The sequence below is a fragment of the Cinclus cinclus genome, chromosome 12, assembly GCF_963662255.1.
Source record: "Cinclus cinclus chromosome 12, bCinCin1.1, whole genome shotgun sequence".
Lineage (NCBI taxonomy): Eukaryota > Metazoa > Chordata > Aves > Passeriformes > Cinclidae > Cinclus > Cinclus cinclus.
This window is the reverse complement of record NC_085057.1, coordinates 13,180,079-13,707,443: the sequence shown is the minus strand read 5'-3', so window position 1 is coordinate 13,707,443 and position 527,365 is coordinate 13,180,079. Positions and strand designations below refer to the sequence as shown.

The following is a 527,365-nucleotide window of genomic DNA, read 5'->3' as shown; positions in this document are numbered from 1 at the left end:
GCGACTTTTGTTCCCTGTGTTTAATGACAAGTATGGGGCTATGTATATTCACATTATGTTCGTGGGAATGTTCAACCCTAAGTCGGGTATTTGTTTTGATTTATTTTATTTTTATAAAAACCTTGCTCTGCAGATAGTGGCTAGCATTCTTTTTCTAGGAGAATACATGCTTGTAAAGTTGGGGGTAATTATACAGCTTTATAGGCAAATTTAATATAATACCTTCTCGCTCTTAGTTTTTAAGCTGAACTAATAGAGAAGGGATATTTAATTCTGATGTGAAACAGCGGTAAAAAAATTATGTAGAAACACTTTTAACACCTTCCTTTGCAACCGCTGTGTTTTCCCAGTGCTGATAAGGTAAAGTCCTTTGTTAAGAGGGGCACAACAGACGTTTGCTGAAGTTGAAATTGTAGTTCAGTGTCTCTGACAGTGCAGCAGTCCCCCAGTAAAGAAATTGCAACTCACAGGTGTTTATAAATGTTCAATGTTTATAAAGAAACTCTTGCAAACAACTGAAAGCAATTGAGGAATAAAAGTATCTGTAACAAGGTGTCTCAAATAAATGTTTATCATTATTGTAAAAGCTGGATAATCTGCAACTCAACAAACGGTGCAATATAAAAGCACTTAGAAAATAGTGCTGCACAGTGCAAAATGGGCATAAACATAGGCTGGATGTTAATTCAGGGACACCACCTATGTAATTTTTGCTTTCCAAATGACAGAAAATCCCCAAGCCTAAACAACAAAGAAGATGATTAGTGAGTTCTTCACATGCTGTGAGGGGTTTTTTTTGTTTTGTGGTTTTCTATTTTTTTTTTTTTTTGCGCGGGGGGGGGGGGGGGGGCGTGGGCTTTTTTAAGTAAAACAAAATGTGACCTAGTTTTGTTTTTTTTATTAGCAGTGATAAATAATGTTTTAGTGCCCTAAGATTATATAAATAAAATGCAAACTTTCTCTGTGAAATACACTTTTGGTGAGTGAAACTAAAGAACTTTTTAAAAATCCTTTAAAGCACTGGTGTGTGTGTACATTTCTAACCATTTTATTTTTCCAAGAAGGGATGTCCAGGTGCTTAACAATGGCAAAATAACCAACCATTGTTTAAAATGATACATGAAAATGTCAGTGTTTGTAGCGTATGAAAACAAGACTCCCAAGCTGAAAGCAAAACAAATCTGTTTATTGTGGAGTTAAGACAGTACTTACACACTTAGTGTGGGAATTTTTGCTCAGTCCTTCGCATGCAACCCAGTTGCAGGCCTGTAATAAATCCATCAGCTTGACAGTTTGTTAATTTTCTCAAGGTTTGCAAGCTTTGAAGAAATGGGATGCCTTTCCTGTTCTTAGTGTATAATCTAAGTTCTTTCATACTTCCCAGGAGTTTTCTGCAGCGTTAGGCTTTACTGTTTTCTTACAAGTGTTTATAACAGTTAAAGCACTAACATATACATTATTTACTAATTTATTTCTGCATTTAACTTCTAGGTGTGGAAATGTGACATTTACGATGTAGGATTAAGAATCAATGGTAGCACTGCATTATGGAGCTGATTGTCTCTGGGCCTGTCCTTGGGTCAGGAGCCGGGCAGGGAGGAGGAATGGGAGCAGCTGCAGTTTGTGGTGGAGTTGGGTCAGCAGGTGTGGCAGGAGCCGTGCTGGAGCCTCATTCCTGGGAATGCTGTGGCCCTGGTGTCCCATTCAGCCCCACCTTGGCTTCCACCTTTGGGGCTGGCAAGGTCAGAGGATCAAGGGGCTGTGCACCTGTGCTTAATGAACAGTAGAAGAGGCATTTTGAGAGTCAGCAGCAGAAATGCAAACCAGCTGGGTACCCTTGTGAAGGTGGGTGCTATGAGCAGAAGTGTCTGAGTTCAGTGCTGTTTGGAAGCTGGGAAACTGTGATTGGCAATAAGCCAAGGAAATATTTGTGCAATGCCATGAAGAGTAATATGGGCTGTATATTAGGATAAGCAGTTGAAAAATATTTTTTGCTTACTTTTTATTTTCCAATGCCTTCTGAACTCTCAATGGGTCGCCTTCTGTTTTTAGATGGTTTGAGGGTTTTTTGTGCTGTTCCAGGTATAGATTTGTATATTTTGATTCCTTGTGAACTGTGTTTCATACCAATACCTAAGTAACTGTGTTTGTGCAGCATATTACTGTGCTTTAGCAATGTTTTCTTTTTTTAATGAAAAGTAACAAAACCGTGGGTCAGATATTTTGAGAGTGTTTTCTATACTGAGGGATGACCTTTTAATTGTGGTGCAAGAGAACCTGAAAATGGTGTATGTAGAGAAGTGATGATGCAGCATGAACATCACTTGTACTCTAAAATTTATGCTCCGTGCAACTGCAGGCTTTTTAAGAGAAAATAAATCTGAATTGTAAGTTAGACAAGGGAATCTTGGCCCTGCCCTGAAGAGGTTTTGTAAAATATACTGATCACATGTAATAGCAGAAATAGAAAAAGCACTTCTTTTTTTCTTGCTGGTCTGTAGTTATTTCCCATAGGGATTGTCATGTTGCACCAGCACACAATTAAAATGGAAGCATTCAAAACTTAATTTGGACTTGAATTATTCATGAAAGAGCTGATTTTTATGTGGTATTTGTTTTATGCACACAAAATTATTACTGTATGTCTTAGAATGAGAAGGTCTTCTAAATTCCACGTTAGACATGTAGAATGTTTATTGCAACATAAATGTAACACTCAGTGGATATTTCACAGGATTCTATTTTTAAACTGCTTTTATAAGAAAAAATTTAAATAACTCGCTGTTTGTGAAAGAGCTGATACTCACTTCTTGGGACTAAATTATGTTGATTTTGTGGCAGAATTTTAAATAGAATTTACCTGTTCAAGTAGCTTTCAGCTTTTGAATAATTGATTGAAGACCTAATTTTTTTTTATTCTTTGGTGCTCCAGATAGAGATATCTTTAACTGAGAACCCACCGTTCATGAATATATGTTGTGCAGATTTCAACTGGAAGGTACGTTTTGCAAAATCAGCAGCTCTGATCCTGGCATAAAATCAGGTCAAGTGCATAAGCACATAATGCTGTGAACTATTTTTTCCCCTGGCTGGGACAGAGACTAGATGTTCTACTAGCAGAACTTGCTTGCAAATTGTTTGTTTATACAATTTCTTGAGATCTGAATAACAAACATGAAGAAGCTTTAGTTCAAACTTATTATAGTTAAGAGTTTGGAACCACATACATGCTGGAGGAATGCCAAAGGACTGCCTTGTGCTTTTATATTTCTTTAGATACAAGCATATCCTTGTATACAGAAAGCCATAACTATGTGTGTGCTTTACATATTCTTAACAAAGACTTTACCCTTCACTAGAATGAAATCGGTGGTCGCCAATTTAAAGTTGTGTGAGAGTCTAGAAAGGAACTTCCCCACCCTAGGCAGAGCGAGTAGTGCTGCATTTAATGTTGGGGCAGAGAAAGAGCAGGTTCTTCCCTGGGGAAAGCATCTGAGCTGAGGGAGGAAATCCCTGGGTTTCGGGAATGGGGATACTTGGATTGTCCATCGGGGGGCAGCGCGTGTGTGAAAGAACGTGCCCTGCCTTGATAACCGCGCTGCGAACGTTCTGTGCCTTCGGCGGGGCGTAGCTGCACCCTGCTCTGTAGAAAAACCCTCACTGCACTGCCACTGGACACTCTGTAATGCATAAATGGCAAATTCTTCCCGGGTTGAGGACTGTGTCAACTACACGGGTTTAGGAAATTGTTAGACGTTTCATTTAGGCAGAGTTTTGGGTAAATTGGGAGAAATGCTTGTATTTTTACATGTCATTATTTTATTAATGGGAATGACTACTGGGTTTGTTGATTGGGGCTGGTTGGTTTTTTCTTTCTTTTTTTTCTCCACCCCTGCATACTCCCCCTCAGTTAATGGAATGGCAGACTTCCTATTTTGTTAGTAGAACAATTGGCTTTTTAAAAATGGTGAACATAGGTGAATGCAATAATGCTTTTGAAATATAGCAGATAGGAAAAATAATGATCGTGACATGGATCCACTGAAAATCAAGATCAAGTCCTCAAACCTATGTGGTGAGTTAATGGCAAAGCCTGAAATAGAACTGCCCTGCTTACTCTCCTACTTGGGTAATTTCTTGAGGATATACTTGCATCTGTCAGGTAGAGGAAGCAAAAGCAGTCTCAGGCTCTGTCAGTGTCTTGGTTTAAGGCAAATATCCTTTGCCTTGTTATGCTTCCTGCTAATGCATGAGAATTTGATTTGTCACGTACCTGATGAGTTTGGATTGTGAATATGTGTACACACACAGTGCCTATTTTGGCATGTTTTCCTCTTCTTTTTTCCTGAGTTCTTTAAAAATATTTGGCTTTCTGTCTAAGGAAAAGTAAAGTTTAATACAATAAAACTTGAAGAATAACTGTTCACATTATGGATTGCCCTTTTTCATTGCTGTTTTAAAATTCTCTTTGTAAAAGTAGCTTGTAAGCACACCTACAGATTTCATATAGTTATTACCACCTCCTAGATTTTACTTTGTACCAGCAATGATGTCACTGCTGTTGTGGTATCTTTAGAAATGAAAAGGAGTGATTAACCAGGGAAATGGATTTGTTAAGACAGATGTGAATACTGCCTTTTTTGCCAGGCCATTTAGCCCACAGACCAGGGCAGTACATCAGATGCAGGTGACCATGTGGTTCAGCTGATGTCACAGTCTTCTACTGTGATTTCGGTCTTATCTGCACACAAAAATTTGCTTGTACTGATTTGTATAGTACGGTGGTACTAGAAAATCAGGGAGAGATGCTCTGAAGACTGGAAAAAGATAAATATTTGAAGGGGAAAATGGCATCTCAGAATGCTGAAGAGTGGTTTGAATGCCAGACATTATCATATCTAAGCAAACCTGGTCTCCTTCAAAAGGTTTTACATTGAATGTGTTCTCTGGAGCCTGCTAGGGCATATAGTGTGTCTCTGTTATCTGTGAAAGCTGTTTTAATTGTTTGGCATACATTAGACTGTCTGTTTTTGGTGATAGCTTGGTTGTGAATACACTCAAAAGAGGTAAAAAAGCTTTAGCTCACTGGTGCTGTGATGGAGACAGCTGGAACATTCTTATCAGCCACCCGGTGGGAGAGGCATTGGCTGTTTGAGGAAACCCCTACATGAAAAGTGGGAAAGGAAGCTGGGAAGACTTGCATTACAACAAAGTGCTACTGTTTGCCATTTATCTTTATTTTTGTGTCTGACGTGACTACAACACAAAATAGATACTGGAATCCTCTGGCCTCACTGATGTGATATCCCTGAAAATATGTGCAGCTGGGCTATCCAAGTGCTGTTTCCTGCTGCGTGTGCATGGGTTGCAGTTAAACTGATGACTGAGCGAGTAGAAGTGTTTCTTCTTGATTCATATTTGCTTTGCTGTGTGTTTGGACCTTTGTGTCTGCATTTGGAGCCTTTCAGTGGCACTTGACTGTGCCATTGGTGTGCCAGGAGTGGATTCCCCCGGTGAAGCAAGGCTGGGATTGCACAGCAGCTGGAGCACTCCTGCAGCGAGGGCACAGAGTGATCAGCTCTGTTCATGTGCTGTGCATACTGAGGACTGGCAGCTGTCAAAGATGCCATGTGGATAAGCAGTTCTGGAATCAAAAGATTTCAGCAAATGAAAGCCCTGATTTTTCCTCTCTGTGCAGCAGTAATGGCCAGCAATTTCCTAATGGCCGGCAGTTTCCTTGTCAGTGGAAACTGTATAAAACTGTGTATGACAAGATTAACATAAATGTTGAGAATGTCACTTACTGCATTGGAAAGGGCAATGCAAATAAGGTGACAAGCTGAACAAAGCTCTAGCTGTTGCTAGAGATATCTCTGATACTCAGTATGTCCTTTTAGCTTTCTTCAACTGCATCAGACTTAACAGCCAAGGTAAAAATAGCACCTAGGCAGAAACAGGTGGATGAAGCCAATTCCATAGTCTGTTTGGCAAATAAAGTGCTGATGTAATAACTTGGAACATTGTTCTAAAGAGATTTTATGGTTCTTTTGTTGTATTAATATCAATTTTTTGTCTTCTGAAAATTTATTACTTTAATGGAATATGTTTGTGCAATCAAAACACCTTTGAATGGGTGCAAACTGTGTAGGTATTTTACAAGGACGTGGTTGTTGAGGGTGGGATGGACTCACAATGGAAAATTTCATGCAGGATATCTGAGGGAGCCCAGGCTGGAGGAGAGGAAAGGGTCTCTGAGCAGCGACTGAAACAACCTGTGAGGAACTAACCATCAGCCCTGTTCCCTGTCTCCCTGTGCTGCTGGGGAGAGGAGACAGAGCTTGGGAAGGAGAGAGGAGTAGGAGGAAGGTAGTTTCATTTTACTTCTCATTATCCTACTCTGATTTTGTAAGTAATATATTCAGTTAATATCCCCAGTTTGAGTCTGTTTTGCCTGTGATGGTATTTGGTGAGTAATCTCTCTCCTGGACCTTAACCCACAAACCTTTCATTGTATTCTCTCTCCCCTGTCCAGTTGTGGAGTGCTGAAGTGGCTTTGGTGGGTGCCTGCTGTCCAACCCAGAGTTAATTGGAGAAATGTTCTGTAATATCTGGTTGTAGAGCACAAATCTCCTCCCAGGTTTAGCTTTTTTTGCGAAAATCACATTTGCTTCTGCCATTATCACATGATAGAGAGCCCTAAAGATTCTGATTTTAAAATGCAGATGACACTCTGCTATTTACTGCATTTTCCATTTTTTTCCTCATTTAATGCAATCCACAGCATTATACCTCATAATCTAGAACATAACACAAATAGGCTCTGTGCTATCAGAGGCAGAAGTAGCCCCAAGTAAGAAATTGAATATAAACTTGAATATTTTTGTTCATTTTCATTAGACTGGATGACAAAACCATTGTTTAGTTCTTTACAGTCATAGTGTCATGACTTCAAATATTCTTCCTTTTATGCCTGACTTAAATGGGTTTTAAATTCAGAAGGAACAAATTCAGAAGAACTTCCAGTAACTTCTTTACGTTGAAAATTAATTTTAATTGAGTTATCATGTGTTTTGTGCTTAAGGAAGCAGAAAAGCCTACCCGTAAAGAATTCTGAAGTGCTAATCAATTACCATCAATAACTGTGGTAAAAATTAAAGTTCTCCAGCAATCCAGTTAGCGTGAAGCTGAGCTTCAGTGGTAGAGAAAAAGAATGGAAGCCAGACTAAGTAATGACAGATAAAATTTTTTGTTGGACTCTTCCATAAAGTAATATGTTGAAATCTAATTATGGGGTTAAAAAAACAAAAACAAACAAAAAAAAAACCCAGAAGAAAATTCAACAAAAACCAATCCAGCAAACAAACAACAAAAAACCCCCCCCAAAAATACTAATATTGAAGAAGATTGTAAAAGCTGATTTCTTTTAGAATCAAAGGCACTAATAGGTGGTATCTGAAAAAATAAATAATGAGAAATGTAAGTTGAAATATATAAACATGTAAATAGATCAAGCAGCAGAAAGTTTTTGATTTTCTTTGGTAGCAGAAACTTTTAATGACAATGAAAATTACTGTGTGGTAACAGGTGGGTATCTTTATGGCCTCTTGACAGAAAAGCACTTCCACGTGGGAAGGAGGTTGTTCTTCCCACAAAATCCTCCCACCAAAACCTGCACAGTCAGACTGTTTTTCTTGGAAAAGACTTTGGGATCAAGCATTTTAGATTTTATGCTTTCATAGTAGGATTCTCACATTCTATGCTGCTGTCAAAACTAAATTTCTTTTTGGAAGAAGTAGAGGTGAGTTTATGGAGAGACATTTTTTCCTTAGGCATTGAATTCCTTCAGTCTTCTTGCCCTTGGACAAAAGGAAAATAGTCTGTGAGAATCAAAAGGAGTTGGATACTTTTGACTAAGAATAGTGTTTAAATTTGTGCTTTAAAACCAGCCAGGGATATAAGCAATCACTTCTGAGTCTCCAAGCAGTAGGAATTAAGCTGAGATGTTTGACTGAGTAGCTTATTTTCATATTTATCTCAGCTGGTATCTCTTGAGCTTTCCTTTGAAGTGTTTGACAGCAGGTACTGTAACTCAAAGAGCTACAGCAAAGCATTTGATGCCTGGAACTCCTTTCAGAGACTTTCCATTCATCCTTGCTGCCTCCTGCTGTGGATCTGCAGCCTTTCTATGGATAGTAGAAGCAGTCACAGGGCTGCAAGATTTGCTTCTCTCCTGTTTGTGTTCCAGCTTCATGTCTCCCATCATTCAGTGAGGTTTTCAGAGTCTGTCTCAGCAGTGTTCGTCTAACTCATTTCTAAGGCAAGAAAATCCTGTCCTGCACTGTCCCACTGTGTGACATGGTCTTGCAGAGAACCAGTGAGCACCAGTTCATTGCGAGGAGGAAGTCAGGCACTAACATGAGATCACAAGGATTTTAACAAGCAGGTCTCATGGCTGGTTTCCTTATGAAAGATATACCCCAGTCCTACTTATTGCAGCCCAGTTGCTCTGGCAGCATTTGTCTCCTGGAGCTCTCTAAGTGATGCTGGGTATGGCTGGTCATGCTCTAGGTGGGTGTGACTTGTGGAGAAGGTGCTTCTGAGCATTTCCCACCTGCGCCATGACCCTGTGGGCCAGGGTTTGCTGCTGCCCCAGCACAGCACGTGTGTTCCCCAGCAGGGAGCAGGGGAGAGGGGCTCGGTGTTCAGGGGGCTGCCAGAGCAAAGGACCAGGCTTGCTTGAGGCAACTGCTTTGGTTTGTCGTGCAGAAAATCTGCAGGTGTGTGGCAGCAAGGTAAGTAGGAGACAGTTGATGATGAAGTTCTATGCTTAATTGGATATTTTCTTCAAGATGAAGACCCCATCCTGGACCCTTTTAAACCTTTCATAATTTTAAGTCATTAAGGAGAGAGAAAGGGTAAAGATTGTTTCTCTGTGCTGATGCTTTCACCCTGTAACATAATCCTTTGTGTTACAAGGCTTTCTTCCAGGCTGTTAGCCAGGTACACGAATCACTGTAGCCTTAATCAAAGAAATAACAACTGAAATGGTGTGAGAGAAGCTTCCAAAAAGTTAAACTCATGGTAGACTACAATGCTTTATTAGGCTAATAGACTTAAGAAAGTGCTTGTTTCCAGATTCCCCTCTTGAAGCTGTTCAAAACATGCTTCTGAGAGCAAGCTGAAAAAAAAAAAATCTATAGAGAGCAGTTTTGGCTATCACTTGCTTTTCTGCTGCAGTGTGACTGATCCCATCAGAGTTCACTTGTTTAATGCTGAGAGGCAGAATGCAGGTTCTGGAACCATGAGCTGAATTTTTGTCAGGTTGCTTTCTTTTTTGTCAATTACAGCTGTTTCAAAGACACAGAAACTTCACTAATGGCCCAAAGCTCCTTCTGTTACTTTGGGTTAATAGTTTTCCAGGTGGGGAAAACTGACACTGTCACCTTCAAATTTAAACAGTGTTTCATTGCTTGACAGCATCATGTGTTGATTCTGAGATTTTTTTTTTCCTCTCAAGGCTTGTTTCCTAAATTTCTTTTTTAGATGACACCTGACTACACAAATAATTAAAAAAAAATTAATAGTATCTTATGCAATCTATACTTTTGCATGGAAGTGGCATAACTGGACAGTATCTTACCTAATTTGCATAGAAGTCACAGATTCTTGATAAACTACAGAAAGCATGTTTCCTTTAGGAACACAAATGTATGAGGGTTTTCTTGGCAGCAATACAAAATGTGGGGATCTCTCCCAGTTGGTAAATTGCTTATATGGTTCTCTATTTCTTGAACGTTTGCTTTAGTGGTAACATATCCAGTGGGTGAACATATCCAGTGTTTGGGTAAACAGAAAATGATGTGTCTGCAAAGTGATTAATCACAGAGGAGTAATTTTATAATAAACTTATATAAAAGAAAAACTGGAAGACAACTTCTTCCTTTTAGTTTCCAAAGCCATTTGAATCTCTTAATGTTACTATCTCAGTCTTCTTCTAGTCGTTCTTTCTTTTTGATGGACTTGAGGCGACTTAACATTTCTACAGACAGAAGCAGGGACAGAGTGCAGACTTGAAGATGTGAGTGCATTTCAAGATCTGAGTTTTTGATCACAGCATTCTTCACTTCCTTTCCATTAACTTTCTGATTAGGTTTACATTACAATTTTCATTACTGCTATAATTGAAATACCTATAGTCAGCTCAAGCTACGTATGAAATAAAGACAGAATATTTAACTACACTGAATATTTCATTTTAAGCATGGAACTGAATAAACTTGATACTTCTGGCAAAGCCAGTTCCCTTAATAGGAATAATCAATTACATTTTCCTTTCTGCCACATGGCCAGACATGCACAATGATTCTTTCCACCTGGGTTCCTCATGTCATTTGAAAAGCCAGAATTAAAAGGGACAGAACAGGGATTGCAGCCCTCTCCATGCCATTACATAAACTTTCCCTCTGTGCAGCTGGTACACTGAAAATAAAACTGCTTCACAATAGACTCAACAGATCTTAACTGTGAGAACAAAAAAACCTTTAATTCTACATTGTGATTGTTGTCCTAGAGAATTGGTATTAATGCTATTGTGTGGATCCATAATCACCTCAGTACATCAATGTAAAATGCACCTATGTCTTTCTGTGAGTTTTGTGTTGTTTTTCCTCTCCCTCTTGCTGCCCTCCCTGAACCTGCTGTCCCCTGGCTATGGACTGTTGATCTCCTTTTTGCAATATGTGATCTCTATTATGAAATACCCTGAAAATTATCCATCCTTCATCTCAGCAATTAATTTCTTCAGTGTTTTATGGCATCTGTACAGACACTGGTAAGTTCAAAATAGTTGGGAGAAACAGAAATTAGAGGAAGTATATAAATAAGCAATTAAATATAGAAACAAGGGGGAAAGTGTTTTCTGTGCAAGTGGGTTTTTATGTATGAGCTGAAGCTACTTGTGTCCTTGCTGAGAAAACTCAGGTCATCTTCAGAGGTCTGAAGGCCCTCCCTAGGAAGGAAATGTCTTTGTGGCTGTTTCTGTAACACTCTGCTGTGGCTTCTAGCAGCTAGAACAAGACAGAAGTGTCTCTCTCTAGGCTCAAGAGGTTACTGCATGTCTCGTATGCAGAAAGTTTTCACAGCCTGTACTCTGAAGCTAGTTTAATTTCATTGATTCATAAATCTTCATTCATAGTGATTACAGAGCCTCTTAAGCTTGGTCAGTCCTTTATCAGAATTTATTGTATTTGGAATCATCAGGGTCTTTGAGGTCCTAGGCCTGCTGTGACTCTGCAAGATTCCTACAGATTGTTGCTAATTTTTTTTGCAGGAGCTTTCCTATTCTTTGCATATTGATACACCGTGCTCATCTCTCATATAACTAGTGCAGCATTTTGTTGTAAAATGTTGTTGTAAATCACTTTTATCTTTTAAAATGTCTTTGCAAGGTGGTGGAATGACTTGGCAGAAAATATTGCAGTTGCTGACAGTAGAGTCTTTCCCTTAAGAGATAATGTTTGCAAAAAAAAAAAAAAAAGATAGTGTAAGCAGAAAAAAATCTGGAAGTCTCATTGTCCACTTTGGTTCTATGACCTTGGAAGTAATTAGAAGAATTCTTAGCTTTGTTGCTCAAGCAACGTGTAGATAGCCCTACACACAGACTTGACTTATTTTAGGAAAGAGGAAAATTATCTAATCTAGGAGCTTGAAATGAAAGGTAACAAAATCGATTTTCTTTTCCTAAGAATTTTTTATTAAAAATTGACCTCTCTGAGATCTGAACAAATAGAGACTTAAGTTTTTATGTTAGTTCTATCTACTAAGGAAAAAAGAACATCAGGGTTTTTTGTTTTTTTCCCCCCTGAAAACCTTTATCTAATTAAAAAGGTATGAGCATTGCCTTTTTTTTACAATATTATCTATTTCACTAGTAAGTATAGCCCTTAGACATTTTTGAATGAAAATATGACTTTTTAATCTGACTGTATTCATTGTATCATGGGAAATCCTATTCCAGTTATTTCTCTTTCGTCAATGATCCTATTTTAAATATCTGATGTCTGTGATAGCAACTGAGTTATGCAAATTCTGTTTTTTGTAACACACATCTTGTTTGACATCTCTTTATTTTATTATTGTTAACCAATCAGACCAATGATGTGCTTTGTAGCACCCTGACTTAGTTTGTGTCTTTCTTGCCATGTTTGTCTTCTCCATTAATTGCACAAAAGTGAATAAGAATGTGACAGTGCTGGTTTTTGTTTGTTTTTTTTTATTTAGTCTACTGATTCTTTGTTTCTGGACCTCTGGAGGAACGATGAGAACTCTAATGTTTTGCTGGCCAGGTGTGAGGGAGGAATGTCTGAGGCTCAATGAATTAATTGATGTAATTAGACTGAAATTGTATGAAAAAGGGCCCCCACGGCCCAGCACAGACAGTTCAGGTGGCTCTGGGCATCATGAGACTGCGGTGGCCCTCGGATTGCTCCTGGAGCACAGTGCAGCTACTCTTCATCACTTGAAACTTCACATAAAAAAAGCCTCGGTCAACTTCACAGACTCCTGACCATGGCAGACCTGAGGTTACTTTTGGGAGAATGACTGTTGGTGCTTTCTGACAAGTCCTAGTCCTTCCTGGTGAATTTTTTAGAAAAGGGAAGAGTACACATCCTTAAAGCTGAGTGCCAATCATCTTAGGGCAGTAGCACCAGATGACATTCTCTCTCCTCACCATTTTATCCTCAAACCGGTAATAGTCTTTGACAAGCATTGCTGTGATTAAGTAAAGACACAGATTGCCTTGTTAAAGGTACTTCACGGAGTAGGAAAAAAATACTTTGAAGACTGCTTAGATTAATAATTCATAGTTAGCTGATGTAGCAGGACAACCAAAGTACACTCAAGTTCCAGTTACCTGGAGATCATGAATGTCACTGCTTCCATAACATAATGGACAAGATGCTGCTTCAGGCCTTTCAGGGACAACATTCTCCACTTTGTCCAATGTGGTAATTAATGTGATTAAGCTAGCACCAAATCTGTTTTAAATACTATTGCACTGGGTCGTTAGCTTTTACACTGTCATCAGGTTCTCCATAGTGCATTTGCCTTATTTAAGGGATGTACTAATGCTTAGCAGTCACTTGAATCAAGAATATATTAATGCTTCTCTAGTTCTCAAGATATTACTCAGTGTTTGTGTATTAGGAATTACATTGGACTAATAGGAGAAAAAAACCTCAGCCCTACAGCCCTTATCCACTTGAAACTCCCACTGGCATAGTAGCAAGTGTCTTTTTACCTGTAGTTTGCAAACCTATTGGTATTTAGCCAGTTGTATATGTTGTTTTTATCTATTTTTAATCCTTAAGGCTGCCTAGAATAAAAGGAAACTGGAGCTGTTCCTAGGTCCTATAAAGGATGTGATGCAGTGTAGCGAATTACCGGGTAATTCTCGAGTAGTTCCTTTTATTCAAATGATCCATCAAACCATGCTGGATTTTCTAGGGAGCACTATTGGGATTGTCTGGGCACTGCTACAAAGGCTGCCTGAAGATGTGGACAGGAGGTCTAGACACCAGGGAAGTGGCTTTTAGAAATAACTTAAACAGAGGCACAAACTGCATATAAAACTGGTTGGGTTTGGAAAACTGATATGTGTTTTAGAGATTCACAGTTATCAGAGTGAAGTGAAATTCATACTGCAGAAACTTGAGAAAAGGTTCTGGTGTCAGTCACACAGCCATGAAACCAAAGAAAGACTTAATCAGGCACCAATTGGTGCAGGTGGCTTCTAGTTCTTGTCCAAAATTCCTCATATACTTGAAACAATGGAGTGATTTAATATCACACATAATAGCATCTCTATGCTAAAAACTTAATGTAACAAAAGAAGAAAAATATCCATTGTTTTTTTATTAAAAGTGTCAGTCTGTCACTGGTCGCATTGTTCACATGTGGGAGCAAAGGTAAGAAAAATGTCTAAAATAAATTCTTATTATATAATTTGTAAGTATTTGACTTTAGGAGCATGAGTCCTTGGCCTTGAGCTTAAAGTGAAGAGGAAATACACTCATGTGGGTCTGTGTCTGAAAAAATTCCTAGAGAAGCATTGAATGAGCTCATGTATCTGCTAGTGATTTTCAAACATGCTTTTCAAATGTTCATGTTGCTTTAATTGGGAGAGTTTTAAAAGTAGTCAGATATTAAATTGCAAACATGTTGGGTTCACCAACATGGGAAAGTGGTATGTGAAAATCTGTTAGGAGCTAGGGTGGAAATTAATCTGTGAACTCAGTTCCAGTAATATTAGAATACATTCACAACTTAGGGTGCACACTTCCTTGTGCAGAAAAACATGTAGTTATCCAAGGGCTTATATACCTAAGAACAATCTCTGAATTAAGGTAATTTTACTGAATAAAGTTAAGACCTCCATAAGTGAGATTTGTACCACATTAAATACAAGAGGGGCTCTCATCAAAGTGTAAATGTGAAAAAAATTATTTTTACTTTTGTGACTACTTTTTAAAGATGTGGAACCTTCTCTGAACTACATAAAGCACTCAGAGATCTCTTTTGGGATCAGGCAATGCTGTATTTTTATGAACTAATCTATATGAACAGCAAAATGTCCATAATTATGCTTGCTTTTAACATCTTCCTTGATTGTTGTTTTTATTCTGAGTTCTTGTTGTTTCCAAAACAACTATCTATGCTTTGCAGTTTAATCTGAAAGGTTAGAATTAAATGTATAGAAACCTGCTCCTGTAGAGCTGATGAAGAATGCAGTGGATTCCATTTTCCTCATGTACAGCAGGAGCTGTGTAATGTTAATTAACTCTTTTCATAGCTGCATCATTTCCTAAAAAAAAAAAATTTGGGGAACTGTTTGTGGCAGTGGATAGAAGTTAACTTCTTCACTTTCAGCCCTGGTACATACTCTAAACTACCTCTAATAGCCCTTCTGTTCCAAAATTGTTAATTTTTTTGTCTCGGCAGCCTTTGAAAGCATATGTCTGCAGCACTTTGTATCTTGAAATAAACTGAGGGAATTTTCACACTACTCTGGAATCATCTGACTTGATAAGTACCCAGGAAGGTGGAGTTTTTCTTGTGCACTAGCCAGATGGATGCCACAGGTTCCATACTGCACAGTCTGGTCCATAGTCTTGGCAATAGTTTCTAATGTACATTTGAGCTTCACTGTTTAATTTGTTATGACCTTCAGTTCATTAGTTAATGATTTTAAAGCGTGTAATCCACTACCTGGTGTGTGTGTGTGTGGGTGTGTGTGTGTGTGTTTTAATATATTCAGTAGCCATGTACTTCTATAAATTTCTTCCTAATAGATTCTCTTAGTGTTTTACATTTTTCGAGGGAGGGTGGTTGGGAGGACAACTTCTTACTTCTTGGACATTTTCAAACTTCTTTAAAAAATTTGGGTTGAGAATGTATAATTCTTAGGAAAATTTCCTTTTAATGACCTAGTCCACTTCCTCATAAGAAAATTGGACCTCCTTTGCAAAATCCTACACGAAATATATTTTTGGGTGGAGTAGGTATGTCTGCACTGCCATCCTTTGCATCTTCCTCAAATACTGATTTTTTTTTTCTATTTTTAAAATGATGAAGCCCAGCAAATATTCTTTGGAAATTTCCTTTTCCAGGTACTTGGGAAGGTATGTGCCTGTTTATCAGACATTTTATGTGTGTATTGCTCCTGCCCAGTTCCCCAGAGGGTTTGCTATCTCAACGTCACACTCTTACGGTGTGTGCCTGTCAGGAGTAACTTAGGGGGCAGGTGGGAGGTGAGAAGATAATTCTCTAAGTAAGGGACCTGTGAAATCCTCACCTGAGACAGAAGATAGAGTTGTGTGAAGGTACCATGGGATTTATTTATGGATGAAAAGAGGGGAATGGTTGCATAACGATTTCAGCCTGTTTTGACTGCATTCCAAAGGACTTGTGGCACATTAAATCAATTCAGGGAAGTAAGAGGGAACCCAAGAGTCTCAGGTGTTATTTCATGTCGACTCATGTAAAAAAAATTCAAATTTTTGTGTATGTATTTTTTTCCATATATGATGAGCTCATTAATTCCTCAGAGAACACAGAGCTATCTGAGGATAAGAAATGTTAGGTCCCAGACTAGTGTAAAATTCCAGGATGAATTTTCCAAGCCTTTCAGATGAAAATAATGCAAAATTAAAACCAGAAAAGTGCATTTCAAGATTAAGAGATTATTGCAATGAGATGAGTATACAAAAACATGCATAAATTACACCTATTAGATGAAGCCTTTTAAGCTATTATTCTTACTAGTGCTGCATTCAGTATTTGTAACATAGAATCTAAGGAATTCTGCCTGATGCCTGTATTTAAATTAAGGTGGAGGAGTTCACAAACATAATAAAATGCTCAGTGTTTCATATTAGCAGCAAGTAACATAAAATATCTGCCATAAAAGGGGATGAAAGAGATACGAGGTGTAAGTTGTGTACATTGGCCCTTCATTGGGAAGATCTCATCTCCTTAGGGGATTTGCTTAGTGCTAGCAATTGCTAGCACTTTGAACTACATTTTGACTTTGGCACAAAATGTATTTGGAGCATAGTGATCATGTCATGTATAACCTACATTCAGTACATGGCATGCAAGGACAGTATAAATATCAGTGTGCATGTATAGACAGCTAACACATAATTATCAGTAAGCTGTCACCATGAAGACAAAATTATGGTGATTATGAGCACAGAAAAGAACTACCTTTCTGCCTCTCTTTTTAATACTAGTACATATTCTCATGTCAAAATCACAAGTTATTTCCCAGGTCACTTTTGTGCGTGCTGTTCCTTTCTGTTAAAATCTTGAGAAAAGGAATTCTGAAAAATGGAGATTTTTCAATAGTTTTCATGGACTCTCCATATTTGACATATTTCAGCAAGTTAATGTCCTTCGCAAAGCAAATTCATTGATCAGATAGTTTTAGACATAAAACACAATAAAGCCAGTGCAGAATCTACAGTAGATTCCCAGCAAATTAGCAAGAGCAGGGCAGCGTGAAACAAATCAAGTATACCTTGTGATAGTTCGTTGCTTTTCCTAAGAAGAAATAGATTTTTTTCATGCAGTAATGGAAAATTCTTCCATAGCATGGCTTGTCTAGCATGTGTTTCCAGCGGCTATCATTACAGATAATGGACTTTGATTTGCCCCTCCTTGGGATGCCAGAATTTTGCAGAGCTCCAAATTTGGTTGCCATGTTTTCTGTGCATTCTTGAAAAGTTCATGATAGGAGCAATATCAAAACTGTCAGAAGACCCAAGCAAGCAAACCCACAAGTGTTAAAAGATGAAGTATGTTTTTGTGCAAGTGATACTGAACTTCAGGGTTACATCTGCAAAAGACCCTGCTGCTTGTGGGCTGTAATGCAGAATTACAGTTACAGAAAAATTGCAGAATGGTCAGTAAGGCAAAATCATAAGCCCTTGGTGTTATTTGAAGAGGCCTGTTGTAAGGATGCTCTTTCGTGGCAGCATTTAGATGTAATGTGAGGCACTTGTGCGTGTTGGCTATACATTACAAATGTGAATACCCTCTTCCTTATCTGCTCTGAAATGACCTTTCACACTATCCTTCTCTCATCAGTCTTATTGCTGGAAGGATTTTGCAGCTTGCACATCTTTGTATTTCAGACTGTGGTTAATGCATATGCTTTCCCTGCTTTGGCAAGTGCAAATGCAGTTCCTGATCTCAAGGACAGTGATCCAGTTGTGTGCTAGATGTGCAAGTCAGCTGTGGCATTACTTATCCTACTGAGTCCTGGCAGATTCTGTACAACAGGTTTTCATTTCAGGGATCATTTCCAAGTAACTGACTGAAAATTTGCGTGTGGTATATGCTGTAATAGTTCCATTATAACATGTACTGCAGAAGGAACTCCACTCAGTTTCAGGTTTTTTTGTGCAGAAGAGCTGCAAAGCTGTATGTGGTTCTCGTCATGGGGCTAGGCTGTGGAACCCTTCTACCATGTTGTAGATTCTATGCAAATTCAAAAAGTGGCTATGCAAATTTGTGGAAGTAAAATTGAAGGATGGGGAAGCACAAATATATTAGCTCTGGGTCAAGAAGTCTGAGCTGCAAGCTGGTTGAGGTTGTGAGAATATACTTTAGTGTTACCATTCCAAGTGTGGTTTTTTGGTATCTGTTGGAGCTGGTGCACTGAGCTGGCTGGCTGGCTTAATGCAGAGATACTTAGTATAAGTTCTTAAAATCTTTAAGGATTTTTTCACTAGAAAAAATTATTTAGCAACGTTTTTTTTTTTCAACAGAAGAGCATCAGCTCTTCTCAGATAGGGGGAGTTGGTGATAACCTCCAAACTGAGGTTAAATATGCTTGTATCTTCTTGAACATAAATCTCATTGTCGCAGTCTCCCTGATGGCTGTGCCTTCTAGGGTTCTAACAACAAGCTTAGGCTACCTGATTAAAATTGATGCTCCCCTGCTTTAAAGGTGGTTGCTGAGTTACTACCCTGGTGTGGAATGGGAAGAAATGTGAATAATTCACTGTATTACGTAGAAAACCAAGTAATTGTAGCACAGATGGAATTCAACTGTATCATTCCATCTCCTTCCCTATAGGTGCTTGGACATGTCTCAGCATATTGCCTGGTTTCATCAGAGTAACAAATCCAAAAAACTGTCAGGTTTCCATTATCACCATGTCCTTGGCACATGAGGTAGATTTTAAGTAGATGATTCATGAGAATACGTTGTTGGAAAGGGCTGTGCTGAAATGTGTGTGGCAGATGTCAAAGAAATATTGCTGATATATTTTAAGTGCTGCTCCCAACTGAGGCATTCCTGAATGTGTAAATATCCTATAGCAACAAGGAAAAAATCCTTCTGTACTCATCAGAAAGTGCTTTGTATATGGTTTTCTGGAGCCAGGCCGAGCATTTAGGATGCTGACAATAGACAGATATAGAAGAACAATATTAAAGTCATCCTACAGGATAGCATTCTGGGACACACGGCTGTGCTACTTTCCAGCTTTTGTGTAAAAGTGATTTCCTCTTCACTGCCTCTTGTAATTTCTTAGTGATTTTTCAGCTTGCAAAAAAGTTTGTGTAAAATGAACAAAAACTTACAATGCCTTGTAAATGCCAGTTACAATAGCAGATATGCAAGCATGTCAGCTGAATTTCCTTGTATATGTGTGTCAGTAGGACCAGCTTGGGAGAGTTATTCAGGGGGAAAATTCATCACAGATGCAAGACTGTTTAAACCATATAAATAACTAGTTAGATGTCTTGTGCATTCAAGTATCACTATGGTGGAGCTTCTTAAAAATTAAGACAAAATTAAAAACCGAAGCCCAGACTCCAAATAGTCTTAGAAATTCCAGACAGGATAGGAAGATAACTCAGGGTGAAACCAGTAAAACCAGACAACCTAGATGAGACTGAAGGGGAGTGCATGCCAAGCTTAGGACAAGGACCCTCTTGCTCTCGTGGCTGCTCTCTAAAAACCATGAGGGGAAAAAGCTGAAATTAATAATTCTGACCAGAAAGATGAGAATGGCTGTGAGACCACAGCTGCAGGCAAGGATGTCCCCAGGTAATCTAGCAGTACCTGAGGAAAATGGCAATAAAAGGGAAAGAGCCTGCAAAACTCTGCCACGACTTTGTGACTCCATGAACTGAGTGTTCAGTTTCTGTTTTTATTGGAAGACATTCTTGCAAGTTAACAGATCTGAAATTTCCTTATACTTAACAATATTTGCCAATCATTAGGGCTGTAAATGACACTGAAGTCAAACTTTTGTTTTGTTTTCTGAGTTCAGTTAAGTTACAGGAATTTTTTTTGCACTGTAAAGTGATGAGGGACTGTAGTGGACTGAAATACAAAACATCTTTCAACTGCAGTGGTACCAAGGAGCAAATATGAATAAAGATATAATAAAGTGAAAATAAACATAATAATCAGATACTAAAACAATTACTAAATGTACAGTTAAATGACAATTTAAATTTTAGAAAGTATTTTTCCTTATCACAATTTATGTTAACAACTGGATATCTTTATTTTGTGCTACAGAATCAGATTTGTTTCAGGACAGCAAGCAAATGAAAAATTTCTGTAGATAAGGGGTGTTAGTCCCCTTCCTAAGGCACAGGGAAAATCAGAAAGGTGGCTTTGTCATCTGAATTTTTCCTCTTCTGCACAAAATTATAAATAATATAAAGAAATATATGCCTTAAGCACAAGGAACTTAAGCATATACTAACATCAGAATCAATGATTTCTGCCTGAAGAAGTGACCTGTTCTACAGCAGCCAGGGCTCTGTTTTATAAATATTTGATGAAACGCTTTAGATGGGGCTTGTTGTTACCAAAGGAGGTAAGTGGGGGTCAGTGCTCTGTGCTCGCCGAGGGCAACGCTGTCCTCACCAGCTGCTGGACCTTCTAAGAGGCCATGTGAGGCTGGGAGTTTGGCTCACACACCTTGCTGTAGCAGTAAAATGAGTGAAATGTGTGCCTGTGTGTGGGTCTATTTCTATTTACGAGACTTAATTCCAGCTTTGTGTCTGATTATAATGACAGAGTTAAAAATCCATTTCTGTGCTTGCATCCAGTTTTGGCCATGCTCCAAGCAATGGCCACAGAAATTATCTTTCCTCTTGGTTTCTATCTGCAAGTTCAAATGAATTCCATGATGTGTTACTGTCAGCTAGTTTTGTGCTTTCATGTATTTGCTCAAAAAGAAGTGCACTTTTGATGTTGTTCTACTTATGTCTCATCAAAGGTTTCGTAGCAGCTGCATTTCATGGTTCTGTGCAGAACCACCTGGAAAACATCCATCGTCTGAAAGTGATATTCTTAAGAGTGCCTTGCAGACTCAGATTTGCAGGTTGCTGAATGCTGGTAAATTGAAAACGACCCTATTTGAAAGGAAATGGATGCTGTCAATCCTTTAAGAATATCAAAAGCTACAGTACAAACAGCTCACAAAATGTAATGGGTGTCTAGAGATCCAGCTGTAAAGCTGCAGCGTAGTGCAATCTGTGGAATTTTAGTCATATAGAGTAAGATTTTGCATATCTCTCCTAAAATGATTTTATAGTGAATGGCTACTTTAAACATTTACTGAATATGTGATTACCTGTGCTTATTGAAAGAGACAAGACCTGTATTTAAAGAAATTGTAGTTAAATTCTCATGTTACCTTCATGTCTTCCACTATCAAGTTGTTGAAGAGCAAAGCATGTGCTTTATGCCTGCTTATACAAAAGTAAATGCATTTAAAGATCATTGAAAAAGCATCATTGCTGCAGTTCTGACATGGTTAGAAGAGTACTTGAAATATTTTCAAAAGAGAGATGAGAAATAAATTATGCATGTTCATGATGAATTTACTCACGAGGTCCTCAAGGAGCTGTTTGTGTACTTGTGCTGGTTTACATATTCTATATATGCATAAATTATTAATAAAAAAGTAAATACTACTATTAAAAACCATTTTTGTTTCCTCAATGATCTTAAACAGTGAAAACTTAATTGGACTGCAGAGAGTTTGAGAAGAATCTTTTAGAATTGTATGATGCAGTAATATGATAACAGTTTTTTAAAAAATGCCGAGTAGTAAGCAGAGGAAGTCCTAATGTAATTCTATAGTGATTGGCAATTGTTATTCAGAGGAAAAAAAATCTCAGAGATATTCTTGATTGTTCTCTAAGAATGTCATTTGAAAGTTTACATTGGATTATTCCCAGTGGCCTTAAAAATTACTCATTTTGGTTAAAATTCTATGCTTTTTGTTAGCAAATTCACTTTGTAAACAAAAATCTGTATTAAAAGTGTTCTCATGTCCACCTTGCTCCTTTAGAGTAGATCAGTCAGATGAAATTAAGATCCTTAAAAATCCAGAATTAACAGAAAATACTACATAAAAGGAGAAGCTCTGTTGTCCCTTTTTGTTTGTTTTATTCTGTAGCAATCTGCTATCCATTTCCATCAATCATTTGTAATGGCACTTAATGCTGTGATTCATACCATTAATTTACTCCAAGAATTACACAGATAGTGTGTAATAATTAACTACTACATGCTGTAGTATGGGTTTCACTATGCTGCATGAAAGGAGAGCTATCCCCATACTGATCTGACATTTTTTGTTGTTCAGGTGATATAAAGGAGCCAGATGCTGGCTGTAATTCATCAGTAGAGAATTGTTCTGTTGATGGAAAGCTCTCAGGTGGAATAAAGCACACAGAGCTGGCTTCTGCACCAAACACTTCTACCTCTCTGACATCAGAAGAGGGACAACATTTTGATCCATTAATCCACCTGATATGTAATGTTTTATGAAAAACATGTGTTTCAAGGGCATTAGGTTGGTGTTGGCTTGCCCGCAGAATCGTGAAGCTGTAATTACTTCCTTGTTTTTCATCTGCTGCACTGGTCAGATGAAAAATTTCAGGGGATAACATAATGAAAGAAGAATTTGGACTCTACCAGTTTTTTGAGTAATGGTTATCCTCTTAAAAATAATTCTGAGAAATATTAGAATGATGTCAAACTAAGTCCTTTAAACTATTTCCCCTGCTACACTGACAAAGATTTGTGAGGAGCTCATTAGTCATAAGAAGTACAATAAAGGAGTACTCACTCTAAGAAAAGCGTTTCTTTAAACAAGGAAATGTATTATTTTGGGTTTGCACAAGCAGCAGACAGTAAGGTGCCCTTCTCGCAGGGTCACCCAAGTAAGAAGCATGCATATGTTTTCTGTTGAACTGCTACCCGTTTCTGCAGTTACAATACATTTTAAGGAAAGGAAGATAAATCCGTACCAGGAAATAGAATACAAAACGAAGCCTTTATTCAAAGTATAAAACCAAAATACTATGTGGAGATTTTTTTTATGATTGCTAAAAAAGAAAATTATGGGTTTTTCGGTCCGGAGGAGAGGCTGCAGCGCCCGGGGCTCCCGCCTGCACTGCGCCCCGCTCGCCACCGGGGGGCGCCGCAGTACGCGGGAAGCGGCGAGCGGCTCGGGAGCGCGCACAGAGTGCGGATCGTGGGGTGGGCGCTCGAAACCTGCCCTGCCGCCCCCCGGGACTTCGGACACGGTTCTTGCTCCTTCTGTGCTGGCCGAGCACTGGGGAGTTCCTGTCCCAGGGGAGTACCAGTGTGGATATGGGGTGGCAGAAAGAGAAATTTCCAAATCCTGGTCTCTCCCCCTCCCATTTTTTATTTTATTTTATTTTATTTTATTTTATTTTATTTTATCCCACTGTACATTAGTTACAGAATTCTGGTCCAGACCAGAATTGAATTTGCTTGTGCTTTCTGAACTTGTTTCACCTTTGGCTCTAGGCAGTCATTCCCACTTTCCGGAGCAATGACAATGACTGATAGCTTTGAGATGAAGTAACCACCTGGAGCCCATTTCTCCCAGGTGTGGGTGCTGACTACATTTAACTGCAGTCCTCATGCCCACACCAGCATTGCTCTTTAATGTTCTCTAGAGATCCACGGCACAGAGACTCTGCTGACTTTTTTTTTTTTTCTCTTGGCATCAACACCAGCAGGACTCACAGCATCCTTATGCTGGCTACAGGGAGGTGCACAACCACGTACCAGGTTATTCATCCACTTCAGCTTTTTGCTTGGGATCACAAGAAGTTGGCATTGCCACTGCAGGATGCGGTGAAACCAAAGTGCATGGGTGTGGTAAACAGGATGCTGTTGTAATCCAGTTTCTGTTTGGGGTAATCAGTAATTCTAGAAGAGTATCATTTCATCATAGTTGTCAAACACAGTGGAATTCTTACAGACTTCCAGGTGGGTTTGAGCCTGGCATCAGCTGGGTTCCTGTTGATAGAATGCATTTCACAGTCTGGAAAACACTTTGCACCTGGGAGTCCCTCCAGCCCTGTGGTGAAAGGGGGCAGCTGTGCCTTACGGCAGTGTTATCCCCAGTGCACCTGGAGCACCTTTCTGGGCAAAAGAGCCCACTCAAAACACCTCTGAGTAAACTAAATATTTCCATGTCTCAGCATATTCATATGAATACCGGATACTTTTTAAAAAAAGTTTTAATTATTTTTTTAGCTATAATTAGAACTCATAAAAGAGCTAAGTGGATCAAAACCTATGGGCTATGATACAGTTACAGACTATGTGTGGTAGTCTAAGAATCTATATTCAGTTCTTGACAACACAGACTTGACAGTTTCTGTGCTTTTGCTCCCACTTGCTGTAAATGTACAATAGAAAAATCTAAGTGTTAAAAATTTCAAAGTGTTTCCCAGGCTGTTGCTGTGATGAAATGAATGTGCCAAAGTGGGTCATAGGTGAGAGTGGAGAATGGGATCTGCTGTTCTCACAGTAATGTTAAAGTGCTGTAACAGTGATGCTGTACATCCTGACAGGTCAAACCAGTGAGAACAGTGCAAAGAAAAACACAATTCATTTAATTATTGCTATTAAAAAGTATTAAAACTAGGTATTATTTCTTAAGGTGAAAGATTTTTGAACTGCCTTTGTGGTTATTTCAATTTTGTTTTATACATTTACTTACCTGCCAAGCAGCTCACAGGTGTAGGGACACAGCTGGGCAGCACTTAAGGTTTTCCTTCTGAGGAAAGTCTGTCTTACAGCTGGCAAAGCAGTAAACCCTTAGCAGGGTTTGAGCAGCTACTGAACAGTTGAACTTCTAATATTGAGCAAAAGTTCTGCAGGACTTCATTCATGGTTTTCACATGGAATTTCATGTTTCAAAAAAATCTACAAGAAAAAATATTATGTCTAAATTCTAACATGAATCTCCATAAGAAGAACACATTTCAGATTTCTGATGTAGATGTTTTCCTCATCCCTTGCCGAGCAGTTTTCATCAGTCTTTGATAGAAAGACAGTCTGCTGTGTATTAACTTCCCTTTGGGGTCTGGCATCTTCCCCCCTCCCTAATACAGGTACAAATCTAATGTGTAGGGGTGTTCCTGCAGTCCAATTGAAATTGCAACAGAGTTGATGTTAAGAAATGTTCAATCTTCTCTCTTACAAGTGTACATCATGTGTTTTTTATTGTATATTTTTGGAAGGATGGTGAAGTGCAGCTTAAAAATTACTTGCTCAGCACAAAATCACTTCCCTATTGATTTGGTTACCTTCTTGCTGCTTTTGCTAAGCAGGCCAGCAAGCAGTTTTGTTTCCTTTAGTGAACTTAATCAATGAGGAGAGAGAGAGAGAACGTGGAAGAAAATATGCTTGTTCATATGAAAAACTTTTCCATGCATTTCAGCAATTTTCATACCAAAAAAATAGCTCTTGGTTTTCATGAATAGTCCTGTAATAAAAAAGCATTTTTTACCTAAGCATGGTTATTCATTTTCCTCACGAAAACTTGGAGTACATTTATTAGGAATATTCAGAGAGATGTGCAACTGGTGGTAGTGTTGTGTACCTTAATGATTGGTTCCTGAGACCTTCTTTCCTCTCTGTGCTGTGAATTGGCATGGGTGAGAATAATTACTGGTTTCAGTGCAATGTGTAGCAGTGCCCTTTTGAGCAGAGGGTTCAGGCTGCAGTGAGTAATTGCTGGATAGATGAATTTATAGTGAGTTGTGGTCTACAGGGCACAACACTGCCTGGGCACACCATCCCTGCTTTTGCACAGCTCTGCAGCTGCATGCTCCCAACTTTATTTTCATAGACAATGGATGCTGTCATTCCTTCTCTCTGAATGCATCTCTGAATTATTTTTCCCGAAAGAGGAAAAAACTTGCCATCAGTCCCATCATTTGCTTATAGTTTCTGACTCTCTTATTTGACTACACTGGAATTATTTGAAGCTTTTTGTTGTTGTTGTTGTTGTTGTTTTTCCCAGTTACTTTTCTGCCCATATTCAATTCATAGTCCCACAAGACATCTTAAATGCAAAAAAAATGTATTAGTTGTACTTAAGAGTATCAATAGGGCTTTGTTTATTATTGTATCATTTTGTTATCTCACCAAGAACATGTTATGACATTTTACATGCCTGGTATTTTCAAAAAATGTGGAAATACATCTGAAGAATAATTTTTAATTCCACTTTTTCAGATAGGAAAGCTGAAGCATAAAGCCAGAAAGATTCACTCAGGGCCCACAAAAAGGCTGCTGTTAAGCTAGAAATAACCTGAAGTCTGGGATCTTAGAATCCTTCTTTATTATTCATTACTGATCCATATCATGTCCTATTTGAAATATATGGGAATCAGGATTTCATTTTCTGTTGCTTTAAATAGAAAATATTTCTTCTATTAGAGGACCCTTTGCTAAATACAAATTATTGTAAGTTACTGAATCCACAGTGACTGAGTTCTTTGGCTGGTTTGGAATGATTTTTTTTTTTTTTCTTCCATGAAGTTACAAATGTGTTATTTCTACTAGGTGCTGATTTTGATCTTGACATCATGCAAAATCTCAAATTCCCATTCCTTCTGCTGAGCAGAGCATCTTAGAGTACAGAAGAGAGAGACACTGTGAGTAAGATGATTTTTGATCAGTTGGTGGTTCATCATAGCAGGACTACAAGTCTTTCTCTTGTGTTTCCCAAATCTTATGACATAGTAAATGCAAATTTATTTTCAAATTGCATGGAATGTATTTTCCTGGTACTCAGCACATGAAACTGTACCAACCAAACTAATTCAGCCACAGAAACCAATACCTGGATTTAGATAAAGAAATGCTCTTTTTTCTTTCTCTCTCCTTTTTTAATATCCCAATTACTTTATTCTGCATACTATTAAGTGTACTAGAAAAGGTCAAAAATTCAGTTTTATTGTGTCTGTGTGTAAGTGGTGTATTTTGGGAAATGTTGAAAAGAGTGACATGAGCGTGCTGAAGGAGTCCATGGTGCTTGTGTTGGAAGGCAACCTCTTGGGAGCTGCAATCTGCAACTGAAGCACGATGTTTTGAGAGGAATCCACACTGCTTTACAGGGCAACTTGGACCATTAGCATTTATTTCTGTGACTGCACCGTGGCAATCATAAATCATCCTGTGGATAGATCCCTCGCCTGGAGTATTTAGATTTGAGACATTGATCCCTAGGAGTCCACTTTTATAAAGAAATACTGTCCATTTCCATCCAAGAAGGGACACCGTTGAGAGTAAACATGGACACAGGCAGACTTGTCTTCCTTTTGGTGTTTGCTTTCTTCTCCAGGCAAATAGATGATCTGGGTTTGAATTCCACATCCTGATGCTATTAAGCTCTTGAGTCCACTTTTGATATTCTCTGCATATGAATTTACCTCAATAAGTACATGCCAAAATATGAATGTGCAATGAAAAAATGGCACCAGTATGTATTGAGTTAATGAAATTAATTTTAGTGTCGATGAATACACCAAACAATTTTTACTATAAGCCAGGCAGTGATTTGATACAAAAGAAAAGTGTAAAGTAAGAGGCAAGGAAAAAATCCTTCAGTTGTGAAATTTACATTAATAAATAAAGAACAGTTCTAACATTTCAGAAAAACAGTGGTCCACAGGAATGTGTTGGTGTTAAGATGTGTACCACAACAGGAAACGTTGCTGTGAAACATGTGTTTAAAATATACTTTAAAGAGAATCACTGCTATTTGATTTAATTATATTCATAATAGGCATTATCACAGCTTAATCAACTCTGAGCACATTCTTATTAAAGCCAAGGCCAGCTGTGGCATATATGTACACAAACAAAATAAATATGGAATACAGCCATCTATACTCTGTGGTGCAAATAGCTTTGCTTCACTTGAAAAAGGGACCTTACCAAAGAGGTTTAATGTACAAATATATATGTGTATTTGCATATGCACACATATCCATATGTATATATTAATAAAAAAAGTATTTTTCCTTAAATAGTTCTTTTTTGTATTTCACTATTAATTATTGTGAAATGCTTCCTCAAAGTCTTTTTAGTGTTCCTCCACATTTTTATGATGTGCTTATAAAATTTTTGAGGTTACAGGTAACTGTCATGCTAGATCTTGAATCTTCAGTTTCTGAAAGCACTGTGCAGTCAGCTGCCAGTTTTTATTAATTATTTCAATTTATTCTTTCCTTAATATTTCAGCTTTCTCAGCTTGTAGCTCAAAGTTCTGAGAAAGTTTGGTTTGCAACTCCAGCAAGTTCTTCAACAGCTGCTGCTGGTTAGTCAGCATTTTATAGGTGATTGTCATTGTATAGTACAACAGTAAAAATGCTCTATTGAATAATGCCATATATTTAATAAACTCACATTTTTCCCAAGCAACATAAACCTTAAAATGATTCGTAAAATAGGGGTCTTTTTTAATATCATCTGCTATACCTAGAAAATATAATGCATAATATTTTCTGAGGCTTCTTTTAGAAATTTCCGTGGTCAACAACCATAACGGTGCTTTGCAGTTCTGCTTTGCTGGGTATGAAGCTGCTTTGTGTTGAGGTGAGAATGCTTTCATTTCCAGCTTTTATCATGGGGAAGGGTTTTATTTCATGAGAAGGTTATTTGTGTGGTGCTTCCACAATGAACTGTGAAAGTAACCCTGGAATTTCCCTTTGAGAGTGTTCCCCAACCTTAGGATCCGATCTGACAACACCTTGGCCCTAGTCCTGGCTGCACTGCAGGCTCTTTGCACCATGCAGAGCACAAGGTGACTCTTGAGCCACTTTAATTGGCCATGGAGGGATGTGCACAACAGAAGGAGCCTCCCTGGAGGCTCCACTGTGCGTGGTCGGGCCACGCTCAGGGAGCTGCCAAGCTGATGGTGCAGAAGCCTTTGGGAACGTTGGCAGCCAGAGAAAATCCGATTAGACTTTGGACAGCTATGATTAATGTGAGAGGACTACACCAATGAATGTGCAGCAGAAGTGTTCACAGTGAACTCGTGTGTTCACAGACTGCTTTGTAGTTTTAGTGTATCTCCACTCTGTGCTGTGATAAAGACATGATAGTTTCAGTTAAAACTCTAGGACAAAGAATTTAATCAATGCACTTCTGTTTATTTTATTTTTTTTTTCTGCATAATTATCATTGTGATAGAAATATCCCAGTCTGTGGATTTAACTTCATGCCTAGGCTCATGTACAACCCAGTGTAAAAAGCTCCTTGTTTCACTGGAAAGGGTTAACAGGAGATGAAGAACAAGGGATGTGCAGTTAAGATATTTGCATGAAATTGTTGGGGGAGTTGTGGGAAACATTTGAATCTTGTAATTTTTCACCAATTATTCCTTTTTAAAAATAACATCACAAATTTGAACACAGTTAAAAGGCCCCAGGCTTTACCACACATCCCAACTTTTGCAGTCACAGGAGAAAATGTACCCTTTCAGATTTTTATGTTTTCTTCAGCCATCTCTTCACTTAGAGAGCAAAGGGAAATTATATTTAAGCTTTTGTCTTTTCTTTCTCATCCTCCTACCTAGAAAATTATGGCACTGAGTCAGGTGGGTAATTCAGAATAAAAAGAATAGCTCTTGTTTACATTCTTGTATCTAGTTTTCAGAGCTCCTTTTATATTTCAAAATTATTTTCTCTGATAGTTCTGGGTGTAAATTTGGCAGACTGTTCACACTGTATTTATTGATGATTCAATACCACTTGTCCTTCTCTGAGGAGGTAGTAATGATTTTTTTCAGGCTTTTTTTGAAAAATATTCATTACCATAAGGGAGCTATAGTTAAAAACACCTTTGTGACTTTTTTTGTGATAGAAATGTGCAAAAATAATAGGGCTATTATATGTGTAAAAGGCTATGTTCATCCTTTATGTGTCTTAGAATTTGAATAGATTAAGTATCAAGATTCAATGAATTGTTATCTTTCCCACTACTGAGTCAAAATAGTGACAATGGAATTTTTGGGATGGCCATAGGATACCCAGGGTGTCACTGTTTGAAGTGATTTTACTTCGGCCCGAGTTGGGCACTGGCTCACTGGAGTGTCAAATCATAACCAAATTGGTGGTGTTGACCCACACTGTGGCAAAAAGAGCAAATCCTTCGGATTACCAAGCCCTCTTTGGAACAGGCAAGTTACATGTTTATTTTAGCAGAAAGAGTAAGAAATTAAATAGGCTCAGAGATAGAGTTACCCTGGGTTAGGCGCATCCATGACTGAAGATTATTAGTCAGTCAGTGTTAAAGCCTTTAGTTTTTTATTGCTATTCAAAATACCAGTAGTAGCATTTATGTTTGTATTTTTAGAAAGCTTATTTATTACTGAGAAAAATAAAATTGTTAGATACTGTGTATTTATGAAAAATAAGGGCTTAACCTCGTGTGAATATTTGCTAATCACCAAATGATCAATATATTGCATTCCTGCTTGAGTAAAGATATGAGGCATCCTTCCTGCAAGAGATACAAAGGCAGGTGGAGAGCAGGTGATATTTAAAGAAACAAATTCATAAAGAGGGGATTGAGAATAGCCTGTATTATTTACATACCATGGTACATAAAATTTCAAAGCCAAGTGATATAGATATCTTTTGTCTTTTAAAGAAGTATCCTATCAAAATTTTTGTTTCAGAACTCTGTGTTTCAACTGTATATTTGTGACGGTATTTTTGAATTTTGAAATTTGAGTGTCCTGACAAGATTATTTCTGTGATTGCAGTCATGGCACTGTATCCCTTTGCTATTTCTGCCATTGTCGTAGGTTTCTTAAGCAGTCTTGTTCTGTGTGCTTTGTCATTTCTGTAGGAAAACCTAATGTATTTCTGGAAGTTTTGATAATATTTTAAGAGATATAGACATATATATGTTAAACCATATATTTTGTTGATTTCTGTATCAAGGAAATATAGTAAATTTTGCCATTTTGTTCTCTTTTGACTTCTGCCAGAAATAATTATGTTGAGGTTTCTCTCATGCATTTACCATGCATCTTATTTGATAGTCCAATTCAGAAAAAACATTTATGTGCCAGACATAAAATAAATTACGCTAGCAATGGTGCTTAGCATTATGAGAGCATTAAAAACAGCCTCCAGTGAAAGTGTCCCATTCAAACAGCTCAGCTAACATTTCTCCTCTCATCCCAAATGCTAACTGGACTTCAAACTGGAGCAAATAGTCCAGCAGAACAGTGTAACATCACCTGAAAAATCTGTCCCTGCGACATTTCCCAGTGGGGGATGCAGCCATGCATGGCACGTGGAATTAAAGGTAAGTCACATCCTGGCACATCAGCTGTGTCATTTCACCCACGCCGTAGCACTGCAGACTCGGAGTGACATGCCACAGCTGAAAAGCCAGCATATGACAAGCTCTTCATTTAAATGAGTGTGCCAGATGCCAGGAAATTCTGCAGTCTCCACTGATGTTCTGTATAATCAGTCTCCAAGCCACTGTGCTCTTTCCTGTGTGGTATTTTGAAACAGCACTTAGGCAGAACAATGGTTATCTACGCTTTAGGTGCGCATCTGGAATAGAATAATGCCAAGAACCCTCTCCCCACTATCCTGCCCCTACATCTGTAAATCATTTAAATATAGGCCTTTATTTCAGAACTCCACATTTGCCAAGGAATATCAGAAATCCACATCAAGTCCCAGGTGCCAGATTTTGTGTCTCGATCTCTGATTTAGATGAATAATGTGTAAAAGTTCATGAGGTGTGAAACTGCATATAGATAGCTCCTACTGCTTTATGCACATGAGGACATTAAGGTTTCTTCCAAGGTCACTTCAATTTATGCTCACCAAATCCTATCAGAAATGTCACTTGCCTCAGATAAAGCACATGACTAAGAATTTTGTTAATATTAGCTTACTGTCCCACCCTACTCTCTTTTGAAAGCCTCTTATTAAAAGAGGGATGATGTGAAGACCATACTTTCTCAAAGATGTCATGATATATTGTAATAGTAATTTAAAAGTAAGGACAGCTATCTACTCTCACAATCTTCATCTTCCATATGCTTAAAAGCTATGAGCTAGATTTAATATTAAATTTGGTTCTAAGACTTGTTTAAAAAATAACCACAATGGCTGCAGACATAGCTATGCTTTTTTAAATAAGTGTTTCAGATATATTCACCTATTCTTTATTTGGACTCATCCATCCCATTATTGGAAATCATACTTATAACAAAATGTATTTTATTCCCTGTTCAAAACAATTAGTTGATCTTTTAAATTGGCCAATGAAATTTTTCACTAAAAGCTGTATTGCAATTAATAGCACTGTCAGTCCTTGTAACTGTGAATTGTTGATAACTGCAGGCTATTGTTAATGCCACAACAAAAAGTTGTTTTTAAAGCATGGAGCTACATACTAAAGAGTTTACTGACTGGATTTGATTAAACTGCTTTGGATAAAAGAATAGGCTTATGCAAAATGGAAGTTGACCAAAAGGTGTGATCACTGAAAAACATGAGATAAATAAAACTACCTGTTAGAGTGGTCTGAGGAGAAGAATTCATACCCTTTATTTAATGCTTATTTATTATTTATTATATTTAATTTTTAGTTCATTGGTTCGAATATATTCCAGAGACAGAAAGTTATTTACATTTGAAAATGTTGAGCTATTCAGTGCAAAGTGATGTCTCTGTTCATGTGCTTTGTGTCATAATAACTTCCACATTGAAATTTTAGATCCCTTGCCAGTAGCTCATCAGAAAGTGTAAGGATTAGCATGAGTAATACAGATTTATGTCTACTGTGATCCAGGAATGCTCTTTTGTGGAAAAGGATAAGACATGTCATGTCTTAACTTTCCAGCAAAGCTTTCCTCTGTAACTCATCAGGTCTGGGTGTCACTGAACCTGAATACTACCAGAATTCTAAAATGATTCTCTTAATCCTTAGTCACCATTCTTCTTTGTGACTGCTAATAACTTGCAAAATTAAGTGCAATTAATTTTACTGCTCTCCCTGCTTTTTTATAATTTTTTTTAAATTTTTTTTTCCCCCTCTCATAATCTCTGAGAAGCTGTTGATGAGAACAAATGGTTCTGAAATGGGGTTTATGAGTTTCTGGCTATTTTGGAGAATAGGACACGAGGATTAAATCAGTAGCTAACAAAACATAACAAATGACCAAATGAGGCATTATTTATGTCTTGTGTTGATATAAAGAAAAGCTGCTACCTGCTGACTTATTTCTGCCCTGGAATTTCTACAGCAGTTACTTTCAAACCCACACTAAAGTGAGTAGCCATAGATAGGGAATGTTTAAAGTCCAACTCAATCCATGACTTGATAATAAGTACTTGATAATAAGTGCTTCAGATTTAGGGTAAAGTAAAAAAAATCATAATCATGGTGGATAGACAAATTTACTTCACTTTTAGTACTATTTGGGTAGTCAGGGAGCTCTGAGCTGCATAAGTTCCTAGAAGCCATAAGGTAACACTGGCTTGAGAGAACTTCCCTGTGGATTTCCCATTTTAGAGTTGCAGTCGTTGCTGTGCCCCATCCTTTATGTGCTGTAGTTTTGAGTAAGGTTCACCAGGCACACTTAAAGAGAGGAAGTTTTTCACACATCAATGATCCTGATTTTTCAGATTTACCTATGGATTCTCTCTGGGCTTTTTTTTCCCCTCCCTGAAAGTCTGTTTGTATTTCTTAAGCACAAATACATTATATTTCTAGTCAGGAGATTAAAAATGTAAATCTGTTGTTCCTTGAGATATTCATATCTTTTTGTGGGTTTACTGGTGGGAAAGAAAAGCTGGCCAGAGTTTTTAGAAATATTTACATATGTGAGCTGAAATGCTGCTAACTGCATGAAGAAAGACTGCTTTCAACTTACAAGAGGCATTTTTAATGCCAACTTTAATTAAATTTTGCAAATGCTATATTATTAAGGAAACAAGGTTCCGATAAGAGGGAAAATATTTTAAGGCTGGAATGATTCTTTAAAGTCTTCAATATTTGAATAATTAGTATCAGTGTTGTCCCTTTGAAAATCACAGTAAGAAGTGTCTTCAAATTCCTGGAGAAGTAAAGCATATTTCTTTGGCTCACAAAATATATGTGTGTTGACTTTGTTTAAGGAGTAATACCTGCGCTGACCACGGTGAATGTAAAACCATGTCAGAATTTCTGCAAAGAAAACCCCAACATTGGCTCCACTTGCTTGATCATCTGAATGAAATTTCAGATATGTATTTCCCGTTATGGTTGTATAGGATATAAACTTTTCCTGTTTTACCTTTTTAACTCAGTCAAATTGCACAAGAATGAGTTTTGCATGCTTAATGAAGAACAGCTCAGAAGATTAGGAACAAAGAATTTTTGTAGAACTAACACAAGTTTCAGATATGTGAGTGCAGAAACTGTTGCTTAGCCACAAATGGTTTCTGTCAGATTCAGCTTTTATCTTGGATATTCTGAAGGAATCAGGATTAACATAATGAGAATGTTCATGAACCATCTCATCATAATTTTAGAAATTTCAGTGCTGAAAAGTACACTAGGCTTTATTATAAAGCTTCGTGACTGAGCCTTTTTATTTAATAAAATATATTTGCCCCATGTAGTTTCATTTGCGTTAATTTTTTGTGTTTGTCAGCTATTTTTGTATTGTCTAGAATTTGAAAAAAGGAGACAAAGTAAAATTCTGATCACTAATGTTGGTGATTGTATGATCCAAAATAGCAAACAATTGCAGGTTCTCTGTATTTCCTAGTGCCCTTTGTACTGGACATGTCTAAGGAAATGTTCATTATATATTGTTGTGAGTTACAAGTAATTAGATTTAATTCCAAGTATTAATAGACTTGAAAATATCCATCATCTGGATTTTATGGTAGGATGAGAAGCTGTGCATCACTTTTAAATTTGGCAATCAAAAGAAATCAATCATAAAGGAATAAGCATATATAATATGCATTAGTCTTCAATGAAACTATCTGGATGGAAGCGTTTTTAAAATATGAAATATTTGCAGTGATACAAAAAAAATCTGCTAAGATTTTTCATAGATAGGCTTTTTCCTTTCCCACATCAAAAACACTGAGCAAATGTGATATAGTTGAAGAACTGATGAGGAAGGGGTTTTTCTGTTTCATCCAAGTTATTGACAGTTTCTACTGCTGCTTTATATCTCTACATGAGTGTGCAGCATTTTTCTCTTTATTCTTGCTCCTTTTACAGCTTTTAAGCTATTTTCCTTCCTGTAGTCAAGGATTCCACTAGTCTTCTATTAAAGATGGAGAATGATCCTTCACAAGGGAAGCAGGTTTGCCATCAGAGATGACATCACAATTTCTTTAAATGCTTCTGTTAGTAATATAAACAATATTTTTTTCTATAAAGGAGTTTCTTTTGTAAAAGAAATCTCTTGGAAATTCATCTGTTCTCCAGTCCAAATTATTTTAAATTTTCTTATTTATAGAGGTACTGTAACCCACCTTTTTCTAGACCCAGTGTGGACAAAAGTAGCATTACTTTTTGCTGATGGTGTGGATTTAAATAAAACAAATTCTCTCTGAAATATTTAAGAACTTACAGAGCATGGAGGGGTTTTAGTTCTTACCTTGGCTTATCTATGTCAGAAAAAACAATGTATTTAATGAAGACATCAGCATGATTGACACAGATGGCAGTGAAGTAGATTTTTTCCCATTGTGAAATTGGTGGTAAATCCTTCCTTTGTGCTGTCCTCTGCAAATTACTTCCCCTTCCTAAACTCTAGTTTCAGGAAGTCCTTCCTGCTGTGATAAAAACATGGATAAAAGCACACAAGGAATTTTGGAGGTGTAGGTGAGGTCTGTCACAGACAGCAAGAGGAGCCTCAGAAAGCAGAGGATGCTGTAACACAAGTCTGTGAAATGATGTCTTCAGGATATTAAAAGTCTGTGGTGACTGAATTTTTACCTTTCTTTAGTAATTTTACTAGTTGGCAAGGATATTGAGTGGACTTCCGTAAATATGGAAGTAAATTTAAATTGGTAGGTCTGAAATCAGTTTCCAAGACCTTAGATTGGTGCCTAAATATAACTGGCCTGATTTTTAAAAGGTTGAATATCAGGTCAGTCATACTGAAGTATGGAAATTATTCCCAAGGGATGGATACCAGAGACTGGTTTTAGATGTCAGTTTGGAAAACTCAGACTTTGGGCTTTAAATTCTAAAATACATACAATAACTCTTTTTATAGCATCTAAATTTTACCACTGATTTTTGTTAAATGTTGTGAACGAGAAGTTGTTAGTGAACCCTTCATACACTTTTGAATTGTGTAACTGAAATTCCTGTTCTCAGACGACCAGGTGTTTAAATCCAGGTGCTCTGTAAGTGCCACTTTACTGAATATTTATGAACTTCTCAAGATGGAAACTGAGCTAAATGGAATAAATGCCCGTTTGGGTTAGCACACAAGTAAACCTGGACAGGAATTGTCTCATATACCCCTGTTCTGTTGGAAGACACTTAGTAATGAAATGACACACCATAATTTAGTGATTTAACATTATTGTTACTGTGCAAACACGTAAAATGTTAGTCACTGTTGTGCTTCCATATTTTATTGCAAAACACAAAACGTGCAATGCTGCACTAGTTTGTATCCATCTATTTGCATCTAGACTTTTCTAGTTTTTTTTTTTCTCAGCAAGATTTTGGGAGCAAATAAAAGATCACACATAGAAAATCCATTCTGAATTTTAACTTAGTTTGATGGCTCTTGAAAGCAAGCTTTGAGAGGTTAATGAGGGTTCTGTGAGTATTCACAGAGTGATAGCCATTAAAAAGATGACAACTGATGTGGTAATTATGTCTTTTTATGGAAAATGCTCTCTGCTTACAGAATTCATAGTGAGTTTCTGAACCCCAGTTCAGGAAGGTTTTAGAAGCTCAAGATCCATGTGAATGCCTTGTTCCTGTTGCATTGTTTCCAATGCTTGAATTTTTCAATGAGTAACTGCACAGCAATGGAAAAAGATATTATTGTTTTATCCTTTAATGGTTGCTTCTCCAGAAATTCGTGTAAGATTGAAATATGCTAATTTTATGTATCTTTTGGGCGTATGCAGGCAACTCTGTGTAAGTCTGGGAGGCTGTGGAAAAACAGAAATTTTGAAAAAGTATGAGAGTTAAAATACTGTGAGCACAGCACATGGAGATTTCACCCCCCACCCCTCCCCCCAAAGTTTTCCTGCACAAGTTTTAAAATACTTGCATACATATATTATTAATTATCTATTCAGTATTTGGCTGCATTTTTCTCCTTGCTGTTGTGAAACAGTCACATGTAATGAAAGCTTGCCAAACAACATAGGGAGGTTGTCAGAAAATGTAGATTCTTTACATAAGTAACATATGTAGATGAATATATAATTAATTAAGAGTGTATGAGAGGCTACATCCTCTGTGAATGTGTAATATATTATTCATTTTTCTTTGCCTTTTCATTAGTTAACCTATTACTGTAATTATCACTCATCTTTTGTGGCAAGCTTTTTAGATTAGAATTAATCACTCTAAAAATAATGCAGTCACCTAAAATACATCATCTAAGATGAATTCTTTTGTGGTGCTGCAACCTGATACACCTTAGTGGAAATTTGTAGATGTGGCATTTTATATACATTAGGGAAAAACAAGCTGACTGCTATGAGAAAAGGAGTGGTGAGTCAGAGGAGGGAGATAGGAGTGACCTTTTCCTTTTTTGTTCTTTGTCTTCATCTTGCATTTGTGTTATACAGTCATCATTTTCATAGCAGAAAAAATGCCAGGCTAATTAATTCAGTATAATGTATAAATGCTTTCTGAAGTTAACCAACAATATTATGTCATTTAAAAAAATAATTGGGATGTAAGATCTTTAACTGTATTCACATTATTAACAAATAATAGTAACAAGTCCCATAAAAATTCCTCATAGGGTGTGTCAGTCGTCTGACAGTTTTTGGCCAAAAAGTTGTCTGATGATTCTTGACGTGAGAGTTTCTGCAATATCCAAATGTTCAAAAAACCCCCTAAGTGATGCAAAATATGGTCTGCATTTCCTTCTCATTTTTTCTTTCAGTGGTATAATGTGGTGCTCTCAAGAAGTAATTATGAAATCTGAGAATGGATTTAGAGGTGTAAAAGCTCTAAATTAACACTACTTGTAAAAAGGGACTGAGGAGTCTATGTAATTTTCTCCTGTGTTAATGGTTTCAGAAGGTGGATGAGTGAATCATTCCCAGTTGGGGAGGTCAGCCTTGCAATATTTCCACCATCACTTGCACTTGGAGTACTTGTGACAACAGAAATGGTTTACATGGAAAAATATTGGAAGGGAATTATTTTGGATCATACAGCATGGTATCTCTATGCATGGTGGATAATCCTGGTGAGTGGGCTGTCAGCCAGGAATTCCTTTCTCCTGCTGAAGCCTCAGACTGTGGCAGGACTTGCATTAGGTGCCGTCCACAGAAATATTATTTAAGATTAGGTTTTCAGCTGTTTTCCCTGTGGAAGGGAAATCTTTCACATTTACAACTCTCTCATATCCAACAGGTCATGGTTTCCCCGGGGAGGAATAAACATGGCCAACCTCTTTTCTTTTATCAAAGGTGCCATCAATGAACTAATTGTCTAATTCTGATTAATACTTTTAGCATGTCTGTTTGTGCCAGATTTTATGTCCAGACAGGAAATAAGATGCTTGTCCTTTTTCAAGTTGCTTTGAAAAGATCAGCAGAAGACAAGTTCTAATTGCAGCTCCTGCTCATCTGGTCTTATATTTAAAAACAGAGCAGGACACTTCCCATATGTCCTTGTCACAATAGCTCCCAGTCTGCTGGGCTGCAGACACAAACACTCTATATAAAAATGTAGATAATTAGTGCAAGCAGTGAAAATGGCTCTCTGATTTGCTTTTATATCAATCATTCCAAGTTCAAACACCTCAGTGAAAATTGCAAAATGGCAGACTTTTTAAAATTCCTCTGTGAGATGACTAAAATGGTAGAACAATTCTGAATTCCCTGGTAGTTTTAGTTGTACCTGCCTTTTTAAATCTTGCATATTTAACATTAGGAATAACTTAAAGGAGGTATTTGGTATAAGTAAGTCAATCTGTAGAAAAATATGCAAGAGGTGAGGTATCAGACAGCTCAAGGTAAATTTATGAAGCCTTTCACTTGCCCATGTTTTAACAGGAATCCAGAGGGGTAGATTATCCATAACATGGATTAAATGAGTTTTTGGCCTTAATGCAATGGAAGATTTTTATTCAAATCATTGTTAATAAACCATCTGTCCCCGTGTAACTGTAAATGTTTTGGTCACAGAATCTTTTGCAAAATCATCTGGCTGCATCATTTGATGATCATGACAGAACTCTATCGTCACTCACGACTCTTGTCTCTGTGGCAGTAGTTTGTATCTAAATCCATCATCAAAATATCCGTCCCATGTCTCTTAATGACCTAATCAACCTGACTAATTTTGACCATGGAAAGCTGGTTATTTCTTGTTAATATCTGTGAATATTCTCTTTTCTAGAACTTAAATGTAGCTGCTTGGGTCTAGTTTTGCTCCAAATGGATGTTTGAGTGGTATAGTTTAGGCATATGGCCCTGGAGGTCTTATTTTAAAATCAGGCAGATTTCCAAAACCGAATTTCTTTTCATCCGGACACAACTTTCAGCCTAAGAGATGAAATAAAAAGGTGAGAAAGAATAAATGTTGATAGGTGAATTGATGTACTTCTCCCTTGCTTAGGGACAAAAAGGAAAAGCAAGGAAATAAAAGTTACCATTTGTCATGTCTCAGGAAAATGAAGCATTTCATGTTCACCTGTACACAGACTCATCCACAACAAAATTTTCAGTGTGTGAAAGGTGCTTAGAGGCCTATTCCTATGAAATGCACTTGCTTTTACTACTCCTAGTGAAGAGGCAGGTAATGAGGAGAAAGTTTGGAACAATTAAATGAACTGCAGCCCCTTGTTCCCTTATCCATTAAGGAAAGAGCATTACAGGAAGCAGCTATGGTGAATAATAACTCTGGAAAACTAAGAAGAGAGCTGGCATTAGTGATAATGCGCTTTCTGCCTCTGGAAGGTAATATGTCTGCAAAGCAAACGATTTGAAATACACTCAAAAGCAAGGAATAAATACTGAGAGTGGAAATGCTGGCTAGCAGACTGAAGCAAAACATGAGTTTGAAATGCAGTCATTGACAGTAGGAAAAGATATCAATAGGTATGTAAGTGCTACTGGGATTTACATAGAACATTAAAAAGTTTGGGAGAAGCAAAAAAGCGTAGCTCATAGTCAAAAACAGTGGAAAAAAATTACAGAAGAAAACAATGTAGCTATTGATTCCCCAAAATGCCTCATAAAACTTGAGGGTATTGGGAATTGAATGGGAACATGTGGTTCTGTGTGCTGGATTTTGGCCTGCATTCAGTTATTTGGGGTTTATGGTCACCCCTAAGCTTGCAAACAGGTCAGGCTAAGTCTTGTTACACGTGCTTCTGTAAAACTGGAGTTGCAAGGGAAGAATGACAGAATGGCTGCATGTAAGTAACCAAAATGACATACCAGAATGGTCTACTGGAGGAAAGCAGGCTCTGCTGGATACATTTATTTATGTATTTACAGTTATTTAATATACCAGAAATAAATATATGACTAAAGCAAACCTTGAAACTTAGGTACTTTGAAAATGAATTTTTGCTGGATAGTTGCATCCTCTAATTAATTGTAAATCTAATGTTAGAGCAATTTGCATCCGTGTTCTGTGTGTGTTAATTTATCTATTTCTGTTTCTCAGTTTCTCAGTTACTCCAAAAGCAGAAAGTGAATTGCTATCACAGTGTTGCCTCTGTTCTGTTAGTTATTTACCCAGCTACCCTAAGGCTCTGTTGGTTCAGTAACTCATGTGGAGTTCCACATTGCTGGGGACGCAGGTGTTGATACACATAGGGGTGTGCATGTGTTCATGTCCACCTCTGCACCTGCACACAGCACACAGAGATGTCCAGGGTAGCATCTGAAATATGTGTGATTAAATTATTAGATCTTTTGAACAGTATAGACGCTGTATTCTGACTAGCTTGAATGTTTAATTTAGAAAGAACCGATGAATTTTTCATATTGATATAGTCATGTTCCTTTTAAGTGTGTGTTTTGTATCCATAGGGAAATACATGGAGTTGCCAGGGTAACCATGACTTTTCTTGCAGTCCTAGGTTGAATAAACACCTAGAGTTCATGGATATGTATCTCTGTGTGAGGTGAAAAGGTTTCATTCTAGGGCCTTTTTGACAAAATTGGGATGAATGGCATCCAGTATCCCAGGGAAGTCTGGAACTGGAACTGACCTTGGGGTTCCTTTTGCAAGCTTGTGCACATACAGAAACCAGTTTGCTGTGCAGCAGCCTTTATCACTCGCAGGGAAAAAGTAAAGAAAACCCTAAAGGTGCCTGGGTGGTGAAGACTCAAAGCCCGAAATTGTGAACCTGAAACGTGTCTTGCCATGGGAGCAGTAAGTCAGGCTCACAACTCTCCCTGACTGGGAATTGTGGTTGTGAATTCAGGGACACACTGTAACCAATAAGATCAACTGCTGCAGTAGATCTTCCTGATACTTAATTCCACAGAGATGATGAGACTTTCCACATTTCATAATACTTGGTTTCCCCAAACCATGTAAAGATTAGCCGTGTAACATTTACATATGGATGTATGAAGTTCTGTAGCAGATATAACTACCTTTGCAACTTCAGCCTGAAAAACAGACATAGTTATTTAAAAGTCAAATGTTAGGACAGATCATCACAAAAAAACCTCAGTAGAAGTAAAAATCAAGGCTAAGAAAGGTAATATTTATTATATTATAAACATTTTTTTTTGTGGCTTTAACAAAAATATTCTTGCAGGGCCATTCCCTAAATATCCATCATGAAGCTTCATCCTAATGAGAGTACATATGAGTAACTCTGTTCTCATTATCTTTGGCTGTTGTGCAATAATATTGCAAGTTGGAGTGTAAACCCAAGCTCAGTATTTTAAGAATAAAATGAGTACAATTTATATACATGTGTACATGCAATATTAGTTGCACTTAGATTCAAGTAAGATATGATTCTATGATCTAGACAAAGGCAATTATTTTATTTTAGTGAAAAATTTAGAAAGCTGTCTTGTGATGCTGATGTGAATGCTTCTGTTTAAGAAGATTTTTGGGATTTTTGTCTAATTCTCTTCAAACAGCTTAGTTCTGCCCAGGTTAGAAACTAATTTACTGTTTTCTTCAAACCTTAAAACTACAATGGTGCTGTTTTACATGTTATTTTCCTTGCTTCCCCCCCTACTCTTTCTTTTGAGAGACATGCGTCTTTTTGTCCTCTGCTAAGCAATGAATGTTGCTGATAAAACTTGGCTATTTTCAACAAAATAGAACAAGGTCAATTTGAATAAAGAATATCTTATGCTAGTCAAAATGCTCAAGGACAGCACAGAAGGGGAAAGAAACAGCGGTGGAATGAATTCAGTTGCATTTTTTCAGGGGAAGTCCAATACCTCTGCAAGTCTGAAATTAGAAATGTGTGTTGTATTAAGAGATTAGCAGTAAGAAAGGTGGACAATCTGATGAAATGATAATAAAATTATTTGTCGAGGTCAAATGCTGCTTGAAATATCTCTAAAGTACTTAAGTGAAGCTGTGTGCAAATCTGAGAGCCCTTCAGTTCCATAACTGAGGTTTTACAGTGAAATAGAAGATCAGCCAGAGGGAGAAAGCACATCACAAAGAACATGTATAGAACTTAGTTACGGATTTTTATGTCTGGAACACGTAGTAAGTACTAGGAGGACTTAATGAAAAGGAACCCTCTCAGTAGATGTTGTCAGTTCCCAATGTGGTTTTGCATGACTGGCTCCAGTGGCTGTTACATTCAGACATTTTCAGGTGTTTGGGCTGAGCCTGAAGTCCACTGGAGCAGCACTAAATTGAATTCTGTCACAGGTGTTCATGCACTTAAATGCAGACCTTTACTCAGCAGCTTCCACCTGTGTTCACTCCTGGGTCAGTCACTCTCTTTCTTTGAGCTTGTACAAAAACTTAATGCTGCTACTGTAAGTGCTTTTTATCATAATATAAGCATAAAATAAGTATTTTGCACTGTTACAGGATTGTACTCCCAAGAAACTTCCAAACAATATATTGAAATAAGGTTAAATATATATCTACCCTGAGCAGCAGAGTATAACACAGTGAATGTCATCCAGGCTGATAAATCTTCACTGAGCAGGACAGACCCAAGGTTTAGCTTCCAGTAATAATGTGAACTCCTTGTCAAGACCAACCACCTTGCAATGTATCAGTAGAGCTGCTTGAAAGACCTGGGAGAGATCTCAGGTGGAACTTTTGACTGGGAGTTGTTTCTCTGGTGCTGTTTCTGCCTGGTGCTCAGAATGCTTTGGATATGTGGGTTTCTCTTGGCCAGTCCCAGGATTCAATCACAATATTTATGGGAGTAAGTAGACAAAAAAATCCCTGTTCTGCTTAATTTGATGACAAGAAATTGACCCCACAGTGAGGAATGTCAAACTGCAGTATCTGTATTTTCTTTCAGGATTTCCTCTGGGGCTTGGTTTCATAAAAAGAAGAAAGAGAAAAATGTCTTTGGACACCTTAGTGCATAGACCTCACAGGGATTTCTTTAGTTTACTGGGTTCACAGGAATGGTGCCTGTGGTCATCAGGGAAATCTCTCTGCCACTTGATCATGCTCAGACAGTTGAGAGTTTTCTCAGAGTACAAAAACTTATTTTTCCAAGCTGGCCCCTCTTACCAATATGGTATTTGCAAAGCAGCTGAAGGAATCTGTGCTAAATGCAGCCCAGTCCTCAGCTCTGTCCAGGCCACCAAAGCAGTTTGGTTTAGATCATTACTTTAGTGAAGACAATGCCCTATAAGTTTGCCAATGTAATACTGGGTTTCAAAAGCACAGGACATGACTAGTAAAACATACCAGTGCCCATTTAAGTTTAGATATAAGTGTGAAAAAGAAGGAAAATTATATAAAATATACGTCTACTATATATTTAAACAGTGCATGTTGATTTGTGCCACTCATCTGGAGCACCTTGGGCATATCTTGCAAGTCTACAGTTTGTAGAAATTATGAAATATAAGCTGAAATGACTCTTAAGATCTGGTTGAATTAATTCCCATTTATGTTATCCTTTATACCTCATGGGGTTATATTTTGGATACAAATGGAAATGCCCTTGCTGCTATGCCTGACTAGATGCAGAATGCAAACTATAATTAAAACACATTAAAAAGAATGAAGGATTTCCAAAATCTTCCCCTCAAAAAGATTTACTGGACAAAAGGAGGGTAAATAATGTGGGAGATTTAATTCCTCAGTAACTTCTGTTTCTGCCTTCTCTCCTATGACACATGGTAGGTGTAGGCTTCCAGCACTCCAGTCTGCAGTATCTCCTGAGGAGCCAAAGGCTGCACAGCCCTGTGTAAGGAACTGAGAGTGGACTAATGCAGCATGTGCACCCCTTTGATCTGGCTCACATCAATCCCTCACTCATCCCTTTGGTCAAGTATTTTATCAGTGTTTTTATCAAAGTACCTGAATATCATATTTTTACAAATATTTTCCAAGGATGGGTTAAAATGATGGCCCTGATTGCTATAGGTCTCTCGTGTTTCATGAAGTGGGTGAGACTAACTGTGATTTAATCAGATCTTTCTTTCCTAATGCATCAGTTTGCACAGAGATAGTTCCCATCTGTGCATCTTTTCTTTTTGCCTTAGGGAATTTAGCAGGAAACCTAGTACACACTCAAACAGTGCAGCAGAGTTTAGTGATTTGTATTCTGGTCACATCATAAATAATCCTCCCAGTGCTTGTTCCAATATATAGTAAACACATTTGGGAAAATACACACTACTGTGTTGAGTGGAGTTGATTTGGGATCACTAAAGTAGTATTAAACCAGCATGTTTGTAGTTCCTTCTTAAAATTTTAAACATCTGGAAGAGAGGTAAGATAATAGTGAACAATAATATTTCTTTTCCTTGAACAGACAATCCTTTTTTTTGATATTATAAATTAATTTTCTTATCTTTGTGCCTCACAAGCAGACACAGAAGCCATAAGCTGAAACAGCAAAGGAGAATCAAGTGCTTGAACACATTCTAAAAAGACAAATGCCTTGTTCATAACAACAGCCAGACCTGAGCAGTGAAAGTTTCAGTACTTTTGAAAAGCAAGGCTCTTAACAGAGGATTTAAAATTTGGTTTTAATACCTTTAATTACAGGTAGGTTTTTTTAATATCAAACATATTTGTTGGGCAAAGAGTAAAGTCAGAGGTGGTTAAATGAAGATTACTTATGCTATCATTGGCCCAGCCAGCTAAACAACTAAAATGTCTGTACCTGACTATCTTGAGAGAAACACGAAAGCCACTGTAAGCTCAAATTCCTTCCTTTCACATCCTGCTCTGGACAGAAGACTCAATCCTGTTTCCAATACCATGTATACTTGGTACCAGCACAGTGTGGTTTCCTATCTACTCACTTCCACTGAGCACTGTTTTACACTTGCTCCTCTCAATATCTTGATTCACGAGGAATTTGCAAGCGTATAAAATCCCTGAAATGCCAAAGGTGTTTTTCAGTTGCTGATTAGGTTCTTAGAAATCAACTTCTTACTTTAAAAAAAGGTGGGCAAATGTCTGTTACCTCCAAGATATGTTGCAATTATTTGTGCCATACATAGTAATTATTTTAACACTTAATAAAAAAGAGAGATGTAAGTTAATACATGAAGAATACAGCACAGAGACCCAGCAAGGCAGCTGCAAGACAAAGTAGTCCTGAATTCAAATCAAGGCTGGATTGAACCTCTGCATTTTAAGGACAAAAATATATTATTCTTTTGGAGTCAGAACCTTACAAAAACATCTCATCTATAGATCTGTTCAATAGAAAAACAGTATTTTTTGCATGGTCATTTTTAATATTTAAACTCTGTTGGAACTCCTTCTGTGCAAGGCAGGTCTTTCTAAAATCCATGGTAAAATTTCTGGAAAAAGACCCCCGAAGAATCTTTAGAGCAAATATATTTTGTTCTAAAACCAGACATACAGAGATATATTCTATTTCTGGTTAACTGACTTTTTATTAATGAAAGTTCCTCTAGCCTTTTTTAGTGCTTTTACACATTTATTTGTTCACAGAATTATTTAATTTCTGAATTGTGCTACTTATGTGGAACAAATTTAAAGGATGAGATTTCAGACTACACAGCCAGGTGATTTCACTAATCGACCTTATCTGCTAAGTTTTCTCCATGGAATTATTTTTCTGGGTGTATTTTAAGTGATGTGGAATTAAAAAGGGACTAAATAACTTTTTGTTCAGGAATTGTATTGAGTAAATATGCTTCTTTATCCTCTGGGTCTTACCAAGGACGAAGCTGTAAATAATAGTGTATAATCACTTTAAGATGGCCATTACTGTTATGGAAGTTGACTTATATTTGAATTTTATTTGGTTGGTTGAGGAATGAAAGGAGAACAAAGAAGAAGAAGCGGCAAAGAAGTGCAGGCCTGAATAACTCCAAATGCCTCTTGGCAGCTGAAATGTTCAGTGTTTAACAGAATCATAGAATATTTTATATTGGAATGGATCTTTCAAGATCATCCAATCCAAAGCCCCTGCGATGGGCAGGGGCATCTTTCAGTAGAGTAGGTTGATAGATGTAAATACTTTGTGATGTTTAAGATCTTGCTTTAATGGATCTGGCAGCTGTGTTTGGAAGACTGAGCCTTATTAAGGATCAGAGCAGTGGCTTTGGGCAGGTACTTGTTCTCTGACCTTTTCCTCACAGACATACATCTCTCTGGATCTAAATAAGCTAGTTAACTTCTGCATTTCCTTTAAAATAAGCCTGAGAAAGAAACAAAAGATTTATTCTGTAAGGTGGACCAGCATTTGCTAACACAATAAGAGAAACTTGTTTTAATGCAATAATACTTAGGAGGGAATTGTGCAATATTTAGGGTAGGACAGCCACATAAACTTGTGCTTAGTCATCCCCATGGGGATCCACGGGGGATGCAGGGATCCACCCACAGCCCCTGGAAGAGGTGCCCATGCCAGAGTGGGTGACTTGTGGGCACCTGGTGTTGGGCCAGTGTCAAACTACAACAACTTCAAAAGGAGAAACTTATCTAAAGTTCAAGTTCATCTTACAGAAAGAGTTGCAGAGATTAAATTTGTAGTAAATAACTAGATACGTACAAACTAGTAAACCTTTTAACAGATTTTATGTCGTTAAAAAACACAACCACACGCACCTGGTCCTCATTGAGTTCAGCATTTTTGTCCCCACCTGGGACCAATCTGCACATGAGATTCAGGTGCATTGGGAACAAGAAGCCAGGTTATAAGAGATGAGATTGCCTGTGAAGGAAGAGGTGGGGGGAAAGAAAAAAAAAAAATACAGCTAGAGAGGAGAGAAGATAGAGTGCAATACAAAGGAGTTGTTTGAGTTCATCCTGTTTATTTTTCTTGCTGTAAGGAAGATATTATGATTTGTGAGAAGACAGATGTGGGGCTTGCATGTTGGGTACGTAAATGTTCCTATCCTCGTTTGCAGTTCACCTGACCTCTGTTCATTCTGATTTTGTGTGGGGATTTTTTTCCCCTAGAAAAACAGTTTTTCTTAAATTGTGTCTGTCTCACATGCACCCTTATGTTCTTCATAATCTTAAAATTCAGTAGAGTGTATGTTGTTGTGTGCTGTGAGAGATCTCTGGTAATGCATTGTTGCTTCATATGATGAAAGGCTTTAGAATTTTGCAGAACTGTAAGTGAGGGAGAAGGCCAAGCATAGGAAGGTATTGTGAGTTTTTGTAAGTGCATCGATGTGGAGTCTTCTCACTGTATCCACAAGTTGGGTGTAATTCCTCTAGAATTACACACTGAGTAGTGATCTTGAGAATCTGTGGGCTACTTTTAAAGGGTGTAAAAAGTAGCTGCTGTCAGTAATCTTGTATTTGCCATATGGGGGCTGTAGTTGAAAATAGCTGAAAATGACTGATCTAAACAATAATGCACCTGTGTGAACTTCCCCTGTAACTTCTCCAGAACCCCTTGTACACTGCTTGGCTTGGATCAGAGCTCCCCGAGGGGATCTTGTCCTCCTTCTCCTGCCTGTAACATTACTGCTCAATCATGTAAGTTCTTATTTTCTGACTTAGCAGAAAAGAGAGGCCTTTTGGAGACCTTCTGGTCTCTAAAACCAGTTGTGAGACCTTTTTGCTCCTCCTTTACAGAGCTTTTGTGTGGCAGGTTTGCTCTGAAGGTCTAAGTGCCCATCCAGGTGGTTATGTGATACTCCCTTGGAGTTCCAATATGAAAAATTTGTCTTGCAATTAGTGGAAATGACTTTTGCACTGCGGTATCTTGTTGGAATACATCACTCAGTGGTTTAAGAACTGAAGTCAAGCCTTGGTTGTTTACAGCAATCTCTCGTGTCAGTATGGGAGTGAGTGTTTTTCACTCCTTTTTGTGGTGGTTGGTAAGGCTGCAGCTGGACACGGGCATTCTGAATTCCAAGTGTCAGAAAGTGTACAACCTCAAGTTCATCACAAGCCATCCAGTGTAGCTGGGGCAGAAGCTGTGTTCTTCCCTCAACCCCATGCTAATTATGTCTCCTGCTAGAAGGATCTATTTCATTTTGGGTCCTACTGATGTGGCAGTTCAGCCTGGATTGCTGCATTATTACGTTCAGATATTATCCTCTGACTCTTTGTACTGCTGAATCACCCTATCTCATCTCAGAGTGTCTTTGCTTGTGATCAGGTGGTTTAGTGTCCTTGGTACCTACAAGAGTTTACTTTGGGTTGCTGTAAGAAATATGATGTTAAATAGATGTTAAAGGTTCTTCAGAACAAAACTGTAAAGCTGTGACTCACTGAGCAATAAGGACTGGACAAAGAAAAGGATTTGAAAAAAAGAAGGCTTAATAATACCTTGTTTATGCCTGGCATTTCACTCCAGTCTTAGATAAATATGACTTTATCTTTGGCTCCCTTGCCCAGTTCTCTTGGGGCCCAAATTACAATCTGCTTGCTGCAGCCTCTGCCTCTGTGAGATTGCTGCAGCTGACAGCTGCAGAACTCCACACTGGCCAGTGAGCCAACAGCAGTGAGTCTGCAGACGTGCTGGTGCTCTGCCTGCTCTTTTGCAAACTTAAAATACAATTCTGTGGGCAGATGATACTGGAGGTGACTGAGTCTACACATATCTGCTTTCAGCATGTCAGATAAATGCATCTATATGCAGATTTAATAATACATTAAAAGAAAAGTGATGCTGATTTTGTCTTGTTTTCCTTTGCTCTTTTATTGTCATCTCTTTTCTGTTATATGGAAGAATGACTGGGGGTGATGATGGTGGGGAGACAAATAGGCAAAGTATGATTTTTTTTTTTTTTTAAAGTTATGGCACTATCTTTAGGAGTACATGCTAACATATTTCACTGTCTTAACTTCAACAAAGAAAATTCCATGTACTGCCAGGACTGCAATGTATAGTATGGAGAAGACTGTATCATGTGCTTAATTTTGAGAATAGAAATAAAAGTAAAAATATTTTTTATTTGCTAATGAAACTTTCCAGTCCTGTTCAACAATTAGGAAATTACTGGCGAAAAATCATTTTCAAGATCTCTGAAGTACATGAACTTCATGTCCCCTACGTACAAGTGCTTATACACATCTGTGCTAGTGAAAACAATTGCCTAATATAACTTATACTTTCCCATAGATTTCATAATTTCAAATCGCTAGCAGTTTGGGGAAAGAAAAACTTTAAGGATATGGTGAGGTGAAACTACCAGTAGGACTCTAGTATCTATTTGACATAGAATAGTGTAAGGTCTGTGAGGCACCCAGGCTGGCAGGGAATCTGAATTGTTTCTTCACATAAACGAGCTGGGTTTATACACTTCTTCAAGGCAGTTTTTCCTCCCGTGGTAATTCTCACTAAGTCACCTATCACACATTGCCCTGTCAGCAGCAGCCACTCTGAAGTCCTTCCATGGGGTCATGTGTGGCTGTCAGCTTCCCCAGGCTCCTGTGCAGGGCTCTGCTGCCATGTGCTGCTCTGTGCCATTCTGCAGGTGTGTCTCACATCTATCCTACCTCTTCCCACAATTCCTTTTTTTTTTTTTTTTTTTTTATTTTTTTTTTTTTGGTGAAACGTCACTGATCTTCCTCTCTAACTTACCTTAATTATTTTTGCTTTCTCTGCAAACTGTATAGAAAAAAAAAATGTTTGGAGATAATTAGATACGTATAGATTAAATTTAATTTTTTAGAAAGAAAGGATTTTTTTTGAAAAGAGGGGTGGTTTAAAGAAGCTTTGTGGGGGAACAGAAAAATGCATCAATGATACTGACAGTCAAGGTTTATTCTTAATCTTTATTTCTACACTTCCTCATGACTAGTATTTTCACCTAAAATAAGAAATTGATGAGTTTTTCTGTATGATATCTTTGTAAATGTTTAATAAAAAGAATATATTTTCAAATACTTAATTTTATCTTTGGTGTATCTGGTTGTACATTCCTCAGATCTTTGTTTGCTGTTCTTTTAAATGATTCAGTAGTGTATTATTTCTTTTTTCAGGAAACCTTGTAGTAAAATTCCTATTAATTTCAATCTAGAGCCTGTTTTGGACTCTTTAATGGGAGTCTAGCTGGAAAACTCTGGAAGCTCCATGCATTTTGAATGATACTAACTCCTGTCCTACTTGGAGCTTTTACTTCTCCCTGCTGGTTAGACAATCTATACTGATGAATGGTTTCAGTCTTCATTTAAAAATAAGTTGCCTGTGCTTTGGTTTCCTGGATTCTCTAAGTAATTTTTTTTTATTTGTTTCTATTATATTGGAATTCTGTACTCAGTTTCAATTGAGTCTAGAAGAGCAAAGCATAAAACAATTGGGTTTAATAAAAGCACTCCTCACAGTGACCAGTAAAGCACAGAGGTGATGCTTATCTGTAGGAGCACCAGATGCATGTGCACTATTTACCAGCTTTAAGGGCTGTTCATGCTTTTTTCGAAATATCATCTCCTCTCTTCATTGACCCTCTACTACTCAGAAATCAATGGTGACATTGCACGTGTCTAAAACTGTAAATAAAAGCCCACCTGAAGCACAGCTAGCAATTCCAAGAATTAGATTTAATAATATGCTTCAAACCTATGGATTTTCTTTGATGACTGTATTGGAGAATTTATCAAGTCCCCTTTTTGTAAGGTTGATCTTCAGTCCTTGTGGCTCTGGAAATGTGTAAACCACAGGCATTACTGACTTTCCAATTACCAAGTTGTAAAATACTTTTGTTCTACTTCAGGGCTTCAATAGCTGTGTGTGTGCTGAAAGTATGGTGAGCTTCTTTTGTTGAAGAAACCTTTGGATTGCTTGAAAAGAAAACAAGAAATATTAATAAATGCAACAAAACTTTGCAGACTAAACCTTTATATTTAAAAATAATGCAGCAAGCCCTGTAGTAGAGGAACTATTAGCTGGCCTTTTCATGAACCATCATATTCTGTGGAGCAGGATAATAACTTTTCCCAGGTGCAGAAATGACTAGCTAGTTTTATTCCATTGCTTCAGATTTTTTGCTACCCAGAAAATACTCTTCAATTTTTTTTTAATAAGTGGTGGTCTATGGACCAACATTAACCAGAGCTGGAAAAAAGATTTTTTTTCTTAAATTACAAGAGGGGAAAAGTGTTATGGGCTGTAATTTTCTTTGAAAAACAAGTAGGTTAAAAAAGTTACAATATGCTCTTTTATTGTTACTCATAAAAGCTAAATGGCTTCTGGGAGTTATGTGAAAAATCATGTTTTAGTTTGGCAAACAGTATTAACAATTTATTGAGGCTTTGCAGAATTTTTTTCTGGGACATAATTAACATCTTGGCAACCTTGCACATATATAGCTTCATTTTTATTTTTGTGCATACTTTTAAAAGTGTCATCTGCAGTGCTGGTAGCCTGCTTTGCTTTAATATAGACCTGGGAGATGCACACAGACATCATGTACTTTGGTGGTGGGTAAATATCTTTGCTCTACAGCACTCATGACAAATTTCTACTTGTTAGAATTCTGTGAATAGAAATTGGGGTTTGCTACATTAACAAGGAATTATAAAAAACAGAATGAAAACAAAGGCCTGGGAAAAAGAATCAGGGTATATCTTCAAATGTCTTTGAGGAATTTTTCATGACTAATATGTGAAGATCCCTCATAATAAACAGTGCCTCTTGTAAAGCTCTGGGCTCTTGGGCATGCAAGTGTCAGCATAGTTGTGTTCCCACTCAGTTAAACCATGTGGTCTTGAAATTGCTCTTATGCAGGGAGGAGAGCAATGGCCAATAACTGTAGTAACATTATTTCAAAGGTCCCATGGCTGCTGTAATTGATAGAAAATTTACAAAATCTGTTATGTGTACAGCATTATACTATTAACACCACCTACTCAATATTCATTTTTATAGTTCTGCATGCTGTTTGGTTTGATAGGTGATAACAGGGCTGTGTCCCTTCATAGAAAGGAACTGTGAGGTGGTTTTGTTTGGGGAGTTCCACATAATTTATGTAATTGGTTAATATATGGTCTTATACCAAGCACTGAGTTGGTGTAAGTGGAATCATGCATGACCCTTGGTCATTAATAAAGATAGCTAGATCTAAGCTATAAATGGCCAGTATAAAACAAAAAAAATCCCCAACAAGAAATATTTTATGCTAACTCCTTGGAACTACTGATTGAAAACAGAGTTTGCAGATGGCAATGAAACAGAAAGAACAAATATTGAGCAATGCAACTAGACACGAGAAGGTTTTTGTTCATAAGCGCCATGTGTGAAGTGAACTGTTCATTTGATAAAAATACAACAGATGCTAAAAATACCTCTATATTATGGCATTATCACAATGAAACAATATTTTTAGTCTTGGTGTGTGCAAATGACTTGTGTTTTAATAATTGTAATTTGTATCATGGCGAGTTATTACAATACACAATCCTCATGTTCCTGCAGTACCCACAAATTTTTAGTTCCAGTGATGTCAGTGTATTAATACTGCTTGAAATTTTGCAGCAGATCAAAAAGCCCCTTTTCTTTCTAAAAGATGACTCTAATTTACATGCATTCTGTAATGTTCAATGTGTGACTTGAGCACATTGTTTGTATCTTGAAATTTTATTTCTGAAATCCACAAAGACAAATCAAGGACTCTCCTTTCAGCCAACCGTAACTTTTAAATATATATATATCTGTATTTATATATATATATATATAAATATATATTAATATATATATTTATATTTATTTGAGTGCAATTTATCTATTTTATATATATATATATATGCATTTATTTATTTGAGTGCAATTAAAAGTATAATTTGTGTTTAAGGGCCTGAGGATAAAAAAGTCCTTGTTCCACATTAGGTATTTTCACTTGTTATAATTCAGTGGCCTTGTGCAGATCTTTTGTTGTGTTTTGTTTTATTTTTTTTTTTAACTGGGTATAAGATACCCTTTTATAAACCAACAGCTTCTGGAGCTATCACTTGCTCATGTCTGACTAATTGAAGCTTGCTATGTTTTCAAATTCTTGTATTGTTGTGACTCTCAAAAATAATAACAGAACTAATGTTGTCTATTAATTTTCTGTTTTGCATATACATTCTATATAAAAATACTATATATAAACTGTGTTGCTTATAGAACACTTGTTCTATAAATAACCACTTGTTCTTTGGAATAGATGCTGTTCCAGACTTTGCCAGTCCATTTGAGGTGTAGAGTAAAGCTTTTAGGGAAAGTGAATGACATCCCGAAATCCTTCACTGATTTCTATGTTAAATGTGCAAGGCAACATTAAAACAAGTAGTGGCACCTTCTGACCTCCCTTATGCAGCAGAATTAACAGTTTATATGAAATAGGTTTGCCGTTAGTGCCAGTCTTTGGGCTGGAGGCAATGGGTCACAACACTGTGTATCTGCCTTGCAGAAAGAGACAGGAGAAACACTGATATTGAAAAACTGATTTAAATTCCTGCATTTGGATGATGGCAATCTTAAAAAAAAAAAAAAACAACCAAAACCCACCACCAACAAACAACAACAAAAACCAATAAAAAACTAACTGAAACACTGTGTAAGAGCTGTAGGGCCAAGGTTACCAAAGTGACATATTTTGTCCATTTCCTACACAGAAAATGAAGCCAAGGGAATTGGTTGCTTACCTTGTTTTTCTTCCAGCAGCAGTTTTGAGTTTTTCATCCCTGCCTTAGTTTTATACTCTGTAGAGATTCTTCCCAGATGAAATGGTTCTGATTTTTCAATAGGGCTTGCTTTTTCTTCTGAGACTATGGCCGTTCAAAAATAAATGCACCTGGTAATTTTTATCACTGCTGTCTTTAATTTGAGCTCAAAGTTAACTGCTCTTAAATTAGTAATTCCACTGCAAACCTGAAGGGTCTTTTTGAAGCTATGAATAAGTGAAAATGGCAGGAAATGCAGTGTGAGTTTGTTTGGAGGTAACAGCACTAACTGTTTTTCTTGCACTCACAGGTTTTGGGTCCTCGCTCACAAACTCTGTTTCCCATTTTGCACAAACTGTAGACCTCAGTTCTGAAGTCTCTAAGTTGGTGATAAAAATTTCTGCCTAACTGAAATATCTGATATTTTTCCTCCCTCTGACTGTTATGGGAATGTAATAAGAGCTATTAAAGTAAATTAGATTGCATTTTCAATTAAAGTTTCTGTTTTGTATGCTCCTGTTTTGTATACGTCCTTTTGAATGATTACAGAAGCTGCTTGTTTGATGTCTCTTCAGTGGTATCAGCTGTAGGGAATAATTCAGGACAAATCTCAACCACAGTTTGATGGAGAAGTGAAGGATGTTGAGTTATGCTGTTGCTCTGTGACAACAAGCAGCATGTGCTGTTTCAGATACCGTTCAGGTGTGAAGGGATGTGACTTGTGCTGCCTGCTTTTGCCTTTTCCTGTTCCCTTTTAAAATGTTGCCCTCGACTTTTACTGGTGTGTCATCTGGTCAGCAGACACTGGTTTTCAGTCCAGTGACCTCTAGTAGCTTCTTGTTTCAGTAGCCCTATTTCAAATTAAGAAAAAGGTTTCAAAACATGGTGAGATTACACGTGGAAAGTGCTGATTTTTGTTTATATATCTTAATGCTCTTTGTGACAAAGGTGCTGAAATACATTAAAAAAACTCCAGTGGCAAGCACATGTTAACAATACATAGAATCACTAAGCTTTTTCTAAAGGTACAGATTGTCAGTGATTACTGAATTTTCTGACTCCTGCTGCTTTGGACGGTTCCTGCTTTGTGTTATCAAGGGTCAGGAGAAAATGGTGGTGTTTCTTTTGTGTTCCTGAACAAAACGCCATGTTTCTTGACTTCTGAAATGAAATCATTTCGAATTAGCTTTTTTTTTCCTTCATCTCTCCTTATTCACCTTCTTTTGCACAGTAGTTTGAATTCTCATTAGAGCAAAGAACGTTAGTAACAGGCTTTCAACTTCCCAGCACTTGCAAGGCAATCATTAATGGAGGTATTTTGATATACTTCTTTCCATGACAGCCTTAAGCTGCAGCCACAAATGGCTTTTCAGATTTATTTGAACTCTTGTCTTTAGTTTTCATGTTTTTGATGAATGGATGCTGCCTTTAAAGTTTCTAAATATATGTTGGACATATGAAAACATATTCAAGGTCTCTTGTTAAGTGAAAAGAAAGAGTAAAGCCCATAAATAAACCATCAGAGCATTGCTTTTGGAGACATGTCACACCTTTTGTAGAATTAACATTCTGAATCCTCAGAATGTCAGACTGTTTTTGGAAAAATTCTTCCTAATGAAGAGAAAAAAATAAAAGAAAAATAAGGAAGAAAAAATATCACTTCAAAGAGCTACTTGCCTGATTGGGTAGGGGTGAAGAAATGACTTGATGGCTTTGATCCTTCCATCAAATGAAACAACATGAGAGAGGAGGGTAGAGGGAAATGTGTGGTTTTGCAGAGTAATGTTATGCTATCAGTATGACCACCAAAGATATTTATTGGCTCCAGCAGATGGTATCATAATACAAAACAATTTTCCATTACTGTAGGGCTACCATTTCCCTCTGCATTAAAATTTGGTGGCAGAATGTTAATAAATCAACAGTGGTTATCTAACCAACACTAGGTGAGTGGAGCTAGATTCAGCATGACTCTCCAAAGAATAAAGGCTGTCTACTATGCAAGGCTTAGTTCCAGTATAAACAAACACTGTATTAGATAAATATAAACACATTTGTCTAAATGTGCTGTGAATATTTTATGCTTAGCTCCTACTGGGGAAGGAAAAAAAATCTATCAGACCTGCAGTCTGAGTTTCATTGAAAAAAAAAAAAATCATACAATTTCCATATCTGCCACCGAATTTGAGCTAAGTCTTACTGAGAACAATTGCAGGGGGGAAAGGGATCAATCCTGAACATCTGGTTGATGTTTTAGATCCTGTATTTACCATTTATTATATGCATGAAGCTGTTGGGGACTTGGAGGATGGAATGGCATGTAGGAAGGATAACAGCATGAATTGGTTAGGAGAGGAACCCCTGGGTGCTGAGTAGTGTCAGGAGCTGGCAGCTGTCACAGGAGAGGTGTCAGCACAGGGTGTGAAAATGCTTCCTGTTCCTTAGTTCTTGCTGTCCTCAGAGAAATGGGACTTTATACTGTCTCACGAAAGATGGGCAGGGCTGCATCAGGAGATATTTGGGTCTGTCAACAATTTTACCTGAAAAAAATAATCTCTAGGATTCTGTGCTCATTTCTGGCCCAGGAATAGTTATTTCTGTTCTCTGATGTTGTGACTGTGAGTTGCTTTTGAAGCCAAGCTTTGCAGCTGACCTTTCAAATTTGAAGTGCTATCTCCTGTAGCAGAATACCACACTCAATTTTTCCAAGTAATGCTAGAGCATTCAAGGTCTGCTTTTTCTATTTTTAGACTTTGTTTTTCCAACCTTCTTTTTAGTCTTCCATAAAGATGATAGAAGAAGGGGAGGGAAGAGAATAGTAGCAAATGCTTTTAAAGATTCAAAAAAACAGCAATGTAAAATTATTTTGAATGTGTAGTCAAATCTAGGCACAATTGCTTTCTCCCCATCTTTATTGTAAGGCTGTAATAAATAATTAAGTTGGATGCACTACTTCTTACAGGTTGGTGTATAAACAGCTGCCATCTGGTATTTCAATCTCATTTTACTTAATCCCTTTAGTGAAAATGCTGACCTAGAAATTTTCGTCTCTGACTGGATCAGTGCAGCTTCTGCTCCACTACCTACATCTGATAGTGATCAGTGACAGCTCTTTTGGAAAAAAGCAGGATAAAAAAAGTCTGTAGTGGGAATATGTAGAATAGCTTTTGCATTTGGAGAACAGTTTTGTACATGATGGTGTGGTAAGAAAAAAAAGAAGACTCTAGGGGGTCGAGTAGCAAGGGTGTGTTCTCGTGCCAAACAATAAAACATTGATTAAAAAAATTAAAATGATAAAATTTGTGAAAGATCTGTTTCTTGGATTGTGGTAAAGCATTTTTTTTTTCTTTTTTAACATTACAGTTAATATTTAGCTAAAACTAAAAAAAAAAATAAATCTTGCGATCAAAATTTGAGTATAAGATCAAGAATCAAATCTTTAGAACCTTCAGAGATTGGTCCTGGTAACATACAAATTTGACTCATTGTTAAGTAAGGTAATAGTTATGTCATTACATGCTCTGGGAACATCTCATGCTGACTCAGTTACTTGTCTAAGATATAAGAGTGAATAAATGTGTTTTCCTGCATTATGTGGGTGCAGGGTGTGCAGGACACGCAGGTCTGTAGGTACAGGCTGCTACAGTTTGTGGTTGGGGCTGCCCAGATGTGTTTTGAACATACAAAACACTTTCATTGATGCCAGTGTATTGTTTTGGGAATGGATATTTGCAGCTTCTTGCTGTTTTTGTGCAACAACTAGGATGAATTGACTAGGAATTATTTACTCTTGGGTTGGAAATGCTGGCTGCTGGTTTTGAGTGGGAAGTAATTGTAGCCAGTTCTCACCAAGTCAGGCATCTGAAGTGCTAGATGCTTTTGAAAACTCTAGCAGATGTCTAACTCTATTTTTAGGTGCTTGAACAACATTTTGGAATCAGGTCTGAAAAGGCTAAAAATGCCCTGTAGATAGCACTAGGATTTTCATGGCAGATTCAGGTATGTATATTATCTGTCTTATTAATATATTTCCTGTGAATGCTTTGCAAGACATGCAGGTTTTTTTACTTGTGAAATCGCCAGACACTTTTTGTTCACTGAAATAGTGATAAAGGTCCTTTTTCATGGCATTGATGGATATAAACACTCATAAAAGTGATTTCTGATTTGACTTTCACTTTTACCTTTGGTGTCACCATCAACAGCTCTGACTCCTCCTGCATGTCACCTGTCTAGGCTATGCATGTATTGAGTATAAAGTAGGTCTTTATTTTCATCATGATGGAAGTGTGAACCTTAAGGCCTCAGACAATTTTCTTCCCTTGTCAGTTCTTTCCATGAGCATCCTGTGAGGCTTTTTGCATTCTTTTTTCTACAAGAAAAAAATAATTAGGGTATATTCAGAAATGTTTATCTGAACTTTAAAAAAAAAAAAAAATCAAACCCCACTTCAATGTAGGTTTTCTTAATATGCTGGAAACTTCAGATAGAATGTCTACAAAGGGGTTTGTCCAGGACCAGAAAGATCTTACTACAGAATCACAGAATATGCTGAGTTGGAAGGGACCCACAAGGATCCTTGTGTCCAACTCCTGCCCCTGCACAGAACCATCCCCAAGGGGCACACCGTGTGCCTGAGAGTATTTTCCAAAAGCTGCTTGAGCTTTGTCAGACTTGCTGCTGTTACCACTGCCCTGAGGAGCCTGTCCCAGTGCCCAAACACCCTCTAGGTTAAGAAACTTTCTCCAGTATCCAACCTAAACTCCCCTGACACAACTGCAGACCATTCCCTTGGGTCCTGTCACTCGCCACTAGAAAAGAGCTGTGGATCTGTCCACTTTCTGTATTTTGGTTAGCAGAGATTTGAAGAGAAATTCTGGAATGAGGGTAAAAGTGCCAAGCATCCGTAATGTAAATATAAGGTAGTATTTCAAATGCTGGTTGCAGCTCCCAAGCCTTTTAATAACTATTTTCTCTTCTCCTGTTCAGGCTTTCTCAAAATAATTTCTGTATTTGAACTTGCCATAGATGCTCTTGGCTACATCTGGAGACTAAGAGTGGTCAGGTGACAACTGTGAGACTTTTGTTGTTGTTGTTTGGAGTTTTTTTTATCATTCTTAAATTCACAGAGAAAGTGTTAAGGAATAACTGAGGAAGTACTTACAGCATAATTTGGGAAGCTATCTTTGCAGATACGTTCTTTGTTTCTTTAGCTGAAACTCATTTTTGGGATATGAAAGAAGGCTTATCAGTGAAATGGAAAATTTCTGGGCCTTGGCATGTGGTGACTCTGACCTTTATGATGACATTGATTGATGTTCTGGATGACACTCTCCAGAACTCTGCCAAGCAACCTTGGCCATTGTTCCCCAGAAGAAAAAGTCAGAAGAAAATGTGGGGGTTGGGTTGAAGCAGTGACTTTGGTTAGCCAAGAGAAAGCCCTGAATGTGCTACTCACCTCTGTGCTGGGGTTCAAAGCTTTGGGCCATCAGTGATGTCAGTACTACAAGAATTATTTAAGTTCTTTTGCTGAGAGAATAACAGAATAATTATCTGTTTGTCCAGACATGTCAATTGAGTATCTGCAGGGGGAGGGAATGAGGCTTTCAAATGAGCTGTTGTTCAGCATCTGTTGCCATCTAATTGGCCATACCTATTCACTTCTTGTTTAAATTCTATCCCACCACTACAGTTGGCCATTCAGATGTGCTGTCACCTGGGCTTCTTGTTCTTAGTAGAATAAGTGGTTTACCCATGGGGAATAAAGTCTGAATTAGTGCACCTTGTCTTGAGAATGCAGGAATGGCCTGAGCTCTGGTTGCCATCAAAGCACATTCCTAGGGGTATGTTATTTCCCCACAGACTCCTGCAAAACTGGTGCACAGTTGCATGGCCAGAAGTTTGATGACTTTCTCAAAAAGAGCAGAGTTAGCTGTGTGGTGTAGAAAAGGCACAGGCAAAACGAAGGCAAGTTGCCTTGCTGATGTGTTATCAGATGTTAGCAGGTTGTTCTTGAGCACAAATGAAGAGTTAATGACTGTTACACACAGGTTTGTGGTGTCCAGGTTTAAAGAACTCCAGAAATCTTTGTTAGAAAGCCTTTTTAAATTGTAAATGATTCTTTTTTTAAAAGTAGCAGAGATTCTTGTGTTTTGTTTTCAGTTTCTTCTGGGTTTCTCTGTAGTGTTTGAAGCACTGTGCTGCTTGAGTTCTTTACCGTGGAGACAGTTTGATGATTCAGTTGTGTTTTGTTCCTGTGACAATGTGGAAATCTGGGAAAAGAAGTCACTTAGCCCTGTTAAAAGTGTTTTTGATAAATATTTACTGTCTTGTACAAAAGCTGGCCTCCTAGGGCTTTTCTCTACGTATGCTTCTAATAAAGCGAGGGGAATGTTGAGGCAGATTTCATAAATAGAAATGGATTATGGTTACAGTAGCTGCAGGTCCTTTTGGGTATCCTTTGTTCAGCAGCTTCCAATAATGTGGAGCCACAGTTCATAGTTCTAGCTTGGGATTTTTTAATAGGAATTCTATCATTATGTATTTTAATAAAGTTGTCCACAAAATGGCAAGTTTTGGAATGAACTTTATATGTGGAAAGCACAGACTGGCTATATACCCTTAAAACCACAACAAGCTGGTGTCAAATAATCTGAACTCCTCCCCTTTGGCTTGTTCATTTTGTAGAAAGCATCTGATTTACAAGTTTATAACAAGATTTACATGCTTATAACCAGCTGATTTCTAAAGGTCTTGCAGTATAACATTTTTTGCTTGTGACTGTTTGCAAGACTTACAGTGAATGAAATAATCTTTACAGGTTGTTAAAAGTACGTAATGGATTTTTTTGTTTCATATTTTAGAAGGAATTTTCCCAATATAGCATATGAAACTAACAGCTTGGCAGTTAAATAATCTTCAAGGAGCTCAGTGTGTGTTGGGTGGCGGTTTGTGGGCTGGGTTGTTTTTGTAGCTGTAGTAAATAGAGAAAATCTGAAACAGACTGAAATAGGGAGGAGCATGCAAATGATAATGGATCAAAGCTTTTTCAAAATACCGTTTAGTTTTCCAAATGTATTCTCTGAGCACATCACCTCAGCAGAAAAGGGAAAACCACATTGTACAGCAGGAAAAAAATGAACGAAAGTGTAGGTAATTAAAAGTATAGTCAGATGATTTGATTACAAGTTAGGTAGCATACAGGAAAAACAGAAGAATCTTGCACCAGAAGATGAGTGATGAATCCAGGGGTGAATAAAACAATCTGAGGGCTGAGAAGTAGGAAATCTGGTAGGAATGGTGTAGTTGGTTTAGTCAAAACCAAGACTTTGAGCATGTCTTGTGCGGTGTGCTGAGCCAGGTGATGATATGGACTTACCCTGGCAGAAAGCATTTCAGTGAACTTTAGCTGCTCCTAGATCTTGAGAGCTGCTGCTGCTCTGTGTCAATTAATTTTTCTCAGTCCTGACAGGTTGGGCTCTCTGGGCACGAGGAATTTGTTGTGAAGGGTTGAACTCTGTTTCTCTTCAGTGCCCAGTGGTGGGGATTTTGCTGAGAAACCAGTCTAGTAAATATTTCTTCATCTGCACAGTATACACCATCAGGAAAGAGATTTTCACAAACAAAAGCCAGACACAGCTCTCCAAACCAGCCTGTAGCACAGATGGGCACTTGGCATGGAGGCAGTGATGTTTAACGGGTGAATTCGTGTCCTGGAGACTTGAATGCCCTTTCCCAAAAGGTTCATATGGTATAATTTCTTTTCTTTTCAATTTTTTGCCATGCTGGGGTGGGGGGGGAGAGGTCAGGGATCAGGCTGTGGTGCCTCCCCGAGGGCCTGTGTTCTGCTGTTCATTTGATGCATTGGTGGATCTACTGTGCAGTAGATGGGTGCTGGCTGGAACATGGGTGTGAGCTGCACTGTTCCTGTGTTTAACAGGATTGTCCACATTGTACAGCATTTCATTTTTCTAATTCACTCCCAGAATAGGTGTGAAAACATCTACAAAGCATGAATTCTCTTTCTGAGTCCTTAGTCCCAAAAGTTTGAAATAAATCACAGATAGTATGAAGAAAGAATAACTTAATCTTTCTAGGCAAGTCCTGGGAGACTGTACTAATACCTCAGTAATTACAGAGGAAGTACAATGACAGGGCACAGAAAAAATCTGAAATCTGTCAAAAAGAATAAAATTGATTTTTTTAGTTTGCTGTTTTACTTGGATTTTTACCTTGTAATGGCAAGTTTTCTAGCAGTAAAGATCTTTCCAATTGGTGGCTTCAAAGCCTTGCAAGTTTTAAATAATATTTCCTTTTTATTGATATGTGAACATCTGCTCACACAATAATATGTTTGCCCTAAGTAGCTGTGTATTGATCTGGCACTTCTGGTTCACATATTTAACATGAATTGAGAGGTTATTCTATATCTCCTATAGTCTCATTCTAGAATAATTCCATTCTGAAGGGACTCAGCTGTTGAAACTGGAAAGTACAGTGTATTTCTTACTTGTAAGTGATAGGATTTTCTTGATTTGAAGGTTTACCAGCCTGCTCCCTTAGAGACTGTCACATTTGATTTGTCTCCTGTGGGTATGTAACTCTTACTAGTATCACTGTTTGCTACTTTAAAATTGAATTAACTCATAGTTGCCAAGTTTTTTTAAAGTAGCCTAAGGCTTCGGCTAAGAGACACATAAAATATGCTCTGCTAATGCCACCTGCTGATGCTGAGAGTACATATCTGCCTGCAGTTTCCTTTTGTGCAAAGTTTTTATGTGCCATCCTGTATGCATGCAATGAATAACTTCTCATATGCTTTGTCAGAGTGTTGTTTTAGACCCATAATAATGAATTACTTCTGGCACTTACTCCTGAGTGCAGTAATTGTACTTTAGCTCTAGTCCAATTCATGAAGTGCAATTCTGGTTTCTGAAAACAAATAAAAGAACACAACTTAGTCCTTGTTCTCACAGTTGTGTACTAGTTTCATGCATAGTTAAACTGCAGACTTAAACCAACCCATTCTTTATACTTTTATAGAATGTGTCGTACTGTCTCAAGAATGTAATGTCTGTGAAGGTAAAATCTCTTGGGCTTGTGTGTGACACAGTGCAGTTGAAATTATTCTGCCTCAACTTCTTACTGTCTTTCTCTGTTGCAGAGGGCTCATGTACAAAGTGACCCTGGTGATCAGGATCAAAGGGGTGATAAAAAACCCCTCTCTTATTTGAAGTAGTCTTCACTTTTCTGGTTGATGGCAGGCCTGCCAACAGCACTGAGAAACAGGATGCACATTCACTCGCCACTTTTTGGATGTGTTTAGCAGTGGATCATTTTGATTTTAGCCTCGTGTTTGGTTTCCCTCCTTGCACAGTGCAGTGGGATGCAAACAACTGAAATAATCAGGTGCTGGAATTACTTTGTGTTAACCTGTACGTATACAGTATTTTAGTGATTTTGAACGGGGCTGTGCAAAAGCAGGCCAACACTGGAAGTTTAAGTTACTGAAATCCTGCTTTTCACATTACCCTCCACTAAGGGCATGGCTTAGGGGTTGGGGAGGGAGCATTGTGATAGGCTAGAACATGCCAGGCATGAGCTTAAACTGCTGAAACAGAACTCTGAAACAGAGCTAATACCACTTTAGGGGAAAAAAATCTGAGCTATTACCTCATCGTATCATTGTGCAAGATTGTGATTTACTTTGTTGGGTATTTTTTGAGAAAAATGGATTTTTTTTTTTCTGAAGGTATTAAGAATAAAAATGAACTTTGATTTTGTTAGAGAAGTGCTTATCAGTAAGTTAAGTTTTAAAGCTGTCTCTTAATCCCTGAAAGAGAAGCAGCTAGGGAAAGGAAGACTGATGAGTTGAAGCTGTTTATCTTGTGTATGCAGGGGATTTGAGAATGTGATTCTGATGTATTTTAATTTTTTGAAATTGTTGCTGTAGTAATGCTTTTCTATTTTAATTTTGGATGATGCATGTGTACACAGAACCAACAGAGTAAGTTTCTGAGTTTAAAAGTCCCTGGTTGCAGCTGCTGGAACTCCACTTTTCTTTGGACTAAAACAGGTGCTTAACTTGTCTCTCTGTCTTTTATCCTCTCCTCCATCCCACACGGTTCTCCGAAGTGGACTGTGAAATGCTGTAGCAGCAGTTGAATATAGTTGTTCAAGGAAATGAAAGGAGACAGACTCTTGCTCAAGCACAGCAGGAGTCTTTGTATGTTGTGGAGACCTGCTGCACTCACACAGGTGCCATGCAAAGATCATGCCATTTTAAAACACCATCGTAAAGGAAAATAGTCCTAAATGATGGAATTTGCTAATACTGAAGAGTAGAATTAAGAAATGTTACAAAAGCTCTAAACATACCTGGGTTTTTCTTTTCAGTGTAACAGGGACTGATTGTTGTTGGGTTGGAGCTCTTAAGAACAGTCCCATTCTGTCAAGTTAAATGAAAGGGTTATGTAGTTTCCCAGTATTTAATTTTGAGGAGAAAGGCTCAAAAGTGTGGTACAGAGAAAACTATATCTGATCTTCAAGTACTGCCCAGTGAATGATACTTTATGTATGAATGTACTATTGGAAATCCAAGATGTAGTTAAGATGTCCATACCTGATACTGTCAGATATGTGCAAAAATTGATTAAATTCCTTCTAATCCAGAAATCAGGGCCCAGTTTGCTGGCTGTTTTTGTAGGCATTTTTGAATGTTGCATACTTACCAACAGAAGGCTCAGCCAGCCTTACTTAACCTGTGAATTCTGAACTCAGTAAGTAGAGCAGACTTTTCGTCTGTCAAGTTTTCATTAAATTTTAAAATACATATGCAGGTCTGTGGTGCCAGCAAAGAAAATAATTTCTTCTGGCAGGATTCAGCTTCAGGACTTTGTGCTCTAGGATAACCCTGCTTGAGCAGGGAGGTTGAATCACTGTGGTCCCTTCTAGCCTGACCCATTCTGGGACTCCAGAACTTCAGCATCTGTATTTGTGGATTGCATTGCAACTCTCTGTGGTGTTATTTATATCACATAATGCCTATTAGCCAGGGGCTGAGGGCTCTGCTCCACTGAAGGTAGTTTTGGTGTGTGCATAAGCTGTAAACCTTGTCATGATCATTGTCACAGCACTTCCAACACAAAGGGTTTCCCTGCCCACAACAAACAACTCTCAAGCTCACTGCACATCTCTTCCTAACCTCTTGCTGAGCCTTGACAGTCTGGCACAATGGCACATTCTGCAGCTGGTTTCCTTTAATGAACTGGAAATGGCATTACAAGGGTGCAGGCTTGGTGTTAACCTGTGATTGATGTGTTATTTCACCAGGTAACTTCCTCTGTGTGTGTATTAGTGCAGAACAGACACGTTCCACTGCACACAATGGGTTCATTCTTCACCAGATAAATATAATGTGAGTAATTGCAGCTCATTCTGTAAATACCTCTGTTATGAGACTTTCATGGGGTAATAACGGTTTTTCCAGAATATTTTTCTCCTCCATAGCATGCTGGTTTTAAAAACAATGTAACAGTGTCCATTGGGAAGGAGGCTTCTAACTATGCAATTTAGAACATTTTGTTATAAGTTAGTCTAACTTGAATTGGAGAGAACAATCCCGATTATACAAACGTCTTACTACCTACTACTGAAAGGTGAAAGGCTGTTTGGTGTGATTACTGTATTGTTATTTCACTATTTATTAAGCATCGGCATCACAGAGGGGAATGAGGGTGGAATTTAAAAGGAAAGAAACAAACACTCCTAAATAAAGGTAAAAAGATGGAAGGGTTAAGAGGATGTGATGGAGAAGAGGAGAAATCGAGGTCTGGAGGTACCATTGCTTGTGGTAGTATTGGGGAAATGTCTAAAACATAGGAAAGTTCTTTGCAAATCCTAAATTTATAGGGTTTATTTTAAATAATTCTCTGCCTTCTTCATTCTTCTCCCTTAATTCTTCTCTGGATGAGAAGGTGTATGTTAGTAGTGGTACAGAGATAATAACAAATATCTGAATATAATAATAGAAGAGCATTCTAGTGTGAAAAACAGGAACAGATCTTCTGTTGGTAAAGGACCATTAAGAATGAAATATTAAAGAACTGAAGGATATATATCCCTGTAAACCTGATATTTTTTTTCTGTGAGTATGGTTTTAAATCCCATCTTATGTTTAACTGTGGATTTCTGCCTAAGTTTTACTTTCTGGCATGTAGAAAAGGCCCAGTCAAATGAAAAAGAGAGCTGGCAACTCTTATGCCTCAGATTGCAGTGGGTTTTTCATTAATGTTTTCTACTTGGAATAATGTGGAATGCCCTTTGTTTCTGCGCAAAAATAACTGAATGTGTAGAAATTTTATCTTTTATTTCTGTTGGGTTATTCTGTTTTGGAAATAGAGAGTCTTTGATCCTTACACTGAGTGATAACACCAAGATGCAGTGGTGTCGGTCAGCTCTGTGGAAAAAAAAAAAAAAAAAGGTTGTCCAAGTTTGAGAAGCTAGATCCTTCTGTTGTGTCCTGGTGAATTCCAGCCAATACTGTAAGGCCCTGACAGGCTTCCAATCTAACAGTGACCCTAAAATATCGATGTATACAGAACGGAAACCTTTGTGTGTTTTTGCTATAGCTGAATTTCCTGCATACTGAACAAAAACTGTTAATGAGGGAAATAGTTTCAACATACTTAGAAAACCAGCTCAAGTCTATAAATGAATGAAAGGAAAAGCCAGATAACACAGCTGCTCTGTGTAATGGCTAGCCTGTCTTCAAACAACTCAACTGTGAAATGATGCAAGCCTTGAGATTATTACTTTTCCCCGTTGGCAATTTGTATGCTTGAACAGCCTGTGCTCTACTATATTTCAGTCTCAGGATGGGGGTGGCAGGATGCTGGGGGGTGCATATTGTGCCAGTTGTGGTAAAAAAGGGGCAATTAGAGCACTCCATTTATTTAAAGTAAACCCCTAGTCACTTCATCTACAATTCTTCAAAAAGCATAACACTGACTCTCTGGGTGCTCTTAGCTCTCTCAGCTAAGGCAAGATGCCCAGAAAGATGACATGTGTTGTCTTCAACTACTGCAGTTTCCTGGTCTTACTGCTTCAAGAAATATGTAACTGCTGCTCTAAAAAGTGCTCCTTGAAGTGTTGGCTGTTGTCAGGTCTGCCTCTCGCTGCCAGCAGGCTGTGGGATCAGATGGTACCCAGGGTGCTGTGAAGGAGTTCAGCTTGGCTGAAGGACTGTAGTTGACTCCCTGCATCTGTAGGTTAAAGACTGGGCATGTACTGATTGTATCTTGAGTAACTAAATGTTGTCTTGGGAAACTGAAGCTTTTTATTTACTCAGTTTGGGAGAGCTTATCTCTCTTCAGAGCTCTACAGTTTCTCAGCTGTGTGTTATGACTGTCTTGCTTTTGCCTGGGAGTAATTAGTTTGGTTCAGCAAACTACCAGACTACTGACTACTAGGACAAAACTGTTAGAAAGAACTGCCATTGAACTGTTGCAGTTTTCCTTGATAACAAAAACATCATAGTATTGCTTTCCTTCCATAACTAAAAAAAGGTCTGACTAGATTTTTAAAGCTTGAAGCAAGGTAAGGAGCTTCCTAGAACAGCTTCTTGGGAGGAGGATTTTAAGCAGTGTGAGTAGACGATACCTCAGCTGGAGATTGCCTGGGGAGAAGTAACACCCCAGGGAATCAGCAGTGCACTGGTGAGTGAGTCAGGGGCTCATGGGTGATGGATGGCAGTGGTGCCCCCAGGGGCTCGTGGCTGTACCCCTTGATTGCGAGGCAAGTGTCACAGGAGCACAGGGTATCACTTCAGAAGGCTTTTCCTGGAGCCCTGGCCCCTCCTGTTCTGGAGACTGAGCAGCTTTTGCAGTTCAGGTTTATGGTAATTTGAGAGAGAACTGAGCATAGGCTGTGATTTAGATGGCTGTGTCTTCTCCAGAAGCCTGCAGGAATCAGAAGGGTATCTAGGATGAAATAGCCTTCACTAGATTTATAGAGGATAGAAGCATGGAATTTAGGGATCCAAGGAGCTGGAAAACTGTTTAGGGAATTTCAAGGGGTTTTTTTGGTGAGAAAATGGGCAGTACCTTTCTGTAGTTTGGAAAAGTTGGACTTGCAATAGATAAAAGGGGGAACTGAAAATAGAAACACACAGCAGTGGAGAACAAAGTGGTGGGGAAATAAATGTATTGGATGAAAAATAGGGAGCCTTAGTTTACAAGTACCAAATTATCTATCAGGTTGTATAAAGGTCAGGAGAAGCTCTTAGGGTCTGATGTCTTTCCTATGTCCTTCTTGTCTGTCTTTTTCTGTAAACATTTGCAAGATAGCCTAATGTTTTTTTTTGTTTGTTTTTTTTCTCAGCAGCCCTCAGCTAGTTAAAAAAAAAACAGTCTGAGGAAAATTAAAAAGTTCATCCGCCATTGAAATGGAGACAGTTATTTCTAGTAATGGCTGAGAGATGGAGGTTGAGAAGTGCACAAACTTTTTATTCTTAATTTTGAACTTATTGATAAATGGCACATATGAGAAACCATCCCATTTGGATTAAGGGGTGGTGTCACTGGCCTTTGTTCAAACATTACATTGAATCCATTATGTAAATCTCCTTTATTGGTCCCAATTGAAGATGAAGAAAAAGTGTTTTGACAGCATAAAAAAATCCCCTGAATCGAACCACCTGCCCCTAAACCCCAGCCCTCAGAACCACAAAATATTGGGCTAGGAAAAACATGATAATAAATTTGACTCAGAACTTTTCTTCTTTTTTCTGTTTTTCAGAAATCTATCTAGTATTGTGTGCTTATAGGTAAAATTGTAGTATAAACTGGCATTTGGGTTGTGATTTTTTTTCCTTTTGTTTTTATGGATAGGAAGGATGACTATATTATAGCCTGAACTTGTTAGTATTAATGTTTAAAATGGAGTGATACATTAAAAAGTAATAAGCACAGCAGTCTGAGTGTGTCTGTTGCAGTGTTAGTGACACTATGATGGATTAATGGCCCATAAAATAGAAATCCATGCTCTGGCAAATATTTTACCTAACACTTATTAGTATATTTGTGGGTATCAATTTTGCTTTTACTTTGCATCTTTTAAGTATAATCATGCTTTAATACATTTTTTTAAACCCACAAACCTATAAATCTCCTATTCTTCTGCAGGTGTGAACTTTCCATGATATGTAATGTCAAGTTCTATTACTAAAGTAGAAGTAGAATTTGAGCATTTATGCACAAGCCACAATTTGAAACCTCAGAATAAGAAACTGTCTTGTTGTCTTGGTGTTGTGGTAGTTCCTGGTGGCCTTTCTCTGCAACTGAGATGAGATATATAAGTCTAATAACTTCACAGTACACTTTATTCTGTGGATATATATTATTTTTCATTATACAACAATTTAATGGCATTCATTACTACAGTGCGTTACTTTTTAATACTATTTTCAATTTGAGATAATTCTCCTTTTGAGATAACTTTGATTTTTCAGGATCAGTCAATGTTCACAATAAATGAAAAAGGCTCAACAAAGTGATAGAGCAGAGGTGGATCACAGGTTAGCAACTGCTGCCATGGAATTATACAAAGTTCATTTTCTGTTATATTAAGAAGCAGAGCTGTGGTATCAGATCAAGAAACTGGCAGTTTAGTCAAGGCGTCATAAAAGTCACATTCCCACCACAAAATTCATACTTGTGATGTAGGAATTGGAGAGTGACAGAATGATGGGCTCTGAAGTATCTTATGGCTCTATGTAATTACTTGACATGGCACTGTTTCTCAGATTAAAAGCCATGTTATATTTTCCACTTGGCAGTAAGAATGTTATTTTGAAAATAATTGCATGCCAATCTGAAGTTTGCAGGTTGCTTTCAGCTGGAAGGTTGGAGCCTTGCCCTCCCTGATGACAGTGGGTCCATAGATGTCACTTCATCTCCTGCTTTAGAAGATGCCCCTTTGACAGTGGCTCCTCAGGACTGTTGCTCCTCCCTCCCTCCAAAATACATAATTTTTAGCACCCAGTGTTTGTGTCATCGATCCTGCCAAGGTATGAAGTAAAGGCAATGCATTTCCTAACCCTTGAAATCTGTACTTAGAGCTGCAACAAGGGTCCCTTCGAGTGGCTCTGAGGAATTAGTAAGGTGTGGGGGGCAACATTCATAGCCCTTTATAGACATGACCAGGGGCTCATTCCAGAGTGTAGACAGTAATAGGTTCACACTTCAATATCCTGTGACCTCTAGTCTTCTTTCTTTTTTTTTTTTTTATTTTTTTTTTATTGTCAGAGACAGAATGCTAGTTAGGTTTGTTTCCACAGCATTCTGTCCATTATATCAAAGCTCTTAATTACTGTTTCTCATTTTTAAGTCATATCTTCAATTTGCAGGTATTTTGAATACACTGAAAGCATTAACATTTACATTCTAGCACCAGCTTTGAAAGTTAACAAATAGTTTATTTGCTTAGAGAAGAGTTAATTTCCCAGCATGAAACACTTGAAAGAAACCAAAGGCAGACTTTGTCTTAATAGTTGAAAATTCAAAATAAATGAAGCTTATGTAAAATGGCAGTAACAGACTAGAGCTACAGTGGACTGCTGAAATTGGATTTGGGTAGCTATAAACATAATTAGCTTAAAGCATTCTAGCTTGCCATGCAGTGTGAGCTCTCATAGGCTGGGATGTGATAATGCTTTGCTCTTTTGCATTTTAACTCCTTGTGGAGATTGAAAAGCCAGCTGATCTTGGGCTTTGTGGAAGCTAAATTAACCACGCGTTCCTTGGGGGGTTATGGCAAACTGTGAGGTTTATTGGGTGTTGAAGTGTGCTAAAGATAACGTGACAGTCACCTAAAATGCTGTACTCCCACCATACTAATTAGGATTGCATATTAGTATTTTTAGAATTTTTTAGAGATTTGTATTTCTAGTCATGTAAATGATCGATTATATGTAAGCATTGGTTGTGTATGCTCTTAATGCTCTCATGGATGAAATACTAGCGCTTGATGTGACCTGAACATTATACACAAACAAGAGGACAATATTGTAAAGTTGCATATAAAAAAATACTAACGTGGTTCAAAATTTCGGCAGGATTTTTGTTTTTCTAAAGCACTGGTTTGTGCCCATGATGTGAAGTTGTGTTCATTTAAGCCAGTGAGTAATGCTGCTTGACCTCAGTCTTGGTTGTGAGTGGGTTGGAATCGGTCAGTAACTTGGCATTCCCACAACAGTGGAACATTTAGATTTATACACATGAGACCTCCATAAAATTCTAGGAATACGTGTTTAGCCTCTCCAGAATAGGCCTCACGTGCAGTCTCCTGCTCTTCCTTGGATGTACAGACCACTTGAAACAAGTGAGCCTGCGTTCTCACAGCAGGTGAACACTACTTGATGAGTGCTTCCACCACTGGGTTGTTTCCAAATCATAAATTCAGAACATTCAGATTTTGCCTTTCATCTACAGTCTCAGTCTCTGTAAAGCTAAGATAATTTTTGTTATCCCTCTGCTTCTCCTGTTTCTATTTTCCACGAGTAAGTGTATGTGAAACATAATGCTTGCATAGAAGTAAGGGGAAGTTTCATAGAGTTGTTAAAGGCTGGATTTTCACCGTGGGACATTATATTAAATTGTTTATTGTATGAGGTGGCTCTACATTCTTCCACTTTTCCCCTTTTTATTCTCCCACTGCCTTTATTTAAGGGAGATTTTTTTAAATGAAGTATTTCAAACGAGTGAAAATGGACTATTTAGTCTATTAAATAAAAAAAAAACTTCACTGTGGAGAACACATCTGGGGATTATAATCTTAGTATTTAGAAATGCAGAGGAATGTAGTACAAATCAAGTATTAACACCACATCATGCAGAGTAGTTACAGCCTTTCTATTTTTGCAGTATCTGTATCTTCTAATATATGTGGAATATAGATAAGCTGACGTATTTCCTTTCTTGTATTCTTTTTAAAATATTAATTTCCAGTGGAGGTGGCTTAGATCTTCAGCAAGGCTTTTAGTACTTCAGCCTTTTGCATTTATTACTTCTGTTTAGAACTCATCGTAGATAAGCATCCGAAAAAAGAAATACAATAAACATTTGTGTTAATTATATAATTTCCTCTTACCCTTCTCCCCTGCACCATATGTTCTCTTCTCTGTATGCCTCTCAACTGACTTTTTATTAGGGCTTGGTACGTGTCTCATCAGAGGCCTCCAAGTATGTGCTGATGATGCAGTTGTGACCCTGTTTCTGCACCCTTTCATAAGTGTAAACATACCTGGAAGTAGAAGAAAAGAACAATGGGGTTAATTAATCAGGGAGCTATGTGTATTTATATATGGAGCTTTGCCTTAGCCTGTAGTCTCTGCTTCAGCCTTTGTGTTATATCTCCTATTACCCCTTGACCTGGATTTTTGGTTTATTTGTGGGTTGGTTTGATTGTTTTTTGCTTTTCCTCCAATCCCTTGGTTATTTTCTTGAATGTGGTACTCTGAAAAACCTTTGGGGATTCATCAAGTTTCTCTGCCCCTGTCCATGACTTTCTGTTACAACATTTGACTCACATATCCAAGTTTTATTTCAGCTTTCATGGGGAAAACAGCTTCTTTCATTTTCTGTGAGACACCAAAATGCACCATTGTGCTTGATCATCAAGGACACAGCAGAAAATTAGTTGCCATTCTTTATCTCTTAAAAATGGGAGGCCAGGAGCAGGGAGATGCAATTTAATACACTTGTATGGGGAGCTCTACTTCAGAGACCAGTGGCATGTAAGGAACTTACCTGCACTTTCTGCTGAGATGCACTTTGGTTTCAGAATATATATTTGCTATGTGCATAAATGCTTTCTTTCTCTGGTCAGTTATCTGTGCATACACTTTTCTAGTGGGACCAGAAATTATTCCAGATTCAGCAGTTGTCTATAACAACATAAGGACATGATAGAAATGCCACATTACTTCTAAAAGATAAATTCATTACTTGGCTTTCTTCTGCCTTTGCTCCAGGATATCACAAGGCTGTAGCAAATAACGAAACACATTGCTCTATTCCCAGTAAAAAGGACTGAAACTCTTCAGCAGAGCTTACCACTTCTTTTTCCTGTGTTTTCCTTGGTCCTTCGTTACACAAACCCACTTGGGGAAAGTTTCTGCTTCCTGATGGGAACAACATGGGGGAAATGCTAACATGAATTTTGAACCTAGTGTGATGACTGCAGTGATCTGCATACCAGGAACAGTCAGCAGTGGTCAGGCCAGGACACAGCTGCAGACAGATTGTGCTGTCACCTGTACTGGTTTGTGAGTGCTGTGGTTCAGGCTTGCTTTCCATTCACTGAATGGTCCGGAGGAGCTGATTTCCTGCACGGCCATACCCAGTGTACATTAATGAAAGTTCTGAAAGCACTCTGTGCTGTAGTGTGCACAAGTGCTTGTTAACACAAAAGAAGCTTGTTCTTTCAAGCAAAAATTTCTTTTCCAAGTGAACTCAGTTTCTTAGACTAGCAATAGGACAAATACAATTTTTATATAAACAAATGAGTGTCTAGTTTTGCACACACCAGATGCATAAACTGTAGGTCTGATATAGTATTGAATGTATGATAAATGTAAACAAAGTCAAGGTTTGATGAATGACTATCTTATTTTCTTACCAATAATTAGTGATGGGTTAAATCTGTTAAATTTTGCTGGCCTCTTGAACACAGGCATTCTGTGTGCTTTCAAAAAGTTTCTAGGGCTTGCAGTAATGCTTTCAAATATGAAGGTAATTGTTACTTTCATCAGGGTACTGTGTTGGCTTGAAGCAGATAAGGATCTTTGTTAACATAAGAGCTGTTTGTATCTCAAAATGAGCTTATGAATTTACTGTGTGACAGTGTTTAGCATGTAAAAAGAAGCAAACGGCACAAGAAATGAAACAATCAACCACTTCTGTTTCATTCCCGGCTTTGGAAAGATACTGTTGTTTATGTAATATGTTCAAAGGAGCACATAATTGATTATATACTGTTAGTCAGCCATGTGCATTTTTACATTTCTGCCCGTAGGTAAGCAGAACACCTGGTGACACGGCAGGATGTTTAAAATACTGCTTAGGAAATCCACAGTAGCAGCACAGATAACAGGACTTTCAAAATAGTTTAGTAATACACAAAATAAATGTTCCTTTTAAGAAATTTTTTCTTTATTGCCTTCGTACAAAGGTTCTAGTACAGAGAGCGATGTGATCTAGTTACTGTTCTAGTGGGGATGGCTGGTGGGTGGTGAAAGTTGCAGGGTGCTGTGCTACTCTGTTCTGCACAGTTCCCCTGTTAGTCTTGCTATCTTTAAACTTCTTTCTTTTGAGAAAGCAGGAAGCTTTTGTCAGCTAGGTGTTGAATAGAGGTTTTGATATTTAAAGCAAACTGTTCAGTGTTCCTGGAGATGTTAATGTGGAAAGAAATGCAGGTACTACATCTCGAGCTTCAAGACAGAAAATGTTAAGATAAGAATAAGTTAAGTGTACAAAGGCAGAGTGAATATTTTGAGGTGTTAATTGTAACTACAGAGGGAAGAAACTAGAATTCTGGAGCGGACACTGGAGCTATATTGTAGGATGCAAGGATGACTCAGCCCATGCTCAGATCATGGTCTTGCCATACTTGTTTACATTAAAGTTCAGTTGCTATTTTAAGTCGGCGCATTTAGTGGAGAAGAAGGTGAGAAAAAAGCAGAGGGAGAAGAATAAAAGCAAAAGGAGGGAGGGTAGATTTTAAAACGCAACAACAACAAAAATACCTGGACCAATCCCTCCTGCTCCGTCTGCTGCTCTCTCAGTGGAGGAGCTTGTAATCCTGCATTTGCTGTATCGAGAGGATTCTTCTATGAGCACAAATTAATAATTTATTCATAGGCTGGAGTCAGCCCGCATTGATTTACTTATGCTGCATTTCTTTTCATTCATAAGCCTTTGCTGGTCCCGAGCTCTCCGAGAGCGACTTGCTGCAGTGCTCCGCCGCGGGAGGAAGCAGCGGACGCGCCTTTATGCACAAGGACGCGCTCCCTACGGCTCGATTAAATGTGCGAGCCCGACCCAGCTCCGGGGCTCGCTCCGGGCGGCGCTCCCCGGGCAGGGCCCGCCGCTCTCCTCCGTCCCTCCGCCCTCCCCGGTGCGGCGCCGCGGCCGGGATGCTCGGACCGGCGCTCGCCTCTCCGGGCTGTGGCAGACAGGTGCTTGTCATGCGGCCGTGCCCGGCCTGAATCGGTCTCCGGTGGGTGTGCGCGGCCCCGCGCCCCCGCCCCTGCCAGCCCTGCCGAGCCCTCCCAAGCTCAGCCCTCGGCAATGTGCGGCGCTCTCCTCTCGCCTTCCTGGTAGGGCTCCGCTACACTTTCAGCTCCTCCAGACTTTCCCTGCTTTTGCCGTGCCCTCCCTCTGGTCCAGCTCCTCCCGTGCCTGCCTCTGTCTCGGCGCTATCCCGTTAAAAGGCTGCTGCTCCTGCTCCGCTGAACCAGTGCACTGGCTGCCTGGATCTGGGATGAAGGCTGCAGGTTCTCGGCGAGGGAAAGGAGAACTCTAGGCAGCTTTCCATTTGCAAAGTGAGCGGTAATTGCAAGAAGACAGCCTCCCCAGTTGGAATCAATAGTCTGCTTTCTTGCTGCTGAGGGCACTTTGGAGCAGCAGTAGGTCACTGAAGTAACTTCAGCACACTGCTGACTGCGGAGTTGTAAAGAACTACATGCAAGTGGCTGCAGTAGTGCTGGAAAACGCTTTGCTGTTACCAGGGACACAATAGTTTTCAAGTCATTAGAGCTTCGCTTCTGGTCCGCTCCTTTCGTTACACAGAGAGGGTCATTCTTTGGAGGAATGAGAATGGAGCTGTGAATTTTTCTGTTCCAGTGTCCCTTTCTAGTGGAAGAGGGTGAGAGTGAGGGACAAGAAGCTTTTAGAAGCAAAGCCCCACTGCTGCTGAACTCAGCTTCACTTGCATTTCCCCAAACCTTTCCAGGCACAGAGAGGCACAATGCCAGAGAACCTGAATCTTCTTCGGGCTTTTGGGGGCTTTTCCTTTATCTTCTGGACAGCTTTTAACACAGCCTTAGTGGATGTGGTTGGATCGGAGCAGCAGATCCCCTTGTCAGTGTAAGTGCTTTCATGCTATTCCTCTCAGGACCGTGTTCAAGGATGAGAACTTGGCTGCTCAGGTTCTCCTGTTATTGTATTGCAGATGTTTGACTGTTCCAGGGCACCTTTGCTCCTCTGTCAGCTGTGTTCAAAGTGGTTGTCTCCAAGTCACTTGGCACTACTTTGATTTTATTGTAGGAGCATGTGTTCGTGGCGTATGTGGCCACTGAGTTTTAAGTGCTTGCATTTACTGAAATTGACGCTGTTAACTCTCTCATGTGGAAATCTATCATTCAGAACTGTTTTGCCATTTTATCTGCTGTTTTCCTTTCGATGGATATGTCATGTTGTGCCAAAGCATGTTTCTGTACAAGTTAATTCCTTAAATTTTAATGGTTCAGGTTAGTAGTTCCATACAGAGGCCTTACCTTAGCACGGGGTCTGGTTTGTGCTTATACTTGTACAGCTTCACTGATCTTTTGCTGTGCTTAGGTTCCTTAGTGAGCTCTCTAATGCAAAATTGCTTGGATCCTTCCGAGTGCAGCTGAAGCTGTTACAGTCTCTGTTGCTTGCTATGACATGTGTATTACATTTCTTCCTGTCTCTTTTTTTTTTTTCTTCACAGTGTAAAGCTCTGGGCCTCAGCATTTGGTGGAGAGATCAAATCTATTGCAGCCAAATACTCGGGTTCCCAGCTCCTACAGAAGGTAAGGATGTCTTTGGTTGTAATAAGGAACGTTTTAACAGGGAAAATGGAGGCAGATTTAATTTTTTAAATGAACAGGAAAGCAGTGCTGTACGTGCTTTTGCCCAAGATCTATTTTTGTATTGCATACTAGTCCCTGATGACTCTTTGCATTGCACTGCACTATCTGTAGAGTCCTTGCTTAACCTGATATTTTTCTCTGTGGATGACTTTTTTCCCATTGGAAAGTAACCTCCTGCACTTATTTCTTGTAGCCTAGGCTTTAGCCCAGGTTGCGGGTGTTTAGGCTGGTTGCTGCATTGTGATGATGAGGATGTTTCTGTGCAGAAACAGCTGTTTCTTATGAAATATGTTAACTTCATTCAAGGAGCAGAATTAGTGCATATTGTATTATTTTCACCCTGGGCTGTATGTACACAATGCACTGTATCAGGAGAAGGCGACTGCACTGTTGTTTGTCATCTCTGCAGTTTTTACAATCCCATTATTCCCCCAATCATCTCAACCCAGTGCTAAGATGTATTACATCATTACAGATAAGAGGAATGAATGTGGTTATCTTCTTGCTCAGCTGCACAGCTGGGTAATGAGGTAGTGAAGTATAGCAAAAACTTGAGAAATTGGTATAAGTCTACATAATTGGGGTAATGAAAAAGCAGATTTGAGTATTAGGTATATATCAAAGACAGTCATAATTTAAATATGCAACCTATAGTAAACTTCTGTATTCTGGACAGTTTATTTTTACAACAGTTGGAAAAAAAATGAGAGACTTAGGAAGATGTTAGATTGAGACAGCTATTTTGGGGCATTTAACGTGTGATTCTCAAAATGCAAATGGAAAAACATTGAGACATTCACTGATCAAAACCACTCATTCAACCCATATATTAAATTTCTGCCTTTTTTTTTTGTAGACATGATTTTTAGTTCTGAGTAACACTAATTTTATTTTTTCTCTGATTGTGAAGGAAATTGTTCCTTATTTCGAAAGGCTTATATATGTGTGAAATTATATAACAGTACGTGTAGCAGCTGAAATAAAAAGCTTGTGCTACCCTTTAAATGAAAGCAACTGGCTTTAGTAATTACTAAAGACATATGAGTTCTTTAGCAGCTTGTCTTTTCAGATTTGTATACCCAGGACTGCAAAACATGAATTTCACTAAGCAAAAATGCAGAGCTATTAAGAACAAAAATATTTGCGGTCTCTTACTGCCTTTCAAGGCCTTTAAATGGCTTCACTTCACTGTGTTGGGCAAACTTTCATTTTGCTATGGAAATCTAGACACTCAATATTTATTATATTTCCAGCTCACCTTCTTTAAAGTCTGTGAAGTCTTACATTGTCACTGTTTTTTATTAACACCTTAAATTCATAAAGCAGATGGAGCTTTCAGTTCTGATTAGTTTTTAATCAAAAATAGTTTTTAATCAAGTGTTATTAAAAGATTTATTTTTTTTTATTGAGCCATAACTAACAAGTATCTTCATTTAGCTTTGGAGCTGTTCCATGCACAGCCATTTTTGTGCAAAAATGGTTTTAGAAAGGAAACCTACCCATTACTGAGCCCAGCATTTGCTAGAAGACTATGGAATGTACTGTGTGTGGCAATCATGCCAAAATCCACAAAGAATCAGTATGGAATCCTTAATCCTCCTCCTCTTCCTCATAGTAGATGCTGCTGTCATCCCTTCTGTAATGTATTTTTTCCCTCTGAAGTAGCAAGATTGCTTCCTATTGGTTGTTCTAATTGTAGGCAATTGGAAGCTTTTCATTTTGCCTTTTCATCAGCATCCTTTCTGTTTCACTAACCAGTCTGTGCTCCTGTTTTTGAAGGTGGACAGTGTATGCTCTTTCCAAGCTATTTTGTTTTTCTTGCTTGTATTTCATTATCTAATGAAAGAGTTAAGACAAAACACAGGTTTGACAGCTATTTAGAGCATTTTTATTCCTCTGTGACATACTCTATTGGTTTTGTTCTTTTTTCCCCCTTCCTTCTGGTTACAGTAGCTTTTATAAGATATGTTTCTTTTTGTTTTATTTAGGATTCCAAAATATCTCTGTCCATTTAAGCTTGTTGTATCCTGGTGCTGGTTGTGGCGAATGAGCCTGGATGACAGATGACTTTAGCGTGTACTTTTTTGTATTGTTACAAAATATATTTCTTTTACAAGCTTTTGTGTATAGAAACATACCTAACTTCAAGATCTACAAGTATTTTCAAATGCAAAGTCAATGACAGAGGTTGTCACAACAGTTAAGGAGAGATGATAGCACGGGAGGGCTCTAAGTACAAATGCCTTTTTTTCCCACCTCCTCCCTCCCCACTAGCCAGGCATCAAGAATATGTTTGGTATTTACTGGGAGCTCTGGGTGATTAGGATCCATGTCATTTTAAAGTCAAGATTCCACTTTTAGAAGCAGTGAGACTTCTGATATTACCGGAGGAGCCCACATTTCCTGATTATGAATTAAGCATCCTTAAACGAGTGAAGATATAAAATGTGTTTATGATTATGGATCTGGACAGTATAGATTCCTCAACTGTCAACTGCTTTGGAGTGCCATTTAGCTTAATACAGGCTTGTTAAATGAAAAATTAATGTAAAGGTTACTTGATTCATTTTGTCAGCACACACACTGAGTGCTGCTTTCAAAGGGATGCGCTCACAGTCGTGATTGACAGTCTCTGCTGCCCAAATGTTTTGTACGTTGAGTCATTTCACCCACACTAAAATTTCATTGAGCAAATTAATTCATGTGAGGTACTCAGTATAGAATTTTTTTGCCAGTTTACAGTTGTGAATATTGATGGAGTTATTGCAGTTTTTAAGGTCTTGCTGTGTTGTGAACATCAAGTAGGTGACCAGCACTGATGTCTTCTTGAGTTTGTGAAAGATGTGTTAAGAATAATTTGGTTGCTTTTTGAGAGTATTTTTTTAAAAAAAATCCACTGCTTCCCTTAATTGAATGTTTATTTTGTGTCATTCTGCTAATCTTATCCAAGTATTTTGTTACGCCTCCTAGAAGTATCTGGGATATTTGAATTTTCCCAAAACTGACTTTAGATGAAATACAGATGCTTCAAATTGCTTGGAAAATAATAGTTCAGTAAGTAATTCCAGAAATTATGGATGAGCTTTTAAGTGAAATTAGCACTTAAAAAAATTTCTACTCCTTGCTTTCAAAGAGATGGAACCACCATTAAGTGTACAAGAAAACATGCAGAAACAAGCAGGACTGTATTATTCTTAATTTGTCTGGCTTCTGGAGGTTTTACAGTTGTCATATAGATTGGGAGAGGCTCTTTAATGCTGTAGAGGTGTTCATACTCTTCAGCTACTTAGCAAATAGTACTGGGGCCTAAGAATTAATTTTAATTCTCTCTTAGGTGTTTGTTTTTTTTTTTTTTGTTTGTTTCCTTGGACTGTCAAAAGACATCTGACTTATTTGAATCCTGACATTTTAGATTTTTTTTTTTTTTCTTTTGTAAACACTGTGTCCTGTACTGAATGAGAGTGTAGCCCACTGGCAAAGCCAGTGCTCAAATATGGGATACAAAGCAAGGGTTAGGTGCCAGGAACATACTCAGTTCAGCTGCTGCAATTAGAGGTTTTGAAAACAGGCTTTGGGGAATGCTGTTGTTATACAGTAAAGCTCTTAAATCAGTGCAGTCTCTGTGTGGAAGTGCAGTGTGGTCTATGCTTTCTCAGGTTCCTTTTGATGAGACTACTCCTTTTAAAAAAGTATTCTGAGCCATCATAATTCTTCATTTCTCCTGAATAGTCAGTATTATTTATTGCAAATATAGGAACGGTTTCCAGGGGAAAATGCCCTTAATTTCTTAGTCCTTCCACCACAGTTTGTTCCTGACCAGAAGCTTGTTTAAGGCTCCCTTAGATTTTTCTTATGTAAGTTGTCTGCTGGAGCCCTCAGTGTTATGCAAGCACTGCCTGCCTTGGTCTGAAGCAGGCTGGAGTCTGCATCTGCCTGCTCCTTTCAACAAATCCTTCATTGTGCTGGGAGTTCTCAAATCCTTGTTTTCTCAGAGCAGGTTTTTCAGTCAGGACAGCATTCCTGTTTTTAAAGATGCAGGATTGCATTGTATCTCCCTGACTAGGATGGGGTGCTGTATCTTGGTAGCTTCTTGCAACTGTTGAAATGTCAGTGCAAAATGAATATAACGGGGTTTTAGATCAATTAACATTCAGCCGGTGGGTCTGATTCATACAGTACATCTATCTTTAGTTCAAATTGTATAATAGTGACTTAAATTCTTAGGCAAATGTAGTGCAATCATCTTGACATTAATTACCTTTCTTTTATTGCACCTTATGTTGGTTTTGGTTTTTGTAGGCTGTTTCTTTGCTCAAGACACTGCAACTGCTGCTTTGAAGGGAGGGTCAAACTGGACTGAGACATGCAGGTTGAAGGATAGGCATGGACCAACATTTTGGATATCAGTTTAAACTTATGCCAGCTAAGCAATTCTAAACCAGCAAAAATAATGCATTTTAAAAAATCCAAAATGGGGAAAAATTATCAATAAAATCTATAGACATATGGCTATAAATAATAAAAAAAAAACAAAAAACCCCATAAAAGGAAACACTACTACCCCCTGCAAAAGCAAAGCAACAGCAACAACCCCATTGTCCCCACTAACCAAATCTGACACCTACCCCAAAACCCCACCAGCCTGGTAAATGGTGTAGAGCTTCCCAAAAACTTGCCAATGTATTCAGAGTTAATTCATTATAATTTGGACTCCTGAAATCTGGTTATGTGAAGTGTATCTCCTAGCACTGACTTAAACAAACCTTAGAAAATAAAAGAAATATACATCTGAGAATCTTAAACCAGTATAATTCTGATGATTAATGTCAATGATGTTTTGGAACTTGCAGAGCTTCAATCTCCATCCCCTTTAACTTCTAGAGATCTTTGGGCTACATGAATGGCAAGATTATTCTCCATGCTAATCTAGGTACAGAACATTTCAGTGTGATATGAAGTATTTAATGTTATCTGAAGACATAAAGATTGAAATTCTTCTGGATAGATATTTTAATTTTGTTCAGGAATAAAAAAACCCAAATACATTGCTATTCTACTAATGTATTTGGCGGGAAAACCTGGTGGGTTCCATGCTGATTTTCAGATACCATGTTGACCTGTAGAGGAGAGGATTAATATTTTCAGACTTGGAATACTTTCTTCTCTCTTCCTCCATAACAAAAAACCCCTTGGCCTTATTTTTTTTCTAATAAATTTCTGCATTTTCTGGCGATATTGGAAAATTTCCTTTCTCTTCTGTAAGTTTAGAGCAGCGCCTTGAATAGTCTGTGATTTGTACTCTTCTCTCCTCTGAGTTTTATGGCAGGAGTAATCATGTTTTGGTATTGGTAATGGTTATAAAATGTAGTCAAACCAGCTTGAATATCAAACATCATGTTTTAGATTTCACTTGGTCTAAGAGGAAAGCTGTGCTGAATTCATGTTTTGCTTCCTTCAGCTCTATTTTGCAGTGTATTCTGTGTCTTTCTGGATTTTGCAAGCAGAGTGTGATCCTCTAGTTGTATTATTGAATGTAAAAAAGCCTGTTGTTAGTATGTAAGAGGACTATGAGATGGCTTTTAAGTTCACAATACATGCATTGCACCTTTAGTAATGTCTTTTAATATGGAAATTATTGAGTAGACAATCCAGCTGGAAAAGGAAGAGAAAGGAAGAGAATGTTTCCTTTTCCTTGAAAGGAAGAGAATGCTAATTCCCTTGCTTAATGCATTTTTGGTTGTTTGTTTTCACATCCTGTATTGGAAAATGCTTACGTTTCCAGGTTAGAGGAGCTGCTCTCCATGCAAATTATCTTGATAGTGAAGGTATGTAGAGCATTAATAGATGCTGAATTGTAGTGGTGATTCACTCTGAAGTAACTGCTAATCAATACTCCACACTTTCAAATGTCATTACTGTTCTGTAAGGGACAGTTTTTTGTTGCTGATAGTAAGTGCTAACACATTTTACAGCACAAATGATATATTGATAGGGTAGATGGTGTTTTAGTCTCCGTAGAAGCTTCACTGACAGGTTTTAATGAAATACAATAATTAATATGTAGTTCTTGTGAAGTTTCATTTTGCTTTTTTACATATAATATTTTTGCAAAATTACATGGATGTTTTTATGATCCTGTTTAGTGTCCACCAAGTTAACTTGTGTAAAGCTGAAATACTTTCTTCAAGTATTGAAGAAATAATTGCAAGATTTGTGTTTAAGAAGGAAAGCTTTGCAAGAACACTTCTTTTAAAGTTGGAAAGAAGTTGATAAGGGTCTTGGTAGCCTTTCCAGAAGTGATTAATTCCAGAGACACATAATTGCTGAAAATATCCTACCCTAAGGTCTCCCAGGACTTTCCAAGTGACATTACCCATGTAATAAATGATAACCAGTACAGTGGTTTTAAAGACTACAGTATAGGACATGAGGGGATTGTGATTGCTCGAGACATTCCTTTACATAGAAGTGTACAGGTTCTGAATCCAGTGTATCTAAAAGAGGACAACACAAATTTGTTCTCCGTATCCATGGTAGATGTACAAGAACTGGTCTTTAAACACAAGAATTGATTCTTTGCTACTATCAGTCTATTTATTTAATAGCCCCTTTTTTTTTTTTTTTCCTGAAGAAAAACCCTAGACTAGTGTGAAACTCTTGCAGGTTGGCTGTTCAGAGCAGCTTCCTGGCCATTGTGTGGACTTTGTTGAACTGCCTTATATTAGGATGATGAACTACATCCTTTATTTTGGACTATCATCAGTAACAGTAATTGTATTTCTTCTTTGATGTCTGTATCTATGAGCTATTAATCTTTGTATCTATATCTCCTTAAGGCATAGCTGGGGTATCTTTCACTTTTCAGAGCAGAAGCAGGTTATAAACACAGTTGTCACTGCTGTACAGCATAGCAGGCTCGATGAAGACTTGCTGGTTTTCCCCTCCCCTTTTAAGCACACAAATGATCTTGTTAAAATATCATTTTACCATAGAGGAATAAATATGTCAGCTGTAATAGACTAAACTTGTTGGAAAAAGATAGAGACTTCTTACATCACCTCTTGTTGGGCTTCAGGTGTGAACCACGAGATAAGATATCAGCAGGGTGAGCTTTTCAAGGTGTTCTTGTGTGAAATGTCACTATGAAGTAGATAATGGAACTTCAGTGGGGCTTGTAAGACCCTGGGATATCCTAGTGAGAAAGAAGGAGGTGATCAGATGGAAACTCCTGGCTGATTCCTTATGCCACAGGTTCTTAGTGCTTTGTTATCAACAGTTGATACTCGTTGAAGTTTGTTCTTCACTGTTGTTATTCTTGAGAAGAATTTTCCTGAAGCATTATTTGCACTGATGTTTTAATTTGTTAGGTGGAGTGTGGTTGCAGTCTTCAAAGCATATAGGTTCTTGTAGTGATTCTTCATCAAAAGAGTTTGACAAGTGATTTCTTCTAGCTGTATTTTCTGTCTGTCAACATTCCTAAAACAACTGTGAAGAGTTAAACCAATGCATTTCACTGAGGTGCTAAAAAAATTTAAAATCTTAGAAAGTGTTTTGTTTGTCAAAGTGCCTGCTCCAGCTTTTGTTTTGTTTTTGCTTTTCTCAACTTGACACATTTTATTGTTGTCTTTGTTTCTTTCCCTGTCTCTTTCTGAACCACCTTATTTGTCTTTCGTTTAAATCTTTCAGTTTTTAAATGGATGTATTTTCAAGAAAGAAATGGTCTCTTCTCAGCCTGATGCCAAATGTTTTGCATAAATAATTTTGTAGTACAGGAGGCACTAAGAGATAATTATTTCTATTTATCCTTCTAGATTGAGATCTTAACTAAAGTTAAGGAAGTTAAAGATGAAGGAAAAAATAGTTCTCAGGTTCATTAACAAACCAAACTATAAGGTGACCTAATCTACATCATAAGATTGGGGATGTAAAGTGAGAAGTGTGTGTGTGTATAATTAATTCAGAATATCATGTTGATGTGCGGGTCCTGTGGATTGTTGATCACTCAAGTTTCTCATACGTATGACTGACAGTAATTTCCTTGAAGCATTCCTCTTAGTTTTCAGGAAAGGGTGGGAGAGCTTCTAATAGTCTCATAAAATGTTTTTCCTTGGTACTCTCTAAATGTGGGTTTGACAGGCTTCCCTGAATTTTGTGCAGGTGATAGATTATATGTCTTGTTGATACCATTCCTCTACAATGTGCAAGTTGAGTAGATTTCTTTTGCTTAATGTTGTTCTGAATACAGTGATGCTGAATAAAACATTCTAATTATAGTCTAAGAACTGAGACTTTTGTGTTTGACTCTAATGACTCCACAAAACTGATGCTGGAAACCAGCACTCATCATCTCCTCTATAAAAATCTTCCTGTCTTCTGCTGTGAAACTCTATTTTTCATTATTTCTGGTCTCATGGAGTAATTAATTTTGAAACAGGATTTAGGTCTTCTAACTCAGATTCGTGTTCAAGGTGGGTTCAAAGCTAAAATAAGTGCAGATTTCTTGGGTCTTTGAGCGTGGCCTTCAATACTTTCAAGGACAGCAGTGCCACAACCTGTTTGGTTCCAATGCTTGCATCTAGTCTGGACAAGAAGTTACTTGAGTTACTTCCCATTTCAGTTTGACTGCCGAGTGTCACTTCTACCTCCCTAAACATCGCTGGTTCATCATCTTCATAATCTCCTGGAAGGCATGGAAAGGCACAGCACTTTGTCATGACAGGCACCCCTGAGGCCCCAGTCCTAGGCAACATTATGGAATGTTTTAGTTGCTTCATCAGGGCTCAACACTCTTTCTGACCTATTATTTTAAAATAGTTCTCAGTAGCTTTATGGAATCCTAAACTGAACTCTCTGCTGTTTGATATTCAGATGGGCTTTTTACCACTCACAGTAGGAATATGTGACTGTTCTCATAATTATGAAGTCTCAAGAGTAATTTCCACTTAGCTGATTTCATGAATAGGAGAAGACTTTTTAATTTGTAGTGGTAGCACAGGAACTTATTTTCTAATCTATGGCTAAGACAAGCCATTTAGCTCCCAGTTGCTTTATTAGCCATTTATTTTGCTATCTTTACCTCCCCCAGCATCTTAAGTGAACTTAGTGTTGTACATAAAGAGTCTGTCAGGTGGTGGGAGCTTTTATGTCTTACTGTCTATTTTTACTTTATTCTACAGTAGCTGTCAAGGGATTTCTTCGTGCTTTTATACACAAACAAGGATTTTACTTCTTTCCTAAAAAGCAGGATTCAAAATTATGCAGCTATAGTATCTGTAGCCTGTGAGGTAAAAGCACAGTGAAAATAATGCTGTTTGAAATGCATTATGAAAACTCTGGTCAAGTCACCAGCATGCAGTGTTCCTATTGTTCCTCCAGGTCCCATTTAAGTACTTGGCTATTCAGTATACTTTGAATATTTTGTGTCAAGCTATCTAAAACTGCTAAATTTCAAAATGCACACCAAAAAAATCTACGTACTATGGTTATTAAAATTTGATGTGTTGGGAACACATCATTGGTCACAAAATTAGATAATTATCTTCTAAAGTAACAAAGCTTCAGAGATAAAAAGCAGGAACATTCAAACTTGGGCTTTACCTTGAAGCTAAATGTCTATCATCTTCTGACAGCTGCATGAAATGTATGAGTACCGAGCTGTTTGGACATGATGCTATCGCATTACATTAATAGCAATTTTCACTGATAATGAAAACTGGTAGGAGGCTAAGAGCAAAGCTTTGGATTATGACTTGCAGCCATTGACTATCTGCATCCAGCAGATTTATTACCCCCTGTGCACATTGTGCCTTTTATAATGTTTTCTGCTATTTCTTCATCAAAGTACAACAGGAAGGATATTATAGATGGCACGAAACGGAAAAAAATCTGGGTGCTCACTTCCCATTTCAGACATATACTCTCATTACAAACTGCAATGCAGTTTTGCAGTAAAAGTAGGGATGAATTCTGGCATCCCCCATGAAATGTTTATGAGGGAGAGGAGTGTGAATGAAAAAAACTGGAGCATTTCTATTGGTCAGCTCTAATTTTCCGTGTGTGGATATATCTGGCTTTTATCCTGGGGCTGTGATAACCATTTCCTAATGGTATACTAAAGTCCTGTAATCTTGGTGGCCAAAACTCGGTGCAGTCCTTAAGCACAATGCTAATTTAACCTGTTATGTTGCACAGACAAATCTGGTGCATGCAGTGGTGGTAGGATTTCACGGAGAGTGCCAGAAATCTTAAATTGAAAATTAATGCTGCAAGTGGAACTCCCCCCTCTCCCCTACTGGAGGTATATTTTCCTAATTTTCTGTGCAAAACATGCCTAGCAATAATTCCTTTTCCCTCAAATTTTAAAACTTTGAGAAGAGAATTAGGGGCAATGCTTCATTGTAAAGAGTTTAGGCTATAGAGAGAATTGGCTGGTGTAGAACACCCTTAGCATATGGATATGGAAATAGAGGGAAGTGGAATGGAATGGATCAACTCTCAGAACTACAAGGCATTAATTTTAACACACTATTTGAATATAACTTCTTGCACTACTGAAAAAGTAAATTGTTTCCTGTAACTGTCTTAAATAACTACAAAATTGATGAAAACTCACTTATTCATGTTATTTGGTGTCTGTAGCTGGCAATACATCTCCATATGGCACTGCACTGGTGAGATGGAACCTTTTTTGTCAGAGGATGAATACCGCCTGTGCTTTGAATACAAGGTGATATGCTCTGTTGATATCAGAAAGTAATTTGCAAGCCTTTTCTTCTTTTCCTTTTATTTTTCCCCATGCTGGTATTTTTCTTATTATCCATTTTCCATATAACTACAGTTCTGTGCTACCTTTTCCTCTGTAGAGCCTTCAGACTTTTTTGACCCATTCTGGTTTTCTTCCAAGTAAGATCCAACCAACAAAGTTCTCATTAGAGTCAAATTCACAGTCGTTAAATGTGGCTAAATTGGGAATTGAGCAATTTTATCATTTTATCATTTTATGAGTATCTGATTATTTCTGTCTGCATTTAAATTACCATTGAAATTTATTTTCATGTGTTCTTTATCACTCTGTCCTTCTTTCTACTCCCACTTGTTTATAGCCGTTGCTTTCTTCCTTTCAAAATTTTTTCCATTAATGTAATTTTTCTGTTCCTTCAGTGGTTGTAATAATAATGCTGCAGTAAGGTGCTGGTCACCTGAGAAAATGATGCAGAAATAAAATGAGCAATAGCTTACTAATACTTTTTGTACCTAAGAATGGGGGAAGGTTTTTCAAATATAGATGTTTTTCCTAAAATCTTTTCATTTAATTATGGTGCATGAACCCTTAAAATGAGGAATAAATAGATTAGGATCTATTGGTGCAGTTTATACATTGTGAATGTCATTGGAGAGAGAGGGTGGTTGTTTCCCCTGAAACAGCCGATATTCTTTGTTGTGCCTTGGATGGTATGTGCAGGAAATGGGGTGGGAGGGACAGAATTCCCTCCAAAACCAAAGGGAAATTCTGTCATGGAGGGGGAGGTGGGTTTTGCAGAACAGAGTCAGCATCAGGAAGCTACTGCAGGCTCAAAAACCAGCAAAGGTGCGAACAGGGACACATAAAGGTAGCAAAATGAAGAGGAGTGTAACACATTGGGAGTAAAGAAGCAGAATGACTGAAGAATGTTGGTTTTTTCTCTATATTTTAAGACAGAAAATAAATACATTTGTATGAAATGCAGACATTATCTGTATTCTGGTGATTATTTTTCACAAATCTATTAAAAATAGCATATTAAAAAGATAACATATTAAAAATATACAAGTCATAGAAGGTCAAGCTTACTTTTTGAGTGCACAAGTACCACATGATTTAAAACTTTAGCCAAGAACTAAAAATAAGAAGAAATTATATGCTAAGAAATGTAAATTTCAATTCAGGAAAGGCATCTGAAATTAAAATGCATGCAGTAATGATGTAATTCTGACTTTTGTATTTTGCTTCTCAGATGCTTGAAATTGGAATGCTTAATAATTTTGAAAAAATTGTAGTTTTCTTTGTTGAAGTCCTTTACTCTGTACAACCCCACTATAATAGGAATTTGGTTCAACTACCTTCATAAATTGGCACTGCTCCTGTCTGGTCCACCTAAAGCATGCTATTAATGTAGATGTATATTTGTTCAGTAGAACTTCCTTAGCATTGCAAGATGTCTAGGGAATTTTGTCTGAAAAAAGATGGCAGAACACAGCATTATATGAGGGATTGGGACCTATACTTATGTGTTGGAATAATTCAAATATTAGTGTATAGTATTATTCATGTAGACCATATTTATCTGATTGCGTGCTGCTTATTTATCTTGGTTTATAAATATACAGGAGTTGAATTACTGAAAGCTCTAATTATTCAGAACATAATTTGTCAGACAAAACCAGCTGCTAACTCAGCTCTTCTCAAGAATCTCCAGTAAAATGCACAACCTAAATAATAATGTCTTGAAAAGTACAGAATTCCCCTTCTTCACACAAATCCTCCCTGCCTGTTGGGTACTTCCCTCTCCAGAGTCTGGTAAAAGCCTGGGTTTTTCTGATGTGACTGAAAGGACAGGAAATCCAGGCAGACTTGTACTGTTGCTTACATTGTTTGTCTTCACTCACAGCAGATTTTTAAACAATATTTAACCTGCAGGTTGGCCGAGGTGATTCTTTGCCATCTTGGCTGAAATGTTGATATGTTCATTGTCTAGTGCAGCCATTAGGCTGAATTAAATAATACTCCTGCTTTCAAAGCCTTCCAAAAATCTGCAGTTCTAGTTTGTTCCTGACCTGGTGATTAACCTTATGCAATTTGGTTCTGAAATGTGTTCTTCCGTATTTGTAAAGATGTGGAAAGTCCTGCTTTCTGTTTGCAGTTTAAAAAAGTTTTGATGTCAACTTCTGTGCAAAATTTGCTTCTATGGGGTGTGTTTTAATAGGTGTGCTACTCATTGTTTTGTAAGTGAGGGTTTGTTTGTTTTTTTTTTTTTTTTAATAAAATGAGGTAAAATATCCCAAGAAGGTATGGATGAATGATTGATCTGGTTGACTGAAGAGGTCAGTTATCTGTAAATTTGCATATATAGAAATGCTGTCAAAACCACCCCCCCGCCCCAAAAAAAAAAAAAAAAAAATCTATGTGGCATTTATAGTATCTGTTTACAGAGGCTTAGGAGCTTGAATGACAACAAGTTGTGTGCAGGATTAATGTTATTATTTCAGTCTCATTTGGAAGTAAACTAATTGCCATAACATTTGAGTGCAGCACTTCAGGGTCGATTGAGGCCAATGCAGATGGGAGTCACTTCATTGTTGATGTGAGTGACAACTCTGCAGCAGTCTTGTTCCTGAAGTAAGGTTGTTTTTGGGTAGCTTTTAATGAAAAGTTCTTGCCTAAAGATTTGTGTACCTCAGTTATTGTCAGAGAACAGCATCTTCTCTGTTGAGGGTCTAGGTGCTAAAATCATCACTGCTGATGAGAAATGATGTAAAGAAGAAAAGAATTGTTGTTGACTGGCAGGTAGTTAAGGCAGAAAAATATTTCCACATATATCTAGGATATATAAACAGATCTGCATCTACTGTGACTGTATGCTGCCTTGCAAGCTTTTCAACCAGTTCTTGGAATGCTGAATTCTGTATAAATTGTAAAAGGATTGGCAATCTGGTAGTTTCCCTTCTATTCATGGTAGTCCTACACAATAATGAGACTGTTATCTGTAATGGAACCGTATTCTGTTGAAAAAGAGGTGGAGAATGTTTGAGGGGGCAACATTCTTCAGACTAGAAAAATGTTATGGTTTAAATATGAAGTGTAATTATAAATCTTCTTGATGGCTTCACATTAACTCAAGCTGTAATTTATTTCGCTGCAAAAGCGAGTGTACTTTGCCGATTTCTACTTTTTCTCCTTGGTGGGTAGGAGGCTAGAATTGAAAGATGGCTTTTGTTTCTTTGTTTAATTGCCTAAAAGGAGAAGTGACTGGAATAGAATCCCATTTCTTGTAGGGGAACAATAAAATGAGATTCTCTCATGTACTGATTTCAAAATATGCACTTCTTAATTCTTCTGTTCATTGCCTCCCGCGGGAAATGGCAGTCCTTCTGTGACACCAACTCTTCTCTGTCCTTGTGTCACATATAAGGAATTGCTTTTTTCCCTTTTTAATGAGTGCCTTGATAGACAATGTATCTTTTGCCTTAAGCTTTAATTTCTACTCTCCTTTCTAATACATTTCATTTCCTTCCCTCCATAATCCTCTCTTTGCTTCAGATTTCTGATTTTATTTGATAATTGGCTTTTTCATAACACAATTTATTTAATCCTGTTTTCAGATTTACTCCTATGTATTAGCTTAAAATTTTTAATATACATACACACATAGAGAAGCTGTTAGTACCTTCTCAGCTCTTGAAAATTCCCTAATAATCTGTCTCTGAAGAAAGATAAAAACTAACCTTGATGTGCATCAAGTCCCTGTGGGGGTGGTGACTCCACCACTTCCCTGGGCAGGCTATGCCAATGCTTGATCTCCCTTTTAGTGATTACATTTTTCCTCATATCCAATCTAAACCTCCCCTGGTACAACTGGAGGCTGTTTCCTTTTGCCCTGTCACTTGTTAACATGGACCTCTCTGTCTCTGCCACTGTCATTCAGCCTCTTAAATGCCCCTTGGTTTTGACTGCATTTGGTCTGGAACTTCTGCTTGGTTGTAGAATGTGACTTCGTCTGGAAAGTGTAAATTATTCTCTGCTTGTTCATTGTGCATGAAACAGCTCAAGGTCATGATTTGCTATAGTTGCAGAAAGAATCTGATCTAGTTGGCTGTTTTTTTAATGGCAACCACCTTCATTTAAAGAGAGACACACTGTTTATAGGATTTTACAACTGCAGGGTAACTACTCTGCGAGAAAGGGGTAACGATAGCAGTTGTGTAGTTGTTTGCCTCTTTTTTGATGGCATGTTTAAAATTCCATTTTCAGGGCTATTTACCTGTTCCATCTTAATTTTTCTCTCATTGCTGTTGATAAATTTTACAAGATATGTTATGCATGTATGCACGTAACCACAAGCAATCCTTAAAAAACAAAACTTTCCGAAAACTTGGAAAAACTTGCATTACATTGGACTGCATTATGTAGCTGTGTGAAGCATTATGAGGTTTGGTAAAAACAAGATACAGAGCCATTTGAATAAACCTTATTGTCTGAGATGGTGAAATTTATCACTAATGAGTTACCTACTATCTTGTCTAGTCTTTGTTTACTCTGTCTAAATAGTCCTTAAAAATAATATAGTGGAATTGTGATATGATTCCAAGTCTGGATAACATTTGCAGGGAGAGGGTAAACTTTTTTTTTTTTTCAATAACATGTTTATCAGGGAGAACAAGGAAAAGGCTGATAAGAAAAAAAAAAAAATACCTGTACAGATTCTCCCCCTGCCATGTATTCATTATACATTCAAGGATTGCTCTACCTGTGCAGAGATAAAAATACCAAAGCACTGCAGCAAGACATTGTATTGCAGGTGGTGTTTGTCCAGGCATGAAAAAACCCTTTCTTACTCTGGTTTTCTGAAACATGGAGAAATTGTGAACAGAGATTTACTTTGTTGTGCTACATAAGTATTAACAGTAATCTATTATGAGTTGGAGCAGTGAAGGAGGAAGACAGTAGGTGAAGTTGGATACCATTGTTCATTGTTCTAAACAAGCCAAGTCTCTTGTCTGATGTTCTAAGAGCAGGGGGTTTTTTTGTTGTTGTTGTTTGTTTTGTTTTTTTTTTTTTTTTGTAAAATACTGTCTCAATTTTTTCTTGACCTTTCAAAGAAACAAATCCTTTCCATATGAAAGTGCCCTTTGCAGCTTCCTTACCATCAAGTTGTGCGTACTTGTAAATAAAAATTAGAAAGTATAGAGTTAAAAAATAAGCAACACCCCCAAGGACATTTGATTTGCCCAGAGCATGCTGTGAATGAGATCTTAGCTTTACCTAGTTATTTGTGGTGTGTGTTTCTTTTGTTTGAGGTTTATTTTTGTCTTTACCCAAAGTTTTATAAGCTGTTGGGTAAAGCAGCTCCATGGTACTTAAATCACGTACATCCAGTCCCATGTAGGAGTGGTATTTTAGAAGTGATTGGCTGCTGTCTAGGATACTGCATAGCCCAGAACTGCTGCTGTGTCAGGTGTTCAGGAATAAAGAGCACTAAAAAAATCAAAATCCTAAAACACAATCACTAGTATATTTTGGGGGAGGATGGAGTGTAGATATAAAAAGCTCTCACTTTGGTGCGGTTAAACAAATTCAAAGTAAGCTAGAAAATTGTTGAGGAAACCTGACTTGTGGAATCATATTATTACTAAGGTTGGGTGTGGAGCTGACCTCAGGAGAAAAACTGGAAAAGAGCTGTAAATGAAGGAGTTTGTGAGTAGGCCTGGGAGCCAGGTATAGAGGCAGGTATGTCATGATGACCATGTCTTGCCCCAAATCTGCTGAGCTGCCTTCTGAGGAATCTTTGCCACAAATACTTTTGAAACAGAAGATAAAGTAACTGCTCAAAGGGAAGTAGTTCTTGATTAAAAATTTAACAAAATTACAGTTTTAATCAGAGGGGGATTTTTTAATGACCTATCCCATATTTTTTGATGTGTGCTGCCTGTTGTGTGGCAGACATGTAGAAAAACAAGTTTCTGAAGATCAGTGTTGCTTGGGTGCTCATCTCCTCAGCTTTTCTGTTCTGGAGCTGGGAATGGCAGCACAGTAAGACAACAGTAGGTGTTTAACCCTTTGTCTAGGCATAGTTCAGGCCTCTTTTTTTTTTTTTTTTCTTCTCATTTTTCCTCTCACCAGAGGTAAACGTATTCCTCTTGTAAACAATTGGCTTTTAATTAGTTGGCTGATGCTGAAAGATGAACTGCAAAAGTGGCAGAGGGTATTAGGTCACACTGGGAGTCTTAGTTGTGCTGGCTAATAGTTCCAGGAAGGAATCTTTGGGGTACAGCTCTCAGTCCACACCACACTTTTTGAGCAGATCCTTACCTGGACTTCATTAAGTTTAACCCTTCCTACCTGGAATCAAATTAATGACAAACCCCTCCCCACCACCACCCACTTCAGCCCTGCTTCTTTGAGAGTGAGCTGCCTGACAAGTTCGTGTGTTCAGATTCCACTCTCTTATGTGTTTCTCTGCCTAACCTTTCTCATCTGGTTGGAATAATTAGCAATAGATAGTTATTAACAAGCGAATTAGAAAAATTGAAAACAGGCAAAATATTGCTTTGTACAGACTGATCAATATTTTGTTTTATACCATTTTATTAACCTGTTTGGGTTGCTGAGAATAATTTGCTCTCCTCCTTCAACTAAGAGGATGCAAATTTTCAGGCAAATGACTCTACCCTTCAGAAGGGTCTCTTTAACCAGTGCCATGTGGAAGCAAGAATTTTTAGGTGATCCATCTCAACTTTAAAAAAAACACCCTTCAGCATTCCTGCAGTTTCCTAAACATCTTACATCTATGACACACGCTTTTAAAAATAATTTATTATCCTGTTTCACGCAATAAACTTGGTCAACACAGAAAAAACCAACCAAATCTCGTGAAACTCTCTTATCTTTATGGGATTTATTACTACTAGGAATAATTAAGAAACCTTGAGGATATTCAATTAAGCTTTGACTCTTTGTATGCTTCTGTCCTTAGGAGTGCTCAGCCTAACGTGGAGATTTTTGAGTTTCATCTCAATGTGTTATGGGTACCTTATTTCATCAAGTCAGGAGAAGCATTTTAATCTCCTGACACAGCCACGAGGCAAGGTGCTTCAAGGAAGTGTTACCTGTTACACTGTTATAGCAGACAAAGAAAATATCAGACGGGATCCATAATATGATTTTATTAGCTTGACCTATTTAGTAGTTTTTCTTCCTTTTTGTGACAATTTCTGTAACAGGGATCAGGAGAAGTGTCAGTTTTTCACAGTGAAAATGGTAAAGCAATTACACACACCTTTAAGGCATTGTATTTTGAAGTTTTATGTTTAATGCAAGACTTTCTTCTAAGCTTAAAAATGGGAAGGAATTTCAGAACTGTTTTTATAGTGGTCTGGGATTTTTCTGTGGAACTTTTTTCTTGCGTTTACTGTGTTTTGTCACAGGATGGCAGCATGAGTAAGACCCTAAGAAGGTATAGCAGGGTAAAATACATTCTTTTTGATGTATTCTAAAGATTTCTACAGGGTTAGATTTGTTGTCCTTCAAGGGGAGGCATCAGCTATAATTTTGCATCCTAAAGACTGATTAACTAAGCTTGCAATGCTAGTGCATCACCTTATGATTGGGTGAGCAAATTATGAAGGGGTGAAGTGGGTAAGCTGCTTATCTGAAAGATAAAGAATTGAATATTATTGACTTTTATACATTGGCCTTTTATTGTCCAGATGAGAATCCAGGGTTCATTTTTAGCATGCTTGCATATGACTTGCAATTTTTTTTTCCCTTTTGTTACTGGACTAACAAGTTTTGGGTTGTCAGAGTATTTCACAAAACATACTTGAAGCTGAACCAAACACCTGGATCCCTAAACCCTGGTGCACCTTAGCTGTTAGAACTTTGTAAGCCAAACCCATTTTTTTAAATGAGTTACTCGATCATGGGTTTAACCAGGTCCTGGGGAAGATTTCTTACAAAATGACTGGTTTTGCAAGACAGCTACTACTACTACTACTACCACCTCTGTCAAGTGAGTGGTTGTGTCTCAAATGTCTCATCTGGAAAAGCACCTCTTTTTCAGATTAAGTGGTTCTTGAACATGTACATGTTTTCTGATTTGTACAAAATTATGGATTGATTTTTCTTGCCATCCATTGCCTTTATCCTCAAAACTATTTGCTTTAAAAGGTAGAGTACAAAAGCAGGAAACCCAAATTCTGTTTGTGACCTAATGCTTTTACATTTTATTTCTGTTACTCAAATCTAAACTCTCAATATTTTATAGCCTTATTATATTCTTATTTTAAAGCCTGAATTATATTCTCTGATAGTTTTGTTTCCTGCTCCACTGTTATATTTGGGAGTTTTATAACTGAAGATTTAGTTTCAATACTTGCTCCAACATTGAGAGGTATGAAGAAAAATCTTTTCTGAAAACTGAAAAATTGAAAGCTCTCGGCGTGGTAGATGGAATTCTTCACCCTCTTTCCACAGATTAATTCAATACAATGATCCTAGGATGTATCTTCATGACCAAGTGCTAAGCCTTGGAATTTTATGGCTTGGGTACAGAGAGCAGTTTGGATTCAGATAGAAAGCAAAAAATTTCAGTCTGAAATAAATCCAGTATTAGCTATCATATTTGTACAACTTATAGCTATTAGTAGTAAATGCAGAATGGTGAGAGGTGATAGATGGAGTTCTAATTACTCGATTTATTTTTTCTCTAGGAACAAGAATTGTTATTATTGGGCATTGTCAATAGAAAAGGGGAATACAAGAGGATGGGGATGGGGAATGAGGTTTGGGTGCTACCTGTGCTGATGTATCACTTGGTGTGACTTTGACTATGTAATCTCCCTTCCCTGCAGACTTCTTTCATATTGGATCTTCATTTGCCACTGCAGATAATTCTGCTATAAACCACTTAGAGTTGTCATTGCTGTCTCATCGTGCCTTGTCAACCACAAAGCCAACAGTGTCTTTGATCACTTCTGTGGTGTTTATTAGTCACTTTCCTTTCAGGAATTTCTGGGCCCTTTTGAAAGCTTCAAAGAATTCTACTCCAATCCTGTGTCAAACCAAGACACCCTTCAGCTGAAGAGGGCTCTGCATTATCCCTGCAGATGCCATCAGTGCTGGTTCTGAGTCTGCAGAGTTCATGAACAGCAGTGTAGTGCTTTTCTGCTACTGCTGGGGAGCTAAGTAAACTTATGGTGTAGTGCTCCCAGCTGCCAGTAATTTTAGAGGCTTTAAGTATAATGCTCACTATGCAGATTTACATTTACAAATTCTATTACTTTGTCCATTTTATTCTGTGAGTGGTTCATGTCCTTCCTATTCATTTTCCTGTGTATCGAGTGTTATTTCAGCTCTAATTTGTTTGACATTCTTGATAGTAGTATATTTGTATTCACAGAAAAGCATGTGAACAATTTCATCTATTGATGCTGTACAATGTGCCTATTAGATATACAAGTAGCAGTTGAATATATCCCCCGACCATTGTTAGGCCTCTTCAAATGATAATGTGCCCACGTTCCTCTGTGAGGCTGATGCAGCATGAGAATGAGTCTGCAATCTTCAAGGACCTGTATGTTGTGCTAGCAGTGACCAGAAATTGAAAGTAATTACTTCCCTTACTTATGCAGTGAATAGCAGGGAATATGTGTAGTTTCATTATGTTCATTAGTTTTACTTTAGATTGCAGCCATTAGCAAATCCCAGCGTTGCAGTTCACCTGGCTCAGCTGGGGAGCTCATCCCATTCCCGTGCTGGCATCATGAGCAGAAATAGAGTGAAGAGTTCTTGGTTATTCTCCAGATATTTCCATGCGACATGTGGAATCAAACAGAGTGACTTTTAAAATCTCTAGTTAATATATACCAGCTTTTTCACTAAAAATGCCTTTGTAGAATGATACTTACTATGCAATGATAAAAATATATACACAAATCTTCTTATTGGCCTCTTTTTACAGAGGTATTTCTGCATTTTTGGAAGAAGTATGAACATAAGGAGATTTGCTTTCAATATCCCAAGAAAGAGAAATTATGCTTATTTTGTCCTTTCTGGTTAAAGGTTCTAATGGTAATAAGTGATATTACATAAAGGGATCTCAGCATAGCATAACTAGAGAGCTGTCAAGTCCATGTTCTAAGATCCCCTTGAAGGCAAGAATTAAGAATGACAACTTGTTAACATTTATTTCCTGAGCTGAATTTTAGGCAAGTCTACATGTTTTACAGAAGCAGCTGTGTAGAACAGCGAGCATGTGGGTGTTCTCAGCGGGATCATGGTGTGCTGCTACCAGCAATCTCACAAAAAAATAGTAAGGAAGCAAGAAGGAAAACAAGTATCTGCTAGTAATGTATATGCTAGTGAATGAGCTGCTTGATATAAATAGCTCAAATACATCACAGTTGCAAAATAGAGCAAGATCATGCTAAGTGGAATGTTAATTGGGTAGCTTCTTTGGGCTTGTGTAGCTTCTCACTCTTCAGAGAACATGATGCAGAGTTCTTGAAATGTCTGCTTTGACGTGGTTCTGGTGCAAAGCATTCAATAGATAATATGAACTAGATAGAGAAAGCAAGCTCATGGGTGGCTGAATATGGGACTTTGTTATGCTACTTTGATGTGACAACATTTTTGAAGCACTTATGGACTTCAAGAAGTAAAGTGAGTAGTAACCATGTGACTTTTGTGTCAGGCGTTTGAATTTTCTGTCAAACTCAGAATTTGTTTGTGCAGAATGTTATTTGGTTTGAGTTAATGAAACAGCAGCTTCAGCTAGTAATAAAAAATTAAAAAAAAGAGGTGCAGTAAGTCCTTGCAAGCTCCGTGCATGAATGGAGTCTCTACTGACCATCTTTTATTGCAAAGGCCAAGCCCAAGGCTGGAAAAGTCACTTGGTCCCGTGTATGTCTGTGTGTCCCAAGGACCTCTGGCAGGATTCTTTTATTATGCTTGTTCACCCATACGTACTATGAGGGATTGCAGCATTACATTGTTATACTTTACGCTCAATGCCATTAATCTAAAGTGTGCTATTTAACTTATTCTGGGTTATTTGCTGTTAACCTTGGAAACCAGTGAATAAAAAATGAAAAGTATCCTGATGCCAAGCATTATTTCTTGAAAATGCAGTGCCTAGATTCAGTAATTGTCATTAATAACAGAAAGGAGACAGTGCCAGCTCAAGTATTAGCTTAGATCACCTGTTCTGTAGAAAACAAAGTAAATACATGTATATAAATAGATGCATACAAGTAAATAAATGTATCATACAATTTTGGAGCTTGAAGGACTGTCTTCCCCAAGGTACTTTGGGGCTTAGTTAGCAAGTGGACCTCCCCAGACACCTTCACCATTCTGTTTGTTTATCATAGTATTGTAGCTTGGGTTCTGGAAATTAAATATTTGCTAAATTCATCAGGCTGTTAGGAAAAGAATTATTGATTATTATTTGTGTTGCTTAGTTATGGGCACAGGCAAAATGTGGCATCGTCATTATCAACCTTCAAAATCTTAGGAAAGAATGAATTAGGGTTATGTGCACCTGACATGCCTATTGATTCAAAGCATGATGGGGAACTCTGATAATTGATTTCTTAATATGACTGATAATTGAAAAGGCGAACTCTTCAAGCAGATGGGCTTTGCATTAGAAGTGATTTATTATGTGTAATTTTACTTACTTTATGCTTAGATATTTTCGAAATAACTTTTTCCTGAGGTTTTTATTTAAATCTAGAGGTTGCTTTTTTAAAGCAAGTTTTAATTTTTGGAGTTATGATTAATTTGGTTTTAAATGAAAATGTTGGATTTAACTGGTTTTGTGTTTTCTCTATCTGCAGTTTAATTTCTCTCAAAATGTGTAATGGCTTTCACATAATTTAAATTCACGAGTTCTGAAACTCATGATCGTGTGAGTCTTTCTGTTACAGGGTCTGTAGCTGTACTGGAATAATTGCATAAAGGAATAGTAACTCTGAGCTTAAAGTCTTTCAATATGTGAGGAAAAAAAGTAGTGTTGAAGAGCAGGGGGGGTTGTTTTGTTTCTGTATTTGTAAGGAGTAGGAAATGTGATATAAGAGGTTCAAGTATGAACAACACACAACTCCATGTATTATTTCTCTCCTCTCATGGGAATGCACTTCCTTGGCTACCTCTTGTCATTGTATACTCTGTCTTGAGTCAGAAAAATAGAAAATCTCTTGGCTGGCATTATGGCAGTCATTTAAGTTAGTGGACACTAGCTTCAGCTTGAAGGATTTTGAAAAAGTTATTTATTTAGGGTTATTAAATTTTTTCCTTATCTTTTTTTCTGGATATGGGCACATTAATGTTTATAAAATACTTTCTGAAGATTGAGGGAAGGTGTTTGGAAAGCATAAAGCAGAGCCTTTCTCCTGTTCTCTGCCATAGTCTTCAAAAGGGATTAAACTTAAAAGCAGTCTGGTAGGACCAGTTCTGGGAAAATAGGATGGTGTTTGAGCTTATTTCACATGGCTCACAACTGGGGAGAGGCTTTTCAAATCAATTGTATTTGCAGAGCCAGGCTTAGCCATAATTTTTTGCTGTCTTTTATAGTGAGCCATAAGGTTTTCTTTCACCATGGAGAGTTGACAAACAATTTCATATTTTTTAGTGTAAGAAGGGTCACTAATAACTAAATTCCAGCCTTTTACAGAATGTCATTCTCTTGATAAGATGTCTCTAATGTATACCATTCCATTTCTGTAAAGCAATTTTTTTTTGGTTGTTTCTGGATGCATTCTATCCCCACAGAATAGCCTAACGGTGTAAGAGGCTAAGAAGTCCCCCAGAATGACCTGGGGCTTTTTAATGTTTTGCCCTCTTTGGAAAGAAGCTTTTGGTGTGCTCTAGGCCCAGTATTGTGTACATGATAGATCAAGTCAGTGGTTTAAGTTTTTTCAAGGAACAGTGGGACTAAATTTAGAGAACATTTTACGTAAACTATTCTGGGAAGAAAACTGATTCTGAAGCATGGGGTTGGGATGGCTAAAAATCACCCCCAAACCCCCCATTCTGGTGAGAGTTATGGGCCTGCTATAAAGGGACTTCTGTTGTGAAAAACTGCTACTGCTTGGAGAAACTTTCCCCTTCAGGATTCTCATTTGCCATGAAGTCAGAGCCCTTCCAGGATAGGTACTACAGGAGGAAAAGAGGTTTTCACTTAATAGTTATTGGTGAACCCCAATAAAACATGCCTGTGCTGCTGGCATTGAAAATGTGTAGCTGCAGAATATAGGGAATGTTGCTTGAAATTGCAGGGCAGAATACAGACTGTTAGTTTAGGTTATCCTGTTTGTTGGTGTTCACTTGCCAGTGGAATCTATTATTTTTGAAAATATTTATATGATTTTAAGAACGGTGTGGTTGAGCTATGTTGCTATAGCAATTTAAATAGTCCAGACATCTGAGGAAAACATTGTAATAATTACAGATAGTGTTGGGCAAACTTTAATGCAAGCAGCCTTTTATATGGTACAGATAATTGCCAGGGATAAGTTTGCAAAGTGGTATTTCTATGGTTTCTCTTCCAGATGGAAAGAGCTTTGAAGGCACTTCTTGAGTAGGATTTCCTAAAACTTACCTTTCATCAATTGGAATGTGCCCCAAAGTATTATTCTCCAAAATGTAGTTACGCTACTTTATCCTATTTTGTTCTTTGTGTTCTGTATCAGAAACTGATAAAACTTGCAGTGTTTGATTGAAGTGAGAAAATCTTTGCTAGGGCAAAAGCTGTTTAAACATTTAATGGTACGTGTGCAGAGAATGTTGCAGCTGAAACTTCTGAGAACTCATACCAGGCCATCAGGTTGAGAGTTTGAGAAGCCCTGCACAATTTAAATAATTTGGAAGACAATCACGTGTTACTTTGATTTTGTCCTTCTTAAACCAAACTGTTTTTATTTAAAAAATAAAATGTATTGATCTTCCTTTTTCCTAGTCACTTAATGCTATGTTTTAATTTTTTTTCTTAAATTTTAACCGGTCATCTCCGGCAAAGAGCAGGGAAGTGTCCATGGTACTGGCACACACTGGTGTACAGCTTAAAGCAGCAGTTACCCAGCACTGCTGTCTGTTTTCAGACTTGCATTATTAGCTGTGTCAGCCATTGAATCTGAGTGGTACTATGGAAATACAGCACTGCTTGCACAAATCAGACATTCTGTATTCAGTCATAATCATAGTGCTTTTGTCCTGTTCTGGTCCCAGCTTTGCATTATCAGTTCTTCTTATTTCTTTTTTATTGTCTGCTCTAGAAGTGAGATCCATTCAGATGCTGACCATGTGCAGAGAAAAAAAAATCAGGCTTATTTTATGTAATATTTTTAAATCCTTTTCTATTTTTTCTGGATTCAAGATATGCCTCTATAGAAATGGAAATAAGGCCTAGCAACTGAGTGGTATTGTGGAGTGAGTTCCATCAGCTGCATGAGTAAGTGAATGAAAAGATGAAAGAATTTGAAATGAGCTTAAAAATATCTCTTCCTATTACTTTGTCCCTCCTAATTTTTGAAGTATGTCATATTTTATATTTTAAAATTGAATGGAATCAGTGTGCTTCCTTAGGATGGTATATTTTATTGGATTCTTAAATTTGAGAGATTTAAAAAGCAAACGGTTTTCTTTTGTGAGTATAAGATTACTCTTGAAAGTAATAACTCCTTCAAGAAATATAGTTAAATTGGTAATATTCATGTGACCAGGAGCATTTTTAAATGTGCAGTTGGTTATATGCCTTACAATTGAAAAGGAGAATAATTTTGCAATCCACCAATATATCCTAATACGTTCAGCATGACCTAATTCTTATAGCTACAGTTTTTTAGAGTCCAGGAGTTTGCTGAAAATCCAGAGTATTGGAATGCTACACTGCAGCTGTGATTGGCTAAATCTGTGTTGGCTTTCTAACACTGAGCTGAGTCTTGCTGGCTTTGTGCTGCTCAGTTTCAGTCAATGACACAGTCAGTCTTGATCTCTGCATTTCTGTAAATGTCTCTGTTTTACAGGAAAACAGTGAGTTTGGTAGTGCAACTGGGTCCTGTAGAAATCACGCTTTGTGCAGAGTGGAAGTCCAGGTTGAAAAAGAGGACAGTAAGAATTGCTGGGAATGGAACAGAATGCAACCAATTGCTATGCAAGGCTATTAATGCATGTTGGACTCAAATCTTGAATAAAATATGCAGGGCTAATTTTTCCATCCCAGAAAGGTTGCAGTAGGATAAGAAAAGGTAGAGGAAAATCTTTAATATGCTGAAATGTACAATACACTGTTGCAGGCTAAAATTAAGACCAACATACAAAAGAAATGAAAAGCAGAGAAAGGATAGTTTGAAAGCTATGTAAAATCACTGATGACAGGAAAGAAGTGATCAAGAAATTATTCAAGGTTTCTTTTAACAGAGGAGTTGAAAAAGTCATATGAAATTCAGTTAAAAGTTTTGATATAAAGGAGATGCTGTTTTCATTAGACATAATTAATCTATGCAATTCATTGTCGTGGGACATTGGAAATGCCAAAGTATAAGTGAGTTCAAAAATCAGTTAAGCAGGTGCACAGAGGAAAGGTTTACCAAAGAGCATTAAAAATTAAGTGGATCCAGATGCTACTTTTATCTTGAAGTTCTTATATCACAGGTTTTTAATACCTGGGAGAATATATGTGGAGCATATTAACACCTACATCTCCCCTTTTTATGGCATTTAAGCATCTGCTGCTGGACACTGTAGCAGTGAATATTGTGTTCATCCAATGGGACTATTCTTGTGTCCATAACGATTATTGTAGGCTACATAAAGCTTACCTTGTTCATTTATGCTAATTAAGGGTGACAGCATAAATCATGGTGGCTTCAGGGTGATGAAGTTTAGGCATAACTTCCTGTGCTGAACAGAAACACTTCAGATGTGTCATTGGAGCTCTTATAAATAACCTGATTTTTGCTTTCCATTGTAGGGTGTGCTTTGTGTGTTATTTCCTTGTTGAATACAGTGTGTGACTTCAGCTTGGTATTGTGGGTTTTGGTGCCACTCTTGGAGAAGTAATCTTTGATCTCTGCACACTAGGCTAAAGGAATGATTTATTTACAGTGCTTGTCTCTTGAACTGGACGTGGCATCCTCAATACACATAAAAGGAAGACAATAAAACAGGTAGTTGACAGCAATATCAACCACACCAAACTGTTTCCTCCTGCTGGTTCCTCACATAATTTGCTGTGCCATTGTAGATTGTTTGTTAGTTCAATAACTTCTAAATTCCTTGATAAAATAATTTGCTAGTGTCACTATTTAGAAAGGTCAATTAAAATTACTTAGCCCAGAGAAATCAATTTGCATCAGACAAACTATTTGAAGACACCATTAAGCTCCTGTTTCACTGACAAAACTGGATTTGCAGTTAGATTTGAGCTCAGGTGTGGGGGCCTCCCATCTACAATGAACTTTTACTTTTAGGTTATGAATGCTGAAGCATATTAAAGGCTTCATGAGTTAGCAGTTCCATGGCTGAATGTTTGCTCTTGTGCCATTTCACTTCAGTTATTGCTTTCAATTAATTTTTTTTGGTTGTAAAACAACTAAAAAGAAAATTAGAAACATAACCTGTCACAGTAAATCTTTGCTTACATAGGTAGCATAGCTTGTACTTGGTTGCTCTAAATAAACTGTTCAACTGATTAGGCATCAGTGGCTTCTTTGTGTTTTGTCTTTACAGATAAAATAGCAGAAATGGGCACAGCTGAAATTAATTTTAAAAGAACACATTACAATATATACACCTCTTTCTCACCTCTTTTACCATTTGTTAATGGTGAAGAGCAGTAAATCGACTTGAAATTGGGCCGAACTGACACCTACAATTTTTATGCTGTGCTTATTGTGTGAGAAACTAACTGTAGCATCATTAATCAAGCTGTCAGGTACAATGTGAAAGTCCTACATTCATTACATAAGGAGGAACTCCACGAAGAAATGGAACCCCTGTGATGAATAGGCACTGGACACCAATTATTGTGGTGATATTAATCATTACAGCCAAAGCTAACATAGACTGGGCAGTGCAAACTTCAACCACTGTGGGGAAGAAGCACACATGTGCACACGTTCATATAAATGGTTTTGTGTGAGCTTTATAATCTTAAACATTCACTTGATGAGATGACAACTAGAAGTGAGTGTTGCCAAGTTAACTTGGAAACACTTCTAAAGGCAAGTATGATAGATGAGGAATGTTCTTGCCACGCATGCTCGGGGAGCACATGAATCACACTGACTGTCACTGCCCCTCATGGTCTTCCTTGGGAGCTTGGATGTTATTTCACAGAGACTTCTCATATTTAACCTTAAGGTGATTGTCTTGTTTCCAGAGCTGGGAAGTTTCTCGTGGTATGAGGATATGAAAAGGATACACTTGCAAATGAAAGGAGTGGCGTGTAATATCTAAAGAATATGTTCCCACTGATAGAAGTTTTTGCACATCTATGTAAGGAATATCTATTATTGAAGTATCTAAAAAATTGTTTCCTTGTGTGGCAGGTATCATCCTGATTGGCAGTTTTTCATGTAAGTTTTTGTAAGTAGTTTTGTGGCAGGTACTTTTTGGGTGTCTTATTCCTGTAATTCCTGAAACTTTCTGTCTGACATCAAAGTCTGAAATCAAAGCTTAATGAATTTGATGCAAGTGAAAAAAAGGAAACCCCAAAACTGTAGGGGCAGTGGATCTCAGAGTAGTTTATTACTTGGTGTAGCACCACTGCAAAGCAGCATTTATCATTAAAATGGTGTGCAACACAAACAATGTACACTCCACTTGGAGCTGCAGAAAACAATTCACAGTCAAATTGAAGATTTTTCAGAAAATGCTGTGAAATCATTGACTTTTTTTTTTTTGTGGAAAATAGAGACTTCCCTCTGGAGTAGAAACTGTACAAAATGGGTTTGATCCTATATGCATTTGAAAGCTCTTAATGAAATTATTGCATAATCTTCAAAATAGTGTTTCTTTTATCCTTATGTCTTTTGCTCCAGCATTAACTCTTGAAAGACATTCTTTTGTTTTAATTCCTGTCTCTGGAATAATTCTCATTCATTTCAGATGTTTTGAACACCAAGTAGATATACTTACTTGGATGATCAATGACTTAAACTAAATAGTGAGGTTTAAACTCTTCAGTTCATCTGCTTCACCCTTCTCTTGCACTTTCATAGATAACTCTCTGAGCTGTGGCAGAAATCTAAAGTTCATTTTTACCCTGATTCGTAAGAGAGTTGTGCTCTTCCATTCTTTCTTTTCCAACAGGATTTGAGTGGGAACTCTGCCTGCTGCTTTGCTTCGACTTTTCAAATTATCACTTGAATCCTAAAGACTCTTCAGTATGGCTTGTCCTTTTTTCAAGCTTCTGAGTGCAAATGTTGCCATCTCAATGTTTCACTGCAGAGAGGAAATGAATTTCATGAGGCCACTTTCTGTACAATCATCACAGAACATTCAATCAGAATTAATTGCTAAAATTATATAATTACAGCTGCACTGAATGAGACTAGACCACAGCATCTGTTCCAGTCCAAATTGCATTTACTCTCGCTTTTGGGGGAGAAGTGTAAACTAGGTTATTGCCTTTTCTGTGTCATTTTATGAATACCTAAATAAAACAGTGGTTTATTTAATGGGAGACTTTGAGGTGGAATAGATACTTTAAAACCACTATTATGATAATAATGTTACCATAGGAAGAGAAGAATTATGACTTAAATTATTAATTAAATCCCTAAGGGCTTTTAGGTTTGATTTTCTTATGGTAAGCTATCTGAAGAATTGTCATAAAAGAAAACAGTAACTTGAATGGAAGCTCTCTGCATTGAGTCCAAATAACTTAATACCATGTTAATGATTGCATGAGAATCCAGAAGTTTACCTCTAAATATCAAGCAGTCTTTAGGATGGAAAGGTGTACTGTTTTTGACAAAGCAGGAAGGGGAATTGAAACTTCAAAAGGCACAGTGAGAAAGGTAAAAGCCACATTTGGGTTCCTTGCTCATGTGGCTGATCTTGGTGTCCTGTCCATTGCATTTGCTTCTAGGCTATTGACTAAGCAGTAAGGAAATATTTCCTTTTGGCCAGTCCTAAGCCATCAAAAATTTTTGGACAGTCCCCTTAAAACAGGAGATAGAGCCAGTAAATTCCACCTACTCACTTCACTAGTTCTTAATGTTGAAGTTGACCAATTTTCAGAATTTACTCTAAAATCATTAAATTGGTATAGATACATTTTCATCCGAACTCAATTTATATGTAATAACTTTTTCTTCAGAAAATAGATCTTTAAAAAGGCATAAACAGCTTGAGATTTGCAATCATGAATAAGGAAATTTAGCAGACAGTGTTCTGCTACGGAAATTCCAGGAGTTCAGGGTTATAACAGGGCATTTATTAAAGCTAATGTATTGTCAAACGTTTCCAAAAACTTAGATACATCAAACAGACAAAGAAAATAAAAGTTATATTCCAAACAAAGTGTCTGTGTACCTCACAAACATTTAATTAATAAATTGTGTTTCTTGGTGTCTCATCCTTTTTCAGAAATCTAGTAGCACGTCACTGAATCCTTGTTACCTCCCCTTTTTATGTTGAAGCCAGTAGTTTGGAGGATGTTTTTGCACATACTAGATTTGTTAATACAGTCTGATTTAAATGTTATCTTTCTTAAAACTACCAGGCAGCGTGTCTGAGACTGTCATTTAACACAAAATATCAACTAAAAATTACCACATCAGTTCTGTAAGTTTGTTTACTGCTCTGTCTTTCTAAGAAGGCAGGGTTGGGGTTTTTTTAATATTTCACACATATAATAAATGTTGACAATATTTGTCAAAAACTTCTTATTAAATGAGACAGAGATAAAATTGGATTTCATGATAAAAGGAGCACTCAATCTCATTTAGAATGTGTAGTCTTTTTTGCAGTGTCAGTCTGCAGAGCTGTTTGGTGATGAGTTCTGGTTATATGAACAAAATATTTTACTGACTGAATTGTTAATGTACTTATTTTCCAGCAGCCTTTGCAGATGCATGGAAGCATATTGTGGTGATGTGGACACTTTAACATACTTCCTTGTTTCCAAACTCATTTTATGTTCGAGTGTTTAGCCCTCTCCACTCTGAGGAAGACGACATTTATTTATGACCAGCTGTAATACAACAACACGACTTAAACTTACCAGTAATGGAGGGATGGGGACATCTGGGTTTGGATCAGAAGCCAATTTTATTGAGTATACAAGGCATTTCTATTTATTGGGTTTTACTTATATGGCACTTACATAGGGTTCTGTCTTTGGTAACAATTTCTTATTGGTTACACATTCTTCATGACATCATGTCATGGTATCATTATCTTATCACAAAGTTTTTTGGTCACTTCTTGCCCAGGGAGCATTTATCTGTGTGTAAATCTCCCATGGTTTCTGCTTGATCAGGCCTAAAATATCAGGCTCCTTTATCAGTTCCATTGTACTTTGTTTTATTCCCTATAAAACCGAAGTCAGAAAGCAATATTAAGGTGATAAATAAACAATAGGTTTAATACAGTAATAATATTTCTATGTATTTCCTTCCTGGTTCTAACTACTGTACCTGGATTTGTGCATGTGGTTTCCATGTAAGGGGTGTAAAGTCACATGAAATTAGGTTTTATGTGGATTGGACAAACTGACAGCAGGCATTTCTACTGGGAAAGTGTTTCCTTTCTTGATCAGGAGATTGAAGCTGGATATGGGCTTTTGACTTAATAAAATGCCATGATGGAAAAATGCAATTTGTATTGTTTCACATGTACTAACTTAGGGGTTTGCAGTTTTATTTGGTTCATAATTGTAGCTTCAGATGAAATATATACATTACAGAAAGTATTTTCTGCACTGTGGATATCTAGTAGTTGAACTTCAGATCCAGCTTCTTAATTGGCACTGATAATTAAAGGGAAATAAAATAAGGAATTGTTAAGGAACTGCTTACAACTAACTGGAGTTTTTGTGCTGTTGAGATTCATGACTGAAATATATTTCTATGAAAACCTTGCTTATGTCATTGTATTATTAAATTACACAGTGTCAGCTGAGCAGCATTGCCTTCAACAGCATCCCTATAAATTACCTTTATGCTCTTTGCTCTGAGAGTCTTTGGAGCACCTGCATTTATATGCTGCTCTCTGTTCTTGAGGGCCCTTCTTTCATTATGAGGGTGCAGCTCACGTGGTGTTTGATACAGGTATGATGGCAGACAAGATACAGAAGGTTTGTAATTTGCTTTATTTATTCTACTGCTGAAGATACATATTTCCATTTTAAATATATTCTCCTGTGGTTTCTTTACAGAGACTTAAAGATTTCAGCAAGCAAGTATAATTAGAATTTCTTTCCAATTCAAGCAGTGATTTTCCTGTTGATGGGAGGTTTTTTAAACATGTCTGTCTGGTGGTTATTACATGCCAACATCCCCGTGGTTTATATTTAACCAGATGGAATTCAGGTCTCCTTGACCTGGTGGTCTTAACCCGCTGGAGACTGGCTTTGGCCCTACAAAACTCTATTATCCTGATGTCAAAAGGAAAATTTACAGTGTTGAGCAGCAGGAAAAATAGGGATAGGGAATGTCAGGATAAGTAGCAGGCCATCTTTGTTTGTGCATCCCCTTTGTAACTGGACCAGGTTGTGCAGGGAAGGTCTCCATCCTGCTGAGCTGCCACTGAGGCTTTGCCTTCTGTTGAGTTGCTGATGTGTCACTGGGGGGTTTGCTCAGCAACATTCTGGTGCCCTGTTCTTTGCCATCTGAGTCATGGTAAAGTGACCTGTCCGCACCTAAGCTTGGAAGAACGTGAGAGGCATTTGGAAAGCAGAGGTATTTCTCTTTTTCACAGCCTCTCAACATACAGGTAAATAGAAGAGAGAAATTTATTCTGACAATTTGCACTGTTTTTGTTTGTTTGTTTGTTTGTTTTTTTATAAACTAATTTAGATGGTTGGTATAGTGATGTAAGGTGAAAGAAGCAACAGCAGTTCTTGAAATTGTTCTTGTAGGCTGGTTTGTTCCACAGGAGATAGGTGAAATGCTACTATTTGGGACATGAGCCTTGACAAAAGGATCACACAGGAAGATAAGCTGTAATTAAAGTGAAAACATTCGAACTACTTTTACAACTGAAAACCTTTATTTTGAATGGTGAAATGATGAAATAAGACAGGAGGTGAGTGAACAAATATGTGGCTGTGTATTGGTGCTTTTACACCTGGGTAGGGAATAAAGGTAATCTAAACAAATTAACATAAATGTTCTTGAAAAGGACAGAAAATCCTACTGAGTGTGCTGCATGGTGTGCTTAATGTAAGATTCTTGGATATCTCAAAGATAGCTCTTTTTAAGATGTGTGATGTTAGATCACTTAATTTAGCTGCCCAATGTCCTTGAATTCTGTGAGAAAATATGATCTTGATTTCACTAGAATCATTAATATAAGACTTTATATTTGAGTATATATGTTTTAGAATGTGAGAATTGTGTTACGAAGCCCTGAGCATGTACAACACTAACAATCCATATGAAGAAGTAAAGTACCCAGTGTTTCAAAGGATTCTGCTTATGTTATTTTGTTTAACACCTTTCAGAAATTTAAAAAAAGTACCCCAAAACCAAACAAACACGGAAGTGAGCTTTAAAATGGCTGTAAAAACAGTAATCCTTGTTTTCTGCACATATTGTACAGTGTACTCTGTATTCTTACTGACAGGTAAGGTGCAGACGTGGCTGATCAGTTTGAGTGTAGTTGCACTAGAGTGTTCCTTAATTCTGGGGAGATGTCTTTGTGACAAATTCAGATTCTCGGTTACTAGAAAATGTGCAAGTTTCAGAAGGGTTTAAATAATTTCAGATTTAAGAGGCAAAAATAGGAAATAATTGAAAGCTTAGAGGAAAACCGATTACCTGGCTATGGCTGTGTGTATGCTGCCATTTATTGGGAACTGGGAGTCTGTGGAAGGAAGGAGCTGGGACAGTGGTGCTTTAGGCACATCAGCAAACAAAAGCACTCTGAGTCTGGACAACACCAGAACTCACATTTCTGTCCTGCCAAGGTAGCTCTAGCTTCAGTGTAATGGTGGGTGATTTCTTGAAAATGTTAGCAAAGAGAGAAGGCTTTTGAGATGTTAATTTGCTCTTATGCAAATTAACCTGCCAGTGGTACACTGAATGTGGAAGACCCAACTTCTTTTCCTAGGAGTGGTTCCCATGGTTTTGGAGGTATACAGCTTTCTCAGTTGGGAAGATATTTATGAATATTTATGGTACACAAAAAAACCCTCATCTGTGTTGCAGTTTCTGTAATTTTTATTTAATTTTACGTTAGAAGATGTCGTTTCTATCCATTGCATAGGTAAATGGCTTCATCAGCAATCATTTTATGCATGCAGGAGCTGGCCTGATTTACAGAATGCTAAACACAGATGGGTTTGTTCCTAATGCTCTCTAGTAGCTACTGTAGGAAAGAGTGCACAGTATATGCCTAATACATTATTTACTGAAGATAAATGCCAGACATGATTATGGTAAATTAGACCTTTTGAATTATTTATGAGACTCAGTGCTAAATGTTTCTCTCCTTCTTGTGTTACTATAAAAGCTGTTATATAATTGTTGGTAAACACTTTTTTTGTTAATTATTCAAGATACAGGAAATAAAATGTTTGGTTAAGTGAATCTGTTATTCACTTAAAGCCATCTCAGTTTTTTTGTGGGTTTTTTTTTTGTTTGTTTGTTTGGGTTTTTTTGTTTGTTTGTTTTGGTTTTTTTTCCCCAAATGTATTTCAACATTTATCTCTACTTTCTGGGATAAAAAAAATTAATGTATTATCAGATAACATTCCTTGTAGTCCTGTTGTCACCTAGATGGAGAAACTGGAAAGCAGAGTATATACAGATTTTTATTTTTTTTAATTGTGACTTTTTTTTTAAACCATCACACTTCACTTTCTAGTATTTCCCAAATACATGACTGGAAATATGTTCCATGATACGTGGCTATTCTCAATTGAGTGGATTAGTGGTTTAAGTTGGGTATTTTAGCTTGTGCCCTGACTTGCACAATGACTGCCCTCTTTTCTGGTGGAATGTTTGAGTTTCTAAGGAAAGCAGGTCTGTGCACTACTGGCATAGTATTTTGTATGTTCCAATCTCTAACTGCATCATTGTTTTCCAAGAAAACACACACACACAAATCTGAACCTGAGTTAAGTATTCTATACAAGGAATTCCTCCTCCAGGCATTTTAATGTTTGTGGAGTTATTTTTTCTTTTTCTAATTATATTTTGAAATTGAAATTCTAAGATGCCGCCATTCCCAAAGGCCAAATGAACATAATCTGTTTGACAGCAGACTGGCTTTTGGCAGCAAGGAACATGCTGACAATGTGGGCATATACATCTTTTGTCAGTTTTTATTTAGCATGCAGAATACATTTCCCATGCTGTGAGAGTGCTTCTGCACCAGTTTTAAAGCTGTGGTGGCAATTATGTGTTAAAGTCTCGTTTTGCATTTGTTACAGAGACAATGCCAACTTATTTATTCCAACTGGGGCATCTTTGGAGCAGTTCATATTTATTTTGATACATTTTCTCTATTATTTTTCACTCAGTTGGGATAGCAGAGCTCGCTCGTTTGTAGTTGTTTGGTATCACATTTGAATGTACTGTAAAACATAGCAGTTCTTAGATGTGGAGATGTTGTGTGGTTTTGGGAGAATTAATTCCAGGAACATTTTCTCCATGCTTTGTGTGTGCCTTATGAAATACGTTGTTGAACTAGAGGTATGAATGGGGAAATGCTGGAAACACGTTCAAGACTGAGCTGTTATACGTGCCCAGTTCCCACTCACCATATTTCTGAGTCTGGAAGAGAAAACTGAATTCGTGGAAGGTGGAGAAAGTTTTGTTAGGATATTTTAAGGATGATGCACTCCTGCCATCGTGTATTTGTTGCCAGTCTTTCTTATCAAATTAAGAATCAGACAACTTTCTTATCAACTGGGATATTTTGAAAAGCTGTTGCAGTTTCTTCTTTCTTACAGCAGATTAAATTTCTCTCCCCCATACTTCTCTCCTGGATTCAGCAAGGGAAGTGAAATACTATTCTGTGTTACCTTCCACTGATGTGTGTTTTTTGAATTGCTTCATTTCCCTCTATTTATAAAGCATTATGAGAACTGTGGTTTATTTTTTGTGTTACTCTTTTCTGGAAAGCTTATTTTGGGAAAAGAGAATGGACAATTCAGGCTCAAATCTAAGGTATACATTTGTTTCAGGAAAGCTTTTGTAAGTAATGTCCATATATGCATTTTGTTCCATTAAAGGGGTAAAGTGCAAAATGCTTAACACTTCAATCTGTGAGGAAAAATGCAGCTTTAATTTAAATTAATTCAACTTTAGGATAAATTAAAATTTGCATGGGTCCAAATTGTCTGTTTGGCTTTTCCCCCTATAAACTGATGAGCTAGAGGAAGCAGCCCCAGTGTGGTTTGGCCTAATCCTGTATACACATTTCTTCAGGGTGCTGTTCCATGTGTGAGTCAAGATGAGCTGGTTCAGAACATGCTGAGCTGTGATTTATGTTTCTCCTCTAGCCATTTACCAAAGGAATAGGAGAAGAACAGATAACAATATGTCCATGCACATTTGCATCACTTGACCTATTCAAACTTCTTCTTTCCCTGTGATCTTTTTATAAATGCAGGGACTTGAATTTCAGATGCGACTAAAAAGAATAGTTATAAATCCTGAGCTAATATACAGTAGAGAACCAAATACTTGTAAGGCTACAGAAAACATTTCATATTACTCCTGAAAAGCAAATTCAGCCAGCCAGTGTTAAAAGTTGGTGCTAGTGAGGTATTAATTAGTGTTGATAAAGAACCTGAAAGCTCTGTAATGGATAGAACACTGGATTTCAGTTTCGAATGGTGTGATGGCCTATTTATCACCTCTAACTGCTTGTTTAGGTATCAAAGCAAAAGATTCTGTGCCAGCTTTTACATGCAATATTTTAATTTCTATTTTCATGGTAGATGTAATTGTGAGATTGGTGTGGGTGCAAGTAGTGAAGTAGGTGTCAGCTTAAAAATTTCTAATGATGACCTTTCAAGGAGGCATATGAAAATGTTGCTGTAGTATAAAAAATGCACTTGAGTACTATTGTCCCAAGTTTCACTAAACTTCATACCAGATTGCCTAATTTACTGGGGAAAAAAAGGGGGGGGGTTGGGGCTGTATAATTTCCTTGGTTTGTGGCTTTTTTTTTCCCAAAGTTTTGTCCATCCTGACACAATAAAAACCTTTGTACTTTCATTGGTATAATTCCATTAATTTAATTAAAAAAAAAAATTCAGATGATTTCTAGATTTTCACACTGCAGTTAGCTGTAGGAAAAAGTCAAACAAGTCCTGTTATAAATTAAATATTCTGAGCATAAGTCAGTTTGTAATCCATACTGTATTTTAAGAGAATTAGTTACATTTCACTATTTCCTTATTAGAATTTGTATTTTCTCATAAAAATAGTTTGGAAAATGTCCCCATTCCTTCTATTTAAATTTTGATCCTATGAAGAAAGGTTAAGTGCAACCTTTCGTAAAAACTTTTTTCCCCTTTGAGTTCTGTCAAGTGGAATTAAATATAGTCCCTTTGTTTTCTCCTAATCCACTGGCAGCCTGCAACTTTCTGATAAACAATTAGAGTAATGATTTATCTAGAGGAAAACCACAAATTAAGTTATATTATCTGGAAAATTATTTTAAAACTAAATGGTGAAGCAATGGACCCAGAGGGTATGATCATTCAAAACACCACTGAGCAATACTTACAGTGAGGTTTGTAAACTAAACGGCCATCAATAGTTACAGGTTCAGACACATGGTGATTTATTTTACATTATTAACTTGTGCTATAGCAGAAGCACGGTTGCCAAGTCAAAAACTAACTCCATGTGCCATTTGTTTGAAATAGGACAAATGAAATTTTTGTGGCTGAGAATAACAGAAATGACTGCAAGAAGTTGGGTGGCTTGTCTCTAGCTTGAAGAAACCAACCAAGCAAACCCACCACATGCTGAAAAACAACCCCAAACTAAAAGAAACTCGAACTAACCCATCAACAACCCCAAAAACCCTAAACTCGGGAAGCGTGCGTGGTGAGATACCAGGATCACAGATGCAATGCTGATTTTTCTGAACTTACATTTAACAGGATGTTGCAGGCACCCAGCATGGTGTGTTTGGAAACACAGGCATTACTGGCTAGCAACGAAATAACAAGTATTTTAAATAGAAAAACTCGTCCTAATGTAGTGGAATACTGTATTGGCATTCCTGCTTACCCCAAAGGGTTAACATCGTTACACCCTCAGCATCCCCCTGAGTACATCAATAACGCATTTAAAATTCATTACTGGTAATTTTATCATCGGTCGCCGTTTACTGTGCTTTAATGGGAGTGCTGATAAGAGCCTGTCTGCAGACAATGACACTCTTCCTTTCCCTCCTGTAATCAGGGCTGTGTTTGCTCCCAGCTCAGGAGTCTCAGCCCAATCCAGGAGCTCCTGGAGCTGAGCAGCAGCTCTCACCCGCGGCCCCAATCCAGCTGTTATTCCACGAGCTGACTGCAGGAACTGGGATTTAGTTCTCAGTTCTTCCCTAAATCATAGGGGAAAAAATTGGCTTTAGAAGCACCCTGTTGTAACAGCGTTAGCACAGAAATGGAGATGAATGGAGCTGGGTACTTGGAGAAAACACTTTCCCAAGGGTATTTCACCTACAGAGCAGCATAAAACTGATTAAAGCCAAATTATTTTGCTACATACTTTAATTTTTTTTCCTAACGTGGTGATTTCCACCTGCTTATAGGCGACTGGCACAGGTGGATAATAGCCATACAGTCACCAAAATCCCAAGCATCCCTTTGGTCCCTGCAGCTGTGGTGCTGGCTGGCTGCTGGGCAGGGGGATGGATGCTGGAGGCTGCTGGGCAGGGGGATGGATGCTGGAGGCTGCTGGGCAGGGGGATGGATGCTGGAGGCTGCTGGGCAGGGGGATGGATGCTGGAGGCTGCTGGGCAGGGGGATGGATGCTGGAGGCTGCTGGGCAGGGGGATGGATGCTGGAGGCTGCTGGGCAGGGGGATGATGAAGGCTTCTGGGACCTCCTTGTCTCCCTGGTACTCCATTTATACTTTCCTAAGAAAGGAATGAGCTTCCTACATCCCTTGCAGTCCATGTGGCAAAACCTTTTCCTTGTCCTAGGGGCCCTTCCTTGGGAAACAAATGAGCTGCTTCTGCTTCTCTGTGTTAGGTAGAAAAGGTGTTTAAGCAAGAGCTGAGATAGACACAGCTCTGCTTCAGTAGTGGCTTCTGCTGGCTGTTGCAGGAGAAAATTCTTCTGGATTTTTTTATTGCTCTGAGTCCTTAATGCCTCAAACTTCTAAGTAAGTGCTACTGGATAATGGGAACTGTTTAGCTCTGGCAAACACTGAGTTTTGCCCTATCTGATATTCAAACACAAGTTTGGAATTGGCATCAGGAAGGGTGGGTGGTTCTTGTGCAGAATCTGAGCACGCAGTAGAACTGAGGGCTGCCTGGCTGTGACTCTACAAACTCACTCTTTCATTACTTTCATCTTTTAGCTGCTCCCAATGTATTTTTGTAGGGTGGCAAAGCCTGCCTTTGGCTATTTTTAAGGGCTGGTTTCTGTTTTGACTATATCCAAATATAAAGTATATGTCAATGAACTCACTGCATGTATCCTATATTCTGTGATCTCGATTAATTTAATTGAATATGTCAAAGTTTCAGTGCAAACAAATCTCTAGATGTATTTGGAATGCCTCCTCTCTTCAATGAGAGGAAAATTGGGACTGCTGTGTATTAAATTCTGTTTCATAAACAGTTATGGAATTGCACAAGTTTCTGAACATAAACAGTCTCATTGCCTTCAGAAGAAATGTTTAAAAGTGACTAAACTGATTAGGAGCTGACTGATGTAACTGGAAGGCCACAGTCACTACAAAGGTCTGTGCTGGGTTCTGGAAAACCTACTGGCAAGCGCTTTCAGCTCCATAAGAGCATCCCTATTCCTGGAATCTGAACCTATTACACTGTTAAGCAAGTTGTGGATCAACCTGAACTCCAAAAATTGAAAATACCTGGAAAAAAATACTAGTGCTATAGAAACAAGGCTCACTCTGGCAAGACATATCAAGTGTCCTGTAATTTAATACAGATTAGAATACATGTGGAAAACATGCACAGCCTATCAAGAGGAATGGGAACATGACATTAAGAAGAGCCATGACCTTTCCTACCGTGTCTTGAATTGATTTCAACAAAGTGGACCTATCATAGAATTGCCTTTGGGGTTTATTAATTGCATGTTTTCATTTCTATGTAAACACAAAAAATGCAAAAGAAAAGAAATTATAAACCCTGAATGTTTTTAGGAAGATTCATCTCAGGCTTCCCAGCTTCCCTCAGCTTTTCACAGCTGATCAGTGACCCCCATGTGAAATTTGCTGTACCTGCAGCACCAGCACAGTGCCAGACAGAAATGGGTCCCTGTGCCAGTGGGCAGTGCTGGACCTTTAACATCAGACATATCTTTGAAGTGCTATTATGGAACAGGTTGAAACCTGCAGAAAGAAGCTGCTGGTGGTAAAATACTACCTGCAAGGAGGTTGATAGGGACAGTAGGATGAATGAAAAAATACTATGATGTCTGTGCAAAACATGTTCTAATACAACTACAGCTGCCTTTTTTTTTTTTGTTGTTTTGTTTTATTTTAACTTATATTTTTGCTAAAATAGCAGTGTGATGCAATGGTAGCATTTGAAAATCTCAAACTATGCTTGATATTCTTAGCAGTGTGCAATATTAAATGTTTTCCTTAATCCATTTTAATAGGATTTACAATCCTTTTGTTGATCAGAAGCTTCAAGCCTTTCTGAAACTTCACTAAAGCATTAATTGTGGTAAAGCCAAAAGGGTTGTGTTAATTTGGCTTGCAGTCTCTTGATGCAGTTTATGTACATTCCTACCAAGGGAAATAGCCCAACACAATATTTTTAATTAGAGTCATATCTGTTGTAAATACGTGGTCTTTTGTAGTGGTTTACAGTTAACATATTTTCTATATATTTGTCTTATTTCCTTAGAGAGCTTAAGAACATTTTGAGATTCATCAATGTATAAAATTCATTCCCAGGGCTAAAACACCAAAACTGGATCATGTTCAGACTACTTTGTTGCATCACACATAATGAAGTGTTAGCCAAATATTTTCTTTAGACATGACCTTCTTTTTAATCTGCTTAATCTGGTGTGAGCACACAGTTCCCTTTCAACCCAGGTGACTGGACCACATGCAGACTCCTCCCATCAGTGAAATCAGAGGCAATTGGACCAGTTTAGAAATAAAACACACAATCAATAGTCCTGATGATCAGATTTGCACAGTACATAAACTTGCAATTGTTATATAAATGTATTAGCACAAATATGCTCTCAATATCATGTAAAACTATCCTAACCACCTGGTTATATGACTTGCTATCAACGCATTCCTTTTTATACAGTTTGTTTAGTGTAGAAAATAGGTTTTTTAAAGCAAGGATTAGTAGTAGTTAGTGCTTAAAGAAAGCATTTTGCATTCTTTTGCTTACAAAGAGGATTGTATTTAAGATATCTGACTTGACCTGATTTTCCCACATGGGAGAAGCAAACCTTGTTTTCCTGAAATGCTGTGAAGGTGCCTTTGGCCCTTCAGCCACATAGGACAACTTTGGTCTGAATGGGAAGTCCTGTAGAGCTTTCTGTGGAGTCTGCTGGAATTATGTTTAGAATCTTGAATAATGTTCTCTTTGTATACCTGTTTTTCTTATCCCCTTAAATATTTTTGCCCTGTTCTATCTGAGAAAATCACAAAGTGTATCACAACTGAGTTTTCCTTACTAGCTGATTAAAATCTTAGGTTTTTGTTATTATGTCTGTCAAAGTTGATCACTGATAACATCAGAAATGAAAAAGCAGAGAATTTATTATAACTATCTGCTTCCTCTGAAGTGCACTAAGTAGCAGAGACAGAGGCTTTGGAACAGCAGTAGTGCAAGAGAAAGATATGGTAATTACAGTGGTGATGTTTTATGAAACTACTTTCTGCTATTATTTTCTGCACGTCCTTGGGCTCAAAAAACACTGAGATGAATGTCAATTAAAGACAATGTATTCCCAGCTGTGCCAAGTACAGTATTCAAGAAATTCCTCCCGTGCCTCTTGAAAAGTGTTTCAACTTTTATAAAATCTATTTACAGAAAGGATGAACCAGAAGACTGAGTGGGGGAAATAAAGATTGTAAACAGAAATTAATGCATACTTTCCAAATAATTTTGGAATATCTGCAAGGTAAATACAGATAGAAAAGGTTTTAGTGTCTACTCTGAAATAGGGCTTAACTCTGTCCCCCTCACCCTATTTATCCATTCTAGGGGAAAAGTTAAATAAGTAATCACTGGGAGAGTTAGTAGTTTTTTTTTTATTTTTAGGCTTTTTTTTTTTTTCTGGAATCTGTAAAGTATATTCTTGTATTGCAGCTCATGGCAGTAAATTGGAAATTGCCTGTACCCTTTGTCATATTTCCTGTTGAGCTCTAGTCACATGAATTCTGGGTATGCTAGATTTTATTTTTTTAGTTGAAGCCATGTTTAAGTTCCATGATTGCCAGATACCTGCTTCAAATGAATTTTATTTCATATTCAGGTAAATCCAGTCACAGTATGTTGTGAGGGTGCTTTAAAATATTTTTCTTACTGACTGTAGAAGAGACTACAGACATTTGGCCTCATTAAGCATGTGTCAGTTGAGAATAGCCTGTGTGGAAGAATAACTGGCATTGTATTTTCTCAACAGAGTTCCGTTTTGCAAAGGAAGGAGTTCTAGATGATCACCACGCTCAAGTTTCTAGTTTTCAGAGTTACAATATTGTATATAAATTAGCTTTTAATGTGCCATTTATCCACTTTATAGAATTCTACAGTCAAATGTTTTAATTTCCTATCCTGTTTAAAAATGGTAAATTGAATAATTGCAGAATATAAACCAGTGTTGAATTGGATAAGATTGGTTTAAAAGGTCTATTTCATACTGCCCATGATTACTGAAAAGTTTTTTAGAAAAGGTAAATGCTGAGAAATTCCGAATTCTGAAACAGTAAAATTGCAGTCACTGCAATATCCATCCCCACCCCCATCCCAGAGCCAGAATAAACCTGAATAAATGGGATTGCAGGATTCTATTGGGAAGGCAATTAATCCCTTGAGAGAGAGAGATATCTATTAATATGCAAATGAAGATCACGACACGGTCAGCATATTTTACAGGGTTTTGTGTCACTGACAGGCGTTTCCATTGAAACAAAGCAATTTTCAAGAATTTGCAGGAAGAAGTAAGTTCTGGCAAGAGATGCTGGAGGATGATCCTTTCAGAAGTGCCCCTTGGCCGCTTGTTTCTGACAGGAGCTGCAGCAGCACAGGCACCAAAGCAGGGAGTGCTGGCAGCCCTGAGAGCTTCAGCACTGACACTCCAGCACCCGGGCTCTGCACGTAAAGGTTTTCTCCGTGTGCTTCTCTGTCCCCCACAGACAGACACTGTCACGGCAGGGCACGGGTCCTGCGTTGGCCTTGCCTTGTTCCTCTGCTCTTCCATCCTCTCTATGCTTTCCTCTGGCCTGGCCTTTATCCTCCTGGATAATTCCTGCCCCAGACCCTCTTTAGCTAGCTCTGCAGAGTGCCTTTCCTCTGTTGCGTGCTCTGCTCCTTATTTGCATCCAGAAATTGGAGGCAAGCATCCTCCTTCCCCCAAATATGCGAGTCAGAACAGAGGCATCAATTGCCTCTTAAAGTGTTTGACCCCCAGCTCTCGAGAACGTCAGCGTTCAAAAATCACTGAAATGTTCTTAATCTAGGTCGTTATGAGGGGGCTCTGGTGTATTCTGGCAGTTTAATCTTCTCTTTATAAATTTCACTAAAGGGAGGTGGTCCCTCTCAGTGCTGTCTTTGGGTAGGCAGGAGACCACCAGCTCTTTGCTGAAACCATCTTGTGCATCCACTCACGAATTCCTGTGCAGTGAGAGTAGCAGAGCAGCTTTCAGCCCCTGGCTCTCCTGAAAGCAGCCCTCTCCTGTCTCCAGGATCTGTCTCCCAGCTCTCAGGAGGGTCACTTGTGCTGGCGAGGACCTGCCCTGCTGGCACAGCAGGGACCATTGGCCCTTGAAGCAGAGATGATGCTGGAGTGCAGCGCGGGTCTGGTCAGAGAACCTGGAATTTAGAACGTGCCATGGGAGTGCTGAACTGCAGATCTTTGAGGAAGCACTGAAAGTTATTTTAAAATGCTGGGTCTAGTTCTGCAGACCAGGAGCCAGGCCAGATCCTTTGGTAGATAAGCACTCAGGGAGACTAAGGCTGGAAGAAAATTGAGCTGCTAGTGGTCTCTTAAAAGGGTTTGACCTACTTAAAATATTTGTAGGAACTAACATGTAGTTGTAGGATGCTAAATTTTGTTTAATTTGTAGTTTTATTTTATATTTATGGCTTCAAGTTGCTTTCTGAAAAGCAAGGGGAAAACTTACTGTGTGCAGCTGAAGAGGTATGAAAGATGTTATTTTTGTGCAGAAAATCCCAGAGCTTCCAGTAAACATGGTAAAGCAGAAAGTAATAACACATGAAGGATTTTAAATTGAGAGATTAAAGAAAATAGCCATTCTGTGCTGTGATACATGAACAGTAATAGTTTTGCTCATAATAAAACAGTTTTTGCTACAGTAGCATGCAAGAAACTCAGTACATTTTAAACTCTTCAGAGAAAATGTCATGAGACAATGAAATGTTGAGATTGTGCAACTTAGCATTGGAAAATAGTTTGTCGACCTGATTTTATGATTATAAAATAACAAAAATATTTTTGTGATAGCCTGCAGCCTACATTGGGACTAAGGTCTCAAGAGAAAAGACACCAGTACTTCAAACATCTCTTTAGTTTGTGTACAGCAGCAAAATTGACTTTATCATGAAAATAAGGGAGGTGCTGAGAAACTATGGAATGCACAAAAGCACTTGATCCAGTGCAATAGTCTGAATTTGTGTAACATGAAAAAAATTGTTTAAATTGGGCTGTTTATTTACTAGGGGCTTACAAAAATCTTGGTACATAAAGTACTTAATGTGCCTACTTCATAGGTAAGACATAACATTTATTTTCAAGTCCTCAAAAGTTGAAGAGTGTGTTTGAAAAAGGTTTTCACAAAGATCAGTTCTTAGCGGGAGAGAATCCTTCCCTGTGAGGGTGGTGAGTCCCTGGCACAGGCTGCCCAGAGCAGCTGTGGGTTCCCCATCCCTGCAGGTGTTCTAGGCCAGGCTGGGATGGGCTTGGAGCAACCTGGGCTAGTGGAAGCTGGCCCTGCCCATGGCAGGAGATCCTTTCCCAGCCAAACCACTGTGGGGTTTTTAAAATGGTGCATGATTAATGCAAAAGATTTGATTTTATTTCCCCTTAACGTTTAGCTTTTGATTTTTTTTCTTTGCCTTGCTGTTTAAGTCATATTTTGATATGAAATGACAATTTTGTGACAGAACAGAGTTCAGTAACATTCATCCATATCTATTTGAGGAATATTGCTCATTTAATATGCTTTTTTGTGAACATTTGCCACTATTCCTATGTTTTATAAAAGGAGCAGAGGTATTTTAGTTTATCAAACAATGAAAATGTAAGAAGGAAGAAAAAGTAATTTGAATTATAATGAAGTGGTATAAAATTCACAGTACATTAGTTTTCATCTGTGGGATCTTATAATGAGTATTATTCTGCCAGGCTAAAAATTAATGTTGTGAGGAACTCCCCTCAAGTGATTTGTGATGTTTCATATCTTTTCACTGTGTTAACCATCATAGGGTTTGACCCTGAGTTCCCAAATGTATCTCATTAACACAGAGAATTCTGCTTTAGTTTAGATAATAAAATCGCTGTAGCTGATTTTCTCTGTCAGTTTGTCACTGGGATGGAAATCTCTAAACTTCTACTTTCTGTAAAAGTACCTCGAGAGCACCAGTACTTGCCAGAGAACCTTTGTTGACATTTCCTGTGGTATTGTACAAGATTAACAGTTTCAAGTTGCATTTTCTGCAATCCTGTCAGCACAAATCTGTTTGACAGAACTGGGAGACTGCACCCAGAAAACACATCACTGTCAGGTTGCGTGTTAAGTGTTGGATTAGAAGAGCACAGAGACCTTTTTTTGGCCACTTCTACATTCTTGGATTAATTGTGTGTGTTGTCTTTTGGAACTGAAGATAGAACCCCTTTACCTTCACTCAGGTTGTAGAAGGCTCTTCTTCGTGAAAGTCACAATTGATTGTGGGAGATGATTTCAGTGAGTAGAATCAAAACACTAAGCATTTCTTTTTCAAACCAAAGATGCAAAGGCAAGTCTTTTTATGGATGTATTTTCTTAAGAGGTTTATAAGAATGCATAGGGTGCAGCTTTTGCTTTTATTCACACTGTTTCAGCTGTTGGAATTAGTGTCTGGTGTTCTGAGGTTCAGTTAATGATTCAGATCTACATCTGGAGTTATAAAATGTTGCTGCATCCATAGAAATGTTTCCTTGATGGAAAACATTAGAACTGAATAGAAATAAAATAGCAATTAAATATAATAATTTTGCATAAAAAGCATAATCACAATTGCATAATTGCATATTTGAAACCTTAATTTGTGAGATTGATAGATCATCCTATGTACTGGAAGTCACTGATGTCATGAAGAAAGTTACGTTTACATCATCAAGTGTTTGTACGTGCAAGCTAAAATGCTTTTGCTTTTGAAACTGTAAATCGAGTTTCTTGTAGTTTACAAATGCTTGAGTTTGTCAGATAAATTGTTTTCCTTAGCATAACTTGTTCGTTTGTTACTCCCCTGATGGTTTTTTTTGCTTGCTTTTAAAGACAAAGCCTCAAAGACTGTCCTGTGTTTCCAGTTGCAGGCATCCTTGGGGCTGTGTCTGGATGGCTGCTGTGGTTCTGTCTGCATGGCTGCTGTGGTTCTGTCTGGATGGCTGCTGTGGCTAGGTCTGGATGGCTGCTGTGGCTGTGTCTGGATGGCTGCTGTGGCTGTGTCTGGGTGGCTGCTGTGGCTGGGTCTGGGTGGCTGCTGTGGCTGGGTCTGGGTGGCTGCTGTGGTTCTGTCTGGATGGCTGCTGTGGCTGGGTCTGGATGGCTGCTGTGGTTCTGTCTGGATGGCTGCTGTGGCTGGGTCTGGATGGCTGCTGTGGCTGGGTCTGGGTGGCTGCTGTGGCTGGGTCTGGATGGCTGCTGTGGCTGGGTCTGGGTGGCTGCTGTGGCTGGGTCTGGGTGGCTGCTGTGGTTGGGTCTGGATGGCTGCTGTGGTTCTGTCTGGATGGCTGCTGTGGTTCTGTCTGGGTGGCTGCTGTGGCTGGGTCTGGATGGCTGCTGTGGCTGGGTCTGGATGGCTGCTGTGGCTGGGTCTGGGTGGCTGCTGTGGTTCTGTCTGGGTGGCTGCTGTGGTTGGGTCTGGATGGCTGCTGTGGCTGTGTCTGGATGGCTGCTGTGGCTGGGTCTGGGTGGCTGCTGTGGTTGGGTCTGGATGGCTGCTGTGGCTGGATGGCTGCTGTGGTTCTGTCTGGGTGGCTGCTGTGGTTCTGTCTGGGTGGCTGCTGTGGCTGGGTCTGGATGGCTGCTGTGGCTGGGTCTGGATGGCTGCTGTGGCTGGGTCTGGGTGGCTGCTGTGGTTGGGTCTGGATGGCTGCTGTGGCTGGGTCTGGATGGCTGCTGTGGTTGGGTCTGGATGGCTGCTGTGGATGGGTCTGGGTGGCTGCTGTGGCTGTGTCTGGGTGGCTGCTGTGGCTGGGTCTGGATGGCTGCTGTGGCTGGATGGCTGCTGTGGTTCTGAGCAGTTCGTTTTTGGGGCTGCCCGTGGCTTGAGGGGGTGATGAGCCTAGAACACAGATGGATGGGATGGTGCCTGGGCATTAAAGCCACTGTGCTGCTCCTGCTGGGTGGCTCTGGTCTCTGCCTGCCCTTCTTCAGCTGCCCCGGTCCCTCCCAAATATTTCCCCAGCTTTGTTGGTAATGAACTCAGGGGCACTACCAGAGCGCTCTGCAGTTCTCATCTTGCAGTGTCACATTTGGTAAGGTAGCAAAGTAAAATGTTTCTGATGATCCAAGAAAGTGAAAGGAGAAGCCCTTCCCATATTACTAACACGAGGTATCTCATTGAAGACAAGCACACTGTAGACTGTTTTCTTGTCCTTCGAGAATATCAGCAGCTTTGGCAGCAAACAAAAGCAGTTCTAACAGAAAAGGTCAAGCTAAACATAGGGGTTGCTGTCTTTTCCCCCTACACAGACTTGGATTTTGTTTCCTATCTGTACCCAGGAAGTTATTAATTCAGTAATGGTATAGTGTCCCAGAAACGTAAAGCATTTAATTCTTGCATTTTCAGATTTTTTTTTTTAAAGTCAAAATTCAAACTCTGAGCTGTCTCTGGATTCCAATTCTGTTTCCCAATTGACATCTCTTTTTTTCTTTCGAAATGAAAGGACAAGAAGGGCAAAACTCCTCTTGACAATAGCTAAAGTAATTTATTTATCCACTGGGCTAAGACATGTAATGTTTTTATAATTTCTGCAATATAAATAACAATACCAGCAACAAATCCAAGGGAGAACGAAAATCAAACTTTTCACACAATGTATGTTTTATTGAGTAATTTTTACTACTTTGTTTAAGGACATCTCAGAGTTCAACTGTGAAGAGTTAGATGTGGGCAATGAAAAGACAATTGCAGCCCCAGAAGTCTGCAGTGTAAATACAGCATGAGAGAGAACAGCTGGACACTGCAGCAGTACAGGTGCTCTAGGAATGAGTGAAATAATTGTGATTGCTGTAATAAGGGGTGGTCACACACACCAGCTGTCTCACCAACATGAAGCAAAGTGTTTAAACTGATCAGGTATTCATGAGTTTAGCTGCTCTGGTTTACTGTCCTGAGGCTTGCAAGCGAATTTCTTACTGGTCAGAGGGGTAAATTATTAGTGGCTGAAATAACGAGAGAATGAATCTTGGCAATGTGGTTGAGAAGAGTCTGAAGATAAGAGGATGACAACAAATAAAATTTCAGTCTCTAGAATGAGTGTGAGGTTCTTTGAACTATTTGAGTTAATCTGCATTTATGTGTGCTTCATAATAACTAATATGGGGAAAAATGGAATTGGAGAGATTTGTAGTAAAATAAGGGAACAGCTTATTTAACATAATGCTCTGGGTATGGAAGGATTAAAAAATACTTTGCAAACAAGGCTTTGCTGCCCTTCAGGGTTCCTTGTGCAGTGCTTACAGGTTCCTTGGTTGGCCGTCTCCTGCACAATTAGTGCTGAAATAAAGTATATTTGTCTATGTCAGATGAAGGCTAAATTTAGTACTGAATTAGTCTAATTCTTTCTCCCCCCAGTTTGATCTGCAAACACCCATATGTAATCAGAGTTAAATGCATTGCAGAGCCACATCTTTTGTGTCATGGTGAGCAATTATTTGTTTTCTCTTGCCCATTTGTTGAGGCAGTTTTTGTATAGCAGATAAATAAGACTTGTACATCCAGAGTATAGCACCAACTACACTTGCTAACTATTCTTGGTAGTGTTCACCTTTAAGCGTGTTATTTATTTACTATTAGTTTAGTAGTTTAATGACTTTAATGAGTAAAATGCCTTAAATAGTATAAGGCATTTGGAAGAAGTTTTGCAGTCTTCTAATAGCACAGACACTTCCATCTCTCATGTCTGCAAATAGCATTGCATATGCAGTCTTACAGAAGTATTCATTTCTTTCCTTTCAAATAACTCTGATTCAACATACAAGAAAATATTTTGTGGCAAGTGTGTATTAGACGACTTTTTTTATTTTTTTGTTTTTACAGCAGTTTTAGGACAGTGTATTTCAGCCTCAAACCCTTGAATTTCTTCAGATAAGTCTCATGCCTTAAAAATGAACATTGACATTATCTTATAAATTTTAGCAGATTATTTGTTCATTCTAATATCATGCGGGGGAAGGTGTAAGACATTAAACGTGAGTATTCTCAATATACATCCTGAATTATAATGTTTCCTTCTCTCAAACTGAAAGTTGCAAAGACTTCATGTGCCTGTGGGGATTAAAAGCAGAGCAGTTTACTGTTATAAGCTATTTCTACTGAAGACTGTTATTTTCCTCTTGTGAGTCAAAGCAAAGGATTGCAGATCCCAGTGGAATCTGAGTTCCAGGGATCTACAGCTTCCCAGTGCACCTCTCCTTTAACCAAAAGGTGGAAAGCAGGACCACTGTGGTAAAGGACAAGGTTTTGATGGACAGATTGCTCATGATGAGGATGAGTTTGGAGAGTAACCTGTTTTATTCCAAATACTTTTGAAAAGTTTTATGAAAAAGCAATTATTGTTAATATGGGATATCAGACTATGACTGGTTGAGTATATGCTACTGCTATCCTGAATTCCAAAATTTTTGAACTGATTGTGGTAAGAAATTTAATAAAGGTAAGTCTTTTACTGTAAGCTTTCAGACATTTTCAATTTTAACTTCACAGGGTTTGCTACTCTGTAATTTTTGATGATTTTCAAAATGCTGTGACATTTGAGAAGAATTGGAGGAAAAAAGTATATGTTGCCCTTTATCCCAAACAGTAATTGTGCACTTTTGCTTGTGTTTATATTTGCATTAAAAGAAATGTTAATGCCTGCACTGAAAGCTGGATCATTCTGAAACTGCAAATGCCCTGTAAGCAGGAGAGAAAGATTATATAACAGATAGAAAAGGTAAAAATGGCTTTGAAATTGCAGGTACACTGAAGAGGTGAAACTTCCAAACTGAAATTGTATTGACAATTAGCAGTGGAACAATGGGCTTGCATCATGATTTGTTTTTATATAAGCAGACTTTAAAGTTATTTCTTGGACTTTTTCTGCTTAAATTGGATTTTATGTCCCCCTTATTCATAAACATGAACTGCTTTAGTAACTGAAGAGTAATTAACAGAATGACCAGACCTGCCCAAACTTTATACATAACTTCAGTAGTTCCAATGAAATTGTATGAATTGAGGCTATCATCTTTATTAGGTACTTGACTGATGAGGAAACAAACATCATCCCAGCAGGCAGTTTAAGAAAAGAAAAATGTGTGTGTTTATAATAATTATTGTATTAAAAACATAAAAGTAATTTTTGCTCCTCTTTGTTGGTTTGAGAAAAATGTGTTTCTCCCTAGTTTAGTGTGCTGTCCTTAAAAAGGTGGAAGTTTCTGTAAGGATCTAGTGAAATAGGAAGCTAGAAGATGGTGTTTAAAATATTTCAGGGCAGAATAGAATATTTTACAACTTCATTTTTCTGCATAAAAAGATTTAATAGGTTTCAGGCTGTTGTAACTCTGATCAATATCTGACAGCTGTATTTACTGTACACAATTTTCATATGGGTAGGGTATAAAATCTGTATATCTCCTCTATTCATCAGGATTTTGCAACAAGGCTTGCTACATGCATGAGAAGCAAGAATCCCTAAAAACATACAAAAACATAACTTTCTTTTCACTTTTTTTAGTATAAACATACTTAAAAAAATACATAAGTGTATTAAAATCTCTGTTAAGTCTGCCAGAAGTGCATTAACGAGCCTGACAGGAACACGGGTGCTACAGAACCTAATGCTGGTTCCAATATTTGGCTAATCAGGTGTGCAGCCTCAGCTCTGGAAAATGGCTAAGAGAGTGGTTTGTATTTCAGATGCAGTTATAAGTAGTTTTCCTTCTGTGCATGTGCTATGTTTTACTTACACATAGAGTAGCTGCTCTGCCTTTGATCTCCATGGTTCTGATGGAGAGAAAGCTGCTTGCAATGGTAAAATGTTTATATAAGAGCACCTACAAATACAGTTCATTTGACTTTAATGGTGACTCTGATATAAATTGCTGGTGGCACTGCAATTTAGCATTTGTGTATGTTTATAAGACAAATTAGTTTTTAATATTCAGGCTTTTTATATCTTACCTGGTCATTCATTTAAACTCTCCCTTGCCTCTTTGTCCCCTTCTGGTATACCTGGACATAAAAACATGACCAGGGAAGAGATATTTTACTCTGATGTAGCAGTGTCACATCTGCTGTGCCATGTTTAATCTTTTACCACAACTTAGTTCCCATATAAGTGGCATTTTATGCCCGTTTTACAAGATACTAATTTTGCTCTGCTTGTTGTCAGAGAAGTGTTGGGTCTCACAGTGCTTGCAGTCATAGTGACAGCAAATTTCTCTGTTTTGAAATTTGCTTATGCTATGGCTGAGCAGAGATGTGTCACACATCCTCTCTTGCTGTAGCAACATGATGTGTTTATTTTGTGTTGTGTGTCTCGAGCCTCAAGGAAGCAGTTTTTACCAACTCCATTCATGTGGATTTTCTTGTGTATGTAATAGGCTGCTGTTTAGTCAGCGTGAAATCCAAATCAGCAGTCAGTGTGTGAGAGCCTCCACAGGAACCACGTCATTAAACAAAGGTTAAATCAACAAAATGTTGTGGGAAGAGAAAATTCAAATTATTAAACGTTTTTCTGTTTTGTCCAAAGCAATAATATGAAACTGTATCTATAACAATCTATAATCAATTTGAATAATATTCTGTCCTAAATGTCTAAGAATTCTTAAGTATTTCCCTGGCTATATGTTACAAAATCTGTACATAGACCATAGGTGGGAGTTTCTCAGAGCATATCCTTTGATGTGTTACAGGAGACTTGAAGGACCTCAGCAGCTGGATTGCTCCCTGTTGGCAAAATCTTTAGATAGGAAAATGTAAATAAGTGGCTTGTAACCTGCTTATAAGCCTTGGTCTAAGGTGAACTGCAGTCCAGCAGGAAGTTTTCACACCAGCAAATTGTCTCTAAGCATTAACTACATACAAAGATGTCTGACCCTTTGAAGGGAGCCCAAACTGGGAACCTTATGGCAGAAAGAGTTGCTTCAAATCTATCTGAATTCCTTTGCCACCTTTAAGTGAAGGTGGCTGATGATCACAGTAAAATGTTAAGATAATTGCAATTTATTCAAAGTGTCTCTCCTTGCTTAATAACATTTTCTGTCTTTACAATAATAAATGCCAACATTTTAATGATGTTTGTTAATATGTAGTTTTAAGTGATAGTGATATAAGCAATACAGAAGATTGAGATGTGCTTTTTTAACCCCTACAGCTTATCGAGCAACTGTCTTGCTGGCATTTTAAAATTCTTTTTTAAAAGCATGATTTGTTGAAGTAGAATGGACTAGCTCAGTGTTAATGGTGGCACACAGGCACCTTGGGCATCATTAGCTATTTCACTCTGTCAGCTATTTTCAGAGGGCAAGGGGTTTATGCCATTTCATTCACCAGCTGTGCATAGCCTTTGCTCAAGGAAGGTTTCTAAAGCAGATATTATGATGAATTAAAATTATAAATTATGAAGACATAAAGATGTATACCCTGAGTGCAGAACATGCATTGGTTTAGAGGAGATCTGTTTCTGTGGGAGTTTTCCTGTAGGTTCAAAGTGACCTATAATTTATAGTCATTTCATAAATACTCTTTACGGTAGTAATTTGAAAACATACTGTCATAATTTATTTGCATTTTCAGAATTCACAATTCTGTTTAGGCTGCTTTTATTCCTGTATCTGTAGCCTGGTCTTGTAGTAGCTGGTCCTGCTTTACTCTCTACTCTTAGCACAGGATAAATATGTTTGTATAGAGAGCATGGAAGGAAACCACCTGTTCACTGAAAATGTGTAATCTGCTTTGTCTGGTTTTGTTTTCTGGGTTTCTAGGGGTAGTTTTTAATCTCAGTTTTGTAAATTTTAGGCATACTGTATGGAGGAGTTTTTCCCAAGATTTCCCTTTTTTGGAGGAAGCAAAATGTGCAGTAACAGTACAAGCTGCTGGTCATTCATCCTTCTGATGGTAGGGTTAAAATATGTTGGTGCACATTAAGAAATCATTATTTATCAGAAGTGGTTTGGTAGTATCTGGCAGTTGTAGTTCTTTTGTGATTAAACTTTACAAAACAGTTACAGTTGTAGTGTCAGGTGGCTCCTGCACTAAGATTTTTCCATCTTTAAGATTCTGTATTTGACAGACTTTGCCAGCTATTAACCCACGAAATTATTCAAGTGTCTTGGATGTGCATAGATAAACTTTCTGATGATATCTTTAGTGTGGAAGTGTAATCCCCTTGAGAAAAAAGCCATGGCAGCATTAGTGACATGGAATTATGCAGTGCACGGCTTAGAGGGTATAAATAGACAATATGAGGAAAAATGCTTTGCTATCTAAAGACTTAAAATATTTGATGTTCTCATTCTGTTAGTATTCATGGAGAACTCTGGATTATAAGGCCTGATCCTAAACATAGGGGGATAAAAAAGAATTTTTTTTCTTGTCTTCAGTAGGGTGTGAAACAGGTTGTATATAAGCTTCTGGAGTTTTCTCATTACTACTGATGACAGACTGAATATGGGTTGTTATTTAATAAAATAATTGTTCCTTGTTTTTCTTACTCTGCAAAATTTAATTTCTTTTGCCCTAAGCATCTTGGCTTCAAAATGGTCTGTATTATTAAGCCTGGTTCTGAGATCTTCAAGGATTTGTAAAATATACTCTTAGCAATTAAAATGAAATTGAAGCAATTTCACCCTGCAGTCAGAATTCAACCACGCTGTTTTCATGTTTCATCTTACCTTTTGATCTGAGATACCCAAATATTTATGCTAATCTTATCAGGAAAAAAAATTTAAAAAATTCCTCCAGATGACTTTTTACCATAGAGGATCCTGTAGTACTGAACTCAGTTTCTGTGTTTAGCCAGAGCAAAAGTGAAATGCTTAAGGTTGACCGCTGCATCAGATTCTGGGAAATCTATTATCAGGCAGAACATTTCACACTTCAGTAAACTCCAAATTAATTACACTGATGGTACATGAATACCAGAAGAAAGTGAGCGTAATTAATGCTACTTCAGCAAACATCAGAGGAAATACTAGAGATCTCCAATTGATGATAATGCTAATGTATTACATAAAAGTATTTTATTAGAAATGGTATAATGCTGTCTCTTGCAATGCCTGTGTAATGTGACAGTTTATTAATTTAAACATGTTTTTATTGGCAATTTAAGATTATATCAGCATGCAAATGTATTTTAATATAGTCTTAATTACATGCAGTTCCCTTGCAGGACAGTTGAGGTGTGAGGACAGACAAATCTGAAATTAAATAGGAACATGTATAAAGATACTGGAAGACAGCAAACCTGCTAGCTTAGACTTGTGGAGGGCAGACTTGGCCCCTTTAGGAGACTGATTGATGCAGTCCCTTGGAAGGCATTCCTGAAGGGCAGGGAAGTCCAGGAAGGCTGAACGTCCTTCAGGAAGGAAATCTTAAAGGCACAAGGAGCTGGCTGACCCCATGTGCCAAAAGATGAGCGGGTGGGGAAGACTGTCCTGGTTGAACAAAGAGCTTTGCCTGGAATGCAGCGGGCAGTTGGGGAAGAGAGGGTTTATGACCTTTGGAAAATGGGATAGCAAACTCAGGAGGACTGCAAGGATGTCATGAGGTTATGCAGGGAGAAAATGGATGGGTCAAATCCTAATCTTGCTACTGCCATAAAAGATAATTAAAGAATGTTTATATAAAGTTGTTTACCACAAAAAGGAGGCCTAAGGAGAATCTCCAGCCTTTGTTGTCCTTGAGGAAAACATAGTGAACAAGTGTGAGGAGAAGGTTGTAGTACTGAATGCCTTCTTTGCCTGTCTTTAATAGTAAGAGAGTTGTTCTCCAGGTACCCGGGCCCCTGAGCTGGAATAGAGGCTTGGGGAAGAGAGTGAAGCCTCATAATCCAAGGGGAAATGGTCAGCAGCCTCCCACACCCCTGAAACACACCCAAGGGTGTAGAGAGAGCTGGTGGAAATGCTCCACTTTCCATTATTTATCAGGGACTGGAGAGGTCTGCAAGCTGCCAAATGTGATGCCCATCTACAAGATGGGTAGGAATGAGGAACCCAGAAGGTCAGGTTTGTCAGTACGACCTCGGAACTGGGGAAGGTCATGGAGGAGATCATCTCAAGTGTCCTCACGTGGCACAGACAGGACAGCCAGGGATCAGACCCAGTCAGTGTGGGCCACTTTATACAGGGCAGGTCCTGCTTGACCGACCTCATCTCCTTCTGTGACAAAGCAACTCCTCAGTGGCTGAGGGAAAGGTGGTGGTGGTTGTCTCTCTGGACTTCAGAAAATCTGTTGACACCATTTCCTGCAGCATTCTCCTGGACAAACTGGCTGCTCTTGGCTGGTGTGGGTGTGTTCTTTCCTGGATGAAAATCTGGCTGAGTAGCTGGGCCTGGAGGGTAGTGGGGAATGGAGTCACCTCCAGCTGGGGCTGGTCACCATGGCTGTTCCCCTGGGATCTGTAGGGCGGCAGTCATTTATCAGTGATCTAATGAGGGGGTTGAGGGTACCTCACTCAGTTGCAGATGACTCCAGGGTGGGTGGGAATACTGATTTGCTGGAGGGCAGGAAGGCTCTGCAGAGGGGTCTGGTGAAGGGTCTGGAGCACCAGTCTCACAGGGGAGCTGGGAGTGTTTAGCCAGAAGAAAAGGAAACTCGAGGGGGACCTTATGGCTCTCTATAACTGTACCTGACAGGAGGGTGTAGCCAGGTAGAGGTTGCTAGTTTATCTTCTCTCACATAACAAATGACAGGATAAGAGGAAATGGCTTCAAGGTGTGGCATGGGAGGTTTAGATGGGATATCAGGAAAAACTCCTTCAGTTCAAGGGCTGCAAAGCTCCCTTGGAGCAGGTTGCCCAGGGAAAAGGTGGAGTCACCATCCCTGGAGGTATTTAAAAGATGTGTAGATGTGGCACTGAGGGCTAGTGGTGGCTTGGACAGCACTGGGTTAATGGTTGGACTTGATATTAAAGGTATTTTCCAACCTAAACTATTCTGTGATTCTCTGTCTTCTAGGGTTTATAGTGCAACATTAAGAGCTGATTCTATCTCTAAACACCATCTGTAATTCACTGACATTTACACCAAAATATGCCATTAATGGTATTATGCCTTCTATTGTTTATAATCTGAGCCATAATGAATTCCACCCTGCCTATTGTAGAGTTCTGTAAGAGAAGCCACTGTAAAACAAGCTGTCAGCATCCAGAATGCAGTTTCTCACCCGGAAACAATGTAATAAGGAAAATAATTAGATTCTGTGATTAACAGAAAACAGTGAAAATATATAAGGTGGTTTTGAATTTTTTTGCAGATGTTAGCACTTTATACATTTGCATTGGAATCTTATTTCAGCCACTAAGACTGACTTTCAAGCAACAGTAAGCAGGCTATAGTTAACCACTGAAGCAGAAATTTAGAGTCAATGAGTAATTATTAAGAGCTTTCCAGAATATTAGCTGTTTTAGTTGCTGCAGTGATGGAATAGTCCATTAGATATTTCTGTTTCTGGCAACTCCTGAGAATTGATGCTGATACGAAACAAGGAGCCATTTTGATCAATACTGTAATTACTCCTATTGATGGATTATTTTACAATGATAGTCATCATTGCAATGTGTCTGCTCAGGAGGCATCAGGACTGTCCGCTGCATGCAGAAATGCGCCACAAATATCGGATTCAAATCAACACACTATTGAGACTGGGCTGACAGGCGTGAAATTAATTGTTCCACTTCATGTAAGACCTGCATTCTTCTTTTCAGAGAGTAATTTGTTGCTGTGTGTAGCCTGGGAACAGCACAGCTTTGGTGCCATGTTAGGTGTGGCTTTCTTGGTCTTTGTCTTTTCCCTGCAAGATCAGTGCTCTTACCCTTTTTAAACAAAAGCAAAGGAATCTGTGACTCAAGGACTCTGGCAAAGTTCATATACTGTCAAGTTTTTTGAGAATGGAACTGCATATCTTGGTAAGAGAAAAAAAGGCTTTGTCATCGTAAGCTATTGAAAGGTTTTAAAATACAGGAATATCACTGGGGCAAGGAAATTCAAAATCCTTGTACATGAAAATATAGCAGAACAGGATAATATTTCAAAAGCTGTTTTTCTGGTTTTTAATCTGAGATGTTGCATCATTACTAGAGTGGTTTTTTAATGAACATTTATACTGAAAATGTTATCTTCATATTGCCTTGGTGTTAAATAGGCTACCTTCAGGGAGAGAAAATATTTAGAAACATAAATATAGATGTACTGTGCTACACCACTATGGTCTATTCATGGTTGGTTGGGCAAATGGCTTATTAATAAATGGAAATTAAGTAATTAATTTATTATGATAATGAAGTGAAAGTTATTAGTACAGTTCCCAAAATCGTGTTGCCCTTACACACTTGTGTGTTTCTGGTCTGAGGATATTATCTTTCAGCTTTAGGTTTCCTAAAAGAATATTCGTTATATTAAAATACTTGAACTTAAAGGTTTTTAACTTTATCCTATTTCACTTGGTCATTTTCTCGTCTTTTGTACAAACTTTTCTCTCTCAAATGAAAGGCAAGGGTGGTTTATTGCCAACTGGCATGGTGTGTGTGCACCCACGCATGTGTAATTTTACTGCATCTGTGTAAATTCTAACAAAGTAAATTCATAGCTGGCTATGAGTATGCTGGCTTGAATATGGGAAATATAGAAATAGCTCTGGTAGTCAATGGACATTTCTCAATCTAACATTCTGTCTAATACTGTGAGACGTAAATGTTTGAGGATGATGCTAGTATTTCTGTTGTGAACAGCTGAGAATAATCTTCTTGCAGGAGTGAAGAGCCCAGCACAGAGTCCCTGATTTATTTTCAGAAATATAAAGGCTCCTGTCACTTACTGAAAAAGAGTCCTGTCCCAAAACACTATTCTCTCATCAGCACAGGAGACTGGCAGTCTTTTTAAATACTGCTTATCTAGTTGACCGTGGTGGGTTTATTGTGATGGCATTTCAGGGCTTTAGAGATACCTTGTGTAAAATGATGGTGCTAAGAGTGTTTTACTTCGGAAGGGACTAGTTCATTCTGTTTGTGTTACAGCTGCTTTCTTATGCTCTTCCCAGGGAATCTTCCAGTGATGGAGCACTACCAACAGGCTTTTAGTGTACCCTAAGCAGATGCACAGATGGTTTATTTTTCAAGAACACCACTTAACACACATTTGCTTCTTGCCTGAAAAAAGCTGTTGAAGGGCTTGAATTGTGCTATTGACAGCATTTATCACACTGATACCATACCTCCCCTATGGCCCATGTGTCACTTTTGTGACACGTCTTAGAATGTCACAAGAATGACTTGGGTTGGAAGGAGCCTTAAAGACCATCCTGTTGCAACCCCATTGCTTTGGGCAGGGACACCTCCCACTAGCCCAGATTGCCCCGAGCACTGCCCAGCCTGGCCTGGACTTGATGCTTTAGTAACACACAGTGCTTGTCTGATGTACTGACTACCAAAATTCTTAGGCACTGTTAATCTCGGGATTATCTGTCAGCAAACATCACAGATCCTGTGTCTCCCTGAATCACTCTGGCCTCACCTTGTACCATTTAGGTGTTAGTAGTCTGTGTCAGCAAGAGCAAAGAATCAAGTACTATTTAGAAGTGGAAAAAATGGTTTGTTTAAATCTTCTTTCCTATATGGAAAGAAATAAACATTTTGAGTTGTATGAAATAACAGGGAAAAAAAAAAACCTTCAATAAATTAAAATTTTTAATGAAACATTTGGCTCAAGATTTGGCCTGTGCTAATCGATTTTTTTTTTAAACTTGTTTGGATGTTTGTTTCTTTTCTGCCTGAACCAGTTGAAGTTTATGCTGTCATCTGAATTTCAAATTGCATTTCCAGGATGCAGCCATGAATCAAACACAAATGAAGAAAGCCCAGGGGCCAGTTGTGGCTCAACTCTAGCAAACACAAAAAAACCTGTCAGGGAGATTTAGCTTTGTGTTCTCTTATTCTCACTTATCTGTACTGCAACAGTCAGCAGGGAACTTTCAAACATATATTGAGACAAAACTTTTGAATTTCAGTTGATCTTTTAATTTTTTTATAAAATTCACATTTATATGTCTATCAGAAATAATGCACAGAAGTTTGCAAACAAATTAATGAATTAAATGAATTAAAAAGAAAAATAAAAGAAAAAAGACATCTTCCCCCTAAACACCAAACTTTCTCTTTTCTTTTTTTTTGATACTCATTATTTTTTTGAGTTTTGTCTTGTTCTTTGAAACTCTTTTTTGCAGTGAACTCACTGAAATCTAGCATTTATCTTTAATTCATCTGTAGGCTAAACACCCAACAGAGCTCTTTGCTGAAGATAGATCATGCCAGAACAACAGAAATGTATCAGACAGTTCTTTAGGTCAGAAACTCAAAGAACTGCTACTTGCTGACTTTCCAAATTACAACAGATACTTTACTGATCTGTCTCCTCCTTAATTACCATAATCCTGTCTGCTTTATTGGTGTTATGGTGTGTGATCTGTGATCACTCAAGTTTTGTTTTATCTACCATATCAAATATAATACACCCTCAGTCACTTCTACTTTTGAGGTCGTTTCTACATGTATTGATTTTTCAGGTTGTTTTATTCAATTGCAAGGAGAATAAATTCAAAAGCTTTCTTGCTTGGTAGATGTTTACAAGTTTTTTTTTCTTGTAGGATGGAAGTCTCAGCGATAGAAAGAAGGAAAAGACTTGTGTGCTTGGAAAAGCACTTGAGTGCTTGGTTTTGCTTTTAGAGGTGGAAGGAAGGAGACCTGCAGGGCAGAATAGTGGGTAGGCAGGACCAGGCATCCCGAGGTGCAGGTGCGTTGCTGTTGCCCCACAGATGTTGATAACAGCTGCTTATCTTCAGTCTGGACAGCTTCACCTGAGCCAGACATTTTCCACACCTAGTTTGCTACTTCAGGTTTCTCTTTGTGTAAAGTTTCCTGCTGGTGTGTGTGTGGAGGAGTTGATGAGCCCAGGGTGGTTTTTTTTTTCCCCCCCACCAGTATTCTTTTAAAAACAAAATATTGTGTTAGTTTATGCCTAAACATCAATATGTACAGTTTTAAGAAAAACTGGTTATTTCTTCTTCAAAAATTAAAACCAAACAAAATTTAGATTAAAAAAGCCCCAGAACTTGCTATTTTCTGAGCTATAGCAGGCAAATGTGTTTACCTTTATGCTGATTTTTGAAAGAAAAAAGTATTAAAAGTATTAAGGCATTAAAACTTCAATTTATATGATGCTGTTTGCTATTTACAAATTCCCTTATCATTTGTAGCTAGTGTTACTGTAACTACTGTCAGGAAAATATTCATGCAAGCTTTCATGTGATAAATCACCCAACATTTTGTAGGCTTAACTAGTCATTGATTCTTTTTATTTGCTAATTTTTTTGTATCTGTTCTGTAGTGAAGACTAGATATTTATCTGCTTAACATTATAAAAATGAAAATATTACATGAATGTGAAATCGTGAGAGGTTTTTTTATTTGTGTTCTAAACAAATCTTACTGATAATTTAAAGAAATAAAATTCTCTGTCCAAGAGCTTTGCCAGGTGTATGTACCTTGGCTCTTCCCCCCCCCCCCCCCCCCCCCTTTTCAGTGTTATACTACAGATGAAGTTTTGTTGCACAGTAGAAATTCACCCTCCTTGCATAAAAAGTAAAAAGCTGGCTACTCGGAGCAGGTTGCTGTAAAAAAATAGAGGAAGGAAGTGGCTATAAGGAAAAATAGCTGAAAACTTCCGAGTGGGAAATACTTGGACAGAGGGAGGTTGTGGCTCTTGACACCCTGTGTCTGGTACAGTTAGGAACCAGAGTGTGTTATTGAGACTGAACCAAATGTTGCCTTTAAAATCAGAAAACTGTCTCCATTCCCAGCATACATATTTGAAGTAGCAAGTGCTCAGTATAGAAATGCTTTGATCGGATTAGCAGATTTGAGGATTAACTTTGTCAGTTTCAGAAATGGAAATCACTTTTTGGAAAAAACTCCTATGCCTGCATACGTATGCTAGTTTTCAGAAAGTCTCCTTCCTTTTCTTATTTATACTTTAATCCTGGGTAATATAAATGTAGGCACATATAATGCATTGTATAATTCAAACTTGTGAGAAAAATGGATAAAAAAATCTGCTTTTGGTCACTTGAGTCAGCAGTCCTAAATCTGTCTCTCCCAGGTACTGGTTATTCATCTGACATGGTCACAAAAAAACCCCTGACAACTGTCTGCCTAAAGCTCAGCCCGTAAGTGGCAATTATTTCCTCTCCCCCACCACCCTTTCTCCAGGTATTTGGGGAGTAAAGCTGAAGTGACTTAATTTTGCAAATCCGGACTGCTTGCCGAAAGCAATTGGACATGTTAGGACTGTAAAGTCTAATGGTCACTGGAGCGTTCTGCTGGCATTTGCTCTGTCCACAGCAGGAATTCGTTTTCCTCCCTGTTTTGTGGCAGGGCTTTGTCCCTGGGCTCTGTGTAGGACAGCCTGTGGCACTGGAGTGCTGCAGCTCCAGCTGGGAGCGCTGGGAGTTATCCCACGAGCATCCTGCTGGGGCTGCAGCTCTCGAGGGCATGGCCAGAGCGCTCAGGACTCACCCCCAGCCCTAGGGCAGGGAATTCCACCTTGGGTTTCCCGAGTCAGAGCCCATGGATTGACTGTACAACCTGTCAGGAGCAGCTGCTGGCCAGCTGCGACCAGCCAGGCTGAGCTCTGCTTGCCACGGACTAACCCGGGGCTCCTTGCCTTGCTCTGACCCACCAAGACAGCAGGGACAAAGGTGACCAAGCTGTCTTGTCACCACGAGAGCTCCCCAGCAGACCTGCCTGGAGTGCTGTCAGGGCTTCCTTTGGGTGTGGGATGCAGTGCAGGTGCAACAGCCGCAGGTGCGGTTGTGGTGAAGCAGAGCCCAGTCAGCAGCTGCGACAGTGCTCTGTGCCACAGAGCTGTATTGAGTTCTTACATGGCTTTATTCCTTATATGTTTTGGTTTTTATCCTCCTGGTTCAGTTTACCATTGAACATTCCTGAATCTGATTGATTTCTATGTGGATAGCTGAAGGGAATGCATACAATCTAGTGTTCAGCTCTATAGAAGTTGAAAATCTTTAATTCTCTGGTGGACTTAGTGTCAGACCTGAAAATAATAGTGAAACAGATTTGTGTGTGTGTGTATATACACACACACACACACACACACACACACATATATATATACTGCATAATGTATCTGTAGTTCTAAAAATAGTTTAAAACTTCACCATTTCTCCTTCTGTGTAGGAGAGCATGAAGGTTTAGTGCACAAAATGGACAATTTGCACTGGAAGGATGGGGAAATATATAAAAAACTGTATGTGGAAATGAATCAGGTTGTTGTGGTTTGAAAAGCAGCTATCATGCCTGTGTGTGAATTTGTTTCCACCAAGGAAGTTTCAGTGGCAGATTTATAGAGCAGGTAACCAAATTGTCATGGTAAAGTATATTCACTCTGGAACTGCATCAGTACTCCATAGAGTAAATACAGATGCATTTCTGTATACAGATGACTGCAATTTCAAGCTATAATTTAAAGATTCTGTATTTTCAGTGGTTTTTCAAGGAGAAGATGGGTTTGGTGCACTTTCAGACTTGTAGATCTCAAACAAAATTGTAAGTGAGAGGACTGCAGCCTCTATAACAATTGGAAATACAGTATCAGCTCCTGAAAAAGAGCAGGGTTTTCACCAGATTTATAATTGTTGAATGAATTCTTAAAATAGGAACAAAACTGATTTTTATGTTTTGATTTAATAGAACACAAATCTGAAATACACAATTCAATGAAGGATACTTAAAGTAGTATATTTTTAGATAACTGCTGTCATCAATTTCCAGTAAAGTCAAATTACTGTCCTCTGCTTATAGGATTTTAAAGGAAAACCATGTTTTTGAAACCTGTCACCTTTTTCATAAACTGCAGTAAGTAAAAACTTCAGATGCGGTCAATTAAATTTTAAAGGTTCAGCAAATAGGAAAAATATTAAACATTCTTGTTATCCCTCAGTGAAGTGCTATGAAATACTGTTTGCTGCAGTAGCTCTGCAGGTTTGTGGCTTTATGTAGATCCCTCACAACCTTTATTTCTTCGCAATAGCATTCTGCTCTTTGTATTGCCTTTGGATTGTATATAAGTCTGATTCTTGTTGCTGCTTGAATTACAGATTATTATATTTCATACTTCTTTAGCTGTTGTGGACTTTCTATTTCATGCTATCTACATAGGCTTTAAAGTGTAAAATCTTTTTCTGGCAACTGCTCCTCCTGTAATTACTGTTTGCACAAGTAGGAGCTGTACTGATGGCACCTTGATCAAGTAGGTGAAGGAGGTTTTGCAGGAATGTATCACGTACTGTATGCAAATGTCTTTTAGTTTAAAATTATTTAGAACACTTGCATACAAGGCATTAAGCAATTCCCCTCAGATTTATGGGGAAAAAAATCCTAAAAAAAGATTTATCTACTCCTACCTGAAGGGTTTTTTTTGGCTAATTAAATGCCTTTTTTCAGTCCCTTCCCTTCTCCCCTCACATTAGCATTATGAAACAGGTTAGTAAAGTCACAGTTTCTTTCAGGCTATTTTAGTAACATCAACTTGACTTTGGTACCTCATTTTCACAGAGGTTTTTGCTGCAGTTAATAAAAAAGTTTGATCTGTTAGTACTGTGGCTTGATTTGATAGACAGTGTGACTATTTTGTCCCCTTTTGGTTTGTATATTGCAACTTCCAAGAAACTGAGTACAGACATTTTGTATTTCTGAATGAGAAATTGAAGGAGAAACAAATAGTTTGTGTGGAACTCTCTGTATTATGTTTCGACTAGAGAAACCTGACATCCAAGAAAATTGCTTATGCAGTTAGATTTTGTTGTTTCTCCATTGGGGTGGATTACACATTCAGCTTTAAACAAAAGAAATGATGATTTATGCAGTACATAATGGTCCAGGGGTAATGATCATGTCACTGCATGCTTTGTGAAAATGAAATTCAGGGAACCTTAATGTATAGAATAAATAGTGACAACTGTGAATTAGAGACCTGTAATTCCACTGAGGAGTTCTGAGCATGACATAAACTTCAAAAGTGAAGCTTGGGTGGTTTCTGGTGCTCCATCACTGGAGCTCAGAAGAAGAATTAATTCTTCTTCAAGGCCCTTAATTCCAAATTCATGTGATTTTCTTTTCTTGTTCAACACATGAACCTCACCTTCTTTGCCATTGTGAGCAGCGTGTCCCCACGTCTTTCTGTCAGGACATCTCTCGTGCTCCCAGCTCTTTCTTGCAAGCTCATGGGAAGGAGCAATAACACCTTGCATTTTCCAACTGCTGCCAACTGGCATCTGAGCCATACTTAGGATGGTTTTATTTTTGTCTTGTTTAAATGTCCGAAGCTGCTCATCAGTCAGGCTTAAAAATCTATGACCTTGTCTTTGATATGTGTATGCTTTTATGGGATTTAAAGAGAAAATGAGTGTGTTGTGGTTAACTGTAGTTAATTTCATGTGGAGTTGTGCAGCTTTTAAATAAGTGGTTGGAAAATACTTTTTATCCAGTTTGACTCTATAGAGTTCTTTGGGGAAAATAAAAATAGAGGATTTATACAGAAAACAGTTGTTTTTAAGTGATACAAAGTACTTGTGATGCTTTATGATACATATTTATCATAGGCTGAAAACTGTATATCTTTTTAGAAATTGAATAACAGATTATGTACATAAGCATTTCATGGAAGATAATAAAGATTTTCAGTGTATCAGTTCTTCAGAATCACACATACTGTGTGGGCTTTCTACATAAAGAAGTTATGTTCAACATACACGTTGCCTCTTCGGCTGTGTATGTGTCTCTAGCATATGAATTATGAAAAGTACATTTTATTTCACCAGATTCAAGTTTTAATCAAAATTCTGTGTTCTTACCATTTTTTAAAAACTTGTGTGCACACAGAGTGTATGTGCTGAAACTCTATAGTAATGTGTTAAGAAAAGAAAAACAACTTGTGGTGTTGTATTAGGTTTGAAGTTTGCTAGTGTTATTTTAACAATCAATATAGTAAACCTTTGCCTTTTTTTGCAGATACAGTACAGATGATGCAAATATTATTGCTGGAATTCTACTATTAATTCTTCTTTTACTGTAGTTCCTAGGATTTTTGGTGTTTGGGATGTCACGATGCAAACTGAGACTGATGCCAAGGCTTCAGGACAGAAACTTAGTCCTGAAACAAACTGTTCTTGAGGCTAAACTACTAAGGCCTTTCACAGATTTTTTTTTGTTTGTTTGTTTGTTTTCTTCCTGATTTTCCAGAGAACAAGGTGAAGCTGACCATGGAAATATGATTATCTGTGTTTAATACCTTGAGAAGAGAAGCACCAAGTAATTAAGTGACTAATTCAAGGTTATGCAAAACTCTGTGGCAAAGCTGGGACTTGAGCCCAGTTCTTTCAAGCCCAAGGTTAATATCTCAAGCACCAGATTGTTCTTCCTCTAAGAATGTAGCTTTCATTTTAACCCAGAATTTCACTTATGCTGATTTTACTGCAAAACCAAAATCCCTTTGACTTAAATTTTCCACAGTTACTCTCAAGTAGCAAGAGACTTAAAAACTGCTTCTGCAAAGTCTGATTATTATTAAGGTGTATTTGTTGGTGAAATAATTGGTATTTGGAAACATGTTTAAGCTTAAATAGTATGACTTTTTATGTTTTCTTTGATTTTTTTTTTCTTTCCTCTGCCACCTAATACTATGGATGATTTTATTATTTACTGTAACTGTTTCTAGAAACTAAACTAAATTGTTTCAAATATCTCAGCAATAATTCAACTGCAAAGTGTAGTTGTAATATTGCTTCTCTCTCTCAATATATATTTATAAAATGGAAGCTGAATTCTGAAGGAATTATTAATAAAGTGACAGTTCAATGTTCTAAAATGTAAAGCCACTGCAGAGGGACAGCTGACATCAGACTTGATTTATATTGTAGCTCTTACTTTAAAGAATTAAAAGTACAGTATTCAAGACAAAAAATGAAGTATGAGTACATGCTGTCTGTCTAGAAGATGTTTTATCATAAAGCAAAAGAATTTCTTCTGATGCAACTTGTGAAAGTCCATCTAGAATAATATGGGAATTGTTTTACAGTTCAGCCCTGAAAAAGGGTGACAAGCCAGGACCAGTAACTGGAAGAACAGCAAATAATTAGGAGTGTAATCATGGATGCTATAAATTATTAGGAAAGAAATGGAACACGAAAGAAGTCTGAAGTATTGTATATCTAACATGGGTGCTGCTTTAGGAAACAAGTGAGCCTTTTATTTGCCAAAATATTTTCAGGGGAACTCAGTTTTCAGACACAGCTATAATGATCTGGTTTGTTAAGATACCACCTGAGGTAGAAATAAATGTAACAGTACTTTTGGGTATTATTCATTCTTACTGAGTTTGCTCCGTGCTGTATGTGAATACCTGGTCCTCTCAAACTAATTCAGAAGATCCTGTAAATATTTTAGTGAATGAACGAATAAAGTATTTTAAATGTTTTTATATCTTACCTATACAAGGATATTAAAGAATGATAACAATGTCAGCATCAAACTATTCCTGAAACACAAATTTAATTTGTTTTATGGATGCAGAAATGAAGACGCAGAACAGTTAAAACAATTCCATCAGCAGGCTGCTGCAGTGCAGAGAAGATGGCTGCAGAGCTCAGGAGATTTGTCTTGTCTTCCCAATTGTCATTTAGCAAGTACTTTGTCCTGACTCAGTGTACTGTGCAAAAGAGGACCTTTTAATCCTTTCTCCTGGTCCAGATATATAACCTTTAACCCACCTATGCCTTCTTACACCAGAAGGCAACTGTTACATTTTTATGGAAAATATGCACAAGTTAGGATCTAATAGTCATGGAATTGTATGTATTTTTTAAACTTATTGATCCCTTCATATGCTGTTAACTGATTTTATATGGAATTTGGATTAAGGAAGAATTCAAGGAAAGCCAGAGATGGCCAGCTGATTATGACCTTTACTCATTTGTTGTTATAAAATTTGTGACATGTTTCTGCTTGTTAGTGCAATTATTATGTAGGAACAAAGACTTTTTCTGGGCAGGATTATAGCCACTGCACGCTAATTAACGGAACAAAGGGATGAGGATTACAGAAGCAATAACAATAAAATATCCAGAATAGTTGCACTGGGACATTATCTTCCTGTCAGCTGTGCTGTTGTGTGCTTTGGCATGTCTCCTCTTGCCATCCCACAGTAACCAGAGACTTTTACAAGGGCCTCTTCTGTCCGTGTGGCTTTTCTTCTCCAGAAGAAATCCTACCCACTGGCTCAGCAGAACCAGGTGGGGAGAAGAAAATAATCTAATGCTGGTATTACTGTGAGTGAGATGTCATTGGTTCACCAGAAGGGATGGAGAATGGGTGATTTGTGTGACCACTTGTGAGAGGAATGGTTTAGGGTGAAGTGATTCACTCTTCAAAAATACATGGTGGCAATTTGAATATCCTCAGTCTGCTCTGGCATGAGATCCTAAAGTATAGAGAGATTTTCTCAGCTATCAGGGTCATCAAAGAGTTCTAAATCTGGTAACTGATAGGTTTTTACTGGAAAGCATGAGAGTATGATAAAAGGTTAGTTTGCTGAAGAATGTTTTCATTTCTAGTACTGAGTACCAGATATCAGATATTCTTAACGTATTCTCTAGATATTCTGCATTCTCTTCAATTTCTACGCCACTGTTTTGTTTAGAAATATTGTCTTGTCAGGGCTTCTAGTAGCTCTTTTAAAAAAATTATCTCGCACCTTGAGACCCCTAAAGCCCGATTTTTAGATAGTTAAACAAGTAGTTTTATGTGATTTTTCTATTTGTGGAACGTCTCTGGGGTGCAGTGGCTTCGGTGTCCCATGTGAGACATGAACTGGTTGTCAGGCAGAGTCACCTTGGAGCCAAGGCCTTCCTCTGTCTTAACCCCATCGCTCCCCACGTGCCTCTGAGAACCAGGGCTGAGACAAAGAAATGGGCTCCTCACAGTGCCAAGGTCAGTTTGGTGTAGGTGTCAGTGGTGCTGCTCTGTTTGTGACAACAGCGTCCTGCCTGTGCATTCCCTGCACCCCGGAGACTGAGCACAGCTGCAGTGGCTCTGTTCTCTGTTTGTGGCTCACAGCTGGCTCTGCACTGGTGTCTGTGTATATATGGATATGTGTATATATATATGTGTGTGTGTGTACAGGTGTGTGTATGTGTGCGCCTCTCAGAGGTACCTGCACACCTGAACAGTCACTGCAGGGTGTGTTAAACCGGGAGGAGCTGGGGCATCTGCCTTGCTCACAACCCAAACTGCTTCACCTGTCCTCCCACCACAGCTGGGGGCAAGAGGAGGAATCTCTCTCAACTGGGGATTAGGAACCTCCTCAGTCAGCAGCATGGATCTGAGGGCATTCTAGCCAGCTCACAGGTTTAGATATCCTTGGAGTGCAGTTGCTCGTCTGTAAAGTTTTGCACCTTATTCCTGAAATAAAAATTCATAAGATATCATGGTTTTGAAAGCAGGGTAGTTTTCCTAAAAACAGATGGTTAAAAGGGAACTTTATTTTTAATGAATTGAAGGCAACATTTTTGATTAATTCTTTAAAGACACTGAAGAATAATCCTTGACACTGAAACAAAATGGTTGATTTGCTTGATGATGTCCAAAAAGAGTGGTTGAATATAAAGTTGGTTTTATTATGCTGTAGGATTTTCAGTTATCAGAATCCTTCCCAGCTGTGATACTATGATAGGAGTCAGGAATTTCTACGCAAACATTGAAAGTAAATATAAATTAGTAACAGGTTGTGTGGTGATAGTACAAATTAGAATTGTAGAGCAAGAAGAAATGCATGTAGTGCATTCCATGATTAACATTGTCCTTGTGAATTGTTTTCAGTCTGTGTTTAAAGAAACCAAAAAGTGTAGGTGGTGTTCTATTGAAGTCTTTAAAGATATCTTGCATCTTTTGCCAGTGGCTATTATGCATTCAGGCACCTCAGGAACAAAGAAATGACAGAGAAATGGATGACCTGGGTTTAACTAAGTAGGTGATGGTACAGATGAGGCCTGATAAGCTTAACACTCCATCTCTGTGCTGCCACTGAGCTTTGCAAGGAGATTAGAACTGTCTGACTGTGAGGAGGGCAAGCTCCACAAATTCACTCATACATGGCAGCTCTGTAATGAGGTGATACTTCATTCCTTAAACTACTGAACTAGAACTGCACAAACAGATGTGTGCCTCTGGCAGTGCTGTGCAGGCAGCACAGGCTCTGCCGTGCCTCCGAATGCAAACACAATGGCCACTTGCCACAGTTATGTTTTATTGGTGTACACTGGTCTTTCTATGTTTGTAATAATAAGGGACAAATTATGCTGTTGTGAAAAAGGGAAAGTAAATATAAGGGTGTTTATAATGCAGGGTAGAGTTTGAAGAGGATCTAAATAGCTATTGTAATTTTCGGTAGGTTAACGTTAAAAAAAATTGGTGTTGGAAATTGAAAGTACCTTTCTCTTAGTTATTTGCATTGTGTTGTTTCACAGCAAAAGTTTCAGAAAGCTCACAAGATGGAGATGTGGCCCCACTTTGAGTGTTTTACACAGTGAAAAGCCCAAGGTCAGCTCAGACTCAGAACTCATCTTTTCCATGTTTGGGGGCAGCAGTTTTGCAGAACCTCGGATGGATGTGAAATGACCGCTGAGACCCTGATTCACACAAAGTTATCTTTATGTGCTGACTTGTTCTGCCTGCTTTAATAACACCACTTGTGATTTTAACTTCGGTGTATGTTAATTACTCTGCTGCTTAGAGGCCTGAATGCAGTTCACCAAGGTCATTGCTTTGTGGTGTGCACTGAGGAATTCATCAATGGGTTGCCTCCCAGCGACCTGTGATTGTGGTGCCTTTGTGTGATGTTCTGAGGTTTAGTGAAATCGTGTATTTTTATTAAGCAATGAAATAGTAGCAATCTGCTGATGGCAGTTTTCTGAGCGTTGTCATGAAGAGTGTATTTTAAAAATGGAAACTTTAATTTCCATGTCTGCGAAAATGCACTGTTATTATAGCGGCCTAAGGTTTGCTTTATACAAAAATAGTACTGAGAATAACACAATGAATATTAAAATTCTGTTCTTTAGAGCAACAGCACTGTCTTTAAAACCAGAGAGCCAGTAAGTTTATCTTGTTTGCTCTCCTAGAAGCTTGCTGGTCCAGAGGCAGTCCATATGATTAACAGGACCACCATTTTTTTTTTTTCCCTAAGAAGGGGATGCCTCTAATAGGTGCTAATGACTTAAACCTTGTCTTTTTTTTCAGTTGCAAAGAAAGGGCAGTATTTAATTAACAGCTGAGTTGAATAAAATAAAAAAACCAAAAACATTTGGAGCATAAGCAAATGTAGTTTTCAGTGATAAGGCTTTTCCTTTATGGAATATTGAACCATGCAAGGCTTAGAACATTTCTACAGGTATGTTCACTAGGAGAGTATCTGTGCTGCAGGAATGTAATTTTATACTAATGAAAACCCCAACCAGGGCAAGATCTTTAATTTAAGAAACAAACTTACAAATTGCAGTACTTGAAAATATCAGCCAGTATGTGCATATGCTCCCAGCAACACAAACTGTCCTCTCTATGTGCAAACAAAGTAATATTTTTAAGTGCTCTGAACATATGAACAGAAAAGATACAGTAAGGAGATAATAATATGTGTTCATTTTATAATTAAAAATTGTTATGTGATTGCCATGTTCTTCCACTTGCTTCCTCTCGTGTGTGAAGGGAGTGAAAAGAAATTAATTACCATTAGCCTGAAGGAGAGCACACTGTATTCTTTACAACTTCATAGTATTGATTTGGCTGTTATTCATGGCTTCTATTCTCTGCTATGCAGATTGATGCATCTTTAATTCATAGATACATTAGCATTAATAGTGGTTTATTGACCAAGCAAAACAAAGCTGTGGTTGAGTCCTTCCAATGCCAAAGCTCTGGACTTTTTCTGATAAATTTATTAGTTTGTTCAGTCTATTACAGACTCTGGAATTAGATGGTTTATTTCTATGCACTAGGGTGATGATCTGTTGTGGTGCTGTAGGTGATGTGCATTTTTTGTGAAATGAACTCTGTTGGTAATATTATGAATTCCTAAATTACAAAAAACTTTCTGCTCCTTTTGAGAGTCAGAAAAAAAGCTGAATAAGCATCTCTGTGTATGTATTTTACAGCTAACTGAACATAGAAAACTCTCTAAGTAATAGAGAAAAGAATGTGCCCTGCATTTTAACTTGAAATAGGTTTGCTTCAGGTTTAATTTGGGGAAATTTCTTTTTGAGTTTTCCAAAACAGCACTAAACTGATGGTTTACTGAAATGCTCCCTATCTGATCAGATATTGACATGTGGATACACAAAAATATATCTTGGTAGCCAACTTATTTTGTTGTTCATTATGTGGGATTTTTGAGAGAGGGGAAAAAAACACAGGTTTGTAATACAGGTGTGAGACTACACAGATTTTTGAGTGGAGGGTTTGAATCTGGTACATTTTTGATGATAGGTTTTGATGAAGGTGATATCATTAGGCAGCTATGTATAGCTATGAACTTAATAAAAATGTCTTGAATTTTCAGTTTTGGAGGAAATAAGGGCAGAGATTGGGGCTGCTGTACTTCAGTCCTCTGTGCAACATTTGAAATTGCTCAGGGTTTATTTACTCTTCACAGCGATGTTTGGGAATACCTACGGGTGGGTACAATATGGTACAAAAGTTACTATTGTCTAGATTATTCATCCAATTTCCATTAAAAACCCAAAACAACCAACCAAAACAAAACAAAACAAAAAAACAAAAACAAACAAAACAAACAAAAAAAAAACCCAAAAAAACACAGAAAGAGCTGCAAGCAGAACTCTTGCTGGGATTTTGATAGTGCGGGACTTTTCCTTAAAACCCAAAACAAGCAACCAAAGCAAAACAAAAAAACCAAAACCAAAAACAAAACAAAAAAAAAAAACACACAAAGAGCTACAAGCAGAACTCTTGCTGGGATTTTGATAGTGCAGGACTTTTCCTTAATGAGGTTGCAAGTGTAATTTTTAAAAACGTGAGAGGGAAAAAACTCTGTTGGGGGAAAAAATACATTGAGAGCCAGCATGCCAGATGCCAATCTCATGACTAAATGGTCCAAAGAGAAAAGGGTCTGCACAAGTTCTGCTGTACAGGGCATTAGTTGATATCACATTACAGCTTTTCAAAGGCAGTTATTAAATATTTGATTAAGAATAAGAACAGGTTTGGCAGTTGAATTTTAACGCTTTGTTTGTCCTTGTCTGTTCACCAGTTTGTTCTGTGAAGCTTTGGAGGAAATCATGGTGGGTACCCTGCTCTCCATAGGAAAGGCTGGCCGTCCTGTACTCTTTCTTGTGAAGTTTTATAAGTGGCTGGGAATCACATATGGAAGTGAAAAAGCATTAACTTGTGTGGAAAAACCACAAATATGTTTTCACACTTCCAGGCAATGCCAAAAGCTATAGTTAGATTTCCAATTATTATTTTTTTACTTTTTTTTTATGGGTAACTTGCTGAATTCTTCTCAAGACATCTGCACTCAGACCAGATGCAGGTGATCTAATTTTTAGAAATGCTGAGGATAGACTGATGTTGCTGGCTTTGATGTGACTGAGGGGAGTTCAGATTTTTGAAAACATAATTTTTAATATTTAGCAGTGAGATGAAGAATTGGGAGCCTAAATTTAGGTGCCCAAATTCAGATATTCAGATGTTATGCTTTTTCTTGTTATTAGAAGTCCCCTTTGATCTGTAGTGTCCTGACACTTGTCTGAAACCCTAAATCAATATCAATACTTTTATCAAGTGTGTACAGAAAAGTGCAATGATGAGCTGGAGCAGCAGGGATCAATGCCATGTCCTTCAGAATGACAATGAAATATAAAGCTCATTTAAGAGTTAATGTTGAAGGTACCACACAATGGTTAGGGGTGTCCACTCACACTAATATTCATGAAGAAGAACATTGCAAAACATAATCTGTACCCTGAGGAGATTGTGTTTCTTTTTCTGAGGAAAAAAACCCATTAGCAATTCTTAAAAGCAGTGCTTTTGGACCTTCTCAAAAGGCATGGATATTGCTAAGCAAAGGCTTGTCTTGGAATACACTTCTATTTTTTTTTTTTTTTTGGTCCTGCATACATTCCACTTTATTTCAAGTTTTCTTGGCTGTTCATTTGATTTTATTACTCATTTAGGAGCAGCCAGGAAGGGTGGGAAGACAATTATGTAATTTTTCTTAGGTGGAAAAGAAGTATTGTCTAAGAAAAGTCCATAGAAATAGCAAAACCCTGTACAAGAGCTGGGTGTAAGGCAGACACAGGTTGAGGGGTGAAAAAAAGGGAAGAAAGAGACATTCAGTGATAAGAGGAGTGTAAAGAGGTAAAAAACTATTCCCAGAATGTCTGATTGAAAAAATTAGTTTGTGTTTGTATCCTGTGACCTTACAGCACAAAGCAAGCTGTCTCTCTTGGCTGTTCCTGTTTCCAGCAGCCATAGAGGCTTTTGGAGAAGACTAATGCAGCTTTGTGTACAAAAGAAGATGTTGTATCTCATTCCTGCTGAGAACTGGTGATGGTACTGAGTTGTCAGGTTCCCTACTTGTGAATCTTCACTGGTCTCAAGTGAGTGTCCAGGGCAAAAGGATTGCATTCTCAGATTGCTTCAGTGTTTTGTGAGGAACAGATTACTTATACATGCTTTTAATATACTTACTTTCACCTGAAAGTGTAGTGAAGGCTTTGCCTTGGATGAACATGCCCTCTGGATCATGTTTAATTCTGCAGATTTATACTGGTAGGTGTTTTGTTCCTCATGTAAAGCAGTTCATGTGAAATATTGCAGTGAGTTTTCAAGAGCATCAAGAACAGCCTTGTGGAAAAAAGAGTCTCCAGGGCAGTTCCAGAATGTTCTTTTTCACTTTAAATGAGGGCTTTATGTTCTTTTCTAAACTAGAAGCAAAGGTGTGTGTAATTGTGTAGACAACTTCTGAGAAACATATTTCCAAAGCAGCTTTTTATAGCCTTTGTTAACTGGCTCTTAAACATCCTTGCTGGCCTGTGCAGATGTTTCAGATGTCTGAAAGAATTTGCAAGACAATAGTTTGCTTTTTCAGCTATTTTCAATTATGATTAAATTCATATTCAAGACAGCTGGTGACGTGACCCTCCTGCAAAAGGAGTGCCAAGTGCCCTTGGCCTCTGCCATGGGGCTCTGAAGGCTGCAGCCAGGCAAACCTCCCCAAACATTTCTTACTCTGCTTTCCACTGACCAAAGCAACTTTGTTAAAGGGAAGGATGGGAACGTATTTCCAATTTCTGTTTGCTTGCAATTAGATTGCCTAGATAGTTATTTGGATCATCCATTTGTGGTGATTTTTTTTTTTCATTCGCTACTTTGAATAAAAATTGAAATACCGAATTAATCTCAGCAAGCATTTGAACCTCCTGGTTTGTGTTTCCTTATCTTTTTATTTCTTAGATGTTATAATTTCTGCATCACTAGTGTGGCTTTTCTAAAATTGTATTTCTGATAAGAAGTACTCTGTGGTAGAGTAGATTTTATCTTCCCCCACTAGCTCAGCTGTTTTAACCATGCTTGTATTGCAGACTCTTCCAGTTAATGCTGTTTATCTGGTATTCTTGGTTGTAAAGATGTGTAAGTAGCTATAAACACATCTAGTTGTGAAAGGTTCGAGGAGGCACACCTTGTGTAACATTTCACAGATGGGGCAGAGGAATGTTTGTAAATCAGGAGTTGGGTTTAGTTTTGACGATTATTCTGCTTAATGCTTTAATGGATTTGGTTTTGTAGCATTTACATATATAGCCATGAGGTAAAAATAGGTCAGAAGTAAACATCTTTGTAAAGATTAAATATGTTGGGGGTATAGTGCCCTTGCAGTGATTTCAATGTGTAAACTATTTTGCAAGGAAAGCAGTAACTATCCTCGTTAATTCTGCTGATGATAACAAATTTCCCAGGGTAGCTGATCTTTGGCTATAATATACCAGGTACAGAATTGAGAAGCTAATCACAGTAAAGTAGTATGCAAAAAATATTCCAATATTTTGTTTTTCAAGTGTATTTTGTGAAGTAACCAAACTGGACTTTGAGGCACCAGGAGTTCCTCAGACACCAATGTGTGCAAGAGTCAAACGTGGTGGGCTAACCCAGAGCTCCTAGGAGTCAGTTGTTTGATGAAGTGAGTGAGAATTTCTCTGCAGAAAATGAGTGTGCCATCACACTGGGCATTGCTGATGGATTTCATCAACACAAAGAGCTTCAGGAAAGGTTAATGGCAGTGTGTAATGTAGTGTAACACAAACTCTCAATTATTAAGGAATTCTCTAATGTCAAGGTGAGGAGAAGTGTGCTGTTGTGACTCATCTTGCTGTGCAGATCAAGTTAACAATGTTGACTGTGGTTTACTGAGCTGGGCACTGGAAGAATAACCAAGAGAGCTTGTTCTCTTTGTAGTTCTGAACTGCTGTGTGACACTGGGCACATCACTGGTTTTAAGGATAGCCCAATATTCTCTTCTGCACGGGGATTTTGATAGATATGTTCTTTATAAACTCTTTGAAACTCTGTGAATGGAAAACTTCATACCAACTCTAAACTAAAATAATTTTGTTCAACAGCAAAATAATAAAACCATAGTTGTTTATTCTGTTCAAGTTGCTCCACTGAATGAATACATTTTAGAGTCAGGAGGATAGAAGCTAACAGTGGCAGTCTAAAAAACCACCCCACCATGGGGTCAGTGTGATGAGGGGAAAATACAAAATCTTGTGCTAATAAGAGATTCACAGATGAGTCTGTCAGAGGAGTGCTCCATCTGTATTTGGTACCTCTGCTGTGCCTGTGCCATCTGAGTACCCTTCTGCTCAGTGAAAAAGCTCAGACTCCCACTCACATGCACATGTGATGCTGGAGAAGGCTTTTTATTTGGCTTCCAGTCAGGTTTATTCCAGCAATGCATACATGGTTAGTGACCCCTCAGCTCTAATGAGGCATTCAGAGGCTGTGCTGGATAATTTTAAATCTTCTACTGGGAATTGCTCTACCATCATGCAGAAGGGATGTGTTCTATGTGGTAGAGCATTGCAAGAGCTCATGCCACATAAAAATTGAACTCTCACTGGTTTTGTCCCGTCACTTTGAACATGGATATTGTCTTATAAAATGCTATGATAGACTTTCCAGATGAAGAGTAATTTATATTTGTTTTGATACAAAAGCCCAAAGCCATATTTTGCTATAGTCCCTGTTCTGTGCATAGCTTTTTAAATTTCAGCAGAACTGTGAATGGCGTAAGGCAGCAACGAATGAGACATTTTGAGTTTGCTCCATGTATGAGGCAGGTTTTGGATCTTATAATTTAGAAAGCCCACAAACCAAAAACCTGTATAAAGTACAAAGAGGAAGAAGTGTTTTTAAAACACCCCAAATAAATGACATTTTTTTAAAAAAATTGTGCAGATATGCTAAAAAATACATGTGAAATCATTAAACATTAAGAGGAACAAAGAAAAATGAAGGGGCTTAATGTTGGATTGTGATGAAGAATAGATTATTGAAAGAAAAAAGAATTTCTTTATGCATAGAAAAGTAGTTTATTACCAACCTTCTGATCCCTACAATTTAAAAGAACGTGACATAAAAATTCAAGACTACTTCAGTTAGGAAAGTCAACTTGGGTGATAAATTAATGCATTTAGGGGTGAAGAATACGGTCAGAACTGTGGCATATCTTTTGACTCTGTAATTAAAGAAACTGCTTTAAGAGCTGCAAATGGCATCAGCTACGAGCTTTTGCAGCCTTTCCGTCTCATTAATTACATCTGATTGTTGGGACATCTCAAATATAGACTCAAAATAATTCTAATAAGTTTATTAACTCCTGTGGCCCTTCAGTGCAGCCCTGCCTCTCTGAAGGGAGTCGCTGTTAGGACTTGCATGGCAGAGGGAGAGAAGCAAGGCTGAACAGCTCAACCATGGCACAGCACAGCTTTCCTACTGGGCCAGAGATATTAATTGAAATCAAAAGTTGGTGATTTAATCAAAAGTGTATGTTTCTGCAATCTCAATTTCCATTCACAATGTTGAGGCTTGAACATCTGAAAGTGGTTTATTGAAAATGGCATGAAGTAAACACACTTAATTTTTTCATGGAAACAATGGATAGATTGGATATTTGATCTGCCACTTGCATGCTGGTTGTGCTTTTTCATTTTAAAACATAACATGTATATATGCACATAGAATTTTAACATGCCTGTGACAAAATCTCTCAACCAGCAACATTTGTCAAGTGTGTGCAATAGAGCTACAAATGCACCTCAGAGGCAAATAACAGTTCCAAATACTCAACACAGAGAGATGACTTTTAAAGTATTATTACAAGATTCCTGTTGAATTCCTTTCTTTAATCAGGATGGTAGTGGTATTTACTGGCTCTGAAATTCCCAGGGAGTGGGAAGAATTTTCATCATAAATGGGTGTAGTGTTCTGCAGATGTACAAAACAACCAGAGCCCTTTTGAAAGACTGAGCCTAAGGACGGTGTGCACACGTGTAAGTAACTTGAAATATTTTTGTATACAGCACAAAGGTGAATAGCTTGATTTTGATGAGATTTGATAGAAGCAGATACAAATAAGAACACAAAGGCCGTGTTTCTCTTTAGAATAAAAAGCAGAAAAAAATTTGAGCTGTAGCCAGCAGTTTTGCTTCAAGAGTGGACTTTTTTTCCTGCCTTGGTCATTCAAACTCTGTGGGTCTGCTGTGGTTTGGCTTTGTTTTGGTATTGTTGGTGGGGTTCTGTGGTATTTTTATGCTACCACTTTCTTGGTTTGTGTGTGTTTGTGTTGTTCTTCCAGTGCCAAATATTTAAATTGCATTAAACATGTCTGATCTGAGTTTTGTACAGATTGCTTTTTGGTTTGTTATTTCTAGATGATCATTTACCAAGAAAAAACCCCCACACCTAAACCAGTGGAAAACATAAAAAGCATTAAGGGTTCTGACAGTGAAATACTGTCTGTCTTTCCCTGGTGCTTATGTGAAATGATCTGGCAAAACAGATACTGAAGAAATAATGTATTTTTTGTGGGCTTTCACAAATGATAAATGTTCTTGTCTCTTTAGAGAATTTCTTACAAAATACTGATTTTTTTGCAAGCAGACAGAATCAACATTTCAAGTATTTTTTTTTACAATGCAGCAAATCAGAAGTTCTGCTTCATCTTGTAGACAATTAGAAATTCAATTAACAGAAGAATTTTCCAACTGTGACTAGTATTTCAAATTCTTTTTTTAAGTCAGTCAATTGTTTATAGCAAAGTTGGAGCTATTTTCTCTCCTTTTAATAACAATACACATGTATTATTGCCTATGCTACTAATGATGAGAATTATCAATATGTCTTAATGAAGTAAAATTAGGGAATATTGAAAAAACCCAAGGGTTGATTTAATTTTCTTTTTTTTTTAAATAAAACTAAATAACTTTATCATCAGCTTCATTATTTTTATAAGGAAAGGAAATGGCTATTTAAGGCATTGCTTGTATGAGCACCTTCACAGCAGCAGTACAAGATACTTTGCAAGTCTTGAGAATAAAGGCAAACCTGGCCCAAAAGCTTGTTTTTTCACCACTCATTTTGCTTAACTGGAGCAATAGTCATCTTTCTCAAGATGACATAAAAATAAAATAATTTCATTTAAAAACAAATTCAAATTTATTTCCAAGGGACTGTGTCTTTGCTGTTTTAATTTACTGAAACTAAACCCAAATTTAATACGTAAAAATTTAGTGGTGGGGAAAGGATGAGGGTCTGGAGGTCAGACAGCCTCTGCAGTGAAAGGAAGAGAATGCAGTATTAATGATGGCCTTTGTTGTGGTTTTATTGTGGTTCTGTGTTTTTTTCAGTATCCTGTGTGATTCAGGTTTCTTGCATTGATAGTTGTTACAAAATCAGATTCTTTCTAGATGGAATCTGAATCCCCAGCATCCTGCAGAGTGAGCACTGAGAGCAGGGGCACAGACACAGCCAGGCCAGGCTGGCACCTCTCCCCTCCTGGCACCAGGAGAGCAAAAACAGCTGGAAGTTCTTTCAAACAGTATAATTTTCTTGTTTTGGAGCCTCCCAATGACGGCTGAAAAAGTGCTAGAAGTGCTTTTTTATGGCAATGGAATTCTGAATATGAAATACATATTACATAAACCTCTTGGTTTCCAGGGTCTTGCAGACCAAGTAAGCTCTCCTGGTTTTGTTGCAAGTGGTCTTGAAGGTTTCCAGCAACTGTGTAGACTTGCACCATGCAAGATGTGGGGTCTTTTCAAATCGATCTGAAATAATATTTTCTGTTTCTTCCAATTTATTCTTTTGTGTTGGAACTTTGGCATTTGAATTATGAAACAATGCATTTATTTACTCTGAACTGGCATAATTATAAGATCATAAATTACCAGTTTAGAAATCGTTCACATCTATTTTGAGTGCAAGTTATTTTTAGTTTTCACAAGCACCAGTTACTCAACATTGTGATGTGTGGCTTTTTAATATGCTTTCACAAGAACCTAACAGACCATGTGGTAAGGTTCTGGTGCCTCAAAAATGATGTGGATTTCAACAGTACCATTCAGTTTTCAGGCGACTGGAGTGAATAATTGCCTGGCTTTCTTCACTCGATGGCAAAGCTTAAATCAATAAATCTGATGACCTGAAAGCTGTCTCTTCAAGTGATGCATTTTAGAATACGTTCTAAAAACTCAAAGGTCAAGTCTGAAGGAAACATTTTTATCAGGAGGTGATGTGTTGAACATCATCTCTGCAGCTGGAAATAAGTGATTTGTATTTGTACTTGATTTGTTTTAAATTCTCCAAGCCTTCAAACCCTGTGGGATGTGGACAGACATTGTCATCATTAATTGACTGGCAGTGTTTTCAAATGGTCAGTGTTTACTGATAATTTACTGCATTTTATCATGGTATTTGTTACAATAGCATTTACCTCTCTTGTCTACCGTGTTCTTATATTTTCTCCAGTGAATCAAAAAAGAAGTGTGTTTTTCTATTTTAGAAAAATCACTTCTATCTCTATTAATGACATAAATGGATTTAAAGAATTTAAATCAGAGCTCTGTTGGTGGTATCTAAGTGCAGATCAAAGAGGGGAAAAAACCCAAATCTCTTTGCCTGCCTTGGGGGAGCAAATTGCAAGGGGTTTGAGGTTTCTTAGGTTACTAAATTGCTATTAAGGTCTCAGACTAGAGAGACACGACAGGTAGTAATGTGGAAAAATTAAATTGTTGCTGAAATTACATATGTTTAAAAAAATGCCCTAAATATTTATTGACAACTTTAGATTTTTAACTTTGTTCTGAAATTGTCTGTAAATTATGTTTTATTAAATGTTGTTTCATTATCAAAACATTCACACAAGTTTTTACAGAGAAGGGTGAAGTTTAAAGGAGGTACAAAGTGTCATTCTACTTTTAAAATCGGTTTTGTTGGAGGAGATGAGTACAACATGTGCAGGCATTCTGTTAACAAAAGAGTCCTTTCTTGCATTACTGGCATAACTGCTCCTGACTTATTCACTGTTCTGAACACTGAGCATTCATCCAGGTGCTTTGAACCATTGTTTTTGGTCACCATATTCTCCATTGTCTCTCTGGAGTTCTATAAGAATCATCATTCTGCAGGCAAATTTTAATGATAATTTTTTTCAATTATACCATTTCATTTTATTCACCCAAATACTGTAGGTTGTCCCAGGAATCTGCTGTAGAGGTTTGGGAGATATTTTTGGCACATGGGGCTCATTGGCAGGAGGCAGGTGTGCCTTTCTTCTCCCCTACTGTGTCATGGAGGGGCAGGTTTGTGGTCAGGTGAAGGGTTTGGTGATGGGCAGTGATTAGTTCAACACAACTGTGCATGTTTTAGAGGGAGAGAAGCAAACAGTAGCAAGAGTGGAAGCCAGCAATTCTTAAGAGTACAGGCTGCAGTGGAATAACGTGGGAGAAAAGAATGTCCTCAGCATTAAATTATTTTTAATAATTAATTTTTGCAAAGCTTCCTTGTAAACACTGGTGAGGGAAAAAAGTATTGATATGCCTGAAATAGAGGATAAAAATTGTTTTGAATATATTTTTAGTGCTTAGGTGTTCTGAAAGTTACATTGTGAAACGAGGTAATGCTCATCATATTGGAGAAAGGATGCTTTGATGCTTGTGTTTGGATGAAGGCTCGTTTTCATGAACTTTGTTTAGGTTTTTCTTTGCATGGAAAGTGAAGCATGTCTAGATAAGTTTGTAGTGTAAGTAGGCATAATGTAAGCATTGTAAAAACTTGTGAAATAGGCATCTACAGGAAGTTCAGCTGAGGAGGATTCTAGGTTGCTAAGGCACAGGGATTGCCAATCGTATCACTGTTTTTACATGATTTTTGGAGGAGATACAAGGATTTTTTGTTACTTTTTTTGGCTCTTGTTTAGTTGTGGGGACGAACAATTTCAGCATTGTGAAGGGGGGTAATCGTTTTCCTACAGGGCATGAGATAAATATTTTTATTATTTTTTTAAATAGACTTCTGGTTCTAATCCAGTTGTTCTCTCCCCATGACAGCCTCCTGGCACAAAGCAGCCTGCTGTCATGCAAATAAACATCAAATAAATGAAGAATGTCAGCAAAAGTGTAATATAAAACGAACAATTAGTTGTCAAAATTTCAGCTGGTTCCCTGTGAGTAACTTTTCCCTGTTTTTCTTTTCTCCTTCCAGAAATACAAAGAGTATGAGAAGGATGTTGCAATAGAAGAAATTGATGGCCTTCAGCTTGTGAAAAAATTAGCAAAGAACATGGAAGAAATGTTTCATAAGAAGTCTGAAGCCGTACGGGTAAGCAGCAGATGGATCTGCTACTTCTTCTATGATGTAAAACAAAATATATAGTTTATATAGTCTGCTCTGAAGGCTGTACTAGCAATTGAAGGTGCTGAAGTGGAAATGGCTAAAGCATTCAGAAATATTTGAGGGTCACTGTTCAAGAGAATAGATTTAAATTATTTCTACCATCAATAGATAAATATAAAAGTGTGCAATGAAATTAGGACTACCAATTTCCAATATGAGTTTGTAACATATCACTTGTGTGCAGCAAAACCCAAGTGCATATGGTTAAAATGTTAGATTTTAAAATATCCAACCAAAGCAGACTTAATTTCAGTGCTCGCTATTATGAAAATAGCATTGCAGGGAAATGTCTGAGTTCAATAACTGTCCTTTAGTTCAGAATAAGACTTAAACACTTTAATTGTGGTAAGTGCTAAATCGTTCTTCGGGCACCTTATTAATGATCATTGAATAATTAGACAGCTCTCTGTATGTCTGTAAGTTTTTGTGCTTTTAAAATTTTTTAAAATTGTTTTTCTATCTCCATTCTGATCCTCCTTTTGTAATAGCTTTGTTGTCTACTAGACTTATTATAAAACCAAGAAAAAGTTCAGAATTTTATATTTTATTATATCAAAGAGCTTTTTGTAACACATGCGTTCTAAAGAGTAACAAATCTTCCTGCTGTAGTTTTCCTTTTGCATTATTCTTTGCTAGAAATGGAGGTGACTGCCTGGAGCAGTAGCTCCTGTGGCATCACCCCTGTCAGCAAACTCACAGGACATTATGGTGATGCTGTTCACCATCAGCTGCTCTATTTCAGCCAGACTTGGAGCTCAGTTGGGCAGAAAATTCTCATGTCTCCACTGCAGAGCTGGAGGTATCACCCAAGGACAGGGATTCCTTTTGTGTGACTGAGGATACAATTCTGCCTTCAGCCTTTGTTATGGTGCAAAAGAGAGGAAAGAATTTGGCTACGTTTGAGAGGTTGAATTTTCAGGACTGGCAGTGAAGTAAAACATATTTCGCTTGTAAAACTGAGCACACTTGGCAGGGAAGCAGAGAAAGACAATAAACATGGAACCCCGCAATGCTATTTTTACAGTGTGTTTTCCAGAGGAAAAACTACACTTTAATATGTGTGCAACAGCTTCCAGAAGCCTGAAGAATATTGACTTGGGGAAGGGGGAGGACTGTTTTCCTTGTTTCTTAGCAGAAAAAACTGCTCCCCTGAGATCATAATGTGAACAAAGCATTCTTGGAGCAGCACTTGTTCAGAGCGAGGAGTGCCCAGTGAGCTGCACACTTGGCTGGTGAGGGAACAGAATTCCATCAGTGAGGAGTGCTGGTGGGGAAGAGCAGTTTGTGTCTCAATTAGAGCTGCATAACAAATGTTTAGAGCAGGTTTGGTCTCTTCATACAGATGGTGTTTTTATCTAGGGAGGAAAAAAATACAGGATCAATATAGACTACCATGCTCTGAGTAAAAACAAGCCCAAATTCTGTGAAGTTAAACCATGCGTGTAATCTTAAGTGAATGGGTTTTAGTGCTGGAAAAAGTGACTGAAGTCCAGAGCCTTCTTTGGAAGGGAAGCGAAAAGCATGGTTTGGAAAGGGTTACTTCTTTTAAGAAATGATCTGTTTAGTGTACTTTCCAATTAAGTTCTTAATTTTTTGCATAGTTATACAAATTGGTCTTTCTTGATGCTAGAGATGTAAGGAGTGACCTGTTCTGTTCTGGTCGTAAGCAGTGCTTAGTAATTCACATCTTGAGAAGTAAAAAATCCTTTGGTACAATGCAGGTTTTGCATAAGTTTCATTCTTGGATCATCACAACTAATTTTCCCATCATATCTGGGGAGGAGATACGGGAATTAGAAAACTCCTGTACACTTAAGAGCTCTCTTCCATCCTGATACTGGATCAACTTGTCTCTAAAATACTTGAATGTTGACATAAGCTTTTGATGAAAACTTGTGCAAGAGCACTGAAATTTAGAATTCAGAGTAATATGTCAGGTATATTGGTGGTGGTGATGGAGGAAGTACTAAATTAAGAATAACTTACAAAATATCCCTCAGCCTTAAAAATAATTTGGACATGATTGTGAGGCTGCAAATCCAAGGACTCAGAAAATGTGTTCTAATATTAGGCCAAATTGTTACCCTACACCAAGTGAATGAGTTTCAAGTAGGTACCAAAATCCATGGTTGATTAAATTATTTTATCCAAAAGCATTTTGAGTTAAACATACTTTTTCAGGTTCCAGAAGATGTAACATGCTGAAAAATGTTCAAAAATTCATAGTACATAAAGTGTTTGATTTGTAGAAGAAGAGGCCAAGAAGAATGACCTGGATATATAAAAGTAGGATGGCTTGGATAGGCCTAAGGTGGTTTGTTGTGGGTTTTTTTTTTTTTTTTTTTGTGGTTCAGCTTGATGCTTTCAAACATATGAATTTATTTGAAGCTACTAATCACATGTGAACTCTTTTCCCTCCTCCTCCTCCTTAATATTCTGGATGAATTTTTATCTTTCTGTGTCATCGCTTTTCATAGTGATTAGTTGGTTCAGTGTGATTTTTATCATATTCATTCCCTGTTTGAATTACCCTTCAGTATGCAATTATCCTATCATAGATTGTCCTATTTTTGTTCTGTCAGATACATAAGATAAATGGAAAACTGAAAGTACTAAACCAATTATATAACCTTTTGTCATCTACTTACTGGTGGAAAACCTTGAAAGAAACATTTCCCCTCCTCCCCTTCTCCCCAGTGTTCACTATTTACCTTGGGTTTATATCAGTTCAGGATATTCCTGTTAACCATTTTCTTCCCAATGCTGCCCTACCTGGTTGAATTTCAGGCAGGCAACTCCATATTTTATTTTGAAGTATTTGTAACATGAATTAGTTTAAAACCCCTGAGCTGTGGTTTTGATTCAATGCCTCTGTTTTTTGTTTGTATCTGTGACAAAGGTAAATGTATCTATTTACTTTTAATATTATGATGCTTGGGATGGGAAAGATCCTACTGCCCATAAGGTGACAGGCAGAGAAATGTTTCCTGCACTATTCAGTAGTTGTTTTAAGTTTACAGCCAAACACAAATAATCCCTTTGAGACCCTTGTGTAGTCTGCTGTCACTTGTGGTATTGCTGCTTTTCCCGGACTTTTAATTATTTCAGTCACAGGAAGTTTGCCTGATCAGTCTTCAATCTACCTGTGAATTTTAAAATATATTTAATTTTTAGAAGGCTTTATGATACTTCAGTGACTTTACTAATTTGATAGTGAGCAGGAATGAAGCACTGTGACGTAATGCTCAGTAACAAATGACCATGGCAACAAACTTGATAGTGAAAAAGAGGTGGAGTTAAAATTGTTCATTTGGTGCTTTCACTTTTCCTAGTTATTGGCATATTGGGAAAAAAATGGAAGTCTAGAGGGAAGAGAAAAAGATAGCAAAATGAAAGATAACTAAGTTATTAGGGAATAATTGAAAAGCTATTATAACTTTAGCTTTTCACTAGAATTTTGATTTTCATTAACATTTTCTTGCAAATAAAGAGATGCTATATAAATGATTGTTGATTCACTGCTAAGATGGCAAATCAAGTGTTAAGGATGGTCTTTCTTTAAGGCAACTATGCTTGCTGCAGTGAAAAATGCAAATAAGAGGCTTCTTTTTATTAACTTTTCCTACTGCAGCTACCTGGTGTTCATTGTGAAGCTGATTCTCATTATAACTGTACTGTGAAAAGTAATTGCTGTTGTACAGTAATTCAATTTCAGTGCATTCATGCATCAGTAAACCAGCGGGCTTTATCTGGAGAAACCTGGGACTCTAAAGCTTTTTATCATGAAATTCCACATGCAGACAAATGTTCTTCCAAGGAGTGGAATATCAGCATTTACATTTAACAAACATTTGCAGTGAAGAGAAATGGATTTTTTTTCCACTGATGGTTTTTACACCGGTCTTTAGCTTTTTTTGGATACTATTAGGATGATACTGTTTATGCACAGTTTAAGTAAAGTACGTGTTTGAGATGTTTGTGCTTAGTCATATGCACATGTGATATGCACATTTTAGTATGCACGTGTATATTTGTGTGGGTACAGATCTTTGGATGTGCGTTTTGGGGTTTGTATGTACAGCATCAACAGATGAAATTTACTGCTGTTTTTCTGCACATATATGTACATATATTTGTAAGCAAAATATTAAGTAACATGTACTGCATTCAGGTATTTCCAGGCAAATACTGGTAAATTGGTGCCCTGGTCAATAAATTAATTTTTATTATAAAGTAATGTGTTTATGAGTGCAAAATGAAGCTGATTTGATGAGCATAAAGATCAAGGCAAGTAATTAAAAGTTGAGCGTGAAAGTTGCTAGTGTACTTTATTCAGAGCACTACAATATATTTCCAATCAGTGTACTTGGAATTTAACTCATTTTTAGTGTTCAGCTTAGTGGTCAGTTCATTCCTATTCAGGGCAACAGTGAGGAATACTCCAGGTGAATTTTGAACCAATTTTTTTTTTTTTTTTTGGAGACTTTAAAATGTGCATTGGCTTGAATACCCACTGTGTATTTTATTGCACTGTATTTTCATTCTGATTTTCTATCACTTTGATCAACGCTAGATAAGGAATGGCATTCTTGAGAAGAGAAGCAAACAATCATTCATATTTTATATTCATATAATACAATAGAAATAGAACTTTAATGTCAAAACATATTACTTTTCTAGGCTCACTATTTGAAATATAGAATAAAATAAGTTCCTTCAATGAGCTAATTTACATCTGTAGAATTAGAAGAAAAAATAATATCAATGTGCAGTCTGTACAGCTGCAGCTCCATGGGGGATGTGTTGACCCCTGTTTGCTCTTTTTTTAAATAAATATAGTAAAAAAGAAAAAGGGGTTTTTTTAAATCTGCAGATGGAAATTAAAAATAAAGAACCTCAACATTAAGTTTATAAAATTACTGAGGGGAACAATTATAGATGGTTGTGGGTGGAAGGAAATTATGGTGAATCAACCCAGTATTGCTATAAATAGTTTTAACTGACAGAATAGATATAATAAATAAAGGAGAGATGGCTGCAGTTGTGTTAGTTACTGCTAACAAATTAAAGGTTTTCAGCAATGTTTCTGTATTCACGTTTAGTATTTTAACTGTAATTGTTGCTATTGAATTCTGGTGTCATTTAAACTTGCTTGCAGTTTTCCTCATTTCCTCCTCATGTCAGTAATAAATTTGTGTTCTTGAAACTGTGATTTCAAGCTTTCTTTATTTTTACTTTTTTAAAAATTAGAATACATTGGCAAATGAAAAGATGGATAGCAATCCACTGATGGTGGAGTATTCAGTAATATATAACCTTAATAGTCATAATTTGGAGAATATTTAAACGCACAGTAAATATTTTTCTTCTTTATTGTTGTTGGGCTTGAAGACTGCTTTTGGTAAATGTGTAGAATTTATGCTATTCAACCAATGAGGGACTGCAAACCTGTTCTAGTGCAGATCAACTAAGTCCCACATTGCTGCTTCGTTTTCTAGTTCTTTGAGTTTCCCAAGAAATTTATGTATTTATAAACAGATACTGCTCCGAGTTCTGAAAGGGGGAAAACAAAATCTGTTTTTATTGGAGTGTGGGTGGGCTTCTTTCCTCCTTAACCTTCATTCCCATCCCATGACTGTGGTGTGAGAGCTCGGACTGTCCTCAGGTGCATTTGCTCATGAACAGGAGGAATTAATGAGACAGGTACAATCTATTTACCTCACCTGCCCTATGTGTGCAATGGAATAAAATGGAATATTTGGCTTTAACGGAAGTTAGTTTTTCTGTCTGTAGACCTCTCTGAATCATAGCAGGGAGCCCAAGTGCATTGATTAAATATTTAACTCTCATATGTCCTAAAACCCAGGTAAGCTGTCAGAGCTGGTAGGGGGGAAGAGGTGGAACATGGCAAAACTCAGTGGGAGAGAATGAAAAGAAAACCAGGGAAAGCTTCAGGGAGATGTTTCAGGGAATATGTGTTTGCCAGGATTTCCACGAGTCATGTACAGGATGTGCAGTATCCAGGAATTCCTGCTGCCAGCTCATCATTGCTGGAGCAACTCTGCTACAGCTCTGCAAATGTGGAGCTTTCATTGTCTGGGTGCAGTTTGAAATAAATATCTGTGAAAAGTGAAGCAACTCAAACCATCTTTGGATTTTGTCTGTCTTTAAAACCATGGCATGTTTGTATGCTAAAAGAAAAAAGAGTCCATGGTCTAGTCAGTCTTAGAAATTTGAGTGAATTTCTTAAGTTCAAATTTAGAAAAAAGTACTCATAAAATAAAAAGGAGGAAAATTAAGACTTGTAGAGAAAGCTTCAAAGCATTTGCTGCTGGAGATTATTATAATGGTCTCACCTCCAGTGCCAAAAAAAGAAGGAAGAAGTATTTAAAGATAATGCATTCAGCTATGTAGCATTTTATGTGAAAATGCAGTGAGGAAATCCAGCCACTTCACAGATTAGTTCCTGTATTAGACGTCACTGCAACAGTGTGCAACACTCAGTCTTTGCAATCAACATAAAATAGTTCTTCAGACAGCAGGAAAAAACCAGTAAAGCAGTTTTGGAAGAACGAAGTAGGATAAATTAGTCTCATTTATCCTTCTTTCTTATCAGTGTTTTAGAGTATTAGCCTCTTTTAGCGCTTTACATAAACATTTAGTATGTTACCAAAATTAGTCATATTGTCCAACTTTCTGTTCGATGTTGGATTTAAACTAGTCACTTCAAATAGTAATGTACTAATTAAAACTTAATTTTACGTGCACAACTGTCATCTTCTCAACTTTCAGTTAGGATTTTGATCTCACGTTGTAAGTATGTTGTCATTGAACCTACTTGTTGGAATTATAAAAAGAAATACTGGTACTTTTATGTCAAAGAAATGATAGATGTTCAGTGTCATATCAGTTTTAGAGGGTTTATTTATACCTATTTTTAATTGATTATAAATATTCTCTGGAGAAGATGCACTATAACTTGCTGTTCATGTAACATTAGCCTGTTTTCTGAAACCTTATGTTCATTTGCTTTAATGCTTAGGTAATAAAAAGATCTCTTCCTTTAGAGATTGCTCCATCTGCATCTGTGCAGAGCAGGTTTCCAAGCTGCTGCCTCCTTTTTTCATTCCATGAATGATGCCAGCTCCTCTGCTCAGTCTGTGGAGCATGAGGGAGCACCAGGAGCAGTAGTGAGGAGGAGCCTGTTAATAGCTTTTTGGAGGGATTTAATGAATGGCCATTTATCAATATTTTCAGGAGGAGAGAGACTATCATCTCTGCGTGATTCTTCATTTTGAAGTGCTCAGAAGCATTTCAATGAAAAGAGGTGTAAAGAGAATTCATTAATGCATTTTATGAGCATTAACTCTTCCCTCTGCTCTGTGATGGAGCTTCCAGCAGGGACTGTGCCAGGGCAGGTGTGTTGGCTCAGCCTGACCTGCACTGGAGCACCATTGCAGAAAAGCCTCCTACACAGATAACTGAGGGCAAATACCCCATTTACCCTCTTCACTCCCACCTTTCCTGAGTTTGACTCTAGTGTAATTAGGTAGGGAGAGGCCTGCTTAATCTAAAATATTTCCAGTTTACTTGATTTTTTTATATATTCCAAACGTGCCCAGCAGTGGTCAGTGTGTTTCCTTGCTCTCTCACCTTTTGGATTTTTGACATCTACTGGTTCAAAAGTTATTCTGCCTCGTCTTATTTTCTCTGGATACTACAGTTTCTTTTATCTTCTAATTTGAATAGAATTATACAATATAGGTTTATACAATAAACCCACCATGCTCCTTCTCCCAGCTGAAAAATTTCTTTAAGACTGGAGAACTGCATGGACTCTTGGTCTGCTTTTTAACCTCGTGGGATCTCTGATCATTCCAGGGAGCTGCTGACAAGGGTGGGGGCAGAAAAACTTCCCAGCAGCACTGAATTTCAGGTGGTCACAGTTTCTGCTGGAATTACATCAGAATGTCAGGATTATCACTACTGCTAGTATGTAAATCTGTTTTGGGAGACAAAAGCAGACCAACAATGAGATGAGGTGCTTCCTTTTTATTATTTTTTTTTTAAATTTTTTTCTTTTCCTGGAATAGCAGAGGCTTATTTTGGGAGTGAGTTAACCAATGTTAATGTTAGTTAATATTCTTGTTTTGAACTGCATTTTAACAGCTGCCTGAAATACTACTGCAATAAAACATCAGATTTGATGCTGCAACTAGAATTTCAGATGTTCAAAACTAATCTTCCTTTTGATGAGTACCAAGAAAAAAACCTCAAGTTTTATTTGCTAATGGTAGACTTTAGACTTCTGGATTGTCCTGGCCTGTACTTTGATGTACTTGCAAATTGGCAGTGGCTCTTCAAAAAGAAATCTCCCTCCTGGATTCCACAGGTGCTCACTCACCTCTCCTTTCTCCTTTACTCTTGCTCTACAGCTGTGGCAAAGCTGTGCAGAATAGACTGAGAATTTTAGGACCAAAGAATTTCCCAGCTGCAGAAACCCCAAAACAGACAGCTAAGAGAGGCTTTCTTTCCCTTAGATTAATTCAGATCTTGTTCATTGCCTGACGTGAAAAATACTTGCAGGAGTAAGGCCCTGGAAAGAGCTGGGAGACAGAAATGACTTGGATCATATGCTGGACACTACTTTTTAAATTTTCTCATGGGAGTGTGGTGATGACTTACAACTATATTGAACCATCTTCCCATTTGGATGATTTTTTAAAACTCTGGTGACCCTGCAGCTGTTTAGGGAAATGGTCTAATTACTTACAGGTCACTTCAGGTCTGGTATGTTGTGTGTTGCTGGGCTAAGTGTGCTTTGCTATTGCATGCTGGAGGGTGAGATTCTCCTTCCCTGTCTGTAGGTGATCAGTTCCCTATGCATGGTAGCTGCAGAAAACTGAGCTCCTAGCTCAGACTGTGGGTGTCTGAGCAAAAATGGTTCAAATCAGTAAGCTGAATCTCCAGAGCTTCAGGAAAATATAAACAAGACTTAAAATTCCATTTTCCCTAGGAAATAAGGCAAGGTAGCGCACACATGGCACATATTGATAGGCTGGAGATTTTTCTGGACAAAAGGACTCATCCTGAGTCTCATAGTGCACAAATTCTATGGTGCCTCAGTCTGTGACACTGAAGACCAACCAGCTTTAGGGCTGATAGGAGGGGTGGAGAGACTCTTACTAAAGTAATAGTCTTGCTGTTGATCAATTTAAGTAATTGATTAAATTATGCTTAAAATGAAAATGTTAATGGATTTCAAATTACTTCCAAACGTGGACTCTGAATGTGAGGTTTCACAAAAATATCTAGGCATGTACAAACAGCCAAAAGCATCCTAATACACTTCTGTTGTAGATTTAGGATTTGTGGCAGGAACAGCTGAGGCCCACAGCTCTGGCAAGAGCTGCTGCACACTTGGGTGAGAGCAGGTGCAGAGCCTGACACCTGGGCTGGAGCCTGCTTTTCTGTTTTGAGGAGACACGATGTTAAAGGCTGGGTGGGGGGGAGCAAAAGTGTGAACTTGGATTTGATGGCATTTTATGTTTGGAAGGGAGAATATTGTGTAGCTCACTTTATTCTAATCACTGTGTCATTTGGTTCTGGGGTAATGGTAGGAACAAGTGTAGTCGTTTATTTCAGGAGCATCCTGATTTCAGTGCCATGTAATTATGCCACATTACCTTTGGTATATGTTTTAAAATTATTTGCAGTGAAGGGAACAAACAATAAATTATAGAGATGACTTTTTAATTTCTTTTACCTCCATATAAATAGATACACAGCCATGTATTCTCGGCCCAAATGCATTTCTCTGTCATTTAAGCTAGTGCAGCATATCTTGGATGATTGCTTCTAGTGCTGTGCAAGTACTCCAGGAGGACAAATTGTTTGAGTAAATCATAACAAAAAAAGGTGTTTCATGTAAGAAATAAACAATTCCAAACTAATACTTTGAATTGAAATGTTATTGATTAGTTGGTTGTTTTGTTTTGGGGTTTTTTTTTAATATAAAGTTTAAATTACAGCAATCATTGTTGCACAAAGCACTACTGAAATGCTACATTATAGAAAAATCTGCCCTGTGTTTTCAGTGGGTCACTGAAAAGCAATAGTATATGCAAGGAGAAAGGAAAGAAGTTCTCTGTACCTGTGAGTCTTTGTTTTAAAAAGAAGCTGGAACTGGAGGAGCAAGATACGCTGCTGCAAAAGGCACAGCAAAATCTGAGTGCAGAAAAAGAGTTGGGGAGCATTTAGAGATTTCATGTAGCTCCACATCACCCCTGCCAGGTGTATTGTAACATGGGCTATACACTGCAGCCTCCCCAAAAACATTACAGGGCAACTTTCTGTACATCAGAAAAACTTCAGGGACATCTCAGGTTAATTCTTGACTTCTTAAGCGTGAGGATAAGAAGTTGTTTAAAACCACTGTAATTGGAAACCGTAAGGACAGGTTAAGGGAGAAACCCTGGTAAACATCTTTTTTTGCTGGTTTATACCTTGGGTTTTTAATCAGTGGAGTTTCTGGTTTTGATACCCCTTGGGGCTAGCACAGCATGGGGATTTGCCCCTTTTTTAACACACTGAGCAGGCTAGAGTAACATCCATTATTAAAAAATATTGGCTTATGATTTTCCATTATATTGAAAATACTGGGTTTTGTCAGTAAAACCATACTTTTATCGCTCATTTCCCATAACTTGTAGTGAGATGGTAATTTAGCACTTTGTAAATGTGCCAGTAAATTAATAATTCTTGAGTCATTAATTTTGCATTTATCTTAATAGTGTTACATCTATGGATATTTATGGAGTTTCACTTTTTTACACTTGAAAAATATTACTATGGTGTTATTTTTGAAATGAGTTTAAGAAAACTAAATTATCTTAATGGAAATATTTTGACATATATAAAAATGAAAATTTTGCCTTGATTTGTGAGTTAAGCAATTTTCATTTAAATGTCACCTAGGAATCGTTATAGAAGTGGGAATAGCTATTTTCCTTTTGCTTTTAGATAACTCTATGCTCATGATCTGGTAATTAAATACCTAACCTCTTGATCTTTATTTTTGACTGAAGTTCAATGGGGAATTGGATAAATTCATAAAACATGAGTCGATAGGTGGCTAATTAATATACTACTGGACAACCTTTAAATCAGGAAGCCCATAAAACACTGGTTGCCATAAACTAAAATTATTCACTGAGGAAACAGAAAAAAAGATTTTATTTTTCAAGTTCTTTGCTCCAGCAATCACTGCTGGAGAGAGTTTGGGAGCTCTCTTGTGTCTCTCTGTGCTGGCACTCATTGCTAAGGTTCTGTTAATGACTCAAGAAGTTGAACTTCAAAATTAGATGAATGCTGTGTTTTTGAAAGATCAGGTAGTTTGAGCTTATGACGCAGTACTTTGGGTGTTGCTATATTCTTCTTTTTTAAATTATGTTTTATTTGAAAAAAAATGCTGCATGCTTATGGCTTTTTCTTCTCCTCATCTGTTTCCTTGTTTGCTGAGCTCGAAGACTGAACTGTGCAGGTGGCATTGGCCAGGCTGCCTTGTGCAAACCCAAAGCAATGCTCAGGAGAAACTCAGATCTTTGCATGATAAAAGTGAAATTAAAGTCCCTCAGAACTAGGTCAACTCAACCCCAAAATATAAAAAAAATAACAACCCCCCCAGAGAGATGCCTTGGGTTTAAAATAGTCTGGGGTCTTCAGTGAATTTTTTTTCTGTCTTCTCTTTGCATGTTGAAACAGCTTTGTCATGTGTGAATGTTGATGGATGTGAGCAGAAAGAGAAGGGGTGAATTTGGCTCTAATAACACTCAAATATTGTTCACCTCTTTCAGCCAGATTTACATCTCTGTAGGACACAAGGCATTATCCTGCATTCTGTTCCTGGCTGCAGGTGGCAGTTTTGAATTTTTCCCCAGTACCTCTTCCTCCATTGGAGGACAAGATTAATTGGGAGAAATACATTTTATTTCCTCATTTCTCTCCTAATGGCTATAGTGCAATATATCCAATAAACACTCCAGCAAATGGCTTGTGGCTTTTCATGGCTTGTGAGGAGGTCTGTATGGCTGGGAAGCTGCAGCAATGCAGATTAGTTAATTGTTTTAGGCAATTCCTAGTGACAGGGTGCACCAAAGGGATTATCAGTGCCTTGATAGATTTTTTGAAGCCAGAAGCTCTTGTAACTCTTGCTTTTGGAGTTTTATTGAAATTATTTAATTACCGTGGTTCTTTATTTTTTCTTTCTTTTTTTTTTTTTAAGCATATGTTCTCATTAAAAACTATAAAATTCCTGATCACAGTTTTGTATCTTTTGTTCTGAACTTCGAGGCAATTAATTTGCTTGTTCCATGCTACATCAGTACTGTCAGGCACTTTCTTCTCATATCCTGTGCGGTCTGGCTGTCACCTTGCCAACATTTGCTTCTTTTAAAGGAATTTCTCCTGCTTTTCTAATGTTTTGTTGGATGTCTTAATTTTGCTTGTGGATTTTCTTCCCTCTTTATGTCCAGTCCTTTGTAAATTATGTTTCCTTAATCATGGTTAAGTCTACTTGGCACTGCTGGGTTACTCATCTTGCGGTGCTTCATCTTTCATTCTACTCTGCTTACCCACTGCCTTGCACCTGAGATATTTTTAAACTATGATGGTTGTTTTTTTTTTTCACTTTCACCATAATTAAACAAATTGTTTATCTTTGAAACTGGAAACCTGTTGAAATCAGCATTGACCTGACTTAATCTTCTAACTGTACGTTTATCAATGCAACATTCATTGTGAGCATGTGAGGAAAACACAAAGGGATTGTTTTGTGATTGACCTGAGGTGAAATTCCACAAAAACTTTTCATTTCTCTTGTCTCAGTGTGTAGTTTGCTAAAGAGCCAATGGCTGTCAGCCCTTATAGTGCTACTTTCAGTTTATGTGTTTATAGAACTGGTACCTTTCCTTGGAAGAAACAAGGACAAGGGGAACCTTACAGCTGTCAATAACAATGAAAGAGATAAAAGAAAAATGAAATAACATTGTCAATAACAATGAAAGAGATAAAAGGGCACAAGATACATTGTGGGTATAAATGAGGAATTTATTTTGAAGGTAAGGGTTTGAAAACAAGAGTTCTATTCTTTCAAAATGTTAGAAATGATGATTGAAACGAAAGCAGTTAAATTAACTGCTTGTGGCTAAAGGTACTTGGATTTTCTTCTACAAAATACTCAAGATGAAGGCATAGTAGTTTGGTTTAGTCTGGTAGCACTAGCTTTTATGTTTTACCTATCCCCTAAGAGAGCCACCAAGAAATTTGCAATGATTCCAGCCCCTCCTCATATCTAGAACCAGGTCGCTTTAATTTCTTTTTGGCATTCTCAGTTTATCAATACACATTTTAAGGTTGATTTACTTAAGAGTTATGGTACTACATTGGAAAAGCTTTGGTGCAACAAGTCACTTATTATGAAGAAATATTAAGAATTATTGTGCTGCAATAAAGGAAAGAGGAATAGAGTGGTTTACTACAATATCTTAAAAGATTAATTTGATAATGACTGGATTTGAAATCAGTTTTTGTCAGGCAGGTATAACCCAGATTGAATTTTGCAAGACTTCTTCCTCTCTATATGTAGAATATGAGTGGAACAGGTGTGAGTGTGTAGTTGTGTCATCGTAATCTTTGATGATACAGTCAGGTGGTGGCACAGAAAAGGATGTGGTTTTATTACAATACCAGCAGAGAAATAGAGCATACTTGAAAAAGGATTACAAAGTAAAGTATAAACCAATGGCTTTTATATTATGTGTTCTTAAAACATTTTTATGGCAGATGTTTTTGTGACAATCTGCAGGCCTGTGTCTTTTTACTGTTGGTAGCTCTTTAGAATGAGGCAGGTAAGGGAGAAGCATTATCTTCTGTAATTGCAAAACTGTAAAAGTCCAGCTGGCCCTGCTGAGGATTCCCCTAGTTAAAGGGACAAAGGATGCAGTCAACACAAACTCTAGTTTTTTTAAATGACATAACTAAAATGCTTCATCTAAAATATCAGAGCCAAGGGAAACATGGAAGCTTTTCATATATTATGCATGAATGAATGAAGTCTTACATGGCTTTGTTCTGCAGCAGAGAAGATGAGAATTGTGCTGCTTCCTGTCATAGACACAAACTGATCCTGCATTATTCTGATTGTACTGTCGAGCAGGACTCAGGAGGATGCTCAGAATTTCAGGTGTAAGTATGATGTTGTTCTGGAATTCAGACTTGGCATTTATAATAGTGCCAGTCCTGGGCCAGGTGCTTGATCAGCATAGCCCTCCACCTCCTGTGCTCCCATACGAGATAAATCCACTCTGTTCATGCAAATCTTACAAGGCAGGGACCCCTGTGGATGCTAATGTGGGTGGTATACTTGATTTCTGGCTAATTATAATTTGTTGAAGTAAAAGTCTTTCAAGGCACTTGCAAGGCAAAATGAACTCACAGACATTCATTCATTCATTCATTGCAACCCTGTCAAAGTTTAAAGCTCAGATGCAGAAAAATCTGTGATGCCATATATACAATTTATTCAGATTAAAAATGAATAAAAACACTTAATTGTTTATTTTCCTTTATATCACATAAAATGCTTTTTCTTTTTTTTTTTCTTTTTTTTTTTTTTTTTTTTTTTGTTGTTGTTGTTGTGCTTGCTGCTGGTAAAAAGGAAAATATATTGGACAGTAAATGTGGCTGCTTTTCTTTCAATCTATGTGTGTGGTGACAAAAACAATTTTATTTCAAAACCTGCTTAATCCCCTGCATTGAGTCTGTCACAGTTAACATATTGACTGAGCCATCCTGATTGCAATAGGACCTTTGTCCAGACAGAGATTATTAGCACCAGCAACTGATTTCACAGAGGGCTTGGACCTGCCTGCAACAGCACATTTGAATTATTGCTAATGGGACTGAATTTAAGAAAGTGTTTTGCTGGACAAATGTCTTCATTATCTGTTATAAACGTCTGTTATTTGTTTCCCCTTATTTGTGTTACAAAGCACTGATGCTTTAAGAAATGAAATGAGAAAGTGCTATGGTGGTTTTTACTCCAGAAATTAATTGCACTGGAATCCTCAGTGGCTGAACATTTAATTTCAGACCAAAGTTAAAGAACAAAAAATTAAATCCTGGATGAAATTTCATTCAGTCTGATTTCAGTATTAGTTTTTTATAATGCTTTTTGGGAGACAAACAAGTATTACCTACTGGCTTGGAAAGAGCCTATGAAATTTAATAAAAATATGAAGTGGTTAATATACTTTTTTATTGGGGTAAGATTTCATTTTGTTGTTGTATTTATTTTATTTCCAACCTTCTTTCAAAAAGGGCATTTTAAACTCAGTATTTCCTGCTGTACAATTATGCTTATTTTGGAAATACAGCCCCCCTTTTCTTATCCTGTTTATGAAGAGTTGAGAATAGACAAATTAAACATAAGTTTTATTCCTTTCTCTAAGTGCTGTAGTGTTAATAAGCTAGTTTGGTCTGCTGGTGTGTGAACTAGATGATGGGAATAATTTTTACTATTTTTTTGTGCAGTAATCATGATAAAATTAAAATAACTAAGAAAACGAATAATTATTTGATTTAGAATACAAAGGAAAAATGTAACTAAACACTTTTAATTTGCAGTATTTCTATTCTGCTTGCCTACTGTCACTATTACATTGCTTCCAATATATTTTCAAATGTTTTATGTATTATCATATTTATGGTTAAAAGCTGTGAAATTGTCCCCCTTTCCCTTTCTCTCATTGGGGAATTTGAGTACTCCAAGCCAAAATTAGCATTTGGGTCATTACAAAGACACTGCTGATATTGTATTTCATACTTAATGAATCTTTATTGGCATCTGGGTCTAACCTTGACTCTGCTTAGTGAATCATAACTTGGCAGTCTCTGAGTAGATGCTCCACTGTCCTATCAAATTCCAACAGAGATAATTTGGTCTTTCCCAGAGATTTAATTATTACATGCAGCATTGTGATTTAAAAAAAAAATAAAATAATAATAAATGCATACTAGAACTTCAAAATAAAAGCTATATTAGATTTAAACTTTGTAAACTTTCTGTGATCATATTGTTAGTAAAGGTGATGTTCTGTTCTTTAGTAATGTTCTGCTAAATCCACAGTTGCTGCATCTCATCGTCCCTAAAGATCTCAAGGCTTGGTATGAACCTCAGAGTTTTCAGTACATGCAATTATTTTTTAGCAGAAGACAATAGAGAGATTCAAATGTCCTCTAAGTGCAACAACTGAGAAGGAGCTAATTTCAAAGTCTTAACTTTTAGTATCTTAATGCAGCTCTGGAGTGTTCCCCATGCCTATCCCATGTTTCAGGTGTTTAACCAGTGCTCTCTCCTCTAGCTGCTTCTCCTCCTTGCCCAGACAATTCCAGTATTTCTGTTCTGTTTCCTTTTCATCTCAAAATAAGTAGTACAGAAGAGGAATAAAAAAATATTTTTAAAATGCTGGGATTCTGACTTGATATAAAATAGAGAGTTACATAAGTTTTTAAAACGTAAAAATCACTGAGAAAAATCCCATTTTTATGTAAGTAGGAACTCAGAGAAGACATTTGCAATCCTTGATCACAGATTAATATTTTTTACCAAAAACATGCATGTTTCTGGTAGCTGAGTGCAAATGATATTGTGATGTGTAGTGACTGGCACCAGGAAATCTCATGAGCTTTCACCCGATGGTGACCAAGGTCTCGTGGTCCGGGCAAGCTGGCTCAGGTGTGTTCACCCTTCAGGCTTCATCACATCCCATTTGAGGCCTCAAAGCCTTGCTCATGGTTTGGTGGCTGTGTTCAGGATTTTCACCTCATGCTTTTGGGTGTAATAAAGACCCCTGTGAACTCATTTCTGTGTCAGCTGTTTGCCAATATCATAATTTACAGCACAGCTGCAACTGCAGCAGTGCGGGGCTTAGCTCTTAGGAAAGCAATAATGGACTTTAAAAACTCACAGAAGAGAAGCAAAGGCAATTGTAGGTTGGAATGTCTTTGTTGCAAGAGGATTCCGTGCATGTGAATTCCTCATTGTAGAGAAAAAGAGCTGGGGGTGGGAGTGAGTAGCATCACAAAGGGTGGGCAGGACTGGGGAGCAAGCAGCTGCTTTGTTTTCCATTCAGTGCCTAAGGGAGGCTGCTCAGCTCTTGTCAAGTCCCAGAGCTGCAGACTGGAATCTTGGCAGGGTGCCCCTGGAATATCATATATCATATATCATATATCATATATCATATATCGTATCATATATCATATCATATATCGTATCATATCATCTATCATCTATCATCCATCATCTATCATCCATCATCTATCATCCATCATCTATCATCCATCATCTATCATCCATCATCTATCATCCATCATCTATCATCCATCATATATCATATCATATCATCTATCATATCATATATAACACATCACACCATATATCACATCATATATCATATATCATCATATATCGTATCATATCAATCCGTAATCAACCCATAATCATATCATATCCATAATTATATCTCATATTCTTCATATCAACTGGATGGTGACTTTGTACTTTACTTCCTTGGGTGCTTTCCTTTGTCCACTTATGAGACAATTGTGATCTAGGTGGGCTCAGTGCTCTGAACACACCTGCTCAGGTGTAGGATGGGAATTCCAGTCTAGTGTGGAGTGCTTGGAGTCTGAAAAGGACAGACTCAGCAGCTTCCTAGCAAGGAGAGAGATTTCTATGTGGTAAGCTAATTAAACTAAACTGAAGTAAGAAATTTTCGTTGCTCAACAATTTCTGTTGCAGGGAGAGTGTTTTTTAAGGTCTGCTTAAATTTAGAATCTATCCATACAAATGAGTCCAGGAATGCAGTTACCCAGATGTCATGTACTCAGAGGTCCCTCTTGCTTGGACCAGACTTGGCCTTCTCTCCTTGCACACACACATGAAAGCCTGACACGTTTTTAATCTAGCTAATTTTTGAAAAACAGCTTTGTGCTTTTTGTTTCTATTTGAAATCAAGCTCTATTTCTAAACCTGAGGGCCATTTAGTTTTCTTTAGTTTTGATGTATGTGCAGCTCTTGTACTGACAGTTTTGAGGGTTCATAAAGGACCATTTTTTTCTTCCACAGAAACTTGCCTTTGGCAAGAGACACTGTTGCAAAGTGGTCCCCAGGCTGTGTTTTTTATCTCTCTCTCATTTTAGCAATTAATCTGAATTTTGCCACAGGGAATACCTGGTGTTTCTGCTCTGTGGAATGCTCCTCACAATTCAGAATATGTCGTGATAAGGTACTGTGTGATATAGAAGGAAAAGGTTGAGAGCAATGGGTTTTGTGGGATGTAGGTGAAATGTGAAACACTGAAATCGAGAGAGAATATTTAAATGTCTCACTTAAACTGTCAGGCAAAGTAGATGTGCAATGAATACATATGTTCTGAGAATATCAAATCTGCTCATGTGCTACCTTCAAAGAGAGACTTTGAAATAGGGATTGCAGCTGAAATTAATTCTGTATGACACTTTCCCCATCTTCTGGCATTGGCATCAAATTTGCCTCAGAACAAGACAAAAATTAGTCAGGCATATAGAGAGCTTCTGGAAATGGTAAAATTCTCACTGGAATTGTGGAACAGCAAAACTAGTAATAAAGGTGCATCCTTTAATTTTAATACTTCTGTCTACTCTATCTGGATGTCACTTATTAAAAAAGAAGGAAAGGAACACCACCTAGGCATTTATTAATTTTTGGGGTAAGCTGTGTGAAATCTGTCAATCTGAGTTCGCCATATCCCTGAGATTAATTTTCTTTGGATTTGAAAATAAACTTTAAACCTCAAGGATGAAATGCCACTACGGCTCGTTTCATTACTTTCAGCAGGCAATAAACCAGCCCAGAATTAGCACTCTTCCCACAGGCTGCCCCTCTCCCCTGTAGCCCTCTCTGGAGGGAGGCTGGTGAGCTGAGGTCTCTCCCATTTGTGTAGATCTCTGGCTGCTTCAGCCCTCTTATGCCCAGGAAGGATCTACAGATCCTTGCACTCACTCTCTGCCTGGTCCCTGATAATTCCATGAATACAAATAGAGATGTACGTGGGATAATAATCTCCCTGCATGTTAATAAGCAAGGCACAGTATTCTTGAACCTCCCTCCTCCCCAGTGCGTTTTCTTTGCCACCTGAAGGAGCAGCTTGTTTGATTTTGTTTTCCTCTCTGTGTCAGGCTGTAGACACAGTAAGCTTTGTGGTTTTTCTCTCAGACTGAAGGACAGAACTAACTGAAGTTTCCAAATCTTTGTTTCTGAAGAAGAGATTTGCAGTGAGAGACTGTGAAAGGGAGTCTCTGTGGAAGCCAAATTGCTCTGGACCCAGAACTGTGCTGGCTGGGTCAGACCTGCTCTAAAAGCCTCTGGTAGCACTTGGCATGAAATTGCAATTGGAATGATTTCCATCCCTCTGATGGAACTGGCTTCTCTCACTGTTGTTCAAGAATCTGTGCAGATGATGATTTTGTCCTGGTATCTCTTTGAAAGTATTCTGAAATCTAATAGTATTTATTTGCTTATTACCTGCTTAGGGAGCCAAAATGAACAAAGCAACCCAAACACCACTGAATTCTCCAAAAAAAGGATTAGCAGTGTGTGTGCTCGGAGAGCAATGGGCTGATTCCCTTGTGCCAGGAGCTGCCCAGCCCTGGTGAGACAGAGCTCTCTGCTATGCATCAGGGAAATTCCTTCCCTACATCAGTTGGAAGCTTGTAAAAACCAAAGATTTGTAATAATTTTTGGGAAAGGGGTATTAAGTATGGCTTTCTTGAGTGAAGTTTTAAATCAGTAGGCAATATGGATAATGGGAAGGGACTGATTGTCTTGAAGGGGGTTCTTGGTGATGTTTTGTCTGGTGGTTCCAAACTTCTAAATATCCTGATTTGCCAAAGGATGAATTTGAACTTCTTGAATGAACACATGCTGTAGCTGATCCACTTTTCTACTTGGCCTCTAAACTGTTGGAATGGCAAAATACAGGTTCTACTGGATACTATTTCTGAGATCCCTGACTGAATTCCATACTTGGGTACCCTGGCAAAAATAGCTTTCAAATAGCTGTTGGAGACCTGCAAGTGTTTGTGAGTGAATATGTGATTCCATTGTGAAGAGCACCATTAATGGCTTCATTTCTGTGGTGCAGTGGAACATTCCCCAGTAAAAAGCCTGTGGGAGGCAGGTTTACCTTTCACAGGAGTAGAATGAGTTCTAACAGGAGTGCACAGCAAATAACCTCACATTTTCCTTTTGGCCTCCCCAAATACAAAGCACATTCCTTCTTTCTCGCTCTCCCCATTGTGTGCAATGCTAATATATAGGATAAAAAAAGCATATGAATGACTGCATAGTTAAGTAGTTAAAAATCAACACCTTCTCAGGTAACATTACTAAAATTAAAAATAAACAGTGCCTATTTGTCACCTTTTGGGACAAGGCAAAGGTTTTATCTGTGACACGTTGGAGATTGGTGTGCTGCTGACACTCCTGGATGGTGTACGGGCTGGAAAAATTTCCTGAGTCAGGTATGAGATGTTCAATTCAAGCCTATCCATACTGTAAAGCAAGCAAGCTTGCTACTAATTAACATCTCGTGTAGTTTTGGTCTGTTTTAAGATGGATTAGGCAGTAGATGTAAAATTCTCATTCTTATAGCTGTTCAAAAATCTGTGCCGTAATAATATTAAAGTATGGCTTGGAAATGCAAGGTTCCTCTGCATTTGAATTTTTAGAATAAAGCTTTTTGAAAGAGTTGCTTTACAATTATGTGCAAAGACATAGGAGACTGAATAAAGAAGGGTTTCTGATTGCAAAAGGGGAAGTGATGTGCAGTCTATGGTGTTTCATAATGTAAATGTGGTAATTGCTAAATGCAGGTTAGTAGGATAGGTTTCTAATGTTTTATTTGTCTTTAGCATGAAAGAATTTCATACTTTATAATGTTTTAGACAATATTAATTGATGTGGAAGAAAGCTGTGTAAAATTTGTTAAATGAGCTGAGAACTAAATGATTCCAAGTTACTTTGGGGATGTCAATAGTTAGACATCTCAGCAGAGCAAACCACATAATTTTTCAAGGTTTGATCTTTATATGTAAACAGTATTTGAATATAGCAGTTGCCTCACAGAACTCAAGAATGTAATATTGTAATGTGAAGTGGTTGATCAGCTATTTTTTTGCATTTTTACCAGAATATTTGCAGCAATCAGCTGTCCTAGAGCGCTGAGATCTCTTTTATCCTTTTGACTCTTGAACCTGAAACAAAACACTATCCGTTTCAAAGAAGTGATACTTCCAAATAAAATTTAGCTCTAGATGTATTAAACCCAAAAGAGGGGGAAAAAAAGCCCCAGCAACCAAACCTGAGGTTTATTTCTTAATTTCTGAGGCTGAGTGATTTGATGCAAAAAGAGTGGCTTTGCACTGTGTTTCAGGGTAGATGATTATTCTACCAAGGTTATTATAGAATTATGCATTTCACCTTTCAAGTGTTATCTGGCACTGCCACTATGACTTATCATTAGCATATCCTTTCATACTTCCATGGCATCAGGAAAGCCATAAACATAAACCAAAATAGAGAAGGGACTCATAAAACAATATTGTTGCTGTCTTGGCTCACTCAGAGTGGTAGATTTTTCTTTATCTTTTCTGCAGTCTTTTAAAGTGAAGATAAAATTGTTTTAAGAACTGTGCAAACTTGGATCACAATGTAAATGATTTGGGAAATGAGCCCAAGCCAGTGTAGTCTGCATAAGTGAAAGTGTTTGTTATGTGCGAAGCTGCTAAGGGTGGGACAGAAAATGGTCAGAAATAATAATGTTGGGACTTTCCATTAGCTTCTAACCTAGCTATCTTCTTCATAATCTTTATTTAGGATAGGTTTTTCTAATGATTCAGAAGTAGGTTTGAAGACAAAGTAGCTGCTGGGTGAAATATTGTGGGGCAATAAGTTTCTTCCCTTGGAGGTCACCCTCTCTGTATGGGCTGGATTTGCAGATTTCCCTGACTGTTTCTTTGCAGATATTGGAAGTAAATACATACAATTTATGTATAAAAATGTAGAATTAAGACATGGTGTTATTGTTCCACTTACCTTGCCTCAGCACATGGTTAAGAGTGATGGTAGTCAGTGCAACTTTTAGACCAAAATAGGATCTGAATTAATCAATACCCACATTTATGCAGGGGAGTGTTCCATTGTGGTGCTTACAGCTACTGTACTATTTTACTGCTCTAAAAGGGCTTATTCTTTGTTTTTTTGATGTTTCTCTTAATGAGGAACTGAAATATTTTCCTGGATGTATCAGTGGAGATCCCTGGGGTTCAATGCCTGCTTTTGGAAATCCCTGCTGAATGTCTGAAGAAGAAAGCAATATCCCAGCTTTCAAAAATAGAGGATTTAATTGCCATTTGCACAGTCTGTTACACATTTGTGTAATAAAATTGACCTTGCAAGTTTTATTAGTGTATGAGTTAGCCATCATTCATACTTCTTAAAGATTCATGGGAAACATCTTACACATTTTTATTTGAATATTGTTTGGCAAACGGTTCAAACACTTATAGGAAAAAGACTTAACTTGAGCAGAGTAAGCAGCATATACAAAGCAACTCCTCAAAATCCCAAAACAACAATAATATCCCTCTCCCTCCACCCCAAGAAAATACCTCCCCAAATTCAACACCAAAGGAATTCAGAGTTGAAGCTGCCAAGATGATACTGTTTTGCAACCCTAAGACCAGCCTTTATTCCTAAGGGTTCAAAAAAATATGTTTTTCTTTACTTCCTCAGTCAGTTGAAAACTGTCAAGGCCGAGGGTGTTGCAGCCATCAAACCTGACCACCAGGATGTGATTTTGCAAAGACTGGAAATGGCACATTCTGCAGCAAGCCGTGTAATACGTGCAGTGGGAATGTGGCAGTCCCCATATGGAAGTCCTGCTGATAGCAGCAAAATAGTTTTTAAGCAGCATTTACTGTTATCCTGCTCCAAAGAGCTGTGAATTGTGTGATGTGGAAGCCTGGAAGTCTGTGCCATATCCCTCTCCCATCTGTGCAGGGTGGCTGTGGTGCCAGACAGGTAGAAGACTCTGCTGTGCTCTGCTACCCTTCTTCTGCTTTCATGGCTCCCACTGGTAAAGGCAGAATTGTACTGCTGAAATTCAGTTAAATCAATGAAATTCCATATGGCAAGGGGCTGGTCACTTGTTTTCAGTAGAGTCTTTAAAGGGAGTGAGCTTTTAATTTTGATATTTAGGTTCTTAAAAGTTCCTGGTTTTAATAGATGATGTATGTTTAATATAATTTAAAATTTACCAGCAACCAAAAAATCCCAAAACAAAAAAAAAGCACCCCAAAACAAAAGCAAACCGCCAGCAAAAAAACAAGCAAACAAAAAAAACCTCTTCCAACACTTGTAGAAGAAATATATGTTTTTGACATGCTGGAAATGTAACTGATTTTGAAAACAGCTAAAGTTTCAAAATTCTATTCTCCAATTTAAGACTAGTTTTTTTGTGAAATTAGATTATTTTTGTTGATTTTTTAAAATACAACACGTGTGTCTTTCTTAATGTTTGAAAATTTTCCCCAAACTCAAAACTAACCAAATGCCCCTATAAAATGTTTGACTTCCTTTCCCCCTCTTGTTCTTGATAATTGGGTGCCAAGATTACTCACACCTGGTGCTTTTGTTTCTCCTCAGTATTCTGATTGCCTCTTGAAGCTCTTCACAATTTCATTCTTCTACAAATGGCTCAGCTGTCTGGAAAAAGGCCGATTGCTTTTGTGAATTTCAGCATTGAGAAGCTCAATAAAACACTCCTTTGATCTTTCTGTAATTGTTTTAACAAAAATATATCTGCGTTTCTGTGTTCATTCTTCAACTTTGATTTCTTCACATATTGAAGTTGCAAATCAGTCTGGCTGTATCTGTCTTCCTTCATCTTCTCAGCTGTTCTGTGTGAGCTCTGGCTTTTACTTTATCTGGTGAAAATAAAAACTTGGATGTTTTTTTCCTCATGGTGCTGATTTACAAGCTCTTCTTAGCTCTTCTGTTGTCCTGTTTTGGCCCTTCCTTTGTCCTCTGTATTACTGATTACTTTTGGGTCTCTCAGCATATTTCATACTTAAGGCATGTTTCATTTACTGTAAGAAATACTGTAAGTATTTCAAAATACTGTAAGTATTTTCTGGAACCTCTAAGAACTGTTCTAAAGCTCAAACCATTCTTGAATTATTCCCCAAGCCTTTGTGTCTGTGCTTTAGAAGAATTCTATCTGTACACGTTTGCATTTCTCAAATGGAATCCGAACATTTGACACATTCTGTTAATTAATTTATTTCAGTAATTCTTTTACCTTGCTCTATCAGGATGGTGGTTGTGACACGCTGCTGGTTGGTGATTCCAGCATCCCTGATGGTTTTTTGCATCAGGCACATTGCCTGATATGAAAGTTTTTCTGTTGAATCCCTGAGAGTATACCCCTTGTGCTCTATGATGGGATCTGGTTTTATCCCTTTTTAGTTCAGCTACTAAAAAAGCCCCAGCACTCAAAACATCATGAAAAATCCTTGTTTCCAATGTCAAGCACTGAAAAACTAGAAAATATCATTTAAGGTTGGCAGTAGAATATTTATATTCCTACACATTTTAATTATTTAATAATTTTTTTTTAGGCCTTCCGACCTAATGAATAAGAGAAGACTTACTCAAAGGTTAGATTAGTACTGCATAAAAAAAGTATTTTTTTTGTTTAAAAAAATGAGTTTTCCTATGTAATATTCAACTCTGTGTGCCAGGGCTATCTACTCAGTGTCCTTCAGAAAAAAAAAAAAACCCTAGGTCTGATGTCTCTGATTCCATGCTAAAAACCCTGTGTTGATATGCAACAGTCCTAAAAGTTGGCTTCAGTTAAACCCGATGTTTTGTTCTTCACATTGCTTGATCTAAGATGCTAAAATAATATAATAAAGACATTCACTAGAATGGTATAATTTGCATAAGAAAACTGGGGTTTTCTTTGTTACAGACTATTGCCAAAAGGTGGCAGTCTTTGTCCCCAAAATCCTGTGCTCTCTAGGAAATGTTATTATGTATGGCAAACGTAATTTATTTCTAGCTACACCAGATAATGAAAATTACTTTTTAAGCAGAGGTACAGGGTAAAACCTCCTATATTTGAAAGTTTAAGGGTGACATAGCTTCAGTTATATTTTATTTTGACAGTGGAGTGTTAAATAACGAGGCTCAGAAGGGAGCAGTGATGGGCAAAGAGCCCTTCACAAGTAGACTGCTAATGAGCAAGAACTACTTAGGTCTCACATTTGGTTACTGCATGCAGTACTTCAGCTTTTGGAGATGCTGTTAGGATCTGATATTTTAGATCAGTAGGTTGCTGTGCTCATCAATCAGCCTGATGAAATGAACAGAAACAATGCACTTCCATTAAAATTCACATTCAAGTTGTTGTTTTTTCTTTACAAGTGATTCAGTTAGATCCAAGCAAAGCACAGATTGTTTTCTTACAAAATAGCCTGGAAAAGGCAACTGATGATAAATGATAGCCCTGCTAAATATGTGCAAAAATTCGGCTATATATTTTGTGTTTTAAATTGTATTTCTTTTTGGTTTTGTTGTTGTGGTTTCATGTTGTGTGGTTTTGTTTATATGTCTATATATATAGATATATATAGTAAGAGCTGCTCAGGCTGTGGGGAAGATGGGCTTTTTGGTAGGGCTCTGTCAGAGATGTAGTAAAGTAAAGGCTTCCTCTACTTAGCTGAGGAAATACCTGAGTAGTCCAAGAAGCTTGCAAAAGGTAGTAACATGACAACATTTATTATATTACTGAGTTAAGGGTGAGAAAAATTAAGGCATTTTAAAACTTACCAGGGTTATACTCTGAATTCAAAAATCAATTGAAGAGCGTGGAAGGAGTGTAAACTGAGCTGCACCTTATGTTTATTATATATGCAATATCTCTGTATAGTCTCTGTCTAATTTTCTGAATCTTTCTCCCAAGGTTTTTCAGTCAAGGGTTATCTCAGATCTTCTGCTGATAGCTACAGCAGACCACTGAGATGCTTCCAGATAAAAGAAGTCCTTGCTCTATCTTTTTAAAAATATTATGTTTGTTTATTGGCCCTTACATTATTAAGGTCTTATATAATTTATATGGATTGTGTGAATACCAGAACTAGAAAAAATACAATTGGTGAGAAGTCATTCTGAACCATTTGAGTGTTAACACAGAAGCGTTCTCCATTTCAATTTGCTCTTTATTTCTTCAAGGGCCTGTGATGAATTCCTAATTACTGAGCATGTTTGACTCATCTTTGTGTCCTGGTGTAGTGAAAACATTAATTATAGAGGTTTGGTCGCAGGAAATACATTTAATTTCATCTTCTTTTCAGTAGAAACGGAGAATGGTTTGAGTTGGAAGGGACATGAAAGATCATCTTGTTCTACAACCTCATGGTCAGGGACACTTGCCACTGTATCCCAGGGTGCTCCAAGCCCTGTCCAACCTGGCCTTGGATAAGTCCAGGGATGGGACAGCCCCAACTTCTCTGAGCAACCTGTGCCAGGGCCTCTTCACCCTCACAGAGAAATATTTCTTCTTAATATCCAATGTAAACTTGCTGCCTTTCAGCTTAAGGCCGTTACCCCTTGTCCCATCGTTACATGCCCTTGCACAAAATCCTTTTCCAGCTCTCTGTAGCCCCTGTAGGTACTTTAGCATGACATGTTTTTGATGACAGATATTTCAAATCACTTTATTCTGTGTATTACTTTGGAATGATTTGTAACTGGGCATGAAAGACTCTTTTTGAAGGCTAATTCTAATATGTAAGTCTTTGAGAGGTTGCCCAACAGGTGTAATAACCAGTAGGTGACAAACTTTACAACCTAACACTGCACAAACGCAGCTGGGTCTATCACGAGCCCCTTTGAGTGGTACCGGGGGGTTTCATGAGGGTGGGCTCGAGGCTGGCCCTGAGTGTTTGCTCAAGGTGTGTCCTGCTATCACCCCACAAACACCAGGCTGGAGGAACACCCCCCCGTTCTCATCCCTGCCTTTGGCTGGGCTGCTGCCATGCCAAGGACAGATTGACTGGAGTGTACAAAGGCAAGGTGCTCACAGAGGCTCTAGCCTGCAAAGTGTATGCAGTTTCATGGAATAAGGATTTAGTAAAAGGGGAGCCTGCCTCTGTATGGAGCCACAGAGTTAGCTTTGATCTTCCCATTCTCATGCTATGTCTGCGTGTGTTTTCGATTCAACAGCCACACAGGGCAAGGAGCATCAGCAGCTAGAGATCTTTGTGACCTCCTGCTTTGTTTGTGGAAGTGTTTTGCACATGTTTCTCAGGATCTGAGTTGACTGGGACTTAAAGTGGTCTGTAGCAGCAGTAATAATTTCAGTGTGGTGGTTTGTTTCTTTCCCTTGTTAGGACTTTGCAGGTTGGAGAACATTTTCTGGTTGTAGATAAATGCATGGTGGGAGAACCAGTGGTGGTGGGTGAGGTATTTCAGCCAGCAGAGGAAGCCAGCAGTGTGGGGTGGTTCACAGTTCTCCTATAATCCAATATAAATGGAAAACTATTGTTACAATTTACTCACTGCCTCTGCAAACTTAATAGTTTTTGTTGGCTTGGTTGTAGTCTTGGTTGTTGCTTTTTGAACCTGCAGGTGTTGGTTAGCTCTGTGAAGACTCTTATTGTTCCCCAGGTGCATTTTAGAAGTGCTTTGAGAGTTAAGAGGAAAAAAAAATAGTAAGAAAAATGGGAGTATTCTATGAAATGAGTTGCCTAGGTCACACCAAAATCTAGAGGTGTGTCAAACTTAATGGAAATTAGGTGCCGTGTTGCATATTTTACTTAATTTTCTAAATAAATCTGCATACGATAATTAAATGGTGAATGTTTCAGTTGATAAAAACTAATTAAGAGGTGAAAGTATGGCAATCTTTTAGTCACTAGGAGAATACAAGTTACAAGACTCTTCTTAATAAGGAACAAAACACCCACTGGATTTGAACTCATTACCTTTACAAAGCAAAGCAGATAAGGTTTTGACTGTGCAATGCAGCCTTTCTTTTGGGTTTGCAATTTTCCATTAATTGCAAGGACATTTTAATATCCTTAAGATAGAATGAAAAATACTATTATTATAAAAATGTTTATTTAAAAAAATAAGTAAATTAAGTAGATGGGATGGAGTCTGTACCTGAATACAGACTTACCAGTCTGTATTTAATCATGCCTTTGGCTAAGTGGTAGCCCTGTACTCTCTGTGACTTCAGCATTAATCCATAGGGTACTAGAGAAATCTTTCAGGTACGTGGAACTGATGTACAGTTAGTAAGTCTGGACGAATGTCCACGCCAGAGAGTTTTTCCAAAATCTCCAAAACAAGAGAGTTTCAACGTATATTTTCTTTCTTTTTTGTACCAGACCAGCCAGAATATACTAAACTATGAAAAGACTAAATTATCACTTAGTCTGAAAGTTGATTTTGTAATTATTTCCAGCATTCTCAGCAACCAAGTCTCCAGGAATAAAAAGTATGGTTCAGGAGAGAAAAGAAGCTTGGAATTTTATCTTTGAACTTCATCTTTTTACAAGAGAGATACTGGGGGAAATGCATTGGTTTACTCATTTAAGCATAATAATGATGTTCTTTTTCATTAAGACTCTGTAGCACTTCTGTGCCTGTGAACCAGCTCTTGAAATTGGCAGGGCTGGGGCCTTGACACAAGGTTGTCTTTGAAATTCTATTCCAGCTGGATCAAGTTTTCAGCATTTGGAAACTGTGCACAAGGAGGCATATGGCCATTAGAAATGTATCACAGCAAGACTGTCTGCAAGTGAAATCTTTGAAAGTTCTTTGCACTGAATTTTCTGTACAGGGTTGAACAAGGCTTTCCCCCAGCTGGATCATTACTTTCTTACTGCTTGAGGCAGCAGCAGGCAGGGGAAGCAGTGTCTTTCTCCCCTGAAACTCTGTCAGTGTGCCCATGCACCTTCTGGACCCAGGGGAGAGTTCTCATCTCTCTGTGCTCACACTGGAGCACTGGAAAATGGGAGGGCCAGCAGCCAAGGGGGTCTCTTAGTGGGTTTAGGAGAGGCTGAGAAAGGGACTGCCACAAGGAGAGCAGAGACTGAAAAATAATGAGATGGTCTAAAGAGACAGAGGCAACAGAATTAGACTGTGCTAGTGCAAGATATTCTAGATGTGCTTAATGAGAGTGCAAAGGGAATAGGGAAAATTGGAAATGGAAGTTGACAGAGTGAGGAATTGGTAGGGACCTAGAAAAGGCTGGTCATGAACATGCGGCATGTGAACACCAATGCTGTTATGAAGAAGAAGAAAGAATAATTGGTTGGTGCTACAGAAGAAGTGGAGAGTTGCATGATAAACTTTAACAGTGGAGTTTGGGACACCTAATGTGATATTAATGAGCTCAGGATATGGAGAGAGCAGTAGGAAAGAAATAGGAGTAGGTCTAGGGCTGTGCTCAGTAAGGGAGGGAACAGGACTAAGCCGTGGCTGTTTGAAGGCAGAATTTGGTACATTCTGGTATTGAATCCATGCCTGTTTAACCTGAGATGTAACACTGGGTTTCTACGTCTTCGGTGAATGCTTGCAAAATCCACTGCTGATGCATTTAGAAATGGATACCAACTGCCTTCTTCACTTCTGCACAAAAATGTTCTATTTGCCTCAGTATCTGTCTTAGAGAATTCTACTTGCAAGAGGAAGCCAGGAAGTTTTTAGTTGAAAACTTGGTGTTTAATTTTCCTTTCATTTTTTTTAAATTTTCCATTTCAGTTAATCTATTGGCAACTGACATCCTGACCCTGTGAGAATTAAAAACCAGTCCAATGGACATTGCATTGCTTGGTTTGAAAGTGAAGACAAGGCTCTGTGCCTTGTGATTGAGTGCTGGGCTAGACAATGGAAGTAAGTCTCTGCAAACTCTGGAACTGACCTTTGTTTTGAGTAATAAATCTTGAGGAGGTTTTTTTCTACTGTTGTGTGACAACATAATCTGGTTGGAAATCTGAAAGGAGGACAGTGTATCATGACTGGTTTGGTTGAAGTATACCACAAATTGCAAGTTGAATTTGAATTAACTTGGGGGACTGAGCCTTAGTGAAGGGATGAGGAAAAAGCTGAGTGAAGGAACCAAGCAAAGACAATTGATTTCACTTGGTGTTTCTGAATGTAAGCAGAACAGAAACAGCTTGACTTGTCCCAGGACCGCTGTCAGGAGAGGGTGCTGCTTCAAGTGTCCTTTTCCCTGTTGAGTGAACACAGAAATATTTCCATTTCTCTTTAGCTCATTTGTTTGCACATATGGTGTGGGATTCATCTCCCTTAGTTTCAATCATATAAAGTTAAACATCTAGTGAAGAAAAGAGTGAAGGAAAAGTTCCAAAGGTCTTTCTGTATCTTATGAGCTATTTTCGAATGGAACATGCAGCACCTTTGGAGTTTTCTGCCTCTGCATATGAAGGATGTTCAGGAAACTTCAGTGGAGAGATGATTAACTTTGAAAAAGATGAGGTTAGGTGAGATAAATCCTAACAAAGAAGAATTTTGCATTAAAAGAATTAGTGTGAAAGCAGTTAACCCAAATCTTTCTCAAGCAAGACCTGCCAAGCATCCAGCAATGATGCTGAGAGCTGCCAGGGCTGAGGGAGAGCTATTTCTGCTCAGCCATGTGCATCATCACTATCCTCAAATGCAGAAAAGACAGTCTGGCATTATCCAAGCAGGAGAGCAATTGTGACAGTCAGGTAAAGAATATGACCTGTGGCACCCTAAATGTGTGAAAGATGAATAAATCAGATGTTTTCATCTAGTGTTTCAATATAGGAGAGGGGAAAAAGGATCACAATGACACTCACAGGTTAGTGTTGACAAGGTATTTAAAGTTGTGTGTGAGCAGGTGGGTCTATGGACTCATCCACAAACCTGCTTCACTTGCTTTTGGGAGGTGTTTTACAAAGTAACATTTTGATTAAATTTTTAGATTTATGTGGAAGAGAAAAATGCAGTGGTTGTGAATTATTCATTGAAAGTAAAACTTTACAAATTGTATTGCCATGTTGCAAGTGAAATTAAAAGGATGCATAAAGGTATTACCAGAGAGTTACACATTCTTGGGTGGATGTGTGGTTGGTGCAAAATGCTGAAGAATCTTCCTCTTGGCCCTGAGGCAGGAGAGGTGGCTGAAGGAGCTGGTTGTTGCTGTGCCCCCGCCAGGCAAATCACATTTTAAATAACCCTAGAACAGCTCTAAGCTGTGTCTGCAGCTGAACTGATTCCTTGATGTCTGGAACATACAGAATTAAAAATATGGAATAAAACCCTATTTAGCACCTCATTCTGCTCTGTGCGAGACATAATAACATGGTAGGAGCAGATTTGATAATTTGCATATTTTATATATGATATATTGGCTTTGTGCAGCCTTGGAGCACTGAAGAACTTGGTACAAGACAAATGTGTTATCTTCTTCATATGGAGTCTTCCTTCAATGCCCTGGCAATCTCCAGATGCCATAATTAAATATAGTGTTGGCCTAGTTAAGTAGAAATGCATCTAATTACTCCAGGCTTGTCTTAGCCACTGTTATGCAGTGTGTGAATGTCACGTACTTCAATCCACTTAGAGTTTCATTTCTGTTTTGTCCAGCACTGTGCCAAGCTGAACTTTTGTTGCTTCAAAAAACCAGCTAGCACTCTGACAACAATCAACCTGAGTATCTGCCAGTTTTGAATGAATATAAGTGGGTAATTGAAGTTATTTGCGATAATTGCATATGCTAAGCTTTTAATTTATTTTTATCCTTTATTTATAATTTCTGCTTTGATTGTGCTTTGCTGCACTTAGTGTGGCTGGGCATTGTCTGGCTGGGTTGCAGAGGAATTTGATAGTAGTCACAGAGCAGGCAGTTTTTGTATGGCATTAGTTGGAAGATTGATATCTAGCTTAAGCCACAAGCACTGGGAATTTGAATAGCAAGGTAACAGACACTAAATAATTTTCAGTGCATCTTAGTTACAGCAACAGCAATTTTGGTGCTAAAATTTCCTAGAAAATACCACACAGCTGAGGAGAAAAATCTGGGGTATAAAATACACTTCCAGGCTTTCTGAAAACCTGTGTGTTTGTAGTCCCCATCCTCAAGGACTGAACCAGCCAAACTCCAGCCTGGTGTCAGTGCCCCATCGAAAGCCTGGTGTGCTCCTGAGAGGAGTAAATGCTCCTCCAAGGTCAGCATCAGTGTCTGATGCTTCTCCATGGGTCATGGCAAACACGTGCAAAGCTTTTTGTGGTCAAACCTTGAGACTGGGAAGCCTGTTTGCACATCAGGGCATTCATTGCTGTCTGATACGATACTGGGTTTGGGCATGGGAAATAAAAGTGAGACTGAGGGACAACATCAAAATCTCTCTTGGCTTCTTTACCTTGTCCACTAAGTGAGCTGTGAAAGGAGTAAACCCCAGAGCTCTGAGGGAAGGAAGGAGGACCTGCACCAGCATTAGCACCATGCCAGAATGTTACCTAAGATCACTCAGCGCTAATAAATCTTCTCCTCTCTCAAAGCAGCCCGGCCTTTTCAAAGCACTTGCAGCCTTACAGATCTCCTGGAGAGGAAAACCCCTTTTTAACATCTGAAATGAACCCCAAAGTGGGGAAGTCACAGGAAGGTACCTGGGTAATGTTTTTAAAGTTTAGTGATCTATGCTGAGTGCTCCCACATGCACAGTGTAGGCTTCTCACGGAGAAGCCAGTGAAGAAAATTGCTCTGATGATGGAAACACAATCTCATTTCTCTCCCAGGAATACTTTCAACTGCTGAACTATGTTTAAATAGTTATCTGGCAGCACTTTAGGAAATATTTTTGGCATATTCACAGCTCAATTACTGTAAATTTTGATTGGAAATTAGACATGCAAATCAATAGTAAGGTTATTAAAATTGCACTGAGTATTTCACCTGAAGAAGGGTAACTGTTGGGTAGTTGTAATATTTTCTGCACACAGAAAACTGATGTTTCAGCATACAGAATGCTGCTGGTTTTTGGCTGGTAAAGTACCAGAAACCTTGCTATAAGATATGAAAGGAATATAGTTTTAAGAAGAGGCATAGGTTTTCCTTTCTTGTTATCTGCTGTTTTTCTTAACAAATATACTTTATTTGATTAAACATAGAAATCTTGGTTACAATTCCATACACTGGAGTCAGAGAGACAGGCCTGTTAAAGTGACACAAATGATTATTTTTTCTTCCAAAACATATCTCAAATCAACTTTGAAATTATATTTGAGTATTTTAGGAACCTCAAACAGATCTGATGCCATAGGAAATAATGAGAAAGCCCTGAACCCTAAGAAACTATTTTTTGCGGTTGGTTGAATGCATTTGATGCTGGAATATAAGAGCAGCCATCAGGTTTGTCTACACTTCTTTAATGACTGTGATATGCCAGTGCATTTTTAAAATGAAATATTATTAAATTGATGTTATAGAATATCAACTATTTATGTTATGGACTGAGATGATACCAGTACCTAGCTGATACTAATTATAATTAAATTAGAGCCATCTTCTGTCCTTTTTCGTGATTTGTAAGAGTTTGGTTTTGAGAAGAGCAGTATTGGAAAGCATTTCAGATTTTATGTGTTGCAGTTGGGTCACATTAGAAAAATAGAAAGGAAACAATGAAATCTATTTTTTGTTTTAATGATCTGAAAAGAGAGAAGGGCATAACTTCAGTCAGCAGTTACGGATAAAGATTAATAACCCTCCACAGTTCAGGAGTCCAGAAACAGTTTCAAATTTGGTTATGCTTATGAATTTATTTAATCTAACTTCAAAATGAGGTTCTAATGAAGGAGAATCATTGAGAAGTAATCTGAAACCCTTAGAAAGTACATGAAAAGAGAGAAGATCGCAGAGGCTAAAACAACTACTCTAACCTCTGGATGTTTGTGTGTTGTTTTTTTTTTTTCTTGAAATTGTTATTCCCAACTTTTATTTTCACCTTTTCTCTCCATTTCTCTTCCTTTTCCCCCTTACTTTATGTTGGATTCTTCTTGTGCCTCATCCGTTCTGTTTCACCTTTCCTTGGCTCTATCTATAGCAACCTAACTTGAAAGAGAAAATCAGTTCACTGAAATTATAATACCATTTGTCAAGAAAATGACATTTTTGGGTAATCTGGGAGATAGCTCAGTGATTTATATAAAAAAAAATACTGTGAGGTAACAAACATTCAGTTTTCATCTCTCAACTTTTTCTATGTTATTTGTGATGTCATTACCACTGAATATACAAAACATTGACCTTATGTTTTGGTGACCATTTTGAGGTTTTTTTGTGATGGTTATTTGTTCATCTCCTGCTTAATGCCCTGTTTTTATCCATGTTGCATTGTGATATTCTGGGTCAGGCAGTTCATCTTTCTCATGTTTATGTGTAATGGGGAGGTTCTAGGAATTAGTTCCTTAACTGGGGGAACCTCAATTGAGCTGTGCATTAGAACATTATAATTGCTTTGTCTAAAGATTGTGTGCTGCCCTTTACCTGCCTGTTCATGTGCACACAGACACTTTTCCATATTTAGGAGTAAATTTTTCTAAAAACACCCTCGAGCGGTGTGAGTGTGCCAATTCTCACTCTGTGTTCATAATTCATTCTATGTAAGTGCATGCAGATAACACAATTCCCTTCAGGATAAGCACAGCTTGGGAAGCATTTACTTGCTACAGCAAGGATTTGAGAGTATGGTTACTCAAAATGAAAATATATTGGCATTTCTATTAAGAGTGTCATTATAAACTATTAAGCTAAAATTGCTAATCATGCTAATGTTGAGACTCATTGTTAGATAACTGCTCAGTCTTTAAAATATTTTAAAAAGGGTTTTTTGCCTCCATATAAAGAAGTTGCAGTATTACATGTGGTTTTTATGTTTTTGCCAGCAGAGTGTTAAGGAATTTCTTCCATCGTACTTCATCCCTTTGGGGACCTCTTTTAAAAAAAAAAATAAAAATCCAACCACCCCCCCCCCCAAAAAAAAAAAAAAAAAAACAAAAAAACAAAAAACCCCAAAACAAACAAAATCAAAACCACAACAAAACCCCATGAAACATTTGCATTCAATTTCTTCATTCCAATGTAATTTGTGTATATCCACTAATATATCATTTTGTGGAGTTGGGCTTATTATTGGCTTTCCTTTTCTGTAGCTCTCCCAGATTTCTCATGGTTTCCTTCATAATGGTGTTGAGATACTTAAAGCAAACTGTGGTTAAGGACTGATACATAGAAAATGCAGCATATGTTTGTATTTTTTTCATTTAATGTACTGGAAGTTTAATTTTTAATTTAGTTTTGTGAGGGCAAAGCACATATTTGCTTCTAGAGCTTCAAGGAAAAATTCCTGTCAGTAGACACTTCACTTCTTTGTCATTCAGTTTCTTATAGAGAATGTTGCTGAAATGTACATTAAAAAAAAATAATAAAAGTAGCAACTGAAATTCTGATGAATAATTCAATAAAATAACAAGCAGTACTTTTCATTTCTGAGCTGCCCTTGTTACCAGATGTTTCTACTATTGCCCATCTTATGCTTCTCTAGTTATTACTTACAAGTGGGGATAAATCTTAGTTTAAATTTATTTCACTGAGGCAAAAATGTAATTGAAACACATTAGGATCAATACAAACTATATAAGAGGCCATGAATTATTTTTCTAGCCTGCTAGGTACTGATATCTAATATCACTGGTATCTTATGAAATACTATAATAATTTTTTGATGATTAAGTAAGTATTTCAGCACAGAAAGAAAACCATGGTTTTATTTTCCTTGTATTCTTTTCTGTATGAGGAATTTTTTTGATCCTTTTGCTTTTTTACTCTCAAGCTCATCAGTCATGAACTTTTGTATCAGGTGAGCACAGAGTAATACTACACCTGTGGCTTTATAATAAAGGAAAACAAGTCTGCAGTAATGCATTGAATTAGGGTAGTGATTTTACATAAAAGACCTTTTTCATACTTGAAAAATGAGGGCTATATTTGTAAAATCCTTTCATCAGATCACTAGCACGCTGAATAAAGATGGGATTCTGAGAATGTTCAAATGTGTACAGATTTGTTTCAGTTGCTGCAAGGCTTCCACCTCGGAGGAGAAAATTTGTGTTGCTTCCCTTTTTAGATTCTAAAGACAAAAATTTGTGGCTCAAATGAACGTTCCTTAATGTTTCACATTGTGAGGTCTGTTCTTGGTACTATTCAAACAGTACAGGAGTAGTGGGAACAAAGACACAGAAGTTCACAGTTTGATTTGAAATGTTTTTCCAAGGATTCCCCTCCTGCAGTGGGTTGGGGTGTGTTGTTATTTTTGGGTTCTTTTACCCCTGTATGTAGGAAGGTGAGCTCAGACATTTTGCCAGTTCAGTTCTGGTTTGATTTGCCCCATGTTGGAACCAGCTCAGTTCCAGTTTGGGTGAAATGGGTTTGCTGTGACCAGCTGGGCTTTCACGGGACAAGAAGTTTAAAGCTGGAACTAGTCAGATGTCAGGGAGGTGCTCCCAGCTGGGAAGGTGGCTTTTTGTGTCTCTGTATCAGCCGGGGTACCAGGAGTATTTCCAGTTTTTAATTGCACGTTTGAGGTTCTAATTCTGCGTCAAAGAAAAGCCTGGAGAGCCTCCCCACGGGGTGTGCAGGGGGGGAGGCAGAACCCAGCAGAAGGCCCGGGGTTTTTTGGGACTGGTGCTGGCTGTGGGTGGGTGGGAGATGGGATGGAGGAGCCAGGGAAGGCTGGGACTCTGCTGCTCTGCAGAGCCAGCCAGCACAAACCCTCCCTGCAGCCGCTGTGCCTCTGCTCAACCTGTCAGCGCCCTGCTCAGCCATTTGTTCTGCGTTGGCAACCAGGAATATTTTTCTTGGTTCAGTTTCCATTATAGCTCAAACTGTATAGCAATCAATATGAATTCTGATTTCATTTTGATTTATATCCAAAGACTTGATAAATGTGCAAACTGTTGTGAAAAAGGAGGAAAAAAAAATGTGTGCACGGCTGCCCACTCTGTGTATCGTTAATGGGAGTCTGGCCCTCGCTTTGTGATGTGAAAATATCTACGTGTACCAGTGGCTGATAGAGCAAAGAAAATAAGACACAGAGTATTCTTTGATTTTGGCTTCTACATATATGAATGTTCAGGTAGATGAAAGGAAAACTGGAAGGAGTCTCTTCCATGGATAAAACACTCTGAAGTATAAAGAGCCCTGAGTAAAACAGAAAGGGTGGAATGTCGTTTACCAATGGAATATTTGCAGCAAACCCCTCTATGAATTAAATGGTTTAGGTAGCTGTGTTTTGGTGTCTTTTTCCTGTCAGATGATAACAGTGAGGAACAGCAACTACTACAAGGAGTTCTGGATGTTGTTAAGAGGGCAAAAATACTACTGAATTGGTGCCATTCAGTAAATGTTACTTCTGTAATTGCAGAAGAATCTTGTGATAATGTACCATGTTAAGGTCCTATTTCAGTCTGCCCAGTAAACAAACCTAGTCTCTATTTTTATTATAATTTATAGTTGATGTGTAATTTAGAAATTCATTTTTATGTCAGTTTCTTGAAATCAAGTGTATTATTAGGGAATAACTCCTATTTTAATGCTAAGGAATATTTGAAAAGGGCTCCTATGTGCAAAATAAAGTCCATGTGAAACCAAGTTTACTTCTGTTCTCTCAAAAAATAATTTCAGAATGGGAGCCACAAGAAGCTGAGCATTGTTGAAAAAAGGGACTTTCTTATTTCTTTATTTATTAATGGATGAACTGTTTTTAGAGTTTTGTACAACCAACAGAGGCTGCTGGGGGTTTAAAAATGTGGCCTTTTATTTCTCTTTTAAATTCTGGATCATTTATTTCTGTTCAATGAAGTGTGAGAGCAGAGAAATTGCACAATGCTCAACCAATCTGTTTTTATACCAGATTATAAAGTTGTTCTCCATTATTTCAAAAACACACTTTTTTTGTTTTGTTTTTTCAGCGTCTTGTTGAAGCTGCAGAGGATGCTTACCTGAAACATGAATTTGATGCTGACTTACAGGTAGTAAATAATTACTTTCTTGAATGTTTGTCATCAGAGTATATATAATGGTTTTTACAATAGCTTGCTTTCAGAGCTGCTGTAGAAAGCCAAGCATATGAGCAATAAAAGGATGCTGATTACAGAAAATGGAATTAATGAAGGCTGGCTCCGTATTTTGACAGGTTATGTACTTAGTGCTTGTGTTGGGACACCAAGCAGGTGGCTTTTACTCTTTCAGAGATTTAATTTAAATTCCCTTGCCTATCTGCATAGGTCAGATTTTCAAGCACAGCAATTAGCCTCGCGTTGTGTCGCTGCAGTGTGCTGGTAAGGAACTGCTCTGCAGAGAGCCCAATTTGCAGATGGGGTGGGACCCCCAGGGATGGGATTAGCATGACCTTGATTTGTGCAAGTGGTTTGTGTTTGGATCTGTGTGTAGAGCAGAGGCTGGCTCTTCTCTTTCCTGGGAGCCCTTAGAGCTGCACCACTGCCCTGTGTTGCCTTCAGGGATAGCACGGGAGGAGCAGCACTGTGGCGGTTCACAGCTAAAAATGTTTAAAACAAAAGCCTTTGCTTAAATATGACATATAATTACAAAAAAAGGGGGAAAAAAAGTTGATTTTAGAAACCGAGTAATTTGACCTGACATTGGAAGTTTAACTGAAAGTCTTACTCAATGCTTACATGAGTAAATACCTCCTTACCTCTAATTGAATTCCTATATCCATGGTTTCTTGAATGCCGTATTAGGTGGAGTTTTGTCTACTTTCCCTCTACCTAGATTTAATGTTGAAACCTTCTGTGAATATTTGCCATAAATCTATTTAAATTTTGGGCTTAAAGTATTAAAGGAAACAGAGACTTTTTCCATAGACATTTTCCCATACGTATATCTAAGAAATAAACACATCTGTTAAGTTCTGTTTTCAGATTTTACCATGGTTACTTCCAGTAATCACAAACCACCTTATTTTAATGAAAAAAATACTGATTTCTGTGCAGAAGGGAAGGAAAAAGCAGTCAACTTATCAGAACCAAGCATAAAAAATTAAGTCTTGAAGGCTGTGATACTGTGATCTATCAGCCCAGGTTGGAGTAAGGATAAAACGAGCCCACTGGAAATGATAATTCACATTTTTGTTGCGTATTCGAGGAGTGCAGGGTTCTATATTCAAATGCTGTAGAGTTCTCTTATACCCCAGCCTTGCAGGGGTGTGCTGCGTTTCATTTTGTTGAACTTTAAGCCTTGGAGAAATAGGAACCATTATCTGAACAAATCAGAAACGCACTTTATAGAAGATGTTTTGGAGGGCTGCAGTAAATGCTTCTTCACTGCTGGACAGTTCTCACTTTGACAAAGTCCTTCATTTGCCAAGGCTCTGGCCATATTAACACTTTCAGGAAGCCAGTTAAAAGCCATTTGTGTCAGCACATTAACAGGACAATCAAATCTTTGTGTGGAGCTCTTGTTTATTAGGGTCACGGTCCATTAAAGCTAATCAATTGTTAATCTTGGTTTCAGCGACCCCTTTGCAACCCTTGCTGGGTGATTGTTGTTCTTTATCAAAAATCTCATAATACCATCTGCTCAATAGAAAGTAATGGCCAGGATGATTTGATAGTGTACATTCAAGTGGAAGGGGACAGAAGGCTTATATAATGTGCAGTGTATACAATTCTGCTATCAAAGAGGAATTTTTTTGGTGTTTGTATTGCTTTGGCCGACTTGTGGAAGACAGGATTAAATGCTTTGAATTAGTGATATGTGATACAGCACCAACCTGTGCTCTTTGTGCTCAGATATTCTGCAAATCCAGAAAGCACATAAAGTGGTTTTCTTTTGCTTTGGAGAAAGATAATAAAGAGGGTAACATCTTCTGCTACGAGATGGTCTATTAAAAAAAAAAAATCAAGTCATTTATAATTATTGTTAACTGAAATTTGGCCTCCTGATCTTTTACTTCCTCTGTGCTCTGTTTCCTAAGATGTGAACTGCCTTGTTATGGTTCACAGGAACACTGTGGTGGACTTGAGCTTCTGTGTCTTGAGGACAGCGTAGATAATATTATTTTAGTACATAAAAATGATAAAAAGGAGAAATAATATTTTTTATTGACTGTAGAAAAGCACCAACTTAAATAAAATAGCAACTGTAGGAGTTCACCTTTTAGACTGCTGGTATTTGCTTCAGCAATGCTGAAACTAGATTACATGGTTAGACTAAACCTTATCCCTTCTGGGCATTTTTCTTACTAACATTTTTAGTTTTGACCTTAGCTATTCCATAGGTGTTCTAATCAATACACTGTAATTCTCTGTAATGGTCTAAGCACTCAACTCTCTATCCCTGGATTGAATCTATTGGCACCACCAACCTTGTGGTTATAAACATAAATAAAATTCCTAGAGAATTGAAAGGAATAAATCAAAATAGGTGATGTGATGTTTAACTCATCAGCATTATACATTGCATGTTTGAGTAATGGCCAAACTATGAATCAGTGAAATCAGACTTTACAGATTTACCTTGCAATATTTGGGGTTTGGGAGATTTTTTTTTTTTTCTGTTAAGGATGTGGTGTTGTAAGGAAATAGCTATCTAAATGCTACTTATATTTGAGTCTCAGTCCAGGGTTTTTTACCTCATGGGTATGGATGCAAGTCGTTCTGTGTTATTAAATATAATTTTCAAGTTTATAAGTGGAATTTCCTTAGTCAGGCCTAATGTGTTTGGGGATGTACAATAAGTTACCATTTGTATTACTACAGCAAGTGGCCCTTTCACAGTATATTCACAGGAGTAAAGAATTGCTTCTCTTCCCTTACATGAGAATGTCTCTGTCCTCACCTTTGTTTAAAATGAAGCCATTCCCCTGGTTTTGTGACTTGAACAACATGGAAAATCCCCCAGCGTAGAGGTCAGCTTCAACTACCATTGTCATATACCCAGCAAGAGTCCAAGAGTACTGACTGCTGCAGGTTTTGAAGTGATTCTACAGTCTTTAGTTTTCTTGGCTTTGCCGTTTGCCAGAGAAAAAAAATTGGAGAAAGATAATGAAGGGCAACATCTTCTGCTAAGAGATGGTCTATTAAAAAAAATCAAATAAGTTATAATTATTGCTGACTGAAATTTAGCCTCCTGATCTTTTACTACCTCTATGCTTGGGGGTGTGTTTCCTAAGATGTGAACTGCCTTGTTATGGTTCACAGAAACACTGGTGGGGTTGGTGCTCAGACCCCTGGAAGAGGCTCTGAGTGGAAAACTCTTCCCTGGAATTGCCACATATCTAAGAATTCATTGCACATGCAGCTGATACCACCACAGAGGTTTAGAGGCTCTCTCCTCCCACCACACTTCATCAAACCATTGCAAGCTGGACTTGGGAGGGGTGAAAATGCACCAAGGGGACAAGCAGCTGTGTCCCCCTGCAGTGGGTGGTGGTGCAGCCTCAGCCTGCAGCCAGGGGCTGGAGTGGCTCCTGAGCCCTGGGCTCCCTGTGCCACCCGTGTCCCTGTCCCTGAGCTCTGTGCACACACCTGTGCTGTCACTGTCCCTGTCCCTGAGCTCTGTGCACACACCTGTGCTGTCCCTGTCCCTGAGCTCTGTGCACACACCTGTGCTGTCACTGTCCCTGTCCCTGAGCTCTGTGCACACACCTGTGCTGTCCCTGTCCCTGAGCTCTGTGCACACACCTGTGCTGTCACTGTCCCTGTCCCTGAGCTCTGTGCACACACCTGTGCTGTCTCTGTCCCTGAGCTCTGTGCACACACCTGTGCTGTCCCTGTCCCTGAGCTCTGTGCACACACCTGTGCTGTCCCTGTCCCTGTCCCTGAGCTCTGTGCACACACCTGTGCTGTCACTGTCCCTGTCCCTGAGCTCTGTGCACACACCTGTGCTGTCACTGTCCCTGTCCCTGAGCTCTGTGCACACACCTGTGCTGTCCCTGAGCTCTGTGCACACACCTGTGCTGTCCCTGTCCCTGAGCTCTGTGCACACACCTGTGCTGTCACTGTCCCTGTCCCTGAGCTCTGTGCACACACCTGTGCTGTCACTGTCCCTGTCCCTGAGCTCTGTGCACACACCTGTGCTGTCCCTGTCCCTGTCCCTGAGCTCTGTGCACACACCTGTGCTGTCCCTGTCCCTGTCCCTGAGCTCTGTGCACACACCTGTGCTGTCCCTGTCCCTGAGCTCTGTGCACACACCTGTGCTGTCACTGTCCCTGTCCCTGAGCTCTGTGCACACACCTGTGCTGTCCCTGTCCCTGTCCCTGAGCTCTGTGCACACACCTGTGCTGTCCCTGTCCCTGTCCCTGAGCTCTGTGCACACACCTGTGCTGTCACTGTCCCTGTCCCTGAGCTCTGTGCACACACCTGTACTGTTACCATCAGGACAGAGGCAGGACAGGATCTCTCTTGCAGGCTTGGACTCTTTCTGGGTTCCCATAATCTCAGGAGGTGGATGCTCAGCCATGGAGCTGGTGCTGGATTTCTCAATGCAGCATTCAAAATAACTTGTGCTTTGTTTCTTACAAACAAACAAAAAGCCCTGTTAATTTTAGAAGAAAGATTTACAACAACTTAGATCCTATCCAGTTTTTGTACTTCTGACCCCAGTGACAGGAGGAAGTAATAAAAATTTTTTGTCATGACTACTGTTCACTTGCTGACTGATTTCACTACAAATACACATCTGCAGTATCGTTTTTTATCTTCTGTGTGTTAATTAAGTTCATTAGTTCATTTGCTTTACATTCCTGCTGAATTTTCTCTACATGTGTGTGTGATATGATAATAAAAAAGCAAGGTTATTTCTTTCTGCTAGAATCAAAGCTGGTGCACTGTCGATGCACCGGAATGACCAGATTTTGTTTTTCTGTTTGTTATAGTTTTGCTTCCTGCATAAGATAGGAGAGATTCAAGTGCCAGTGTGTTAAGATGGTTGACCTTATTTTAGTTTTATACTCAAAGGCTAGAAGAGGATTAATCAAAGAGTTTTTAGGAAAAGATTAGTTTCTTTTAAGAATACTCTTAAAGTTAATTTAGTGGGATAAAAAAGGAATACTGGTGTAAGGCTGTTTTTCATTATTCATTTTTCTAAGATCTGTAACATATGTCTGACCTTTAAGGAAAAGGTTTGCAAAACTTTACTAGAGTTAGGTACCTGTCTGCCAGATTTTGCTGTCTGTTAACTCCAAATTGCATTTAGTGTCCTTGAAAAATCACATTCTTTCTCTCAGACTATGTGTGTTGGCTACATAAAAAATCTTGTGAAATCAGCAGATGGCGAGTTAAGGGATTTCCAGTGGTTTACGCATGTGAACAATGCACTTTTTTGTACATATTTAGAACATCTACAAAAAATAAGACTTCAGATGTTTAGGAGAAAGCACAAATAGTAAAAGCAGGCTGAGGAGCAAAATTAGTCCAGTTCATGTGGTTTACAGCTTCTGGGTCTAATCCTCCAACTGTTAATATTACTCCATGGTTTATTGTTTAAGGGGAGCTGCCCGACTTCTAATTTTACAGTTCAGCTGTTAGATATGGAGCTTAAATATAGATATAAAATCATAGCCTAAACTGATACTACTTTAAAAAAAATCTGACCTAAATGTTTATTTAGTATAATGATACCAGGCAAAATTTTATAAAGATGGATTATTATTAGGGATTTAATGAAAATTTAAACAAATAGGTAATGATAATGATAATTACATTAACATCAAATACTGAGAAACACAAGGACAAAAGATAATTGAGAACAGCTATTCCACATAATCTAATGAAACTCCTATTATAACACATGCATTACTTTTATGCTAGTATTTCAGACAAGTCTGTTTACTATTTATCTCACTAATATTGCATGAGGCACGTGATAACTAGATTTACGGTCTATTACTATTTTTCTAGCTGTTAGAATAATGTCCAGTAGTCTGAAGTCAGCTCTTGAAGGGTTCTGAACATCCACAGTGGGAAAGGAAAACCTGTTAGACTTCAAGTACTTGTGAGCAGTGATTGAAAGGACTTTTATTTGAAAAATGCATTTAAAATAGCGGTGCAACATCTGAAGTTTGACATACTACACGGATTATTTATACAAGCTGCTTATTTTCTAAATCAGAATTCAGTCTGTCTGAACTCCAATCCTTCCAGTGGAAACGGCCTAAATTGCTTTTTAGACCTTCTTTGAAGCAGTTTGCAGGTCCAAGCGCTCTCTGCTCTGTTTGGCTGGGATGTGGACACTGCAGCTGGGGCTTCCAGTAAGGCAAGAGGAGGAAGAGATCCCTAGCTCACACAGATCTAAGCTGAAACTTCTGCACAACTCCTGCAGAAGTAGTTGCATAGCACTAGAGTTTATTCATGTGTAAAATCTGCCTCTGGAGCTCTTCCCGAGGTGCCTCACCCAGGATCTTCTCTCAAGGAGTTTGTCTCCATCTCAGTCCGACGCTCGGGGTCTCCGTGGTTTTGTTCATCCAGCTGGAGGCATAGTTTAGATACAGCTGGGGTGTAAAAAGCTGCCAGGACCTGCAGAGGTGTGGTTCTTAATCTGAATACTGATTTCCATACTGATCAAAACATAAGGGAGATCAAGGAAAGACAATAAGCGTAGGATTTGGAATGTCCTTAAAAACCGACTGCATTACCGAAGGCTCAAACTCTTAAAAATTACAGTGTGGTTTAAAAGCTAAAAGGAAGGGAAAAGTGCACAAAAATGTGAGTGTCTAGTGTGCTAATGAACTACAAGGCCTAGCAGGCCACATTTAAATCGTAAAAGCATCTCTTAGAATTTTTATTTGGTGTTAGTTTTTCCGTTTTTTTTTTTCCCTCATAAAATATTTTTTTTTTCTTCTGAAAAAGATAAAAGGTTTCTCTTTGCAGTTCTTAGTTTTGTATTATTCTTACAGATTTCTGTGAGCTCAAATTAAGGAGTTCCCAACTGCTCTAATACTGCAACAAATTGATTTTCAGATTTTTCAGCCTTTTCACTGGAGAGGATTTTAGCTTGTCCACTCTTTCCTATTTATTTGTTGGCAATAGGGAAACTGAAATGGCTCTGAAACTATTGAGAGATCAGTGAATTCAGATATTACTGGTTAAAAAATGCAGCAGAACTCATCCACAAAGTAATCTTCAGAGGAAGACTTCCACTTGGCCTTCACTCAGCATGCGTGGTAGGGGTTAAGTATCAGAAAGAGAGGCCATGCACCCTTGTGGTTATTTTAATTTCAAAGCTTTTATGTTTTCTGACTCTGTGGCAAGTGAAGAGAAGACGAGAAACAAGATTCTGTGAAGCCAGGCTAGCAATGTTTTAGCTCACCTTCTAATTGTAAATGACTTGGTTATTTTTTTTTTTTCACTTTAGAGTTTTGTAGTTTGGGGATTTTTGAGCGTTGAGAGAATATTTTTGATGTTTTAAAACAATTATGATCAGTGTATAATTTATATTGCTTTTCCTCCTTCCACACATTTATCTTACTAAGAACTATGTTCTCCTACTACAAACAAATCAAATCTAAATAACTAGAGTGATTTTATTTTTGTTTGTTCATAACTTCTGTTGTCAAGGAGTGACTTTGAGCACAGAAGAGCAGAGTTTAACTCGCTGTCTCAAAAGCAGAGATGCAGGAGAGATGATTTTTCAGCAGTTTTCTAATTTTGGTGTGGTTCTGCCTTATACAAGGGACCCATCCAAAAAGAGCAGTAATTCTCTGCCTGTCTGGTTCAATAGCTGTCCTTTCTACACAGGGCTTGCCAGCAGAGGAACCAGCAGCACTGGTCCAAATTTGTCACTGCAAATAATTTTCTCTGCTTCTGAGGCAGTTTGGTACAGATTTCTGGAGGTTGGTTCTTCTCACTTGAGCTGCAGGACTTGTCCTCCTGGTACCCTTAAGCCAGAAGTAGTTTCCAGATATTTCTGGATTTGTTCTTGCCAGCCCCTCCCAGAACAGCAGTCTCTATCTGAAGAGATAAATTCTCTATAAATTCAGTTCTACCCATCAAATATGGACACAGTGCCTTTGCCTTGTAATATGTGCTGTAAATAATTACAGGAATCTGAAACCTGGAGTTGTCAAAGAACTGTATGACTGGGCTGATAATGCTGTTTTTCTGAGATTTTACCTTTTATATTTATTTGGTCCTTTATTATGTTTGCTTGCTACCAGCAATAAGAAGGAAATAGCTTTATCATCCCATGTGTGTTTTCAAAATTTCAAGTTTTCTGATTGAACATTGAGACATCCCAAAGGTTTTCCTGAGCAAGAGAAACTTCTGCTCCACAGCAACTCATACACACATAGGTGGGGCTCTCAGGATACGAGCAACCTGTCCAAGTTTCTTCTCTAGTGAATATTAAATTATTTGTATTATGTGAAACAATTCAGCAGAAGAGTTAGTGAGACACTCAGCTCAGAAAAGCCTGATGGATGGGGCAGTCGTTTTGGATCTCAGAGGCTCTAATCTGAGTGTCTCTCCTACTTGATTCAGAGGATAGCTGTGAACAGCAGCATAAATCTTTTCCTCTCTGGCACAATTCTGCAAAAAAGAAATGTGTTTTCCAAAACTAAGATTAACAGGTCTCATCTAATAGCACAAACAAGATGGTACAGAATGTATTTACATATAGATACTACCTATACAGCTTTGCCTTTCTTATTCTCAAGTCATTCAATATCTCAAGGCTGTATTTTTAATGCTCTTTGTATGCATTTTGTAATCATTAGGGACATGGTTAAAAGAACTAAAAGCTTAGATTCTTGCATATTCACACACGGGTTTTGTAAATAAAACTGAAATTCTGTTTAGAATAGCGATAAAACAATTTGTTGTTTGCAACACGGAATTCTTTTGTTTATTGTTTTTGCAAGGCAATTCTTTAACTTATTCCGATAGAACAGACAGAGGAATAAACAAGTATTGTTCAGATAAGGGAACAGTGATGTACCAGAAGAAACCAGTCCCATGAATACAGATAAATTCATTTTCAAGCAGGTAATCTGGAGAAAAAGGAGTGAGACAGTATGAAATGAACATTTAGCAGAAAATTAATAATAGTACTTAATCATTAAAATTAGAGTGAAATTTGTCATATCAAACTGGGAGTGAGGGCAAACTAGCAAGAACTTTACCTGAGACTCCAGAACAATTTACTCTCAAAATGCATTCCTTCCAAGAGTGCCCAAACCAGAACAGATTCAGCCAATGTTTTTTGCTTTTCCAGTGTGTGTACCATGTGTGCCACAGTTTAAATTGAGCAGTTGGAGGCTTTCCTTCATTTCAAAGCATTCTGTCCTTTGGGAAGAGGTGATTCCACCCTGCCCTGGGCGGGGATGTACCAGCAGGCAGAACAGGTTAAACGGGACAAACTGGTTTGTGACAGGAAGGATGTGGAGGATGCAGAAGAAAAGCAGAAACAGTGCAGAAAAAGGTTAGGTGTCAGAAGACACTAAACTGCAGGGAAGAAGGCTGGAGAAGGAGAAATACCTAAATAATGTGTAAAAGCAAAGCTGTTAATGTCATAGTGTTTCAAGGGTACTGACAGTAATCTTTTTGCAAGTCTCTCTAAGAGCCATTGCCTTTGCTTAAACTGAGGCTAAAATGGAGAAACCATTTTCAACTACTTTAAAAAAATCAAAAAAACAACCTTTGGAGAGAGCAGAAGTGTAGGTAACATTCAAATAAGATTTTAAAACAGGTTTCAGAAAAGTGAGGCAAAACAAGTATGCACTGGGAGTGAGGGAGAAATGCTGCATAGATGAGGAAAAAATATCACAGTTTTATTGAAAAACATGCACTCCTTGAGATTTCTGTAGACCTTAGAGAACTTGGCTTATCGTTGTCAGAGCAGACAGAGATGATGTGTTTAATAATGTGTCTCTCCTAGATGTTTATGGTCCTATCAATTTCCAATTCCAACTAACCAAGAGAGCAGCTGAAGAGCCAGAGAAATGACATACAAGGTGAAGTTCGAGTTGCCAGTGCTTAGTGCTTGGCATATTGGTGATAGCAAACAGGAATTTGACATTGAAATTCACTTCATGGTAGGACAGTTTTTTGACTTCTTTTGTTCAGGTTTGTGGCCTTAAAAGTATTGGACATCCCTCTCTCACAGGAAAAGAAAAAAAAAAAAAGGAGAAAAAGCTTGCCATCTTCTGGAAATGCTTTTAAATCAGCTTTTAGCTTGTGCTGCAGACAAGGTCAGCAGAGCTCTGAGCCCTGTGCCCTGCTCTCAGCACTGAGCAGGGCTCACACTGGCAGTCAGACTTACTCCTAAATTCCCAATCCTGTCAGGGTCTCGGAGGATGTTGTAAGGAAGTGACTCTCCCTGCTTTAAGTGATTGCCAAAGGCAAGTGACAGATATGAGGAGTTTGATCCTATCAAGATTCATCTCAAAAATGCTGCTCTGGCTTAGCTTTCCTTTATCCATGGATATTCAGTACGTATCAGACAGCACCAGCAGGAGGTGATGTGCAGGGATTGTTGTTTTCTATTTGTTAAGTCTTCTACAAAGGCACCCTCAGTCTCTCATCAAAGCTGTGTGTTTGAGATGGGTGTTCTGCAAAGATCATGTGTTTTCTGAGTTCCCTGGAAAGTATATTAAAAAAAAAATTCTATTTGAAACCTCTATTTAATTCTGTATGTATTTGTACTTATATCAGAAACTACATGCAGGTACAGAATGTTGAAAGTGAAAGATGCTGAAGTGCTTGGGGGAACAGGCAGTGCTGGAGTTAATGCTTTAATTTATAGGGCTCATTGGTCAATGATACTGAACTCTCCTCCAGGAAAAAAAGATCCTTAATTCACTCTTACAAAATTCAATGCCCTATTGTTCTCACTTTTCTGAAGTCACTGTTTATAACATTGCTCTCCTCTTCCCTCTGAGGAATAATATAATTTATTGGAGCAGTTCATTCATACTCTATGTGATATCTATCTTTTGGGACAGAGATACCTTTTGCATGATGTACACACTGTTAACTTCAAACTCTTCCTGTTTGCTTTATGTGCAAGGGTCCATAATCAGGAATATTTATGCATCCTGGTACCCGGTTGTGCTGTGCTTGCTGTTTTCTGCTCTTCATAGAAAATTAAACTTTTTTTCTTTTTGGCTCACACCTACCTGAAAAGCAAAAGATTTGAGAATATTACCCAATGGATTTATGATTACTAGGCAGATAGCCAGTAATAAGCAGTGATATCTGATACTACAGCCCAGACATTCTCTGCTTTTTTCCACCTTTTTCCTATTATCTCTAGGTTTAATAAACTATAAATGGGAGACATAAATGGCAGACTGTCTTTTCTCTTTTTGTGCCTATTTTTTTTTCCTATGGAGGTGCTTGGTGATGAGATTAAGTTAAGGGTCGTATATTCTTCCAGCCTAGTATTTAGGAATAGGCAAATTATTGAAAAGGGTGGAAGTGATCTAGGCTTATTCATTTTTGTGGGAGAGCAGCTTTTTTGCTACACAACAATCATTTTAAATGGAAATAACAGTATTATAGATAGAGATTTAATGAATATATATGAGAAAAGCACGATAGGAGTCACTAAGCAGTTCAGGGCTTTAGATGAGGTCACGTTTCTGACTTGTGTAGTATGAAAGTGAGTAAATCTTAGATGATCACAGTCGAAATATTTCCAGGGTATTGTACATACTGCTTATTGTAGGAAAAAAAATTATTTTCTTGCCTCTGGCTTATAAGAAAGATATTGAGTGAAAACCAGCTGCATTTGTACCTTAACGTTTACATTGCATATGTTGTGTCTTTGTTTCTGGATCTCACATAATTGCTGACTGTGAAATTAAAATATCGAGCTCATTATTTCAATCCTGAAATATAACTTGCTTTAGACTTATGCTTTTGTCTCTAATTGTGGTGTCCATGTGTTGAGCTTCATTAACTCGAAACAGAAAGAGCCCCCACTTTTGTGTTAAAGTTAATTAAACCTGGTAATGGTTATTGTCTGAAAATTTCCTGGGTTCAAGTAGGTTATTTTGCTTCTGTCTCTATTTTCATGCATCATTTCATCAGTTGTGGTTTGTCAATTCATAATATACAGGATTTGCCCGGACTCAGTGAATATGGGGTTTTTAATCAGAAAAATACACTTGCATGTTTAATTAATACATAGTTGGAAGCTTCTCCTTGTGAAATAGTCACTGGTGACTTTTAAACTCAGATTTAAAGAAAAATATTTGGAAAAACAAAAGCAATTATTTTCCCATTAATAATAGGTGACAGCACAGCGCACAACAGATTGATGTTAAGTGACTAATATAAAAACTGAAGATTTCAAAATTTGACAAATCTGTGATGTGTGAAACGTTCAGACTTAGAAATACAGATTTCTGAGCTGTGCTCCACATAGACTTGTGGCCATGACTGAGAGGATAAATTAAATATGCACAGTTAAATGCTTGTATAGTTTAGTATTTATGCTTTAATAATTTTTTTCAAAGTTCTGCAATTCAACCTTAAGTATAATGCATGCTGTGCATATCTTTATCACTGGTTTTGTGGGTTATGCTGTGGGAGATGGCCTCCTTAAAAAATACCCCAAAAATCTCCTAGTGAAAGACCATGTCTAAGATCAGGCCATGGGTTTTACTCAACAAAGCTCAATGTTTTAAGTGTGTGAAATTAAAGATTAGAGGATGTACTTGCCTTTGGGAAAAGCTTGGGAGAAGTGAGAAAATCGATGGTGTCTTCCTTGAAAAATCATGCAGGCCAAGTTTAAATAAGTATTTTGTTTGTGATTCATTAAAAATGAAAAAAAGGAAAACATTTAAATAGCAAAAATTTTATTTAATATTACTTTTCATGCATTTTAGATTTCAGATTTAAACCATTAGCTAAAGCTTTCAGACTATTCAATTGAGATTAAAAAAAACCAAAGAAATTTTAAAATCTTATTCTGTGTCCAGTTAGCTTTTCAAAATGAAGAGCATGTGTTCAGAGAAATATTGCTGTGCATCCAAAAGGTGCCAATCAGAGATATTAGTGAAAGGTTTAATGGAGAGTCTGTGCTGTGTGAAGCTCCTGCTGACAAAGTCAGCTTAAGACCTTTCAGCATCATGTGCAAACCAGAATTTTGCATCAAAGAAGAGATGAGTAGAGGGGGATGTGCTGTGTTGGAATGGACCACGGAGGGTTTTTGGTATAGGGATGGCAAAGGCTCAGCTGGTTGACAACAAGGTGAGGAGATTCGGTACAGTTTTTATGGCTTCTGGTAGCTTATGTTGGATTTGTGATTATTTTTTTTTTTTTCACAGGTTATGTAGAATTGTGATGAGGTAAAATGGTCTGGACAGAGCTATTGGAGGTTATGAAAAGCTGTGGGAGGTTCTGGAGGATGTGAGGTCTTTCCAAGCCCTTCCACCCAGCCCAGTGACCTTGCTGCCCTTCAGCAAACAGTTCTGAACTGCTCTCCATGGTCTCCTTTCAGTCACACTCCCCTCCTCGCCAGGGCCCGACTCCATTCCCTGTTCACCTGCTTCAAATTCTGCCCCCATGGCAGCAGCAGAGAGGGCTGGGGGAGACAGGCTGGGGACCTGCTGTGGAAAAGTGCTACCCCACTCATCCTCACTGCCCTGCCCCTGGAGCAGTCTGCTGCCCTGGGCTGTTGGGTCTCTGTTGCACACAGCCCTGGCTGCTGGGGGATCCTGTCTTACACAGGACCTGTCACCAGCAGCACTTCAGATCCCCGTGTCTTTCCCCATCTTCTGATGCATTCCTTTAGTAGCTGGGGAAACAGTTGTTTCCTCAAACACTTGGGAAATTAATAGTCCCACTAAGTATAAGGGTGTTGGTGGCACAGGTTAATGACAGGGTAGAGATGTTCAAAGTTAAGTGCAAACCTCTCAGTGAAGGGGCAAATCCTACATTGCCTTTTGAAAATTTCCCTCATTGCCACTGAAATTCCCATACAGGTCAATACCTATTGCAGTAGCTCTTTAAAACTCAAATGATTATTTTTCCCCTAGGAAGACCTAAATTTCCAGGCTCTAACTACATGTTAGGTGTCAATAATACGAAAAGGCATAAAAAGGAGGTGAAATATAAGATGGTATTGTTATGAGAAATTATTCAATTTCTATATCCTCTCCCCCTCCCTACTGTGTTTCATCTCTTAGAATTGCAATTTTCTGCAGATTTTATGGGACATTCATTGGGATCTATTACAGGTTATAGAATGAGAAATCTCTTACAAATTAATTGAAATTCAGAGAATAAGAATGTGTACCATGTGCTATAAACCCACTTGAATCCCAAAATATTTTTTCATTTTTGATCTAAGTTCTGCCTTGAGCTCCTTAAAATAGCAACCCTAAGGGTATCCACAATTAACCCCACAGATAAATGAAATTACTTTTTCTTTTTTTTCCTAAAATTAGGGAAAAAATTACTAAATCCCTTGGTAAATACCTTGCCTTGTATTTCCTCCAAATAATTCCTTAACCTTTCTACATTCAGACAGCCCCAGCGTTCCTCTTGAGCAGGGGTTGCTGGGCTTGTGGAGAAATAGAACAACACAGATTTTCACCTCAGCTTTCCGCTTTCCCCCTGTGTGTGAGAAGACAAAACTGAGAGGTGAGGTTGTTGTCAAGGCCAAAGTGTCAGGGAGATTCTTTGGCAAGAAGGCAGCGCATGAAACAAAGTGGAGACAGAGGGGTTTTAATCAAGGACTGCTGGCAGTCCTGGCAATGCAGGTTTCTTGTTGTTTGCTTTCCCTTAAACTCAAAGGCAATACACTGGGGACTGGTTGGAGTGGAAGCTGCTCAGCCTTGGTGGCTTTCTCTCCATTCATGGGTGAACTTTCTTTCTTCCCACCCCTGATGTTTCAGCATTGTTCCTCCCATTTGTTCTGTCCCAAAACAGATTTTCAGTTCACGTTCCTATTTTCCCTCTGTGTGTGAGAAGACAAAACTGTGGGGTGGGATTGTTCTCAAGGCCAGTTTGGGTGAATCCAGCTTTATTTTAGCTGGGCGAGTCACCTGTGTAAGCCAGGAGAGCCCCTGGTGTGCCAGGACAAATGGAGGGACAGGAGGAGGCGCAAGGGATAGGGGATACAGAACTGCTTCGTGTGCTGCCTTGCCCTTACCCTTCAGCCTGCAGCTCAGCTCTTCTTTTGTCTGATAAAGCATTTCTGGAGTGAGAAATCCCCCTCGCAGCCCAGGACGTGCCTAATGGTTTCAGCAGCTCTGGCCATGGTTGCCTGGCTCCCCAGGAGCCTCAGCTGTGTGCAGGCATCTCTGCTCCAGCCCTGACATTAACTGGGAATTTGGGGAGCGTTGCCTTCAGCCCGTGTGTGAGGGAACTCCAGAAGGACAGCATAAAATCTGTGTTTTCTGATTTGGGCTTTACAGTGCCATAAATAGTGACATCATAGTATATACACACAAATATAATGATGAGTACAGCAAATGCAATCTTGCACATTGGCTGGAAAATGCATGCTCCAGGCCCACATTTAATAGGAACTTTCATATTCCATTCTTGGAATATAAAGCCAGCATTTTTGTCTATTTTGACTTTTGCATTAATAAAATGAGGTCAGGAAATCTGTTAAAGTTTATCTTTAAAAATGTTTTCAACCCAGTCACCTTGTTTTAAAAATCATTTCCGTTTGTTATCTGCACATTTAAGTAGATTGTGTTTCCTTGTGATTGAGTCTCTGAAGGAAAGCACTAACAGATTCCTGTAATTGATTATACTTTAATGATGCATAATGGCAAGTTCTGTTTTCCATTATTGTTACCCTACACGCCGAACTGTAGCTGCTGCGATAGCAGAATGAATGTGGATATACAATAGATTTAGTACCATTTCACCAGCTGCAGTGTGCTGCATTAGCTGACGCCGTGTCTGCAGTACCCGGGCAGGCAAAGCGGCCGTTCGCACAGCGGGCAGGTATTGCACAGGTGTGCAGTGCTCAGTTCTTGCAGCTGGCACAGGACAGCCCTGCTAGGGAGCGCTGCAATCCCTGTCCCTGGCTTTCATGGGTGATTGCAGGTGGGAGCTGGCTGTTCCTACATCTGCAGTGTTCCGCTGATGGCGTTCTTTTCTTTTGGATTGTCCTTTTTCCACAAGCCATCACAGCTTCTCCCTCCCGCTCCCACCCGCACAAGCCCTCCATGGAGAACAAGGTGGCTGATGATCTTGTTATAAATGAGAAACAAAAAACTCTCGATATTTGGTAAAATTTAGATTGCTTTATTTGATATGGACGGAGCAAGCAGCGCCAGGGAACGTGAGGGGTCACCGCCCACTCCACGCTCCATCCAACCTTGGTTTGCAGCCTCTTATAGTATGGGCTCTCATTGTAAATTTTAACTTTGCCAGGTAAGCAGTGGTGGTCAAATAAACATCTGTAAAGTCTCTGGGCGATAGTCAGTCTTATAGATAACCATCTGGTCTTGGTAGATAAAAACCTGCAAAAGTCAGGGAGTCTGGTCTTTGTAGATAGGCAGCAATGATCAAATGAAGGCAGGAAATCTGATTTTGCAAAATCTATTAGGTTATTGGAAAGTCTGATTTTGCAAATTGGTAGTAGGTACAATTTATTTAGAAAACATAATATTTGTAACGGGGATTTAAAAAAGAATGATTTAATAATATATTTTCCTCTGTCTAATGTCCATGCTTCACTTCTGACCTTAGTATTCTGGTTTATACAAACCCCAGTGCTCTTATGGTTAACATGAATCTTTTATCAATTATCACAATCTGAAGGTGTTGCTGATCTTCCTGATGGTATTACTTAATTATTTACAGATGTCCCCTGTATAAATCTCCTCCCTTGTGTTTTGGTGGAAGACTGGAGAGCAGGGATTACTTTGCATGAGATGGTGTGTGCCTGTGTTAAGGGCAGTGAGCACAGAGTCCTGAGCCGTGGCTCGCACTCCTGTTCTTTGCTCACCCAAATAAGTGGGGCAGTTCTGTCCCCACTAGGCTGGGCTGTAACCCCTGGACATTAGGCCTGTCCTAACAGAGGTCACAGGGCAGTTCTGGTGAATGACCCGGTTCTCAGAGCTGGCCCACGTGAGAAAAAACAATTTTCAAAAATTAATTTAAATGTTGCGTTTTGCAGGTGCTGCCAAAAGCCATAGAGCTGTTGTCTTCTCAATAATCACAGTATATGGAAACTTAATAGCTAGAACATTATAATGATGTAAAGTTGGTGATGTATGTTCAAAATACTGGATAGAACTGCACAGTATAGTCACATAAGGAACTGACTGAGGCTTTTCTTTTGCCCTGATTTTTAATTTTCTTTACTGAGAAGAGGATGATTTTCTGGCAAGTTGTGCCAAGAAATCTCATTTATTGTATTGCAAATCAGCAACTACATTATCAAAATCCTCTTTATTTCCTGGAATTTATGTCAAAGCTTTCTCATAGCATTCACCATATAAAAGCACATATTCACCATATTTGGTTCTTAACCAAAATTCTGGGGAAAAAAAAAAGAAGCCAAAAAACTGCTATTTGGACTTGGTGAATGTCAGTGTTTGGCAGAATCAAAATACTTTCAAAAATCTGAAATAATTTTATATTTCAGTTTTAAAAATGAAACTAGCTTTCCATTTCACTTTAAATTCTGAAAACTAAAAAAAGAAAGTCACTTCTGAAGTAAATAGACACTTTGGTAAGTTCAGCTCGAATGCAATGACTTGCCACCACCCACAGATTTTTTTGGTTTATTCTCTGCTACATACATTTTGCGATGTTTTAAATTACATCACTGTATGTATATGTATTAACATTCAACACTTGGATTCTGTTTAATATAGGTTAAATATTAGTTTAATGGTTTTGTGTCTGACACTGATTACAATTCAAATCCTCCTTGCATGCTGTTCTGCTGATAGTAATAACAGCATTTGTAATCTTCAGTCACTGCCATCCAAGTCATAAACAGTAATATCAATTAATATATACTTATGCTTGTGTGGTTACTCTGTGCAGGCATTAATAGAGAAATTATTTTTTATCATCAGAAAACCATTTCAAAGAGATAAGAATGGCAAATGCAGAGCAGATGAAATTACTTAAATGGCCTTTTCAGTGGTGATGTTTGAATGTTTGTAGTGTCTTGCAGCAGTTTTGGAATATAATACACAAATTAATTTCCTGTATATTTGTGTTGTAGAGGAACAGATTTTGGACTGTGAAGGAAAATTTATGCTCTAGTGCAATGTATTCTCAGCTCAACCCCACATTGCAAAAGAAACCTCTACACATTTCTTTAATTTAAGCAACATGAGTTCCTAATTAGTTATGCATAGACAATGGTGGATTTTTCCAACTGCAAAATGATTAATAACACGTAATTAAAATGGAACCTGGATCAAAAACTCATCAAGTCTCCCTAATGCCATAATACTGTACCCTTTTCCTAGGCAAGTGATCCTCCCTAGGGGATCTGAATGATTCTTTGGAAATATGTTTCTGCAAATGCATTGTCTACTCTCATAAGGAACTTACAAAATTTTCAATTGGGGAACTTTTATCGATATTTTCATGTTAAAAATATGTAACTTATGAGACTATTAAGTAAATTTTGGAAAATATGGCCAAAGACGTATACAAGGTATGAACATGCTGTATTTATATGCTTTATAGTTGGAAGTCAGGTATAAGTAAACAAACACACGCAAAGAGCAAACCAGTATTGGTCCTGCAGCTTTACTGAACATTTTCTTAAAGAGTGTACCATTTATCACTGCCAAATTAAAACAAAAATCTCTCCTACTTCTAAGCAAATTTCCTAACAAAGCACTGATAAAGCAAGAATAAAAAAAATCTTTCTTAACTTGTTGACCTCCCCATGCCCCCATTCCCCAGTTTTGCTATCAGGGACTCACCAGATACTCAATTACAGCCCAGAGGTTTGGAATGATCAGCAGAAAAGCAGGTCTGGGTCCTATCCCAGCTGCTCAGTGGGGAGAAGCACCACAATGCTGGGAGCCACTAGATGCCACTCTTGTCTCGTCCCAGTGCAAGTCTGAGAGCATTTGTGGTTGTTTAAAAAAACAAACTGTGCCCTCCCACCCCCAATGTCCCTTTAAGGATGTTCCTTTGGTATTTCAGATATTTTGCCTTTTATTTTTCTCTTAATTAAACTTACAATATGACCCTATTGTTTATAGTTTTCCTTCTCTCCGCTGTAACACTACACTTGTTTATAAATATTTCAATGCTATCCCTGGACAACATTTTTGTTGCTGGACTCTTGCATGACTGTGTTGTGCTCTATCTCATTTTTCTCTTTGGGTGGGATTCACAAAATTCTGACATAAGTATTCATTTATGTTTGATTGATTTCATAGCCACTTAGGGTTTAAGAACCTCTGAATTTAATTTCGTAAAAAAGTCTCCAAAGAACTTCACCTTTGCAATTTTTTTTGCTATACCAGATAAAGTAGGAAGCTCATGAACTTGTTGTATATTCAGATTTTGTCATTGATGACCTTTTTCGTACATTTGTCATGGCATTTCCAAGTGAGTTGCGTGACTAAATTGCCCAATTTTCAGGTTATTCTTAGCCACGTAGTTGAGGAAGAATAAGTGTAAAAATGTTCAGGTTATTTAAGACAATAGAGGAAAAACTTGAAAAATAAAGTACTTCCTACAACCTTCAACACAAAAAAATTGTAATGTTCTATATCTGTGCAACAGCAAACCTGAATTTCATTTGTTGGCAAGACTGAAGATGTTCTCTTGTTTGTGTGGATTTGATATAGACTTTGTGATTTTAATACTGTTTTCCATACAGAATCAAATGTTCTTTTTCAGTTTTTAATGTATATGTAAGGTGACTTCTATGTACTGCAAGCTACCTGCACGGCAGCCAGAGGTAATGAAGTCACTTGCTTGAAAGAAGGACAGTATATATTTTGTAGGTAACCTGGAAAAGCTTGTGAATAGCATGGCTGAATAATGATGAAAGCTTATAGGGGTATAAAGACCTCCTGCACATTCAATTAAGTTAGGTTTAGATTTTTCTGAGTATTTTCTTGCACATGTGGAATGAGGTGAATTGATACAGAAGGGATAGTTCCATGGAGAAAACCTTTTGTACCCTGCTTAGTTTCGTAGAGGTGAGGGTTGTTGGTGGAGCTGTGTGATTTTGGACCATCAAAATGTGAGAATTGAGGGGAAAGATGTTAATGCATAAAAATATCTCAGTGAAAAAGAGACTGTATTATTTAAATGCAGTAGAACTACCTTTATTGAGAGTTTATAGACTGTATGCCAGTGAAAACTATTGTTCTGTTATTTTCAAGGAAAAACCCAAAACTATTAGTGATTTATGGAATTAACAACCACACTACATGCAGACCAAAGACCAGAGCTGAGGTTGCCTGTGGAACCTTAACTTTATTGCTTCCATATCTCTGAAGTAATAGCTGTGCAACTTGAAAGTTCCATTTTTGTCATTTGCAATGGAATGACTTAATTTATTTAAGTTTCTGTGATGAACACTTAATGCCTTACACATGTAGGGAAGGGTATAGTCCGTGACTCAGCGCCTGAGTCTGTAACTACAGCCTGTCTCACTGCTGCACTGAGGAAGCTTTTTTGTGGTCATTAGCAAAGGCTGACCTCTCTGTTTGTATACAGTGTCTTGACCATGCAATTGTGGAAGGGCAAGTTTAGGGATGTGGTTCAATTAGTCTGTAATTTTATTAACTCGTTTGGGACCATAGCAGTTATTTAGTAAAGGTCACTCTGTAGTCCCGTTCTCTACCATCAGATCTTTCCTTTTTAATCTCTTCCCAATAAGCTCCCCATTTTCCCTTTCCTATGAACATTTAAGTGGTGATGGTGAAAAGAGGGTCTGTATCAGCTTTTCCGAAGCACGTCCTCGTGTGGTGTATCTGGAGAATATAAACCCCTCACAGAGCTATACTGGCTCGCAGAAATGGGAAGAAGTGTTGAGTTTGCTTCTCCCCAAGGGACAATGGCTGGCAGTTCCCTTTGTCAAGAGTAATTCTATGCCCTTGTTTGGAGAGCTCCATGTCAAGGGTTTGCAGATGCCAGTTTTGCTCAAGTGCCACCATCTGCAGGATCTCCTGGCATGGGCACACACCCTGTGACCCCACAGCAGCTCCCTCACACCACATCCATCTCCTCGTGCTTCCTGGGAAGTGTCCATCTCCCATGGGAGCCCTGCGGCCAGAGCACAAGGACAGCACACCTCTTATATCTGCTGTCATCCCTAAAGTAAAGACGTGTGAGTATCCTGTACAGCTTTCCTCTCTGTGCTGATCTTCAGGTGGTGCCTCCTTTCCCTGCTGTGGGCAAGGTGCCAGTGTCAGGAAATGTCTTGTCTTGCAAAAAGTGACCTTGTTCCACCTTTGGGACAGCGGCAAAGGCGAGGGGACATCTCTGGTACAGGGCTTCCAATCCTGTAGGTGCATCCCAGCTCCTGCAATATTTCTGGCAGTCTGGAGAAGCGCAGGCACTGGAAGCAGAATGAGCTGCCTGCAGGGCAGGGCTGGCTCCGTGGGCTTGCACCTGCATCTGCAGCAGGGACCAGGCCAGCACTGGGATGCTCCTCATGGGAAACCTTGGGCACAGCTTGTAGGGAGCCGCGGAGCGGGAGACGACTGTGCTGTACAGGGATGAAAGGATGTCTGTTGTCATGGTGGGGGCTCTGTGCATAATTTCCCTGCTAATTAACTAGGGCTCTTTCCCTCTCTTCCAATATTAAGTCAGGATGCTTTCCTCAGATGTAAGAAGGACAGACATTTTGAAGGAAATTAGTTTTAATCTAATAAAGTCTGTTCCAGGACAGAATTTGCAGTAAGCATAACCTTTTATAAATAAAACTGAAAAAGTAAAAAGACACTGAATTTAAGAGAAGAGAGAGTACGTGACTTGTTTTTTAGAGTAAATACTGGGACAAGGTTTATTCCTCATTACTGTAGGTATTTAACTTGAAGGCTGATAAGAGCCAGATAAATATGGACTAAAAATATAAAATGTGGTTGAGAGAGATATTATTTTCATATGTTGAACCTCGTTAAAAATAGTTACTACAGAATGATAACAGTATAATGATCTTAGGGATATAATCAATGTAATCAATGATCTGTATGTTTTTTAGCTGACAAAAATAATAATGTTGATAGAAAGGGATTAGGGAGAATTTATATTAAAATCAACATAAAATGAGTAGGAAGTTAGGATTAGAATGAGGAATATGTTATGAGAACTTTTAGCGATATGATATGTCATTTATAATATATTTTGTTTATTTTTTTTTCTGTTTTCAATGTATGGAGTGTTTCTTTTTAGAAAATCACAGTAAGAAATGGGAAGCTCAGGACAGTTTAATGGGAACGTTGTAACTTACTGTTGGGTAACATGATGAGAAAAAACTGAATTTAGTTTTTCTCTGACATCCTTTGTGGTGTGCTGTAAGGTGCTGGTCTGTGAGGTCAGCCCCAGGGCCACGAGGAAGCTGCTGGCTTGGGTTTTGATAGCAGGTGATCTATGTAGGATAAGGCTGCCTCCAAGGTCATAGGCTTGCCTCTTAATAATTCTGATTAGCTCAGGCACAGTACTGTGTAGGCCAGGTAATACAGCTTCCAGCTCACTTTCTTCAGTCTCTGTATTAAGAGAGTTGCCACCCTGGCTTGTGCTGTACAACATAGTTGTACTTAATTACAGCAGAGGTCACACCAAATTTAAAGTCAAATATAAGGTTTGAGAATGAGAATTAAATATTTAAGTCACCCAGGCATTTATTTTTTCCATTTCACTTATCTTTTCAGGAGGCATGTGGAATTTTGGGCAGAGAAGAGCTAAAGTAATAATTCCTTTTCCCATGCTTTATTCCCTGTATCACTTTTTTCCTCTGTCATCTTGCTTTCCCTCAAATTTAATTTTAGCATGGTGAAATGCACACCAAATTCAGAAACTGAGTACACATTAGGAATGTATTATTCTTGCTGATTGCAGGTAAGTAAACACCAGTGAAGGACTGTGCTTGCCAGCCCTTTTCAAACCTTATGTTAGAACTCGTGGAGCCATGCCAAACACTGATAGACTTCAGCTATCATTAAAAGCTAAATTTCTATGAGATTTTTTCTAAGGTTCACAGAACTCCTCAAGCAAATTTGAGCCTCATGGCAGTAGTCTAAGGATTGATTTATTGTTGTCTATCAAACTCCAAAATGGTTTGGGTTTCATGTTTTCAGCATTACAAGTAAACTTGCAAGCTCTGATCCTGACGCAGCTGAGTGCAAAATCCAGAGTGAGCCAGAGTAGAAATCAAAACTGAGTCTTCTCAAACCAAGCAGATGAAACCTGCTGATTTTTTTTTCCTCGAAGTCTGTATTATGTGCCTTTCAAAGGACTGATAATAGCTTGTTCTTATTTTACAAATATAGACAGATAAGAGTTGGCAAACACTCTTGTGAGAAAGAAAAGAGAATGAAGGAAAATAGGTATGAAGAAGCTGTGAGCCAACCAGCCCCAGAACCATACTGTGAAATGATATGACTAAAATATGTGCATGGTAAATAGTGTGACATTGAAAAATGAAACATTCAGTATCACAGTCAGAGGAGAAAAATGCCAGCTCCCAAAATTGGGTCCTGGCAGTATGTTCAGAGCATCAAATAGGCGTATGCTTGATTGCAGTTTGGGTGCAGAGAAAGGAGATTCACAGAGATCTGTGTATTTTCCCACACTATGAATTAATCACATCTAATACTAATTATATACTTGCAACACTCTGAATTCCTGCATAAACTGTGGAAGAATGTGGAGATGTTTCCAAGACTGGAGCAGCTCTAACAATGAATCCCTGTATGTGCTTTTGCAACTGTTTGCTGTGCGTCATATTCAAACCCAGTTATGTTCTGCAGATTTACTCTTCTGTACTTTGATGGTGATTTACACTCCTAGGGAAGTAGTTGGGTGAAACCATTTCTCAGAAATGTGGAAGCTTAATATAAATAAATTGAACACAGGCGCTTGATTTCGGTGAATCACAGCCTTTTGACGTTTATAATTTCAACACTTGATTGTCCCCAGCTACTCAGCCTCTATGATTCATGGTGATGCTTCAGCTATTGGCTTGATAGAAAATGTAAAACGTAATGTTGGGGTTTTTTAGCTATTTTAGGATGCAAAAAGATCTGGATCCAGACAAGTGGGACAAATTCATACGTACAGTGTGTTAGGAAGCTGTCTAATAATTGTGAATTAATGATGCCCTGATTATCTTGCCTGTAACCATTAGGTGAAATGGAGAGTTTTCTCCAGACTTTGAGGTACAGGCAGGCGTGCTTATTTTGTTGATGTTGAAAATAGAGACTGCAGAGGTGAAATTATTTCAGTAGGTAAATCTTCATGTTGCTGGGGTTGTTCTTGCCTGGAATTAGCCAGTGTTATGCAAGGTGCTGTGGGAAGCTTTCATCCAAAGGGAACCTGCTAGGGAGCTGCACTGGGGTGATGAGGAGCTGTACAGGGGTGATGAAGAGCTGCACTGGGGTGATGAGGAGCTGTACAGGGGTGATGAGGAGCTGTACAGGGGTGATGAGGGGCTGTACAGGGGTGATGAGGAGCTGTACAGGGGTGATGAAGAGCTGCACTGGGGTGATGAGGAGCTGCACTGGGGTGATCAGGGGCTGTACAGGGGTGATCAGGGGCTGTACAGGGGTGATCAGGGGCTGTACAGGGGTGATGAGGAGCTGCACTGGGGTGATGAGGAGCTGTACAGGGGCGATGAGGAGCTGCACTGGGGTGATGAGGAGCTGTACAGGGGTGATCAGGGGCTGTACAGGGGTGATGAGGAGCTGTACAGGGGTGATGAGGAGCTGCACTGGGGCGATGAGGAGCTGCACTGGGGTGATGAGGAGCTGCAGGTGCTGCACTCTGCCATGGGGAGTTTGAGCTGCTGTGTCAGAGTGGCCTGTGGCGAGCTCAGGCAGGGTCTCCGAGTGCTGCTCTGCATTGTCCAGGTGGGATACACCAGACAGAGCATCTGAGGGCACCCAAGTACCAGTGATGCTCTGTGGGGCAGTAATGCTGTGGGGATTTTTCATCAGGCAGTTTCAGTTCTGCAGGTATGACAAATGTGACAATTCCCATCTTGCAGCTCAGGAATCAAGACCGATCTCTCTCGTGAGTTATACATAATGCTGGTTTTTTTCCCCCCCTTCACTTTTAACAAAGTGGTTAAAGAACAGAAATGAAAAATTGAATAAGTTTCAGCAAGATTTTGTTGTAGAAATATGTGGATAAGCTTGATTTTCTGATTTGAAGTAAAATAATTTGCTTTTGGGGAAGGAAAAATTGAAGTGGGAGGAAACATTTTGAGTTTCGGAGACAAGATTAAAATTTCCCAACTTCATTAACATTCTAAATTGCAGTTAGTAGCAGAGACACAATTAGTAAGAGGCCTCAACTTCATTGAGGCTGGTGTAAAGTAGGAAGTTTCTCATTTTTATTTGATTTGCTCAGTTTTTTTACTTATAACAGCCTGGTGATGGATACATTTACTGCTTCAGTTTCCTCTGCACTTCTTATAAACTAGATTACAGAAAAGTAGAAAGAAACAAAGAATGAATAGAGTAAGAAAATACGAAACGTGAAGCTCCTCACCTGTCACTTTGCAGCACTTCAGCAGATCTGCCCAGTGTGACAAGGTGTACAAGGGCTGTCTTTGGAAATACTCTAAAGGTTTGAGAAACCAGAATATCAGAGCTAATTGGGGAACACATTGGTGAGCTAATCTTGCTGCTTTCCATGGGGAGCTGTAAAACTGGCTGGTTTTTTTTAGGGCTGTTCTCTCTTTTGCTATTTATTAGTATTGTCCTGACTTTCAGTAATTCCTGTGAGGTTCAGGTAGGAGAAACCCCACCTTAACACTTGAACTTTGTTTGGACTTTGCCAGTGTTGTGCATTGATACTCAGAGCTGGCAGCACAAGAAAATGCATTGGATTTGTGGGTCATGAACTCTGAGCACTCCGATCTCTCTCTGAATGTCCTTAGTGCAGACCAGGCAGGTGATTTGTTCTTTGGCCACTGCTCACAGGAGTGCCTGGGAGCTGAACTCTGCCAGAACAACTGCTGCAGAGAAGCACTAAAAACCAGACTTCTTTCACCTCCTCTGGCACAGTCGTACACAGGATTTGGGGAGTGGGAATTAAAATGTGCAGATGCAAACCCTCCTAATTCTTCTGTACATAAAAGTGGTATTGTATCAGATTAACTTCTTAGTCATGTATATGCTCCAAGATAAATGGACAGCTATTGTTTTCAGCTGCAGCACCCACCATTCACATCAAAGTCTCTGCATAGCTGGAACAGAGATGAGAAGCTTTTTTTAATTGAATGTGTCTCATTTCCTTCAAGTATTTATGGCTTGTCACTGTCTAACTGAGCCCAAGATGCTGACAAATATGCAAGTCATTTGTAAAGCAGTTAAAGTACAGGATATATATAAGTAGAGACATTCTTCTGATTAGAAAATAATCTTGTATTAATAATAAGTCTTCCTGTTGTAAAATTCTTTCTAAATGCAGTAATATTCGGAATGGGAATTAGAGATATTTCAGGGATGACATTTCATTTTTTCCAATCAGCTTTACTATAAACAAACCCTGCAAATTTTCAGTGTCAGCATATAGCTCAGGTAAAACAAAGTTCTTATTTTTGCTCTGAGTACCTGAATTTTTGCTGAGGATTTATTAACGGCACATTTCTGTTTCAGGAAAAATGCGTGTTACATTAGGCATTTTGAATAGTATCCATTTAGCATAAGCCCTTCTGCCTTTGAAAATATTTTTGTCACTGAAGTTTTTAAGTCCGTTTTAGGTCTCTGTGTTTGTGTAAACTACAGATCAGTAAATGGCTGAGATGTGTTACATTTCAGGCTTTCTCCACAATCCGTTGCATGTATTGTTACTCAGATCCCTGTGTGGTCCAGTCACGCCATATATTTTTTCAACAAAATAGCTAATGACAAGTCATTGCTTAATGAAGTGTTTTCATGGCACCTTGCTTAGGAGGGAGGATCTTTTCTCAGGTAGTTGGAGGCTTTTGTAACAATATCTACTTTAATTTCTCCCTTGGAATCTACACAGGGTAAGTCATCTGTGCAGTAAACTTACATCCAGGAAGCCTGAATTAATAACCTCTGGGTCAGCTTCACAAATTTCTCATTATTCCAAATATCTTTTCCTGTTGGCTAAGCCTTTTGTTCAAGATGACACTAAATTGCAGTGGTTATAGATGGCTTATGACCTGGAAAAGGCTATTGGCAATACGGCCACATTTTGTCACAGACTGAAAATGAAGCAAGTATAGAAGTAAAAGACATTAAAGGCAGTAATTATCCATGAAAATAACCGTTGCAAATGGTAAATATGTTTATATTTTTATGAATATTGTTTTAGCTGTGGCAGTGAGCTCAGAGCCAAAATATTCAAAACTGGTAAATCTTTTTTATAAGGGAGTATATTCTATTAGTACTAATCTTTATTTCTATAATAAATATTTAAAGGCAGTGGAGGATTTTCCTGCCAATCATAATTAACAAATTTATATAATATTTTTATGTTCAGCTCCTATCCTTCAGTGTAGACAAATGCAGTGGAATTTATATATCTGTATATCATCTTTTCCATTAAGAAGATAGTAGCAATTAAGAAAAAATGCTTATTGTTCTTAAAAATGTCATTGTTCAGATGATGTCCTGGTAACAAAAGATGCAGGATCTCAGATAAACATCTGGTAGGAATGAGAGCTTCTTCATGTTTTTTTGTTAGATGAGCATTTCAGACTCATTTGTGACTGAATGATACTGTATTTTCTCTTGTTATTTTCAATTTATGCTTTACCAGAGACAGGAAGGAGCAGTGAAATAGAAAATTAGGATGTTTAGAGAGAGTAATTAGAGAGAGCTAAGAAATGTTTTTTAAACTGTTTAGATGGCTGAGAGGCCCCTGTGTGTGTGATCTTTCCAGCTGAGCTGAGGGAAAGGCACAGATACAAGATGTACCCAGTCTGGGCTGCCACTGTCTGCTGGGGACTCCCCTTGCTCTCAGCAGATGTTTCATGCTAAGCCCATCCTAGGAATGTTTCTTGGATTCTTCAGAGTCTCTGGGAGATGTTATCTCTCTTGCTTCTTGAACCTAAACTTCTAATGATTGTAAACAAGATGGAGCAGCAAGCTGGATTGTGGGGTAGCTGATTCATAAAATCCCATCCCCCAGATGGATTTCAAAGTAGAAATTTGCCTCTGGTTGACTTAATTAGCCTGGTCAGCTTTTCTAAAAGTGTTTATCTGTCTTAGTTTAGAATAGGTAAAGTTGTCGCACGATCTAGGGCTGGAACATGGAAATGGTGGTACTTTCTGAAAATCTCGGTTGTTTCTTCAGTTGTGTTCACAGTCCCCACCCTCCCAGTGCTCTAGTTTGAACATAACTCTGAAGTTGTGTGTAGAATTCCAATAGCAGCACAGTCCACAGCTCAGTGACTGTCCTTGAATTGTTCTGTGAGTATCTGAGAATTTAATATAGTGAAGAAATAGTTGTCCAGACTCCAGATAGTTTCATGATGTTGCTCTGACAAATTCAGTTCATGTAATGTGTTCTATTGCTGCTTTTATATTTATCATCGTTGGCCTGTCTTTGCTTGAGGTGGTAAATGGTTAGAAGTTGAAAACATAAAAGGCATTGTTTTTATATTTCATAATCTTAACTCTTGGGCTCTACCACTCACTTATTCGCACAAGTTCAGGATGAGAATAGTGTGCAGATGTTCATTTTACCCATGCAGATATTTTTCAATATTCAGGTTCTTAACTTACCTCTCTTTACAACCTCCCTTGTCTCCCAGCTTTCTCCTAGGGCAAATAAAAATTTGTATTTGATATAAGCTTGCCTCAAACTTGCTGGTTATGTGGATTCTGAATTTCTGTATCTAAATCTCATGCTTGCTGAATGGAGTCAAGAAAAAACTTAATGTTTGACATAAAAAAGTACTTTCTTTGTGTCTGTTAAAAAACTTTATTCATAAAATCAGTACAAAGAAAAATTGTTAAGAATCAGAGAAGTGTACATGCATACTCTGTGATACTCTGTGAGATGTTTTTAAACACTTCAAACTTATTTTATGAAAAAAATAGATGCCATTGTCCTTTCCCCTTTACTCTAGAGACATGTTTTTCTTTTATTAAATTAACTCATCATCATGGTTTTGTTATTTCAACTGTGGGCTTAGCTGACCAAATTTCTATATTGCTTGAGAGAGCCATTAATCATTTGAAGAGGATTTGTATATGTTCAGTTGCTCAACATCTCATCTCTCACTTTACCCCCAAATAAATTCAATAATGTTGCACGTGTTCTTTTGTTTTCCTTTTTGTAGTCAATAATATTAATTTAACCTCCTGTGTGTTGGTGGGTGGTTGGAAGTAACAAAACAAAGATGGGATTGCAGTGAGCACCATGAAATTCTGTTCTGTTCTTCACTGTTTAATTATTTTGATTATCCCCTGCTGGTCTGAAAAAAATAAATCTGGTAAAGTACATGTTTAATTCATCATTCAGGGCCACGGTTAGTGTTCAAATGTTAACTGCTGGATACAAACTGCTTGTTACTTTCTGTATTTTTGGGAACAGTTATTAACCCCCAGCCCAGCACAAGGTTATCTCTAGGCTGTCCTGTCCCTGAGCATGTCCTGCTGGGAAGGCTCTGCTGAGCACAGAGCAGCAAGGGATGCAGCAAGGGATGCGTGCTTTAGGCTGAAGAGTCTGGGTTAAAGTTGCTTCTCGTGGGAGACGGAGAAGATGCAGAGCTCGAGAAATATTTTTTTGGTCCTGCTAGGAAGTAGGAATGAAGCACTTAGGGCATGGGATTGTAGAAAGGCACAGAGAAGTCACATAATGTCTCCACCAATAATTAGAAGCAGCCTTGGGGTTGTCATCAACCTGAATGTGTCAGATGAGCTGAATATGCACAGCACGACACTGTTTTTGCTTTAAAAGTTTTCATCTTATCTGTTTGTGAAATAGTTCGCTTCTCTATCTCTAGAACACATTTTAAACTGTGTGGATGGTATTTTTTTTGATGCTTTATTTTGAACACCATTCACTGGTTAACTCGTGGTAAAATGAAAAACTTCAGAATATATTAGTGCACTGATTTTGAAGCAAGTCTGCCATTTTGCTCTTCTCTTTTTGCAGGATTATTTTGCAGAAGTTGTTCTTGCTTGTTCATTAGCTTGCTATTAGCTGTAGGGCATTTAGGAGAAATGAAGAAATCCTGTGGCTCTAGCTAGTAATAAAAAGGCTATTAAAATGAATAAAAATCCCCATAAAACTGGTTTGGGGAATATTTGAGTTAGTGGAATTTAGAAGATCTCCTGGCAACCTGTTGGCATGTGTTTTGCTCTAAGTATTCTGCATCTCTGATTTGGCCACACCTATAGTAATGGGATACTGGTTCTAACCTAAAAATAAAATGAGGCATAGTGAAGGTTTTTAATGCTCTGAAAATACTATGACTCTAATAATGGCTTACTGTGTGATGTTTTATCTAGGTTTTCCTAGCTTGAAAAGGGAGGATCAGCCCTGCTGCAGGGTGGAAGTAATTGCAAACTTGATACAAGTGTATGCAAAAATGTTTTAACATCCTCAAGCCTTCAGAAGTACCTATTAGTCTTGCCTTGTTTGCTTTGATCTTGCACAGTTTGTCCTTTTGGAGTCACAAGTTTTAGGCAAATTGCTGCTGCTTGCAAAGTATTGTTTAAATAAAGCCCGACAAACCTCTCCCGTTACCTACTAATGGTGTGTTTCTGCATTGGAAGCAGTGAGTGTAGAGCCCTTGTCCATCAGGAATGGGAAGGTGCATCCTCAGCTGAGCCTGGGGAGGGAGCTCAGCCTGTGCTGAGGTGAAGTGGAAGAGCAGGAGGGAGCTGAGAAGGGGCTGCCCCAGCCCCAGAAGCGTTCCTGCCCTGCTCACAGGGCAGTGTGTGCAAGAGATGATGAGCCTTAGCAAAGGGTCATGCTGCCATACTGCTAGATTTGCCAGGCTGGGGTTTTTTTGTCTTTTTGCCCTTTCCCAGTGTTCAGCAGTAACTGGGCTCTGCAGGCTCTCTGGGATCTCTGGGGGTAATTTTGTGTGTTTGAAATACTCAACCTTTGCAGATGCACAGACTCTACAATTACTGTGTTCTGCTTCAAGATGATTCACTAAAGTCATGAAAGTCTTATTTTAACGCTGCTCTAGAAATTTTCGTAAATTTATTGCATGGTTTGCTGCATCTCTAGGATCATGATCCCTGGCTCTGAGCTCACTCATCCATGCAACTGGAATCTTTTTAACCTGCACACACTGGAAGAAGGGAAAAATTACGACGTCACCAGCATAGGGATTTGTTTTGGTCTTTAGCAGAAAGTATTCCTTGGAAGTTTCTTATGTGCATGAAAATGAACACACCGTATATTTGCTCTTCTAGAACCAGCAGAAATGATAGATCTCCAGTAAGGCCTGTCAAGGTGTCCAAAATATTGAACTAAAAGCCTGTTACTTAAGTAACTTTTACTTCCTTATTTTATTTACTAAATTTTAGTGACCAAAGAGTTTTTGTTCAGTCTTGTGACAAAGAAGGGACTCTTGAGAGCTTTTGCATGTAAAAATAAATATTCTTGAAGTTATTTATCTGTTAAAGGAACAGGAGGCTTCATCTGAAACTTGTAAACTACTAAAGTGATGTTTTTTAACTTCAACAGATGATTTAGAATAGCCATCATAATAACTTTCAACATTCAATCATTTAATCCTTACAAGTCTGAGACCTTGATGTCTTACCAATTTACTGCTATAATAGATTTATACTATAATGAAGTATTATTTATTTATCCTCTTTTATGGCAATTTTAATAGGGTAATCATATTGGGAAGGAATGTATAGCCTGGGGGAAGGTCATCTTAATTTGATTGTGTAGAAAACAAATCAGTTGTTTTTTCAAGGGTGAAAGTAATGTTTCTTTACTACTTCCATAATTAATGCAGGACTGATGACAGCTTTTGAAATCCCAGGTGTTTTTTGAGCCTTGCTGCTGAATAAAGACATAAAAAAGAGGGGAAAAAAGTGCTGGATGTTCCTACAGAGGGGCAAGGAGGAACCTTATAACTGGAAATTCTAAGGATGTCTCTTAGAACAAGAGATGCTGTTTTCTCAAACATAAAAGCTTTTAAAAATTCAGATGTTTTTATTGTATGAGGCACTTCACTTTTGTGACCTTTTATAACTACTTGCTAAACAGACCAAGTTATTGAATACAAGGGCTTTTATCATATGTTTGAAAACATAAATTCTTCTTACTGGACAACTGCCAGAAAAGGTTTTTTGAGACTTAGAAACAGATATGCATTCAGATGTTTGCCTCCTCTTTTAACTCGAGTGCCAGAATGGGGACCATTGTCTCCAATGTGTTCTTAGCAGGACATCCTCTCGGGGTGGATAACTTCACTCATTTTGCTTTCCACATATCATGAACCTTTCTGTTCTCCTTAGAGATGGCTCTTATTTATCAGTCTTGAGAAAATAAACTTTTTGTCTTTTTTTTTTGTTTGAACTCTGATAATAGCTGATAATTGCTGCAACTGTTGTAGATGTTTCAAACATTGAGCATTTCTAGCTGTCTGTGCTATTTCATGGAAAATTTCATAATTTTCCATGTTATTTGCTGCTACTTTGTTTTCTCTGATGCTCTAGCATTTTGAGGCTCTATGCAAATTCCATAAACTTTCCTTAATTTAATATCTTTCAGATACATTTAATTTTCTCTTTCGATGAGCTGCAAAGTTACCGAAACATTGTGAAAATGGTTCTTGAGTAGTTAAGAATTATTAGTGTAATCCAAATATTGCTCTCATGCTGGCTTATTATTACAAATATTCCCTTGTACACATTTCTGGTCCTCATTGCTCTATGAATGAGACATTTTTGGTTGTCTTGGTAAAAAAAAATTCTATAGTTTAGAAAAAAATACAACAAACTAAAATTGTGGCTTGCATTCTTTCATGCTGTTATAAACCAAAATACTTAATTTTAAAATGCAGTGATAAAAGCTGATACTTGTTTACTCTTACGTGCCAAATACTCTCTAAATTGCAAAGGCAGTTTGGATTATAACGTATCTTTTAAATTGAATAGTAAACGTTTATGTTTAAATATGCTGTTTACAGTGTTAACAAATACTTGATAAAACATTCAGGCATCACTGCATATGTATTTACAGAATGATAAATGTAAAAGGCAATATAGAACATCAGTCTTGTACCACACTTTATACAACACTGCAGTTATGCAAGATGTGTGCAATCCTTTTCAATACTCCATCTAAATTACCGAAGTTTTGTTGCAGACAAGTATCCATTGTCATCAAGGTGCTTGTTTAGCTGAGACATTATGCCAAAATAAGTGGCTAAAGTGGAATAGAGAACTTTGAAGAAGTTTCCTTCTTACCTTGCAGATCAGTTCTCACCTCCAACCTACTCCTATGGTTCTCACTGCAGGCCACAAACTTTGCACTTCCCTGGATTTTCTATTATATATTTTGAACAAATTAATTTTGTCATAATTAACATGCATCTTTGGCAGCCATCCTAAACGATCACACAGCACATGTTTTTTTATTGTGGCCGAAGGTGTCTTTTGTTTTAAAACAAACTTGCTTTTGCCTGTCAGCATGAGTGATGCTGTAAAGCAATTTTGTGATAGTTCTGTAACAGCCCCATAAGTCTCTGTCTCCTGTGATTACAGGGTATGGCAGAGCAGCCCAGGGTTCTGCAGGCTATCAGCAATAGGATTATTTGAGGTGTCTCAAATATGGCCAGCTCCCTGCTGGGGCAGAATGGTCCGGTGCTTGTTCTGCTGGGCACTGATCCCTTCATATTGGCTTTCACTAGGAAAACTTTACAGGGATAAAACTGAAAACTGAGATTCCTATTTGCCTTATCTTATAATTATGAAACAGGGTGGGCTTTCAAAATGCCAGATCAAACATACAGAATGATGCAGATATTGTGAAGGAATGTATAAGCAAAAAACCCCAATGTATTTACTTGAGCAAATCTAAATGCAAGAAGGTCTAAAGGTTGATTTTTGGTTCTAAGGATTCATATAACAACTGACATGAATGAGATTTCCTCGCTCACCTGCAGGAGTCTGGGTAAGACTGGAATAAACTCATCTGTTGGACAAGTCACACTAGAGCTGAATCTGCTCCTAACCTGGATCGTTATCTTGTTATTTATGAGACTAATAACTTTCTGATGTGTTATATTGTGTGCACTCAGAACTCACCAAGTTAAGGTTATATCAAAGACTGACCTCCATTGACAAGATTAAATTGAAGTAATTTTCTCTAAGAGCTTAGGTAGAGTATTTGTGTTGTCAGCAAACAGGACTTTATCCTCGTTCCCTTAGGCTTTATCTCAAATGTAGTGTCAGAATGCCAGATGGATTTACTTTATTATTTTTTCTTCAAATTTTAATATTCTTTCTATTACCTTTCAGTTGTCACACTCAGTAATTTCCTTGGAAAGGAAGAGCCCAAAAGAAGCCATTGTGTAACAGCTCTGCTAAAATGCTCATCTTTTCAGTGGTATTTTTGGGCTGCTACCTGATATTTAATCCTTAGAACTTGCAGGACTGTCTTAAATATGCTATTTTTGTGGGTTTCTCACTTGCAATAAAACCCTCAACAAGCCAAAGCCAATCCCTGTCCTGATCAAACAGAAAAATCCCCAAAACTTAACAGGAAAATAATAATCTGCAATAGCATAAGGACTACTTTATGCTGCAATTTGCTTTAAAAAAACCTCAAACATAAATCATATTATTGTGTATACATTGGTAGAATTGAAAGGAGAAAATACTGACTCAGACCAATAAATGAATGAATACTAAATCAACTGAAGAAACAATCAGTCCTAAATATCCTTAATTATAAAAAAAAGTGGTTTCTTCTTAATATAGCAAATTTTAGTAGTTGGCTAGCCTTGCCACTTACAGAACTTGATGAAAGAGGTTGCCTACTAATTAACTTCTTTGGAAAAGGAAATGAAATGAAATGAAAAAAATGCTTTTTCAGAGTTGATTTCTGCATCCTTATTTGAAATTTTTCCATTTTCCCTTCCATTTCCAGAGTATTATAAAAGCCACGGGCAAATAAAATTTACATCCTTGAAATTACAAAGTCTGTATGTGAATTTCTGTAGAAATTATTCCATGATAACGTACCAGAAGTTCAGTTCAAGAAGAGCTGTATATTTCTGCATATTCCAGTACAGAATACTTTATCCTCAACTAAACATAGATCTATGTTTAAATTCTATATGCATTTGCTCTCAAATGGATATTAGGACAGGGACTCGTATTTAAATTGATGGGATTCTTCAAAGACTCTAAACTTTGGCCTCCTCCAGTTAGGAAGCAAATCACAAATTGTTGCCAAGGGTTAAGGTATTTAAGAGGTTAAAAAGTAGTCTGTAGTGTTTGTTGCTTTCAAGACCTAGTAAAATTTCTGATCAAGCTAGGTCATAAATATATCAATAATTTTATCTAAATTGATTTTGCTTATCTGGATATAATTCTGTACAAAATAGGCCAAATAGTCTTCAGGAATTTTTAACAGGAAGACAAAAAAAAAAAATAAATTTGTTGTTCAAAATAAGTCATTACAAAGTTTACACGTCCATACTAAAGTATGCATAATTTACGAGGCCAACTATGATGTGCATTTCTAAAATTCAGTATAAAGCAAATAATTTTAGGAAACGTCAGTCAGTACACATTGGGTACACATCTACAGCTGTAGTTAATACTCCTGTGAAGTAAAAACACTTTTAGTTTGTCAGGGACTAAGTTCAGCACTGACAGCAGTTCTTGATCTGGTGGAAAAAAGCTAAACAGATATAATTAAGTAATAACCCAGAAAAATATTTAAATTTAGAAAGCTTTGTATTAAAAATAGTACATATATTGTTTATGAATAGAGCTTTTCTTGGACTGCCCTTCATATTTTCAGGGCAGCCAGAGAACTGAAACAATATGGGTTTTTCTTGAGATGTATTGATAAATCTGTTTTCATAAATGTACCTGTATGAAGAGTGTAGAGGGAATCTGAGAGGATAAAACTTCTTGTTCTACTCTTCTAGCTGGAGATGTTAATTAGTGGATTGATAGATGTGTTAAACCACTGAAATCTCTTTTTTCTGCTGACTAGAGAATGTGGGTTTCTGTTGCAGTATGAATACTTCAATGCTGTGCTCATCAATGAACGAGATGAAGAAGGAAACTATCTGGAGCTGGGGAAGGAGTTCATTCTGGTGCCAAACGACCACTTCAACAACTTGCCTGTGAACATCAGCCTGAGTGACGTCCAAGTCCCCACCAATATGTACAACAAGGGTAAGAAAAGAGCTGCTTTGTTTCATCATTCCACTGGCCAAACAAAAGCTCACCCTTGCCTAAAAGCGAAGCTGTTGATTATCTGTGTTTTCCAGCTGGTACTAATACTGAAATTTTCTATGGGAGAATGTGTTAAGTATGTCAGTTCTGTAGTATCTTTTGCTTTGTGGCAACTTAACAGATTCATAAGGTGAATGATTTGCATATGAGGCTTGCATGAGTTCTGCCATAGAGTATGGCAGAATATGTTTATTCTAGTGAATTATTTTCCAAAATATTTAAATCATTTAACAGACCTTACATTGTCACCAGTTTTATTCTATCTTTGCTGAGATCTGGAATTTCCTTTGAAAGGTATAGGATAGGTGGAGGGGAATGCTTTATTAGATTTATGCTTTCAAATTTCTGAGAATATTTCTAGTAGTATATGTGCTCTTCTAGTTCTACACACAAACTCTGCTGTGAGTTTGCAGATAATATTTAGAGGGAATAATTTCTGCTCCCCTATTTAACATAGGTGCTGGATAGCACATTGTACTAGCAAACAGCAATATTAGGTATTAGAAGTGATGGACTTCGGTCTAAACATTTGGAATGTAAAATAAACTCAGATATGCATTTACTCATTTTCCTTTTGCCACTTCACTTTAATCAGATAACAGGAATTTGTATTTTTGCAGGGCTTATGCAGCACCTATTTATTTTTCTCAAGCTAGTAATAAAAGAAAAATTACCAAGGAAAGCTTCTTAACAATATCTTCAGTATATTTGTCATTGGTTTGTAAAATGCTGCCTAATGTCATTATGTGGTTCCTCTTTTGTGTTTTAACCATACTAAAAGACATCTAAAAGGACATCAAATGCTTTCCTATTAATGCATTCCAGTCTAGCAATTGTGGTAATTCATGCAAGAATATTGTGTAATAAGGCGAATTAATTCAGATAAGTTGGTCTAGTAAGAGAAGCAATGTATATGGAAGCTTCTTTTCAAAGTTAGGATTCTGACTTGAGAATCCTGTGAAGCCAAAACTCCTACAATAAAGTCTTAAACTAGGGATGAAAAATAAATCTTCCTAGAGAGTATTTGAAAGGTTGTGAAATGATTAATGGAGGATATTTTGAAAAGACTTGGAAAATGCTTAAAGCTTCTAAAGATACTTTTTTTTTTTTTTTTGGTAAGTGCTAATATTTATTTAATCAAGCCTGTCTATAAATTAATTCATTCCAGAATTGCTAGGGGGAAAATAAAAGGAAGGAATATAGAGGTCAGACAAGTGTGCTTTTCTGGAGAAGGAAGTTATCCTGAGTAGTCAGTGAGAACAGTAGAACTAAAGAGCCTTCGGGGATGTGATATGTGCTCATGCTATGTGTTGAATGCAGTTTATATGTTGATTACTTACATAGTTAAAGGCCAAAGTCAAAGGCATTGCTGCATCTTGGTTTGGCCTCTCATACAGGGATTTTCTATAGAGATGGGGAAGATAGAGTTCTGTGATGATTCTTGTTTCTACTTTGTGTAATTCAGACCATTCTAAATTGTCACTTGGTGCAGCTGCAGAAAAAGCGTTTTTAATCATTTCAATGTATTCCAACTGCAGAAATCTGGTTTGTTACTGGCATTTTCCTTGCACATGGACATAACAATCTTGTTTTGGGGCCTGTCGATGTCTGGAAAAGGTCCTCTTACCAAGAAGAGAACTTTATGTTTAAAGTTTTGTTGCCCAGTTCTGTAATGCAGAGGAGTGATAACAAGTTAATTTAATCCTGACCTGAGGGTACAAGCAGTAGATATTGATAGGTTTACAACCAAGTGTCTGCAGAATAGCATTTCTCTATGAGGGGCCTATTGTTCATTTCCAGGTTATGTTTTATTTTACTGAATTACTAGGGAGAACCACAGCCAGAACTCAGTTGAAAACAGACAAGTGTGATCACTGAATAGTTAAACACAGGGCTCATGAATCAATGTAGGAAAAAAGAGCCCTATTTGTAAGCTAATTCTTCACTTTCTCCTTAATTTTGGTTATTTTGGTTGTACAGATATTGATAATTTGCAATGGGTTCAGAGAAGAGTCACAGGACTCATCATAGGATTGACAAATGTGCCATGGACTGAGACCACAGGGGCTCAGTTCATCTAGCTTATTCAAGAGACAATTAAAGGCTTAATTAGTAGTTCTGTAGTTAATTACTAATACCAGGCTCTATAATCTGGTTGCCAAAGATTGTAAAAATCCCGTGGCTGGAATCAGGTTCCATTATTTTGCAAATTTCACAACTGTGGGCTCAGTTAAGCTTTGGGAAAAGGTTTGGCCTGGACTGAAATCAGAAAGCAGGGAAAAAGTTCTTATTGAATTAGTAATATAAAAACATTCATAGAAGAAAAAGAAGGGAAGAATGAAGGTATGTTTTTCATGTTTGAAGGAAAGTGTAATTTTTGGAAGCACAGAATCAAACTGAACCCAGTTTGGGCAATGCAAAGGCAGAGTTCAGTTGTATATAAGGCACTGTCTCATTCAGCTGCTGGGCTCTTCTATTAAAAAAATCTACATGGGTTGCATAGGGGCACAGAATTAGTTCTCATAGGTCTTATTTTTTATGTCTTCCTGTAAATTTAGAATGTAAGTGATTTGGACATGTTGCTGTCTTAGACATAGCTTGCATGTACACTTCCACAGCTACACATAAGATCCTTAGGGATAAGGATCTTATTCCTGAGGTACTCAGGTACAACCTTTTTCATGTCAATCAGTGTGTTTTAAACTGCTATTGTAGAAGACATTAGTAATAATGAAAAATTATTAATAATTTAAAGTTTGTATGGTTTCAGCATTTGATTTATTACTTTCTGAGATGACAGTAGCATATTAAGAAGAATCTAGGAACATGACATACAATTAAAAAATAGCACTTGGAATGTGGGCTAGGCTTTCTGGTAACCATCCATAGGGAGCATGGCAGTAAGATTGCCACTGGGGAGAGTAAGATTCTATAATGGATTTATGTACACAAGGAAATGATAAAAGAAGACTCAAAACTGATCTTGCAGATGTTGACAGTGTATAAAAGAAAAATAGCATTTTGCCTTTTGTTAGTACGAGAATGTAGGTAGCCAAGATCCCACGTTCCTTGTCCAAAGTATGTGCTGTATCTGGGATGTAGAACCTACTCCAGTGTTCAGGTTTTTTTTCCTAAATCTTTCACCTCATATATACCCCTACTTGTGGACAGCAATGACATATTTTCTGCTATTGAGTTTTCACTCAGCAGTTTTTCCATGGAAGAGGCTTATGAATACTTGGATAAATGTGGTTTTTAGAGGAATGTGGATGAAAACCAAAGCCAAGGTGAGGGTCAGTGCGTCTTGTGACACATGCTCAGGCAGTTCTAAGTTACAGCACCTGCTGAAAAGCAAAGCCTAGCTAAGTATAGTACCAGAGGTGATACACAGCAGCATCTCATCCACTTGTAGTAGCTTTGCATGAAATCTAGGAAGCACACGAGGAAATCCATTGTCTCAGTATTAACTGAAAACAACTCCAGGTTTTGAGAATTTGCAGTTGGTTTTTGTTTATGTGACAAGGTAGGCTTTACATTCTAGAAAGGGGAAGAGTCCAGGTTCTCTTCTTTTCAATGATTCAAAAATATCAGGATGCAAGCACTTCTCCTTGCCTTTTAAACTCTATTTCTCAGTGTAATAGTTTCTTGACAGTAAGAAACTTATAACTAAAGAGAAACTTCTGTGCCTAAGAGCCTTTTCATGTATAAAATTATTATTTCTTTCCAACCCGCCTATGTTTCATAAAATCTTCAAATATCTTTGCCTCCATAATTGGTCTGAGATTGAGATTTTGGACTAAAATATTACACACCCAAAGACAACCTTTCTAAATGCTTTTAAAAATTAAAAAGGCCTGGAATTGTGAGCCACATTTGACTTTTCTCTTTGGGTATTTTGACAGAAGTAGGGTAGGGGTTGACCACACATCGATCTCTCTGGAAGCCCTGGAACAGTTTATCTGAGGTGTGGTGGAGGAGTCAGACATGTGCCAATAGAGGTAGATTGGAGAAAGGATCATTTCTTTGTTTGGATCAGATCAGATGCATCTGGAGAAATACGTTTGATTTTGCTTTAAAAAAAAAAAAAAAGAACAATGTCAAATAATTTATCTTGGCAATGAAAGGGAAGTAGGCTTATATAAGTTGATTTAAAGCAATGGGAGGTTTTTCCTTTTTTGCCATTTCTAGTTTACTGAATATATAATCTTGTTTTACTTGCTCAGTTTTTATAGTGGAGAAACATTTCCTAGAGGATAGACTTTCATCCCATTAACACAGCTGACAATGCAATTAAGTGCATTCTACAGCTTTGCAAGACTTAGTTATGCACTGAATTTTTTGTACTTACTAAAAAGTCATTGAACAAAGAGTCCAAACTTAACTACTGGATAAAAAAAATCCCAGATTTTTCAGTTTTAAATAATCTTAATTATTTTAAGTGTATTTTTATTTTCGTCACTATTGAATTTCTGAGGAAAAGACATATGTATATAGACATATATGAATGTCCATGTATTTATATTTATCTCCTATGTGGTGAAGAGTGGTACAGTCTGTTCTCACATCAAAGAATTGTGTGATTCACTGAAGTAGTGCAGGAAATATGGACACAAGATAGTTTTGTGACTAAGGTTCTGTGACTCGGTTGTCAAGTCGTGCATCAGAAGAATTTTAATTTAAGCTGTAGCACAAGGCTAATGCCTCTATTTTCCTGCCCATGCAGGGGTAGATCACAGCTCTGCACTGCCTGCTGTTTGTACAGCACACAGATGACTTCTGAGAGCCAGGATGATACTGTAAGCAGTATTTTAGGGCTTGTCTGTTCTCCCAGAGTGTGTTTCTGGTGAGATTCCATTGCATAGCCCGAGGCACAGCTTCTCACTTGAAGCTCTGTGCCTATTGAAGCATTTCAGAGCTGGCTCAGCAGTCTGGTCTCCAGCACAGCCCAAGTGCCAGCTTCACACACAGTTACGTTTTCATGGTCCTGAAATTCAACACGTGCTCATCTGCTGTGCTCCATGTGGGGAGATTGGAGCCTGTGCTTCAGAATTCTGTTGAACTTGATCTTTTAGCTTGGGCTTTTTGCCCTTTACTCCTAGTAAAGCCCTGGGGTGAATATCACATAAACTCATAAGGGCCACTCGGAGGTGCACACCTCGTACCACGCTGGTACGAATGAACAGACTTGTTCTGAACAGACTCAGTTTTGGAAATTTTTTTTCCCTGATTGATTTACAGTGATGTCTGTTCAAATTAGTTTGAACACAGAAACCACCACTCCTGCCGTGGAACTTTGTGAAGAGAATTGATTACTGTCTTTGAAGTGCCCAAGGTGAAATGTCCATTGGTGTGTGGAAAAGTGAGATGTGATGGGCAGTGCTCAAAAGGACAATATAACTTGTGAAGTCTACAATAATAACTATCTTTCATCCTGCTTTCCCTCGTTCTCCAGCTGAATTGCAATACCAGTGTCTGGGCATGTGCAGAGGGTTATTCACGTGCATTTTCTCTCTTTAGAAACCTGATATCAGTAACTGCCTCACCTAAAAGGCATTAGGCTCTGCTTCAGGGAGGATGTGTGCTCTCTGCAGGGAGAAGAAAATATGTTCGAATCAATTAGCGAATCTAATAATGATATGTCAAAATAAAGCATAAAATTTCCCCAAACGTGTTGGGTCTGGAAAGTTACTTTCAGGCTTTCATTGTACTGGAGAATGGGGCTTCTACTAATGAAAAATGTTTCATTATTTTCCTTGTATGAATACATTTTAAACTCAGGAAGTTAGGTGAACTTTTAGCCCAGTGCTTACACTGATTTATTTTTAATGATGACATGATTTATACTGAATATATTTCTCAGCATTTACCTAAAATTGTTTCTGACATTTCATCATGTCTATCACTGTAAGAGTGAATTGTCACATCCTTTGTTACATCTAGCAAGTTATATTTCATAGTGCTTCCATGTGATTCATATTTTGACTTTGTAGTCATGTTTTTGTGAATTGTTTTAATCTTTATTCCCTACTATAATGTATTTGAGAGGGAAGCAACTGAATAACATGGCTTAAATATAATCGTAATTGGCATTCAAAAAACCCTCTTCTTATCATGAGTTCCCTCTTTCCTACCCCTGACATTAGACTGTGATCTATGCATTCTGCTAGTTGCAGTTTTGGCACTTGGGAGGATTTTCTTTATCAGATTGGCTGTCTTTGGTGAATACCTACCAGCAGCCCAGTGGTTGGCTAGTTTATAAAACCTCTGCTATCATAAACTGCCAGGTGCATCAGTAAATTACTTCTGCATTTTTACATTGTCAGGCCTGGTTCTCCGTTAAGTTAGGAAATACACGTGTGCTACAGGAAAGATCTTTTTTTTTTTTTCAGGCAGCTGGAGAACAGTTTGTGCATGGTCAGGTGAAAAATTATTTTCTCCAAATCCTTTTTTTTTGATTGAGATTAAAAGAAGAAAAAACAAACAAAAGCCCAAAAGGAACATATTCTCCTGGATTACAGATTGTCAGGTATCTGTCCAGATACATTTAGATCATGAAGTAGAAGCCTTAATGCAAGATACTGTTTTGTCTTTAGCGACAGAGTAGACACAATCAAGATAGAAAATGAAATTTAATGATAAATTATATCTGCTGCTTTGAAAACTAAAAGCAACAATATAAATTTTAACTTAGAGGAGTCTGTCTTAACTGTCTTCTGTCTGTTCTTCTCATCCTGATACTGTGATAGAGCTGCTGCTGTGGAGATTTTGAAGTACAGGAAGCAATTTTATCAGTGCTTTCCATAAGTGCAGTTTTTCAGTGATGGATGCTGAATCCATGAATATTTTCAAGTGTTTCTGTCAACAGGAGATACGGTTTATGTCAACTCAACTAACAAACAAGGCACACAATATGTTGCTGAGAGTCTCAAACCATATAAATCAGGCTATAAAATCCATGTTTTAAAAAACTGATTCATGACTGTAAAATACACTTTGAAGTTCAATAATAAGTAAAAATATAAATAAGTTCTTCATTAACAATTCATTTTTCCTTAAATTGATACCACACTAATACTAACTCCATGTCAATGCATTTGTAATACATTCAAATACTAACAACCATTTTGCCTCTGGAACTGTGATCACTCTGTGTAAATATGGATTTATTTTAAAAAGTGATTAAAAAATATCTTACAGCTCTTTAGGCATATTGACTTATTTTGAGGACAAGATGACTATAAATATTTTTCTATGGACTTAAATTAAATTCTTATAACTGCTCACATTTTCACAATTGAATTCCTTTCTGTGTTTTCTTTTAACAAGGTTGCAATACTGTTTTGCAGAGAGGCTTTATCTCTTTGTCTTACAGCTTTGCTCATGACATGATTCTTTGCAGCACACGTGCACTGTCTTTTGTGCCTCCCTTTGTCTCTGTCATCTATCATTTCACTGGTTGTCAAAAGTATAGATTTTATCATGTGACTTAAACTTTTGTTTAAAAGCTTTCTGTTAGGATTATTGTTATTACTGCTGTGGAAAGTTGGCAATCAATTATTTGTGTGCTCTTTTATTGTTTTGTGGATTGTAGATTGTGGAGTAATTCAGATAAGAAGAGACATTTAGAGGTCATCCACTGTAATTTCCCTGCAAAGTGCAGGGAGTTCTTCACCTCCATCGTGATGCTCAGAGCCTGACCTGGAGGGTGCCCAGGCAGGGGACATCAACCTGCTCTGAGTAACCTGTCCAGTGCCTCACCAACTTCATCGTCAAACATTTCTTCCTTTAGGTCTAGTCCCAACCTACTGTCTTTTAATGTAAAACCTTTAACTCTTATTCCATTACAAGGTAATTTCTTCCAGTTGTTTCCATCCTTCACCTCTTTCTACCTTTATAATCACTGATACCTTAAAACTGTTTACAAACAATATGAATAGAATACAGCTGTGAATAATTCTGACCTCAGTGTCTTTAGTACTAAAGACATCAGGGGTAGCCTGTGTTTTTCTGCTTGCCATATTTACTTTATGAATGCTGACAACATTGCAAAAGGAGATCTTGGACTTAGACTTCACCAATATTCTTAAAGTTCTGCTTGAACAGTTTAGAGACTGGTAAAGAATATTTCCTGTATCAAGTGGCATTTCCATTGCATGATGCTCACTGCATGTTAAAAGATGAGTTTATGCTCTACAAGTCAATAAATGCAGACTCCAATCAAAAGTTCTGCTTGCATAGGAAAAAAAAAATCTGCTGCATGTAATAGAACCTTCTCTAAAAGATATTGAAATGTGATGAACCACAACCATTTTTTGATTAAGTGAGGTTTTTTCCAATTTGATACTTAAAAAGAGCTATGAATATTATTCAGTCATACGTTCCTATCAATGCCTTCCAACTGGCTGCCAAAATTGAGATTACCTATTTTCTAGAATATTAGAAACAAAAAAAAAAAAAAAAAATTCTCAAGTGATGCAGAAAGATTATAATCTTCAGCTAGCATTTATGCAAAACCATTTTCCTTTAAGGTGTGAAATTAAGAAATAAAATCTTGTCTGTCACTGTCATATATGATTTTATGGACTTTGCTTCTGAGCATTCAGCATCCTGGAGTTGTTATTTAAATACTCATGGTCACATACTGTTCTGGACCACTATATTTATACTTTGAAATCCTTCCCCTGATTTGTTTGTCTTCACATTTTAAGGTCTCTAAGACAGTGTTTGCAACTGTCTTCCTAACTGTGGACATTGTTTAATTTAAAAGGAGCTTTCTTAGTCCAGCAGATTTAATCAAGGTTGCAGAGAATGTCCTGTCTTCCCATATTTCTTAGTTTTTACTCTTGTTGCCTGTTGGACACCAATGTACAAACTTCTCCACTTCTTCCATCTGGTTTTGCTTAAATTCTGCCTCAAATCTGATTCCCAGAATTTACTCAGGCTGCTGCTTTGTTCTTGAAAAGGGCTTTTAGCTTCACAGATTTCTTTTAATTTTTTTTTTTTTCTCTCAAGTCTCTGTCTTTAACAGCAAGCCTTTTGGAAATGTTGGCATGGCCTCGCAAGATGTGTGCTATGCTTTATCTTTGCTGTGTTCTAGTCTGTGTCTGGCTGTGGATCTAATCTGGGTGTTTCTAGTACATCCTCATCACCATGGCAACTAGATGTCAGATCCAGGCTACATGGAAACGTGAAGCATTTCCTCTAGAAAGCCCTGCCCTCTCCCACTAGTGATCCAGCAGCTGTTGCTAAGTTACTCAGCATTGGGCTTTGCCTTTTGACAGATGGGAGCCACTGGATGTTTGTTACTGAACACTATCTCAGGTAAAATAATAAGAGGCTTTTTGACCTGACGCACCTCTGTCGATCATGATGCCACCCCTACTTCTTGTTGCTTTAAAGTGACAATAATCCTGGGTCTCTGAAAACCTTTAGGAGTGAATATGCACGAATTAAATGTTTGTCTGGTGAAGTAAAAACTGTAACTTTGCTATGTAGTGAAGAAGACTGACATTTGACAAAGAATAATAATAGTTTATCTAAGTATACATATTCATTTTGTCTACTGTTTAGAATACTGTAATAGTTTGTTTCTCCATGCTGCTGCATTACAGACCCTTTGATTTTTCTAGGGTATGTGTTGTGTGAAGAGGAAGGCAGCTTGCTCTTCTGGTTAAGCATGAATATGCTTGGCTAGAATATAAACTGTTTCAAAGTATTGTTTGGCTAAAAATGTACAAAGACATTTTTAAACTATACTTTGTTTATTTAGGTGTCTTGCGGCTTTTATTTGGCACATTCCTGAAGGAGTAAATAGTGTTTAAGAATACATAACAGATTTTGTAATGTACTCATCCCAAGATACATTTGTACATCTGCTCAGTGTTTTTAATACTATCTTCAGAGGCTTTCAAACCAGCTGAACATTTTCATATCTTGTGTGAGTAAAACTTCCATTTTACTCAAATTGTGCGAACAGTCTTTTGTGCAAATAGGTGCTACAGAAGAATTATAAAAGCAGAAGAGAGAAGTAAGGGCCTGTTGATTTGAGAGGAGAAGAGATGGTGACTTGCCATGGTAGCAGATAAGTGTGCTGTTATATCCAATACTTGCACATTGATGCTCTGTTGATGCTCCCAGGAACGGAGCAGTAGAGGTTTAATTCATTATAGTCCAGTACAACTGTGAAGCGTTTTACCTGCTGCAGCATTTCTCCATAAAGGTTTTCATGCCACCATTTGCAGTAAGCAAGAAGCATGATGTGTTGATAAACACAGGATGACTTTGGAACCTCCTTCAAAGCATTGTTTGTTGCTCCCAGCTGCACTGTGCTGTTAAGTCAGCCTGCTTGTGCAACTCTGTGTCTCTGAATATCTCTGCAATAGGATTAGGACATTTTTTTGTGAAGTGCTAGTTAACAGGTTTGCATGGTCTTGTGTTTCAAATGGCTTTTGTAATGGCTGGTGGATGGATCTGTCCCTGAGAAATTTCTGTAAGAATGGCTTTTATTTCCAAGGCTTGTGCTTGGCTTTTGTCATACATCACTTTGACAGTAGCTCTGATAAAATTGTGCCTTTTGGTATGTTGTGCATTAAATATTTTACAGCACGGGTGGCCGGATTTAGCAGCAGTCACATGTGCTTTCTTTTCCCCTGATTTGCAGTGTGTTCCACTGGCTTCCTCTGTTGCTTGTTGTGACACTTTTCCTGGTCCACCACTTGCCAGAGGTTTAAATTTCTTGGCTGCTGATTATTACTCTTCCATCGGACTGTGCAGAAATTTCTTCTTGCCATGTGTTAGAACTGGCTCCTTTTCTTTTGCAGTATACATTACTAATTTTGCTTCTGTGATGAAAATGCAGTGCATATAAGGCCTCTGTTCAATTTGCTTAATTCCTGCATTCTCAGAATTTGTTTTCTCTTTTCCACTTGAAAACCATTTCTATCAGTGGTTTTCCTTGTTCACCCTTTCTTTTTGTGGGTGGCATCTTAGAGTTTCGTGGTGTGGTATTTTCTTGCTATCCTTTCATTTTTCACAGTCCTCAGTTTGTGTCATGCAGAAGTGTGGATATGAGTATGTTTCACTGAAAACGTAGAAACATCCTATCTGCAGCAACGTGAATTAATTTATCTGTCAGGTTTTGACTTTAGCTCTCAGATCCAAGCAATTGCTGGGTGGGCAATCCCATCTCTTAGGAGCGTGTTAGAGACCAGTCTAACTGCCCCCCATATTCCTAACTCCTGGCACAGCAGCTCTGTTAAAGCAGCATCTTTCTACTTCGTCCTGGGATGCCCTTGACTTCTGCTCTGAGTTTCTCCTTTAATTTAAAACAGAAGGTAATATTCTGTTTTTGTAGATGGTGCCTGTATGCTGTTTCCAGAGCTTTGCTCTAACCTGCCCACTGGTCAGCCCCCACACTGTTTGCTTACATCTAAGAAGTTAAGTGAAGTACAGCCAGGCCACTACCAAATGGGTGAAGTGGGCTCAAATCTCTGCTGATTTGAGGACATTTTCTGTAATTCGTGAGAAAGCAAGCCCTTAGGAGACAGAAATTAACCTCTATCACAGAATGCTGTTAGTGAGGAGTTTCCAGCTGTAATTCTGGCTTTCAAACAAGCTAAAGTTGAATCTCAGTCCATCTCATTAATTAAAAAAAAATTACATACCCCCCTCCCCCCCAAGCAAAAAAAGAACACTATCCCCCCACACCATAAACCAATACAAAGCATCACCCAAACACACTCATGAAACTCAGCATAAAAATAAACACATCTGGCCATACTCCAGTTCTTCTGCTGCCACTTCAAAGGAGAAGGGTAAAGTTATTAGGGAAATGTTGGAAGATGAAGGCCCTAAATGCCTACTGCTATGCCTTTACACAGTCACGTACTTGAAGTCTTTACCATCCCATATTCTTGCAAAGAGGGAATGTGATTTCTGACATTGGTGAACAGTTCCCAGCACATGAAGCAAAATGGTCAAACACCTTCTTTTATGTCTACAGATGGCCAGATGCTTTGATCTGTGAGCTGATGCATCCACATTACCCTGGAGTCAGAGAGAGGGGAAAAGAGAGAAAAAAAGTGAAAGCAGTTGCCAAAACTGGCATCCAGCCCCAGCTCTTGAATATGCTGGACCACCCTGAAAAGCATTCATATTAGTGTTGAGTAGTGTAATTATTAGATTGTTGGTGTATGTCCCAGCAAAGTATGTGATTTTGTTATTCTTTAAAATATCACCAGACTAAATATGTTGTCAGTGTCATAAAAACTAAGCTGATATTGTTGCTATCTCTGAGCCAGAGAGAGTGCTGCATTTTGCATTCCTTTTCCAGTGCTTGGGCCCGTAGGCTGTGCTTGTATTGCTTCGTGGTGTGACAGAACTGCTCTGCAGTTTAGGGCTGCACTCGAGGCTGGCAGATATTACAGGAGGGGGAAGATCATTTCCAGTGCCAGCATATTTGACAGCTTTCCTGTAGAAAGTAATGATTATATCACAAAAATAATAGAAGGGGGGGGGGGAATGAAGACTAAGAAAAGACTAACTTTTCTTGTCTTGATGGTAAAGCAGAGTATGGCAAGAAAAAGAAATATTCCATACTTTCTTCATGGTTACTGAGTTCCTCAGTGGTTTCTCTTATTTTCTGTAAAACATGCTGCAACAATTGAAATGCAAAATGAGTTGTTGTAGGTATTAGTTTTATCTATAGACTTAGCATACTCTAGATACTTTTATGGATTCTGTCAACATTAAAAAAAAAAAGTCATTGCCTTTGGCTGTTGCACATCTTTTAGCCTGTGCACCTTCCTTGCCTTTGTTGAGACTTCAGTCCTTTTCGGGCCAGCAGGATCTGTGACAGCCACTTAATTGCTACATGCATTTGTACTGTTCTTTGGCAATCTCATTTCAGTTTCGTGTCACTGTACCTATTTTCCTGGAGGGTGGTTTTATGATAAATGTCGGTAAAAACAGGTAACAGCTACACAAACAACAGTGAAGAAAAATCCCATATAATTGCAGACCAGCTCATCTAAAAGACAAGGGAAAGGAAATATTTTAATTATATTTTATCTGCCAGGAAGCAAAAGCAGAAATTATATTTCAAGAACTGTGGTGGAAGCTATTTACATTTATTATCTTTAAGCCCCATAACATTGCATTAATGATTTTGCATTTATATTAAGCTTTACAATTTTCTTATCCCTTACCAAATTTCTGAGTATTCACACAGATTAATTTATCACTGTTGCCATTTAACTATCTGGGGGATGCAGATGATGTTCACCAGTAATTGAAAAACTTAAGAATACTGTTTCTAAATGAAGTTCTGGGGGAATTTAAACAGTTTAGTGTAATTACTAAAATTGGAAATTGCCCAGAACAAGTTGAACCTACAGGTTATTAGATGATGAGAGTGTAAAATTTTAATGAGAACACATGGGCAGAAATGCAGTTGTATGTGGGATGGTGCATGTGGACAGAGATGCACCCAGTTAGCAGCATTACAAAGTTCAGAACAAAGAGCTCCAGTGTGAAATCCTTCTGACTGGAGGTACAGCAGCCAGCAGAGACTCAGGATTTCCCTGTTTTGTACTGTGGCTACATTTGTCCCTACTCCACTTTTCCTTGTATTGCAAGGATCAAACTGATTGTAGCCCTATTTGCTTCTTTTATTAAAGTGGTTGATGGCTAAAGCATAACGATATATTGTAAAAAGAACAGCCAGTGTAACAGACATGCAGGGTGTGGGATGGCAGGGAATTGTCACCAGCTTTCGATTTGAAAGGAGCACAGTAAGCACGGGTCACGTTTTTATTGTGTCCTCTTATTTAAAATGCCTGCTTTATGCTCTTCCCAGTTAAAAAAAATAAATCTATTAGTTTCAGAGTCACTGGATTAGTGTTTAGAGTGATCAGCAGTTGGATGATTACTGTTGTTAGCCTAATGCAGAATATAGACTCCACCAGTCTTGTTCAGGGAAAATTTCCTGGTTTTATTTCCCTGGAGTTCTCTAATCTGTAGTATGGATATATAAACATGTTAAATGACTCTTCACAGGCAGTCTAAAAAAAGTAATCCAAAATATCCATGGATATTTCAATATGATTTTTAAAAAGTGATTTATATTTGTTTTTTTATATGCAAATATATTTTTATATGCTACTGGAAGGACTTCAATTCAGGACTTAAGAGGTGAATGACTAAAATTGTGCCATGACTGTATGGAACTGTAATGCATATAGAATTCAAAGAAAATTGTCATTGGGTTGGGAGGCAGAGGGTTCTGCTCATGAATGGCATTAGAGCTCAGATTCATTAGGAAAGGACATTAGAAATTAGGATTTTTAGGAATCCAGGATGGGAGACATCCAGTGAACTGATAAAACTGTAAAATACTAAGGTACAGTGGGCAGTCTTGCAATGACATCCAAACATAAGTTGCTAAGAAGCACTGCAGGTTATTTTAAATGCAAATTGATATAGAATTATTCTGTTTGATTTGTTTTGGCTTTTCACTAATCCTGATGACTGAAGGGCATATAAAGAGCCTGTATCCCTCTAGAGCCTTGAGAAATGATGCCTTCTCTCTTCCTCTAAACAGAGTTTTCTAGCAATACCAGGAAAGGTAAAAGAACAAAACCCAAACCCAGCCCTCTGAATATGGTTGCTCTTTTCAAAGATCAATTAAACTTATTGCCTTATCTCAGGATTATGATGCTGACTCAACAATGCCACTGCAATTTTTAGTGATTTGGATACTCTATTTGAAATGGAGCAGAATCAGAATATCAGTGTTTGAACTGGCACTGGGAAGTTCCTGTGGTCTGAGGAGTAGAATTCTCATTTTAGCGTTTCACATCTCAGGTGATGTCTAAATGCTGAACAATGGGCTGATATTTTGGAATGCTGACATAGGAGCATATTTTTACAAACCAATGCTAGTTCTCAGTCTTGAGAGCTGATTTGTGATGTTTTGGTCACAGCTCCTTGTTGGGGTAACTACAGTTTGAGAAACAACTGGACAAATGGTTTTGCCAGCTAGGCAGGACTGAAGTAGTGCCCTTGGACCAGTGACATCAGTTTGATGTGTGTCTGGTGTGGCAGATTTTAAGTGTATATTTCATCCTCTAGACCAACAAGTAAGTACACTCCATGTGTTTTTAAAAACAACATCTGTTTTGTTGACCTTGCTTTTCCAGTATTTCATCTAAATAAACCTAAATATTTAGCTGAAAGCAACATGCAAAGTTCTGTAGCTGAGACGTTTCCTTTTTTTTTTTTTTTTTTTTTTTTTTTTTTTTCTTTTTTTTCTTGATGAATGCAGGGGAAGATAACAATTTGCCTTTTTTCCACTCCATTAAAATCACATTTGAAACAGTCTTCTGAAATCAGTACAGAGACATTATTTTGCAAACTAATGGCTGCTTTATTTCAAATGCTTGAGCAAACGTTACTGTGTATTCATGTATGCACACTCTTTCAAATTAAATAATACATCTGTGATTTCAGTTCTGTTTTCTCCTTTCTATTCTGACTTCACATAAGATTGAGCTGGGAATATCCTGTATCTTAATTGTTTCTCACCTTTCAAAATTCATGGTTTAAAATCCAGTAACTTTCTAAGACGTGTTCATTGATTTCTCATTTCCCACTGTTGAACCAAATCTGCAACTTAAAAGAATACTTGGGCAGCATTAGGGATTGATAGATGGGGATGTCTTACACAGAATAGTTTCAGCATCAAGGATTTGCTTTGTAGTTCTCTTTCTATGGAAATAAAAACTAATTGGGTAATTGTTGTGGAATGTGAGTTCAATGTTTTCCAAATAACAACTAGTGGTATTTGTCATGTGATGTTGCCGTTTTATGCATATCATAATTCAAGTGAGAAATAAAAGGTATTTCACTTTCTGTTCCAACATGAACTACTTTCAAATATTACCAAATTTAATGTTTAAAAAACTAAAGTGTTGCCATGAGACATTCCATGCATTTGGAGTAAATAATCTAAATTAAATTGACTTATGTTCTCCAAAAGAGGCGAAGTGGTGGTTCAAGATAAATGCTCTAAAGAGTAATTTTATCATATCTAAAAAGTAGCACCAGGTTTGTCTGCTCTATTTGAGCCATACTTCTCTTCTTTAAGTGAATTATTTATTTTGGATCACTTACTTGACAAAGGAAATTAAAACCGTTTTGCAACAGTTTTCAGTCAATAGATTTTTGGGTATTGAATTAGATGAAGGTGGTATAATTAATGGGATTCTACTTAGATTAAAGCACTTTTCATTGTGTGTATGTGTGTGTGTTCATTATTTTTTTTCCCAGATCCAGCCATTGTAAATGGAGTTTATTGGTCAGAATCTTTAAATAAGGTGTTTGTGGATAACTTCGATCGTGACCCTTCTCTCATCTGGCAGTACTTTGGAAGTGCAAAAGGATTTTTCAGGCAATATCCAGGTAGGAAGAAGAGAAGTTCTTAAAATACAACAAGGAATGCTATGGTTGCATTTAGTATTGTCACAAATCCTTATTGCCACAGATAATTGCAGGTTTGATTTTACTTCATCTAGTTCTCAGAGAGATTTCTAATCAACATTTTGAAACTTTTGAGGTTTTTCTACCGATTTCTATTTGGAGGTGAAACTCTAATGATAATTCATGTACTCATAAAAATTCTATTCAGATAGGCATATACACACATGTAAAAAATAAATTCTAAACAGGCTGTGAGGAAGGAGGGCAAAAGGATGAAAGCCTTCATATTGTACTAAGCTTAAATTATGTGTTCTATCAATGCATAGAGTAAGACTTCATCATTATTTGTTGTTCTGTTTTAAAATTTCCACTTAACCTGGAAGATTTACATTTAAAGATTAAAAAAACTTGTTGAAAGTTTATTTTCACACCAGTTTTAATAAAATGCAATCACATTCACTTGCATTATTTCTATAGAAATAGGTTAAAACCTATATTGTTGCCTATTAACTTTTATGTTTAATCCTATACAAAATTGATCACATTATGATAAATTCTGAAGTTAAACTGATTCTCAGCTTCTGTAGCTTTGAATCAGGCTCATTATGGATGTTGTTCCTTTGGCTCATGTTTCTCTGAGTCTTGAGTTTAAGCAAGATCACTATAAGCCTGTATGTCTAAGAGTGGCTGAGAGTAATGGCTACTACATCTGTGTTTTAGATTATATTTCAGTTCCCAAGTTCCATGATATTTCAAATATTAGTCCTTATTTTCAAGGCTGTTTCTTGTTTTGTGCTAGAAAATGAGTGTAAAAAGCAGGAAGAATTCTCCTGTCATTTTCTTTTCCTCGGAGATATTTTTATCCTATTTCTTCCGACCTGCAACCAGGAGATACTACCACTTCATAATGCTGTGAGTGAAAATTCAGTGTATGACCTGTGAGTGGAGCAGGCAGTGTAATGGGAGCTGCTGGAGTCAGCCATGGGTAGGAATGCTCAAGGTCTGCAAAGGAATTGGCAAGATGTGATAAAACTTGCTAGCACCAAAGAGCAGGAATGGCAAGAATTTTGTGAAAATAGTGCAATGAACATAGCAGTCCTGAAGAGGTTTCATCTTACAATAGACTAAAAAGGAGTAAGGGGAAAAAAAAAAAATTTGATTGCCCTATTTTAGGAACTTTTCTCCCCCCCAGTGTTTCCTATGTTATAATGGCACTGCCTGTTAGATTAAAGTATGAAACTCAATTAACTGCTACTTAGCAGCAATACCAGAGATACCTTTTGAACAGGTACTGTGAAAATGTAATTTAATATTTTATTCTCTATTTTTTTTAAAACAGGAATTAAATGGGAACCTGATGAGAATGGAGTCATTGCATTTGACTGCAGAAACAGAAAGTGGTAGGCAATTGATGACTGCCAGTGTTTAAGAAATTTGAAATTATGAAAAAGTCAGTATTTAAAAGAAATTTTGTCTTTCATCTCAGGTACATCCAGGCAGCAACTTCTCCAAAAGATGTGGTAATTTTAGTGGATGTCAGTGGCAGTATGAAAGGGCTTCGCTTGACTATTGCAAAACAGACAGTTTCATCTATTTTGGATACCCTTGGAGATGATGACTTCTTCAATATAATTGCTGTGAGTGTCTCAGGATTTTTTTTTTTTCTTCCATCATTTCTTGCTATCTGTCATGTTTTACTTCACTCAAACCACTTGAAAAATGTTGCAGACAAGTGATGGATAAGATGACATCTGAACCCACTGGACAGACACTGTGTTTTTTCAGTGGGAGATTCTTCAAGTGTCAGAGATTTTGGAATGTTTGTCTATGACTTCCAATGTGAAACCATTTAAAGTAGTCTTCAGTCTGGGGCTGTAAAGATCAAATTTTTGTTTGGTTTTTTTTTTTTGTTTTTATTTTTTCAGTTTGCTTGAACTTTCTATGTTATCTTAACTTTGGGGTGTGTCTGTCTTCCCCCCACTGTTCCCCCTCAGCATCTGCAATACTGTGCAAATTGCAAAATGGGTAAAAGGTAAGAATTAATAGATTCAGATTTTAGCTTTCGCTAAGGCTTGCACGGCATGATAAAAGTGCCAACATAACTCCTCAAAAGCAGAACTTCATGTTCTGGTCTGAAATGTAAGTGTGTGTAAGTTGTGTAGAGGGGCTGCTGTTTACTAACAGTGAGAAATCAGATCCCCCTGTGTATGGTAGTGAGTTTTCCATGGTACAGGTACAAGTTTTAATGCTATGACAAGAGGCTGGTTTTACTATACTTAAGAGTAATGGGATTTATCTTGTGGGTAAGGATGACTTCAACAAATCCAAAACTGACATCACAACTATGATTTGCAGGGAAGGGAAGGGAGGAGGAATTAGTTGTTGCATAAATTTTCTTTTGCCGATATTCTCTTGCTAATGCTTTATAAATAGTTTTCTCCAATGCGTAAATGTCTTCAACTTCTTGAATATAAGGAAGATTTTTTTTTTTTTTTTGCTACAAGGGAAGTGTCCTTTGTGTACTAAATTAAATGACCCCAGAGGCACAAGTGTAAATCATTGAGATTGTAAAATTAAGTATATATGTATGAAGTATATATACATATACTGTATTTTTAACGTATAGCAAGTAGTTCAGCTCTTTCATATTAATCTCTTTGCATGATAATTGCATAATTAGCAGAAACCCATGTTGTATAACGATATAATTACATAGTTTACCAAAAAATATTTACTGTCCTTAAAAAAAAAGTGATTAACTGTAATCTAAATGACTTCTGTAAGTTGGAGGAATATTTCAACTAGAGTAATTACTAAGATGCCAGTCATTTTTTGGTACATAATCTCTCTTTATCAGTAGTTGTAACAGTTGCTGGAAATTATGTAGGAAGAAAAAAGAAAAGTTGTTTTTAAAGTGAAAATTTTACTTTGAGAAAACCAAAAGGCTCGTCTCTAACAACAACAACAAAAAAGTAAAAACATGCATAGCTTGAATCCAAACTGATGATTTTGCCTAAGAAGTACAGTGCAAATACTGTGCAAATACTATTTTTAAAAATGTGAAAAAGCTAATCACCACCTTTCCAATTTAAAGCTTATTTGAAAACAAACTGAGTTGTGTGTAAAACACCATGGAGTCATGGAATTTTTTACGTAACTTATCGTCAAATTTCACAAGCTTCTGATCACTGAATCTGTGTTGAGGAAAGGAAAGAATCACCCACCTGAGCCTTTCCTCCCAGTCTCCCAGGCTGAAATTGTGCCCGGCACCTCCCTGGGCCAGTCCCAGCCCCTCTGGTGCCCTCCCAGTCTCTCCCCTCTCAGGGTGAGGAGCAGGAGTGCCCGAGGCAGCCAAGGGTTGCTTTCCAGCAGCACTTCTGTCTCTGCAGCTTCTGGCTGTCTCTCCTGGCTGTGCCTTCCCTGCTCCTTGCTGTCCCCTTCAGCTGGGTCACCCATGGCCACAGTCCCCCAGGGGTGTCCCCACCTCAGCCTGGTGTAGCTCACCCACGGCCCCCGGTGTCCAGCAGCACACCCCTTTCACCATGGCTTTTTCCCAGCTGTGTTTCCAGATGTTTGCAGCTGCTGACTGCTCTCTGCAGGCACTACAGCCCCCAGGCTGCTGTGCCTGCGTTTGGGCACCTTGCAGTGTCTCAGCAGCTGCTGATGGGAGCTGGCTGTGAGGGCACCGGGCACTTTGTGGCCCTCTCCCACACTGCAGCCCTCCTGTATCAGAAATCCTGAATTTTTAGAATGAAACCTAATTCCTGTGCTAATTACAGCATTTGTCTGAAGTAATTTTTTCCTCTGTAACTTCTCTCCTCTCTAGAACCTCTTTTAGGATGGATGTGTGTGTTTGTTCAAATAAGTAGAAATAGCAAAGGGGCTGTGTTTTTCTGCTCACCAGCTCGGCTGTTTAGTTTCATTAGGACGTTGATGTGCAAATATGAACCTGAAGGTATTCATTGCATTGAAAGAGGCACCACAGAAATGTAGGGGGAACAAGAAGAGCGTGACAGGAGTGACAGCAAGGGTAAAGCACTGTCCTGTTGCCTTGGGGCTCTGCAGGAAGAGTTTTATCCTAAGTCATGGAACCATAGAATATGCTGAGCTAGAAGGGATCCATCAGCATCATCAAGCCCAACTCCTGGCCCTGCACAGGATACTCCAAGGATCCCACCATGCACCTGAGAGCGTTGTCCAGACATTCCTTGAGTCAGGCTTGGTGCTGTGACCACTCACCTGGGGAGTGTGTTCTACTCTTCAACCACCCTTTGGGTGGGTGAAAATCCTTTTCCTGCTATATAATCTAATCCCTGACTCAGATTCCTCTTGCTGTCCCACAAGGCAAAAAAAATAACAGTGTAAACAAGCAAGAAAATTTCTTTGCTTGAAAATGGAACAAACTAGCAAGAGAGACCTGTCCTGCGGAGGAGGGAGTGGTCCTTGCACTGAGGAATGGCACAGGTAGGCTGAACCATGAGCTCCTTTCAAAATGAGGTGTGTGTGAAAGACATAGCAAGGGGACACAGTAAAGCCAGCCACTGTGATTGATGTTATCTGCAGAAATTGTTTCCAAAGCATTGCTTTGACCAAGTGCCAGCAGGGCAAATGAGATTTGTCAAGAACAGAGATGTTTCAGTGATCAAAACAGGAGACAACAAGGCCCACACAAGAGACTGCTGGGTGTGAAAGTACTGAAAATCCCATACAGCTTCTATCTGTAGGCAATTGTTTGAGTGAGATTGTATCTTCCTCTTTGTAATTCAGGCACAGCCTGCTGATGTGACAGCAGTTCATTTGAAGGTAGGATACACATATGTCAGTCCCAGAAATCCCCTCTGTACGAGCAAATTGCCTCTGCCTGCACAGCTGTCCAGCTGTGCAGTGTCTGCAAAAACATCTGCTGTGCCCAGATGGGGAGACTGAACCTTCACACAGCACATGGCTGGTCCTTGCCCAGACTGACTGCTCTGAAGGCCACTACAAATTGTTGCTCTGTGAGGGCTCCTCGGCATCTGGAAGTCTCAGACAAATGGCCAAGTACCTCCCTCTCTCCCCAGACCAAAATTTGAGGTGGAATAAGAGCTTTATCGATGTGGGAAATCTGGACAAACAATGTGTACTTACTAGATGAAGCATAATTTTGAGCTTGAGTAACTGTGACTGTCAGGATGGCTTTATTATGCACAGGGATTAGCAGAATGAACACTTGTATGTATTTCTGCATATCTCTCTCTCTCTATATATGTAGATATAAATGCATATATGTAGAAAGTAGAATTCACTGCAGGTCTTTCCAGAGAATAAACATAAAAGGATAATGTTAAAGATCATTTTAGCTTTCATGGGTAGGTTGTTGCAATATCCATCTGAAATTGCTGGACTAGATGATTGAATTGCAAAAAAAAATTATTGAAATACAAGAGTGATTTTGTGCTGCCTGTGCTAAAATTTAAGGTCAGTTCACTGGTGCATGAACTAAAATATCTGCAACAACAAGAGAAAAGACATATTTCACTTTGAAGTATAATTCCAAGTCAAGCATTAAATTAACAATATTATCATAAAACGAGTACTAATTTTGTCAAATACTGAAATTTTTAAAATGCTTTTATACAAACTCTACACTGAATTAGCAAAATATTAACTGAGCCAAGAATGTTAATTTTAGTGCTTTAGACATACTCTTTTAGCAAAATAATTAGAATAAAAGTATTTTTTAATTCAAAGCACAGTAGTATAGCTCTCAGTATTAATATGTAGAATTTTCCAATATAAATAATCTCCTTTTTTTTTTTTAATTCCTAGAGAATAGACCATGGATAAATTTACTTTTCAGCTTTCCTCAATAATTAGATTCTGTAGAACTGATGTGTGAGCAGGCTGACAAAGAGAGGCAGCCAAAATGAACCTCCATATGAAGTCTCCAAGCAGTGGGCTGTGCTTGTGAGCCACTTGTTTGGCACAGCAAACTGTGGAAACACCAATTAACCAATTCATTTGGTTCCTTTTCCTTTTCTGGATTGGCTGGGCTGAATTGGATATCTGAATATGCTTTAATATAATGTGAAATCTTTTATCTGTGTATTGTTGCACAACAAAATGGGAATTTATTTTATTTCTGTGGACCTTGTGCTAGGCAGCTTAAATGTGACAAAGAAGAAGTATGGAAAATGCTAAGGAAAATGTATTCTACTTGTGTAGGTGTTCTAAAACCATATATATCTCATTTTCAGAATATGAATGGTATCTTATTACAGAATGTAGGCCAGCAGCTCTCTAAATAACTGTATGGCTTCTCCTAGTTCACATTGTAGCCCACTTACATTTTTATGCCTATTGTGCAAAGAAATAAAAAGAGGGACAAAATGATGTGAAGTAATAAGACAGATAACTGTAACTATATAAATAAAATAATAAATATCAGTGTAATAACATGTTTAAATTACAAGAATAAACAGGGGTTTTCAAAGAGGAGCTCAGAAAGGAAGGCAATTATTTTTTACCTCCCTCCCCTCAGCAAAACACAGGCTATTCCCAGCTATTGTGCAGGTATCAGCTCTCCCAGCTACTGCTGTCACTGATGTCATGTGCAGAGATGTCACATCACACGCCAGGCTACGGAGGAATGGGACATGTAACACTAGGAAAGGTGAGAAAACAGCATAATGCAAGAACTCTTGAAAAGCCAAATGCAGGCTTTCACTGAGGTAAATTAACAAGACATCTATACTGGGCATTCCTGGTGAAGTCAGCAGTGGTTAATCAGAACAGGGAGTTATTTCACTAAATACAAAATTTTAAATGTCAGAAGAAATGCAGGACTAAGTCCAAATTACTGATGAGGTAGTGGGGAGGTGGAGGAAGGGAGAATTTCTGCACTTCTTGCACTTTAAAGTTTTGGCACAGTTAAAAGAAGCCATCATCAGTACCACTGTAAAACACTCTATGACAAGGGCAAAGAAATCAAATATAAGCTATAAAGCACAAATTAGGTGTTTTGCTAGAAAATTAAAATTCTGCTAAGGATCTCATCAAGTGGATATTCAAGTTTAAGGAGAAAACACTGCTTGAATGTTTTCACATGTTACATCAGAATGCAAGTTTTTGAGGACTTCATTAAGTAAATTCATTAGGAACTGAAATAATTCTATCCAGTGATTTTTTTACCATCTCCTTATATTTGAGATTTTTAAAAAAATTAGATAGTGTTTCCAATTAGTAGAGAGATAAAAATTAAAATAGGTCATTAAAATGCACCCTTGCAAGAATTGAAACCATGAGAAGCTTCTACACATTTTTATGTAAAGATTTTTCTTACTGTGCTTTCATTTGTATCTGTTCAGATGCACAACACAGAACACTTCCAAGTTATGCTTGTTATCTTAGAACACCATTACATAAAATATACCTTTTCCTGAATGTTGACACCATTCAGCTACTTCTGCCATGAACACTACATTGCTTAAGTTATTTTTTGGTAGTAGTAATCTCAAGGTGAATGAGATGCCACAGCTGGAAATAGTGACACAATCTTCCTGGGTTTCAGAAGGATCAATGTCTACATTTTCTAGGTTATTGTGTTCTCTGTGTGCCAATGAAAATTTTAAATTACCCTTTTCTGAAGCAGGTTCCTTCTATGAAAGGGGGCTCTGAAGGGACTTGAAGCACATCCTCTGTGAACACATGAGCATCCTTTATCCTGCACAACTGAGGACACTGAAGGCTTAGTGGGAAACTACTGGGAATCCTCTGAGCTGTGGTGCAGCTGCAGTCTCTGAATAGCCTGATGGCATGAGTTGTTCAAACTAGTAGTTAAATCTTATAGAAATCCAGTGGACAGAAATTGCAACTATTTAGATGCAAGGCCTGATAGAGTAGGAAGTTGTTTAATTTATTTGCTGGTAGTTATAGAACTCAAAAACAAAAAAAAAAAAGTGGTGTTACTACAACATTAGCAAACATTGAGTTTACTTGCATGCAAGTGTTTGAGCCTTTAGCATTTTATTACATGTTGTCCAGCTGCAGACACTATGCCTGGTATGATATAAATGTATTCTCTTGTAGTTTCCAATGACAGATACAGAGATAAAACTAAGAACATGCTTAGCTGAAAAATATCTTGATTAAAGAACATATTATGAAAAACCTGTATATGACCAGAAAAAAAGCTTCGGAATAGGGGCTGGTGTACCAGAGTCTGTCACAGATTTTCACTATTTTATTTTTAAAAATAGAATGTTGTATGGTCTTGACTTCGGACTATAATAAGAGATGCTGTGTAGATTTGGAATTATTATTTCGCAATGACTCTCAGGAGATAGATTGGAAAGTGGTTTGAAGAGAGAAACTACTGGGGAAAGCACATCATTTCTCAGATCAATAAACTGTTACGAGGCTGAGAGGCACACAGGACACTCTCAGTGATTCTAAACTTCTAGAAGCCTTTGCCTTGTACTTTGTATTACCTATGGAGCATGGGAAAAGCCCATGCACTCTCATACATTGAAATAACATTGATGGCAATAAAACAATCAGGGAAGCATGCAAACCTGCTGCAGAAATTATGTTGATACGTCTTTAAAGTATTTTTTGCTTGTTTCTATGTAACCAGTTCCTATGCTGATTTAAGTCACCTGAATATCCAGCAACAGGAAGGTACTGTGGGTTTGTATTCCTTATAGTGAGGACTGAGTCTGGCACAGTGCCTTCAGGCAGTTCAGGTGAAACACTTCCCTGTGCAAGAGTCATTATGTGCTGATGAACGTGGTGAGCAGTGCAGGGCTGCAATGGAGGGTGACCACAGTGTCCAGAGTGGGTCGGGTTGCAGGGCTCTGTGGTGTAGAGAGAGCAGTGGTGCTGAACTGAAGGGAGCAGAGCAAATTTGGAGCCACAGGCAGAGAGAGACAGTGAGAATTCACAGTGACAGAGACCCCTGTCTGCACCGCATTTTCTTCTGAGCCGTTCAGGGAGGGCTTGCTGTATTCCCACTGAGGTGGAGGAAGAAGGGAGTAAACACATTAATCTAGTGAAATGTTTTTCCTGATTGTTTTTGTGTTGTTTACTGTGGATGTGCTGGTTCACTTAATCCTTTATGAAAAGATGAAACCACCTAAAGCCTAGATGTAAAGCCCTTACAGTTTGATCTGTAATAATTTATTAAGTTGCCTACTTCTAAAGGAGATCAAATTAGCAGGTGAAGGAGTTCAGTTAAGGCTCTATCTAGAGAACTATTTGTTGAAGGTACTGCTTTATTCATTTGACCTGTGTTGAAAGGTTTAAATGATTGAAACAAGTCCAATTTTCAAATTTCAATCAATCATCCATTTCGAGTTCTACCACCTGCAGATGAGAGTTCATTTTTATTTTAATGCTTAGGATGCTTCTGAATGTAGGACTAGGCTATATAACTATCTACACCTTGTGAGAAAACCAGATAATTCCTTCAAGATCTGTCACATTCATTACTTTCTGTATAGTAAGCCACTCTGCTTGGCTGAAATTTTGAAAATTGTCAGTCATTTATGGGATTGATTCAATTTACAGATTCTTTTGGTGTAGTTGTTTCCAGTGTGAACCTTTTAATATGTTAGACAGTGCCACAAATATTTTTCAGGACTTTTCTTATATGTAGAAAAGAACTGTGAGTTTATCTTGTGATGTATCAAAAATGATCTCTTAATATTATCCAGATTTCAGTTTGAGGGATATTTTTGCCAGCTAGTGGTATATAGTACCCTTAAGTCCTCCTGAGTTTTGGCATCCATTCAATGCTCCTTTAGAAGTATAAGCCTCTGAAAAATTAAGAATCACGTAAAAGGAAAAGAAACACCACGGCCAGTTTTTAAAAACGAACAAAATCCTTTTGTTCTTGTGTTCTGTGCCTATTTCATTCACTGTAGTTCTAAGTCATTAAATTGACTTGTATCTTCCAAGCTTTTAATTAAATTTTTCATCATACTTTGTATTTCCCTCTGTAGTATAATGAAGAACTCCACTATGTAGAGCCATGTCTGAATGGAACATTAGTTCAAGCAGACAGAGCCAACAAAGAGGTAAGGAATGAAAGTAACAAAACAATGAAGAGCTGGGATGCAGTGGGCAACAATGTGCTATACTGATCTTTTCCTAGTACAATGCATTCCCTTATTAAAATTTATTAATTATTCTACTCATGGCGTTTTAAAGGAGTTTTATGTGACTCCATAGAAAGAAAGAAATAATCTCCTAGTCAATTTGGTTGAATAAACTTAATGGAAAATTGCAGGAGTCATTGAAAATATACTGTTACTAAAGTTTGGTAATTATTTTAAGTGAAATATTTCAACCACTTTAAATTGAACTATCATTCTGTTAACAAAAATTACTGAGGAAGAGATTGCATTCTTAACTCAAAGTAACACTAAAGTTGAAGCAAAATCTCCAAACAAATGAAATACTATAAGAATAAAAGAATTTAACATTCTAAATAAGCTTGTCAATTTAATAATGTACTGATTCAAGAATGTTCTGTGAAAATGTTCGGATTAATTATATCCTGCTAGAAAGTTTTTTTGTGAAAAAAACCCATTATGGTGACAGCAGTGCAAGTTTTGTTTGAATAGAGATTGCAATATGAATCTGTAGCTTGAAGTTTAGTTTATTGCCTGACAGTTTTCTGCAGTGGTTCTGTGCAGGCACACTTTAGGAGCTGAGGTAAGATTGTTTATGCCATGTGAAATTATGAAATAGGATGGCTGAAATGCCCTGTGAATCTTGTAGAGGGAAAGGTCTGTTAAAATGAGCCATGTTTGTTATTACAGAGCTTCTGCCTTCTAAGGCTTCCTCTTTTCTTAAAGGGGTTTGTCCATGCCTGTGGCTGGAGAGGGCAGCCATCATAAGTCTTTCTTTAACTAGTTTCTGTTTTCACTAAAAGAAAGCGAACAGAAAAGTTTCTGCTCAACACCCAGTGTGGTAGTTCATTTGTGCTCAGGCTGTCACTGCTCTGCTACAGGAAATAGAGAACACAGCTCTGGAAACATCCTTTCAAGTGTGTCAGTGCTTGGTTTCTTTATGTTTACCAAGACAAAATGATTTTTGATGTTGTTTTGCTGATCTTTACTCCATTGCATTACTCCTGAGAGTTTTTTGCATTTTATCTGTGTCCTACAGAAATTATTCCTCTTTTGTATAGTTGATATTTACCACTGTAGGTATCTAAATATCACTTGGTTGCTATGTGGGTGCGAATTGTTTCTAATAATTTAATGTTGAGGTCCCTTATTTATGAATTGTGATGCAGCTTTCTAAATGTGCACTTTATTGTGGGTGCATCAGATGAGCCACATGAAGTCTACGCAAGTTCTAGATGCAGACCTAAAGATTCAAATGTATTGCCCAGATGTCCTGTTTGGAATTAACCCTACAGTTAACCTTTCCATCATTCTGCAACTGATCAAAATGCAGATTACCCCACACCCATATGTCACTTAATGTCAGATTTATTTTAATTTAATTGATCAGAAAGATTTTATGCTTCCCAGGTGATGCTCGTATTTTATGAAAATAGCTCAATTTTTCAAAATAACTGAGTAAAAGTTTGTATTTTGTTTTTCAGGGTAAACATTGATAGAATTTCTGGTTAGCAAATTTATTTATTTATTTATTTATTTACGGAATAACTTTGTCCTTTGTCCATAAACTGAATAATATACAAGGTGTGGGGAAAAAAATGAAATGTGACCTTTTTTCTAGTTGGTTATATTAGTGAGGTAGTGCATGTTCTGTTTGTGGAAGGCCAGAACTGGAGAAAAAACCTGGGACAGGTAGCATGTAATAGTTTGGTGCATTTGTATATGCCATGACTATGCCAATCTTAATTTCTTTCTTGTATGTGAGCTTATATGTTCTTATATCATTTTTCTAGACACTGTAATGAAGTTAAAATTTTATTTTCCTAAACACTAGAAGGCACAAAAGTTCCGTTGTCCCCAGTATAGCTCAGAGTACAAAGTAAAGGTTGTCCAAGGAGGTGGACAGCCATTTAATCCTACACGAGTAATTCAGTTATCATGCTCCTGAACCCAGTTAAAAACAGCTTTCTGAAATATCTGATACTGTTGTAAGATGTGATACTGTGTGATTTGACTGTACTGACACAGCAAATTTATCTGGGGGCCTCATCAAAATCTCACTGAATTAACTGGGAAATTGTCTTGAATTCATAGCTCTTTGGTCAGGCCCATAGAAAAAGATGTCCTAAAATGTTGTTCATGTGCAAATTCCAAAATTGGTCCAGAGTTATCAGAGTGTTTAGCTGTGTTTTGGACCTCATCAAAAGTATTCAACTGTTTGGGTTGTAAGTTTTATTTCTGTGAGTCTCACAGACGCACCAGACTACTCAAAAAAGTTTTGTCTTTTTTTTTTTCATGTAATTGCCACTGGTCCATTGTAATATATATTAAAAAAGTAGATAAAATTGCACTTTCTCAACCAGACTTACAAGGTAAATACTCCTTTGCAAGTTCACTGGTAATAATAACAACTCTTTCTTTTCTTTTGTTTATGAAATTATAAAACACCCAAGAAAAATATCAAGACAAACACTGCGTTTTGTAGCTTTTCCAAGCAGTCATTATCAGCATGTGACCTTGTTTCTGTACTGGAAAAGCAGAGCAGGAGATTGACAGGCAATGTTTTGATGCAATCTATTTTTTTCAATTTACATATGCCTACATGTGCCTGATTTTTTTGAATTCAAACCTAGGTCTGAAAACATTGCTATATATTTTGTTCAGAATTTTTTATCCTTCATTTTTGGGTCAAATATTCTCCTCCATTGAATGGGTGGAAGGATAAATCACATCTGTTACTAACAGGATAAGCTTTACTAGCATCAAAAGGAATACAAATATTTAAAAAAAGTTAGAAAAATTTTTCTTTAGCTGGCAAATATCTATTCTCAAATTATAACTTTAAATAGAAACAATTAAAAGTTGCTGTAATAGTATTTCATATTGCTGTAGATCTATTTCATGTGGAAAAAGGAGGTCTATGTTTGCAGGGAGTGAATTTTTAGCAGTTCACTCTATCACTCTTTTATGCTGCTATTCATAATCCTGACCTTTCTTAAGACACATATCACTGCAACACTGTGGCTGGAAACATGCATGTGCCAAATAGCTTTACCAAACTATTAGCTTATGCTAAATAAACTTGAATTTCTACCATTTTGGCAATTTTTTTTCCCCCCTTAATTCATGACTTTCAGTATAAGAAATTCCCATTAAGTGATCCTTAAGGAAAAAATTCCCCCTGTGACGTACACGGATGCACACCCCAGATCTTGCTAGCTGCATCTTGCTAGGTTCATCTGACATCACTTGTACCAAATAGAGACAGGTTTTAAAAGCAGAGATAAGAAATTATTCTGAGATGCTTGGAGCTTTTAATCTCATGGAAAGCAGCTGTCTCAATAACTCCAAATAAAAATTGCTCTCACAGGATCAGTACCCCAGTCTATATTTGTCTTGAAATTATTTATTGAAGAGCTGCTTTGCTGTCTGCAAGGCTCAGATATTTTCAAATGGAATCTTTCCACTCTGAGGAATTCACTTAAACACGTTGAGTGGCGTTCTTTGAAAAGTGTTTAATCTCTCAGCTTTAACAAAACAAAGAACCAGAATCTAGAATAGCTGTCTTTATCACTTACACTTCATTTGTAGAGAGCTGAAGGGCAAACCAGGCTTCTCAGCAGAATAAATGGGATTAATTTATACTAACCTGGGCAGCCGGGGCAGGGCTGCGTATGGGCAGAGACCAAGTCCTCCTTTCTGGGGAGAGCCCAGAGTGATGTTTGCTCCTGCTGAGAGGCTCTGTGGTGCCAGCACAGCCAGCCCCGCTCATGCCAAGCCCTTGCCCAGCCACAAACTTGGCTCTGCAAGGTTCAGGCATGAGTGGATCCTGAGTTTGGCACCTGCAGCATCCTCCTGCAGGCAGCTGAGCTACAGCCAGAGCCTCTTGTGTTCCCTGGCACAGCCTAAGATGAGACCTGGGAGCATCTTCAGGGAATGGAAGGATTTTTTTTTTTTTTTGTAGGCTGCAGGAAACAGCTTCAGGCCCAGGGCTTATAGTAGCCTGGGAAATGAGTGCTTCTTAGTGGTGTTGGTGCTGAATATTCAGTGGGATTACTGGTAGCAGATAACATGCTCTTTCCCTTTCAGAGATGGGTTGCGGGAACTCTTATCCATAATGTTCAAGGACTGTAACAGGCTTCCACAGAGCCAGACTTTCAGAAAATTCAATTTGTCTTAGAAAATAAAAGGGGGGGGAAAAAAAAACTGTCTGGTTTACACATTTTCTTATTGAAGCACTGTCGCTCTTTATCCCCTCCCCACCTCTTTTTTTGGGGACAGAAACAGTATTGTAATCATAGTGTTATTTCCACATATTGGCTCTAGAACACTTAAGATTATTTTCTGGACCACAGTAGTAAGGGAACTACTTAACTAAAAGAAGAAAATCCACTCTCATTAAAGTATGAAAAAGCATTTAAAGCATTGTAACTCTCTTATATCCAGTTTGTGGTGACACTTTCTCTTCAGTAATATATTTTAGTTTCCTGTTGGAAACACCAGGAAAGATAATACAAAGCCAACTTCAGTTCCATCCCTCTCCTTTCATTTTTCTCTGTCTTTTAGGAAAGAACATGCAGCTGGCTTTAGAGTAAATCTGTACAAAGTACACACAGAGGAAGGGAGCTGAATTTCTCTTTGAGTAACACCCCAGCTATTATTGATGGAGCATTCTTTTCCTCCAAAATATGCAGTCTTTATTCCATTTGCATCTTTACTTATATTAAGAGTTAAGGTTCAACTGGAATATCAGAACTGAACTCTCTTCTCACAGCTGTGTTAGTGAGGGGTGAAAAGTTAGACTTCTTAATTTATATGATGATGGAGCTCAAGTCAGCCAGAGATCCTTGGTCATGCATTGTTTTGTTAAGTAAAGAGAGCAGTCAGACAGAAAAGAAAATGCAGCATGAGTACTTTTACCTTTGCAATGTTCAGCCTTGCTCAATGAATGTTTTGAAGACTGGTACAGATTTCTTAGTAATTGGTGTAGCAAAAGCACGAGTGCTTTTTGATCAAGCCAAACCATTAACAAGTTAGGGGTTACTTGAGCGAGCCCACTCCTTTGTTATTAGTAAATGTCTGGTGTATTACAGTAGATTTTTGAGGGACAAAGACATTTAGTATCGTTAAGCATTTTAACATTTTACACATCCATGCATTTTTGTGATGGGAAAGGAACAAAGGTTGGAGGAAGTGTTTTCAGCCCTGAATCTCCAGCATGTAACTTGCTTTTCTTTAAGAAAGTGTGAAGATACTTTGAAAGAAGTAATAGTTCTAAGCATCTAGACCTCTTCCCTGCCAGCTTAGAGAGCAGCCAAGTAATGCAGACTTGAGTTGTAAATCTTCATTTAACTTTAGGGGTCTTTTTTAACAATAGCAACAACCTACAAGGAGGAGATGCTAGTATAATTTTATGATCTGTTTAGGTTTTGAGCAAGTTGTGCTATTACTTTTCTGCAAAACTGCTGGTTCTGTAAGTCCTTGTTGTGTGTAGTTTTCAGAGCAATGAGGATCTAATTGAACCTTGAATTTCTGTCAGGTACGCTTCAGAAAGCATTCTTCTTTTCAGAAACCTTACTGAATGAGTTTGCTTGATGTATTTGTAAAAGACAAAATTACAGCTTCACATATGACAGTGATGTGAGTGGTTTCCACTAGTTTTCCTAAGATACACATAGGCATCCCAGTACTAGAATTCTTCCAAGACAGAGTGTTTCAACCTTCATTTTACAATAAGAGAGTATAATAATTTGTTTTTGGAATAATTATAATGTCAGGTGATATGGCAGGTGTCACTGTGTCTCCACTTCTAAAAGTTTTCACAGCCTAGCAATTATCATAAATTTTTGTGTTGGCACATACCTACAGTGAAGTTCAGTTTAGATATGGGGATATTGTAAGCTATCCCTAATTTGCAAAACTTTCTGTAAGTTTCATTTATCACAAAAATTAAATCTTTAATTACATTGGGTGGCATAACTGAGGTTGAAATTAATCTGTGATCCTGAATGTGGTTTAGTAATATAAAATACGCAAGGTATATTCGAATTTTACCAGACTATTTTATAATTTGGCATTAGTGTTAAACAGCTGCTACCTTGAAGTGTATCAATTTGCTATACACAAATTCAAAAAAGAGTGGGAAATAGTTCAGACACTATTCTGTCACCGTCTGCACTTTCTCCACAAATTACAAACATGTGGAACTGCCTATTTTAATACTAGTTTTCTTGGGCCAAGAGGTTTTCATCTTTGAGAAACTCCATGTTACAATTTACCTACCCCAAAGGAATCGGATGACAATCTGATTTAATGTAACTTCAGATTTAAAGTAACAATATTACAATATACATTCCTCTTTTATATGTTTTTTTAATGTACTATATATGGGTTGAGGACATTTCTCTGTAAATGTTTCCAGATGAAATATATCATCTTCTAGATGCACAGATAGGCACAGTAACTCCAAACTAAATCAAGAACTTACCCCAGCGTAAATTCGAATGACAGAAATAGACAGATGTAATGTATAACTTCCAAAGAGCTATTTTTCTATGCAATTACCAGAAATTAAATAACCAGAAGACTGATTCAGCAAAGAAGCTCAGTAAAATTGCCAATAAGAGGTTGGTAAATACAAATTTTTCATATTGAATTTTATTTAAGCAAATTACTTTTGCATATTTAACTATCCATCTCTGTCAGATCTCAAAAAGAAAAAAATCAACTGCATTGCTTAGCTGTTAAAAACCCCAAAATAGTAAAGTCTCACCGAAGTCTACCCTTATTTTAAAACTGTCAAGCTGTTATAGACCCTCAAAACTCTCAGTACCCTCCTGACCACTGAAATTTGGTCTGATGTTTTCTGTTGCAGTAACTAATTTACTTAAGAAGAATTTGGTTTTAATCTGAGTGTATTGAATCTTGAACTCTTTGTTCAGCACTGTGTTTATGATTTTTTTTTTTTTTTAAAAACCCCTTCTTTTCCAGCAAAATGTGTTAGGAAACAGAAGGGACTGGGTAGTTATTGCAGTAAGGTAACCTGTAATTACGTTGGCAAAGGATTTGGAAATGGGGTGATGCCTGAATACATTTTGCACATATAATGCACATTTATGTGTCAGTCCACGTGCGTAAACCTGCCTGTGACACACAAGTGTAAACATCATTCTTCTACCTCACACGGCCCTTCTCATTGTTTTGGGTTGTTTTTTTTTTTTTCTTTCCTGTTCATGTGCTGAGGTAGTCCATCACAAATGTAGTCCATCCACAAATCTGATAAATCTTTGCCAAGTATGTCCCAGGACCATTTGGAGTTACAGCATGCGTGGATAGGCATGGGAAGCAATTCTGCAAGCAGCCAAGACTTGCAGTAAAGCTGACAAGGAAACCTGGAGGAATGTTGAACCCATTAATGGTGCTTTTCTGTAGGAAGCTCAACCTTGTCAGACAGTTAATAGCAAATACCACGCTCTTCCAGTGTAACTGTATAACCTCTGTGCATACATTAGTTGTGAGCTGTTCCTTTTTGGAATCAGTGAAAAATGTTTTATTCATTGCCTTGAATCCATGGTCCTGTACCAAATGATAAGTGGTGCCTTATTTTTGGTAAATATAAGTAGGCTCTAACATAATATTTGTGCAAGGTACTGGGACTCCTATGCAGCTTATTGGCTTAACAAGAATGAAATCAAAATGTAGGTAGTTGTAATAAGAGTTAAACTCAATAAACTAATTCTGAAGCCCTAAAGTAAATAAAAAGGATTTTAAAATTTCTTTTTTTTTTTTTCCACAATAAGTGGGAAGAGTAGAGATGGGAACTTGATTTAGTTAGTTTATGAGTAAACTTGCTATTGGTTTCCTAAGGTTTTGTCAGTGCCAGACAGAGATTATATAAAAGGAAACAGGTTTCCAGGACTTCGAGGAGAAGGATCTGCTATAAACCATAGCAAGCTCAACTTACTGAGTGATGTATCTCTATGTGTGAGGCTTTAGGCAGTGTTCTCATGTTTAAATGCATTAAAGCAATCTGTGAGGTCTTGTAATCGGTGCCAATTAAAAGGTGGGCCAAGCTCACTGTTGTGACAAGCTTTGTCATGATGCTGGGGTAAAAAAAAAACAACACTGGTCTAATTCTGTGAATGCTTGCTGCAGTGAACATGACTGCTGGGCATTTGGGATTGCCTCAGCTGGCACCTTCTGTACTTTTTTGTGTGTGTCTGAAACGGGCTGGTTGTCACAGCTCTTGCCTGGTACTGGAGCATTGGAACTTGCTTCTCTGTCTTAATGTGTCATTACCTGCTTTCAGATGTGTTTGTTTCCTCAGATGTCAAATGAAGATGGCTGTAGCTTGTCCTTTCCTTTTATTCTTGTTTGGAAAGGATAACATTTTGAAGGTTATGAAGTATTCTTATATTATTTTGATGGAGGCCAAGGAATTTTCCCAGTGGTTGTGCAGACAGTGGACTCTGTTTTTTGCTTGGAGGGTGACCACTTTCCATTTGCTTCCAGAAAATAAAAGTTTGTCATCTTCTTGTGATCATAGATACTAGTCAGCTTGCCTAATCTCACTAAACCTTGCCAGGCCATTAGAACAGCCTATAACATAAGAGACAAGTAAAAGGAGTCGCCTTGGAATTTTCTGAGAATTGCCACCAAATTAGCTAATTATTCTTCAGGTTTTGTGTGGGCTAGATAAATCAGTGTCTCATTTTGGCTACAAGTTTGACAGCTTATGCCATGAAGGAAAAATTCAGTTTCTGGCCTTCGTCCCAGACGAGTTTTTAAATTGCCTGCAATAACCTGGAATTGGGAAGGGGAAATCAAATTCTTGCCTGTATTCAGATTGTCCTGTCCACCTCCCTAACTTTGTCTGTATTCTGAATCATGGAAAGTGCTCTGAGTATGTGTCAACTCCCAAGCACAGATTTTCTGAAATAAATGGCTTAACTTGAATTTTTTGAATTCATTAACTCTTAAATCCTAGTAAATCAAAAGTGCAAAACTAAAAATATAAGTAACAAATTGCAAGTTGCTATCATATTCTGGCAGACAATTTTATCTAATCCCCAAAGAATGAAAACTTAATGTGATCATCTAAGCAAGTATGATCCCAAATCCCTACACTTGTTCATTTAACTGTGAGGCTAGAAAAGCAGAATACACTAGGATGTACCATAAAATGCTTTCAAAAACCTCGCTGTAAGAGAAATTCCAAGTTCAATCATGATAATTGGTTATTGAATTTTATTCAGTTATGCCAAAGCCATATGCAACAGTTGCTGGATTTGTTATTCTGTGTAACTGTCCCATGACACATAGAATATGAAGGACATTGAAAACCATCCTGGGTTCCTTCTCATTTAAGTTCTGGAAGACCTCATCCTGATTTACCTGCACATGTGGATTTGTGTCCTCATTCTCTACAGCTCATGTTTTTCAGACACTTCTGGTTGATCACAGACACCTCCCCAGCTGAACACTTCTGTGCTTCCTCACACAACTTCTGACCCTATAATTTTGTAATCAGACATCAATGTCTGATTGTCATAATTGTCTGCCTAATTTGCATTCAGAATTACCAAGATTATGCATGTCAATTAGGTATATGAGTCTACAATTAGGTACTGCACATTCTGGTATTTGGACATGGAAATTAAGCACACAGTTGCCCAGGAATGTGTATGCACACAGTTGGACAGATACCCCAGTCAAACAAGGGCTCCAAAATGATAGCAAAAAGAGACTGAGATGAACCAGTTTATTATTAAAAAGAACTCTTTAAGTTGTAAAGTTGAAGCATGCTTTTTGACTCATTAAGAACTGGGGACTCCAGCTTTTTGAGATCTGTTTGGTTTCTGAATGTTACTGAAAGTGGAGTTAAGGTGGTTTTTATCTCATTCTGAAATCATGTATTCTTTTTTCTTAAGCTGGTACTTCAGTGGTATATGTCTTGCCCTGTCATGTTTTCTCTACTAGTTGGGTTGAAATACCCTTTTCTGTTTTGCAGTTCTTTTGTACTTTTTAGCCAGTTGTGAAGACTGAAATAGCACTTCACAAAAGCATTGTGCCCCCTGCTATTTCCCACCACACAGGTCTTCATTTTCTTCTTACAAATTAATAGTATTTTCTTCTTGTGTAAAACAGTTTTTAATAAGTCTGATATCATTATTGACACTGATAAATTGCATTTATACTTCAATGGACTAATAATTAGAATGTACCATCTTTTAGAGGTATGTACTCTCAAAGCTAAATTACAGAAAGAATTATTTTTATTAAGTACCAGAGTCCAAAACCCTAGAGGGAAAATAGTTAGAAATTGCATAAAATTATTACATGAAGTGAAAAGAAAATATGAAGATCTCTAAATAGAACCACAAAAACAAAACAAAACAAAACAAAATTGATTGAATAAGTAGCCAAAATATATCAAAAATGTGATGCTTTTGCTTTAGTATTGCGGTAACACATCCTTAGTTTAGTGTTACTTAAAGGGTCAAAAAGGATTAACTGGGAATTACTGTGTGAATTAGTGTATGTGCTCATTTAAGCCTAAGAAGTAGATCTAAAGTATTCAGAAATCCTTAATCATCAGCTGGTCTGTTGTAAAGCAGCATTTTGACAAATGAAATCTTGTTCATGTTTCAGCATTTCAGGGAACACCTCGACAAACTTTTTGCAAAAGGAATTGGAATGCTGGACATTGCTTTAAATGAAGCTTTCAACATGCTCAACGAAGTAAGTTCATGCTTTTTAGGTCTTTCTTTCTTTTTCACCTTCTTATTTTCCCATTTTTCTACTGAGTTTATATTAGTGAAACTATTTTAAAATGTTTCCTGAAGTATAATCTTGTATTATGTGGAAAAAATACTAAAATGTGTTAGTCTGCTGGAACATGAGAAAAACTCTTCTAAACTAAGTAGCAAAATGCCTTTTGATTGAAGGATGTACCTTGGAAATAAGAGCTCAAACCCAAATATTCTCAAAAAAAGTTTGACTTGACAAGTGTGCCTGTCTTTATGCTGTGTGATCCTAGATTAATTAATAGTTCTAATTCCTGTGTATTCATCTTGAAGGGCAATATTGATTGATTCTTTTCCAGGCATAAAATCCTAAAATGAAAAAATGAGTATCTTCTTCCACCCACTGCTCATGTGTTCAGTTAGACAGTGTGGAACTAATGCCTTCATGTGGTACATGCCAAAAATGACAATGGGAAAAGTTGCACCAAGTAAAGGACACTGTAGTCTGTTTGTGGAGCTTTTGTAAGAAATGTGTGCACCAAACAGAGTCTTGGGAACCAGAAAAAACATTATGAGTGCCTCAGTGCAAGAGATGTTCTGTGCTAGTCCTTCCAAATCTGTGTAAACTGAAAGAAAAAAAAAACAAATTAAAAAAAAATCACATTGCAGGGAGTGAAGGAGAAGACCTGAAACAAGATCTGTTTTGCTTTGGTTTAAAATCTGTGAGGCAGCTGAAGTTATAATGATGAATGTGGCATAAAAATCTCATTAGATAATGTGATGGTTCTGAGAAAAAAGGAATCTGAAATCCCACGTGCTGAATTGTACCCATGATGACAGATCTGCAAGATCATGATGGACTATGCTACATTTATGTTCAGCTCTCTTCAAGGGGCTGTATTGATTGCTTCTATTTATACTTTAAAAGGAAGTATAATAGGTTCAATCCTTACTGCATATAAGCTTCCAGAAATGCCAGCATAAAAATCTCTTCCATTTTATACAGTCATATCTGCAAAGTCTCTGGGAGATTCAATTAAGCAGCCTAGGCCAGAGGAAAAGCTTCTAAATCTCCCCTTAGAAGAGTACAGCAAACCATTTTCCACTTTGTCTACAGGATGTGATCTTTATGTGCCAGAAGCCTATTCTTTGAATTATAGGTTAACTAAGGATGTCTTTTCTCCATTTAAAAAAAAGTGGGTGAAGGAGGATGGGGAAGGAGTGGGTGGTAGTGTAGGAAAGAAAAAAACAAATAGAGAAAGCTTTGTGTTACACAAATAAAGATCTGGTTGGATTTTAAAATGGTTCAGGGGTTACACTAATTAAACTCAGTCAATTTTGCCTTGCAATTACCTTTCAGTATTTGCTATGGTTGTCAAGACTTGAAGATGTTTGCTACTGATATCTTTGAAAAGCATGTTTAAAAATCCATTTCCAAATCCTTCCCAATTGTCAATTTATGCCGTGTACATTATACAGGGTAAGAATACAGAAGTGCTTGGTGCAGTAGTTAGACACCTACTATGTCATGTGACAACTGCAATTATCTCTTTTGGTGACAAATGTGCTCTTTGCAGTGATTACCTTTAAAAAAAATCATAGCCAATTAAATAAAATTCTGTGACATTTCAAAGACTGTTAATCACAACCAAATGCTGTAAATGTCAGGATGCATTGAAATTTTTGCTGCTAACTGATGAATCACTGAGTTAATTGTAGTTCATCATTAGCCCCTTGTCATTGTTATTATTATGGAAAACACTTTCATCACTCTTGCTATTCAATAAAATTAAAAGTTTTAGACAAATATGAGAAGATATTACTCATCAAAGTATTTGAATTTAATCTCATTCTTCAAAATATTCAGATAACTGTGTAGAATAATGCAGATGCACACAGAGTGGTGTTTCAAAATAAACGTACAAAGGCATTTCCCCTTCATTAATTTCTCTTTTAAGATACCTTTCCACTTTTAAAATACATTGTGCATGTGAGGAAGATATCCCTAGACAAAGTAGCTTCACCTTTGTGAGAAAATAATGGCTGTAAGATCATGAAGGAATCCCCCTTTAATAACTCTGGCTCTGGTTACGACTGGAAAACGCACCATGACAAGAGAATTTTATGGAGTGATTGCCTTGCAAATTACACAGAGAAGTTTTCACCCAGGCAGTGATCACAATACAGGTAACTCTGTAAATCCACATTAGCTGCCCTTTAAGTCAGAGTGTTTCTGTTTGGTGGAAAAGCAGCTGATTTTGAGAAGAGATGCAGGGGATAGAAATGGTTGTTGGATGTGGGTGTGGTTACTCAGGTACAAAGATGTAAAGGCAGAAAACACAGAAGACTTCTGGAACCCACCGCCCACCCTTTTCTACTGCAGGCATTTCTACAAAGATGAAATTTTTAGGTGAACATTTTTAGATAAAGTGGGTTTTAGAGTTTGGAAAAACAGTGACTATGTAAGGGCGAGTAGACCATGGAAAGCTTAAAAGACAGAGTTGTTGGTAGTCCAAATCAAACCAGAATACTCTGAATAATTTTTCATGACTGCAGGAGCAGTCAGAGTCCCTGCAAGGAGATTTATCTATCAAAATAAGTACCACTTTTTAAATGGGAGCACCCTATTCTGGGGCAAAGCAAGGCTGGTGAGGTGGGACAAGGTAATTCTTGCATGGATTTCTCAGCATCAAGAGAGGGGTGGTAGGATGAGGCCTGACCTTAAATGTGCATTATCAAATCTGATAATGTACATGAAAACTACAAGTAAGTAATTGTAATATCCCATTTATTGACATTTTCATAGATTTTTTTCTGTTCATACAGAGCAATTAAAAATCACATAATTTTACAACTTTTTGCTCAAAGATGGATGTTTCCCCAAAGTTCCTTGAATACATAAGGAAATACACAGACAAATAAGAACCTATTCTGCAACCAAAGTTAGTGGAGACACAGGGATTCAAAGTCAGAGCACCAATCCAGAATGAAGAGATCAAAGCTTATAACTCAGTCCAATGTATTTGCTCTTTGACAGGAGAAAATCCCACTTGTATAACGATGAAGCTTCCTCTGCATTTGTCAGAGGATTCCTGATTGCTGTCTTGAGTACCTGTGCTCAAGTGCTGCACTTCAGCAGCCTGAATTTCTTATATGTATTCATTTTGGGTAATAGGAGAATCTCAGAATATATAAATAGGAATTGGGTTCTCCCAGATAAATATTTTAAGGAAAATAGCATATGGAATGTAATCCTGAGTGAATATGAATGAATGCCATATGAACAGTCGTATGTCTCTGTGAGTTTTATATCTTCTGTACTTCACAGAAAAATCATAACTTCTTTTTGTGTAATGTGTTCTCTTAAAAGGATATTTAAATCAAAGCAAACTCTACAGATGCATCAATACTTATCATCTGTCAAAACCAGGGGAATGCCATTTTAATTTAGGGTAGTGCTATATTTACATATGTTTCTTATTTTTCAATTCGCCAAGAACATCTACGATAAAATGTTTTCAGCCTGAATATTCTTGACTTCTTCTAAGGATACTAGAGATTTGACAAAATCCATGTTTGCCCAATGTGATCCTATCTATCTTCATATAACAGGACGTATATAAATGTGCTGTTCCTAATGATTGTGTCCTTTTACAGTTCAATCACACAGGACAAGGAAGCATTTGCAGCCAAGCCATAATGTTGATCACTGATGGAGCTGTGGACACATACGATACAATATTTGCAAAATACAATTGGCCAGACAGAAAAGTAAGTGTGTTATTCACCTTTGCTGAATGGAGAACCCAAAGCTTCATATCTAATCTAAAGTGTATGTCTATTGAAAAGTCAGTAACTATTTTTCTAATGATCTATAAATGATTTTGGATCACTAATAACAATAACAACAACAACAACAACAATAATAATAATAATAATAATAATAATAGTAGTAAAAGATTCTGATATGGTATTGCCTGAGGATAGAGAGGGCCTTTTACTGTGGAAATGAACTTAGGCTAATAAGATATAAAGGCACTATTTCCCTCCAGGTTACATTTTTGAGCACTTATAATCCTTCCCCTGAGACACATCATTAATAGTGAAAAAAAAATATATTTTTTTCTCCCAAAATACACATTAATAATTCAGTGCTTTTTCAAGCTAAAGATGGGTATGTACTGTGGACAGAGTGCGGCTTACTATGACACGAGAGAGTTGATGTAGTACTCAGTATTTTTAATTTCTTCATTTGGCAGAGTGAGGGATAGACCTGACAGTTGGTAAGTTTCTATTTAAAAAATGTGTTTGGCTCTATTGATCTATATAAAGAAATTTGCTCCGAGTAATGTTACCTTGTTACATAAAATGTGGATATTTCACAGTAGAGAAGAAACGCTTTGAATTTACCTGATGAGGAAGCTCTAGTGGGCCTTGTGTCTCTATGTGAAATAATTTTGTTCTACATTTTATCTTATGCTAAAGCAAGTTTTGGGACTATTTTAGGAAGCTTTTGTAGTTCTTTGCCATGTTACAGGCCTGTGGAAGCAACAACCACACATTTTGAAGTGCAGTTTAAGCAAGAAGTTGATAAATATGAATATGCTGCATGGGGAGCTGTAGTCTGGGGACAAGAAGTAGTTGTTTTAATTTTCACCTTTTCATTGTGTTTCTCTTTTATAGAATTCTCTTTATTTTCTGAGTGACTTCTCTTGCTCTTTACTGTGCAAACATAATATCTTTCCACTGGAATGAAGGTGTAAAAGCTGAAAGTTTTGTGGCATTCCTTCCTCTCTTACTCTGTGGGATTCCATCTAATTTAAGTCCTCAAATATTCCATGAGAACATTTTACTTTACCTAGCAAAAAGGGGTGTTGAAGGAGATCCACAGAATCTCTCAGTAGGATGTGCCTCTGATGTGCTGTATTTTCTTATTCTTTGGAGTTAGTTCCTCTCTTAAGACCACACTGGGGGGAAACTCTTATCATGAGAAATCAGCAAGGCAAGAATTCTCTGAAAGAGTCAGCTAGGTATTTTCAGGAAAACATGTGTTGTATATCATTCATGTGCTAATCCACAGCTCTATCTGGGATAACAGTGCTCAGCACAGCTGGTGCAAAAAGCAGCAGGAGAGGTTTCCATTGGGAATTCTGCAAAGGTCTGGCATGAAGAGTCCTGCCTCCTTTAGCAAGGACGTGGTGTCTGGGGAGCAGCTTTTAGTTAATCTGCAATATTCTGCTCAGCTCTTCTAAAAATATTTATTGTATTAATACAGCCTTGAAAATTGTGTTTTAAGAAACATATATGGGAAAAAAAAAATCATTTTTTCCTCTTTTCAGCCTGAAATGTTTCAGTATGAAAAATGTAAAAGATTTCCATATGTATTCTTTAATACATTAAAACTTTGAATGTCTTTCTTGGATTTGTTATTCTCAAAAGGAAGGCTTATTGAAAATGCAATATCCTACATACTTGCAGTGACAGTGTGCCTAGAAATTATGCATGCCATGCACTTGAAATTCACTGCCTTTGCATTACACCCTCTTTATTCTCTCCAAAGCTGGTTTTTATATTTATAAAACACACCTTTGAAGTGCTTGATAGTTTTGTTTGTTTGTTTGTTTGTTTTGTTTTTTTCATGGACGTATTTCCCTGCTATTATCTGTGTATTTATTAGCCTGCCATCTTTCTTAAAATTTATGTTTCTCCTGCATTTTGACACTGGGGTGGACAGTGGTGGAAAAGGCAATAGCTCTAATTGAGATAAATTCTGAAGTTTCTGATTACCTCAATTACCTGGTCAGCAAAGTACCAATTTCAGTAATAGTTGATCTAATGTTAGATAGATGATAGTAAATAGTTTATAAATAATTGCAGCATAATCATCTTGTCCTCTTATAGAAAGGAAAAAAAAAATTTATACAACTGTGAAGACTTTAAAAGTTTGTCAGTGAGAATCTCTAAAAGATGTAGAGTGAATACAAACTTCCAGGAGAGAAACAACAATTCATATTTTCTTCTTTTTTTCCAAACCATTTATATATTTGCAAAAGATAGTCCTACAAAAAAAAAATATATATACCATATAAACAGGGAAAAGAGAACTTTATTGCATATTATTGGAGATATATTCTGCCTAACAACTGATTAAAAATCATCTTCATTCTGATAACATTAAAATAAAATCATGTTGCAATGATTAGGAAAGGGAATAAAATGGCTCTAGTTAAATCCCTAAAGTAGCTTAAATTAAGCAATTGAGTTTTTTGAAGGAAATCAGCCTGAATTTTTGTATGAACTAGAAAATTATGATAATCAAAAGACTATTAAAAATTATCTTCTGGGCTGTTTCCTTGAAAGAAGGAATGCTTTCATTTTATTGAGTTTTTTTTATTAGTCTCTCTCTCCCTCAGAAAAAGAAAAAAACCCTGAAAATATTTCCCCATGTTTACTTAGTATCTTCTGCTACTTTAAATGTAAATCTAGTAGATGCTATTTTTATAAAACACTATATTTTATTTATATGACTAGTTCTTAACATCTATTTCCTTTTTTTTATGAGGCCATACGTGCAATCTTAAGGAGCTGATTCTCACACATTAGAAATGAGTTTGTGTTATATACATAATTTTTCTCATTCATGAAATTTACATTCAGTACTTTCAAATTTCTGTGATTCATTCAAGGCAACTCTGCCACATGAAGTACCAAAAAGGGAATAATTAATCCGCAAGAGTAAATAAATCTACACATTTCATATAAAAGCCCAGCTTTTCATCATGTAGCAGAAATAAGTATTTAAAAGGAATAGTGCCAAGGAAGTGTTTGTTTACAACGAGAGCTATAATATAGTTGCACTAATTTTATTTTTTTTAAGATGTCTATTTCAGGAGAACGCCTTTTAAGTCTCAGAATATCTTTTTGATGTCAGTTGTACCAGAATCATGATTTTATTCTATGTTATTACTCCTACTCTGAGATCCAAATGAATTTTAGAAATCAATCAAAACACAGGACTTTAGTATTTCTCTAGGTCCCTTATTCTAATTTAAAAGGTTGAAAGGCCATGGGTAGGGTTGGGAGGCAGGCAGACAGATGTGACTGCATGGAAAGATAAAGCTTCAGGTCTGCTCCCAGAAGATAGCACCAGTGATGATCTTCTCTTAAATGAAACTGTCCTGCTTCCTTTCTAGTGGAAAATTCCAATGATAACTAACAGAAAATTCCATGACGAGTAATCTTGTAAATGTTGCTGAAATGCCCTCGCACATCAAAAATCGAAATTGTGATGAGATTAGAGATATTAACAGAGCTTCAAGCTTTATGAGGTTCCCAGCTGAAAGCCATTTTAATCACTAATTGAAAGTTAGTAAACTTGGAACAGAAAATATCTACTTAAATATTATTTAACATATTTTGTCATTTTAAATGTAGCAAGACTATTCTCAGAATGTTGTGATGTCTCAAAGGAAAATAATGCAGTAAAATCTCTTGCATGAATGTGTGAGGGAACAATTTTAAACTCTCTTAACTCACTGGCAGCTCCATGAAATCTTGTGATGCTTTTTCTCCACTGGTTGAAATGACCCAGTGCCTGCATAATTGAGATCTTTTTGTCTCCTTCATTTCCCCATTGTTTTTATGTGGCTGTCAAGTTCTGTGCTTCTACAAAACCCATCTACTCTTTGTTTTGGAAAAGCCCAAGAGCATTTCTTCCATAACCATGACTGAGAGCAGGGTCTAAAATCTCATTGAGATCAAGGGGAAAACGGAATTTCAGTTTGGGTACAGACTTTTAGTATTCTTGTCTCGTGCAGGTCAGTGCAGCACTCAGGTGGTCAAGGAAGATGTCAACCTTGTGACCTTTTATGACAACCAGAAAGAGATGTTCTGCTCCCTTGGCCTGAGAGGTCTTTGCTTGATGATACTGTACCATATGTAGAATCTGGAAAAAGAAAACAAAAGGATCATTGAATCATTTGAACTTTATCCTCCCCTTTGGGTGTGTCTGAGTCTGAAAAGCATTTGCTTTCATAATTACGTGAAATAGCTCCGTGCTATGGTAGATACATGCAAAACCAGAAGCACTAATTCCTCACTCAGTCAAGTCGAATGGAACCAAAATCCCACCTAAAGTTTCCTCATTTTCTAGAATAAAATCCAGCTAGAGAATCTGGGATAAAAATACCTCTGTATCCAGTTACCTTGTTAGTTATTCTGCAGCCTTTCTTTTTCTGGGCAAGTAACAGGGAACAGAACTTCATCTGTCTGTCTCCTATTATTCCGAGGGCTCTGGGTAGAATTAATTTTGTATGGCACAGAAATATTTTCTTTATGCTTATGAACCATTACAACAAGGCAGAGATTTAAGATGGTTTCTATCATTGGTAAGACTTCAAGTAGGGTGAATATAAAGCATAACTTCCATAACATCTTTATTTCAACTGCTAAATGATTATGGTGTAGAAAAATGATTATGGTGTAGAAAGACCTAACAGCCAATGCTGCCTGTGTCTGAATGGAACTGTTGAAATTAAAATATAAATAGTTCCATGACTTTTAAGTGTTTATACCTACTCTTACATCTGCTTTATAGGAAAAATTTCGCAGTCTGGCAGGTCTCTGGATCTATATACAGTACTTAAAATTGTAATTGAATCCAGAAATCAACACCTTAAAATTTGCTGGATTTAGATTTGATTTCATAATAGAATACTAAATTTGCAATATAAATGATCAGTTAATAGCTAATAGTTCTTTAATTATGTGGGACTTTTACAGGATCAGTATTTATGGTACATTTAATAATATATGGCTTTCTTATATATTGAAGAACGTGTTTGATTCCTGATGCGAGCTGGTCACTTGATCACTAAAGCTCTTAATTTCAATCTGCTTATTTGCATTAAAGACCAGTGAAATAAATATTTACATGTAATTGTTCTGCTTTTTATTTTTTTTTAAAACTAGAAACCTATTTAGTGAGTTTATTTGTGATCTACAAATTATTTTAGTGAGTTTATAGTGATCTAAAATCTATTGGCTTCAACTGCTGTATATATTAAATAAATGTCTGAGCTTTGGGTATGTGTAAAATCCCCCAAGCATTTATATTATGCCATAGGACTGGGAAGGAGGCTTTCCTTACCCTCCTTTAGCAAAGGAAGATGAAAACATGGCATGGAAATGATGCCAAAGAAATTAAGGGGTGCTATGAGGCCATGAGGGAATGGGTGGCTGCGTCCTGGCACCCCGGTGGCAGATCAACTTTCTCTTTCTGTGTGCCATCCACAGGGTTAGAAACCTTTCTGCAGATCTCTGACCATGCCTGTAGCTTAGGAACGTGGCAATGTTGGCAGCACAGAGCATTAGAACAGCAAACTGAATGCCTTGTGTGCAGTCCTGTCTGGATGTTATTAAGCTGATTTTTTTTCTGAGAAGTCTGACGTACTTTGGAGGCAGATGCCATTACTGCTACACAAACCTGGTGCTTTATTACTGGTTATGTCAAGAACAAAAGAAGGTCCAGACACTTCATAGTCCTTTCAAGCTATGATGTAACTTACATTAATTACTTATCTTTTTAGGCACTCCTTTAGTATGATGAAAGATGGGGTATGAGATCAAACAGAAGTTTTTGATTTCAGTTTAAAGAGAAACAACTCCTCACAACTAGATTCTTGCCTCAAGTGTAATTTCATTTTTTAAAAAAAAGTTTCAAAATGGTTCTGTTTTGCCTTATTACTTCTCTTAGAAAAATTGTCTGGTAGGTCCTGTTTCAGTGAATACTTTTTTTTTGGTCAAAATGAACGTAGTGATTTCTACAAACTTGTCACTAGTATTTTTACTTGAATTCTTTTATATGACACTCAGAGTAGTGAAGACTTCTTTTTCAGTCACTTATCAATTTAATTTGCCATGAAGAAACTTATCCTGCAGTGTTTAATATGAAGAAATGGAATGATTTATTTTTGTGAAGATAATGGTAATTAAATGTTATCGTCAGGCTGTATATGGATTGCCAGAGGAAGGATTACTGCTTCTTGTATACTTGTTGGCTAGAATCATGGAGGGACTAATGCTTTCTGAATTCTTGAGGAATTTTAGATGAAATGATAATTTATACCCAATGAAAATGCATATGAAGACTGCCCTTACCATGCTAATATTTATGATATAATCAGAAATAGATACCAAAGTGAATCAGCCATGAGTCATACAGAACACCTTATAAGTAAGGGACAGTCTAAATGGAGAATAATCCACAGCTTGAAATAGATTATCCGAAGTATGCTTTGGGAACTCATGATTATCAGTAATACAAAAATCATCCCTTTTCCTTGCAAAAAAGAAGTTAACTTTCATGTAGTATACAGACATAGAGAGATCCAAAATTTGAGGTAAAATAGGCACCATAAAAGGTGCCTTGATGACTACAAGTAATCATTATTTGCCTCTGGCATAAAACTCCATGTAACTGAAATGTTTGGCTGATGGACTTTATTAACAAGAGAGAGCAAAACATAATAAGTAAATATCATAATAAGCTGATATATTATGGATTCTGTTTACTAAAAATACCCCAAACAACCAATCCTAATCCTGATATTTTATGTGCTGTAAGGTCTTAGTTTTTAAAAAGAAGCAAAACAGTTAAAGTGGGCATGATAATTGCACAAATGTGCCAGTTTTGTTCTGTGGACTATGTCTATTCTTGAGGCAATGGATTTTTGTGGAGAATTGTGTCATCTGCTTAAGGAAATGGTGAGATCATTTATTTCTTGAAGCTCTTTAACAGCATAATAAAAACTGTAGTTTGTGTGGTTTAAACTGAGCAATGCTGCAGTTATTCTAAAAGCCGAGATTCAGTTTATAGACTGGTTTTAATTCTCTTTATAATGTATGCATCTTCTTAAACATTACAGACAGAAAAGAGATGTTGAAGTTTGTCAGAGCTGCTCTATTTTAGATGAGTATCAGCAGTGTCTGTAAAATATCAAGAATGTATATTGTTAATTGTGAGTGACCCACCACCAAAAAGGTGACCACAGCTGCATATATCAAACCCATTTGGTTGTGTTGGACAATAAAGGGATAATACAGTACTCCAAACAATTATTTTGAATTAATATAATTTTAAAAAAATAAATATAGATAGTAAAGACAAGTTAAAGTTATGTTGGATTGAATGTCTTGTTAAATTTTCTGTTTAAAGTTTGCCTTTTAGAAAGAAGTGAAATAATGTGATTTTATATTAAATGTTACATTACAGCCAAGAGTCATGGTGAAAACTAAGTTGGTGCAAGAGATAAAATGAGGGTTATGTTCACTCATCTCTGGGTCCTCCACCAATATCCTGAATTTAGGCTATATTAGATCTGCAAACTTGCTTAATAGATATTTTCTGATCTGTAGATTACAAGTTACTAAGTGAAAACTTTTCACTGATTTTTAAAAAAGGAAGAGTAAAAAATCCACATGTATTTTGGAGTAAGTTTTAGAAAACTGTGCTTATGATGTCCTGTTATAACCCTGTTTTTTAATGTAAGATTAAGCTTAAATCAAAACCAGTATTGTGGAGTGGACAAGCACTTTAATAGCATTAAAGATCTTTTTGTGACTAAGAAGAATGGCCTCAGTTTGATGCAGGAGTATGAGTAGAGGAGACAGTGCAATTGTGAGGATTAGAGAGGAAAATCGATTATTGCATCTTTTCCTCATCTGTAGGTCACATTCCTTGCTAGTTCTCGTGAGGTATGGCAATTCCAATAGCCTGTAAGCACTTGGCAAGTACCCTGGAAAACTGTGGACCACACAAAAAATACCTGTTTTCAGACATTTTCATCTGAGTTCTGAACTGTATTTGTACCTTGTTTGTATGATCCATTCTTAGTTCATTCCTGTATCATTTTTCCCTTAATGAGATCTTCATACACTCCTATTTTCTGTAACTCTCACTGTGTTAAAATAATCCATAGTGTGTTGTTTCATTACGCAGGGAAACTTTAACTTCTGTTGGATATTTGCATTAAGTCGAGAAGGTTGGTAAATTGCATGTTTAAATATCAAATCTCAGGAGATGTTTGGAAAGGGAATGTTACAAAGAGAGGAAGTTAAATGTTTGGTATAGTATTCTCTTGTTGGCATCTCATTACATACAGCAAATGGTATTTCTTACTCATTTTACTCTGAGAGGCCAAATTCTGCTGGTTTGGAAGTACAACAGACGTTGTTTATATGAAATTATTATTCATATATACCATTTTCCCAGAGTACCTCTGTTATCCTTCGTGGTGTCTGGCTGTGGAACAATCCCTCAATGCATGCACATATATCAAGGCTGTACGAAAGATTCATTCCATGCAGGGGCTCATATATGTCTAGTTTAGGATTCATTTCAGTGAAATGCTTACATATGTGAGTTATTACATCCCTGCTAACCAAAGCAATGGATTCAGGCATACATTAAAGTGCTTTACTGAATTAAGAACTAAACAAGTTATCCAAACAATCCCATCTTTAGAACTCTGTTGTGGGTCTGCTGGTTCTTTCTGAGTGGTTGAATCTTTAACTTTGTTAGTGGTTATGCATTTTATAGAATACCCATTTAAGGAGCACTGTTTGTTTATCTCACTGTATTTGTACCTACTTTTTCTTAACTGGCATAACAGCATTAACTTCATTCTGAGACTTCTGCAGAACATGGCAGCCTCTGTAGACTTCACTTTTGTGTTCTGTTCCCATGTGCAGACATCTGCTGCAAAACTGATAAAAACCTATTGTTTTCTATGAGGTTCTAAATTCCATCATCCCATAATCCTCTCTACTACCCTTGCCATATTTGTCTCTGTGCAGAGCTGACAGAATGGGATTTGCACATCTGAATAAATATGTTCTCTTTCTGTGAGATACCATTTGTGCACTGACTTCTGTTAAGATTCCAGTTCAGTCACAGACTTTTTGTCATTCGTTTCCCCTTACAAGTTCTTGGAAGCTTTTTGCTGGATCTTAACACTGAAGCTGAGTTTAGTGCATTGTTAGAAGACAGAAGTCTTTATTCTGCCATCTTACGTCTTTAGAGATATCTTGAAAAACATGAAGGATTTTGAATCATCTGCATCTTGCTATTGAAAGAAGGCTTTGAAGGCTTTAAAATCCATTGTAGTAGTAAAGTGTATATGCCAATGACTGCTGTTTGTCATGCTGTTATGAAAATAGAAACAGCTATAAATAATTATAAAACATTTTGAAATATGTGTTATATGGAGGTTCATAAAATAGAACACCTACAGAGCCTGGACAATTCAAGGCAGAAGTCACGTAGGCGTCTGTTTTCCTGGAAAATTGTTTCTTTCTCCAATTGTACAGTCAAGTTCCTTAGCTCTCGTGCTTCAATAGGGTCTGGAAATATTCAGCAATTTCGGGTAACATTTTTATGTTCACATCACCTATTTTAAAAATAAGTAGAAACAAGTTATCCCTGTGTGAGAAAAAATGCCAGGAACACCCTTAGAAAGATGACTACTCTCTGTTGTCATGATGTCTAAAGGAAAATTTGAAAGTTTTCGTGAATGGAGAGAGCAGACAGATCTTCCATGCAAGCTGGGCAATGCTTTTGGCAAGAATAAAAAACGATTGTGTTGTAAAAGAAAGTAATTTTTCTAAGAGTTAATCAAATGGTTCACTATTTCAGTCTCTGAAGAAGGAGAATTCTTTGAGGTTTTAATAATGTCTAAGGCAGTATTGGATATTGTCTGTTTCTGTGCTTTTTAGCTAATTTAATAATACAAGATAGTAGTACAACCACGAATAAGGTTTCCTAAGAATAAAAAGCAAAAGACAGAATAATACTGGCCTTTCAGTGAATCATATTTCAGTCTAAATCTTTAACTATTGCTAAAAAAAAAAATAAAAAAATCCTAGGTATTTTGTCTATTCTATTAACTTAATCTGCAAGAGTGAAATCAACTGAGTATACATTTACTGAGTTTGCTCATCTTGTGAAAAAGAAATGGCTGAATTTTTCATAAAATGAGAGTTTTGTCCACATACTGAAGCATCTGTGGTAGGGATGGGTGAAAACTGTAAACATTTGCTTTGGCTAAGTTTGCATCACAGTAGGGGGTGAATTTTCATAGAATATTCATGGTACCAAGTTTTATAGGCACAAACATTCATGGAAGATGAATTTCATCCTCTGTGCAGAAGTGACTCTGGTTAGACTATCTTTCTGTCCATCCATTTCTTGTCACTTGCAGTTCAAAAGCAGTCCCTCACCAGTCCCCAGTTTGCAGGAGCATCACTTTGCAGTTGTGCTGCTGGCAATTTAAAGTGGGAACCACAGAAGCTGTCCAGGGAATACAGTGAGTCTGAGATTCCCATTGTTGTCCAGTGTAGAATTTGAGTGCTGATCTTACGGTTTGTGTTCTGCTGGAAAGGTACAAACAGTGCACCTTTCAGAAATTATTCTGAACTTTTACTGAGACCAGTTCTTTTCTCTTCATTGTCCTACAGCCTCTGTTCCCGTGCTGTGGGGTCAGCAGTGCTTGCATTTGTTGCGTGCCCTGTTGGGAACAGAGCAGCAGGGTCTCACCTCCGCCAGAGGCAGGGAATCACCAGGATATCACGGTGTCACCTCCAGCTTTGGTGGGCTCTGCTCATTTGGTGGGTTCTGCTCGTTCAGAGTGCCCTAAATGCAGTGTTTGTGTCTCTGCTGGGCCCATCTGTGGGACCCCCAGTATCTGAGCTTTAGCAGACAGCTGTGCTCTGGATTGTCCTGGGAAGTCTGGCAGCACACACTGCCTGGGTCGGATCGATGCATCATCGCTGTGTGCTCAGCTCTCTTGGATGAATTTCTTCAGAAAATACCTCTAGGTAGAGATCAATAGTAGTTCTCTTTTCTCCTTGTCTCTCACACAGGGGGCAATATTTGCCAAGACAAAAGATCCTGTTAGGTGCCTTGCAGAATAAGTTTTCCTTTTCTTTGCTGGAGGTCGTTTCTGGCACTGTCTTGTGTGTTATTCAGTATAATCCTGTCAAAATGGGAGTTATGTTCTGTTCTGGGGCTATGTCCCTGACTTATCACTGATTCCATGATGAATAGTACCCACAGTATTTATATAGCCAATGGAACTGTTTAGAATTTTTTGGGGAAGGGTGACACATCTCTGTCCATAATAGAAACTTAGCTTACAAATGTTTTCACCAAAAAAAATTATATCAGCATAATTCTAATAACTATGAAAGTAATTTTTAAAAAAATATTTTAAATACATTTAAACAACCAAACCAAATTTTTAGAAAATATTCAAATGTGAACACAAACAGCATGAGAAAACCGTGAGCATGTTTTTTAGCACCATATCTGATAATACCGAATTTTTGGCTAAAAATTTTACTGGCTGACTAAGGACATTTTGACATATGGCACCACATTTTGAAACAAACTGTTTTATTTTGGCTGACCTAAATTCTCCTTAAAAGGACATGTATGGAAACTAGAGATGAGCCAGACATCTGAGGATGCCTTTGTGGTACATCATGTTTGCACCATTTCAGACAGAAAAATGCACTTGGCTCTGAATTTGTGTGCAGCAAGCAATAATTAATAAGCCATTGGACAATCAGTATAATTTATGGGTACTTCCCTTTGGTTTTAACAGTGTTATATACAATAATCAGTTGTATGCAAAGGTGAATATCAAAATGAAGTCTTTGACTGTACTCTGCTTGCATTAACAATAGGAAATAATAAATAAATAAATTTTTCAATATCATCGTTTGGTTCATGATAAAATCCTCACATACCTTGCCCAAGTGAGTAGACATGGCTAGATTGAGGTCAGGCCACTTTTGGTCACATAGCAGCAAGGATGTATGGAATGTCTTTCCATCCTCCTGCCCCTTCACAGCCTTCACAAAAGTAGCTCCAAATGGTCTCCTGTCCCAGGCAAGCAGATGGCAGTCATTAATCATTGGCAACCAGTCAGAACATACTTCTCAGTTGACAAATACTGAACCTTTAAGGGCGTTAGCAAATTCCTTTCCTGAATCCCTCCATCAAGTTCTTGAATCCGTGGAGGGTACTCTGGTAAGAATTTTGCCACTCTGCACCAGGGCAACTTTCAGACTTGCTCTTCCAGAGACTCACTTCCATAACTACTAAGAATTACCTTTAAGAAGAGCTGGTTAGCAGGGCTGGACAGGATCTGTGCACAATCTGAACCATAGGGACTCTCAGGAAAAGGAGAGGAATTCAGCACAAAAATGCTCATGTTGTGTAAATAACCACAGCTGTTTTTGTTGAGAAGGGGGAAGATAGTTGAACTTGAGCTCAGCTCTAAGGGTTGTAATGTTGCCATATTCCATGCATTTTCAAAACCTCATGTCCATCATTTAGTGAGAAATAGATGAGTAAACACCTGGTTTAGTTATGGTTTAGCATGCTGATTTTAAAATATTGCAATATTTAATAGCCATAAGGGAATATTAATGTAAAGGAAGCCACACGGGTAGGTTACAAATGCCTGTAATGAACTTTATGTTCGTTTATATACATACAAATACTAATAAACTTTATTTTTTCTACTAATGTACAGATGTAGCCTTTCCAAAAGACAGTGGCTCAACAAAAGAGGTGTATTTTCCTCCCTTCTCCAAAGTGACTTACTAATGGGTTGTTGAGTGGCAAAAGAGCCTGGTGTTCCCTCTCACATTAATATTTAATCAAGTGTTAACAGCACTACAGTATCTACATGATCCAGAGCTGGTCACAGGAGTTGTGCCAGCACAAAGTGTAATTGCCTTCTGAGTGAGCCTGGATTATGGAATTAGAAACATGGGCAAGATTATCATGCCATCATAAGCAGATATCTTTGTACTTCTATTTTTCTCCATTACTTTTGCTGATTTATTAGTAGAAAGTTCTCTGTGGGTTTAGTTGTCTGTGTAGCACTGCTCAGATTGTGATGTATTTCCCACTAGAGAAGTTTCTTTAGTGGCATAGCTTCTTGCAAAAAGTTTTCTGAAACAGTATTCTAAAAGAGACTTTTGAAAATTAGTCTACACTGTGCATGTATGTCTCGAAGATTTGGAAGAGGTACATGAAAAAATTAATAAAATGCTTTCGAAGGAACTTTTGTACAACAGTGTAATTTTATAGCTGTGTGTTTTCATTTATTCTCTAATGTGCTGACTGAATGTAAACATAACATGTTGCATTCTTTCTGAACGTGCAGAAGAGTCTTTACCACCGGGGCAGATTTGGACCCAGTTTTAAGCTGTGCTGTCTTTTTGTTATTTTGGTTTGTATTATTTTGGGTTTTGTTATTGTTGTTATGGGCTTTTTGTTTTGATCGTTTTTTTTGCTTCATCGACTTAACTATCTGATGAATCTGTAACTGATGGAAACACAGAATCCTAAGGGCTGGAGTCTGTGAAAGCCTCTCCAACTCCTCTTGCCCATGTTAGAAGCCCTTTGTCAATGGAATATTAAATTATTCCTGCATGGCTGAAGTGCCCTTTACATGCTCTCAGTGTGGATGAAGTAGCTGATGTATTCTGTTCAAATAATGCCTGTACCTCATGGCAGACACAAACAAGCAGTTCTAGTGTTTCTTTGATACTTATTTGTTGTCATAAACAGTTGTAATATTTTAGGAGTGTTGCACTGTGCTAATTACAAAAGCAGGCAAGATCCTATGATACAAATAAGAATGTAAGAGAATCTGGGCTGCCTCACAAAATGTAGGGCTTAAAAAAATCTAGAACACTCTGAAGTTGGATGGGGAATTGTCTCCCTTCAAGATAACTTGAGTCTTGAGCTTCCTTATCCTATGATTTATAAGTCTGGATCATAATCTCAACATTAAACAGAATCTGAGAGACGCTAATATTTTATCATATTTATCAATTCCACCGCATTTCACCTGTCAGCACTGAACATATTTCAGGAAAAAATAGAAATTCTTTTATGCAAACATGTCATTGGCAACTCTCTTACATTTTTTCCTGTAACTGCCACAGTTAGTGTTGCTTGTATGACAGAAGCTGTTAATAAATTAGGCCCCAAGCCTCTTGATGGCAGTGTATTTCCTTCTTGAGTTCATAGGCTTTACAGAACATTTATGTCTCATTACAGCCAGTACAGCAGTTTATGCCCTAATAAATCAAGGGAGCTTTGCAGAGATGATCTTGACAGTAATGAATCTTTCTGTTGGCATTTCCACTTCACAGACACAAATAATGAAGCAAAACTGCCCCATCTGGCCACGCAGTAAGAGTCAAATCACAGCGGGAAGCTGTTTTCTCAAGCATGACAAAGGTCATTGTGTGCAGCAGCAGTGAGCGATAGCAGGTTGTGCTGTGAGTGACAGTGTAGAATGAAGCCATTTGTGAGCTTTTATCATTATAATTACATTTATTAGCCGTGCTGCCAAGGCTCAACCCGCCCTTCTACCAAGTCCGTGTGCTCTTGCATCAAAAACTGCCTTAAGTGATTCCTGCAGCTTATTTGGGGAGCTGTGGGTTGGTTATTGCGCAGGAATTGGTTTCATCAGCTCCATCAGCTGGTGAGGTGGTGCTATTAAAGTCTCTCACTGTAATAATTTTTAAAAATTTCTGAACATGTACTGCCTTGAAAGAGCAAAAACTGGCAAAACGTGCTGTATGCTAGTTGTGGATGAACAGATACACCAGGGTCACTCTGCTTTAGGAACATGTGGAAGAAATGCTGGCTATGTGATCTCAGATTGGCTGGTGGGTCCACTGAGCCTCCTGTGTAGCCTTGAGCAGAATGTGAGCAGGTGATCTTTCCACCTGTTCTGAAATCCTCAGTTCTTGGGTCTGACATTATTGTTATACTATGCATTTGTTAATGAAGTCATTGCAGCACAGAACTTGGATATACAACAAGAATCCTTGAAGGCTTTTTCCAGGGCCCTTCGCAGAGCATCTTCCACATTTTGGTTTTCCACAGCTCAACATTAAACAGTATCCCCCAGCATCTCTATTTTAATAGAGAAAACTTTATTTTCTTTCTTGCATTTTGATCTTTCCCTGCTTGATAAGACTTCTTCCTTTGGTAAAATAAAATACCTTCTCCTGGCTTAGGCTGAGCTTTTACACTGCATCAAACAACAGAATTGAGAATAGAATCTTCTGTCAGGTGGGAGTTTGGGGCTGCTTTATTAACTTTCTCTTTTTATTTTGCCCCCTTCTATTTCATGCCCTCTTCCTTTCTTTTCAGCTGTGTGTTAGTCCTGCACACGGGGTGCGTGGATGTGGCTTGCTGACATTCCAAAGAGAGCCACCACGTGTCACTGAGATGTCACCCAGCTCTCTGCAGGGCTCAGTGCTCCTCATGTTTTGGGTTTGCACACAGAATAATTCAAGTGTCTGTAGGTGCATGCAGTCTCTGTTCTGCCTTGAATTTTTTTGATTTCTGAAATGCTGCTGTTTCTGTAGGCACAAGTCAGCAAATAATTTGATTTCATTTTACACATGGCAATTCTCCCTTCACCTACAGTACACATTTGTAAATGTACAGGTGTACCTACAGGCTGCATATTTTGGGATGTCTCATCCTTCTCAGGAATGCAGGTGTCCATTCTGTATTAGCAGAATGACACAACAAGGATTTTTTTTATTTGCAATGTCTAAAAGTTATTTTCTCCAGCTGGTATTTTACAAGGGTTATGTTGCACTGTGAGAATCAATTGCCTGAGTACAAACCTGCTGAGAATACAGACACAGTCACAGGCTTGTGGGAAGTACCAAGTTTTTAATGAACACAGGTCAGTAGGTACTCACTTCTATTTTAAAGACTATTAATAATTAAGTTGAAGGAAGAAATGTATTTCGATGAGATTGAGGTGCCAGGTAGATGACATCTCTCAACAGTAAAGTCTAAGAATGAGGAGGTTAGGTTTATATCTACAGTTCAGACAGGAAATGCTAAATTCCTGTACAGAAGAAACCAAAAATGTAAAATATTTTTTTTTTCAGTTGAGAATAAAGGTGGATGTGAATGAACATAGAACAGCAAGTGCTGTAGTACCCCTTTTACTGACTCCTGTAAGACTCCTGATGCAGATGATGAAATCAGTAATCTCTTTTGTGAAAGAGGATCTGGTTCCAAAAAAATTCTGGAAGTGGCACACTTGGTATTACAGGCTGAGTAAGTTGCTGCACAGGTGTTAATGTTGATCTTGCTCCTTTCCAGACTTTGCAAACTTGGGTTGCAAACTTTGCTTTGCCTTCCTCACCTCTGTCCTGAGCTCAGTGATTGCCCTTTCATCCTGTTCTACCCCTCAACTCCCCAGTGCCTGGGGTTCTCCTCTTCCTGCTGCTTCCTGTTGGAATCTTGCTTCTGCCTGGCACAACTGCACATTGATATTCCTCCCTTATACTGTCTCTCCTGGGAAGTGTTTGGGAAGTCTTTTCTGATTCAGGAATTTTGTTTGTTTGTATTTTTTTAGCAAAAAATCTGTTGGTTGTTGTTTGGTTTTCTTTTTCCCCAAAGACTCCCAACATATCTGTATTCAGATGAATTCTATTTTATTCCGAAGCAAAGTATTTTTTTTAACAGGAGAGAGGAAAATAAGATGCTGAAGTTCCTTTTTAGTAGCACCACTCAAATTTTCCCAGTTGATACAAGCATTGAAAAGCTTCAGGCAAATTTCTTGCTCTTTAAGAACAAGAATCAAATGTATAAATCCTAGGCTATTTGTATGTTTTTCCTGTTCTATCCTTTTTGTTTTTCCTTTTCATATGTGAAGACTGACAAGTTAAAAGATTATACCTTTCAACTGCAGTCTTGACAGATATTTATCTGTGGCTTTTATTTTGTCTGTCTTGTGATGGGACTTACTACAAAATTTCAACACCTTGCCAGCATCTGTGAAATGGAGGGAAGGAAAAATACTTCTGCAGTTTTTGTGTCATAACAACAGTTTTGATTGCTGATATCCAAGCCACCTTTTTTTAGTACAACATTACTTCAGTCTGCTTTTTCTTACATTCAGGTGTTTTAATCCACTGAGTCCTAATGTGCTTGCCTGTGGGAAATGCATGGAGTTGTGCTGCTTGTTTCATCAGCTGTGATGGTTATGAAGTTTTTCTTTTTTTTTCTTTTCTTTTTTTTTTTTTTTTGAGTTCTTTCAGTTTCAAAGTTGAAAGGAAGGTTTGAAGAAAGTTCATAAAATCAGTGTTGCATCAATTCCTTTGGTTTATATATTTACTGGCTTTCACCAATGTTTTGTTTATTTGTTGACTCCAATTCTGAGTGAGAAATGCATCTCTTTTTAAAAATGATGAGCTGGTGCCCTAGACCATATTTTAAAATACAGCTTTTAAATGTTACTGTCCCAAAAAGTATTTCAAATCAAAGCACTTCTCCTTTTTTATCCTTTTCTTTGTCATATATTGCATCTAATAGTCAGCATAGGTCTGGCTCAGCTGATCTGTCTCCTGGAATCACTGGTCTTGCATCACAGATGAACATACTCTGCTTTCTCAGATGTGCAGTAGCAAGAATAAATTTGACTTCTGGAGATTTTAAAGTTTAAACTCTACACTTTTTTGTGTTAGAGGGTTTTGCCATGTGCTTGTGACTCTCAGATATAAAAAAGATCTCTTCAGCTACCATTCCATTAGCAGCTTAAACCAATCTAAGACTATGGTGCCATTATTATATGTGGTATCACTCACAAATGTAGAAATAATGCAGAATACTTTGGGAGTCTAAGGTATAATGGATGCCCCTTATCTTTAGTGTATTGTTACTCATGGCAATCTTTGGTTTTGAGAAGAAAAATTATCTGCTGGTAAAGTTAATCATGTTCATGTTTGACTTAAGTAAATGTTATGTATGATTGTTGCATTAAGATGGTTAATGCTGTAAGACCTGAAAGTAAAAATAGAATGCTTCATTTTTTTGTTACCAGGAGATATATTTTCAACTACATTAAAAGGACTGTTTGGGAATTGCCTGGTGAAGAAACTAAGAAATGGTAGAGGAAAATTATCCAAAGCGGCAAGTGTTTGCAGGAATACAATAAAGTGATTTGTAGGAGAGAGACTCACTGAATTTAGATTATTTCCCCTTGTGACCAATTTCTGTCGTTTTCAATTGAAAGTCTCTGATTCTAAACCAGGTATAGTGTGGACCAGGTACAGTCACCTTTATTCCTCACAAGAGATACAGGAGATATATCCCCAGGAACACCCAGGTGCCTTCAAGAACACCTGAGTGTGCACGTGTACTGCTCTCAGACGTTGGGCTAATGAGACACTCACACCTGAATTTTCTGGGGTGTATTTTTTTGGTACCACGCTGAGCATTCGTGGTAAATGCTACACTAAATTTCCATGCTAACTGGAGTGCATACTGGTTGCACAAGCCAAATTGTTTTTCAGTTCAAAGGTAATATTCCCATTTAAATTAGTAGGATTTGTACAATGTGACCTTCGGAAAGAGGTTTATATCATACTAATCTCTGTTATGAAATGTTAGTCTTAATATTTTAGTTGTTTTCAATATGCATTGGTTTAAGTGGGTTTTTATTAGTGGTATTTATTCCAAGTTAGAAAGTGGATGTCTAACAAAACTCTCACTGTAAGAATGTTTGGAAACGCATGCAAAGGTTTTCACAAGAGCACTGTGGTTTTGTATATCCTATTTAAAGTGCCTGCTGGCAGGAAAACCATTCCACTCATCTTCAGGAGATGAGGAAGTCAGTATTCCTTCCCTTATAATGCACATTCTCAATATGGTTTGTGGGTATTAGGTTAATCACACCAGATCTTGGAGAAATTTCTGGGTTCAGAGCTCTTTCAAACATACATTTGTGATTTTCTTTATGTTATAGTGTACTTTAGGCATCTAGAAAATCGCAGTAGCTTCAATCCATTTTACTTTCCAGCTGGCAGGAAAATTAGTATTAGGAAAAGCATTAATTGCAATTAAGCTAAGATCAAATTATGACTAATTTGAAATATTGGCAACCTAAATATATTTCTCCCTTTCCCTGCTTAAATCTCATGTTAACTAAATTATTTGCTCTGATTACAGTTCAATAATTTGTACTTGCTTGCTAAAAAGCTAAATTTGTTTGCTTCTACTTCTTGTGGGATAGAGGAACTGTGATGTTTCCTCACTGCCCCCCAATTCATGCTCCCTGATGAAAACATGCGGAATCCTTGAGGTATGTGTAGATTTGTCAGCCTTGAAATGCAGAAATGTTCCATTTAATTTGTAAATTGAGTTTGGACTATGAAATACTTCTAAATCATCAAGTATTAGCAAATAATGCTTCTGTTCTAATTTCTCTGAAGTAGGATTTATGTTGGGATTTTTTTCTCTTTTTACTGCATTTTTTATTGTTTTATATATTTTGTCAAGTCAAAGAGATGCCTTATGACTTTTAAGAATCCTTTTATCCCAAGAGAACTTTTTGAAAAATGCTGAAAACCTCTCCAAATTCACAGAATATTAAATCCCTTGGCGTAAGAAGTTATCAACAACTGAGTAAGATGTTGCAGGTAGGAGGTTTTTGCTTCCTTTATTCTAGGTCCCATCAATCTGTGGGTGTTTTAAGTGTTCTGCTTGCTAGTTGGAGCAGATGGGGTACTCTGCTGGTTTAGTTTTTCATCCTACCACCCTACTTCAGCAAGTTTCTGAAAGTATCCAAATTCTCTATTTCCCATTTCTGACTGACCCTGTGTTCTCTGAGCTGTCACTGGAATATGGCCTCAGAGAGGTGAAGGTTTTTTTGGCTAAATTGCCTGATCAGTTGAACAATTCTACAAAGATGCCTGGAATAAAAAAAGGAAAATGGTGCATGTCTTGTACTGTGGTATTCAGCTGGAAAAGCTTCCTTGGTGATTACCATTAGCACATTCCTGAAAGCAAACTTTCTGCAGAACTGATGCTCATAATCTCTGGTTCAAATCATGTATTAAAATAACATTAATAGAAGTTAATACACTACAGCAAATGCACTGCTTGCATATCACAGGGCTCACTGCTGCATCTAATTAGAACAGCTTTTGAAAATTTCAATCTATTAATAAATTACTTTGCATGCACATTAGGATGTTAATATTCATATTTGATTTGATTTTCTGTTGTTAACACTCATAAAGCTTTTTTTTTTATAATTGATTGATGGAGATGACTATGTCTGCATCTCACCATTATTTAATTAAAACATTAGTTTAATTACTAGAAGTAAAATTGCTTGTTACCTATATAGGAATAGTTTCAGTGGGATTATTTAACACTCTTTTCTTGCATGCTTTTTTAGACCCGACACTTTTGTTCCAGACTCTTTTTTTTATATGAGTTTTATTTGCTTTTCATTTATACACCTTTGTGATCATCAAGAGGGATGCATGCTAGAGGAAAAAAATAAACTGAGCAATAAATAAGGCAGTGTGTACATTAGAGGATCACATTAGTGTATAAACTTCATTATCCTTTCTTTTATGTGACCTGTAAGTGGGTAATATTTCCCTTGGCACCCAAGTGAAAACATCCAGGGATACAGCCCAGGCAGGTCCTCTCAAGTCCGTAAAAATATCTGCAAGAGCAGAAGTGCAAGTTCTGCCATTTAGCCTCCCACATCAGAGTAAGCTGGAAACACGATTGGATTGCTTCATATTAACTGAAGGGGGAGACTTGCCCTCTCCTTTACCTGTTAGCTCAGGTGAGCATTTGTGAAGTCACTGCACTTTGTAGAGAGCAAGGCTCTTAAAGCATTCTGTTGATATTTTTAAGTGCTACCTTCTCACCTTATACAAGTTTAGAGAAAGTTTTATGCACAAAAATTTTTGCACCTTTACTTTTGTTATAAATTGATGTGGCTCCAGTTTTTTTTTGATTCCATCCTTTGCAAGAGACAGACTTTTAACACTGGAGCTAACTGCGGTCATAAAACAAAATAAGGAGGAACCAGTGCCAACTGTGAAATACAGCATCCTTTTTATATTAAATCTTTTAATGTAAGAGCATTATCTTTTATCTTCCCTCTGTAAGGTTTATGAAGAAATGCCTAAATAGGGAAGTCCTCGAACCCTTTCCATTTTCCTCAAGTTTTGGACCCAAGGGTGCATACAGAAGTAGTAACCCTCATAAATGGCAGCATGGCTTTGAGCACTGCACCAGTCAAGTCTGGAATTGAGATGACAGGCTGCTGCTTCTTTGTTTGTAGTCTTTTCTTATGCTTTGAACTGATTTCTACTGTGCTTGGCTGGCTTTGGAATACAGAGCACAGATTTAACCATAAAGTGTGTTCCCAATGTGCAAGGAAGGTCTTGAAAGGGAGTGACTAATTGTTGATTGTGCAAAGCTTCACTCCACGCTGTGTGATATCACTGCAGTATAATACACCAAGAGCTGCTCTCAGCTTTTTAAAATGGTTTAGGTATCTCTGCATCTATTTAGGAGTCAAAAGTCAGAAGAGCACCAGTTAATGCTGGGACACACTGCTGACTTACCCCTATTCCTTTTTCCTGGAAAACTCAATTCCCTCTGCTGCATCAGGAAGGAGTGACAGGAGTGTTCCTCAGTGACCTGGAGCCCTGGGCTAACATCAGCCATTTCCCAGCTCTCCTGTGTGGAACAGTTATGGTGCTGGTTAGGAATTACAAACACTTAATATGTTCACAGTTCTGCACGGTGGCTAATTAGTCCTTTTATATGCATTTAGTGCATTTTTAAAAGCTCTCAGGAATTCTACACAGTGGATGCTGTTTTTGAGGGTCACAATGCCATTTTTATGTACCTTCAGGTACCTTTGAAAAGCAGTTCTTAATTCAGAGGGGAAAATCTTACTCTTCCATCTTTTTCTTGTTAGTTAAGTGGAAAGAAAGCTCTTTCTTTTCATAACATATAATTATGATACTGATGCATTTTTAACTGCACGTTTTAAGTGTCTGCAGCTTCACAATTTCTGCATACTTCAGAATTTTTTAGAACATAATGTATTAATTGACAGCAGTGTATTTTCTACTCTTTTTGTGAAAGCATCAAACTACAGAGAAAAATCCTGTACCTTATCAGATGCTGTTTTAATAATATGCATGTATTTGAATATTCACAGTTTCTTTGTCTTGTGGTCTAGTTTGATGTTTATCTCCATCTACTGTGTAATAAACTATATATAAAATATAGTAGTAAATATATGTGTGCCTTTAGATGTGCTGGAAATTGACTGCAGTGGCTGTACAAAAGTTGAAAGGGAAATGTTGAGATGTGGAAGGAGGGAGAGATTAATCCAAAAAAGGGAATAAGAAAGTCATCATGACTATTAGGATAGGTTTGAACATAGAGTCATCACTTTGTTGACAATGAGAGATCCAGGAAGGAATTCCAAACAAGCTGTCCCATCTGTGCAGCATTAACAAGAGACAGGGCAAGAAAAATAAAGGAAAATACAGTTAAGAAAGGGATTTTTATTTTTACTTAGATGTGTGTGTGTTTTGGAAAATCAGTGCACTACATGCCCTCTGTGCACTGAGTCCACAGGGCAAAGGTGGTGCTTGAAAATGACTTCTTTTGTCGCTTTCCATGTGAAACAAAGTTTGGGCAAAAAGAAATGAGAGGCACCATAAAGTTTTGATAGTTTGGTGAGAGGGATGTGATAGGATACAGCTCCTTTTCATATGTTCCATAACAAGCGTGAGGTTTGCAACAATAATATTATCAGTGCCAACTGCTTCAAAGAGCTCTCTTCTGTCTATTCTCCATTTTACTATGGCCAGACTTGATTCCATCCTGATGGGGAGCAAGCCAACACTGTCTATTTTTAATCTATGCACTAGAGAATTATTTAAAGAAAATAGCACTATCTGGCCATTGCTAAGCTACTATTTGTAGGAATTTATTAGAAATTGCTAGTTAGCAATTGTATTGTTAGTAATTAGGTGATATTTTTAAAGAAATTTGAGCATTGAAAGGATTGATGACATGTGAAGGATTTATTCTGTGGGGCAGCACAAAATTTGAAGTTCTTCAAGGAAAACCTGCTTGAATATTTGCCTCTGTCTCACAGTTATCTGGACTGTGTGGCATAGGATGGAAAGAATTGGTTTTTTCTGCTTTTTTTTACAGCTCACTTCCTCCCTTTGGCAATAGAGGAGTTTAGATTCATGTATTTTGTATTTCTAGATTCACATATTTTCACATTCTTAACTGCAATTTTTCTTAGATGGAACAAAATTGAGCTTAAGTGAATAGGGGAAAAATGTTTTCCTATGTTGGCAAACAATATTTCTTCATTTATAAAGTAAGAAAATATTTATGTAATGCTACAGATTGAATAGCTTAATTTTCCATGTGATGCTGTACTGTGGCAAAGAAACGGGATTTGGTAACTTATTGTATTGCATTTACTTTGTCATGTTTCTTTGAGTAATTTCTACAGAAACATCTACATCCATAATGTGTTAACTGTAACTTTGCCATCTCCTGAAAATGAGAATTTATTACTCTCTTCGTTCTCGTCTTGCTGGAGCCTGGGGTGGGTATAAACAAAATAAAAATCAGGTATCAGGAACTCAACAAATGGAATGCCAGAGGAGTATATAAATTGTTTTCAGTAGTTTCTTATATTACAAGTTCAAGAAGGGAGAAGTTATATTTTGACACGTGCAGGTTCTGAGGACTTGGGATAGACTTAAGGATGAGCCAGAACTCACCTTTGGGGAGATTGAAGGGAATGGCTATCTTATTTCAAAAGAATAGAGTGCAGCAGTGTTTGTCTCTTTTTCATCATCTTTCTGCTCTGTTGCTATATTTTCTGGTAAAAAGTTTGAGAATCCCCATTCCTTACAGTAATTCTTTGAGGATTCTACTTGTAATTTTTAATATACATAGAAATTGGAATATATATATTCAAATATATCAATATTAAAAATTATTTAGGAAATGCAAACCTTTTCTAGTTCTCCACAGTAGCTAAAATAATTGAATTGTTTCTCTAATACTTTTGTGGTTTTAGTAAGTTAAAATCATGCTTTAGTTCTTGCAGTAGGTTTTGTCTTATTTTCATACACAGCAAAAGGATACAAGGTTTACAACCATCTAAAAGCAGCATATTCTTGTCAGTAGCCCAATTTGAAGTGTCACAGTGGAGCTGTTCCTGCATTAGCCTAAATTTACTTAGTTTCATGAGTTGAAAGGACAGGCTGCTCATTGCCTGTGGATGCAAATTTCCACCGCTCTGTACAACACTTGGAGCACTGCTCACTGTCAAAGAATTTTTCAATTTTTATTTGTTCTTCACTAGTTTATAATGTTACAATTATATTCAGGACAAACACATGTTTTATTTGGCTTACCATCATTCTTTCTCATGTTTCTGATTTTGTCCGTTTGATATATATGCTGTCTTAAAAAGAGAAACATATTTATGCTGATGGTGAATTCAAATGCTTCTAATTTTAATAGGGATGTCAAAATTAAAACTAGAATGAAGTGCTCTGGTTCTGAATGTCACATAGAAAATCTTCTTTAAAAAAGTACTGGAATTCATCAATTAAAAATTATATTCTCTGTACAACTGAAGCTTGGTACATATTATACATTTTTATTAGAAGTATTTTTTCTCTTTAAGCTTTTATGTAGTTTTAATAAACTACATCTTCTAAATGTTCTAAAGTATCTTCTAAATGTTTCGATCACTGTTGAAATTTTCACAGTTCACCAGATTATAGCGACAGTAATGAATGACTGTTCAGTTTTATGGAATGTTTGTATCTGAGGGTCCTCAAAGTACTTTTTTTAAATTTCTGGCTTATGGAGAGAGAAAATGCATTGCAGGGAGTTATAAATTCATGAAGAGGCAGAATTGCCAGGATCATACTCCATTTGTAATGACTGCACAATAATAATAGATACAGGTGCAACACGACTGCAGCTTTGATTGCAGAGCTAGGAGAACCCTCCAGGAGACATTGTCGCAGTTTAAGTGCATTACTCATCTCTTCTTCTTGGAACTCCTTGTACTTAAGGGGCTTTCATCTTAAAGCTTGCTGAACCCTGCATCCTAATGGATCCCCTTTAACACTGGCAATCTCCCTTCAGTCCCAAGGGATCAGACTTGTGCCAAAGGTGATTCTCTGGTGGCCACCACCACGGCAGAGAGCTGAGAGAGTGCTCAGGAGGGACAGCATTCCCTTGGGACAGCTGTGGTTCTGGAGGAACCCCGCTGTCCCCCCGAGGAGAACGTGGCGCTGTGGGTCGCGCGTTGAACTTTGTCTGCTGCTTCCCTGTCGTGGCAACGACACCGCTCCAGGTCCTTGTGGCGTGCCGTGACATTTTTGCAGTTTATGAGAGGACTTGGGGCGCTTTCTGAGGCTACAGGCAGTGCCGGCACTGCGGGCAGGCGGTGCCGGGCAGGTTCAGAGCCTCCTGTGCTGCTTCAGGTGCCCAGGAGCTGGTGCAGATCCCGCGGGGAGCCCGGGGCTGAGCCCCGCAGCCGCTCTGCGTTTGTGCTTCTACAGTGCCTTTGCTTTACTGTGCTTTGACCTTGCCAGATTAAAAAGTACTGGAGTATTTCTGTTTACATGCAGCTCCCTCTACTCTGCCTGAAGCGTAGATCTGCTCCAGCCCCTTTTTGACTTCTAGGTTGACTTTTGATCGGAGGAGAAGGCAGCTCCAGTGGGTGGATGGCGGGGGATAGGTGCTCTTCTGTTGACTTCTCCTCAAAAGCCAGCAGGAGGTTCTCATTGAGCCCAAAGGCTTTAAGAGGGTATTCCTGTTAGCTTTCAGTATTTTGCTTTTTCTGTAAAGCTTGATTTCTTTTTATCCAGTTGTTTAGATCTCGAGGGTTTGTGTATTTTATTAATTGATAGCAGTAACGGGGGAGCCCAGAGCAGACACGTCTCACTCCTTTGGCATGGAGCGTGGCACTGGGGTTTTGCCTGCCACAGCCACATGCTGCTGCTCTCTCCAGCTGATTTATTGTCCCTTCCTCTGCATTGTGTGAGCCCATGTCTGTGAGCAGGGTGAACCCGAGCAAGCCAGGCTTGTGAGCAGACTGTCAGGCATTTGCTGATCAACTCGGAATACCTTGTGGTGCTCTCTGTTCAGCACCTTGTGTTCCCTCAGCAGCCTTGAGCATGTTCAGCTGCCAGGATATTGACTGGGTGGTTTCCACTGGCTACTGCAAGTGCTGTGATACTGTCATTTCCAGCTTCTGTTTTTCTGCTGTCATTTAGAAAACTCTGCACAGTCCAGATTGGGATTTTGTGGTCTGCTGCCTCCTTAGACGATTTTTTTTCTATTTTGATGGAGAAAACCTTTGAAAATGCCCGTCACCTAGAAAGTATATAGTCGTTGCATGGCAATGATGCTATCACAGTAAGTGAAATATTGATAGGGGTCATTGCTCCCTTGATAACAGATGAAAAGAATGCAAGCTTGCACAGGGCAGAGGAAAAGCAAATAACCCAAATGCATATAACAGATCAGAAGTGTTCACTGGTATGTTAATGTAGAGCTCGAGTTTTACATTGCAGGCTTGACATTTTGAAGGAGTAAGAGGGCAGAAAGAAGTGCCTGGGTTAGAATTTATCAGTTGTTCATGGGGAGCCTCATCCTGCAGGAACTTTGCTCATAGAGCGTAGAGGAAGAACTGCATTTTTCTAGTGGCTCCCTGAAATACATGGACAGGAGCCTGTTTAAACGGTTTAAGGGATAATAAAATAATAGTAGGAGATTTTTCAAAGCTACTGTTCTTGATAATGGATGGAAAGTAGTTTTGGCTAATTCTTTACGCTGTAAATTGGTTACCAGGTAAATACTTGTCACTGAAACAAGTAGTGTTTTGTCACATTGGGAAGGTGGGATGGAGTGAAGGGGGTTTGCAGAGCAGTGGGAAGTGTTGTAGGCTGTAAAGGCAGGTTATTTTCAACATTTGTTCATTTGATTTGATTCATTCTGGTATGTACTAAGCCTTTACTCAGCCTTCAATTATTTTTTTTAAATTTTTTAAAAAAATTTATTTTTATTTATTTTTGGTTTTTTTTCCCATACTTTAAACTGTTTCTTCTATAATGTTACAAAAAAAGAGGAAAAATAGTGCCTCTTTACCTTTAATGTGTCTTTCACATATTTTTTAGTTTTTAAATTTATACTACTCACAGGTTTTACTTATATAGCTACTAAATATCTACAAAATTTTTTTTGCTTAAAAGGCACTCTTCAGAAATTATGAACCCTTTATAGTAGATGTCATTAAAAATTGTGGCTCACTAATCTAAAATGAGGTGAAGATATATCTTAAAGATATTGCTGTATTGCTGCAGTTAATGGAAGATTACCCAATGCTCACATATTAATGTCCACTGTAAATTCAATTAATTAGCAAGTAATTTGGAGAGGAATACAATTACTGTTCATTAATTACTCACTATTATGAAGCATACATTAAATGCAAAACCAAGTGTAGTTGATTCAGATTTAACTTCCTTCCTTTTTATTTATCTGTTTACATTGTTTCTCTTTTATGTCAGGATGCAGCTGTGATCCTGGGAAGGCTTTTAGCTTTGTGCACTGGGAATATTCTGAGAGTCTTCTGCAAAAAGCATTTTAATTTGTGACCTTGTCTGTTTACTTGTGTTTGAGTTTGCTACTTCCATAACTAATTTCACTAAGTCCTGACACCTTTTAACCTTACTGCCCTTACGAACTGCCTAAATTTTATTTAAGCTCAGGGTGCCTAGAAATCAAATCTGGCACCACATACTCATGATGGAAGGACTGTGGTAGGGGAATCCGTTTGGATCTTCCACATTACATAATCTTTAGAAATAATATTGTGGCATAGGCAAACCTTTAGGACAAAATTGTATGTTGGGGGGGTGAATTTCTCATTAGCTCATGTACCACTAGCAGTTTAACTTCCTGAAGGGATGAAGGCCCTGGAAGATGCATCCCCTCAGGATGCAGAGATTGCATCAGAAAGTGATGCAGGATCTGGGATCTTTTCCTGCCTCACCAGCTGCCCAACATATGGAGTATCTGAGGTCAGCTTTACGGCCTTTCTCTGCTTCTTCTTTGCAGGGAAAAATAAAATCAGGAAGAACGTGTGATCTTTCTGTCTGACTTTTTGAGAGCGGGTGAAAAGCCAGGTACAAAGCAGGCATATACAGCTCAGTGGTCTTAAAATGTGCCTGGAAAGCTTCCTGGATGAACAGACAAGGAAGGACTGGGTGGAGAATTTGGGTTTGCATAGTGTGTTTATGAAAAAAAAAAAATCCACGGATTAAATGAAGTGTTTGTCTATATCTGTGCAAAATCTCAGGACCCAGGTTTGTGAATTCTGGTATAAAGACCTTGTCCCACTGTCTCTGAAGCAAGCAGCACTTTTGGTCAATATTTGGAATGATTATTTGATACATCACAAACAGTTGCCAGCTAGAAAAGAAGTTTCTATTTTGCAGAAAGCTTCCCAACGTTCTTTGTCTTTTAATGATCTGTTTTATGCAAAAAATTCTGTGGATATCTGTCTATATGTTTACCTAAGTTTGTCTGGGAGCCTGATACCACAGCTGTAGATTTTTAGAGGAATTTCTCATTCAAGTTCCTCTGTGATATCTACCTTGTAAAGTCGAATAAAAATTTGTCAGGAGAGTTTGTGGTGAGGAACTTTGTTAATGAAAAACTTCATACTGTTCCTTTATGTGTTCTGCTCCTTGACTTCACCCAAATGTTGTGTCTTGTGGATTTTGTGGATTGCAAACACTCTATATATGAAATCTGCTCCATGCTTAAATCATAGAGTATTTGAACAAATAAAAAGCATTGAAGATCCTGGCTCAGAAATGAGATCTTCTGAATTCTATCCCTGCCTTGTTTTCAGGGCAACACACTGCTTAGAGCCTTTGAACTTTTGCATATCTTGGCTTTCTTTTAAATGAAGAGATGACTAAACCCACCAAATTTGCACGTTTTTTTTTCCAGTTCTGTCTGTATAAGTTCATTTTATATAACTTCTTGGTACCCCAGTTGAATGGGCAACATCTGGAGTGTCTGACCTGTTGCAAGTGAAATGGTACAAGGCTGTGTCAGTGGAGCCAAAGTTTTGCAGACGAGTTTTCTTAGACTATGGAAATGCATAAATAGTTGGCTGTAGAGTTTAGATTAGTGGCCCATTTGATTCTGAGATCTCTACAGCTACCAGAGACAAAAATCACCATAAAAAATAACAAAAATAAACCTGACACTTAATGGATAAACCTGAACAAAATGTCTTTGATTGAAGCATTTGGGATGGCTGCCAGGCTGGACTTTGAGATGTTTATAATGGGTTATGTGTTGATTGAGGAGAGGAGCATGAAAGGTGCAGTTTTAGCAACCCCAGCTTATGCCAAAGTATGCAAGGTGGGGACTGCTGTTTGGACAGGGGACAAATCAATTAAATCTTTTAGGACAGGATGCTTTAAAATGCATGTTTGTAAGTTAAGACATAACCTAAACATTTTATTCACAGGAGATTCTGAAGTTTTATCCAGCTGGTGAGCTCTTGGTGGGGAATCAACATTGAACCAGACTCTCCCAGGTCTTCAGCAATTCATTTATTTTCAGCCTTGTAGCTTTTGAATTGGTTAAGGATTTAAAATTCTTTCCCCCTGTAATTAGAGACTGTAAGGAGATGTGGTGATGCAGCTCTTCTTTCAGTTTCAGATCAGGCACTGTTTAAGTTTGATTTATTCTGACACATTTTGAATCCTTTTAAAGAAATAAATAAATCCTGACAAAATGTCACGGTCGAATTGTAATTTTACTAGAAGTACAGTTTTAACATACTGATTCTCAAACTCCTAAACAAAATCAGAGGTTAAAAAGGGCTTATTATTTGAAGAAAGAGATAGACACTGGCAAAGGAAAGACCAGGAGTAGATACATTATTTCTTCTAGCCCTTAGAGATAAACAATTCACCTGTTTCAGTAGTTTTATGAAACAATGAAACCTGGACTGCAAATCAGCTGTTACCCATTTTGTTTGTAAAGTGGCTCCAGAGATAGTAAATTCAAGCAGCTGGTAAATTAAAGTTTTGATCAATGACTATTTTTATATGGAAATAATCTGTGGTTTGCTAGGTGGGAGAAATTGTGTGGAATAGCAGTGGTAGTTTTAATCCTGAAGAAATAAAGTAAAATTTGATATGAAATACTTAATGTAAAATGTACATGTGAAAAAATTCTTGCTTTGCTTTATACTATCATCATAATTTAAATCCAGATTATCTGGCTTTGCGTTATCTTTTGGAAACTAAATTTGTTTTTTTAGAATTGTAATTTTGACTGAATTTTATTCCTAAAAGACCTTAGGACATTTGTGTAGTTGTTTTCTAATGTGAGACATACTGTTCTGTTGTGATTTTCCTGTTTAGAGGTTTGGTTTTTTGTGAAGTTTTGTGTTGTGCCATCCGGGTCAGCACAGCAAGATAAATATTTCTACTGAGTACTCAAGGGCAGTAATAACATGAGTGCCAGCAGAGGGTTACCTCAGAGGTAAAAAAATGGCTTTAGCAAGGTGAGAAAATAGAGCTTGTGCAAAAACAGATGAAGAAAATCTCTGTCCTGATAAACGTAAATCCAAGTACAGCAATTGCAATTTTTTGTTGGTAAAATTAGAGCTAATAATTTTAGTAGAATGAACTGGACAGAAACAAAGTTTTAAAGCAGTGAGGAGGATGAGATTGAACAGTCTGCTTTGAGATCCTGGAAATACACGTAAGAATGATGATGGGTGAAATGGGTGAAATGATGAATGGGTGAAAAGTCAATTGAATTAAGGATTTCTTCTTAAGAGTTTGGGAGCATATGCTGCATATTCATACAATCAGATGGTAAGCTCAGTTCTGCTTTATTATTTATATTTATTATTTAAAGTTTAAAGTAGCCCTATAAAATTCAAGGGAAATAAAATTTACCAGATAAATTATTATTGCTGAAAAGAAATTTCAGTAAGAAAGTAACATGAATTCATGACTGCTTGCTTAAAACAGCCATCAAAACAACAGAACATGCAATAATTTAATTTTTTATAGCAAGTTCACATATAAGTTCCCTGGTCAGTACTGAGTACCAGTACCTAGGCACAGGTCTGACAAGCACTGAAGTACTTTTATCTTTTGTTTTCATTTGCTCAAATGCTTTCAAGTAGAACCATGCTTTTTAATTGTTCTGTGAAGAATGTTGGCATCTTAATTTTAAATAGTGGTTATTTAAGAAACCCATTAGTTATTATTTTGGTTTTATTTAGCATGCATGGAAGTGGATCAATGTTAGCATGAAGATGTAAGCCAGAAATAGATGAACTACTTAAAATATATATCTCTCTTGTAGTGGCACACTGGTTAATGTTCATACCCACATGCTGCTCTGATAGTCACAAATGTTCCTGGTAGACATAAATTCTTTTTTTTTTCGCACATTTCTTTGTTTCTGTGATGTTTAGTAATAATATGTATTCATATAAAAAATACAGCCCCAAATGGGGACATTTCCTCTTCATTTACCAAGTCAATGTGAATAAGATATTAGACAGACCTGTGCAGACACTTTCTGTACATTATGAGCAGGGAAAAGAACAGATTTTAGGCCTTTGAATCCAGATGCCTGCATTATTCTTTATTGTCTGGGTGTCAGTTTTCTGAGTGGTGGAAAATTCAACCAGTATCTCCTGAGGCAAAATGTCGGTGAATTCACCTGTCCAATTATTGAGCCTTCTATAAATTTGTTATTACATTTTTATTATACAGGTAATAGTGAAATGCCTTGGGCATCCTTGCATAAAATAGCTAAACCAATATTAAGTTGCCAGCAGAGCAGCAAACTCTTCCTGTCTGTGTGTATTTGAGGGACTCGCTTTGCTCAAAGTCTCCATAATAAGATGGCCTTTCTGTGATGTTTTTATGAAGGTCATTGGTTCTGGACAATTTCAGGCAGATGGTGGATTGAGAGTTTCTAATGTAAAATGCTCTATTGCAAACCTCTTTTGAATTGAAGTCAGGCAGCCTCAAAACTTCCACAAGTGGAATAATCCTGATGAGACTCTCAAATAGACATTGTTCAAATTACCGGAATTGAAAGATTAAACCTTCATTTTGAATTTAATGTAGAAATGATATTCTGTATTGTCTTGTGCTGTTGTACTGGGTCAAGGTACTTTGCTGTGTGGAATATGTTGCCATAACCTGATTTTGAGAAAAATGAGTGTTGGTAGATAGGGTAACATCTGAAACAAATGGTTGCAATTCCCTGGCTAGCTGCCCATGCAGAAAGCTTTCTTTGCTTGGGCTCAGCTGCTGCTTCCAGGGCAGCTGGGGGAGCTGGTGCAGCTCCTGTGTCAGTGATGTGCCTGACAAACACAGGAATACACCCTGCACAGAGAGAAAGGCAGGAGATCCTTTTCAGTGCACGAGCTGACTTCTTCCTTGAAGTGTACTGGCATCATGTGGGTTTTCTCCTGATTCAACATCAGCCAGCAAACTGTCAGCCTTGTCCTAATCTCCCTCTGACAGTGGTCCAGATAATCAATAGCACTGGCTGGCTGAGGAGAGAGTTGAGACGACTGACTGAGACTAATGGCTCCATATGCACAGTCACAACAAATAAAGAAAAGGGCTTTAGTAGTCCATGTGCAGCTCCCCTGCAGTACTGACATTTTTGGGATGTTTAGAGACCTCTCGTATATCTCTTGTCTAAGGAATGCATTGGATCTTGTTTTACACTTACATACTTAGTCTATTTCTAGTGATGCTTTCAGAAAAGATGTTACTTGAGGAAATTTGCTGTGATGGGAAATTACCGAATTCTAGGAACATACCTCATCTTAGAAAATGTCTGACAGTGAACAACTACACTAAAAGATGATGTTAAGAGTTAGGAACAGGAACACTGCAGGAAAGGGCACTTTGCTGTAAAAGCTCTTCAGTAGCTTTCCAGGAAAAAAAAAAAAAAAAAAAGGTTTTTGGAAAGGGCATGCAGATTGGTGTGTGGCTTGTATTTGTAGTAAGTGTTACCTGAATATGGTGGGTGCTTCATGTCCATTCTAAACTGCATCATTAGGGCCGTTGGGTTGATGTGAAAACCTGAAGTGTCAAAGTTGGCAGCTGTAAACTGAAGGATGACAGTATCTGTGTGCTGTCTCAAATGAAAGCTCTGTTATTTGAAAGTTGTATTTATTCTTCTGTGAGATTCCTGTACTTGAGTGAGCTTTATACATGTTCTGGGCCTCTATCTCATTTATTGGATTTCAGTATGGTGGAGCTTAAAAATATATGAAGTTTCATTTAAGTGGATAATCTTCAAATAAACTTTTTTTTTTTTTTAACTTGCAGTAAATAAAAAAAAAATTAATTGTCCAGAAAAATCTGAAAAAAACCTTTTGATTTCAGTGACTGTAATGATAACAGTGTTGTGTGCTTCACTTCAACAGTATGCCTGATGTCAGGGTGAATGTTACAAGGACTAAATAATAAAGGTGCTTCTCTATCCATAACCTCCAGGGAACATTTGGGGGATTTACAAATATATATTGTATCTCTGTAGCACACAGAGCGCCACGGCCTAAGTGTGGCAATATTGAGAAATGTCTGTTAATAAGAATTTGAATGAGTTGTTTTGGAATTTCACGTGCAGGTATCCTTATCCTCATACCTTTCAAGGAGATTAAACTTATCAGAATTTGTACTCTGAATTAAGTTTCCATGTATGGGTTTATTCAAGAATAGCTGTTGTTTTCAGTTCAGATATCTTTATTTCAGATCCGTGTTTAAATATAGCAGTCCTTAAATGCTGTGCATAATGGAGACAGGGAACAGTACACCAAATGTTTTTCCTGTGGAGGGAAAGGCAGTGGCCAACTCAAAGGAATGGTGGAGCTGAACACAAGAACAGGAAGGGGACGATGGACAGACTGGCAAGCAATTTTAGTGGAGCTACATTTGTTTTCTTGTTCTGGCATCAGCCAGGGCTCCTGGAGTTTCATTGCCCCCAGCTGGCCATTCCTTTTCCTCTGGTAGCCACCTGCATTTCTCATCTCTGCAGGCCAGGGTGAAGGATCCATCCTGGGGGATCCACCCTCCCTCTGTCCCTGCTGCAGGGCCCCTGGCACTGCTGGACCCTCAGGTTCAGCTGGGCAGAGATTTAATTCCATGTCTTCAGTGTTGTCTGGCTTAATTAAGCTAATTCTACCTTTGATTGTATAACCCCTTTTTCTCTTTTGACTGTCTCACTAAAAGGTTGAATAAAATCTCTGTCTTAATTTGTTGCACACTGGTTTTCCCTTTTCCCCACGTACACTTTTGAGAGAAAACTTGCATGCCCACGTTTTGTTTTTTTGTCTGTGTTTTTGCGTTTGCTTGTTGCTCTAATTTTATATGAAGTCATGTGTAGATATATATATATGATATCATATATATAATGTAGAGAATGAGATTTATTTTTAGGCTCATATCTTGAATTTCTGATCTTTTCTATTGTTGTGTTTTGTTTGTGTCTCACTGGGGCACTGTGTCCCTGTGTTGCCTGACATTGCATTAATGATGTTTATTCTTTTCATCACACTAAGAGCTCTCAGTGTCTCCTTTTCAGTACAGTTTGCAATTTTTATATCTCTGCCCTTTATAGTTCTCAGAAGTACTGTCTTCCTTCTGCAGTAAACTATTTTATTCTTTATTCTTGTCTTTGTCTTGTTTTCCAACTTTCATTTTTTGTTGTCTTCTTCACACTGAGGGCATTACTCTATTCTTCTGTCTTTACAACCCTACTCCAAGAGACTCTTACATTTTCTGCAGCATTAAGCAACCGCATTTAAAAGTTACAGAATGATTGGAGGCATTTTAGATATTTAAAATGACTACATGTGTTATGAATGTTCTAGAGTTTGGAATTGCTGATTTGATTTTAGATCTTGTATTGGGCATTGTGATGGAAGCAGTAAAATGTTAGAAGAGGTGGCTTTTTTAATAGATTCTATTTTCTTCTCCAGAAAAGATTGCTCAAAGGAAGAATAAATACAGTGATACATCCTGTCAGGAAGATTTTTAAGAAATCATTTGCTCAGTGGCAAAGATCTTCCTGCAAAATATATTATTTTTGTACTTTAAGTTTGGAGTTCCCCATTTTTTACCCCAAGCTTTCCTGTGTTTCCTAATATCAAATGCAAGTTCAGTGTAAGTGTGCTGGTATTCAGTATCCTCTTTGGTTCTCAGTTCTCCTTCTTCCCATGTTTCTCAAAAGGAAGAAGGAGGAAGCCCTTTGTTTAGGCTACATGTTTTAAGAACGAAGAGTGTTTATAGAATATTCATCTGTTTTTTTCTTCTCCATGATACATATGGTGACATCACTGCATACTTTGATGGTTTGGACAATGCAAAACCAGCACTGAAAATGGGGAGAGCAAACAGAGCATGTTTCTATAATTAACTACAGGACTTGGAGCATAGTTCATGAGTTACGTTAGAGAAAAAAGCTTACTTAGTTCTGAACTCAGAGGATGGACCTCTCTAGGCTCTCTTTCATATTTATTGTCCACAGTAGTTCAAGTCTTTGTTCTGTGTTCTCTCTAGTATCAGGTTTAAAAGCCAAAGTAGTTATTTACAAGCATCTCAACTGCTGTTGATGTTTAGCAAGCAAATTATCAGAACATGGATGAATTCAAACTGACAGGTGAAACCCCTCAATGTTTTTTAACATTCTAAAAGGGTTAAACACAGTACCTGGAGTCACCCACAGGTAAAATACTTAAAGGAGTTGTTCAGGATGCAGTCAGAGAAGAATGATGCAGCGTACCTGTTGTTTGTTTTTTATTTTAAATTAAGCTAAGATGACCATTATGTTACAGTGTCTGTATCCTTATGTAAAATGCATTTTACTGTTGGATGATATTCTCAGCTATAGTGCTTTTAAAATTACCTAGGATAGCTGATGGTAAGTAAAAAGCCCCCAGTTCTTGTGTACATGCAGGTTTCCTCCTTTATCACAGGCCTTTCTGACTGTCTTGGGCCCTTCAGTGCACACCAAGTCCAGCTAAAGCTGTTTTTTATTTCTCCTTTACACAGGTAGAGCTGAATAACCCCTTCCTTTACCTTGCATTCATGTCAAGTATCTATTGCTATTTTTTTTAGCTGCATTCAGCAAGTGTTTGCTATTTGCTTTTATTGCAGTAGTTTGCCATTTCTGACCCACAATGAATTTCTTTCTAGAAATCTAGATCTATTTCTGGTGCTCCGCTAAGCTCTTCTTCATCTCCTCCGTGAATTAGAACTTCCCCTCCTAATGATGTAGTTATTTGACACAAATTCAATCCCGTTAATTTCAGACTGTTTCTGTTGCTCCCAAATACTACTTTGAATTCTCACAGAATCACTGGGTTGGAAGAGACCTTCAAAATCATTGAGTCCAACCCATGCCCTAACACCTGAACTAAACCATGGCACCAAGTGCCACATCCAGACTTTTATTAAACACATCCAGGGATGGTGACTCCACCACCTCCCCAGGCAGACCATTCCAGTACTTTATCACTCCTTCCATAAATAAACTTTTCCTTAATATCCGACCTAAATTTCCCTTGGTGCAGCTTAAGACCACGTCCTCTGGTTCTGTCAGTGCTGCCTGGAGAAAGAGACCAACCCACACCTGAGCACAGCCACCTTTCAGGGAGTTACAGAGTGATAAAGTCACCTCTGAGTCTCCTTTTCTCCAGGCTGAACAACCCCAGCTCCCTCAGCAGTTCCTCACAGGGTTTGAGTTCCAAGTCCCTCACCAGCCTCGCTGCCTCCTCTGGATGCTCTCAAGTGTCTCAACGTCCTTCCTAAACTGAGGGGACAGAACTGGACACAGCATTCAAGGTATGACCTCACCAGTGCCAAGTACAGAGGAAGAATGACCTCCCTGCTCCTGCTGACCACACCATTCCTGATACACACCAGGAGCCATTGGCCTCCTAATTCTGTATTCCAAGGGGCATAGAATGACTTGTAGCTTCATGTCATTTGACAAATTTTAAGGGTTCTTTTCATCGAAATCCTCAATCAAATTATTAAATTGCACTTGGTACTGGTCAGATGCTTCCCCAGTCTTCCAAATTCTCTCGCTAACATGATGATAATAAATCCACTTTGAGAGCACATCTGTCTGAGAAGTGCATCCACCTTATGTTCATTTCATTAGGCTTGGAGTCCTGAGAGGGGAACAGCATCACTGAGCACATAATATGTTGTGCCTTACTTTTGTCAGGCCCAGTTGGAAGCTCTCATGGATGGTATGCTGCCCTTGAGTCCAGGACTGGGGAGGATGGCCATACTTCCAAAAATATTTAGAGAATTTAATAAGGATATCTTTCTCTACCTCTTTTCACCTGTGTAGTACAAAAGGCACTTATGAAAGGAAATAAGATTGGTTAAACAGAATGCTAGTGGTTTTTTTTGGGTTGTAAAATCTAGGAATTGATTCTACAGTTTTTTTCCCCTTGGTTTTGAAAATATTTAAAAATAATTTTCCCTTTTCTTGTCCTTGGCATTTCATTTTGCTACCCACAGATCTTAAAAAAATATTCACTAATATTTTAAAGATTATTTGATTAGCTTCTCCAACAGTACGTGGGAAATTTTATCAGGCTTTGTTGGTTGAAACACATTACTTATCTACAATTTTTTCCAAATATGACCTCAGATCCTAATCCCATAGTTAAAAATGCTTGTATCATAATAACTACTCCAATTAAGCTGTCTGGTGAAGGCTGAAAGGAATAAACCTTTGACTAATTGAGCTTTCTCTACAGTTGGGTTCTGTACAATTCTTGTTAGGATTTGCTTGCACACACATTTTGTTACAGCTTGGGCCTCACATGTACTTGCTGAACAAAGCAAATGTTTCTGACTGTAAAAATTTGAATTTGGATTATGGTCCTAGATCCAAGGTATCTTCTGGCCAAGTATTCCTGATTAGCAAAGGGACACTTTGCATTGGCCCCTATTATTCCAAGGTATATATTCAACTGGCACGGTGCTGTTCAGGTCAGGTGGGTTACAGTCATGGTTTATAGAACATTTAAAAACATGGCCTATGAATCACAGCATCCCAGAGTATTTTAGAATACAGTTAACTCTTACAGAACAGAGTTCTTACACTATTCAGTTTTAAAGATGATACCTGGTATCCTCAGTTTCACATGGAAGTGAGTTGGCAGCTTATGCAGGTTCAGGCAAAAAAAAAAAAAAAATTAATAGTCTCTTATTATTCCAAAATTCTGTGTGAATTCTCTGCAAGTATCATTTTCCATTCTGCTGCCTCAAAGATCATGCTTATTGTCACACTGAATATGTTTGGAGAGCAGGGGATGGAGTTAAACTTTCTGTATTTTTCTCAAGTAGGGTTGTTTTGAAAAATCAGCTGTCCTTTCTGTCATGTGAATTATACTCTTAAATGTGATTCCTCTGAATTTACCTGTTTTGCAGAAGAAAATCAGAATTTTTCCAAGATTAGAGAAGTTGGAAGAAATGACTATGCACTTAATTTTAGCTTGTAAATGATGCTGCAAATTTTGGTGACCTGGTTAAACTCAAGGGTTAAACAAAGTGCTGTACACTGTTTCTGTCTTTAGACATTTGTTCTGTATCCATGGACTTATTTTAATGTAAATAGTCACCTCGACAGCTGTGTCCCCTTAAGCACATTTTATTTAGCAGCTGGGTTATACACGTCACTTGGTAGCCATGGATTTTCAATTTTTCCCTGTGCCAAGGGGGCAGCTGGAATAATTTGAGTGCTCATTAATTTGGGAGAAATATGAGCTGCAAGTCAGACAACATGAGTCTTCTGTATGGTGTTGTACAAGGATAAGAGGATCAGGGTAGAAGCAATTTGCCCTGTCCCAAGGGGGTCTTCGTTTTTTAATAAGCTGGTTATGAAAATTCTATTTCTTTGCAGTTTAAAGAGTCTAATTAGAGCCTGTAATTTCTCTCATATAACTGGAGTGGATGAAGGTTAACATTAGGCCTCCAGAGTCTTTTCACATTCATTTACAGAATTAAATCAGGTAATAGTTTGTAGCTAATTAGAACGGTGTATTAAATATTTAGTTTGACTTCACTTAACTGTGAGAACACATGGATGCTGTAGGGCTACAAAAATTATGAAGAAGTACATTTAATTTTTAATCAAAAATGAACTTAAAGGCATAGCAATTTTAATACTGACTGGTATACTGTCACAGTCTGAGCAGCAGTTGCCTTCATTTGGTTAAAATTTCAAGATAAAGGAATTTTATGTCTATTTTATGTTCTTGCTGCAGTGCTTTGAAGGTTCAAACAATTCACGGGTGTATATTCATAGTGTCTGAAGGATTAAATATTTTTCAGCATAGCAGACCATTTTAGTGTAAAATCTCATTCATTTTTCTCTCCAACAACTCGGCATTTTCAGAAAGATTTTCTTGAAGAAGTTTTAGTGTTTCTACTCACAGGAAGTCCAACAATAAACACACATTCCTACCAGAGCTGCCAAACAGTGGGTCTGCTGTTCCATCAGAGCAGCATCTGCATTTCCAGCTTCTTCTGCTTTGGCTGGTTTTGTGTTCCAGTGAACGAGTGAAGTAGTCCTAATTCTATGCACAACTTTTTCCTGTTCTTGTAAGTCTTCAGTTTTGTTCTCAGGCACATGGTGTGATTCTTGGGACTGTCCTGTGCAGGCCCAGGACTTGGACTCTGATAATCGTTGTGGATCCCTTCCAGCTCACATTCTGTGATTCTGTACATTTACAATTTGCAAAATTCTTTGCATTCTCTGAGTAGACCTCATACAACTTTCTGAGCTCCGTTATGAAAATCTTTCTGTTGCAAGTTGGATATAGAACCTGAACCTTTTGCCACTGAGCTCAGTATAAAACCTGCCATAAAATTCAGCTGTACAGAACCTAACATAAGCGTACAAAGTGGAGATCAGCACCACATTGACTTTTACCTAAAATGGTTGGTTCAAAGCACAGGCCAGGGGAATTTACGTCTTCTTGTACTGAAGGAAAGCTTGTTCAGTTCAAGCTGCATGAAAAAAGACAGATATCCTGAGCCATGAAATACAGAACCTTACTTCAAAACAATTCTGTAAAGCTTCTGCAAATGGTTCATATTTTATTAAACTGGACATTTTAGTACTGCCTCTTGGTCAGAGCAGGAATGGCTATGGATTGAATTTCTCTGGCTTTATTTTAGTGAATTTTTTTTGGTGTGAAATTTTTTCTACAACGCAATTTTGTTAATTAAATATAGAGCATCCAACTATTGCTACACATCTGCATGATACAAAATGACATTGCACAGATGTAGTTGTGATGTACCAGAGAGCCCAGAAGCATCTTACACCTTTTATAATTATCCTTCTGCAGTCTGATGTGTACCAAACAAAAATTACATTATGTTAACTTTTATCTGGTGAAATTTTTGAGTCCTTTTTACCACTTTTCAGGACCCATACTTACTTCCAGCGGGATCTGTGTGTGCTAATTCCCTTGACCACGACAACCTTGGTACTATTGCTTGTTTGCTTGCATGTTAATGCCATTTTAGTTTAGACTGGATCCTCGACTGCTCATCTTCCCAAGCTTTCCTACAGTTTCAGTGAGCTGATTTCTTGTCCCATAAACTGAGTGCAGCTCCCCTTTGTCCTGTCTCATGGGTCACTCGTACCCTCAGTGATTGGTGTGGATAGCAGTGAAATCCCTTGCTCATTTGTGAACAAAGCTGTGGGTCTAAAACTGGAGTACCAGAAGTGAGTAAATACTTCAAATTGAAAAGGGAGGAATATTGATAAAGTGAAGAGGTGAAAAATAGAGACAAAATAAAGAAGAAATATGCTGTATATTTGACAGAGAGAGAGAAAAAAATAAAAGACAATAGGCATCTGTAACCTCAAAACAGTCAAACCTTTCTGACTGTCAGCTTGTTCAGGCCTCAGATTCTTGGCTCATGATCTGTAGCTTTAATCTCAAGTTTCCTCTGCAGCATTTTTTGGATGCTAGAAACTCCATTACAGATTGGTCGAAAGTCAGTGATAAAACTTTTAAATATCACCTTATTTTCTTACACTGCTTTCCCAGTTGCCAATTTTTATAAAATGGTTTATGACTGCAATAATCCCCTCAAAATCAGCTGTTATGGGAGATAATAGCTGGTTGGCAGAGCATTAACCACCCTTGACTTCACTTTAGGCCATTATGTAACAAAAGAATGAACTGGTGGTAAAGTTGCCAGGTGTATTAAATTATATGATGAATTATAGAGACACTCTAGTGGGGTTTAGTGTCCAAAAGAGACTAGTGGAGATTGCCAAACCCATTATCTGATAGGACTGCAGGCTGGAGAAAATCCCAGGGGTGAAAGGCCAGTGCTTTATCCATTATGTCATCCTCTAATCTGTGTCTGCACCATGCACAGTGAAGTACACTGTAAATGAGCTACCATTGTTCTGTGTTACATCCTGGAGCTGTGTAATAGTTAGTGGAGACATTGGCAGTATTTGGTTACTTAGAATTCAGTCTGATTTTGATCTTTTCTCATGGATTCCTGCAAAAAAATTAGTTGACATACAAGAAAGTTGAGTAGAGTAGTAGCAGAAGTTGTATGAGCCTGCTTTTTCCACAGGAGCTTCAGTTAGGTCCAGGAAAGTTGGTTATGTCATGACTTCTGTTCTAATCCCTTCCCCTTCTCTCCATTCAGACAAATTAATTTGTTTAGGCTGCTATTTTACATTTAAGGAAGAAAATCTATGTTCTACATTTCAGCAAATCCTCCAGGATTTTGAAGAATGTCAGTATTAGGTATAGTTAAGTTATGCTTAAGTAGTTCATTTAGGCTTGACTTGTTAATGGTTTGTAATGAGCGACCTGGAATCTTGCAAATCAAGAATGGAATCAAAAATTTCCTTTGCTTTTCAGATGATAGCATAGAATTTGTTCCTAACTCAAATAAATCTACTTCATTTTACTTTGAGATAGTAACATTGTAGTGATAGAAAACTGATGTCAGGTAACATTTGAAAGTTTAAAAAGTGAGTTATAATGTTCCTCTCCCTCCTATATCCCATGTAATTGAAGTTATTGTACCTTGGTTGGATCTACCAGTTGAATGATATTAAAAAACCAAATAAATAATTTGTTTTAAAACTCAGGAAAATATTTCTGAAATAGATCTTCAGTAATAATTTGTAGCACTTATACAATATTTGAAGGTGCCGTATAAAGATTTTATTCACACTCTCTATATATCTGAAATATTTATAGCACAACCAGTTGGGCTCAAAGTAATTTGTTACAGTTAGAGCTCATGCTGAAAATAGAAGTTACATTAACAGTAGCAAGTTGGTTTGGTCTAAATCTCAGGGTTTTGGGGTTTTTTTGTAGAGTAGTCTTTGGGATGTCATTTCTTAGACATGGTCTTAGCAAAAAAGTGTAATATTCTAATAATCTGTAAAAATTGTGTTTGCTGAATTGACTTGTTAAACTGCTAAGAATAATTCAGTACATTGAAGCTACACATTGTTGAAGCCCAGTTAGTACATTATTGTTTGGCTATTTGACATCATTAACATGTGCAGCACACTAAGCAGGAAAGAGAGTTTGAAAGGATTGGAGGTTTGCTAGACCTGTTTTGTGGAAGTTTTTGTTTTGCTTTTTAAATAGCATCTCTTAAATTGTTATTTAATACCACTTAACCTATTTGCTCTGCCACATCTTTGAATATTATTCATTGTTCAGCTATGCTGTTTGTGCCATCTGTGAAGGAACTAATCTTACTCAGTACTGTGTGGCCAATAATTGAGGATGTGTAAAATGGCTAAAATTAGTGTCCCATGTAAAATTCATGTCTTGTTTTATTTTTTTTTTTGTTTTTATTTTTTTTTTTTTTTTTTTACAGCTATGTCCAACATCAAACTCTTTTAGAGAAACAATGAGCCCTGTGCTAATAAGCCCTGAGCTGGACACTTTCTGATCACCTCCTCTGTCCTTGCACAGTGTAAAGCAGCATAATCCCATTTCTCCCTGCTAGCAATATTTCTTACGTATTGGGTTAATTTTCACAGTGGGAAATTATTCTTTGTAAATCCTCAGTTGAATTATAATTTTCTGTAAATCAGCAAAGTATGTCAGCACATTTTCAGGGCTAGAGTAAATATCCTCACTCGATGTCTCGTGTATAACATGTGGCTTGTTTGAGTTTTCCAAAAGTAACTCCCAGCAGCCCTAGACCTAGAGAGACCCAGAAATGCTGCTCATGGTTGAGTGTGGCACAGTGCTGCTGTCCCCTGCCTTGGGAGGCATTAACTGCAGCACCCATTTCCTTTCCTCCTGCACAAACTTGGGTGTAGAACTGTGCTAAGAGCTGTTGGAGATGTGGATGTTTGGGGAAACAGGGCTCAGCTTCTTGATGAGTGTTTCTCTTCTAGTCTTTGCTTAAAACATCTTGTTTTCCAGTGACATAGACGTTTCAATTATTTGGGGTTTGGTTTTGCTAACTGTCCCATCGGTTTTTAGGGTACAATGTATGGAGTTTCAATATCACTCTAATACAAAACATTTTTATAAAATTGTCTGGGTACGGTGTGCAGTTTCAGGAAGGAAAAAACATGAGGAAATGTATAAATGTAAACGTTCCCAAAAGAGGTATTTTGAATACTACAGGAGGAAAATTAACAATGAAGAACCTTTTACTGAGTAACTTAACATTTCAGGATTGAATTTCATGAGGTAATGTCTTCAATTTCATGGCTTCCTTGCTCTGAGTGCACTGTAAGTTGAGGCTTTCAGCACCTCACAGGGCAGAGGTCTCTAACAGGACAGAAGATAGTGAGGCAGTGCTGTCTTGTGTTGCATCACAGGACTTGCACCCCTTCCTCAGTAGAATTCTGTGTGCTCATTTAGATCATTGTCTTCATGGAATTTCCTGTTAATTTATCTATGCAAATAGATCCTCAAGTTGTTTTTTGTTTTTGTTTTTTTTTGGGGTTTTTTTTTTTTTTACTACTTCATAATGAAGAATGAACTGAAGTTAAAAGAAGCTATGAAAAGCTGTTTTAAAGATAAATTGAAGGTTCAAGAGTAGCTTTATATTTCTAGTTCTCTTTTCCCATCCCTGTTCACTGTCCTGTATGTTATGTTATTCAGATGCACTGAATGCACTTGGAATTAGTGTTTATTTTTGGATTTATGTGTATGTATCAGTTAAAGTTAGTACCTATAATACATCTCACATTGATACATTTTACAGGTTCAACATTCTTCCCTTTTCAGATTTGGAAAGGTTTCTTGGGCAAAAACCTGGGGCCTGTTCAGATTTTTTTGCTGGGGACCTTACTGATCATGATGAGTGAATGCAGTATGACTCTCAAAATCCTTTATGGCTGCACCCAGACTGTTCCTCACTGGAAAATGTGGGGTTGTGCCATTTGCTTAACACAGGGACCAACAGAAGCATCAATTCCCCCTTTTCCTACTGGTGTCTTCTGAGTTGAGGTGTGCAAAAGGTTCTGGAGAGAGGGGACTAAAAGGATTAGATTATGTGAAGAAGAGTGGTATTGAAGACTGATCTGGATGTGGTGACAAGCACAGTGTAATGTTGGGTGGGAAGCAGGAGGTGCCTATGAAAAGCTGTCTTGAGAGGTCTCACCTTGAGAGCCCTTGTAACAGTTAAATCAATTCTTTTTTGTGAGGCTGCTTAGGAGTGCAGACCATCACTTAGTCTCACACTGATCCATTGTTCCCAGTCAGTCCATTTGCTCCTCTATGCAGGGAATAGCTGAGGTGTTCCTGGACCACCACAGATTATGACTATAGGAACTTGAATTTTGTCCCTATATCCCACTTAAATTCCACAACTCTTGCTACAGGATTATTTTTATTTCTTGCTGAGCCACAAAGGAAAGACTATTTTGCTGAAGGTGTCCATGAAATAGTTTGCAGCTGCTAACAGAGGTCTGCACTGTCAGCTTCAAGCAGAAGTCCCATTTCCCCTCCCACACGGTATTTTAAGTTTCTGGAAATACTGTTTTACCAGCTGTTTGGCACGAAGATATGAATTCACAGTTTCATTGTGTAGAATCTTGCAGATTGACTTGCTTAACAGAAATGGGAGAAAGTCCCTATTCTCTTCCTTATGGTGCCATTTTAATGAAGTTTCAGAGGTGAGGACAGTTCAGGGAGTGCAGATTAGCCCACACATAATGGATGAAACCCTTAAGTGGGTATTTCAGATGAAGTAGTTAGCACTGAAAAGGCTGTCATTTCAGTCATCATTCTTAGCTTTCCTCACTAATGGTAGAGTGTATGCATCTCTGAGCTTTTATATAAACCTTCTGTCCGGAGCTTAAAGGTTCAAACTTCAGAATATTCCCTGGCTGTAAAATCAAGAAACTTACTAACAATACTCTCTTATTCTTCTAAATCTGAGGGGCTGCAACAAAGAGTAGAGAGCAGCCCCTTATGTAGTCCAAACCATGATCTGTGCCTAGGTAAGGCAACAAGAGTGAAAAACCAGAGACTGGAAAACCAGGGAGAAAGCAAGATAAAAATGCAAATAATGTATGCAGTTATATATCTGCTTTTAATTTAGGTGTTTTATTCAGTGTAAGATTTGTTTTCAGTTATGTCTGAACTATTGAGCTTGGAGGTTCGATGTCTTAATACTGGTTAATTCTGCTGTGTAGGTGGGAGTCGTTGCCAACACAACTTGTGACAATTGTTGATGTGTTGTGCTTCTCACTGGTTTGCTGTGGAGTGCTGGTTTAGACCAGAGTCCACAGTCTTGCACCCAGAAGCTAACCATCATGAAATGCACTGTTGAAATTAGTTGGTTGCATATTATGGATTTGATTCCACAGTTTGGAACCATTTGAGCTTTTGCAGCAGTCTTTTAGTGAGAAGAGGGACTGAATGGAGTCTCTTTCCAGGAAGTGACCCTTCCAGGTCAGGAATGAGACATAATAAGAAGGTGACATATGGGAGGTTTCCACAGCTGCTGTTTTAAATATAATTAAAATACATCAATCTCAAATGGTATTCTTTGCCATTCAACGCTTGCTTCAGAAAAATATGAAGTGAGAAAGTCACAAGCTCTATTAAAGTTTCCAGTTCCATTGTCCTTTCAGTTTCTTAGAGCTCTCACTCCATATTCTGTGAACGTTGGCTTAAAAATAGCAGTCTATGGCACCTACTGTGCAGAAACAGCAAGTATAACTGGTTAAAGGTTAAAGTTTTTGCTCTTGGAGTAAGCTTTGCTTTGTGTTCAGTGAATCTGACATCTACAATTTTCAGTTTTGTAGATAGGATATAGAAATTCAAGACTATCGCATCTGCCTGAGAATATTTTCATTCTCCAAGCCTAATAGTTGATGATAAGCCTTAATATAGTTGATATAATACTTTGCAGGTCAGACCCAGGAAATATTTTGATTCAGGTGTCTCTTTCAAGTATCTTGTAAAGCTTTCTAAATTATCCAGCGCTGAAGGGCTCTCTATAATGTTTTTTTGCCAGAGAGGTACTTACACCCTCTGAGGCTGATTCCTTCTCTGGTGGAAGTGGTCTCTTGATTCAGTCACAGCACTTGGATAGTCAAAGGTGTTTTGCTCATCTGGCTTATACTCAGCCAGAGCATCTGTAGACTATGTAAATGTTGTTACATCTTCTGGGATGTGCCCGTAACCCTTGTCTAAAACATTCTCTCCATATGGATTCAAAGGAATTTTTAGTGTCCTAACATTATGCTGTGTCATAAGATTGGTGCATCAGTGTGTGTCTGCTTAGTGCACAGATGTATTAAAGCTAATATTTTCTGTTTTGTTATTTTCTTCAAGGTCCAGTACAAACAACAGAATTAAGCAGACACGCCTTCCTCATCTATTATTAATTACAGAGTTTTCAATCATATGCCTCAGTACTATACATACTTAGCAGACTATACAATATTAGTGCTATATGTGGGGTTTTTGAGTAAAATAAGCATTTCATGCAATCATCTTGCAGAGCAGGACTGATTTGATACACTTTGCATTCATTTACCTCACATATACAAGAAGAAAATTCAGTGGTCACTGTAAACAGCTTTTCCTACTAACATGTATCTTGCCTGGGACCTGAGAGCATGGATGAATATTAAATCTGGTCCCTAAGGTCTAATCAATGCACAATGACAGTTCCAGTGGTTATTACCATGCTGTGTGTCCTGTCTTGCACCATACATAGCCCATCACTGCACAGGTCTCATCCATGGACAGCAGTTGAAGTAGTTTGAACTTATCTTGTCAAATTATGTAGTATTTCTGTAATACTGACTTAGTTATATTCTTATGTATCTGCAGTAAACAAATCTGTGGCCACAGTAACTTTGTTTCTGTTTATTGGTATTATACATCCAGAATTATCACATAAATACCTGTCTAGAAGAGTAAAACTAGTGTTAAAAGGGTGTGTAGAACCAAGCTTGTTTTGAAAAATAGGATTTAGAACGTAGAATTATTCATGCAAGTTTCAGTTCTAATAATTTATTACCTAAGCCACTGCTGTGGTCTCTGAAAGCAGGAAATAAAATGCCAAATCTTTGTTTTATAAGGATGGGCTGCCCAGGGAGGTGGTGGAGTCTCCATCCCTGGAGGTGTTTAAGCAAAGCCTGGATGTGGCACTCACTGCAATTCTGATTCACAAGTTGGTGTTGGGTCATGGGTTGGACTCAATGATCTCAAAGGTCTTTTCCAACCTAGTTAATTCTGTCATTCTGTGATACTTCTGCAGTGTGTGGTTAATGCTTTGCACTGCAAGCTCGCCGTTAATTAAGTTTATGCTGATGAGTTCAAAGACCTGATGAAATGAAACTTTTAGAAGTAGAGAAATAGTCGGAATTGTTTTCTGTCAGAACTGATCTTGAGGATTTTTCTCACTATTCTTAATGAAGTATTAAACAATATTTGCAATTCCTATTTATGTATATTTAAGGTCAATGTAGAAGGAAAAATTTAAAGTATCAGTGGCTTTAATTTTAACTGAAATGCCTGTGATCCTGTCATGGCTATTTTCTTACATATTTTCTACCATGAATAATAGTAATTCTGTTAATTTGTGAGCAATATAGAAAAGGTATTTTTAAATTATAGTGTAACTTGTATTTCATTGTGTAAAAGATTTTTTACTTCATGCTGACCATGGTAAACATCACTTGTTTAACATGTACCATGGAAAGTGTGTAGGGAAAAGTACACAATGCCTTGGGACAGGGAAGGAAACAGCACTTCATAAATTTGGATCACTTACCTTCTAGTTCTCTTTTATAGATTCCTCTATTTTTTTCAAGTAATTACAATTAGCAATATTTTTATCATGCTTAAAATATTTTCTAGCAAAACTGCTAGGTTCTAAGTAAACTAGATATAGAAAATATACTCAGCAAAAGGTCATTAAAATCCTTGCAACAGTATCCCAGAGACAGCCCATTCCTCATGATGATCCATGTTCCCAGTTTGTTGAAATTTTATTTTTTGTAGGTTATTTTGCTGCCTGTGCCTGTTATCATGCTTACTGCTCATGTGGTTAGATAAGGCTGGTCTCCTTTTATTAGGAACACAGTCTAGTTTGATTCTTTATAGATTAAAGCAGATCATTAAATATAAATCTCTCAGAATATTCAGTCTCATCATAGGCCATTTTCAAGCATCATTTGCAGGAAGATAAAACGTGACAGTGATTTATGCTGTATTTTGAGAGTATAAATCTCACTGCACTTTCATGTGCCTTTGCAGAACAAAGAATTTCTTTATTAATGCTTTCATAGCAATCGACAAAGTATAAAAGCACCATTCTTTTGTTTAATGTTGTGTTCTTTAGAGTCTTAGAATTAGCTTATGCAGACTGTTGGACTCAAACTTGCAACACTACACCATTACTGTGTAGACTTTTTATACCATATAAATCACAATTCAGTTCTGTGCATATTTCATGTTTGAGAGACTGGGAAAAGTTCTGTGATTGGAATCTGGTCTCTAGGCATGATGATAACACAAAGCACTATGTATGCCTAGAAACAGGATGTGGCCATTAAGAAAATGGATAAAAGGGCAGTGAGAAAATAGGGTGTCACAGCTGACAGTAAAGAGGGAGACTTTCAGAGTGTTTTGAAACTACTTCTGTGGGAAAAAAAAAATAAAACCTATGGGAACTTAGTATAAAGTTGGTTTGTTTTACAAATATTATCAGTTGTGGATGACGAAAAATGCTAATGGAAAAAATATAAGTTTGGGGTTTTTTAAATTTGAAAATTAATTAAATTATATTAAAGTGCTGCCTCTGAGTACCTGTCTCTGTGTTGACAATAATATTGTGTCATTTGAACCTTGAAAACTGAGGGGAATTTGCTTGCCTGCTCTTGCAGATTCTTTATCTACAGGAGTATTTGCTAGTTATGTGCCTCTTCCCCTACATGATAACAGTTTTCTGAATTCATAAGTGCGGAACAGATTTGTCTGAAACATACCATTTTGTACTCCAATGGTTTTAGTTTATTCTTAATTACATATCAAGCGTAACTGTAGTTAAAGGTCAGATATTAATCACATTCAGAAAGATCAACCATTCTATTACACAGAATAAAAGCCACATTTTGTCAGGGAGACATTACTGGCAAAAATATTTTTTTTAACCTACTGTACTGCTAACCAGTAATGCTTAGAATGGGTTTATCCTGTGAATTACAAATCTATATCTGAAGTTCCACTGGATATATTTTAAATGCACTCTTAATTGATTTATCTTTTGCATTTTACTTTCAGGTCCGTATTTTTACCTATCTGATTGGAAGAGAAGCTGCATTTGCTGATAACCTGAAGTGGATGGCCTGTGCTAACAAAGGTTGATTAACCTTCTTCTGTGAAATCTGTTTTCAAAACCCCTGAGCTGAACAACTGCACAACTGACCCTTCTACAGATATGGTGTCACTGGCAACTAATCACAGAGGATAGGTTGTTTTCTTTTTCCCAGAAAATGAAAATACTTAATTATCTTGTAACATACAATTTAAAGAGCAAAAAACCCCAATTTGAAATTTTCTTCCTTAAATATTTATGAAGCTCTTAAACTATGCGGTCTTAAATTTTTGTTCAGAGAACAAACTAATTTCAAAGCATTTGTTCTCTTCTATCTGTTAGTACTCAGAGTGAGTTTGGTTTCTAAGCACATTAGGTACAAGTCCTGTTGAGTTAGGCATGGTATGTAAAACACCAGACATCCTGTCCCTTGAGGAACTGACAGTGTAATTGAAAAAAACTGGTTTATATCCTTTAAGGAAAAGAACATTAAAGCATTTAAGATGCTGAGATGCTGCAGTAAAAGGATTGACTAGTATAAGTAGGAATGATTCAGGAAAAAACCAGCCCCAAACCCCAATTAATCTTCAGGTTTTCCTTTTTCTTTCCTCTTGGAAAAAAAAAAAAAAAGTTCTTTTTCTTCCATTGTGCCACATTACATTATGATGAATTGCATCAGGTGCTATCCATTTAGTCATTATTTCTTTAACTACTGTTATATCCAGCTGATGGAAATTACTCAGTTTGAAGTCTTGTCTTAATCAGCTAATATTACACCATAATTTAGTTTAAATAATAGTATAAGAATCCTTTGAAGCATCTTTTTTGAAGACAATTTAATCAACAAAATCTTTTAACTTTTTAGCCCAGCTCCACAAATTCATAAAGATCTAAGTACAGCATCTCAGAAATTAGGACCAGGCAATGGAGGCTGTCTTAGTAGATCATCTGGTCCACGTCTTCCTTATTCCCAGAGGGGAAAAGTGGTCACCTTTGTCATTCTTCAGGACTACTTTGTTCTTTTCAGACCCATGTTGAGTCTGTCTTACTCATATGAATCAACTAAATAGCTTAATGACTGTTACTTCTAGAAATTTATTTCCCTCTCACTTTAATGGTTACAATACCTGCTCTCTGATAGCTTATAATGTAAAAATCTTCTACATCTAATCATTAATTAAATATTCTTTTCAGCTTTGAAAATCACAATTGGAAACAGCGTGTCATGGTCAGACAATTCAGACTGTTTTTTCCATGCAGTTTTCACTTACACCTTATCTATTTTGTTTCAGTGAAATGAGGGATTACAGCAGGACAGATGAGGAGTGTAGTAAAACTGGTCTGAAATTGGCTGAATAGCAAGACTGCAGTTTACTCCTTGTGTGGGTGGGCCAAAATATGTCGTTGTCACTGAGGGTGAATGACCCTCAAATCAATTTTTCTTGCAGTGATTTTCCCCTTGGAAGCACAGCCTAGATGAAGGCTGTTTGCAGGGTTTCCAGCTGACTGGACTGTGGACTGCAGCCCTTTCCTTCAGAGCAGGTCACAGGGGAAATTCACACCACCTTGCAAAACTTCTTTAGCTTCTAAGTTCTGATTGTGAAACCTTGAAAAACCCCAAGCATGTTTTTCTGTTGCATTTTTCTGTATAAGTAGGGCATATCTAGAGGGAGCTTGCTTAATGAAGCAGAACACCAAACCATTTTAAATACATTAAAACATTCAAGATCCTCAAAATCCCTCTAGAGCGGTTTGTGAAATTTGAAGTGATTTACTCTTCTGTATCATAAGCAAGTGCATATTAAGGAAAACAAGATTTACTAAGATTCTGAAGTGAACAAAGGTGAAAATTTCCTGGTGCTTAGTGTGCACGTGCAGATGTTAGCAGTAACATCTAGAACTTAGAAATGACAGGCACTGCCTTTCCCTCGGCGTCACTTCCAGCATAAAGCTGTAGAAATAAAGCTGGGATTTGATGCATTACTTGCTAGCAAAACAGCTGGGATTACTTTTTTTATTTTACTTTTTAAGTAAAATTCACTATTGCAGTAGCAATTTTGCAGCCTCTGTTTTACTTATTTGTTTTTTAAAACATTTTTTTCCCGGGTCATCACTGTTGTTGGCATATTATAAAGTGGACATAGGATTGGATTCATCAGTACAAAGGAGCAGAGGCTGAGAAGGCAACGCGGAGAAAAATGCTTTGTGTATCAGAGAGCTGATAGTGGCTCCAGCTCAGGCAGAGGACAGATGAGCCCCGAGGCAGTTGTGCCCCAGCTGGAGCAGTTTATAAATTATTGTATCAGCAGAGGAGAGCCCCCATCACATCCATTGCCATTACTGGTGTGACCCCAGCCCCTCCTGCCCCGGGGACTCTGGGGTGACAGCCAGCCACCGAGCCTGGTCACCTGCTCCAGGGACCTGCTGGGGACAGGGGGAAACCTCCCTGCCACTTCTACGGCTGCTCTGAAACAATGAATGCACTGCTCAGTCCTTACCCGGAGGATTCTTTTAATTCTGCTGTTTTATTAGTTGCAAGAGTATTGCATCTCTTTCGCACAGCGCCCAGGAAACCAAAAATACTGCACTCCATGTAAAAATCAGGTGGAGGCATTTTGGAAAGTTACCAGTCTAATGGTGGGTATTTTAGAGAAAAACAAGCCGAACATGCAGGGACTGTGTGATGGGGAAAGGCAGCCCACATGCAGAGCGTGTCTGTCTTTTACCACATTATTATACATCTCTCATGCTTGTCATTACCAAATCTTACCCATTTCCTTCACGAGTTTTTCCCTGCTGGGGAGGCGAAAAAAAGCCAGTGCTGGCTGTGAGGTGGCTCAGAGGTGCCATAATTCACCCACCAGGGAGCTGAGCAGCAGGTGTTGGAAGGCAAAACCTGAAACTTGGGTTTGCTGCTATTGCTGACACGGCCGCAGCAGCTGCGCCCAGGGAGCTTTATCTGCTGCTGAAACCTGCCTGTAGGAACAGGAAGGGTTCCAGTTCTGTGGGGTACCTCTGATCTCTAGATGAGAGATCAGTAAAAAGTTAGCAGTGTAGGAGGGTTATTCTTCTGAGTTACATGGAGCTAGAAACACATGACTTGTCAAAGAAAAAAAAAAAACAAAAACAAAAAACCCTAAATTTAAACTAAAAAATAATTAAAAGCGTGTTAGCCAATGTTGTTCATAGCTATGATATAGTAACTTTTGGTAGGGTTTTTCGATTAGAAGATTGACAGATATTTTCACTTGTCTTTGAAACCTCTATTTCTTTACTAAGTTTATACAAAATTTATTCAGATTTACTGTCTCTTAGTGTTAGGAAATTAGGCTCAAACCTATTTTCTCTTTTGTACAGTTTAGACATATGATTTGCAATATTACAAGGAATTTATCCTTTGTCTGTAAGATGCTGCCCAGAGATTTCTTTTTAAGTTGTGATATGGCAACATTCTCAGAAATACTGCAAAAGGAAGCACCAAGAGTAATGCACATCTCTACAAAGAATACTTACAAATAAGTGCACAAATAGATCTTCCTGCTCACATTGGCTGCACCTGGTCCACAAGGTTCTCTTCCAAAAGAAGAAAATGTAGCAGTGCCAGTGTCTTGTAACATGCATAAACATCTATGGCACAATGCTGAAGTGTTTCAGATTGGGTTCTGTTTTCTGTTTATTTTTTTTCTTTTTGAGTAATCTAGCTAATTTTTTTTTACTTGAAATTGTGACATGAAAACATTCCAGGAGACAATCAGAAACGATGCTTATTTTGCAGCAATGCATTCTTTATCTCAGAGGTAATTTATAGTCTATGATTAAAGAATTTTCCAGGCATAGGCATGCAGGAGCTTCTTAAATGAGTCTTTAAGGTCTTGACTTTAGTGAAATGTGATAATAAAAGTTAATTGATTGTGATTCTAAAGTGTATGGGTAAGAAAATACTACTTGATTAAAAAAGTCTTTTCCATCACCTTAGATATGACACAAACTTTTTCAAGTAATTGATGTTCTGACTTTTCAGACATTATAATATCACATTATATATATGTATAAATTATATAAAACACATAACATGCTCGTGTATATTAAATATCTGAGTGCAGGTCTGATCATATTGGTTACTGGATGATACTCAGTGCTAACAGCTCTCTGCTTAAAATGTAATTCTGAAAAGAGCTATACCAAAATTCAGTCACTCTGGACTGCTTTGAGAAAATGTACGTCCTACCAGAAAATGAGTGATCCACATGGTTGTGAAATATTTTGGATCCCTGATTAAGACTTACAAACCACAGTGTGTACATGCACATGTGTTTATATACAACTTATGAGGTTCTCCATGTGAATAGTTGGCCAATAAACATATTTTGACTATGTATTGACATTTTCACCAAATGAAAAGGACCAAACACTGAAATGTTGTCCATTACTCACATGATAGAGAAACCCATTCTTTGAGGTCCCAAAATTGGAGCAGGCAGCATTTCAGAAAAAATAATATATACATTGTTTTTTCTCATGAGTCACTGATTCAAGAAAGCACACTATATTTTGGATATTTTTTTTTAACCATAAACATAGGATTTTGCTTTCTCAAGTTCAGGTTTCCTAATTAAACTTATGTCAGTCATTTTACTCTGTGGCTGGCAAAGCTCTTAGAACCTTAAGGCAAATAATAGTCCTGTTCAGAAGCAAGAGACAAACCTTAATACTATATGTAGTAGTCATTTAACACCCTCACACAATACTGGACTTAATAGTCAATATAAAATAAAATATCAAATAAATAAAATCCTTTAAGAAGAATATTGAATATTTTAATAGTATGAATACTATACTATGAGTAAGAATGCCACAGTAGGAATATTTGAGATCATACTGTAAGCAAATTAGTTTAAAAAAACACAAACATACTTCTTTTTATTACCAAGTTGAAGATATCCATTAGGCTACTACAATGACTTGTTTAATTTTATAGATCGCTGTTATAAAGTCTGTTTTTTCACTGTGCCTTAATTCACACACAGATAAAACTCATGCAGAAACATCCATTTTGTGTAGTTTGAATTATGGGCTAGTGTATTGATTCAGAAAGTTCTAGGTTCAGACAGAACATCTTTACTGTCCTGCCAAAATTGGCCCCAGCTACGAAAACACAGCTCAGAAGTTCTTTGCAGCTGCCATGCTTTCTTCTGAAGCTTAATAAAGCTCAATACTGCAGCTCCACAGAAGCTGTGATCTTGCCACATGATTAAAATTGTACTGAGGCCTCTTTCATGTTGGTCTTTTCTCATTAATGGCAAGTAAATGAAGGCAAGTGATGCATTTAAATAAGGCCTGTTGAAATTTTAGCCTTGAAATTTGTCAGTCCTTCATCACTCTTGCATGATGTGGGTCCAGATGCCAAGTTTGTGATGTATAAAGATACTTGACATGTAAGCACTGAAAAGGGAGTGGTGACAGCTCAAATAGCTGAGGCCTCTGCTCTTCTCACTGATGTCAGGTTGGAAGAGATGCTTTAAAGGATTAACAAGGCTGTGATCACCTAACCAAACAATTCTAGTTGTAGTCTACATTTTCTGTGAACTGCCATATTTATAAATTACATATTTCTTTTAAAATTTCAGTCGCATTGTGTAGGGAGGAGTGTTTCAGAGCATATGCAACAACCATTCTGTTACTGCAGATCCACTTCATCATGTTTCTTGAAAATGGACAAGGTGTGTGAGATTAAGTTGGGCAAAGATAATACCTGTTCTAAATTTTAAAGCAGGCAGCATTAAAAGAAAAAAGCCCAAACCATTAAACAAAAACAAAAACAAAACAAAACAACAACAACAAAAAAAACCCAAACAAAACAAACAAAAAAAAAAAACAAAACAAAAAAGTGGTCTTGAAAAAAAAGATAGTGCAGTGGTTCGTAGCAGTTTAGGAAACACAGTCCTTGAGGGTTGGCCAAAGGTTTCATAGACATCTGTTTTCACCAGTTACTCTTTGAGGCTGCTTCTAATGAAACATTCCTCTTTGGTGTATTTTTCTTTAGAAATGAGAAAAAAACCTGACAGACATAAACCATATCATACCTCTTCTTGAAAACTTCCTTTATTTGTTCTCTCTGGTGTATAACTTGGAATTGTGTTTCCACAGGGTTCTTCACTCAGATCTCTACCTTGGCTGATGTGCAAGAGAACGTTATGGAATATCTGCATGTTCTCAGCAGACCAAAGGTTATTGACCAGGAGCACGATGTAGTGTGGACTGAAGCATATATCGACAGCACTGTAAGTCTGCATGAAAAAGCAAGAGTAGTGTGCTAGAAATACTCACTATGAATCTGCTTTCTGCTGCTGGAATGTGCTAGCTCAGTGTAAGAATTGGGACTTGGTATCTTTATGCTACAAGCAAACAATTCAATATTACTGGGCTTTAGCAGATATTTATACATTATTATTATATATAAAATACCTAAACAAACATAAGTTACAGAATAATTTTGATGTTTATCAAGTCCAAACCTGCATTTCTTTTATTAATCAAAAATGGGCATTGAACGGGTATTGTTTATATTGAGTAAACATTTTTTTTCTATATGTTCTAAAACCTGTCGGTGAGTATGTGGGTATAAACACACAGGCTGACAAGAACCAATATTTTTAGTGTAGAAATGTGAGTCAACATCCAGAGGTCAACTGTGATATCTTGGGGAAGAATATTGAGAAGATTGTGCCTTTTAAACTGTATTGAATGGGTGATATGTTAAAATAATTGTTATAAATATCCAATTTTAACTTGACATCTGTGTGAAATATTGGTGTTAAAGCACAACTTTCTATTATGTAGTGACTTCTTGTGATGCTTAAGGTAGCATGTGTGGTAAATAATCACATGTGCAGGAAAGGTTGTTAATTTTCATGGATTAGTCTGAAACAGAGTTTTATCTATTTTCTTTTTATTATTGTATTTCCCTTGTTCCAATTAAAATATTCTGGTTAATATATTATCCATAGAACAAGAGTTTGTACAAATGTCTGCTATTCAGTACAGGAGATGGCCAGGTATTCAATATAATGGGTAGAAGACCACAAATTACTCAAGATGCAGGCTCTTTTTTTCTTTCTGTTTTAAATTTTTACTTGATGGGTAAGGTGGGAGAATCTCACCAGCTTCAGTCTGTTATTTGGTGGGTTTTGTTTGTTTTGAGTCTGTGTTGCTTCTAGATGGTTCAGTCTTAAATCTCTACAAAAAAACCCCCCTGGGAATAGAGCTTTTATTTCATTTTCACAATGGTTTAGACCTTTTCTAGTCTTCATTTGTGTCCATGGGTAATGTAAAATAAATACTTAAACTGCAGTTATAAAGGAGAAACAAAGAAGTTAATTGCTTTAGAGGGAATTAACTTATCACTGTTTCCTTTTTAAAAATAACATATAAATCCAGTCTCCCCTTTGTTCCCGTTCTTTTATTGAACCGTAAGATGAGATGAACAGAAAATATGTGTTATTAGTGTGCCTTCAGGGCATCCCACGAAATGGGGAGATGACCAGGAGAATCTTGTTCTCATTCACTTTTTTTTTTTTTAAAAACACTTGAAGTAATCAGTGTGTGTGAGTGTTGAAGGGAGTTTGGGTATTTGCTAGAGTAGCAGGAAGACTCTCAGGTAAGTGGTGTGCTGGTGCAACTCTCTTCCTTTACCTATAAATCGTTCTTTAAAAGTATTGCAAACAAATTCTTCCTCCTTTCTCAGTTCCAAGTCATCCCCCCTACCTAACAACACAGTACAAATTGCTGTCTCAGAATTGATTTGACACTTTACTCTTGTTTTTGCCTGTTGATCTGTGTTTCCTCAATCTTTGCAGGGAGACAAATACTCATAAAAATTAGTCTAACTTTCATTGATTCTCCTGTAGGTTATGGAAAAGCTAAGGGAAATTAACAACTTAATGTTGTGTGAAATACTAAGTGAATACAGCAGGGGTGAGTAAATGCAAGTGAATTTAACAACACTAGAGGGAGTGTAGAGAGGGAATCTTGAGAACACCGGAAAATCAAAGACAATGGAGCTGTTACGTTCTTGAACAATAGAACTGCTTACATCCCAAGAAAAAGTCTTTTGATGCAGTCAAAACACTTCCAGGTTCTTCCCTTTATCTTCTCTTGTTTCCCTACTCTCTTGACTAAACGAATGAATGTCACTGTGAACACACACACACACACACACACAGACACACACACACGTGCACTCATGTACCTACATGCACACGTATATTTTAAGTGTATGAAAGCTCCATTCAGGACCCTAATGGGTTGGATTCTATAAGAAAAGATTGAAGACTAAAATACCATGATCTACTTAGTTGCAAACTACCTTTTTCCTCCCTCCTCCATCATTCTTCCCACCAGAAAAAAAAAAAAAAACAAAACAAAAAACAAACGGGCAAAGGAGCAGGATAAATTAGGGTAGTCACATACAAAACTTGAAAATAGGAATGAAGGGAACCTTTTACCAAACTTGGCTTGCTTCTGCCTCAGCTAAAGTGCCTGAATGCTATTTTCAGAGACAGATTCCCTGGCCATCTCTAGTGCTTTGACATTGGAAATGCTGTTAAAATAATCCTTTCCATCCCATAACTTACTGATTTTCACAGACAGTTTGTGTGGCTGCTGCTTGGACCTTTCCCAGTTAAAAATATTAGTGTATTTCCAGATGGCTTAAATGTTCTTATCACCCAGCAGTGTCTGAGCAGCCAGGGTGAGGTTCCCAGGGTTGCATTTACATGGTTGCACTCTGTCACTGTGCCCTAACAGCATGGAATACACTTCCCTGTTCCCTTCTCAGCAAACAGCAGAGATAATTGCCAGCTGTGCTGTTTCTGAGCAAGTACAACAGTTCTGCCCATTTCACCTTGAAGCTTCCATGGGAGCACAGTTGCAGTTCAGAGCTGCAGCAGTGACAGTCAGACGAGTCTGCACTGGGGCCTCGTGGATCTGGGACAGTGCTTGAGCCATTGACAGTGCTGGTCAATGCAGCCACTTGTGCACACGTTTTAAAACCTCTAAAAACAGATGATGCACACATTTATAGGGAGGTGCAGTATCCCTTTGTGCTGATGATTAGTTGCAATGTCTATGGAAATCTTCATTGACGGTCTCAGAGAAAAGAACACATTTGAGCCAAGGCTTTTATGAGTTCCACGGCCCAAATTTTTCAGTTGCCATAATTAAGTACTCTCATTTTCTCTGAAACTGTTCGAATCTGGTTTTTTTTTACTGCTGGATCTAGAACAAATGAATTATCATGAAACTCATGAACTGTGTCAAATTCAGTATGATCTGTGTCAACTGTCAAAACATAATGAGTTTTGGAGAAAGTCAATGAATGAACCTCTAAACTGAATAGAATTCATGCACTCCAGTTGTCTTTCAGATGCAGCTCAAAACAACAATGGATGTTGTTCTTTTATGTTAGAAAATGAACATCTGATTTACTCCTGCTCAGCAGGAGGGTACTCATCAGTGTAGGCAATGTCATGCCATTTATATTTGTGCTTAGATCCCACATTCACACACCAAGACAAGAGTCTGGGTGTAGTGTGTCCCAACAAAACACACAAATTGAGACCCCTGAAATCAAAACTGTGGCATGCACAAGAAAATAAAGCCCATAAGGACCTAGTGGGGATATGGACACTTAAAATAAGAATGATTATTCCATGGAAACAGAGTACATGCAAATAAGGCTTCATCACAGAAAGCACCTGTGTACACATTATGTACACAAGAATGTACATAATGTACAAGAATGTATCTTTCAGCTTTTTGACAGAAACTGCTTCTTTTGATAAATTACATGTTTGTTTTCCTCCACTGCTATGCTGGAACTTACAGTATTAGGGCAATTTCCAATGATTGCATTAAGCAAAGACTATTACTACAGAGAGCTAATTGCTAGTTGTCAAAGTCACAGAAAAACTGTTGTTAGGAAATAGCAATACTTAGTTTAATGAATTAACACTTTTCATGTGTATTGCTCTACATGGTATTTACACTGTAAAATGCTATAAGTGATATATCAAAAGGATGTTTAAAACATCAAAACCAAAACCAAAAGTCCTGCACTTAAAGAGGAACATAAAATTTCCTGCTGGGGATGTGGAACATGGAATACCATCTGTATTGCATGGCACTGAGAAAACTGATTATGTTTGGACCTCTATTTCATAGCAGATGGGTTCATTAAATTTAATAGCCTCCAGAGCCTTTACAAACAGTGTTAAAAACATGTGGAACATGCTGAGACACTTCACTTCTCGCCCCACAATCATTATAACTCTGGCACAGACTATAAATATTACACTACTTTATTTCCATTGAATTAGATTATTATTATAATTATTTTTTCATAGGATACATTTGCATGAGAAATGCAGAATGCAAATTGTTCTTCTTCAAACTTTTAGATATGCAGTTGATGTCTTGAAATGCATTTTACAGTTCTTTGCATTTGGAGGCTTTTTTCCTAGAACTTATTTTTATCTTCCTGCGACATCAGCAAGCAGCTGTAATGGCACAGCAAAGCTGGGTCTTAAGCAGCTCTGCTCCCAGTGTGGTGCAAATAAGACAAGCATTAGGTTAAACCATTGAAGGGAAATCACAGGAGAGTTATATCTTGGCTTTTAGCAATATATTGCCAAAAGATTCTCTTTTCTAGTATTTTATTATTTTATATGTTGGGCTAACTTCAGTTTGACCTTGGTCTCTGTTCATCTTTTATCACTGGATGAAAGATAGATTAAATTTCTAATTTTGAAGCAGATTAGTTCCTATGGAAATATTGCTTTAAACAAAGTAAAGTCTCATCTCTTTTTGAAATATTCTCACTCTTTGATAGGTAAAGGATTATTTTACTATTTAGTTTTGTATTTTAAATAATATTCCCAACAAGAACAAGTAAGTTTTACCAGGTTTAAGTACTTTGACCCTGTCTAACCTTCTTCCACATCTTCATTTACTACATGTTCTGATATTTAAACTAAATTATGGTTGAAGAAATTGTCATCCTCGATCACAATTTTTTTCAAAAAATGTTTCCCAATAACCATATCAGCGTGTTCTTCTACAATGTAATTATGTTCTCTTTCTACTTCCTTTCCTGCAGAATGCTGTGACTATCCACACTGTCTTTTACTGTTTTTCTAAGGTCACTCTTGGTTTTGGGTTGTACTGGTTATTTTAATGTGCATTTTCTCCTTCTTTGTATCACTGACTTCAACTCTAGTTTTACCACTGACTGCTGCCGATATTATTATCATGACCTGCCAATTTTAATAAATCACCAAAGTCCTACTGCACTAGATGATGGATGATTACAGGATTAAATAACAATTCCTTCCTCATATAATTTACATTTAAAGTAATAGGTAAGAATCACCAGTTGCTTAAAAAGGATAGTGAATAAAAGGACACAGTACAATAGGGTAGGTCAATGGAATAATTGATTACTGGTCTTTCAGACAGTAGTGTCCACTTCTGCAGATTTCCCACTCAGGTGTCTAGGTCTCAAGAATCATGGAGTTCTTGTTTTTGTTGGGTTAAATTTGATTTAATGGAATTCTATTATGAAGAAATTTTTCCTAATGCCCAATCTAAACCTTCCCAGGTACAACTTGAGGCTGCTTCCTCTTGTCCTGTCACTTGTTACACCTTGGGAGAGGAGACTGATCCCTGTGTGGTTACAATCTCCTCCCAGGTGCTGTAGAGCCATAAGGGCCCCCTGAGTCTCCTTTTCTCCAGGCTAAACACCCCCAGCCATTCCCAAAGAGTCTTGTGCTTCCAGACCCTTCCCCAGCTCCCTATCCCTTCTCTGGACACACTGCAGCCCCCCAATATCTTTTGTGTAGCGAGGGGCCCAAAACTAAACCCAGGATTCGAGCTGTGGCCTCGACAGTGCAGGGGGACAATCACTGCCCTGCTCCTGCTGGCCACACCACTGCTGATCCAGCCAGGATGCCACTGCCCTTCTTGGGCACCCGGGCACACGCTGGCTCGTGTTCAGCTGCTGTCAACCAGCACCCCCGGATCTTCTCCTGCCAGGCAGCTTTCCAGCCACTCTGCCCCCAGCCTGGAGATGCAGGGGGTTGTGACCCAAAGGCAGGATCCACCTTTACCTTGTTGAACCTCACACCACTGGTCTTGGCTCATTGATCCGGCCTGTCCAGACCCCTCAGCAGAGCCCTCCTACCCTCCAGCAGAACAACACTCCCACCTAACTTGGAGCCATCTGTAAATGTACTGAGGGTGCCCTCAATCCCCTCACCCAGAGCATCGATAAAGACATTAAACAAGACTGGCCCCACTACTGATCCCAGGGGAACAGCACTGGTGACCAGCTGCCAGCTGGGTGTGATTCCATTCCACACCACTCTCTGGACCCAGTCATCAAGCCAGTTTTTTAACCCAGCAAACAGTGCACTTGTCCAAGCTGTGAGCAGCCCGCTTCTCCAGGAACATGCTGTGGGAAACAGTGCCAAAGGCTTTCCCTCACTGATCCTTGTTCTAGAGAGGTGTCATGTTTTGAAACTTGCAGTCAGCTAGGTCCTCCCTGGCTAGCCAGAATTGCTGATAAATAATTGAAACTGGCCTCTGAGATGAAACCTGATTGGATGTATTTGAGTAAGAATCCACAGAATTACAAATGTCATTAGGTTTCACCTGCTCTGTACAAATTACAAAGAATTGCTCTGCTGCTGAATTTGATGAACAGGCGTATTCATGCCAAGAGGGTATTGGTCCCATTTGCAGACACCTGCACACTAGAGATAGAGCAGCTTGGGACCATTTCCAGCTGGGATCTGCCAGTGACTTACAGTGCCTTTGACTAGGAGCACAGAAAATGCATTTCCACCTTGTTTCACAGGGATTTTTCTGTTTTTGCTGTGACAGAAATAAGATCAAAAGGTGACAAATCACTAACTAGAGAAAGAATTTGTTTCTCCATCCCTATGTGCCATGGTGAATCCATAATTTAGGAGGACAGGTCTATCCTGAGTGGAAATTACTGAAAGGCTTTAACAACTGATAACTGCCCATCTTCTATTTTACTGCCTCTACTCTGAGTGAAATTGAGTTAATTATTAGGAAATTATAGGTATTTTGTCAGATATATTACCTTTTTCTGGCATGTTTTTGTCTTTACTTTTCACATAACATGTTTTTTAAAGTAAATGATAATGCAGGGAAACAATGAATTTAGTATAATGTACTAAATCCCATCCTTTGATCTCATATTTATCATTCCTTGACTTTGTGGAAGGAAGAGGGCAGTGAAGATGAAATGTAATTTATCTGCACTGCTGGAGTAAAAACCTGCAATAATAAGAAAAGCTTATTAAATTATTGGTACTGTTTGTTCTTTGCTGCAGTGGCAGAATTCAGTGCAAAAAAAGGAGAAGAACAGAGTATAAAAGGAAATAATCTTCTCTTTTGTCTATTGTTCTGCAGATATGGAAGTCTTTTGTTATTAATAGCTCTTCTTTTTGTATTATCAGGAGTTTTAACATACAACACGGTCATATGCACAATAAGCATAAATGTTGTAGTTCATGTTTATCACAGTCATTATGACTAGTATTTTCTTTGAAGTTAGTAACTTGCAGAGAAATTTATCAGAAATATACTCTATTATACAAGGAATAACAGGATGTTTCTTACTGATGTTCTTGCTGCTTGACAGCAAAGTGTTTGGCCTTGGTCCACACCACTGTATTTTGTCACATCAGATCTTTCCAAGCAGACATTTCCGTGAAAGATTTGTTTGAACATGATCTATCCAGTTGGTAAATGATCTTCAGCACTATCAGAGCAGTCAGGAGAAAGTTTAGAACTCGTAAGTATTTTCTCTGGAATCCATAACAGCCATTTCACCTGCCCTGATACCAATTTTGGGGCTAGGAAAATGTATTCACTCTAAATATTAGTTTACATTTGCTACTTCTAGGAAAATCATTAGAATGTGCAAGGGCTCTCTAGTAAGAGTTGCCACAAGGATTCCACAGGGCTGTTGCATTTAAGCACTTCTTTTACAGAATAGGATTTTTTTTTTTTAAATTGCCTTTTATTTAGTGGAACATAAATACTACAACAGCATGCACATTAGAAAGTGCATACTAATACACAAAACTAGCACAAATTACAGAGCTTTCTCAAGTCTTTTTGTTCTCTTGCAGCCCATGAACTCTGAATAATGATAAAGGCCTCAGATTTCTATGTTGACAGGTTTATTCCATAAAGCTGTCCAAAAAAGTAAAAGTGAGCTACCTAAGTCAGCTATATGCTTGTATTCCATATGGGTTACATTTATTGATTATTATTCTTCCTTATTTTACTCTCTAGTAAATCAGTACTATCTCTCTTATGTACCTGGAGTTACACTAATGTAAACCAGAACACATATTCATTGTGTCAGTTAAAAAAAGAAAAAATAAAATCTTAGTTTAAGGTGCTTGGATTATACTTCTGTTGACTGAGGGAACATTCTAACATTCTGTATTAAAGCTTTAAAACCTCTGAAAATTGAGTTGCAGTGAACAACAAATTGTCTTTGTGGGAAAAATAAGCTAAACCTTCCTTGGCTCTTTCACCTTGTCCTTTTCATGTTATAGTTTAGTTTAAGGAAATGGAGATTATGAAATCTGATTTAGCAATAATTCATTAAATTTTTGCCATCTACTACAAGATGATGGTATTTATCCCATTTTAGGTTCTAGTATGTCTAAAACTACCTTAGTGTCTGTAAACAGCTCTAGCTCTGAGACAGGTGAAAGAATTTTGAGACCTTTTCTTGTGAATTCTTGTAGTGAAGGAGAGATAAGGTTTTCTTGACCTGCTGGATAATACAATAAAGGAGAAGAGAGGAGAAGGTGATGGGTAACTTTGCCTTAGGCCAAAATGTTTCCTTGATCTAGATTTCACATGCAGTGCATTAAAAAAAAAGAAAAACTGCATATTTGAATGTAACTTAGATCATCTAGAAATGCTCTCAGATGTGTGATCTTCCAACAAACCAGACCCTTAGTTATTGGTCGTCAGGTCACATGGACCTTTGGGAAGTTTTGAGTTTCAAGATGTGCAGAATAACAGCAAAATAAAACAGCAAGAGAATTGTAGCTCTTTCTACAGAGTGAGTGAATCTTTAGAGAACTTGATGAATTATTCCTGCAGTATGAAGAGTCCATTAAATGCTCCATGGCTGTTTCAATAAAGTGTAGCTGTAAAATCTCAATGTGAAACTAGGATGGTGAGATGCATTAGCTACGTGCTTATTAGAAGGGTGACAAGACAGAATCTGGTCCTCAAAGCAGAGCTGGTGAACAGGATGCAGCACAGATGATGCCATTTTGTCATTTATGATGGCAGCACTAAATTATAACTAATAAGTAACTAATAACTGTCTGTAATACCAACCTCCCCACAAGATGATAGAAGAATTTCTATAGAATAAAATAATCTATTTTTAGATTAGGAGCTTATCCAGGTGAGAGATTTCATGTTAAATGATGGAGTGTTTTCTAAGATTTTTTTAAATTCTTTGTTTTATCATACAGTTTTAAAACAATGCTTTCAAAAGTTAGAGACTTAAACCTACCTTCTGATCTTGTACATATCTGTTAGATAATAAAATCAGTTGCTTTGCTTAGGCATGTGAACCTGAAACCACATGTTCCTAATTTGGGAACCACATGCTGGTCACCTTGCTATTAGAGCACAGTATTATAGCATAATGTTAATTTATTTCCAAAACATGCATTGGGCATTTGATTCTCAAGTTTTTCTACAAAACCTGGACAAAAATTTTTATGAAGATTTGTTCCTGGTTTCCGGGATTATTCCTTTTCCCTGACAAAGCAGAGCAGCACTTTTAAACACCTACCAGAGCTCAGTGCCTGGGCTTCGTGTAGTATTTTTATGCACTGGTTTTGCACATTATTTCTTCCTCCTTTTTCTTTACGCTTCATCTGAACTTTTTCAGATGTGTCTTGAGATAGAGTAATCAGTGTTTTGCCCTTTCAGAGGCAAACTGATAGACCAGAATAAAAATTATTATCTTTGAAAGGGAATGAAGCTTTTTGAAAGGTTTGAAGCATCTCATTTAATTGTTGTGCATAAGCTGCTTTTCCTGCTGGTTTCTGGTGCCCTTGATCTGTTATCATATCTGTGGATTTCTTCTTCTCAGCAAATGAAATGATCCTAATATTTTTGTGCAGCTTTTGTTCCTTTGAAATCATCTCCTGTTGTTTATCAGCTCAAATGATCTTAGGAGCGTATGGTGTCTCTCTTGTTCTGCCCTCCAGCTCCTGCTCCACACAGAGCAGTTCCAGGCCATTGCTTACTGACATTGCCTTCAAGGTGTTTTGTGCCAGCTAAACACAAAATCTGTACAAAATTTCTGCTCATTCAGAAGCAATTAATGGGGGAGAAAAAATACCCAATAAAATGCAGTAATTATTCTGAATGAATTTGTTAGGCAGCTAAGCAGATTGTTCCCTCTAAAAATGTCCAATATTTTAATTCTAAAAAATAATTAGTTCCAGCACTTAGAGCCTTGTACCAGTTCCAGTGTTTGCATCAAACTTCTAGAATGAGGAAGTTAATTTCAGAATATTTCTGGAATGACTTGTCTTGAAGCAAGTAAGAGAAAAAGTCCCATTAATTACAACCTCCCCTCCTCCAAACCCAATTCCATTTTCCTTTGCTTTGATATTCCTAGAATGTTTTGCAGCACAGATTCATTTCTTACAAGATCAATTTAGTCCTCTAGATAGCAAAACCAGACAGATTTCTTTGAATGTGTACACAGTCTTATTGATAAGATTCTCAGTGATGATTTTTTTTCCCCCCTATGCCTGATTTTTCTGGTCATGTTCTTGTCTGCTGAATTTCAGATATTTGAAATCAATTGGTTATTTTTCTCTTTCCCCCACTGTGTTGTGTGCTAAACATTTCACAGCAGTTTGGCAGGTGCCTTGTTTTGCCCTGATATTACCTAAAGCTTGTTTTAACAATTACAAGTTCATTGATTTCATCACAAATTTTAAAAATATCATCAATTGCCACCATAAAAAGCTTAAATGGAGATAATGGAAAGCAAAATCATCTTGAATTAAATATGTAAATAAGTCCTGTCAATCTTCTGATGTCAGGGCAGTTTTTTTTAGAGAATACAAATACTTTTATTCTTAACCATGAGTTCTTGACACAAAATTATGTGTGAATTTTATAATGGGTCAGTTTTGTCTTCATACCCATAAATAGTGTCCCCTGCAAATAAGAAAATGTTTGTTTCTACAGGAAACTGCTTGACATAAGTAACTTCCTGTTTCTTCATTCGTAATACTTATATCCCTAATCATCTATTCTGTTTGTGCTAAATATTAAGTTATACACCTTTAAGATTAATTCCAAAATCAAAGGGGAAGAAAAATAAGCACACAATGTATTTTCAAAAACTACACTCACTCCACATTCCTACTCCTAGACTGTGTTGTCTGTAGCACAAACAAACAGCAACAGAGCTCTCCTTTACTTTTAGTTAGTTTTTTTAGCTAGCTGAGGCAGTAACATTCCCCAGACTGTTTTTTTCTTTTTCATAAAACTGTTCAAAAAATCTTTTCCCAAACCAATTAGAGAAAAGGCCACTTAAATCTATTTTCTAAAAAAAAACAAAACCAAAAACAAAAACAGAAACAAACCATTCAGAAATTTCCTTCCAAATTTTACCCTGATGAACACACATAACTTCCTGTCTGTTTCTTCATGGCACATTTTGTGATCCTAGTCCGAAATGCTGGGAACTTGAAATGATTCTATTTGCATGTCAAATGTCAGCAAAAGATTCATCTTTGTTAAATGCAAGATCCATGAGGTAAAACTGTCTGGTATGAATTATGCTTAATTCCAACTTTCAAATCTAAGTTATAAAAACCTGTTGTCATGGTAAAAACCCTTCACTCCTGTGAGTTTGTCAACTCCATTACAGCAAAGGAAAAATTATCTCAGGATTCTAAGAACCCCAAAAGGCTCAGACTGTTTGTGACAGCAGGGGAGAGGGACAGAGAGCAATGGAAAGGAAAAGGAGCCTGGGTACAGCTTCCACTGCTTCTGCTGAGGGGTGCTCTGGACACACAGAAGAAATGGAATTACTTTGTGATTAAAAAAAGATGGAGAAACAGCAATGGTTTGGGATAATTCAGCTATACATGTTCTTATAGCCATTCCTTTCCTAGGCTGTTGGATGATGGCAAAACAGACTCCAGAGCACCGCATCTCTTCTAAAAGTACAATCCATTTAATACAATCAGAGTAACATGCTAAAAATCACAAACACAATTAGTAAATCTGATTTTTTAGAAGACATTCTGGCTTGCTTTACATATTCATTAGATCAAACACACTTTCATCTATCTTCAGAAAGGAGTTATCTTTAGATGTTGGTCTTACATTGATATGTAGAGCAAGTAAAATTTAATGCAGTACAAGATCAAAACCCCACTAAACTCATTGCAGGATCCTCATTGACTCTAATAGTTATTGTGTGAGGCTCTTGCTTGGGTTGGCTTTGAGGCCAGTGTCAGTTTTACTTTGAGAGAAAGAGGATGTGTGATCCTAAGAGGATTTATGATCAAGAATTGATTTTTTGTTTCTAGGATTGTCAAAGAGCCTGCCCTTTTTCCCAGTGTGGAAGGGCCTTTATGGGAGTTGAACAAATGAATGAGTGTGTGCATATGCACCCATCTTCTGAGGCTGACTTTTCCTTCCTTCTCTTCCTCCCTTTCCTTTTTTGAAAGAGATAAAAAGACTATACAATAGATATACAAATGTTGATGTAAATTGTATCACTTAGTACCAGTGATGTGTATCATACAACCACTAGTTTTTTTTGGAGTCGTCTATATTTAGAAAATTATTCCAATTCCATGCATGAATGTTTGTATCAGTAATTTCTGTAGAGAAATATAAATCTAGTAATGTTCATACAGAATATATGTTTGCACATATAAGCAGAATTAACTATAGACAAATATTTCATGTCGAGGAGTCCTTAGTTTTTGGTGTAATAATGAAAATAGGACTCGCTCCCTTTACACACAAGCATGAGGCCAAAATTTTTGTCATGGTGTGTGGAATGCTTGTGAAGTGTCTGATTCATTAATTGTTTCTGCTGCTTTGATTTGTAGTTGTGTGGCTTATCTGTACAATTAGCATAATTCTTTAGGAGATATTTATTGAATAGTTTTAACCAAACTTTGCATTTAGTTTAAGTATAATTTTTCCTGTAAGTGTTTTGCATTCATTAAAAAGAAAACAGTTAGTTTATACAAATAAAAGTCACAGGCACAGACTGACAGAATATGTGAGTATGGATATCTTTTCTCTGGATTTCCACATGAAGTTCAGGGAGCACATGCAGACAGATATGACTTTAATAACTGCTTTGAAAGTTGAGAATATTTAGATCCTTTTTCATGCTGCTTCTCATTTTAAAAACAAGATTACTAGACTGCTTGAGGGATTCTTCAGTCATTTGCATTAATAAGCAGTCAAGGTATTTTAGAAAAGGTATCAAATCTTTAAAGAGTGGAGCCATTTTATTACAAAGTTCCTAAATATATGTAGTTTTTTATTTTGCTATTTCTTAATTCCAATCCAATGCCTTTACAGCTCCTGTGTGTTCTCTTTTTCCTATTTCACAGGAGCTAAATTATTTCCGTTCTGTCGTCTGTAGGAATTCTTTTTAAAGAGAGAACCAGAATTGTAGGTTTCATATATGTTTTATGGCTCTCTTCTCCATAGCAACATTTAAATTTCCTCTGATGGGTGTACTTTGCATGCAGAGCACAATCTCTCCTTGACTAAAATGCTGTAGTTACTGGAAAATACGTGGTAGCACAGTTAAACAATTATGTGAACAATGAAGGATTTGGTGTTAAATCCCTTGAAAAATCAACTGCATTTCCTTAGAGATGTTGGCCTGGTAAGCTGCAGGTTAATGCCACTCTTAATATTTATAGTGAGATCTTAATGTCAGGAACATCCCAGTAGGGGGCTGGATTTTATTTCTTCCTCCATGTGTGCATATAATTTTCTATGATGCCTGTAGTACTTAGGTGGGGGGAATAAGTGCACAGATTGCGAGAGAAAAATTATGAAAACCATAATATTTAAATGCTGTATCTTACAGCATCTGAGTAAGTAGATTTTAAAGCAATAAGTTTACATTTTTTGCCCAAAAACTGAGAATTGGAATATTCTTTCTATTCTTTTCCAAGTTTTTGCTTTTTATGGGAAAAGCTGAAGAAATCTGCTAGTAACATATGAAATGCTTTGCATTTTCTCCATGTTTGCCACAGCACTTCATATCTTTCCTGAAAATGTATTTTTGAAAACTAAAAGTTCTAAACTATACATCCCATTTAAAATAAAGAGTCAGTATGTGACGTGGATGGGATGAACATAAACCTTAAAAACACCATAAATTTAGCAGTGCATTAAGGTTAAATTTAGTGCAGCTCTGAAAGTATTTATAAAAATGTCTGTATTATCAAAACCATATCCAGACTTGCTGATTATTTACTGACATGTTTGAAGTTACTTTCTATTGATTTGGATTGTATCTGATTTTGGAACAATCGAGTCTGTGGGGCTGTTTTTCTGTGACTGGCGACTTCTAAAAGCTTGGCAGGAGAAGAAGACTGGAAATGAGGTCAGTGAATGTAAAATAAGAGTTTTTATTTTTTCAAAGTTTCAACATAAGTGAATTGCAATAGTATACTTTTTTATAACAATAACTCCATGAAATCATCAGAAAAATAGAAACAGGAAGTTAATGTCATAATGATATATGTTATTTTTGTTTCATTATTAATAGAAGCCATGGGTTTTGATATAGTAAGAAACTACTGAGTACAATTTACTCCTGCAGATTTTTTTGCTATTCTTCAAACAAACAGAAAGTTGAATTCTGATCCAACAGAACAATAAGTCTATAATTCTACTGTGTTTTCCTTTAAAACTTCAGACTTGGTTTCTTGGAAATCTAGGACATGCAGCTACATAATGTTTTGAATAAATTGTTGAAACAGTTCTAAAGTATTTCAGTGTTTTTCTTTTCAATGATCATTAAATCATTTACAAAATCAATCTTTATGAATTTCTTTTGATAAGGGTGCAAGGACATACACTTTTATGAGGTACTTATCAGAACTACTTATTCCTCCTGTTGTAAAGACAGTATTTCAGATCTCTGGGGTCTTGTTTGGTTCAATAATAATATTGGTCTCACAGGTATCTGATCCAAAAAATAGTGCAAATTCCTTGATGGTGGATCCCTTTGCCTGTCGTGGGTTTTTTTTACCACGTTAGGAGTGTCTAATTTTTCTTTTTCTGGTGATATCAAACACATTTCCATGAAGGGCTCAAAACAATACTGGATTATTTGTGAATGTGGAAAGCATGACAGTATGTGCAACACCAGTATTGAAAAACCCCCTGCAGTTATTTATTCTGTGTTAAATTGTGTGACAGGACCCCAAGTTGACCTGAATTTAGATGTGGAATTCTCAACATGTCTTACTGGCATCAAGCATATTGTGAACCTCAGGGGGCGCAAGTTTCTGAGAATATTTTTTCTTTACAATACAAAACAGAATAAGAAATGTATTTAGTAAAAAAATCATTCTCCTCTTGTTAAAAGGAGTTTGAAAACAAATCCAACTACTCTTTTACCTGTGCTCTTGCAATGCTCCATGCTTTAGTCTTCCTCATCAATCTAAGAATTTTTTTTTAGGTTGCAGCAAAATCTGCATAGTTCCATCAAGATTCCTAAGTCTGCTTTTTTTTTAAATCGGAAAATTCTCTTCAGTTTCCTCTGGTGCTTCCAGGTTTGCAGGCTCCTGTCCCTGCTGTACCTGGCAGCACAGCACAGGTCTCCTCCTGAGCAGCTTTGTGGAGCAAGCTCCAGTTTCATTGAGATGGCTCCTCCTGACCCACAGCTGGATGAACCAGGAGCCAGCAGATGGCCAGATGTCCTCCCTGCACCTGAGCCACAATGATTTTAACAAAACCCGCTTTACCCAGATGGCAAACCAGGAGCAAGTCAAACAGATCTGTGTTGTGTATTGTTTAGGGACAAGCACCCGAGGGAGAAAGAGACACTAATGGAAAACAAAAAGGAACAGGAGGTACTTTGGTGTGGCTAGAGCTGAATAAAAGCACCAAAAGGGCACAGTTCACCAGGGGTGAGGGTAGAACAGAAATACCTGCGGTGCTGGAGGGCCAAAGATCACAGAGTTTGCTGCAAAGCTGCCTCTTGGCAGGGTATGAAGCAAGCCACACCAGTCAGAGGCACCTGCTGACTTTTACACCCAGACAGGCAGCTCTCACACTGCTCAGTAAAGGGTCAGACCGCAGGACTATTACTGTTATTGTTAGGAAAATTATTTGTTTCCTATGGCCTCCCAGAAGGGGTAATGTCAGACAAAGCTCCACAGTTTATTTCAAAGGAATTTGTAGCAAATACTAAACTGGGTTGCTGATATATAGGACCTTGTAGCAGCCAAGTCTCAAATCAGCAATAGGATGAAAATTTATATGGTGGGAACAGACTACTACTACTATTATTATTATTATTATTATTATTATTATTAATTGTTTGGGGTTTTTTTTAATTGGAAAAAGACCTCGATTTTTAAGGATTTTTAAGCTTAGGTGAAATGTGTCAAGAATTCCATCCCCAGAAATAAACATGATGCCCTCATCTGCTGGCTTTATTATTCTTAATCAGGGTTGTGACTACTGATATTTCAGAGAATGGAAACACTCTTAATTATATTAAAAAAAATATATAAATTGGGTTGACTAACTGAATTCAGCAGCAGATAATAAAGAACTCTAATTTGTCAATGCTTATTAATGTACTCGTGAAACTAGTCTGAGTAAAAGCAATAGGGGTCACTTTGTATTCAAAAGTGTGAAGCAACTCGTTTGTGTGGTGGTTATTAATAGGAAATCCTCACTTCAGTCCATCTGACTGTAATTCCCTCACTTGGCAAAACTTGACCAAACTACATGTACCTGACTGTATTCCGCAAATTAAAAATAAAATAAAATCATATCGCAACTTTCTCCTCTTGTTTGAATGTCAAAAAGAAAAACTTTCCCCTTCTCGGAGTCAAAATAATTAACCAAATCAAAGAGTAACAAGTAGTTAAACTTTCAGAAAGGCTTTAAACTGCTCTAACTTGTTATACGGGACTTAGTTCATGCATTTACAATTCAGAGATATCTGCAATTTCTGCAGCAACCCTTTTATAGTGTTCAATATAGTAATTTATTTTTTTTAAAAAACGGCTTTTTTGGAACACATATAGGTCATACTTTAAGGTGATCACGATTTGTGTTTTGTTGTTGGAACTTTGCAGTTCCAAGATGAAAGAATCTTACTCCTAGCAATTCTTCCTGCAGTGAATTTTGATACATTTTATGTTGCAAAAAATGGATAAATTGTGGCTGCTTACTCCCAATATTTGTGAATTAGAGATCATGTGACAGTTCTCTTTCAGGACATTAACTGTGTGGATATTAGCTTTTAACAGAGGACTGGGTTCAAGTTTGGTGGTTTTTTCCTCTATTTGTTTTCGTTCAGAGGAAGGGCAAAAGGTCAGTCAGGAGCTCACTAGAGATCTTGAATGTCCTTTTGCGTTTGGCATTGACTCACCTGCCTGTTTCCATGTTCCTATGCTGCCTTTCAAGAAAAAACTTTAGTTGGGCAAACAATTTTCTGAGGAGTTGGACTTAGCCAAAGGCTGAAGTGCTAAGTGTGTGAATTTCTCCACAATTATGGAGTAAAAGGAGAAGGATTCAGAAAAAAGGAAAACTGTATTGCGCCTGTAACAGCTTGGTTTTCTGACTTCCTCCGCTGCAATGGGTTTTCTCTTTTTCTGAAGTGAAAACAGAACCCATCTTTCAACTCTTGATAAATAAGGTATTTTATATGTGATGGAGTCTGCTGCCTGCTCTCAATGCCTTGACACGTGAGCTGTTGTTTGCAGTAAATACTGTGCACACAACCAGGTACGGCCATTCTTGTCTAACAACATCTGTGTGGTACAAAAATGCATATATGCATAAACACATGCATTTGATTTGCATATATGCACATATAATCATACCTGTGTTTACAGCACAGAAATGTATTGTTCTATGCATATACTATTGTATATTATGCATGGATTGTAATCTGTTTGCATAAGCAGTTACTAACTTTCTGTTCCCATTTTGTTTTTCTTTCCTCTGTCATGGAGAATACAAACTTCTACTTTAATATGATAATCTCCTCTTAATGTCAGTTTCATTTAAAACTAAAACTGTCTTTATGTTGAATTATATTTGTGTACAGGAAGATGGAACTGCTTCACAGTTCAGGTGTGGTACCATATCTGAGGAGAAAACAATCCCTTTCTTGGTGTTGTAATATTTAACAAATTTCATGGTGCTTTTGTGATACCTTGTAGAGAAGCTGTCAAATCATAAAGTCAGTTAATAAGCCCTCAATAAAGGGAATCAATTGGCAATGTAAATCTAGTTCCTCTAGTTTCTTACCTTTGCACTTTGTTTTTACATTATGTTTATGCTTCTATTAATACAGCAGCTAAAGTAGCTGTTCAAATTAATTTAATGAATAATTGCTTGTTCTGTTTTGTTGTTTTCCAGCTCCCTCAGGCACAAAAGGTAAAATATTTTAATCAAATCCTGGTCATTCCAAGTAGTCACCAGTGCTTCATGTTTCCATGGTGGTGTGAGCGTGGTACAGGTGGTGATCAGTGAAACACTTCACTGTCATGGGGCTCTGAGCTGGGCCCCAGGAAGGTGCCTGGCTTTGAGCCCAGCTGAGGTACCTGCTGAGAGCAGCTCTTAAAATATGAGCTATTTTAACATGCCATCCAGTAGCCTACAACTTGGAAACAACAGGGAGGCTATTTTATCAACAATTTGAAATAATAATAGGGATTAAAAAAAAAAAACCAAACAAAACAACCCAGTCTATTACTCCATGTGAAACATTTCTGGATCTGTTGTAGAGACTGCAGAACCCATGGCGTAGCTGGTACCCTTTCACTGCTCCCCACTGTATCTACCAGCACACCCCTGAACACATTCAGCATTTGACTTCTCCAACAGGTTGCATACTTTTCATACAGTGTGCTCTTGCCTTTAAACCACTTCTGCATCAATGCAGTGTTACCAGAGTCAGCACCACACTCAGGACAGCAGAGTTAAGAATTGCTTGATGCCTGTTACATTGTCCTGATGTATTTCACAGATATAATCAAGGCTTCCAGAAACTAGAATATCTAGCTGGTGGTTTTTTTCTTGCTAGAAAATCTAGCTTTTGGTAAAAAAAGTATTAAAATTATAAAAAGGAATAGAATATGCTGGGCAATTGCAACATGCACTTGTCCAAGTCATTCTTACTGTTTTTGGTAAAGCACCTTCAATAATAAATGTCACAGCAATTAGTCAGTTTGACATCACTGTTATTAACAGTCATGAATGATGAAAAAAGTTCAGTTTTTAATGAAAGCTATAAATTAAGTGATCTTTCACTTAATAGCTTTTGAAGAATGGTGAAGGCATCCACAGAACTTAGAACTTCACTAGTGTATTTCAGCCACTTTTTGTTTAAAAAACAAGAAATATGACAATGGGAGGCTTTATTTTTATGCTACTACATGTATTTGAAATTTCCTTGCTCAGGGTGCTCAGAAAATTCTATTTCAAACCTGCAGGTAATATGCTGTTTTGTGACACTGGACTATGTCCATAGTTTGTTCATGCTTTGATAGTTGCAGAACATGGTACCAAAATATGTTGGTTTTGTGGTTTTGTTTTTTGTTGTGTTTTGGATTTTTTTTTTTCTTGAAATAAAAGGTTTCAAGAAATAATTTGTGTACAGCTTTCTGGAAAAGTAGAAGGACCAAAAGAGCGGCTAGACTAGCTAATTTTGGCTTTTTCATTTTCACCTGCTTGTCTAAATGTTTGCACCAAATGCTTCTCTTAACAGTTTGCAGAAAGAAGAGAGAATCAGACTGTGATATGCTGGTGCAGAAAGTACAACCAGGCTGTTTGTCAGCTTGTGCCATGTGATGCTGTATTACCTGTTCTGATGGCCAAAATTCTGAGCTATTAAATAATTTTCTGGTGCAAATTACTCAGATTTGTGAACACAATTTTCATAAATGGTCAAAAATACCAATTTTCAGTGGTTTTACTTCTAGATCAAACAAATGCAGAACTAAAGCTACATATTTTTATACACACTCATTGCTGACTACAGTCTAGTTGACTTTTGTGCAGAGAAAGAGGAGAGGGGTGGGAAGGAGGGAATGGGAAGGGGAGGGGTGCAGGTACAAGTAATCCTCCAGAGCTTTTGATAACTTCAGGCAAGCGATATTCCTTTTAGTAAATGTGGCCTGGCAGCTTATGAACAAACCAAGAAAATCTCTCTTGCTCTCTGCAAGGTGAAGGGAAGCAGCACTGGGCTGGTGCATGCCTTTATGAACGACTTAGTCACTGTTTTGCCATATGGTGTCTGAACTTGTACTGTATTTTTGTTGGAATCTATGTATCATCTTGCAAATGTTTTCTCTATAAACATTTCAAACAGTCATGTCTCTGTAAACATGTTCACTTTAATCTTTGAGTGATCTGAAAGAAAAATGTGGCATTTCAAGTTTACCTTTACTATTTCAGATCTATTATAAATAGTTCACCATCTTGATGAAATGTGTTTTCTCTTATATGTGGGACATTTTGACTTCAGAGTTTTTTTGTGTTTAGTCAGTGTTCTATGGTAATTAGCTATTGATTTTGAAGACCTGTAGGTTTTCAACTATCTACAGCAGTTAAATAACAGTTAAACCTGTTACTCTTATGCTCTTTGCTCTTGGTCAAGCTGGTGCAAATTCAGAATTGGAGAGCAGGTGAAATGAATAATGATGAGTTTAAGGTGGATATGTCTGTTGCACCATATTTGTCTTGCAAAGGTCTTTGTGATATACCCTATACTTAAAATAGAAAATGCCACAAAACCAAATCAAACTAACCATCCACCTAACCAGCCGAAAAAACACCAACCAGAAACTCACCAGAGTTTCAGGCAATAGAGGGCTTGATTTAGTATGGTTTTGTTACTTTCAGAACAAAATATGTATAGGAAGAGTTAATGTATCTGAAAGGAAGAACTGCTACCAGACAAATGAAACAAATTCATACAAATTTTACTTCTCCTCTATCTTTCTTTAAAGCATCCCACAGGGCTGTGAAAATAGCAGTAAGATAAAATAATAACTCAAATTTACCACTTTTCAGATTTGTTCATTTTGATTTTCAAAATGACCTTTATCTTTGAAACAGTTATGTTAAACAGCTTTTTGTACGCACTGAAGAGCAAAAGCCATTTTCCCCTAATAGTTCAAAAAGGTGTTTTGTTTCCTAGTAGGAAAGCTTTACTTGCTTTCTTGAGCAAACACAGCAGGATTCAAAAGCTTTTGCCCTACTCCTGCTGTGATGTTTTGTTCTACTTAGCTTGAGTGAAAAGGTAGAAGTGAATAAATTGGGCACACAAATCAGAAGCAGAGAGTTGTGTTTAGGAACATTTAAGAGTTTTTTTTGTGAGTCTCTCATGAATGGAGCTATATTTCCTCCATATAGAAATGTTTTAATGATATTTATTGCCCAAAAAGTTCCTGGCAGCTTTCTTCTCTCTTTCTGTGTTATCCTTAACTTCTGTAAGTAGTGCTGTGCCCTCCTCATATCTTGAGGCTATCATCTTTCAGCCTTTTGGGAGGATCATTTATCATCCCCTGCATCGTTCACCTTATATTTTAAAGAACTGAATTAACTGTCACTGGGAGTAGAAAATTTGGAAAGCTGTGGTTTCATTGAAGTACATGAGTAGTGATTTTGGCACTTTTGTGAAATTATAGTATTTAAGTGGAATCTAATGGAGTACAAAATAACCATAAAGTAAACGGTTTGGTTTAGCATTCCTTTGGATCTGTTTCCTCCTCATGGGATGCTGTTGTCTTTGTTTTGTAATTTATATTTGGTTTCTATTCAGAAAACCACTAAAATTTGCACTTGCATGTTAATTGCAGTCTTTAGGTTCCAAATTTCTCTCTTGCGTTCCTCAACAAGCAAACTGATTTTTAATAGCATTTTTGAATCAGCAGTTTACAACCTCCAAGTAACTGTTTTACAATATAAGGGTTATTTTTTTTTCATTTACTCTGTGTCCAACACAGAAATATTTCGTTAATGTAAGTCACTCACACAGGTTCCTATATTGTACCAGACCATAACTTGAGTCTATGCCAAAATAATAGCTATTCCTTATTCTTTCAGTCCCTATAAAACACAAATTCCAAATCTCTGTGGCTTCCAGCCTGCCTCATGACTCTGATGAGCACATAAAGACACAGAAGACAACACGTTGTGAAGCAAATCTATACAGAGCAGGCAAAAGACAAAATGGGGGTGGGCTGGGCACATGTGTCAGAAATTCTGGACAACCACTGTAATTCTTCTTGACTATACACTCCCAAGGAAGAGATTTCAGAGATGTTTCTCAAATTCCTCTTTCTGCAGTGGGAACACCTCAGAAAACGTTTATATTCTTTCCTGTATATGTGTGTCAGGTTTAATTCTGGAGCCTGCCTAACTCTGTGCCCTGAGAGATGGATCACTCAGCTAGTGCTGAGTGTAAGGCTAAACTCTAAGTGGCTTAACTCTAAGAGGATGATTTTTATTTGTTTTTTTGGAAGATCTGCTTGGAGTTGCTCTGAGGGGGGTAACTGGGTACAGCAAGGAATTAAAGGGAAAACTGTTGTAGTTAAATGTATTTCTAAAGGGAATTTTTCCTCCAGTTATAAAACTATTATCACTAGGCATTAGAGATCTGTACCTGTTTCAGAGAGCAAGTTCTGTTCTTTATTCTAAACAGCCAAGAGACATTTAGCCTGGGAATGCATTTTTTTTCCTCAGTCTTGAGATTTATTTTCTTTTAAAGGTTTGTTATTTTTTGCTAAGCATTTTAACAAACTCAGTGGCCATAGCCCTTGGGTAGTTGACCCCCAAAAACTGTTACCACCATGTCTTTCCAATAGAAGAACATTCTGGGGCAAATCACTGATGCTGTCTTCTTCATTCATCATTTCAGACTAGATAGTAACTACATTATGATGAGCAATTCCTCAGTAAAACATTGTAGTTGTAAGTCCCTGCTCATCCAGTTGTTTGCTGACTCCACTTATGGAAGTAGTCAACAACCTGTTCATCTGCCAAACAAATAAAAAAATCAAACAGCTTGGGTTAACAGTTGCAATTCTGTAGAAACGATCCCAGCAGCCAACTCTAGTTGGTACTTGTAGACAACAAAATTACAGGGCAATCACTCTTGCCTGCTTTCATAGTTTTGAGAGTTAATGAGCAGTTCTCTCACAAATTCCCAGGAGCTCCAGACTGTGGTTTTTTTTTTCTCCATGTAAAGAATTTCAAACACCCTAAAACTCTACTGACAGTCCCTTGGCTTCATCCTATCCATTGAATTGTTTTTAGTAATATCTTGAGAGTGAGCAGACTCGTAAATTAATACTGTCCTGATACTTGACAAAAACATGATGTCAGAGAAAACTACCCAGGGCCATCATATAGAATCTATTAAGTGCTCCAAAATGTCACCTTGTAATCAGCAGAATGCTTTCCCACTTCCTGGGCTCCTCTCCACACAAATCATGTCAGTGTGCTTGACTCTACTACTCTGGCCAAGGAGCGGAAATTCCTGCATTGGTTTGGCTGCATTTGAATTTCAAGTGTAACCTTTGAACCCACAATGTCCTGCCAAGTTTTTTTGTTTTTTCTTGTTTGTTTAATAACTTACTATTCCTTGATAGATGAAGGATTATATTAGGTTTAGAATTATCTCTTCTTGCTGACAAGGAAAACAAACAAAACAAAAGGAACTGTGATCGTAAGTTCATTCCACCTCACATCCCTAGTGATTCCTTATCAGATGTAAACCTTCTTGACTCTAAACCCCATCTGTGTTCCTGTCTGATGTCTGAAAACATTCCTTCTCACCAAGAGACAGTGTCATGCCTCAGGAAATATGCTTGTTTAAGAAACTTAAAATCCTCAAGAAGAAGATTGGGAGACGCAGGACATGTAATTTTCTAGATTTTGTTTGTCTGATTTGTTAATGTGGAATATGCTTCTTAAGGTATCTTCATCATAATGTAAGAATTGTTTTCTGAGAATGCGGAGAGCCAACTGCTATTGTTTCATTGTAAGAAAACCTTTGTAAACACAAAAAAAAGCAAAAAAAAAACAAACCTGCAAAAGTTCTAAAAAGAAAATAATTATTAGAATGATTAGAAAACAAGATAAAGGTGTGAGAGTAGTAGGAGAATGTCACAGTTGCAATTGGGCATGACTATCACCTACAGTATTGCTCAGCAAAATCATCCCTATTGCTGCATCCAAAGGGCTGAACACAGGTGCAGCAAAGCAGAATTTGTGTTCTAAATCTCCACTTGAGATCATAGCTGTCTGTGGCACACTTTCAAATGCTGGATAAACCTCTTCAGCTTTAGCATCTGTCCCTGGGGACAGAAAGGGTTGAACATTAACTCTCCAGCTCCTGCTTGAGTTGTCTTTCACACGTTGCTGGTGAAGATGGACGGGCACAGAGCAGTGCTGGTCTGGAGCACCCCAGTCAGTCTGTCAGGGCAGGGCTTCAGTCTGAACACGAGGAGACAGCCTGAGCACTCTCACTGTCCTGTGGCCAGTGAGAAACATCCTGCATGTTTCTCTTGAATGGAACCAAGGTCAGGAGATCTGCTTTCTCCCTAAACTGAAAAAAAATGCGCTGAAACCTGACGCGCAGAACCAACTAATGCTTCATGGCACCTCTTTGTCCGGCAAACTGAAAGCAGCTGGAGCAAAGGTGGCCCTGTAAGTAAGGGATCCTTACCGGCTGCCATCCTTTGTGCTGCTGCGTGAGCTCTGGGTCTGGACCAGAACAAAACACACAGCTCATGACCTCTTGCTCTTTGCGGGGAGGAAACAGCGCGAGGCAGCTTTGGCGGAGCTGGCAGTGGGAGGGATGTGGAGCAGAGCTCCAGCTGCTTTGCTACTGCTCTTGCTGCTTCCACAACCACCTCAGGCCCTGCTCTCTCCCAGGGCAGACTGCAGCAGGAGGGAGGATGAGGCATCTTTCCTGCACGGGAGGGGCTGGTTCAGCTCAGATGGGGCCGGGCCGGGCTGGCTGCAGGTCCAGCTCCATCAGTGTCATTTGGACAAATCTCATTTAAAATGGAAATAACGTAATTGAAAACTGCGATCGCATGCTTGCAATTGTCCATTAGTTCTCAGAGACAGTATTTCTTTTTCAAATATAGCTTGCTGATGATCAGGGATTGGTGTTGATGACAACTGTTGCCATGCCAGTGTTCAGTAAGCAAAATGAGACTGTAAGTACTCAGATTATTTCTGTCATGTGATAATGGTGTGACTGGTGTGAAGTTGCTTTCAGGAATCTAATAAGATTTTAGCCAACTCTGATTTTTTTTTTTTCTTTTCTCCTTCTTATTTTGTCTGCAGTTAGTATCCCTTTATTAGCATAAAAAGGTGGACAAATAATCCCAAATACCTGTACTCTAGAAACCATGGTGAAATGATGAAACTCTGTCTAAGAGAAAATCTCACGTGACACCAGGCTTTACAGCTTTCTTACTTCTGTATTACCTTTTTTGTATCAAATATTCTGTGTAATTTTCCTCTTTGCTCTGCTATAACTCAGAATTTAATTAGTTTTGTATCTATTATATAGGTATCCATTTATCTTTAGTAATTCAACAAATTGTTAAAGAAACTCAAGTGTACATTCCCCTTAATGTTTTGTCTTTCTCTTTTGTTTATCAAATGGTAGGAGAAATTGGGAAAGACAGGAGTAATACATTTTTAACAGTAGTTTTAATTTAAAACCTATTTGCATGTGAAAGATTTCAGCAGAGGGACTCACCAGCTATCAAAACCTTGCATGCCTTTTTTATGTGAATTGTAAATAAAGTAGAAAGGAGCAATATTATTGATTGAATTACTGCTTGATCAGCAGTGTTGTACCAGGATCTGCTTTCCCCACTTTTTAAATAGTATGTCAGTTACCTATTCAATTCTGCAGTGTAGCTACAAGGTGAAATAAGTGGTGAGAATGTTTATTATTATTATTGTGGTTCTGAGTGCATCTTTTATTGTTCTTTTCAGAGGTCTAAAGGGATTCTCCTGGGAGTAGTTGGCACAGATGTTCCAGTCAAAGAGCTTTTAAAAACTATTCCAAAATACAAGGTAATACAGAAATGGTGTGTATATATAATTTATATTCAGTGTAATACCTAAAATATAACATAATTCATTTAATATATTGTTACTGTTTACACTTACATAGCTCCATTATTTCACCCATTTTCCTCAGGAATTTTACCTCTGTAGTGTCTGAGATCAAGTGCTACTTTTTAAACTTAAGTTAAAATATGGCCTGATCTTCACAGTTTTGTGAATCAGCATGGTCTAGAGGGTAATATTGACTACTGTCTATATTTAAATCAATTTAATTATAAAATTAACTATTATCAAACTATGAAATATAGCCAGAATAGGAGTCAAGATAACAAAAAAAAGAAATCATCCTGAAATATTGCATAACTTTTAACGTGGCTTTAGGCTTTCTATTTGTGTGTAATTCTTCCTATCCCAATTCCATCTCTCCTGGAATTAAAGAAAGTGGCACATTGCAGCAAGTTAAACAAGCTCCTGTTTAACCAGACTTCTCTCCTACCCAGTAATTGCTAGATATTTTCCTCCACTTAGTCTTCCAAGGTCAGTGACAACTCTACAATAAAATTCCTTAAGATGAATTATCATAAAAAATTTCAAAAGTTGAACCGCTATATCTCTTGTGAAATGTGTTTAATTCAGTAAAAGTAGGCTTCGGGCAAACACAAAACTTAGTTGCTTTTCATTTAAATTTGATGCAGCACGTAAGTGCTACTTCTCCATGTCTGAAATGTTCTATTATAGTGCTCTTCTACTCCTAAATAAAAATTAAATTAATATTTTCCAGTTAATTCCTCGTGTATTTTTTTGCACAACTAACAAGCATGTAATGCTATATTGTAGACAGCCTTTGCTAAAGAGGCCAGCCACTGGGATAGCTGCATTTTTACAGCACCTGCACTGAGCATGAATTTGTATATCATACAAATTGTCTCTTAATTGTCTGCCATGTTCTCATTTAGTGATCTCTAAGAGGGTAGAGGAAGAAACTGACTTGTGAATGCTTTCCAATATTCTAACATAAAAATTCCTCCTATCACTTTTAATTCTAATTTGAATTCATTAGGATTTACCAAATTATTTTCTGGATCAATATACAGTAGCTGGAAAGTCGAAATTAAACAAGAATTTGATAAAAATGATGCATAAAAAAGAGTGGCAATAATACTGATAAAGGTGGAGTAAATTCCTGTGACCTGGATCCCACTAGGACAGGGGCTGTGCAGCCCAGCACAGAAAGGCTGTCCCAGGTACAAAAAGTTGCAGGCTATGGAAGAGGCAGCAGGTGACCACACTGATATCAGAACAGTGACAGAGACATTGCTGCTCAGAATAAAGAACAGGGAACTCTCTCAGTGCACAGATCACCAAAGTTTGGCTAACAGCAACTTACGTTCTACTTCTGTGCATGCAGAAGTACTGAATCAGTAGCAGGTAGAGGAGAAAGGAGCAAAATTTGCTCCTTTGCTAAATTTGGAGCATTGGACACAATCCTTGGAGTGTCTACGTGTAAGGAACTGTGGGGAGAGCAAGTTTCATTTGTAGTGAGGAGGAAGAACAGTGTTGAGGTACCTGCAGAAATAAAAACTTGGCTGCACATGGCTGGATAGGAAAAGCCAAGTAGCAGTGATGTTACTCCTAAATAATCTGTAAGATCTGGCCATAGTCTGAATATGAGACTCTACAAGGAGTGGGAGGCCCAAATAATGGGTAGTGGAACAGAGTGAGACTGACTCAGAAAAGAAGTTTTTTAAGAATTAGTTTTCTATGGAAGTAATCTATGATCCTCTTGCTGAATATTGGATTTTTATTTGAAGATATGTTTTATATTGCAGGATGTACTGCAAGAGAGGATTATTACAGGAGGCACCAGCCTCATGCAATGCAGTTGGGTTAGTGAGATCACTTGAGTTATAACGTCCAGTCCCACATGCCCTAAATAAACACTCTGCAATTGCAAGAGCAGGATCACCCCTGGGACCCATTCCTGCAGAGGCAACACGTGACAAAAATTCACACAGGGATATAAAATGATGGTTGAAAGTAGAAGTCTGCTGGCCTGGAATTCCCTCAGCTTGGATGAGGTGGATTTTATGCTGAGGAAGGTGAATAATAGCAATAAGCTGTTTTCAGCTGTTGTTACCTTGACTAAACATCCCCAGATGTCAGTGGCAGTTTCTCCTGAATAAGGTGGGGTTGGATTTGGTGATACTTGACTTCCACGTGATGTTTTACGACAGTTACGAAAAGGTTTGTTGTTTCAGAATTTGTGATTTGAAGACAGAACTCAAGGTTTAAAATGGCAGTGCTGCTGTAAGTGGCAGCATCTCTCAGATACTGCAGAGACTGTGCAGTTTCACACATTGCACAGAACATGATAAAATGCTACCCTTGGAGCCTACATAGGCCTCAAATAGGCAAAGGCTTTTCCCTGTGAGATATGCCACCCACATTTGTTTCCTTACCTGGCTTCCATGGCCTGGATGTCATTCTGCAGTTATCAACACAGACAATTACACTTGAGATCTGATATTTAGCCAACAGCTCATTCCCTTGTCACACCATAATAGTTAAAATATGTCCACTGTTATTATTTTGGATATCCCTCCTTTATGAAGAGATGCCAAGAACATATCACCTTCTATTGCTCTCACTGAAGTTTATTGCTATAGGAAAACCACTAATTTATGAAACAATCTTCTGTGTGGCAGATACAATTGACCATATAGAACCGTTCACACAACAGAGACACTATAAATTAACCTGGAATGTTTTACCTGTGACCTTGCCATAATATCATACTCTAGTTTATATTTCCAGAAAATCACAGAATCCGATTGGCTTGCTCTCCCTTTTGCCTCTTAGAAAGGATTCTGATTTTTCAGCCTTGCTCAAGTTGCTTTGTGTGAGACAAATTCCTAAGAACCCGCTTCAGCAAAGCATTTAAGAATGCACTCAGATAACAATATTTAGTAGTGAGAACTGTAAAGTAAATATCAAATATCAAAGCAAGATACTGCTGGATTTTCAAGTTCCTTTTTTTTTTCTTTTTTTGTTTTTAATACCTCAGTGTATTGAGATACTAAAATGAAATTACACAGGATATTATATTGTCTGAAGAATTGTAAAAAAATTGGTAAAGAAGGATAGGAAGATGCTCTCTGCATGGCAAAAATACAGAGTGAACCTGTAGAAAAAGTCTACATTAGCAGCAAGTTTATGCTAAGAAGGGATGTTTGAATGACCACATGAAGGATTTAAAGGTACATTTACTGCATTCAGTGGATGCAATCAGCTGTGTAACAAGCATATTGTTAAACAGACCAGTATTTTTATTTAAATAAGTACAATGCTAAATCTGGGCACTGTTAGACCTCATCAAGCGTCTCATTGCTCCCAAGGAATCTCCCACAGTTCCACTTGGTACAAAGATGTAAACTTAGAGGAAATTCTTGAGCAGAAATTGCTGCCTTCTGTGTCTCCAGCTGAACTGGAGTGAACAGAGAGCCTTTAAGATGGGAAGATGTAAATATCATTTATGGCAGGTCACTGTTGTTCACTGTAGCTGCGCTTTCCTTATCTCTGAGTTAAGTGAACAACAAGTGAAGAAAGCTGTGCACTCCTGGGAATAGGGGAATTTCTGATATTCCAGTAGCTCTTTGCCCTGGCCCGTGTTCCTTATGCCACGTGCTATGGAATCTCATGTATAGCTGTATTATATATGTATATATATAATAATTGACTCTGTCACACACAGGAACAAGTGCCCTGGATAGCAGAGTTGTTTGGGACACTGTAAAATCGTGCTCTGTGCTGAATTCATCACAACGACTCGTTTGCACAAAATGTCAAGGACCTTTGCCTATGTTATAGCAAAACACTGTGTGGATAAGGGCTGAGAATGCCAGGTGCCCTGGATAGCCAAATCATTGCCTGATATTTTGTTTAAGGGTTTGCTGGAGACCATGCTAATTAGTATTTCTTTCTCATTTACTTTTACAGTTAGGTATTCATGGATACGCTTTTGCAATTACAAACAATGGATATATTTTGACTCACCCAGAACTTAGACCTTTGGTAAGAATGCCATTTATTGATCTGTTTTATTTATCTGTATGTATTGCATTTGTTTTTTTCCTAGTGTGAATAGCCTTCATTAAAAAGTAAGTACAACGGAACAGATATTTTATATTGGTAAATTTACCTCTGGAAACAACACTTAGCATGAAAAAAACCCTAGGAAAATAAATATACAAGTTGTTTCTGCAAAAGATGCAGACCTCCATTACTGCAAAATAGCAAAGCCAAAAATTGCTATAATTATGTTCATTTTGCATTGAAATGGAATGTTGGAGTGCTCTAGTGCTGTGTAATAACCCCTATTTGTCATGCTAAAGTGTTAAAGTTAATTTAATATATGTGCAGGAATTTCAGTAAAGCATATTTTTAGCAAAATAGGAGCACTGGGGATTTTCTGTACTAAGAGAGAAATAGCAGCAAATTTTACCTTTAGTTTCCTTTATCATCTTGTTTACACTAATCACAGCAAGAAAAATAAAGTTTCTGTTTTACAAATGTTTATCAAGTTAACACCCCAGAGGGTTGGTACATTCCTGGTTGCATAATTGTTTAGGAACAGCACTGCCAAGTGTTCCATCACCACTGGCTCCTAGCAAAGCACTGGCATTAAAAAGCACAGGTTCCACTGCTGTGTCCACATGGCTGCCACATGTGTTTCTCATGCAGGAACTCCAAGCAATGTCCAATTTCAACAATATTTCAGTAGAAAACAGAAATACTAACTGGGTGGATAATTTAATTTGAAAATAAAATTATTGAGGAGCATGATTTATTAAGTCATTAGCATATCTGAAGTCTTCACCAAGCAAAAGAATTTGTCTTTCTAAGATTTGGGCTAGGAATTACACACTAAATTAACATTTACATTCACACTTAGTTTGGTTTTTAACTGGAGTAGATCTTGTGAAAAGTGCAACAGGGAAGCTTCAATGGGTAAATCTGACATCCCAGGTTTGCAAGCCACAGAAATATATTTGAAAGTTCTCTCTCTACATCACAAGAGTTTGATAACTCTTGCCTTTGCTGTAGTGTCCCATTTTCTTTGGGCAATTTACTTATTTCAAAATTATTAGTATGTATTCATTATATAATAGATATTTTATAAAACAAAAGGTAATGAGGTCCAGCTTTAAGGCTGACAGAGGGTCTTACCTTCTTCCTAATTTCTGTTGTCTTGCTTCAGTGAGGCAAAAGGTGGTTTGCTCTTACTATCCCTCACCAAATGTACATCTTGAAGGCACTTACTTCATTACCCTATACAATGGAATCCCTTTTTAAAATCAAAACGTTGGTCAGTAGCCCATAAGCTGTCAGCTAGGGGAATTCATTGTGATATATTCACGGTCTTTGCATTTCAGGTTTTTGGAAGAGTCATTTTTACCTCTGGGTTCTGTCAGTGGTGGGTAATGAGAGTCTCCTGTAGACTTCAATGGAGTTTTTGAGAATGAAGTGATTGCTGGCCTGGGCTCTTGGTTTAAAATTGCAGGCCAAATCCCAATACCATTGTAAGATTCCATGAAATTTGTGACATTAACTATGTGAAAATAGGCCTGTAGATCTGGAATTAGATAATTTGCTGAAGATGCTCTCTAAAATTATACCTGTCTTAGATTTACATTCAAGTCTCACTGATTACCGACTTGATCCACTCTGGTTTATCCCGTTGTTATATTTCCCGGCAGTGATGTGAAAGTAGAGGATTACTGAATTCCTGAGTTTCTAACCCCATATCTATTAGTTCTGGAGCTGATGCACTGCTTTTTAAGGAACTGGGTTCTGACAGAGCAGAGCAGAGAGGCAGGACAGCAAACAGCACAGCATGCTTCCTGCTGCACCAGGTTTTTATCTGACACTGAGCGGTGCACGTAGTCATGAAGCTGGGTGGGGTTTTGTGCCGATTATTCTGTTGGGCTTCTATTTAAAAATGCTTTTTCTGGGAGATTCTGTCTCCTTATTCTTCTGCTGGTTTTCTGAATAAACTTGGCTTTCGGTGAGGCCGACAGGGTTGGGCGCTCGTGGGAGGGATGGCAGGAAGGAGAGGAAGGATCCCTGGATCCTGGATGCTGGAGCAGACCGCGGCGCTGCTGGGAGCTTCCAGTCACTGTCCCACGCAGGGAGCAGGAAGAACCATTCGGTTCCACTCTTCACCAGACCTCAGCAGGGCGATGAGCGCTGGCAGAGAAGGCACCAAAGCCCGGGGGCGGGGAGCAGGGATCCCTCGGGAATACTCGGGGGGACGCGGGGCCGCTCCCGTGCGCCCGGGCTGCACTGCGGGCCGTGACCGGCAGGTGGCGCCGCAGCTCAGCCCGGGCCGGGGCTGATCCCGGCGGGAGCCCCGGGAACGGGGGGAACGGGAACGGGGGGAACAGGAACGGGAACGGGAACGGGAACGAAGGGAACGGGAACGAGGGGAACGGGAACGGGAACGGAGGGAACGGGAACGGGAACGGAGGGAACGGGAACGAGGGGAACGGGAACGGGAACGGCGGGAACGGGAACGGGGGGAACGGGAACGGGAACGGCGGGAACGGGAACGAGGGGAACGGGAACGGGGGGAACGGGAACGGGAACGGGGGGAACGGGAACGAGGGGAACGGGAACGAGGGGAACGGGAACGGGAACGGAGGGAACGGGAACGAGGGGAACGGGAACGGGAACGGGGGGAACGGGAACGGGGGGAACGGGAACGGGGGGAACGGGAACGGGGGGAACGGGAACGGGAACGGGGGGAACGGGAACGGGGGGAATGGGAACGGGAACGGGGGGAACGGGAACGGGAACGGGGGGAACGGGAACGGGGGGAACGGGAACGGGAACGGCGGGAGCGGGAACGGGGGGAACGGGAACGGGGGGAACGGGAACGGGGGGAATGGGAACGGGAACGGCGGGAACGGGAACGGGGGGAACGGGAACGGGAACGGGGGGAACGGGAACGGGGGGAACGGGAACGGGGGGAATGGGAACGGGAACGGCGGGAACGGGAACGGGGGGAACGGGAACGGGAACGGGGGGAACGGGAACGGCGGGAACGGGAACGGGGGGAACGGGAACGGGGGGAACGGGAACGGCCCCGGGTATCCATCTCCCATCTCCATCCTCCTGCGGGCTGCGGAGCTTCTGCTTGCAGTCCAATGGCCCCCCTGTTTTGCTGGTTTTTCCTATTTTTTTTTTTTTTTGTCACATAGCTGAAGAGTATCCATTACCCGTTTTCCTATATTATGCCCTTTAGAAGTCTCCCTTCCTACCAAGAATACCCCAGTATGATCCATAGGCTATAGCTTATGGGAAATAAACAGTTTTTTAAATGCTGCTTTAATTCATTTAATACATCAGAATGCTCCTATATGCTGAGTTTGACTGGAAGTCTGTATTTTTACAGAGTGGTATTTTATTTTCCATGAGAGAATATTTTCAGTTGTGTGATGTAATTTGGAATTTTATATTCCAAATTACTGAGAACCACAACCTACTGCTAATAAAAAAATAACAATAAATTGTCTGGGAGTTCAAAAGTGAATTTTCAGATTTTTCTTAGCTTGGTGTCTGAGGCTCCTTACCCGTGTTAAAATGTGCACATGGAGACACAGGCTTCATTTGTGATCATGGCAGATTTAATCTGCTTTTCAGGAGCCTCTTAACCTTTGTGGTGTGTGCCAGGTGTTACACTGTTAGATTTTAAAATGAAAATACATTGTGTTGATAATGTTCTAGTTTGCCAAAGAAACGACTTTACTGAATGTAAAGGAAGAATGAAAAACAAGGGACAAATACTTTTTACATGCCCTTAAAACCAACCACTATATTAATTGTGGCTGATTGGTCATTACTGCCACTGTCATCCTGCCCTCTGTTAAAGGTCGGTGCCAGAGGAAAACTGCTTTTCTAGGGAAGTGTAGTGGGGTTGCAGAGAAATTAAGGAAAGTCCCTGGAAGATGAGTGTCAGCCACAGTCCCAGTTCCCCACCATAGTGAACCTATCTGGTGTTAGGGGTTTGTGCTGTTGCCTCCCAGCCCTAATGTTTGTGTGGTTTTCAATAAATAATAGCAAGGTTGTTACCAGTTTTTGTGAAGTCCGTGGCTTTTTTGATTCATAGTTAGCAATGGGATTTGTATTTTTGTCTGGGGAGTGGAACAGGGCTTGTTTTTTTTTTTTTTTAGTAATTACTAGGGTAGAATACACAGAGTTCCTGAATAAGGAGACTGAGTTTCTTAACTAAAGAAAATATGTGTTTAAAGACAAATGCATATGGTCTTGAATAAAATAGCATCTTTTATTTACATTCTATCATTTTAAATATAAATCTGAGGTTAAAAATGTGTTCTGATTTATGGATTAATCTGATAACATCCGTGATTAATAAAGATTTTGTGATATTTCTGGGTTTAAAAAAAATCCTTTATCTCTGAGATGATTTAGACATTTATTCTTACTTTAAAAATAAGCTCTGGAAGGCTTGTAATGGGGTTTATGAATGGCTGTTTGTGAATGCTCTTACCACTGTAAATGAATTCAATTGATGCCTTGCTTTCTGTGTGAGCATGCATGCACATCTTTTACTTGACCAGTATTGACTGGGAAAGTTACACCTAGAAATCAAAGCCTTTGTATAATATTTCAATTTCCTCACCAAAATATATTGGTGTTCAGGTACCTGAGAAAGTTCCCAGGTCATCTTTAGAATGTGAACTGTCACCATGTGTTGCATTAAGCTAAAAGACCTGGAGTGTTTGAGGATTCTAGATCAGTATTAAATCTTTTGTAGCTGTAAATTTTGAGAAAATTTGTTTCTGCTAATATAGAAAAACAGAGAAATCTGAGTGTCAGGGGAAATGTTAATGCCCCACTTAAGCAGTGTTAGCCTTTCAGAAGCAGCAAATCTCATTTCCCTCTGGGGAGTCCTGCCTGGAACGTAAGATAACCTACACTTACCCTTGCTTTATTCATTGACTCCATAAAACTCTACAGCTGTAGCTGACAGCAGAATATTTAAATGATTTGAGCAGTGTAAATGCCTCACGTTCATTTAAATAACTGAAGAATTCTATCACTTGAATGCCAATGATTATTCCTGTTGGAGTTTACATTTCAAAAAAGACAGCCCATCTGAATCCCTGTGAGAGCATTAAATTGCTATCTAATTAGAAGTGCAAAATTACATATATTTAAAAGATAATTAAAGGTTTGAAGGCTGATGAATAACTGGTTGTACATATAAATGAATCACTGAAAATTTGTTAGCAATATGCGAAGCTTTCTTTTATTCTTTGCTTTCAGCTTTGAAGTTAGGTATAACTGAGCTCATGGGTTTAAGTCTGGTAGTATTAAGATAAAGGCAGATGTTTTTAATTATTTCTACTCGAACCCCAAATAATTATAAGCAGCTGCCAGTTTTACATAATCCCAAATGATAAATCCCGGGAATGCAAATAAAATCCCAAATAGAGGGGTTGTTTTCTTCAGTGGAGTAAATCACATCCCTGTTTCTGTGATAATTGACTGCAATCCACCTGAGAGCCTGAGCTCAGCCGATGAACTCCTTGGGCAGGCTCAAGGTGTGGGACTTAAATCTGGTCTTTTGACTTTTACTTCACTCTGTATATTTCCATACTGCTTTATCATTTTCAACGTTACTGTGCTGTTTAAAAAGCAAATGCATATTAGGAGGATGAGTAGACAGAGCTAGTTAATACATGTGGCATCTCCTGTGTACAGGACACTTCTAATAGTTCCTGCTTTTCTGCCTGGAAACTTAAATTATTCTCTTTTCCCGAGCAAATGACATTTGCTAGGTTCCTGGTTTTCAGCTTTTCTTTGCAGTATTTCTGCAATTTTTTTTTTTTTTTTTTTGGTGCAGCAATTTTTCACTACAATCTGGCATGGAAAATCAGTCCAAAATAACTGGTTTTTACTACCAACCATAACCTAGAAACTTCTGGATTAATGTCTTAAATAGTAGGCTGGTCATGAAAATCTATCTTTGGACAGGGAAGTTGTCTTTCCTATTTTTCCTAAGAGAATCATGGTGTTATCTTTTTCAATATTAAACTAAGGAGGTTTGTATAGAAACAAACTTTGGGGTTTTTTTGACAGAGCACCTATTAGTGTTCTACAGAGTCAAGGCTAAGTGCAGATCAATAAGAAATCATTTGAGGTTGCAGACTGAGTGGAAACCATGAAATTAAAGTATCACAAATGACAAAACAGGATCGTGTGATCATAGAAAAGAAGTATTCCAAATGAAATAGAGAGCTTAAAGGCCAAGCAGCAGTGATTTAGATTAAGATGTTGCTTCACATGTATCCCTGGGCAGAATGTTTTGGAGCTAAGTAGCACACGGAGAATGAAAGCTCAGTCACTGAGGGTGATGTTCTATTATCAGGTTATAAGCAGGTGAAGCAGGGAAGGGTGTTTTTTTTTCTCTCCTACTGTTGGTTTGTTTGTTTGGGGTTTTTGTTGTTTTATTTGTTTGTTTGTTTTTAAATCACACTTTCCCCTGGCACAGTCCCTGCAGTGGGAACAGTGGGACAGAGCAGCAGCGTGTGCTGGGAGGGCTGGTGAAGGTCTGGGATGTTGCACTGTCCGTGGGAAGTCAGGTCTGATGCAATCTCCACCCCAAAAGCTGCAGGCTCTGCATGACAGTCAAAGGTACCCCAGAGAGTGAATAAGTGACAGCTTTGGTGTGCAGAGTCTGAGAGAAGGGAGGGAGCTGAATAACTGCCCAGACCAGGGTATTGCAATTAAGACAGTGCTTATTTGTCTGTTTATTTAAAACTGCATGGAAAAATGTGTAATTTTAGTTAATTGTGCTTTTCCTCTGGTATTTGTTAATTCAAGATTTCCTCTCAGATTTTGTAGATAAGAATAGCTTTGCAGGATGACTTAGTGTAAGTTACAGTTATAGAAGCAATTATATTGTGCAGAATTTTATTATGTAGAATTCAAGTTCAGCAAAATATACTTGTGTATTTTCACTTGTCTCCTCTAAACAAATGAAAAAGGGGTCATTCTCCTAGACTGATGAGATAATTACACCTGATTGGATTAACACATTATCCAAATTTTGACGTGCTAATTAAAAAAGATGAAACTTCAGATGCTATGTCTTAAAATTGGAGGAGTTTTTTCAGTACCTAATTAATTTCTTTTATACACATTAGTAGTTTGGCAGTGGAGAGCTATTCCTTGAAATTATTCTACCTCTGTAGGTTTTGGTTGTTTTTTAGTAGGTGCTTTCTTACTATAGTATTTTTTCACAGATGATTCCACATTATGGCTTAGAAAGTTCATTAAAATGTGGTGATGCCTCCAAGACTGCTATCACAGCAACTTCCTCTCTCCTGCCTCCCCATTATCCAGATGGAGCACGTCTGAGAAATTCCAATCACCTTAGCCCCAAGATTGCAGCTGTTAAGATGTAGCTTGCCCTGTCCTTGATCAGAGTGCTACACTCTGACTCTAAAAACACGTGTCTGGTCATGTTCAATGCAGATGGTTTGGGACTGCTTGTGTTAAAAAAAAAAATACAAAAAAAAATCAAAGCAAAGAATTTAATAATGGCACATGTAAATGGCTGTGTACAGGGTGGTGAAAAATGTGGTTCAGTCTTTAAGCAACACACATCTCACGTTGTTTGAATCATGCAATGCTGTAAGAGTCTGGCCCAGTCTCAAACGAAAGATACTGAGTAAGATAAAGTTCATTCTAATGGAAAAACCAAATTCTGTGTTTTTTTCATAAACAATAAGTTAGAACCATCCTGTAGTTTTGAGCAGACCAAAAGTTTCTTCTTTTGCAGTCCAGTTATTTAGCACTTTTCAGAATCTTTTTTTTTTCCCCTCCTGGGGTTAACTGCTGTATAATATCACCTCATATTTTATACTAGCCAAAGATTAGCAGCTTGCATTTCAAATCTTGCTCTTTTTCTCCTGTACTTAAATCACAGTAATTTGGTAGAATTCCTAGTTTCTATCTTTCCCAGTGGGTCCCTTAATGATTTTTTTCAGTGCTTTATAGTAATCTTGGAGATGGGTTTGGCTTCAGGCTTCAATCAGCATTTTATACTTTACCCAAGAGCCTCAGAGATAAAAGGTTATATATGGTTTGCTACCTGAGAAGAAGATATAGATGAATACTATTTTTAAAACCTGGAGAATTGCTTCAGTGTCCATGAATAGCTTTTACTAAGAAATTAGTTAAGCAATAAAACCAGAAAGAAGTTAGAAAAGGCTGGATATTTCAACATTACTTTTATGAAGTATTTTATATCTGATCTGCTGGCATTGGTGTTTGATGCCATGCTTACATAAGCATAATGTAAATTTACTGCTGGAAATAAGGTGATGTCTTCATGGAGATTATGTACAAATAATTTTTTGTACCCATCCTTCCTGCTAGTCGGTTTTGTCTTCTCTGCTGTCCTTTTCTGAACTATAACATAAATCTATTCTTTACTTATTGAATTCCTGTGTAGGCAATTAAAGAATAGCCCCTAAAGTGTGATTGCTGAATAAGGGGTTAGGCATCTCAGTACCTTATAGTTCCTGTCCTAAATGCATTTAAGTACATTTGCAGCTCCTTTGAATATTTATAGAGCCGAACTCTTGCTTGACCATTGGGATTTTGGCTTTGTGCCTTCTTTTTAAGACATGAATGCTTCCGATTCTTTTATGCAGATGTATTCTTTTGGATGCATTCTTTTGGATGTTTTATCCAGATCTTCATTTATTTGCTTTTGGTTTTTGGTTTTTGCTCTCTGAGTGCAAGGTGTGGAATCTATCTGATTAAGATAAATAAAAGCCCCATAATCAGTATGATGCTGAAGGTTTGGGTTTGAAGCCTACTTCTGGTGTCAGACACGCAAGATCAACTCTTCTTGGCCTAAGTAAGGATCTGCACATGTCTGAGAATGCAGTATAGCCCAGAAGCTCTTCAACATCTGTGAGGGAGGATGTAATTAAACCCTGGAATCAGTACAGGAGCTGTTTGCTCAGCTCAAATGATCCCAGCTAATGTCTTTGTAACACTGTTCAGCTCTCAGTATTTCAGAGCTTGACTGTAACCATTTCTATACTAGAATGACTAAATCAGATCAAAGATTTATTTGGTTAATTGGTGCAGCCACAGAGAATAGATGTAGTTACTCCCTGTAAAGATTAAAGATAATATTGATATAGCTGCAGCCATAATGAAAGGCTTGCAAAACACAGCTACAGAAGTCAAGCCCTAGTAATGAATGGGATGTTATCCTCTAATATGTTATTCTTGTGAGATTTAATTATATTGGCTGCAAATTTTATGCTTCAGTATTTGGGTATAGTTATTTCTCTGGCTATCCAGGCAGTCACAGAGGAGGAATTAGTTGTAGAACTGAGCTGCCTGAATTCAGAGTCTGGAGTATGAGCATGTGCTGAAAGCAGAATTCTTTACATCTCTCTACCCATCTGTTGAGTAGTAGCAGACAAGAAGTAGACAACCTTGTTACAAGAATAGTGGGTTTTAGCAGAAGGCAAGAAAAATTGGTATATCCAATTTTTTTATGAGCAAAAATTAAGGAAGCTCAGTGAAGCCTGTGCTGGAAGAAATGTTAAAGAAATGTTACATCTCAACATCTCTTTGTGTTTATGATGCTGTACTCAATAGTTTTAAAAGTTTTCTGTTCAGGCAGATTTTTATTGTTCCTATTTTAAAGTACTGTGGTCTATAAAAGCAACCGTGGGATTGATATGAGAATTTCTAATTCAGAGAGAAAAAGTCAGGATGGGAATAACCTTCTTAATGCTCAGAGAGCAAGGCTTTCCCTTGGTCTTTGTGTAATCTGCAGAACGTGATTGAAAGTGCCTGCACCACTGGCTGTGGTGATGAATTGCTTGTCTCCAACACTGACAGGTTTGGTTTATGGTGTAGTTGGTCCTGGCCTGAGGGAGGAGAACCAACCATATATATATTGCCTTACAGGTACAGTTTCTATCCTTTTGTGGTGCTGCTGAGGACTCACAAAAGCAATTTGGGAATATTTCACAGCATCACAATGACTCCTGTCATACCTCATAAAAAGACTTGTGGTTTCTCTTAATAAAAGACCGGATTTCACATGATGTCAGTCCTCTCCCAAATTTACTCTTTTTCCAAATGTAGGCTCCTAATTTTACTGAACCAGCCAGACTCTATTCACAGGCCTTCCAAAGTACTTCTTTCTTCCATTGAGCCAGGTTTGTGTGGTTGCACTAATAGGCTGATTTTGAATGTTCAGCAGAGGGCACAATTTCCCACGTTATAAACACCTCAGTGTCAAGTTAATTTGTTGCAAGAATGTTTATTTTAAATGTGCAATTAATTCCGAGCGTAAAAGTGAGGAGTGATAAAACCCCCTGCATTATCATTATTACTGTTACTCTTCCCTGTGAAGTTGGAGATAAAATGAAGTATCAGCAAATGTTAGCACCATACTTCCCAAAGACTTGCATCTTATCTTGTTTGGAGTGGGTAAACATTTTGTTGGTAAGATTATAGTAAATATAACTTCCTGTACAGCTGAAAGAGCCAGTTGGAGATATTTAACATAAAGTTCAAGATCCAAGGTCTCATGTATTTTCTGTATGGGGAGTAGAACGTACAACTACTGAGTTTGACCTCCCTGTGTGTCCATCAAGTAAAGCTCTGCATCATGACAAGAGATCATGCAAATGATCATAAATTTTAGGTTTGTAGTTCACAGGGAGCATTTATTCAGCAGTATGGTGCACTTTGTGTGAATTGCCCTACCTACTGCTAAATGTATTGCATACTATCGACATGCATTTAGAAGTACTTTTAAATCTGCTGGGATGGAAAAATCATTGTAGAAATAAAACAGGATGTGCTAAATATCCCTCTTTTTTTATACCAGTATGAAGAGGGGAAGAAACGAAGGAAGCCCAACTACAGTAGTGTGGATCTCTCTGAGGTGGAGTGGGAAGACAGAGATGATGTGGTGAGTGGTGTGTTTTAAAACCCTGTCAGAAGACCTTGTTGCATCCCACTGCTGTACCTGGAAGCTGTTTAAGTGGTCATTAAAGAGACCACCTGACTGCTCTCAGGAAGGGAAGGACAGTAGACCCTTTTATTTAATTCAGAATTTTATAACTGTTTTGCATTTGCTTCTTCCTTACATATGCGTATAGCACAAACTCTGGATCTTTGTATTTTTGGTAAAATTCATCACCCTTGCAGTCTCCATGCATCCCATTGTGTATTTGTGCTGGGTAGCAAATATAGCACCAGAAACAGGAATAGAATGTCTCGTCAGGGCTGGCCCAGACAACTGATGAAGCTTAGAAATGAGTTGAACTTCTTTCCATGAGATCCTTCTTTCCTTAATGGAAGTAATTGGAGGTTTTTACTTTATGTACAAAACCAAAAAACATAACATGAATAAACAAAATTGGATTCTCTGACCTATGTGCAGAGCAGAGTTTCACTCCAAACTCTGATTTCAGACACATGGGAGCTGCAGAAGCGTGGGTTCTGTGTCTATCCCACAATACTTTCATTGACCTCATTTTTCAGTGCTCCACCTACTCTGCAGTTCGCTCTTTATCTTATTCTTTCTTACCTTTCAGGCTTAGCCTTTTCTGCAGTACTGTATCAAAAGCTTTCCTTATGTCCGTGGCTTAACCTTTGCCTGTTCTTTCTGTCACTTCCTCAATAAATCTGATTTGTTAGGCATGATTTGTTTTGTGTGAATCTGTGCTGACTGTCCCTAATTAAATCGTAACTTTCCAGGTGTTCACCTTTCTGTCCCGTAATTCAGTTTTTCTCGTAAGGTCCCTCCTGCCAAAGTCACGACTGCATGTCTGTATTTTTCATAGATGTCTCCTGGATCCCTTCTCAAATACCAGCCCTGTGTTAGCTTCTCTCAGGTCCCTCAGACCTCTACTTTTGCAGAGAGATTTGAATACATCCACTGAAGGTTCCCATATTTACTTTGTCATGTCCTTCCAAAATCTGGGATGGATCACGTACAGCAGCCTCTGGAGTCTTGTCAGTCTTCAGATGTCCTAATTTCTTGATCTCTGTTCTGACATAAGTCTGTATTTTCTTTCTCCCTTACAAAACATATATCTTGCATTCCTCACTCTCTCCACCCCTTGGTGAATAGTGAAACAGTTCATCTATGTTCTAAGCAAAGTCTGTTTTGCCAGGTGATGGATTGTCCTCAGCCTCTCCTCAGAGGCCATTCCACTTCCTAAGTTGAAGTTTTGTGTTGGAGTGCACACACAAACTTTTTCAACGTTTTTATAGCTTTGTGTCATTTTCTATGCACACACTATTTAAGGTTTCCTCATAAGATTTTCATATATTGTAGCAGCCTTCTGCAGTCTTGGCAATCTCATTGGCCTCATGTTTTATACCCTGCTTTTTCTCTTAACTTTGATCACATATTACTCAACTAGTTTCTCTGATAATAACCTTTTAAAATTTCCTATGTCCTTTCACGTGTTATTGCTGTAGTTATACACAGATTTAAAATATTCATGATTTTTTTTCTTTAGACCTTCATGATTTTTCTTCTTGTTATTTCTCCTTGGTTTGTTTTCTTCCTTTTTCTTTGTATTTCTTCCATTTCTTCCTCTGCTTAATTTTCATATTTTTAATCCCTTTTTAAAAAAAATCATATCTTAGTAGCAGTTCAGTGGTTCAGATAATGGAACAGGGAGCTATTTCTGAGACACTGAAAATCAAGTTTTATTTATAATTGAGATTGTCTCTGAGTACACATGAAAGTCTAGATTTAGCTTCCTCCAAGTACTGCCTTTGATTGAGACCCCTAATCTCCGTCACTTTTTCTGAATATTTCTACAAAAATTGTTTTGTCTTATCTGAAGACAAAAATTTTTATTTCACATTTTGATTTTAAAAATATATACATACATTTCATCTGAATCTTCTTTTTTCACCAATAAAATATGCTCCTTAAAAATAATTTTTTAATTGTAACACAGAAAAAAAGCTACATGTGGCTCTGCTTCACCCAGGGCCTTGGATTTGATGTTCTTGATTTTTTCTATGCTTGGGTAGTAAAGCATTGTTTATTCAACTGCAGAGGGAAAGAATTAATGTATTCATATAGCTGCTTTTAATAACATAGACTACTACTGGGATATTTTTCTCCTATGAAACACTTACGTAGAAGCTGATTAAGACATTTTCTTACTTTTTGCCACATTAATTTCATGGTCACATAGTTTTCCAAGAATATAGAATGATCTCATACTGCAGCAGTGAAACTGTGCTGTTAAGAATTGATTGAAAGATATTTTGTTGAAGGAGCAATAATGCTTATTACTCTGAAAGGTGAAGACATGGGTTTTCTCCAGTGATCCAATAAGGAAAAGGTGGCCAAACTGAGGTTAGATTTTTTTTTTCACCATGAAATATTGTTGTCATAAATATATCAGCTCATTTTCCAGGTTAACAATACCTGCTATCTTGCTGTTAAGGCATTTTATTAGAAACAGAAATTTTAGCATGAGCTTGTTAAGTTAACAGTGTCTTCCAGCAAGGTTTGCAAATGCACAGTACCAAAGAGGAGAAGTTTCAAGTTGGATAGAAATCTTTTTCTCATTAACTCACTTAAAATTCTTCTGTTACAATTTCTAGCTGAATGAAATATTTTTATTTTCCAAATAAGAAAAAGACCATGAATGAATTTTTTGGGGCTTGAAGCCAACTGAGGCAGTGCTTATTTTATGCATTTGAGGAGGGAGATGAAACTGCAGAAGAGCTGAGAAACTGGATTACAAAGCCAAGAAATGCAATCACAGCAAGCAGGAGGAAAAAAAAAAAAAAAAAAAAAAAAGAGAAGAGTAAAACTCTAAATCCCACATGCAGACTTGATCTTAAACACTACTGAGAGTTTGGAGATCCTTTTAGTAAATCTATGACTTCCCTGAGGCTTGTGGGAGGAATGGGTCTTAGACAACTGCAGGCACCAATAGGAGGAAAATGAAAACCATGTTAAAGATAAATGGAACTGTTCTGTAAATGTTAGAAAGTATATGGTTAATTAAGACCAGCTCTCCAAGTCCAAAACCACAAAACTTAAAATAGGAAACTATTGCCTATTATGTATTGTTTAAAAAAATCTACAGTAAAATATATGCGTTATTTTATATATGCCTCCAGCTAAAAATTATTCTTTTACACTCACTGACAGAAGAGTAAGACTCTTAATTGAAATCTAGATGCCTTAGAATTGAATTGAAAGAGCTGCAAAGTTTGCAGTTTTTGATAGGTCAGCCATGCTTAACTTGTTTGTGAGAATAAAACTAGATATTTCACTGGCAAGTTTGGTGATTCTCTTTTCCCTCCATACTAACTCAGCCTGCAGAACACATTGATATGTCTGTCTTCACAATTTCTCATTAAAACTCAACCGAATTGCTAAATCTGGCTTGAGGTACTGTAGAACAGGAGCGATTTATTCAGCAGAAACATGGTGTCCAAAATTGTGTTTAGATAGATATGCAATAGAAGAGACATAAAAATGCCCATTTTGTCAATATTTTCCTGCATTTTATATGCTGAATTGATTTTTAATAGTGGACTTTTCAAATTGTAATGAAAATTGCAGCTGCAGAAGATCTATAGGTGCTTTTTCCCACAAAAAGCAAAATAACTCACATCTTCCATTATGGATGGTGTAACTATTAAACAGCAGCTTTTTTTATTTCTTCCCTAAAGTGAGCTCATAAATAGGCAAATTCAAAACCTGAAGGCTGAGGTTTTCTCAAAAAACCTGTCTTGTCTTTCCTGTTTTAGCCCAGAGACCGTGCCTTCAAACCAGCTGTGCCAGGGTTGACCAGTTCTCATCCTTGGGGACACTGATGCTCCTTTTGGCTTACAGGCTTGGGGGATGCGTGTTGGGATTTTTCCCCTCTTCTTTGCACCATCATGGCACGTTCACCTATGAGAGAGGTTGTGTGTCCTTTGGGAGGAAGGCAGGGAGCACCAAGTTTTCAGGGATGATGGGCCAGGGACTTTGCAGCCCCCAGGTCTGAGAGCCTGTAGCTCATGTAGGAAAAAAAAAAGTTAGAGGAAAAGAGTGCATGTAGTGGTGATCTAAAAAGTAACAGATTTAACTTGCAGAGCAGCAGCTAAATCACTGTGTGCAAACCCTTTTCCATTTGTGTTCTGTTTTCCCTAGCTTCTCTGAATTTTTTGCCTATAAAGCAATGAAACACATTTTTGAAGGGGATTTAAAATGTATTTTGGAAGACTTGGAGAGGTCCAGGCCAACTGTTAAAGCTGTGACTGGCCTAGGGCTTCCACTACAGAGCTAAAATTCAATACCTTGAAAGGGGTGCCTGGACACCAATGGACAACCAGAGGGAATTGCAGAGCACTGTAGCTGTGTGTTCCCACTGGATCATGTAGCTGATCAAATGGGCTGCCATTCTGGTTTTCGTGGACTGGTGTTAATTTTTGATGCAGTCAGGATGAACTTTCTGATGCTCATTAAGGATGAAACCCAATGTAGATTCTTTAGCAGAATAAATAGTGTAAGATAAGTGGGGTTTTCTCTTTCTTCGCTTTCTTGTTATCTGTGTCATTGTTGATGTATTTAAACACTGGGCCCTGTTCTAACCAGCTAAATCCAGTCAGGAATCTAGTCCTTGCCTTGCCATGCAGTAAATGCAGAATAGTATTCTATTATTATTAACAGTGACACTATTATTTGTTCATACCAAATAAAATCCAGATTACTACACAAAAAGGTATTTTACTATGAAGGATGCTGAGAGCTCCTTTCTTATGTACCTTAACTTGAAATTGTGTGGCAGGAGCCTTGGCCTATACAGTCACTAATAAAATCTGTAAATGGGTTCTTCAGTGTGTAGTAGAATTACTGGAAATGAAGAAATGAAGAAAATTGAGTGCTGCTTGGGTGAGATGAGTGTACTTGAGAGCTCAGAGTTGATAGGATTACAGAAAAAGCTAATAAAGGAATTGACACATCTTCTTCATTTCAGCTTCGAAATGCAATGGTGAACCGGAAAACAGGAAAATTCTCCATGGAAGTGAAGAAGACAGTGGACAAAGGGGTACAATATCTAAAATAATATCCCTACTAAATATAAAGCATGCAGATAATTTAAAAATTATTTTTAAGGTTGCTATAAATAGGGTTTCCTGCAGTATATTATTTTTTCACTCACTGAATGTAAACTTTGTTTCTAATTATTTCAGTAACTAACCACTTGATCTTTTTTACATTCCTTATAACAAACTAACTTCCTCTCTCCCCTTCTGACTTTCTTGTTCTGAATCTAGAAGCGGGTCCTGGTGATGACAAATGACTACTATTATACAGACATCAAGGGTACTCCATTCAGGTAGAGCTGGCCATAATAAATGGACGTTTCATCCAACTCACTGGATTTCTGCTTATATAGAGCTTGTGAACTCATTAAAAGCTCATCAGCAAATGCTGACAATGAAATATCCCTGGACAATGCTGAAAATAGCAAGGAAAAAGAGGCTACCAGCATTCCTTTCAGGTTTTCCAGGGATGGAAAGTTTGTGCAAGCTCACACAGGCAAACTCACAGTGTTTGTCATGGCTTACGTTTCATTGAAAAACTATTCAGCTGAGGTTTACATTGAACAAAAGGCTTTCGCAAGTACTTGGAGAGCTATAAATACTATAATCCATTTAAGTAACTACATCTTGAGCCCCATTTTATTATTTTTTTTTCCACAACAAGAATGTAATGTAAAATGAGATAGTATTTCACTTCCAATTTGAGGTTTGGATGTTTTCTTTCTCTGAACTACCTTCAGTGTATTTCTATAACTAAAACCAAGTAAGCTGGTAATTTTGGCAAGTATTTTAGGAGAAAGGAAAAGGAGAAGAAAAACAGGTAGTCACTTTAAAAATGCTGATATTTGAACTAGAAATAATCCACTAACAAAAGAGCCCTAACTATGCTTTGCAATTATGGCAAAGGAGTTTGGCAGTTGTTATACTCAACTGAAATTTTCTTCAATGAAAGAGTTTCACATAACTTGAGATACATTACCATACAGAGAAACTATAGGCACATTTCTCTGACCTCTAATGCATGTTAAAATTTACTCAGGGGTGGTAATACTCAGTGGGTTTCTATTTTTGTTTTTATTTTGTGGAGTTTTTTTTCTGGTTGCTGTTAGTTTTGCTTTTGTTTGTTTGTTTTTCTTTGGCACTGGCACTCTTGCACTATTAGGTAAACAGAAATGGGGCTATGTACATGCATGTAGAGTGAGTTAACAGTGCTAAGGACAAAATATAGTTAGGAAAAATGTCCTTTTTAAACATGGTATGTATCTAGTTTTGGGGTTTTTTGTAGATTTGGGATAAATGCACTCTGTAGTGTCAAAGTTGTTTAGTGTTCAGCCCTTTCCCGGTCTGAGCTGTTGATTACAGCTTGTGTGCTCTTGGATTTGGTGCCTCTCCACGTACTTCAAGTACTAGCCCATACATTTGCAGTCTTGCTGATTACTGCAGATTCCTAGCTCAAGATAATCCCCTTCAATGAATGAATGAATGCCAGAAGGTATTCTCTGTTTGTGTTCAATAGCAAGAGGCATGGGATCCTCCAGGCACTTCATTAAACTTGGATGTTTCAAATGGTAGACTGAAAACCAGACCAAAACACAGTGTATGTTGAGAATTTCTGAAGCTAAAGTCAATACAGAAGAGCTATACTAGCTAAAAATATGAAACACAGAAAAATTAGTCCAGGAGGAGTCATGATGCTGTTGTCGCATTTGAAGTTCTTTTCCTCTCGGTAGCTCTATCAATTCCCACACTTCTGTAGTTTCTCAACAGCTTAGTCTGAATTACAAAAAATTGTCTCCTTCATTGTAAGGCCATGGTCATGTTCAAGGCTCAGCTGAAGAAATCTCATGCTGGGTGAACAGCAGTGAGCTTTGAGGGGCTCATTTATTACTTTGTCACAGAATAGTGGTTTACTGCACCTCTAAGCACACATAAATACAGCCAATTGTTGCAGGCACATCAGAACTGAGACATCACTGAAGCAACTAATTGAACAATAAATATAATTGGTGAGGGTTTGGAAACAAACAGTTTTAAGTTAACCATAGACATGAGCTGGAAATGTTAAAATGAAAATAGCTCTGAATGTCTGCTATTGTTAGTCTCATGGATTTCAAGGTCTGCTTTATTTCTCTGCACAGTTTAGGTGTGGCTCTCTCTAGAGGACATGGAAAATACTTCTTCAGAGGGAATGTAACTGTAGAAGAAGGTAAGGTACCTATCTTCTCATGTGCCTTACACAGTAGTTTTATTGTTAATTTGGTTGGTCCTTGTTTACAGATTCCATAAGGGAATTAGACTTTTTTCTGTAAAGATCTTTTACTTCACAGGGTTTTAAGCATAGTCAGACTGTTAGTCTTCTTTAGACAGGATCATCTTCCATCCTCCACTCTCAGTGTTCCAGAGGACAGCTCACAGCCCAGTGTTAATTATTTCTGCTGTTTTCTGAATGAAGTAACCACTAAGAGTACTGTAATGGCTATTGGTTTTGTTCACAGACTATACACTGTGAAACCTGTCAGAGCTATAACTGGTTTGTGCATTTAGCTACAAGGATTTACATGTTTATAATAGTACTAGAGGTACCCAGGGAAAGAACTATTCTTTGATTTTGCTTTTTGATAAGTCCCCAACTAAATGAGTGGAGGAGTCTACTGTGTGTGGTGATGAAGTTGTTTGGCAAGACTTCTGAAGATGAAAGAAAAGAGTAAAGGCATTTCATAAGGTTAAAGGGAAGGTTGAAAATTTTAGAAGCTGCTGAGCAAAAAGTGTTTCAATAGAGGAATGCTTTCAGAATTTATGCTGAAATCTCTATTTCTGATTGTCCTTCTTGTTTTGTCGGTGATGTTAAACAAGATAGCTAATTTCTTCAGGTCTTTGTTCTTTGGCTGTATTTTGGGACATGACTATGGTCTTGTATGCAGGAGAAGTACAAAAAAGGGGTTCCTTGAGGTTTGAGTAGCTGCACAGCAACTACAAGGAAGGCACAACAGGAGACTTGGAGCTACTCACTCCCCAGACTGTTCCCAAAATCCCTCTGAGCAATGTTCTTTAATCCAGCCACACATCTCAGTCAGTCTGAGTCCCAGATGCACCCGCAGAAGTGCTAAGAGAACCATAACTAACATTTCCCACTCTTACCTTCACTGAGACTCTCACTTCACCTCACTGTCCTCCCCAGGGACCACAGTTTTAGTTCCAGTTTTGGCTTCCCTGCCTTCCTTAGTCAGGTTTCTCTGTCCTTGTTCATTATGTACCCTGGGGGGTTAAACCCAGATGCTGCCTTCTGAGCCCTATTTGCTATTGATAAGTGTTTTAAGAGTTTTTAAAATTTCCAAAGTACATTTTTTATTATGCTATATAACTAATGATATAGATCTTATTTGCAAGCATTTGTGTGACCTATTAGTACAAAAAACCTTTTCTGTACAATCCTATAAATTGCTGTTTGTGTTTGTGGACTGTGTGCTTAGGTTTTGAGAGAATTGTTCTTAATTTTTTTTTTCTTTATAAGAGAGGAGTAAAACTCACATGAAATGAGAAGTGTGTATTTTAGCATAAAGAACTTTATGGCCGAAGAGAACGAGGGAGTATGAGCAGGAGCCTGTTACCATTTTGCATTTGTCTTTGCTCAAATTGTCTTCTAAACTTTAAATGCATTATGTAACTCATATAAGTTAAACGTATCAGCACAAAAATTTTTTCTTCCCTTTTCAGTTTTAGATCTAGCTAGTTTTGCCAGTTTGTTAAACCCTAAAGTGCATTTGAACATAGTTTACTGTGATTTATTTCATTATGGTAATAATGCACTTTCCAAGGAGGGTTTATATTATGGAGTGTATGCAAATAACCATCTGTTACCCAGACTTCTCCCTAAATAACCCATTATTATTCCTGTTGTAGGTTTACATGATTTAGAACACCCTGATGTATCTTTAGCAGACGAATGGTAAGCCTTAAATAAAGCATGAAATTAGTGTCTGTTACCCTCCTTGGTTTCATATTGTTTGTGCTTGCAGAGGCCAGTTCTTTATGTTCGAAGACAAAGAAAGATTGTGCTTGTACTTATAACCTTTTACTGTTTTGACAACGTGTTCACAGGTCCTACTGCAACACTGACTTGCACCCTGAGCACCGGCAGATGACTCAGTTAGAAGCAATTAAACGCTACCTCACAGGAAAAGAGCCCCTGCTTCAATGCAAGTATTTGGTTAAATATGGATTTGCAGGCTTTGTCCCAGCTAAAAACTGCCATTCTTAACCTTCTATGAAATGCAAAACTTAGTTCAACCAGTGATGATTAGAGATAGGATGGCTTAGCTGATGTTGCTTTGCAATTTCCTATGGTTTTGAGCTTTTCCTGGGTTATCAAGAAAGATATGATTAGAGCTAATTATGTATTAATAGTGATATTAATTATTATACAATTTTTCAACTTTTACAGTAAACTCTGTGCCTATACTAAACATTCAAATTTCTGTTCAGATGGTGTAGCTGTACTATGCAAAATTATCACTCCATCTGGTTTTGTAAAATAAACAGGACTGATGGGAATCAATCCTTGGATCAGGCCTCTAAAGAATATACCAGATATTTCATGAGTATTTTGGGGAAGATACAAATGTAATTAGCATTTCTGAACTGCAAAGGAGAATAAAAATATTCAGATAGGTGCATATTCTGTATATTTGCAGAAATGCAGATCTTTTGTGACTGTTTCTAGACCACCTTGCTGTAACCTTATGGCAGATGCAGACATAAGTGTTAGATCTTATATGCATGAATGAGTTACATGGAGTATCATTGGGTTTTGACCTAAAATTTTTACTAATGCAATGAAATTGTATGTGAAAAACTGCATTGTGGTAGAATACAGTGTAATACTGTGTAGCAAATGCTTCGTAGTGCAAAAAGTTTGAAAGAGTATTAGAGATAAAATAAAGTAAAATGTAAGATAACCCTATTGTTTAGTAATTCTAAAAATTTCTTTATATGCACATACATTTACTGATATTATTGTACTGTGGTAGGTGATAAAGAATTGATCCAGGAAGTTTTGTTTGATGCAGTTGTGAGTGCACCAATTGAAGCTTATTGGACCAGTCTAGCACTGAATAAATCAGAGTAAGTTATCTTTGTGTCCATCATTCTCCATCAGTCATGGCTACATTTTTATTAGTTATGTTAATGAGCTGATGGAATGTCTAACAAATCCTGATATGCATGGAAATATTATACTAACTATTTGATCCTAAATACCACCAAGTTTGAGTTCAATCTGAAGTTTTTATTTGCAGAGTATGTCATGATGATTAGCTGAAAGGTTACCCAATTTCCACAATAAAACTGGTGAAATTATACCCTAATTGCAACTCACAGTGCATTTTTGAACAAAGAGATTTCAGAAATTTAATGTAAAATTTACCAAAATTATTGATGCAATTGGTACTTTGTCTCAGAAAAAAAAAAAAATCATTTATAGAAAAACTTGCACTAGAAAATCATTTCTTTGATCCTTGATTTGTTTATTTTCCAGAACTACTTGGGATCTAGGTTCCTGTTAGGGAGAGTCAGAAGATTAGCCAGTCCTTTTCAGAGTTTATATCTTCTCGTTTATTCATTTATGCTGTGATGTACTAAGGGGTTAAGTAACAAGCTCTTATCCATATTTGAGTAAACGGGTGTTAGGCTTAGCAGTTTGATTGAAATTCAGTGGTTGAAATGTAATTCTGGAGATTATCCTGATTAGATTTTCCTAAATTTCAACCATTTTCTAAAAGTTGAATGAAAGAATACATTGCTGCACAGAATGTACTCCTACTGAATGAATAAAAGCAACATGGTAAGATCTGGTTCATCAAAGAGTTATCCAGCCTTCTCCAAGAAGATAAGAAATTGTTGCATAGAGTGTATAGTGGCCATCCAGAGGTGTAAGGTGCCATCCTACACAATGAAGTAACAGAACCAAAACACAAGGACAGCTGTGGAATGATGCCAGTGGGAGACTTTTGAAGCCCTTTCAGATTCTGACTTTGCTTCATTCTATCTCATTAATGAAACAGTAAAATAGCTCTGGTTGCTGGTTTTGTGGTAATGGGGCTGAAATTCTTGCAGCCATACAAGAATTAGTTTTAAAATAGCTTGGTACTGATAACAGTACAGCAGAAGAGCTCAGTCTGAGCTGCCATGCTTTTTTCCCAAGTTCTAGAGGCTAAAGCCTGTCCTGATGGCAGCTAAGTTTGACTCTCAGCTACCTGTTTAAAATGTCTTTGCTTACCTGAGCAATAGTCTCACCTATGACTTGAAGCATAAATATAGCCCAGAAATGTTGAATGGACTGGGAGCATGATCTGGTATTCCTGCCTATCTCAGAATCACTGTGTGTCAGTGGTTATTAAATAGTTTATATGTAGCTATGCCCCACCTTTTTATTCTGTTATTCTATCCTTATAATCCCTTCCTACAAATCCTACAAAATTTATTATGTTTGGCTTTTTAGGGATTCTTGGTCTAAATAGCATTTCTGCATCGCATACTGTTCAAAACCCAGATGACTATAGCTTAAAAAACAGCCTTTAAAAGTAAACCAATAAATAAGGGAACTATACTTACAGTAATCTTTCTCAAAACCACGTACACTTGTGCTTTCTGTGTCAGTGATGCAGCTTTATCAGTTTACTGTCTGAAGTGTTGTCTGAGCTGGTGTTCTGCACTGTTCCAGGAACTCTGACAAGGGAGTGGAAGTGGCTTTCCTTGGGACACGGACTGGACTGTCTCGTATCAACCTGTTTGTGGGCCCAGAGCAGCTGACCAACCAGTAAGTCACAAACTCTGCCTGGCAGCCAGATAAGAAAAGAGAGGGGAAAAAAAAATAGTTGATCTAGATGAAGCCCATCTACTGCTCTTCACCCAGAACAAATTAGAAAGATATCCTAAGATCCCTTAAATTGTTTCTTTCACTGGAACATTTGGAATAATAAACTATTCTACGCCTGTAGCCTATAAATTTGCTTTCACTGCACGCACATAACCAGCATCACATCTCTCTTCTTCAAAGCACAATTATGAACATGCTACACCTTTTACTACACCACATGAAAACAAGTACCTTTAGGCTTTTTCAGGGATTTTGCATCATTGTTGTGGAAAATATTTTTTGTCTTGAAATAAAGCCAAGTGACAGAATTGGACTGGGTGAAAGAGAAGTCAGGAGACCTCAGCATACAAGAGTTTCCCATTTTCCTTGGAGAACATGTAATCTAGTAGAGGTATTATGCATATAAAAGAAAATCTGTGTTTGATATTTATGATAACCTAAGTTGATTGATTATAAAGTTCTGTGGGTTTATCTGAGGACAAATGTTGTATGAGTAGGTGACATCAACAGCACTACAATTTGTAACTGTTAGACAGAAAACCAGAACAACAGAGTGGACATTATACTTGTTCTTGGCATTAATTTTCTTCTGTCAATATTCCCTGAAATTATTGAGGAATAAAGCATTTAGTTGTCCAGTACCACCCCCTACATGGTATTTTGAACACAGGGTGTAAAACTACCTTTTTTTTCACTGCCTAAGAGTGAATGCCAGTGGCAACAGACTACCAAATCTCCAGTGCCTTTTCCACCTTGTGCAACTCACAGTTTTTATATTGTGCTGAAAGAAAAAGGCTTTTTAGACTAAACATTTTTTATTTGTACAAATTAGTAAAAACAATTTTAGTGGTTTTTAGAGGTACTGTTTTTTAGTGCTTTTAACGTCTTTCACAACAAAAGTTATTGTGTGTCACAAATAATTATTAGTAACTGAATTTAACTCTTTTGTTGAATAAGTGTTATATAGAAAAAAACTGTCCCAAACAATTTTCTTTTGAAAAAGATTGTATTTTTTTTTTTGTCTTTCAAAGCTCAAAACTATTGCGTGCCATGCAACAAACAACAATTGTTTTCTTTCTGTTTTTTCTCCAGAGACTTCCTGACAGCTGAAGATAAGGAGAACATTTTTAACGCTGACCATTTTCCACTCTGGTACAGAAGAGCTGCTGAACAAATACCTGGGAGCTTTGTCTACTCAATCCCCTTCAGCACAGGTCTGTAACTTTGTCATTCCCTAAATCCTGAACCATGCATGATCCTGAAAATATCCCAAGTGTGTCAGTACAGAGTGGGCTTTTGCAGCTAATCTCAAATATTGATCTGAAGTAGGCATTGAAATTTGCAGCTACTTCATGGTCCTTTGACCAAGTGTGGCTTTCATGGGGCTGCAAGCAAAACCCCAAGCAAGATGTGGTGTGACACTTTTCATTTAATATTTTCACAGGCAGAACTACATTTTAACAAGTATTTTAAGCAGGGCAAGTCCAACAGAGTGAATGTCCACGTTATGGAGAAGCCTTACCAGTTGTCACCTTCACTGTCCCTTTAGCAGGGGAGGCAAAACCTGATAACTCATTTCAGTGTTTAAGATTGTTTTTGGCATGCTGGGGAATTTAAAATGGCAGTGCCAGTGTGTTCTGTGCAAATGTGATGTTCCCTGTTTTAGTTTCTGAACACTATATCCACATGGACTGCTATCTAAAACCAGGGGGATAAAAACCTAAATTTTCTCATTTTGCAATAGATTGTTTCAATTTTTCCCCCCCTTTAATACATCCCACAGAAACTGCCAACAAGAGCAATGTGGTGACAGCCAGTACAGCTATTCAGCTTCTGGATGACAGGAAATCTCCAGTGGTTGCAGGTACAATTGTTGTAGTTTATTAATTTTGTTAATTTTTTAAATTTGGCTTATGAGTCCCTCACTTTCTCTTTTGAGTTAGCAGGTGTAGATATCCAGTCTTTTAAGAAGAGAGAGAGAGAGAAGGATTCAGTTGCACCTGTAAGGTATAATTGGATGACAAAGTGTGGAGAACATTTAATGCTTCCCCTCCCCAAGAACTTGATCCTTTATTAATTGACTCACAAACATCCCTGTGAGGTGTTGAGTTTTACTTTATGGAAATAACCATTATCTGTAAAGCATTTTTGGTTGACACAATTCTATATCATCATATATATATATAATAGATTGTATTATGGTAAGGAAAAAGAAATGTAAGAAAGGACTATCTGACGTGCAAATGTTCCACCCAGGCTTCAGGTCTGAAAATTCTGTGCTATAACAGGATTGCTTTATAACAGGATGCAGTGTGATGATATTGTCTAGATTATCAGAGATGTGATTTGTTCAGAGCATAGGAATTGAATAACAAAGCTCTACTGTCAGCCAAGAGTATAACAGTACCTTAAGACTAAAAGGTGAAATGTGACATCTACAGAATATAGATAAAACACACTGATTTAAAAATGAGAGTAAGTCATTTTGAAATTGTTGGATGTTCCTCACTCATTTTCAGATGCTTATCTGACCAGTTTTTCCCTAGCTCCCAATGGTTACTGACTTTAAAGAAGGAAAAAATTTTGATAAATCTTATGATTTATTTTGCCAGAAACCAAGCTCTCTTATCTCAGGAAAAATTAGATACCTAGTGCAAAAGCAAGAACCACCTTATTTTTTCTTATATTCAAAATACTATTAAAAATTCAGTGAATACAATACTGAAAGAATAAGAATGTGCCAGAAAAATGGGAAATCTCAATTATGTTTCCTCAAACACAGAGTATTTCCACTAATAAGAAAAGATTTTAGAAGGTCGGGAGGAAAGCAGCTTTCTGACTCTGATCCACAAGATACATTCTTCAGAAATTATTGAACCTCTTCTATAACATTTAATGAAATCTTAGTTTTTACTTACTATTCCTGTTAAAGCATAAACCAGCATTTATAAACTAATGTGATGCAGATAGCTGCAAAGTGCTGAAGATGTAATTGAGAGTTTTCACTGTACAAGGAAGAAGGTTGGCATGCTGTTTCTAGAATGCTCTGTTGTTTGGAGTTAGCAAAAGTTTCATCGTGAAGTGTTCCACCATCTCTAAAATGTGTAGGGTTAATAGACATCCCGATGTTTATTCTTTTCTCATGAGTATTTGCAATTTGGTTTTGACTTTGAGAAGGTATTACATGTAATTACTGCTAATACACTGTCAACAAGCTTTGGATTTGTTTGTTTTTAAATAATCGTAAAACAGAAAAGCAGGTGTTGCTTCCATTCTCCCAACAATTCTGGTTATCATTGAACATTTTAAATTGCTTGGGTCCCATACTTTCTATCTAAAATAACCATAGGGTATTGAAAGCTTTTTAATGCCAAAGCATGCAGAAGGTTTCCATGGTATCTGTAAAAGTCATGGAAGATAGATAAGAGTAGTGTACCTAACACTCTGAAGCACAGCAGTGGTTTTCTATGTCTGGTTCTATAAACTTTAAAAACTGTGTACTAGGTATCTTGTTTACAACATGAAGAATTTTTTAGAGTTTGCTTTGAACAATTTTTCCTTTCCCCTCTTGTTTGGTTGCATGTTTTCAGGTGATTTTCTTTTCGGGGGGAACCCACTTTGGGTCTATACAAACTTTTTCTGTGAAAGTATCACTCACTTAGCTACAGCCTCTCAGAGACAAATACGTACATGCACTATTCTTGTTCTCCTTAAGATCATGAATGTTACTTGTCAGTCCTACTTTCCCTCAGAAAACTTTCAAGAAAGTACCCAGCATCTAGTTCAATTTTTAGGTTTTATTATAAGGCTGACAATATTCTATGTTAAGCAAAACGGATTTGGAGGCAGAAACTGTAACAGTGATAAATGGGAGAAGTTTGAAGTTTTAATTAGCCAGGCTTGGGAGACTAAAGTAAGATTATGGGTAATGTTTTCAAATACCTCCATTGGAGTTCAAATTTGGCCAAAACATCTCATTTTAATTTGTGTGAAGTAAGTATTCCTTATCCCCATTTGGTCTGAGTAGATTACAGTAAGCAGCAGGACGGGATACACATTTCATGTTAAATCACTCCATTCCCTAGAGGGATTTGACTGAAAATTAAGCTGTGCCAGAATGTTGTTTATTACAGATCACTACAAGAGTTTAAATCTGGCCGAAAGAAATGAGAACATTGTTACAAAATGGAGACCTGAATTATTGTTGCCCATGAGAGGGGAAAAAGGAACAAAACCAACTCTTAGTGCAAAATCCATAGACTGGGTTTTGGTTTTTTATTTTATTTTGGGATTTTGTTGCTGTTGTTCATTTGTAGTGGGATTTTTTTTGGTTGTTGTTGTTGGGGTTTTGTATTTTTTTGTTTAGAGACCCATCACTTATAACCGATTTCATATAAAAGTCTAAGGCTTATTGCAAATAGCGAAAATTCAAGTGTATAAAACAGGCAATAAAATCCTGAAATCAGTGAGTCTGCAGACTGTTAATACAGAGGAATTGAGTGTTGCTGCTGTTTCACCATCTGCACCTACTAATACCAGTTCCCTGTCAGAATGTCTTTGTTTCTTGGCAAAAAGCCCATGTAATTCTTTTTCTAAAACCTCTCCCACTTCTTGCAATTGAGCTTGTGATTATTTTATTTTGTTGGGTTTTTTTTTCAAATTAATGCAAATTTCTATAGAAGGTGTGTAGATAAATCTTTAATGTAAGTGTTGTAGCATCATATTTATTGCTGTGTATCCAGGGATCAGTTTAGTTGCAGGAGGGAAGTGACATACTGCAGGCAGGGCTTTCTTTAGATTTGAGCACATTTATGTTCAAAATTACTTAAGCTGTGTGTTTTCTGTGACCATGTCTTTTATATCAAGATAGAAGAGTAAAAGATGGTGGTTTTTTTTTTTCTTCTTCTTCTTAACAAGAACTAAAAATAGGGGAATAACCCCAGACCCCAGTCTTGAAATTTAGTGAGATTCCTGGAGTATTAGTATTCCTCTGGGTGACAGAAATGAAGTTAATATAGAATATCTGAATTTAGATAGTGATTTAGCTATTAAAATTGAGGCAAGTTAAGATGGAATTGTGTTTTATGGTGCTCATGTGAAGGGCAGTACATTTCTGCTAAATGTTGGTAGAATTCAACATTCCAGTCTTGTATTATTTGAGACTGTGTGACGAGTTGGATGTTGACTTCCAAGTAGCAAACATTGGGCATCTGGATGAGTGCAGCACAGGATTTATATGTGCTATGTATGTGTTTATTCCATGTTTTTGGCGAGAGATTATGGTTTTATCATTATGATTTTGTTAAAAAAATTATTAAAGGTACTGCTCATCGAGAAAGTTCTGAACAAGGTACGGGGATGGAAGTAAGTAAATAAGAGTCATAAGAGCAAAGCGGGGTCCAACAAATGAAAAATTGCTCTCTCTTGAGGTTTTGAGAGTGTTGACAAAATATGTGAACCCTCAAAAATGCACTGTAGAGGCATTTTAGTTCAAAAGCTGCAGTACAATACAGGACTTTAAGGGCCTGTCTTGTTGAAAGAGGCCATCCCTGTTCACAGAAAACATGAAAATTAGCCCCTTGGTATGTTTAATTAAAGGCAACAGAACTGACGTAATCTTCTTAGGGAAAAGAAAAATATTACAGAATGCTGAAGAAAATGTCTGATGAAAAATTGTCAAGTCCTCTTCAATTTTCTTCATTGAAGAAGCAAAACCTGGATTTCAGGCCTTGTTGGAAAACTCCATAGCAGGCTTAGTAAAAAGCTCTGGACACTGAATCAAAGGAATGAAGGATGAAATCATGCAGAGGCAAAGTCTTTAGTATCACAGTCACTGAAAATTTAGAATTTGAAGGAGATTAGGAGAAATAGTCCATTTTTTGTTTAAGACAAGGTTGCTTAGAAAATCACAATTTTCCGTAATTTTTTTTTTTTGCCTCTTTTTGTGTGGACCAGTAAAATACATGAATTGTAGAGGCTAGAATTGATCTCTTAAGATAATCTAGTCCAGTCCTGGTGAACTAGATATCTTGAGAGAATCTGAGCTGGAGCTGATAACTCTGTCCAGTCCGATCTTAAATCTTCCCAAGTGGAGAGGCCGTGTTCTCTCTGGGTGTGTTATATTAGATGTAAATAAATAGAAAAAACAGATAGAGTTACTGTTGCCACCAATTGTTGAAAATGTAGAATTGCAAAAAAGTTTTGTTTCTATGGTACCTAAGTACGAGGACGGCATATCTAAAGAACTATTTTCTGCCATATTTTAAAATATGGTCAGTTTTGTACTGGAATTCCTATTTTTCAAAGTTGAAATTGGAAAGTAGAAAACACTAAATGAGCCTTCCTTGCACATGCCCTTTTGTGGCCTGTCAATTCAAATCAAGTAGTAGCTGAATTTGTTTTAAAAAGATAGAAAGCTTTACCAGTATGTCAGATCTGTAGTTTCTGAAAATGAGCAAGTTCTCAATGCTTTAAGTCAGCTTAACTAAAATACTATAGTAAGAGAAGCTCACTGTAGCTAAATTACTGAGAAATGAAAGTATTCCAGTTCTGTGAGGATGAAGGCATGTTTACAGTGATTTTCTGTCAAAGAAGGGTGATTTCCTGGGATGTGCATTCAAGCGTTGCCATAGCTCTGACTCTACCCTTTATGAACAGCATTGAAAGAGAAATTGCACTAGTTTATATTTATGCATACATATGTGTATATATCTATATCTATACAACTGTGAACCAAATAATATTTAATATTTAATAAGCAATCCTTTGTACCAGGTATAGGAGGTGTCACTGGACCTGATGCAAAGGAAGTCCTCTTCTGTTCACTGACAGTGGGATTTGAAATGTTCTTATCAAAAATACCCGTTATACAAAAAAGAATAATATGTCTTATTCTCCCAAAGAAATTGTTCCAAGTAATGCCATGATCTAGTGTTTAACTTTTCCAGTATTTAACTTTTCAAACTTGATCCTTTATTTTTATAACCAGCTCATACACAAATTCAAGGATTTTTTTCTTCAAACCCTGGTTAGAGAGAGATTTTCTCGCAAGTGACCTCATCCATTGCTTTCTTTGTTCTCTCTTCTATATGACTTTAAAACCCAACTTTAGTATAACAGTAAATTCAGTTATTCCATGTTAAATATTCCTAGTCAAAATGCTAAAAAGACTCAGTTATTTTTAATGAATCAGCTTGAAGATTTAGCTTCTTCTAGGTTTGTATCCATAATGTAAGCTAAGAAATAGTAAAGACTTAATTTAATCACTGATTTATTAAAAATGGCACACAGTTTTGAATGCTTCTGTTCTGGCCAGAGCAAAGTGTCCCTGATGATTCTGCTGTTTAAGATAGTCAAACTGTGCCTTGAAATTAGGAAAGATCCAAAATCTCATATTACCTTTAAAGTACAAATCAGTCATACTGGGGCTGGTCACACTTCAGGTATTCATTCTTCCTGTTTAGATCAGACTCTATAGGACAGCAATTTTAAACGAAAATTTGTGACTATACCAGTTTTCCAGTAACTGAGATTTCTGCTGATCTAAGTATGGAAAATTCTTTTAAAAATTCATGGAGGAAAATGAGCACCTTATTTCTGAAAATATGTACCTTTATGACACAAAAGTTTTGGTTTTCACCCCCTTTTCCACATTTGTTTGTTTGTTTGTTTGTTTGTTTCTTGGGGATTTTTTGTGTGTTGATGTTCGTATATACATAACCTCAGCACTTCATCTGGGGCTTTTTTAAAGTGAATTTAAACCTGGTTTGCATGCACATCTCTCTTTTAACAAAGTGATTCTCAAGTACTTAATCAAAAGTAATTTGAACTATTGATATTTCTAGAAGTGACAGACACTGTAAAAGTGTCATAAATACTGAAATCTGCTGATGTTACAGTAGTACATAGAGCAAATACGTCTGCTTTGTTCTTCTTGGACTTTTTTTCCCTATTTTTTCTCACATGTATTACTTCTATATTATTAAGAACATTCAGGCAAATGTCAGTGCCATATACAGTCCTTAAAATTTATGATGCCATCTATAAAATTGCATTTTAATATGAAGGCCTAGGGGAAAATGAATATGTCATCATAATGACACAGCAACCAAATTTTTGAGGCATTCTAAAATAGATGTTTTCCTTGTCAGGCAAGAGAGTGATTTACCTAATCTTTACTCCCCAATATAAGCCACAGAATATTATATTCAGCAGTAGCATTTAGCAAATCCCTCAGAATGTTTTTCATGCTTTGGTAGAAAACCACGACTTCATGTTTTTCCAGAGTTTCTTACTCATTTTGAATATTGTTTTTGTATTCATAAATCTAATATTGGTGTACAGACTAATGTTTCCAGCTTTTGGAAAACTGAGATTTATATTTGTACAGCCTAACATTAAGCAACTCAACATGTTGGAAGCCATTGCTTGGGAAGGATGGTTTGGAGGAAAAGAGTGGAGAGCGGTGAACTTCCTCCGTTGGATGCTTTGGAGCATGTGGTGAAATCTGTTCCTGTCCATTGGCTGAGCAGGGAAACTGAATTTAGTGACATATTCACAATTCACATTCATTTACATTTGTTCCCAGTTCATTTCACCACACAGAATCAGTGTGTGGAATAGTTAGTAGCCTTTTTGCTTTTTTGAGGTAGTTCTCTGCTGGTGTTAACTTGAGAATTTAACCTCTATTTATCTAATTCTTGGGCTTTCCTCACCAGTTTCTCTTAGAGAATCTAGGACTTTGGCAGATGTATCCCAACATGTTCAATATTAATATGTATAGTAACTGGCACGGAGCATCTGCTCTTTGCTTCTGCACTTCTGCTTTGCTTTTGGGATTTGTTGGTCGGTCGGTTGGGTTTTAGTTTTACATTATTTGTGGAAGAGGAAGATCCTTGTGATCTAATTGCAGTCAGATTCTAGGGGCATTTTGCTAAGGAATTCTGCTGAGAGCAGAATAAATCCCTGGTTGCAGATCAAGCACAACAGGGCAGCAGACAAGCTGTCAGGTCCTTTGGATAACATCAAATAATGCTGTGCAAGTTTGAAGCTACAATCATAAATATGAATACATTGCTATCATTTTAAGTACTGAGGACCATTAAATTTATTTTCCCTTCAGTTGACTACATTCCCAAACATTAGAGTGTTTTCTCTTGTTTTTTATCTGGAAATGAGGATGACAGCCTTGGCAAAAAAAATTGAGCATGTAGTGTACATAGCCTTAAAACATGGAGAGATCCTTCTGCAATCAGTGCGAGAGAGCAGCCCCAGCTTCCATTGGAGAGAGGTGTCAAGTTTGTAATGAGCTGGTTTGTTTATTAGGCTTCTGATTCCTGCACCTTCTTCCCTGTTGTGGTTCACTGTGGCTGGTGCTGCTGCCTGTTTTCCCCCTGATCTGGGGCACATGCAGTCACATTTCAGGTAATATAAACTCAGGATATACCAATACTCTGAAGATTGTGGTTATTGTGCCACTTTTGACCAAATTAAAAGGTCCAAGTTGTAAAAGTAGTCATCCCTTTTGGACACTTGACTAAAACCTGTCTGTCCTTGTCTCATGGGCAGCAAAGGTAGAATGTTGTGATGGTTGTTATTTGCCTGTTAATTGTTAATGAGAAATAAGCTATGTAGTAGCTATATAGTGTCACTAAATGTGCTACTTCGATATTCAAGAAGAGGAATCCAGATTTTGTTTGGACGATGTGTTACTAGAGAATAATGAAGCTGAATTTTGCCTGACTTTTTTGCAAGCTCTCAATGGAGAGACAAATATGGCAAGCAATTATGTGTCAGTTTAAACTTTGTGTCTTTCAATATAGATACTATTGGTCATTTTCTGTAAAGAACATGGATGTATTATAGTGTTTAAATTTTTGTTTAAAATGAAATTTTAGAAAGTTTTTCTGTAAATAAAGCAATGTAGTGAGAAAGACAGGAATGCAACAATATGTGTGCTTTCCCTGTCTTTGCAAATGCCTTGCAGAGTAGCATGTCCTGATATTTTGTGGACTTTGAGGGGGAAGAGTGTTTTTCACAGAGATTAGAAAAAAATACTACGCTTACTATAATACTCTCATGGGATTGCTGGAAGGACAACAAAGCTTTCTCAGGATCTTTTATCTGAAAAATAAATCTGTGCAGAGAAATAATTTCAGTGGCAGATGTCCATTGCTAAGCTTTGTAAATTAAGGGCAGTTCTGTGGGGATTCCCTATATTCAGTCTTCCAGTTGTCGTAATCAATAATTTTTATAGACAACAAATTGTGACTTTTATCAGTGGTTGAAAATTCTCCTGAATTTTCCTGAAAGTTTCCTCTACAAAAAATAAATACTTTACCTTTATTAAATCATTGAATCAATAGTTTTCTCTGTTCTTTTTCTGCTATTACCTTTTCATTAGAAATGACTGGATTTTTTAATTGCAAGCACTTTTACCATGGTAACCACGATACACAGACTTGTAAACATTAAATGAAAAATTTACATGTGATTTTTGGGTTTTTTTGTTTGTTTTCTTTTTTTTTCTGGTTGTTTTGCTGTGTTTTTTTCCCTTGGCAAACAGCATGTTAGAAAGCAGAGAATCAGATGTTGCATGGATTGGCTCACTCTGTTCCCACAGTAGAGGGAACGAATGGAAATATTTAATACATTGTTTTTTGGCAGAACTCCATATCAATTTACAGCCTTGTGTGTGCATGAAAATCCCCAAAGCATCTTGAGTGTGACTTTAAATGTTGTTGTGCCCTTCATTGACTTCCTCACTTTTTTCTTTTTTCCTATTTTTTTTTTTTAAACAAGGAAAACCTGAAAGGTTTTTGGTGCCTAGGACTGGCTTTTTAAGGACTGGGAAAATATTCTGGGTTATTCCTTACTAGGAAATATCAAGTCAATTCTTGTTTTTCTTTTACTTGAAAATATCAGAAGTGTGAAGTGATTTCTGATGGAAGCTGTGCTGCAGTGTCTGAGCCTGTTAGAAACATTGAGGGTGAAATCTCTCTGGGGGTCGGAAGTTTATTAGCTTTTATCTCAGCATCTACACTTTGAGTACAACTGAGCTCATTTTAGGCTGTTGCTGTGGAAAAATAGTGATTTGGCATGGCCCCAAACTCATTTTGGGCCATGGGCAATAAGATCCAATCCTGTCCTATTTCTGTCTTCTGTATCTGAAAAATTGTGTTTTTCTCTGCAAAATGTTATGGCAGTAATTGGATAAAAGAGTGAAAAAATATAGATTTACATATTTAAATGACTTAGTTCTGAAAGTAAATTAGATTATTCATTAAGCTTTACCAAATATTTACAAGAAAAAAAAGTAAACATCAAAAGATCAGATTAAAGAGCCTGAACACAAAGATTCTACATATTAGGATATTGTAAAAAATATAAATATTTTAAAAATGTTGCGCTGATGATGTCTCAGCTGAAGCAATGTTCCCTGTCTAGGGTACCACATTTTAAACAAAATGTAAAATAACTGAAAAGGCTCCAGGGAATGCAGAAGGGAAAAAAAAATTGGAGAATGTGGTCTTGCAGGAAAAATTTGAAACAGCTTAGTTTATTTAGTTCAGGACAGAGAAGAATGAACAGAGCCTAATAATGATATGAAGTACTTAGCAGTTAAAAAAAGTAGAAGAAAAAAAAAAGAACAGACAGTAATTGCTTGTTTTCAATATCTGCTAGATTTAGATTAAGACTGAGATGCTTAATTTTCTCTGGACATGAAAGTAATGGCAGGTGCAGGAATGAGCTTTAATATTTAGTTTGCAATTATTACAAAGTAGATAAGAGCAAGGGTTACGTGACTCCTGCCACAGAGCCCATCACTCAGTTGAGGCTGTTACTGGACAGCTACTGAGCCTGATCTCAGAATCTGTTGGAAGGAGAGTGCAGATCTCCAAATGCCACAACACAGCTTTCCCCTTGCCCTTATTGCAGATGTGTTCCATGGCCTTTTTCCTCAATACTATAAACATTGCTCATTTCTGCATTGGCTACCTGGACAGCTTTTTATCCCTGTCACTGAGGACAGTGAGGGGACACATGAGATGTCTGTCACAAATAGCCTAAAATGTATTTTAGTTGGTCTTGGAAAAGGTGAATGGAGTTCCTGATCTCTGCTGGTTGCCTTAAAATAATTTCTAAGAACCGTTAAAATAAGTACCTCTGCACACTCAAAATATTCTTTATTTTAAAAAATTCTAAATTTTTGATACTCAAATGGTTTTGGCTCTGATTGCCTCTGATGGTGAAACAGCTCTGCAGAGACTAAGGATGGACCCTTGAGTGAACTGAATGTTCCCTCTGAGAGGGAGGATGTGTAAACATGCAGCTACATTATCCTCCTGCTGAATGGCAGCACTGTGATGGCAGCTGCATCTGCAGTCGTGGCATTTGCAAAATGGAGCAGTTGTGTGAGGATTCAGGAATAAATGGCTTCAGAAACCTCTGCAGCAAGCTTGTAAGCCAGCAGGATATCAGGCAGCTTCTTCAGGTATGCTCTGTGTACTCCTTTTGGGGCTTGCATCCAAAGCGCTGTAGCATTTCTTCCTTCAGCATTTTCTCAGCTCTCTTCTTTCTTCCCTACTAAGTAATTTAAAAGTTATATGCAATAGTTAACAAGGTGCTTCCTATTTTCTAAGTTAGGAAATGGATGTAATGTTTAATTGCTGCTTCCTGGGGCAGACTGGAAAGTTGAAAACACATTTTTTTATCAGTGGCAGTGCATAGTTTGAAAACTGCTTCTGAATTGTATACATCTTGAATTAAACAGTAATTTTTACTCTCTAAGATTTAACAAATTAAACTGATTTAGATGGCTATTTTCTGTTTCTCTTTGCAGAACATCACTCCTGTCAGCCACTGATTGTAGGTTTACACACCATAGGTCATGTGTTGGTCTAATACTGCATCAAGAGTTAGTGTAGGATGGTGAAATACTTTAAACTCGCTACATCAAGATTTTGTGATCTCAAGCACTCAACCCTAAGTAGTGGCTTTGGAATATACATACACAGAATAAATGAACTTCTGTTGCTCTATGTAAAGTCGTAGTGGATATTCCAAACAATAGATATACTTACATTTTTAAAATGTATGAAAAAGAGAAAAAAAAAAAAAAAAGAAAAGAACCCCAGTAATTTCTATTAAAACAACACTGTTGAGGTTCCAGGCGATAAATAAAGCAGCGAGGGCTTTATTTTCAAGAAGCCAAAGACAGAAGCAACTCAAGGCAAGGAGCTCTCGAACAGCTCCTTTTTCTCGGGAGTCGCGTGCTGCCTGGCCGGGGCCGAGTGTTCTTTGTGGTATTTGGCTGTAATTGCAGCATAAGCACAGCCATAAACAGCGGCTGCCAGCATCATGAGGCACACGATCCCGCACACGACCCCGGTGATGACGACGGTGGCGATGGCGTGGCGCAGGCTCACGGGCCTGGGCCTGGCCTTGGGCTCGCAGCCGGCGCGGCCGCCGTCCCCGAGCTCGCCGTGGTGGCCGTGCTTCTGCGAGCCGCGGTGCTCCGAGCTCTGGTGGTGGTGGTGGGGGTGGTGGTGGCTGCTGGCCAGGTGCACGTGAGCTGTCCTCAGAGAACATGCCCCAAAGAGCTCGTAGGGAACTTTGAGGAGATCCTTCCCCTTCCGAATCCCCGGCGCTGAGCAGATAATGCCGTCGCTTATTCCTCCTGGGAGAAAAGAAAACAAAACAGTGGTCTCAATATTTGACCGTTTCTGAATCACCTTAATGTAAAATTAACGTAAGCCTCAAGTAAATTTATCATCGGTCTCAACTTCATACTTTTAAAGATTTATAAAATGTTTTAAAGGTTTTTGTTCACTTAGGTCAGTGGTGAGATTATTGCACTTCAAAACTCACATAAGAGGGCATTTCCCAGAAGCAATTCATCAGGAATTAGTTTATCTGTGTCTTTAATGATGTAAGTGTGAAAAAACCTATAGTGGTAGAAAAAATAAGAAGTGTCATAGATAAACAAAGAGGTATTGTTAACTGCAAATTCAGTTTGTTCAGCTTCTAACCACTGCTAATTTTTATGGCAAGAAATGGTAACAATGTATTTAGACTATATTTCCCACTTGATTGAAATATCCCATGAAATTGCCATTGTCCTGACAGTGTGTATTAACTGTAACAGGGCAAGGAGAAAGTTCATTATGTTGTATGTACCCATGAGTGATTTTTTTAACCAAGGCTTGTGATAAGAAGATATACACAGGTATAAAGGAGTTGAGTTTAATCAATCTATTACTCTGCTCAAATGCTAAATATCATGATTGCTGAGAGCCAGCTTCCCAAAGGAGGTTTTCAGTACAAAGGGGAAAGAAGTAGGAATCCGCAGTCTTCGTAAATCATGTGGGTGTTCCTCAGCATGTAAAGGAAAATAGACCAAACATAGCCCTCAGGTACCTAGTCAGAGCACAGGGCTTTAGGGGTGTGGTGTGTCAAGGAATCCACAAGGCCAAAATCAATGCTGACATATTTTTTTTCAAAATACCGAACCAAATTGACTGAATCCTCCTCTCCTCTCCTCTCCTCTCCTCTCCTCTCCTCTCCTCTCCTCTCCTCTCCTCTCCTCTCCTCTCCTCTCCTCTCCTCTCCTCTCCTCTCCTCTCCTCTCCTCTCCTCTCCTCTCCTCTCCTCTCCTCTCCTCTCCTCTCCTCTCCTCTCCTCTCCTCTCCTCTCCTCTCCTCTCCTCTCCTCTCCTCTCCTCTCCTCTCCTCTCCTCTCCTCTCCTCTCCTCTCCTCTCCTTCAGCTAAAGCCAGGCACAGCAATTTTCATCCTGAAAAGACTTTGAGAAAGTAATGGATACAGATGGAGCCAAACTGAAATCTGGAGACTGCTCCACAAATAATGTTCATATTGCAGGACAGATTTGAGCATGGCAGGTCTCTTGGTCTTTAATGGTGAAACCCAAAGCATGGTTTTTCTTCAATGTGTTAGATTGAATATGGATATAGATAAAACCTCCAAATGCTTCAACTCTTATCCTTTCATGATTTTAAGTAACTAAATATGTGTGCTTGGAATAGAACCCTGGAGTTCCTCCTGAACTGAAGCATTCTCTTTAATTTCCTGGGAGTATGCATGAAATGTCAGTTGCCTGAGATGGATTCAGCTAAAAATACTCAAATATTTCGGACTTAGATTGCTTTGTTATGACATGCAGGAAATATCTGCAGAACCGCTGTGAACTTTCATCACATGTGTCATATAAGCAGTGGGAAACATTAATATGTAATGTAACTAACTTTTCTTCATGTGATTCAGACAAGTAATTTTAGGGAAATACAACCACAGAAGAGAACATAATACTTGGGCTTCCTTTAAAGCTTATTGATAAAGTCAATCTGTTGAGTTCCACGTCGCTTCATTTAATTCATCTGTACAGTGTTCAGAAAGATGGAAGGACATCTCTGAACTTGTAGACAACATTGGTTTTTGAAATAAAGGATAATATTTATGCTGCTGTCAGAGTAATTAAGATAATCTGATATGTTTGTCTTGGATCATTGCATTCTTCTGCACAGAGAAGTCAACCCCTGCTGAATTTCCAGCCTAATAGACTATGATAAAGAAATATTTTACCTATTCAAGGTATTAAGATTTTATTGATTAAAGGAGATTAGCCTTTTGTCTTTTCTAAAAGGTGGCTCATAGCAGTGAATTTACCTCACCCAAAGACCACTCCGGTAGTAATTGTGTCCCTGCATGGCTGGTATGGTTGTCCAGCTGGCCTGCAGAGTTCTGATCCCTGCAAAAGGCAGTCCATCAGTCTCAGGCCACATGGGCCATCTCCACATCTCCTGTGCTGCAGCAGGCTCCATTCTACTTTGGTACAGAGACAAATAATCAGTAGTTTGATCACATGCAAGCCTCAAAGCCTGATTTGGAAAAAAGAAAATTGTCCCGCTGTTCTGAATTCTCAGTCTGAACATACCTCCTGGGAAAAATAAATTAATTCTTTTTTCATATTTAATTCCTTTAGAATTAAATAATGTTATCTTTTTCACAGCATAACTCATGAATATATTTAAAAGCAGGTGTGACCAAAATACTAACACTACTATTTATATACTTAATTTTCCCCTGTATGATGCCATGACACATTTCTGTCAGGAAATTGCCAATGAATTGAGTTTGTCTTCTGGTTAACAAATTAGGAAGTGGTGCTAGATATTCATAAAATATTAAAGAACTACTAAGTTATAATTGATAGGAAAAGTAGAATCCAGAGTTCTCTAAAGTTTGCTCAGTAGTGATATCTGTCTTGATGTTTGCCATCATGCAACAGGTAAAAAGCTTTGAAACAGTAGGCTAGTTTCCAGCAAAAATATATTGGTAGAATTAAAACAAGTGTATGTGCACAGGTATACTTGTTTGACATTTAGAAATGCCTATATCTGAATTCACATCCTACAGAGCACACCTGTGCCTGCTGTATGGTTGTGTGTGCATCCTTGCTCTTTCCCTGGGCACTAATATGAAGTCCCTCTCTGATTCTAGTTTGCCCCCTGTGTTTATAAAAGCACTTACATTCTGAGCTATGCATAAGAATGTAGTTTAGTGTGTTTATTTGAGGAAGTGACCTATGGTGCAGGGTAAACTTTTAAGCCATAGAAGTGAAGATCAGCTAGATGTTGGTTAAGTGTTCTCATGTACACTGTATGTAATGAGAAAAATTCCTTACCTCTGTATAGAAAACTCTCCAGCCACAGTTTCAGGCCAAAGATATTACAGTTGCATTGCCAGGGATTATCTTTGAAGAGAACCACTTTCAGGTTTGGAAGTGACTCCAGCAGAATTCTTTCCATTTTCTGAAGTTTGTTATGCTTCACAGAGAGCAATGTTATATTCCCTGTGCTGTTTCCAAATGTCTCAGGCAATCGAATAATGCTGTTGGATGACAAGTCTAGTTCTTTTAGGTGTGGGAGGAAACTGAAAGTCGTGTTTTCTATATAATGAATCATATTTCTGGTTAGGTTTAAAATTTGTAGATATCTTAGTTTTTGGAAAGCACCAGGTGCCACACTTGAGAGAGAGTTGTTCGACAAGTCTAAGATTTTGAGTAACGGTGTTGCAGTGAACGCATTTTGGTTGATTCTCCAGATACGGTTATTCTGCAACTGTAGGATCTGAATTTCAGCAGGTAAATGGGCAGGAATTTCAGTAAATCCTCTGTTCTTGCAGTCTGCAGTCTTTGAGGCTGTGTAGCAGAGGCATTTGTCAGGGCAGCCGTGCACTGTGTGTGCCAACAAGATGGCACTCCAAACCAAAAGCCAGTTACCTGTATCACAAGTGAAAGTAGATTTAAAATTAGTTTAAAATGTTTGTCTTTAGGCAATACGCAGGTCATAAACACAGCCAGAAGCTATACAGCTCCACAACAAACAATAATAGAGATGCCACAGAGTGCGTTTCTTTTACAACGTGTAAGTAAAATACAGATAGTGTTGAAGTACTTCTGTAGTAGAGAATGAAGATAATGCTACCATGATCTTAAAATGAAGTACTTCCCATGTTTTTTTTCTTAAGTACAAATGGTTTTCAAGAGGATTTGCCATCAGCAGAGCAGTGATGTTTGAAGGGAATGTGACAGTTTCTAAAATTTTTAAATTGAAATGTCTCTCTTTCTGTGGTAATAACAACTTTAATACATCTTGTGTCAGAAGAATTACAAGCAGAACTTGTATTTTTCATTGTTTTACTCATATTACTGCCTGGAAGAATTGAGTCAATTTACCATTAAAAGAATCACTAACTTCAAAGACATAAATATAAAAACTACTAGCAGTACTTTTTCAGCAATCCAGATTCTGCTTCTCCTTTAAAATATCTGTTTATTCTTTTTGTTTTAATTCCCTTCTCTGAATACCAGCTGTACTTCCCATAGACAAAAGTTTCCATACAGTCACCAGAAATTTATCAATAAGCTTCTGAAAATATAAATTAGTTGACAGGAGTACTCTGTAATATTTGGTATTTATAATTATCTGCTGCTCCGTGATGTTCAGGTGGTTTTAACTGAAAAAAAACATAAATAGTTTTTACCCTTCCTGTTGTGCTAATGATCTTAAATTTGAAAGCAAGGTACTTAAAGCTATGCTTGTATTCATAGAATGAAACATTAAAAAACTCAGTATTGAATAATTAGATCTTTGACTAAGGAAAGTCAAAATGATGAATCCTTTTCTAACATCACTTTAGAGATGCTTTAAATAATTTTTACTGTTTACTGTTTCAAAATGCAAAACGTTTTAGCTAGTTGCTACTTGAAACCTTTTGAAAATATAGTAATTGATTCTTATTGACTTACAGAGATGAAATGTGAAATATTAACAGGGAATACCATATTGATGGAATAATGTATGATTATAGTAAGAAATATGATAAATATATAGATGAAAGTTGTGTTTTGAGACTACAGCTTGAGGCACAAATTACTCACTAATTTTCACTCTGAAATGAAATATTTATATTAAAATTATACATAATCTTCTGCAATATTGAATTCTGTATTATAAAATTCACTTGAAAGAATCCAGCATTCCTGCATGCAAGATAAGCAATACTTTCAGTTCATTACACTGTTCTGCAACAGTTGGCTTCAGAAACACAGCTTCCAACGTAGAGGTAAAATAAACTCTTACTTGGCAAGGAAATGCTTCGCAAACAGAAAAATTGCATTATTAATCTAAATGCTTTAATATCTCACCTTTCATTCTGCTCTGCTTGTTCTTCCCCTGGCAGAAGATTCAGTCCAGATTTCTGATGTAGAACAGTAACAGACACTGTTCTGATTCCCACTTCAAGTCTGTAATGTGCTCATCCAGTTTCCTTTCTTGAGGTTGTTTTACGTGGTATCTGTGACCTGTGTAGAAGGGCATCAGTTTCTACTCAGATACTCTATTAGCCTTTGTTTTTTTTCTTTAATCACAATCTTCTCCCCTCTCCCCCCTTTATGACTCTCAAAGAATTATTCTGCTTCTTAATCAGACAACAAGCCATGCAGTGTCTGTCCAACTCTGACTGGACAGCTGTAATGTACAAATAATGACCTGATTACCTCGCCTCTTCAATTGGTTTAATCTCCATCAAAAGCAAAGCAGAAAAAATAAGGAGACCTTTTTTATATCCAGTACATTTTCTGAATTCTGGTGGATTATTAGCCGGGCTGTGTCAATTTTTTGTAAGATCTCATCATGGGTTTTGATTCTCCTGGGCTGGGGCTGGAGGCAGTGGAGTGTATAATATCACTAGAAATAGTCCTGTGGGTTGATGACATGGTTTTGACAGTGCCCTTGTTTGCTCTTATAAGCTTATTCATCTGACATCCATTAGTTGTGCTGACAGGATTTTATTGCTTGGGAATACAGGAACAGCGGCTCCTTCCATAAAAATGGCACACATCCTGGCATGGTCACCATGAATATTGAACAAGTTAATTTATTTTCAAAGATATTGGAAAGACAAAGCAGATGATACTAAAATTGTACTTAATGTGTGGTGCCTTGACTTGTTTCTTTGTTTTTTCTTCAGTAGAACTCATACTGTGCCATCTACACCAATAGAAGTGTTAATGACTTGTGACTGTGAAGGAACTCAAAGGTGTTGAAAGGGATGAGAGATCTGATATATAATTGAGTCTTTCCAGGCCATATGATCGCTCCATCTATGAGCTGTCCTATGGAGAGGGAAGTTGTGCAATCAAAACATTTCAGACTCATAATACAGCTTTCTTGGGTACAAATTCTGCTTTTAGGTGCTTTTGAAAAGATCACATAAAGCTCACTTTCCAGGTCAAAATTTATGTGATGTTTATGTGATGTTTCTCCTTCTACAAGGAGAAAAATCAGATTGTAGGATCCAAACTACTGTTGAAAGCAGGGTCTTTACCAGAAGTTTTCCTGTCAGGTTGAGACTTTGATATTTACAGTAACAGATTCTATCACTTTCCTATCACAACCTTCTACAATGTGTTACTGCCCTCAGAATCAATAATTTTTTTCTTGCATCCAGTTAAGAGTTTTCCTTAGAGCAGCTTGTCCTGTCTCTATGAATCCCTGTGAAGAGAGTAACCCCATCTTTTCCATAGGTACCTTTTGTTCTCCAAAAGTCTGTGCTGAGCTCTGTCTCCCTGGCTCACAGGGCAGGGCTGTGCCTGACAGTATCGTGTGCTTTGCTCTGATGGATCTGACACCAGTCAAGATACCCAAAGGAACAGTGGATACATGGGAACAGTGAAGGAGAACGTGGGAAAATTGTCATTTTGTAAAGTAAACATGATTGCTCATCTTGAGGGTCCCAGGATTACTTCTGTGAGTGGCAGACCTTCCCATCCTTGACATTCTTGATGGATGACACATTGTCCTGATACGGGGTGAAGCCTGGGATTTGGAGTGGAGGAACACCACAAATGTAGATTAGCTGCTACCACAGTCATCCTGGTTAACCCCAACTTTGCAAAAGAGGGGAGAGCAGCTTAAATATCAACTGTACTATCATTTAGATTAATGTCAGGTTAATATCAAATATATTTTATAACTTTTCTAGCATGATACATTTATTTGCTATTTCTACAACCTATCTTAAAAAATACCTGTGAATCACTTTAGTGAAGATGCAATTAAATGTAAAAAGGCCTGTTATAAAATAACATCTTCCTTAGAAGATGGGGCCACGTTAGCTATGGATACTCTTAAAAAGAATAAAGTTAGGTCAGGTACTTTTTTTCTTGAGATGGCATCCCACTCTCCTTGCATTAACTCATCCTGTGTATCAGTGGCAGCTCTTTTCATGACTTTTGACTATTTAGCAGGATGTAATTGCTATTATATTATTGGGGGCTTTTTGTGTGATAAGATGCTTTTAAATTCTCTTTGGTATCTATAATTTTATTTGGCTTATGAATTCGAAGGGTTTATTTATTTAAGTTATTTTTCCATCTTAACTAATATTTGCTGGCCAGATGGGCATACAAGCTCCCACTGCAGTTCATTTCATGTAACAGTGGGCTTAAAGAATGTTTCTTAACTGCCTCTCCTATTTTAGGTAAGTCTTTGCTTCTATAATTTTATTATTTTTAGTATGTACTATATTACAGAGATGTTCACAGGACAAGGTCACAGAAAGTTAAGCACTGTGGGAGGTTCAGTTCCAGCAATAAAGCAGAGGTTGTTTTATTTACTCGGAATCATGGTAGAAGAAGTTATTACTTTTTAAAAAATCTTAATGCTGGGTTCAGACTTGGAAACATATGATTAAATCTGTCAATTCGCTTTTCATGTAGATGTGGCTATTTTTTCCTTATATTGAGAACTCTGAATGGACATGTTTTGTAAACAGAAGTTTCCCCAACCTATAATCCATCTCCTATTCCCATTTATTAGGAATAATAGTTTGGTTGTGACAGAGAAGTCTGATGTGGTGAAAATTATAGTCATGTCACAGGTAGAGATTTGCCAGAAACAGGATAACCATGAAACCTACTCTGCTTCTGGCCTTTTGAACCACCAGCAGGATTCTTTTCAGTTGTCTGATGTGGTGCAGCAACTGTTATTGCAGCCTCTTAAATTAGCCTGTGCCTTGTTGTAGCAAGGTATGTTTCCCATTGCAAATAGCAGGAAAGCCCCATGAACTAATATCTGATCCTTGTTGGCTGAGGGGGGCAGCTTTGTCTTTGCTTTGCCAGCAAACTCTTTGTTGCAGCAATTGCTGCCATCTGCTTTAAAGGAGTTCTATGTGTAAGAATTATCTTTTTACAGAAGAGCATTATGTTAATTAAACTCTAGCAGAAAGGAAACAATTTAAATATTTCAAATATTTAAAAGCTACAGGATTTTGGCTCCACATCATTGTATATCGAGTCCAGGCAGACATGATTATATTAAAAAATGTTCCCAAGACCACAGCAGACAATTCCTGTACATACTCTTTATTAGATTTATTTTCCTTATGCTTTTGAGTGGGAAGGAATTAAAACTGAGATATTTTCAGGGAAATAGCATGTGCTTTCTCTTTACTAATGTGTGTCTCCAGACTGGTAAAACAGATAAGCTCTTGCTTCAGACCCTAAATGAAACTTTGGGTAATTGCAAACCCCTCTTCATTTTGGTTCAGGACAAAGAAAAAAAATGTATTTGTTGGTGAAACAGCCTTTATTGTTAAAATTCTTGTCCTTTAACTAGCACTTAAAAAAATACAGTAGTCAATGATGGAGAAAGGTGGTGCCCTTTCCCAGGAGTCAGAACTGACTGTGCAAAGGTGACAGGGCAAAAGAGACCTGGGAGTCCCTCATGCTTTTCTTTCTACAAGGGCATTCCTGGTACTCAGAGCTCAGGACTCCATTTTTTCCTGGCAGGGTACTGTGGTTTCCAAAGTTGACAAAACTTAGAGGAAGGCCCTGGATCCTGTTTCTGCTTGTTTTTCACAACAGAAGTATAAGACAATGGATCAAACTAAATTTGGCTTGAGGAAGATTTATACCTTAAAAATCTGGACATATTTTCCAGAGAGGTGGGCTTATGGATTTTTCAGACATCCTTTGCTTAGACAGGATAAGAGAGGAGGAATATCAGCTAGAATGTAAAAATATCAGGTACTGGTTATGACACAGCATAAGGAGACACCATGATTTCTTTGTGTCTGAGTTGCTAAGAGTTATTTGATGGGGTCTCTTTCAGATGGGAAGAAATGTTGTGCTGTTCTAGAAACAAGAAACCAGGCAGGGAGTTGTGATTTTGTACAGGGGAAGAGCCCAGTTTTTCCTTTCCAGTGGCTTGTTTTGCCTTACTTAGATACATCTGGTACTTGTTTATGCAGTGAGTAATTAATCTATGAAATGCATTGTTGGAAGTTATCCTTGGGCCAGAAGATTAGTAGGATTCATATATAATACGGAGCCACAGTTACCTCATGGGGCAAAAAAAAAAAAAAAAAAAAAAAATTAGAAGGGATCTAAACTTTCACTCTTAAGGGCTTTAATCAACCACTAATGACAAAACTTATGGAGAAAGACCTTTCCCTGTGGGCAGTTTTTTTCCATAATTATTATTTATGGGAATTTTTACACCTTCCTCTGACACCTCTAAGAGAGGCCAGAGTATGAGATGTAATAGTGGACGAGATGAACTGGAACATGCTGTGTTCCAGGTGGAGAAAGGGCTGGCTGGGCAGGCTGGCAGTGCCAGGAAGCTGCTGGATGGGGAGGTGAGAGCTGCTGTCCCAGGCACCACGGGATGGCCAGGCTGTGCACCTTCTCTGTCTGGGTCACAGCTCCTGTTTTTCCCCACTATGCTGTTCTGATATGGACTGGAAAGTTCTTTCAATATTCATATCCAGATCTTTTTCACCAGGTCTGTTCATAATCTATAAACAAGTGATTGGGTCAGTCCTTTACCTGCAGTCCTCTCCTCTCCTCTCCTCTCCTCTCCTCTCCTCTCCTCTCCTCTCCTCTCCTCTCCTCTCCTCTCCTCTCCTCTCCTCTCCTCTCCTCTCCTCTCCTCTCCTCTCCTCTCCTCTCCTCTCCTCTCCTCTCCTCTCCTCTCCTCTGTAATCTGTTGTGGTATTATAATTCTAATATAATACTCTTAGAAGTCAGTGTACTCTTTTCCCATATCTAAATGAGAAGAAGTATATGAAGGTGAGAAGGGCTTAGTTGGAAAATACTGAAACACCAGCCTTACAGTGTGCTTTGGTAGGTAGCAAAATTACCAGGGTGGATGCAAGGGCGTCAGGACGAGGAGAAAGCACAGGGAATAAAGATGCTGGGCCTCTTTACCTTAATTGTAAGTTAGATGAAGTTGCAGCAAGGGGCAGATTAAGTGTCAACAGAGTATTTACTCCATCACAAATAGCAGCAGGGGGTGCAGATTCAATTTTCAATCATTTCCTGACTAATGTCAACCACCTGTTATACATGCTGAGCATCCATAGATAGAATGTATCTCCAGGACGAGTAAATTAATGAACTCACTGTGCCATTATTGCAAATAGAAAAAAATACTGCTTGACATCAAGCTAAGAGAAATGAAAGAAATAAAACCTGCCAGAAAAAAACGCATGCCAAAATAAGTACAGGTGTAGACATTTTTTCATCTTGACATTTTAGTTGCTTTTTCTCCTCTCTAAACATGTTAAAATTGAGATCTCTTGCTATTTTTCTAGATAGCATATTCTCCATCAAAGTTTTTCTAAGCTTTTACTTAGTGATTTTGTTTCCTTTTTATATTTAATGAGCATTTCTGTTCGTGATCACAGCTCACCCTGGACTCAAACTTAAGACCAGGATATAAATCTCCTGTGCATTCTGAGTGGTTGATTTACTAGGGCAGCTCTTGTAAGAATTGGAAGGATTTTTTTTTGAACAACATCTGTAAAAGGGTTTTGAACTGTTCACAGTGTATGAAGAAATATTTTAAAGTGCAGTAAATGTTGCTTATAGTGCTGTCACCAATTGTGCTACAAAGTAGAACTCGTACTTCATTGATTCCTTTTGTGCTTTTAAGGCAGATTGTAGTAGTTCAGTAAAAGTCTCTGTTAAACGTTGGGAGCTCCTGTGTTTATGGGTTCAAAAGGACTCTTTCTCTTTGCCCTAGTAGTCACTTGAATACAGAAATTGGCAGAAGCGGGGATGACATTTGCTGCAGTAGAAAGCCAAATAGTTAAACCGCTGTAATTCTTGCAACACTTTAGAAATATCCACAGGAGGCTTTTATGGCTTCAACCCCCCCCCCCCCCCATTAATTTAGCAAGGTACTAAATAACCTGACATTAAAATGATGCAGCTTAAAAACGTTAAGTGCATAATTTTGGTGGATTTAATCATCAGTAGAAATGTAAGCATTATACATTGGATCAGGACTGACATGTTCAGTAGCTTTGGATTCAAGCTGGGATGGAGCATCTCCATTGGATGATGTTTTGTTGCAAGGGAAAAGGTAGCTGTAACTCCTGAAAGGATCTCAAATGTCTTGCAGCAGGTGAAGTGTGAGGGACCAGCTCCTTTAAAATGTCCCTGTTCCCAGTCTGTGCCCTGTGCAGTGCTGCTGTGTAGCAGCTGTAACCAGCAGAGCTCTGGATGGATGAGCAGGACCCAGAATGTCCCTGTTTGTTGCTTATGGGACCATCTCACAAGCAGAGTAGGGATATTGTAAATTTTCCCATATGGCTCCAGTGAACAGGAATGAGCCAAATACCTTTACCTGCTACCACTGTTCTTCATTTCAAGAGCAGATAAGTTTTACAAGGCACTGCATAGTTTGCTGCTTTTCCAGTTTCCTTGCTCTGTCTGGATTTCTGTCATCCCTACTGCTTGAACTGCTGCAGCTGCAGGCACCAGCAGTCCTCTGACAGCCCCCTGGAGATCCCATAGCACACTGTTATCCTTTTCTCACCCTCTGGTTTTTAATCTGTCAGCAGGTTTTAAACACCAAGGATGTTTTTAAAATATCTATTTTTTTTTTCCTCCACAGAATGTTTTAAATGAAGTAACAGGGTAACTCAGGTATATGGATAGGCTACTCATCCCTCAAGTTTAGTTAGTTCTGCTGTTTTCAGGCGGGATAAATCCCTGGGAAACTTAGCTAGTATACAAGATAATGATGCATCTGTTTAGAATTTTTAAAATAGGCCACTGAAAGGACTTTTGTTTAAAAAATAAAAGGAAAATACTCTTTCAGAGGGCACTTCATTAATGAGAATTACAATACTGGAAAATCTGTTACAGATTAATGAAGAACAGTAACAGTGTATCCAAATGGAACTGGTTGGATAATTAAATTCATTTAATAGGTACTGAAATTTAAACCTCTTGATCCCTCTGACGTAAACATAACCCTTAAAAGTCATGGAACTTGATTCTAAAAGTGTAATGTGGGAGAGAAACTCTGGGACGATGATTACAGATTTCAGATACCCTGGGAGGAAATGTATTCAGGAGTTAAACAACAGGCATTCAAATAAAAAATAAGCTTGAAAAAAAAACCAAAAAACAAAAGTGTAGCTATGAAATATAAAAGGAAGCTTTAATAAAACCCTGTTTATGTAGATGTGCAGCTTATATGAGCAGTATTGAGGCAGCATGACTGGGATAACCAAGTGACAAGTAAGGGATATTAAAGACTGAAATCATTAAGGAACATCATGTTTCACTATTCTTACACTCTTTTTACCTATTCTGTATTATCATGTCTGTTTTGGCTATATGTCCTTCTGTATGACTGCTTTGTTTTCCTGTTTCCATGCTGAGAATCCCCAAAGATCTCATTCTATGTTTTCTCCTCTCATTAGTAGAATATTTTTTCAATATTGATTACAATTCATAAAGTATATCCTATGTACAATTGTCTTTTCTTGATTTGGAGAAAAGGAAATTTTTTTACTAAGTTTTAACACATCTTTTAGGAGGGTCATACCAAATAGCTGACAGTTTGTCTGCTAAGTAGGGAGGAAAATGTTTTAGGATTGGTGCAAATTATGAAATCCTGACAGTCATAACACTGAGCTAAGCCTTGTTTTCATTTGTACTACCTAAAGTTATTTGTTAAGCTTTTAACCATGTCCCTGTTTCACTGTCCCTTAAGGTGCTGAAGGATGAACTTTCTCTCAAGCCCATGCATTAGTTGAGAGGATAACAAATTTAAGACAGCAGCTGGAATGCCTGTGAGAAAATACATTTTTTAAAAGTACAGCATAAAAGTAGATTATTAGCCCTGAAGTTGAGGCAACATTTAAATGTTGATCTCATCTTTTTGTCTTCCATGTTTATATCTACCTTCTGTGTCAGCACTGGGTGATGCTGAAGTATAGAAGTAATACATATTATCATTTAATACAATGCCTTTTAGTCCAGAAGCATTTCTATTTTACTATTCTTTAATTTATGGTGGGATCTCAGAAGTACCCAACCTAGCTGAGCTTTCTCTGCCCATAAAGCTATAGCTGTCTCAAGCAAAAAGGGTGTGTTTTCATCTTTATTTGCTTTTATTTCCTTCTGCAGTCTGTTATTGTGGAATATAATGGCAGGGGTGAGCTTGGTTACTCATATTTATGCTGCGACTTTTTATCCTTTTCCCTTTTTAAAATGATAGTGTCCATTTCCTCTGTGTTTCAGCAGAGTTAGAATAGATGAGTTCAAAGAACAGCACTACTGACTTCTCCCTTCTCAAAGTACTCTGTGGGAGAAGTGGGCTGACTGCTTTTAGAAGGTAAAGTTATGCATCATGTGCCTACTTTAGTGAAATAATAATTTCCATAGCTTGAGTTTTTTTGGTGTCATTAAGATCCTAAATGGTTTTCATTAGTTACTGCTACAAGCTTCTTTTCCATAAACCTGTTAGAAAGAAAGAGCAGAGCACTCTGTAATTTGTAGTTTGTGGTGAGTTGGAGATGTGTTCAAGCATAGGCACTTGAGTGAACATTTGTATTTCAAGTAATTGTAGTACAGGCTTTTCCTGTACTAACTAAAAACTCTACTTTTCTATATGCCATCAGCTGGTCATACTTTCCCATATTGCTGCTTTCTTATTTTTGGAGTAAAGGGACAACTGTTTTAGAGCTTCTGCAGATTAAATGTAAAAAAAAAAAATTTTGAGAAAGAAGTTACCTAATGTTTGGTTTTTCTGTAATACTTTGTCTAAATGGAACTTGGGTGAAATTAATCATGTAGAACATCTCAGTTGCATCATAGTGCAGATTTAAACCAAAAAGTAAAATGCCCTGTTTACCTACAGTCCTCTTCTGTACTGTCATGGCACTCCTGCCAAGGTATCTCTTTAAATACCCCTAATTAGGACTGTGGACCTCTTTCTTTTCCATGTTAGGGAAATGTATCAACCTTCCATCAACACAGGATTTGAACCATGAGTGTGAATACAGCACATCCTTTCTGGTGTTCTGTGTAAGAATATTATGAAATGGTGAACACTGCAAAATACACCACTCAAAGATTCAAAATGTTTTACACCTTTTTTGGACAGATGATGGCACATGTCAGACTTGGGTTTCTAGAGTTGTTGTTAGCTAAATTTATGGGGGAAAAGAATCGCTCTGAAGAAGAGAATGCTTGATTTTAATTCCTATTTATAGGGTATCTTTAGACCAGGAGCAGCCCTAAGCCTTCAGTGCTTCAGACCTACTTTGTCTTCATTGGCAGATGTTCTCTGATGAAAGTGCCACAGAAGTCCAGATTCCATGCAATAATTTCCTTATATATGAGTATTATAAACCATGAACAATGATGTAATTTTATAAAACATATTATTTTATACACAGAACACCAGTTAACCCATTTTAAACAATGGCAATGCTGATGTTGCCTGTTTTTCAGAGATGGGCTGAAAAATGGAGGGTTTCCCATGGTAGAAGCTTGCTGTAAATGTTTCTTCTGGTAATGTAATTAGGAAGTATTGGCTCCAGTTAATGTAACTTAAATAAAACATGTTGTCCTCAGCAAACTTGTTAAACAGGCATAGCCTTGTCTAAAAGGAAAACAGGGACATGTAGTGTTTCCATAGAAACTCAGTTAAAGTTCTGATTTGTGAATATGAGCATAATCAGCATTACAATCTAAACTCATTTAATTAAATGAGTCTTAGTTGTGAAGGCAACACATTATAAAAGTATCTGTACACATGTGGAAGTCAGAGCCTTCCATCCCTGTAGATGCTGTCTGCACTTTAGAACATAGTGAAGCAGGGAAAATAGTGTGAGACCTTTCTCTTTTTGCCTTCTGTGGCCATTTGTGCCATTTTAATACAAAAATCTATATAAGAATATAAGCTAAATCTGTTTAAATATACTTTATTGGAGTTTGCTATTATTTACAGCACTGCTAATCTGTGGTTTTGATTTCCTTTTGTTTCAAATAAAAGTAAGGAGGGCTTTTCCCTTAGTTTAGGGCATATCAGCCCTGTACTGTGAGAGAATGGAGAAGATAATGCTTACTGAGAAGAGTTATTAATTCTGGAAATTATGCTTTTTTGTAAAACAGCAGAAAAATGAAGAATGAATTCAATTTGCCTTAATTAGAAACTTATATATATTTTATAAATGTGTTGTAGCAGAACTTTCATGAGATCCTTTGTGATTTGTAAATGTCCACATTTTAGAAAGTGGTATTTCAAACTTATTCTGATGCCTAGGAATATGACAGAGACTTCAGAATTACAGCAACATTTACTGATGGCAGTGTGAAATAAGTGCTTCTGGAAAGCCCATCAGGATGGGCCTGCCTTTGGTGTGTGCCTCAACAGCTATAAAAACCTGGTCTTGGCAAGGTTCACATTCCTTGTAAGTCAATAATAGGTTTGCCTCTATGCAACAGCACAATCTCTGGAAAGTCCTGCCAAGAGTCCTTTCTTTGAGGGGAGTTTTGAGGGGTTTTGTGTTCTCCATTCTGGAAGGGGTTTCATGTTCTTATCCTGTGCTGGGCATCCCAACTCTCACAGACTTCAGTGAGCACTTAGCAGTGCTCAACACCTTCCAGGCAAAAGCCCCAGCTGAATTTGCACCTATCAGGCAACTTCTGAGAAAGAGAAGCTATTTTGTATGATAAATCCTTAGTTTAATGTATAATCAGACAGCTCCCTTTCAGAAGCCTTCCTGATTTATTTCAAAGCTATTACATTAAAGAGGATTACATTTGGTGCCCATTACATTGATTTCCCTCAAAACTTCCCAATTTATACTTCTAAAATATGCCTTAATACTGTATTGACAGCTAAATCCTACTAATCATTGGTATATAAATTATAATAGACTACTTGTTGAAGCATCTGGATAGCAGTTTATGTGAAGTAAGTAATGGTCCATTTGTACTTTTATTGTGAAAGTCATGTCAGCACTTACACTACTCCCAGAAGTTAATAACTCACCCAGAGAAGTTCACTTATGGTCATAACTTGACACACAGATCTCGGGCAATGCAAACTTTAAAAGCGTGTCAGTGCCTTTTCATTTTATCAGACTCAACATGTTTTAAAAACCTTTTTTCTTTGTTTTTTTTTTTTTCTTGAGGTATCAATTAAAAACTGTTCTTAATTTTATATTTGGTCATGAGTTTATCAATATATTGTAATTTTGCATTTTTTTGCTTTAAAGAGGTGATTTCATCTTTTTCTAATGAAGAAAATAAGCTGTTGGTTAATTTTCAGCAATACAAAAAAACCTCTTAATACACAAATAGTGGCCAGCTCAGCCACAAGTAACCCTTTCTGCTGACACCTAGACAGGCTTCTGCAACAAAATGTTGATTTCTTATCAACAATGAAAATGTTGATTTCTTCTTTTTCCTGAAATCAGGTAAATAGAAAGCTGTCATTCTGCCCCTGATTGCTTGGCCTCTTGGATGACATTTAGCCGTTTTCCAGTTCATGGGCATGAACTTCTGCACATTAAATAAAGCAAAAGATAAATTATTTTCCCCAACAAAAGCGGAAATTTATTTCCGCAACACAGATCATTGCTGAGAAGTACAGTTAACATTTCTTAGTTGTGGCAGTAAAAATGTTCTTATGAAATAAATTTGAGTAAATGTGAAAATGTTCAGATTAGAGCCAGTGTTAATCTATAGTTTTAGAAACTGATTTTAAAGTCAGGTATTTGTAATATATGGAACACATCTTGAAATATGGTGTTTCTTTTTATTTAAGACATAAAAAGTAGAAGAATATGAAAGAGAAGAAAATTTCTTTTTTCAGTATACTGGAAAATCTCAGTGTTATTAGTCAAAGATAACTTTCTATTCCTGACATGGTTTAAACCTCCAGTTCAGGAGATTTCAAGAATGCTACCTTATACTCAAATGCTAACTCCTATTTTGCTGACAGTGTTCTTTTCTACACAGATATTTAATGAAAATACGTCTTTGATCCAAAAATGAAAGAAGCAGGCAAACAAACCTGCTTTTGCAGATAATACTTTTTATGGAAAAGTTTAACATCTGTATCTTTTGCTGTTACTGTTTTTTAAAATTGTTCAGTAAAAGGCACAAACATAAATCAGGTTGCAAGTCCACCAGTGTTATTTTCTTTTTACTTGCAACTGCAGAATACCATGGTACTACTCAAATTCAAACACATAAAAATACGTGCACTGAGTCTTTTGTCTTTTTTTTTGTCATTTTCTAAAACTATAGATTATTACCACATTGTTAAACAGTAAAAACATGGTTAAAGTAGTGATCTTAGGAAAAATAAAAACATGAGAGTTATTCTGGAACATTACAGTAAACATTTGATGCATGAATCATCCAGTAGATATGGTGTTGAAAGGCTGGAGATTTTTGTTCATTATGAGGTCCTTCTGATGTATTATTTGACTTCAAGTAACATGACTCATATTTTCAGTAATTCAAAGTAATTTGCTAATCACAGAATAGCACAAACAGTTTGTAGAGATTATCACTATTATTGTTATTATAACCCAGTAAATAAGAGATCCAAGACTTATTTCCAAATGATGTCAAATAAAATGTCAGTGTTTGCTCATTCAGTGTCACAGGCCTGGTTTGACTCATGAGATTTCATAAGCTCATAAGACCTTGCAGGGACACAAATCCCCCCGTGGCAGCAGCAGAGAGGGAGTGGTTGATGCTCAGTGTGTTCTGTAGGCAGCACATGTTGGATTTGGTCAGGTCTCTCCCCCTGGAAGGATTGCTACCAGCAGAACCTACATATCTTGGGCCCCAGGTCTTTAGTGAGGGGCCCTGAACTGCCAGGAGACAAACTGGACAGAGAACTCGTGAGTTCACTTTGTAGTGGGTGCCATAATATTTATCTTGAATGTCTTGTCCAGAGTATTCTGTGTCTGGCAGTGGGAAACTTGTACCCATTCTGCTGTGGCAGGATTTCAGTCTGGTTTGGAAAAATTGTCCTAGAAGCTTTGCCTGTGGCTGAGATCAGCCTTCTTACAATGCTGAGAAATTTAGAAAAAGTTGCTTTTTTTTTTTTTTTTTTTTTATCTAACCTGCTTGGGTAGTAGCCAGAATCAAGTCTGCAAATGAAATAAAATCAAGGCTTGAATATGTTGTGTTTTAGTCACTAGTAGAAGCAGAAAGTCTTATATATCCTAAGAGAATCCAGTCACAGGATATTCAGATAAATATCCTAATTTCTGGCTGTTTGTCTGGACTTTGAGCCTCTTAGGGTTCCTTAATTGCCAGTTTGAAACCACTGCCTTTTGGCTGAGGTGGAAAGGTGGTCCGGCTGTGCTGCTCTAATCTAGGGCCTCAGCTGTGAGAAGTAAAGCTTTTTCTGAGAACTTGACAAGTCCTGGATCTTCCCTTAAGATGTATAAAAGTGCTTATAAATACATACTGTTCCTCTTTTTCATTTCAGCCATGGGTTGTACTCAAATAGCAAGAAAACCCTATAAAACTAAAAAATGGTTAGGGAGTTATAAAAATACTCTCACTGCTTCATTATTTTAGCATTACTGTGGTCAGATTTCAATCTTCACATGCTTCCTATACCGCTGGAATTCAGAATTATTTGTCAGAGCAGTGGCTGAGCTAGGAGATGCTGGAAGAAAGTTGAAGGCTCATAGGAATTCAGAAAAGCTCTGTCACCAGCAGTTTCCTCTGTGATGATTCTTGCCTTGTTTCTGCAGGTTGCTGAAACTTCCTGAGGCTAAAAGTAGTACTACTCAGCTTTTTTCTCTTTTTTTTTTTTTTTTTGTTTTTTTGTTTTTTTGTTTTTTTGTTTTTTTTGTTTTTTTGGATAATGGTAGTAGGTGTCAGGTATTTTCTAAAAGTCACAGGGAGGATCCTCCAGACATCAGAAAGGGCTGAGCTGTGCCCTGCCTCACCCTTTTCAAACTGGGCCACCCAAGCCACTCCTTTATGCTGTCACTGTTCTCCTTGAATTCCCCAGTAACAAGGCACCTACCTTTCCAGCCAAGTGTAAATTTGCATGTCCAGGGCTTACCTTCCTCCAGGCTTATGGGAGGTTTGTTTTAGGGTTTTTTGTTTGTTTTTTTTTTAAAGTTCCAGATGGATTCCCAAGTACTTCCCCCGAGCTTTGCTCCTGCTACTCAAAGTTTATTGTGGGGTAAGTGAGCAGATTTCTGTGGGAGCCTTTGTCACAGTGTTGGCAGCACTATCAGCTGCTGTCCTGTAAAGTCTGGGATGCAGGATGATGTCTCAGTGATAATTTATAGGTAACCTGTTTCCCTCCAAGATTCCCTCTGAAGATTCCTGAAAAGGCAATGGACTTCCACCAGTGTCTATATTTTTTTATGTTTACACTCAATTTATGTCCTCTTTGTGTTTCCTCCTGCTCCTGCTGCTGCTTCATTAGTCCTCCAGAAGGAAGATGTGTGTCAGGGAGTCAAAGGGAGTCTGGTTTATGATGCTGTTCACAGACTGTCCTCTACAGTTCAGTTTGTCAGGGCTTGGCTGTGAACCAAGCCCTTCAGCTTTCCCTGGTGGTTTGAGTTTGGATGAACTTTGGCCTCCTAGCAATCATCATCCTGCTCCTCTTTCAGCTTGGCCTCACATCAGCTTCCCAGCATCTCTTCCCTTTCTGCTTCAGCTTGGCCTCCAGGAAACCCCATTTGCTTTCCCTCTCTCTTGGTAGTCTCCATGCACACAACATCTTCCACCGCTAATTCTAAAAATCTTCTGGAAGAAAGTAGCAGGCTTGAGGCTTGTGAGTAAAGAGGCAGAACTTCAGCTTCCACTGCCCACTCATTTACATTCTGCATCACAATAGCTCTGCTGAAGGAAGTGGTCCTTGTGTTCCTAAATCTTAGGACTGTTCAAACTGTCTCACGTAAAAACCCCAGTAATTAAATAGGACTTAAAATCGTCTCTGTATGTGCAGTCATTCCACATCCTTGATGAAAAAAACAGAAAGGTAAGATACCATAAATAATACAAGAGGGTTTTTTTTCCCACTTTATTGTTTAGAATCCAAAGCTAAGTGATAGTTTGTACTTTAAAATATTTTTTATACGACACTGTATCTGACTCTCTACCTCAAACTGAGATGGAAAAGCTAGGTGCACATTTCCATGGATTTCAAAGGACATAATAAAATATTTTTAAAGTATTAAAATAATTTTAGAGTACTTAAATATGCAATAGATATATTGTGGAATAAAGAAGATTCCATGTTTAAAAACAACAAAGTTGTAAAAACATTAGAAATTGTCCCTGAGTTAAGTAATAAACTGTAAGAAAACCACAATGCAACAAAGCAACACACTCAATTTCTGAAAAATAATACCATCTTACTCAAATGCATAACAGATACCTTATTTTTGCTGAAGTCGGAGCCATGCTTTATCACAAGAAAAACAAGAATGTGCATAAATGCTCAATAGTTTGGCCCATTTTTTGTCAATTTTGCTCTTTCATCACAGGCTACCCATAACAGATCACTATGAGGATGGCTGGTGTCACCACCCAGGACTGACACTGCCTGATGTTTTCAGGCATAAGCTTGTATTTTCAGTATATTAAAAATTAGCCAGACTTAAACTGTTGGGCTGATTTTTGTTTCTTGGGTCTTTGCATCAGCATTAGTCATTCTAGGTAATAAAACGAGTACATTTTTCATGTTATAATATAATTCTGAAGATCTTCTCTTTGAAGAGAGGAACTGAAAACCATGAAGAGAAGAGGAAGGTATAGATAAAAGGGGAAAGATCACTGAGAAGGAAACTGAGAGAAGTGTGAAGTTTGGAAAGGTGAGATTACATTTTACTGTGCAAGTAAACTGGACCTGGGATCAGAAGCAGTCTGGGAAGTGCCTAATTCACAAGTGCTTGTTCACATTTTTATATTTCCTGCATATAATGTAGGAATGACTGCCCCTGAGGATACAGCTAGTCTGGGTGATACTGCAGCATAACTACGTTACTTATTGCATAATTATATTATTGTCTATAGTAATCTCTACAGAACTATATTATAGAGAGTTCTGTTAGAATATCTCTAATTTGTTCGCCAAGACTTCGGGAATTGAATGGAGAAAAATACCAAGATTTTGTTTTTAACTACTCTACATAAAACACCTATGTCTTGTAAGGTTTTTTAAATCACCTTTAGTGGTGGAAGTCTTCTATTAATCTGTACTGGCTGTTCTTGACAGTTGTGGTGTTTATTTCTCGGGATTGTGCATTGGGGTGTAGAGCCAGTGTCTCCTTCTTTGCCTCAGCTAAACACTGAAGATGGATTTTGACCTGAAACAGATTTAACAGGCTTAGAGTATAAATAGAAGTGAACTTTTTAAAAAGTATTTAAGTGTGTTCTGGAATATTTCACGTGTAGTTATTGGATATTTTAAAAGACGATAATCAGAGTTAATACTAGTAGGGAGAAAGAAGAGCATCTTAAAGAGTCTAAGCTCAATACACAAAGGTGATACAGATTGAAAAATAATCCTGCTACAAGTCTGTGTCCAACATTTCTTATTTTGAAGCCAAGTTAAACCTCATTTAAGAGAATTCCATCAGAAAGAGGAGGCCAAAAGGTCCATAAGATTTTAGGCATCTTTTATGTATGAGGGAGTCTTAATCTCTACTCTATTCTATAGGAAAAGGAATGGAGACCTTAAGATATTTTAATAACATTTGCTGATCTAGTGCTTATATACAGTGTTATAACATATAGGTATTTCAGAGAATGGAAATCCCTTTAGATTTTGCTACTTTTTTCCTATAATCGTGTATGTGGAATCCATTTGTCAGGTTTGTAGGGAGACTCAGCTTCTCTCTTGCCTGAAATAAATCAGTCTAATCTATTTTCCTCTCTTATTTTAAGTAGGAAATTATTCTTTTTACTTAGAACCCTAAGAAGGATTCTAATTCTTTGCACAGAAGTAATTTGTCGAGGAAGGATTTCCTTATCATCTTGTCTATTTGCTTAACCATAGAGATTGAACTGAACATCAGCAATCCTGATCTGAGTAGTTATTTGTTTTCCTTCATGTTTGCCTTGATACTGAGCAGCCCTGAGCCATGTAGCATTTGAGCACTTCCCAGTACTTCCATCCTGAAAGCAACCCACTGAGAGAGTAAAATATGACCTTCAGCCACGGAATCAATGCACAAGGAAATTACTTATTTCACAATAAATTATCACTGAGCCAAGAATTTTACCTCGTCATTCTCAACCATCTGTTATTTCATAGGGTCTGCACTACAAAAATAGCAGCCACTTTATTAAACAGAGAGAAAAATCTCAGGGAGTTAACAACTGATTCCCATAGGCAGAATTAAAGGTTTTTATTTGTATCACCTAAGTAAATTTGCTAACTTGATTAAAACAAAATTTGGATTTACAGTATTTGTTTGAAATTGTCCATTGTGTGTTATGTAACAGAAAATACCCCTCTATAAGCTGCCATCAGCTGTTCTGCCTGCCCTCAGCTCCAGCCCACCCTCCTCTGTGACATTAGAGAAAAGGCTGCAGTGAACACAAAACTCATTTTTCCTGGCTGAATAATTTTTATCCTTTGGCCATTTTGGTTGAACCAAGCCTATACATGTGGAAGAATACTTCATACTTTAGAGTGTGTGTTCAACACAGAGATCAGTTAGAGTTTTTGTTATTTGTGGCAATTATCTGGGTACCTCCCTGAACAATATTTAGAAAAAAATTCAGTGCAGTTTCAGCTTTTTAATCTATATCTCTGTGGTAGCTGTTACACCCAGAGGGCTAAACTAGGAATTAGTGATATGGGGTATATAATTTTGAAGTTTTCCTGTTTCCTTTTTCCCCCTCATGTAGCCAGTTTGTAAAACATAGATTTAAATATTGGGTGGCTTGGAGCACAGATATTTTATCTTGAAGTTCTCAGGTGCTGAAGGCTTAGTGATTGCTCAGGAGAATATATTGGCTCAAAAGCCTTTTGAAGTATATTTGAATAGCTCTTATGGTCATTAAATGACCAGACCAAAAAAATGTCGCCTTCTAGTCACAAAGTTCTTGAAAAGCTCAGGAGGGAAAAACCTGCAAGAGTGCTTTAGTATTGCATGAGGGGTTGAAAAGAAAATAATTTTCCTATTCCTTTACACTGTTAATTCTTTCATATCTGGAGGCATTAAAATAATTCCAGCTGAATTTTAGGAACTATCAGTAATTTTCATTTATTATATATTGTGTAGGATATAGAATATTTGGAAGCTACTCATTCTGTGACAGGGAAGTTCCTGTGTGGAATTATGCATGGAACAATGTGCAAATAAGGCAAAACTGGGAGATTAAAATCTCATATTAAATTGACCTCTCAGAAAAACTGCCTAATGCTTTTTTCACTGTGCCATGTCTGTGAGATGTGTTCTCTCCTCCTACCCTGCTAGCACAGGTAGAGATCATAGAATCATTATTTGGGAAAAGACCCTTTAGATCATCAAGCCCAACTGTAAATCAAGTCCAGCCATCATGTAGTTGACATCATGTAGTAGTTCATCATTTAATACCAAGCCAAAGGATTTCAAAGCTAACTGAAGGATTACTTCACAACAGGAATATAATAAAGTGTTGCTGTTGTAATGTTGCATTACCTCGATCAGAGTGGATGGTTTCTGTTTTAGCCTCTTTAGTGCCATTGTACCTCAGAGGTTAGTGGTACAACTCTTTTTAATGTTAGGCAGAGAAATAAGTTTATTTCTTTTTTTTAAGGCAGGCAGTAGCTAAATTGATAATGCTTGTACCTTCAGTTTCTGTACAAATTACCCTACTGCTGGAACTGTGGAATCTGCTCAAGTAGGAACAACACCAATATTCCTCACTGTCTTTTATTGTCCCTCACAGTCTGTCCAAGAAAGCATCAAAATCTTTGTGTTGCTACTGTGAAACCAAGCCTGCAGCTGCCCCTTCTCGTCCTCATGGAGAGGGATGCTCTGCATTTCATAGAAATTAATCCCAGTAGCTCAATTGTTGTTGTGCTGCAGCATTCCACTGTGACTCAGTGAAACATGTACATGGATTTTTTTTCTGTAATTATCTCGTTACTGTTTCCGATTCTCTTGTGTGGTAGGTTTTGTACAGGACATGGAAAACTTTCTGTGCATATTGACTCTCTTTGTAAGGAAGGTTCTGAGCTGTAAAGTTACCACTTTTCTACATAACATTTACACTTAAATCAGAATCATAAGATAATTTAGAGTGGGAGGGATCTCCTGAGCTCACCTAGTCCAAAATCCTGCTCATGTTTGTATGTACATATGATTTCACTAGGGAAGAACAAGAGTTTTAACTCTTCAATTAATGTTTATTATACTTTCATGAACTTTCATTAACGCTTTTCAAGAACAGCAGTTTTCTGGGTGCTGGTATCTCTAACAGTGTGAGCTCCAAAAGACTGACCTTATCAGGGCCTCAAATGAACAATATCTTAGTACAGTCCACACATCTCTGCCTGCTACAAGCACACGAGATTGACTCTTCCCATGCTGACACAGCACCCAGAAGTGATGTGATTTCCTGGTGGAAAGTTCCTAAAAGTGTGTGTGTGTGTGTGTGGCTTTTGTCTGCATTTCAGAAAAAGCAGGTAGGATGTGCTAGGAATGAACCCAAAGGAAAGCAATAGGTGAACCAAATGTGCTGCTTGGCTGTCAGAGAGGGAGAGCATCTTCTCATGGACCGTGAACATTAATTCCTAGATAATAAAATGTAGCTGGAGACTCTCCTCTGGTGCTTATTCAAAAGGAGAACTGGATTTTGCTTACTCTCAGAAGCAAAACCATCCATGAGTTACAGATAGCAGAAAAATATTTATAATTTGCTCTAATAAGCAAATTCCTTATGTAATTTCACGTCCCATTGTATTAGTCCATCACAGATTTAATTTCACATACTTTTCCTTACCTGCTAACACAAAATCAAATGTGTGCATGACATCAGTGTGTCTGCATTTGCAATAAAAAGTACCAATAATCTAAATGTAAATATGTTTTTAATCGATTCCTGCTGTAGGCCCTAGAGGAGGAATGAATAAATGAATTTTGCTTCAGTTTTCCAAAGCATCTTTTTTTTTTTTTTTAGGCTTTATTAAAAAAATAAAAAAAAACGCATGAATTTTCTAGGAGTTTAATCTTCAGACTTCTAAAGATTTTTAGCTTTTTTAAATTCTCTCAGTTTACGCAACTGAAACCAGAAGAATCAACTGCTTTTGGAGCTTCTGCAAACCGCAGTGCTTTATATTGCTATTCAATAGAAACAGTGATAGGAACATCAGACCAGGCTGGAAGAAAGGTCCCCTGATATTTGGCAAAACATAATCCCACCTCAGATTATGAGAATCATATCATTTAAACCAGTAGTATCTTAAATAATGATTTTTTAAAATTGCAATCCATGATCCTTAGTATAGTTTTTTTTTAAATTTGATGCCCAGTAATATTTGTCAGATACTTCCCTTTAACAGAATTACACGTACTATTATTAACTTCTGTTTTTCAAATACATTTTAATGCTTCTTGTGTTCCACTGATAATTTATGGATTACATGACCTCCAAACAAATCATCACTTGAAGTGTTAACCAACATTTTCACGTTGTTTCAGCAATCTTCACGGGTTTCAGTAGGAAACATATTGTGTGGTTTCCAACAGCTGTTACATTGGTACCAGTAAAATAGAAATGAGATTGGTGTGAACGTAAATATGTTCAGCTTGTGGTTCTTTGATGTTAATTATGGAGACAAGCAATTTGAATGATTGCTTTTTTTTGCCATGTGTATTCTTCACATTATACAAGCAGCATCTTTCTGCTTAAATGGTTTAAAATATGACTGTGTGGTCTCTTCAATTTAACTAGTTGTGTTTTTTTTTATTTTAGGGATTACCTTTCTCTTTTCATTATGAAACCTTTTCTTCCTGACTAATTTTAAAGAATCATTTTGAAGGAATTAAGCATGCTGGGTTTATTTATTTCTTTTTGTCTTTCCCAGCTGTAGGTATCCAGATGAAACTCGAATTTTTCCAGCGGAAATTTTGGACTGCAAGCAGACAGGTATACTTTAAATTGAAGTTTTCTTTGTCATTGAATCCACAACAGTTTTTTATCTGTGGAAGTGTTGATCTTGTCACAAGCAAACTATTGTAAAGAAACAATGTACTTGAACACTTGTTCTGGTTTTACATTTGAATACAGAAAAGCAGGAATCAGTGATGAAGAACAGTTGCTTGATTTTTAGAAGCAAGTAGAAAGTTTATTAATTTTAGACCCGAGTACATAAGGAGGTACCCTGTTGGCATGTGGTTTTTGTTCCCTTAGAAAAAGTGTAAACAGTAAGCAAAAGTTTGGTATTTGTCTCCAGTGATAGCAGAATCATGAGTTTTAACTTAGGTTTTCTCTTTAACACTAAGTAACTGTAGGATCACAGATTAATTAATAAAACTATGTTAGTGAATCATGGTTGGCACTCATGGTGTACAATAAACTTTACCTAAACCTTTCAGGGATAGAACTTGTACTCACTGAAGAGAATAATCAGGTATTTTCTAAAGATTAGGAGATGCCAACCCTGGTTTGGGAATAGATTGGAACTGTGCTGTTACAGAAAATAAACCCTGACCCCACCCATACTGGAGAATCTTTTCTCATCTATGAATAGTCTCAAAGAGTTAGAGTATGGAGGAGATTGTGGTGTTTAAAGCAGCTGAAATTGTTACAGTGTGAACGAACCCTTTCTCTGCAGAGTGGAACAGAACGCATTTGGTGAACAATTCAAAAGTTTGCTAATCATTTTTAGAATTAATTTAGATAAAGATATAATCAATATCAACTCCTTTAAAATCTTGCTCATATGAAATTATAAAATGCTTTATTTTGTAGTCATCAAATGAGAATTGAAAATATTTTAATGATTCTTTTTATATCATCTTTAGTGTGCATCTCTTGATGGCAGATGTGCTATAAGTTGTGATGATGAAGTAAGTATTTAACTCTTTTCCATGTATACCTCCACTGCAGTAGAAAATACAGTTGATGAATTTAACTTGAACATCTCATTGCACATTATGGCCTTTTCACCTTGTAAATATTGCATGACTTAGGTAGTGAGACCTTTGTTATGCCTGTTGCAGATACCCACTGAACTACAAGGTTGACTCCAGTATCTCAAACAAGTTTTGCAATAATTTCTGCTTTGTGAATCCAGTTTAGGAAATTATTTGAAGCAGTGCTAAGGCATTTGTTTACTACTTTGTTGTTAATGGAAAAGAAAACACTAGCTGTTTAAAGTCTTCAGCTGTACAACCATATTTAGAAATTTAGTGATAGTGTGAACATTGCTGATTTAGAGATTCCAGACTTTTTCTTAATCACAAAACACACAGTTGATACAAACAAATATCACAGCTCCTCTCAATGGCAAGAAAACATCTGCTGAACATTTACAGTATAAATTAAAGCATTTAAAAGTAAATATGAAGGCATTAATGCAAATTGAATGACACAATAGTCAATAATTAATGACCATTAATAATAATGTGTTAATTGTAAGTGTAATTAAAAATAACAGGAATCACTTCATGAGTGTGTGATGCCTGTGATCCTAAAATAGTGACAACCCATTCATTTAATTTTTTTTTCTTGACAGCTTTGAATTTGCTCATTTATTCTTGTTTTCCAATGCCTCACATTTTATTTTAATGTTCTGTTTTCTTTCTTTTTCGTTTTTGGTTTCTTAACCCATGTTACATTCCATTACTGTTATTGTATACTGGAGCTGTGAAAAATACATAGAGGACTTGGACTGGATCAAAGTTACTGTAGTTCAGATGTGTTCTCAGACCTCAGTTAACATTCTTGCTGTGTTTATTCTGGACTTCATGCCTGCAGTTTTACAAGCTCAGGGACTCTTTACCTATGGAACTTTCCCCTTGAAATCTGAAATTCACTGAACTTGAACCTTTGGGCAAACCTGAGCGTAATTCTCTTCCAATACCTGTGAAACATTGTGAATTAGACCTCTTTCATACAGCTGTAGTCTATGCAAATGCTATTATCCCAAGCATAAATCTTATATCAGAAATCTGTTTGACATTTGCTAGTAATGAGAAAATGCATTCTTCTGCCATTTGTCCGTGCTGAAGTTAAATTAACAAGCTGTTTCTTTAACACAGTAGTAATACTGAAAGTTATTTATCTTGCTGGCAAGTGGTGAATGAATGGTCCTGAATGAATATTTTTTCCTAGTTAATCTTTCTAAAATGGATTAAAATAGAAACCCTCTTATCTTCACATTCCACAAATATATATATATGTATATATATATTCCATTTATTGCATTATGCCTATTTCCAGTTCGTGTGCTAAAAAATTAGTATATTTTAAAGTTCTGAACTGTGCTAGTGAATAACTAAATCTTAGAGTTTTGAGACATGGCCACTAATTCTTGAATCGAGCCAGTCTTTTCCCAACAGCACATAGGCTATAAACTATGAAATTAAGCCTACACTTTTTCTTGTCCAGCATGACTTCTCTTATTTAATTCCTGTACTATAGAGAAATATTGTTGCTGAAGCAGTATCTTTAGATTAACCTGCAAATGTGTATCCTCAAGAGATCTCTGTGTTGACTTAGCTCCTCTCCTCACGCAGTCAGTGAGAGGTTTCTGGTTGACTTTGGGGAGAGCAGTGTTGTGCTCTTAGAGCCTGCTTCTGAAATTCCATCCTTCACACACCATTGAGGTTAAGGAGCTGCCTCTTCTGAGTGCATCAGCTCTGCTCAGTTCTCTGCCAGCATCATCAGCTTTTCACATCGCATTTGCCAACTTTGGGCTTTCTAGCAGATCAAAGGTTGAAAATGAGTTGTTTCAACTTCCTTTCTGAAAGGTTTTCTGTCACTGGGGATGCCTGTAGCTTGAGTTTTCCTATTAGAATGAATATCCTGCATTTGCATTAGGGAATGATGTTCATTCTGAACTTTTGCCTGATTTCAGCTATTGTTGTTTGGTGTTTTTTTTTTTTTTTTAACTCCACTTCAAGCTAGCATTTCTGCAAATTTCTCCTCTCTGGCCCTAACACAACAGTACTAATATGTGGCCAGAATGACAATCAGGCACATCTAAGCATCTCCAGAAATATCAGACTGCATTTTCACATCTTGCAGAGCTACTACTGCATGGGGCTGCTTTCCTCCCTAAAGCAGCACAGAGATCTTGCTGGATGTGCAGAGTGTAGCAGAGCATATTTTGTCATATTTCTGTATAACCCATTTGCAGCAGGGAAGGTTTTGAATTAAAAACAAAGCCAGGAGGATTCCTGTATTGAAAGGTATTCTGCTTATTTTTTCCTTTTATACAAATGTCATAGAAAATTCAGTAAGCAAGGATAAAAAGGTTGCTGATTTAGAACAACAATATAAATACAATAAAGATTTAACACTGAGATAGGTGTGTGGCAATACTGAGGAGAAACTGAGTTATAGCAAGGTTTCAGGGTTTGAGTTGAACCTTATGTTTAAACTCTGAAGTGCAGTAATTAAAACTTTGCCTGTAGCAAATAGTTCTGTGAGGTTAAAATGGTGCATGTGTGTGTGGAGGGAAGCACTGAATTGGCTTTACCTTGTTTTATACAGTTCAGACGTCTGACCTATGAAAAGCGAACAGTCCTGCCCCTAAATCCAGTTCCCAATTAAAAATACAATTTGAAAAGCTTTAGGAGACCTGTGGGGCCTCTTTTACAGAAGTTTTTGGTCCCATCCCCCAATGAACAAATTAAAAAATATTGCCTGGTCCCCTGTTGGTTCTGCAGGCTGACACTGTGTTTTCATTAATACATCGTTAGGGTAATGACATTGTGCTGATGTTTTTCTCCAAATACAGGAGAAGCCATCAGGAGCACTGAAATTCTGTGCCTTTGCAAACTTTGCTATAAGGAAAACTTTTTAAGAAGGGATTATAAAAACACAAAATTTTGGGTTTAATGTTTGTTTGAAATTATCTTGAGTCCTCCCATTCTGTACACATCATTGTTTTGTTTTGCACGAAAAAAGCATAAAAATTTAATTGGATAATATCTCATAACCAAGATTACGCTCATTTACATTTATGTAAAACCGTATAACAGCCTGATGATTTTAACCATTTAGAATTTACTTAGAAGTATACAATTAACTTACTGCTGTATCCTAAAATCAAAAATTAAAATAATATTTTATTATTTTCAGACAATCAACTGTTACCTAATAGATAACAATGGATTTATTTTAGTGTCTGAAGACTATCAACAGGTAAGTGTAAGATTTTTCTTGAGTCTTCTCATACAACATATTAAACTAAAATTACTTTTTTTAAAAAAATTAGGCCACCCTTTGAAAACGGTAAGGAATTAGTAACATCCTTTTTTTTTTAAAATTCCTTCTACAAAGAATGTAAGGTTTTTTTTTCTCACAGGAGCTCAGTTTCTGTCTCCCATTGGAGCAGGGTCTGTACTTAAACTCATAAATGTTCTCCTTAAATACCTTTCTCGCTGCAGAAGTGAAATGTCTGTCTTCTGTAAGAGGCTTTTACTCCTAGAAAAAAAAAATCCCTGTGCCATTTTTGTCCCATGGAAAGGTTGGGAAAGCGAGAGCTTTTACATTTAAACTCAGGATACTGAAATTTTACAGAGCTGTTGGCTGAGGAGTTTGTTTTCTGAAAGGGATTACAGTCACTGAAGGATTAAAACTAAGCACTCAGCATCACAATGAAGACGACAAGAAATATGATTATCACAGTATCACAGAATGTTTCGCTCAATTCTGCAAACCTTAGGAAGGAACCATCACCATTCTCATTAACTTTTGCCTGAAAACTGGTGGGATGGTGCCCTAGTCATGCCAGAACGGTCTGAAGTTGAATTGTTTTTATGTGTTGGGATTGTCAGTAGGAATAGCCACACTCCTACTTAGCCCTCAGCTGAATTAAATTTGTTATGATGAGCATGACCTAAGAAATCCTCATTATGGAACGATCTTGATACCTTAAAGCATGTTTGTCTGTTTCCCATTTTGTTGTTGTTACAGCTGTGAATTGTGTCAGTGATTTGCCAGCTCATAGCTGGCTGTGGCAATAATTATTAGGAAGAGATGTTTCTTTTGGTAGTCACCTGATAAAAGCTATTACGTAGTCCTGTGCATAGTTTGGATGACTGTTGTACCAGAAGCAGGCTGGAAATGTGTCCTGGCCTGTTTTATTAGTTAAATGAATCCAAGTCTAAGAGGGACAGCAGAGAAGTCTCTCTGTTTATGTAAATTTATATTCAGATTGCATTAGTGTATGTCTGTTTTATGTATAGTGTGTATACAGGCTGTGTGGATAGAGAAGGGGTAGAGAAGTGCCTTATCAATTCCTGACCTGTCTGGGGTTCCTTCAGCACTGTTTTTCTATCAGCTTTCCAAACATGACCTGAACTATTCCAAGAATCAAGTTTTTGGGGCAGAGTAATTCTTCTGAATTGCAGCTAAATCCTGATGCGTCAAAAAAAATAACGATATCCTGGGTGTGACTGGTTTGGGGGAGAACTGGCATTTACAAAGGGAGCTTTTGTGGAGAGAACTGTCACTGAAATGTCTTCATAAGACTGGTGCACCACTTCAAAAATCAGGTTTATTACTATCTAAGGTTATATGAGGCATTTATGGTTTGGAGTTTCTTGACATTGCCTACCTCTCCAATCGTTAGAGTAATTTTTCTTCATCAGTCAGCCAGGGCTACTGAAGCTGGTATTTTTAGTCATGTTCCTTGTGTTTCTAGGAGACTTTACATACCCATATGTTTTGGAAAATGTTCCAAGATTCCCCTGAGGAAAAAAAAAAAAAAAGGCAGTACTTGCCTTTTAGGTGGAGGAATGCCTTTTTTTAGCAAGGGCTGTAACTTTTCTGCCTGCAAACTCCCAGGTGCATACTTGAGGTCAGTTAAGTTCCTTGTAATGGAATTGGGGTTTAGTTGATACAAAACCTATGGAATCCATGCAATTTGAGAGTGTAGTGCCCTTTCCCCCTCATAAATTGTGGGATTTCTCCCTTTAAACAATGAAGAGAAATATCCAGTCCTCCTGGGAGTTGAGGCTCTGAAATAAAACAAGTCTTCCCAAGGTAGAAAAGTGCTGTACTTGCAAGATTTTCCACTGTCACATGAATGGCTGCAAATGACGGAGTCACTTCCATCCTACGGACCATATTCATAGCAGCAATGTTTGTTTTCTCAACAGAGATTTATTTTTATTAGTCCACAAGTACTGAATAGGGACAAAATGAGTAATTCATCAAGCTGAGTGGTTTTAAGTATGAAATGACACTGAATGGAGTTAAAATTTATAGGATTGATGAAATGCACTGTTCCAGTTCCTTAAACAGGTCATACAGGAATTATAAACAATGTTTTTTAATGACTGTTTATGAAATCCTCTCACAACCTGTTCATATCTTTTTTTGAGTAACATTTTAATCACAAGAGTTTGTGATCAGATTAGTGTGCTTTCTTTACAAGCTTTAGGTTTGGAAGGCTTTTATTTTTTTATATTAGATGTTATATAATGTACCTCAAAATATTGTTTAAGCTCTCATATCTGCTCAGGGGTAATAATATAATCCCAATAACTTGCCCTGACTGGGAAGTCCTCTTCTGGTTTTATGTAGCAGCAGTCCTGAAAACCTGTCTATGTAACTCAAAGCCACTCTTGTCAGATCCTAGAATATGCCAGTTTAAATTGCATCCAGTGTTGTTTTGCATTTATCCATGCTTTAGCTAATTCCTTCCATTTCCCCCTTACAGACTGGTTACTTTTTTGGGGAGGTTGAAGGGGCTGTGATGAACAAGTTACTAACAATGGGCTCTTTTAAGAGGTAAGAATTATCATTTTATCTCTTAAAAAATGTTTTAACAAAAAAAAAGAAAAAGAAAAAAAAAAGAAAAAATCTAAGTCATGTAAAGGAAAGCCAAGAGTGGCAGCATGGCTGGATTCTCATCTAAACCTCTTTTCTGTACAACCTGAGTGTAATTGGATTCCATACATGTCAAGTATTGAGAGTATTGGAATCAGCCTACGTGAGCTTCTTATTAAAAGAATGGTTTATTTGACTACAACGTTAAAACTGTGTCCCTTTCCTCTTCCCACTGGGCTCAGGTGGAAAAGGGATTGGGCCATATCCACTACTGAGCAGTTTTAATCAGCTCTAAAGCAAAACATTTATGCCACGTTATCATTTTTTCCTGTAAAATCTTGGAGAGTGCTCAAGCTAAAAAGTGGAAAATGCCCTGCTAGTGAGGGGAAAATATGCTCTCCCAGTAATCCACCTCCATTCACATGCTAACTTACCTTTGAATGTGGTTGTGACTATTGATCTCATTATCATGATGACATTAAAAATGAACAGTGATTTTATGTGTTGTCCTTTGAAATAAATTATGCACTCTGAGGAATTAAGAATAAAATTTCCCTTTAACCTGTAACTCACCACTGGAGTCTTCCTGGCTTTCACATGGTCTAAGGACTGTTCTGTACCTCTTTGTCCTCTTACGGCACAAGAAAACTGCTTTTATACTTTCACTTTTTATTTTCCTATGCATTTCTAGTATGAAAAAAACCCCAGCTTATCACTGATGCCATCCATCACTGAGTTTAGTTACCACCTGTGAGGGTGTGCACAGAGGCTCTCTGAACAGGTGGTTTGGGGGCTTGCTTGGTAAATCAGCTCCCTTAAAGGCAGAAACTTTCTGTGAGCTGAGCATGGTAGCTGAGTACCAGTAAATGACTGACCTGAAATGTGAGGATCTAGCACTCATGGAATCATCCTCAACCCTAGTTTTCTGAAGGTGGGAACTTCTTTGCATTTAGCACTACATTTTTAACATATGCTGTAGAAGGAATTGAAGTAATACCTGTTTATAGACTGGATTTGGCAAATAAAAATCTGTTTGTACAAGGGATGAGGCACTGTATTTATTGCAAAGGACAAATACAGTCAAAACTAAGGGATAATGCTCTAACTTGTCCTAATTTGTTTTGTCTTGCCCAAAAAAACATTTCAAACAGAATATCTGCTTGGTGGTGGGTACCACCTTTGAGAAAACAGGCATTGCTTGAGATCTTTGGGTGGATCTTTGGACTGGACCATTAGTTAGGATTTTGCTGGTCTTGGACTTCATTACTGGAGATAATGAAGCCATAAGGTCAGTGCAGCTGAGCTGCGTGATAGGGAAAATGTAAACAAAACGAGCCAATTATTCAACCACGATAAACTGACCATTGCAAATCAGTTAAAGATGGGACAGAATCAAAGTGGAGTAATTGCAAGTGAGCAACTTCACATACAGCAGATAAAAATACCCCAAACTCTCTTTGGGCTGTGTTAAATGAGGCCTTTAAATAAATTATTCCAACAATACGAAGACGAAATCTTTGCTGGTTCTCATGAAAAATAGATGCATTTACAACATTTTTAAGATTCCTGATTTGTCTGGGTGTGGGGACTGTGTTTCGCTTTTCCAAAATGTATTTATATGAAGTAAGAAGAAAAGAAAAGGAGTACTTGGTGCAGTGGCAAGGTGTGTCAGCAGTAGCATTTCCCTGAGAGCACAGTGTGGGCACTGCACACAGGATACTGTCACTGCTGCTCCTACCATGGAGGCAAGGCAGAGAGGGAGCTCTGTTCCCTGCCTTCCGTCCCCGTACCCCCAGAGCCACCCTTCCCTGCAGTTTGCTTCCTACGTGGCATGTACAGTCCAGCAGGTGACTTTGGTAACCCTGCCCTGCTTGAGCCGGTCGTGCCCCCTTTTTGGTGAGTTTAGAAAGTTCTCTGGAGCCTGATCTCCCCTGCAGAAGAGTTTGCCCAGGGCTCCAGCAGCCGTGTGGGTGGCAGTGCCCTGTTCCTGCAGTGCCAAGGATCTGAGTGCCAGTGGCAGTGCCAGTGTGTGCTCCCACCTCGTGCTTCCTGCCAGCTTCCAGGCTCTGCATCCACAAAAAGAATGAAATAGCTCTTTGTCTGTTCCCCCAACCACTGCAAATTTGGAGTGATATAGAAGTGCTTTTTAGGATGGGGATGGAAGTGCTAAACAAAAGGGGGTTGTTTGCTGCTGACTGTATTTCTTTTCAACCTGCAGCAGGATGAAATTCAATTTTTATGTTCGCTGTTTATTTTTTGAACTGAACTTAAATGCCTCCTTCCCTCCTCAATTTCTTTAAACTCAGTGCTTCTTTTGAATAATGTGTGCATATGTATGTATGTATGTATATTTTCTTAGTTTAGGGAGTTTATAATTAAGGAGAAAAATTATATCAGTGCCTGCACAGCAACGTGACATGCTCTATGATTTCATTTAGCAAAATTATGTTTATCTTATACCTTAAGTATTGCACGCAGTTAAATAATTTAAATATGATTTAAATGCATTATTAAATAGATTAGGATGTGCTTATGGAAAAGTATCTGCTTCGCATAACTTAGAAAAGTTTCTTTATGGTTTTCTCAGCACTTTGTTTATATAAAAACACTGAAAAAAAATTCAACACCTCAAGCCATGAAAATCTAAAAAACCAACACTAACATCAGGAAAATTAAGGTCTATCAAAGCAATAAGATCCCTAAAGAAATAAACATAATAAACCTGTAAGAGTAAATGAAACATCTCTTGACTTCAAAACACTTTCACTCTTTCCACTAGGAGGAAAACTAAACAATTCTATATGACAAATATGGAAGCAGCATCATTTCCTCTTACAGTTCTCTTTCCACCAGGCATCCTCTTACATAGAAGAGTCTATGCATTGGTATTTGGTAATTTTGTAATTTTGGTATTTGGAAATACTGGGATTTGATCAGGTTGTCAGGATGTATGACTGAAGTGGCACAGCCCTGAAATGCAGCTTTCCCAGGAGCTAAAGCTCACTCTATCAAATTCTTGTTGCTCCAAGAGCTTCTCTTGTTTCTCAATTTTTCTTGTGGTGCAGATCTTTCACCTGTGCTCTCCACATGCACAAAGAGGCAGATATTCATCTGTCTGTCTTGGTTCACTTTATAAGTAAAACCTTGCAAGTGTTTTGCCCTCAGGTTATGAGTATAAAAGAAATTCAGAACTTTGTTCTTCTCCTAGAAAGTAATTCAGTAAATTCTTAAAGCCAAATCATGAGAACAGTAGCTAATTACTTTACAACAGGTTGCAGTTTTCACTGAGGCAGCATAGCCTCCAAATGAAGGGTATTTTTCTGTTTTGGCCAATATTTCATATTTAAGCTTTTTGTTAAGATATTGTTATTTTTTTGGTGCTAAATTGACACTTGCATTTAAAATTTGTGTTTATTTTCATGTGGATTTTTACAGTCATGGATTTAGCTGCCTATTAATTGGGAAAATTGTACATGTATGCTTTGGAGAAGATCAGAGGCAGACATAAGGAACATTCCAAATTTCAGTTGTTGGACTTGGCATTGGACAGATTGTCATTACCAACAGGGTTTACTTTTTATTTCTGCATTTATTAAATGTGCATCTGGTACCTGCACACTGAAACTCCCACAGTGCTGTGGGGTATGTTTTCTGCCCAAATTTTTTTCATGTGATATCTAAAATTAATGTCTTTAATCTCAGTTTGAGGCATTGTTCGAATTTGTCTCTGTAAATATTACCTTTAATGCAGTGTATTCATATACAGGATCAGTTTATACACTTAAAGAGAAACGCAGGCATATGTGTTGCATAAATGAGTTCTCATTCCATATTCTGTAAATACAGGTTGAGTTGTAGTTTTTATACATGTTTTTCCTTGAGAACCTTGGCAATTGGGAATACCTGAGCAATAAAAGCAAATACATGTGATGACAAGTTTCTTTTGTCAAAATGCTGTAACTAGGTCTAGTCTTTCCATTGATTTTGGTGAGAGGTATTATGCTGGCAGCTTCTGGCCACTAATAATCTGTCAGTGGAGGTGTGAGAGCCAGAGCAGCAATAATCTGGGGTTTCCTATAATGTCCTGCTCTCTCCCCACAATAACTTGTCTAGACTTAGAAACGTTGGTTTGTTCTTCACACCGTTCAACACTGTCCCTCTTTCCCCTCCTTGTGAGAATGCCAGACAGTCTGCCCATCTTATATCTGAGTTATGAACATCTTTCCACCACAAGTGAGCTGTAGGCACCACTAATTTTTCCAGGCTACTTGATAGTGTCAATAATTAAGACTTCTGTATTATTGGCTTTATTCGTTCAGCTCTTCAGAGCATTTTTTCTTGTCCTATAGAATTGACATTTGCTTCCATGTTAAAAAGCTTATTATTCCTACACATTACTTGAAACCCACCAAATCTTGAACCGCTGACAAAACATTTGAAATTTTATGCACTGAAGGCCTTTCAGTTGCTACAGTTTTCAGTAGTAGTATTTTATACTACCAAGTAGAAATCCATGGGTGTGATGAAAACCTGGCTGAAGGCAATAGAGAGTATATCTGCCAATATATCCTGTGCTGCTGGTAGGTCTTGGAAGTTAGATTTTCTTGAACCAGATTCATACTCAATTGTAAGTACATTGCAAGTAGGAGAGTGGAATTTACTGTATCAGGAAGTTGACAATAAAAGGGTTTTCACTAAGATGTGTATGGCCCCTGAAGTTTCATAAACTGACAATGCACATTTTGGTTGTGCTAAATAGCTGATGCTGAAAACAATTGCTCTGTGGACTTCAGGTGTGGAGGCTGATGTGGTGGTGTCAGAAAGTCTCAGGAATGTCCTCTGTAGCAAGAGCAGAGTCCCCTGGGAGGTGCTGTGATAACAGAGCATGGATTTGGGCACACGGATGGGCGCAGGAGGTTGTGCTCCCTGATCATGATCACTTGGATGCAAAATGGTTAGCTGCAAACAGTTAAAGCTGAAATACAGTCACTTCAGAAAGGGTGATCTGGAAGCCTTTCTTCTGCAACACTGGGTTTGGTCTTTCTGACTGAGAAGGAAATCTATTTTCTAAAATCTCAGAAAGACTTTAGCAGTAAAACAAAATCCTGGAAATGACACCTGAGCATGGAAACACTACTGTGTCTTAGACAACTGCTTTGACTACAAATGCCCAAATACCTTTTATTAGGAAGAGGGCTGGAAGGCTTTTACTTTCCTATTACATTTATAAGAATAAAACCAAAATAACTGGATTGGAAATTGTGAATGCCCTGGAACCCATATGACGCCGTTCACAGTGACAGAGAATCAAGAACTGGTTCAGTATGTTGCAGTGCTCAGATTTCAGCGTGGTTGTCAGCTTCATCCACTGTTCTTTGAAGTGTGTTGCAAAATTCTTATTTGTTTCCAGGTCTTTTAAGAACATTTTGTAGTAATGCTCTCACTGATGTATTTTGCATTTTGCACATCCTGTGCTATAATTGTTTGAATCACCTTTAAAAACTTTGAGCTAGGTGTTGAGCATCATTCTTTGAAAGTTACTGAGATAGCAATGCATTGTTTTAAACCCAAAATTCATTCCAGACTTTTGTTCAAAAAAACTACGTACCTTTCTAAATATTTGCTCTTTTTGGTTGTTTGTTTGTTTTACCTTTTTTTTTTTTTTTTTTTTTTTTTTAAACCTGGATACATTAGCCATTATCTTTCTCATTTTTTCCTGAACCGGAACCTTCACACTGGAAGTTTCAAATATATTTACTCAAACTAAACTCATCTTAATAAAACCAATATCATCCACAGATGATATCAAGCCTTTCCAAGTTCTGTAGTATTCCATGTGATTTCAAGGTTGCTTATTAAATCTCTTCCCTTCTGCCATCACTTTAAAATTTATTTTTTTCCCTGTTAAATGTAGAGTGCTTTGCCTACATTTATTTATTGGTTTCCTTTCTCTTACTAATAGTGCAATCTTTGATTGCTGAATACTCCCTACAATAAAATAAGGCAGTCTACAAAAAATAGAACCTAGCATGCTGTGGTGCAGTCTTAACTATATTGCTGGTCATTTGTGGGAGTACATATTTCAGTCTTTAATACATTTTTATATTTGAACATTTTGAGAAACTATTGACTCTATCAGAATGCAATAATTAAAGAAATATAATGCATGTTCACATACTGAGGGGGGAAAGGCTTTTATCAATATCAAAAATTAAGTTCAAATTATAATAGATCTTTCACATGATATTATATTAGTATATATAGTCTTTCTGTAGTATAGACTAGTATAAGAGTGGATATATATACACTAATATATATATATATAAAATAGCATTATAGTAGTATTTGATTAACACTGCTTAGCCGAATAATGAAGTCCACTGATTGACGATGAAGTTCTGCTGTGTGAAACTGAAAGCTGAGACGTTGATTGCACTTTCAAACATGGAACAGTCACCAAACTTTAAAAATATATTGAAAAAACACATTTAAAATGAATACAGATAAAACAATTTATTCTCCTTCTAGGATTAGGTATTACATGAAGCAGGATGAAACTCTTTCATCCATATAGAATTTCTTGATGCTCTGCAGAGAGCACGTTTACTCCTCTAAACTGCCCTTTTCTATGCATTTATCTCTTGCCTCCATCACTGGGTGGTCCAAGTGAACACACAAGAACGTGCTTCAATCCCAAGGAATAAAACAGTCAAGCCAAACAAGGCTGGAAAAGCTGAGCTCTAGAAATTCCTTTCCAGGGGCTGGATCCTGAGCATGGTTAAAGGATGAACAAGAAGGAAGGGAGAAGCTAGGGGAAGTGGTGTATTTCTGCATGCCACAGAGGCAGCACAGCTTACACCGTGTACTGCTCTGTTTGTCTTGGCAGATCTGGGTGCGCGGATCTGGCTGTGGGCGGGACTCTGCCAAGGATGGTCAGTGTTCGACTCACACCATGTTTAGGTCTCTAGTTATGCGTTTGTCTCCCATGTGCCTCTCTCTGCCAGTCCACAAAACAATGGCTTCCTAGGCATTTCTATTCTCAGCCTTAGAAAAGAACAATCATGGAAGCAGTATGACCGTGTGCTAAATGTTTAGTTGGAGCTGCGACATCCAATATCTTAGAGATTTTGTCTGTAAGCCAGATAGAAAATATAGACATAATAATGAAGCTTTTAGTGATGATTGTTGTCGCAAAATTAGATCAGGAAAAAAAATGAAAGTATACTCTCTACCACAATGGAATACAACATTTTATTGGTACAGGTTGCGAGGTTTCATGGCATGCAGTGCAGGATGCCTCATGGTGATGCTGAATGCATTTCATGACCTGGTTTTGGCAGCTTCTGGGACATCCTCTCTCTAGCTGATTTTGTGTGCTCTTCTTTCCTCTTCACTTAGAAGCAAGGCACACATTGCAAAACATTGAAGTCCCATCTCATACCTCTATTAACCATCTCTGTCCAGTTGTGTTCCCTTGTCCTTCTGATGATGCAAAAGTCAAATGGAAATGTTTAAATAACAGTGAGTTCTGCATATTTACACTTGTTGCAAATTACCAGCTAAAGAATCTTTACATCTTATAGACAGATTTTAGATGTTTTGTTTATGTGGATGGATAAAGTTAATTGATTGTTCTATGGACAGACAGATTTAGAGAAATAATTACAATAATTCCATATACTAGCTCTGAGTTCTGGATTTTACATTTAGATCTCTGAAGTGTCTGAATAATGAGTAAAATTGTAAGCATAATTAAATTTCCCTGTTTGCTATGCATCTGAGGAGGCTTCTAGCATAAGTTGATTACAGCAGGTGCCTGGAAATATTTTGCCTTCATGAAAAGAAGCAAAGGTAAACCCATCCTGCTTCAAATATCTGTACTATCAATGCACTGAAATTCCACCTCCTTCTCCTTCAGAAGCAATGTCATGTTACAAAGTAGTAACTGAGATGCTGGGACTGTAGAAGAGCATTTCTGCTTTTACTGAAGTTCGAGTGGTCTGTTGTGAGAAGCCTCTCAAATGCATAGGCTCTTTCACTTTCGGGGGCTAAATGTGCTGATCTCAGTCCAGAACCAATTGTTTAAGCATTGTGTTGGATGTGTATTCTCCTCCCCCCTGCATTGTTTATGCCATTGTGTGTTACACTCTGTGCATATCTTCCCTGGTTCCTCCCAGTTATGCTTTTGCTTTGTTCTGCAGTCTGCTAAAACCCTTACAAAGTTTTCACAGCATTTCTTATGCTCTTTCATGTAACCTGTATTTTAATGATCCCATTCCCTCTTTCCCCCCTCGCTGTTACAATTTTTATTTTCCTAACCACTTTGTGAGCAGAATGTTCCATATTGTCATTTTTATTCCACTGTGTTTTCTTCTTTTAGTCAAACAGTTTTCTGTTCTTCCCTGTAGAATTACACTTTATGACTACCAGGCCATGTGTAGGACAAACAAAGAGAGTAGCGACAGTGCCCATAACTTACTGGACGTAAGTACAGCACATCTAATTAGCATCTTTCCATGCAATCATCAAAGAAATTGTTGCAAATACCTCACGGCCGTTGTAAGACTGTTATTTTATTTGGGATGCCTGCAGCTCTCGTGTTTATCCTGGAGCATAAAAAGGGTGGCTCCTTATAAACCAATGCAAAGTGTTCAGTTTTTTTTAGTTCAATAATTTTGATGCTGGGCCACTGTTTCTGAGGTTCTGTCAGAAATCTGTCTGCTTTGGAATTTGGAAATTTAGCAACAGATTGTGTTTTGTCTGGGGGATTAGAATCACGTATGCCTTTCCTGTACGTAAACATGTAATTCAAATTGAAAATTGAGATTCTTTTTTTTAGCATGAAAGAAATGGTTCATTGACAAGGCATGCAAGATTTAAACAGTTTCTTTTTCTTAGTATTTAAACATGTCTTTTAAAGTAGAATTTCAGTGCGTTTAAACCTTTGTGTTGCAATTTCAGTACAAACCCTGTCCTTCTGCTGGGCTTGATTAGAGACAATCTGGGACAAGACAATCTTGCCAAAGCAACACTCCCTTATTGCTAAATCCTGTATCAGGGTAATAACCCCAAGGATGCTTTGTAACCATGCATCCATTTTACTGAGTGCTATAATAATATATCAGGTGTTAAATAGAGGTTTTGAATATTAAAAAGGAACCCTTTTCACAAATAGATGGCAGTAATAGCATGAAAAAAATCTTATGTAAAGAGAACAGCAGCAAAAAAACTGGCAATTTTTCCAGTCTGGAAAAGTTAAGTGGTAGTATTTTAAAATGCACATCTAACTAGAGAAATAAAGAACTACTAGGAAAAAAAATTAAAAACAACCCAACCTTTAATCATTTTGTATTCTGGAGATGTTTTCATTTGCTCATTTGCATGACTCTTCTTTTTCTTATGCCTGGATATAGGGCATTTATCAGTTTGTTATCCACTAAAGTTTGAATCCAAAAAATGACCATCTTCACATCATAAATACTAGACTGCAATGAAACCTAAACTAGAAATAGAACAGGGTCCTGTGAAACACATTTGCATGAAATATCTTAAAAATATATTACAACTCTTAAAAAACTTCTATTCAAAGACTTGGGACTTCAGTTCAGTTTGCCTAAGCACTCAGCATGTAGAGCTGAAGCTACATCTTAAAAAGTGGGCTCTAATCCAAAAGATGGGGTTTTTTTATTATTCCAAATTTTGTCTCGATATCCAGGAAAAAAAAAAAACCCCTACATCTGTTATGGGATACACTGAGATACATCAAGGATTTTTTTTATTTAAAGATAGCCAAGCTCTTTAAATCTCAAGCGAGTTTGGTGACCCTCAGTATGAAAGATGAACAGAGTTTTAGGTTATTATTTTCCTGTCGCTTCAGTCACTTCTATTAACCATGACTATTGAGGAAATGTAGAGAGCACTTGCATTAAAGACAGGTAGGGCTTATTCCACATTTTTCTTGGGTTTGTGCTCGGTTTTTTTACGTATCGGGTTATTAGGCAGTATCCAGTAAAATTTCTGCTTAAGCAAAAGGTTTGTTCACAAATGTTTATCCTTCCTTTTGAGAATTATGGTTTTATAAATACAGGAATAGAGAAAGGGACAAGATGACAACTCCCTAAAAAGTTCGTATTCTAAACAGCATAGACATGGAGCAGAGACATCAGAGACTCTATCCCAGCCTTTTAGACTGTGGGAGTGAGATGATAAATTAGGGATGGGCTAGCTGGAGATCACTTGGTACATTTCTTTATCAGGGTAGTATTGCTTCTTAACAGCTATCCAGATGCTTTGTTATTTAGCATTTCTTTTGTTTGAATTGGCCCAAGACCTACATCATTCTCCACAGAACGACTTTGTTGAAAATGTAGCAGTGCCATGTGCCACAGAACGAAATTTTTTTGGCTCTCAGTGGTGGCTTAAATATGTAGAGAGAATAAAATTCCTGCAGTTTTCGTTGCAGTTTTTGAAAGAAATGTCTGTGAGTGGAAAAGGCTCTCGAGTAAAATCCCATTTCATGAGAATGCATTTATATTAATGCAATGATTTTTTTTTTTCCCCTGGAATTTCAAAGCAAAATATTTTTTTCATTTTCTGTAGACATTAATAAATTTTTTTCAGATACATTGGGGCTTTTAGTTGTAATAAATTTCTAATATTAAAATAGTTACTAAAACACATGGTATATTTTACACTAAATAAGTATTCTTCATAAGTAATAACGAATACATTGTTTTACACTAAATTTATCATTATGAATACAAAAGTATACATCAAATTTAATTACTTGGGCATGAAATACCAGGTTTTGTTATTTGGAATGAGAATAAATAAGATGTCTCAAAGGGCTGACATTTTCTTTCCTTTCATCTCCAGGAAAATCTTGTAGTTCTTTATCTTTTCCTGTAGGGCAGGGTTTCACAGGTGAAAATCCTTCCTGTCTCGGACATTAATCTCAGCCTTCCATGGCACTGACTGAGTTCTTTGGGTTTCTGATTCCTCAGCCCTGCACAGAAACATTTCTGTGACCCCTGAAAATTTTGGATGTCCTGTTACTGCCCTGCCAAACAGTATTGCTTCAGTGAGTGCTGATTTGGGGTGGTTAAGCATGATTTTAGATATCTGAGGAGTTCTGTCATTATGATTTCTATTTGTTAAAATACTCTGTATCTGAAACAGTCTGCAGAATTTTATGCAACTAGGACATCCTAACAAAGATGAGGGAGAAAAGGAGAAATTCCAAATTTCTAGAAGCTGACTTTTCTGCCTTTCTCTCAGGAAAGATTAATACTATTAATGGTCTTTTCAAAAATGAAATATTCAGAATATATTAGAATTACTATAAACAGTGGATTTTTCAAAGTATTTTCTGTATTTGATATGATGCAGAAAAACAGAGAGAGGAGGAAAAAAAAAGTCTTAAAGTGCTTACAACTGGACTGTCAAATGACACAGATAAACGTTTAGGTAAATTCAGATTTCAGAAGCTTTTCTGAGCCCAGTGAGGCTGAGGTGATGGATAGAGCTTTGCGTTAGAGAGATGCAAGCCAGTGAACTGCAGCCCAAGAAAAGCTCATCTTATTCATCCAAGCTGCTCCTCCAGCAATAGCCTGGGAAATAGGAACCCCTAGAGGTTAAAGATTTAAGAATCATTTGCAAAAACTTTCCTTTTCCCACTGATAATCTGTGTATATGACCAAGCATGATGAAAAGGAAATTTCATTGCTATACATTTTAATAATCAGTGTAATAACATTTCATGATCGTTCAAAAAGGGAGGTTTATGCTCCACATGCATTGTTTTTACATTGATAAATCAGTTAAGTTATAAATGCTGCATGTTTTGCCTTTTTATTAAATGAGCTACTTCTCTTCAGCCTTATAATGCCTTCTTTGCTGCAGTAAAGTGGATTATGACTGAACTTGTCTTGTAAGTAGATTTCATCAAGAATGTAATGAATATTTCTATGAATTACTAAATACTTGCACTTTTGTATATTAGTATTTTTACCTTTTGCATTTTACATGCATTGTGCTGCTTTTCTTACATTATTTTAAACATAGTAATATTTGTCAATTTTTTTTTTTCCAATTCTGCTTTTTTAAAATCAGAGAAAATTTTGGCCGTATAACTGCAGTTTCACTTTTATTGCATTCATGGTCTTCATTTATATCTGCATGTCTCTGTTTTGCAGATCACAATACGCAACCCAAATTTCTTTCCGTAGTTCCTGTTAAATTTTAGATACATGACTGGCTGTTTGTGATGCTGCTTGGGTGGGCTGCTGTCAGAAGAGAAACTTGTTACGCTGACCCACTCTATTGTTTGTCACTCCATAAAACTCTGTAGGATGGACCCATTACAGTGCCAAGGAAGGTGTACTTGGATGCTGCTGAATTTTTTATCTCCATTAATTCTTCTAAAATTCCTAGTTAATTTATAATGATCATTATCTTTAAGAGAAGGTGCCTAAGAAATAACAATATCATATGGAGAACAGGAGACCTTAAAATATGTTGTGTTATGCAGCTATATTCTTCTTATCTGAAAGCAGAGCTGGAGATATGAGTGAATTTTATCTTTACTGACACAGAACTGATTTTTTTCTTGTAGACATTTTGTTTAATTGTGAATTGTATGTACTTCTTTCAAAGTTCAGAATAAGAGTTAAGGAGAATTAACTGAATGGCTGCTGCCAGAGGGCAGTGATTGATCTTAAATGTAGCTTTCTAAGTGAATATAAGAGAAAGATATTATGTTAAAATGAGACTGATGCTACATATCACAGATTTGAAAATTTTAAGAAATTTTCTATGTTTATAGATCTTGTAGATTCATGAGCATATGATGAACTGGATGTTGTTTTCACATTCTTTACTCTTAAAACAGTTTATTGACTGACTTGTTTCAGTCCGTTCTTCCAAGTAAGTCATGGTGTATTTTAGTGTTCTTTACAATTTAGTTACAGTTTATTAGGCAGTGGTTAATCTTTTCTGCTCTTAGAAATAAAATGGCTTTATTAATTCAATTTGAGAATTAATAGAATAAACTATTTTATGTGTATTCCTGTATGGTAGCCAGAATAGTTATAATCCCATGGCATTTTATCTGAGTCAAAATACATGCACGATGAAGAAATAATGTTCAACAGCAAAAATAGTGTGTGCTGCCATGCTTTGAGAATTTTAATGGACACTTCAAATGCAATCAATATTTTAAATTAAAAACGTGTAAATATATGATTTATTGATGGGGTTAATTTCATAATAAGTTTTCAGAATTAAAAAACAGTAAAAATATGAGAATAGCAGTAGTTGCTAATCCCAGAGTTATGCCAGTAACTTGAATTTCAGTTCTGTGTTAGCTTTTATTTAAAATAGGATTAACATCATCAAGCTGCTGCCAGTTTAGTGTTTTGAAAACATTCTGTGGGTAATGTGAAAACTTTAATAATTTCTCCAGGTTCCTGGTGGAATTTAATCTATGCAGTTGGTGGCACTCTGATCTAACAGCTAAAGGTAAGTGTGATTTTTTTTTTTTTCCTGGCAAAATGACAGAAATGCCTAGAGTAAATCGGACTTTTGAAATTCAGATGTGTGTACACTGTTTTAGATTAAATAATAAACATCTGATAATAGTTTTCCTCCTATGCCAGCATCCTCTTCTGTGTTAATGTTTCCCAAAACACAAGAGAATTAAGATCTTCTATGAATAACCACCGAGTGCTTTTGTGCACTCTAGGAACACAAAACACTATTATAACAGAAAAGTTAAAAGAGTAGATAAAGATTAAATATGTTTTTTTAAAAAAACTTATCTCTTCATTCCAAAACAATCTTTGTGAATAACACAATTACACTGGCCTTTTTTAGTTATACAGCCTCTCTATTTTTTTTTTCCTAGAGATGCCATAAAAGGTAGTAGAGTTATTGTGCTGACATATGCCAATTCAAAAGAAGTGTGCAGAAATATGACCAACTCTATTATTTCATACAAAAATAATTTTTATACCTTAAGATAATAGGTTTTATGCTAAAAAGGCTGATCTTTATTTTTATCATTCCATTTAAAGCAGACATTTAAATGTATTAAAATCCAATTTACTCAAAATATTTTTTTAAATGCAGAAGCTTCATTTGAAATAACAGAAATTTATAATAGTTCCACTTACAATGGGAGGTTTTCAGTGTAAGCTGTCTTTTTATATTTTAACAGACTTCCTATGGCATTTTCAGAAGTGTTGCTCAAAAGTAAAGGCCACTTTACAAGAGCAGTGCTTTTCAAGTGACAAGTTAATAGGCAAATTGTGCTGTGTGTCATTGACTGGTGTAAGGATTTAAACTAAATTCTTCAGCTTCATTTTTGCATATTTCTTAGCAAAGCAGGGGATAAAATTCCTGCTTTAGGCTTCATTTAATATTTGCATTGCCTGGATACTAGGCTGTCTTTATGCCAAAATAATATTCTGTCTGAAGCTAAAGTATCAGTCAGGCCCCTAAAAACCAAAACCAACTGTTCAGTGATTTCCCTAAGCATAAAGAGAGCCATCCCTAACACTGAGGCTGTGAAGGACAGTCAGGTTTGCTGTGCTAGACCCAGAAAATGCAAAAACTGTTCCTTGAGGAATGGCAGCTGTGCCTGTCCTAGTCCTTGGTGTTTGCAGAGCAGCCAAAGCAGCCCGTGTAGGAAATAAACAATTTTTTTTTTTCAAGTGTACTGTACAAATATGTCTTAATATATCCTGACATGAAACATCCAGTGCACTTGCATTGTATGCTAAAGAAAATACCTTTCAAACACAACATCCCTCTTCATCTCATGAAAATGAATGCCTGATTTGTGTTTTGAGGGTACACTCATTACAGAAGAGACAATAATAACTTGCAAACTTCCTTTTATTTAAAAAAAAACTATTAATGCAGCACTTTGATGAGCCAGTAGTATTGAGAAATTTCCATTAAAGTTATAGTTGACAATGAAGTTTTAATTTCACAAGTCACTTGCTCCATTTCTTTGAGTTAAGAGTATTGGAAATAGTCCCTCATCATGCTCACTGGAATGTCAATACTTTTAGGTATTGAAATTTAGGTATTGAAATATTGAAATTTTGCCCAGCTCATACCTGGTTAGGTAGCAAGGGGTGTTGGTTTGGAAGCAGCATATTTCGGGAATAAAAAGATGAAGATATTGCACAAGAGAGCAGGAGAGAAAAGCACATGCTTAGGTATGTTCTTCTGTAAATGCTATGTTACCACTGAGAGTTGTAATATTTCTGACTTATACTCCATGAAATTAAAATTAATGAACTTGCACATTTATTTTTTTACTTAGCAATGCTTAACAAAGCTCGGGGAAAAAAAAATAAAATTAAAATTAAAAAGGTTCCTTGAGTGGAAAAATTGCTTCCCATTCAAAATGTGACATTAATAGAATGACATACTATGAAGATGCTGGAGGGTCCACACACACCTGCCCATTTGCCAAACCCCGGGAATCTGGGAAACACTCAATACTTCTGCACAAGATCTTGTAATTGTAATCACATTTGTAAATGAGAGAGAAAAAGCCCTAAACCTTGGACAACCCCATCGTCTTCTGGACTCTGGTGAGGTGCAGGAAATCTGAGACCAAAGAATCTTTGTCAGCCTCCTTGTTACACAAGCCACATGTTGATACAGGTGAGGGTGGACTCAAAACACAGGTGATAAACTCCAGTCATTCTTCACAACAGATAAGGAGAACAAAAGAGAAAAGGAAGAGGTGCAGTAGAGCTAGTAAGACAATTTTCTAAAAAATGCTAAACTATTAAATATGTCGCAACCATGGTGGAAACATCAGAAATAACAAAACATTTCTGACCAGCTTTAGTACTTCTTTGAGATCTGTGCATGTGGTGGAATATTTTTTTTTTAATTCTATACAAAATCTGTGAACAGTTCAGAAATGGATGCTCTGGTGGGATTGGAAATGCAGATGTGGTGGCTCCCCTGGCACTGCTCAGTGGATGCACCACTCACTCTGAAACAAATCATCTCCAGGGGAAGGTCTGTCCAGCCCGAGAGCCTGCTCAGTGTAACCTATTTTTGTCCTATCTCATCTTGTTTTCTCACTTAGCAATTAGTTTAAGATAGGGTTAACATTTGTGCTGATGTGCAAAGCGTATCTCTGTGTTTAGGAAGAATGAAGGGGTGGGGAGGAAAGAGAAGGGGAATGAGGGAGAAGCACTCTGTGACAGATACTTGAGTGTGAGAGTCAGAAGAGCTGCTGTCCTGTAGTTTGACCTTGAACCAGCCCCACTGCTTCCTGGTAACTCAGTTTCCCAATCTTTAAGATAGAAATAGTGACACTCTTTCCTTGCATTGTAAGGACTTCAGATTAAAGGTACTATGGAGTCTTAATTATTACTATTTTGGGAAGCAGATAACAAGCATTGCTGTTGGGTAAAGTAACTCTTCTGCTTCTCCCACCCACACAGTTATTTTAACTGATGAAACCCTCCAAAGATTCCCAAGCTGTAATATAAAATAGATGTTTTGGCTTCAGTAAAATATATCACAATTTACGTATCAAATAAATGTAAACTCCCACGAATAAAGGTTAGTGATGCAGAGCACCAAAGAGATAAAAATGACAGTAAATCCATCTTGGATTTTCCCAGAAATAATAAAATCTTGTGCATAAATGTAACGTAGGTTGGCAGTGGCTAAACCATTAATAACTACTTCAACAGTGATGGAATTACATTCCATGGATAAACTTTTTTTTTTTTTTAATTTAATTGAAAAAATAGTGTTATGCACTGCCTAGGAAATCTCACAGGGTGGCAGAAGCTGAGTAACATTTCCGTTCTCTGCGAGCTCTGTAATACAGCATCTCATGTTGTTCACAATTTTGTGTGCTGTTCCTCTCATGCTCACATCAAGATGTTTTTTCCTGTGCCTATAGCGCAGAGGTTGAAACAAACCCTAGAGCCCTGTGATACTGAATATCCAGCCTTTGTTTCCGAGCGCACTATAAAGGAGACCACGGGGAATATTGCTTGCGATGACTGTTTCAAGTAAGCCCTTTCAATATTTTTTTTATACAACTGTTTGTGACAAAGCAATAAAACTGAATTATTCAAGGCTGTGTTGAAGAACGTGCAGGTCTGTTGTGTTTTATCCTATGTACTGACCTCTGTCAAGGTGTCATTTCTCCTCTTACAGGGGTCATTTAAAAGTTTGGTGCTCTTAAATTAAAGCCGTGCCTATTATTTTCTACCCAAAAAAAATGTAAAAGCAGTAGAGGCTTATGTTAATTTCAAATTGTGAATGTTTTAATAGTTTTCCTAAAAGCAGGCAGTGTTCTAAGGGCATTGGCTGTAAGATTTAGATTCAAAAGGTAAGTGATCTTCAGTCTCCTGTCCAGGAGTGCAACCCTGCTGGATAGGTTAGGAATTCCCTTGTGGTACAGTGAGATCTGGTTGTTTTACTGGAATGCCAGAGTTTCCTTCTTGGAACTGTTAGCCTGAAAGAGTGGGAGACGATTAAATCTATTCTCCAAACTTTCAGTGCTGGGAAGCTGAGTTAGTAATAACAAATCTCACATGACAGTGCTGTAATGTCATTTCTACCAGTGCTGCTGTAAACTTGTCCCTTATCAAGCTAAAAGAAGAGGAAGACTTCAGTCTAGTTTTCCTCTTTCACACTGAAAATGTATTTTCTCTGCATTTGGTGTCCATGTGCTGTGACATTTTGACTGTTCTGGTACATTTTACTTGTGGAATTGCATAGGTATTGCTTATGCAAATTTCTGCACTTTGATAAGTCTCTTAATTGGATTTCCTTTATGCTGAGAGGTTGTCATCGCCAGGGAGATTAGTATTTACAGTAATAATTTGTCCATCAATATAAATGTCAGGAGGAATTTATAAGTTAAACAAAAATTGTTACGTAGCTCTTCCTTTCCAGGCTAAATCAATATGCAATTAGCAAATAAAAGTGAAAACTTCACTTTGAAGTCAATAGGTGTGCTTCTGTACTTACTCCTAAATTTTCTTGATATTTTCATTACTTTAAAACAGGAAATAGGAGTAAGTACACTGGAAATAAATTTTAAGTGCTAATATTCAGTTTTCATTTAGTACTGACCAACTTTTAAGTAGAAGGAAATTGCTAATGTCTAGTATGAATAATTGGTTTTATATGGCTTTGTGGAAGAGAAGTATGAGAGTGCTTTGTAAATTGATGCTCTGGAACCCTTTAAGTGCAACAAAAGGTCCCCCTGCCTGAACAGTACAAACTCAACAAAATCAAGCCATGATTTTTCCACTTGACATATCAAATACAATGAAGGTTACTCTGCTGTGAGTGCTTCGTGCCAGCATTGTAGAATTTAAGCAACCTTATTTTGTGATAATTTAACAGGAGGTTACTGAGAAGTTGTGCAGTAAATTATCATGCAGTCCTGGAGGTGCTCCTGGCCAGGTTGGATGGAGTTTTCAGCACCCTGGTCTAATGGAAGGTCCCTGCCATGGCAGGGGGGCTGGAACCAGATAGTCTTTAAGGTCCCTTCAAGCCCTAACCATTGTAAGATTCTGTTTAAATATTGCAAACAGACATGATTCCATGCAAAGAAGATTAATTTAACAGGACTAGGTTTTCTCAGAGGAATACAGATTTTAGTCTGTGTTCCTAGGTAACTTCAGGTCAAAGGAAATACGTTTCAAAAATAATACAATTCTGCAATACTTGGAAAGCACCAAGTTGGAAACTGAGTTTAGTGAAAATTATAGTATTTCAAAAATAATGCACTAAGATCTTTTTCATAGAAAAACATTTTGTATTCCACAGTGGAAAAAAAAATAAAAGAAATCCCTGTAAGCTGCAAACTGATCTCAAGGCACCCATTATTTTTCTCCACAAGCAACGGCAAAACCTAAAGAAATAATCCAGAAGAACTATTAGATTCTCATGGGAAAGTTGTTCGTTATATCGTTTACCCACTGTCATTAACAATCTACAAATTGCATCTAGGATTGCAGACTGCATTGGATTCCAAATATTTTTGTTATAACCCAGGACACTTACCCGCAGAACAGCTAAGGAATTTGACCCAAAGTCCTTTGCAGACCTACATCTTCTGACCCAGTTTTCTGTTTCATAGCCTCAGTACCAATAAATATTTTTACAAGCAAGTGTATTGCTTAATATTTGTAATTCAAGAATGATGGGTTCAACCAGTCAGAATTTAGATTCAATCTTTTATACAGTAAGTTTGGAGCTGACACTGTGTCTGATGCTTAACCTGTGCAACATCACTCTGAACCAGTGAGATTATTTTCTGTGTCCTCCTTGGATCATGTCATAAATTAATCTGTGATATATCATTGCAAATATTTATTGCAAATAGAAGAAGGTAATTGTAAATATTTACCTGATTATGCACCCCGTGGAATACTGAAAAACTACTTGAAAGACACTAGAAAAGTCAATTTATTGTGAACACGTTTGCAAACAAAAGTTGTGCAAATACTCTGCTTTAAGAAAGTTTGTGTCAGAAGATACTCCAGTCCCTGGCTTTTGTTCCTGCAGTGCCAGGCACTACTATAGAGCCCTTGTGGAGACTAAAAAGTCTCTTAGCAGAAGTAAAAATGATGACTGATGTTAATTGAAACCATATAATGTTACTTAGATAAGACATTTTGGGGCACAAATACTGTGGTTTTGCTAACAAAGTCACAGTCATAGCCAGCAGGGTCACAGGGTGAGGGGCAGAGGCTCAGGTTTATTCTGTCCTGGCTTTGCTGTTACTCATCTTGTAGAGATGCTCTGCCCATGCAAAGAGGGACAGTTACCAACTACAGTAATGAAAATTCATTTCCAATCATAAATTTAATCATGTGTATTTGGATGTAAATTCAAGTATCCTAAAATAAATCACACAGTAAAAAGGACTACCTGCATTTTTTAATAGCTGGCTCACATTTTCAGCCATCTCTGGGAACTCTTTCAATGGAAAGACACCTATGCACTTAAGCAGGCTTTGAGTCAGGTACTAAATATATAGAGACATATAAAATGCATTCCCTATATGTAAACTTATCTCTTACAAGCAAACTACTTTGGGATAAATTGCAACATTTAAAAACAATTTTCAAAAATATAGGTTTTATTAAGAAAGCAGGAGCCTAAAAGAAAATAAGAATTAACATAAGAATGTCATTAGGGTCAGGGTTTGGCTGTGCCACCCCATAATTTGTTGTTATTCAATATCCCAATTATTATTAAATTAATCTGTTATTTAAATAACAATCAAAAACAAGTCAACCCACATTTTCTAAGCACTGTCAACAAGAGAGAAAAACTGGGATTTTTTTGAAAAATCTGAAACGGTTTAATATTTTCCAGTAAGCTATTCCCTTTTACAGCAAAAAAACCTAAAAAAATTAAACCCCATTACTTCTGAAAACTTACATTACAGACTGTTTTATCACAGCCTCAACACTGAAAGCAGTTAATTGCAAAGAGAAATAGTTTTTCTTTGTCAGTCTCAGCTGTCACTCTTTCTGTGGAGTCAGAGCTACACTAATGACACATGTACCTGTTATGGGTTTTAAAGGTGTTGTGCTGCTCAGAGATGAGTCTCTGATTGGACAACAAGCCTGAAGTTTTAGACTATATAAACGTCTCTGTGCTGCTTGTAGTTTTATGAAGTATTGCCCTAATATTTTAGCCAATTTTAAATATAAGTGTGTTAACCAATGTTCTTCAGCAATGCTCACTGGGTACCTCACCAGTTTTTGCCTTCTGGGGATCTCATCATAACAAATTATAGTTGCACTAAAAATGTCTAAGGAAAGCATCCTTAAAATGTCAAAGTTGTAAATTAGAATGGATGATGGCTGTTAAGATATTTGATCATAAAATGTTTGCTAGTCTTTTCAGTTTATCCTCCTATCTCTTTGTTAAAAAAATGCTTTTGTCTAATTGCAAATCTCATTTATGCATGAAAATTCAAATGTTTTCATTAAGCTTCATTTAGGAAAATACCATTAATTTCAGCTATAACGGCTATGAAGGTGAGTATAACAATTTAGTCATCTGACTATTTATACTTTAAACATATATGTTAAAATTTCAAAGTTGCAAGGAGCCAGTTGAGTGCATAGTTCTCAAATTTGTGTGTTCACTGTAAAAACTGTGGGTATACAGATTAGGCAGCAGTTGCACAGTCAAATGCTTAAAAATTTGCCCCTTTAACCTTTCCTGTTCATGTGTGATGACATATTGGACTTGGATGAAGATCAAAAATCTGGCCTTAGTTCCAAAAAAGTCCCCCTTCTCTTTTAATTGCCGCACTCATGGGTCTACAAGGTCAATACCAAAACCCCAGAGAAACTGTTTTGTTTCTAGTTGATCCTTTGTTCACAATCTTAAAACACAAAGAGGAAAGTAAATACAAGAAAGCCATATTGTCACTAGGGAAGCAAGGAAGTATTTAGGTACAATCATCCTAACCCTGGGAAAGATTTATGCGTGTTTTAATTATGCCAGATATGAAAGATGAATGGGTTTACCTTGTTGGGCATCATATGTAAATTGCCTGTTAGAATGCATAGGAGTAAACACTGTCCCATGTGTATCATCTGTTTATCCCAATAGAGTGTCAGTAAGCAGACATTTAGTTAACAAGGAAAATCATCAATAAACCAAATTGCTTCTCTTGCTTTCTCATAGAATGGGCATTGAATGCTGTTTATTGTCAATAAAGGAGGTAAATGGCAATGGAAGTGTAGATCAGGAAGACACTGAACACTTCATGTGGATTTACAATGGCAAATTTCAGACTCGTCCACTAAATGCACAAATTTGGCAGTAACAGATAAATAACAACACAAATTAGATGCAGACTGCTCAGGGCATGAGTATATTAGTGTCAGGAGTAGTGCAATCTGCAGATGTTAAAATGGTAATGGTTTTTAAAACCCACTTAATCTCAAGACATACCACCATTTGCTGAAATATTTCCGCATTTCTTCCTCAGTAGAAGCCTGCCAAACTGCTGTACTTGATCATGTTTAAAATGTGAAAATAAATACGCAGTTCAATTTCCCATGAAATAAATAATCATTTGCCTTTTCATATGTAGTTAGTTTACTTCTAAACAAACCAGCTTGCCACATAAACCAACCAAAACATCAAGGGCCAATTTCTTCTCTTTCGGAGCTCTATCGATGTGTGTCAGAATGTCCCTGTGACTGTCCTGGAGCTGTTAGGGCAGTAAATTACAGTCAGTCTTCTAAAAGACATTTCGGATTGTACTCTTGTTTTACTGTATCAACCTTTTATGATCCTGAGGGAAATGCTGTCTCTGTTTCCCCACCCTTTGCTCAGCCCGTTTGTTTTTGCACCGTTGCTTTCCCAGCAGCCGTGCCCGGTACCCGCGGGATGATGTGCACGTGAATGGGTTTGACCTGTGCCCACGTTGGGTCACAGGTGTGCCCACGTTGGGTCACAGGTGTGCCCACGTTGGGTCACAGGTGTGCTGAGGTCTGCACAGGACTGGTCTTTGCAATGCTGAACAGACCTTGATTTCTGGGAGCTTGCTTAGATGTGCACGGAGCTAAAGGAATATTTTCAAGGGAAACTTTATTTTACATGTCTCAGTGGCTCATTGTTGAAGTCTCAAGGATCACAATCTAAGTATATGGAATTATCTTGCACCTCTCTTTTGAAAAGCAGATCTTCCAGACTTGTGGAATACTTACAGCTGTTGAAAAGTCTTTAAATTTGAGGCAACAGCAGTATTTCTAGAAAGTTATTTTAGCCAAACCCCAAAACTCTAGAAGATCCAAAAATACTTTTTCCTTCTTCTTTCCTAGTAAAAAGTATCAAATTATGCAATTTAAACTGCTAGAATTGTTTATTAAAGGTCTTTATACTTAGCTTAAAATGTTATATTGTGTGTTACCCACACTTCTCCACTTGCAGGCTGAGTAACTTTCTCTTCACTTCAAAGGCACCAGTGATTATAATGTTTGACATGCAGGTGTAATTTAAACTCACTGTATGGGCAATTTAACTCTACCCTTTGATAATGTATATTTTGAATGTCCAGTTCAGGAAACACTGTAAATTACTATTTTCATTTAAGAAAAAAGGTATATAAAATAATAGGGCAAGACATATCTAAGCTACCATGCAGGTCTGTGCCTGCCACTCATCAGTTTAACAATCCCTTGGGTAGTTTTCAAGGCTGGAGAATTTCTGTTTGCTTGGAGATTTGGGGTTTTTTCTTTTTTTTTTTTTTTGTTTCAGAACTTTTTTAGTATGCCTGTTGAATTCTGGAGCATTTTAGTTGTCTATACACCATCTCCCTCTGTAAGCACTATAAGATTTTGGAATTTTAATGAAAATGGAGTTTAGCTGTAGGCTTTTTCTCACCAGTAGGACAATATGTGCACTCTTTCTCTTAACTCCCCACTTCCAATAAAACCTCTGCAGGAGAATGTGATGATCTGTACCCATTCACTCTTCATAGTTAAAATCAATACTTCATTAAAATATCAATCATCATCTGCTTACAAGTTAGCTTAATTTTACATTTTGAGCAAGCATTAATAAATATTAATGAAATGATAGTAGCTGATGCAATGAAAGGATACTTCATAATGACAAGGGATTTTAAAAGTTTTAAGTGTGCCATAATATATAGAGCTGAGTAGTAATATATATTATTTTTATTAACAATGGCTTGGGATAGGAAAAAATGATTGAAATTGAGAAATGTTGCAATGAATTTTTAAAGCTAGGCACACTTGTGAAGAATCACTGATACTGGAACATTAATTTTATTTTGTAATATATTCATATTACAGACAGATGCAAAACAATGCAAACGTGGCTTAGACATTGTTACATGGAGCACTTTCCTTTCTAAAGGGTTTGGGATAACTTAATGGATATTTTCAAGTCTTTAACTTAGAGAAACAATGTGAATCTTAAGATTTGAGAGCCATGCAAGGAACATTTGTATATTATGTAAAACAATAGAGAGTTTTAGCTGGCTATGGGAAAGATGGCACGTAGTGTGCTTAAGTCTTTCAGATGTGGCCTTCTCAATCATTGCTGAAGTTTATGTCAACAGAAATAAATTAACATCCTTGCTAAACACACTGTGGGCACATCCACTGAGCAGTTTAGCTCCAGGATTTATTAGTGTTTTAGTGTGAATCTCCTGGTCATTTCTGCTTTTCATATTTCAGTTTCGGTCATGCAGCTCCTTGCTAGAGTTGTATTGGAGACGAGACTTGACCTAAAGTTGTGGAAAAGAGTAGTTACCAATTCTTGCAATTCAAAAGTTACTTTTACAATGTCATATGATATCTGTGAGCCTTCCTAAACCAGAATTTATCAACTTGCTTTTTAATCTTAAAGTTATATTTAGAACCTAGCTTAGAAATCATATAGCATTTTAAAAAACACAAACTGAGATGTCTCTCAAGACAAACCACAACTACTTGTGTAGAGCTAAAGAACTCTGCTAAAAACATGTATTTGCTAACATGCTGTAGTGGAACTGCATTTTCAGCCTGGATATCTTCTCTGACCTCCCTGTTGTGGTCTCACTAACCAGGTGTCAAAGAAAAAATCTTTAGGAGACCTCTGTTATGATTTGCTTTATGGCAGTTCCTCTCTCCCCTCTGTTGGTCACTGTGAGCACAGAACCACATACCCACCCTGCTTGTGGAGACCCACGTATGTCACACTCAGCTTGGGGTTGTTCAGGGGCATTAATGCTGGCAAATATTTAAAGTTTGTGGGATTTCCGGTCTTGATTTCTTTGAAAAAAATTTCCAGTCCATTTTAAACCTGGAGGTCCGAAACTCTCCATTATCCTACAGCTCATATGGAAGTGTGGTTGCACTAGAAAGGTTACAAACAGTCCAGTGCCTCATTGCACTAAGGATCTTCTGTCATCCTAAAGGCTGTACACTAAGTTTTTGAATGTTTTCAGAATTCCTAACATCCAGTTGATCAAGTACTCTGTCTGAGCATCAGTTACTTGGGAAAGCATCCCCTCCTGGAGGGAGTGAGTGAGGATGGGCACTTCTGGGGGCTCCTGTCTGAAGCAGAGGGGTTCCAGCCCTGGCACAGCTCTGTGGGGCTCTGAGCACTCAGCAGGCACAGGAACGGTGAGGATGACACTGCTCTCACCTAAATCCTCAGTGCTAAACTTTGCTCTATGTTTGCACTGACACCAAATTGTACTACAGTCAGTCAGGCTGTGTGTGGTGGCAATATTTTGCTAGCATAAGGTCAGGATCCGATTGCAAGCCTGAGGCTGGGAGTTTATCTAGCTCTTTTCATGTGAGGGAACCATTAGCTGTGAGAGAACCATTTATATACTGCTCCAGCTCTCAGAAATGTTGTTATTGGCATATATGTTATTTTTACAAATTGCATTAGACATTTCATTCTCTATCATCCTTTATTTGGAAAAAAAAGCCCACAAAAAAACCCCAAAAAAACAAGTAGCGCAACTTGATTGTGATGTAAACATTTCATTCATTCATTGCAAAAATGTGATAAGCTAGAGAGAGGTGGGTTGGAAATGTGGCCAGCAGCCTGGAAAACACACGATAGGAGTTGGGAAACAGCAAAGTGGATATCTGCACTTCAGCTGAATGCTTAAAGTTTGTTCCAGACCATTAGGGTTGAAGGTTTGCAACCGACAGTTATGTGAGTAACACATATTTGAGTGCAGTGTGCACATTTTCCATCTACTCTGCCCTCATGCTGGATTTTTTTTTTCTCTTTCTCTAAAAAAATAGGAAAGATCACATTTGACACATGTGAAATGTAATCCAAAAGTTACAACTCATCTTAATCCAAAATACTCCAAGTTCATTAATGGAGGTTTGCAGACAAAAAATACACTGAAATGCCCAGAGGGAAAAGGCTGAGTTTACAATGATGCTCAGGAGCCAGAGTGGCCACTGAGGGCTATCTGCATTGTGTTCCATGGAAATTTAGGCACTTCCTCACATCTGTGTGCATTTGTTTAGGTTGCCAGTTTGAAAGTACTGCCCTGTGTTTATTACGGTTCAAACTACTTGCAGTGAAATTCTTCCATACTTTGTAGGATTTTTCTGCCTGAGCAAAACAAGTGGTATTTAAAGGATCTTTTCTATTGTCACATAAAAATGATTGATATGATTATGTATGTGCAGGAGTGACATTTGGCAACACAATACTCTGACATCCTACTCATAATTTGATTTTAAGTCCCACAGTCATCACTGTGACATTAAAAGATAGTAATAGTGTTCCAATGGTCATTAAGGAAACAAATGGAAAATACATACATGCAATTTTTTTTCCCTTAAATCAGGCTGCTAAACCTCCTGAGCATGGAATTAAAAGTGAATCTGAACAGTGATTTAAATATTTGTATTACTAAAATCCTAAGCCATGTGTTTGTCATGGCCACATATTCTACTGCAGAGTGTCTATTGTTACAAGCACAGCAGAAGATTTTTGTAAAAGAGAATATTAATTGTAAAATTTGGCATATATATCAGCAGTTATTATCGATGAACAAGGTTTTTTTAAAGCAAAATGCAATAATGAAGTATTTCTGTGAGAAAAAAAAAGAATTTTAACAGGAAACACACAGCATTGTTTTTAAACAAGTTGAATTGCTTTTAGTGTTGTTGCCGTGTTCAAATCCTCTCCAAATTACAAAGAATATCTTCCACTCTTCAGTATAATGGGAAGATGCTGTCTCTAAATGTTCTGGTCCCACAAGCATAGTTTTATCCTGTGTCTTCTGAATTCCATGCTGCTTGACATTAGTTCTGTTCCCTCCAACACTTTTCAGCCTTTGCTTCAGCTGTTTGAAGAAAATAGGGAGGCATGAATCTGAAAATCAGAGATTTCTGAATGCTCTCAGGAGGTTCCCTGCCATTCTTTGTTGCTGAAACAAGTCTTGTAGCAGTGTCAGTAGCCACCAGCTAATGGCAGCAGGGCTGCAGGCCAGGAAAAGGAAAACAGTTCAGTGCAAACGAGCAAGCAGTGGTGGTGGTTGGGATCCTGAGTCTGAACAACCCATTATCACTGTGCCCTCTCTTGCAGCTGCCTGGCTCACCCTCCCATACAAAATATTCTCTGTTGAACCAGTTTCCTTAAGATTCACTATGCTGGGGCTGTGGGGAAACCTCACATCTGTGTTCAGTTTATATCCTGTCCAAAATTTAACACCAGTGGACAAGGAAATGGATGACCTCTCCTGTATGCAAAAAGAGAAATAAGCTGCTCAACTGTAATATTGATTTCCATTGACAGCAGATGCTGTAGTCAAATAGTGGAGAGTAAACAACTTAAAGGTTAGGTTTGCTTAGCTGGATGAGACACATCTCTGCTGTGTCTGAAATAGAATTACCTTAGCTTTGCCTGTTATTGATCCAGTTGTGCTAGGAAAGGAAAGGTGAAGCCAAAAGCATTTCAGAGACAAGATGTTAAGCCTGCCACATACAGATTTTGCACCATGTGATTGAGGTATTTGTAGTGAAGCAATGACCTGCATTAAGATGGGAAATCAGTGACTTACAGAAGTGCATGATCTTCAAGCTGCTCAGTGAGCTGGACTTGGTCTGTCAGGAGATGAAGCAGCCAGCAAAGAAAAAGGGAACAGCTCTGCTGTGACCTCTACATCACAGGTCCTGATGTACCTGTTTCCACAAACATGGGAAATGCTCCAAAATCTCTAAGGACACAGACTGCAGAGGCCTCATGGCAAAGCCACCTCCTGCAGCAGATAACCTGCTTCTCTATGTCATTTGCCTCAGGGCACTGCTTGTCCTGTCATCCCTGTCCTTTCCTCCTTCTTGGAACATCTTCCTCCTCTTCCAGAGAGCTTTGTCCTTCTCCCAGTTCCCTCACTAACACTTTGCCACCCCAGAGGTTCAGAGAAGAAAGATGGAAGAAAGAGAAAGAAGCACAGTGTGGAGAGAAGGCAGTGCTGCAAGGGTAGTGTCACTTTGTTCCCTGCTCCTGTACTGCATATATTCTAATTGTTTCTCCTTACAGAAGAAAGTGATTCTTATAATATGAAAAAGAAGTGACATTTTGGGAATTAGGTTGGGGGTTTTGATTTGTTGGGGTTTTCTGTTTTTAAACATAGTCTCGGGAAGAAATTATTCTAACAATAGAATATATATTATAACTCTTTAACGACTTTCACATATACAAATAAAAGGGAGCGATTCCAATTTAAATTAAAAAAAAACAAACAAAAAACAACAAAAAAAGGGCTGGCTCTCTAAGGACAGGTGCTGTAGCCCACACTTAGCTTTAGGTATCATGCTTCACCCTGTTCAGGATGCATTTCTCTGCAGGAAAGCTGTCCATCCCTTCGAGAGAAGGACCCTCCTGCAGAGGATGACTCAGGTCCCCAAAGCCAAGTTCCTGCCCCGAATTATCCTTGAGGTCTGTGTCTCTGCATGTCCAGCATTGGAGGTGCTCACCCTTCTAATGCAGGAGCCTGAATTATGTGCTGAAAGGCAGCAGGTGTGACTGCACTGCAGTGCTGGTGTGATGCTTTCCAAGCTATAGGCTGTGTAAGGGTGTTAGAAAGAGCTGATTTTCTGTGGGAAGAGTCATTAGCCACCACACACACGTTCAAAGTGTGCTTTCTTACCATGCCTTCAGAAGCATGACTAGCAAATATAATTATGAACACAGCAGTACTTGAAGTCCAAGTCTCTTTCTTTTTAATTGCACAATGAAAAATTAGTTTTCAAGGAGCAGATTATTAAGTATTGCTTTTTGAACAAATATTTTTCACTTCCAATTAAAACATGAAGTTGTTTTCTTTTTCCCCAAATCAATTTGCATTTTATTTGTGCACATCTTTTATACGGACCAAACCCAAAAGAGGTTAAAAAGAAGCCGATACTGTGTGTGCAACATGACAAAACTGTCATATAACACTCTGACTCAAAATATACAGTTCCTTGCAGACTTGCTCTCTGTTGTTGTTTTTTCTTCATTAACGAAATAGTTTGGCATAACTAGATTTTCTTCCTCCTTCTCTGTCTACCCCTTTCAAGTATTAGATTTCTTCCTTCCTCACCTTCCCCACAAAGTCAAGAAACAGTTTGTTTTCAGGTCTGTTTCAAGCCTCTGAACCTGCACATCAAATAAACCAAGCTAGTTCCTCAGTGGATGAAAGATGGAGGAGAAATTATTAATAAGCTTCTTATTGACTCAGTGTAGCTTCAACAGAAACCCCAACAGTTTATTCTGATTTATATTTGGAGATATATGCAAGCCAATTCCTGTGCTGCCTTGTCAAATGATGGTGACGATACTGCAGTAAAGGAAAAGAATTCAAATCAAAAGATTTGCACTGCTTAAAACAAAAAAGAGCTTTATCCTTTGAATGTGAAATATTCTCCATAATAATAAGGTGCTTAAATGTAGACTTTCTTTTGATTGTTAAAGCAGCAATAAACTTCAGCCAAATCCCTTACTCAGTCCTGGAGTGTTGGTTTCCATATTACCAGGGACACAAATGCCAGCTTAAACCAGCAGGTGCTCAGAAATGGTTATTGTAAGAGGAACTTTAGAGACTCACACTGGATCTCACAAAAAGATAATACCATTCTCCCTACTTTGTCAGCAACTTTATTTCTCACTGCAGCCATGGAAGCTGTTTGCTGGAGGTTTTTCTCCCTTGCAACAGAACCTTGGCGAACATAGTGAAGTAATTTGGTGGAATGTCTGAGTCTCTGAAAGGCTTGGTCTGACTGTGTTCATGCACCTTTTGTTTTCTCTGAATATTTGGTTCCTGAGACTTACTGGCATGAATGTTCAAAATGAATTTCAAAGATGCATATGCATGTCTCCATGGGAACTGAAGGCTGATCTCAGGCAGCAGAGCTGCTGCTGGGATGATTGTGTGCTTTATCCAGTTTGGGCATGGAAGAAGTGCCATGTGAATTATCTGGATAGCCACACGGCAACTGTGCTGGTTACAACTGGCACAAACTTCTTTGCCACTGATCTGGTGAGGGTAAGAATATCTCATTACTGTGAAATGATCTTAAATCACAGCAGCTGAAAGAAGTGTATTTTATTTGTGCAAGCCATTAATGGAATAGTAATCTAAAATGGACATTTTTTGCCCTTATTTATTTTCGCGGCTCAATCTCAGTCTTGAATCCTCTGTTTTCACTTGTTGGTATTTTGGCTTTACAACTTCATTTCCACATTATGTTTGGGAATTGTGTAAGGAGAAACATCCGTATACTGTTTGATGGAAGAAAGCATTGTCTTTTGAAATTACTTATAGTGGGAGGATGACAAGCCAGTTGTTTCACTTTTCAAGATATTAGTTAAGTTGTTACTGTGCACTAAAGAAAAAAAAAGTGCTGCAGTGAGCCAAAAGTTTCACTGTTTTATGGTTCTTTATAGCAGTCCCATGCTCTGTGGCAGCCACCATAAGCTTAGACACTTCACAAACTTCTGTACTAGCTAAGCAGACTGTAGGTCTGTAAGAATATTCAGTGTTTGGTAAACAGAGTCAGTGTCATTAGTTGATACCTACAATATAATTCCTAAAGTATCAAAGAAAGTTTTTTTACTTAACTAATATACTGCTTTTTCAACTGCCTTTAATTCATGATTTCCATCAATCAATGCAGGTACTGCATTCCCCAAACTGAGGAACTCAAAAATTATGAAGGCTTGCAGTAATAAAGCAGTACAGAAGATGTTTCTAGGCTTTGTAATTTAGCTGTGTAGTAATTTATTCAGCATCATAGTTCTGTAGTTGAAAGGTTCTTCTGCATTAAGTGCTTTCATCCCAGCTAGGTGAAGTGATAGGAATTTTTCTTCCCCCCTCTCTAGTTTGAGGAAGGAATAGCCTTATACTGTGCAGCCCTTATGGCACCTCAAAGTGGGTGGAAGAAGAAACAGAATGGGAAATTGCCCAGCTTTCATGAACTGACACCTTTAAACCTGGATGTAGGGTACTTGCTTCCCAACAGGCTTCAGTGCTCACCTGGGGGTCACAAAAAGGGCTGTCACGAAAGGGCTTGAAGTTGGGCACACCACAGGTAAAACAGAAGAGTAATTACTCCCTTCTCAGCAAAAAGAAATTAATCATTTAGCATCAAATTAATTGCTAAAGCACTTTATGCCCATCAGGTTCTTTTCTGAGCTAGTTTTAAAGATACAATGAGTATGTTTCAGACTGCACAAAAAATGCAAATTGTGCCAATTTCTGGCAATAAAAGTAATGTTTTTCTATCCTTTACTGTTGGATTTATTCATAGCTGTTTTGAGAAATTCGTGCAGTACAGTTTTGGTGCTATTGCCTGCTAAAGATTTTCCCTCCTTTCCTTTTATTGGCCCCATTTCTCCCACACACAAATCCACAAAGCCACAGATGCTCCATTACAATGATGTCAGTCTTGCTACATGCTCCAGCTGTTTGGTAGGTACATTTATAAAGTTCAGCCTTTTACATTATGCCATAAATGTATATTTCATGTATAAACATAAAGTTAACATATTGCAGATCACTCTAAGTGTAATTTTAATGGAGGTTCAGTAAGTTTAAAAAATACTGAAAAGCATTTAATCTTTCCGTTGGCAATATTTTTATAGCAAGTTTTCCAATTTTTTTTTTTCTTAGGTTAGGTTTAAATATTCCCTGCCCTCTCTGCTATTTCATCTTCTGTGATCTTTGGAAAAAGCAGGGAGTTATTATAGTAAGACAATATGTATTTTAAAGAAAGATGTCTGAGGAAAAATATGTTTCTCTCCACATCTTCTTGGTACTCAAACCCTCACTTAGCGTTCTGTACATTTACCAGCAAACCACGCTGCAAAACACCTAATTCTTGGAACTGCCAGAGTTCAGTAATATTCAATATGGCCAATATGCTGCTGATAGGATGTATGAATTCTAAGAGATTGTTTTAAAATTTCATGAAGAATTGGGTCTGAGCCTTAAAGACATTCTCTGTATTGTGTCCTGAGTTTCAAAGGAAAGGCTAGTGTCTGTTTGAGTCGCCTTTTGTCCCTTTTCTCCTTGGTGTGTGCTTAAGGGTTCAGCTCTGGAACTCTGTGCATCACTGACTGGTGCCCACAGGATCCTTCTCAGATCTGCCCTGGGTGCTTTCCTTCTTACAAAAAATATCTTTTTTGCTCTCCCTTTGAGTTGCCTACTTTGTCTTTGTTTGAATGTGGTGCTGAGTTATCACCATACTTGTACCAGATATTCATTATCCTAAAATAAATCGCTTTGGAAGAATTTGAGGCCAAATCTCTGTTTTGTTGTCTCAGTAATAAAATGCTTCTCAGGAGGACAGATGAAAGCTGAGAGCATGAGTTGCTTCAAGCAAGACCCAGAGTAGACCAAGGCCCTAATACAACGCAGAGACTCAAGTTTGGGATTGTGAGCTATCAGTGTGTGGCTGCAGGGGAAGGAACCTTCATTGGTGTTGTGGATCTGTTCCATTGCAGACTGTAGATACATTGAAGTCTGATAAACTCCGAACAAGAACTGGCTCAGAAATGCTAATAATGTCACCATTATTTGTTTTCTTTTTCATTTTCAGGTCTTTTGTTATCCAGCAGATCCCAAGTAGCAACCTCTTCATGGTGGTAGTGGATAATGAATGCTTCTGTGATTCTATCCCACCAATTACCATGGCACCTATAGAAATAAGATATATCCTTTTATTTACAAACTGGTCTGAAAGAGATTCGAGATTCAAATTTTGAAAAACTTCTTATCATGAAAAACTTGCATTGCATGACATCACCACCCACTATATGTGCTGTTTGAAATTAGACATCTGGGAATATGTTCTCACTATATTTTAATGAGAATTCACTCTTTTATTTTTTGAACAGCCAATACAAATGAAGCAAGCACACTTATGTGGATCCTTTGTAGCATAAGGTCGTCTTCATCTTTACACAGCTGAGCATCTTTCAAATTAGGCACTAAGCAAATAATTTTATTATAAGGATGGACCTCGCTATATTGGAACTTATAGAACTCCTTCTAATATAGACACCTCTTTATCTAAGGTTTGACTGGAGACCTGAAAATGTTTCAGAACCCTGCCTTCCAAAACTACAAAAATGTAGCAAAGTAAATATATCACTTGATTTTTTTGGTTGCCCCACTTCTTATTTTTTGCTCTTCTGTAGTTCAGGTGGTTCAGGGTTAGTTTTTTCCCTTAAGTTGGAATTTGTCAAAAGCAGCCTGCAGTGGGCTTTTATTGCAGACTTATGGAAAGACAGGTCAGCAGTGTAAGTGCACACGTGCTGTTGAAAACACAGTTTGCAGAGGAGAGCACTAGAATCACTTCCTTTTTCTTGTGGCAACCACACATATCACCTTGGGGTTTTAATGGAGATTAAGAAAGGAGCTGAAAGATTTTCACTGATTCTTTTCAAAACACTCCCATGAGAATGCAGTGCTCAGAACATCTCTCCTTAACTGCCTTGTACATAATGAATCCCTTAAATGTGAGCGGTTAAAATCTCAGAAGATAAGAAGACGCCCAGAGTCTTGTCATGGATTTCACCCTGAAGTAAGTTTCTGTCTATTTTCCCTTTCTTTCAGACTCTGGTAATTTTTTTATTTCTTTAAAAATAATAGGAAAACTACCTTGCAAAATGAAATGTTGGGAAATATTCAAAAGACTCAGTAGTCAGGGAAGTGAGGGATATTGTAAGTGTTACAAGTCTTTTTTGTACTCATGTCTTGAGTTGCTGCTTTTGCAGGCTGTTTTTCATTGTGTCAGAGAACGTGCTAGGACGTGAGCACTGGCAGCCAGGGATGCCAGGAATATCTGAAACTTACTCTGGTTCATGCATTGACCACAGGATTCTTGTTATAGACAGCTGGGAACTTTGTGTGTTAATGTTAGCTTCAGTGTCATACCTGTCATGCTATCGTCATTATGCTCACACATAACATTGCTTGGGAGGGATAGTGACCCCTCCCAGTACATGTATTTACTGCTCTGTGTTCTGCAGAATGCTCCCACACAGTGCCAAGGAGACCTGATAGAGACCAGGATGTGATTACAGTGGCTTGTACAGCATAGGTTCATAGGCATCCTTTTCACTCTGGATTAACTTTAATTTCTGCTTCTGATGGTGTAATGCAATGTAGAACAAGACCTAAAGTAAAAAGTGGAGGGGATGGTGTAGTGCTTCTTGTTTCAGTCTACAATCTAAATTTGTTCAACTCAAAACATGTACTTGTATTACTTCCCAAGTATATTTAATTTATGGGCTTTGTTGTTTATACCAGTGCTCTTATGCCTATGTTTGCTAAAAAATCATGTGTCATAATTGACTAGGGGCTTGTATTTATTTTCCTTTGTTGTTTTATTTTCCTTAGGAAAATGCAAGAGAATGTGGTGGTGTCTCAGGCCTTAGTGCTAAACCTTCTCTTGTTCTTCTTCCTCTGCTATTGATGATTTTCTCCAGGTGACATTAACTGATGTGTTCAACTGGCATGCTAAAACATGGATAAACTGTGAACTGGGAAATGATGCAACATAGAGGACATGAAATATAGTCAGAGCATCAGCATTTCATGATTTTAAACTGTTGGTGATATAAATTCTTAAGGATATGTTGAAAAAAGATTTATCTTTTTACTTTGCAAGTCATGCAGATGTGAATTTGGCATTGGCAGTCATGATTCATTAAAAAAGGACTTGGTAGGTAGAGGTGACCATTGCTTTGTCCCATTGAAAAAAATTTAAACTGTGTACTTTTTTCAATAAAGTATATTAAAATCACAGTTTCAGAGTGTATTTTAAGTATGCTGATATATTTGTTCAAATAATGAATGATGGGAAGAAAATAAAATAAATGGATGATATTTTATTATGCTTTTTAGCCTCTTTCTGAAAAAAAAAATCAGACAAGAAAATGGGGTCTTGGTTTTCACAATAAGGCAGAATAGCTTTTATTATCAAGTTACTGAAACACCTATGTATGTATGAAGCTGAGCAGGTAATATATGGTGCTGGATTATAAAGAAGGTTTGGTTTCTGGAAATAGCTATAAAATATCTGCATTTAGAAAGTGAATCAAAGCCTTATTAAAGCCTTGGTTCTAACTACGGCAAGCTTCGGTTCAAATTGGTTGATTTGGCTGCAAATGGCAAAAATCAAATATTTTTTATCTAAAGGAATAGGAAGATATACAGAATGGCCCACATCAAAGGGTGACACTGTTCTCCTGCTGTTCTGCCCTCTGGATCTCATGTGAGACAGAAGAAGCTCATTATGAGGACAGTGATAAGTGGAAAAAGTCTGACTTGCAACACATCTGTGTCAGCAGAACCCATTTTTACTTTTCATTGAGTGTCCCTGTTGGTAGGCAAAGATCTAGATCAGTAAGGGAAATAAGGTAATGAAGATAAGCATATTCCTTTTGCAATTGGCAGCAAAGACCCTGCTGTGAATATATTTGCTGAAGATCTTCATCTTTGAACTAACTTTATCAAGGCATCAATAGTCTCAGTTTGTCTTTGGAGTTTTATACTCCAAGTATAATGCTCTCAAATCCCAAACTCTAAATATCATGCTACTCCAAGCAGAATGTTATCAAAGGATAACCTGCCCCCCTAACAATATAATACATTAAATGCAAAATAAAATGCCACTGTTCCAAATCTGGTGCTTGGAGACTGCAGTTTCCTGGGTAGGTGTAAGTTTGCTTTCAACCTTGGATAAATGCTAAGCAGATTTGTTGTGTATCTTGGTTGGGAACAGAGAGCTAAGCCATTGAGAGGGGCTTTGTTTTAAAGAATAATACCCAGCTTGTAAGGAGAACTAGCAAAACAAAATTTCCACTCCAGTGCTTTTATGAGTTCAGATGCACTGGTACTGGTACTCCCTCTGATTCTGAAACCATAAAGGTCTTAGTACTCAAATTTCTTTTCCTCATGTCTCCTTTTTTTTTCATTTTTTTATTAAATGTTTTTCTACAGACTTCTCTGTCCCTACTTATTGGTCTCTCGCTATGGAATAATTTTCCAGCTGACATTCAGTCAAACTGTTGTCCTAGTGACGTGCTCTGTTTGTTAAGCAAACTGGGAACTCAAGGCATTTTCTCCACTTGGGCTGACATGGGTATCCTGCTGTTCTTTGCTTGGTTTTTCTCTGAGCTCCATCCCTCTTTACCATCTATCATTTTCACCAAAAAAAAAAAAAAAAAAAAAAAAAAAAAAAAAAAAAAAAAAAAAAAAAAAAAAATCATTACTTTATAAATTTCTGATTCTCCTTCTGAGTTTCCAGAATTCACAACATCACAGCCTCATAACACTTTTGTGTATCTGATTTCATTCTTCTGTAATGATATTTCATGGTTACAGCCAATACAATACAGGTGATTTTCCTTGTTAGAAGAAAGTGGGGAAAAGCACCTTTCTCATTAGAGCTATTGAAAAGCTCTGCATACAACTTCTGATGTGTTAATCACCATTGTTTAAAAAGAAGGGAAATAAATTAATGGAGAAAGGTTATTTCTACAGAAGCTAGGTGAAAATCCATAATAGTAATTTTGGAAAAAGGTGGGTGTTTTTTTAATTGCAAAGGAGCCAGGGAGTGACAAGAGAGATTAAAGTATGGCAGTCTAAATTAATACTGAGAAAGAGATTAAAATATGGGTATGTAAACGAATATTGCTCAGATAAACGTGACAGTTCATTTTCACACAGTAAGGCAAAGTTATGAAGGCAGAACGCATGGGTGTAGCCAAACAAGTCACTGTGTGAAACAGAGTAATCCAAGTCAATTGCTAAGTATAAAAACATTTTTAGGAGTTTCCATTTCTCTTATTGAAGCTTTGTTGTAATTTTGTATCTATTCCTTAGAAGTTTTGGGTGCAGTGTGAGCCCAGGTTGATAAAGCCAGTCAGGAGAGATGGACACAAGGCCAAGGCAGTGCAGGGTGTGTGTGTGCTCCAGGCAGCCCCTTCTCCAGGGGGAATGGCTGCGGCAGGAGCAGCCTGGGCTGAGCACAGGAATGATGGTTATGAGTTTCATGGGACAGAATTCTCTGCTGAAGCAGATTTCCAGAAAAGCTGATCTCATGCTAATGCTGTTCCTGACTGTGTTTGAGTTTGCTGGTCTCTGTGTCATTAGCTCTGAAGGTGTGAAGGTACCATGCCATGAATGGATCTGTGCTGCCGTTCAATAGCCTGTGGCACAGAAGGTTATGGATTAGGTCATAGAAGGTCATGGAATTTAATTCCATTACCTCACTAATCCGAGATGCTATTCCTCTTAAATACTAAATTTATTTTGCAAGCTCTGATGCAAAGTCCATTGCAGTAAATAGCAAAGCAAATACGTGTGCATGTGCGTACATACAGCTGCATATGTGTGGGTTAAATATATATTTTAATCGACAGGAAAGTCAGACATTTTCTGTATCTTTTATCTCTCTGAATCTGAGGACAAATCCAAGGAGAAGTGGGACAACTGTACAATCATTTTCTGCACAGCAAGAGGCAGAGCTAAAAGCTTTAGCTTTTGCAGGGCTTGGATCTTTTTTCTTCTTTATTCTCTTTGCTAATGGCATTGATTTGCAACTTATTAGCCCCAGCTGCCTCCTCTTCCTTTAATCTTGATAAAGTAAAAGCTGTCTGGGGGCTCAGGGCTGGCCACGGACACACCATTTTCTAATAGTTTTGTGTGGGAAAACTGTCCATAACTGTCAGTGCTGCAAACACTCCTTTAAAATCATGCAAGCCAGAGAGCCTCAGGCAGGTTTCCACAGCTGTGCTATCTCCTCTTATTGTTTTTGTGACACTGAGACTGCCTGACCCACTGTGTTTTGCTGCCAGGGCCAACTCTGCAATATGTGTGTTCGGGGACACAGGTGGTTGCCCAGGGCAAGAAGATATTAAAAGCAGCAGTAATTGTTTCATTGCCTAAATGGCTTCAAGAGACTGTTTCAGTTTTCTTCTGATAGCAGCAGCCCCAGAACAAGGCACTGGGCTGTTTAGCCCTTGGAGTTCACCAGGCAAAATAGAAGTTTGGCTCAGAAGGTTTGTGGCTGGAAGCCTCCAGTTATTTCCACGTGTTTCATGAGCCCTTTATAGCCTCCAAGGACTTTTATATCTCGGGACTTTCTGTGCCTCGGAAATTCCAGCTAGTACAGATTTAATGTAAATAGGCACTCGCAATTGGAAAGTTTTCTGCTGAAAAGTGCATCAAAACCTTTCACCTGTGGAAAATATTTATATTTGATTTTCCTATTTTGATTATTCTTTTCCCTGAACTTCCCCAGATACTCCCAATAATATGCAGCTTTTTTTCTACTTGCTCAAATCCTTCCCCATGTATTTAGCTGCTTTGCTATTTATCTGGTGTGCAACCACATATTCCCTGTGACAGGGCCAGCTCCCATGTATCTCCTGAGAGAAATGGTTCCCATGTACACAGTCCAGAAGGTCTCACTGGAGTTTATCACAATCCAGTCACAAGACAATTTTCTTCTCTCTTGTCTTTAACCTTTAACCCTTAAGCTCAGATCGTATTTCTTCCAATATAATAATATTCTTGCTGTAGTTCCTTGGGAGGATTTATGTCCTCTTCAATATTCAGTCCTATGTTTCTTCCCCATAACATTTTTTGGAGCTGGATGTTATAACTTGGATATACCAACTCAGAGTCTGTTTTTGTGATGCTCTGTGTGGAAGGATATGTCTCCAGCTCTTCCAGACTTTTTCCCCTTCTTCCCATGGCAACTGTGGGTAGCTCAGCAAATGATATTTTATTGTTTGCACTTCGGTACAAATTATTTTTTAAGTTCTTCCTAGCAGATGCTTTGAAGACTTTCAAGGCACAGTGTTAATTTAGGAAGGACTCATTGATTGTTCTTGCATTAGACGTTCTTGATTATTTTCTCCTGAGTCTCATGGTGTCTTAATTTAAGAGTAGCCAGTCAAACTGTGGATTGATCCAGCCATCCAAGTGATGAGAGGGTAAAACCTTAAGACAATTTCCTTTTCAACAGTTTTAGCAGATTTGATTGCTCATCACTGTGGCAGGAATAACCAGGTAATTGTGTTTGTGTCACACTACCCTCTGACACCTCACCAGGTTTCAAAAGCTCACATTTGTTCTCTGCTGTGCTGCTAACAGTTTCTGGCACCAAATGGGGTGTGTTGACTCCGTAGAAATTTTCAGGTAATTCACACAAAATTGGTAAAATAGCGTGGAATAGTGGGGGGGGGGGGCGGGGGGGGGGGAAATCAATGCGATATCACAAGTGGCATGAAAACAACTGTGTTCCCTGTGTTATTTTTCTCATTAATTGCAAATCCTTTGTTACCCATAAATGAAATTGAGGCTAAATTTCCAGTCTGTCGTGTCACAGTGCTGTAAAATCCAAGATGCTTTTGAAGAGTTGAGCTCTAGTTCATTCAAGTAGTGCAGAATTTGGTTATCTCCTACTTGAATTCTTTTATCAAGAGATTATAAGGAGTTGACAGCCAGTAGGGCCTCTGTAAGATCAAGCTGGAAATCTGTTTTTTTCATTCCAGATGTGGTCTTGAACTGCACTTCTATGTGTTTAAAGCAGCCTTGTAAGAAAAGGTTACACTTGACAATTCTGAGTCAGATTTGAACCTTAACACCAGAAGTTCAAGTGGTTAATGCTGGGTTTGTTTGACTATGTTAGGATTTAGTTTGCAGCTTTAACATGCTGGGTATTTCACTTCCAGGAGAAAGGGAAGATCAGATTTCAGTTCATGGTGAGAAGTGTTTTGAATCAGCTATTTAAATGTCTTAGGCAAAGTGCTAAATGTTTAATAGAGGAAGCTAGTCGGGACTAGCTGGGATAGCTGAACTCACTGAGAATGCTTGGGGCACACATGCAAATGTGCAGATGAATCCTGAAAGAGGAAACACAGAATCGTTCTGAGTTTTTTCTTTGTTATTCATCTGGCGTTGGTCAGTTGGGGTTAACTGGAAAAATGAAATATTATTTTTCATTTGCCCATGTTGTTTGGGGGGGGGGGGGGGGTGGATGTGGGGGGAGAATTAATTTAGAAGCAGTCAGCTACATTCCTGGATCTTCTAATGCTTCCTCTGAGACATTACTGTAATATGTGCAATAGCTAAGAGAGAATCCCAAGTTTCTGACAATACTTTTTTATCTGTTAATAGTTAATGAAGCTGTTTAGGTACATCTGTTTAATGTCTACAGATGTGAGTGAAATAATTAGGGGGAAAAGTAATCTATTACATTGCTAGTTTCTAAGCATCAAAAACAAAACAGAGCAACAATTAATTTGTAATTCCATTATCTCTAACAGACTTTAAAAAGCAGGACATGAAACCTGGTCATAAAGACTCTAATGGAGACTGATCTTACTTCTTCAGTCTTTCAAAGTCGAAACCCAGAGAATTTCAAGAACTCCCAGGAAATCTGTCCTCTAGAGAAACAGTAAACAAAGAGTATTTTGAATTCTCCTTAAAACCTGGAGTTAATGTGATAGACTTGAATTCATACAAGCATGGGCTCAATAAGGGATATCTAGTTAATATCCTTTAGGTCCACTAGTAATGATATAAACAGAGATCTCTGTAGGAAGATAAATATTTTGCAAGATACAGAAAGGTCGAGAATTTTTATTTTCCACTGATAAAAGTTTTCTTGGCAGAAAACCTCCAGATTTTATTTAAAAGAAAATAGCTTTAAAAACGTGGGTTTATGAGAACTCAGAGGGGCATTGTTTAAGTCCCGTTTTTAACCATGAAATCCTTTTGACATATGGCAGTCATTATGTATTTGCATCTGTCTATCTTGGTGGATTTTTTCTAATAGAAGATACTTAAAAGTTTCACATTTAACAAATTTTTCAATAAACACTTGAGAACTTCTTAACAGTAAACAATGATCTTAAACTGCCTTGCCAAGCATGTAAATGATCTACAACTTCTAATACACCAAGATTGTTGCATATTTTCAGCCCTGCATTTGGGACCTCTAGGCAATGCTGTTTCAGATTAGGATAAGCCATGAATTTCTTAACTGTTTCACTTGAGAGAAGAAGGCTTTATCGTTCTGATATTCATGGCAGAAAACCTGGAAATTTGTCCTGCCCATTCCTTTCCAAATACAGCAACCCTATCTTCATTAGCATCTGACAGATCTAAGATTAGTGGAAGATGCCCTAATTCAAAAAAATGAAATACTCTGAGTAAAATAAACAGGAAAGCCCCTTCTATGTTTTATACTGCTTTCTCTGCCTTTCCCTGAGCTTTTGCCTCAGTCTTACACAAGAAGAAAAATCCCTTGTAGCGTGGCAGGCATAGAGGGAAGATTATGGCCTCTTGAAAGGGAAGACTGACACATTTTTCACCCTGTTCTGTTGCAGCTATCAATAGAAATATTCATGCCACATTCTTGGAAATACTCTTTCTTTCATGTAGTCCTACTGGTAAAGCTGGCTATGAGCAAGGAGGGTATACAAGATTCAGCTTTTTTATGTTTTAGGGAGTGAAATGGAATTTTTTTTGGACATTTTTGTGGCTTCAGTATACATCAGTTTTTATGAAAAAAAGATGCATCATGCATTATTGCAGGCAGCGCCTTAGAACTCGCTTGCAGAAAAGGCAGCTCGGTGCATACTTGTGTTTGTGACCAGGCAGCTGGTCAGGAGCCACGTTTGCTGTTTGAGAGTGAGCACAAGCAAGGACAGCACAGACTGAAAGCTGGAGCAGTTGGAGACAAGGAACAGGGAAGGGAGTTGATTCCAAATACAGTCTGCAAAATGGGAAAACAAAAAAACAAAAAAAAAAAAAACAAGTTACCCACTGAGCTTGGTTTGGTCTTGATTCAACTGAGTTTTCCTCTGGAATTCTTCTACCATATTGATCTCTTTTTACAGTTTGGGAGATGAAAATGCAGAGAGCTCAAGATGTGAATCCTTTGAGATTCTGCATTTGTGTTTCAATCAGGAAGTAAGAGTAGTCTGGTGCTTGACCTGACTGGGCTGTAAATACTTTGCCCCAGAACTGCTACGTTGATCAAATGAGGAAATAAAACTGAGGAGCTCAGGTTTCAGTCAGCTGTGTGCAAACAATGTGAAGATATGGCTCCAAAGAATTTCACCTATCAGCTGCATGTTCAGCCTATTAAACTGCAGTGTCCTGAGAGAAGATCATCTAAATCAATACAGAATAAGAAATCAAGTGTAAAATCACCTTATCTCACAAGTGCTGGTAGAGTCTTATCCCTTTTTTGGATGGAAATAACAGCATTATAAGTGCAGGCATCTTTTCCATATCTTCAGTGAATTTCAGCTGGTGTATACAAAGTGCTTCATCTAAAGTATCTGTTATTTTTAAAGTCACTGCTATAAGTAAAGAAACTGATTTTGAAAATAGCTCTTAAAGTACGTACATTTATCATCTTATCAGAAGTCACATTTTCTCTCAAAGAGAGAATTCTTGAATGGTGCCTGTAAGCCCAAAGTGTAATATCCTAAAAAAGTCTGCTTTCTGGAAGAAGAGAGTATTAAACTAATCTTAAAGCCTTAACATAAGTAAGTAACTGTGAAACATTGCAAAATACTCCCAAAAAGCCTCTTGGCCCATTTGTTACTGAACTTCTAGAAACATAAATTTCTATTACCAGCACTGTCTTATGGAAGACATTTGCAACTCATATAAATGAAAAAAACAGGCACTTATCAAACAGACAATGTTTTAACATATCAGTAGATCAGGTTTTGTATTTTTTTAATGGCTGAATAATCACTGAAGAAGCACAATCACAGTATTCATGAAGAAGGAGAGAGAAAGCAAATGGATATAAAATTGATCTATCATTCTTTGTTCCAGTCTTTAGAGACTACTGGACTCCACATCTGTTTCTTCTCCATACTTTTATCATGATGGATCTTTTCTGCTTATAGGGCTCTGGGTCCTTTTAAATCCTTCCATTTTGTGTTTCTCTTCCTACTCACTTTTTTCCATGAGTTTTGTAAAACAGTCCTAAAACACCCAACAAACCACCAAACCCTACTATCATACAGAAAGAGAGCTCAGTGAATCTTTTTGGAGTTTTCATATAGTCTGCTGCCATTAGAAGCAGAAAGATCAGTTTAGCACTGCTATAGGGGATGTGTGTATACATGCATTTGTAGATGTTATAGTTCTGGGAAATAGTTATGCTGTAAAGAGTATTATTTTCCTCATGCAGGTATTGATAAGCAACATGTCATCCGAGCACATCCTTACTTTCTGGTTCTGATTACACCCTCTTAACCCAGCCTACACCTATGCACTGGAGTGCCATAATTCACAGAATATTATGGGCCACATATATTTCAAGCTGGCTTCTCAAGTGACAGCATAACTCTTTTGAATCTCCTGGTTCAGTTTTCAACAGAGAATGTAAATCCCGTCTCCTGATGAATTTGAAGAGTGTGACAGGATTCCTTCTACCCATGCTTTGCTCCCTACTCTTCCTTCCATCTGTGCTCCCTACTGCCTCTGAAGTGTCTAATGTGTGGGCTGAGGGGTAGAATTAGAAAAGAAAATCTATTGAGGAGCCTCAAATGACAAATGTCATTTGTTTTCAGTTCTCTTTGCTTTCATTTGTTGTTTTTCAAGGATTTGTTAGGGAGAATTAGCTTCAGTTCCTGTTTATGCATTACATAATGTGCTGTTTAGCACTTGTGCTCTACTTGAAGTGTCTTGGCAGGACCAATCAAAAGTAATTGAATTCCATAGTGCACTTTTAAATTATCTTCATGAATATAATGTGTAGTATTCTATCTGTCAATTAATCTTCCCTTTCATTTCAGAGAGAGAAAAAACATTGGTTTTGTCTTGAGGTTTGACTTTAACAAAATGCTATTTTTCCTTCTGTTTCTCTGGAGTTTGCTGGAAATTGGATTGGAAAGGACCAATGACACCTACTTAGAGCAATCTGAGCAGGAAATAAAACTACGTGTGGGTCTGATTCTGTGATCCACTGCAAGCATTGTGTGTTTGAAGTGGCCACTTGTGATGGGAACCTCATCGTTTCTGGGCTTCTGCAACTTAGAGTTTGGAGGTTTTTAGCAGGATTTTAAATCATGTGTTACCCTCTTGGCTGTTCTTAAGATCTGCAGTCCTGTGCTAACTTCTTCAACTGCAGTGAATTTAACCTCTTGGCTCACACAATGGCAAGAAAAAGTGCTGTGTGTATCTGTGCTGCTGCCGTGGTTTCACCCTTTTTCACCCATACTGTTCTCAGAAACTGACAGTTCTTAAAAGGATTGGAGAACATCATTATTCTTCTTTTTTATTCAGTTGTCTCAGGTTAATAAATGACCTTTTACCTTTACTGAGGAATTTCCCCATATGTCTGCTCAAAGAATTTCCTTGGATGATTCTCTGTGGATTTCATTCCATGTTTTGTAGAAGTGAATTATGATTGGATTAGAAAGGCGTAAATCTTCCTGAGTTTTCAGGAGATTATTTCCTGGATTTCCAAAGTTAACAGTATGTCATTCTATCTTCACCCATGCCATGGGTCCTATATCTCTGTTCCAGGTGGAATTGGTTTCTGTCTGGTTGAAATTAATTTGTTTTAAGCTGGAGTTCTTAAATTTTAGCAATCAAGAGGAACTGAGATCATGTGAATATAAAAGTAGGCTTTGAACACAACTTCTTAAGTGATTCAGAAAACTCATTGCTGAGAAAACATAGTCTGGCTTATTTTCTGTCGGTAGAAGGCAGCTCTGTAGCAGGTGAGATCTACTGGATCTAGTGGAATACAGTGAAACCTCCAGTTTAAGCTAACTATTTGACAGCAAAATTTTTTTTTTTCTTTTATTGTGAAAGGCCTCTAAGTTATTGCATGTTGCTTGTTTTATCATTTTGTTGTAAAGAGAAATGGATATTCTTCAAAATTCTCTTGAAAATATAGCAATTATTTCTGATTATTTTTCTGTTGAGAAAAATTATAGATACTGTCCAGTGAAATGTTACCTTATACAGGTTTCTTTAAAAACCATGATTAATAGTCTCAGAAGTTTTTCAGTAATCAATGAATTCAAAAATACTCCAGTTTCTGTGCACCTCTCCTGAAATGAAAGCAAAACTAATTGCACCTGGAGGATCGTGTCAGGACATAAGGATCTGAAACATCAGGAAATTATTAGTGAAAGAAACAAATATTAGAGAGACCAGGTTCACACTGCAGATGCTTCCTAATTTGAGGAAGTCAAGATATTAGAGCTGTTTCTTAAGTAAGCCCTATAAGCTCCTATTTTTACATGAGTGTCCCCAAGGAGCACTGGGCAGCTGGCACATTTCCCTGCCCTGAGCTAGTGCTGGACAGCTCTTCAAAGTGCTGCTGTTCTACTGAGGACTGGCCAGAGCTCTTGGTCAACTCTGATTGACAGATGGCACTCTGCACAAGTATAATTTTGGCGACTCAAAATATTTGTAGCTGGTGCTGGCTGTGTCACCCTTTGTCATTTGAAACATCATCTCCATTCTCAGTCATCCCCTGCTGCACAGTCTCAGGAAGTCTGAAGGGCATTTCCTCACCAAGTCGAATGCCAGGGGACTCCAGGAGCTTCCTTCTGCTTTCTTACCCTGTTAACCTGTACCTGAGTCTGCTGGGAAGGGCTAGAGCACTCCTTGGCTTGGCTGTACTGATAAAATTGTATCAGATGTAATTACACCAGTCTGGCCAGTATAACTCCCCTTTTGGATATATTTAGTATAAGGTAGAGACATCTTTTTCTCCTCACACAACTTTCATAGTGACATAAATTAAACCAGAAACAAGCACTCATAGTCCTTGTATGAGTGTAGAAATAGAGAGTCATGTTTATTATATCCCAATTATAATGGTTATATTTAAGCCACTGTAGCTATGCTGATAGATTTCCCTGTGTGGTGAAGCCCTGAGTTAGGAAGTAGAATCTGAAAGGTTTGCAGTTGGCTGATGCCATCCAGCTCTGAAACAGCACCGTGCCCAGTTCAGCCAGCAGCAGGCTGTGCCTAGTCCAGTGTGGGCTAAATCTGAGGTCACAGGGGGACCTTTACAGGCTGTGATGCTTTCCTAATCTAAATGAAAATATTGCTGTGGATTGAAGTTGGGAAGAGTGGAGGTTTGGAGGGGAAAGAGATGATATTGCCAACCTGGCGTTTCCCTACCTTTTTAGAAAAGGCTTAGTCAGGAGTTATTTTGGGTCAGATTTGTTCCCAGCAAAGAGCTTAATTGTTTCTGATGTGGACCAGGAGCCTTTGACTCTTCCAGATAAGGTGGCTGCAGTGCAGCTTTGATTAGGCCAGAGCTCCAGCAGAACAGACTGATAAAGAAGGATGTCTCCTAGTTAATAGATGCTGGTGCAATAGCACCAGGCCCTGCTGCTTTGTAATCTACAGCTATTAACTCCAGACTGAATTTAAAAGGACCCTAGGTTTGATTTAGAAAGATCCAAACAGCTTTGGACTATCCTGTATGCTAGAATGACTTTCCAGTGTCATACTTTTATAGTAAAATGAGCAAAAGCATCCCCTTTCACTCCAAAGAGAGAAGACAGGTGTCCATAAACCCTTTCTTAGTGTCATCCCTTCCTAGCAAAGCCTCAGGGTGCTGACTGATCTTCAGGGCATTTTGCAAAATACATCCTTTTCTATTAATTTTAGAGGTTATGTATTATGATGGTAATTGGAGCTCTGTGATGGTTGGCAGGTGGGGGAGTTTACCACAGGCCTAATCTCTGCTTGTTAAGGAAGGATGTGAATATTTAAATGTTGCCTGGGTAGTTTAGAAGGTACAGAAAGATTCTGGGTAAGTTCTCATTCTTTGTGACAATTTCCATAAATATTTAAATACACACTGTCAGATGCACTGATAACCTTTGCCCTCAGAATTGTTTATATTTTAATTGTACATAGAATAGTTTAATAAACTGTATATATAAATTATACACACTTAGAGAGCTAGCTGTTATGGGAAACACACTTTGAGTTTTTTCATAGTAACAAATCAATCTCTGTTCAGGAACGAACATTGTACTAAACAAGGAAAAATTGCTAGAGGTCTTGGATATTTTTGGAACTCTAATCCTGATTTTTTAACACTAGATTTTGGCCACGGAAAATAGCATAGAATATCCATAGAGCTTTGCTCTCTACAGAGAGACCAAAAAAGTGAATAAATCTTCTAAATTACTGAACTTCTTCATTCAGAAGAGGAGGACTTTGAGTCACATTTCAGCTAGTGCTGGAGACAGCGAGTGCTGGATGGAGGAAATGAGACAGAAGCTGTAGCAGCGCTTGTGGATAAAATGTGGAGCTGGGGACAGACCCAGGCAGCCTGGTGCCGATTCAGAGAGCAGTGTGCCATTGATGAGCTCCTGGGATTGATGCAGAAGCCGTAGCTGAGCTGTGTCCTGTGCCCTCAGCCCCTGCAGTGAGCAGTGTGTGCCCTGGCCATTGCTGCAGGGAGCATCTCGGGGTGCTGTGCCTGCCCTCTCAGCTCTGCTGGGGTGCTCGGGTTCATTCTCCTGCCACCAGCTCTGCTGCCTTTTCGTCTTCCCTCGCTAAAACAGGGCAAATCCAGCTGCCTTTGCAAAGGGAGGAAAGCTGAAAGTAGGAGGAATTTGGCTGCTGTGAGACGGTACAGAGTTAGTCTGATAGCTTTTTAAAGTGCTTCAGGATCCCTTGGGATGAGATGGGCTATATAGCTTTCAATTATTACGTTTTAAACTGTTCATTTAAAAATGCCCGTTTAAGTATTTGGCACAGGGAGACAGGACTTGTTGAACCCAAGTTGAAGACTTGTGTAAAAGCAAAAGCTAGGGGCTTTAATGAAGTTCTCCCAAGGCTCTACAGCTTGAAGAGCTCCTTAGAGAAGTGTGCACTGCCAGGCTGGTTTTTTCCCAAGCCCTTACAGCTCTGGTAATATGGTTTGAAATGAAAATAAAATACAGAAGCTCATTTAATGTATGCCACTTCCTTTGCTGAGTGTAACACACGGGCTGAGTCCTGAACTTACTTGGTCATTTTGATGATTGGCCAATTATGTATAATACACTGTACACTTTGGCTTTTTTATTTCCTGTTTAGTTCTGAAAAAAACAATTACAGTACCTCTCTAAGAAGCAATTGTATTCTTCGTAAATGTCATGGCATATTAAACATGCTTGTATTTTAGCGATTGCCACAATACATTACTGCTTAAAAAATAATTTAGGCACATTACAGATAAAAGACACAATAGATTTTGAGGAAAGACTTCAGGCCACAGAAAGAAGTGATGGAGGTTGTGCAACAATATGGGTAGCTGTTAAATTGTATTAAGATGTGGTTAACATTTTTGGACAAAAAAATTTAGTATGGTTTTGTTGTAACCTTTTGTTTTCCATGGAAAATATTTTTTCCTTGAGGGGAATAAACCAACATCTTTTTCTAAAAGAAAAAAATTAAAATCCAAATATGTTTGCTTTGAACTAATATTAAGAAAAAAAAGAAAACAAGCAGTTTCTGTTCCACTTAAACTGTGTAGTTCTGAATTTAATGAAAAAATGTTTATTAGGATGGAAAATGCTATCTTTTTTGTTGGCTACCTGTTCTTTTATTTTTTTCTTACTTGAGAACTGCAAAGCTACATAAAGTTTTAAGTGTGTATAAATAGCATCATGTTTCAATAGGGAAATAGAAATCAGATCCGCCTGATTGTTAACACTGGGAAAAGCAGATGAGGAATGAAACATTTTCCTGAGAGAAAATGGTGTCTCTGTTCAAAAAGTTTTCCCCTTCATATTGTAGTGTAGCAGTCAGTGGCCCTGATCCAACAGGCACTAAACGGGGTTTGCCCAGATTCTTACACAGCTCCATCAGCTTTGCTAGAAGAGCTTTTTTGCTAAAAATTAAGCACATGCACAAATGTCTGCTGGAGCAGAGCCGAGCTTAGCAAGGGGCTTTACCCCCTGGCAGGGCAGAGCTGCACAAGCCCAGCTCTGAGGCTGTTTGCACAATGTGTTCCAGAGCCATGCTCAGCCACTCAAGTATCCTTTGACTTCAATATGGGCTGGTTTTGGGTTCTTTGTTCCAAAATGTGGATTTGAATACAAATGAGCCTGAACACGAGCCAGCAGAGGAGCCTCGTTCAGCCTCAAACTATTAAATGCCTAAGCATCTTCAAGTTAAAAAAAAAAATAAACAAGGGAGCTGACACACACTGACTGGAGCTGTAAAAGTCATGTGCTTATGTGGTTTTATTTATTTCTCACATGTGTGCAATTGAATACTATCAAAGCAAGCCCACAATAAAATACAGTGGGATGTCAGCATTAACATCTGTCTGCCCTGTGCTGTTCAGTGGAGGCAAACAAAGTCCCCTTTTCCACCACTATCTCTTACACTCTGCTTTCCTCCTAAGGGAAGAAAGTGGCTGTGGGCCAGGCTTTGGCCATCGTCTCTTGGTTCAAGCAAGGTGCAGAGTCCTGGTACAGGGTATGCTTTCAGCTAATCTGCTCAGACAGACACCCCTGTGATTTGTGTGCCTTGCCTGATGTAGAATCACAGATCAAAGGGAAAGACAGGCTGGTAATGTCAAAGCACACAGCTCCCAGACTGTGGAAGTGAAGAACAGCACCTTGAGCTGCAGCCGTAAAGGGAATCTGCCATAAATCCTGCTGCAGTATTAGAGCAGGATAGGTGAAAGCCACCCGCTGTGTTTGGCTTGTAGCTGCCACTTGGCTTTTAAAGAGGCTGTTCACTTTTCTTTTTAAAGACACTTTGGAGGTCTCTGTTGGAGAAGCATGTAGTTCTGTACTCTTATAAAACCAGTAACTTGCATGTTTTTTGCTGGAAGCTGAGAATTTTTGATGACATGCACATTTATGTCAAGGGAGTGACAAGCATTAGTGGCAGTAGCCAGTACTGTCAGACAAGAAAGGGAGAAGCTCATTTCCATTCCAAAGCCTGGTGCATTATTTGGGCCTTGTGGTTGGACCAAAATCCTGGCAAACCGCTTACCATTGGTAAGTGTCAAAGCACTCAACAATCGGGATTAGGTAATAAAATTGAAAGGGTTTGAGGGGCATTGGTGGATCCTGGGTGTGGAGACAAATTTCCCTCCCAATTTCCATTGAATTCAAGCATCTGGGAAACGAGGCCAAGTGCCTGAATGAAGACAGAATTATGGAGAAAGCAGTAAATGTTGGCCTGAGGGAAGCTGGTCGGTGATCCTGTATGCCAGAGAGATGTGCTCAGCAGGGAATACCTGTTCTCTGAAACTGGAAATTTTGGCAATAAGGATTCAGCACTGTAGGTGGAAGGTGTAAGCTTACCATACTACAGCCTGCATCCCTTTGGTAGGAAAATCTGTGATCACACTGCAAGAGATCTCCTCAGTGGGGTGTTGAGGCACAGGGTGGGCTGAGTTAGCTTCTATGGAACTTTCCCCATCCTCTCCCCTGCCTAAAATCCCATATGATTTTGCCTGGGAGAGAGGAGGTAGACAAGAAGACAAGAAATGTTTTTACTGGGAAAAATTGCACGGTAAGTATACTGAAACAAGGCAACGTCTTGATTCTTTGAAGTCCTCTCAGCTTTGCATTAGCCACAGGGAGGAATGATTATTTAGCCACCCTCAGCCATGCAGTTGAGTGAAGTAGTTGCCTGTTGCTCTCGGTCCTTTGGTGTCTTGGTGACTTTGCTTGTGTGATCATCACAGACATTTTCTGTAATTCCAAAGATGTAGCAGGACCATCAGCCAGTCAGGTGGCAGGAAGGAACCCTAATGCTGGAAGTTGTGGTGGACTCCAAATGGTTTCACTGGTGCCTTGGACAAGAAACTGTTAAGCTTGGGAGGGCTGGGTCCTTTCAGAAATGAAATGTGAAAAGATAGATGCTGCAGGAATTGCCATACTGCAGTGACTTGGTTAAACAATGAAAACAGACAGGCTTTTGTTGCGGGTGCTTTGTAACAGATAATATACAAATGATTAATGAGTTACTGGAGCACCAGTAAAGGCCTGACTGTTATTCTGCATGGCATTCATGAACTGCATGAACATGGCTCTTTGGCTGGAGAAAAACTCAAAAGTCAGAGTTTTGGAAAGCTACGGCACATTAAAAAGTTACACTCTTTTGTGTCTCCAGGAAGCACGGTAATGTGAAACATCCATCACATGTTTAAATTGTGTAGGCTTATTTATACATGCGCATGTGTGTGTATTTACAGGGAGAGAGAAATAAAACTATGTGATTCTGCTGTTTTAAAGCTGTTTTGCAGATATTCTACAGCATTTTTGTCAAAGCAATATGTAGAATGAAAGAAATTAATACCCAAAGATAAAAAAAATAAGTAAATCAGATTTTCAGATATCATGCTGGTCTAAAAACTCCATCTCAAGAATTAATTGAGGAACTGGACCATGGAAGCCAAGAAATGGGACTTGAAAATAAACTTGATGAGGAAGATAATGCTCAAGACATACAAAGGAAGACTGATTATCATAGACAAGAATGTCAGTGAACAAGCAGAGGAATAAATCTCACATAGACAGCTGCTCAGATCAGATCAGGACATATTTAAAAGATGAAAGACAACATGAGGAGCAATTTCTCATTTAGACTGAAGAGGAAGGCCTCCAACTGATGTATTCCTTCTCTAAATGGCTTTTGGCCAAGACACAAAGCTTCGTCCACAAGAAAATATGGTAGTTGGTTTGCTTTTATCCTGAAAATCTGTAGACAGACCATGACAGAAATTCCATTATGAGAACGGGACACAAATGATGAATAAAACAAACTTAATCAAAAAGTACATTGAAAAAGAGAATAGCTAATAGATTTGGGGCATGAGGGTGGGAATGAAGTTATGACTGATAACTTAGGCATGTGTGAAGTAAATTCCCCCTAAGCCTCATAGTAAAGCTCTACTGGGTTTTTTGGGGGGATTTTTTGTGGTTTTTTGGAGGGTGTGGTGGTTTAGTGACTAGGCCTTTGACCACTGGAGTGCAGACTATTGCTGTTTATTAATTTATTAACTATTGTGATGAGGGTGTAAGAGTGAGAGGAAGTCTCTAGATGATGGGCCATTCTTCCAAAAATCTAAAATTAATCCTCTCAGCTCTTAGAGAAAAACAAGACCACAAGAAGAGTAGCAGACACATAAGCTACAAGTATATAAGATACAAACAAAGTTAGCTAAAAGAGCATTCAATTCTATTTTTAATTGACAATAGAGGCTTAGAAGAAGAGAAAGGAGAAAGACCTGAACTTGCGACCTGCATTTTACATGGGGTAAGTAAGCACACATTTTTTTTTGTCCCAAGAGAAATGAATAAGGAGAGATGGAAGACCTGATTTGTCTAATGCCCCATTTTCATTGTTGTACAGCATTTTGGTGAGTCTAAGTCCAGAGGAACACAAGCTGGATGTGCCTGGAAATGTGCATGGTTGGGTATTTTCAGTCAGGCACAGGCAGTCACAGCTGTTGCTACTTTTTGCCCTGACTCCTCTCTAATCACTCAACACATTTTAAAGCAAGATATAATGATAGACTATGTTGCCAAAACAGAAGAATCAACAGAGTATCTAAGGGAATATGAAAAGAAATGAAAATTCAAAATATATCTGGAAGAGTAGTATAACGGAAAAAAAAAAAACTTTTGATAAAGGTTGTTCTGCACACTTGGCAATGTCTCTGCTATAAGTAAATATGACTGTCTGCCCACCTTGCTTTATGTCCAATACATCCAAAATCGTGGGGGTGTGGATGAAATACAAGGAAGTCTCTTTGTGTAGCCAGCTAAGTTTTCTGGCCTAATCCATTTAGAAATTGAAATTAGCTCAAATGGTTGGACTTTACCAGGAAGTTTAAAATGGAGAATTTCCTTCATAAATATGGATAAGAAGAAGACAACTTTTTGGATGTTCTGCAGAGTGACTTCTATAACAAAAATAAAAATATCTCTCTCTTTTTCCCATCAATTTACCAATGCTCTCACTGAACTTCAGATATTATTTTATACATGACTTTAAGCTAGAATACCCTGTTACTACTTATGAAGTATCTGTGGATTTATAGTGGTATTTTTAGTGGTAACTATTGAATCTGCTTATATGGCAGCCAAGGACAAAGTGTCATTAACTTGAGCACTGCCGAATCAAACATGAGAAGTAATGGAATCCCTTTGATACAAACGAGTTAGGAAACACCTTAATTTAGCACTCCTCTTCTAAGGAATTAAAGTCCCAGTCTAAACCAAACTGACATAAGTAGAGAAGCTTGTATTTCTGATACTAAAAGTGGTTTGGTTGCAACTGCAAATCATGGTGAATCAGGCATAATCCAGCTATGCTTCTCTGTCCTTCATTGTAAATACTGTCTTCCCATCTCCACCAGGGGTGGAATATGTTTTATTAGTAGTATTATTTTTCATAAATAGTAGTGTTTAGAATACCTAGAAGTGTTTCCTGGTGAATAAATTTCATTGTAACGGCAGAAAAAGAAGTCTCGTACTGAATCCAGTATTCCATCCAAGCATTGTAGAAGTTAAAATATGTGATTTTCTGGAAACAGACCACTGGTAATTAGTAAAACTTTATAATTTATGCTTGGAAAGCATACACTGCATCTACAATAGGAAGCCACTTGCTCAGCAGGACAAAGTCTGTACCTGCAGAGCTCCTTACAGCCCAAAGGTCACCCACCAGCAGCTCCGGGGCTTTGCTGGGGCTTCCCAATCCCCTCATCCCTTAGAGGATCACACAGAGCACGGGTTCCTCCACAGCCTCAGGTGGAGCCCAGCCAAGCAACCGGGGGCTCACATCAGCAGGTGCATATTTGATCCTCAGCAAGTGCCAGTGTGAGGACACACAAAACCGCTCTCTTTGCTGTCAGTGCTGCTGTTACACTTTGAAATAGGTTCTGAAGAAAAAAACTGTGGTGTAAAATATAGCTGAGGATGTTACTTGCCAGAGTTCCTCATGAATAAACTGCACATCCTCTGTTTGAATTACAAATTGCTATAACATAATAGAGGAGATTGATGGATTGCACTGAAACTATGTGGAAAAGGAGAAAAGGCTGTGGTTTACAAGCTGTGTAGGAGGTCCATACTAAGTTAACGTGAAAGCCCCTAAATTTCATACACAGGATTTCATAACCAATATATCAGATTGTTTCAAGTGATGCAATCAGAATTGGTTTGCTTCAAACCCACCTGATTTACTGACAAGAAGTACAACATAACTGCATTTCAAACTGGATTTTTCAGATGATGCTGGTTTTGGATGTTATTCTGGGAACTTCATAATTTTACAATTGGGCAAAGTGACTTTTTAGATCCACCTGAATATGTCATGTGAATTATGCTTTTCATGGCTTAGCTGATGCAGGGGTAACACGTGGGAGTGTTACCCAGTAAATGCAATTAACACCCTCTGTTTTGGCACAAATGGCAATGGCAAATCCCAGGCAATTTGTACAGCTTTGAGTATTCAGAGTGTTCATTTCCTTTAAAAACTTCTCTGGTTTATCACAGTACCAGCTAATCTTTAATCTCAGGACTGTCTTTTCTATTTCTTTGTTTAACAGAAATAAATGTTTAAAGAAATAATAATAGCAGGAACTCTTATCACATCTCCAATATTGAGAAAAGACCTTTTGGAGAGGGCACTCAGTTGCTAGATATGCTTTTAGTACTTGGAAGTATATTCTGGAAGCCTGTTAAAGCTGTTCCTTTAAAGACAAATCCATTAACAAGACCCTCTTGGACCTGTGAACCCAATGGTAACCACTGTCAGCACATCAATATCATTAAATCTAAGTAATGCAATTAAATCTAATTTTATTGAGACTAAGCATACTTTACCTGTTGGGATTTCTTAGCTGCATTTTAGCTTTGCCATAGAAATATTGAGGATCTTCCATTGCCTGGGAAGAGTAACTCTTAAGCGAGCATAAATATGAGGAGTTTTACACTGTGAAAAAGGCTTAACTTATTTATCCAAAACCTGGGTGAAGACCCACACAGCCACAGGGATACAAATTCCAAGTTAACTTCCTTCTGAAGATCTTAGAGTTAAGGGGGCAAAAGTGCTGAAATAAAGTCAAATATCTCTACATAAAAGTGAAGTTTGTAGGAGTATTCACTGTAGTCATTTTTTTTTTCCAGATTCAGCCTTATTCTAGATCTTTTGCTTTATTTAACTATGTAAATTGATTTTTAAAATGCCATGTTAAAATATTTCTGCTAAGTGTAAGGCGATTAGATTAGTTTCTTTAACTGCTTCATTTATTTGTTTCATCTTGAAACAAGAAAACTAAAGTTTCTACATCTTGTTATGCAAAGTCATCCTCATGTAACACCTGTGCCCTTACAAAATAATAGAAGTTAAGGCAAAAAGGAATAAAGTATTTAAAACAGCAACAGCATGTGATACCAATTATGTTACAGCCAAAAATAATACTTTTTGGCATGTTGTACTTAAACTATGTTCTGTTAATGTTCCTTGGATATAGGCAAATTTCAATTTACACTTAGAAATATTTCTGTTTGAGAACTATTAGGAAAATATTTTGAAATTACAATTTGAAAGCATGTGGAATGGATTACCTCCCACAATTTTGTGAACTACTGTATAGCAGAGCTGCATTAGCTTCCCTGCAACTAATGAACCATGTCATTAATTACAGACATTCAAAATAGAAATTACTCTAAGGCAAGACAAATATTTACTATAAATAAAAGGGTCAAGAACTACAAAGTAGCCATTTTATTCCCGACCAATTGTGTTTAATTTTTATGCTCTTTCTCCTCAAATTTAATTTGAAGCACGTTAACTTGATTTCATGTGTCAAATCTGACAGCTGTAGGTGTACCCGCAATGTGACTCCCTTCAGGGACCAGATTGCTGGAAGATTTTCAGTGAAAGTGTTAACTATATTTAAAGATGTGTTTATTAAACTCACATGACTTGTTCTCAGGATAGGTTTCTCTTAGAAATACCTCGGATGCGTGTTTCCAAAGGTTTCCCTTTACTTGTCTCTCTGACAAAACCACCTTCAACTTCCAACCAGAGCATGAGGCTGAACAGTCTCATCCCAGATGCCAGAGCAGTGGGAGGGGGAGCCCCTGATCCTTTCTCCTCACCCACTGCAGTGGTGGGGCCAGCAGCTGGCTGACATCTGGACAGAGCTGCTCCTCCTCTTCAGCAGGAGCTAAGGTCCTGCAAGTGTCTGCATGGCTGAACCACTGCCCCGGCATCAAGGTACACCAAAACACAGCACAGATCCTGGAAATGCGGCTAGGGCCAAAGGCTGAGTGCTGCTCTTGGGTTTGGCTGAAGGTGCTGGGGTGGAACACCCACAGATCTCCCTTTGGTGCATCACATGGAGCCTGGCTGTTGCCTCAGTGCTGGCTGCTGCAGCTATAAAAGCCACCATTCCTATCCTGCCTTCTGGGAGCCGGTACCAAAGATATTTCTTTTCTTCCTCACTACATGTTGCCACTTTGCTGCCGTGTCTGGCTCAGTACAGTAGTAAATCAGTAGCATTTCCATATAAATCTTGCTGTGGAGAATTTTCCTCTAAAGGGAAACCATCTAAGTCCCCCATCCTGCAGGGAAAGCAGTGGCTGTTGAAGGTGAGGGCACTCTGACCTGCAACTTCTACCCAGGGCCAAGCTCTCTTCACTGCCACTCTACTAATATTCTGCTTTTATGTCTACTATTTTGTGTGAAGTAATTTTTACTTTGTTTGGATGAAATATTTGTTTTTTAGCAGATAATATGCAGTCCTAAAAAACATAACAGCATTTTCTTCTGTGAATTCATTTTAATGGTTTGTGTCAGTCACATGATGTTGCTTTATTGCTAGTAACATCATTGAATATTTTATAATAAGCATCATTTGCCCTCTACTTTCTCCTTTTTTCCCTCTTTGAATCAATCACTTCACTACCTCTCCAAAAATCAGGCATGAGGGCAGGCAGATGCACTGACAATATAGATAGCAAGCAAGAAGATTCCTCAATGAAACAGCCACATGAAAGTTCCCCTAACAACTACCCTCGTGTTTGTAACTAGAGTGTTTGGCATAATAAAGATAACAGTAGTAGATAAGTACTTTATCTACATATATTGCCAAGAACAAAAGAGGATAATAAAGTATTGCTTCTATCAAGAACCCAGAAAGTGCCACAGTTCAGCAAGGTTCTGTATTACTTTGAGTCAGCCTCAGTTATGTTCACAGTGATTTTTAACAAAAATAAAAAAATGTGAAGAACAAGGAGAGGAATTTAATGGAAGCAAATAATGTGGGAAAGTTGCTAAAAGTCATATTAAAATCAACAAAAGCATTCAATACTTGTCTTGGAGTAAAAGGTTGTGTTTAAGAGAAAGGGTCAGCTGTTAAAAAATATTTGGGCAATATGAAAAATTACTAATCTTTTCATCAGGAATTTGGGACTGAATGCATGAGGGTGTACAGACCTAACAGTGACAACTTTTACAGCTGAACAATGCTTTTGCAATGAAATCCTGGCTCCATTCAAATCAATGGCAAAATTCCCATTGGTGTCAATGGGAATTGAAGGAGCCAGGATTTTGTGCGTATCTGTCTTTTTTCATCCTTCCTTGATATTTGTATCCCAACTAGCTGGCAGACTGTTGTCTGTACAGGTCAAAATTAAAGCTTTCAATTAATATATGTCAGAGTTACTGTCTGTTTACTCACCAAAAAAAAAAAAAAAAACAAAAACCAAAAAGAAACCAAGAGGATGAAAAAGTGTGACACATACCTGCTGTGCTGTATCATTCACTTCATTGCTCAGAGTAAAGAGAATTGTTTGCTGCATCTGCTAGGAGGACAAAATGTCAAGAAAAAAAGCTAAATGCTGCCTGTGTGTAATTCCTAACTCCAAGGCTTTTAAAGAACTCTTATTTTCAGCTCTACATGTATTAAGTTTCGGATATGGGTGTCACGGGATTTAAGCAGGGGCAGAATTACCTCAATGCTGTCTCCTCTTAAAAATGCTTCCTGAATATGGAAAAGTATTGCATGGGCAGGAAGGAAGGTGACTTTCATCAAACAAATCTGTCATGCAGTGAGACTATTTAACTCATCAAACAAACCCTGGTATTTGTGCCTCTGAATATAAGCATTAACCTAGAAAAATGAGAGAGATTAATGAAAATTCAAAGTGAGAGAATGAAAATAAGAGATAAACTGCTGATTTGCAGATGAATGAATTTTTTAAAAATGCTTAAATCCACAGCGCTTGTCAAAATGCACCAAGAAGTGCCCTGGTAAGTGAGAAATGACACAGAGATGGTAATAAATGTGAATGGCGAGCTTTGTGTTCCCCCAGTGCACTATTTGTACACTAAAAAGCTTTAAAAGAATTGTAATTCTACACTCACTGTTGCTTTACTTGGGGAAAATACATGGAGCCTGCAAAGTGGCTTTGTCTATTCTGCTTTAAAGCCCATCTGAGAGCACGTGGACATTGCAAACATTTCACAAATATAATGAGGTGCCTTGGAAAAGCAAGGAAATATTCAGATGAGTGAAAATCCTTTAACCATAGTCAAAGCAAGTTAGAAAAGAGGCAATTAGTCAGCTAACTTTAGTCTGTGCATGGTGTCATGGTAGATGAAACCAATAGCCATGGTAGATAAAATATACATGGCAATACATGTGCACCTATCAAAGACAAAGGAATATGTCAATAGTGAGTGAATCCCACATCAGAAAATGATAATTTCATAGTAGCGATCTCCAGAAAGAATTCAGCTCTAGGCTAGACACAGAGTGAATTCAAGAACAGAACAATTTTGTACAGTCAGTGAATAAGGACTTGTTCATGGTTCTGACATCCTCCTGTCTCTTAACTCTTCTTGTTGCTGTTATCCCAGATAGAGCAGATGAAGTTACATCAGAAATATTGGTGTATCGTTAACTTCTTGAACAGCTGATCTGATAAAATATATTTAAAATAAAAATGCACATGGATTCTGAGTTTGGTCATAGTCAAACTTGCACAATCCATGACATAGAGGTTACACAGTCCATCCTTTCTGGAGGGGTACATGAGAGTGGTATTTCCTCTGTAAGTGCTGTTGGAAATTCTTGTGAGTACGTCATTAATCTTCAATGGCCAGTGGTCATTTCTGGAGCTGCCTCAGCAAATACTTCTGCTAGCAGGGTCTTTCTGCAGCATATTACTATAAATTCAACCCACTTGGGAAGTGCAAACAGCAGGGTTGATGAGCCTGGGATCAGTGCCAGGTTAATGCAGCTACACAGCTTTTGTACCAGCTCATATCCTATGAGCTTTGAAAGGAGTGGAGGAGAATGCATCCCTCCATGCAAGATGTGCTTAAACATAGCCAGACATTGGGGCAAACATCATAATTGCTGGTGGTACAGGATACCAAACATATCATCTAGATTCTCTTCTCAGCTGGCCAGTGGAAGAGAAAAATCTTTTCAGAGTAAAAAAAAATCCATCCTGCATTTCTCCTTCTTCATGCTCTCTTTCTCCTGATTCCTTTGTCTTTCTCAAAGTGATGCTGAGTGGTGCTTTACTTTCTGCAAATAAGGATCATGGAACTATCCTTTTTCTTTTGGTACCTTTGTTAATTTTCTTAGATTTATATCTGTTGGTGATGATGAGAACTGTATTAAACCTAGAGCCTTAAATTCACAGAGAAAAACTGCAGCAAACTTTGGAAGCTTGTTGTCAATCTCATTGACTGCATGAATGTAATCTGGAAGCCACAGAAAGGCAATAAACATAGTAACCCCTGTTGCCAATTAATTAGTAACTTTTCAAACTGCAATACAATCATAGCTTAATTTAGTTTACCTCAAGAATCTCTTTGTGATATTTCTGTGAAATTCAAGACAGTGAAAGTTAGTAATTCTGGTTTAAGAGCACAAGTTGTTGCCAAAGAATTGTGTCCTGCTTAATTGAGTTTTGATGTTCTTGCTGCTATCTACAAGCCCAGTTTTTCCACATGGCTTTGTGAGATCTAAGTCTCTGTATCAAATGTTACGACCCTTGGCACTTGCAAAACAGAAAGATTTATGTAATTAGCAGTGGCTGAGGAAAATAAGGTTATTCTCACTAGGAAAAGGAGACATTTTGGTTATCTAATTGATGCTTCTCATGCAGAAGACTGATAAAATTGACCTAGACAAAATTTTCCCACTGTCAAAATCACAAAACCAAGATGACATAATGCACATCCTAGGAAATTAGGAGCAAAAACTAAACACTAAACAACTGTATTTCATCCAAAGGGAAATAAGCATACTGGATGGATTATAAGAAATGTCCTTTAAGAGTGGCAGAATCAATTCTTTTAAGAGTTAGTTAAAGAAATTGTAGAAAGAAATTATTGAAGAACATTGGCGAATCTTTAAATGGAGAAAGAGGCAAGAGTTTGTTCCTTTGGTTTCCACATACTTTGAATTTCTGTTTTTAGAAAAGATACTAGTTCAGAACAACAAAGGCAGGAAAATATCTACTGATATATTTCAAGTCTAACATCCCAACTCTGAAATGCACCATTTTGCTCTGATTATATTATACACAAATTACACAAATACACAAATATTTTCAATAGGTCTTGAATGGGACCTATATGGTCCTTGTGTGTAGGGAGTCAACCTTCAGCTGGAACAAGTCAGGAGTTCTAACCAGTTTCAGACAACAGAGTCTTTCTTGAAACTCAGAACTACAGAGGTACAGGGAGCCCTTTTAAAGGTGAAACTGTGACCCTAGAAATGAAATTCCTACTAGTTCCTAGTTTCCCAGTTCTGATTTTTAATCAGGTTGGAATCTGTTGAATGTAATCTGGATTTTTTGGCTGATTTTAATTAGGTCAAAATGAACTTCATTTGATTTAAATATTTTTAATCTCCATGAATTTTTCTTCCAGCTTTAAAGATAAATATAACTAACACTGCTGACATGTAAATTAGATTAGGAGAATTTTGCAGAGTGAATAACATAATTTAGCAGTTTGTCTTCTATTCCTTGACAAAATATTTCACCAAGTCTTGCTGAAATCGAGGCTGGTAAGTGTGCTTTAATTGTGTCCTTCTCCTTAATAGCATTGCTTCAGTATCAAAAGGAATTTATATGCAGCCATGAAATTATACTCTTCTTAGAAATGAAATTTTTCTAGAGGTGCCTGGTGCTAAAGTGCTGTGTAGCAAGGGAAAGGGAAGAAAACTCTAACTTGAAGAAAAACTTAAAAAGAGTCAAGAATATTTCAGGATAAAATGTGTATCTATTTTCTGTTGCTGAGTTGAGCCCTTGTACAACTATGTGAAGCTGGTTATCTTCCCTTCCCTACAGTGCCCCATGTCCCTGGAAAAGAGAACCAAAGAGTTTGTCTTTTGAAGCAGCATCACCAGGCACCCATTGGGCAGGGTAAGCCCAGGATGGGGGAAACCAGCCAGCAAAAATGCCACGTCCCCTTTCCCAAAGAACCTGTGTGCTGTGCACTGGAGTATCTGTGCAAAACACATCTCAGGAGGTGAGAATGAGGTGAAAGAGCATCACTGCTGTCTGTTCAGGTCAAAGGGAGCCGATTAGAGACCATCCAAAGGGGTTTCTTTATCAGGGCTGTTCCCACTCCAACAGCTGGGAGTTTATCAGGTATGGAGGAATAAATTTACAAGGAGAAGCATGTGCTTCCCTGCTTCACTGACTGAATCAGAGCCTCAGTACCAGCAGCTGTAGGATGTGCAGTAAAAGCTGACTGTTTCTTGCCTTTTCTGCATCTACTTGTGGGTACAGTGTGTTAACACCTGCAATTAACTACAGGAAATTAAAGAAAAATCACACCCCTAAGAAGAAAATATTTCTCCTTCTTACTCTGTGTTAAGGCTTCCATGACAAGGGATTCTGTTTTTTCTGCTTTTCTGACAGATCGTTTGATACTGAGCAACTGCATTAGCACTTCTGGAACAAGGAATAAGAGCTGAGAGTGTGAAAAAGCATTGTGGAAGCCTTCCTGCTTGAGACATTTAGAAATTAAATGACCGAAGCTTTTAGAAATTTAGTGTAGTAGACTGATGTCCAAGTAACAGAGAAATAAAGCAGATTGCCTAAGAGAATTGTTAAGTTTCAGTTTTGCCGTGCCCCGCTGCTGACTTGGGCGTTTGGCCGAGCTGTTCCCAGGTAAATGACTCTGCTCCTGATTCTCAGCAGGCTCCAGGCAGGCAGGAACTGGCAGAAGAGGAGGCAAGGAAAGGTCTTAGAGGGCACAAGTGGAAGGAGCGAGCTCAGCTGGTTCCGGGGGAACAGTGGCCAGCAAGAGCAGCACCCCTACCCCCAAGTGGTGCGGGCAAGCTTTGAGGCAGAGAAGACTGGCAGAAATCGAAAATTCTCCCTTCCCCCGATATTCTTAGCACTGAAGGGAAGGTAAAATAGGAAAAGTATCTGCAGAATATGGCACAGTGCAAGAGGAATCAGTCCCTGAGAGCCCCTGGGACAGGTCCAGCGCAGGTCAGTGAGGGCCAAGGGCCAGGCTGCAGCTGGCCAGAGCTGGGGAGGTCCAAGGTCTGCTGGAGGCAGTGGAGACCTCCATGTCCATTAACGTTTTCAATTAACATAAATCTCCATGTTTCAAAAACAATTTTTCTAGGGATTCTGATATAACCACGCATTCAGGCCCTGGACATTGCTCATGACAGTCATATTTTGAAGAGTGACAAGTAAACCTTCACCCTGCTTTCAGCTTCATCTGCTGTGTCTTGCCTTGTCTCGTCTTGTCTGTGCATCTGGGCCAACAATGAAGGAACTTTCTTTCCTGCTTAAGCAGATGTTTGCCTTTCAGCACCCGGGACGACCTTTTGACTTGGGCCTGAAATTCTGGCCTTGCTGAAATGGGTGGAAGTTTTGGCACAGATTTTGACAGAGCCAGTATTTCATTCCAGGTGCTTTGCTCAAGAAAGCATATAAAATTACAAAACATGGGCCTTCCCTCTTGCTCAACTTCTCAGTCATCCCAGGTATGACTAAGTGATAAACACAAAAACCTGGAGGAAACAAAATGGCATCTAAAAAAAGGCTCCTGCATGAATAATTAAAATGCCTTTCAATATATATAATAGGTACAGCTCTACACACAAGCACACACATCTAGAAGACGTCAATGGGATCAAAGCTTTTCTCCAGCACTTTAATAGGTGGCATGCACCCTCACTTATCTGCAAAAATCAAAACCTGTACATGCACATGCAGGTGCTGGGAGTTGCTTTTTCATATTGTTGGCACAGGGCCACATAGTAGAGCCATGTGCCTTCATTTTTTAACAAGCCTGTGTTTTCTCAGGTGTTCATTTATCTCTGTGAAGAAGTGTCTCAAACCTGTAACCTCATGTTTAGCACACTAATAGGAAGAGATGCTCTTGCTGCCAATAAACTTTGTCTTAAATCCAAGAATATAAAGCAGGGGGTTTTTTAATATTTTTTAATATTTTTTTTCAAATATAGGAATTGTGAATATGGAATTGTAACAAGTGGCATTTGAAACAGGCTGCCAAAGGATGTGGTAGGTTTTGTACCACTGTGACTTCAAATTCGGATAACTTTCTAAAAGACAAGTTTAGGTTGAACCTGCAAAATGCAGTTCCACAGGCATGAACCACTGTATGAAAAATATGGTCTGTGCTGTAATGGGTCTTTCTGGCTTTAAAAACCTGTAAGTCCATGCTGGTTTTGGTAACAGAGGTACCATGAACAAAGGTAGAATGTAATTAAGGATTATCTTAAAAAATATTGCTTTGAACAATAAAGCAGACCAAAGGAAGATGCAAATAACTATCCATGTGAGGAGTGTAACAGCCTTTAATTCACTGTTAAGTTTTAAAATTACAGCATGGATTGACTGAATTTTTCAGTGAGTGATGGAATTGTTTATATTGAATATCTTTCTGGCAGTTTAGGAAGTGACTCTGCTCTTGCTACTTAAGCCCCATTAGAACACTTGTGATTTTTCTGCAGGCAATATTGTCAGTTCCAATTTCTCTCAATTCTCTGCATTTTGACAGCAATGAGTCAAATTATGGAATTTTTTTTCATTGTCTGAAAGGCTTTTGCCTTTCTGCAACTCTCTACTACAAGGGGTTCATTTATTCTCTTTTGCAGTCAGTAGAGTTTTATTGTTGTTTCTCACAGGCTAGAAACAGAGCTCTGGTTTTCCTTTGGTGCATTTATTTGATCCAAAGAGCTGGTTCTTGTTATCTAAACTGAAATTCACTTTCTCATCCATTAGTCATTTTATGATAAAGATCAAAAGTTTGGGGGATTTGTTGTTGATTCTAATCTCACAACATTTTTTTTTTTATTTACTGTTTTTGTAGACTCTGTATTTGAGAAATTGCAAAACTTGCTTTCAATGTCAACATTCAAGTACTTCCCATAAATAAAAAAGCTGGAGTCACTTAAAATAGTTCCAAAGACTTCCCCACACAATCTCAGGTGGAACAGCCCATATTTTCCTCCTATTAATCTATGTTTTTATATTACATTGTAGTATTATATTGCCACTTGTTTTTTCTAATTCTTTTGGATCACTGCTGAAACGTGTAAGGTTATGAAAAGAATTTTCAAGAATTTAAATCTTTAAAGAATTCCAAAACTTAATTCCTCCTTACTTTTATGGGTACTTTGGAAGACGTGCTGTTTTCAAATATTATCAGAATCAAAAATGCTTAACTCCTATCCACTTCAGAGTTTCAGAGTTGAGTGAGCCTGAAAAAAACCCAAAGAAAAACCAACCCAAAAAAGATTACTTGAAACTTCATCTTATTCTAAGTTTTAAAGTGAGAAGAGCTCAAGGAGAGGGAGGCCATATGACAGAGAGAGGCTTTTGGGAAGGAAATTGGTTTGCAGGAGCGTTCAGTACCCAAACATAGCCCAGCTTGCCGGGCACGAGTTAACACCCCTTGTGTGCACTGCACGGAGCAGCAGGAGCCGGGGAAATCACCTGGGCAGTGGCAGCCGTGCCCCAGGGCTGCCCTGCAGGAGCTGCCTCAGGCAGGGCTGGATGGATGCTCTTGGCTGCCCCTGTCCTCTGCTGCTCCAGGGGATGCTGCAGCACCTGCAGCAAGTGGTGCCTGCAGGCACGGGGAGGGACTGGGGACACTTTTCCAAAGGTTTCCTGCACCTGAAATTGCAGATCACCCATGGCCTCTGCTCCTGACTCCTGGGAGCATCTCTCCTGCATGGAATCGTCTCCAGTCTCCAGCAGGGATTGCTTTGCTCAAAGTCCATTTTATTCCCAGCATACTCTTTAAATAAAGCAGGGTGAATACTCCGTGAGAAAGGATTTGAGTTAGTCTGTTGGTTTATTTAGGTGCTTGCAACTAGGTACTTTCTTCAAACTTTCACAGAAGGTATTTAGAAATTATTAATATTAATTAATAATATTGGGCCCAGGGGTAAGAAGAAAAAAAGACTGTAAATATTTTCTAGGTAAAATATTTGCACTGCAATTCCATGTCTGGTTACTTTGGATATAGTATCTGAATTAGGGGATCTCTGGTCTGGGAAGGGATTGATAACATGGGGGTCAGGTGGACAGTAATTATCACCCACTAGTGTGTGAAATATTGCCCACTGCCAATAGCTTTTCAGCAGTCCCTGAGGTGGGTTGTACTTTCATAGAGCTAAGAGGGAATTTTTAAATAACTGTTTTTGTAAAAAGTGCTGAAGTTAAATTGGAACTAATTTGTTAACCAGAGGGGCTGTGACTGTCATTTGAAACATCCATCAGGAATAACAAGCCAAGGTCTACTTTTGATGGTTTTTAAGTTCTGATACAGGCAAGCTTCATTTCTAGAGGAATTTGTATTTAATCCTCTTTAAACTTCCTCTGAATTTTGTTTATGTGCTGATTTGGGCTGGGGTAGAGTTAATTTTCTTTACAGAAGCTGGTATGGAGCTGTGTTTTGAACCATCTATTTGTATTTTTCAGGTACTACCTTTATAATATGCTTTATTCTTCCACTGATGTGTGTCCCTCCACAGAAAAAACCACAAAGCAAACTAGATGTCTGAATCTATGTCCTCTGGAGCACTTTCCTAGGAATTTTGCTGAGCTTAAATGTCTTCACTGTGTGTGAGAAAGTAAATATACATGTAACAAATAGTTCTTCCTTCCCTGGGCAAGAGTGTGTTCTATCAGGGAAAAAACATTATTCTTGGCATGCCAATTAAAAAGAAATAACACATTTGAATATTACCAGCCCACAAAACCCAGGGCTTAAAGCTGGCAAGGCAAATAACAGCATTCTAGGATGACATTGCTTTTCCACTCTTGTAGCAGTTCTATGAGTGTTGTGTCAGGAGCCTTTGGCTTTGGTTAGTTTCTGTAGTAACATTAATACAAGTGAAGCCATAAAATTTTATTTTACATGGTAATTCTGCAGGATTAATTTTCGTCTCATTTTTACTGGACAGTAACAAGTCAAGTACATAAATACCTAATCAAGAAAAAATTAATGAAAAAATTTAGTAATTTTGTGTGTTTATCTATATATAAAATAACAATTGGATGACATGATAATGTTTTCTATATCTTTTATATGAGATTTCTTATAACAACCCCAGCATATTAGAGATGGCATGTTTATGCACTCTCTTGCCTTGTCATCCTTTCTCATTTTGTACCACTGCAAGGCTTGTCCAGGTTCCTCCCTCCTCCCAGGTAGAATGACCCTGGCTGGAGATATGATTCTGAGCACTGAAGTGTCTGCCACTTTCAGGGGTAATTTGCACTTTTATTAAAGACCAATAAAAGAGTGAACATTTAGAATCCTCCAAGTTAAACATGGAGCCTGTGAAGTTCTGAAAGCAAATGTTTTGGCTTTCTTCTTCTTCTTTTTTTCTTTTTATTTCTGACACGTGGATTTGTGCAATGACCTCAGTATTGGGACATGGGTAAATACCAGCATCTTGCTTTAAAAAGCTGTACCCCAAGAGAGCACTGTCAGTACCAAGGCCCTTCTGCAGGGAACCTGTTGAGGGAATGGAGCCAGAAAGAGCCAACAATGTTCCAACCTCTGCACTTTTCTACATTTTGTGCACTACATTCTCATGTCCCCCTAATGCAAGTGTGATCAAAACGTGCCTCTAAGGGAACATCTATCACAGAAAGGAAAAGTGTTACAAGTCAAATCCATTAATTTCAGAGTGCTTCATTTTCTCCCAAAAGTGGCTGGGAGCTGGGATGTCCCAGTGGGCACACTGGGGAGGGAAGACTGGCATGGGCATTCCCCAGGTGCTCTGGAATGGGTATCTGGAAGGAGGGTGGCTGGCCACACCTGCCAGCAGCCTCAGAGACTCAGTTCTACCTGCTGGCAAGGTGAGGGCTCCTCCTGCACTACACTGACATCTTGTCTCCCACAGCTCTTTATTGCAAGGAGTTCATGAAACAACAAAGACCAATATGAAACCCTTCTGATGAGGTAAAAATTGTAGAAACATTCTTCTCCACTCCATTAAATTACAGTGTAATGTGTTGCTGAGGATGCCAGGAGTGCTGGGAGCAGGAGAGGAAGCACACATCACCACTCTGGGCAACCTTGCCTCTCCTGCACCAGCCTGTGCAGGGCTCGGGACCTCAAAAACAAGGAAACCTGGAGAGACATAGCATGTGATGGGAACCTGGAGAGGGATAGTGAGTGATGGGAACCTGGAGAGGGATAGCACGTGATGGGAACCTGGAGAGAGATAGCATGTGATGGGAACCTGGAGAGGGATAGTGAGTGATGGGAACCTGGAGAGGGATAGCATGTGATGGGAACCTGGAGAGGGATAGTGAGTGATGGGAACCTGGAGAGAGATAGCATGTGATGGGAACCTGGAGAGGGATAGCATGTGATGGGAACCTGGAGAGGGATAGCATGTGATGGGAACCTGGAGAGGGATAGCATGTGATGGGAACCTGGAGAGGGATAGTGAGTGATGGGAACCTGGAGAGAGATATCACGTTATGGGAACCTGGAGAGGGATAGCATGTGATGGGAACCTGGAGAGAGATATCACGTTATGGGAACCTGGAGAGGGATAGCATGTGATGGGAACCTGGAGAGGGATAGCATGTGATGGGAACCTGGAGAGGGATAGTGAGTGATGGGAACCTGAGGGAGCCCTGGCCTCTGCAGATCATGTAAGGGTTGCTATTTCCCCATGTGCACCAGGCTTGCATGAGGCTGGTGGGCTCCTTGGAGACCAAGAGCCTTTTGCAGGTCACAGTGTATTTTAGTGGGTTTGCTTTAGACATCATGTGGCCAGAGTCATTTGGAGCCTGATCATGCACTAAAGAACATATCAGGAAACCACAATGCATAATTTCTCTGTGTGGCAATAATCTGCAGGGAGCCTGGATAGCTGTAATGGTACATTGCTGCTTGCTTTAAGTCTGCCTTTGCATTAACTCTTCAATTTGCTTGCTTTGGCTTCCCTGACTCTTAAATACATACACACAGGATCACTTTGACATAGTAAAAATTCAGTTTCTGGAATTGGCTCCTTAGTCTCCAAAACATAGAGCTCCTCGTGCCAGTTCTGCTCCCACAAGCTGCATGGGGTAAGTCTCCATCTCACCTTCCTTTCCTAATTTGCTGTGACAGTGACTAATTCCAAAGGCATTGGTAATGAGCTAGGGATTTTCATCTGAATAAAATTTACTATAAAATTTACAGGGACTACTTTAACTGATATCAAGTGAAAAATAGTTTTTATAAAAATCTCTCTCTACCACTCCTGGCTTTTCTTGTGCCAAACTCCAGCAAGCAAGGGAAAGCCAGCTTTTAAACCCTTTTTACAGTTTTCTACTTTTACAGTCCTCTTTTACTAATGCAGAAGCTTTGGCTTTCCCACCAGGCCTGGAGTAATCCACTCCCCATTTCCCTAGTTCTCTCTTTTGATCATATAGGGTTAAAGAGACTGGACAAAACCAGACAGATGAAAGACCCAAAATTTCTCTTTGGAAGAGGCGCTTGTTCTCGTCCTCTCCACACAAATCAAGATGATGCTTGCAAGGCTGCAGAAGCACCATTTCTTCTCCCACTCATAACAATTTTAGATAATAGGGTCCCTCAGTCCCAAGAGAAACAAAATACACTGACCTAGGAAATAAGGTCCCCATGAACTTATGATATTGGAGGAGAGAGTGAGTAGTTTTTGCTAGATCTAGTTTTTGTTAATATTTACTGATGCTTACATTTAAGAAAATGTGCTTTGTGTACTTTATTTTTCTTGCTTTCATCTAGTAAAAAACAACCAAAATTGTATTTTATAAAAATGGCCTGTTATTTGAAATACAGTTTTCTTGAATGAGTACCATCAAAAGTAAATGAACTTTGAAAAATTAATTCTGTATTTCTCCATACTGAAACCATCTCATCTCAGATTTATGATCTCTGTGACTTTAAAATTCGATGGAAGAGAAGCAGTCAAACATGAACCAAATATTAACAGCAGCAGGAAGAGAAACCAAGTATAGAGAGCAGAGACCACAACAGATAAACAGCTCCCAACCCTACCTGCTCTTTCACCTCCAATCATAAAATGGGAACTGGCCTGAGAGCTGGGTGACCTGCAGATACAGAAAGACATGGCATGGAAAAAAAAGAGAAATAATCAGAGCAGTGATGTAGCTACATATAGCTGAAAATATTTGGCTTGGCTGGAGTGTCAGCTTAAAGCTTAAGCAGTTCTTGATTTTTGTTCAGGTTCGTTTCCGCATCATTAACAAGGACTGTACTCCAGTTAGCTCAGTCACACAGAAGCTGCTCCCAGGATCTCAATATCTTGAACTATGCTGAAGGTACGAGTCAGAATAAATACACGATGTTTATAATTTATACTTGAAGTGAATAACGCTGCATTGTCAAATCTCAATTAGCCGTGGTCGCTTATTTGGTCTGAGGATTATCTTTGCTGTGGACCCTGAGATCTTGGATTTGGCAGATTTCTTAACTGAGATAAAGTGTTGTGCAAACAGGGCTCCCCTCCCTGCGGGCCAGCCCAGCTCTGGGAACAGCTCATCCTGCAGGGTCGGGCTGGAGGGTCCTACTCCCTGCAGGATCTCACCCCTTACCCTTCCCAACCTGCTCCCCCCACAGCTCCCCTCATCCTCCTCCCCAGCCAAGGCTGGGAGCTCACCAACCCTTCTTTTGTCTTCCACCAGGACAACTTTGCAATTCTTTGCATTTTTGGATCGGATTCTTCATAATTCTACTCCTTAGAGACTTTTCTCCCTATTCATTACGGAAACATGATTGAGGATGAAATAATGATTGGCCATTGCTTTATTATTGGGGAAAGAAGCAATATATCTCATGAGTGATAAATTACCCTCCCTGTCATGAGCTGTCAGGGTTAGAGGATGCAGGGGAGGTGCAGAGCACCCTGGCAGGCATCATCCCAGCTTTGTGTATGGATCAATGTGCTGTTACTCGCACAACAGGCTCTCTGCATAATATGAAGGCTTGCAACTACTTTACATTTCATGTAAAATAGTTGCAAGAACACACATTAGAAATCCATACCACCTTAGCATATGAGAGAGCAAAGGTTTTCCCTTGTAAACAGGGACCTGAATTAGAAGTTTAAAATGCCTTCTGTAAAATACTGTCAAAATGTGAATGTTTTTCTTCAGAAAATGCAGATGCTTTAAGATTGGTTAAAAACAAAGCAAAAGCAAGTAAAACTCCCAAATGAAAAACAAGCAAACAACAGTTTTAAAAGCCCTTTCTTGAATTCTCTGGACAGGTATAATAACAAATGATGTTTCTGCAGTGAGAACGGGTTGAGAAAGTTCAGCTCTGATGGCTAGATTTCCAGCTCCAATAAAATATTCCAGTGTGTCCTGCAAAATATCCTATAAATGTGAATACAGAAAAACTGAGCATTCTTTTACACAGGCAGGTCTTTTCCTCAAGCATAAATATTCTTAGTCTGTTTTTTGGAGATAAAGACTATATCATTACCAGACCAATGGCTGGAATTTCTCTTTGAAAAGGAATCCTTGTAAATGCTGGGTCTCTGAAGCCAAATGCTCATAACTTCCAGTGAAAATTTCACTGGATATTCCATACAAAGGGCAGATCACACTAACTAGGACTTTTCAAAGTCTATGCAAAGTTAATATTATGCAATATTGAAAAAAGAAATTAAAAAGCTACTTACTGATTTTGCGTATTCACAAATACATAAATGTGAAGTCCCTTCAAGACTTTTGACATTATTTAAGAACACGAATCCCATTGAATTAAATAGACACTGGGATCATAAATATATTTTTTAATTCTGTATTTTAATTTCAATCTGAACATTTTAACAATTTTTTAAATTTTGTGACCTTTTTTAATTTAAAAGGAGAAAAGTGACTATGAAAGCAGTCATGTGCATGAAAACAAATCCACTAGCTAAAATTTCATTAAAAGACAGCACTATATCATAGTACTATCATGTAAAACATACAATAATATCTTATAGTTGCTTTAGAAGATTGTTTTCAACCAGCACTGGGCTTTAAACTACATAGGAAAATAAATAAAAATTCCATCAGATCTGAATTTTTAAAAGTTGTTTGTTTGAAGATGTTTGGCTCGAGTTAAAGAGCTTTAAGATATTTTCTTCCTTTACTTATGACAAGTAACATAAGAAAATAAAAGATTTCCCCATATAACAGTAGCCACTGGTGTCCTGTGTCAGGGTATTAACCTTTTTAACCCTGTCAGTTGGCTGGGGCCAGGAAATATGGACTAGTCTTTTACTACTCTTCTGTGTGTCACAACTTTATTATGCATCACATTTTTGCTCTTCTGAAGTGTCTATAGCACTAAAAAAAATAGTCTTGTAAAGAGAATGCAGTGTTCCAAGGCTGAAAAGGTATGTAAGACTGAATATCATATATTTTATCAAAGCAATGTCCCTCTTCATCCAGTGCACATTATTGTTGCTCTGTAAAACCTTAACATCAAAGAAAGACTCAGGGTTCTGTTTCATATTTTGTAAAGGTGATCTCTGAGCATTTCTAGTTGAATTATCCAATAGTTTGCTGTATATCATTTTGCTGATGACAAGAAAGCTGTCTCATGCCCTTACTGGTGTCTGTATGGAGCTGCCTTGTCTTTCAAGTTACTATAAAGCCACATAGAGCTGATAGCAATAAATATTTCAACTGCTTATAAAGAAATGTTAGTTCCTAAAGGCACTATTATTGTCCATTGCTTGCACAAACTATAATCTCTTCAGGGAGCTCGTACACACTCTCCATTAAGAATAATACTGAAAATTATACAACCACTTAAAAATATTGTCAAGGCAAGATGGCATCATACTGCGAGGAGAATCAAAGACACTTTAATTCACAGACATCCATAAACACTGCTTTATCTCTTAATTGTAAATCTTCAGAGATTTACACACTATTTTCAGCAATCCAGATGGTGGTAGAGGAATGTTATCTTCCACTAAATATCATTTTGTTAAATACATAAGAGCTTTGGTCATTAATGGCAATCTGCATCCAATTCTCTCCTCGTTGCTGGGGTTACAGCTGATGTAATAACCTGGCTTCCTGCTCCTTCCTCACATGTCCATTTCCCCCCCCCAGATTGTCACCCATAATTTACTGTTCACTTTTATGCCAAAGGTTCACCTCCAAGCACTATTCCTTCTGACAGCCATGGCAGCAACTGGTTGCAGTGATTGGAAAGAATGCCCTCTACCCAGAGCAGTATCTGCCTGCAGGGGCACAGCATTCCAGGGGAAGGAGACCTTTCTCCTGCTTGGACACTGACCTCGTGGGGCAGGCAGGTGTCCCCAGCATCACCCTCGGTTGGGGAGAGCTGATTTCCAGCCTGTGCCTGCACTTCCACTGGATCCCTGCCTTTGCCTGCACCTCAGTCAGTGCTCTCCTCCCTTGCAGCTGCAAATGTGCAAGGCTTCAACCCATCTCTGATGCAGTTTGTGCTCTTTGCTGAAATAACCTGACCAGCTGGAGGGCACCAGGTGAGCTTCCACTTCCCGGGCCAGATTTTTTTCCCCACGTCTGTGTGTGTGTGTGTGTGTGTGTGTGTGTGTGTGTTTCTGCCTCAGCAGCCTCCTTTAATTTCATCCCAGTGTCACACAGATAACCTGAGGGAACAGTGACATTCATTCCCTGTAACTCTGTCATCCTCCACAGCAGGGTTTTGCTGATGGGAAACTTCAATATGATCCAGGGAGCATTCAAATGAGATTTCACCACAATTAAATGGAATTTTGTTCCCAAAATCACTCCGTTTCTCCTTAGCAACTTTGATCCTTTAGAAAACACTGGCAAAGACTGTGGCAAGACTCCCTGCAAGGCAGTTTTGTGTGCTGCAGTGGGATTTGCATTCCAATCCCTCTGTGCACCTCTGGCAGCCTTTGGTAGACAGCTTCTTGGGCAATGGAAGCTTTGGGGATGAATTCAGTCAAGAGAACAGTAAAGACTAAAGTGAAGTTTTCCTATTTGGTGAGGTGATGCAGCACTGCAATAATCTGGAAATAGGTGAACTGAGTAGCCTTTTACTTGCCTGATTTATAAGTGAAGTAGACAAAATAAAGGAGAATATACTTTCACGAATAATTCTACCTCAGACTTTTCATCTGAAACCAGTTTGAGTTGCTCATTATTCACATTTTCCATTTCTTAAGCTAATCAGTATTCACAATTTTCAGGTTTTTTAATGCTTGGTATTCAAAAGGCCAGATTCATGACAATGGTAACTCATTCTGATCACAGAATTTTTCACATTTTACACAAAATCAAAATTCTGGGGGCAAAAAGACTTTTTTCCCCAGCATCTTTATTGTACGCTTGTAAAAGTAGTTCTCAATCTCTAACTGATATTTTAATGGCTTTACTGTTATGAGCCAGTTTGGTTGCTCACTAGTTTGTGTTAAGTCAGTAAAAGCAAACTGAACACATAGTCAATATGATCTTTAATTTTTAATTAAGGAGAAGGACTCAGCTGATTAAAAACATTTTCTTTCTTTCAATTCAGAGTGGGTGTACCTTAACCACACCTGACAGCACTTTACATCACCAGAGGAAACTCCACAGTGGGGGGTGTGTCTGCATGGTCCAGAGCAGAGCAACGTGAGAGGTTCAGGGGGTCCAGAATTCATCTGAGTTTGGCTGGAGAAGCTGGTGAGTCACAACTGCTCTGAAATCTTTAGACTTCTTTTAAGTCCAAAGTCTTCTCCACTTCATTATCTTTTGTGGATGTCTTACAAGTAGTGCAAAGGCTTCTGAGGAGCCTTGTGGAATTCAGGTTTATTCTTTCTTTCCACTCTTGATATTTGTGCAGTACATTTCCTTCCATGCCAAGGAAGCTGAGCAATCACCATTGCTTTGTGTCATGCCAGGCTTCAGTAGTTTTGTACACCAGGGACTTCTACTGACCTGCCAGAAAGCAAACATAGAGCAAGAGCTATAATTTAACTGCCATTTCTGATCTCAGGAGTACTCCTTATCTATTGACTTGGTGGGGAGTAAAATTTGTTGCCCTTTTTTTTTTTCTGTATCACAGAGCTGGTTTACTTGGGAAATATGCTTTAAACCTTCGTGTTACTTTTTGGCACAAGAATTTTTTAGGTTTTATTGAACTCCATGCATGCTGTTTAAATAAATACTGCCCTATTTTATTATGATAGTCAATTTTTCCCATGCTAAACATGGCATTTCCCTGATCAGCATTTGTAGCTGAAATATTTTTTTTAATTTTAAGATTTTGCTTTCATTTTTTTACCCAAGTAAGTTTTATGGTGAGAGCAACTAAAATTGGAACACATTTGGTTCCAGCAGCCCCTTGGATGCATTTCAGACATTAGTCTCTTGCTTTGCCTTGTCTTACCTTTCCCTCCTTTCCTTTCCCTATTATCTTCTTTTAATGCAGCAAATATAATAGATTTCTACCAAATATCACACATGATTTTTTTTACAAAGGTTATCACTTTTTGGCATACTTTTCTAATTTATTATATATTTGTCCATCTTCATTTTACTCTTACTGCTGGCATAACTGAGAGTTTGGAACTTGGTTTTAGATTTTTGTCTATATGTATTGAGATGCAATAGACTTTCAATAGTAAAGTTTTGGTCACTTAATTTTAAACACTGAAACAACATATCCTGTTTTAAGGTTTTGGGTTTTCTTCAAGACACTAATATGGTGCTCATTATCAAAGGACAAAGGGCACTCTGAATTGTAATAAGGACTTTCTGGTTTTAAATTCCATTACTTGCATTAAAACCACTTACTGCCACTAAGAAAAATGAGTATAACTTTGTGCAGTTTGTGGCAAATAGTCAGTCTTTTGATATCTTATAGCAGAATGTTTCAGTTAATAGACCTGTACTTGAAAGTCCCCTTTCACACCAATGCTTGCAAGTATGTTCTGTGTTTTTGTTTAAGTCTGACATCCATGAAAAGACGACCAAGATCTGTTTCTTATTGTGCATTAAAGAGGATTCTTTGGGAAATTGCTGAATAACTTTGCAATATGCTCTGTATCATTTTTGCTGATGACAAGACAGATGTCATCTCTGGTGCATCTGTCTAGAGTATCCTCTTGGATAACTTCTGTGTATTGCAATCTGCTTCTTTTCTCCAAATAGGAAGCACTTCCAAAAGCCCTGTTAGTTGGCAAATGCCTTAAGAAAAGAAATAAAAAAATAAAAAGAAAATAAATAAAAATCCCACAAAACCCTGCTCTTAATTCAAGGGCAAGGCTGCTTTTACAACAGAAATGTGTTGAATCATTTTAAGCTTTCAGGCCTTTGCCATGTTGTGTTTGATGACCACAGCTGTACAAAGTTGGTTGCTCTTCCAGTCGAGGTCAGAGCAGATGGTCAGACCTGGAGATTGACTTTTATCATATTTTCATGCTTAGATTAATTTTATTCTGTTTATTGCTTTTGTACCTGAAACAAAAAATGGTGTCCTTTCCAACTAAAACTCTCTGAAATCAAGATGTAGGCTCCCTCTTGCACTTGTGGGGCCACCGTGTCATCAGGCTCTGTCTGCAGAGCAGATCCAGCCCATTTGAGCAGTCTTTCCCCTGGGCTGGGCAGGATGGGTGCAGGTGATGCTGAACACAGGCAGCACATGGGAGGCACTTGGGGTTTAGCCACTGGTGTCTCTTATGGAGAAAACTGCCAGTCTGAAGGCAAACTTGGTGTAATGTGTGTTTGAGTGCAGCCTAAAATAAATGAGTGCTCCAGCTACCCACTGCTACACTCAGCATAGAGTGAAAATAGGGGAGGTTTTCCCACTGTACAACAAGGCTGAATAGTTCTGTGAAAACATGAATTTCCTGTAAATATTCCCTTTTTTAGAAACAGAACAGCAAAAAGAGTGGGGCAAAAGGGGAGGAAGAGAAAGAGTGGGAAGGAGAGAGATTGGAAGGAGGAAAGAGGGAGCACCTCCCTGGGTGGGCTCTGCATCACCCTAACACCACTGAGACAGGCTCAGCTACCAGGGGCTTTCAAATACACAAGGGACTGATGGGTGGAGGGCATTGGCAAAAAGAAATCTGCCCTAACTGAGGAAATGGCCTTTACCAAAAGTGAAGCTCTTTAAGTCAGAGGTGCTACTGATGATGCTCACTTGACACATTTGTGTTGTGTTTAGCCTGCAAGTTTGTACTGGTTATCACGTGGTGTCTCGGGGAAGATTGGCTCTTTCTTAACTAAAGTCTCAGTTTTAGGGTATCCCTGGTACATCTGGGGTAGGGGGTGCAAGAAGCTGCTTTTCTTTATACACATAACACTTTGCTTTGTTTTTTAACAGCCAGTTCAGGCAACATCTCTGTCATCCTGACTTACACTGTGATTTTAAGATGTCACCAGAATCATTTGTTTTAGTGACTGCCAGTCGTTAATTGCTTCTCCTGTGTGTCTCCATAAACACCACATGCAGATATATGGGTATATAATATTTGTGTGTTTTATGTTTGTATAAACATACTGCTAATACTCTGTTTCTCCAATAGACACCTCTATAAATCTAGACCTCCACAGATACCTTATAATGACTTAAACATTACACCAAACAAGAGATTCCAAGGGGACATGATCAGGATGTAATAATGGGCCAGTGTCAAAAAGGATTTATGATTATTATTCATATGACTCAACCATATGCTCCAGCTACTGCTGTAATCTTGCTAGTCTTGGTCTGACATCTGTAGTGATAATGAGTAAAATTGCATTACGCCACAGAAAAAAAATCAAGACACTTAAAAAATAACTAGTGGGCTGCCAGGAGAAACATTGACCTTCTCTGTAGGGTCAAGAGATGGTTTTAAAATATGCTGGATGCTCCTGACAAAGTTGAAGCACTCTGAGGGTCTGGCAACCAGCTGTTCTAGCTTTATTAGAGAAGAACTTAAATATAATTGAATTCCTAAACCATCTGTATTCATCACTCCAGTTAAACACCATGCATGATCCAGTCGAATTTACTTTAAAAAAAGGAAGTTACTGGCTTCATTTTATGTACGAGGACAAATGGAGACTGGGGAAGATACTTAAATTATGTGTATTTCCAGGATCACCTGAACAGTCATGGTACCTGTCTGCTTTTCCTGGTTAAGCATCAGGTGTTTGAGCAAATCCAGTGAAAAGACAAATATTTTTTATTTGTTTCCTTCCAACAGTGTTTCTCTGTCTTGGTCTTTTATGGAGCAGCCTTCATGTCTGGCTGTATCTAAACCGGGTGCTGGCTGGGAAACAGTAGCTTATTTGTGTCACTTCCAGGCCTCCCTGCTCAATAGGAATTTAGCAAACATGCAAATACCTTCTGGAGAGATGACACTGAAAACTCCTTCCTGCTTTTGGACTAATATATAGTGTTGTGCAAGGTAAACATGAGTTCAGACTTCCTTAGTTTCTGTCAAAGTCCATTAATGTTCTGTTACTGGCTGCAGCACTCAGGTGGGAGGTGAAAATTAATTTGTTTCTCACTGAGAAAGAGAAAACTCAGGTGAAACAGCCTGATGTCAACCCCTGTAATCCTGCAGCGGTGGCTAGCAGATGGACAGCAAGCAAAAGTCGAAGCACCTCATCCATAAAGTAGGCTAAATCACAAACCACCAAAGTCGCTGTAAAATCACGGCCAAACATAGCAGTAAAGGACAAATATTTAGGCAGTGTCAGTCAGTCAGCTAATGTATGTATCAGCATATTAGTGAGGAAATCCCCAGAAGCTCTGTGGGAGTTTTTCTTTTTGATCTGCCACCACCTGCCCAGCTGCTGGCACGGCACCGCAGCCACCAGGCAGGCGGGAGCAGCTCCCCTGGGAGCCCAACAAGTTGCTCCTTAAGGCAAATAACCACTTCATTAATGCACAGGCAGACTGAGCAATCAGCAGCAGGTGAGGAGCAAAAGGGAACCAGACTAGAGACAAGCTTGTCTGCCTGCCCCAGAACAGTGTCAGCAAAGCTCCTTCTCTGCTTGTTAATAACAGCAAAGGTTCTTCGCTGCTGTCAGGCTTGTGCGAGCTCCATTCTGCTCACACCAAACTCTGGTGCCTCTCCTCATCCTGCTGAGACCCTCAGCCAAGAGACACGTTCGACATCTGTGAAGCCTGAAGTCTTGGCTCACGTGAACACTGACATGGGTAGACTCGAGATGTTGTTTTAAGCACCTGACATCCTCCATCTGTCTTCTTTATTTTTAATTATTTTTTGTCTAAGGAGCGACCTAATCAAACAAGTGCCTGTCTGATGTCAAGGTTCTTTCTCTGCTTTAATCTCTTCACATTTCTATATAATTTCTTTTTCCTCTGGAACTATCAAAGAATTTTCTTTAACAAGCCCATCAATGCAAAACAAAGTCTGCATTCTTGAATTCTAAGTCACACATAAACCGTAAAGATGCTGTTTGCTCAGTGTTGACAGAAGCAGTCGTCTGCCCTAATTTACCTTCATCGTATGTTTTTATTAGAGCTGTGGGAGCATGCATAAACTCACCAGGGGGACATGCACATTACAGGGCTCTTTTCTTAAACTCTCAGCTCTAATAAAAACACACAGGCTACAGCTCTGTCCTATATTGGACAGCAATACCTCTCTGTTCTGTGTGCTTTTTATATCAGAACAATTGTCTTTGAGAATATTCACTTACTGGAAGTCATTACAACATGAGGGAGGAATGGTCTTGGAGGAATGATCTTGAATGATCAGTCTCTTCCTTGGTGTTCCTCTGCTCAGTCCTGCAGAAGACCTTAATGATGTTTTACATCTAACTCAGCTGTCAAGGTTGATGTCCCTATTTTAACCCAATTATTTTTCAGGTCCTTGTGGGGAGAGTGGTTTCACTCAACTACCACTAATGGGCCTCCAACAGTAACTAAAATGACCATATTGCTACAGGCTCACATTATTCTAGACAGGATTGCCATCCCCACTGCAGAATTTTTGAGGGCCCACAGGTAAGGGTCTTTTTTGAGTCTCAGCTGATGAGTATTAGATATGGATGTATACATCCACTTGCATGCACATCAAATGGAGACAACCTGAGCTCCATAGCAGAGTGGCTATCACTGTGGCTGATTGGGATGCTTCATATTTAACTTGCAGAAATCACCTAGATTAGGAAGGGTATCATTTGATCTTCCGTTTTTCCACAGATGCTGCCAAATAGTTTTCTAAATCAGTCCCAAATGTGGCCTGGTCTCTGTGTTGGGCCAGTGTGAATATAGTAGTGGTTTTGTTCTTCCTTGCTACCTTTTCTTCTCCCCCCACGCTTCCTCCCAGACTTTGGGGCGAGAGCACTGAGCCCCAGAATATCGCTGGACTTAGACAAAACAAAGCTCCAATGTATGCTAGATATAATAACCTGCAATGTCTCCCCTGTCATCCCAAATTACTGGAACACACTGTGCTCCAGCCCTGCCTGCCTGCTGGAGGGCTGTGCTCCCCTCTCCCCAGCTACCCCGGTGCAGGGTCACTGCTGGCTCCCTCTTGCCGCAGTGCGCGCCCCGCATCCCTCGGGTCCGCGGGCAGGTGCTGCTGCCCTGACCACCTGCAGGGCCCTGCAGGAGTCACAGCACTTCCAGAAATGCTTGGGGCTTGCTGCAAGTTAGTTACTGCCAGCAAGTGAGTCAGGCAGACCAGGCTCCCCAGTACCTGCCTTCAGCCTCCTCTCTGGGTGTTAGGGGGAAATTTTTCCTCCCACGCCAGGCTGGCTATGCTGCAGGTTTGGGAATTTTGCTTCAAAAATAACTCTTTTGTGATGTGCTGTGCAAGAAATTTCTGTGAAGATCCTGACTATACGTTCAGAAAGCTCTCTGCTATGGTGAAGAGATAGGTCTTTGGCAAAAAGTGTCATCAATTGATTGCTTTCTTACTGAAGTTTATTGTCTTTTACCTTACTTGTGTTTTCTGGTGGTTGTTGAGAAACAGGTACAGTCCAAATAAATATGCTCCTGGCTCTCATGTGCAAGACATGTATTGCTGCAGTCTCAGGTGCCTGCAAGAGATGATGTACTGCTTCAGCTTTAGAGTTCTTACAGTCTCAAATAAATCAGGTCCATTGAAACAGCCTTTCCAGTAGGTCTTTGAAAAATCATCTCAAAAATGCAAGAACAGCTTAGAAAGCCCTTGATAAAATGTGCAGCAAGTGCCAACAGCCAAGTCACCGCAAGTACTTGAAGATAGTAGACTCTTCCATTTGGTGGACCAGAATAAAATACTTTCCAGGACTATGGTAAGGGAATCCACACCAACCACTTTATTGCAATTCCTGTAAGAAGGTTGAGTGTACACAGGGACACATCCGTAATCTCTTCTGGTGTATTCCTTGGCACAGCTGAGAAATAAAGATATGAAATTAAGATTTGGGGTGAATCAATGAAAATATGGCCCAAAGTGGTAAAAGAGATGTTCTCCCATAAATCAGTGAATTGCAATATAAGATGTATTTTTTCTCCACCTATCCCCTCATACTCAGTCTGCTGCATTGATTACAGGGCTGAAGCCTCAAATAGCTCTGAGGTTGTGTATGAGATGTTTTTAATCAGTGATGTTTTGTGCACTATTTCACTTACTGCTCCCTTGCTCTTGTCTTTTCTAAGACTAATATTTGTCTTTTTTAAGGAAGTTAATGATAGAAGAGATTTTATTTTGGAGGATGCCCTTTGCTCTCCTTTCCACATAATTTTTCTTCTTTTACCTGATTGAAAAAAAAATCAGTAAACATGGCAGAATCCCAAAGGTATGATCTGACACAGAGCCAGCAAAGACCCACCCACCCAGCAAACCAGATTTTTTTACAGTTGTTTCTTGAAGCGTGCATATATGAATTTGGAACTCTTAGGGATCAAAAAGGCTTGTTTTGGTTTCATTTGGTTTGCACAGTGTAGTTTTTTGCTTGCAGCAACAGATATTTAATGACCAAGGCAGAAGTAATTCCTATGTCAAGCAGACTCCTGCCAGACAGTAGGAAAAAATGTCCTGTTTAATGTTGCTTTGCTTTGTGTACAGGAATGATTGAGTACTGTCAAAGGTGATGGAAGGACACCATCATTTAAAAGTGCATTTGCACACTGTTAACAAAGGTCTTTTTGGTACAATTCAAACTGTATTATTGCCACTCTACCTAAGATTTCAACCCAGGATTAGTGGGCAAACCCACTCCAAGTAAATTACCTCCCAGTGGTGACAGTGTGAGAATAGTCACTGCCACACTCATATCACAGGGATTTCATATCATTTCAAAGACCTTTCTCTCATCTTTGCAGTAGTGGTTTGTGAAACAAATTAGGTCCTGTAAGTGAAAGCATCAGTAGAGAAGTGACCTTCAAACCAACAGTGCAGGGCACACAGATGGAAGCAGACAAAATAAATTAAAACAATGTTGGTATCGGCTGTATTCCTCAGTATCTCAGGGGATATGAAAAGTCTCCATACATTTTTATTTTTCTAGTTGCTTATATTCTGATTTTTACAAGCCCAGAACCTACTTTATAGATGTTTTCCCTTTCATTAGTAACAAATTAAAGGGACTACTGTAACTTCAGTAACTAATTGAGTAGTAATTTGATCATAAATTCCATGGCAAAAGTTGGGTTTTTTCATTGTTGTTTTCAGTAATAATTTTTGCTCTTTTCTGTGACCTTTAATTTGAGATTAAAACCACTTATTTAAACAACCACCTTAAAAGTCAGAACAAAAAGAAATCATAGAAAAGGAAGTAGATGAATACTAGTTTCAGGATGTTTTTATTAGAATAGTTTTAGAAGAAATCGTTGGTGAAATATTGTTCTTGTAACTCAGTTTTCCTTACTACTGAGGAAAATCAGAAGCAGAAAAGGAGGTGGTTTCTGGTCACACCACAAGCTTACAGATTTAGGGCTCAGTCTGACTGTTTAAACTCGTAAAATGTGTAAGCCCATGGTGTAATGCAAGGGACTCACCCCAATGGGCTGGAAATTGCCCCAGCCCATTCACCAGGCTCCCTCTAACCAGAGGTTCCAGCCAGTGTCCCAACCTCCCACCCCTGTGTCCCCAATTTCAGTACCTGTGTCCCCAGTGCCGATGGGAAGGAGCTGACACAGCTCAGCCACAATAGTGTGGCCAGAAGAGATTTCTGTGTACCAGAGACTGATGTGTTTTATAGTGGTAACAGAAGTGTCATTCCATGTAAATTCTAGCAGCGACACACTGAGCTCAACATATTTAACCCAGAAAAGAATTTGAACAGCGCATCTGAAGCAGAAAAAGCACAAACAAACAAAAAAACCAGAATGATTTTGGTTACCTTTTGTTTTACTGTTTTATATACTCAGTTCCTAGAGTTTCTGGAGTTTGAATGCCTCTGCCATGGGAAGAGGACTCAACAGAGGCAGAAACTAGGCACTTTTGTATACCTGGTCCCATGTCTTCACCTAATGCGTGTGTGACATCTGACATACAGAGCTACACAGCCAGCGAGCTGTGCAAGCAGCACAGCAGGAGCATTTTTGCTCTCTGTGTTTATTATACACCCTTCCAACACCTTGGGAGCCTTAAACCAAAGTTATAAAACTATTACTGCTATGCAAGTAAGACAAAACTCTCAAACAGTGAAAAAAGCAGGATGCTGCCTTAACAATTCAACCAGCTGAAATATATACTCTCTGTAATGAAGTGGGCACCTCCCATTACCATCCTGAACAAACAGCAGATTAATAGGTGGCTCAGTGCAGAGTGTCCATCTTACTTTAAGAAACGCCTTTGTAGCCTGCTTCATGGGGAGCAAAACACAGATTACGCCTGGAAGTTGCTTAGAAAATTTCTCTCAGTCTGAGCCGAAGATCAGGTTGTTTCCAGCCTTAGCAGCCTCTTGGAGGCTCCCATTGCCCTTCCTGTGCTGCCCAGAGCTCCACTTTGCCAGAGCAGCGAGCGTGTCCTCGGTGGCTGCTGGACCACTGCAAGCCCTGGGGTTCACCCCAGGCAATGGGGACAGAGGGGCTGCAGGGACTGCAGCTGCTGAGCCAAATAACCCTACTTTTGTATGTTAGATACTCTCTTTTTGCCATGCAGTGTTTTCCTCGGAGGTATCCTCGCTCTTGAAAATGTCCTGTGAACAATGAAACTCGAGCAGGTCCCACAGAGCCTGTGCAGTCCTGGCGAGCCCACGCGGGGCCCAGCCGCTCTCCCCAGTGCAGCTCTGGCACTTGTCCTGCTGCGAGGGGCCAGCACCGGAGGGGTTAAATGGCTCCTGACATGGATTTTCCTAACGAGGGGTTGTGCCTGTGGGAGCTTGTAACTCAGCTGGTGTGCACCCACATCACTCGGGGCTGTGGGAGCTGCCTTCGCCACTCTGACATTACAGAGCCTTTCCTTCCCAGCCTTGGGACTGTGCACACACGCGTGCACGTTTCCAAAATAACCCATTCTGGGGCATGAGGGGTTTTCTGGTGAATTTGCTACATGACAGACTGTGCAGCAAAATCTTTTCAGGGTTATAAGAGGATAGCAACGATGGGCTTCCAATTAGTAAAAAAATTCCAGCCTCCCTCTATTCCAGTGACAAAAAATACAGCTGCAGTGAGTGACTTGGTGTGCCCTTTCTCAAGCCTCCTCTTCTCCAGTCACCCACCTCTTTGCAGAAGGCATTGCTTTCACTTCTCTCACTGCAAAGGCAAAGTCTGTTGCCCTCTGCTCTCTCTCCCTTCTAATCAAACCTGTTCCTTCTTTTCCTAGAAAATGCTTGCTTCTCATTTTCCCCTTAGTCCTCTTAGTAGGGCTGCTCCTCTGCTTGGACCAAACAAACGAGTGGCATTTGGCCCCATGCTGACCACCTAGACAGGATCCCAAACACAGGGAAGTCCCTCTGAGGATTTCAGTGCAAAAGGCACTGTTTTATTCTCTCCACACCATTGTAAGCAAAGGGCTGAATTACTCAGTTACAGCAATATTTCAGCCCCAGTGGTCCCACGGTTTCCATGAAACATTGGCTGGAGTATCCCTGAGAGCCCTCCTTTGCTAAGGCCCCTACACTGGTTATTGTTTTCTTCCATTAGCATGATGTTTTCATTCAGAGAAATCAAACCCTCTGTCTTCAATCTGTCTGTCACTCACATGAGCAGAGTTGGCTCATCTGGACCTCAGGGAAAGATCTGGTCCTGTTACATTTTCTGGTATCTTCTGTTAAGTTTGTCTTCTGCACCTAAGGCTGCGTGAAGACATCTGACATTTTAAAGCAATCTCTGTAATAGCTCTAAATTAAGCACTGTCTGTTTGTTAGTTTGGTTTGTCTTTGTTATCACGTAACATGAAGCTGCAAGCTCTCCATCTTTTCAGAAAACAAACATGACTGACAGCAATCCTTACACAGAAAAGCTATGCTTTGAAGGATTTTCTGTTGGGATTCATAATAGCATGGAGTTAAAAGAGACAAAATAGGTTCCTTGGAGCATAAGATCATAAAATGCTTATTTCAGTGACACAGTGGTGGACTGAGTAAATATAGAAAGGATTTATTATGAAGTTCTTTAGTGTTGTTGGCACTAACAGCAAATTGCTGGGCAACATTATATTGCCAAAATCCAGGAAATAGCACAAACATTGAACCACTGTATTTTCAATGACAATAATGACTGAAGCTTTGGTATTGGTTGGCATCCCCACAAAAGGCACATGTTGGCATGTTCAGGAATGTAAATGATAGATCTGCTGCTTGAAGTTTATAATTATTTAATCAAACCCAGACTTCAGAACCTGGAGGGACACCGTGTATCCTTAAAGGAGGAGAAAGAGGGAGAAAGAGAGAGAGAGAAAGGAAGGAAAGTCATACTTTGCAAATGACAGAAAGTATTGGTCCTCTGGGTGTGCCCACCAGGCATCTGGGGCTGCTGCAGAGTTTGTGGGTGATCCTTCCTGCTCCCCACATCACCGTGGGTTTAAGCAGCCCTTCAGAAAACAAATTGCCGACAATCTCTTTTATGTGCTGATGGAAGTCAGATCAATTATCTTCATTTCCTTTCATGGAAGAAAGAAAATCTACAGATCAGGACAGGAAACCACTCATTTGATGAACTATTTCTACACTACTGTGCACAGACACACAACCTCCCTCCTTCCCTCCTGCAGACAGACACGCACAGAGCTACAAGGCCTCTCTCTTCTAGACACACACAGAGAGGCACGTTATTTTCAGCTCACATTTCACGTTTAGATTGCTATTACGGAATTTCAAGAAGACTTATTCTGTTTCCATTTCTTGCTTTAAAAAAAAAAAAAAAGAGAGATAATGAACATTCCGTTTTGAGAAATAAATCTCCCTGCACTCTGTGTTCTGGCTGTAAGAGCCTGAGTAGCAGAGCTCTTCTATGTTCCCAGCCTGGGCTTTGCTGCCGACTCAGTTTTCAATTTAGTCCTAGCGTGATGGAAAAAGAAAAAAAGTCTTTCAAAAGTAGTAATTGTGTGTTTCTGGGGAGAGAGAACAAATTACTAAATCAAATTAGCATTACATTTCATTCCTAGACCCTAGGAGATTCAAGGATTTACATAATATACATTCTTAAATTACGTTGTTAGTGTAAACATTAAGATTCTGCACAAAATCCCTGAGAAGTGATGCAGCGTTAGCTGATGTCATCAAGCAATGTTTAAAAAGAGAGAAAAAGAGAAGAAGTGCCTTAGCTCCACATATAAACGTATGGTTGCACTATTTTTAAAAATACACTTCAGGATTTAACTATATTCTGAATAATACAATGTCATTAATCCTTTCACTCTTTATGCTAGGAACACTCAAATTGTTTTTTTCCTTTTCTGTCTTCACAAATGAAAATATTTGCTGTAGGGTATTCCTGGCTGTTGAAGATGAAATCCAGGCCCCAAATAAGGCTGTTGAAGAGTTACTAGGGATTTCTCTGGGGCCATCATTTGATTATAAAAGGTGATTTTTTTGAACATAATTGACTTATATCAATAAGGGTTCTCAATATTACTCTGTTTCCCACCCCAGATTTTTGTATCTAATGAGCTTCTCCTTATTAATATCACAAATGCTCTGTAATTCTCTCACACTTAATTTATTTCTTTTTTACAACACTAACTTAGGACCAAGTTTCCTTGGGGGGCTCCACAGCCCATTCCTCCCCCATGGGCACCAGGCTGCTGCCAGCCCAAGTTTTAAAATTCACTCTAAAAAAAAAAAAAAAAAAAAAAAAATTAAAAACCCAAACTGGAGTGATTGAAATAAAATGAAAAAATGGCTCCCAAGCCTGGAGCATGTGCATTTGATAATTAATAGGAGTATAATGTAGAGAATATTGTTGTTAGTTGTGTAAGTTTCAAGTTCACCATCGAAACAGGGGAGATGAACTGAAATCCCAAGACCATATAAAGGACAGTCAGTACTGTTGTAGCTGTTGGATTAGAGCTACCCATTTGAGGAGCTAAGCCACAACAGCATAAAAAAATATACAAGTTATGTTTAATTCTTTGTAGTTTAAAGATTACTTGAAAAGCAGTACAAAACAAAGACAGCATTGAAAGACACGTGAGTAAAAAACTCATAATCTTAAAAAAATTACCGTAGTATTGGGTTTTTACATTGGTCTATGCAGTTCTGTCAATCCTAGAATGCTCTGTTTGTGTTTTCTGTGTTTCATACAGAAATGCTCCCCACAAATTTGTGCAATGATATGTAATATATTCAGGAAAACTAATTACTGAAGCAGAGTAGAAAGGAAAGTTACCTCAAAAGCCAGAGGGATAGGAACATTTTATATAATGAGAGCTCACAGTACACACACAATTTTTTATTTAATCTACCTGTGCATAGAAGGCTATTATTTAAAAAGAAATAAGAATTGGAAGAATAAATTCAGCATCTGAAAGACACACAAAAAATATGCAAATTGTGAAACATAGAGTTAAAGTTTCAGGCATTTTAAAACTTTTTTACTAACAGTAAATATGAAGGGTGCATTTAGAGTGGTATCATATTATGCTACCTCCTACTACCTGGCAAATGGGAATTTATATTAAAAGAGTATTAAGAAAAAAATGGACAATGACCCCTTCTTCTTATCTTTTCTTTTAGGTTTCTTTTCTTGACAAGAAATGTGAAATTTGCATTTAAATTTCCTGGGGTTTGTCTGTTTGTCAGCACCAAGGACATTTCTGATATTTACAGGTTCTGCATTTAATGATTTTCTCAAAATGAAAAACTTTCTTTTTTTAGTTCTCTTTTTGAAATCTCCAGTGCTAACATCAGATTTTAAATTAAATGCATGACAAATGAAAGATGTGTGTTGATTTTTCAATTCAGAGCTCTTTCAAAAAATAAATTAGTAATTTATAGAAAACAAAATAAATCACTTGGGAAAGCCTTCACTCACTGAGTAATTTGTAAGGATCAGCTGGACAGGTGAAGGAATATTTACAATATCTGATTATACTCATATGAAAGACATAACCTCTGCATATTTTTTTTCACTGTTTTTCAAAATATTTTATCTCCTGCTAAATATTCTGGGTGTGCTGCTTACCTGCTGTTCTGTTTCAAAGCCTGAATTTTCAAGTGAGGCAGATCCATTACCCAAATCCTCCTCCTCTCTGCAGCTGATCCCAAATCCAGTGAAATCAGGGGGAGACCATGTGTGAAGCTCAGATGTGCCACCTGTTCGTGCAGGCACTGCTGCCCTGGAGCCAAGGGAGCCACATCAGCCCAGCAGGATAACTCTACACAGAGGCTGCTTTTAACTGGCAGCGCAAAGCTGGCTTTATTTCTCACCACGCGTAAGTCTCAGTATTTGAACGAAGTAGAACATATATTTTGCATATCAATGGGTTCATTACTAATAACATATAAGACTGTATCCCCGGTGCTGAAGACACTCCCTGGGTAGCACTAGTTAAACATTAATACAAATCCAGAGAACTCAGGTTTAGTTATTAGCTCACCTTTGTTCCAAATGTCTATTCCCAGCTCAACACTTCCTTTTTCCTTTCTTACATTTATTTCCCAAATGACCTTGCTCTTTCCCAAATGCTACTGCAGTCTCTGCCTTAGGACAGACACGGTCAGGATCACAGGCTGCTTTTTATCAAAAAAGGTACAGACGTGCCTTGGGTGGAAAAGGTGTGAGCATTGGGCAGCACAAACATCATCCTTTCCTTGGGCCAAACCATGCAGATGCCCCTGGCATGGCCTTTGGAAGTGTCTCAAATACAGAGTGTAACTAAAAGTGCAGTGCTGCTCTGATTGCTTATTGGAAATGCTTTGCTGCCTGCTTAGAATGAGCCCTGTTGATAAATTCAGTGCTACTGAATGAACCAGTTTGCACAGCCAGTCCTTGGAGATTTTTGGCTGTGCTCTTGCTCTGGAAGGTGGCGTTGCATGGAACTGAGCAACCCAACACTGTAGTGCCAAGGGTGTCTGGGAAAATCCAGAAGCCTGGGAGGATAGATTTATGCCTGGGAAGACAGGATGTGCAAAGCATTTAAAAATCTTATAAGGTTGCTGTTAAAACCAGAAAAATACCAAAATTGTTTTTGAAGTCCTATTTAAATTCTATTCTGCACTGTTTTCCATTATGTTTGACAACCTTGTAATGGTTTAGTAGCCTAAGAAAAAAAAAAACTTTTCTGCAAGTGGGAGTACTGACAAGATTACAGCAGCTGGGTGTCTATTACCCTAAGCTACATTGTAGAGAGCTAAAACGGACCCTCGTGCAGGAAGTTAATCAAGGTGGAAGAGAAAAATTGGGTTCATTAACAATCCCTGTCACTGAAAAGTCAGATCATTTTTCAATCTTTAGTTGAGTCCAATTGCAGAGATATTGCTAGAAATTGTATTTCTGTGACAGAGAGCTTTGACAGTGCCTTTTCTTTTTTGGCACTTTGCTTATTGCTCACTCACATTGCACCCATTGCTGAGTGGAGATTAACACCTGTTCCTGTTTTAACAGAAAATGATGGATGGTGCCATTACTGGCACAGCTCTCTGTGAACAAAATTATGGTTGCATGCATTAACTTTGTAGCTACAGCAATTACCACAATTACCTTTGAATCATAGCTTGCACAGACCCTGCACCAAAGCTGAAAGACTGTGAGCAGCCATCCTCCCATTTTCTTGGAGAGGGTTGGAGGCAAAATGCAAGCTTGCTCCATGCCTCCCTTGAGCCAAGGGAAAGCTATAAAGTACCCCTGCCTCTTTTTGCCCTCTCAGCTAGTGATTTTCATAACATTCCTCTCAAATATATATAAGGTTCTCACATTTCATTTTATAGCTACATTTGACTCAAATATGAAATGGATATTTATAAAGCCTGAGTCAAATCTCCAGTGCTTATCTGGATTTTTGAAACCTGACCCATGTGGCTATATTCATGGGCACAGTTGTATTTTGGCTTTAAATACATGCATCAGTGGTAGCACTCAATATAATTCACCTCACCTGGTGTTGGCTGTTGGAGGTTTGAGCTTCAGGCTATGCTGCTCATCAAGTTCCCCTCTAGAGCCATTGGGGATCAAGACATGTCAGCCCAGCAAAGACAGACTGCTGGCATTCTTGGGATCAGTTGCCATTCAGAAGTGCCTATTTCTCTCCTGGACTATAGAGGGAGCCAAGACAATTGGCTTGAACCAGGAGCCCAGATGTTATTTAGGATTAAATTCACAGCCATCTGATGAGGAGAAGGAAAACTGCCTTCCCCAGACAGTCACTTACTGCCTTTGAGCTGGACCGGCCAGGTAAGCAGCTGTCTGTCCCACAGCACCATGTTCTGCTGGATAAACTTCTCTAGCAAGGTGGAGAAGTCCCTGAAAGTATCTTTTCTTTTTCTCTTGTTTGTAGGTTGAGCTCCTTAAAGTGACACGTACAAAACTCTTAACCCATACTTACTGAAATGTGATACTTAAAAATGTAGTTGTAAAGAGATCTAATAATCTTTTAGATTACTAAATCAATAGTGAATAAAAGCATAAATGACAATTCTCTTTTCTGCAGCTAAGTATGAAACTCAACATCCTTTTTTGTGGTGAGACCAGAAAAAGTATTTTTGAGATTTAATCTGATATAAAATGTTCTCTAAAACACTTTGCATAAAAACTGTTCTCACAAATATATATATTTTCTAGAAAGAAAAAAAACAAAACAATTTCCATATCACATTTCAATTAATTATCCCCATTCATACAAACCAGCCTTTATATCTTCCTGTTGACAGCATGGTGTTTTCTTCTTTTTTTTTTTTTCCTAGTACATTTGTAGCATGTGGATCAAAGGTTTATGGATTCTTGTCTTTTCTTGAATCCACAAGCAAAGTATCAGCGCAGCCAAGTTTTAAAAGTTTGCAAATAATAAAGAAACAAAACAGACAAAACACATGGTGTTCCCAAGAGACTCGAGACATGAAAGCATCAGGGTTGTGATGAACGTACACAAAATCTGTTGGGACTAGACTTAGCTGTTTAGCAGGGCTTGGAATGCACTGTGATTCAGTTCTCCTGTTGCAACTTTCAGGAATTAGTCTATGTATTTTGCCACAAATCCCCCAAATGCTGTCTCTGAAATGGAATTGAACCTGTCTGTTACCCTGGACTGAATCTCAAATTTTTGGGCACTCTGAGCTCCATCCAGATATTAAATACATGTATCATAATACGTGTTCTGCTTGAAGCTCTGTAGAATTTTCCTAGGTTTTAGGTTGTTTACAAGCTTGAAAAATTCTGGTTATTGAAGTTAGGGGGGTTTTGCCACAGCTTTCAGGGCGTCCTGTTGCTGTTTCCTTGCCTTGGTCTCCTGTCCTGTGTCTCTACCTGGCACTGCTTGGCCTGGCTGCCTGCAGGAGCAGTGTCAGGCAGGAAGCTGAACGTGCTACTTCATGCTGGTGTCGCCCTCGTTTGCCACTCTGCCCACGACCTGCTTTTCTCAGTGCCAGTCCTTCCATCAGGCTCCACAGAGGGACTAAGCCAAATGACTTATGGAAGCCTTACACCTGTGTAGTTGTTCATCAAAATGTTTGGCAAGACTTACTTTTCTGTACAGCCATCTTGACTGGCACCAATTATACTGTCATCCTTTAATTTTATACTAATTGAAGCCCTTATCAGCTTTTCCATTATTTTGCTTAAGGCTGATGTCAGAATAACTGACCTGTAATTACTGTGATCCTTCTGCTTCCTCACTTTGGCTTCTGGCAGCATTTCATATTTCTAAACCTTTGGATTTATAGGCATGGACTCTTTGATATAAAAATATTCATCTCTAATAGAAGGATTTTAACAGTGGCTCTTCAGACAACGTGATGCGAGGGAGTTTATTACATTTGGGCCATTGATTTTATCATATTTTTTGTCTTCAAGTACTAAACAGTAGAACAGTAGAGTGTGTGTGTGTATCTGCATGTGTCTATTACAATATATAATTTTTCTGTCTTATCTACAGTATTAATAACACTGATGTTTTAAACAATTCCTGTAATCTGTTCATACCATTTTGATGAATTACAAGGGAGACAATGTACTCCAGAAGAAACTTCCTATTTTTCTTAGCAACATGTATTTCCCTAGATTTCTTTGTCACGTCTATATTTTCTTCATTGCTAATTTCTAGTACCACTGTTTGATAAATGTATATGTATATCTATATGAGCAAGAGAAGGTTTTCCCTGTTATGCAGCAATGTCATGGTATGTTTTGGTGTTTTCTGCCAAAAAAGGGAGACATAATCACAAACATTGCTCATATGTAATCAAAGGATCAGAAGAGATGTTCTGACTGAATTTAATCTATTCTGTTCTGAATGGTGTTATTTTACAGCCCAGAGCATTTATACTAGTGTGTTCCAGTAGAGACATAATAAGAACAATAAAATAAGATACCCTCCACTGAAACTCCTCTTTTATTTTTTTTCTTTTCCATTGTCCTTTCCCCCCCCTGTGTTCAAACACGAGTTGTTTAGCCAATTCTACTTGTTCTTCTAAATTCATTCACTTTCCTTCAAATGGCCAGTATACATCTGTCACTGCACCAATGCACACCAACAGAGCAGCTTGAATCTTCCCAGTGACATCCTTACAGCTGAAACCTGCATTCTCAATTTATGGGGGTTTGGATCTCTCCTGTTTACTGAAGTTTCACAAGAGAATTATATTTTATAAACACCTGGTAATTTAATTAAAATAAGGAGCTGGACTTTTAACAAGAGAGTTGTTTTTTTTTTTTTTAAGGTTTGGCATTCAGAAATAAAACAGATATTTACTGTGCTTTTTAAGTGTCCAGAAGATCTTGTCAAAGTTGTCTGGCTTGTACAGTTATTTTTTATGTTCTAAGTGTATATTATTTTTTGTTTTCATGTATTAATACATGCGTATTCATAAATGCGTTTTGTTTTCTTATTATGGAGCACTACTTTTGATAATTGCCCGAAGCTCTGCATATAAATGAGCTCTACAAAAGTGTTTGGATTAAAGATGTCTGGCTGCAGCTTCATTAAACAAACTGTTAATTAATCTTAAATATTATCTAGGATGCCAAAGGCTTTTCCTTTGTAGACAATGAGGGTTTATCTGTGGAATCTCCAGTCACTGGGACTTTCTCCCCTCCTGTGTATGCCAAGCCCATGGAGTTTTTTCCCCATGCAGATCTCTGGCCACAGTGGTGCAAGTGCAGCCAAGCACTAAAGCCTTCCCCTGCAGCTTTGAGCTGCCAGATCATGTTCCCCACCTGGACTGAACTCCTGTCCTGCATTGTGGAGTGCAGATCTCACCTTTAAAGTTCCATCAAGTTAAAAACACAAGATCAGCTTGTCTCTTAAGACATCAAGCTTTTTCAAGCATTATTCTTAAAAGAGAACATTTGTTATGAAAGGAAATCTCTAGAAATAGTAGACATTCCCACAATTTTTTTCCCACTAGATCCTGCAGAGTTCACCAGTTCCTGATCTCTTGGCTCAGCTCTTACTACTGAATAAGGATGGACAAAACCAAGAGGGTTAAGTCCTCAAAACCTCTCAGAATACAAAGTTTGGGGCTAGACTAACCATCTAGTGGGCTAGTCTCACTCTTAGTCAGATCCTGACCCTGTTTTTGCAAGACTGTTCACTTCAGTAATGCTCTAACCAAGGAAATTACATCCTGAATTTTAACCCATTTTTCTTTACTACATCATCTCTGCTCTCTTTAATCTGTTTTGTCTCAAAGTATATCTTCTCCTTTTGCATCAGCAACTGAGTACCATCTGCAGCTTTACTTCAGCTTTTGTTTGCCTCTGATCTTGTTCTCATTCTTCTAATGAACATACCAAAAAGTAGTAAAAACGTATTTTTTCTTCAATAAGCATGAGTGGCATAAGGAGGAATGAAATAGTTCTGTCTCCTCTGATCACAGAAACAAGCAAATAGAAGAAGTTATGGAGCAGCCAGTGGAAGAAAAAGGACAATTACAAGTGAGCCTAAATTTAGAATTATAAATTTGAGCCAAAGCCCTGTGAGGACCATGAGAGTCTTTCCATCCACTTTAAAAGGATGTGGAGCACACCTCGTCCTTCCTCACTACTTAGCACAGCTTTAGGTAAGAACTGTGTTAACAAGCCAGGGAAACGTTCTTGAACGTTAAACCCACCTTATTTTCAAAGGGAAACTTTCACACATTTTGCCAGACTCTGGACCTTAATTAAAACACTGGAACATTTCAAAGTGACAATTATGTTAAGACCTTTTTCTTCCATGTTCCTTCTTGGGTGGATCAAGTACAGTAAAGGAAAAAAGACTGACTGATGGAAGTTTTTCTTTCATTCAAATGCCTACCCACACCCCAGTCACAGAGAGGAAGAAGGATTGTTTTGACCTCCACAAAAATCTTACGGAGAACTAAAGTTATTTATACATGTTGCTCTGTTATTACACAAAGAAAATGTCTGCTGTCTTTAAAAAAATATTATTGCCATTTGTCCTGTTCCTGTGATGATCTCATGTATCAGCGCTATATTTAGTTTTGCTCCAAATAAATGCAAAATGAGTCTGTAATTACAGTTTAAATCTAATTTAGTGAAAAATTGGTTACTCTGATCCACTATAAATGTTTCAGGTCTACTCATGCTCCCCTTTTGAGAGGTCCAGCCACACAAATTCTGCACCACTGGTAACGTGGAGGTGACGGCTCCTTTGGTGTCATTGGGTACTTTGGGTCAAGACAACTGGAATTTTCTGCTTTTGTGAGAATCTCCTTTTTAAAAATAAAAAAGTTTGAGGGTTGTTGTGCCCCAAACCAATGAC

At 37.9% G+C, this 527,365-nt stretch overlaps 2 protein-coding genes across 2 annotated transcripts; one reads left to right on the top strand and one right to left on the bottom strand.

The window, feature by feature from the left end:
- Positions 1 to 76,339: 76,339 nt before the first annotated feature.
- Positions 76,340 to 467,061, top strand: CACNA2D3 (calcium voltage-gated channel auxiliary subunit alpha2delta 3). The gene is made up of 38 exons (XM_062500613.1): positions 76,340 to 76,458; positions 77,066 to 77,147; positions 160,109 to 160,225; positions 198,489 to 198,548; positions 234,829 to 234,991; positions 251,378 to 251,509; positions 252,867 to 252,927; positions 253,014 to 253,164; positions 261,508 to 261,582; positions 272,290 to 272,379; positions 276,042 to 276,155; positions 326,210 to 326,288; positions 332,391 to 332,524; positions 351,006 to 351,023; positions 357,752 to 357,823; positions 358,617 to 358,697; positions 362,688 to 362,762; positions 373,651 to 373,734; positions 378,776 to 378,847; positions 379,077 to 379,138; positions 380,984 to 381,051; positions 382,746 to 382,791; positions 382,944 to 383,041; positions 383,873 to 383,966; positions 385,564 to 385,659; positions 386,812 to 386,933; positions 387,503 to 387,583; positions 425,629 to 425,690; positions 426,569 to 426,613; positions 429,855 to 429,917; positions 432,442 to 432,512; positions 440,960 to 441,035; positions 444,428 to 444,480; positions 446,014 to 446,069; positions 449,497 to 449,608; positions 465,164 to 465,276; positions 466,068 to 466,150; positions 466,969 to 467,061. Exons 1-38 carry the CDS (start codon positions 76,340 to 76,342, stop codon positions 467,059 to 467,061), a joined length of 3,273 nt encoding a protein of 1,090 aa, XP_062356597.1.
- Positions 398,578 to 404,451, bottom strand: LRTM1 (leucine rich repeats and transmembrane domains 1). Its single transcript, XM_062500968.1, has 3 exons — positions 404,445 to 404,451; positions 402,420 to 403,016; positions 398,578 to 399,397 (listed from the first exon to the last, which is right to left on the bottom strand). Exons 1-3 carry the CDS (start codon positions 404,449 to 404,451, stop codon positions 398,946 to 398,948), a joined length of 1,056 nt encoding a protein of 351 aa, XP_062356952.1. The 3' UTR covers positions 398,578 to 398,945.
- Positions 467,062 to 527,365: the final 60,304 nt, after the last annotated feature.

Coding starts and splice junctions, on each gene's coding strand:
- CACNA2D3 (XM_062500613.1), top strand. CDS start 76,340: ATGCCAGAGAACCTGAATCTTCTTCGGGCTTTTGGGGGCTTTTCCTTT. Junction 386,934..387,502: donor CTCAATCCCCTTCAGCACAG/GTCTGTAACTTT, acceptor TACATCCCACAG/AAACTGCCAACAAGAGCAAT. Junction 444,481..446,013: donor ATTATGACTGAACTTGTCTT/GTAAGTAGATTT, acceptor TAATTTCTCCAG/GTTCCTGGTGGAATTTAATC.
- LRTM1 (XM_062500968.1), bottom strand. Junction 399,398..402,419: donor GGAGAGTTTTCTATACAGAG/GTAAGGAATTTT, acceptor CTTTTCTCCCAG/GAGGAATAAGCGACGGCATT.